Source organism: Grus americana, chromosome 2, assembly GCF_028858705.1.
Source record: "Grus americana isolate bGruAme1 chromosome 2, bGruAme1.mat, whole genome shotgun sequence".
In the NCBI taxonomy this organism is placed as follows: Eukaryota; Metazoa; Chordata; class Aves; order Gruiformes; family Gruidae; genus Grus; species Grus americana.
In genome coordinates this window covers 138,764,924-139,301,566 of record NC_072853.1, presented here as the reverse complement: position 1 = coordinate 139,301,566, position 536,643 = coordinate 138,764,924, and the positions used below count along the sequence as shown (strand labels likewise).

The 536,643-nt window shown below is 38.3% G+C and overlaps 4 protein-coding genes and 1 long non-coding RNA gene across 6 annotated transcripts; 3 read left to right on the top strand and 2 right to left on the bottom strand.

Moving 5' to 3' along the window:
* Nucleotides 1-68,440: 68,440 nt before the first annotated feature.
* THSD7A (thrombospondin type 1 domain containing 7A) lies at nt 68,441-361,602 on the bottom strand. The gene is made up of 30 exons (XM_054817889.1): nt 361,510-361,602; nt 314,103-314,229; nt 275,258-275,787; nt 197,549-198,380; nt 180,412-180,660; nt 178,449-178,630; nt 172,492-172,647; nt 169,791-169,994; nt 146,358-146,549; nt 137,456-137,690; nt 134,250-134,365; nt 131,330-131,462; nt 129,083-129,186; nt 118,793-118,987; nt 114,078-114,341; nt 102,188-102,366; nt 98,621-98,626; nt 97,815-97,948; nt 95,781-95,934; nt 94,814-94,955; nt 94,220-94,335; nt 88,111-88,228; nt 85,154-85,299; nt 84,410-84,584; nt 82,102-82,275; nt 80,988-81,083; nt 77,847-77,929; nt 77,316-77,526; nt 73,797-73,884; nt 68,441-72,279 (listed from the first exon to the last, which is right to left on the bottom strand). The coding sequence occupies exons 3-30, from the start codon at nt 275,415-275,417 to the stop codon at nt 72,195-72,197; spliced, it is 4,929 nt and encodes a 1,642-aa protein (XP_054673864.1). The 5' UTR covers nt 275,418-275,787; nt 314,103-314,229; nt 361,510-361,602; the 3' UTR covers nt 68,441-72,194.
* Nucleotides 361,603-409,236: 47,634 nt separating this feature from the next.
* On the top strand, nt 409,237-428,587 carry TMEM106B (transmembrane protein 106B). The gene is made up of 8 exons (XM_054815506.1): nt 409,237-409,534; nt 412,758-412,979; nt 416,014-416,077; nt 417,341-417,500; nt 418,244-418,384; nt 418,478-418,527; nt 421,883-421,936; nt 422,684-428,587. The coding sequence occupies exons 2-8, from the start codon at nt 412,760-412,762 to the stop codon at nt 422,820-422,822; spliced, it is 828 nt and encodes a 275-aa protein (XP_054671481.1). The 5' UTR covers nt 409,237-409,534; nt 412,758-412,759; the 3' UTR covers nt 422,823-428,587.
* An 896-nt stretch (nt 428,588-429,483) lies between these two features.
* LOC129202537 (uncharacterized) lies at nt 429,484-464,219 on the top strand. 2 transcript variants are annotated; one of them, XR_008575739.1, is made up of 5 exons: nt 429,484-429,580; nt 432,520-432,763; nt 447,918-448,065; nt 449,407-449,477; nt 464,098-464,219. It is a non-coding gene; the product is annotated as an uncharacterized LOC129202537 (long non-coding RNA). The 2 variants fall into 2 exon arrangements; XR_008575738.1 differs by lacking the exons at nt 449,407-449,477; nt 464,098-464,219 and having other exon boundaries at nt 447,918-449,270.
* Nucleotides 464,220-464,818: 599 nt separating this feature from the next.
* On the top strand, nt 464,819-475,578 carry LOC129202536 (von Willebrand factor D and EGF domain-containing protein-like). The gene is made up of 5 exons (XM_054815504.1): nt 464,819-465,155; nt 469,363-469,458; nt 472,543-472,647; nt 473,411-473,506; nt 475,141-475,578. Exons 1-5 carry the CDS (start codon nt 464,921-464,923, stop codon nt 475,248-475,250), a joined length of 642 nt encoding a protein of 213 aa, XP_054671479.1. The 5' UTR covers nt 464,819-464,920; the 3' UTR covers nt 475,251-475,578.
* Nucleotides 475,579-482,818: 7,240 nt separating this feature from the next.
* Nucleotides 482,819-526,319, bottom strand: VWDE (von Willebrand factor D and EGF domains). The gene is made up of 31 exons (XM_054818306.1): nt 526,205-526,319; nt 520,535-520,719; nt 517,479-517,710; nt 515,392-515,457; nt 514,404-514,663; nt 512,759-512,848; nt 511,402-511,546; nt 510,501-510,715; nt 510,079-510,152; nt 507,945-508,218; nt 506,366-506,574; nt 504,913-505,898; nt 503,551-503,687; nt 500,492-500,647; nt 499,778-499,882; nt 499,286-499,400; nt 497,119-497,369; nt 496,781-497,000; nt 496,092-496,229; nt 495,428-495,490; nt 493,204-493,884; nt 490,128-490,223; nt 489,948-490,043; nt 489,359-489,454; nt 487,963-488,058; nt 487,538-487,633; nt 486,959-487,054; nt 486,764-486,859; nt 485,384-485,479; nt 484,735-484,838; nt 482,819-483,190 (listed from the first exon to the last, which is right to left on the bottom strand). Exons 1-31 carry the CDS (start codon nt 526,290-526,292, stop codon nt 483,170-483,172), a joined length of 5,583 nt encoding a protein of 1,860 aa, XP_054674281.1. The 5' UTR covers nt 526,293-526,319; the 3' UTR covers nt 482,819-483,169.
* Between the last annotated feature and the right edge of the window lie 10,324 nt (nt 526,320-536,643).

Here is a 536,643-nt window from a genome sequence, read left to right as displayed (position 1 = left end):
TCTGTATAAATAATAGTTTCAGATATTTTAAAAACAACATGCCTGTGCTTAAGCAATATCTTTTATAAATTCTTTTCTGGTTCAAGAGGTTCAAATATGTGTAGCTCCTGGACAAATTTCAATCACAATTACTCTACAGGAGTTTAATAACACTAGATCTTATTTTAACAAATGCAGCTATCATGTAAATTACCATATAAAATAAATTCAGCATTGGTCCATTTGGTGCAGATCAACCACTGTAGCCATCTCAGAAAGGAGGGTGAGTATGATTTTGACTTCACTGCAGTGGAAGAGACAGATTTAGGAAAGACAGAAGCACGGATTTACCACGCAGGACCTCATGGACCGTTCTCTGTGCAGTGGTGCGTAGGATCACAGGATAGGTGAGAATGAAGTGAGTGTTTTTCCTTTTTTTCAGGCTAACCCAGAAAGCCATAGTCACTTCTCAGAGCTTAGTACTCACCAGGATCTGAAGAAGGTGCAGGGTTGCCATTGGAAAGGACTGAAAGGCCTCTGAATTTTGAAGGACAGAACAAGTAACTTATAAGAAAAGGTGAGAGAATGAGGTTTCACACGGAGCTTGCACAAAGGTAGGGTAATGGCAGGGGCAAGTTACTGGCTGGGATGGATTATGGCCATGTCTTGGCCTCGCTGCCTGCCCTCATCCCCAGTGCACTTGACGTTTGGGTTTGTCTACCCAAATTATCCTGCCTGAAATTAGCAGATAGGGTCTCATTTGTACAAAATAATCTATTTCCATTCAGTCCATGGCAGCAGGCTTGTCCTTTTGCTGTTAGTCTAAGCTCTGTGACAGCCCAGGACTGTACGGGTACAGAAGATGAGAAAGGTGGTTATTCGGTGTTCAGGTTTTGTATTAAAATGTATTACTTGGCTCCTGAACAACTGAGTGAGATAAATGGTTCAGCTGTTGAAAGATACAGAAGCTTCCATTTGATGCATAATGCTGATGAGCTTAAAAGAGGTATTTCTATATCTTTCCTAAATTCTTAAAAAATTAATGTGAAAGTATAATTACATAAATCAGACTTTTAGGTAACTCCTTTTTCAGAAATCCAGCATATTTCACCAGAAGTCTACAGTCAGGGTTGATAAATAGAAACCTGTCCCTTGGTTAAGTTATTTAATTCAAAATTCAAATGCTCAAATTTAGAGATCTTCACTGCAAAATAATAATAACCAGCACTGTTATCTTAATCAGCTGGGTTTCAGATGAAATGAGACAAGTGTGACTGATTCAAAATGCACTCCTAACTTCATCCCTCCCAGAAGAATGGAGGAGACCTATTTAATGACTTATGTGTAGACATTTTTACTAAATAGAGGGGGGTTTAACTGATAAAGATCAAATAAAGACTATACAAAATAGGTGAGTTTATTTCCTTTATCTTTATTCTGTTTTAATTAAAATTTGCAGCTAAATTTATTTTTGGTATATTCCTGAGTTTTCAGACTACCAGTATGAATTTCATTTTCATCATATATTTTTTTCTCAATGTCCAAATGTTTTTTGGATACAACAGACTGGGTAAAGCAAATGGCTGCAACAGTCCTACATGACTATGACATGATGTTTCTGAGTGTTACTCTTCATCAGAATGAAGCTGAGAATCTGATGCAGAATATTGTGGCTTTTATTAAAGGTATATCCACACTGCAGTCAAACACAAGCCAACTTGGATACTGAGAACAGCCTAGCTCCTGCAGGGTGAAGCTCAAAGCTTATCTGAATACACTCAAAGGCTAACTTAGAGATGGGATGAGCAAAAATTTAGACAGCTTTAATTCAGCTGATTACAGACGTCTTTATGGAGCAGTATATTCTTCGCATGTATACACAGACATCCCTATGTACACGTGCCCGAGCAGCCAGTTACGATGTTGTTTTTATTTTATTCTCTCTCCCTCTATGCAGTTATTTAATTGTAAGTCACATGCTGCTCTGAAAGTCTAGATGGAGAACTATTGGTTTCCCACTCCATCCCTCTCATGCATGACAGTGGTGGTGCTCCTCAATTGGGAATTGCAGTATTCTGGTTTGCACCAGTGAGAGCTATTTTAGGGTGGCTTAGGGGATAATTATGTTTTCCATGCTTGAAGAGAAACTGTCATTTTCCTCATATTGAAGCAAATTTACTGCTTTTTGTGCAGTTTATGATGGATTACTGTTGGTTTTCGTTCAGTCCACCATGTTTGCTCTTTCCCCCCTGAGGAACAGTGGGCTATTGAGAATTTTCTGGACCCCAACACTGTGTTTTGTATTACAGACAGTCACTTCACTCTCAGAGAAGAGCAAATCTGTCTATTACTATAATTTTTGTTCTTAGAAAATAACATCTGACCTTTCCACTTCCTCATACAGGGGAATTTGAGCTGCGGAAGTTCTTGTCAATCACCCACAGAGTAACATTTCTGATTTATGAGAGTATAGTTTATGGTGTATCATAGATATATGTGCAATAGTTTGCTGTTAGATGAATTTCCTTAGTATATTACCTGATTTTTGTTGTCACACAAGGATTCTTATTCTGAACGCTACATTCTCATGTGAAAGATAAGACTGAAATGATTGGCATGAGGTAAAAAAACCAAAGCTACTTTTGTCAGAGATGCTGTTAATCTCCTGTTTGTAGCTCCACAGGCAGTGAAATAGTTGGATGTAAAATGTTGTGCAATCATAAGGATTCTACACACACTAAATATATCTTGGTATTTTAATTGCAATGTATGTGTAACTTCTTACTGGTTGAAATGAGAATTCACAGTATTTTGTTATTGATATATTGAAATGTATTGCTAATCTGGACTTGTTGCTTATTTGTTTTTTCCCTCGAACAGCACTAGTCATAGTGCATTATATGCATGCAATGTGACATAGAACAGCTAATCCTAACACAATATTATTTTTCTGCTCATTAGAAAGGATTTTCATACCTTTAAATTAAGAAAATGATTTAAACATGATTATTCCTCTCAGGAGCTTCAATATTTGCACAGTCAGAATTTTTAAATGGAAAAACCCATACCGACAGAGAAGTATTTAACTTCTGTGCTTCTTTGTTATTGCAGTCCCATAAGCTGTCTACCCCTTGGCTGGTTGCTCTGCATCATGCTATAGAAACTAACTCTCCCTGACATTAGGCTGCATAGGTTTTACTCTGTGAAAAGTGAAGGTTGATTAGAAACTGACTCTATTTCACATGACCTAAAGAAAACAATTTTTACATAGCAATGAGTAAACGACTTCTATCACCTATCTAAGGCTATAGTGCAAAATCATAGCAGGTAATAAATGTTTCCCCATGGTGAATTCAATGTGGATTCTGCAGCGATGTTATCTGGAGAAGGAAGTAAAATGCTGAAGGCAACAGCATGAAAATGCATGCAGCTATGGCATAATTCTGATTTGTTTTGGAAGAACTATTAATTTCCTTGTTACAAAGCCAAGTAAGAGCAACCCTTTAAAACTGTTGAACCATGAAAGCCATTTCCTTAAGGGTTTTAAATTTGGGAACAGACTCATGAAATTTATAGCTTTGATGAGATATTCTTTGCCTGCAGTCAGAATGAGAGCTAGATCATTGGTTTCCCAGCATGACACCTATGTATTCTTGTGTGCACTAGATATCATTAGGCTCATAATAACACAGCTATCATCACATTAACGTCTGAAAGGTTCAGTTTTGATGCTTGGTTTAAGTCTATCATTTATACCTACAGCATACTAAACAGCTATACCATACCTATATTGTGCTATTGTTCTGCACTTTAACAAAAAATGCAGTCATTTTATGCCTGATCAAATTTTTATTAATTTTTTTTCTTGCCAAGTCGCATTGTTTTGAAAGAGCTGCAATGATGAACTAATGGCATACCAGGAATACAGTAACAGATAATGGTACAGTGAAACTGTTTTTTTCTGGTTCATGCAGTAAGGACAGTAGCAAACATAGTATACATATTGAGCTAATAATTGTAAGTTATAGTATATTATTGAAAGTTTATGTACTATGTCTGCCATCTTATGGTAGAAGAGAAGAGTATCAGAACACGCTGATAGCACCTAATTGCCTATATTCTTTCAGGTAAAACTAGGCAGTCTGTAGCGTTCTAGCAAGGTACCAGCAACTAAAAGTCACACAAAGAAGGAATTACAGCTGAAAGCAATTAATGTCACCACTCTGCTACATGCTTCTGCTGTTTTCTATTGGAAAAATAAAGTATATCCCTTTACAGCATAAAGTTGCCACCAGGTTTTACAGTGAATATCTTACTAGTTGTACCAAATTAAATTTGCAGAGAGAGATACTAAGAGAAATCAGTTTTTATACTGCCATGTGACTGAACAGGTGGATAGAGTTTGGGAGAAACATCCTCGATCTCATAATGGAGAGAAAAGGTTTGGAGAAGCACCAGTATAGCAAGTCTAGTAACTTGTGGTTTATAGGCAAATTACTTTTATTATTGTGATCTGAAAAGTTTTTCCCAGATCAGCGACAGAGCTTTGATTTCCATAGATGGGAGGTGATACCTGTAGGAGTTCTGGCTAGAGATAATCTGCAAGTTGGGGCTGTGACATAAATTGAATCAAAACTAGCCAATTCCAGTGATGTGGAAAGAAAAAAAAAATGCACAGACAACTTCAATCTTTAATCATTAGTAAGCTGTGAAAGTTTTAAAGACTACATGAGAAAATATTCAGCAAGTACTTAAAACCCTTGTGGACTAAGAAACACTAATTAGCTGCTGAGGACATGGGATTTATAAAAGCTAGAGCATAACAGCAGTGTTACCAACAAGAAAGACTTTGGGATGGTTTTGTTTTAATTGTTGAAATACAATTGCTTAGTATTTATTTTAGGGTCATTGTTTCAATCACCAGTATCTGAATTTTTTTGACTCAACACTGGACATTTTATTTTTAACACCTTGCCATGAAAGATGTGTTATGAAATAACCTTTTTTTTCTTAAATATTTTAATTGGTTGAATTTTTAATGTTTTTATATTTTCAGACATCAACCTCTCTTTCAATATTGAATCAGCTGCAGTATCATGAGATGTTTTGTTCCTGAAAAGAAATGCAGCATTCATTCTTAATTACAAACGTCAAGCCAAGAGCTTAGGTGGCAAATGCCTCTTTTGGCCCTCATTTGCTCCCTAAAAGTTTCCTGCCCCATTTCGGATCCAAGCATGGTGGAGATAATACATGACATTGCTAAACCCATCCTTTAACCTGCATTGTTCATGTTATGGAATTGTCTTTAATTGCTAAACCAGATTGCTTACCTAAATCTTGGTATGTATTTTAAGAATTTTCTTTTGCTGTGAAGTCACATTGTTGATTCACATTCTTAGGATTTGGAGTTGAAACAAAACCGAGACTGTCCTTTCTTCCTCATGGATAAAACCTTTCTAGACCTGCCAGGAGAATTGTCACCTTTCAGAGATGTCAGCACGATGGGGCCCAGCACGGCAAGGCTGCTGCCAGCAGTGGGACAGGAGGACAGAGAAAAGATTCCCATTCCCCAGAGCTTTGTTTCCATTACAGGTGCCTACAGCCTGGAAACCCAGGCTAGGATCATGTTTTTTAGCACATCTCTACATAGTCTTCTTTATTTTGAGGCCTTTGTTAAGAGAAAAGAGTAGAAGACTGCATTGCTGAATGCTTAAGATATGTAGTGGGCCATGCTGGAGCAAAAATGGCAGACTGAGTCTTAGTGAATATCATCCTTGGGTCCAAGCAGTTACACAATTTCTGAAAGCTTGCAGACATTGCTCTGCTCGTCGCTACATACAGTAATTGATGTACACTTTTATTGCCTTTTAAAAAGCCATGCAGATGTGAAGAAAGGATTGTTAGAATAATCTTGTATTTTTCCACAGGTTATCCCCACCCAGTCAATCATAATGAGACAGACTTTCAGAGACAGACCAGACCTATTAAGTAACCTCAGTACCACTTATACGCAGGCACCGTTGTCTTACAAGTGGTTTCTGAGGAGTGGATGAGGCTGGTCTTCAATCACTTTGCTGCTTGCAGCCCCATGAGCATCTCACTGGGTGGTTGTGGGCAGTAACTCTGCTTCCTAAGCATCTGCTGAGAGCAGCGTGCCATGGTGTGACTCTCTGTCATGTCTGCATTTTTTTTTGTCCCAAAACAGTGAGTATATGGGCACCGGAATGGTTGGTGTGGGGCAGCCATAATGCAGCCTGCTGATCTGTACATTAGCTCAGTCCTTCAGTCAGAGTTTGACCAAGGTTGGAGCATGAACAAGAGTGAATTGGATATACTGAGTCAAGACTGAGATGATGACGGAAATTTGGGGTCATCAGCTGAGAAGTAAGCAGAAGTAATAGTAGTCCTTTAGAGTAAACAAATAAGTTTTTCCATTAATAACTATAACTGACAGCTAGGTCTTTAGACCCACATTTTCTGGACATCTCATCATTCCATTCTCAGTCTGGTCAGATTTTGCCATCCATGCCTGGTTGGGAAGTTATAGCTTGTTTGACATAGGCATCAGGCCTGATCTTTCCACTTTTCCTCAAGGCTAGAATTCTGTGTAATGTTAGTCGCCAAAACTGACTGGAGTCTCAAGTCAAGGTAATGTCTCACTAAAGAAGGAAAAATACACAAAGCTCTCATTCTTGGCCTATTTGTTGGTCCCTACTATCAATTTAAATACAAATTTATAACCAACCACCCTGCTGCTGCCCTGTAGCCTGGGACTGTCCTTTTCTCAAAGATTTCCTCTTGCCTGGGCATGCTGCCACCACTGAAATCATGCAGGCTGACTTGATTTAGGTTGCCTTACCATAAAAGACAGCAGTTCCAAGTGTTTTCTGAGAGGACACCAAGGCTGAATTAATTTCCAACCTTCTTACCGTCCAATGCGTGTTAACCTTCAGCAGAGTTTTGCAGTAGGGCAAACCCCATCTTTGTTAGGCCTTGAGAGAAGGCTGAAGATATAACCCTTATAACAATGAAAATAATTGTTTTGCTGGAATGATTAATTACTAAGTCATTTTTCAAGTGTAATCAATCACCTTGTATTCTTGTTTGAATAGTTAGTCTTCAGTAGAAATTTTTAGATTATTTTAAAAGTAAATATTTATTACACTCAAATAAAGTCCCTGGTTGCTGACTTGCATGCAAGTTCATGGCCTATTCCCTTTACTGCTTCATTCACAATGAGTAAGACCTTTTTATTATAACTATTTGCCATTACTCTGGGGTTTTTTATTAATTATAGCAATACTTCATCATCAAGCTGGAGCCCAAATTTTTAGGACCAGTAAAAATGAGAATAAATCAGCCTCCATTCTATTCTGAGTTTTTTTCTGGTGGTATGGTTAGATTTCTTTCTTTGGTGGAAGTACCTTACAAAGCCTTAGAAATGGTCGTGAATAGCTCTAAATGAGGGGATCGCACAAACCCTGCAGGATTTTAATAAAACAGTGACAACAGTGATCATATACCTTAGAGAAATGATCAAGCTAAGACATGTAATTTTTAATTTTAGTATTTTATTTTTAGTATTTTAACTGTTATTACAACATCAAGTGGCATATCAAATTCTAATACCAAGGCTCACCATTAACCATGTCAGTGTTTGACATGTTATCTAAAATTTTGATGTCTAAGAATCTTAAAACATAATTAAAATGTGGGAGGGGAAAAAAATACAACTGCTACCTTCCCATCATTTATTCTATGTTGAACAGAACTGTAGAGTGTGAATATTTTACCTTTGGAGTCATCTGGGTTCTGTGAAGGAAAACAAATGAATGTATGTCAGACATAGTGTTTTAAAAGTGGAAAAATACCTTTATAGTTAATTTAGAAAAAGTAGATTCCTGTTTCTACCACAGATGGTAAAAATAGAATAATGATTGACACGCATCAAGTTTCTGCCTGTAATATTGATAGGAAAATCAGATACATCATTAACATGTTGCACCTACATGTATTTCAGTATATCTGTTATAGTCTAGACATTCAGTTCAGTGGGCAGAAGAAGAGTGATTTTCAAATATTAGAGTACATACCATTCATAAAGTACGTGCAGTGAGGGAAGTATGGATCTCTAACACCGCTCCAGCTTCGTTATTTTTGAAATCCCACAGGAACAAATCAGAAAGACCAAACATTCAAGTGTATCAATAGAAATACCACTGCACTTTATGGTCATGGCCCCTAAAAATGAAACAGTCAATTTGCCATGTTTGCCCAAGTTGGCAGTGAAGAGTTAGAGAAAAACAGCAGTTAAGCAGCAGGTTTGGTACCAGTGCCTTTGAGCTTGTACCATTACATTTCAAAGATCTTGATTTTTAAGTAAATTTATTTTCTCTTCAGGAGCATAATGCCATCAGAAGTCAAATTAATATAATATTTGTGAATTATATTTCACTTATGAATTGTATTTCAGTTGCTTTTAAGAGCACTGTTTTATCTATGGCATGAGGAAACAAACCTGACCTTTATTTGTCTGTTTTACAATGAATTATAATTTTAGATCACAGCCCTCTCTAGTATATATCCCCTTATACCTGACATACAAACCTTTCTGAACATGATCGGCTGCTTTTCTGACACTAGGTATCAATTAAATAGAGTATTATATATATACACACATATATAAAAGTCTGTATCATATTTCTTTTAGTTATATAGATATATAGGTTATGTAGTCTCCATCCTTAGAAGATAAAGCCCTGAGCCACCTGGTCTGATCTCAAGCTGGCCCTTCTTTGAGCAGGAGGCTCAACTGAGACCTCCTGAGCTGCCTACCTACCTGAATTCTATGTTTCTGTGATAATTATTTCAAGCTTATATATGTATTTGGTTTGTGTGGCAAGGTTATTAGCAGGGGGGGCTACAGGGGTGGCTTCTGTGAGAAGCTGCTAGGAGCTTTCTCCATGTCCAACAGAGCCAATGCCAGCTGGCTCCAAGACAGACCCACCACTGGCCAAGGTTGAGCCCATCAGTGATGGTGGTAGCGCCTACGGGATAACATAGTTAAGGGATGGGGCGGGGGGGGGGGAATGCTGTGCAACACTGAGAGCAATTGCAGCTGGAGAGAGGAATGAGAAGATGTGAGAGGAACAACTCTGCAGACACCAAGGTCAGTGAAGAAGGAGGGGGAGCAGGTGCTCCAGGTGCTGGAGCAGAGATTCCCTTGCAGCCCATGGAGAAGATCATGGCGAGGCAGGCTGTCCCCCTGCAGCCTATGGAGGTGAACGGTGGAGCAGATACCCACCTGCAGCCTGTGGAGGACCCCACACCAGAGCAGGTGGATGCCCAAAGGAGGCTGTGACCCCGTGGGAAGCCCACACTGGAGCAGGTTTGCTGGCAGGACTTGTGACCCCGTGGGGGACCCACGCTGGAGCAGTTGGTGAAGAACTGCAGCCCACAGGAAGGACTCAGGTTGGAGAAGTTCATGGAGGACTGTCTCCTGTGGGAGGGACCCCACGCTGGTGCAGGGTAAGAGTGTGAGGAGTCCTCCTCCTGAGGAGGAAGGAGCAGCAGAAACAACGTGTAATGAACTGACCGCAACCCCCATTCCCCGTCCCCCTGTGCCTCTGAGGGGGGAGGAGATAGAGAAATTGGGGGTGAAGTTGAGCCCGGGAAGAAGGGAGGGATAGGGGGGAGATGTTTTAAGGTTTGGTTTTATTTCTCATTATGCGACTCTGATTTGACCGGTAATAATTTAGTTTTCCCCAAGTCAATACTGTTTTGCCCATGACAGTAATTGGTGAGTGATCGCTCCCTGTCCTTATCTCGACCCATGAGATTTTTGTTACATTTTCTCTCCCCTGCCCAGCTGAGAAGGAGTGATAGAGCGGCTTTGGTGGGCACCTGGCATCCATCCAGGATCAACCCATCGCAGTATACTTAGCAGCTTGTATGTGCAAATAGAAAGAGCAGTAAAACACTTTGCTTATAAACTCCAAGTGTGTCTGTTTTCCCTCTGGGAACGTGAGGGAAACGTCACTTTCCAGTGCATGACCCTGAGCTTCACGCTGCATCCAGTTTCCCAACTTTGAGCAGAATCTAGGCATTTCCTTCAGCTCGGGGGAAGGTGGGTCCAGGTGAGCTCCTGGGGCTCAGACGAACACTGCCTTCTAAAAAGACTCATAGTGCAACTATTCAGTGTCTAGAAATGAATAGCAGATTTTAGTATTCCCTTTCAGAGTGCGTCAGCAATTTGAGCATGTTGATTTATTGTTGTGATAATGGAAATAGAACTGAGGTGTTGGTTTGGAAGATTTTTTAAATTGTTTTCTTTTTTCCTCTCCTTAAATTTTCAACAACTCAAACATTTACAGACTTAGGTGGTGCTTGTGGAGCTCAAGCTGACACGATTAAATGTCACTAGGCTCTGGCAGTGACAAGGAGCTTCAGGAACTTTTTCCCATTCCTTTGTGCACAAGTCCTGCTCTACTGACCACCAGTTCTGTATCTTTGGAAAGTGACTGACCTCTGGACTTTATCACAAACCACACAAGCTTAAACTTGCAAGATGATACATATGTGGTATTTCTAAAAAATAGTGTCAGTCTCCTAGATATACCTTGGAAGGGATTAATATTTTTGAGTTTATGACCAGTTTACAAGAGAACACTAATAAAAGTATATTTTTCTTGTATTCTTCTTTTGTTGTTTTACTTCCATCAAGGTAATTTTTTTTTTGCATCTCTTTATTTTATGTCCCACCATAGATTAAACATCTGATAAATACCAAGAAAAGAAGAAGGGGGTTATAGGTAGAAAATAATGTTTTAATCTGTTAGGTAGCATTGACTATATAATTTCCCTTGCCTACTCTTTCTTCAAAAGGATGGATGTAAGCTTCTACTCTGTACGGATCTGCCTGTCTCACCCTGCTGACAGAAATGCTGCGTGTACACCTGGTAGAAACTGCTGGCTACAGAGCTGTTTTAGTAGCTGTCACTGTTCCATGTTTCTGTAGAAGGTCCTGGTCTGTGTTTCTTTACATCTAAGTTAGCCAAATGCTCTGTTAGAAATATAGTCACCCCAAAGTACGATCTGCAGTGTTACTGCTTCAGGGTAAATCCGGCATAGTCTCCTTTTAAACAAAGTTGTGTTCATCTTTTGATGATCATTCATTAGAGAGTTCATCCATGATGTATACAGCATCTTAACGAAGCCTAAGGGTTTTATGAAAGAAAAGCAGTGTGGCACAAGGTGATGATTCTTCAGTGAAGCAGTTACCTCAGGAGCTCCAATTCAGCAGAGACTTCTTGACATCTTTCCCTTGGGTTGGGTCAATTGAGACTAAAAGCATTGCAAACATCACATGTGAAGGGCTGTTGAAGACAGAAGTGACACTTATTTACAAGCCTTTGCTGGCTGGCCTATCTCTGAAGCACTATTGATTACCTCATGAGGAGGAGGCTGTATATTCTTTCCCTTCTGCCAGAGCAAGGTAAGTTATGTGGGCACAGGTAATGGAAGCAGTGAATTTGGGGGAAAAGAGATCTATGGGTGAAGTAAAGTACAACAGACACTCTGATGTCAAGAAAGGTGCTGTGATAAAAAAGAGGGGAACAATCAAAGCCACCAAGAACTCACTGGAGTTAACCTATGCTAGTATGGCAAGCAGCAGAGTCATTCATATGACAGATTGTTGCACAAACTGTCTCGTTTTGCCTTACTAAATTATTCTACACCCATGTCTTGTGAAAAAAAGCCGATTTGCTATGACATTGTAAGTACATCACCATGGCAGAAGGGTTCTAAGGAACTGTGGGTTGTATGTCTTCTCACAGGCTTTGCCTAGCAAAACTCTGCTTTAGCACAACGTGCAGGGCAACAACATCATTAGGAAACTCAAGCATCCTGTGCCCCCACCCCGCTCCCCTCTCTTAGTATGAAAATAGCATGTTCATGGGTAATCTCTCCTAGCATAGCAAGCGTAACCACAAAGACCCTCTCTCATGGTGCAGCTTTCAACCCTGGTGCATTAACCATGACTGAGACCACATGCAGGCTCCTGCTACGCTGTCAGCAGCATAACGTTTATGCCGTACAGTTGCATTAAGCACACTAACGTGGGTGGGGCTGGGGGAGGGCATCACCGGACTCCCCTCAGCCCTCTCTGCCTCCTCTCCCTGCTCCAGGTGGGTCTCTTCCTGATGGAGCCCACTAGTTCTGAATTGAAATATTGGTTTCGTCATCACTCAGAGGAACACTGAGCTGACAGTTGTGGACAATACTTTTTTGCTCCAGTTAACTTATTATTTTTAAGTAATATTGTTTAGATGAAGCATATTGGCTCTGATTCAGCAGAGGTTGCATTTTTCTCCCTAAATACTTTGCATATTTGAGGAAATCAATTATGTCTATAGATCTAGTCAAAAAAGCCATGTATAGTCATAAATTCTTTATTCGATGACAACCTTTTCTTTGGATCAGTACAGTTTTGGCAACACTGTTCTGCTTTTGCTTCTGAACCCAAACCTACAAAGACTTTTCTGAGTTAGATTCCTCTGAAGCAGAGACAAACTGTGCTTTCATTTCTGCTAAACTGGAAGTGGTTTGCAATGCTAACAAGTGTCTGCACAGAATTAAGATGGAATAATGAATCATTTCCTCTGATGCACAGTAATGTGTGTGCGCATGGGCCTGCACACGTAGAAACACACGTAAATATGTGTGTATGTGATCATTTGCTTGATTTTTACTTGACTGTATGTCACAAGAATTACTGTTTTGTTGTTAAACTATATCATATGATTTAATTTATAGTAGGAGCTGGAATTTTAATTTCCACTTGAAAAAACTTCTTAGTTTATTAATACAGTTGTCACCATGGGGAAATAGGAGCTTGAGGAAAAGTCTTGCTGTTCTGCTTTCATAGAGATGCTAATGTAGTCTTCTAATAGTGATAAAAACTAGCATAGTTCATTACATTTTATCCGATGAGTATTCCCATTAAAAAATATTTTAGAATGTGGTCAAATTACATTTATGTCATAAAATGAAGTTGTACTATGATAGAACTCTAATCAAATTACAATTATTTCCATTTGGCATAAAAAGAAATTTCAAACTCTTGCTGTTTATCAACTTAACTTTGCTAATTGAAGGAAATGGTTCGTATGTCCTTTATAGGATATTCAAAGAACATTTGTATTGCCAAATCAACTTTTTCAAGTTTGTTGCAAGGTAGAGTGTAATGGCTGTTGAATGGCTGCAGAATGATTCTTCTACATTTAAAGACTAGTGCTTTTATTTCTTTTCTTATGTAAAACCTAATTTGACCTGTTGGTTCAACTTATATTTATAGCAAAGCAAGTGAATAAGAAACCTGACAACAATTTATTTTCGTATGCTAATTATACACAGTAAGCAAAGCAGTGCGTATGACTAAGGGCAAAACATACTGGCTTTCTGGCAAATTTACATATTTTTATTACACCTGTCCATAGGCACTCTATAGAATAATAGGACCACTGTAATGAGAAATGACATCAAGTTGTTTGCTGCATATTACAAATGTCCAGTTTATTTAGAAGATTAATTCACAGTGCGAGAGACAAAAATGTGAGAACTTTGCTTGCATAGGATGTTGGGAAAACAGTGTGTGCTTCTTAATACAATTCTGATTTTTTTTAAAGTTCTCATCTAAAAAATTACTTGATGCTTCTATTTTGACATTAGACATTTCCTAATTGTGCCAGTCACTACACAAAAGAACTTTCATTCCCATGGGAAAGAATTCAGCAGAGACTGATTTTAATAGCATCAAGTGTTATAACAAAACATTTTGATTTCCATACTGCCACTATTTATCCCAGCAGGAAAGCTCTTATTTCTGAATTCCCCATGGAACTAGCTCTTGTACTTGCTAATTACTGTACCACTTCCCTGAAGCTTATCTTCACTAAGGTTTAAGTTTCTGGTAGAGAGCTTGACTGTAAAGGAGAGCTCAAATAAAGGGCGTTTTTCACTAAAAGAATGGTAAATTATAGTCCACATTCTCATAATTCCTGTTACCCTGTAAATATGTTCACATGTACACAGACTATAATTGCAATAGAAATGACACATTCTAGTGATGCCTTCTTACTTTACTTACTGCTTGGATGTTTGTTTAATGGTGCAGCATGAAGAACCACATTAGTGGCATATATAAAGTATGTAGCCAGGTCTTGAATATTAAATGATAAAAATGTTTATATTTGAATGTATGCCAGGGCAATCTATTTTTATAGCAGTAACATATAACAAATCCAAACAAGCTTCCCATATGTATAAAATTAAGCTGTGAAGATGATTAATGATTAATTTCTGAAGGTTTTTACATCAGATCATGTGTTTAATATATAATATTAAAGTATATAAATAATGGGGATATTATATTAAATTATATCATATTTGGATGGTGATTGTGCCTTACAGCCGAAGTTCTTCTATACTCGATACTATAAAAATCATAGAAATTTTATTTTTTTAGATTCATGTGGTAAGTATATCAGGAGATTATGTAAGGTAAGAGGAGACCAGAGATGTTAAAAACATACTGTATATGCAGATGAAGGATAGCAGTGGGTCCTGGTTTCAGACTGGAGGCACTCTTTAAGTCAACACATCTAGAGTCAAGACAAGACATGACTAGTTTACGTTATAGTTTAAATAACTACCATGATAAGTAAAAGAAGACTTTGATTAAAAATGTAATTTTTTTACAAAGAAGAAAATAGGCTACAGGTTGCTATTACAGCAAAAAGTAGTGTTTGATTCAATGCTGAAAGGACTGGTAAGTCAGTATATAAAATGAAAGGATTTAGTAAACTTGCTCTCATAATCTGTCCATCATCTAAGGACTCTTTTCAATACAGAAATACTGCATGCAGGTGGTGTGTAGGTACAACTGCTGAAGAATGCTGTTGACACTGCAAGGAATTACACCACACAGTCACATTGACTATTCGTCTTTATAACCTGTAACCTTTAGGTATTCATTTTGTCATATTTAGTAGATAATACAAAGTGTTACTGCATCAGATCTCAGATTCATCCCCAAAATGTTGTCTACATTATCATGTGTATTTTACACATAAAGATAAATGTTTGGGGTATTTTTCCTAAGAAATTTTTAAGTATTTAAACATAATCTATTCAGGCTTGTAATTTAAATGCATATAACTTAGACAATGTGAGAGAGACCTTCCCAGGAATAGTCTTAATGCATTATCTTTATAAATCTGATTTTTCATTCAGCAGGTTGATCCCTATTTAATCATCAAAATAAAAACCTCCAAATTCTGAAAGGTGCTGAGTGTCACAAAGTCCAGTGAGTCCAGAAATGTCATGTTGTAGTCAGGCAAAACATTGCTGAGAATCAGCTCTCAGCTTCATTTAACTGACATAAGAGAGCTCCAGGGCTCACGGTCCTCAATTTCTAATTGCTGGCAGGAACAGAGGGCAGTAAGTTTTTCAGTATATTCACAATAAATGTTGGATAATAGCTGCTCCTTCTTTCAGGTTGGTTAGGATATTTCTCTTAGAAATTTGGGAATTAGAAATTGCTACTGGGCTACATACTAGAATAGGCTGCGAGGCATACTTGATATTTCTCACAGTAAGTTAATTTAGCCTGACAGGCTTTGCTGCTGACTCGGGGCCATAGGCAGCAGCCCCCTTGGCTCTGCTCCCTCTGAAACTCAAATCCCACGTGGAGCACAGATCTGGCCAGGGTGTTCCTGAAGCATTTACTGATTCAGCTGCATCCTGTCCTGTTCCTGCATACGGCATACGATCCCGTACAAGGATTTGACAAGGAAAGTATGTTCCTGGCACCATTACTTCAAGTAACTCTGATGAGTTGCTTCTTGTGCTCATCAGGACGTTCTTTTGTGTTTTGCCCATTAATTGGGGGTGGTGAGCTGCAACCTCTCTACCATTTTGTTTTGGTGACTAAGACGCTTTCCTCCCAGAAGGTAAAATTATGTGTTCCCTGCAATTATATAGGGTCTCAACACTTAGGTTTGCCTGAAGTATTGTTTACCTTATAAAATGAGATTTTCTTATTTGGGTTATTATATTTTCTGAGAATTTCCGCTATCTTGTAAATGGAGATTATAAATAGAAAATCAGGGAATTTCTGTGGGCGGGTTAGATTTGAGTGCTAGTCAATACCAACTTTCAGGAGGTGATACCTGGACTCTTCTTTGAAAATGACACGATGAAACAAGCCAGACCTGTGCCCTGGAGAAAGGTGCTTTTGTTGTAGCATCAGAGCTCTAACTGTATTTTCTCAAAGGCTGGAAAGACCAGTTGGTCTGCCCTTAACGATTGATAACAGGAGAAATCCGATGAGCTTTGTATCTGGAAATACTACCACATTAAATAACAGTATATTGTGTTTGAATGTTTATGAGAGGTGTCCTGGTAGGTAAAAAAAAAAATATTTTCTGTCCATTGTTTAATCTTGGCAATAAATTCTTCCTTATTGAAAAATAAATAGAATTGTACTACTTAATTTCTCCTATCACTAGAACACTACCATCACCTTTTTGCATGTTTCACTGAGCTTTAAATGACATACAATATTAATGAGTATAAGGGTTATTTTGAAGGAGAGTTTTTGTTCATACTGCCTAACTTTTGTTTAACAAGTAAGCATTTTCTGCTTTGAAGGCTGGACTTACTGTACGTTCCTTCTTTCAGCTCTTTCGCTACTAATGCAATCAAAAAGATGGTTAATGTGCAATTTCAGGAACAGTTATAGAAATCTTTTTCAAGTAGGTTTCATTCTTGGGCTCTGGTCATCTTGTATACACACTGCTGAATTGTGAAGTTATTTTTTTGATGTCTGTTGATCATGGGCATCTTTCAGTGTAGTCGTATCGTATCTTTCTTCTGCTTCTGACATTGCACTGACCCATGATGATATTTTTTTTCATCCAGCCTTTGTAATTTTGAATGGGTTTGCCTGGTACTGTTAAAACTTGCTTGGTTGTTGCAGTGTTTCAGAGTGGCTTTGAAGAACTGATGTTTATGTATCAAATAGATAAATGCTTTAATATATGCCAAAAATAGACTGAGCTTTCATCCTCAGTTATTTCCAGAACTCCCCAGAGTTCCTGGTTTTGGTCTTAATTTGCTTTATTCTTAGGAGCCTTCACTGGATAACATCTAATTCACAATACAAAACACTGTACCATGTGCTGATGGTTATATATAGGTATGGATTGGTTCCTTTTCTTCCCTCAGGGAGTAAGTTGTAAGACATTCACTCATAGATATTTTGAGGCATGCTGTTAACACAATTTGTTTCACTTGGCATCTTTTTTTATCCAGCTCCTGGGTATGATTGTAGGTACAGATAAATTAAATTCCTCCCCTCATATATACGACAAATTGTTCTATTATTCCACAGACTGCCACCCCAGACACTATGGGTGTTCAAGCATGTGGCTCATCTTACTTACATGAATTTAACATATATAGGATTTCTTTTGATAATCGAACCCCCAAAGCGGCTCCTGTTGCCTGAGGACATGGCTAGGACCCAGAGGAAATGTATTTAGGTGATGTTTGCAGTGCTTTACCATTTGCAGGCTCCAAGCCCTTGGGGGATTTAAATGCTAAGGTTAAATAGGCAGCTAGTTAACTTAATTGCGTTTTAAAAAATTATATTAGTTTTTACAGAGCATTGATTTTGCACATCATCTGAATTGTCTAAGGAGTCCAATTTAACTGATCATTTGCACAGCCTTCCTAGGCTGAAGTCTTTTGAGATAACATACTTAGAAGTAAGGAGAGCTGTGTTTCCAAACAGCGGTGGCACAAAGGGGTGAGGGATTACTGTGAGCGGCCCTGCCAAGATCATTTCAACAGCATGAAAACCGCTGATAAACACTGTGGAAAAAACCCTGAAGTCCCCAGTTCACGGAGGCCTGCTTGTCCAGATAGGCTTGAACGGCTGCCAGTGGGTGAATCAGATGTCACTTGGGTTTGCACTAGAGGAGACAATCTGTTCCAGCAGCATCTGAGCCTGAAAAGAGGGAATGAATCAATGGGAAGAGACTCCATACACAATGTCCTTTTCATGTTACCAGGAAAACCAGTTTTATGCCAAATTACTCTGGGATCAGGCTGGTGCCATTTACCTTATTGGAAAGCAATAGCTCCCCTTTATCAGTCAGTACAGTACTCATTTTCATTCCCATCTTTGCATTAAAGAAAGGGATGTGGTTTCTTTGAGAATAGCGTTGAATTGGGTTTCATTCTGTGAGGCCGTGCAACTCTTGATAAATAATTCTATTTGCCTACATTTAAATCACTGTTGTTTTCATGATAAAGAGAATTTAGATTTTCTTTTGAATTAGCTGAAATTTTATTGGTTGCAGGTTCCGTTCTGCCCCTGGGGCACTGTCTGCCCCACTTAGAAAAATGCCAAACTAAATGAGAGCAAAATAAATTAATCTCAATTTTGTCATTTCAAGTTTTATTCCTCCCCCAGAAATGCAGACATGCATGTGCACACACAAACATGCACTGTCACTCTCAATGGTGGTTTTGGTTATTTAAAATGTCCACTGAGGGACCCAGTAATTTTTGTATATTCAGCAGCGGATCTTAACTGTGTTCCTGCCTTGGCTCTAACAGTACTTCTTTTCTGTTCAGGTTTTTTTTTAGATGGTTTTCAGGACTCTTAACTATATTCATTAGTTTTCTCCAAAACTGACCTTTAAATGACAACCACTTTCTCTCACATTTTTTTGGAAAAAAAAAAAAATTAAGTTGGATGCAGACAGAAAAGAAGGACTTTGAATAATCTATCCTGCCAGTCAGTGAGAAACCATTCCCAGGTTCAAGTTTCTGAGGGGATAGATTATTGCTGAGTGATAAATGTGTAGTTGATGTTAACCAAGTAGTGCTTGTACGGAAGCAGCCACGATGGCAGCTAGTGGTTCCTAAACAGGGAGACATGACACAGCTAGACTTTATTGGCTCATTGCAGTGCTCTCCTATCCATTCCCATTGCCCATCTTTCTAAATAAACTTGTTGCTTTGGGTAGCCTTTTTACTAATCAGGAAAATTGCTCTCAGGGCAGAAATGAATGGTATGTAAAAGAAAGGAAAGCTGAATGTAGATTTAGAATTACTCCTTTTAGATCTTTTTCAAAATACTTTTTTCTCTCTCACAGTCAGATCATTTTTGTGATATCTTCATGTCTTGCCACTCTTTTAATAATTATACCTCTTTCCATGCAGCATTTCTCAAATGTGTCACGAGTGTCCCCTGTGCTAGCTTTTCCATGCATATTTTGTGTCTGTTGCCGATTTAAGCTGTAAATATTTCAAAAGCTGTAAGTTAAAAAAAAATAATCAATGATGACATATATGCAGTGGTCTGAAATGGCCATTTGAAAGTTCTCGAAAATTAATCACCATAATATTTATTACAGAACTGTCTCATTTATCAACATAATTATTATTGTTATTGATATTACTGTAGGCATCTTATTATTGTAGCCTTGTGCTTATTAGATGGGACCCTGTTTCATATGTGAGAGCAAAGTTTCTACAGATTTTTTTTTTTTACCAAGCATGTGAAATACTGGGACGTATTCGGACCTAGCTGCACAGAGATGTTCCTGTGTCCTCCCGATAATTTTTTTTATCCAACGACTATACTTTCTCCTTTGGAGAGGTGCAGAAGAGTCCTTCTGTGGCATTGAACTGTGGCTACCTTCTGCTGCTCTGGATGTGAAGAGCAGGACTTCAGCACCAAGTAGCTGAGCACAGTGACCACGCTGCTCTCTAGCCTGTAGGCAAAAGTACATAAAGCAACAGAAAGCATATGCTCCTTGTGGCCTCCAGCCCCGAAGTGCCTGAAACGCATGGGTGATATACAGGAGATGGTGTCAAAGCAGAGCCAGAACAGTAATTGCACACTGTTTCTGGTTGCAGGCCTTTGGTGTCATGCTCATGACTCCAAATGCTGCCATGAATAATGGAATCTCACTTAGAGTTGCATCTTTCCTCTGTCATCTTGTTTTAGGTAATTGTGAGTTTGGAACCTCTGGGTAAAGGGATATTGTGGGCATGTTAAAAATGAATATTCCTTTATTCCCTCAGCTTTTTGTTTGTTTTTGGTTTGTTTTTAATTTTGTTAAAAGTAAGCTGCCAGGGACTATACCGGAGTTCAGAATTGAATAGCCACTACTTTTATGCCTCCAAACAGGCTTCATAGTTATGATGTCATTTCACAGTGCGGATACTGAGAGATGCCCATTGCCCAGGCCTAAAGGATGCTTCTGCCACAACGACCTCCGTGGGTTCTGTGTGCTCTGTCTTTTATCACTCCAGTGCCTAACGCACTTAGCTATACAGAGCTCTACTAGCTACCACTCTACTTAGCTGGTTAACTGTAGTAATTACGATAGCAATAATAATGTGGATTTTATTGTTCTGTTGGGGGGAAACCAGCCTGATTGCCAACCCTACAAGTTTCATCTGGATTTCCTCCAGCCTGCTCTTCATTGCCAGCAGCGAAGACTGTGCAGCTCCAGTTATGCCCTGTCCCGTCGCCTACAGGTTGTGTCTGAGACACAACCGTGCAAAGCCAATGGACCGGGGCTGTCCCCAGAACTGTGGCCCTGAAGGTCGGAGACAGTTTAAGTCTCAGGAGTACCAGGAAAGCTTCTGAGTTTGACACTTACAGAAAATTAACAACCTATTTAAATTTGGTGACAAGTAACGTTTATGATTGTAATTAAAGAATTAGCATGGATATAAAGCCTCCACACTTTTTATAGATCAGTTTTGGAAGTTTACATAGGAAGAAGTATCCAATAAGGGAATTCTGACCCACAGAAAGGTAAGTGCTGACATTTTTGTGACTTTTCGTGCATGTCAATGCATTCAACTGTTAGCAGAGTTGACCAAACATGATTTTCTTTTCATAAAATGGTGAGATTGGGTAATTTGTTGTACTTTCTCAATTAGTTGTAATGAGAGACATTTGACTACATTATTGGAAAACTAATATAATTATCGGATGCTGTATTGGAAAATTCATAATGATTGGAAGCTGCTGGCAACATTTAATGAGATTTCCTGTTTTGCTTTCATTCATTCAAGTATGTCCTTTAGCAGTCAGATTGGTAAAGGTTGAGACATTTTGGCATGAAAGAGTTTCTAAATGCAAAATTCTTGTATAGTGGGGACTGTTCATATCCCAAACCTTATATGAATCTGATTATAATGGAGAACATTTATTGGCTTCTTTTTTGTTATTTTTTTCATGATGAAGTTTTTGTCATAAATGATGAGAAAACTAGATTTTTTCCTGATATCATATTGCTACTTAATCTGCAAATGCATTATGAAAGAAAAAAAATCAGGCTTTATTAGAAGGTTTAAATACTCGGAATATTTTTCTTGAGTAGAAAAAAAGGCAAAATTAAACAAAACAAGACCAACAATAAATACTTGTTGAATGCACACTTATTTTTAGATTCTAAATACAGCTTGTGACTATACAATACTATAAGACAGACTTCAAGACTGCATTTAAATAGAATGGTAAGCAAGCAAAAGTATGTTTAACCTTCTCTATTAGAAAAGTGACTTGTGAAGAATAAAAGTTGTCTGTAGTTTTAAGTAAGCTGTATCTTTCAGTGTAACTTTGAGGTAATTATTTTTATGTTGTATAATATGACCCAAATATTGTATTTTTGTCAGCATGTCTAATAGGTTGCTCAATACCCTCGTTCTGTACAGGTCATTGAGCCCATTCATGTTCAATGATATACAGTATGAATGTTCATGGGTAGTTTGATACATCTTTAATAGAAGGTGAAGGAAATGGCACAAGTTTATTTTTTGACCTTCTAGAAGTGTGTTTCCAGTTGAAGTGAATTGCACTTGTAGCCTCATCAATGGAAAGAGAAATTCTGGAGTAGAAAATGTTTAATTACTGTAGATAAACCTCTGAGAGCTGGCCAGTCATTTCCTGTGATTACCATTATAAAGCAAATTAAAGGAACATTTGTTTTAGATAAATTATTGTACAAAGTGAAAGGTCATCGCAAGCATTTTCCTCTCACTTCTGAGTTCTTAGATTAGTTTATGCTGCTTTGATGACCTCGTCTCTGCCCTCAGTTCAAAATGCTCTGAATAAGTAGTTCTGCTCAGGGCTCTTAGCTTGAAACTACATGAAAAAGACTGTGAATACTTAATCATAAGTAATATATACTAAAAATTGATGTCAGCGGACATTAAAAAAAATTAAAAGTGGACAATTTTCTTCTTAGAAAGTACTAATTTAATATGTGAAATCATGATGAGCATTGACATGAAGATGAAAAGTCTGTCCAGTCAATAAAATGCGTATTATATTGAACAGACAAATATGAAAAGAACGCTGAAAGCCTAGTCTGAGATGGCCATTAACTTTGTTAATGTGCAATGAAAATGATTTGTGGTCATTCTGCCCATTTTAAAATACCAAGTTGCACAAAACCAAATTAATGAGACCCAGGACGGGCAGTCCAGGCACGATCCCAGATAAATTTGGTGGAGTCCCAGGCACAGAGCTGGTAGAAGCTAGTGGTGGTTATCTGGAGGATGGAGATACTTGCACTCTCTTACTTGTCACTGTACCGATGAGTGAAAGAATTAATTGGAGCGGCTTGGTGGAGTGTGACTGTGAATTGAATAAACTGGGATAACTGTCCAACACTTGATGGTGGTGCAAGAGGATGAGTCTGACCTTGTGCAGTGAAAGGAAAAGGGGTAGGTGCTCCCTTCAGTTAGGTGTCTCTACCTGAACACCAGGCTGTGTCTTGTTGCTCTGAAAATTGCTGGCAGAGGAGTGTGGCAAGTGTTCAATGACATATTAATAAGACATTTGTAGTGTTTTGTATCAGTGTGTACACAGTATAAAAGTTTTAAAACTTCGTGGAGGTACAATGTCACATACTCTGAAAGACTACATGGAGTGCTCATGTGGTAAAGTCTGCTAGAATAATGCGATGGGAAGAAGCACAAAACATAAGACTGTATTTGTGTCTTTTAACATGGTGTCTCTGAGTATCAGATCCTGTGAAAGTGAATTTTCTTTCCAACTTGATGCCCAGTGTTCCTGCCTAACACACAGTAGGTTGATGGATGGCAGATGGCAGTAATGCTTATAACTTGCACATGGGGAGGTAAGAAAAGGTATAGGCTGCAGCAGCATAGTGCAAACTAATAGCTGAAAAAGACTGTGAAATAGGTTAACAGTGCAACTCAGTATATAAATGCTGACAGGCCTGAGAATTGGATTTTCTTCTTTTAGCTCAGGCAGTCTGTATTGCATGTTCCTTCTAGAAAAACAACAGTCTAGAAAAGAAAGATTAAAATTATTCTCTGCAGGCAACAACCCAGAGTAAGAATGTCCATAAAATGTAGTAACTTTGCCTTAATCTACAACAAAACCCATGCGGCACAAGGACGGCACCCATGTTCATTACAGAAACAGGACCTTTGATCTCAGATTGAATTTGAAAGTCTGGTGTTAGGTTCAGAGCACTGATCTCCACTACTGCTCTCCATGACCATGACTCCAGTTGTCTTACTTCATTTAGAATGCCTACGGGAACGGCACGCTCGCACCACAGTTAGCTTGTGGGTTTAGTTTCATTGGTTTTATGGGAAAAAAATGGCTAATGACAGTGTTAGGTTTCTCTCCCAGCTTCCCCTCCAAAGTCTTTCGGGAAATGACAGTGAGACTGTTGTTGTTTAAAGGACCAATTTACAACTGGGTGGCATTTGGTAACACGTGTACCATGGTAACGTTTGTGACAAGTGTGGTACCATTGAGGAAGACTGACAGGCCTGTGACATTGCTGGTCAAAACATCAGCAATCAGTTTTCTTTGCATAGAGAAAGGAGAGTTATGAACAAGGAAGCATATACAATAGGAGAAAGAGAACCTGAGAAGCTGTACTAAAATGCTAAACAGCACTTAAGAGACAGAATGAAAATATTTAGAACAGGGTTTGTCTAGTTAGAATTTCACTGAGGTTTAGAGATGAAATACAGTGTGAAGTTTGTTCTCACCTTATCTTTGTCGTATTCATGCCTGGACTTGTGCTCTGCAGTTCCCAGCATATTACACAGTTTATTTACAACCTAATTGCAAGGGAGTGGCTCTTCTTTAACTAATTCTTTTCATTTTTTACCCCAGGCATACTTTATTAATTATGCCACAGTACATTGCAGGCATTATAAATCCTACTGTGCACATCCCAGGGTCCTCTAAATTGATTTTATGGGCATTTATGTTGGACTTTTGCCAACTCATTGGTCCAGTTTCAATCTCCAGGGCATTTTTTAATCTAGTCTCAGTTTCACCACTGAATTTATTGTTAATTGTATAAAATTGATTTAAAAGTCTGCTTATCATTGTGCTGTTGTGTTTGACAGGGATATTTAACTGTTTGAGAGTAAAGACATGACAAATTAATAACATTTCAATAGCAAGTGACACTTTGAAAAGTTTCAGAACAGACAGTGAACTGCTCTTTATGGTTGCTATAAGGAAGACCAGGATTTTGCCTGAGATGAAGTGGTGCAGTAATGCCAAGGCCTTTACTGTAAGAAAGTGTTGTGTTGTGATGGGTGCACTCAACCCCTTAACCAAACTAGCAGTAATTTGGTACAGACTCCAAAGGAGGTAAAGCCTGAGCCGTAGGCGGGCCGAGAACTCCTGTTCTCTGAAAACCCACAAAGAAGCAGAGCGGCAAAGTGAGCATTAACACATCTCAGCTTGGAACACCGACCATGCGATTAACACATGAATAGCAGGTGGCTTTTCCTGATTTATCAAGGAACAAAGAAAGTTATGGGTGCAAAGAGTCTTGTGCATACTTTTCCCATAGCATGGAATTTGACTCTGAGCCAAGCAATTTATTCCATAAATATGACAGCCTAAGTGAGACTTCTTTGATCTCTCCCTGCTAGGCAGTGTGGCTGCATGGGGGTGGTCTCCCCTTGAGCTAGGACACCTCTCAAGGTTGCTGCTCGAGGCAGAGAGCCTTTTACCAGTGGCAGATCTTTGGTAAGTGACCGACAGCGTGCTGAATTAAAACTAATGAAACATTACTAATCCATGCAGTTACTCAATATTAAATACTACAAACTTTGCATATATAATCAATTATATATAAACCATTGACCAAGTCTGGGACAGGAATTGGACCTAGCCCACCTAGACTCCTCTGAGTAGGAGTTTAGAAAAGCAAGGGGGTCCTCTTTGAACCTCATGACTCAATGGGAGGGTCCTCCCTGCTCTTTGTATTTCTTCCATTAGACATAAACATAGTCTGAGACTAAGATTTGGCTCAGCTGCACCTAAGCTCCATCAGGAGCTTAGTCCCTTGTGACTCAACGGGAGAGTCTTCCTTACCCTTTTGTGTCTCCAGTCTCTGTGTGAATAATTCTAGCTCGATTCTGACTCAATTTTCCTTGGTATGTTTCTTCCATGCAGTAATTAATAGTGTGAACCTTGCCATCAAACTTTGTTAAGTTGCACTTTTACGACATCATATTAAAACCACTTCTGCTAATACCTTTGATAGTAGTTCCTTAAGCGATCTGATCTTTGTTAAATTCCATTGAATTTATTGAACTCTGTTAAATTATTGTTTTGACTCAATAAAACATATTGCTGCTTCTCTCTTTTGAGTGAGGTGCATTCCACTCTTTTACGACAAATTGGCGTAGTAGGCACAATCCTAAATCAGGATTTGCGACAAATTGGCGTAGTTGGCAGGATCCTAAATCAGGATTCACGTCAAATGTAAGAGAAGTGACTAATTGCTTTGATACACAGTTTCAGAGAGGGAACAGATTACCAGGGAATGCTACAGGAGAAGTACCAAAACTATGGTGAGATGGAGAGCTGCACACAGCGCTCTGCCACCAGACACCAGGCTTGACAGACCCATCAGAAGAGTGATAAATGAAACTTAAAAAGTGTACAGATGAATTTTATGAGAGAAGGCTTTCTGGCTCTGGTTTTACAGTCGGTGTAAAGTCATCTGGATCCTTGCTGACCCTGTGAGCACAGCTGTGGCTGTATCCCACCTTTCCTACCTTTGCACTGGCTCTAGCCATCATTGATGCTGGCTGTGGGCACACCAAATGAAAAGCTTTCCAGCTCACAGGCCTGCTCTCATCTGATGTGTGTGGTGGGGGAACCATGAGACTGATGTTAATTCTTTTGTCTTGTCTTTACCAGACTGGTTACTGATTTGAATCAAGAGACCTTTTCCCAGCCCTGGGGATTTTGCATGTTTGTAACTGCATGATCATTAAATAGATGTCAGAAATGTTTTCTCTCCCTCATTCCCTTGCTTTTTTTTTTTTTCTTATTTTCTTTCACGAAGGGGTTTTGGTTGGCCACACGCTGAGTCTCTCACTCACTGCAGCATTTAGCAAGAACACTCTGGCAGACAGACTTGGCTTATGAATTCATTTTCATAATGTTCCAACATCCACATCATGGCTTTTTGCCTGACAAGTGGGAGATTTAAAAAATAATAATAAAAAATAAGCACATTATAACCCAGCAGGAATGATTTTTGCAAAGTTACATCTTAATGCAAGAACTACATAGTAGGAGGCTTTTTAGGTCAGTGTAAATTGAGCTCTAGAGTTGGTTTTGTTTTTGTTTTTCTTCATGTTTGTTTTTTTAATGCTTGCTATGGTTTGATGAACTGTGCCATTTGTGCCATTTCAGAGACATCACAAAGAATTAGCAGATGCAGAAAGAGCACTACGGTGTCAAACTGGAGCAACAGGAATTTGTGTATGTATGTTTTGCTTGAGTACAATAACCCTCCAGGAAGACTCAGACATTCAAAGTTTTGTGTATACATTTTAAAAAAGCTTGCTGCTGCTATGTGAGGGAGATAAGAGAAAACATATTAAAAGTGCGCAGGCTAAAGATATGTTGCAAGTTTACACAATGCCCAGGAGAAAAAGAAACCATTATCGCCACAATCAGTCTCCTGACATATGTGGCCCTCATTTTTCTGTTAGGGAATGAAGCCGTATAGAATGGGGCCAATTAACTTTTTTCAGTGTTTAAGGAGATTTGCAAAGGATTTTACTGATTTATAGGCTCTTTCTCTTACTCAGCAAGTCATCAGAGGCTTGCCCTCAACCCCGCAAAACATGGGAACCCACCAGCAAAAGCTGTGCCACCGGCTGTTCCTGCCACAGCCCAAGCGCTCCTGAGCGATGTGTTTCTACGAATCAGCGGATGAATTTCTCACTTTTCAGCAAACTAACTAGAAGCTGACGGGAGCAACAGAAAACCTGTCTCCTCTTCAGTGCCGCTGGCAGGATAAGCAGCCCAGGAACGTGTTTCCCAGGGAGATCATCATGCTGTCTGGAGGCGTTAGAAGAGTCTAGGCAACTTCAGAGCCCGGCATGCAGGACAGCGCGTGCACACAAAGTCATCGGTTGTTTCTTGATGTGCTCACAGTTTAAAAAACACATTTTAGACAGAGTTGTTTGCAGAGTATCTTCTTGTTTTGTTAACATCTCTTCCTCTTGAACTTGGGACGTGCAAAACATACACTGTGGAGTCTGAATATGTAGGTTTAAATTATTCATTGTGGTGTTCGGATCAAACAATATAGCGTGGCATGTAACATCAGAATGTGTCTTTTTTTAAAAACAGTATTTTTTCTGTGTTTCTAGAATGCCTCACACGAGCAGCTATAACTAATGAGTTATCACTTCTACTTTAACAGCCTCTACTGTGGCAATTTTGATGAAAATAGTAAATAATCCATTTCAAGAGACAGATGGTTCTGTATTTTTGCTGAAATAAATATGTTCAAATTTGTTTTAATTGCAATTGAGGGTGCCTTAGATACAAGACACTCTAAAAAGTTCACTTATTTGAATGGATATTTCTCTAGCTCCTTATAAGGAAAAAACCTGTTCTTCAGAGTACAGATAAAGTATGAAAAAACTCACATAAATGTTGACAGAATCAAAAGTATAGTGTATTTATGAAAAAATTTGGACTATACAAAGGCCTGTAGATTATCTTTGTTATAGATACTGTAATTTTTACTTATGTTTTGTTAAATCAGTCACTTAAAATATTGAGAAGTGTTTTCATTTCCTCATTACTCTTTCTCTAAAATATCTGAAATGAAATAAAAAAAATGGTCAAGACAGTTTTCTGTTAGCTGGTTCCAACAAAGAGGCCTGTTCAGTCTGAGATTTGAAAGGCTTTCCGCCCATCTGCTTTCTTTTTCGGTCTTTGGCATTCTACCCACTGAGATTAAGTGATCGAAGAGGTAACATCTGTACTCTTTCCAAACCTGGATTACACGCTATGGGAATAAACATAGTAAACTTGATGGAATTAAACTTTTATAAAAGGTCTGTAGCAGAGGAAACTCTTTAAGCGTGTGTGCACTGTAAATATAGGGAAATCTTCGCTTGTCCTCTGGGTTTCACACTGGCATACAGTGAAAGGCTCGACAGAAAAAAGAGAGAGGGTGTTCTTGTTTATTCAAGATTATGCATTTTTCTAACAAAGAGCTGCTTCAGCTAACCTATAATACTGGTTTTCTGCTTTGTGGACTAAAAACAAAAAAGGAAATTATAGACAATAAGGGAAATTCCAATTTATAAAGTAATAACTGGAAGGAGTGCCACCACTTTTCCTTTTGTAGCTACAAAGATGGCACTCTTAAATGGCATACTCTTAAAGCAGAGCTTTTATGCACACAGGGCTTCATTTATAGCACTCCAACTCCTACTAAAATTAGTGACTCAGAAATAAGGCATGTAGTTTTCCTTTGAAACAAACTCCTATTGCATGAATATTTCATGAAGCTTTCTAGACAGATGGAAGTAGAAAACGAAAACTTGCCTTGGCTACACAAAATGTACCTCAGAATGAGAGTCACTGGGCTATTTTCTAGAAATCTGACAAAGAAGGTCCTGTCCATGTTTCTGGACAAAAAAAAAAAAAAAAAAAAAAGACCAAACATCAAGCATACTCCTCCAGTGACCAAAAGGAAATTACTAATACTTAATATTAGGAATTATTGCTAGGAACAGCTTGAAAATAGGAGTTTCAACTTGCAAAAAACCTCAACGGTCATTGCTATGGGCTTCATTGTTTGATTGTGTTCCACAACAGAGTGAAACTTTTCTTGTCTTTTCACGTAGTGGCAGAGGAAAGTCACGCAGTGTTCAGGACAGTTAACAGCAGAAGTAAATAAGCTGAATAACCATCAGAACTGTGAAAGATTTAAATCCCTTCTCTGCTAATTCAGAGAAAAAATATGAAATTTATGAGTAGCCCAACCCTTCTTAGCCTTCTTTTTGTCATTATACAATCTTTGCTCTCTCTAAGAGTAATCCCCTACACAGTCTTGGGTAAAAATAGTGTATTTCTTTTGAAACTTTTGACTAGGTGATTTGACCATTTTCTACCAGATGAAGAAAGTCTGAATCAAAAATTTCCCAGGCAATACCGATGTTCAGCTCCAGGAACTCTCTCTAGTCCTACATAAGGGAAACAAAAACACATGGGGGCACAAATCATACCTAACTCATGTACTTCTTTGATGAGGTATGCATTTTGTCCTGTAGTGAGATGCTACTGAATAGCTGTATAAAAAAAACCCCAAACATAAAATATTATAGAGGAAGCAGATACAAGAGAGTTTTTTTAATAGGTGAAATTGTTAAAATAATTTAAATGTTGAAATAGTTCTCTCAATATCTTGGAAGATCTAGAATTTTTCTATTTAAGATTAATTAAGCACATAAAGCTCTGCTTTGTGCCCACCCTCATCCAACTGGGAAACATCTGGCTTTGAGCTATCAGAGATCATAACTGCGCTAATAGAAGAGAATTATTTAACGTTTGTCTTTATGAAGAATGTAAATTGTCTTTTCTTGATGATGTTTCAGCTTCAAAAATTTGCAAAAAAAAAAAAAAGAAAGTTCAAATAGATAAGAGGCAAGAAAGTTCAACACACACACAGAGGATATTCTTTGAAGTTCTTTATCTATCAAGGACAAATTTTGCCATTAAACCACGAGCAAAAAACCTTTTACAGCTAAAGACTCGAAAGCTTCTAAATGTTGCAAACTCCTGACATCATCTCAGAGCAATAACAAAGACTTTGCATCATGTAAGTCCAAACTAGGACATAGTGAAATTGATCTCAGGAAGTTTGCAGACTCTTGAAGGTTTCAGAAATCATTTTTTACTAGCACTTTACCTGTGGTCTTTATAGACATTTTTTATCCATGCTTCAGCACAGTTGCTCTGTTATGAACCATCTCAGGACTAATATGAACTTATCTTTTAGTACAAATGTTCTTTATGTAAATTATAGAATAGAGAACAAAGACATTTTATATCCTTTTATTGCTTAATGCTTCATAATATGGAACAAAAATTTTACATTATGTTTTGGATATGCTGATACAAGGAAAAGGATAAGATGACAAATAAAAACATCTTTAACACTACAATAATTTACAAAAGGACAAAGGATATCAATGTTTGTTTCATTGACTTTTGCTAACAAGTTTTTGTGAAATTATTTAAAGTTTCCTGTCAAGCATACTCTCATCCTCTTTTCTCCTATGTTGATAGTGCAAGCAAGATGTTATTTTTCTTCCATAACCTCTTTAGCATTTGGAGTTAAAGTAATTCTTTAGATAAAAATGCATTAATTTGTCATAATTTTAAAATATTCTGTAATCTACCATAATTTCAAATGTTTCTGCAGACATTTTCTGAAGTTTAGTCCTTGTTATAGAATAAGACATGGGATATATGACTGCTGAATTTCTGTTAAAATATTTTCTGTGAATATTGGTATATAAATCTGTAGGTACATTCTGGAACTTCGTTGATTTAACTGATCAATCAAAGGTTTTTGGGGGGCCTTGTTTTGAAAATAAATAAATAAATAAATAAATAAAAATAAATGGAGCCCGGAGTTGGACTCGATGATCCTTATGGGTCCCTTCCAACTCAGGGCATTCTATGATTCTGTATTTGTGGCTTAACATGGCATTCATCTAGGAAGGCTTGAGTAATATGTTTTCACATGCTCCCACTACTCTTTGCAACAGTTTTACCAAAATGAAATTATTAATATATATCTTTGTAACTTTTTTAAAAAAAGAATAACTGGATGAAGAGAGGTTACATTTGCAAACCTATCTAAAATGGTTTTGTCTGTTTCAATGGTAAAATATAATGATAACTGTCTGGTATGACTAAAATACGATTTACTTACAAGTTGGCAAATCCACTCTTCCAATACTATTTAAGTAATTACGCACAGTAATTGCTAGTAGTACTAGTCATTCAGTAGTGTATATGATTTAAATAAAAGATATATGTAGCTGATTTTACATTTGCTTCTAAGACTGAGAGAAGAGCCTCCAGGCAGAAATTTTACTATTTTATTGTATGGAAAGGATTCACTGGTACACCTGATGTTGGAACTATGCCTCAAGTCATTACATTTAGCCATGGGATAAAGTAAATGGGTATAATTTTTCAGCAAAAATTCAAATGTTTCAATGTAGAGACCCAGAGCCTGCTTACATTTTAGAATGTGGAAATCTGGGTGATATGGGGTGAAGCATCCTCTTGGGAAGGGCAATTACTGGTCACAACATGGTCAGAACTTGAAAAGTTTAAATCTAAGAATAAAATTTTATTTGCTTATAAACAAACCCCCTCCCAAAATAAGAAAAAGCTCTTTTTGTTAGAATCTTGACTTTTGAAGCAGAAGAGGTGATCTGAAGTGGAGGACCACCAGAGACTGGAAAAGGCTGTGGCGATTCAGATAGGAATGTTGAAAATAGACGAAATGCTACAAGGTAAAAAAGTTTACCTTCCTCTGCTTGTTTCTGTTGTTGAATGCATTGATTCTTGGGTTCAACCTCCTCAGCAATGTTCAAATTGCTGATCATGTCTGCAATTTTTTTCCTTTCTGCTTCATCTTTTACTGTTTCCAAAATAGGTGGTGCTTTGGAGTCAGCAGCTGATAGGATTTAGCTGCATACTAGGTTGAGTGTTGGTTCATGTTGAAACCAGTTGTTTCCTTCTTGTGCCATGGAGTCTTCACTAAATGAATGGAACTGGCATTTGGTGAGGCCCAGAGAGTTTGCTATGTAATCCTGACTTCTCAGGGTCAATGGTGGGATGGGGAATGGAACTGCGGAAAGGACTCAGTGATGTCATTTAACACAAAGAAGGATGAAGACAAAAGGAGAGTCTTTGGAAAGTAACTGAATAAACTGTGTAATACACAGGGAGTATTTGAAGGGCAGCATAGAAGATGTATAAGCAAGCATCTAAGAAGGACATTAAAGGATGATGGTATGTTGCACTTTATTTTTTCTGTTTCGGACCACATGTATATCAGTACTGAATTAACACATTTACACTGACAATTTTGTTTATTATTCCTCCTGAACAGCCAGTTACAATGTCTCTGTTTACTGCTCCTATTCTGTTGTAGATGTACTGTTTGCCAGATGGTTGTTCAAACACCTCACCCTTCTTCCCTTGAAGTATATGGTACCAAAAACCCTCTAAAAATCAAGATTTACTGTACCCATTTGAAGCTTCCACCCAGGGGAATTTTCTACCAGACATCTCAGAGAAGTTCTATTTGTTCTGCCTAGTTTAGCCTTTTTTCTACTTTGTGGATAAAATGAAAGACATTTCTTTTAAAAGCAATTTTCTCAAATCCTCTACAAAAGTCAAAATCAGTGGGTTTAATGATTCCCTTGGCAACTGGCTCCTTAAGCAACTATGCAGCAATTATAAATAATATGAATATGTTCATCTGATGGCTTCTGATAACAAGTCAGTTCAGAATTCCTCTTTTCTTTTTATAACATGGAGCACTGGTTGTTGAGAAAGAGGCAGAAATATTTGTATGAGTATGTGTGAGAGAGAGAGAAGCAGAACTGATTTGCATACTGAGCTACAGTATGTAACTGGAAGAGAAGATCAAGAATTCATTTTGAGAGATTTACTTATAGGGATGATATGACCATCCTCTCCAAAACAGAATAAAACAAGGACCTAAACGTAATTAAAATTATTTGGTGTTCAGTAAACAATCCATTTGAAAAATTTAATTGATTTACCATAACATAAAACAGAAGAGTGTCATAATCAAGGTCTTTAAGAAGCAACTTGGATACTTCCATTTCTATGGCAGCCAGCTTGGAATATTTTAAAAGGCCTTGATCATTCATTAAGGAGGCAATCAGAGATTCCTGGCTGCTGTACCTAAAAATCTGACTGACACACGATTAACTGCTAATACTTAAAAAAAAATAAGAAAAGAAAAAAGGGAAAAAATAAAGAAGGATCCGGAGGAAGAAAGGTTGAAATTCATATTCTTGAACCTGCAATTGTATCATGTCTGCTGTTAAAGAAAGAAGAGGTGTAGCTGTGCATTACAGAACCTGTACAGAATATTGTACAAAAGGCCTGGTACTACGTAACACCTGTGCATTCAGAGCGATTATCTGCAGTAGAAGTAATCTGCTTTCATCCTTACAATACAGGTCAGTGGTTTTTTTCCTGAATTACGGAAGTTAAAGTACATAGAAATCTCATTTGAAATAATGTTTCAGTAATTACAGCTCTTAGAATAAATATATTTATGTAGAACAAATATAATTTGTACTTCACAAACAGTGCCTCCATTATTGGAGATGGATGTATATTATGTAAGAAAATGCTGATAATAAAATGTTTGCCCACATATCTTCTTGAAGCTGTGTATACACAATCATTTCTGTATAGAAATATGACTGCGTAGCTTGGTAGGGACAATTTACCGTCATAAAAATAAATGTGATTTTATTGGACGCAAAGGTCATGTGAAGAGGTTTCGTCTCTTTCCTAGAAATTTCATGGACCCAAACAGTAGCTGATTGACTGAATCTGATATATCAGTAATGGCTGTTCATCTGAATGACCTTCACAGTTGTTTCCCAGCCCAATATTCTTTCTCATCTTTAACCTCAATAAGCAATGATTTTATATGTCTTCTAGTTAATTGCCTGAAGTTATTTAGTATGGATCTAGCTCTCTGGGATGATAATTATCTCCAATTAACAGTTAATTTATTATTACAGTAAAAATTATCTGTATTGTTCACTTCGTTTTTTAATTTTTTTTTTATTTTGTAATTCACAATATCAGGAAGTACCAAATGAGGTATCTGACAGAAGACCAAGAAATCTTAAAACAGTGTAAGTTAATTTTCATAAAGAACTATTGAATAACACCCCCAAAAGCCTATAGAATTGTGTTATCTTGTGCAGGTGACTTAAAAGTGTAACTATTTAACTAAAACCTGCCTGATGCCTTAAATTTATTTCTGTGAACTTAAAACACAGATGATGTTTTGTAAAGTCTTAAACATTCCAAACCTCTCTTGAGCAGAAGATATTAATAATAATAAAAAAAAATTTAAAAAATCTTGTACTATAATTTCCAGGCATTACAGTGCTAATCAGATAAAAAGTCTGGAAAGTAAACATAAAATTTTCATGAAGATAGGAATACCAGACCTCTGTGAAGACAATATTTCCAGTGTACCGCACATATATGAACATGAAGCAATCAGGGTCTGCTGAATGAGTAATATGCCACAGCTTTTAGATTCTGCTTCACAGTAGTACTTCTCACAGTAATACTCCACAGCCACCGGAGATGTTGAAGTTCATAGACCTCTATATGTTAGCCCACTGTCTCAAACATGTATCACGATGATGCTTGCCTTCATCTTCAGCACAGATGCAGATGGATAGGTGTAATGTAATTTGCCAAAAATGTCTTAAGTGGCATTATCCAGAATGTATAAGGAGTGTTAGAAATGTAAAACCTACTGTGGTGGAATCTCTACACCCCCTCATCCTTCCTCCATGGGCTGCAGGGGGACAGCCTGCTTCACCATGGCCTTCACCACGGGCTGCAGCGGGATCTCTGCTCTGGCGCCTGGAGCTCCTCCTCCCCCTCCATCTGCACTGACCTTGGTGTCTGCAGAGTTTCTTACATCTTCTCACTCCTCTCTCCGGCTGCAAAAGCTCTCCCTGTTTTTTTTTTCCTTCTTAAATATGTTATCACAGAGGCGCTGATTGGCTTGGCCTTGGCCAGCGGCGGGTCCGTCTTGGAGCCGGCTGGCATTGGCTCTGTCAGACACAGGGGGAGCTTCTAGCAGCTTCTCACAGAAGCCACCCCATAGACTCCCCCAGCTACCTAAACCTTGCCACGCAAACCCAACACACCTACATTTCTTCATGTCACAGAACAAAACAACACTGATAAATGATTTTTCAGGCTGAAATAATACAGGAAATTTCAATTTCAAAAATCCCGAGTATAAATGAGAACTGTTTTACCAATGATTTTTATAGCATCTTATTTGGAAAAGGAAAGGTTTTAAAAACCAAAAACATTTATTGATCCCTGTTGCTGAATTCTCCTTTCTGTTACTGTTGTACATAGTGAACAACAGCGATGATGGCATTACTTTCCATGTTTGGATTTCAAGTACTGGCCAGGAGTATTTATTTACTTAAAAGCTATTGTCATCTTTTAATCATTGAAGGTGGTGGGGGGGGAAGAGAAGTAATTTTGATGGTCTTGATGTCAGTGATAGGCACTGCAATTTCCCTGGGGAAATGACTAACTAGGTTCAGCAAAAGCTTTAATGGTTCTTTTAGTGCCAGACGAGGGAAGATTTGAGGCTTTCAAAAGTGTATGAGATGAGAAACTGAGAAGTAATGTGTTCAGAGCTTTATTTATTTTTTTTTTAAATTATTTATTACTATGCATTTTTGCAAGTCATTGTTTTCAGGAAACGGTCTCCAACCTCTCCATCTCCTCTGTCTCCACAGGCAAATGCTATTTACATGTTACAAGCACCAGTACTCACAGGTATCTCTGCAGAGGCTTTTGCTGTAGTGCATGACTGTGATACAAAGGGCAGGGGTCAGGAAGAATGCCTAAGCAACAAGGAATGTAAAAGGTTCAGAAAAGGGATCTATTTCCTAGTTAGAGGAGGAAAAAATGATAAGTGCAGAAGTTGCTATAAATTAGTGAAAATGGGTCTGTTAAACTTAGAAGAGTGAACCAGTAGCATGGAAAATATGGAGACTCAGGGACCAATGCGTTTCTGCTAAGTATTTTGGGAAGCAACATCTATGTCAAGGTGCCTTCCCCCATGCCCATGACATCTTGGGGTTACGTGTGTGTGTGTGAAAGAGACAAAGGAAATTACTGAGGAAGCAGAGGGAGGCAGGGGCTGCAGATTGAGGTTGTGGTCTGGTAGGATTTTGGTTCTGAGACAATAAAAACAGTAGAAGTTTGTTACTGTCTGTGCAAAGAATGTGAGAATTTGTACTTTCATGTAAATAAATGGAATTACAGAGAGATAACTGGCTTAATTACCAATTTCTTTTGAACTAAAATAATTCCCAGAGTGATTACATCTAACTAGATTTTAAAAACATAAATTAAAAATAATTTATGTTTTCATGAAAAATTAGTTTAGGTCTAATTTAAGGGCAGACACCCGTGAGCAATATCTGTAACCAGGCAAGCCCATCATCCACATGAGTAGGCAAATACATATTCCACCTATAGCTGGTGGTAGTAGCTACCTACTAGGCACAGGCTGCTCTTTGAATCAAAATTTAAAAATTAGAGAAAATGTATTTGGAAACTGTTGTTCTGCCACTATTAGTTCCTAGTAGTACTAGGAACTAGACATAGTTAATATAGGTAGAACTAAATTTCTGATGAGTATATTATGTCTGAACAGTGTATGAAAAATCCCTCACATACCTTTAGTTAGGGTTACTTTACTCAAAGGGATTCATCTGCTTCTGACACAGATGACAACCTCCCCAAAAGATGAGGAAAACCTGCTGAACATTCCCAGATATGCGCTGTGTTTTGTCTTGTAAGACACATGGTTAAAGTAGTTATAAAGTCTTATTTGCACATAATAGCCCATGTATAAAGACTACTAACAAGAGTCGTGGTGTGTCAGTAAACACCTGGATTAAAGTTGACCGCTTCAGTGGCCTGTAACAGTGCTCCCAAGAGTAGATGCTGAGTACACTGGAGCACCTTTACAAATTGCATCACGCTGCCAGCCCCAGAAGGCATGTCCTTAAAATTTCTGTGGAAAAAGTGTTTCTCAGTTTGATAATCTAAAGTCTTTGTGTTGGTTTTGTTTTTTCTTTGTAAATGTGTTTCGCTGTGATTAGTACATTTGAATGCCACTGTTTTCCAGACGACTCCCTGATTGAATTGGGGACCATGTTAGTTCTCCCCATGACCCGTCAGAGATAAAGAATTTGTTTACTGTAAATTGCTCACCACTCACTCCTATGCACCATCTGCCATACTTACCCACGAAGAGCTGCATTTCTAATAATAGCACTTTTAACTTAAGAAAAATAATGCAAGATGTTTCATGTATGCGCATGGGATATAACTGCAATTTTAATCGTTTTAATCTTCCTGGTTACATATTAAGCTTTAGTGTCAATAAATACATTTATTTTAGATTTCAAACTTTTTGTGTAACAGTCGAAATTTTGCATCATCAAGGAAAGCAATGAGGAGGGCACTAATTTGTCCATAAATTTGCCTCAGCTGAACCTGTCTGTACATTTAGACTTCACTAGCAAATTAATGTCTTTCAACCAGTAATAGCCTTTTCTCATTCCATATCTGTGAGGTCCTATTTTAGGAACAGGGAAATAAGATACAGAAAGACAAGCACTAGATATAGTAGAGCAAATTCCTACAGCTTGGGTGCATAATGAGTGGGTACCTGGCCCTGGAGCAGAATCCAGACAAAGTTGGATGCCTAAGATGGGTTAGGAATGGGACCTGAAACAGGAACTGCCATGATATAATTAACAAGCAAGAGAGGTTGCAAGGAGAGGAGGGGGAGTATCTGAATTCCTCCTCGCCTCTGTGAAACCTCGACTCAAACTCAGCAATGCTTGGGACTTGCTTCTGTCCTTTAATAAAAGGACACATTCCTCTCAGCTAAGTAGTTTAATCATAAATCTCCAAAATAGCAAAAATGAAATGATCTCGGTGAGTTTGTGGCTGTAAGTGTTTTCCGATGTTTGGCTCGTTGTACATTTCTGTCTGTATTTGCTGTTCGTCTCACTCTGTGCATAAGACTCATGTAATCACATTTAATGGCTTCGACAGATGTCCAGTGGGTACCTGCTTTTAAAGTCTCACTAACTGATAAATGTATGAGATTTGCCACCCTCAAACCAGTTCTTCCACTGTTCTAGTTGTGCCTGTGCACTACAGAATGTTTAAATATTAGAAAATTGTATAGGTCAATGTAATGCAATTCTTACTCAGAGTTAGCAGGTGCTGCCTGAGGGAGCCAGGACCCCCCAATTTCTTGCAATTCAAACGAAGGAGAAAGAATGATTCACATTTATTTATTCACTTAATATTTTTTTCTTAATATTTAGTGTTGAGGAATGGCATAAGTAGACAACTGCACCAAAGTAGCTGGGCATTCCTGCCTCTGTTTCTTAAGGTTTTTAAACTTGGGACAGTTTCTGGCTTCCTTTCAATTATACGTCTTTTTGTGAGAAATTTCTACAGGTTCATAAATATCCAAGGAATATTTAATTTTTGTAAATCTTCCAATCTTCTCTAGATTGTTGTTCAAAATTTAATTCTAAAATTGATTTTTCAAAATCTCAGAGATCTAAGGGATATTCATATGATTTTACTTGAATTCCATACTTTTGCCATCTTTCCTAACACTCTTCCTGAAGTGTCTATCTAGAAGTGTCTTTTGGTTTCTTTTTTGATATTTAGGATGCTTTAGTTCAGCAAGTACCTTTTCTTCCATGAATCTTTTTGTTCCAAATTGTCCAGGACTGTATCTTGTCTAAATGTATTACTCCTTTACTGGAAGTAATTTTATTCACTGGGTATGTGTCATGAAGAAAATTGTTTTTCCTGTGTATCTTTTTTCTTTCCTGTGTAGTAGAAGCATTATTCGGTGAATCTTTCTGTATTTTGGTATTTTCATAGATTTACTGCTTTCTTCCTTTTAACATATTTTGTCTTTAAAGAACCACAAATACATGTGTTCACACAGATTATTTCAATACTTTCTTCTTTGTAGAATTATATTTTCTTATTTCAAGTAATCAGTGTGAGTCAAAATAGCCTTATTAATACAAGTTTTGATTTTACGTACATGATGTTTATTTTCTTTTCTTTCAGAACACCCTGTTACAACAGATGTAAAGACCCAGAAATTTGTCAACCTTCACATAAAACGCAACTCAAATTCTATCACACCTCCTGTTTTCAAAAGCATGGGAGGTGAACAAACTACACTTCCTAGTTTCATTGTTATCTCATAAGGTTTTTCCTATATATTTTTCTAAGCACCTGTGGCCATGGCCTCTGGGCTCATTACACACTCGGGGCTTCCATCTTCCTGTTTTCACCTCATGATGATCGAGGGTTGGTTAGGGTCCCTGACTGAGAAACCTATGTCTATATCTTAAATATCTTGTTTACAAAATATCCACTGTGTTCTGCTTTTAAAAAATGACTGCATTGTTTATAAGATTCCTTCAGAAGGTGTCAGACATTTCCTAACAGGCAATTATATCTTGTAAAGACTGAAAAGGTTTATTTTTCAATTGCATGGTTCTTGTAAATGTAAGTAATGTTGGGAATACTGGTGAAACTTCCAAGGCACAGTCCTTTCATTCCATTTTCAGTCTCTTACACCTAAGTTATGAGAGATCTTTGTTAATTTAAAGTCACTTATTTCAATTTTTAACAAAAAATAGCAATAATAAGAAATTATCAGATTCTTTACATAACCAAAAGTTAATTTGGTCAAACTATTCAAGTGTGCCTACTAAAGACTACCAAAGTCAAACTATTTCTTATCAAGAATTTGAATATGGATTAAGAAGCCTAACAGTTTTGGCTTAGTATTTACCTTTATACTTTGTTATTAAGAAACCCATCTTCCATATCGGAATTCTCATTTTTTAATCTAATACTATTAAAAATTAATATTTTTTCATTTTTTTACTGCTATGATTGTTAATCTATGTGATTTTCTGATTGTTTCTAGGTTTGTTATTTGTAGATAGTATGGGTGATATGCAAAGGCTTATCCTTTTATTTTACATTTTATTAGGGTAGATCTATTGATGAGTGACAACCTATAGGACATTTTTATGACATTTGTCTTTGCAAAACTGTGGTCTTAGTTTGAATACACATGGAAGACAAAAAGCAATCTATTTAATAACAGTCAGCAAAGTTTTAGATGAAACTACACACTCATTTCTGCAGAACAGTGTAATTCCATAGGAAAAAATCAAAGCAATTCAGTAACAGAAGGATTCACATATACAATCCTAATTATGTTTGTGACTCACATATTGCACCTCAATGACAATTTTCAAGGGAACAAACCCTGAGATGTGTTCCTTCGGTAGATTGACAGTACATAATTTCCTTGAGTGACAGAAAGTTCTGAAATATGAAGCTTATGCTATAGTCTGGCATTAGTGGAAATAGCAAAAAACCTGATAAGTAATTGGTAAATCACTTGGCACATGTTCTTCAGAGCAAAGAGAAAGAGGATAACCTCCCCTCCCTAAACATGTCTTTGTAATTCATACCAGAAAAAATAGTTGAAACCATGAAGCAGAACACTGCATAACTTTTTAATTTTTTTTTTCCTACCATTAACTTATTGTTGTGGTTATGATATGATCTACCATGATTACTCTAAGTCAATCCTTTCCACCTTAAATGCCACAAATCAGTGACATGAGTTTGCCACAACTACAGGTCTGCCTAAAAACACGCTGAGTGAAAAAAACAAAAGTCTTTTTCAGATTTGTATTTTATCATGCTTCACGTTTGTTGACCATCCCCCTGCTCTTCTGTTAATGAGGAGCTGCCATCCTCCCTTCTCTACGCTACTCATTATCTCTTGGCTGCCCCTGTTGCTGTGATGGCTCAGGGTTTCCTGGGAGCGATGGGATTTGTTTCAGCTCTCTGATCATGGCAGGAGGAGGGGTTGGTTTATGCTCACTGGAGTGCACTTGTTCTTAATCATCATGCCAGGTCCCTAAGTGGTTTCTTTGCAATTGGGAAGGAAACACTCTGCAGAGTCCAAATTCCTTCTCAGGTGGCTTCAAACACCCTGTCTGTATGAAACACTGCAAGTTTGCAGGTTTAAGACATCTCCACTGCCTCCAACACCAGGCAGACTTAACTGTGAAGCAAAAATTAGTTTTGTATGTCTACAGGTCTAAGTTTGGAATTTATAAGTTTGGAAAGGGAAAGTTACAAAGAGGCAAGCAAAAAAGAATTCCAGCTGTCCAACTGCTTAACTTCTCTTGAAAATCCTGAGGGCTTGTCCCCCCTTTTCACTTTCTCCACTTCCTACCAGCCTGGATTCTTGTTTCTTGTCCAAAGAAACAGGCAGCATTGATGAATTACATTTCACATCTACACTGTCTTTTCAAGGCGTGTGCTTGGTGGCTCAGTCTTGGAGCCAGATCAACTGGGTATTCACAGGTGACTTCCCAGCTCTGTTACACAGATAATCAGACAGGCAGCCAAATGTTTTTGCCACAATTTGGATTTTTGCCCTTTTTGTAGGACTGCTTGCACCCTTATTTTAAATATGGTATAGAATATCAGTTATAAGTAAGTTTTGCGACCATTTTGATTTCTTTTTGAAGTAGCTTGCTATGGAAATCACATGTGATGCTTCACTAATACAGATGGCAACTTAGCAACAAACTGTTCTTCCACGGAAACATAGCACGAGCCTACGCCCTTGGTATGCCTGGAGTCCAGTGCGATAGTTCCCCTTCTTTTTCATTTTCTCTTATAAGCAATCAAGGTTTTCAGTTGCATTTAGGTGAGCTTTTCCATGTTTCTAGAGTTCTAGCTTCTTCTGTTGTTCTTTGTACAACGTAGTGTCCATCCCTCCATGCAGTACTCTAGAACAGGGCTCCTTCTGTATTTAGAAAAACAAATGTCCTGTAGCTCTTCAGCACAGCTCTGAGTTTTACGAATTGTGGATGAACAGTAATTATTTCTTTTTTTAAAAAAAGCTCTCATCAGGTACCTGGCTATGAATTTGGGTCTAATTCACGTTTTGTCTGGATGTTGAACAAGGCTTACATTTTTATTTTTAGTACTTAAATGTTTCAGGTTTTGCTTTAAAATGTTCAACTCTAAATATTTAGTTTATGCATCAATTTAAAATGTTAAGAATATTTTGTTCTAAAATATGTACATGAAATTTTAAGTATATACAAGAGAAATATATTACAATATAAATATACATTATATATCTACATTTTGAATTTGTAATATATATATGTGTACATATGTATATATACCCCTCCTCCTTCCAACCTTGATCATAACATCTGGATTGCTTTTTATCTCCTTCCTGCCACCCCACTGTATATTGGGTAGATATATACTGTATTGACAACATATAGGGGTGTTTTCTTAAGAAAATATCTGGGAGATCACTGCTATTCCTTTAATTCCAACTTAACAACAATTTTAAAACCACTTTTCCATAGTCATCACCATTGTGATTACAACAGAATGTTCTGAATTGCTTATCTTCAAAATGGTTCTTCTAAAATAAGAATCTGTTTTTCATTAAACCATTTGCAGTGATCAAATATGAAAATTAAAACAAATAGCCTTAAAATATGTGGGGATAGGGAGAAATATTTACTATTTTTCTTTATTTTACCAGGTTCACAAATGGAAAACTAAGTTTTCTCTGAAAGAAATTATAGTAGACAAATGCTTCCAAAGGAAGGCTGATTTTTATTATGCTATTCATTTGATTTATTATTCACAAAGAACCTTTGAACAGAAACTGGCCAATGTATGAGCCAAAATACTGACTTTAAAGAGGTCCTTTGGCTGTAATTCTTACTGCCCTGTGAAAATCAGCAGGGAATATTGTAAGCATGTTAAACTTCATGTTTGAAAGTTAAATCTGATAGAAGTATACTAAACAAAACATATTTTGTAACATACAATGAAACATTTCTTTGATATATTATGTTCTTTCTCTTCTGAGGTATAAAGAAATGCATGCTACTCATTCTGTCCTGTATTTTCATTTTTTATATCTTACTAATTTTATTTTTAGTTTGGAAAAAAAAAAAAAAGTAAGAAAAATATTAGGTCCAATGTAATTTCATTTAATTTGGCTCACTGTAATGATTGCCAAAGGATGGTATTTAGACTTGCTAAAAAAGAATGCAACATGAAGAGGGGAAAATGGCCTCATGAAAAAATCTCTGAGACAGTAGGAAAGCTGTAGTCTTTTCTTAGACCTTATGGACAATCTTCTGTCTCCCAAGCAAGGTGTTTAGTCTTTGGTACTTCAGTCTTCCAACCCTCAAGTAAAGACAATATGCTGCTGTATTTGGGGGACTGTGAAATAAGTGCCTCCAAACTCTTGGAGCATGTTATAATTGAACAATGTTCTCTTTTGCTGCTGATAGCTGATAATTATACCATCTGAGAGAGACTGATGGCCTGTGTACTGAGTTTTTGATTGTATTGTTTATAAGAATTCGGTTTTACAATGTGCTTATAAAAATGGAAGTTCTGATATCCAGACTTATTTTGTTTCAAGACTGCAGAAACCACTCTTACTCTAGATATAAGCCTCTTTCTTTCTTTCTCTCTTTCTTTCTTTCTTTCTTTCTTTCTTTCTTTCTTTTTTTTTTTACCCCTGAACCTCTCACTAAGCAACTAATGAAGAGGAGGCAAAGGGTTTTGCCTCTTCTGAGCCTATGTGCTGTTCCTCTCCAGAACTCAGTCCCTCACCATTGGCACCTCTGGAGAATACAAATTGTACCAGTGGTACCAAATCAGCATCAGGGAGGTGCAGCCTCACAACTAAGGTCACTTGAGGCTCAGGCAGGCATTCAGGTTTTTTTTTAGTCAAACCTTGCTTCAAGCCAGTCCTTATAGGCATTGAGAAGAGAGTTGTCTTCCTCATTAGGCTTTTTTTCTATACCTGCTTTGCACAGCAGAAGGTTTTAAATTGCCAGAGTTAAGCAGTTCAATAATTACTTTTGGAAAGTGAAAGTGCATATGGTTAAGTAATTTCACTTTCATTTTGAAAATATGTTTTTCCTCTTGTTTCTGAAAAAGGAGGTGGAAATTATGCTTGCTTAGATTTGAAATTAGTTTGTGCAACTGGTTAGATATTTGATTATTTGAGCATCTGTCTTTAACAGCTGAGACAGTTCTATTGCCTTAAGCAGAAATCAGTGAGGTGGGAACAGATAGTGGGAAAGAGACAGAAATTGCTCTCAGGCTGCTTGCCATACTAACAAGAAGTCTAGTTGGAGAGGACAGGAGCTGTTGGACTCAAATGGTGGATGTAATGGGAAAAATCAGAGACCCACTTTAAAAACACACATTTTCGCAAGTAGAAATAATTCCAGCTGCAAGTCATTTGGTGTGAAATTCTTTTCCCTTCCTTATATATAACATCGCGATGGTAAAGAAAATCCCTGATAAAAGAAACAGCATGGACTAGTTGAAACTTCAATGAGAGTCTTGCGTTTCCTTACCTTGCAGTAGTCCTCTGCTCCCAGGATCCTAACAGGCATGTAAGATTGAACAAAAGTTATCAAAATTTGACTGGCAGAGGAAAAAAGTTATTTCCTGCTATTTTAAAATATTTTAAAATCAGTCTATTCATATAATTTTTCTTTTTAGGGAATATCATGATTTTTGTGTTATATCGTCCCTTCCAATTCTTCCAGTGCAGGTCACACATCTTGTTCTCGTGTCCCTCACCTGAAAAACTAAATAGGACAGGGAAACTGAGAAGAGCAGTTAGGCAGCCTCTCCTCATAAACTAAGTTCAGAGCCCTGTTGCTAATCCAGTTTCTGACAGAGTCACCTTTGTTTGCCCTTAGCTAGGATTAGAGGTTAGGTATATGGATCAGGAATGTGACATGGGAGGTAAGGAAACACGTAAACCAGTAGCTTATTAGATCAAATGGGAGAATACATTGCCCTGTCAAAGGAATGAAGTAAGAACCTAGCATATTGCATATTACTGTTGCTATTCCTCATGAAGAAGAAGAAAAAAATTAAAGTAGATGAGTAGATGATGGCTATAAGATCATGAACATCCTTGGGGGGTGGAGTGAGGGAGGAAATAGATCCCAAAGGAACCATTTGGCCTCTTACAGGACTACTACGTTGTTCAGTAGAAAAAGGTAAGTTAAAAGAGTTTGTTGTACAGCTATTCAAAAGATTTTTCTTTCAGAAGTAGTGAAGAACAACACCCCCATGACTGAAAGGATACACTGTCTGCCAGCCCAGCATCTGCCTTCTGGCAGAATCCCCAGGACCTTAACCTTCAGAAGCCAAAATATCTGAGAGAGAGATAACATTCCCCACTTAGGAAAACAGCAAGCGTATTTGAATGATAACTAAAGTTTCCTTTTACGGTTCGTATAACATAGCTACGCTGTTACCAAGGGAAAGGACAGAGTTTCTCAAAATAAAGCAAATGATGCATGAAGAGAAAGTAAGATATGCCATGTCATTTCTGTCCAAACCTGGGAATGTATCATGCTTTGTTACACAGTGTGGCACATTTCTTTCATCTCCTCTGGAAGAATGGCTAAAATGTTGTGGTGGGTTGACCTTGGCTGGACACCAGGTGCCCACCAAGCCGCTCCATCACTCCCGTCCTCAGCAGGATGGGGACACAGAAAATAAGATGGAAAAAAACTTGTGGGTCAAGATAAAGGCAATTTAATCAGGCAAAAGCAAAAGCTGTTCGCTGAAGCAAAGGGAAAAAAAAAAAAAAAAAAAAGATTTATTCTCTACTTCCCACCAGCAGGCAATGTCCAGCCATTTCCTAGGAAGCAGGGCTTCAGTATGCGTGGCGGTTGCTCCGGAAGACAAATGTTGAAAAAAAGGAATGTCCCCTCCTCCCTCCTCCTTTCTCTCAGCTTTTATTGCTGACCAGACGCCTCAAGGTATGGAAAATCCCTTTTGTCAGTTTGGGTCAGCTGTCCTGGCTGTGTCCCCTCCCAAGATCTTGCCCAGCCCCAGCCTGCTGGTGAGGGGAAATGTTGAAGAGGACAGCCTTGATGTGTGCCAGCGCTGCTCAGGAGTAGCCAAAACCCCGGTGGGTTACCAATGGCTGGCTACCAATGCACAGCACAGTGCTATGGGGGCTGCTGTGGGGAAAATTATCTCCAGCTCAGCCAGACCCAATTCAAATGTGTACAGTAGAGAAGTAAAATTAGTGTCCTCAAATCCTTATCTTTCAAAAGTGCCCCAAAAATAAATGACTCAGCTGAGACCCACTTGGAAAAAGTTTGATGCAGTATCTCTGTGTTACATAAAGTAGTGATATTTCTATTATTTGAAAAGCTATTATTTAAATCTCATGGTAAGTTGAAACTAATAAAATGTCATATGCGGCCATGAAAACTTTCTATTTGTGAATATATGGTGCTAGATGTGTATTGTCCAGAGGATAATTAATTCTGGTGCTTTTTTATTTTCCCCATATAGTATCACAACAATATTTATTTCCATACAGTATGATAATAAGCTGTGAGTAGTAGAGAATTTTTTTTAACAAAAAATAAAGTTGATCACAGTTATAGTTAAATTATGGCTACTAATATGTATTCAGCCTATTATGTACAACAAAGGAAGGAAGAAGGCATTAACCAGAAAGGCACGTGTTAAACAGAAACAAACCATTTTACTGTCCCGGGAAGCAGACTGGAATTGATTGGAAAATAGGTAGTAGGCAGGTGAGAAGTGTATCATTACCTAAAACTCAATTTCATAAGTGTCAAACACACACAACTATCCTACAACACCCTGGCTAACTCATAGATTGTCCTGAAATGAGTGTCTACCTACCAACCCAATATATCTCCCAAGTATCAAAGTTCTCTTGCGCTCATGTCTTTTGAGAATGCCTGCAGCCTGTAACAAATAATAGTGTAGTGAAATAAACTACTAATGACTGCAAAACCATGATAACCCATAATATAAAGTTTCTTAGAATTTGTAATGCAGCTCGTTTTTCAGCAAAAAGAAGAATTACAAAGAGCAGAGACCCTCACCAGCCATATAATCTCTGAGATTACATTTGCAGATAAATCATTTTAGCACAAAGGGACATCTAAATGACGCTGATAAAACATGGAACTTCTTTATCAGATATTTAGAAAACTGCATTTATAAAGAGTAATTGAAGAGAAAAAAACAATCCTTGGGACCCTATTGTTTTGCACATGAAAAACACCTGTATTTTGCATCTTTAAATTGATTTAAGGAGCGGGTAGAGGGATAACATGAATCTTTGCTATATCCTTATTATTGTTGTTTTAAATATCTTGCAATTATAAGAAAAAAAAAAATCTCAATTTCTGACTGAATTGTATCCAAAGGCCCCATTGGTAATTTTTTTTTATTTTCCTACTGATTATCGTTGGTAGACTCATGCGGCCTAATCACCCACAGAGCTGAGGACTGCAATGAATCCTCCAGATCACATTAGTGATCCTGGACTGATGCAGTTTTGGCATTTAGGGGAGTCTCAAGTCCAAAATGTTTAGTATATAGCAAGAAAACAGTACCATATGTAAGGGTATTTGTCTGTCTGTTTATAAGGCTGCTCTGGCACAGCTAAATGTCATCTTTAGACTGGAAGATGCAAATTGCAGTTGTTTGCATCACTGGTTTATTTAAAAAGATTATATGTGACAGACTTTCTGCTGGAGTATCAATCTTGCCCCAAATTTCTTTGATGGGGTTGTCTCTAAGGCTCTGAGACTTAGCCTCAGAAAAACAAAAAGCGAGTCAAACAGCTAGAGCCATCCAGATGGCTTCTCCTTTATTGATGACCCACCTCTTGTAGCACAATTCCTCTGCTGCTTTTGCGGGGGGCGGGGGGGAAATCAGAAATCCCTCTTTTGTTTTCTATATGGTTCTCCTTTACTAGTTCTTTTCACTATTCTGGAAATTAATATCAAAGAGAGAATCTGAAAGACAAGTGTAACAGAAGGTTTGTCTCCACAGATGCATGGGCAGGAGGGAGGGGACTGTTAGCATCATGCCCAAATAATGATAAATACTGTGATTTCCGAATGTGCTGAAGTGAAGGAAGAGCCCGCGTGTCATCTGCAGATGTTTTACAACTGATTTGATGTTAATTGACATCCATAATAGCTAACTCTTTTCTAAATCTCTTTCAAAATGGTACAAATCTAGATCACCCTGCATTGCTTGTATTTAAATATTTGCCTGATGTTTTTTCTGCTCTCTCAGCCTCCCAGCATCTTTCTAAATCTCTGTTGAACGGGGCCTGTCTTCCACACAACACGATAGCGGTGAAAACCAGCCTTCAGCACAGCAGTTCATTAGCAAGAAATGCTAATGGGAGAGGTCAGACATTTGGGCTGCTTCAGTATAAATCAAAAGAATTTCAGCCTAACGCTCGCCCTGGCCCCTTCAACAGGATCAGCCAAACCAAAGTGTCTGTGTTAGACACAAACTTCTCCGCTCATTGAGGGGGATTTAATCAGACCTTTTAACCTAAAGAAAGAAAGATATCCTCCTAAATGCATGGTTTGTTTTTTTTTTTTCTCAATTCTATTGCAAGTATTAGTGTGTGAATTTTTTTTCTGGACATACATGGACAATTCTGTTCTCCCTTTTTCCAGAGTGACTCAGCTGAACTTCTGCAGTTCTGCTCAGCGTTGGAGAGGTTATGATTGTTTCTGTACAGACCAGCAATGTTCTCACCTGAATTACAGGATCTATGGAAGTGTGGAAGGCATGCAGCTGAAGGCATTTATAAAACTTTTCTGGGTTTGTTTTGTGGAATTTTCAGAAAAAAACTCTGATGTCCAAGAGGTTTAAAATCCCTTTTCCTTTAGGAATATAAGCCTATAGAAATACTCATGTTTTTATGTGCTAATAATGTAAAAGTCGTAGCATACTAAAATGGTAAAGCCATCTTCCTATGTGAACTGAAGATAAAAAAAAAAATCTTTTTCGTACTCATGCTTAATTTTTCCAGTGCTCTTGAAATAATTACCAGATTATTCCACCTGAAAATATTTTCACACATTCATATGCCTAAACACGGATTTAAGTGTTCCATAATATATCTGTGATACCTTAACAAAAATACTTCCATTTCCTACCAGTGAATATGTCCTTAAGTAGCTACACGGTGAAACATATCTAATAATTTTAAACATAGCCTGCCTTAATAGATATCGTGTGTTTCATGTGACCACCTTCTACTTTTTTTCAGCTTGGAGCAACATAGCAATCCTCCCGACATTCAGGAACTGCTGTTTTACCAACCGCGTGGGCGCGTGTTTGCATTCATTACCTTTTCGCAGTGGAATAATAATAATAATGGCAGAGGGAAAAGAGTGGGAAAAGAGCAGGTCCGTGTCATTTCTTTCTCAAAGTCAAGTATATACTGCTCTCTTGTGGAACTTGTAAGGTAGTTACCAGCACTGCATAAAGGTGTCCTTGACTGTTCTTTTTTGTTCCATTGAATATTACTAAGGGAGATTTAGTGCATACGATGTAGCAGTTTTTTCGAACTCTGCGATAGAAATGCCAATCTTTCCTATTAATGTACTTTATCGTATTTTTTCTTTGTCTGTCAGCATCCATTGTTGACGTAGCTGTGTGTGCTGCTTTTGGATTTAGGTTTGTGTTCTTTTGCAAAAACCATACATTTAGTACCATTGAAAAATTGCCTTTTCTTCTCTTTAGGTGACACAGAAATACATCTGTAGTTTGCTCTAGTTCACTCTTTTAATTAGCCTCAAAAAGAATATAAATGGTTTAAAACAAGGAACAAAGACTGGGGCATTATTCTGCGTGATGTATGTGTATAGGGGATGTGTTGTCCAAATGATGGACTCTAAAATCTGTTCTGCGTGTTATGAAACTAAATGCTGAGTGAAAGTTTTAGAATAATGTTGCAAAACATATCACTGTTCAGTGAAAGAATGGAAGTGGTCCAGTCACAGAGCCATCCTCACTGAGCCCCTGGGAAGCAAAGAGCTCCACAAGCAGAACGTCTGATGCGTGGTTTCCTGAGGACACCTTCTGGGTGAGATTCTCTGCTTTCCTAAGAATACGTGTGTTTGAGTTCATGTGGCAGTAGCTCCATCATTAAGAGCACCTTTCTACCTTGCCATCCATTTTCATTACAAGATAAAAGTATTTGAGGCTGTTGTCCTTCTGTCAAATGTGGTCAGAAATGTTATTTGTGACTGAGGGATAGAGAGGCAGAGCAATTTTATTACCTTATTTACCTGGAAAACATAAGATAGATCTATTTGTGCCTGAACATGCCCTACATCTTACATATTTTACAGCATATTTTATCCAGCAGGATCTTAAAGGCATTTATAGGCTATAGACTAAACTTCCCCCTTTTGGCTCACCCTGAGAATTTCTACTGCAAACTTTATACTCGATCTGTTTCTGGAAAGGCTACTTGAGTTCATTGATATAACGCATACACAGCAAAATGTTCAACTGGAGAGAAACACTTCTTTCTCTGATATAAATTCTTGCTGCCACCTCTGCTGAGGAAACAGTTCTCCTTAATGTGAGTACTTATCCCTGTGAGCACCAACGATTTTGAGGATAAGTTATGGAAAAGTATCCCCGTCATTAAAACCACACAGGCAGTTTTAAGGAAGCTGAATTTACTCTTGGCCAGTAAACAACGTTCAGTAAGTTGGGACAGGAACGAGATTATTTGGTCCACTCTAAACCTTGGAGGACCACAGCCCATTTTCAAAGGGGAGTACGTAAGGTCTTGGAGGTATCTTTAGCGCATGCATGAGGAATTACTGCAATGGTTAATGCACTATAAACACAGCCTCTAGCTCCCTGCATGCCAGCTTCTCTGTGTAGCCAAGCCTTGTATTCACTTGCTTGTAGACAGGATATTCTCCTGTGAAAAGAGGGAGTCTAAAGAATCAAGTCATAATCAGTGTGCTTTTGTGAGTCCTGTGAAATAGAGTGAGAGTTACAAAGGAAAAGCAAGTAGATTTTGAGTGTACAATATTTCAAGAGAGATTGGGAGAGGGCGTTTTTACGATATTCTATTATGTCTCCTCTTTAGAGAGCGGCTAAGCCAGTGCCAGAGGAATAGTTTCCCGAAGTGCTATTTGTTCACAGGATGGATAGGAGCTGACAAGCCAACCATCAGAACGGCTTCTTTGTCCTTGGAGCTCCAGGTGGTTTAACAGTGTAAAGAAGTTACGTGTTTTTACCAAAATGACTGTTCATTCCTTTTTAGATGGCTTTTCAGCCCTTTCCAGTGTATTTTCAAGGGCTTTTAAAGGAAAAAAAAAAAAAAAAAACAAAAACGAAGCAGTGTGTAAGGGGAGGGGGGGTGGGGAGGCATGAGTAAGGTAAGACTGGGTGTACACGTGATGTGGAGAGGGTCTCACTTGCCTTGTCTAGAAATACAGTCATCCAGAGAAGGCTCAGAGTTAGAAGTAATATCAGTATTCATGCTACATAAATAAGAATCATGGCAGCATCATGGCAATAATCAGCTTTTCTAGCAGCAGGATTAACATGACTTTACTTCATCCCATGCATTTTCTGAAAGTATATTTAGGGATGTAAACAGCAGTGTTCACATCATGCTCGAGAACCTTACAAGATTTTTTTTTTTTAATAAAACATTTTATTTTTATTGTTTTTAATAGAATATTCGAAAGCTCAGCCCTTTATGACAGCTAAAGATACTATGATAATTACCTAATGTAGGCAGCAAATGACATTGTTGGCATTCATGATTATAATCTGGATTAGTCCATGCAGAAGTATAGAGTAGAATAGAATAGAATAGATTTATTACTATTAAAGAAAGAGGAGTTATTCTTGTTTACTACTTTTGGTTCTGATTCTGAGCAGTTTGTAGAGATATAAATTCAGGGCTGAGCAGAGGGGACTAACAACCTCCTTCAAGCTGTTTGAATGCATCCCTGTGTGCAGTTGCTTCCCTCACTGCAGCTGAGTCATGGTCAGCGTGTTGTCCACCATGACCCACCTCCAGGCCTGCGATCTATCTCAGCACCTCTGTAATCTCTCTGCAATGTTCATAAGGATACATTTCTTTTTGTTATGTATCTTTTCATAATTATCATTAAATTCTTCACACCTTTTGAAATAAGCAAAGTATATCACTATTTTAGCAAGTGGTGACACTTAATTTTGCCCAGAAAGGAATAGGAATATGGAAAAGCAACTTGGAGGGGGGCAGAAAAAATGCTGACTTCCATATGCAGTAGTTACACTGTTAGCTTTTCAGGCAGGAAATAGGGAAGAGAATTAGCTCATGTTGCACAAATCGGGCTAGAGACCTCTAATCTATTAACTCTCAGAGCTATGTTCACTTGGCTGAGGTCTGGGAACTGTTGGGATAAACTAGAGAACGGCGCTGGCCACCCTGAATTTCTGATACAACTACATTGGCAGTTCATCCAAAGAGGGAAAAGTATGCACATGCAGATCATGATGGGGTGATTATATTTTATTTGTATCATTCCTACCAGACAAAAGATGGCTGCGAAGTTTGAAGGAAACTAAAGTTCTGATTTTGAAAGGTTTCACTGTTATGTATATAGCAAATGGTTGTGTCCAAGCTGCTTTCCTGCACAGCTTGTCCTCTTTGCTGAGCTTCTGCAGGGAATAAGAGTGGCACAATGTCTCTGCAGATTTTAGTTTCTGCAAGAATGCTGCTGCCTTTATAAGACTGGTCTTTTTAACCAGGATTCACTTCCACCTTTGCAAGTCAGTCTTCCCAAAGTGTTGAATAGGCTTATTAAACTTCTGTTCCTTATTCCTTTCTTCCATTTATTTACAGAAACTGCTCATTAGTGCCCATGATTGTACCTGCTCTTCATCAGTAGCATGAACTGTGCTGTGCTTTGTATATCATCTCTAGAAAATTGCATTGTATTGTTTCCTCCTATCTTATGACTTCCATTTTCTTTTTAAAGCTTATTCATACTACTGAATTCTTTCCTCGAAGTTGTTGTGTTTTCCCTGGGCTTTTATCACATGTGCTAATCTGATTTCAGAAGGGAGACCTATATACTGCTGATTTACATGTCAATGTTTCTAGGGTGCTCAATCAGCAAAAAGGAGCACAAAGGGCTGGGGCAGAGGCAACGGGGATGGCTAAAGCCAGAGAAAACATTGGCAGAGCAGGGATTTGCCAGATGTACTGTAGTGGATAGTGCAATGCTGTATTCAAAGACATTTAAATGAGAGCAGGAATTAAAAAAAGGAAATTTTGGTCTCTGATGGGACCTTCCCGGTGCAGTAATCTGTGTCTCTAAACCTCCACATTGCCTTGATTTTATTTCTGCATCTGCTACAAAGACATCATCTTGGGGGAATTTACAGGATATGTGTCTCCAAAATCTAACTGCATGCGTATTTTCGGCGAAAATGTTAATTTGCTGTGTTCGTTTTCATGCAGCGGAATTGAATGAACAGCAAACGTTGCTTTTAACTTCTGCGGGTAAGAACCAGTTGAGAAATGGGGCAGGAGTGCCACCTCGCGGAAGCAGAGCCGCCGGCCGCCTCCTCCCGCGGCCGGGGACGGTGCTGGCCGCTCGGCCGCCCGTGCCTCTTCTAGGGCGGCCGGTACTAACGCTGCAAGCGGTTTTCCGTGAGGCACTCGTGCTTTGGACAAAACCTGGCAGTATTTCAAAGTTGACAAGATTTCCCAATGTCATATTCTCTTTGATTTTGCAAGAGGTATCATCTCTCTCGTTACGAAGTTGCCAGCTGATACCTCGTTACATTTCTCCTCTCTCCTTGCCCCCCCAATGACTTTTTTTCTTTGTTCCTCTCTGCATCTTGCCTTCCATAGTTAACACTGCAGGACTGGCATCTTACCATAGCAGAGTATTCCTGTAACAGTTAAGAGGATAGTTCACTGGAGAGCCAGACAAAGGTGCTGTCCCATTCTTGACAGACCTCTGGCTTGCCAGGGTTGTAAAAGCTCAGGTAATGTGGTTAGGCGGGAAGCACAGGTCAGACTGGAGTCATCCCTTGCCAGGAAAACAATTAAGATATATCATTTTATCTCATCCAAAATACTCATCACCCAGACCTGGTGATGGATACAGTGGTAGGATTTTTCAGATGCAGCCAAGTTATTATCATAATAGCAGCCTCAATATTTTTCAGGTAATGAGGCCCTCTGATAACCAAATGTGAAATATTAGCATCACCCTTGTGTTTATTTCCATTCTCATTTTCCACTTCTTTTCCTTCTCAAAACACATAAGCTCACACTGGCTGGAGTCTTATTGAGCTTTCTCTCTTCAGTTTATTGCTTATTGCCAAATAGTCTTCTCTCCTCCTGTTTAAGTCCAGTGCACATTTCAGCATCAGTACTGCTAAGCATAACCAGCTTAGCAAAGTTTATCTTAGCAGCTATTTACTGTAATTTGTGAGGGAGATTGAAGACACTTTGGTTGTTTGACAGCTGCTTTGCAGTCAATCAAAAGTAGAGGCATAATTTAATTCCAGTGTCCTCTCCAGAGAAATCCTTTGAGAGCAGTGGGAATAGCATGGACAACAGAAAGAAGCGGAGGACAAGACAGATGCCTCAGTTGTGTCATTTCCATCCAAATGTGTGCCTTGCTCATTATTCATGTGTTCAGTACAGGAGCTCTCATACCCATCTGTTACTGAGGAAGGAATTGGAAATAGCTGTCGTGTTATTGCAGGAACAGTGGCATGAAGAAAGAGTAACAAAAACTGGTAATAGTGATAATTATTGTAGATTCCATATGTAAAAATAGGGAGGACTTATTTTTCTGAACAAACAAGGTATCAAAGTTATTGTCCTGTATGTGTTTCTCTGTTGCAGGCCCACCATTAACTTTCCTAGGTCTAACCTCTGGCAGAAGGCAGGTTTTACTTGCCTAGACCCTTTACAAAATTGACCCTCCCAGCACAGTGAGCACCTCACATCTCACCACTTGTTCTAAGAGAGGTAGCTCCTTGTTCTTCGCTTTAACTTGGTACACAGGTTTTTGAATGTATTCAGCTTAGTCGTCATGGGTTTTCACTCTGAGTTGTACTGTGCTTAACATTGATAGTAAAAAGAGATGTTATTTTGCTTGGTAGTGAATGTGTTTTCACTTCTGAGATATTATTTGATTTGTAAGATAAGAGAAAGCTGACTATAAACACAGGCAGAGCTCTTCACTGATAATGTCAAGCTTAACAATGAATAATGATCTTTCTGTCAGTTCAGCAAATGACTAGCTGCTTGTCCAGAAGGTGTAGCTACTTTTACAGGTCCCCCAAAAATGCAAGGCAGACCACTGGACACCTGTCTGCCTCCTGGGGACTCCTGGGTACTGTGTGCTTTCTGATATTCTGCAAGACTGAAAATGTGGCTGTTACAGTTAGGTCTTCAAAGGGGAAGCAAATGCTTTTGAAAATATATTGTCATTCACATATCCAACATACTCAACAGCTGTCTAACATCTTGGGACTTGGCAGTATGCCTTGGCTCACCAGTACCATGCTCAGGTAGCTGGTACCCTGTGTGCAGTTGTTCATATATTCATTTATCATTTATTAACAGTATTATTAGTATAGTTTCCAGAGACAGTCCCCTAGCAACAGACATTGGACACACTGAGACTAAAACCAGCTTATATGTGTAGAAAGGTTTCTGATAAACTACTCTGTTCTTACTCCTTCGTCTTGTACCAAGACATTACAACACACTAGTAGTTCCAGTGTCTTAAGACATACATATATACAAGCAGATCAGTTTTAAACTATAAGTAAATTTTCCAGAAGTCCAAAGTTTGTAATAATTAGCACTTTGGTAATTCTGTAAAGTTTTTCACCATTCATATTTTGATGTGCAAAGACTAATGTTTATACTAAAAGCTCTGCTATAGATTCATTGCTTTCATTTGCACCTCTATTTGATTAATCTTTTTTCTTGGACCATAAATTTTTTTCAGCATTTGTGGTTCTTTGCTCTTAATCTAACATCTTTGATGTCCTACTTTGATTCAAAGAAATGAAAGCTGGATGGTAATGTTTGAATAGGTGCTACTCCTGTTAAATCATTAAGTTATTCTGGTTCAGTTTGTTCACTGATAGGTCTCCTTTTGGCTAATTGGTCTGATGACATGTAAAAGTGTCTAGAAGACATCACAAAAGTGACAGAAAAAACATGCCCCCAATTTGTTTTAGTGTTCTGGTAAACTTTTCTGAAGTTTCTCCTTTCTTCTTTTTAGAGCTGTAAACATCAGAAGGAGGCTTTATGAAATTGCTTTTACCTCAGACTACAGGGGGGTTTAATGGAAAAGGGAAAAATGTTTGAAATTGTTGAGTCTTTGTTCTTTTTCTAAGGCAAGAACATTGAGAGTCCACACAATGGGATTTTAATAACTGTGCTTATTACCTTCACAGCAGTAAAAAAGACCAGGGTACCTGGGTTTACTGAACTGGTTAAAAGGATACTAAGCAATTCCATATATTATGTAGTTGAAAAAGCACATAGAAGTATAAATATGTTATTCTCAAAATGTTAATCAGTCCTATAGAATATATCTATGAAGTCTAAGAAGATATTCACCGACTCCTGTTTGCAGACATTCAAGTACCGCAGTGACACCTGGAAGCACAGCTGCATTTCTCTGAGTACCTAAGTCAATAACAGGCTCCTCCGGAGCCCTTATGGATCCATCTGTGTTAACGACAGACCATGACTAGGGCGTCTTCTTCAGGACTGAGAACAAGCAGCATGGCACATCATGCATTGATAGAGCTGCATTTCTCCACCGCCTCCCCTTTAACCACCAGCACCCCCCCGCTCAGTGCCAGACAGGCTTTGGCATACTGCCTTGCACGGACTGTGCTGTGCCTCCACGTACACGTGTCCTGGGAAAGTTCTGACTGCCGCAGGGTGAGCTGTCCTTGGCATTCAGTCCCTGGCCACTTCACTTGTGAGGTGGCATGGGAATGTATGTGGCGTATAGCTAGAGTGACTTTTCCATAAGAGTGAGAAGCAGAACAAAGATATTCACAGTATATATTACCATATGTGTGTGCCAAGGAGGGTACGTTCCACTTTTTTTTTTGTAACTTTATGAAGAATTACAATTAATGGTGTCATGAAGTCAGACATAGCAGATCCTCTATGAACTTAATTTTTCTATTTCTCCCCTTGTAATTGAAATCAATGCTTCATTTATTGCCTTCTAAATTAAATAGTTGTCAAGACAGCATGGTATTCTCTGTGGACTCTGTTGTAATCACAACTGATGAATCTGAAATTCTCTGGTATTGCCTCTGGGAGGAGATGGTTGTGGTTTTTTGCACCAGTCTGTCCATGTTCTGTGAGTACTTTCATTTCTTCCTGTTTTTTATTGTTTCTTCTTGAACAATGATTAGTGTTGGACAAGAAAAAAACATGCAATCTTGAGAGTTCTCTGTGTCAGGCTTTCTGCCTGGCTGGCTTTCCTTGCTGTTGCTGACAGATCTCATAATGCTGCTGCAGCTCTCTGCTCTTCACAGTACAGTATTCACTGGAACTTTAATTTCTAGTGTGAGCTGTAAGATCATAGCAGATATTGTGAACAAGTCAGTTTTCTGTTGCTTCATTTCTTGCATCATCTATCAATTGATCTTCTGAATCATTTAAGGTCTTCCCAACCTGGCATTGCTTTGGTAATTTCTGTTGTTTTGCCACATAATTAGACTCCTCTTTTTTTTAACTTTTATTTATGAAACAGCAGAAATCTGCAATAATTAGTGAGTTTAGTGCTAGAAGGTTTTGTAAAGTTTCTATGGTTACCTAAGTGTCTTGTCTGCTAGTTTAGCAGGACTCAGCTGAACAGTGAGTTCTTTTCATCCTTAATTCAGTGAAGCTGGCATCTTTTTCATCCTTTGAATCATTAGCTATTACATGCTTCCAGCATATTTGCATTGCTGCTGTGGCCCTCTGCTGTGCAAATAAGCAAAGCAGTTTTCTGCTAATTTTTTACCCTTTTCCTATCTATATGATAGCTTATAAATTGTGCCAGTGTTGTGGCTGTAGTTTGTTTTCTGTAGGCTCACACAGTTATACTCCATAGGACTGTACACCTGTACAGATCTTGGTGCCCAACTGTTGTCTGTGCCCTGTGCTCATCAGACTGTAGGGAAGTTGTTCTAAGAATCAAAATTGAGTGGACCTATTCTGTAGCTTCAGACTTTATTTTACCTCATGGTACTATTTACTTTGCCTTGGAGTCCAATGCATGAGAATCCTGAATATTAAAGAGGGTTTTGGGAAGCCACACAGGTCATCAATACAGGTGGTAACGAATGTGAAACCAAACCTGGTAATTTAACTATTCATCTTGCAGCACTAAGACTTTTCTATGGAGAAGAAACAGTAACAAGCCTCTGACCATTTCTACTGAAAGATCATGAAATAGATATTTGTTTTGCCGGAGAAGCCATCCAGGTATGGTTACAGACTCCTCCACTGAAGCCTACAGAAAACTTAACATCACCCTCTTAGATGAAGATAAGGGCCTACAACTAGAAAATTAACAACACGTTGGCTGAATTTGTTAGCATACTTATTAGTGCATCAGCTTCCCCATTCCAGAAGTCTCACATATGTTTGTTATAAAACCAGTGTACAGTGTGTGAAATAGCCTGCTCTAATTATAATCTAGACAATGCCAGGAAAGTGAAGCTAATTCAAATAAGCACTATTAAGTCATCTAACATGGCAGTATATGCCACGAGGTAAAATTGCTTGGATGCAGACTGGCGACAAGGGAAATATTATGTGGCGAGAGCATGCCTTTTTTTCCCCCTTCTTTCAGCCAACAAATTAGAAGCTCATTTGAAAAGTCAGCTTAATTTGATATACTGATGTGGTGATGCCAACTTGGACAGCATTTAACTCGCAGGAAGCAAATCTTGTCAAAGCGAAGCACAAAATCTTCAGTGATGGAATGTAGTCATTTCACAATCTTATTTAATTTTGGTATCTAAAAATCTGAAGGTGATAAGTTAATATCTCTGGGCTGTGCTTTCACTATATTTTAGGTCCATTTTACAAGTAGTGAATAAATATGCTGTTAGACAAATAATGTACAAAGAAAGTTGACGTCTTTGGGAATTGAGAACCTGTCCATTGGTTATATGCATAATATACCAAATGCAGATAAGCTGAGACAGGCATTTACTGGCTTTTAAAATATGGACACAATTTTTAACATTTTCCAGTCCCCAGGAGCCCAGCGTGGCCTACTTGTGGGTATGAGAAATAATGATATTGTCCACGTTTGTGCCTGCAAGTATTCGAACCTCTAAACGAAAACACCTTTCTGTTATTTGTTAATCCCACCAAGTCTTCTAGGAATCCTAAACTGTTATGTGCCTCAGTGTCTGAACAACACGCAGCCATGCATGGAAGGAAAAATGTGTATGTGTTACAATACCATCAGTTATATATTCATGTGGTATTTTTTTCTCACAGGGTCCAATCTTCATTCACTTCAGATAGTAAACTCTTACAATTCTCTTCTCTGTGTCTGCTTCTAAATTTTCGTCCCCATTCTCCTGCCAAATTCATCTTTCCTCTTGTCCGTAAGTCCCTTAATCTTCTGCTGACTTCTTAGTGTGCCACGACAGAGAAATCTTGAGGGAGTTCTGCTTCCAATCTTCTAAGAAATTTCTATGGGTCAAGGGGGAAATGAAGAGTTTCAAAAGCTTTGTAATCTTTTCTGATTTGAAAGACTGTAGAAAGGCTGGTTTTGACTTTATAGTCAGCTCCTCCTTGCAGTTCCCCTCTTTTGGGTTCTACTCCAAAGTGTAGAAAAAGTAAGGCTTCTAACCAAAGGATTGTCAGATTTTTTTAAAATGAGAAAGTCAACGTATGGTGTCCAATTTTAGCTGAAGCTTTAAAACAATATTAAACTTCATAAAGATTAATGAAGGTACAAGCAATTGAAACAAGTTGTTATAATGGTAAATATTGCAGAACTGTCACCGTAGGCTACCTGGCCCATCAGCAGTGTAGCACTCCCTAACGGTGGGGACCTGGGTGCTTTCCCCTGGCTAGCAGGATTGTTTGGCTCAGCAAATGTTCCACTGCTGTAGGCAGTTTATTTTGAATGATTCACCAGATCAGACTTCTCCTACTTTCCTGGAGAAAGTATGCTTTAGTCTTAGAAATCATGAATATTTGAGCTGAAATTTGCCCGGATAGTTTTTCAAGGCCACGTATCTGGGCCATGTATCAAAGTCTGGTTTTGTTTACATGCACTTCAGTTACATTTTTCTTGCCTTGTTCTCAGGGTACACTGAGCATCTGAATGTGCTGGAATTTAATTCTGTTCTTATTTCACCTCATTATGACATGCACATTTCTTCAAATCCCCCTTTCAAATGAATTTTGTTCAGCTACCTTCGGCTCTAGACTCATTCAACCGTGGTGTTGGTGGGCAGGCACATCTCAGGCACTTACTGTGCGCTAAGCTACCCCTGCTGCCTGAGGAAGAGCCACCCTCTGAGGAAAGCAAAGACTGCCAGGCACTGCTCGCCTTTCATGACTTTGCAGCAATGATACCTGCTGTAGACCATACCTTGGATCTGCTTCTTACTTGAGCACCCCAGAACCATTAGAAGAGCAGTGGATGCTACGAGGTGGCAAAGGTTCACAAGCAAATGGGTCCCTGTTATAGAAGAAAAAGCCACCTGAGTCTGCTAGATACAGTAGCTGGTGGACAACTGCTGGCCTAGGGAGTCCCGAGACGAATGATACTTGGCTTCATAGTGTAAATGCAAGAAAAAGCCCTCTGGGGTGTTATGAAAATTATGCATTTTTTGTTGTTATTCAGACATTAGTTTCAATTTTTCCACTCATTAATATATTAATATCTTTTGCTAGTACATTGTTTTGTAAGAAGAGGTGTTGTACTACTACTAACTAATTCCTTGCTTATGCTGTCCCTGTCTTAACCAGTTCTTTAGTGAGCTATAGTTAAAGGCACTATTTGGCTATTTACTATCACAAATGTAAGTTATTTTGAAATAATTCTACTCTGCTTTTGAGGGAGAGAAGCCTCACAGCATACGCTTTGTTATGTCTTTGATCATACCAGATTTTGCTGTGGCTCATTGCTTTATGACATATTTTCCCTTGCTCTTCTTTATCCCCCACTGCTATCTTGCAGTGTTTTACAGTTAATCCTAGCTACTCTTTAGTTCACTCCAGGCACTTTTTTGTTCCAGTTGCTCATAATTTTACTACTTTCAGTAACAAGCCCATAGGCTTCTTTACTATGTCTGCTCAGTCAGTATTTTTTTTTATTAGCATTAGCAAGTTCTGTGTTTTTATTGTTTTCTAGATCGTTGGTATATTAGGCAGACAAAATTATTTCAACTGGTTACCCTTGTGACACGTCATCTGCCATCGTAATCCAGATAAAAGCCTTGCTTATGGTAATAAATAATTTAAAAATGTCCTACATAAAATGTCTTTGTTGATTTTTTTTGTGTCATCACATTTTTTTGCACATAGTGCATATTAGGTTAATTTAGGATTTTTGGTTCAGTTCTGAATTAAAATATCCTACTAAACTAGCTTGAATTTCTCCATTAAAAATAGCAAGATGTGCCCTTAAGGTAATGACAAACTTTGCTTTTATTTCTACACATTTCTCTAATGATTTGAAGCCAGAACATATATAGCTTTCAAATTTTTCTGTTTCTTTTTAAATTTGATGTACCAAGAGATGATTACTGTATCGATATTCATATAACTCAGAAATTCATCCATCTGCCACAGAATTCTCTTTGTTGCTGCAGAGTTGTTACACTCAAAATCTTGCTTATGGGGACAGAGAAAGCACACCTTTTACATAAGTAAAGGTAAAATTTGCGTTAGTATAATTGAAAGTGAAACCATCTAACCATTATTAGTCCAGATCTAATTGGTTAAAAAAGAATGATACTGCTGTTAAAATTGTTATACGCACACCTCCTAGTGCCCACCCCTTCTCCCAGTGTTAGGCTCACGCCTCCACTGCTCCTTTGGCTGTTGAGCTTGGTGGTTTCATGCTGGTGGCAGTGGTGAGGTGTTATGGTGAATCGTCAGCATTTGGAGTCCTTCACTGTGAGGAATATAATGTTCGTGTTGATGGTTTCTTCTTCTTCAGTCTAGGATCTACTTGGGGTCATTTTTGTACGTCTGCCAACATCCTTTTACATCTTGCTCTGTCCTCACTGGTCTACAGTTCCATATTACACTCAAAGTTACTATATATAGTGTCTCCTACGTATGTCAGCTACTATTTCTTTGTTTTCTTTTTGACCCCTAAACCCAGTCCTGTCCAGCTCCAGGTGTGCATTTCGTTAACTGAGTGTGAGTGAGTTGTAGCCAAGGAGTCTCCAGCGCCAGCCTGTGCCCCTTCCCTCAGCACCCTGTGCTTGTGGCCCTCTTCATCGCATCCTGTCTTCACTGCTCAAGGGCTCTGCTGTCATACCAGGCCTGTCTTCCTCTGCACTGCATCATCATTTAGAGTCGTAAATACCTCATTCTGCATAGAATAACTATGTAAAACTGTGTTTGTACTACATGAAGACAAACAAAAGGATTAACTGTAGACACCTGACACCTTTCCTGCTATTCCAACTTGTTCTCCTCTTTTGATAGAGCATCTTAGCAGCTGGTTCAGCTGGGGCAAAAGACTTCCAGAACATGAGACAATGACACATGGGTATAGATATATATGTCTGATGGTCAAATAGGTACAATGTTGACAACAAGACAAAAGGGGAAAGACTTTTTTTTCCCCCAGAAAGGCTATGGAAATATGAAAAAATGCACAGACCATGGATTTTGCAAACCTTCCATTAAGAAACTGAGAGTACGTTGAAGAAATTCCCTTCCTTGTTCTTAGGGATTGTATGGTAAATGGAAGATCTGGGAGTTTTTTTGAAAAGCAATGAGAATGAAAAGTTGGAAATTTGCATACAGTAATTCGGAGAATTCTTTAAAATAATATTTTTCCCCTCTTTTAAATAAATTTAGAATAATTTACTTTTATTTTATTGTCCTGTGATTCTGCTGGAAAAATCCCCTCCCAATCCTGTTGCATATATGTTTTCTTCTTATATACATAGTTCAATAGAGTTTATGATGTGGGGCATGCCCAGAATGTTTTGTATAGTAATTGACAAAACTGAAGTAGGACTTAAAAATGAAAAACAACGTAAATCAAGTAGTAATAAATGTTATTATCACTTATATTCTTTTCTTATAATCTCTATAGTGTTATTATAGGTATATAAAGCCCCAAATAATAGGACAAAGCTTTGTAGCTTATAAGAATTTGTTAAACATAAACACAATTTTAATATGAGGTGGTAAGCCTTTTTGATGAGACCCATGAAGTTTCCTGAAGAAACACATTGTCCTGCCATTTCTTTGGTCTAAGGTGGCAGATGGAAGTCTTGACATCTGCAGTACCACCTCATTTCAAAGAGAATGCATTAACAGAGATGGAGTATAGCAATTTTTAATGTAAATAAAGTTTTGACTTTCTGAAATGGCCCGTTTACAATTTTGAGGCCATTAGACTTCTGCCCCGGCTTCTTTAGTGCTATAATTTTGCAATGAGATTGGGAAGCCGGTTTGAGATTAACAATTAACTTCTCGCTTGTGCTGCAAAGCTCCCTTTTATATTTCTGTAAAACTGAACAAATGACTGCTACTAATGTTTTGCTCATCAACTAGTAAGTGTAGGCCATTTAAGACAGAAATGTAGGGTTTAGCTCCAGCTGCTGTTCTAATGTTGCAGAAAGCTTTTGCTGCAGATCATTAAATTCAACTTCAGGCAGTCACAAAACTGCCAGCTAATTTTTTTTTTTCTTTCTTCAGCTGAGCGAAACCTGGTGTCACCAATTTCCACTCATAAAATGGAGCTACGGAATTCTTCATTGAAAAGGAGCAGACCTGTGACTAAGGAATATTTTTCTTCAGTACTGAGTATATGGGGTGTTTTAGTCTCTAGTATGTTGGTTCAAATCAAATCAAGCGATGAAAATTTCTTTCATTTTGTGGAATATCAAAACTAAAAATGAGAACCAAAGGTGAAATAAATACACACATATGGAGATTCTCCACTTGAATTTAAGTGCAGAGTATCAACCCGAACTCAGTTCTGTGTTATCACATGCATGATGCTATATATCTCTGATAAATTGTTTTAAATATACGTTGAGATCATCTGTACTACTCATGATTTTAAGTTGTTAGTATAGATTATAGATAAAGTAACTAAAACCAGAACATCCTTGTGTGTTTAGGATAACATTCAGAAATAGGAAATGTGAATACATAACCTCCTGCCATGGAGCTGCTCATGGGAATAGGGGTTTTGGTTGACTTCTGTAGTGATTTGCTCTTCAGGGACGTCACAAATAGAGAATATTTCCAAGCCAGTCCACCGAGCTTTCGTCCCAGAATTCTTGGAAACATAATAGATATTGAGGATTTGAGCTTTTGTTAATCGTTTATTGTTATATCACAGTCAGGTTTCCAAAGAGGGGGTCCTCCATTCTGCTATAATTGTACATACAGAGGAGACAGCCCTTACTATGATTTTACAATTAAAATTAACACAAAATGAGTATAACAAGGGAATGTTAGAGAAAAGTGTAAACTATCAGCAATAGAATGGTTGGATTGAACCTGAAATATGTAGAATTAGGTATTTTCATGGTTTCCAAATACATCGCTGCAGCTATAGTTGCATGAAGAGAGAAAACAAATTATTTCAGCCTCCAAATTCACATTTTAAGTATGCATATTTTTGGTCTTGACAGCATGCGTTCAGATGCCTGTAAGTTGTCAACCGGTAACTGTTGTTGTCTCACCATGATCTTAAGAGTGAGAAGACACATCAAAAGAGAATTAAGGCTATGACAGCAATCAATGCAAATCAGAAAACATCCAGGTATGGATTAAATCTGGCATTTGCTTCAAGCACCGAGACACAATGGGGGCATAGGAAGAAAGTTGTTAAGGGAAGCAGGTTTAGAGTATGAAAGTAAGACACAATATGTCACCCTTTGTTTTTCTGTGACAGTTTTCATATCTTTTCTGTGATACAAGTTGTGTAAGTAAGTTTGGGTTCAGTTTGGGAGAGGTTTTTGTAGGACTTTATTAGGCAATGCATTAAACATAGTCTGTCAATACTGGATAGCCAAGAAACTGTGAACATGTATTCACAGAACTGTTAATTAAATTCTGGCCATGGGTTCAAATTATATTGCTATTTGCATATATGCATCTCAATGAGCAGCACTGGGAAGAATTAAAAAGCTGAGTTTTAAGTCAGTTTGACATGTACAGGTAAGAAAGGTGGGGTTTTTAATATTTGTTAAGGGAAGGAAAAAAAATTAGACTTGCTTTCAAATTCAACACTGAATTTGTGACTAAACACTTTATTTGTAAGCTAAGCAAATATGATCTGATATTCATTGAGAAACAAATAAGTAATCTTCTGCCATTTTAAAGAAATATAATGACATTATGAAGAATATTTTTGAAAATAAACAAAACCGCATTCATTTGATAATTTAAATTTCAGTATACAATTCTAATAAACTTCAGGACTAGGTTCTGAATGCAACCCACAAAATATTAAAATATATGTGGGAGCCACCAACCCCTCATCTATAAACAGGCAAGTACCAAATCTTATCTTCTCTGAGACAATAAAGGGTTTGTGAATAAACGCATAGTAATAATGAAATAGGTTCAACCTTGAACTGTTTGAAACGTAATTTCTTTGACTATGGAAAAACAACAATAGCTATGATCATGGATTATGATCATATGGCTACGTTTTAGCGTCACCGCAGTGAGGGACTTTTTCCCTTACCCAAAGGGGGCCCCAAACCAGACACAGGGCTCCCAGTAAAGCCTTATAAGGGCTGGGGGGGGGGGGGGGGGGGGGGGGGGTGGCTAATGACATCCTTCAAGCTCTTGCTGATGTAGCCTTGTGTGCGGTTGCCTCCCCCCCACTGCCAGGGTCTGCAGCTGAGTCATGGTCAGCTCGTTGCCCACCAGGACCCTCACTCCCACATCCTTTTCAGCACAGACGTTACCCAATCAGACTGGGACAAGCAGGATTAGGCAGCATCCAACAGTATCAGCTTATCAAGGCAGGTCACAATATTAGTACCAGAAAGGGCTTATACATGAGGCTGGAATGGTCAGCTGAAAGCACTGCCACACGTGAGTACCAGCAGTTTGGTGTTAACGTCTGCCACTCCGAGGCTACTGAGCTCTTACGAGGCTCAACCCTCTCCCGGTGCAAAGTTGGCTGACGGCAAACAGAAAGAGCAACGACATCTGCCAAACGTTGCTGAAGATGTGCCTCACAGCGAGCCTCGCAACCTTTTGGATCAAAACCAGGACATAGCAAAGATGCCCGTTTTTGAAAGCGGGTAGGAGATGCTTCACCAGCATGTCTCCAGAGCACGACCCTCCCATGGCCAGGGGCACAGCCCAAATGAAGGTAAGCTAAATGAGTCAACAGCTCCCTCTGCTGAAAAATAAACGAGCAGGCAAGCAGATACTAAAACACCACCTCCCCCCGCCCCCCCCGCAGGTCCCCACTAACTTGAAAAAGTGTAAATCGTTTGTTCATCTCCCTGGTCATCAGCTGTGTTTAGATGGACATTCAGCTTTCCCGTGTCCAATAAAACAACCAGAAGATTCAGGAATAACCTTATTCTGTAGCCAGATTGTGCTTAGTGATGCCAAGCAGATCCTGAATGGGTGCTTAAATGCACGACTGTTTCAGCAGGGTAATTTTCTAGACTTAATACTGCAGATCTTCACATTACTAGAAGGCTAAAATATTTACAATGCTCATCTAAGCCTTTTGTTTTACCTCTCTATCTCCTCTCATTATACTTGTATTGGAAAATCATATTCTCCTATTTTTTTAAAATAAAGTATATATTTCCTAATCTCTGAACCATTCCTCTAGAAGTCTCGCAATCAATTGCCAAAGTCTTTTAACATAAGACTTTGTGTGTGAAGACCTTATGATCTTCATTGGCATACCATAGGTAATTCTCTTCTGCAGAGTTTAAATGGGAATTCTAATTTTCTTCTCCCAAGCATCTTTTTTAACTGTAGAATTCTGCCTATACTGACTTAAACAACTTTAAATTATGTAAAAAATTCCTCTATTAAATTGCAGGTGGGAAGACAAACCCAATGTTTCTGTAATTTTACTGTGGATTCCAGCAGGAGAAAAATGTAGGTAGGAGGTACTTTTGAAAATCCTGAAATGCCTCTAAAATCAGAGTTGTGTGCTCTCAAAATTGGGTTTAAACCTTTTAAGAGTTAGCCTGGAAGGGTTACTGGGGAGGTAATAACTACTGAAATTGGACACACTGGTGTGTAAATACACACTGCGGAAATGGACACCAAAAAAAAAAAAAGGGTTTTGGAGAGCACAGAGGTAGAATATGAGCAGCTATGAGAAAAATGCGGAGTCACTTTTTTCCTTAGGTAATCAACAACAAACTCTTGATCCTAGAAGAAATTAGAGTGAATTTGGTAATGTTTATTCCACAACTGGGATGTAAAGGACAATTTTATTGATTGCATTGGGAGTGTTGGTTTATTTGGAGGAGGGGGATTTAGTTCCTGTTCCTTCTTATATAGGGATAGGGACAGATTCAGCTTCACTGATGTGAATGGATGTCTTTTAGTGGGATCTTGATCCACCCCTTATTCTTCACAAATGGATTGGGGTTTTTTTCTAACCTAAAAATGGCAATCAAGGAAGAAAATTTAAAATACTGTTGATTTATTGCATTTATTGGATATCTATTGATCAATTAAATATGCACTGTAAACTCCTACGTCAACAAGGACTGTAGCAATGGACTTTGATAGTTACCATAACATTGTAAAGTATTTTTCTTTCTTTTTAAAGAGAAATACTAATTTTTAACAAGAATATGTTTGCTAATTTCTTTCAAAAGAAGAGACTATTTAAGAGGTGGTCATATTTTAGGGATCTGGCTTTTATTGTTACTCTTTCCCAGCATAGTATACTACATCTATTAAAAAGAGACATTAAATGATTTTGTGTTTATATTTATTGTCAGCAATACATCAGTTATGTAAAAATAACCCAGATGAAAATGTAAGACTTGTTACATTTTCATGTCATTTGTATTAACTGAATAAAGCTTAGTGACAATATACACAAATTTGCAGTAGTTGTACGTAAACATTTTGTGCATTGAAAAAGAAATATACATAATTTAAAAAATAAAAATGCATTACACAATTTACAAATTAACATTAACCAAAAAAAAAAAAAGTAAACATTCCTCAGACAGCTGCCTCCTTGTTCTACAAAATAAATATTCAAGTAAATTAAGTTAGGCAAAATAAACTCTTAACTTTGGGTGAGCACAATTTACATAAAGGTAAAAAGACAGATTTCCATTTCACTCTAGGTATATTTTACAGTGATTTATACACAGAGTTTTTAAATTGGTCTCTTCAGATTGTAATATTAGAAAACAAACTTTATTACATTTTGGCAGAAGGAAGGGAGCTTCAAAATTGATGCTTTATACCAAATATAAACAAGCTTGTGCAGTTGCACCAAAGCTTCAAAAAGAAACTGCTCCAGGACTCAAAGCAGACACAGTAATCTAGAAACTACAGATTTTTAAAAGGAAAACACAAACCACCACATCAACAGGAAAATGTCTACTTTGCTATTTTCTGAATGGTTTATTTGATCACTGGAAACGTTACTTTCACAAACTAACAATCTACGGTAGTGGCTGCTTTAGGCACTGGATTTGTAGAAGCACTCTGATTTTTAAAGCAAATTGCTTTTCATTCTATACTGATAATTCACCAACTATTTATTTCTGTTTCAATGTTAAAGGGCTTAATCACCTATGCAACTTTTAGCTTTACATAAAATTTCAGCCCTCCTTATAGCCTAATTATATTTTACTTTTTTTTTGATAAAATGAGGGAAGCCATTCAGGCTTCAAATTTCCTTGCACTTTGTTTGTAAAAAAAAAAAAACCCAAAAAACAAGCAGTCTAGATTTTAAATGCAGCACTATTATGATGCAGATATGCATCAGCAAAATTCACTGACCAGATATAAAATGTAACACATACTAAAATACTTGCATGGATTGCAAAGGCCAAACATACTTTTAAAAACCTCCTATCTCTTTCTTCATTTGTCCATTTTATATAGTGAGAAAAAGGAGATGGCATACCTTTAACTTCAAGTTATTAAATTCTTAGATTTAGGACATAAAATCTTCAAGGCAAGAACTAGGCAACAGCTCCTGCTAAGACCAGCCAGTAGGATAAATAAAGATGACTCATTGCCCATGAAAGAAACCCTGTTCCCTCAGTTCCCTATTGGTCCAATACTATTTGACAACACAGAATCAGACTTCTAAAAGTACAGAAATAACGATTAAGCTTTATGTCTCCACATGATAGTTATCATTCTTAAAAACTTTATAACTTTTCCATGTTATTTTTTTGTATGTCTGACAAAATAGGAACCAGCTAGGTTTTTCTTGTTTTCTACTCAAGAATGCCGAAGTAATTAAATTCATCAAGATTTGTTGTTTTTTTCCCTATGGATCTTTACAAAGTGATGTAAGACTGAAGCCCCCAGTCCTGCAACATGTATACGAATGAACCACTGCTGTGGCAGGGGGCCATGGCACTTCACCAGCTGTGGCGGGATCAAGGTATAAAATGAGAAATTAAACCTGTACAAAAGATTGTTACTATTGATCCTCTCTGCTCATCATTCCTGTTTGTGGAATACTTACGCAGTGGGAGGAAGGTCATTTTCTTGATGCTGTAGCACCACACTGGTAATATAAGTTAGCTAAATTAAAGTAGGACCATAATCTCTCTTGAACATTCACAAAATGCACATTGGTTCCAAGAATTATTCTACGTGGAATAAAAGTAGGTGGCTTTTAAGAACCGATGTTACCCATTGATGTCCACGAGAGTCTTGTCATTGATTTCAGTGGATCTGGGCCAAAGTTTGCAAAGCTACAGTTTTATTCAGTGTGCAAAACTGGTGCTTCTTGAGTAAAGAGCGTGATAAGTAGGCAGAAATGGTTTAGGTTATAAAAAAGACCTGAGAACCTAATATTGAACATTATATAACAATTATTTTTGAGAGGTTGCCTATTAAAGTTTTGTATTGCTTAGTAGTGGCACAGTCACTCATCTGTCTGGGCTACACATAGAAGCCATTTCATGAGAATAACCCTTCTCAGGTCACGAATCACATCTGTAACATGCATGTAGATACGTTGGCAAATCAATGAACTTCATGTCAGAAGCGTAACACTGAAAAGCCGTCAGCATGGAAGAGGTTAACAGTGAGTTTTTATACTGCCAGAGTTTTTAAAAAAGTCATGAGTATTAAAATGGCAGAACTATTGATCTTATTGTTTACTTGCCAGTACACTCAAGAGTTTAACTGAGTAATTAAAAGAATGTCCTAATTAGAAAAGACAAAGGGCTCTGAGTATTGCACTGTCAGCAACAGTGAAAACGCTCTCACTAGCGGAAGGAAAAAAAAAGCACAACCATTTTATTTCAGTTGAACAATCAGAATACCTTTTCAGATAGCAAGTATGTCACTCAGGATCACAGGGCAACCACTTTTCTTTTTCTTTTCTTTTTTTTTCTAACAAAGTTAACAAATATAAAAAATCTAGTCATAAACAGCCTTCAAAGTACAATTAGAAACCAGCAGGACAATCTATACCAGTATAGGTAGATGGGGCAAGAAACTAGACACTTGTATTACTGCCATGATATAGACTACAAATGGCCGCTGTGACGAGGAACGGTGCGTACAGTACACGTCGTTAGCCGATTCCATCCAGTCGCAGTCCAAACCGAACGCTACTCTCTTCAGGATCCAAGACCTGTCTACTTGACACTCCTTGCACAAGACACATCATCATCCTTTCTGAAAAGAGGCAGTTTCTATGGCAATACTAGTTAAGTGCATATCATGCTGCACTAATATAGTGCAAAAATTTGCCTTGCATGTAGCAAAAAAGATGCAGGCAACAGTCTGAGTTAGAGAAAGTAGAAACGTATTGTAACATTTACAATGGGTATTCTTTTTCCAGACAGCAACCGCTAGAAAATACTGAATCTGAGAATGCCTCCTTTCTGGATGTACACAGGAGGCCTTTACACTTTGGAGTGATAACAGGACAGAATTTTGCAAGTGAGTCATTGCCCTCTGAAAAGCAGGTTAACACAAGTTATCATCAACTGGCAAACTGTTGAACTTGCTCAGTGGGTTAATCCCAGTTAAAAGTTAATATTGTACTAAGCACTAAAATGCTCTTTAACAAGTGTATAATCTGATAGAGTAATACATATGGTTCAGCTGAGTATATATGTTACGCTTGAATATAAAGAGTCATAGACAGCTTGGTACAAACTCTTCATGCGTACTGATTATACTTGGTTAATGTTGCAGGGGCTTCCAGCTGTTAATATTATGTCAGCTACAGTATCCTGGAGACAGAAGTGGTGCTTATAGTTTGTAAGATTGAGGAAAGACCACAAATCTCCAACTGCAGTGTCTATTAACGTGATTCTGCCAGATTTCTCAGTGCTGATGGTCTAAAGTAAAGCAATAACACCTTGAATATCCATAGGCATTATGAAATCCATCCTTTATCTATGGTGCAGTTACAAAAAAGAAAAAATCAAAACATTTAATCCACTCCATAGAAAATCCCTGTGGCTTTGGATACCTTCTGATTTCAATCCATTAATTTAGACTCCATTTGTCACCATGAGAAGTTATATTTTACATATCTGCATCTCCATCATAAGCCAAGGTTAAAGGTTTCAGTCGGTTGTTCTGCCTTCTCTGGGGCTTCTTTGGCTTTTTGCTGAAACAATAAGATAATTTGTAAATAGAACAAGAAACTAATAACATAGCAAAGATGGATTTTAGTCTTAAATGAAAGATGAGTGTGTTGTTTTAAGACAATGGATTTGGTTGTTCATTGGTAAAAGGTATAAGCCTAAAACCTTCACTTCGATCAGTAATTATCTCTTTATCAACCCAAAGCAACTTCTAATTCAAAGTTTAGTTGTTCAGAAACAGGCCGTTACGGTGCTGATGTGACTTGATGAAAACCTTGGCAGGTAATCCTGCAAGATCAGTCAGTTTTCAGAAGAACCTGGAGCCTGCAGCGCAATATTGGTCACGTATCGGAGCTGCAATCAAGTTCTTTTAAATGATATGACTCAAATCTTAACCTCTCTTCACACATCAGAGGTTTCCACAGGAAAGTTCTATCTTTTGGTTAGTTTTATCTCATTATACTTGCTGGATTGACTACAGTTAATTCTAGTTGTTATAATCAAACCAGTCATAAAGAGCAGGGATATGGTTGTTAGCCATAACCGTTCCCTGTCTAGCCTTGAATTGGATTTTAATCCAGCAGTATTTCCAATCCATTTGATATAGTTTTAAAAGCCAAAGGAAAATGCATGCTTTAGTACTTGTCTTCTTTTAGAGTGTAATATAAGCATTTTTTAAATCAGGCCTGTGCATCCTCAGTCTTGTCCAAAATCTTATCTCAGCTATGTTAATTAGGCTGCCCAAATCTAATTCTTTTTTTACCAAACCAGCTGTACAGATTCCAGTCTGAAGAATCTGCAGTGGAGTTGTATGCTAACAGATTTTCTTTTCCTCAAAAAATAAAAGATTTTTTTCCTTACTTAGACAGAAGCGAGATTTTGGGAAGGTTTACTAAAGCGCAAACAAATCCAGAAGCCCCCCAAATGGCTACTAATGCAGTACAGCCAAGAGCCTGATGTGTACGGCCACACCTCCCTCATCTGCACAGTCATTTGCGTCAGAAATTCCAAACAGTACCTAGAAAACTTCAGGGAGAGCATTCTCAAAGGTGATGTGTTCTTGCAAAAAATCTTTGCTTTCACATGTGTTAAGATTTTTCAACAAAATATTATTTCATTTATGAAAAAACACATGAGAAAGTTTTAAGAATTTTTTTTTTGGTTGTGCCTCCCTATATCCTGCCAAATATCAAATCTGACTTGCCTGATTACTAAACTTCCTTCTTGCTTTTTCTCTCTGCATTTCGTGATACAGACACAACGAAATTATCATGGACACAGTACATTCTTAACAGAGATAAACTAGGCAAAAATAAACTATACACTAAGCTACCCCATAGTTGTAAGAAGTTCTTCTAACCTCAGGAGAGCATCATCTAGACTACCACCAGTGTCCACTGACCTGAACTTGGACAAAAGGACATGGAAAATTAAAAACTGCAGTTCACAGAAGCGCCTGTGGTTTCTACAGCAGCATATGTAAACGCTTGCATTACAGTCTGTGTGGGACTGCTTGTTTGTAAATAATTAAAGAACTCACCAGGCTAGATAGATCATAGAAACAATAAAGATGAGTAAAACAAATGCACCAGCAGCTACACCATAAACCCAGGTCTTCAGCCTCCCATCTAAAAGGAATGAATGTTAGTCAGTAGTGCTTGAGTTAGTCTTGTTGAATTATTAGTTCTGATATAGTACAGAAATACTTTTATAATCCAAAATAAATGTCTTCATTAGCAATTACAGCTTAGTAAGAGTAAATACTATTAAACAACTGAGCAATAGCTTCTCTGTGCACTTGTGTTCTGCTTTTCAGCCAAAGTCTGGATAACGCGAATGGAGTCGAGATGTGGGGCAGAGGCAGCAAGTGAGACCCCCAGAAACCCTGCCCCAGGCCCGCTGATAGCGGGCAATCCTTCAGCGCGATCAGAGGACAGTTTATCAGCCCAGGATTCATTTACGTTGTTAGCATCACTTTCCATTCTAGTTCTGGTAAATCAATCTGCCTGCTATTTTCATTTTTGTTGCTATTTAATTTTATGTTTTTAAATACCTTTAGCATGTTTTACCTCATTCATACCTTAACTGCACACACACCACTTTTACTACTGCATAAAGTAATAATTTTTCAATTTCTTGCTATACCAAATGCAAGTTTTGTCATTATAAAACAACTTCCCCTCACAGAACAAGCAAAAATACACCAAAAAAAATAATATAAATAACCCACGGTCATGACTATAACAACTGGCTGTTGTTAATAAGGACTGTATTTATGTGCAGCCTCTGCAGTTTGTATTTTGGACGTGATGTTCCTGCAGGCTGAGGTATACATCCCACTCTCTTGCTTGCCTTGATCCTAGATGCACCCATTTCTCCCAGGAAAAATGGTGTGACTTTCTCTGTCTGGGGGGTTTTGCTCTGAACCCCAAATGAGCAAGTCACAACCCAAGGTCAGTGCATGCTGTTTGACTCACTACTTTTATCTGACTCATTTTGCAAATTTCTAAATGGCTTTTTGAAAACATTCTTTTAGAGGAGGTTAGCAAGCCATTGCACCTCCTTGACAATGAAAATTCCATCAAAAAGCTGAATTATTTCATTTACAAGAGAAAAAATGTTATTTCATGAAGTCATGTATATTTTCAATGTAAGCAAACACAGCTAAAATTTTTCTGACCAAATACTTATTGCTTCCTGATACCTCTGTAGAACAAAAAGGCATTATCAATGCAATTGATGTTTCTACAATGTAATAATAACAAAAATTAGTCAGACTGACTTTGCTCAGATTCTCAGTAGCCCTCTCTATTGCTGTGCAGTTAAGTTCAGGGTTTCCGTTCTTTAGCAATGTAAAGACTTGCAGTCATGTGGACAATTTGTTCAAGACTAATTAATAGAAAAAAATATTAGCTTCATTACATTAATCAACCTAATGATACATTAGAACTGATAATAACTGACATAACTGAAATAACTGATCCATTAAAGATGGATTGAACAGTAGATTTGACCTGACATATCCAATTATATGATAATACAAATGAGAGGAATTCAGAATTCAGTACTGCTAAATAGGTTAATTTCTTCTCTCCTTGGCTTATGTTCATTGGTATATGTAAGGGGGTTTGGGTTATTTTGGGTTTGCCTGTTTTAAAATAGTATTATGTCCTTGAAAAAAAGACTGGCATTACCTTGTGCATGGATCTATTTATTTTTGTCAAAGCAAGGAACTGTTAATGAGGTCATTCATCTTATGCAACTACAGGCATCTAACTCAGGCTTTCTGAATTCCCCTGGACAGATAATTTCTACCTATACAAGGGACGTGGCATCTCAAACTCTTCTCATCAGCACAGACACCTGAATAGGATAGTTTAAATATCTTCCTTTCTGGAACTGCAATATAATTTGTTGAAGACAGTGAAAGAACTATTTTAAATCTAGACTTAGAAACAGTGAGGAAAAGAATAATCATGCTAGAGTAAATCAAAACCTTTCCAGTATTTACCCAATCCTAGAATTAAAACAGTCAAGCACAAATTTCATCTGAACTGCAGAATGTTCACTTTCTTCCACATTTGCTCACATCTTCACTGAATAAAGTATTCTATTGAATACAGTGGTTTTTATCTGAGCTATGTTCCCTTCCTAACCTGAATTACTGGAAAATTGGTGAGTTTTCATGAAATCTCTCAACTGTTCCTTGCTCCAAAAAGCATGTCTGAGCTCACATAAGCATCCACATTCCTAAATAGTTGAAGGCGACTGTTTGACATTTGCTTATTGTTGGCACTCTGGCTGCTACAATGCATCCTCTGGCATTTTCAGGTGGAGTTAACTAGAATGAGTAAAAGATAACATATTGGTAAGATGCTGTTTTTTAAAGGAGGACCAGAAAAGCTTAATTTTCTTTTTTTTTATTGTGCTTTAAAGTATTAACTAATTGGAGTAAAGACCATTTTATTGCAGGTATCAAATATAGTATCACGGTACAAATAACAGTAAATACTAGTAAGACTAATGGGATCTAACATAAGTATTTCTAACCCAAACATGATTTAATCTGCTTATTAGAAGTATTGCTGTAGTTCTCGATTTGCAGCATTTTATGGATTATGCATGTAAAGATACTGTTTTCAATTTTCAGATTAAAAACATTCATAAAAGCTTTAGAAAGAAATGAACACTCTAAGACACAAGCGTGTTAGAATATTTAGCTCTGTGTGATTTGAAAGACACTTAAGATAACCAACTGCTCTCTTAATATAATTAACATTTTGGACAAGCATCATATCTCTTTACGTGAAAGTAATTTGTTACTTAAAGTTTTATTTATTTCAATGCTTACAAGTACTGGGAAATATTTACTGAAATCTGATTACTTGATGGACTTTATAAACTATTTTTGATGGGCTAACTCTCTTACAATATATTTCCTGCCACTCCTGCACATATGTCCTTGCTCAACTCTAAAGAACATAGTCCATCATAAAAGCAAATATTGCCTATAGAGACTTAGAACGTATCTATGTTAAATATCAATAATATGGTTAGCTCTTTTCTTACAAGAATTAGTTTAAATATGAATATGGCAGAAAAGCATTAGCATATCTATACTGGTGGTTTTCCTACAATTTACACTACGGCTGCAAATTTTAAGCATCCCTTACCCTCTGCAGTATTCAATGCTACCTTTTCACTCCTCTGTCAGCAGCATTAGTGGTTGAGACAGCATGATCTAATATCCTGGCTTGCAACTTTGCAGCCACCTCCCTTCTAAAGTCACATTTCAAATAGCTTCTGTGAATTTTAACAGGTAGAAGGGATTAAAAGGAAATCCTCTGCAATACAAAATTTCATTAAATATACTGATGGAGTAGCTGAGCAGGCTAGGGGTTTGCTTATGTCTCTTCCATTGGTTTCAGTCAGGGCAGATGCCTGTCTTCTTAAATGAACACTTAAGGGTTTTTCTTTTCTTCCTCGGCATCACAAAAATGTAAATGCCAGCCCCTGCAGCAGTACTTAGCATTAAGAACTGCTCATTGCATGACTTCACCTGGCCCAAAAGGCTGTAGAAACCAGGTCCTTCCTCGTCCTGACTGGTTACTGGAGGGCTGGGTAGGGTTCACAGCTCGACTGGTTTTCACATCTCCCTTTTTGTCCTCCATGGTGGGGATCACCACCACTGGGATGAGAGTGCACTGGTCGAGTGTGCCATCGGAGGACATAACTTCAGTGTATCCGTCTTCACAACTGCACGTTCTAGTCTGTAGGGAACAAGTGTTTTACACTGTGTAGCAGAAAAACACGGTTTTCTGTGAGCCATAAAGCATAACAACATGGATGACTGGAAGAGAAGACTGTTTTGATGAGGGCTAGCCTGGAGAGTACCTCTTCATATATTTTTATGCAGGTTCGTACCAAATCAACAGAGATTATTCAACTTTTAATTGAAAGAAGAAAATCATCTGAAGCTGATTTTAACAAATTAATGATTAGCAAAATCTCTGAAAATACTTTGTAATGCAGAGAGATATGTGGGAATCCCTCACGGGGGTGTTTTATGCTCCAATGCAGTAGCACATACCTCACTGCAGTAAGCGTGGGGTTGACTGCACGGTGGGTTACATGACCTGTCAGCGTCTGGTTGGCGCATCACTAAACAGCCCCCTGTAGGACAGAAAATCATATTTTGACATGGTAGTACCTCACCACTGATGAAATTACTGATGCCATTATTTGCTACAGTATGTCATGGATTACAATTTTATTGGTAATTTGAATTTAAGAGTCCTTCTCTTATTCCAAGGTGAAGGATAACTGGTATCAAGTATTTTCTTAAAGGTAGAGTCAGGATACAGCACATGTATTTGCATTCACGTGCATTTTGGAGAACTAATATTTGGCAAGTGAACCTTTTGTTTTTCCCTTTGTTCCTTTGGTGGATTGCTCAAAAGGCAGTTTATATGTTTTGTTGTGCTTGAGGGAACAGATTTTGGTTCTCTAGGGCACTCCTTATGACTCACACGTTAAAACTGTGGTCACAAAGAAAATAAAAGCGTATCTTTGATTTACATCTTTGCCTGTCAAACTGAAAATAAACTACTCATCCAGTTTATGAATGGATAACTGTTTTCTGCTGCTCCTCAGTAGTCACTTTTACGCATGCTATAGCTTTGCTTCTTATGAAGCCACACTTCATGCTAGTCTAAGACAGATTTTTTGGAATGAAAGAAGTATTATCAGTACAGGATGTACTGAATGCTATGACACTGATGATATAGTGGGTTTCAGTCGTTTTCCCTTCTATACAGTCCTAGCTCTCACTGCTACAGCTTTATGTGTAGTGCAGTTATTGTTATGGACCAAAACACACAATCAGGCTTTCACTATCATTTCAGCCAGAATGACTTTAAAATACACATAGAATCAGTTTGAATGTACATGGGTTTCCTTCTGTCTTACAGAAGAGGGATATGCATTGTGTAGTTTCAAATTTTTACTGCTATAGAATGACTTATCTTGCATCTCCCAAATTAATAACATTTTTATACTGGTGCGATATGATGATGAAATCCCGATAGGTGAAGTTGGTCACGACCATAGCAGATGCAGTTAGATGTAGTTACGTAGATCGAAGCGTTAACGGGATGGCTGATGAAGAACAAAGAAAACCCTGCTGGTTGCCATAAGTTTTCCCCACCCCCAGAAAGGAAAATTGTAAATCCTAGCATACAAATCACATGCCTGTGGGAATCTATGTAATAAAATATCAGTCATCCAAGGAAGCTGCAGAAGGAAAGAGTTGCCTCATCGCCCATGGGAAACAACACCTTCAAGTAAAAAAGAACTACTCAGCACAATAATACGATGCAAGTAAGAAAATAAATAAAGGCCTTAAAATATCATAATAAAATTTGATAATGTCTGAATTAAAATACACAACATTAAAGCCAAATGTTCAGCAATAGGGCAGCAAAGAAACACAGTAATCAGAGATATGAGTTGATTCTAGGTCAAAATAGGTAATCTCCATTTAAATCAATCATGTATGTGCACCAATCAGTTTAAGCTCTGAAATACCGTAGTTTATACAAACCACTTTCAAAAAAATGTTCAAATGTAAATTACAATCTGGTTCACAACTGTATCCTTCATGCAGAGAAGTTCTCACAGAACATTATACTTAAATGCTTTGTTTGAAAATTATCAGGGATATGTAAAAAAATGCAGTTTTGCATTGCATGGAAACCGGTGATTGCGTTGGTCTGAATTTTCCACTAGTCTTCATTTCAGATCAGAAAGTTACCTCATCTTTAAAACCACGTACAAACAAACTTTAAAAAAAGAGATACAATATAGGTCCGAGGTTAATCTGCCTAGGAGGTCCCGTCATGAAAAATCTGCCAACAACACATATTCATACACTTGTCTTTCCTGGAATTTATCACATGGCTGTATTCAGTCACATCAGAACAAACTATTATTTTATGTACCTGACTGTGATTTATGAGCATATTCTGATTTTAACATCTCAGAGCCATAATCACTAAGACGCTACATATTTTGAAATCCTGTAGGATCTTTACTAGGTAATATCATATATTAATCTCAATAAGAACTCTTACTTAGACTTTTACTTACCATATAATCATCTTAGCTAGGCAGGAAGTAATCAAGGTGCATAAATAATGCTCTGTTGCATTTGTTGTGAAGATGAGGTATTTTAATATTCTTACAGCACAAAGTGACACTTGCAAAAGAGACTTTGGGCTATTAATCATTATTTCAAAACCTTGCAAAAATAATACAGATATTTTATTTCTACTGTTACAACAGACAGCAGTGGTGGATTCCATCATCAAGAAGTATCGTATTGGCAGTCCATGAGTTAGAGCTCCCCTCCTCTGACTGACCTGACAGTGTCTGGCATGGAGGATGTGCACAGAATCCCTGGGATTCTTTTACTATCACCTGGGCTGATATAAAAATTATTTAAACAACAAATGCATAACTCTTAGCTTAAATGAAACCCTAATTCTGATAAATAAATTAATATAAATAGATATATATGAAGATTTTCTTAAATTTGAAGACCTCAGTCATTCTTAATTCATAGTATTTGGTGCGTTGGTTTGCACAAAAAGTAACTACATCCCGTATCTGTCCACTGAAGTATCCTACTATAGGTTTATGTCATTGAAGTAAAGAAATATTTATGTCATTGAAGTAAAGAAATAAACTTATATTAGCACATTTATTAAAATTTGATGTTTTGTAATTTTTAAGGAGATATATGATATATGCATGATATTATCAAGCCATGCATATTTCTCTGCCTCTGTATAGGCACTGAAATTAATTTAATACATAAAAGTTCTATTTGTTGCAGGGCTTGAAATCTGAAACCTTAAATTTAGAAGTATAAACATGCGTATGGTAAAAACCAAACCAAACCAAAAACCCAAATGTAAAACATTCCAGGTCCAGCACGGAAGATAATATTTATATTTACTTTTAGCATTATATGCTGCATAATTCTGGAAAAGAAATTACATCTTTAGTATGCAAAACCATGATGATTCATGACAACAACACGTCGATTCATACATCAGGAGCAAGTATTTTTAGCAGACTCTTTAAAAAAATAACAAAAAATTCACTTTGTTGGGAAAAGATGTTATCCACCTGTTTTCCAGGCCTTGGTGTGTATATAAAGAGTAGTTACCTGTGACGTTTAAACCATCTGACCTTTGGCACCACACGGTTCGCGAAGATCCCTTCCATGGGCTAGCCATCCACTTGTATTCATAGCACTGGCCATCTACACAGAGAACATTCACTTTTCAAGAAATTTGATGACAAGATTTTAGGCTACCACTAGCCCCAGCTGCACTCCTCAGTAGACCATACTCACTATGTTTAACAGCTTTTATGGCTAAGGAGGCCCCTTTCTTCCTTCACCCAGCAACTTAGAAGGGTGCTCTGCACACATGGAGGCCCCAAGCTCTCCTGCACTTACTGGATACGTACAGAATAAACCAGATGTGTCCTGGACACGAACTATAATGGTTGTACACACTGCATGTGGAGTAAGCCTAATGTAGTTAGTGGGCAGAACAGATGTTTCCAATAACCTTAAAATGGTTGTGGCCCATCTGTTGCACAAAACTCATTTAGGAGTCAGGTTCCTTTCCTGGTAACGCTGAGCTTCAGTCAGCATGGGCTGCATCCGGCTTTATGTCTCAGCTCTGCTGTACACCTTTCATATGGCCTGAGATAAATCATGAAGTCCTTCTGCACCTTAGCTCCCTTATAAATATAAAATTCCAATATAAAATTCCTTTTTTGCCTGATCTGTCTAGTATCTGAATGGACAAGGAATGTCTGTACAGGAAATTACTTTTCTTAGATACTTTTCCAGTACCAGTGGTAAGCATGACAGACTTTTTAATGTCACTGTCATGCGATTAACAACAATTCAGAGGGCAGAGAGAAATCTGAATTTGGTTACGTATCAAAACTTAAAGATTTCTGTTCATTAAAGTTGTCAAGCAAATAAAGCAACTATTTTTCCCATATCATAAAAAGAAATTTCTTTATTAAAAAAGGATCATCAATTCTTCAAGGATTGTGTTTAAAGTGGTAACATATGATGGTTAGCATTTGAAAGTTTTTCTGATTACAGTTGATATATGGAATACAAAAATTTAAGTGCATTTCTACATCTATAAAATCAGTATTTGCCTAAATTTTATACCATGGACAGAAAGAAAACAAAACTATTGTTCTGTATTTTTTTTCTTACAGTAAAGTAGCCTTACATGCATTTTGGTGCTTACCATTGCATGGTCTTGTTTCCAAAGCCTGTTCTGGACAGAGATGTTGATTCTCTAATTCCTGAATGATCACTGCCCGAGATCGGACTTGTATCCCTCCAAAGCCGAGGTCCTCACCATTAACACAGGTTAACTGACAAAGGCTCCATTCTGACCACTCTCTCAAGTAACAGTCCCCTGTCAAATAGCAATTTTATAAGATGAACAATCATCATATGTGAAGAGTTTTTCACACTGAATATGTCTTAGAAAGAAAGGTCCAAATCCAATTTATTTTCCCTCTTTATAGTTCCTTTCATTCCCCTTTTTAAATATGACTTCTTAAGAGAAGATAATATTTTTACACTCTCTGAATATCTGTGTAGTAGAAAATAGTAAAAAAAGATTATACAAAAGCCTATTTGTTCTAAAGCAGCGTAGTTTCCTGTAGCGTTCCCATAAGATCACTCTTATTTTGAATTTCTGAGTAACCCTCCACCCAATATTTGGATTTTTGTAAATTTTAGGGTATCGCGCGCTGTATGCCTGACGCTAAATTTATATATCTTGTTTACAATTCTTCTTTGATCTGAGAAAGAGAACACATTGTCTAGTTTTAAAAAGAAAACTGTTGCTTATCCTCATGCAGAATTTCTCTAAACAGACAGTAGAAGGGACTGCTGGAACATTCTTGCAAGAAAGGGAAATGGGAAGGTGATTAAAATGTCTGCTCTGGCTATTTCATGTTAGGTTAATAGAGATCTGTAGAATGTTATTTTAGAGTGTAAAACTGAAAAATAAATTTATACTAATGACACTAATTAGCATGATTGGCTAAAGAACATTTAAGGAAGATCTGAGGCACAACACAAAGAAACCATTTTGTTAAAACTGCAGTAGAAAATGGAACTAGACTGTGCACAGACTCATAAATAAACCTCTTAGTTCTCATTATTTCAGTGAAAGAACTATTAAAAATTCATGCTACCTTGCATTATACTGATGACAGATATAATCAGTATTGTGTTGACCAGATGCCTGATTAATGAAGGAATTTTATTTGCCAATGTTAGGAAAGCATGCGAAGAAATGAATAATTGAAGAACTGATGTATACATAATAGGAAAACAAGTAGTGATTTTTGGAAACATTAGTTGGAGCGTATCATTAGCACATCCCCACAGGGCAGTTATTCTTGCTGGCTAAATGTGAGATTGTTGAAGAACAGGTTCCTGCTCAGCAAAATTTTAAAAACAAGCAGTAAGCAGCTATATTTTTTTAATATATTTGACTAACAAGAGAACATAACTACAAGATTTTTATTCTTCCAATTTTCATTTAATAAGTAAAAAAATGTGAAAATCATACAATTGGAATGCTGTGCACAAAGCAGTGATGGAAGCCTCTCTGGTTTTGATAATTTTCTATTTATTTAGACAACTTTACCTATAGTCCAATCTGAAATGAACTAAAAAAAATTTCTGAGACAAAGGAGAGTTGCAAGATAACAAAACCAGAGTACTGGTATGGAATGATAGCCACATTAGAACTAAAGGAGTTAATCACTACTTCTGAAGATACATTACTAATGACTACTCAACAACAGCAATATACTTCAAATTCTACAAATAAGTGTTTGAAATGAACTGGAGGATTTTTCCTGGAAATTAAACAGCTGATATAGGCTCTTAATCCTTCTCAGTATGAGGGTCATGGACCCAATCATTTATAACAGCTGCTTTGGATTCAATCTGCAAGGGCAATGATAGTGTATGTCACGTCCAGCGAGTTAAAACAGCTAGAAACATTCATATTTTCTCAGAGACCAAAATATTAGTGTCATTTGGAACATCCCCTTTTAACAAAAAAACCCAAAAAAACCCCAAACCAAAACAAAAAAGACTCCCTAGCTTAACCTCCTTAGACACCCGTAAAAGACATCAAGTTCTTAGCCACTGTTAAAAGTATTAATTAGGTGTTAGGTGATCTAAGCAGTTAAAGTAAATATTTAGCTGTAAAAACCAACTCTTTCTTGCAGAATTAAACACAGGTTTTATTTCCAAAGATTTTGTGAAAAAATATATTCTTATTAGGTACAATCTGTGACTGAAACATGTCTTTTATAAAATTTAAAACCTGTATTTTTTTTTAATTGATTTATTGCCATGAAGCTACTACTGGAAACTAACTCCGTTGGTCATTTGATGGATGAATCCAATCAGTAAAACATGTGAAAAAGATTTAATTGCCTGTGGCTAATGCTAGGCACTGATAACTGTAATGATACCCAACCAATCTTGAAATGCAACATTTATTTGAATAGCTTTGTTACCTGGACAAGGGACAGTGCACGTTTCCTCAAGTATTATCTTCTTATTGCCATCTATAATAGGCTCTATTTCTCCACAGAATTCCTCATCTACTACTTTGCCAACGTCTTCAATGGATCCGTCAAAAACCACACAAGAAATGTTCCTCACTCGTGTTCCCTCTCCACATTGAGCATCCTGAGGAAGGAGGACACACATGGATGCTGGACAGAAGAAAGTGCCAAAAGACTAGATCTGAACTACGTGTCACTCTGTCTTCTAGTATTTTTTGATTAACTACTTATTAATTCCAGTAGGGAAAAAAAAAATAATAAAAAAAGAGACTTTGTTCTTTACTTCTGAATCAAACAAACAAAAAAACCAAACCTAAAATTCTGCTGGCTGCTACCATTGTTTCTTAAAGTATGGAGCTAATTATGCCTTTGAATTGCAACCACAGAAGTATCTCAAGTGGAGATCTCTTCTAGGATGCCAGTCCATTTCCACAGATACTCTTTTACAATAAAAGGATTTCAATTACTAGTAAAGATGTTGCTCGGGTACCAAAGTTTACATTTATAATTTGAATATCTGTAGGACATTTTATATCTGTTGACAAATAAGGACTCTAAGAACAAATCTTTAGTTTTTGTAGAAGAGAGGGAGAAGCAAATTGTTTACACTGTTATGAAGCATGTATCTGAGCATATCACAAATATGCCTAGATAGACAAGCTCCATAACTTGAAAGTCCCATATGGCTTTTACCTCTACTTTGCATGCAGACCATTGACCATATTGCCATCGATAACAAGGTTTTACTGGACAGGGTTTGAATTGCTCCATCTGCGAGGGACAAGGCCTCCCATCACCCTGAAATGGCTGATTTATGGTTCTTCTTCTGATCATTTTTCCTGTAAATGAGAAACAGCAATATAACTAACAACAAAGTGGTGAGACTGATTTATTCCTCAATATGGTTCTATTTTTTGTGAAAAGCATTGTGTTTGAATAAAGTAATTTTTTCCACATTTGACAAATTGGATTGTAAAGCAGATCTGTTGGCTCTCAGAAAATGTAAATCCATATAACAGACAAGTCAGACACTTTATATTCTATCATTTGTACTGCAAGAAGTTCAGGAGGATGTCTGATTAGGATTGCAGATAGTTCCTCTAACAGCAAACAAAAGTAGTGATTTCCTAGTTCAGCAGCCTGGGGAAAACACTTTTTCTGAATGTGATGTTTGTGGCACTTCAGTGGAGATTCTGGCTCCTCATATGGAGTTCGCTGCTGGAAGAAACCAACATGTTCTGTTCTTCCACGAGTTAATGCAAGACTCATGTGTCCTATGATTGTCTGATTCGCACAACCAGGAACCGCTTAGCTTGTAACTTTCCCTCACTGTCTGTCTGGATAGCATGACATGCAGATTTTGCAGGGGATGGAGGATTCTTCACTCAGACCCAAAGAAAATTATAATACAATAGGCTTATCTAACATTAATCTCCTCTTCAAGCATGAGTAGTACGCTACCCAGCATCATTGAGATATAGGTTCTATTTCAAATACTGATACAAACAGAAAGAGGAAGACATTTTTATTCTTTCAGCAACTCACGCTTCTTTCATCTTGCAGTGAACATTAGAACATTATGCTTCACTACAGAGAGGTCATGTCACATAGCCAAAACAATTTTTGTGTGCCAGTAGTAGCTGCTCTAGACTTGGCATCTCGCAAATGTTTCCACAAAACCAACACAGCTGTGGTATTTTAATCTATATATGCATAAATATAGATAAATATATGAACCAAGTCTGAAATAAGATGTATATATTTAAATTTGTATACTGGTGCTTATAATAAACTGAGGCATTACATAGACTTACGCACACAACATCCGGTGTTAGCGGGCCAAAACAATTCATCTTTAATTCCACATTTCAATCTGATGCATTTGGAATTGAACAACCTAATGATCATGACACAAATCTTTTGCTGACAGCAAGTTACACAAGCCACGATGCAGCAGCAGGACTATATCAGTCTCCCAGACAGCTGTGTTCACTGCAGCTAGCTAGAAAGATGTTTACCAAATAGAGCCTCATCATTCTTGGATTCACAGCTACTCCGACTGAGATGTCACAAGAGAAAAACATATTTTCTTGAAAAATACTGAAGAAAAAAACCCCAAAAAACAGCAACAAGCAGAATTTTTATATATAGAATTCTTCCTCAACTTTACGGTTATTTGCATGGGTGCAGAAGAGTGATTCAGCTTTGTGGTCACTGGGTTTATTAGATGGCTATTACTTATTGAAAAACAGCAGTTACTTCCAACTTCCTACCTAACAGGAGAATTACAGCTTCAAGACTTATATGTGAGGTTGCCATCATCTGTTAAAAACACTGAAAATTTGAAAGCTGTTTTACATTACTATTTAAAATAGATTTTGTTACTTCTACAAATAAATTCTATATTTGGAAAGCATAGGAATTTCAGATAATGACCGACCTTCACGTTTTGAAAAAGGATAGCAACAATAACTCTCATTCAGAAAAATATCAGGTCAATTGTTCAGGTCTTGTATATAAACAGAAGCTTGTAAAGGAAAATCTTGTGACATATTTAAGCCTTTAATAGAGCTGTTGGTTCAATTCTCACTCTATAAGGATTATTTTGAATATAGAAGTGTAGATTATTTGAATGTAGAAGTCATGTTTGGAGAGGTGATGTCAAGAACTGAAACATTATTACATTATTAGATACCGCAGTATCAAATTATTAACCGTTACCATTAAAAAATCCATAGCTCTTTCTGTTGGTATCCTGAGGTGGCCAGAGCTTTCAAATGCTTTTGCCTAGACCCTTTTCCCTGTGGTGCACTCCCCAAGGAACACAAAAAATTGCAGTATCCTTTTACTCTGAGCCCAGCAGTTGAAACTGGATTCCATATACTGCTAACCATCCACTATCTGTAGTATCTGTAGTGACGTATTCCAGATATTCCAGACATGAGTACAGAATGAAGAGGCTTCATAGATGGGTTTCTACCTTTCTCTTTCAGTAGTCTGTACACCTCAGTTACCTGGCACAATGCTGCTTTCAGGTCCTTATTCTGAGACATATCAGTACAAATTAACAAGAGTTCCTCCATAACTAGAATGTGCCTTTGATATCCACTTTCTGACACAGATGTGATTTAAAAAAATGTGAGATAGTGGCTAGCAACATTTTGGAAAAAAATAAATGAATGTTATCACAGTGAAAATGACTTGTCCCCCAGCCCTTGTTTTGTGCTTACAAATATTAAATTCTGCAGTGAGTTGGGTTTAATCACTGTGCTCTTCTACAAGTTTAGTTGTTCTAAACTCATCACTAATAAAACTTAGGAGGAAATCCCTCTCTCTACTTCCTCCCCCCACCTGCTGAAAAATAAATATTCACACCAGTGTTAATGTTGTTTCAATATATCATTTACTGTATCTCACTTTGTTCCCAGAGTCAGAAACTATTCTGGGCCAAATGCTCATTATCTTCAGTGAGCACGGTCTCATTGAAGCATATTATTTCCATGAATAAGGCAGATTTAGTTCCCCATCACTCTCCCTAGCTAGCTACATTTCATAGTTCTGTGAAAAGACATATTATTGCTCTTACTAAAGAAAGAAAAAAAAAGAAAACAAAGCTCAGTCTTTAAAATATTGCAAAGATACGTACTGACCTGTAAGGCCACATGTTTGAGAGCACTCAGACCAAGGGGACCAGTCAGAAAGCTGACAGTTCACAGGACATTCTACCACACAGGACGTATTCATTTGCCATGTCTTCTCCAAACCAAGCTAAAAGAAAATATTCAATGGTCAGCACATAACAGCCAGTCTATGCCATTGGTGCAGGGTATGCGTTTGGACACGGTGAATCTGAGACAACTGAAGCTTTAAGCAAGCATGAAGTCGTTACCAAATAAAAAGTAAAGCAATTAGGACATTTAAAAATCTCACTTCAAGACAGTCCTAATGCATATGCTGACTTTTAAATACATGCTTAAATCCTATTTTCATCAATTTTTCTAAATTAGAATCTATAAATTATAGGGTTTCAGCTCCACACTATTACTTTATACAATAGGTAAAGAACAAAGTAATTTATGAAGTATCATCAAAGTATTTTGAAATAGGAATATACAAATACTGAACTATCAACAGCTATTAACAGCTGAATTCAAGTGATGCTAGGAACCAGGTTCAAAACTAACAAAAGGAGGAGCATGAACATGCATTGGAGACACAGTTTATTTATCAGAAGATGGTGCAGATGCTAAAAGTTTACAGGAGACTGAACAAGTTAATGGAAGAGAAATCTGAAGGTTCAAACCCACAGAAACCACATCAGGCAAACGCAATCCAAGAGCTGAAAACAGGTGGAGGCTGCGAGAGTAGATGGAAACTCACGTATGTCTGTTCTCCTTACTCTTCCTTATGCATCTGCTTATGCCTCTCTCTCATTTTTTTCCTACTGTGATGTGTAAGTTTATTAATATATATTATGCTATCCATTCTACTGTATGCAAAAATACTAACATGACACTGACAATGATTTGTTTTAAAAAAAAATAATATAGCTTTGCATATTTTTCTGAAAAGCTTTGCAAAAAGCATAATCCTTTAACATCCCTAAAGTAAAAGCTGCAAATACTGGAGGAGTATGAGAGAAGGGGGCACAGAAAATAGCCAGACTCACATGTTTTCCCAAAAATACATTCTGTGCTGAGCTCTTCTCCAGGCAGGAGTCAGCCTAACACTAACAAATGATGGAACCCCCACAGGGAAGGAAGAGTTTTATGGCTGTATTGGGTCTAGCTGAGATGGAGTTAATTCTCCCCATAGCAGCCCTCATAGTGCTGTGCTGTGTATTGGTAGCTAGCAAGGTTTTGATAACACACCAGTGTTAACTACTCCTGAGCAGTGCCAGCACACATCAAGGCTGTATCTCCAACATTTCTTGTCCGCCCCAGCAGCAGGCTGGGGGTGGGCAAGATCTTGGGAGGGGACACAGCCAGGACAGCTGACCCAAACTGACCAAAGGGATATTCCATACCATATGACATCTGCTCAGCAATAAGAAGCTGAGAGATAGGGGGAGGAATGGGGCAGGGGCATTAGGGTTTTGGTTTGTTTTTTTTTTTACAAAGTTTGTCTTCCAGAGTAACCAGCATGCGTACTGAAGCCCTGCTTCCCAGGAAGTGGCCGGACACCACCTGCTGATGGAAAGTAGAGAATAATCTTTTGCTTTTTGCTTTGTTTCCACACGCAACGTTTTGCTACATTAAACTGCCTTTATCTTGACCCACGAGTTTGGGGTTGTTTTTTCCATCTTAATTTTCTCCCCTCCCTGCCTTGCTGAGGAGGGGAGTGATAGAGCGGCTTGGTGGATACCTGGTGTCCAGCCGAGGTTAAACCACCACAATGGCCATACTTGGAGACAGCACAGTGGCTATATGGTCCTTTGGTCTGATCTTGTAAATCCATTTCTATGCTCTTATAAACTCCCATGCTCCAGATTTTCCACATCCAAGGAAGAAAAGAGATATTGTCACCAACACACACAAGAATATATGATGCAAGATGGAATACAACTGATGGCATAAGTATGAGCATGACAATAATAATCCCTGCAGCCTGCACAGCTTCAGAATGAGTTAAAAGGATAGGTCGATTATAGTGTGTATGATATAAGACGTGAAAGCAAATCAGTCCTGCCAATATGAACAGATCTGCAGCTTCCCAGCATAAAAGGCTATCCTCTTCATTTGCCCTCACCAGTGGACCTTGATCATCATTGAGGCCTTTCAGAATCCCAGGAGGTTGTGGATATCTTTAAGTAGATAAAATCCCCACATAGTTTAAAAAAAAAAAGCTAACAAGACATTTCAAAACCTATTAATTTTAACAACTGGAAAGGTTAATGACATAAACCCAGCAGTTAAGACTTTAAAAAGGAAATAAAACCACTATTTTCTACTAAATGCAAGCATAGAGCAATAATTAGGCACAACATTAACATGTCCTCCATAAATAAACTACAAGTACTGGAAATGTCTCACCCTGATAGACTCACCAAGTCTTAAATTTGCATTTGCAGTACCATTTATTGAGACAAATGAGGTTTTAGACCTCTGTTCTGTTTTATGCATCAAAGAATGACTTCTTGGCTTTTCTTTGTGGTACAGTATAACCTTGATTATCCAGCTATCGCATACAGGCAACACCTGAAAGCTTTGGATAATCTGGCATTTGGATAATTAGAAAACTAGAGAACTGTCTTTGAAGTCTATATTTGGGTCAAATCTTCTGAGCAAGGGCTTTAAAGCCTGCTGAATTGATTCCTGCCAATTACAGAAACATGGCTGCTCTCTTTCAAGACTGGCCTTCTCAGCTAGACTTTGGCAGCTAGAGAAGGAAAAGCCCAAGAGAGATATTAAAGGTGAAGAGGAGAAAGCTAAAGGCCAGATTACCCACAGTGATCTGCCATTTGTATGTCTTAGATACTGAAGTCCTGCTGAAATAGATTTGGGGAACGATTGGCAGGCTGCAATTTGATATTAACCACATATTCTTTTCTCATCCCTCTCCTTCCTTCAATTGATGAACCACAATTAACCTTGAAGAGCTTAGACAACATTTGGAAAAGTGTTCAGTAGTTCCCTTACCTGAAAAAGCCTCTGTTCTGGATGAGTTATGGTTTCTGATTTGAGAATGGCAAGTACTGGAATTACACTGAAAGCTACTGCTGAGCACCCTGCACTCTGGTCGTGCACACCAGGGGCAGCAGGCTGCCAGACCAGCATGCTCTATAAACCCTGTGATCCACAAAAAGTATCTCTATTTGTTTATAGGAATGTTTGGCACCACAGATTAACCTCTGCTGGAGGTTAATCATGTAATCTGACAAGCACACTATTTGCCAATAAAACAGAAAAGTTTGCTTTCCAATGCAGACAAAACTGCTGGTTTCTAGGCTTTTCTGATCTTTAATTGAAGGTAAATGAATAAAAATAAGCCCATAAATATGAATATGACCAGGACCAGCTTGCTTTAGGTGATTTGATTTTCAAATACTCAAGGAAAAGACAAGGCAAGTTCTTGTGATGTGCTAATTTTGTAGAGTTAGAGACCAAGTAATCCAGTATTACTGTGCCTTGAGAGTTTGAAGGGAACTATGTTAACATAACGAGGACTTGGAAATAAGCTCTAGAAATTGATTTATCCTGGCAGTAATCAGGATGACTGGATAGCTTCTTTAGCTGATTGACTGAAACAAACACAAGATCATATGGACAAATTAGGAAACCAGAACACAGGGACTTGGAAGAAATGTTAGTATTTAACTACACTGCTGCTTATACCTGGAGATGGTGATAGTCAAAAGACAGCATGAAGGAGTTTCTTTATATATGGCTTTTATTAGTTTCTTGAACCACATATTATATATAGGAACTCAGATTTGCAATCAAATGTCTTCCTGTCTTAGGGATCAGTATAGGTTTAACTATTCTGATCTCCTTTCTTTAAATATAATAATGAGAATCATAATTCTGTAAATGTACACACACATAAGTTAAACAAAACTTTTGCTTTATTCATACATCTAGTATAAAGATTTATGATAGCCCAGGGGAAATTCCATTAGCTAAGTTACTACAAAATTATTTCATCTTTTTCTTATCATTAACTTGTCTAACCACATGCACCTTATTTTGAATTTCACATAATCTTTCTGCACTCCCCTTATAATACAAAAAACACAGGAAAAAAAAAAAACCAAACAAAAAAACCCAACAAAAAAAACCCCAAAACACCACCCTGAAGGATCATCTGTGATAAATTAGTAAGAAGTGCATAGTATGTATTAACATTTTGATAATTTCTTGAATACTCTCCTCTCATGACCTGGAAGGTCACAGAGTTGGCTTTCACATCTTTGAGTGAAGAGTCTGGTAAGATCTGAACAGCTTGGCTTTCTGTTAATCAGGTTAACAGGTTTTACTCCTCACAGTTATTGGATCAGCCTTTGACCTTGTTGTACCACTGCTTACACATCCATAATTCAACAGTCTTAACAGTATGACTGGGTAGTGGACCAGGGCTTTCTACAGGAAGATGTATCTCTATATGGTCTAGTAAATCAAACCAGCAAATAACACTATCACAGTGGTTGCTGATAATGCCAAGACCCCACTGCAATGATGTCTGTTGGCCAGTCATTTACAGCAAATATCTTCTGAGATATTATCTTCTTGCCCTAATTATATCTAAATAAACTTTGATTTCTTTAATGCAGGAAAGCTTCAGAGGTTTTCTGCACTGAGATTTCAATGTAAAATGTAACAATTTGTTCTAAATGTTGCTCAAAATCTTTAGTTAACAACAGAAATAATTTCCTAGCTATATGGTAAAAGAAATATATTTCCCCTGAAAATCTAATAAAGCAATTTTTTTCTTATTGAAATATTCATGTGGATGGATATTTTATATCATGTCTTGGTATGAATTAATCAATATTGCAGTCTTTTACAAATAACCTGAGCGCCAAACTTTTTTTTCTTTTTTTTTTAAACACATTAAAACATTAACAGAAAGCATTAATGCATTCCCCTATTAACTTCAGAGAAACTTGCTGGTAGGTAGCCAGATCCTGAGTTTTTTCCCCGACACATAAATGATCAAATTATTAGATTTGATTATAAACCCAAAAGCTATGTGTGAACGAGGAACTTGGGACAAAAGCAGGGCGCCAGTCTCAGCTGAAACCTCCTGCCTTTGCTGAGAACTTACAGATTCAGGAATCCAGGATGTTGGAGGCGGATGGAGAAGCCTAAGTAGGTCAGCTACACCATTTAAAAACTACAGTCCAAGGCACACGATGGTTTCCTGACTCCCTCCACTTCTGAACAAGACTATTCTCTACAGGCACACCCTGAAGAGCAGCCACTACCCAGGAGGGTCCAACAGAACAGGTGTTGGTACCAAAGCTGCTGTGGAGGCCACTCCACCCTAGTACCCCATTGCAAGTGATGTCAAGGTGGTAGGGGAATGACAGCTGAAAGAAGTTCAGTTATTTTCCATCAGAAAGGCATTACCCTTAATGCAACACTTGTGTTGTCCTCCCATTTTCCTTCACATTACTATCTCCATGCAATTGAAAACATTAAGACCAACACACAAAACGCCTGAAAACCAGTGCTGTCAAATTTGAAGTTAGTTTGAACATTTGCAAATTGGCTCTTTCAAAATTTAAGGGCTCCTGTCTGCTACTTAGTTCTCCATATATGCTTCTATTTAATATTTAATTCATGCTGTACATTTTTTCACACTAACTTGGATATCTTTTGCATTGCACAGCTGGATACAAGAAGTTAGTACTCAGCCCAGCTGCAGAATGGCACGTGAGAAATATTTTCCAACACATTGAGTAAATGATTGATACTGGCAGCTGTCCAAGGCTCCATGCAGGAATTGTATCAAATTAGAATGATGATTAGTGTTCTGATTAAGATTTATTACCTTTATTCTACTTTATTAATTATTGTTCCTAAGTAATTTCCTTCAGGACATAATAATTAGCATACGTTCACGGAGGCATTTAAAAGTGACTGAAGGAAATTGTATAAAAATCAATGTTGATGGCACAGTTCATTTCAGAGGTACTTAACAATCCATGAATAGTGTTGCAAAACATCTGGCAAAGATGGGTTACACGCCATATAGCTCAGTTGGCTCAGCATTAATTAGCATCATTAGAAGGGCGCTTACTCACAGGTACCCACTCACCTCCTCACAGTACTTCAGGTCGACTGATTTGCCATCACTGCGAACACAATCGAGCATCCGTGTTTTGATACCATTACCACACACAGCCTTCTCGCTGAGCTGACATGTGCTCCAGTCTGGAAACAAGGAATTCATTAGCGTGGCAAACATTTTAGATAAAAATCATTATGATCCAATCTCCCACCTAATTCTAATTCTGAAGGCCTAAAATAATCCTCACAAGCAACTTTTACACATGCAAAGGCTCATGGAGCACAGCTGCTACACATTTTTGGAAACAATCACTGTTACTGCAAATAGTCAGTGCCATGATGCCTTCCTGGAAAGTTCATATTTGGTTTCATCTGCATGGATTTTGAGCAAATCACAAAATGATCACAGAAATAAATTTCATGAAGTTATAGCATGCACACTACACCCAAGTTGCAAAGTCTCCAATAATATTTTATCTAGATCAAATAGCCTGAATCAGTTTTCAGTACAAGTTCCACAGCTCTTTCCAGATAAGAACAAAAAGCTAAAAATCTGTCCTGAAGGGTGAATGGGACGAAGTCATAGTCCCAAGCTGTCACTGGATCATAGCACCACAAATACCTGTCACATTGTAGTCATAATGGTAGCAGTTTTTGTTCAAAGTGCAGACTTCTGTCTCGATGGCAGGAGGACAAGACTTTCCATCATCTGGTTGTCTCAGGGATTCTGCTGACCTTTCACGAACACTACTTCCATTGCATGGCTTGAAAGGGAGATTGGAAACAGCTTTGGTATTTCAACAGCCTGATGCCTTTTCATGCAACATTATAACAACCTTTCAGGTAACTTCTTCACACAATGCAAATGTAAAATAACAGGCTCACTCTGTTGCCTAAGAGAAACCATTTCCTTGTTATTTCAGGGAAAATTTAGTCTGCTGTTTCACCTTGGTACCACCCAAGATAAAATATCCTCTAACTTCGTAATACCTTGGTACTTTCCTAACTAGTTCATATTAGCACTTTGAAACCATTTCATTCATAAACTGGACGTTCAGATGCTCACTTTCCAAATGCCATACTGTAGTGCATCAGAACCCAAAAACTCAGAGGTCCTGAAACAATTTTTTATCTTTGGTTTGTTTTTTTGAGATTTATTTTTGAAATTGCTGGCAGAAAGGGGAGAGGAGACCCAAAATTACCTTTCTATGTTCTACAGACGTTGCTCTTTCCAGGCTAGTGACATTTTTAGTGCAGTGACTATACTGCTATGGAGAGGCTCACAGCTAGGCTCAAAGACGGACTCAGAAGCTGCTGCCAAAGCCATTCCACCACACAGAACCCACTCCACACTGAAGAATGACCACTGGTGACATTACATTTTGTGTTTTGGAACAATTTCACTTAATGGATAATACTGGCGCACCTAATTTGCAAACAACGATCAATGACCCTGAAGATGTCAGTAAATATAGATATTTACATGTGTAATCACTGTTCGATGCAGCACCTTTGCACAATAGGTCATGTATACATTTTTAAAGTATCCTCCTAAAACTATAAACATTACACTTCATTATACTTCTTACCAAAGAACATCGAGACCATGATCCCCATTCAGACATAACACAGTCCTCAGGACATGGTAACGTGCATTTTCTAGCCCCAAGTGGCATCTCTTCAGGATCACACAGATAGTCCTCTACAGTGTCAGAAGGACCATCCACAGTATTTAGCATGCACCTGGAAAAAAGAACTGCACATAAACTGCATTTGCCATGGATTTTGTGCAATAACTGTATTCCACAGTATTCTGAAGCATTTTAAAATTTTGCCAGCACAGTAGAATCATGAAGTAATTGAAGTAACAGAACTAAGTATTGATCTATGAATATCCAAGAAAAGCTGAAGAGCCAAAATAATCCTCACTCTTACAGATATCAGCCATATAGTGAAACACATATAATTTAGACATTGTCTCTCAGTGATTTTCTGAGAGTTTCTGGACAGGTGATTTATTTGATGTTAGCTTACCAGTAAGCCAGAATAACGTGAATCAGCTATAGTTTAGAGATATTTTGTGCACGTTTCAACTGATGATTTTAAACGTAGAAATATTAGAACTTTTAAAATTTTATATTCTTAGTATTAATACTTAATTTACATAGATGATTTTTAATTACCATTATATTAAATTAGCAGCTGGAGGCCAAGTTAAGATGAGAAATTAATATGCTCAGTGTTGCAGAGCTGAAGATGACAGTCTTCATTCCACAGTATTCCAGTGCCGTGGAATCTACTGCTAACTTATCCCTTTCACCTGTCAGCAGAAGACCACCTAGTACATGACTAGGATTGTTCAAATTAATAGGCTTATGTTTGTTTTCCAGAATTGAAAGAGCTCATATCAATACAAAGCCTTTCACACTTATGGGAATATTCTGAGTTTGTTTCCTTAGACCACTTTATTTTCCCACAAATATCTTATGTTATCAGACTAAACTAATTTTTGAAACACACTATTTTCTAAGGTAAACACAAGGGATACAGCATGAGCATATATTTGCTTTGTGGAATTAGTACTCTAATGGTATTATGTGTTAATAAATGAAATAATAAATGATAATAAATGAAAATTAGAGGGTTTTAGTCTGAAAGGTCTGAAATCACATTATCTTAGATTAGTGTTAAAGTCTATTTTCCAACATAAACACTGATTATTTATTTTTCCTATTGAAGTTTTTTAAAGAGAATTCTTATGGGAATCTGTTTAGATGCTAGTGTGTGAGAACAGTTGTGCATAGTCTTTCTAATTTTTGTCAAGCAAAGAGTAATACTGTGATCTTCTTGAAGTAAACTGTAACAAAGAAACAGTGCTATTATGAACAAAATCTCATAAATATGTCCATTTCTAAGTACTCGTGGCAGGGAAAAGAGAATATTTAGCAGTTCACTGCATACAACTCCCATTTTGATCCTTCAAATTGAATTCAGATTATGGTTTATTATTCAAATTTATAATCTCAAATTGTGTGTTGCTTTGCAGTCAGTCATTAAAACAAAATCCACGAAAACCCTGCAAAAAACCAACCAACCCCAACACCAAACTTGGGTATGTACCACACTATGTGAAACTAATTTTAATTAACCTTTGATTAGAGCTCTAGGATGATGAGCAAGCACACAAGATGCTTAGATAAGGTTCAATAAACAACAGAAGATTTCTGGACCTTTCCATTTCACTTATTCACTTTTGCCACTTTTTTCCTGTAATATGTGTAACTATTATTCTCAAGTGTATATGTACTCAGAGGTTTTGTGGATTTTTTTGAAATCATAGTTTCATATAGAAAGAGGGCCATTTTACCTTTCAGAAAAGCACTAAAATCATATGTTGCAGTGTTTGGAGTAGTATAAGAAGTACAATACACATTAGTTTAGAAACTAGGAATCGAGGTTTATATCCGTAACATAAAGACAGAACCATATTGCAGTCACCGAAGCTATTCTGATTTACATTAGTCAGCGTATTATGGCTGGACGTACCACTATACATCACACAGAATTACATCAAATTAAATACAGCCACAACTGAAAGTGAAAGAGGAGCAATACTGTTTTACCTGACTTTCCTCGTCTGAACACCTTCTCCACAGTTCTCTTTTAAGTCCACATTGGTCACCTTACAGACGCTCCAGGGCTCAGTAACCCATGCGTACTGGCTGCAGTCGCTGTGGCAGGGGACTACTTCATATACCTGGAATCCACATCAAGCGTCAGTTTTGTTGCACACAAGTAAGATAAACATGCAACAGTGATCATCAAAAAAGGGTTAGTCCTCTTTTTGGTAAGAATAACAAATGTAAACTTGGTGATTTAGAGTCTGTAGTAATACTACAGGTAACATACTTGATAGAAAACTATAGAAATAACAAAAATCAGAAACTAAGACATCTGAACACAGATTCCCTATGCCGTTTCCACAAATAACATCAACACGACTAACATAAAATCTGTAACTGGGCTAGCTCATGAGTACACCTTTTAGAAAAATGCTGCTAAAACTCTGGTAAAACTTTACTTCTGTCCTTCACATCTCTCCTCCACTCATCTATCCCACTGTTACTATTTGTGGGGTTTTCATATTTTTAAAGAGAGGTGAGCTCAAGCTAAATGATACCAATATATACTGGTCCTTTACATTTTTCATTTTGGATACTTAAAATCACTTTAATATATTCATGTACCAGCATAAGTATTATGTTTAAATTTGAATACAGATTTGAAATAGTATCTTTTATAATACCTTATAAAGTGTTCCATCTATTTTCTCAAACATACATTACAAAAAAAGGACAGACAATGTAAACATTGGAGCACAATCAGGAAGCACATGCAGAGGTTATCTCTCTATTTGAGGAACTCTTACCTGAGCCTGAAGAAAGTATTTTCATGAACCCAAAAGAAAAAAAAAAAAAAAGATAAAAAGAAAGAATTATTAGAGTGAAGCCCAGGTATTTAAATGACATTCATTTAGCTTTTATTACAAACAATATTCTATGACTTCTGCGAAGCAAAAGACATCCAATTTTTCCTCTTGGATCTCCCTTGCTGTCATGAGGCATTTTTGCAAGAAGTTTGCCCTTGAAAGAAAATAAGAGTTTATAAAAACTGTAAATTAGCTAGTCTCTTTCTCAGTCTCTAACAGATGATAAAACTGTTTTTCCTTTTTGCCTATAATGAGCATCAACTCTTCACACAGTAGGGAATCCAGTTTCCCTAAGACAAGAGAAAATCCTCAATGGTTTTGGAAAAGGTACTGGACTTCTCTATTAATTGAAATTGTTCTGACAGCATTAAGTACAATAGATTCAGGAGAATCTGGCAGTTCTCATGCCTCCAAGGTTCCTAAGTCCTTCATTGAGTATCTTAATTATGCATACAGTACTCAAAATTATCTTATACCAGCTAACTTCACATATCATTTTGGGTACCAAGTCAGCGCAACTAATATTTCTAGACAATCTAAGACATTGTCTTAAAAAAGTTCTTGATTTCTTTTCAGCAACACTACTTGGGTAGGAAAAGAGGGCTGATTGATTGTTTATCAGTTAACCTGCAACAAATTACTACCAGTCACAAAAAAAATAACGCCTTGAACAATGAATGCATAGTCTGATATATCACTATGCAACTGAACAGTCCGTGTACAAGACGACCAGCATAATCAGCATATTTGGGACTTCTTTGAAGTAGATAAGCATTAACTCAGGAGTAAAGATGGGTGATGTAAATGCATGTTAAGGAAGGTACTGTACTCAATGCACAATTTGTAGTCACATGGGGAGTGGCACTTTATTTATTCTTGTCCAGGATTTCCAAAATGAGAATAGAGAAGTCTTAATTTAGGGAAATGTCTCTATATGTCTCACCCTGGTTGGCATAAGCAAAAATACATAAACCCCACATATTCAACAGCCCTTCCAGTAACATAAAAAGTTGATATCTTGCCAGAAAGCCAAAGGAGAATTCTGTATTGCATTGCATGTGTTTAGTGGTGTTCTCCTGACCCTACTGGCACTTTGTAGCTATGACTGCAGGCCGTGGCAGTTGAGGGATGTAAAGATTGCATACCCACCTGCTGGACAAGGGGACGAATAATGCTTGGAACCAATGAAGAGGGGGATGTCCTTATTTTCTCTAACAGTCTCAGATTAGCCTCTTTATTTGAAATCCTCTGAAGACCATGGACATGATTTTATAATAAACCTGACTCTATTATTATTGTAATTATGAAGACTTTTAGCCTAGTGAAGTGGGTTCTGAACAAGCTTCATTTGGCTGGAGCGTGGTTTGGGAGTCACCCTGGCATGCATGGCGCAGGAGGAAAGACACTCAGTGAGACATCTAGCATTCACTGTGTTCAGTCCCCCTCCAAAATAGTCATACCTGTCAGCCCTGAGAGACGTTGAGTAACTTGCTCTTAAAACTTGACAGATGTCTTAAGCACTTTATTTCAATGTTTCACTAGCCTTACCATTAGAAAGTTTTCCCAAGGCTTAACCCAAATCTGCTTGCAGCAGGCTAAGCCTACAGCTTTTTATCCTATCTGCAATGGCCATGGAAAATTGATTATTTCCTCCTTCTCTGCAACAGCCTTCTATGTACATGCTAGCAGACTGCCAGCATCCTCTCCCATCTTTTCTTCCATGGGCTAGACAACACATTGCAATCTTTCTGCAGAGTTCATAATTCCTAGATCTCAGTTTACAGCATAGCCACTCTGTGCATCATCTTCCATGTACTTGTTAGTCTAACCATTACGCTTTGTGTGTATGCAAATAAGCATGTTATATACATAAATATTAAATATATAAATTAAAAAATTACATTTAATAATTTTAATAAATATTCTGAAGAGGCAGTAGTTTCGCTGCTGAATGAATGGTACATCACATTTAGATTAAATAATTAACTCAAAAGTAGAATGCAGGTGTATTCCCTGCATGTTTCTGAATTGACAATGAATGTATTTAAAATTGAAAGACACAGCCGCTATATTCTTCGACATTCCTCTTATCTGTAGAGCTCCCTTCTCATGAAAGTACTATATTTCAATTTTATTTTTTCAGTAATTACATTTTGAATCATCTATTATTATTTGTCAAATACCATGTAACATTGCAACAAATCAGCTTCGAGTCAAAGTACCGGTAGAGGGCAATAGTGTTGCATACAAGTGGCTAACAGACCTCTAGCAAAATCACCTTTGATGCAGAAAAATACAAGCCTATTATGTACTACATGAATATTAAAGAAGGAAAGAGACTTCCGCATAGACTATAATTTGCTCCTATTGAAACACATTCCTCCTAATTTAAAGCGTATTTACATGCTGACCCAAATCCAGCAACCCTCATTCTAGTTTGTATTTTGTTAAAGTAGATCACAAACTTAGTTTATTAGCTGCAGTTTAACACTTATTATTTTCTAAATTAGAACTAATTACATTCCCTAAAGTAGAAAATTAGATCAACAAGCCATTTCACTCTGTGCTAGCAAAATGTCAATAGGATAATATTAAGTACATGCATTTTTATTCAAATGTAAATTGCCAGCACTTTATTTTTTTTCAATCTTTGAATATTTACAGAGAAGACCGTGTGGCTGTTTAACATGCTTCTGCAGACTAAATTAAATTCAACACTAATGTGAATATAAATCAACTCTGAAGAGCATAAGTTAATTTACAAGGAAGGTTTTTCTTTCTAAAACTCTCAAAGCAACCAGAAGCAAACAAGCTTCAGGGGTTTGACTTGGACTAGTGCTAAACTTGGTCCCAAACACTAAATGCTCATTAGTGGTCAAAGCACTCCCAGTGTGGTCTTGGATCACATTTTCTGGCTTAGTTTCACTTGAAGAGGATCCAGGTTGTGCAGCCAGACTGCTCCATACTGGAAAATCAAGTGTGATTAGTGGGACAACTCGGAGATTGACTTCAGAAGTGCATTCCTGACTGGAACTGCAGTGCCTGGGCAAGTACACCCAGAAGGTCAAGCTCCAGCTTGACTAAAACCCACTAAGGGATACTGGGATGATACTGTATGAGTGTTTGAGAAGTTTTAATTTGCTTTTGGATCTAAGTTGGTCAGGGAATGACACTAAGAATCTTACCAGTTTGAGCATCTGTAATGAGACATTTTACCCATTGTAAGAGAAGATCTTCAGAGATGTGGTCTTCACAATGTGCATGTAAGAATGTTTCGTTGTCTCCAATCTGCAGTTCAGATAATGTGCTAAGTTCTTGCAGATGAGGAAGTAACGAAGGCAGATCCTATGCTGACCGAGGAAACCTAAGCCAACACATACTCCTCTTTCTACCTGTATCTGCCCCTTATGTTATATAGTTTTTCTACATCAACAAACAATACAGCTAAAAGGGTTATCTGAGGTACGGAAAAAGCTGTATCATTAATGTAAATATACATCTAATTACCTGATTGACGTGATCCAGCTTTGGACAGGGTCTTCCACCATTGTAGGGTTTTTCACGGAGCCATTTAGACCGAACTTTTACCCCACTCCCACAGGATTTACTACAGCGAGACCAGTTGGACCACTCACTGAGCTTGCAGTCTGAGGGACATGGAATAATACAGGCTTCCTCAATATAACCTGTGTGAATGGAAAAGACAGTGAAATCTCTTCAGCATGTCACTCTCCCACTTCTCCCTGAAGCTCTAGTCTACTTCATTTAGATTGTCCAAAGTTTGACTTGACAGGACTGTGTGAATAGAGAGATTTCTTCATCATTAGGGCTAAATTAAATTCTGCAGAAAATTGACACATAGCTGGAGACTGTGTTAGAGAAGCAGCTGAGCATCCTCATTGGTATGTGATTAGGATTCACACTCACCAGATTTCAGCATTCAAACTTTCTGACAGCTACAGTGTAATTGACACTAACCCATCTCTTGGTTGCATCACTCTTACACTGTAAAACCAATATTTTTCTTTAAGGAAAAAAGGTTTAATTAAAAGCTCCTCCATAATTGTATCAAGTGATTCAACTGCAGTTATACATCAAAAATCCAACTGAATGAAAAGATATGCATCTTACCGGCCTGGAGCGAGGGAACTTAACACCTTGTGACCTTTCTAAGGCTAGAAAGAGAGAGTGGCCTGCCACATTAATGATCTGCCAATTAACAACCATCTGCCCCCAGTAGCACACTGAATAATTGCACTGAATGGAAAAGCAGATGTTTGGTTTGGATAAGTCATCGGTCCTGAGAGGTTGGAAAGGGGTATGACATGGTCTGTAGGGAGTAACACGAGGCCTCAATTCACTGAAGTAGTGAAAATGTCTTTCTTTCAATAGCAACATATGCCATAGCTCTACAATATGTGTCATTTATGCCAATATTTACAGCAGAAGCTATAAAGCCTCAAATAAAAAGCTGGCTTTTACTGCATTTTTACTACACCTATACCCTAAACCTCTATGAACTCTCCTCTCCCCTTTCCTGTGTCAGATCTGCAACATATTTACTGTTGGCAAATGTTCACTTTAAAGATTAAAGGAACCTCAGTGCATTTAAAAGTGAATTAAAATACTTGATGAACATAGTTGCAAAATTAACACATACTTGGGTAAGATAACTCTCAAATGATTGGCAGAGTTTGCTAGGCGTGGTTTTAAATGTTTCTCACATATCTTGAATTTTTTTTTAGTTTGAAAGCAATCACTGTCATTTTCATCAGAGCTGATGTTAGTAGCTTTATGTTTTGAATCTATGCTGCTAAGTAAAGCTATTCTGTCTCTTCTAAAAGCAACCAATACCAAACAATCACAAGCTGTGTAAAGAATAAGAACACTTAAAAGATTTCAATTCTATATACCTATTTCTAGTTCCTTCCACTAATTTGTCTTAGATATAAAGAACAGAAGGGTTGTTGGTTTTTTAAACATACAGTAACATTCAGGATATTTTATGGTCAAATTCAGGTGATGATTTTATCCTACATAGCTTGCCTCTGTTTGAAAGTGTTAAATAAACAAATATACAGAGCACATCCTGAATTTGAGCACTGCAGAACTACTGTTAACGAAATGCATCTTCCTTACAATGGCTAGAATGTTATTAGCTTGAATTACAAGCATGTTTATTAAATATCTCTTGCCATTTGATTGATCAGCTCAGTGATACTGTATGAAAGGTACACTGTGTTAGACAAAATATGTTTTTGAAAATCATATCACTGCATATCAGAGGTGGTGACATAGATTGCCCTGCAGTAGTAAATGCAAAATTGATTACATTTCACTTTACCTGATGTCTCTGAGTGAGTCTTAGAAATCAGATGCATCCTACCTCTGAGCCCCATCCCACATTGAACTTTGATTGCATAAATATCAAACTCTGTGTCTTCACTAGAAATGAGCTTTTAACAAGTGCCTCTTAGGCACTATACAAAACCATATACTCATACAATGGAGAAACTTGAATGAAAACGGACAATAACAAGAAAGTTAAAAGTAACAATTCCCTCCAACAAATAAAATAAGTGTCTGATAGAATACGTGAAAATTTTACTTCTTTTTATGAATTTTCTTGAGATTCTGAAATGCTGCCTTTACATTCAATATAACTTCTAAGTAATTTTTTTCTGGCGAAACCTTTCTACTACAACACAATTATGCCATTTAGCATTTGTTAAGTTTCTGCCTCTGAAATTAATGTCTGGAAGAAAGAAATTCAAGTTTCTTTAAATATATTATACATTCTTAAGTAGGTAACTGTTCCAGGCTGTGTCAAGAAGACTTTATTTTAAGAACTTCCATAAACCTCTGAGTTATTTTAAATTTGTCTTAATTAATCCCAAACTGCCCCAGTCACAGAAAAAGATCTTCTCCAGGATATCACAATATTTTGGGACTTGGATAACTATGGCATGGGAATAGTCCATAGCCTACCAAAAGGAGCCTGTGTGGAACATGCTAAACTAAAATGATTGACTATTTAGAAACTATTTTTTTTCCCTTTCAGCTCATTCAAATGAGGATAATAAAGATTTTTTTGAGATAATGAGAAGGTTGGCCTAAAAGCTAAACAAGATTTTTAGAATCTTGCAGACAGACACGGTATCAAATACATTACACTATACGTAAGTCCCAGGTAACATTTTAATTACACTGAGCTTTATTTCAAGTTATTCCATAACATATCAAATGAAACCATACCACTACAGCAATCTTTTTTCACACTATCTACAAAGTATCTATATAGAAGTCAGCCACTAAAACTGCTTTAGCATAGAACGCGATAAAGCCAGAACAGCATCGTATTACACGTATGGTGTCTTAGTAAGAGTTACAATATGGAAAAGTACAAGCTTGCTTACATGTTAATGCATTCTGGAGAGGATGCAGTAGGTCAGCTGACATTTCCCACCCACTTTATAATGAAAAAATACTGAACTGCAATCTTATACAGGGTCCTTAATCCTACAGGCTTCATGGAATAGCTCCTGCTCACCCTATAGCTCTTTCCTATGCCATCTTTAGGATGACTGGCCTATGATGCTCTCCTCTCCCTCCTTCCTATTTCCTCAGAAAAGCTGGCATCAAGACCCAAACTCCACATGTGAAAATTAACCAGCTGAACAAGAAGAACAGAAAAGACACATGAAGAAGAGAACAAGAATGGAGCCAATCACTGAAGGCATAAAAAGAAGCTCTACAAGGTAGGAAGGCTTGAAGCTACTGGAAATGTGGAACATTTTTGGAGAGCAGAGAGAAAAGCACTTATTATTATGCAAGATAACCATAAAAAACTCCTAACCACTGGTACACTAAGAACACTGGATAAAAAAATGGATCAAGGACATGAACAAAGGGATCCAGAAAGGAGTTTCACAGCTTCCAAGCCTTCTCCAAACAGAAGGAGAAAAAAAAAAAATTAAAAAAAAAAATAGTGAAGTTACTTTTCATGGTAAAGAGTCAGAAGCCAAAACAACAGAGGAGGCACAAGACAAGAGAGAGACTGAGGGGGAATAGAGGAAAGCATAAGAAAAGACAGGAAGAGAGAAGAGGAAAATAAATGGCTCAGAACGTAGAGTCAAGAGAATTCTAAAGACATACTGCATAGGGACAGAAAACAAAGAAAGAAGAGAAGAGAAAAGAAATAAACATCCTGCCAAAAGTAATATCTTGGTGAAGCACAAAGAGAATGCAATGCCCTCAAGAGCCTACTCTGGTATCTCCTGACCAGACAGTGAAATGTAATGAAGAATGTTCCCACAAATAAAAATAGAGGACAAAGGGAAGAAATAAAAAGAATGTGCCCTCTGATTTGCATTCTATAGGTAATTAGTGTGTAGAATGAAAATCACCCTGTTATAACTGACATTAAAAAGTTTTTGTCATATTCAACCATTGGCACCTTTTTTTGTTCCTCTCAGGTGCATCACTATTTCAACTCAACAGACTATTTAGCATTTAGCTGTGCCACTGGTGTCCCATAGAACCAAGGTGGAAACAGACTTCAAATTGCTTGCAGATATTTCTCTAGCGAAGAAAAAAGACTGAACTAAAAAAAAAAAAAATAAAATTACTTGTTGCAAATGACTTGTTCCACTCCATTTACTACCAATCTAATGGTACTTTTCAGAAAAGCTTCTCTGAAGCATGTCATCACCTCAGATGCCTTTCTGTGTGCATGATGTCACCATATCTTTTAGGGTCATTAAGGATGATGTCCAGAAGTTCATAGTAATTGCCTCTCAAATCCAAGAAAGCAAATGCTCAGGAAATTTGAAAAGTTTATACTCTCTTTTGTTGTTGTTGTTTTTGTTAAATTTCAGGTGTTTGCACTTGCAAACTTTGTCCACGCTGCAAAAAATTTAGCAAGTGAGAAGAGAGCATATTGTGATAGAAAAAATACATAGAAAACACAGAAACCAGAAATATTACATGCATATGGGACTGGTGATGCAGCTACATTGTTTCTGACATGAAAAGGACATGAATGAGCCATTTTTTAATTTTCAGTCTTGTTTCCACTCTGATCTAATCATCCTTGAAAGGGTGCCCGTTGTGTTAAACAATGTAAAATCTTATTAAAGAAACAGTCCTCTAATGTGTGTGGGGGGTGGGCATCTGTATGATGGAATATCACACAATTATATCACACAGACAGGTTGTGTAATATAATTGCAGCAAATGGCATGCTAGAGCCTTGAGGTTTAAAGAACAAGCAAGACATTACCAAGGTAGAAATACAATAGATGCAGAAAGAAGGAAAGAATGAGAGCAGTGAAGCGGTTATGAAGAAGAACTGAGGAAAAGAGTGTGAAAGTGAGGGAGGGACAGTGAAATAGAAGGCCACTATAAAGGCTGAAAATATGTTCTGTGGACATCAGCAGTTCACGTTTTCCCTGCTGTTTCTTCTCCTGACTAAAGTCTTTCACTGCATGCTTCCTGTAGGTCTTTCTTTTCACCACAACATCTGAGGGATGTTGGAGAGATGAGACCTTGGGAGACAGTGGTACAGAGCATTGGCCCTGCACGGTTTGGAAGGGTATTGGAAAGAGACACTCGTCTCTCAAGGGCTATTCCTTTTCCAAGTGCAGTAGTTTCTCAATTATTTCAGCTCCTACCAGCTGAACTTCACAAGGCTGTGAAATGGGCAGTTGTCTACTATGAGCGAGAACATGGTTATTCTATCATTAAAGATTTATTACTGAATCACAATTTAACAAATGGCTTTGAACCACTAGGAGTATGAACGGAACTCATTATTAAAAGAGAAAGGTTTACTGTCCCATTGCTAATTGGCTGCAAATTCTGGACTCCCAGAACAAAGTCATTAACAGATGTGATGGATAATTTATAATGGAGGACTTTAATGGACTTCACACTTTGCCTAATGACAAAGCAGGTTAAGTAGGCGGGTATAAAATTTTTCCTCACAAACTGCACCTGCAATGTGTAAGAACAGACCAGCTACTTGAGTTGAAGGGTGCAGACATATAGAACATCTTAGAAAGTGTTTACATGAACTCTTTTGTCCTTAGGACTGAGTTCTGCTCCTGCTTTCATGACTAAAATGTCATGCTACGTTTCCAGGAAAAAAAGCTTGCAATGTCAAGATGGTTTATGTTCTTTAACACAGATTTTTTTTTTTTTTTTTTCAAGGAAATATAAAGTTCTTGGATCTTACTTCCAGGACAAAGGAAAATACAATTACTTGCATTTCACTTGTAACAGAATATATGTATTTTTTGAGACTATTTGTATTTCTGCTTAGCCATGGAAAAATAGATTGAACTCCATAAGACTTTTGTTTTCTCAGGATTACCCTTCAAAGCCTCAAAACCTGAGAGCAATTGTTAATGCTTAACTGTCTTCTGCATCAGCAGTTCTGTCTCTGGTGAACTAACTACAGGTCTTTGGGTTGATGGATGACTGCTTCATGACTGATGTCCTGTTGACAGGGCAGATACAGTGGCACCATAATGCAAAGGCCTAAGCTAGTATTTCTGGTGCAGGGTTACAGGTACCATATTCCTTGAGAACACACAGTAGGACAAATATAGCATCTTGCATATATTAAAAAAAATCTTAGAAAAGTTACAAGCTATGAAACAACAAAGTATCCTAATAACAATTTGAGAACCTAAGACTACCACCATATTAGATTAGAATCTCCTATGGGAAATCTATTTATTTTAGAATAAACACTCAACAGAAAGTCTCGATTAAATTTTAACACTCTGCTGTTTTTTGTTAGTAAATTTGCATTGCTTCAGGTTAGAATATTGAAAGTGAAAAAAAAAGTTTTTAAAAAATCCTAATACAAGTGGGTACAGAAAGTTCTAGCTGACAACTTGGACCCTGAAGACTCTGTTATAACATATCAGATTTTACTGCTGCACACATAAGCAATTAAATACAAAATTCCTCGATTCACATTGATACTCCTCCTAGCAGCTGTTGTGAAAGTATTCACTGATACGCAGATATTCCTCTCTAATCCCTCACATAAGCCTTGTAGCCATGGAGGGCTTTGTAGAGTCAGCACAAATCAATGCATCTCATTTAATTAATGCTAAAGGGGGAAATAATCTCACACTAATAAGGCAGCAGACAAACTATCCTGGACTGGTTGACTGTGCCTAAGGTCTTAACTGTAAACTGACATGAATTAAGAAGGGTAATACGACCTATATAAAAATGCTGCATCTGTCTGCCATGCTACTATGTTTGCCTTCCCTATGTGCACACAAACACAACCACTGCTTAGCTTATGTGGGTCATGATTCATAATTGATATATGATGGAGGAAAACTAAATATTGAAGAGTAAATAGTGTAGTTCAAAAGCATGACAGCAGTCTGCTTTTTTATTTTTTGTGATGAAAATTCCAAGGTACAGTTCAAAGGGACGACAAAGAGACTCTCTTTCAATTTTTTTTCAAAAACACACTGAAACAGATTGGTGGCAGACACATGTCATTTATCCACAGAGCTCTGGTATACCAGTGATGACAGGGATAAAGCTATGAAAAACAACTGCTTCTTTTCTAACGGAAAAAACCTCTCACATTTGACTATCAAGCAAACTCAAAGCAGGAACCAGAAAAAGAGCAATTTATGTGTCTTCCCTTAAGGAACACAGGTAAACAACAGCTCATTTAGCACTTTTAGCTGACATTACCATATCTGTTGACAAATGTCAGCTGTTAGCTTCTGCCCACACTCCGCAGAACTGGTATGGCTGAAAAATACCAGCAGCAGAATATTTCAAATGGCTACTGAAAGGTGCTGACTCTTTCATCAATAAATTTAGTTCAAATTTGAAACAAAATATTTTTAAAAGAAAAATAAAAATATTAAGCATGTATTATACTGAAAAAAAGCACAGATAAAAAAGAAAATAAGAAAAAAATCACCTTGTCCCTCTGCAGCTGAAACTTATGTCTATTTTCAGCTGTTAGTTCAGTATTTCTTTTGAAGTACCTGTTAAGCTACGGAAAGTAAGGACCCTCTCAAAAGGACTCTGCCCTCTCCTTCTCCAGTGTTCTCATCTAGCGGTAGCAACAGATTTCTTTAAAATTATTTTGACTTTTTTTTTTTTTTTTTTCAGAGTTATGGTCACTCGTGTATTTTTGAGAAACTTGTTCATACTGGGGACATTATATCTGCACCCAAAATTTCAAAGATTATGGCAAGAATCTTCTTATGGTTTTATTATTTTAGGGGCCTTCCTTGTGTTGAATCATTCCTTTAGGTCCTTGGTGTCTGAAACTGTTAGTTAACTATTCTCGAATCTTTTGAAAATGAGATGAGTCAAGTAGTAAAAAGAGTTCTGAAGTATTTATTCTTCTGCTCCTGTTTACCTTTTTTTTCCTAAGTCAACTGAATTGTGATTATAAACACACAACATTTCATAAAGCAAACAGCTTATGAAATTTTTGGCCTGCAGAGCAGGTCTGTCTTCTGATTCTTCCCACTCAAAACAGCATGATTTGCAACACTGACCTGCTCATAGCCTCATAAATTTACATGGCAGTATTTACATAAAACTTTTGACAGTCTCCCAATTTGAGTTTCTTGTGGCATTTTAGTATATCACACAACTTATGCCATGATTTATTAATAACATCAGTGTGGGTCCCGCTTCTCAGATTTAGAGGATGTTATCACAGGTGAAGAAGTACAATTATCCTCATTTCCCACCTCACAAGGTCAGAAGATAACAAAAGTTCAAGCAAAAGTTGGACACTGCACAGGAAACAGCTTCCCTTAAATAATAGTCTTGATTTCTCTCCTAGTCGAAGCTAATTTGTCAAACCATACCCTATAAAAACTGTGATTACATACTGTACTACTTGGAAAAGAAATAACAGATTCACAGGAACTAACAGTAAAACAGATTTCTGAGTAAAGCAGATAACATGGCAGACAAACATGACTCTTCCTCTTTGGTTCAGTTACAAAATTAGTGAAAAATTCAGTGCTATCTTTTCCGTAGGGAAATAAGCAACTCTGTTAGAATTTACAAAAATAACCCAAGCAGGCTTGAATTATGAGTCCTGTCAAGTTCAGCTTGAAAAACTGAAAGCAGATTGATGGGAAGCGACAAGGCACTTTTATTTGCTAGCAGGTGGGGTAGCTATTGTGATACCACAGAAGTCCCTTGTCAATTTGGCATAATACAGCTTTTATGTTTGTTCTTAAAGAAAAAAACAAACAGCACACTGAAATCTAGAGATGATGCCAAACTGAAGAACTGTCGTACACCAAGGGCATGAAAATAACAAGAAAAACATCATAAATACTGGCAAGATATAAAATAAGGTTTAACTGGCAAAACAGCAGTTTATACGTGTTGAGAAAAATAAAACAAATAATCAGAATGTAGTCCATGAATACAAAGCAGATATTCGGAAAAGGCAGCAAACATACACTGAAATTAGACTGAAAGACCTATATCATCTGTTCTACCCCCCGTGCATTTGCAAAGTACACTAAACCTGGAAAACTGCTGAAGGCAGACAAGAAATTAGGTAAACCTTAGAAATAATCTGTACTGCATGTATGTACCACACCCATCAATAACAGATTTTTGTTCTAGAAGAGCTACTGGAAAGAAAACCATAATTTTAGTGGCATATTCCTTAGCATAAGTTTAATTCCTTACCATCAAAGCCAGGTTAGATACCTCATTTCCTGTACACCTGAAATTCCTGTCAAACAATTTTAGGAAGTGTAAGGAATGCAGGATTAATTCAACAGCAGTTCCAAACTTGATCTGCCCATGCACAACACCATGGATCAAGATAAAGGTACTCTCTCCCTCAAATGGAACTGATGAGAAAACACACACAGATGTCTTGTGCTTCACAATCAAAACCAGGTAATGAAACAGAGGAGGAAAAAAAAATAAATCAAAGAACCACACACCTTAATAAACTGATCTAGAGAGAAAGAATTCAAATCAAAACCACCCCAAAGGATTCAGGCTTCCCAACCTACAATAAATATAGTAATGACTTGCAAACTTCTCCAGTTTGCAAAGTGAGCTAAAAGAGATTTCAAATCTGCCACGAGAAAAATGGGATGAAACTGTAGAAAGAAAAAAACAAAACAAAACAATGCTATATTGTGTTTTAGGAAGGTTGTCTCTGGAACCTGCTAGTGCTAACAGCATGTAAATGGTAGCCCTGGGTATAGAAGGTATAATAACGATGTGCTGTTAGTGGCTTTTCCCCTGGATTATTATTCATTGTGGTCACTGTGAGTGTAGGTGACATTCACTGATAAAATCCATTAGATTAGAAATTGCTACAATGAAGAGTTATAACAAGGTAAACAGAGATGGTTGAGAATATCTTTTTTTTCCATTTTTTGTTCCTCTTTTAGCTCTCTGATATTTGCAATGGAATTGCACCTCAACGTGCACTGCCAGGGCTTGAAAGCAGCTACATCCATGCTCATTCTATGCAAAGAAAGAGTTCCCACCTCTTTTTCAAGCTACTTTAAGCAGCATGTTAGCTACTACGTACAACACCTACAATTTACTCTTGGACAGACAGCTTCTTCCCTCATGCATCTTCCCCTGGCTGTTGACACAAAACCTGTCAGTCCCCGTTCTTCAAATCAACAAAAACTGACTGGCAGTAGGCCATCAGTCCCTCTAGTTTCCCATGGACTTAAGTTCTTTTATAATTTTCCACTTTTCAAAGGTCACTCTGGATTTGATGCTGAAAGAATACTACTTTCTAGCATAGTGTCGCATACAGTTAAAGTTAAAACAAAAAAATCAACAAAGAAATAGGAAAAAGTTCCAGTTCTGTATTTTATAATGGTGTCTTCTGAACAATTCAGATTGTTCCACGACTCTTTCCTCAGCATTCCCTACCAGCTTTCTGAGGAGCTTTCTAATTCCCTCAGGACAACTTCCCAGCCCAGGCAGATTGTGCTCACACAACTGCTGGTCATTAGAGGAAGCTGTGTCTTTTGGTACTACTACGATGGCGACTGGTCCTGGTCCGGCTAAGCAAGTGTAGCATGTCCTCTAGCCTACACAAAAGAACAAAATTAAATCTTTGTGGACCTCAACCCAGAATAAACAGCTGAGAACAGCATATCATCTGTTCTAGCCCCCTTGTATCTGCAAAAGTAGGCTAAACCTGGAAAAATGCTGAAAGAATGAATGAAAGAACATTCTCAGAGTAGAAAGAGGCATTTCCTGGCGAGTTTAGGAATTAGACTTTGTCGTTCAGATGTATTTATGCAAACTTATCTTTCAGTATGAGTTAACTACAGCAAAAGATGATTTTGAATAAAAATAAACATGTGAGAAAATATTTCACAAAATTATCTTCTAGGTTTGCTTTGAGGTATTAAGCTGAATGCTCGCTTTTCCATCAAATCACAGATATGCTACAGCTTGGCTTGATACGTTCAGTTTCTAATTTATCATAGCTCTAAACAGGAATTAATGATGCTAATTAAAATCCCTTTAAGTTATTCCATTTCTTTGATTAGCTATTTTAACTTTATCCAAGTAAATAGAATTAGAATACATATACGAATTAAACTTACATTGACCTTTTAATGGCATTGAGACTGACATGCAGCTTTTCTTATCAACAGCTCAGATAAAATTTTGCACTGCAAGCAGGAAAAAAAATGAACACAAAAACTCCAGTGATGTAAATTAGCACATTTCTGGCTCACTGAAAATCAGAAAGTACCAGTTTTGATCCTAACAGTACAGATGCATCCACTTTAGGAAGGAACTCTGTTCCCTCCAGGAGCAACATGAATACAAAGAATATAAAATCTTTAAACATTCTAGTTTTACAAATGACAGAATTACGCAGAGAAAGTGTTGTGTGTTGTTGAACTTAGGTCAATGCATGCCTGTTAAGGTGCTGAAGAGCAAATGGTAGAGATAAGGCTATTTAAGGAGATTAAAGCTATCTAAAGAATCCGTGGAAATAATTTCAGCTTTTCCAAAATATTCCTATGTGGTCCATGGTTATTTTTGGAGGATTTGACCTTTCTAAATGGCTTTATTCTCAAATTTACAGGTACAGTTATGAGGAAAACCAAGATTTTACTTTTATCTATTAAAATACCTAGTTAGTAAGTTATCATTGTTTTACTTTCGAATATCGCACTGTAGTAATCAGTAAAAATTAAGTTTACTATTTTGCGAGTCAGCAAAAATGTGTGCTCGGTTTGAAGGTATCTTGGGATAAAATTAAGCCTAAGCAATAAATATTAATCTGCTATTCTACCTGTACACATATTATGTTAAATGAAATAAAACAGATAAGTAAATAGATGAAAGAAAAGAGGTTTCTAAATACCGTGACTGTTGCATCGTGATGTTTCCACAAGTCGATTGTTTTGGTCATAGCATGCCATGGCCTGGTAACGATAGCCTTGTCCACATTCTTTAATGTCTCCTTGTACCTTCATTCCCAGCAATACTTCCAGCTTTCCCTCTGGTAAAATACAGTCTGACCAATTTCCCACAGGCTGAGCACTGTACTTGTCACACGGACAAAACTGATTCTCAATCAGAGGGTACAACTGAGAATTTTTGCATTTATCCCTTTTCTTACTTTTTCCTAGAAAGAAGGAATAATTATTTTAGAAAGCTTGTATCAGTTCACATCTCCCCAAAAAAATTCATTTAGACTTGTGTAACAAGTGCTTGCAATCAAATACATACGCCTAGAACTAGTTACATTAATCTTTATTCATTTAGGTTAATCACTTTAATTTATAAAGTAATGGATGCCTACAATTGGCACAAAGGCAACATCTTTTAGGATAAAGCCATATATTTTATTTGCTTTGGATAAAATTGCTTGGGAAGTACACTTTGAAAAAGTTAGCTATTAAACAAATATACCCTTTTTCACCTATTTCATCATCAGTGTGCAGTCCAACTAAAAAAAAAAATTGTCTCTGGATAAAACTTTCTCAAGTTGAAGGAAACGGCAGAAGGAAGTAACATGCATCTTTGCTACAGTAGTATCTTCTTTCAAAATGGCAAAATCTTTTAATTTCATCACCTGTTATTGTACATTTGTTAATAATTACCATTCTTCCTCTCTAAGAGAATAAGCTTCTCCTGTGAATTTGTTTCTTTTCAAATCCTTCCCCAACTGGAGCATAGCCATCCACTCACCTTCTGCTTCCCATTAAATCTATTTTTAATTGTCTCTTTGGTAAAGTTTGCTCAGTTTTGCTCTCCATACTAGACAGTTTATATGTATTAATGTAGAAATCTTTGCAAAAGTAGTTTTAAAAATGCTTGTTGCTTAGGTATTACTGTAAATTAATATTCTGTAGTATTTTCCTTGCTATTCAAAACAATGCTGGAGACAACTTTGCAGCACCCTCAGTGCTTGTATTTACTACTGCTTTCATTCAGAATAGAAAGAAGGTACCAGAAGAAAAATTTATCTTTCTTTTGACAAGATAACTTCATACTAAAAATACACTTCACATCCTCATTTTCACCATAAATAATTATGAATTAAGCCAAGTCGGCTCTACATATTAGCATGGGTAGCACATTGACACAGAGAATACATCACAGCACACGTCAGTCTTAGCAGGTTTGAAGGGGTAACTTGACTCAGGACAGGAAAGTATCTCTAAAGTGGTAATAGCATGGGAAGAGAATCTGTTCTTTCTTGTTTTGTTTTTAAAATAAAAAAAAATTGTTAGTCAGGGCTTTTTCCCCCTTGTGGAAGCAAACGGCATAAAGTTCACTGGAGTTATAAAACAGTCACAGTGAGCCTTCTTGAAGATCATGAATTATTCACCGTCCATGGTTTTTCTGATTTACAGGGGGATGGAGCAGGGGTAGCGTTTGGATCCTATCACATTCTTTCTGAGGCTGCTAATGTGCACCCCCCTTAGGTACCTTTCCTCCGCCACAGACAATACAGACTAATTGGCAAATAGTGCTGTGACAGAGGCCAAGTCTCACTCTTGAGATTTCAGTTATAATTTAGAAGCAGAGCATGGTTGTTTCCCTCTTCATTTCATGCTGAAAAAATAAAAGAGCAGATTAAAAAGAAGTTGAAGAAAAAAATGTTTCAAAGCAGAAGGGTGTCCGTCACATGGAACAAGGAAAAGTTTGCGGCAAAGGGTTGGACATCACTGGAAATTTTTTTTTTCTGTTAACTAAAAATTCAAGAGTTTTCAAGGGACACAAAGTAACAGAATCACAAGACAGAAAAAGACTCTGCCTAATGAAGAGGAAAAACTCCCACAAAAGAGCATTTTTAGTTATGTCAAGAAATAAGGCAGAAAATTAAGCAACATATTGCCTCATGCGGTGATCTGAGCTGCTGGACGAAGGCAATGGAAGAACAGAGAAGACAAAGAACTTGGAGGGCAAACATTCAGCCAGGGAAAGGACTGGCTTAATCATAAATCTGACATTACAAAACTCCAGCTAAGAAGTTCAAAAGACGTAAACCAAAGCTTAAGGCTGAAAAGTACTCAGCTGCCATAGTAATTCTAATGCACCAAAACACCATCTGAGATGGAAGTCCTGGTGTAGCCAAGACCAGAAGTAGTAAAAGGAAAGGAATGTGAGTGGGTTTACACCTGAACTTGTTAAGGAGAGATGATTATTGATTGGTCTGTCATCAATTTAAAAAAAAAAAAAAATCCACTTGCACTAGATTTTCTATTAAAAGGTTTTCTATTGGAAGCTCCGGGGGAATTTGAACAAGAATTTTTTTCTCAATTACAGATCAGTGTGAAACAAAAAAACAAACCCAAAAATAAAAACAAAGAAAACAGACCCAATTCGATCTGGTGAGAATTCAATCTGATTAGACAATGCTGGCAAGATACAGCTTGTGCACAGAATCATGGTTGCTGAGGAATTAAAACAAATTGCAGACCTAAACTCTTAGCTGAGAAAATGCACATAAACCAAGAAAATGCAAATCATTAACAGGGTCTGCAGCCACTCTGGGTTTCATTAGCAGTTTTCCAAATCTATTTTTGTGTCTTAGTAAAATTAAAATTGTTTAACCTTGTTTGGGACTGAAAGTGATTTGAGAGTGATGTGAAGAGAAGAGTTTTCCTTCCCCAGAAGAAAGCAAAGTTCTTCTGGACATCTCTGAGTGCCTCACACTACCTACACCATTAAACGAATCAGCTAGTGTTTGTGAGTTATATCCTTTTTGACATTCACTAAATTGTCCAGTATCTGCCTGAAAACTGTCAGTCAAATGAAGTTTAAGGAGGGGGGAAAAAAAAAAAAGCGCTTGTTGTGTTGGGTTTATGTGGCAAGGTTTTGGTAGCGGGGGGGGCTATAGGGGTGGCTTCTGTGAGAAGCTGCTAGAAGCTCCCCCTGTGTCTGACAGAGCCAATGCCAGCCGGCTCTAAGACGGGCCCGCCGCTGGCCAAGGCCAAGCCAATCAGCGCCTCTGTGATAACATATTTAAGAAGGGAAAAAAAACCAAGTTAGAGAGAGCTTTTGCAGCCGGAGAGAGGAGTGAGAAGATGTAAGAAACTCTGCAGACACCAAGGTCAGTGCAGAAGGAGGGGCAGGAGGTGCTCCAGGCGCCGGAGCAGAGATCCCCCTGCAGCCCGTGGTGAAGGCCATGGTGAAGCAGGCTGTCCCCCTGCAGCCCATGGAGGAAGGATGAGGAGGTGTAGAGATTCCACCTGCAGCCCGTGGAGGACCCCACGCCGGAGCAGGTGGAGGCACCTGAAGGAGGCTGTGGCCCGTGGGAAGCCCACGCTGGAGCAAGCTCCTGGCTGGACTGGTGGACCCGTGCAGAGGGGAGCCCACACCAGAGCAGGTTTGCTGGCAGGACTTGTGACCCTGTGGGGGACCCACACTGGAGCAGTTTGCTCCTGAAGGTCTGCACCCTGTGAGAGGGACTCCATGCTGGAGCAGGGGAACGATGAGAGGAGTCCTCCCCCGAGGATGAAGAAGCGGCAGAAACAACATGTGATGAACTGACCGTAACCCCCATTCCCTGTCCCCCTGTGCTGCTGAGGGGGGCAGAGGTTGAAGCCGGGAGTGAAGTTGAGCCCGGGAAGATGGGAGGGGTGGGGGGGGGAGGTGTTTTAAGAGTTGATTTTATTTCTCATTCCTCTACTCTGTTTTGCTTGGTAATAAATTAGATGAATTCCCTCTCTAAGTTCAGTCTGTTTTGCTCGTGACAATAATTAGTGAGTGATCTCTCCCTGCCCTTATCTCGACCCACAAGCATTTCGTTATGCCTTTTCTCCCCTGTTTGGTGAATGAGGGGAGTGATAGAGCGGCTCTGGTGGGCACCTGGCCTCCAGCCAGGGTCAACCCACCACACTTGTGAAAAAAGTATTTTTCTATTTGAAGCTATAACTCAGAGAAAGTGCTTGAGAGTGTAACCACAAAGGTGTGTCTCTTATATTTGTTAAATGCTTAGCGCAAATAGATAATCTCAAAGACATAATTCAGTACAAACGATAAACCGTAAGCCAGCAACTTTCCTGACCTCTTTGTGCACAGAAGCAGGTTGCAGAATCAGGATTCAGAATAAGCATGATATGAAAACCTTTTAAATAGCAAACCATTGTGCCCCTTTTGATGAAAAGGTAACACAGGGTTCAACACAAATGCAGGTAAAGATTTTTTTATTTTATTTCCTTGGATTGGATCAGATTGTTGGTTAATTATGGTGCTTTAAATTTTTCACCTTGCTGGAACTACAGCCAATGCTGCCTTGCCTGCCAAAAAAAGAAATGGTTTGCTTTGCAGTTTACTGCGTGCACTCCATTCAGAAGAAACCCTGGCTGCCTCTGTTCTCGCATCTTCTCTCTAGCCACTTCCCCATGATCAAGAATGTGACACATATGGCAGGAGTTTGTTCTCCTGAGGGGTTATTTTTTTTGTTCCAACAGTATATAGAGCATGACAGTGACATCGGGTCTGCTTTCTGCCACGATGACAAACACTGCTTGCTTGTCATAGGGGAACCTCAGAACAACAGGTTTTAATCAAAACAGTAGCAATAACTGATAAAAGATGTATTATTTCTCTTGTTACTCTTACCGACAAGAGTGCGTTTTCTTGTCCTGACTCCTCCACAGTCCCCATTACAGGAAGAAAACTTTGACCAGTTGGTAAACTGACAGTCATCTTGGCAGGGAATCTGGCATGTCTGTGTTAAGGATGGTAATGGGCCAGAGTATTTAAGGCACTCACTGATGTCAGCCTGTCCTCCGTCTTGTCTGCGACAAGTAATTGCTGGAAGCAAAAAGAGATGGCATTTAATTCAGCAGTTTTTTCATGAATGTCTCTATTCAACTTCGTAAGTCTACAATATTCTACCACAAAATCACATGGAAAGCCCAGAATAGTTATACAACAACCTAATATTTGCAATCAGTTATATCTTGAATTAATACATTTGACATTTCTGACTTTTTTGATATTCCATTTAAATTTCTATTTGTCAGGAATTATTAGGAAAAAAAAAAAGTCTTACAGACTGTAAGACTGTAAATATTATAAAGGTTGCATCATGTTATCCACACCTGTTATACCACTTTTCACATTATCATTATCCCTACAGATATAGCCTATAACTCAGACATTAAAAAAAACCTGCAATGCCATTTTAAGTAGCTGAACTTTCTATAAGCTACAAAGTTGTATCAGCAGCATATATTTTAGACAAAGGGACAGACATAAAATTTAGAAACATATTTGAGTTCTGGATACCACTTAACTACCCAAAACAGTACTGCTGATGTTCCTCAGCAAATTTCAGTCTTGAAAAAGGGTTGAAGGACAAAGCATGTTTGCTAGGGATGGAGTATCACTCAACAGGGGTACAACAGTTTATAACAAGATAGACATATCCTGAATAAAAGCTTCTTGCTTATAAGGAAAAAAAAAAAGTTTTCTTAAGAAAACTTCAGGTGGCAGAAAAGGAAGAAGTTGGAACATAACAATTTACAAAGAATAGGGCTGTTTCATTAATATAGTCTTTCACAATGCTCTATTATTATTCCTCATGGATAATTTTTTTTTTTAACATGATTGCTTACCTATTATTCTAACCTAAACCTCAGTAAATCTCATTTTATTTCCTTGCCTAAAACAACATAAAACTTATTACACAGTAACAAGATTGGAAATTTCTAGTTGCTTGTTTACACAATAGAATCATATTTATGCTTCTTGGCACCTGACAGCACACAGTATATGCAGTATCTCATAATGACTGTGAAAGTAATTTGGGTCACCAATTGTCACAGTAACATTGCATCCGAACACAATATATCATTCTGTATACCTATGAGGGAATATCATGTTTTATGTTACACTCCACTCCATAATTTAAGCACAGTACTTCAATTGTACTGACAATAATTGCTTTATTGGTATGTGAATTGAAAAAAAAAATATGTAAATTTTACCAACCAAACTATTATGGCATAATCATGTTCAACTGTTGGAGAAAAATGGGGTTTGAATGCAAAGTTTCAAAATAAAACAGAAAACTAGCTGTGAGTGACTACTTCCTCCTGGAGGAAGAAGGAAGAATATGTGAGGAAACTTGGAAAGCTGGTTTGTTTTTTTCTTTTAGATTTTTGTAAGGTAATTGTAAAGGTTTAGTGACCTATGATTTCTAAAAAAAAGCTTTTTCATCTGACAGTTCTAAACTAAATTTCTACCTCATGATGACTGTAGGAAGCTGAACTTTATGACCCACATGGTCCATTTCAAGCCTGTGTGCCTACTAAAACATATCCAAAGGTCCCAGGTGAATTGTTTTTGCCACATGTCTGTGGTAAAACACTGTGAAAGGGAGGGAGGTTTGTTTTTCCAGAAATGCTAAGCAAACAACTTCCCTGATCCTTGACTGCCCTTTGGAGCAGGGCTGCCAGCACTGTTTGTAATAGGCTCAGTACTGCATTAAGTTGTGCTTATTGGGGGACAGACCAGCTGTACATTGTCTAATACAATTATTCTGTCAAATCCTATTATTATTGGTGTAGTTTACATGAAGAAACACATTTTTCTTCAGATATAATTACAGTGATTCAATGAGCAAAACCAAATATCTAAAAATTGAAAAGCCATACAACAACTATTTTAAAGATGTGTTAACTGTACCTACTATGGGATTTCTAAAATTAGACAAATATTTTGGAAAATCAAAAGTCAAATCATTGTCTTCCAATACGAGCCTAGGTTATGGTTTTGGATTCTTGCAAGAAACTCTTCTCTGCTAATAACACATATTGGTTTCCCTGAGGTAAAAACAAGACTAGTTCTGCCATGTGGAAATTCAGAGGTCAAATCTAAATCCTCTGTCTTGAGTTTGACCTTGGCATGTGCATGCATCAGCAAAACTAATGGCATTATCTTCACTGTGTTCTCAGGGAGATATAGGCCATCATTTTTAGCAATGAAAACTATATCTAGGCAAGGGCTAAAAGACAGTCCACAGATTAACCCACTAACTTTTAATAACCTTCTTCAAAAGTTTAATACCCATTTTAGATACTGCCTCTCCACCTAGTCCTTTGATAAGCCATAAACATTGTCCATTGAAGAACATTCTTTCTTTCTAGATAAACTCAGTTTTTCTAAAGCCAATATTCATTCCCTCATCTTTCTTGGTTATTAAACATTACTCTGTGGGCAGATATCCACTCTGTCATAAATTTTTTCAGACTCATATTAGTGTGTCTAATTTACATCAAGCAGACCCAGGTGAGAAGCTCCCCTGAGGATTAACACTTTAGGGTTTTTTCCAGATTAACTGTCAATTGTACTGTAGCAATCAAAGCAGGAAAACTCTTCATTCCTGAGACCTAAATATTTCACCTTAATAACAACACAAATTAGAGGACAGCTTGGCATACTAAATCAGTTCCTGAATCTTAATTTTCACAGTGCCTGTCCATAACTATTCATGTTATTTCTAGTTGGCAAGACTTGGATGATTCACTCTACATTCCATTTTCCTAATGTTATTCTACAGATTCAAGTATCATTTTGAAGGGTTTATACTCCTTGTGACTGTTGAAGAGTGGGTATTTTTCCATTACTTAAAGCAGGGATTTTGACAACTGTATATATGCCATTAATACATTATTTTGGCCAGGTAAATGTCTTTCCTGATATCTGAAATGATCTTATTGTTAGTGGAGTTACTTTTTCCACTCACAACCTAATTTGGACAAAGTCATCCCCTGCCTCTCTGATCAAGCCCATGGTTCTTTAATTATATTCTGTAAAAGTCACTGAGATTGATGATTAACTCACTATACAGAGAAGTGTCTTCAACTACTATAAAGCCATGCACTGCTAGACTAATTATTTTGCCTATAGAACCACGTTATATTTATTACAGACATTAGTAGTAAGTGGAAAGAGCATGGTTCTTCTATTACTGAATTAGGCCCAAGTAATTGTTAATTGAAAACATAAAACAGGAGTACAGCTAACAGAAAAATCAAATTTAACATGGAAACCATTCACTTACAAAATTGTATTGGTATTTAACAATTACTATCTCCCAGAAGAAAGGTGTGAAATAAACGGCAGTCTAAATTTTCTAGACAAGGGACTTTGATGTAATTAAAACTTTATCTGATAGCATTGTTTCCACCAAGCCACAGAGGACTATAGGCTAATATATTTGTTGTTAGCATAACGAAACACTAAGACTGTGTTTTAAGAAGTCTTGTTATGTGTGGGTTTATGTAAAAACCGTGCCAGTGTTACCATCATCAGTATACTTCACTAAGATTTCACTGCAATGTGCGATTCAGTGACCCCTACACCTAAAATTTAAAGTATTTTATGAATGAACATTTGCTATGTCCTCTGTTTTACAAAATGCTTGTGATACCATTTTTATATTGTTAAGTATTTTTAACAACAAAAATATTATCTTTCATTTCTACAAAGGCAAGAATTATTTCAGCACACTAACTTTTCTTACACCTACTATCAATGCTGCCTAGGCTATGATTTCATCTATGTTTATTTCTTTTTCTGTGGGACACGGCGGACTAGACACTGCATGATGAAATGTTTCTATCACAAAGTATCTTAATCAGGAGCATGTGCCAATAACATTGTGAAAATACAAGCCTGAGCGTTCTTTACACGCCAGAGAGTAACAACGTATTGCTGCCAAATAAAGTTGCCTGGAGATTTTGGGTCTTGTTTTGTCAATAAAAAATTAATTTCTCATTTAAATACTGCTCTTGACCACAGTTGTCCAAATTCTTACTTCAGTACAAAACCTGAACCTGCTGGTTGTCCTTTGCAGTGACTAAAATACCAACCAGGCAATAGGGTACTCTCATCTGTTAAGTCTTGATGACATTAAAATAGTAGTTTACAGCTCCATGAAGGAGGAGCACTCCTTCATGATTTTATCTCCTTTCTTGTGCTTTCAATGAGGGCATGAAATGCCCACAAGCCCCCATAAGCGATGCCCAGAGAGGGAGGCTGTTGTCCCTCCCTGCACAGCCACAGCGAGAGGAAAGGGCTTTTGACCACAGTTCTGCCTCCAAGCTTCTCAAACAAGCCCGCAAGGCCTCCTCATGTGCTCATGGCTATCCTGGGAAGCTTCCTCCAATTCCTCCGCTCAACTGTCTTTCAAATAACTCTACATACGCCCTGAGAATGAAGAATAGCGAGAGCTCGGGATCGGCTCAATAATGGCCAATTCCCAGCGACATTAAGGACAGCTATTCAGATATTTTCTCTGACAGCCAGGTTACTTAAGCTTCTGCTTAAATTTTACAAATAACCTTCCTCTTGTTATTACAGAATATGCTGACAGATTTCACAATTTTCATCCCATTCCTCCTACAAAACTCTGAGTAAGATTTATGGTGGCAAGGACTGCAGGCTCTGCATGCTTTTGCAAATCTCTTTTCGGTCACTGGGATAGCCCTTACCATGTGCATCCATCCATATACATCATGATGTGATTAGGCTATTGCAGTTCAGGCACTCGAGTTTCTCATCTGCTACATGTCCTGTTCACTAGCATTGGGATGCAATCCAACAAGCCCTACTTAAATCTGCAGAAGCTACCGGCAAAACAAGCCTTTTTAGTAAGTAAGTTTCCTAGGCTTTCCTATACAATTCAAAAGGGATTTGAACTTTTAAGTTCCATCAGAAGTCACTGGAACCAAGGTTTACTGACACAGATTTTTTTTTTAAGATATGAGCATAACATAACACATACTTGCCTAAGTTGTTCACCATTTCAAACTTCATACATTAATCTGTCTCACTAACCAGACCACTACTTTGGAGTTATCTATGTGCCTAATAAATGTCAGCCTTAAGAATACAAAGTAGTATCTCTCAGCTCGCCCTAGCTGGAGCAGGTTCTCCTCACAGTGAGTTTTATAGTGCACATCCCCATCAAATACTAGCAGCCTGTCTTTATGAAGCATTTACTCTCTTGTTCTAGTTTTTGTATTTTTTTGGTATTTTGTATTTGCCAATACTCCGTGTCTCTCCCTCCTGGGTTTCAGGTGACTCATCAAGACATCTGGTCAATTTACTCTTCTTAACTGAGAAACAGCTTATGAAAATAAACACAACATAAATGCTGTTGCAGTAAAATACGGCTTTTCTCTACATTTCCTGATCCTGCTGGATAGGAAGTTTCAACTCCTTGCTGATGCACTCATAATATCCTCTCTTGAGGGTTTTGAACAAGAGACAGTTGGAAGTCTTAAGTTACTGCAATTCTATAATACATTCCTGCCCTGCTTATCCACTGTTAAAAGGCATTTTACCAGTGATATGATTGCAAATTTTCATTCATCACAGAAATTCAACACAATTGTCAAGACTATCTGTCTTGTTCAACTAAGGTTCATGACTACAGCAATGAATTTGCTGCTCGGGTATTAAATGCTATGTTACTATACTTAGATTTAAATATAAATACCTGTCCGTCATTTTCAAGAATAATTAATGAACTGTTTTCTTTAAAAAATTCTAAAAAATACGTCTGTTCTTAAAACAAAAAAACACCAAACCCTTTTATTCTCTTTCCTCTGCATTGACCCACGTTCTGATTTTGTGGCATGTTCATTTAAACTGACATGATTTGTAACAAAACCTTCATTATACAAGACAGCTAGAAACAGAGCTGTCTTTAACAATGAATCACAATTCTAAACTTTATGATTCACCCAAGTATCTCTTCTGCCAAGGAAGACCAATGTCATAAAAAAGCTAAAGAATGGAAATGTAAAGCTGTGATATAAAGCAAGGTGTGCATATGCTCTAGTTACTCATAGACACTTAAGATCAGACACCTAACCAGTCATTTTTAATGATTTCTAACAGTTTTTCCTTCAGATTTAATTATCTTTGTAACTAAAACATGAACAATGTAGACTATTTTGTTCAAAATAAACCACTAATAAATGCATAGTCAGATGTGCCTTTTCCCTGGTGTACATTCCTATTTTTTCTTACTTAACACATTTGCTGATACATACGCGTCACAGTGTGTGTAGGCAATCAGGTTAGAAATGGGACAAAGTAATAGCATTGGCAACGTCCCTTTGCACTGAAAAAGAGCAACTGAGAACTGTTTTCATGTAGAAGAATGCAATTACTTGCTCTACTGAGTATCGATACAAAATGAAAGGACAATCCACAGGAAACCACAGGGCTGAGATTACTTCTATAAGATTATTGTTTTACTTTGTCATCAAAAGTGAATCACCGCAAACAGATGAATGAATGTGTGATTTCTGCATCCATGAGCATTAGACATTTGAGAGATAACTCTTCAATCAAAAAAGAAATGCTGCTATGTCTACATTTTCACAGTATGGTAAACATTTGAACAGAAATCACCAACGAATAGTTAAATGATCTGTTCAAAATACCTTTATTCCAGTACTACATTATAAATGCAGTATCAGAATGTTATACCAAATGTATTTCACATTTCAGTGTTTAGCATTTCCTGATTTTGGGGTGCTTAAAAAGGCTTGCAAAGTAGTAGCTTAGTCTTTTCTATATCTACATCACAAAATAATCTTCAAAGAAATTATTTATAGTGCAGAACTTTTAGTAACATACTGTTATGCAAAGTTTTCCATAGCCTGTAGAAACTTTATTCACAAGCCAAGTCCGCAGGAGGGAGCCATGAATTAGCAGGGAGAGGGGACAAACCCTCTTCCGGAGTCTTCCTTCAGAAACTGGTGAAATCTTTCTAATACTGTCCCGGGCAGAGCTCAGCCAGCCAGGTGCTTGCTTTCAGGTCAGCCTCCCTTCAGTGAGCACCTTGCATTCAATCAACTCTTGTGCAAGGGACCAAACAAAATAATGTGCACCACTGAAAATTCACACATGGCCATTTTCATGGAAGCATTTTAAATGGAAGAGGGGAAAGAGAATATGTTAATGCTCTGTGTAGGAGACAACCCATGTAAAACAAATAAAACACACTATTAATGTTCAAAATGCAATTTTCTGAGGTGCGAAGTAAATAAAACTTCAACCATACATCTCTAGAATTACAGAATTATGCTTTCCAAAGTGAAAGTTACTTTCGTGCAAAAATTCAACTATTAATTCCAAGTCACATTCATTATGAAAGTGTTCAAGAAAACAGAAAATATTTTACTTTTCTCAATCTAAAGAAAAGCTGTACTAGTTTCTTTAGCTCCTACCAAATACCAATTTACATTACTGAGCACAGAAGTAAAAGATATATTCCATACATTATCAGGTATTAAACCACTGAGACATGATGCATAATGTACCTGTGTTTGAAACTTACATTTTATGTTAATTTGCATAATTTATATCATGGGAAAAATGTTGGGCCAAAAAAAGCTCTGTCTTTAATGCCTGTAACTTTCACCACTGCAACAGGCTAGACAATATTTAGATTCCTATTTAGATACTTGGACTGAGGAACAAATAATCTTTGGTTATCCAACTTAAATAACTTGGTGAGTTCTACAATAAAATTTATACATTGGATAGACTTAATAAAAAGCAAGAGCAAATAAAAATCTCCCCTTTCTAACAGTTGATCTCAGAAACATTTACACAATTCTACCAAAACCACCTGCTTTTTTCAGGCTTAGCTGCTCCCAGGGTTCTTAATTAACGATTGTTCATCCTACCACTTGACCACATTACACTAGAGAGCTACTTCCATTATATTTACTTGTAGGAACAAGACTACTGCTTCAATACATCATCCTTTGCAAGACCAAACTCTGTGTGTTACCAGAGGGAAATTCTGCCAGTCTATTTTACCAGATTTGAAAACTGTATGCCCAATAGTTCCAAAATAACATATTACTCTGCATGTGTGTGTACTGCACGTGATTGAAATTACATTTTTAAAAAAGGAAAGTCTTATGTCATACAAGAATAATAAAAAACAATTTGCATGCAATAAAGTTAGCTATCTTTATTAACTGACTTTGAAGCAAAGTCAAGAGATTTAGGTATGACCATGCAAGTATAGAAGACAACATTTTGTACGATCTGAACTCCTACTGTCAAAGACAGAAATCTTATTTTCTCAGTGTGTAATCTGAATGTATCTTCCAGAGCTGCTAGAAATAGACTGCATTAGTGCTAGATCTTTGAAAGAATTAAAGCCAGAAGTCTTTTGTATTAGCAGGCAATACCTTCTGGTTTCATTCTGTGGTAAGCTCTAAATTGATCTCCTGTAACACTTTCTGAGTAACTGGTAGGAGTTACTAGCTTAAGATTTACTCTAGGACTTTTTTTAGTATACCATAACCTACTCTAATACTGCAAGGAAGTTAATGACCAGAACATGCGACTTCTGCAGTTAGCAGTGTCCTTGCTCAGGAATTCCACAATCTGCCGAGCCATTATTGTTTTAATGGATAGGAGTTTGCACCAGAAACAGCAAAAGAAAAAACCTTCCTGGAATTCAGGGTTGACTAGTAGTTCAAAACAATTCAATTACTGTAACACAGTAAGTAGGAACTGCAATTATTTTCATACTGAATTTATTTAATGCACCTAAAAACCATCTCCTGACTATATTTACCAGTCACACATACATAGTTCTGTCAAGTCCACAAAACTCTCTATGAAGACAAGTGACAGTAAAGCTGGATAGGGATGCTAAAATTATTTGTTATCAGAAAGAAATGGCGGAAAAATATCTGAATCACTGGATTTGAAGGGTCACTGGTTTTGAAGTCCAACCAGCAGCTGGTTAAGAGTGCTGCACCTGAGTGGTTAATTCCAGGGCAAATTCTGTTTAGCATCTCTAACAACCTGTACAGAAAGCATCCTCAGCAAGTTTGGGGACAGTGCCAGTTTGAGAGAAGCCATCAATACCTACCTGGAGGGTAGAGCTGCCATTCAGAGGACATCGACAGCCTGGAGAAATGGGCTGGCACTGAACTTTAACACTGAATGCAAAGTCCTCCATCTTTCATGCTCTCATTGCCCTCTACAACTACCTAATTTGAGGGTATAGAAAAGCAAGAGCCAGACTGTTCTCAGTGATACATAGTGGAAGGATAAGGGGCCACAGACACAAATTGCAGCAAGGGAAATTTTGGCTTAGCTATTCTGGAGGAAAAAAAAAAAAAAAAAGCAGTGCTAGACGCAACAAGCACTGGAGCAAATGCCCAGAGAGGCTGTAGGGTCTCCATCCTGGGAGATATTCCAGTTGAGACATGGCCCTGAGCAACCTGCTCTAGTCTGGGTGGGTGGGATCTAACTTTGAACCTGGCCCTGCTCTGGGTGGAAGGTTGGACCAAGGGACCTCCAGAGCATCCTTCCAACTCAAAATTATTATAGGGTTCTCTGATCCTAAATTTTCAAACAAACACTTACAGGGAGCAAATGTCTTATATTCGGTCTAATGGATATACCCAGAAACATGTCTTCACATCCTTGCCACATGAAAAATGTCACATTTTCACAAGTGAATTTACACAACCTTTTTCGAAAAAAGATGTAAAGTCACCCATCCCTTTTTTTTTTCTTTTTGAAAACATACTTTCCACAAATACTTCTGAAAACTTAAATCAGGTAAGGGTGGTGAAACAAACTGAGCAAACAATAACATCAATTTAGTCACTAATGTGGTATCTATACTTAAAAATAAATTAATATTGATATTTTATGAATAAAACATTTCACAAATACCAGTTAGGATGCACCCTACTATGCTAGGATTCAGTATTTTCCTTTGCTGATGCACATAAAGATAGATAAAATTAATATTAGGTTATAATGACTAAAATTTTAGGCATTTCCCACACCAGTGCGGCTATAGATTCCTGAGGAATAAATGACAGAAACAAAGGGTCTAACCTCTTGCTTGTAGCCCAGGTCCACAAGTCTCATGTGCTCCTGGACTGTCTTGGCGCACATACCATGGTACTAGCTGGCACCGGCGCCACTTGTGGGTCTTCCACCTGAAATAAGGGGGAAGCAATCAACTTCAAACAATCCATCTGAACTTGTAGCAATCAAAGCTGAGGCAGCATAACTGCTAGATAGCATTAGAAGCCACCGTACTCTATTGCTTATTATTACTAACTAGTCACAGCCAATTCACAACAGTAACAATACGGTAAACTTTTCCCTCTTTCCTGTTAACGTTTTTGCTCCTTTTAAGATTAGGCCATTAAGAACACAGGGAAGGAAGGAGGAGGTGGAGGAGGGAAGAGAAAGCAAACCATATCTATTTTCAAGGATTTCAAAGTACAAAGACACATTAACACTACCTAACAAATACATAGTGAATACAAACCAAAATAGGATTATACATTAATACAAAGCATTAACACACACTTACACAAGATGTGAGAAAGAAATTTCAAAAAAGAATACCATAGAAAATAATAAAATGATATGACTTGAATACCCAATTTAACAGAAGAACCCCTTTGCTATGGATTTATATCTGGCATGCTCAGAGTATTTTACCAGTCAGCAAGATGACATAATAAAATTTGAAAAGTGGATTTAGAGGAGTGACACTAACATCTCATAAAAACAACATGGAACCATTAAATAAGGATGAGTTTTAAATACTAGCACGCCCTAATAAACCTCCTCTCTTCCTTTCCCTTCCTTCCTTTCTTTTTTCCCCTTATCTCAGTGAAGCAAAGATGTGTTGAAGTTTCCCAAATACACTCCAGAGATAAGACTCCAGGGTTGATTTCTGGTTCACACAGTATTTACTGCCAAAAGACACTCCCAATACTGTCATATACAGGTGTTAGTGCATTTTTTCTCTTTTCCTTCTTTCCTCTTCCTTAGGTCTTTTCTTGCCTTCCCTTAGGCATGCCTTGCAACACAACAACAAATGGAGAAATTCTGCCTTGCTTGAAAGCACAAACAAGTCTTGGAGTTACAAAGATCAGGCAAGGAAAGTCTTAGGATTTTTGCTTTGTTTTCTCAAATTTCAGATTATATGATTACAAGGGTAAAGTTTTCGCAACAAACAAATTCCTTTGCTAAGTGTCATCTTCAAATAATATCCCAGAAGGAGAAATCAGAAGCAAAAAAGGGACCCCAGCTACAGCAAAGCATTGGGACAGTGGGTTTAAGTGACTGTGAGCATGCCTCAGGCAATTCCAGAGCACCTGGGGTCTCGAGTAGCTGAATGACAGCACCTTACAAATGTGGAGCCAATCAAGAGATCCAACACAACGTGAATATGGGCCCAGATCATATCAAACTAAAACACAGACAAAAAGAACTTGCAAAAAACTTTGATAAGAAATGCAATATTGTGCTGCTTAAATTATTCTATCCTATCATTAATATAAACTACTACAAAAATTTTACAAAGTTCCTTTCTAGTGCTGGAGAATACCCTACACCTTAAACATAACAAATCCAGGCAAGTCTGGTGGCTGTAACATCTCTGAAATAATCCACAGTTTTCTGAATTACTCAGTGTGTGGGGAAAATGCTACATCCACAGCTCAAACCATTGGCTGCTCTCATATTTAAAATTATCTCAATGGTTTGCACCTCAAGTTTCATTGTAACTTGCCTCCGCAAGCCAGTACGTAAACTAAGGCATGAGCCAAGCTCAGTGTGTGAGTCCATCTGTCACAGCATGTGTATAGGTCAGAAAGATGCTAAAGGAAATATACAAAAAAATGTTTTTAGTATTAGTTTGTGTCATGAAATTTAAATCACCTCATCTACCACTCCCTAGCAACATAAACCGTAGATTATCTCAGGGCTGACGGGGGATGGAAGGATGACAAAGCACGGCAGCAGAACTCAGATGAGGCTGCATTTCAGTGCTTTGGATAATTTAGAAAGGAAGATGGTTTTAATAGTATAGAATTTCAAAATAGTTGCTGAGAAAGATTTATCCTGGAAAGTAATTCTTAGTAGTTGCAATGTTCCTGCAAAAGAACTGGAGTAAAATGAACTAGTGATTTGCTATGGGCCCAACTGAGACTACATATCTGTTCTGAAACCTTGATTTAGTTATGTAACCTATTTATCTTAAGAAGTGGAATTCAACAAGCTTTTGAGGTAGTGCAAGTTGAAAAAATCATGTCTGAGCCGTCTCTGGTTGATTTAGACTACCTGTAGCTATAGCAGACAGGAGAAGCTTCACATTCCTTTTCCTCAAACAAGGAGTCCGGGCACTCACGACCACCGTTGGCGGGGAGCTGGATGATGACTCGATGACGAGACTGCTTTTTTACTGTGACACCTCCTGCAAAGAGCAGAACAGCTTGTTTCTCTGCTACTACATAGGGATGACAGTAATTAGGGGAAAAATAAAATTGAACATAACAAGTATTTGAGTCTATAGCTATAACAGTGATGTGCTATTTTGTCCATAAGCAGAAAATTTAGCCTAACAGACAAAACACTTTAATCTCAGTTAAAGGCCAGGAAGCAGAACTAAGCAGAAATAGTAGCAATACTGCACAAACGAATATACAGCTGAACTAAATGCACAGTTCATGTGAACGAAAATTAAACCAGTTCAGTTTGCTACTACACTTTACTGTTTCAAAGCGTAAATTTGTCCTCATCATTTGCATGCAAAACCAGAAACAGATATTAATGGAAAGAAATTATTATATTTCACAATTTTTCCATTCAGTAAATGACTCAGTCAAAAAATCTGCTTGTCTTTTCCTTATCTCCACAGCCAGGAATATAACAAATTTAATTTACAGTCTTTGTTCTCTCCACACCAAACTTTAATTCTGCTGCCTATATCCTCATTTCCCACCTGGGACTGGCATTACCCTATCTAGATACACAGAAAATATTCCAAAAGAGCATGCTTTACATTTAAATGTGAAGTTTTATTTCCCACTCTGGAATTAATTTACAGTTTACAGTTTTTAATTATTATAGTCATTCATTATTAATGATAAACAGAAAATAGTTCCTGTAGGAATTTTGATTCCAGTTATCTTCAGATATCTGTTCTTCAGGCAGAAAATTAAGAGAAAAGCTACAAATCTATATAATTCCATAGCAATACCTACTCCACTAATATTGTTAGGTAAAATTCTTGGATTTTTTTTTCTTTTTTTTTTTTTCCCAAAGAGCTGCAGCACAGACATTTGGCTGACTGGGTTGATATCAGCTTTGGGTGGGTGATTACAGCAGCTGCAGCTTGTCTGAACACAGAAGCGTGCTGGACCACGGCCAAACAATTGTAATTAGGAGCAAGCGTTAGGAGAATCCCGGCGGTGGCTCTCCACCACCTGGCTGCTTTTCAACGCAGAGGAAACCCTCCACTCCCGAGTCAATCAGCTCCAGGAGATGCCAGGAGCTGGCACAAGGGGCAAGACAGACGTGCAGCCCAGCAAAGCTGCTGACCAACTTGCTGACACAAATGGGTAAAACCCATGAAATAAAAATTGTTTGTGTAGTATAAAAAGAGTTTGACTCAGTAAATAGACAAAAGACCTCTACTGGTTCACAAATATACTGGGTTTTAGCAGCATATGTGCTAGTTTGGAGTCAGTATTCATGAAGATATGTTCATTGCATCAAGACCTTTCTTATAACCCACAGAAATAAAAACCGAAGAGGATGGCATTTTTGTCGAAGATGATCTGCCCCAACAAAAATATTTCAGAAAGAACCATCAATATCACTGTAAAATAACACAGTAATAATAAAAAACTATTTCATGGATTCAGATTCAATGGTCTTCTCTGTTCTTTTTCAAAGTTTATAAATTTAATCTTCCCAACCCTTTTTGTGTTCGTTAGAATGCACTAAGCACTAATAGAAATTACTGCAAAAATAGCTTTATGCTTGTGTCCTTTATAAAGCATAAAGAATTGACCGTGACATTTGAAGCGCATACACTTGATGTAATATCTTACGTTCTGATAATAACGTAGCTGTGAGTAACCACCATACAGGGATTAGCACCCTGTGGAACTCGGGGTATTACAGACTGTCTGTAATAGTACATATTAGGAAAATACCTCCTGTTAAGCTTAAAAAAGAGACAAGGCAGATAAATGTGGGCATATTAAGCCAGTCATCACTTTAAATTTATGTACAATTTCAATGTAATAAAAATTCAAACCTACGCTTTTTTTAAGAGCTTTCTTAAGAGCTTTGTCAACTGTACTAAAATAGTATTGCAATGTATGCTTAAATCAGACCATTAACATCAACTTAAAGTCTGCTGATTTTTATTAACTTTCCTTCAATTTTCCTTGGAGTAGTAGAAATCAGCCAAAATTATATACAAATGCATATCTATCTATCTATCTATCTATCTATCTCTGAGTATATAGAGCTTCAGGTTTTCTGATGAGCAGAAAGTTCTGATGACTTCCAAAGACCAAATTTGGCCATTTTATAATCTGACAATTCATAGAAACGTAGAATGGTTTGGGTTGCAAGGGACCTTAAAGATCATCTAGTTCCAACCCCCCTGCCATGGGCAGGGACACCCTCCACTAGACCACGTTGCCCAAAGCCTCATCCAACCTGGCCTTGAACACTTCCAGGGATGGGGCATCCACAACCTCTCTGGGCAACCTCTTCCAGTGCCTCACCACTCTAACAGTAAGGAATTTCTTTCTAACATCTAATCTAAATCGACCCTCCTTCAGCTTAAACCCATTACCCCTTGTCCTGTCACTACACTCCCTGATAAATTCAAATACAGTTTCTACAATTGTGCTAGTATCTGTTTTGGTCTTACACTAAGAGTTACGTGTCTGCTCTGTGACTAGTTATCTCTTTATCAGCGGGAAATGCAAATGGGAGTTTGCAACATAAAAGTAGGCAAAATGTGAAAAAAAACCCCAAACCAAACACATGCTTATAGAAAATGGACAGAAATAACTGTTCTATTCAGCAAAAATACTATGTCCTCCTTGCAGCTGCTCTACCAGCTATTACATTGTCGTCTGTCAGAAGATGCGTATAAGGATTCTACCAAAAGTGACTGCTAGTCTAACTCCCTTTTTTTTTTACTGTCTGTCTAGTAATACACAATGGATGAAATTACCTTCTTGACATGAAGAAGGACACAATGTCCAGTCACTGAATGGAGTCACAATACAGTCCTTCCTACAGGGAAGCAGACATGGTCTCACTGTTTCTGGTCGGAGGCTCTCAGGGCATCTAAAAAACAAACCCGAAAAAGAAGTATTATCAAATAAACAATCATTCTGCAGTGAAGTTGTGAAGCGCAAGAGATACTGAATGCCTGCAGGCACATGAGGGGAGTGCTAGTTGCCCAGAATTCACCAGGACTGAGCTCAGAAATAAAAACTGTTAGAATTTAAATGTAGCTGGTGAAAGCCAGCCAAACCCGGTGCATTCTACACCTGGGGATTTAACTAAAAAAAAAAAAAAAAAAAAAAAAAATCATGATTCCTCACTCACCATTCCAGATTTTGCCTTTTGTGTGTTATTTTCAAGCTTCCAAATGATTATGAAGAAAAGCCATCTAGTTAAGCTTAGCATAATACATTTTTAGCTCTTCATAAATTTACCAGAAACATAAACTCTGGAAGGAGGCATATTTAAACTAAATAACCCTGCTAACCCAGGAACAAATAGGTATAAGTTGGCCATGATTATGACAGAAACCAGAAAAGGGTTTGAAACTGTCAGATCAATGAGACTGTGAAAGACTGTCAGTAAGGACAGAAAACCTTCCTTGTTTTAGGAAGAGGCTTGATCAGCATACAAAAGGGGTTATTGGACTGCCACATATGGGACTCATTAACCCAAGTAATTTTCCCCCATTCTGTGTTGCTATCATTTCAAGGACAAACAACTCTTTATGCTGCAATACTTGTTTTCAGAATGATGCAATAACTCTTGCAGAAGCACTGCAAATCTTTAAAATAATTTTAAAATTACTATCGCCCTAAAAGTGCACAGAATGTGAACTGTCAAAGGATTACATAAAGTGGTAAGAAAAACATCACATCTATATTTTAGAGCTTTTGGCTCACTGCAGAAAAACGTTACTATGTCTAGCTTGGCCTCTTGTGGCTGCTGAGCATCTTGGACCAGAGATGAGAGACCAGTTTTATATTTGAATTGGATCAGCTGGGGAAGCTTGGCTTGTGCAAGGCATCTTTCTTGCCAGGCTGAAGGGAGCACAGGCAAGTCTAACGATGAACTACCAAGCAAACGTGGTCTCCCTGGTCAGTGGAGAGCTACGCCTGTGTCAGTGTGGGAGGAGAAGCAGGGGGAAAGGAGAAGAAAAGTTGAGTTGCAGCTTTACGGGAACATGTTCTTCAGCAATAACACTTGTTAGTTCATGATTGCCATCGGTTGTCTCTGCATTTTCCTGCCAATTCACATAAACTTCTCAGAGTATGATCCATTACTGTGAACTAGCACCAACTTCTTGGTGCCCTCTTATAATGACATCTCCACCCTTTCTCTTTTCTCCCGTAAAATACCAATGTGAAAGACCATGAAATATTAGAGCTACAGCAACACAAATCTTCTTCACCTCTCCATAAGCTCTCTACATTTTTAAGTCAAATTGTGCCTTGTTTCTATGTGATTCATAAAATATACATGGTCAAGTACACTTTAAAAAAAACATCTGCCACCAATCACATACATTTACTACGCTTTCAGAAATTGTCTGTAAGGTTAAAATTCAAAATGCCTCCGAAAAGTGTTGAATATTTGCTTTATAGTGGCTTTTTCCTTAAAGAATAACAGAAATTATATGCATATAAAAAGTCTGAATTATACATATTCACTGTTTCACTGAGAACTTCATCTTTCAGGAGTACTGAACATTACAATTCCTCTTCAGATCCTTGGGCAAGGCAATTAGTTCAATTAGAACACCATTTCTATCTTTTATATTGTTTGTATTTAGTATGTGTGGCTTAAAGCGAAGTATTGATTTTTTTTCAGTCCTTACTCAAGGTCAAATTAAACAGAAGAGATACATGCTGAAGTCTATAACTTGTGAGGTAGATAAGGCAAATAATATCGATTGTATCATACCACAGTAATCCTTTTTATTAAGGGGAGTTTAAAACAAGGTTCCTATTTACATTTTCATGTTAAATGTCTGGTTCTTTAAAAATGACTCAGTGATTTTAATGTGACAATTTGAAGGATCAACCAAGACATTTTTTTCTCATTTCACAGGATTCATTTATGGCACAATAAAACAGCCCTCCTCCCAAAACTTTAAGGTCAAATCAAAGGCAGAGACATTAACAGCAGATTTAAAAAGGAAGATAAATCATTAGAGTGTTTGGTTTTTTTAAAATATAAAATGAGTACCAACTAAAAGATACAATGGTATGACAGCAACTTAATGCGGATACACAACAATTTAGATTACTGAATGTGCTGGCATTATTCCCCATATTTCCATTTAAAGTAAATTAGGAATAAGTCTACTGCTGAATAAAGCAACAAATGGCAGGCACTGTGCAAATATTTAGTGCGAGAATAGCTGCCTCGTGAACTTTCTAAACGACTTCTGCTATCAGCTCTTCTAGCTTTGAATCTGTCCTCAGCAGGATATATTTACAGACTGCCAAACTGTACGAAGATATTATCAAATGCATTTTACTAGCAGCTAATCTGTATTTAACCCTGGTCATATATTAAACCGCAAAATTAAATCATTGGGCCAAAGGGATCTCTCAGAAAAACATGTATATGGGGAAAAAAACCCTTACAAAGGTTGTCAAACTAATGTTCAAACTAATGTTTCAAACTAATGCCCTGTCAGAGCTGTACTATACTTGACCTCCTCAGTCTGCTTCTGAGAAGATGCACTTACATGGGTTGTACTGTATTTAGACCAAACCCAGTATTTTTTCATGGAACTGCACTAATCCATATAGTGCACTGCTTGCTTGGACGTGCCACAAGGATCTTGGAAATGGTACTGCACTGCACACCACACACATGCCTCAAGACTTTTATCTCTACTCGACCTGATGATGGTAAGGAGCCAACTGGATTTAGCAGTCAGTCAGCTGTCAGTAAAATCATCACTGTAAATGTCACCCATAAAATTCAATAGTGAGAAAGGTATTTTATAGTCCTTCTGTAGCTTCAGTTTTGTATTTTTAAAGGATTAATTGTTCCCTCATGAGAACACAAAGATGGGAGTCTTTTTGTCTTTGCATGCAGTCATTGGTGATATAAAAATAGAGCAGTAAATTCCAAAGATAATTACAGTGTGAAAATATTTTTTTTTAAGATCTTTACTTTTTTGGGCCCACTTGTCCCACGTTGACTCTCACACAGATGACCTTTCTTGTCTGCATCCCCACGGAACAGGTGGCCTCCCCGTTCCAGCTGGCAGAGGAGTTGAAAGCAGAGACAGACGTATCCTCTATGCACTGTCCCCACGGGCCGGTCTGCCAATGATACACAGTGCAAGAGTGTTCGTTACAGCTGCGCGTTTCCTGTAGGGCACTACTATTTGGGCACTGTATTCCTCCTGGAACAATAAAACAGGGCAAAAGTTCATGCAGTGGAAGGAAATAAAGTGTTTTATTAAAAAAAAAACAAACCAAAAAACCCAACAGTTTGAAATGTTATTAGTTATATATTATCACTTTGATTACATGAAAGAAATGTTGTTCCTTTTTCCTCCTTTTCATATGCCCAATATGGACTTTGACAAACTTCAGTCAATAGACTACGCAGAACAGAATGTACATGGACAGTAAATGTAAATGTGTACAATAATCATAACTTCTATAACACACTAATGTGCTTGGAGTAACCTACCGCCTTTTTATTTTGGCGTTCTCTAAAAGAGACTGCAAGAGATCACATAAGGAGGTATGAAGGCTCCAGGCAGAAGAAATAGTTAAATATTCTAGTTATGCATGTATAGAGACCACTGTTCATGTCTAATTCACGGATCAATTAAAAAGATTTTTGGAGCTCTTGTGCTCTTGTCCTAGCTCCCAGCGGATATTCATCCATTTTACGTAATTACCAAAAAAGCTGGCACAGCTGGCAATTTCAGGTCCAGATTGAGATAACAAAGGCTGTTGCAGGTAAAGATTAAAATGCATTCATGTGTCAATAATTGTGAAGAAAAGCTCAGACAATGCTTTGTTGTGTCCAGTTTCAGATGTTCAGTTCCTTATATTTAAGCAGTTCAAAGCTAATCTGGCCTCCCAATCCTCCATGAGAAAAGACGTCTGTGGTGGGTTGACCCTGGCTGGGGTCTTTCCTCCCAGACTTGATCATAGGCTGCTAGATGTCTAGCCCTGTGAGTAGACAGCATGTCTGCTAGACCTCTGGTGTTACTAGACATATAGAATCTACGTTTAAGAATTAATTTAAACCTTCATGGCCTACATGAGAACAGTAGGACTCCTATCTTGAGAGGATAGAAAGCCAGGGGAAATCTAAATAATATTTTAGTCTTTCCTAAAAGTCAAGAACAGTATGAAAGATCACTGAAAGCAGAGCTTTTTGTTAGTTACTGCAAATGAGCTATACTTTTTCACTGAAAAAAGTGTGCTCACACCAAGCACATATCAGAGAGCATATTAGCCTTTCTATCCCACCGCAGAACTTCAGGTTGACCTCTGGCACTACAGACATGCACGGGAGAAGGGGTTTTAAGCACTCACTGTTGAGAGAAATTAAACAAATAACTAAATGTAATCAAAGAAACAATAAATACTTCAAGTACTCCAATACAAGTAAGTCAAGTGTCACAAGCGGTGAAAATACTTTATAGCCCAAGTTGCTTTTGCAGAACGTCTAGATTGGCAGCAAACACAAGGAAAGGGCCATTCTAGTGAAACCATAGGACAAAATCCAAATTCTCAAATTGTTTCCATAGAGATAATTTTCACTTCTGACTTTGAGCTAAAAATATTGATGTAACCAAGGAACAGCAAACATCATATTAACTGATATGTTATGCCAAAGACAAGCTAATCTTAAGTTTTGCAAAGGGGGATTATAAAAAATAAAAAAAATGTGTGAATGTAATTAAACAATGATTGAAAGGGAATTGGTTCTGGCTCAGAATGGATGCAGCTTGAGTCTATCAGATTTGCTTTAAATATACGTGAATATGCATAGCACCAAGACAAGACATGTCAAATGCATTTTCCAAAAAAAAAAAAAAAAAGACATCAAAAAATCAAATGGTAAAACAAAATTATGGTTGTGTAATATGTTTCAAAAGTTACCCAAGCAGTTTCCTTCAGGAAATAAAAAAATCTTCCAGCTAACAGCAGCAGATCGGAATATAAGCAAGAAAATTTGGAAAGTGAGTGTATTTTGAAAAAGAAAAAAAAAAAAAACAAAAACAAAGATAGTAAAGTCACAAATTATGTATCATGGGAGAGAAAATTGATCTGCTTGAGAAGGAGTCTAGAGAAGTTCCCCCAGTAGAAGGGTTAAAAAAAGGAGAATTTAGCAGAGATAAGGAAGGTTACTAAATTAATTATTTCTATCTGATCTTAGCTCAAGAAGAAACACGGGGGAAATATTTAAGCAAATTCATAAATTAAAGAGGGGTGCGTGGGAAGAAATGTTTCCCCAGGAATGGATGTCATAACCACCAGTTCCTAAGGCATTTGAGAATAAAGTGACAATTTAGATTCAGTTTTGACAGCCATGCAAGAATGTATATTCAGGGAAAAAATGAGAGTGACATTGACTTGTAAATGAAAAACATTGGGGCACGAATGTCTGCAGCTCAGTGGGAATCCAGTTCTGTTCAGATGAAACCAGTAGTTAAAAAACCTACATAAAGAATCAACAAAATGTGGAAATAACATTACTGAAAAATAAAACAACTATCACTAGTATTAAACCTTTGTAATACTAAAAAATATACAATTTATTTATAAATCAGTGTGCCATTCTCTCCAGGAAAACAGCATTCCCTTGCTCCCTCAAATTAAAATAAGTACACAAAAAGCAGAAGAGGTTGGAAAACTGGCAATTAGAGATGCACTTTATAACATCTGCGTAGGGGTAACAGGATCAGGGCTGCTCAACTTTAAAAGCATTACACCAGATCAGGACAGGCTTGACAGGAATATAAAAATGAATGAGCATCACAGAGAAAAAAAAAATAAAATAGACATTTAATTTTATCAGAATACATGAAAAAGGGACATACAATACTAAATACATTTTATATAATACGTGATTAGATGACTGTGAATAACTGCTTGGCAGTACTAAAAATATTAATTTCAAGGTACAAAAAACAGTTGGAGCTGAAGCATTTCTTTTTGGTTTTGGATACTTAAGCAAAGCACACTTGGAAATGAAAGGCTAGCTTTACAGAGGGACTTGCATATTACTCATAAAATAGCAGAGATATGAGGATAGTTTTCTTGAATGCTTTAACAGAATTGGCATACGCTTAGATTGCTTTTCTGCCTGATTTGGAGCTGGTAATAGGTAGGGCATCTTGCTCTAAGATATTCAAGAATTGAATTTTACAAGTTGTTTTGGGGGGTTTTTTTGTGACACCGTCTTGATAACTTCCAAATTTCAAAATGCTTAACATTTTTAAAGCATTTAGGATAATTTTAATTAATCATTTTCATATCACTCATTTTACAAATGCATATAATTTTACATATGCATTTCAAAACAGCTGGAATAATCTTCAAGTTGAAGAAAACAGATGCAACTGAAGAGCTGCTTATAATTTAGAGGGTGAGGTGTTTGTTACTAATTTCTTCCTTGCCTTAGGAACGAGGTAGGCACTCCTTGAGGCAACTGCACTTCCTGAAGACAGATGTGGTCAATACATGCAGACTGCTAACTTAAGAACAAGGACTGCCCCGTCGGTGCAGATCTCCTGTTCCAGTTCTGCAGACATTCACAACTCCTCACCTGGTGCATATCAGTTATACAAACCAAACAGACCTGTCCTATAATATACAACAGGACAGGAGTTAGGGTGCACCCATGGGAGATTAGAGGTCTCTCCTCAAGTCCTTTCTCGATAGGAATTGAAGCCCAGACCCCACACTCCAGGCAGGAATCTGAACTGGGGGGGCTCCTGAGCAAAGTGGGAAGCACAGTAACGTCCTCTCCTCCGGCTCACATTCACGCAGAGATGGCAGGTGACTTTGCAAGTCTAGCCTGAAAATTCAGGTTGCCCTGCTCCAAAACTACATGGGCTTTTATTCATGTTTCAGCTGAAATCAGTTAAAACTCATGAAAATTCCTGTCTTCTCCAAAACTGATCCTTTGGTGAATAAGCAATTTGCTGGGAAAACAATTACTCAATTCTATGCTTTCAGATTTAATTACCAAGCACTGTTATTTCAAGCCAGGAAAATACAAAAATTAAAAACAAACCAACCAAGCAAATGTAAGAAGAGTAAACACATTAAAAATCCCTAAGTATAACTCCTCTTTTGCAACTATGAAGTCAAAGTGCACTGGAATTTTCACAGGAATAAAATTTTAAAGCGTATCAACTATAATTTGCCTAGAGTTGAGAAAAACCTCCTTTGATCCAGCTATTCCTTACACATTCGGTAAATCAATCTTGCAGATATATGAGAAGTATGAGCTATTAGCCCCTCTCAGACGGAATACCTGATGAGATGGACAACTGACATTCTATACTAACTCAGTGGTGTTTAATAGTATGTGATATATGAGGTCACACTAAACAGTCCTTCTGGCATTATACTTCGCTAACCTATGAACATACAATAGCCATAGTAAGACACTGACATATATATGCATCCCTGTCCTAAGAGAATATTTCAGACAAAAACATCCTTCACTCTCATTTTATTAAATTAAGCTCTTTAATCAGATTATTTTCTTCTTTGCATTTGACTTGTGGTTTGTTTGGGGTTTTTTAATCTTTACTTTTCCAAAATCAGTATCAGTCATTTACTACTAAAAAAACTTGGAATGCATCCACAATATTAGTGTTATGCTGTATTACGCTGATTTGGCAGTGTCAATCAATGGCAGTGTATAATCAATACAGAATCAACCTGCATATCTACTATTTACTAAAAAATTAAGACTCATTTAGTACTTTTTAGTCTCAGGTCATGGCCTATGTAAAGTAGTCTTAGTACGTATTACTAATTATATAAGAGTTATTGTAAGTAGAAAATAAAAAAGTAACAGAAATATTAAGCAGAAAATAAAACAAAAATAGACAAACTCTGCCACATTCAACAGAGATAGGCTGAGCTGTATACGATGCCTTAACTAGACTTATGCAGAACAACTATATGATGTATCAGGTAACATCATTATGTCCTCTGCTGTCATTTTAAATTCTGAGACAATGACTTTCCTGAGTTTCTTACTGTACCATGAAGATGTATTTGACAGTGACACAAATGAGCTACCCCTATAGGCAGGCTCACAGACAGGCAAATTTATAAATCACTTTATCTTTCAAACCTTCAAGCTGCGGACAATGATTTCAGAAAAGATATCAAAAATGGTTATCGTGACACCCGTTTCCACATGGAGTCATCTCACAAACCACAGAAAGTCTTTATCTTGAGGAAGACGACTCCTCCCTCTCCCTCCACTGAACGCAAGTAAATAAGCCCATCCCAGATGTGCATAACCACACTGTGCTTGAGGCGCTGCAGCGTATGGTTTGACCATGTGGAAGAGGTGTTGCTCTGAATGAGGAAATGCTGATGAGAGGGCGTACGGCCGAGGTCAGCCTCTGGCTCCAGCAGAAGTCAGTGTGGTGCTGGAGGGGCAGTCATATCCCAGAGCTCATTAGAAAACTTTGTCACTACTGTAATTTACATGTGGCTTCAATTTTTCCTGTGAAGCTATTCTTGTCACCAAGGAATATCATAATACTACTGAATTATTCCTATTCTAAGTCATCCAAGAAAATTGATTATATTGTGGCAGCTTCCTGGTGGCCAGTTATGCTAACTTGATGGTTTCTTCAAACCAATTTAGCAGCATAAATAGGTGGGAAGTGAGAGAAAAATAAGGTCTTAAGTGTGAAATGACAGCTCTATCACAGACAGTCACCTGCTAACATTAAAACCCCCCTATATTCTGTCATTTTGCTTGTTATTTCAAAGAGGAGAGAAACTGAATGATCACAGATACTTTGATAAGGAGCCATTTGAAATCCAGATAAAAGAACTCATTTCAAATGTATTTATAGACCCTCAAAAATTTCAATGGGGTATTCATGTTTAAGTAAGTACCCCAATGAACAAAAATTAAGCACTTCGGATACTTCGAGGGATTGCAATATTCCTTGCGTATGTAATGGCTGCAATGCTTTCATCTTGCCAGGCCTTCAGATTGAATTCTCCATGACTAGCAGGAGGATGTGCGTGATCAAGGACTCACAGTGATAAACCTGGACTCCTTGTCATCTTAGAAGGCAAGTTTAGCCTTACTCATAGATTGGCAACAGACTTGCACATTCTTTCATTAATTAATGTTCAATCCTGATATCATAATAATCGTATATATTTATGTACAATATATTTGCCCTATTGTGTTCTAAATAAAAACTCTCAAATATCATGGCTAAATTATACAGGAATTACTATGAAATAGCTTACCTAACCTGGTCTGTCTCTCATACCAACAGTTCAAGGAAACGTTCAAAAATCCAAAAGGGAACATCTTTGGGACCATTCACCTGCACAGAACTGATAGCTCTTTTCTGTTTTAACGTGTAAATGGAATTTTTGGTCTCACATTTATGAGACTTGGGATTTTTAGTTATATATGACATTTACAGAGTTTTCATCAACAGTAATGTGCATTTTTTATAAGCTCTGAACAGAACTGACAGAATATGAAATGACCTCCCAGCATCAACTACACAATCAGGGTTTTATGTTTTGGGAACACTGCTGATCTCTGTTGTGCAATTCTGGAGGTGAAAAGTCATTCAGTTATTTGTCATGCAGCAAATGACTAAAAGGCATGAGACGTATGAGGAGAAAGAAGATGTTAACTCTAATTTCAGTGAAGCATAAAAATAAAAGCTAAACTGATACTTTTTGAATATAATACAACCAAAGGTGAAAAGTACCTTCCAGCTAGAGTTGTAATGATTTGCTAAGCGTTGGAAGGTTCTTTTATTAATTTATATATTTTTATTCTCTGGAGTTTGTACAGAGTGCAAAGAAACATGGTGTTGAAGATACCTGACCAAGATGTGAGCGAATTGCTACAAGCTAGGTAGACATACCAGTTGTATCCTTAAAAAAAGCACAGAATAACCTCATCTCAGAGGCCTCAAAGAGGCCAGGGTTCAAGCAAAAAGCTGAAGCACTACAACATCTAGGTAATAAAGTTGGCTTTCTCAGCAGTAGTTTAGGGATCTCTTCACTACTACCTTTGTGGTTTGAGACTTGTCAATCTTGGTGATCACTCAGTGCTGGTTTTGATCATTGTGCAATAGACATAAATAAAATTCATACACCTAAAATCCAGCCTACGCTTAACTGGTTTGCTGCATCTGCAGCTTTATGAATTATCCCAAGATGTGATAAGTACCAAAGTCAGAATCAAATGGGTACTTTTTAAAAAGAAGCATGAGAATGTGGAAACATGTTCTGTAGTAATTTAGGTTTTTCACTTCTGTGGCATGCTTGTCAGGATGTTCAATTTCTGTCTCCAGTAAAACCACGTAAACATATGGAAAACTATTATCTTGACCTACATGGAAAAGCAAGAAGCACATGAATATATGTTTATTAGAATTATCATCTGAAAATGTGTCTCTGTGTTTCCCTCAAAATAGGTGCATTTGACACACTATTAAAAAAGGGACAACATAAACCCAATTTTGTTTCTAATTTTAAGAGCGTTTCTACTTTGTTACATAGACCCATCTAAGTAATTTATTATTTGAATCACCTACTAAAATGAGTATAGTTCTGACTGCCTCTTAAACTTGTAGCAAAGGTCCCTTTCAGGAAGAAGTTGAAAGTTCCTGCTCTGCTACATATTTTTTTACAATTATCTGAACTATGTCAAATATACGGTATACTTTTAGCAATGAAATTAACTGTGTTTGCAAACAGAGAAGTGTTTTGGTATATGGTGAAGCCTGTCCCTTTCTTTCTCCATTTCTCAGAACGGGTATTCTGTTTCATCACTTGCATACTCTACAGGTTTCACTTTTCAGCCCAATTTCATCTTAACTCTGAAGTAATAAAATTCTTAATAGTTTTAAAGAAGAATTAAAAGATGCACGTATCCTTTTATATTGAAGGCATTTAATTTTACTGTCAGCAATATACATGAGTTAACATTTTCCAAGAAGTCTTTGGTGACTATGTCTCTTTGCTGCCAGTGTTGCACAAGGAATTTTCCCAGTTGGACCCTGGCACACCTGACGCGGCCATTTTAGAACCATGTTACATGTAGAATACATGTGCTCTGTTATCCCTCAAAATACTTAAGAAAAAACCAAAATAAAACCATTTATAGGAAGCATGGAAAATCATCAAATAGACATGAACCTACATCTAAAACCTTTTTCTTCTTCTCCTTTATATTCCAGCTAGGTCTTCTCTTTGCAGAGGCTGCACACGCTGCACAGGGACCATTTGCATGAATGGAAACCATGCACATGAGTGAGGATTTGCAGGGTAAAACCGAAGTCTTACTATGAGTAAAAATGTTAATAAGGTAACATTAGTTACCAATTTGAGCTAAGAAGCTACAAAAGCCTTTTCTTAGCATTTGAACTCATTAAAATTCTCATCTTTTCAGCATTCATACTTATATCCTTCCAAATTGGACCTAAATTATAGCTAGGGTTACTAATAATCCTCTGCAAATATCTTTCATAGAGATCCACATAGGAAAAAAATAATTTGCCTTGTTTATTTTTAATAGAAAATGGAAAAACCATATATTCAAAATCAAAACAGTAACATTACGCAGAATTAAAAAAACCCCAAACATTAACTGAAACAAACAAAATAAAATCTCCTCTTTAAAACTGCTTTAGCTACCATGAATATATGTAGGATAAGCATTTAAATATTTTTTTCTATATTTAAAAAACCACAACTCCACCTAAAATTTTGTTTCTGTTGATCAAGAAATTACTTTGATATTGCAAAGACAGTTGAGAATTCACAATCAAACAAGAGTCTGCAAGAGTATGCGACCTTACCTTCACCTGCATACGCCAGAATGGAGCGGGCACGCATCTGCTTCCCTTCTGTGGTTTTGCCGGAGCAGGTGTGTGAGCAGGAGGACCATGCGGACCACATGCTGAGCACACAGTCCTTTGGGCACGGAGCTTCGCAGACAACCGGGATTGGGTAGATAGCATCTCTACACAGCTGTCTGTCAACCTCTTCTCCTGGGAAAGAAAAGGCCAGTAGCAGTCTATCATTTGTTAAATTAACTTAAAATGAGCAATGTAGTCCAGATGGGCACACAAATAAATTAGATTCTGTTCTTCTATATAAACAAGGTAAATAGATTTTTTATTAAAATGACTTGTCTCCTCTGCCTTGATTCTAGAAGAAGATGCTTAAACCTAGTTTAATTTGATATTCTGCTGAAGTGAATGCCAGCCTGGGTGGTCTTTAGGCTTTTATTTTGTTAATACATATTTGATTCCACAGAAAATCCTAATGTGAATAACAAGGTATGTAATACACTTATGGAAAACTGTATATATGGAAATACATGTACATTAATCACCAAGTCTTCATCCATGTTTGTGGGAGAAGGGGAAAAGTATCCTAACTTCCAGCTCAGCCAGTTTTACAACCCACAATTCATCCTCTGAATTGCAGCTATGCATCAAAATATGAAGAGCATTGCAGTAAGCTGCAGTCAGAGTGTCTTGTTTGGTTAGAAAGATCTTCATTTGCTAGCCAAGCCAGTAACGCATCAATTTTTGCATCATGGAAGTATAAAAAGATCTATGCATTTGTATTCTGTCACATCAATGCACACATTTCATTATAATAAAAAGATCCAGGCTGGTATAAATTGTTTAATGAAATACTAGCTAGTGTTTAAGTAGCAGGGCTGCTTTTATTTTCAGTAAGGAAATCATGGGAGCACTGTGTCTGAGATTTATCTGAACAGCATCCTAATCACAAAGTGGTTAGTTTTGTAAGGTGACATAAGATTTCCTGATCAAATCAGTTAATATCTATTAAGTGAGGAATGAACAAATGACCACATATTCAGAGGTCAATAAGTCTCACTGACAGTGACAAAAGTCTCAGGATAAATCTTTACTTTGGAGCAGATGATGGAAAAAATGAACAAAGGAGGGAGAGGTTTGGAGTGTCTGTTTTAGAGTTATAGCCTTGTTATCATACAAAACAATCCCAGAAAGTGCTTGCAATGGAAAGCACCAGGAACTGAGCAGTAGCCCAATATGTAATCCCAGTTACAAGGAACTGTGAAAAAGTTGCATCTAAGATCACACTGGACTTCTGAGGACCTGTTAATCTCATACAATCAAGAAAGAGCCAGTTTCATTCGTAAACATTAAACTTTTTTTTTTAAATTTTCTGAAAAGCATAACATTTTAAAAACATCCGAATGCCTTTTGTGTTAGATGATCCTTGCTGTACTAGGACATAAAACCTTCTGTTGAATTACGACTCATCTACTGAAACGTTATTGAAACATATGCGATCTCAATGGGACTGAACAGGAGTGCCTATAGCATTGCACTTTCTACAATCCATCACGTCAACCCTTTTGTTTTAGTAGCTAATATCAACAAAATAGTGTTTCATCAAGAGTTGCAATGAACATAAGCCTTCAATACAACAAAATATTTGTTAGAAATAATCATTAAATACTCTACAATTTAATGATAAAGACATCAGCCAGTGTTAATAAGCACCACCTGGATTCTGAAAAGCTAATTCAGTGAGCACTGTGAAAGCTGTAAATGAAGCCAAAGATCTATAAACACTGCTTTACCCAAGCCTCAAATTAGGCTTTTATTGCTTAATAGAATAATAATAAAATGAATCAAACACTAATCTAAACAAAAACTATATTTTTGTCATTCAAGGTTTACAGAGTCTTAAAACCTCTCAAATAAGAATCTCTGATAAACTGAGTTCCTGAAAATAGGAGGTTCTTTAGTGCTGGTGACATATCATGAGGCCCAGAATTAATGACCAAATTCTTTATAAAAAGAGGAAAACATGAGGGCCATCCATCCAATATTATATCCCTTTAACCAGTGTCAAATATATTATTCATACATAATCTTTAGGCACACCGGAACTGCAAACATCAATCTTCCTTGGCTCTGCAAACCAAGGGAAGCCCTGCAGCTCATGCTTTTAAAATAGCCTAAAGTAGTCATAATCATCTGCATTATAAAGACCTTAGAGATCAAGTCAGTCTCGATAGCCGTATGTTCCCATATTAAAAATACAAATTTGAGCCCTGCCAAAGGCTTCATGGAACTCCCATATCAAGTTGTGCTTCCCTCACTGGACTCAATCTTTGCATCCATTGTTCCTTCTCCTGTATCACAGGTCATTACATCCTGACACCAATGCAGGAGGGATTCTTGCTTGCTTCATCAGAATGGTACATGTTCAGGTTGAAGGACAAGACAGAGGAGCAGACTGCAAAATTCTCTTCCAAATAATAAAAAAAAAGCTAGAAAAGGGGTGAACCTTACTCTCAAATTTTTCCATCACCAGGTAAGACTCAATGAGATAAAGTGGTGGGACACTTTCACACCTTGCAAGAAATACTACTATTACAATAAAGTATGTCACAGTGTAAACATACAATACTATATTAACCTTATTTATCACCTGCCAACTAAGGTGGTGTTAACTTGAAACTCAAGCTAAATTTGGGGTCACAATGAGAAATTGTGTTAAATTAGTTTCAGTCTGAGTTTATTTTTCAAACAAAAAATTGCCTTCACTCTCTCCCAAAATGAAAGCCCTCTTATCCTTTGCTTTTACAGACAAACTGTTCTCAAAATATGTATCTTCCATATTAGCATTTAGTTTTTGTCAACTGTCCAATTCTCATCTGATGAATTCAACAGCATAGATATGCAGTTGGAAGGAATATTTTATAATGGGTACTTCTTATCTTCAGGGAGATATGTTATTTAGACTAAATTGTTTCTGACATTTCACTAATGATTTTATAAACAACTTGACCTTTGTTGCCTTCCTTTTTAAAGTGCATAGTGTAGTCAACTACCAGGAACCATTCAACAATGCACTGGGAACAATGCCAATGTAAAGACTAAAGCTACTTAGAAATAAGTCCCATTTGAAAAAGTTTGTCATGTGTAGTCTAATATTTTATTTTAACTCCATAGGTATACATTTACATTGCACAAGAACTGAAGACAGAACTCCAAAACCACAAGGCAAATGTCCCTGCCCTGAATTATTTATACTCTAAGCAATAGAATGAGCCAGCAATGTGCCTTTGCGGCCAAGAAGGCCAACAGTATCCTGGGGTGCATTGAGAAGAGTGTGGCCAGCAGATCGAGGGAGGTTCTCCTCCCCCTCTACTCTGCCCTGGTGAGACCACATCTGGAGTTCTGTGTCCAGTTCTGGGCTCCCCAGTTCAAGAAAGACAGGGAACTACTGGAGAGAGTGCAGCGGAGGGCTGCGAGGAACATTAGGGGACTGAAGCATCTCTCGTATGAGAAAAGGCTGAGAGAGGTGGGGCTGTTTAGCCTGGAGAAGAGAAGACTGAGAGGGGATCTCATCAATACTTACAAATATCTAAAGGGTTGGTGTCAAGACAACGAGGCCAGACTCTTCTCAGTGATGCCCAGTGAGAGGACAAGGGGCAACGGGCACAAACTGGAACACAGGAAGTTCCATCTGAACATGAGGAAAAACTTGTTTACTCTGAGGGTGACCAAGCACTGGCACAAGCTGCCCAGAGAGGTTGTGGAGTCTCCTTCTCTGGGGATATTCCAAACCCACCTGGATACCATCTTATGCAACCTGCTCTAGGTGATCCTGCTTTAGCAGGGGGGTTGAACTAGATGATCTCCAGAGGTCCCTTCCAACCCCTACTGCTCTGTGATAGTGTAACAAAAAGTAAAAACTGGAAAGATGAAAATAGAATATGACATTTCTGTTAAGAAAACTTTTCGCCATTTATCAGGTGATTTGTTCATTAAAATCTAGAATCTGGCAATAATCCATATTCAGAAACAATACCTATGCAGTTGAATGATATTTGGCTCTTATGCAACAGATGCACATTTTGGGCTAAATTATCCAAATTGCACTAGAGGGAGTGACTGCATGTAGAATTGCATGAGGCAAAGGAGGTTTTCTTTTTCAAGGATTTAAAATGTCAAAAACTGTTTAAAGCTTTGATAGGATTTTTACAGACTTGTATCATCAGTAAAGGATGCCAAGGAGATAGCCTTTCAAATCCACATTTCTTCCTTGAACTGTTAGGCTGGATCCAGGTAGACAATCAGCAAAGCGAGTCACTACATTAAAACCTCCTTGCGGCCTTCTTGTTGGAAAGGCCTACTAATATGTGTGCACACACCAGGGCCACTAGTGAACCACCAAACTATTTAATTGCTTCAAAACATATAAATAAACAAAAAAAAAAAGCCAAACCAACAAAACAAAAAACCCCAAAGCCCCTACTGAATAGTCAATTTTTTACAGACTAAGGAGAGGTAGCTTGTGAAGAGCATACAGGAGGAACTGGGTAATTGTTCATAAGTATCAGACTGTATTCATATCACCATTCTTTTTTATCACATTCAAAAAGCAGATATGCCATCTGTGAAAATTTGGTCTAGATGCTAAAGGTTGGGCTAGACCGCAGAAGACCTATGTTCTGTGTTTAATGTAGTTGAATCATGTCACTCTTTTGTGTTTTTGTTTGCTCATCTGTAAAATATGTCTGATATTTAAGTTTCTTGTAAAACGCTTTAAGATCTTTCCAATGGGAAGCATTCCCAGAGCTGGTATCACCAGAGACACAAGGAAACCCTCTTGCTTATTGTGCATCTTTTAATATGATTCATGCTTCAGTGCACAGTAAAAAATTGCTGTCAAATTCTGACCTGTAGTAAATGGAAAGGCAAGTGCTTAACAGAGGGCAAAATTTTTTAAAGCCTTAAAGTGAACAGTAAAATCACTGCAAGATTCAATGAGGCATAGAGAACAACTGGAAAAAAAATCAACATAAAATCAAAATGCTGCTGGGGTCCTATGCAATAAGGCAATGAACTTGGTCTCAGTCCTGTACCTGGAAATCAGCTATATTCTCTGAGAGGCTGAACTATCATCTGATATAAACTAAGTAAAAAACTAATAATAAAGTCACAATAAATGGGATCATATCAAGAGAGTGCTTTGAACATTAATATTGGACATTTTTTTAAAATGCCTGTACAATCAGTAAAGGACAGGAATATCACAGAGTAGTATAACTAATCATGCAGTTATATTTTAAAGTTCATAAAAGTATTAACGAAGCAACTGAGCCTAAATGCTAAAACTGCAGACTTCAGACTCTGTACTGCTTAGCTGAATGTATTCAAATTTACTGGTATATCTGCAACTCTAAGAAAGAAAAAGACTCAGTTATGCCAATATCTTCTTTTTGTAGCTCCTGGTAGCCACACATGATAGGTCTGCTTTTAAGTACAACAGACCACAGGAAACTACAGTGTATCATTCAAGTGTTTTTAATCCTGCACATTTAACATGATGATGTAAAAATACAAAAGGATGGAAAAGACTGACAGGTTAAAGCGCTGCATGACCTGGATGTACTGATTATACATACTAGGGTAATATACTCTGTTGTGTGTATGTGACTATATCAATTTTCTTGGCTGATGGTTTTCTTGGCTTTTCATCATTTTCTTGGCTGATGCCTCTCTTACCAGTTTTCTTGTCTTGACAGTAAAGCTGAAAAGGAGGCACACAATGTGTCATCCATTGGAAAACTGCAGGGCACCTGAAGTAACTTGGTAAGGCACTCTAGAGCTCAATTTTTAAAGTGCTCAGTGTTTGTTATTATTAAATTGCCTTCAATAACGCCTCTAAGCATGGAGGCTGCAGGAAAAAATGCAGTTAGTTCACACGATGTTAAAATCTGTGAGCTGTGCTGGTTCTCATTTACTGTTTTCTTCCTTCCCTGTGTAGAAAAATAATCAACAGCAAAGTATTGCACTGCCTCCTGTATGGGTTGTAAAGGTTGAAATGGTCAAGACTGGTCTTTATCTTGAATTTCCATGCATTTTCCCATAAGCATTCCTCCCACATAAAGATCAATACATGTCCTTATGCTGCCTCCCTCATCAGTCTTCAAACGTGTTGAACAACCTCCTCAGAGTGGCTGAGGAGCCAAAGCTGCTGTGTGGACTCTGCCCATCAAGAACAACATATGCCTATCTATATTCGAAACTCATAAAACCACATCTGTGGTATATGCTCAGTCCTGGTTTTCATATGGAACTAACCTTAACCACTCTCTGTATCCAAAGTTAGTAAAGCCTATGCTTCCCCACTAAAAAGGTTTGTACATGCTACAATTTTACATTTTTTGTACTATTCCTGTAGATATACAAAGATAGTTTGACTAGAAGAGGGGAAAATGCGCTTTTTTTTTTCAAGTGCCTAAATGTCTGTTGTATCTCAGGGCAGAAAATAAGCAAGAAAATATCAGTCTAAAATGTAATTGTCTCAAAGTTACAAGAACGTTACAACTAGACTGTAATAGTATAGAAAAAAGCATCGATGAGTATAACTGTTGTTATTCTGAAGAAAATACACACACACAAAAAGACTTCAAGGAAACCACTGAAATAAGAGAAAATATACAAACTTATCCAAATTTGAAGTTCTACACTAGGCTTTCATTAGTAGTAACTTTGCCTACACATTGTCCGATTAGTCTAATGCAAAATGGGTAATTCTTCACATTACAGAAAAGCTATTAAAATTATCGCAAAACCATTAATTTTTCAGATGCCAGGACACCATATACCTGCTGTGTTGGGTTTGCGTGGCAAGGTTTTGGTAGCAGGGGTGGCTTCTGTGAGAAGCTGCTAGAAGCTCCCCCTGTGTCTGATAGAGCCAATGCCAGCCGGCTCTAAGATGGGCCCGCCGCTGGCCAAGGCCAAGCCCATCAGCGCCTCTGTGATAACATATTTAAGAAGGGAAAAAAAAACAAGTTAGAGAGAGCTTTTGCAGCCGGAGAGAGGGGTGAGAAGATGTAAGAAACTCTGCAGACACCAAGGTCAGTGCAGAAGGAGGGGCAGGAGGCGCTCCAGGCGCCGGAGCAGAGATCCCCTTGCAGCCCGTGGTGAAGGCCATGGTGAAGCAGGCTGTCCCCCTGCAGCCCATGGAGGAAGGATGAGGGGGTGTAGAGATTCCACCTGCAGCCCGTGGAGGACCCCACGCCGGAGCAGGTGGAGGCACCTGAAGGAGGCTGTGGCCCGTGGGAAGCCCACGCTGGAGCAAGTTCCAGGCCGGACCGGTGGACCCGTGAAGAGGGGAGCCCATGCCAGGGCAGGTTTGCTGGCAGGACTTGTGACCCTGTGGGAGACCCCATGCTGGAGCAGTTTGGTCCTGAAGGTCTGCACCCCGTGGGAGGGACTCCATGCTGGAGCGGGGGAACGATGAGAGGAGTCCTCCCCCTGAGGATGAAGAAGCGGCAGAAACAATGCGTGATGAACTGACCGTAACCCCCATTCCCTGTCCCCCTGTGCCGCTGAGGGGGGCAGAGGTTGAAGCTGGGAGTGAAGTTGAGCCCGGGAAGATGGGAGGGGTGGGGGGAGGTGTTTTAAGAGTTGATTTTATTTCTCATTCCTCTACTCTGTTTTGCTTGGTAATAAATTAGATGAATTCCCTCTCTAAGTTCAGTCTGTTTTGCTCGTGACGATAATTAGTGAGTGATCTCTCCCTGCCCTTATCTCAACCTACAAGCATTTCGTTATGCCTTTTCTCCCCTGTTTAGTGAATGAGAGGAGTGACAGAGCGGCTCTGGTGGGCACCTGGCCTTCAGCCAGGGTCAACCCACCACACCTGCTAATAAGCAGATAGTAATCAATTACCAGAATAAACTAACAGTATCATTTTAATTTCTAATACTGTTGCTTTCCTTTCAAACCACTATGCAATTAACAGTCCCCAAAGTTCACCACAAAAGGAAAAATCCTACCTGCCTAGTATGAACCATCACAGCAAATTAACTTTTCCTTCCAAACCATGGTGCTGCAGCAGTAGTGTGGACTTTTCTTTTTTCATTGATCAGAAGAAGTAGAGAACTATGTTCTGAACTATGTAGAGGAAAAAACGGAGGCCCATAATATTTTCATTCAACTTCTGCCTTTTTGCAAAATCAGGCACTTTCTATCTGTCTTCCTCAAACCTCCACATCTTACTTCAACTTTATCAGAATTGCTGATTGGAAATTCAGTCTCATACCATGACTGAATTGTTTTTTGGCAATTATTTTTGTTTGGGGTTTTGGTTTTTTTTTTCTTATACAAGAACAACTCTCTGAGGAAAGCTGTCTTTCTCATAGCACATGTCTCTAATTAAAACGCATACACAACTGTGAAAGACTGACCCAGATTTTTCAGGAGGGAGAATTTAGAAGTTAATCTCTGAAAACCTAATCGAATAAGCCATGGTAAGGGCAAACAATAATATTTACATGCAATTCATCATTTCTTGTTTAGCCCAACAATCTTAAGAGTATTTGGAGGAAAAAAAGGAGCACAAGCAACAGTATCTGACTGACAGACCAATTTTTGCTCTTGAATCAGTTGAATACTCATATATAACACATACTCTGATAGACATGAGGCAACTTTAAATGTTTTATTAATCCCAGCAGATTTCATCACATCTTGACAGTGTTTATTCATATCTGCTCCAAAGATAAAGGCTGTCAAACCGTAAGCTTTAATGTTAGTAAAACAGCAGTGTCCTTGAAAACAGAAGCAACACTGTTACCTTGTACATAATTATTTTCTGTTCTAGTTCCTGAATGACCAGCTGTCAGAAAATCGCTGCATGAGATAGGTTGAAAAATTTTCTACATTTTTAATATTTTTAACCTCTCTAATTATTGAACATAAAGCAATATTAATGTATAATTTATATTCCCAGTATAATCTACTTCATTGGCTCCAAAGCTTTTAATGAAATGATGGTGTCTACTTCCCTTGTATTATTCTTATCAAAGGAAGTTTCTGTGTTCATTTCTATTGCTTAGGTGTCTAGCTGGTAGCTCCAAGTGTTAAATCAGTTGCTAATTCCCTAATCACATGCCTTTCTCTCAATTGCTTTTGCTAAGTAACATTTGCATTTAATTATGTCTTAATTAGTTGATGGTTAATATTTGTGAAGTCATTTTCTTCTAAGAAGCCTAAGTAGAAATGGCACTGATTTCAATGAAGACAAATAGACTAGTTTCTCACATCTGTTCATTATGCAAAAATGAAAGAAAGTTGGTCTAATAGTTTAATGATATGAAAACACTGTAGGATTGTAAACTGTTTGATTTGGTGATTTGTGTATGAAAACTTACTGTTGTTTTGGATTCAATGTAGAATTTGAAGCAGTATCACTCTGTCTATTCCTTACTAAAGGAAAAATTATGATAATTTGTCCCCTTATTCAAAAAAACATCATGAATCTCATAAAAATGGATGTAATTTTTTTTTTTTTAAAGAGAAACTTGCTACCACAAGCATGTACACCTTCATCTTATTCACAAGTTTACCATGACTGCACACACAAAACCAGTGACATATAGAAAAGGCTACTGACTACTTCCCCCTTCACTATGCAAATACTGAAAGGTATGATGGGGTTTTGGCTTTTTTTTTTAAGCAAACATTTGCAACGAAAAATGCATTATGATGGCAGGAACAAATACTGCACAAAAGGAAAATGGACCTTAGAAACTCACCATATTCAGTGTTTCTCAAATCAAAGATAATAGCATGTCAACACACTTAAGAAAACATGATGACCTTTTTAAGATTTTCTGTTCCTTAACGAGATGAAACAGCACACTTTACAAGCATTAACTTCTTGTTGATGACTACGTGCAATTTTCTCATGTATTCACATTATGGGAAAAGAAATTTTGATGAGTGTGAAGACAGTGGCTTCCAGAACTCACACATTCATGCAGAAATCTAATCCCGGACGTAGTACCTGAGAGCTTCTACTCCTTCTCTGTAATCAAACCAGTAAATGCTACTACTACACCTCAGCTACAGCTTAAAGAGTAGCATATGTTTGCTAACCTTCCCCACAAAACAGTGTATTAGCAGCTACGTAGAAAGAACGCTGAGGCAGGTAGCCCCCTGCAAGTGGTTGATAGGAAAGCTAAAAGAGGTGAAAGACATTCTGCTACAGGGATAAGACAGTTCTGGTTCCAAAACGTCTTCCCTGTCCTTAAGCTCATCCAAAGTTTCAGTCACGCAAATTTCAAGAAAAGTGACTGCTAAGAAATCCAGTTCGGTATTCCTTAATGCATCAGGTAAAGGTAAGGCTTTGCATCACAGACAAAACAGTTACAAGAATTATCAAACCCAAAATAACCCTCCTTACTTTGAAATAATGACAGCAATAAAGGGACAGGTCTGAAACAAATATGAAGAAGATATTTTAAAGACATGTATTTCTTTCTAAAATTGTTTCAGATAGGAAACATCTTTGTATGTTCTTTGGGTGTAACTGGTTAAAAATAGTGAACTTACACCTTCAGATATGATATTAATGCTTCTAGTAACCCCATTTTCATGTCTAGTAATAGAAGAACATATGTAGCTCCATTTATATTAGAGTCATCTATCAGGATTACACTCATGTAGATACACTCTAAATTTGACAGAGGGAAATAAAAACAGGGAAAGGAATAGTATTTCTTTATCCTTTTTTTTTAAAGTAAAATGCAGTGTCATCTGTCACATATGTATGAAGGCCAGATTAAACAACAGTATGAAAAAATAATATGTCATCACTATGTTAACTCAGAAATATACAGTAGTCCATAGTATTTGGCTGGGAAAAAACCCCAAACTTACCTTTTTCCAATAAAATGCAAACTTCTTATTTATGCTTGAAGTCTTTACTCAATGAGAATGAGAAAACTGGAAGAACCTCTTCTGCTCTCTTTGTCATCTTAACAAGAACATTTTGTGGTATCCACTTTCAAACTTTACCTATTCCTTTATCCTGTCTCTTACTTTTCACTATTCTTGGCTAGATTTACTCAGGTTAAAAAATGAAATTACATATATTTCATTCAGAAAATACGGAAGAAGGTTTCCAATTCTCCCTGTACTTATTTACATAATTTTGTAAGCGGTAGTGGTGATGGCAGGCACAGTATCAGTTCCCCAAGAATACACTTGGCTACCTGTGAAGCTCCCAATTAAAAAAACCAACCAACCAGCCAAAGTCATACATGAGGTCAGTTCCTTCACTATACACACAGAGGAACAGTGAGGGTGTCTTACAGCACTAACTATGGCTTAAAAGGTAACACAGCCTTTTTGTCTCTGACACACTAGAAGTTACTGAGTGCATATTTTGTATTACGCATCAAAGACTAATGGAAAGCTTTTCTTGCAGATGATACCTGCTTTGAATTTTCACTACTTCTGACACCACTGAACATCCACCAGCACAAAAGAGGCTATGTCTGAACTATTAGTGATAATGTGAGTATCACTGGAAAAGACTGATCTAAGTAGGAATACTGAAGAATTAATCCAAATTAATTAAAATTAGACTTTGAAGGAGATTAGTTAAACTGTATTAACATTTTGTATAGCTATCCTTATTCAGAATGAAAGAGAAAGTTCTTAACAAATAGAATTAAGGCCACCTTAATTCTGAATAAGAGGATTCATATATACATTTAATTTAGTTTAACTAATATTATTTTTGCAGTTAATTTGGATCAACTTTCCTAAGTGTATCCAAGCTGACAAGACAAAGTAAACAAAAACTGAAGCATGATATACCTTTAGCCAAAAATCTGCTGTACTTTATGCGATAGTAGACTTGTACCACAGGAGTAATAGTCCAATATTTCTAATAAAGAGCCCAGCAGAGCACCTACGCATTGCCTAACAACAGGAGTAAGATTTTCCTGCTGCCTGACAGGTAGTTGAAGCTTTTTCATGGTTCATTTGCTAATTTAGTCTTACTGAGAATGATAAGGAACAGAGAATACAAGTGTATTGATCATAACCAAGCACGGTTGCCTTCTAGTGTCAAATAACCCAATCGAACATCATCTTGATATGAAAGAAAAAGTAAGTTTGATGACAGGCTATGGTCCCATTGAGAATACAATCAATATTAGTCATGGAACCAAGTGGGATCAATATGTCAGACCCATAGGCCATTTTAAGCAGAATAGAGAAAGGAGGGGAAAAGTGCTGACAGAGCTATAAGGAAACAAGAAGACACAGTACGGATCTGGAGGATGAGATCACTTGAAAATTCACAGTGTATTTCTAAGAACACTTGGAAAAAGAACCTACTGATCTTAAAAAGATATAGCAGATCCCAGGACCAACTGGACATTCTCATAAAATTTTCCCACTCGAGCCACCATTTATACAGAGACAAAAAGTATGACTTCAAAAATAAAATAAAAAATACTTTCTCCAGTTGTTTGTAAAATGTTAAACTCTATTGTGTTTAACAGTGAAAAAAATTCCGTTGACAGACTTCAGAAATATTTGTAGTGTAATTTTGAACATTGGTAATAGTGGGATTTTAAGTACGTGGTTTTGAAAATGCAACGTGTATCTATTTTAGCATTGCACTATGTCTTTTTGTTGTAGAAAACATGAAGTTCTATTAATCACTGGGAATTATATTACTATTCTTCCACTACTGGATTTCTCATCAGATATGGACCATAAAATACTTTTAAAAGACTTCAAAAAGGGTTAACGGCTATTTTATTGTAACTATTATTTTAGACATTTCCCCCTCCCTTCCAATAAAGAAAAAATTAAGTGGAGAACAACTCCGGGAAGGGCAATGCAATGTCAGCGATTTCAAAAAAGTTCAATTAGAAATGATAATTCTGATGTGTTGATCTGAACTAGATTAACATTCAGGGATATGAGTGAGGAATAGAAGCATAAAAAGGAAATAATAGGCAAGACTAGAAAAACAGTAGCATGAAAACAATGTGTCAGCTCCACTAACGGCAGTAAAATCACAGTGCTCACCGCAGTCAATCTTTACAACAATTCCCTACACTGAGGTACTAATCTGCATATTTTACACAGCTACCTTAAATGGCCTGGTTTTCAAGAAACACTAAATATCCGTAACTTTCATGAATGTCAGGCTTCTAATTTTCTGCATAAATATGAATTTTGGAGGATAACTTTATAAATTTAAGCGCAGAACTTCACAAAGTTACATCATAAATTGATTCATAAATACTCCAGCATTGTAGTTCCATCACCAAGTATTCTCCTAGAATTTGTCCACCAACTTTTTAATGTTATTCCTCTCCCTAGTGCAAGAGCATAACCCGCAGCTGAAGAGAATGACTAATGGCATGCAGCTGCCAGAATATTAGATGAATTCTTCAATTTGTCAATTATCTAATGTTTCTCTACTATAAAGTGAATTTGCAGCAAGTTTACAACTATACATTCATAAATATCTGTGATACCTCTTGCTACACAAATATGCCTGTAACTCAAAAGGGGTTTTAAGAGAATAAGAAAAATTATTTTTTAGAGTAAAAGATGATTGCAAACATTTTCTTTGCATTATTCATCCAGCTGCAGCTAGTAAAGAGTTGTCACTCTATATGTAATCTGACAGCTCAATTCAATCACAGTTAAAACACAGGACCCAAGAGGTGTAAAAGAGATCACTGCCACTGTCATGTTTACACATTTCTGAGAAACAGTTTTATAATTAATTTCATGGATGCTTCTGTCCATGTCCTACTACTGGCAGATAAAATGCAGTCTTTGGAGAACATCATTTTATCTATCTTGCAATGAATATCTTCTCATCATTACAAGTGGAGGGCACAGCATGCCTTTAGGGAGCTCAGACTGTGAATTAATCTTGCCTTTTGGAAACATTTTCATAACTGATTCCTCTCTAGAAGACTAAAACCAACCCATTCTTTTGACTTTTCCTTTTTCCTGGCTTCTGAGTATATGGATTCAGAGAAAGAGTTCTCAGCAAAGCAACCAGAGGTAAATAACACTGCATCTTATAAACCTATGCTAAATTAAGGAAATACAATAACGTTGTCACACAACAAAACCAAAAGTAGCAGGAACACTTCTGCAAGTATAGGGACATTATAACTTTTCTACTTTGTTAGTAAGTTATACAAGCTAACATCCTAAAGCAACCGAAATCTGACAGATTTTGCTGCAGATTTGCACCTACTCAGAGGAATGAGCTATATCCTGGAAATAAGGCTCCCTTCCCCTACTAGGACATCACTGGTTTTCTAGAAGCCTCCCACAAGATTTAAGAAGCTTCTAGCTAGCATTATTCTTCTTTTTCCTCTCTCTCTCAAAAAAAAAAAAAAAAAAGAAGAAACCAAACATATTTTCTGCAGTTTCTACTTAATGTCTTTTCTCTGGAAAACACTAATGCAGTAATTTGCTATTTATAAAATAATATCAGTACCAATAAAGGATGTCTCAAATCAGTAACATTAAAACCAAACATCTGATAATTCCTAGGGCAAGATTTACATAGCTAATCCATAAATTACCCCCAAAATTATGTCAAGAAACCAAATAGCAGTAAATGCTAGAATTAAAGTTGCCTTTGTATAATGCAGTTTTTTAAACTGCGTAATCACATGCTTTTTATTTTTCCACTGGGTTCCCTCCTCCTTCAGTTCACAGATTAGAAATTCTTTAATGAGTAGCTATTTGGTATTTTTAGGTTTATGCTCTTTGTTCAAGGCATGAGCCTATGTTTTATTTACTACACATTAATTAAAAGTGTTATTAAAACAGAATTGGTAATTTTTCTAAAATCTTTCTGTCATGGCTATCAGACACCCACTAATACATTTATTTTCAGAACACTCAAGATGTGACAGGTCAGTATTATTTATATTTTGCTGATGCTGAACAAAAGCAGAGCAAAATTAAACCCTGAACGAGACAACTAAGGCTAGTTGTCTCAAAGACAAAGCATTCATTACTACAAAATGCCCACTTAATCCCCAAAGGAGATATATTCGTTTCACAAATGAGTAGCAGGTTCTGTGGGGAAAATGTCATGTAGGCACTATTAAATAATTAAAGACTTCCACCTGACACATTCGCATAAGGACCTGACAAACAACCTTAATTTCCCAATGTTTGAGGGTTTTGCTTTGCAATCTAAAATACTTAATTTTGACATAATATTTCTTTCCAACTTTCTAGTTTAAAACAGAAGCCAAATGAAAAATAGTACTTCTGGCGTGGGTATTACACTGACTCTGGACACTTACTGCTCTGCCAGATGACCCCACAGGACAAAAGCAGGAGCAGACTATAATGTGCTGCATTACAACTCTAGAAGTGACAAATTTCCTTCTCTCTTCCCCTTCTCTGGCTTCTTATCCAGCCTTATTTTCTCCAGGTACTACTCCCAGTTTGTCACCTCGCTGTCCCTTTCACCCATCTCTGCCAAGTTCTCTCCAGCTGCTTGTCAAATCCTCCCTTGGGCTGATCGTCACAAGACCGAATCCCTCCCCAAAAACATTCCTAATCCCTGCCACGTAGAGACATTTTATAACTTCCTTTGAGTTCCTTACTTGCTCTCAGAAAAGAGTCCTGGAGGAAAGCAGGGTCAAATCCTACCTTTCCCCAGCTCTTAAACTCATTGTTTGGTCAGTACCAGCTTCTCACTCTTATCTTCCATCCCCCTTTTCACCAAATCCCAGGTACAAATCTATTTCTTTCCCTCTGCAATGGGTCTGTGACTCTCTGTACTTGAAACCCTGCCAACTACTTGCACCCTAAAAATTGGAACAGATCACTGGAAACACTGGAAATACTGGGATCCTCAGTTGTTTGCTCTGATTTGGCATAATCATTGTGGCCGAGTATGTTTTATTCTTAGTTCGAAGTTTTCCTAAGTATTCAGTGGAGATGGTGCTTGTGCAGTGCATGGGAATTACAAGAACTGCAAAATGACACAGATTATCTGAAGGCTCTTTAAGTTGCCACTGGAACACTTATCTTGTGAAATCAAATATTTCTTGGCAGATAAGAGTTGTTTTACATTAATCAGTACTCAAAACAAATTACGATCTGAAAGAAAGGTCAGACAACGAGCCACATAAGGCTGGAAGTACTGAGAATAAAATTCCTATTTATTCTGGCTCAACGTGACTGGCCAATGAAGATGTTTTAATCGTCATCATTTATCAACACACTAGTTTCGCAGCTTTGAAATTTGATGACATCTATTAAGAAAATTTACCATTAGCATGCAGGTTCTCAGAAAATACAAATAGGCCTCTGCAGCCTTTTTCTCTCAGATGGAAAATTGACTCCAATCAAATCTAATGAGAGGATACTGTCTTAGAACATTTTATCATAAAGATTAATGATTAGTACTGTGTAATACAATCTTCCAAGAAAGTGGTATTTAATTTATAACTATGTAACATTATTATTATTATATATAACATTATTAAATGTAATATTATCTCTTCTGATTATGTTTTGTAAAAATATTTAAAGTATTTTCTGAGTCTGTTCTAGGGAGTTAAAACATGACACACAAATCCAAACCCAAAGAAGTTCAATACCACGTTTATAAATCAAGTTTTATAACCATCTGTAAGTCCATAAACACCTTTATTTCTTGTTTCATAACAGCATAATTTGAAGTAACAAATGGAAAGATTGTAAAGCATTAAACTGACCTTCCTAAAAAACCAGGTGTTTTGAAATGTATCTACAGTTATCCCTCTCTGTATTCTTACTATGAGGAAGCTTGGAGTCTAATCAGGATTGGGTTCCTGCTTTGCAGGCTGCTATGTAAATCAAAATATATTCATCGAAATCCCCTCCTCCTAATTCACCTACTGCTATTACAAGCAGTTCTTGCACTATCTTACTTTTCTATCTTGTTGTGCCATCAAAAACAAAAGCAGGTGACTAAGAGCATGCATTGTATGAAACACGTAACTGCACTCTCTGTGGTATATTTCCAAAATATCTGTGCTTCCCGCTATGGCAACTTCTACTTGTAGACGTCAAATAAATTTTAAGTACTCCATTACACCTTCTCTGAAAAGATGTTATAGTACATTATAAGAAAACATGCCAAAACCCAGCAAACTCATCTGAGTAGACAGTCAAATTATGATCTATGACTCAAGAAAAAAGATTTTGGTAATTAAGTTGGCCCACCTATTTTTAACTTAATTATATTCTCTATGAACATTAATGTCTCTGCAGGCATTGTCCATACCAAGCACAACTCTGACTTCAAAAATATATGATAACTTGGAAATAAGGGTCTGTTGCACTGTCATAAGTGATAATTGCTTATTGCACTACGCAGATGAAACTCTGGGTTTGTTTTACTTATGCCTTTAATTGAAATCATTGCATCACATTCCAGGCCAACTATTAAAGAAATTGACAAAGCAAGTGATGTATTTAAGTCATCCCATATAATGAAATCATTTCATGTTATACAAACACTAAAAGCATCCACTCTTATATGGAACTTAATAGGGATATGTCCACTTTCCTAATGTCAAGATGAGAGACGAAAAGGAATTGGTATGACACATTGAATGTGACCTTGTATTGACAGAAGAATTATCAGTTATCAAACTTCCTGAGAACTGAAATGGGATAGTTTAAGCAGTAGTGTGCACTATTTTTTCTTATAGTCCTTTATACTAAATAAAGCAAATCTTGTTAAAAAGAAATGCCTTAAAAATCCAATGCTCTGAAACATAATGGCCCGAGAGTATCAATTTCAAGGTCCTTTAAAGTAACTGTATTTTACCCTCAGTAATGTATTCTTACATATAACAAACATCCAATAAAAACATTCAATAGTTTTATGTAACCAGACAAATTAAAGGAAAGAAAGGACCGAGTTATAAATTTCATATCCTATGTGTTTACAGTGAAGAACAAAGTATGCATCTTACATTTGATTTAAATGCCTCAGATGGTCAGCCAAAAAGCTGTCAGGCAGAAAAGAACAGTTCAAATCAATTCTGTAAAGACATTAGCTAGGAAATTAATATTGGGAAATGATGACTAATGCCCATATAACCAAGTTCCTGTAAGCATAAAGCAGTATGCCCTGAAAGAAACTGTCATTAGCTACCGTATTTTTCTACTAATTGACTGCTGAGCATTGGCCAGATTTTGATCTGGTTTCTCTTACAGGATTAACTCAATAATTCAATGTAATTTGAATTCGAATGTGGCTTTTCATTCTTTTAAAGAACTAAATCATAAAGGGACACAAGGTACGTATAGTCTTTTAAAATATTAATTAAAAAATCCAGCCAGTCTGATGATTTCTTCGTTCAATGCATATAGCCACACAATAAAAAAGGGCAGAAGTAGTAGACTATATAGAGCTTCCATTGATTCTCTTATTGTTTCCAATTATGAAAATTAATGAAGACCAGCAGCTACTCATTTAGCATATATTTGATTCAAACCATAAATATATTGAAAGAGCCAATTTTTAAACCAGCCAAAATATTTTAAGTGAAGATGGTTGCACCAGCCAATCTTCAGGTTTCCCTGGTTTAAAGCCACAAGCTAAAAATTAAGAAACAAAATACAATATTGATCAGGAAACTATAGAAGAAAATTTAAACTACATGAAGAAATTTTATAAGCTTTTCTGCAAAGAAAAATTCAATAAAAGGAATACAAGAAATATTTCAGAAATAAATATTTCTAAGTCTAGAGAAAAACAGTAAAGTGATTAAATCCTATAGGATTGTCATATAGCTGAAGTAAGGTGTCTTCAGTCAGTCACAGTATCTGAGAATAAACACAGATAAAGGAAATGTAGACTGTTCCAGTTTGGACAGTACAGTGTTTAAGCCACTCCATACAAAGTAGCAAAACTAATCGGTTTGAAATGTTTACGGCTGAGTGTCTTAGGAAAACAGACTAGTTACCTTCTATATCTTTTACTTAAATACTAACACCATTTGTTTTACCCCTGATATTGCAAACAGGGTACAGCCCACCCATGTTACATCGGGATATACTCATGTCGCCGGTCATTTGAATTCGTGCTCCAGTCTCAGGAAGACCAGACCTGGGTCACCTGCGTACACCCTGGTGCCAGGAGAGAACTCGTGGCACTCAGCTACCTCAGCACAACTTCAGAAACAATTTTGCTACTTCAAAGAGTTGAAGGAATTTGCATATACACGAGAAGCCTTGCTGTTGCCATGGCTCCCTCTTCTAAGACTAGTCATCTCTCGCAGCTGTGAGGCAGGAGATGGCAATGACTCCATTCTTTTCCCCTGTGGAGCTAACCGTAACCCAACAATTAGTGAGCTTAAACAAGGTCCGGAAGAAATTTGCCCTTCAAAAGTGAGATCTGTTTTATCCAAACTAACAGACGCAGTGGTACAAAGCCCAGAATATTATAAAGGCTGTAATCCAATTTATTATTTACACGTTCCTACAAAACGAACAAGTAATTCCAGCCTACTGTCTGAAGATCAGAAGCACACTGTAGACACTACAGCCACGGCTAGTACCTGTGCTACAGAGTTCAGCACAAAGGTAAAAACAAAAAACCCCAACCACACCATAATGAATGAACCAGCATTTTACAGGCAGTTTGAGCAGTAGCTAGTTTTGCAGATTTTTATGTCAGAAATTATTTTGTCGTATTTACGTATGAGTAGCGCTAATGTATCTGTTATGGAGTAGAGAAGTGGCTAGCTTTTCTACTATAGACTGAGTCTTTAAATAATACAGAAGTATTTCTGAAACAGTATTCTTCATAGATTGCTACAGCTACAGAGAAACAGAGCAAATTCATCTACTGTAAAATCACTCTTCTAAACTGCATTAAAGAACTTAATAATAGATAATATGTACATAACTCTGTGTGTGCATGCATGCGACTATGCGTTAGTCTACAGCATGGAACATTAGCCACAAATCTATAATTATTAAAATAATTTACATGTGGAGTAATTCTGATCAGCTTCTGTCCAATCTTGGAGTTTCCACAACCAAAAGGTGGTTTTTTCACCTACCGGAGCTCCTTTGTAAAATCCCCTGGAAGATTGACTAAGAATATTTATTCTGAAAAGGTTCTTTCCACAGTAAAATGCTGAAGTTCCATTTGTATAATAAAATACATCAAAATTCATTCTAGCCTCTGCAGTGACAACCTGGGGTACTGATTGTCACATTTTTTTCAGCCTGAATGAAAACTCTGATTACTGCAATCCGCTTTGGAAAGAGAATGACAATCATAGGCCTCCAGCAACAGCACAGGAGGATAATCTATTGTTTGCTATTGTCTCAAAGGCTGTAATGACTCTTATCTTTACACCAAATTGAAGAGAGAAGCTCATTCCAATTATATAAAACAATCTCACAAACACTGTTACTTGATTCTAATTGTAAAGTAAAACATCCAGGTCAAGACATGTTATCCCAACTAATTATGCTTTAAACATATATAACAATGCAACAGTCCACAGAAAGAGAAGATACTCATCAGTATGGGGTTTATCTTATGTTAAAGCAGTACATTTACCGTACAATGTTTATTCTGAAAATTATAACCCTAGCCTTTTTCATTTTATAAAGCAGAAGCCAAGGGGAAAATACACTTTTGTTTTAATACACTTAAGTCCCTTTGATGCAACCTCTCCTACCCAGGCACTGATTTAAGATTGGCTAATTATTTCATATGAACAACAACAACAAAAAAATATTAAGAGACTGAAGAAAGTAATTTTAAGCAAAGATTAGTTCAGTTTAAGTAACATAGCAAAATTAGCTGATAATTAATGCTTTCAACACATTGTTTCCCTTCACAGTCATTTTTACCTGTAAAACTAAATGAAATTACCTGTGTACCATTTTGATCAAAATCATAGCAATACATGATCATTATACAAATTATGTATCCTGTTAATTAAACCACAGCCTTTAACTGACCATCAATGTAGTCTTCTCCAAGAAGGGCACAAAGAACACTAAATATCACAAATTTCTTAGGATGATTAATTTAAACCATGATGTTTAGACAATGGAAGAGTAGCATTCTCCAAATTTTATTTTACTGCAAGCTGCCTTGCAGCTGTGGGGCTCAGTGTAAAATCTGCCTGATTGCAAGGTGCTGGTCTCCTAGATTTTGCCAAGCAGAATCTGGATGCCTGCAACAAATGTTTGGTGAAGAAGGATACCAGGGGTATTCTGTGCCAGGGTAGAAGGCCAGAGTACTAAATGGGAGCTACCTGGGAAGAGGTGGTGGTGTGTGCTTAGAGGAGCATTTAAGAATTCCCTACAGGATTTTCAGTGGGTTGGTGCTGTGGGAGGCAAAGGAGATGCTTCAGCAGAGTTTGCTTGGAGGGAGAGACTACTGAGGTTGGTGCATCCTTACTTCACAATTTGTTTGCTTCTACTGTCTCATGCTAATCTTTCTCAGGAGATACCTAAGCAAAAGCCACTTGGCATTACTGGTGAAGATCACAGAAGATCATTTACTACAAGAAGGAGAGGGTTTCAAGGAAGAGCTGAGGCAATCCACTACAGTACTCTCCATTGCTTTTACACTCGGTCAAAAGACACTGAACACATATCTTTGTGGGTGATTGGATCTTTGAAAAACAAACCATAATTGCAATTTCTTTTCTCCTTTCTTTGAAGCTGTGCCCACAACTCTTTAATCTTAAAGACTGACAGTCATATGGCCAAAGTCTGACTTCTCGCTCCTTCTGCGACAGATTGCCAATATAGGCAATGTATAATGCCATATAATTACAGCAATATATAATGCCATGTAATTCAGAAAGACAGAAAGACAAAGATTAATACTGGGAGTAAAAAAGTTAATCACAAGTCTTCCAAGTCAAATTTGGCCAAAACCAGAGCCCATGCAGTGCAGAGAGCAAATCCTGTGAGTTTGAAACAGAACAATACTAATATCATATATTTAAAACATATTTCAAAGTTTAGAAGCTCAACCGCATGCTCCACATGTATTATTGTTACAATAAATTATAGTAAATAAAAATGTCTATATTGCAATTTAGTAATAAATTAGGCTAATCAGAATTTAGAGATGTGAGCAAATACCACTCCTCAAAATCAAAGGTAAACCAAATTATTCAAAACCTCATAAAGCAAAAAAAGCCACTTTCTTTTTGTTTTACACATTTTTTTTGCTATTAAAAGAAAAGAGAAAAATTCAGAATTATATAGGAAACACTTTCATTTATGAGGAAAAGGCCGGTTTTCATCTGAAAATGTATACAAACAAAATTTCAAACAGTTTCAGTATTGTTGCCATGAAATTATTACACTGTGAAGAGAAATTTTTTGAGAAAGGGACATAAAATGTAGTAGATTCAATATTGTAATTATAGGCTAATCTCCTTTCGAGCTCTAAAAACTGTTACCAGTTCTCTTATGTGTATGCAGAAAAATAAAGCTTACACTCTAAGATTTTCAATTTAAGTCCCCAAACTCAGTTATGACCCAAATTCTTGAGCATGAAAGCTCAAGATTTAAATCTCTCTGTAATCACTTCTTATTACTTTTGACCAATTTAATTACAAAATATTTTGTGCAGCTGTTAAACACTCATCAGAGGTGTCCTCTTACCTCATCTTCCACAGGGAGTTAGAAGTCTGTTACTATAACTACACTGTAGGCAGTACAATTATTTTAATTCATATGCCGGTCTAGACTATAATATTACTAATGAATACGGAATACTCTCACAATAGTAATTCATGAGTCTTCTGTAGATTAAAGTATTTTCTAAGCAGCTTTCAAAATTGGCTTTTATGACTATTCATGCAAAATCTGTTTTCTCTCATAGAGGATAATTAAATAATGGTGGTCTTTTTTTTGGCCTTTTGAAGAAGTAAGACAGCTTGGTCTGTCAAATCAACTCCATAACACACATCAAACCATGCTTTTTAATAAACACATTATTATTTTTCTTCCAGCTATACTTACTGCAATGCATCTTACTTTACTCACACTTTATTTGGTTCTGGACTCAGAAGATCAGCTTTGTTAGCGGGATTACATCAGGGAATTCAGTCAAGCCATTGCAGGCATGAGTCTGACCTACTGAAAAACAATAGCTGTTTTCTATTTATTTTTATCAAAGTCTCTCAGAACCTTTGAAAATCTACTGCGTGTAGGTGAAGAAGCTTGATCCTAAAGTAACTAGAGGGCCTATCTTTTCTAACCAATACTAAAGGACATTTCTCTTTTTTCCAGACAGCTTGGTCTTAAGGACTGAGAAAGCTGAGACCAGCAAAAACTGCTACCATTTGGACTACATTTTAGCATCTCCACTCTAGTCAGTGTGGACCATGGGAAAAAGCATCTTACCATCACTGTTGACGCAGACGACAACAGGAACCTGCGTACCAGGGCCACACGGTTTCTCATTGTCAGGAATGCACTCCTCCAGCCCCACAATTCTCCAGTCATAGCAGGAGGGCTCTTCACATGGGATGGCTTCCAGCAGGTGAGGGCAGTTTCCCATTCCTCCTGTAGGCTCATTGGTGATGCGTCGTTTCCTTAGTTTAAATCCTGAAATGTCCATGAAAATACAAACGCAGAATAATTCGATTCTAAAATTCCAAGTGAAGAGATTTTTATCTGTCTACACCTGAGTGAAGGGTTCTGTTTCTCTTCTGTGTAAAAGATACCACAGATACTCAGCACAACACTGCATTTTAGAGAACTGGTGAGAATAACTTATTAAAGAAGGAAGACAGGTAAAACTTAAAAAAAGAATCACAAGTTTTGAGCTTATTCAGTAACCCTTGCCTTAAACCCCTGTTTATCCTAGTCATACCTACCCCAGGAGGGAGGCAGGAGCCATTTCCTGCGCATCACTCTTGCCAGATCCATCTCATCTAACAAATCTTGCCTAGATTACTGGGTTGACGTTTCTCAAATATGTTGGGTTTGGGTTTTTTCTCAGATATCTCCCAAAGGGGATGGATTACCAAGTGAAATCAGCTTATAAACACACCACCTCCCCCCAAAAAACCCAAAAACCCAAAACAAACAACAAACCAACCTACACTGTCAGAAAAGGCAAGGCACAGAACTAAACCCAAGAAGTCCTATGAACAATTTTTCAGTTACTAACATCACAATATTCCCTTGCAAGCATTTAGAAATTTCCTTAAGACTACCTAAGCTCATTTTGGATCAGAGAAACTGATGGGCCTTTATACCGTGTATCATCTGCCACGTGAATGGCAGTCTCGAAAAGCAACCCTCTCTCTCACTTTCAGAGTGGCATGTTGAAGAAGCCAGACGAAATCTATAGTCAGAACAACCTAACCAAACCGAACGGATTCAGGAAATAGTTTCTCATATAATAATTTCCTAAAGTTTCTGATACATCTGATCAGAATATTTTAACTTTGGCAAAGATTTATTTCTTTTCACATCTCTTCACAGTCTCTTTTGTTTTATCTCAATATTCAGGCAGGTTAGTAATACACAGATATTTTTGTATAAAATACTACATATAACTCTCTAACTTCTACCAGGACATAAAGTAAACAGGAGAGAGTTTTCAAATATATATGTGCAAGAATTGATTCTTTGTTTGAAGATATCCCTTAACTAAACTATAATAAATATTACTTTAAAAATACATTTCCATATATCTTTGTTTTTTTATAAATTGAAGAGGTCAGCCAAATTATGTCCAAATGTTTTAACTGAGTCTGCCACAAAAGGCTGATGTAATTCAAAAAAACCAAATCCCAAAAAAACGACTCCAGTATCTACTGCAATAAAGGATGCAACTGATCCACAGTAAAGAGCCATTCCTGAAACATGTAGAGAGACTTGCTGCTAAAACTGGGAGGGCCTGTACAACTTTTACATCATTTCCTCAGGAGAACTGTCAATGCAATTATAAAATAAAATATAAGAATTTCCAGATAAGAGGAAAACATTGGCAGCTGAGAAACGATCCCTGCTCATGTCTGCAGGAATAAAGTAGATCCTAATACATTTCCATTAGGCAGGTGTCCAAACTAGTCTCACAAACCTAAACATTACCCCTGAAAACACAGCAAATCTTTCAGCGATGGAACGGCAATAGAAATAACAGGTTACTTGGCCACTGTACTTAGAGGAGACTCAATCCAATGGGCTTATACACTGAACTGCTTTTTCCTTCTTGAATTGATCAAGGTTGGGTCACATAACTGTGAGATAGCGTTGTAAAACTTGCATTGTTGCTGCCCATACCGAAGGATAGCTAGCAGCGTGCCAGAAAGAAGCAGCTAAGCTAATGTAGTAATTACTGTTGCTCCTTCAAGTGGACATATGTGGCTATCCTTTCTTATGAGTGTTTTACATCAAGTAACCAAGTCTGTATTCTCAATTTTTGTCAGATAATCACATTGCAGCAATGACTAGTCTAGTTTTTCTCATTTACGGCCAGAAACCTGCAGACTTCTTACATGAGGTCCTTGTCACTGTATTCTTGCTTTCCTATTTTCATGTCAGGTTATACAATCTGTTCTGCATAGCAGTAAACTGTAAAACATGTGAAAATTGAAACCAGCACATACGTCATCAGTAAAACAGTGTCACTTATCAACAGCAAATGGTCCCAACTCTTTGCCAGAGCACGCTTTACGGTCTACTGGTGAATTCTTAAGCTATCATTGAACTGGAAATCTTTGAGTGACTTGGACACTGTGCACCTCGAGGGCTGCTTCTGTCCTCTTTTCAAGACAGTGGCAGAATTGTGATTTGAACACATGTACAGACTGTATCCCTTTCAGTTTGAGAGGAAGGTTTAAAACTGGAATTGACCTGTAATAACCCAAATTGACCTTGAGAGGCTAGTAAACAGCCTACATTTTTGCCAGATCTGGTGAAGCAGTAATGCTAAATATAGTCCTAATTCAATGAATTTTTTTGATGTTTAAAGGTACTGAATATACCCTTTTTGGTACAAAACTTAGTATGCTTGCATAGCCAGAGGTACCTAGTGACTTAGGAATATGAAATAATCACCATTAAAAGGCTTCACTGAATTTTTACATACCCTTCTTAGCCTGAGGGTCTTCACAGCTTTCATAGGTGCATGGTCCCCAGGCTGACCATGCTGAGGTCTCACACTCTGTAGGACAGGGGATATGGCACAGCTGGGAGGTGCTGGGCAGAGGTCCCGTACACAGCCTACGGTCTACCGGCCTCGAGGCTGTCAAAACAAAATCGACACATTTCTCACATGTTCACCGGTCACAATCCTCAGCTCTAAGTGGACAGAACCATCCTTCATTCAGAAAGGCTGCTATCATCATTTTAATCTGATGAAGTGACAGTAAAATACCTGTCTTGAAAAAATGAAACAGAAGTGAGTTTACTCTTTACATGAACAGAGTCAAATCTGATTACGCAGAGTCAGGAAGACTGTAGGTATTGCAGCACACTCTCAGACTTAGTCCTTTTGTTTAATGGATAGATTATGTTACTACAACAGTTGTCCACATTGCACTCTGTGTAAATCAATGTCCTGCTGTCTTACTGAGTATGCCTTCACTTAAGAAGCTAAACAAAAATCTTTATAAATCCATTGCTCCTAAATGAAACTATAACTTGAAAAGCCTGATTAATTAATATTTAGAAGATTATTTCTAAGCTATAACCTGAAACACAGTTAAAATTATGACAAAATTTTTTTTATTTTACTCTAAAGACCTTCAAGTGCACACTCAGCAATAAGATTTGTTCAGTAGCCACTTCAGTTCAAGAAAGGCTTTGTTTTAGATACATATATGGTTTTCATGAAATATAAATATACATGTACATAATGTATTTAAAATAATTAAAACTCTGCACAAGACTTTCATTAAAGTATTATTCATCTATAAACACATCTGTGAAGGCAGATTCTTCTGTTCTTTAAGTACCAATAAGCCCTGGAACAGGCCAAAATCACCTTGCTCCTTCCATACTTTCCAATTTTGAATGACACAAATAATAGGACAACTCTATAAGGTGCCAGAGTAAGGCACAGAAATCTAAAACAAAATGTACCATTTTATTACAAGCAAGATTTTAATTATCTTTCATAATATAGGACTTGTCAAAATATTAAACCAAGCAGAGAATATCTGCTAGAAGGCAAAGTGAAGTCTGCCATATTCATTCACTTTGGTTGATTGAAGAAACATGCAATTCCTTAACTTTAAACACTCATCCTACTCCCTCAGCATTTTTTTCACAGGCAAGTTACCTCATTAATTTTCTGCCACCACTACAAATAGTCTCTTTTGATGGAAAGAGCTCTCTGATGAAACATGTTCTGAAATAAATTCGGAATAAGACAAAATACCCTTCTGAAAGAGGAGATCAATGTGAACCACAGATAATGTGAAAGTAAACAGCAGGTTGTTAAGGTATGGTCTCATTTGTAGATATGCGTGTCTCTTTCCATTCAGACTTTCTAAGTAGATGATCTTTCCAGTGACAGAAAAAGCATTCAACTCTCACTTTTTAAGGGTAAAGGGAATGAAAAATCATCACCCTATTCTGGTTTCCCATTTTGCCTCTTTTGGCACAGTTTTACACTGTGTTGCTCCACATAATGAAAGCATGAAGATGGCAGATAGTCATTCAACATTACTCACCAATCTCTTCACACAAAATAATACAAGAACAAATACTCTAACATTTGCATAATGCTATGTTGGAATTAAATTTTACAACAGAACATCAAATTTTACAATAAGTTTCACATATGCACCTAACATGCATGATAATCAACATAATATGCATATCTTGTGTAGAACATGGATATAAATAAACATAATTTGCCTGTAATTGAATTTGTATTGAATAGTTTCTAATAAAAAAAAGAAAAACAGTAAGTAATTACTAGCAGTACTTTTTTTAACCTTGATTTAATCAGGGAATTGCCCAAGTGAGACAGTTGAAATTAAGGGTCAATTACACCCCTGAGACACAGCCTTGCTTCAGGGATCAGGGAAAGCGTTCTGCAGAATGCATTGCTTTATCTCCAGCCTCCATCAGGATAAAGAACCTACCACCACACTAGTTCATGGGAAGTTACTCAAAAAAATACCAAAGACCTTTCATCAGGAAGCTTTAGATAGCAGATTTTCATATCACAAATGTTCCATATCTCAGATTTTTTTTGTCTGTCAATAGAAGGTACTACTGTGCTACTGTTGCAATCCATTTGGCTTCAAGCTAAATTTGTGATGGTCCTGAACTAGTAAAATATGAGGAATTGTGACTGTGTTTGGCTTTAAAGAGGCTGACTTAAGTAACAGGAATGTTATTTCTATTTTTTTTTTTGAGGTATCTGTCCAGTAAGAATTCTAGGTCTTGTCAGCAAACATTGTTAAATGAACTTATCATGAAAACATCTGCTGAAAATATCTGCATTTTCCATCACTCATTAGAGTGAAGGGGAAGAAAGAAGTGCTTTGGGGACAGCTAAGTTGTATCAATAAATCTCTCAATATGCCAAAAAGTTTTTGAAATACAGTTCTGAGAACATAAGTGATGGACAAATGCCTGCTATCATTTGCTTTTAAAACAAAAGAATTCCATAGTAGGACAGACAAGTTGTATTCCAGATTATTAAAAAAATGTTTCAATCATTGAAGACTCAGGGTGTATTTTACTCAGGATTCTTTCTTTGAGATGACAGTAAAATAAGAAATCTTAGCCTTGCCTGGATATCTTATGAACATCTTTCTCCCATTAATTTAAGTGGATTTCTTCCAGCATCAAAATGTATAAATGAGCTCAGCTTTTGCTGCTTATTGTTTAGCAAAGATGCTTTCAGAGAAGATGATGCTGGATGCGGAAATTTACAGCTTAAATCCTTGTCTTATCTCTGTCCTTTCATACTCCAGCAGTAAAGACTGTTCTTTATTCCTTGGCAGTGATGATGAATGCTGATTAGACTGTGTGTAATACTACAAGCTCTGGGTAGAATTTGACCAAATTTTGGGCCAAAAATGGAAAGAAAAGTAAATGCATTTTGATAATCTCTCTTTCTCCTTCAAGCTAACTAAAAAATTAGACTGAGTTTTGAATGCATTTCAGGTTTCAGGTAGTGACCTAAAAAACTAAAATGAGATCCAATCACCCTGTTCTCAAATCATCTACTATATTAGGAAATTTTAGCCGGATATATTTTATCCCCTTGTAAAGCACTTCTCAGAATGACTGCATTTTAAAAAGAACTGAAAAGAAAAAACACTTTTCTGTTTTTAAATATTTGCTACATTTATTGACATCTCAGCCTTGCCAGGTTCCTTCTCCAGGAACCATCAGCAGACCAGTGCCCAGTAATGACCAGGCTGGCAAAGAGAGTGAATTTCTATGTGGCTGCATCAGCATAAGCAGAGACTTCTCCATTTTCCTCCTTCTGATCATTTGTCACACTGGTTTCACAGCTAATAAATTTACACTCATAAAAGAAGTTTCTTCCCATCCTCATTCCATATCAAGAGTTTTAAAGGTACTTCAAAACAGATGATGCAATAGGCTTACTGTGAGAGAAACTTCATGACTAATAGAGTAAATAGGTGAACAGAGATGAAACAATTTAAGTCAGTGGCAAGTAAATGGCAGAATGACAGTGGCCTCCTGGAACCTTGTCAGCTGCCTAATTACTACACCCAACACTGCCTCTTCTTCCTCAAGTCTAAATTTATGAATTCTGATAGCAGACAATACAGACCTGAATGCCATGAGGGATTCTGAGGTTCAGCTAAGTATTAAAAGTTCAAATTCTTACTGGACCCCTAGCTCAGTGTTTTAAATCTACAAAGGGGACTGGAAATAGCAGCTGTGATGAAGGCAATGAAGTAATTCCTCTCAGAATTGAGAGGAAAATCAGTGACTTGCTAAAACAGTTCAGCCATGGGAGCAGGGAACTGTCCTGGCATCCTAGCTGGCTCATGAACTTCATTAGTTTGAGTTCAGGCCTGACACTTTCAAACTGATCTTGAATTTTCTGAGAATGCACAAATCCATTAAACTATTTCAGAGCTATATAAACATGGTAATTATACACATACAGCCAACATAGTCCCCCCAAAAGGGACGTTGCCTCCTTTGTGCACTTTTGATTAAGAGGCCTTAATTTACCTACCTGTTATTTCAAAAGTGATCGATAGCAGAGGTGCAGCACTAGCCTTCGACTTGCTCTGTGACTGACTTTCTGAAATAACAGGGAAACGCCACCATGAGTATATGAGAACGGAGGTCTTCAAAGCAGCCCTACCGAGACAGCATTCTCTACAACCAACAGCAAGCTACGCTGAAATGAAGGCGTTTCCCCACAGCTAGAACTGCTAGGTGTCTCCCCCAGCTTTCTCTCATCCTCAAATTACTCCTAGTTTTCAAATGTTATCATTTTTGGAGGCACTGGTTTGGTTGCTCCTAGGAGGGCCTGCAGAGCAGCTCTTGCCCACACCGAATCCAAGATGGGAGGGGAGAGAGAGGGAGGATGAGTGGAGAAGCAGCTCTTCTGAAAATCTGCCCCCTAATACAAGAAACACCCCAGAGCTCCTTTTTAAACTAAGACCCACTTCACCCCTAGTTTGAGCTCTTCAAAAATTGTTCTCATGTTTATGCATCCAAAGACTAGTTACATTTTAATCAGCTTTCTGGGGCCTGCAGAGATTACCTCCTGATGGGCTCCGCGTATTCCTGTCACACTCTGATAAGGGCAGATTTCACACCCGCCTAAGCCGGCGAGACTTCACAGCCTACCAAAATCCTAATCATCATTCTCAACAGTAAGCTGCCACTGATTTTATTGTTACTTCTCTTTAGCTGGGAGGTTTTCCTCCTTTACTCTAAGGCAGGGGCATCTAAACTTTGTTCGGCAGAGGCGATTTACTAAAAGCCCTTGGGCGGAAGCTGATTTGCATTAAATGAAGAGGCTTGAAAGCTGCTTCTTTAATAAATACAGACGAGGGGCCCACGGAGCACACAAGTCACACCCTACTGATCCAAGCAGTCACGCTGAAATGGATGTCAGCATTAATATTCCCCACAAACTCTACCTCTACGGCAAGTTTGAGAGTATCTTTAACCCACGGTAGAAACCTCACCAGCCTGCAGTTGGTCAGCTCTGGTCTAAATGTTGTATTACACATGACTTGTGTAACGATGTCACTTTTCCTGAAGTATGTGGCTGTATTTATTTATTTATTTAAATAATGTGTGTTAGTATGAAACAACTACAGAAGAGGATAACACTTAATTAACAAGCTAAATGCATTTAGCATAATTCACTAATTTCTAAATCTATAGTGCTGCAATAGTATGCAGAAGTAGATGCAACATAAAGTACTCAAGTGTAGTTCTTAACTACATATATTACCAAACAAATTAAAGATTTTGTCTCCTAAGCTATTCTTTCTTTTCTTAAGAAGCTGTACAAGCTGTAACAGTGACAAGGAGTAATCTCTCTCTTTCAGTTAGGGAAACAAATCCATGAAATTATATTGGCTTGAAGTCCTGAAAGTAACTTAAGAACTTGACCAAATCAAGAAAAGAAGAAAAAAAAAAAATCATTTCCCTGAGAATAAAATCTAGCCATACTTTTACATATTTCTATATTGAGCTTACATGCCAGAATTGACATATTCCGTCTGCACATCAAACCGCACAGGTTCATCACCCAGCTGAAGGACACACAGGAAATTTACAGTAGAGGAAGGAACTGAATCTAGGATTTCTGACCCACCTTCTCATGCTCTTTCTTATTGAGAGACATCCTCCATATAAGAAATAATTAAGAAATAGTAATTTGTAGCTAGGAAACAATATTTGCAGCATAGAGAATGAAATCTCTGCTATTGCAATTCAGTATTGTCATCTAAACTAGAAAATAACTTGGCAAGGTAAGAAGGCACTCATGACAGAAGATGATGGCTGTCAAGGAGGTCTGGAATGCTGAAGTGCTCTGATTTCACACTAATTCAATTGCAAGTGAATCAAATTTACCTTCTTTTTCCTTGAGGGTATTTAAATAGGAAAGGAGATTTTCATTAGCTTGCACGCAGTACGTTTCCCGGGTTTGAATGCCACCTCCACACAGCACCGTCTGATTTCCTCGCCTCTTGTCCTGTTGGCTAAGGAGAGGATCGACACGGCATTCTGTCCACTCTGTGGTCCGCCAACCGTACCTGCATCAAATTTGATTAACTGGGTCTTTAGAAATCGTGAAGCCATTTTACACAGCATTAAGTTATACAAGCTGAAACACCTTGACAGCTTTATTCATTTTCTAAAAGGTCTGAGCCCCACAATTTCTTGTACAGAGAGATGCATTAAATCTGGTATTTTATGTGTGTGGAAGCTTTTCCTCTATTATTTCATTTTTGAAATCAGTACTTTTTAGGAATATCTTTTCTGTTTAATTCCTGAAACATACCGTGCACATAACTATTTCATTGGAGGGAAGAAAAACTTGACATACACAGACATATAGTCTATGTCCAGATAAGCCAACTTTCAAGATTGTGACTCAGCGCTTGTTTAGAGCTAGACAACTTATACGAACCAAAGCCAAAATATCAAAGAAACATACATGCTGAGAAACATAAGAACGAGGAGAGGAGAGGAGAGGAGAGGAGAGGAGAGGAGAGGAGAGGAGAGGAGAGGAGAGGAGAGGAGAGGAGAGGAGAGGAGAGGAGAGGAGAGGAGAGGAGAGGAGAGGAGAGGAGAGGAGAGGAGAGGAGGGGAGAGGAGGGGAGCGGAGGGGAGCGGAGGGGAGGGGAGCGGAGGGGAGGGGAGGGGAGGGGAGGGGAGGGGAAAAAACCCCACAACAACCCAACCCCTCCAAAACAAAACCTCTAGTTCATCTTTGATGAGACAGAAGTTTCTCCTGAATATCTAAGTAAAACTATAACTGTATTTTTAAATTATTACTTCAGAAAACCTATCAGTAAGTCCCTTTTTCACTGTCAAGAGGAAGATGGCTCTGCAATACTGAAGCATCCCTGCTGGGTACTGATGAATGATGAGAAGCTGTGAGCTTTCTAATCAATGAATGCACAGGAAAGATCTGTGACTCCCAGTTAAAACCCCAATCAGGATTATGAACTGCAAGAAATGCCACAGAATTCTCTACCCAACAAGTACTTTAAGGCTAAGGCAAGTGAACTGCTTCCCAATGTGGCTGGAGATGGGGAAAGATGGCATTTCAACTCTTAAACGAAAAATATGTACCGCAGTCAAAGATGCTTAACATCAAATGACATTTCCCCAGCCACTCTTCTCAGTCTGATAAAGAAAAAGCACAGTTGGGACTTTAATATTAATCTCGATTGATAAGGATTACAGCAGTCTCTTGAATCGTAAAGTGCTTGGTGTCATTTCTCCTAAACTTTAAACAGGGTTAATTTATTTACTGTCGCTGTTAGCCTCTCCCACTTTCCATTTGGGGCCCAGTCCTGCCTTTGCTGTGCTGAATATATCTCACTAAAAAAGTCTGGTTGCTAACCAGTTGTTTATTACTTCTTTCCTGTATTCAGGATTTTGCCTGAAATATAGGCAAAATCTGTTTGCCTGTGCAAACACACAAGTGCTTCACAAAACAATGATTCTGATAGAAATGTTATGTAGGGAAAAGATCACTGACAAATTAGTAAAATTAATTTATTATAGTCTTGATGGTGCCTGCATACGCACAAACGTTCTCTTTTAAAAGTTAATACTAATGAAAAAATATGTATTAGTTATTTTTCCTTTATTTAGAGGAGGAAGTGATTTCACTATAATAGCAGCTATTTGCGGACTTCAGGCTTTTAAGAAGAGCACTGAATAAGCAAAGGATAAAAAAAAATAAAACCCCAAGCCTATTATTTCTTTAATAACGATTTGGTTGATATCCCATTACCAGCCCTGTACACTTAACTGAAATTCTTATTTTTGCTACAGGGAGAAGCAAAACGAACCAACTTACGTAATGCACGGTGCCACACCATCTCCTTGAGAAACACACTGCTCTGTTTCTTCTAATTGCGGACATTCACTTTCACTGCCGACAGGGAGCTGTTTAATGGTCCGTGATCTTGTACGATTCCCTTTAGGGGTTGTCATGTCAAAGCAGGTTTTGGAGCAGGGGGTCCATTCTGACCACTCTGACACGTGGCACTCCTTCGTGATCACACAGGACTGGAACGTAATGGGCAACTTGTCTTGTTTGCAGAAGCTGTAATGAGAGAGAATTACAATTTTCAGCACACATATCCAAGGACAGTCATGAACTCCTACAGAAAAGTAATGTCCATTACGACATGCAAAGTCAGTAAATGTTTGTAAAGCTGTTAAGTTCCAGACCACATATATTTGATCCCAAAAAGTCAGGCAAAAGGGCTTTTGGTTAAAGTGACTCAAACCAGATACGTAAGATTTGCTGCAGTTAGAAATAACCTGTATTGCCATATCTGTGATCCAAATTAAAATATAATTCTTCATACATATATAGAAGTAAAAAAGGGGAAATAAATCAATTTTTCACCACTTATCTTTTATTCTTAGGTATACTCAATTATTTTTCTTTGAACAAAAAGGAAGTGAAGGATCAATAACAGAGACGGCTAATACAATGTTTTTGAAGAGAACCAAGTGCTCAGTGTCATCTTCTCCTCATTTCCAGACTACAAATTGTTTACAAATGCAATGTCTAATATATTGAATACTTGGTCACTAATAATTTGCTTTGTTAACAGCTGGTATATTGCCACAGCGATGCCCCATGGTCTAAAGAGGAGCGATTTCTCCCTCGAAACAGAGCCTTCCCTGCTACCATAGCCTTAATTTCCTGTTCCTCATGAAGGCTGTCATTTAATTTCCATTCTCCATCTGATTGCTTCATTCTCATATTACATAGTTTGTCATCAAGATTTTCTTCCTCTAAATGCCTCTGCAATTTCAAATGTTATATTCTAACTAGAAACTAACATTTCTACTTTAAAGCTTGATTCACAATAGGAAAATGAGCAATAGAGAAGCTAAACTGCAATTAAAGTGATCATAACTTTAACTCCTTAATTATAATTACAATGTAAATATATTTGTCATGTCTGTTTTGGAATAAAATTCTGGCTTCTGAAGTAGTTAAAAAGGCAGGAAAAAGATTTATTGGCACTGCAGATGGCACAATGAAGCACTGTTCAGTACCAGTCCTACAAACAACACAACAAATGCTCATTTTTTTCCCTTTAATAGAATACCAAAAAAAAAAAAAAGAATAGAATAATGAATATTTAGAACATTTCTGTCACTATACAAAATTTTGTCCTACCCATATACCCAACATTGTGTTGAACTGCTATTAACAAAATTTTGTAATACTAGAACTAGGGATAGTTGATGAGACTAATAGGAGATTTGAAAACATGATAGATGAAAGTCCTTCTATAGACAAGAGGCAGAGCAATTCTGCATCTTGCAAACAGAAGATCCTGGCTGTGGAGACAGACAGTGTCAGCAGGTTCAGAAAGAGGTTGGATGAATTTGTGGGGCATAGGTGTATATATAGATACTAAAATGACTAGGCAGTGATATTCTAGCCAACATCCCTAAAAACGTTACCTTTGGATACTGGAGAAATACAAAGGGAATGGACTGCAAAAGGCAGCCAGGGCTCATATTCTTGGTCTTTAGAAAGCATCTCCCTTTACCTTTACCTGCTGGCTTAACAGACCATAGGGAATTACTCAGAAGGGGATTTCTTATGTTCCTATTATGTGAAAGGCGGTGGTGGTGGAAAACCCTAACATGATAGACAACATTTATTCTGCTTAAGGACAGAAACTACACCTTGTTTGGGGGTGAAAGACACTCAAAGTTTTTTGAGAAAATTGTTCTTTAATAATGGACTTTTTTTACCTTCATCTAGCAACATCTGGCACAGGACTACATTACTGCCAAATTCAATATAGCAGTTTCTGTACCTTTGACAAAATATATAGACTCATTTATCCCACAAAGACACACATTTCAATGACTAGAGAAAAGATCTATTCCTTATGGATTCTAATATGGACAGTATTTGCAAATTCTTCTAGAGAACAGATGACATATCACCTCCTCCCAAGTTCCCTTCCAGTGTGACTCCTCCAAGAGCAAAGCCAGCCTCTTCATTCATACTGTGACCGAGGCTGAGTTTAAATATAGATGCATATTGCCAGAGAACATGTACAAAATTACCACCACAAAGTAGCTTTGGTGCAGAGTGAAGAGATCGATTAATGAGCAGTAATTCTCCATGGGCTTTGCACTTACTTCAAAACTTATTTGGGAGAAGTGTTATATGACAAAGTAATTCTTAATAGTTGTTTTACTAACTAACTAACTAACTAACTAACTAACTAACTAACTAATCTTTCTTGATTAAAGCTACCTTCAACCTGCCTGTATCCCCTAACTGTCACGAATCCTAAAGGTGTCCCTGGCAGTGACTGGCTGTGATTCCTGCACAGCTCCACGCAGAGATTGTTTCCTTCCCTGATAAGGGAAACCTCCACTGCAACACAAAGGGTTCAAGTTCTCTAGAAATGCACTGGAGAAATAAGACCTTGACCTGCAATAGAGCTCAAAACTAATGCACTTATCAGTTTTAAAACGTAATATTCTGATCTAATTAAAAGGGAATTTTTATCACAGATTTTCTGAACAAAGTGGAAAAAACCCTGACAAAAACTGAGCCTGTGTATTGGGAAAAGAAAATGTTTTTCCATAACCATAATTGAAAAAAAAACCACTTTACCAGAAAGTTGTCAATCAACTCCACTTAAAAATTAAGGCTAGATGTACAATCTAATGATATTTATTAATTTTAAAGGATATAGTCACTTCCTGAAAGATTACTATACATCCCAGGCACTTTTCAAATTCCAAATTCTATTAGATCGTTCATGAAGAATTCAACATAGGCATTGCTGCAACTTTAGATAACAAATTTTCATTTCACAGATCCTTAAACTGTAATTGCTAAATATGCAGAAAGAACTCCTGAAGTTTCTCACTTTTCAGTACCCCTGTAATCTTGAATGCCATGATGCTGAAGTCCCCCTGTGGATCATGATGCAAAGCGTTTTTAAAAATTTAGACATAGATTTGTTCACAGGACTCAACTGAAGAGTTATGTGGTCAGTGGCATAAGATTCAGCAAGCTAGTACCTTCCACCTCATGCTCATTTTACGTTTTATTAAAAGCTGTTGTTATAGCTTATATAATTAGAATGGACTTTTTATCTTGTTTGTTAATGATTATTTTAATATGCAGGTATGAAAAGGACCAAATAGAATTGTACCATGTTACTATCCCCATTGTTTATTTATGATCCTTGACAGAAGAAAAGCAATAGAGTTAAAGCATGCCTCATTTCAAACATTTACTTTTTAAATTAATCAATTTTAAATGAAACATAAAACAATTAAGTTCTTAAGTTCTTGTAACCAGAACATAAATATTACTAGGGAGACAAACAAGAGGCAAAGTGAGTTATGCATTTATTGTCTTGTTTGCTTATTAAAACCATGCACCACTTGCAGCATTACGTAAATACTGACAAGTAACTGATATTGTAAATCGCCAGCAAACAATCTCTTTACTGTTATACATACTGTCAGATCATTTTTGTGAGAGGGCAGAGACAGTTACAATTAGCAAAATAAGCGTCAGACAAGAAAATTAGCTGCTGTTTCTTCTTTTAACACTTGGTTTTCTTTGAACAAATTAGAGAAATTGTGAGAGCTAATTGCAAATGGCCTTAATCAAGAGTTTTTCTTCAAGTTGCAGGCAGCGAGAGAAGATATACTGGATTGCAAGACCTGTATCTCTTAGTGTTGCATTCAACAACAAGTAGGAACTAAGGAAGCATCACATTTAAACTCTCAGTATCACACAGCTCTCTAAACAGGACCCAGTTAAAATTCTTAAGTAAACTATTATGGAAATGCATCAAACTCTTTGAAGTTAATAGAGTAGCTTTCAGAGCAGATTACAAATCCTTTCCATCACTACCACATTTCCCTGTCCAAAGTGCATGTATACCAATTACCAGCAACTAAACTAATCCAAAATCATGTTCCATCTCTACATATCCCTCATTCCCAGGAAATTTGGGAACAATGAATTTGATGTTCCAAAGTCACTTCTCATTTTTCAAAGATTATTTTTCTTCTTCTTTTTGACTCTGGACACCTTCAAAATAGTTGCAAAATATTTTCAAACTTCATCTTACCAAGAGAAACATATGTTTCTCAAACCTTTCACTGCAGATGACTGTATATAGACAGACATTCATAATCAAACTTACTAATACTGTATTATATAAAAATGCTAACTCTGAAAGATACATGTACCATTTAAAAAGTTCAGCATAAGTAATACATTAGCTGAGACAGTTGGTCACATTTCCTTTAAATGTCTGATCCAAGAAACTGCATAGATTGATTCTAAATCAAGACCTGGGAATGTCTTTGCTACACAAAATAGTGTCTTCTGGGTTTGGTACCTAATATTACAGATTTGATCTCCACAAATGATTTAAAGCAAAGCTTAATTTCATGCAGATCAATCGATTTATGCATCTGATTTAGTTACCCAAAGTTGGATTAATCTTCTCACAGGAGAAAAAGCAAATGGGGAGGTAACATATCAGAAGATAAAAATAGGCAGCTAACATTCATTTCATGATACCACCCAAACCACTAGAAGCTCTGCATCAAACATCTCCATTTTATTTTTAGTGATATCTAAGCCTACACTATACACAACGTTAGCCATTCAGAAAGTGCAGGAGTGCACAAACAAGTCCTATCAACCCATACACCTCTGTCCAGATAATTGCTTGGGAAGCTCAAAGAAAAGTACATGAGTTGCATTACAATGCTGTCATAAGATGACAGAGCAGATTGGATACAAGAAGGAACTTGCTCTCAATCCAGTGAATACATTCAAAGCAGTGTCCTAAGTGTCTGTCTGCCTTCTGGCAAGGAAGAGGGCATTATATAATTTGAAGTAAGGCTGTGGTTTGAGAAAGAACAATTTCATACAAAATATAGGTGTAGTGGGGAACTGAAGTTTAAGGTATATAAACCGGTAGGTGACGCAGTGAGAGAAGGCAGTCCCAAGCACAACAAAATATCACAGGGGATGAATAAGTCCTATTGCTATTAAGCCAACATCAAACCTATTCCTGACCTCAAAGACTTGGATTAGATAAATGCACTAAAGAAAAAGGCAATGATGGTTCAAAGGGCAAAACACAGAACATAATTGCTTCTCAACCTCTTTTGGAGATGTGTGGTCAGGAATTTGTGTCTACTCATGTTCTGTAGCCTCATTTTTGCTCTTACAGTAATAAATAAAAACTAAATATTGCTTTGGATAGGAAGGTCCCCGCTGGGGATTTAAAAGCAATTTATGGGGTAATTAAGGCTATGGACACATAAATAGAGAAAGAAGCTTGAGGCATAAGCCTGGAGCAAATTGCACCACAGTACCTGTGTACAAATGAGCAAGCTGTGCAGCTAAAAGTAGTCTCTTCATTGGAAGATAAGCTTTTAGATGAGTGACAAAATTCCATTAGCCAAGAGTTAAAACAATTCTTTCTGAGATATCCCAAATTTCTATTAGAGAATGAATCATGCTTTAACAGTTCTTAAAATCAGGACAACTCGATTTTATATGTCAATGAACTGTTTGAATGTCTGTAATCTCACTGTCAACATTTATCTTTTAAGTTGCGTAGAAAAGTCATGGAAGAGACCATTGGAAATTCCTTTTCTATAAGCTCAACTAGCATTTGTTTTTATTATTTTTTTCCAATAGATAAAGCCAAATGCATTACCATAGGACTACTTACTGATCTTTAAATTTATGCAGAATGAATAGGAAAAAGAAAAAGGTTTTAAGCAAGGCAGTAGGACCCATTTTACTCCATGAGCTATACATAAATTACTTGTACAACTAAGTGATTTCCTACTTTTGTTGGTGTTTCCTCCATACCATATTGGACTGATAACTAGAAAGAAGAGTTAATGAGAAAAGTCGGACAGCAGCATGAGAATGGCTGAGTGGTTCTAACTAATAATCCATGCAGTCTGAAACCTGCCTTGGCAGTAATCAATGGAGGGCAAAAATGGAAAGATGGCAAGTATTCAGTCACACTTTCCCAACATATCCTCCTGTTTTCCAGCAAACTGCGGCTTAAAGGCTTCCTGAACACAAGTTGTACCTTTGCACTGAAGAGTCCTTTATAGAGTTTTCCTCTATAAATTAGTGTGAATGCTTTCTGAAACCAGAGAAGATTTTGGCATCTACATCATCTTGGAAACAAAGAGTTACCCACCTTTTTTTTACTCACCAGTAACTGTGGATAGCTATTTTTGCTTTAAAACTACTCTGTTCTTTTCATTTTCTAGCTTCAGACCTTACATAACCACATTCTATTTAATTTCTCTATAGCATTTGTGAGCTTAGAGACTTCTCCTCGACTGTCTTTTTGTTAGGTCCAAGAGCTCTCTTTACTTAGTCTCATTTTATTTGAACACATCCTGCAATCACAGGTCCTTTCTACCACATGCGCAACTTTGAGATGTAAAAATTGCCTGGATTCGAGGGCTGTCCAAGATTCATTCTGAGGATGCTCTCAAAATATCTGCACATTACTATATCTGGGCAATCTATAAGTTAATGGAAATATGACTCCACATATCCAATGTATTAAGGAGACATCATTCTGAAGATCAGTTTGGTGCTTTTCCCAGTTAAGCTGCTCTTCATGTTCAAAAGAAACAGAGCTCCAATGTGGGATTTGCTTTTAAATCTAAAATTGTACAGTAGAGAACATGTCCTTTACAATAAATTCAATTAATTCACCCAATGTTGACACTTAACAAGAATCACTATTTACTGGTTTTACCTATAATGTAAAGTAATAGAGCCCAATTGACAAGTTTAATGCAAGCCAAATAATCTCTTCAATAATTTGTCTGCCCCTGTCATATTTGCTTTGTTTCTTCCCTGTTATCAACATTCAGCTTTGAGTTTCTTTAATGACATTTTCACAGCTATTATTCCTTATTTTCATTCACTGAATCAACTCTCCTGGAATTCTGATTTTTATTTTTTTTTTCCCTCCAGCTGATTTCCCATTTAATTACATACAGAGATTTCCATTCTTCTGACATGAATAGCATGGCTATGGTTCAGAAGGGATACTGATGCCAACATAAACATTTGGCACTCATGGGAAACAAAGGCATGGGTTAGACCTGGACTGAAAAGGATTTAAGCAGAATTTTACCTGTAAATTGAAAACCGATCTTTCAAGCCTGGATCAGTATTTGATGTCATGGCTTATGTTCACAGGCTCTTTGCTCCTGTGGCTCTGAAGTTCCCTGGAGGTGCACCTATAGGTCTGACCAGCTTGCTCCAGTCCTGGCATGGCCAACCTGCCCTCAGCCTCAGTGAAGAAAGCAGACACTCCCATATCTTACCATCCTCTGGAGAGCTCAGTGCAGCAGGCATTATCAAGAGACACCCCACAGACATCTGTATTGTCGAACACCATAACCCCCCCTCCAAAAAAAAACTCTAAGAAGATATATGGTGTTCTTCCTCTTCTTGCTTCTCTCATACTATATGGTATCACAGGGATTAGATATCACATGCCCTTCATGATCAAGCAGGGCCGTGGGGTCAGCTCCCTGCTCAGTCTGCCAGGGATTTCAATCCCAGCATCTTTGGGGAAGGAACTTTATCTTTTCTTTTTTTTTTCTGAAGAGGCAAAAAAAAAAAAAAATTACAAGCTTAGCCTATATTCCAAAGCAAAACCCAACAACATAATGCATGAATTAAAAACTCAAGAGGAGTGAAGAAGACATAACAAAAAACTAGGCCTGGAAGAAACCCATACCAAGTATGACACGAGGAGGTTCAGCAGTTCAGCAGAAAAAGGGACCTGCTTCTGAAGGTTTCAGATCAAAGCATAATCAACATGCTAAAGAAATCCAGAATCCTTTAACAGGTTTTTAAGTGGCTTCATCTAAATACTAAGGAAGGAAAGCAGAGACTGTCTGGCAGATAAAAGAAAACACAGCAGGCTCCCTCAGAGCAGAATAATTTAACCATTTCCCAGCCTTGCATGTCCTGCACACTACCAGGCATTTCCCACAACCAGCTGTATCATCAGGAACTACGAGAGTTTCTTGAATTCTTGCTGACCTCATGAGACATTACATCATTGAATACCATTAGGAAAATGGTTTTCAATCTTTCCCACCGGCCACAAGATGAAAACTATTGACATACAAGCCCATTTGACCAAACAAACTTGTCTGTAGGAAAACTTGGAACAGTGACAAATTGCTTAGAGAACACTAAAACTGGATGTTAGTTTAGCACTTGAAAACCAAAATACACATGCAAACACAAATAAACAGAAGCAGGCTTGTAGAGGCTGTGGTTTTGACTGAAGGGCAAACTAAAGCTAGAGGAAGCTTTCAGCAAAGAATCAGAAAGTAAATTTGTGATTCAAAAAAAAAAAAATTAAGAAATGCCATCAAAATAAACCACTAAACTGGACAAACTGTCCTTGCAAGACATTCTACAGCCACAACATTGATCCAACTCCCAATGAATCCTTAAAACAATAAAGAAATTAAAGCAGGATTTGAATACAAGCATATTTTAGTTTCCTCAGTAGAAAGAATCTCAGTAGATTGCTTAAAATTTGCTTAAATCTCAGTAGATTGTTAAAGGAAATGAGAGACTGTAAGGAACGCTTTTCCAAAGGCCGCATCTGCTTCTCATAACCGTAACCTTATAATGAAGGGGTCAAACATGTACCACACCACTCATTAGCATCGCATCCTAGAAAAGCTTAGGCTTACGCTGCTGGGAAATCCAGCTACCCGTGGGCAGTCCCACAGCCTAGATCCTCACGCCCTCTGACAGAATTACCTCACAGAAGGTCAAACAAACCTTTGAAATATATAAACCCATGTGGGCAATTTTCTTTGGTAACCTTGAATAATCACTCTACTGGTCAGGAGGAAGTGCAGTAATAGTCATGCTGAATATTAAGCCTTTATGTTATGTGGGTCTAAATTCAGATCAAAATACTGCATGTGCAGCATCTCCTCCTTGCTCTTTATCTGATCACCATGGAACCTTAAAAGATGCTCTGTGTAAGTAATAGGGATTTTGGAGTTAACATATGGAGACAAGAATCAAGCTCAGTGTCCTAATATGTTCCAACAAACTAACAATCTTCTATGTAGTGTTCTCCTCAGAGTTCTTACAGATGTTGGATGCATTAACCTCTAAAGCAACACAATTAAATTAACTCTATACCATTCTTGGATCAAAAGTACCGTTGGATTTTGAAAGAGATTGTGGTAAACTCTTCTGGTAAAGAGAAAAAAAGTTTATTTTCTCATAAATAAAATTAAATGGGGAAAAAAAAAAAAGGGCTGTTTAATGAGCAGGTGCTAGTCAGCAGGAATAGTAGAAAGCTGATTTAAATCCCAAGTTTACCCATGAGTTACTCTGAAGATATAAAAAGTAAAGTCTAGTAATTCTTGAGAGTTACAGTTTATGGTTGGTACACACTGGTTTCTTTAAAAAAGTTAGCGAAAATACAGTGCCTGTATTTTTTCCTAGTGGCAAATGTAACGAATATCCCTCGTGACATAGTCCTGGTTCTTCTTCCCTACAGCTGCACTGTTTAGTATTGGCCATATTGTACATTGTTCTGAGAAACTGTTAGTACCTCACAGTATAATGGGCTGTTATAACCACACAAACAATGAGGCCACTTTTATTCACTTACAATTCAAGTACTGTCCACCTAAGTGCTTTTCACAAGACTACTTTCCCATGATCTTTCACAACTTTAATTAATTCTGCCAACAAAGATGCACAGCCAAAATAGTTTTGAAAAATACCAAAATCACTCAGGCTTTCTACAGTATGGGAGAAAAGAAAACAGAGATTACAACTACTGTGTTGAGGAAAAATATATCGGCTAATACAGGCAAAGAAAAATGTTCTACTACACCCCAAAAAAAGCAGCAACAACAGCTGCTGTAGGGCTACTGCAGGTACCATGAGTGTCTGAGGAGCCAAGAAAGCAGAAGTGTTTAGGGAGAGGTACTATCTTTCACCGTCCAGTGATACACTGACATGTATGCACATCCCGTGCTACGGATGATTTTAAAATTGGTAGAGCAGGTTATTTGGCAATAGTCTACATAGATGACCTATTAAAGCTGTTTTTTGGGGAGGCAGGGTCCCTTTGTCAGTGGGAATTTTTGTTACATAGCATTAATCAGCATTTATTTTGAATCTAATAGAATCATGGAGTTATCAGCAAATTACAAATAAACACAATGCCAAACTTTGTGAATAAAAGCATGCAATATTGAAGTTAAAATTAAAAAAATTACTAAAAATTATATTACTAATATTAGTTGTGTTTCGAGATTTGTTCCCTGTATTGATGCTTAGCTTTGACAATATCACTGGTTCCATTTCAGTCTCCAACATTTGTAAAAAAGTGGTCAATATTAGGAGGTCGAAAATTTAGAAAAATATTGCTTGATACATATTTTGAGAGTTTTATTTATTTAGGCATATTGAAGTCAATACACATAAAAATTCTCTGACAATGAGGCAAAAAAGATTCATAAATGTACAGTGTAGGAGAATCTTTGTTAAAGATCTCAGTGCCTAACTCCATTTACCACTGTGCATCTTAATCTCTTACTAAAGTAAGGCTAGAAATTCAACATAGCATTCATTCATAGAATTGATTCGTTCATTCACAGGATTTATGGCCACCTAAGATTATCAGAACATGTAGTTTGACCCTCATTACATTAGAAGCTATTATATTTTGGTAAGGAAGACCAATTACATGTATTTGAATAAAAAGTATATTCTAGAAAGGCATCCAATTTTGATGCTTTGCACAGAAATATATGAATGTCATACATCTAAATGACAGAACTGTTCACTGTATGAAAACAGTTAAAATATGGTGTGGAGAAAGAAACGGTTCATTGCTGCTGTTTCAATTATTCAGCACAGTGTGTATGTTTCCATCTTAAATCTAGATTTTGGCACGGTATGTCAAATGTATAACAATACTGACAAGCCACTGTCAAAACAGCAACCTCAGTGAGATGATGGAGCAGGTATTTAGAATAGAAAGGAACACCCAGTGAATAATATTATGCATATCCACAGAAACTACTGTCCCTACCAAAATCATATTAGAAAGCTACAGGATGCTTCTGACTTTCAAATTCATGGAAATTCTAAAAGCACAGTGGAAAATGGTAGGAAAGCAATATGTTTGCATCCTGTTTCTCTAATAATATTTTACATTTTTATTATCCCAATGCATCTGACAATTACCCTGCAGTTTTTAGTTATCAGGTTTCTCTTCCAATATGACTTTCTTCTTCTCTGTTCTCCATTTGTTAGCAGCATGTGCTCTAAATGATTCCAAGTTAATTTATCAAGATGACTGTACATAGCTTATTATCCAAATATGTGATTTTTACAGGTGTTCTGTTACTGAATGACTTATGGCTCCTAAACCCTTTCCAGTAACATAAAAACCACCTGTAGACACGCACGCTTCCATCAGGTCCTCAGTGAACAAGCTAAAGGTTGCTTATGCTCCTTCATCTCTGCAACCTGTCCTCTCCGCATTGCTATTCCCTCACCCTCCCGCAGCCTGTCTCCTTGAAGCTATTCCACCTTAACCACTGCCACCTTCATACACATCATCCTTTCTGCCTGTTGCCTCATGGAGCAGCTCAGAGAAGCACAGAGAAACTTTTAAGAATTTTTTCTAAGCAAGGAATGTATTACAGGGTCCAACAAACTGAGCTGCCGTATTATATGTATGAATCTCTCTTCCGTTTGTGGTCTGACAGCATATATCTCAGGGTGACTTGCCCGCTTCTCCAAATCAGTGGCATAAAGAAAGCAACAGGCTTATGCTGGTTTTTTTTTTTTTTTTTAATCTTCCTCCTTCACACAGACTATAACTTAAAAGAAGAGTGAGAGTCCATAAAGTGGATGGAGGCAATTGTTGAGTGATTTGGAAGGTGAGCAACTTGGATTAGGAAGTTTCAGGACCTGGAAAGACGAAAAGTTAAAATGCCATCCTAGAGGAGCAGACTCTCTCTTTTTTCTGCCAATACATCCTGAGTATCACTTGCTCACCAGCCTAAATACTCGGACATTCTCTAATTCCTCGGTCCCTGGGTATCCAGTTTAAGACTTGTGGCCAATAGTGAATATAGCAGCTGTGCTTCAATCATACAGGTCTATGTGAAGTAAGCTGAAAAATCAGGCATTACATACATTCAAACTGGATGCCCAAAATTAGCAGGACAATTCATCAATTTTGGCCCTACTGTCATCTGTCATGTCTCAACCATAATATTGGAATAAATGAAAGCTCAAACTATCCCACACTTGAAATTTAATAATGCACTGCAATGAGACCATTATGGGAACTTCCAAAAGAGTTTAATTCATTACAAGGTGTGGATATAGTTTACTAGATATTGCATGAATGCACAGAATCAGTGAGGAGGGTCAAACGAACAAATAATTACTTTCTGAGAAGGACAGAGGCAAAACAAGTGAAACATGATCATACAATCAAACGCATAAAGGAGCTAAACCAATCTACTCAGGAACTGGTCAGCATTTCTTGAATTTTGGACGTTTTTATTTCCCACCATTATGTTCCACTGCTGTTATTGCACAAGGTCATTTCCCAACAAAGAGATAAAAGCCCTGAATATACCTAAAATTTCACTGTTTCTTGAATTCTCACTTCAAGACATCAATAATGTTCAGCTTGACAAACAGACCTCTGCCACAGAGGTGCTGCCAGAGGAATATTAACCAGTTCTGGGAACCGCAGCCAAAGAGCTGGTGAGGACTGTTTCCTTCTTGGTCTTCTCCATTTCTCCCCTCATTCAGACAGAGGTGTTTAGGTCCTAGCTTAAGCAAGATAAACAAGCCATATCCAAATGATGGAGAAAGGAAACAGTGCAGAAAGTCCTGGGATTTTTTTTTTTTTAATAGACAGTTATATCCTTGCAGGACAGCTTTAACTACAGCCCCCTTTGCAGGTATTTGAGCCAAGTGATTCTTAGCAGTTTCAGGCTGTCCCCATGCCTGTGGACCAACTGCTACAGGGGAACTCAATGCACTTTGTCAGGGAATTTCAAAATTTGTGCTAAAATGCAGAAACATACAGGCCAAGACAACAGCTAATTCTGTTCCATGTTGTTACAGTTGTAAATGTCTGTGCTCATAACCTGCTCCAGTCCTTCCCAAATATCAAATTCTTTCCCCAATCCAGTGGGTTCTCAACAAAGCATTTTGGTAAAATGGTTGAATGAATTAAACGCTGCTAAAACAAAATATTTTTTCTCAGACTTGTACAAAAATGGCCAAAACATTTTTGCTAAACTTTGCCCCAAAAGTCTGCGCAGGAAGAGAATTATGAGGAAATGTTTGAGACCCAATGGTAACAATTTGGCAAAGTAGAAAAAAGCAAACCCAGAGTATATATTACAATAGAAAATGATATGCTTAACATGAGGCACAATCATCACAACTTGTAATAGTGCAAAGAGATTTGTAATTAAAAATGAACTTTTGCACACATTTTATGTTTCTCTACATTGACAGTTTGTTGTCTAACAGGTCTCTGTGAGACCTCTGGCAAACTCCACTTTCACAAAAAACAAACAAACAAACAAACAAACAAACAACCCACCAAAAAAAAAAAAAAAAAAAAAGGGAAGAGGATCAGTATTGTCCTCTATACTGTCCAGGTTTTGTTAGCTATCCAGAGCAGTCGTTTTATAAGTCACCTTTAATTACTGAATTCTTTCTTCTCCAACATTTCTATTTTTAAAATATTTTCAGTGCACCAGAATTTCAGACTAAGGGAAACATAAAACAAATGCAGTCCATGTAACATGTACGTTATTGCAGAATGAGCAATACAAAATCCAATATTTCATCCTTCACGGGAGACTATGCATTGTTCACTCGGCAATAAAGTGTATAAATTACACTTTGATTTTCATGTTTCACTTCTCTTTACCATGCCTGGTGTGCTGATGTGTCGAGAGAATTTGCCTTTTTGAAGTTTTCCTGACAGCGTTACAGAACCATTTTCTCTGGAGCACCCTTCTGAAACTTGTTTTTTGAAACCCTTTTTATACTATACCAATTTTGCTATCTTTGCAAAAAATATTACTCGCCTGAGGGCTTTTCTTCTTCTTTCAGTCATGCTGCCAGGGGGCCGATTGTTTCTGATTGCTAAAGTCAAAACTCCCTGAAAATGGACTATTCAAGCTGAAGAGATTTTCACATGAGCGTGGCAGGTTTTCCAGTCACCTTACTTGTCTATATTATTTAGTAACACGGGTACTATATGATGGAGATTATAAAATCATTTGGGCTGGCTGCATTGACAACCTGGGCAGAAAAATAATTCCATTGCTTGAGATTCTGGAATGTCAATCATAGAATAACACATTTGACCACTTAGTGAAAGTCCAGCATAAATGAAAGATGTATATACAGATGACATACATAGATAGGTCTCTAAAAGCCAAGGTATCAGTGCCAGAATTTCTCACGAGTCATTTAACCAAATTTTCTTGTTTTCACTATGCAACTGGAAAAAAGATTCTATGTTAAACTTGATGGGAAGACTATTGGAAATCCTTTGTGCATTTACAACGTAAGATTATATCCATTAGACATTCAAAATTTCCACTGCATCATTTGTATCATTTTCTCTCCTTTTTTTTGTGAAGAATTGCTCCTACATTGTATTATCTATTGTTTCACTGCCTCAGGCAAGAGGGTTTCATCTGTTTCCTTTCTACAGCCTGAAATGTGCATATATAGTATAATACGCTGAGGTGTCTGAAATTAAGACAGCATTACTGATCTGAGTGAATTCAAGAGTGAGTGTAAAGATGATGAGTAAAGTATGCCATGCCATTGACTTGCAATTATACTTTTACTTTCTTTTACCATTTATCAGAGCCTCAGCACATGAATGGTCCCCCCCCCTTTTTTTTCTTTTTTCTTTCTTTTTTTTTTTAATATGCTAGTTCTGAATTATTTGTTTAACCTTACAAAAACTTGTGGACTTTGAAACAGAGCAGCTGGCTGCTATCTGCTGGCAACTTATATGTTTAATAAATTATTCCCTGTATTGAAAGGATAATGATGTTCTTGGGCTAGGCACAGTGTGGGCTGCATGATGTGAGGCTAGAAAAGAAAGGGGTAAAGGCAACCTCTTCCTGTACCAGCACTGAGCCAGTGCTGCAGCCAACACCTGGGACTGCCTGAGCAAGCTGATTTTGAGATTCCTTATGCAGACATTCATCCAAATGTGGGTCAAAATCTGAAAGAATTGTAGAAAACTAGAGCTAGAAGAGACTGCAAAAAATTACGCAGTCAGCCCCTCTTCCCTAAGCAAGAGTTACTTGAGGTGTGCCATTACTGACACGTGTTTCTAGCCTGTTCTTATAAACCTTGAATACAGAGATGCTACACATTCCCCAGGCAACGTCTTCCAGAGCTTCACTATTCCCAGTATTGAGAAGTCTAACCGCATTCAGCACTGTCGTGATCAGCTCATTATTGCTTTTCCTATGTTTCCATAATACATAGAGAATAGCTCGTTCAATTCTTTCTTGTGACAGGTTTTTACACATTCATAGACTCTTCACATCTTCACTCATACATCCCCCCTTCCAACTAAACAACCCAAATCTTTCCCTTCTGCCCTTAAGCCAAGAACCTCTCATCATTTTCCTGTTTTACTGCTGGATCCTCTCTTGAAAGAAAATATACTTGAAAAATGCTTATTACACTTGAAAAACTATAATATATGGTTTCTGATAGAAAAGGTTGACGCGATTACAAGTTCCATGATAGAATGTTTAACTGGCACAACAAAACCTCCAAAGTGAAATACCCTGAAAAAAGTTCATAAATGCTAACGTAGCAGCAATGGGCGTCAACCTCATTCAGCAAGATATCCTAGTCATTTCACAGTTGAAGTAAAACTGAGTAATCATGCATTGAACCAGAGGGAAGGAAATAGAAAGAATCACATCAAAGACAGAAAAAGGTAGACTAGACTGAAAGAATATTTTTGAGTTGGACAAAAACATTCTGGGGGATAGGAAGGAAAAAACATGAGCTAGCAAGAGAACACCAGGTAAAACAAACAAGTGGAAGATAATATGGTTGCAGAAATGTACCCACAAGTCTATGGAAAGAGTTAGCAAAACATCTGTGACTGCCAAAAATCCTGAAAAGTAAAATGATAAATAAAAATTAAAAAAAAAATCAGGAAAAAAACCCAGACAGATAGCATAGAGGTCCAGATGAGAAAGAAAAAGAGGAAGTAGATGGAAGAAACAAAGAGATTTCACAGTCTCCCTTTCAGGAATTTTGCTGTAGGAATCAAGAAGCACAAACAATATTTCACGCTCTTCTATTTCAAAAGAAAAGGTACTGGAAAGAATAGATACTGCCTTCTCACGCAGCACCTTTCCCTCTGTTTTCTACTTTTATTGTGAATCAGACCCAGTCCAGTTTCCTGTTAGACTTTGCACCCAGAGCCTTAAAAGCAGTAACATCACCTCTTCCAAACATGCATGACTTCTTAGACAGCAAAAACCTGCCTGAACCCACAGAAACAGAGCACACATTTGACAAATATCTTCAAGGTTTTGGGGGAAATCTGTTTAGACAAACAGAGGCTAGGGAGTTAGCATAGTTTAACAGTGCACGTTTACGTGATGCTTAGTGTGATCACCAGCACAGTTTGCGTGTTTCATGCTGTAGAAACATCTTGAGCTTGATGAGGGATGTTCATACTGGAAATAGCATGTGCCCCATATTGAGATTCAGTATTGTGTAAAATACTACGAGCGTGCACTTATGCATGCTTTACTTTAAACAGAGAAAAATAAAGATGTGCAAATTAATAAATAGTGATTACCTCAGAGCAGCAGTTTTCCCGTTTCTGTGAGTACATGTGACCTGCCTGGTTTGGTACCCAATTTGTATGTCCCAATATTTGTTCTCCTGTCTATTCTGTCTGTTTCGATTCCTCTTCTTCTTAATTAACTCACGAGCCTCGGGATCCCGAACTGCCTTTTCTCTGTCCTTTTCCTTGTCTTTGTTTTTCCCTCGTTTCCTCACTTGCCTTATTTGTCTCGAATGGGGCACTGAGCATGCGCTCCAGGGTCCCACATTTAGGCTATACAGGCTTTCTTCAGCAGCACATGGGCTAGACTGACAGATCTGAAACTCGGTGAGGTTAGGACAAGCTGACCCACCGAACTGCGGTGGAGCGACAACATGCCGAGTTCGATGCTGAAGCCCGTTGCCGCAGGTCTTGGAGCACTCTGACCAGGGGGCAAATTCGGCCACGATGCAGTCCTGCCGGCACGGGATGAGGCACGCCTGCTCCTGGCGGGGCTTCGGCTCAAAGTACTCACAGATGACATCCTCAGCCGGCACCCCATTGGACTTCTGGATACAGGTGATGTCCCTTGTCTGGATCCCTTCCTCCCCTCTGAGGCACTCCAGGGGCTTCTCGTGGCTGCGGGAGAGGACAGGCTGGCACTGGTTCCAGCTACCGATCTGCCAGTCATACAGCTCCTTGTGCCAGTCACAGACCCGAAAACAGCTCTGCTGGTTGTCCGGCCGCTCCGGCTGCTTGCAGTTCGTGGGCAGCGTGGTCCAGCCCTCCACATGGGCACACCACACCGCTCGCGTCTGGATGCCACCTGGACCGCATTCATCTCCCATGCATCTCCCCCACGGACCTGGAAAACAAGAGAAGATGCTAACATTGCACACTTAACTGTTTTTCTGCCGTGGTGCAAAAGCAAGCCCACAGAACCAGTTTTGTATTTCCTGCATCTCTAAGAATTTAATTCTTGGAGAAACTTGAACTTGGAGAACGCAAAACAAGCACGAGATTATTCTTCATCTCCTATTTTTATGAATACAGATACATTTCGCTTTTTGTCCTAGACAAATTGAATATTTAATTTCAAGAACATACATAGGAATTAATCACAAAGTCATCATGTATTTTTGACTTACAAGATAGGAGCCAAAGTCCTCCCCACCAAGGCATGAATCTAATCTTCTCTCTCACGCGCATGAATACCCTTTCTTGGACTGTTTTGGTTTTTGCTTTGCATTTCTACTGCACAACTCTTTACACCCTGATGCCAATTAATATTGCATTCCATTCCTTCCATGTGTTAAATAATGACAACAATGGATTATGTTTTGAAAAATAGAGGTAATTTCAGGTAGGTCACTTCTTTCCTTTATTATAACTAAAATAAAAATTAAAACCCAGTTAAGGAGTGTGTGTTCCACACAATCTGTGAAATGATTACAGAATAAGTTCTTGAAGGCAGAGACATACCAGCTGGTAACTCTCCAAAGAACAGAAGTTATTGCTTTTTTTAAATCTCTAAGGTCTATGGTAAATACTCGACGTGTTATAATTAGTGTCAACAAAACCAATAAAAACCTATATCCATGAAAGCTGATATGGTTGCTTTTTCCATTATTAAAAACTGTAATATTCAGCTGGTTCAACTCACAAAATCCACATACCAGAGGATAAAACACTTGTATTTTCAGGTTTTTTAAGATGTCCCCTCATACACACCATGCACTGACTTACTGTGAAAGAGGAAAAGAACAAGCAGTTCAGAAAAAAACCCTGTGACCGTTTCCCAAAGAAAAGATGTCTATCTGCAGACAGTTGGTCACACAGAAGACAGTTTCTGTGACTGTGGAGCACTGGTGTTCCATGAAGAAATTGGGGCCAGGCCACGCAACCCTCATTCATCTGAATGACCCCAGTGACAAGACTCTTTGTGTGAGCAAAGTTGTGGGAGGTGCTGGGCTGAACCTTTGTTATTGCCAAAGCAGGTTAATAAAATAATTCTGGTACTGCGCAAGAGTAAGTTAAACAAACTATGGCAGGTACAAATTATTTACAACACTTTCTTATTGAATGACTGGAAAGAATATGAGGCCACGTCTTATTACTGATTCCCATGGGCTTTAAAACTCTCACTGACTTCAACACAATTTTCAGCTGTTCATCCAACATCAACTTCAGTAGCAGTTTGGGAATGGGCTGGTGATAGGCTATACACTCAGCCTCTGCTCCTCATTGCCTCTTTTTTAAGCGGACACTGCGGCTGAACAGTTTGTTTGTAGTTTGAAAATCCTAAGCATTAATACTCTATAAGCAATGCCAGCTGGCAGAGACCTATTCAGCCCATGGAAACTCCTCCGTATTTTTTTGTGGATTAAGTTTGAATTAGGGTTTCCAAGGTTTAGCTAGCTATCCAGAAGAATAAATGTATATTAAATACAAATACATTTCAGTTTCCATTTCAGCAACATTACCCTACTTTATCTCTAACCAGCCTTCCACAAATGACATAATCATTGTTGTATTTAATTTAGGTGTATTTACAGGGAATTAAGAGATATCATTTCCCCAGAACACCACCTGAATACTTGCCAACTTTAAAAGAATAAAGACTGCAGAAAACGTCCAACTAAAGCAGAGATACTAAAATGATCACGATTGAAATAAAGCTAAATCGTTGATCTTGAAAACTATAAATTTCTGTCTTACTGAATCACTGCACCTTGTGTATACTATGTGGGTTCAGTGAAGAAAGCCCTCTTTTTAAAGATCAGTTCTTTACTGTAATCCAGATAAAGAGTTTGTCTATTTGGGATTCTACCAAATTTCCAATCGTCAATTATCCAAGAAATCACATTGTACCTAAAAATTGTGCTTGACATCTAAATATATTCAATCCAATTCACTGACATGTTTATACTAATGCAAACAATAAAAATCTCAGCCTCAATATACTAACTACTGCCTCTGGCAATGTAAATATAAAAATCAAATCTGCACATGATTGTGATAATTGGTCAAAATAAGCTCTTTCATTAGATTACAAGAATGTCGTTTTTAGAACTGGATCCAAGGTAACAATCAGGTGCACAGATAGGCTCATGATTATTGAGCTGATTATTTTGCTTTTGCTGTGAAGTAGAATGCAATTTTATAAAATTGCCAGTGAGTACCAGCAAACCACATTTATATGCACATTTGAGCAAACTACTACTCAGCACCTCTAGGTTCATGTAGTTGTTGACACAGAGCTATTAGTGATGTATCTGACCCTCTCCCTTATCTACAAAATTTACTACTATCAAAATTTAAGCTTTTGGTGTACTTGTAGCCTTGTACTCTAAATTTGGGGGGAAGAAGAGAAATTGTCATTTTGTTACTGTCTTTAGCTTTTAAAAAAAATTAAAAATTATATATTTCTAGCAATATGAACAGAAACTTGCTTTGATCAAAATTATTCTGAGAAATATATTTCTTTTTCTTTTGAAAACAATTTCTAGTATCCACATAACCAACACTTCTGTCAGTTTTCAGTTGCACACTGCTTTGAAATCTTGACTTAAGTTAGCCACATTTTCTTGTAGGATCACAAGTCACTATTGTTAACGTCAAGCACTTGCTGAGGAACATTGTTGCCATACATTCTTTATATGGACTTCACGAAAAAAGGGAGAGAAGCTCCTCTGCAACTCCCTTTACAGCTACCCATCTCTCTCTACCAATTATAAAAAGAGCCTACAATAATTCACTTCTAACTTAAGTGGCCCCAAACACATTGCAAACATCAAGGCCAAACATGGTTCTTATTTGAAAATAATCACAGAAAAGCAGGAAAAGAAATGTCTCTGAACTGAGTAAAGGGGCTTTGTGACTTCATCCAAATAACAAGAAATGCATCCCAAAGTGGTCCTAATCCACTGTCAATTTTTTTTCTCATTGCCGCAGACTGAAGAGAAAGCACCCAGTACATCTTTACAATGTTTCTCTGCCTGCTGGTCAAGACATCACTGAAAATACATAATGAAAAAACAGTGAAGGCAGAGGCTTTGAATGACCTTCAGAAGTATGACAAAATCACGTGCAGATCACCTGCAACATGCTTTTCATGTTACATCATTATTATGGGCACTACATTTACCACAACATTTGTAAACGTGAAATTGGGGGGTAAAATTAATCTCACAGAAACTAGCGTAGCATAGATACGCAACTCGGCCAAGATGCCGATGTAAAGAGCCTCACCCACCACCATCACTTGGGGTGGCGGCTCTCTCACAAATCCTCATGTAACGACAACAGAAAGTCTTTAAGCAAGCTGTCAAGCCTAATCAAAGCCTCATATGATGTTTTAATTTGCTCTTTATGAACATCCTTTAGGTTGTCTCTTTCCCACTGAAGCAGTCCTCACGCAGACACGCTGCTCTGCCTGGTGTGCACTGATCCAGCTACGCCTGGGCAACGGGAAGTACGTGTGCTCAAACTGTTTCGCACTAGGGGGAAAAAAAAACCTGCTGCTGTGAACGCAAAGTAGTTTTTCTTTGGATTTTGTTTTAAACATATTTAGATGAACGAGTCACAGTTTACCTGCAGTGAGCTCTACGCGTCTCATGAAAATACCATAATTTATCTGCTCTTTGTTTAATCAGCGTATTACAAATGGCAGTTACAGAAATAAACAGGAAGCTTGCTTCTTTGTTGTTGTTGGGAGTTGTCACTGAAGTCTTAGTGAGTTTACAATGTCATTTGTAATTCTTTGTCTTCTAAAGAGATTACTGTAAAATACAATATTAAGATTCCCTCTAAGCTTCTGGAGGATTAACATTTATTTTTGTTAGGGAGCAGGAAAGTAAGTGAATTAACCAGTACTGCAAGTTTACTCCAAAATTCCAGGGAGTGATCACAATGGAGACAAATATCAAGACAAAACCCTCACTAAAGCACTGATAGAACAGACTAAGCTATCGTAGTATTTAATATCTTACATATTAACATTGTTTCAGGTATTAAAATTATCACTATTTGAAGAAGAAAAAACTTATTTTGAACTTTGACCTAGGGCAAATAATGCTATGTGAAAATCCCTTGAACTCCCAACTATCCCCAAGGATAAAACTCAAACCATGTCTTAAAACATCAAGCAAGACATTACTCCCATTTTTAACAACTGAGGATTGCACCACTGATTTCATCTGAATTTTGTTGTACTTTCAGTGACAACTGGTTTTGACCCATTTTATGTTACTGGTGTGGTGCGTGTAAGTAGCATTAACAGTTTAATGCCGGAGAGAGATATTCGGACTGCACAAGACAATGAGCAGCTTAGTTTTCAGTATTTTGAGAGGATTGTATTTAGAGAGACTACTGAGAGACTGATTAGCAGAAATCTACTTTTCCCAAGTTCAGAAACAAGCTGACCTTATTGGAGACCTCAAATTTCTTTGTATTATGAGAGGGTTGTGACGGGGGCCGTGAAGGTTAACTGGGTGATACAGGGCTGAGAGTCAGGAAGGACACCAGCATTACAAGATACAGTTCAAGCCTAAGCAGTAAATGTGGAGAGAGGTTAAAAAGACACAGATCAAGAAGTCTTTGAAGGACTCGGGAGATGGCAGCGAATGCAAACTGCAGCTCCCGATAGCGGAGCCGGTCAAGGAGCAGGATGAACAGCAGGCCATCGAGAATATAACGGCCTCAGAGCTGCCACCAAAATCACTTGCAGATCCGCTTGGCTAAATTGAAATATGATAAGCATGTCTATAACTTGGTACAGTATACCTGTATTATCTATATTTGCTTTACACAACTATGGCAGCAGCAGTTACTTTTCCTTTGCCACAACGGAGTATTTTTATCACAGGCAGTAGCTAATTTTGAAAGTCTAAACAGGAAACTGAGTCTCACTGATACAGACGTGTTGCCTATTACATTGGGAAGAAGTAATACGGTAAAATGCTGTAATTCTAGATAAATCATTGATAGCTTTTTTTTTTTTTTAGTATAGAATCTGAGATACTGCCAACACGACAAGCTGGCCACATTTGGAGAGATAGATTCTGTAATTTATTCTATCAGGAGTGCCAAGACAGTAGAAGATTGTTTATAGACAAAACCATGATTTTTGCCTCTTTCCCACCCGTGGCGGGACACCCTGGGTGCTGTATGACGTGCCGCCTGCTCTGTTTGCCAGCAAATTCTCCCCTCCAGGAGTGCTATGGATCACCTTGACTGTCATTTCTATTTAATGCTTTCGTCTTTCTCGGCTCCTCTTTCAGAGGTTGAAAAGAACATGCAAGGCAGCGTCTGCATCAAAGAAAATGGATTCAGGATATGGAAGAGAGATAAAAAAAAAAAAGGAAAAAATTCTCAACATAATAAAACATAACACCTGTGATTCAGAGGAAGATAATGGGGAATCAAATATGCCTACAAATTATTTGACTCCTAGGTCACATTTCTTAATTCCTGATCATATAAGGGAGAGCGTAAGACACACTGCAGTTCAAGTAATTTCAGAATCTGAAGAACAAGTTGTTCACATTTCTCAAATTAACAAGGAAATATAAAAAATTAACATTAAAAAACAGTGATGTCAATGAATATAATCTACAAATTTCACACTGTTTCCCCAGCTTTCCAGGGCACACTTTTAAACAATGGGATAAAGGCAAACTTAAAAGTATACAAAAATCAGCTACTTGGATATCGTTCTAGCTGTGCACATAATTATTAAAGCACTTTACAAGTGTGAGCTCTTTTATTTTTTTCCCCTATTCATATTCATCAGGAAAATACCCTCACGCATGTTCCTAATACTATTAATGGTGTAATAATTAACATTATCCATCTGTTTTCAAATTTCTCTTAAAATCCTGACTGTAACGCACATGAAATAAACCTAAGAGTAACCATACCAGTTTAAATTCTGACATCAACATCACAAAAAGCATAATGCTTATTCAGTGTTTCCCTAATGGACCATTTTCATATTAGAACCTCACAAATTATTAGAACCAAATTGTACTTATTTTCCTCCAGAAAGTATTCCTTTTGTATATTATAAAACTGGTGTGTCTAAAACAAGGTTGTGTACTCCATAAGAAAAAAAATTGAATTTAATGTGCTTTCCCAGTGTTGATGCTGTGGCCTCCTGTGCCGTAATTCATGGTAGTTTCAACACCACATTTCACTTAGTAGAGGGGTTTTGTCTGCTTTGTGCTCTTTCTGCCTTAACATTGTGACAATTATAATATATATTGAAATATTTTTTTTCTTCTCTTATAAACATAGAGAGGGTAAAAAGTATCTATTTCTATAGTACAAAAAATACATAAAGAAACAAAAGGTTCTCAAAAATTTTCTCCTTTAATTAATATAATGCTAGTTCTTCATCTCCCAGTCAGCTCTGAAAACCTAATTCAACACTTAAAAAAAAAAAAAAAAAGAAAAGAAAAAAGAAGAAAACCCAAACTACCCCCATATATTTGTCATTGTTTAATATTTACTTTGTTGCTCTGGCTGTGTGGACTTAAATTTTTAAATCAACTGCATCAGGGCTCACACTTTTCATATCACATTTCTTCCCAACATAATTTGAACATACAGTGGCGTAACACCCTGAAAATCGCTATCTACACGGAAGCGATGGAGAGTCTCCAGCTCGCAGCAGTGGTGCAGCACGGTGATCTGAAGTGTATGCTAGCACATACACAAACATGAAAGGCTGACAACTCACACTGCAGAACTATCTGGGTTTGTGTTGTTGTCATAACCTGCAATGAAATCCTTTCCTTTAGGCTTATCATAAACTTAAGCTAATTCTCAAAACATTATTCAGTTTTAAAACAGTTCTTTCTCCAAACCTATTTTTTTTTTAGCATAAGTTCCTCTAACTATTAATTTTTCCTTTACATAGTATAGCTGTAGCAGCCAAAATGAATATTGAATGATACACAGAAGGAATACTTAATTGAAGCAGCATGCTTTAAAGAGAAATAGAGCTTCTATGTTCTACAAAGCAATTACATCGCTTTGAGCCTCTAGTCATGTTGTAATAAATACTTCTGATATTGTAAGATATGGAGTTTAGTTTCTTCTAGCCCACAGTCTGTTTACATATAAAGCTGGTTCATGAACATTTCTTAGTTTCAGTAGTGGTAATGTTCAACCATACTAACGTATTCCTCACTCTCCTCTCCTTATGTTCTCTCTCTAGTCACGCTGCTGGCTGAAAAGCCAGATAACGCTCTTCTGACAAAATGATGATTCCCATACACAGCGAACACTCTCGCAGGCTTTGTAAGTTGGATGAAAGGCTTTACTAACCTTTGCTTGTATCTCTCCCACACATGTCTGTTTTGGTTTGTTCTGATTTCTAACAGTTGAAAGCTGTTCTGCATCTCCTGCGTGAGACAGCTATACTGAGTAAATCTACCTATGCCCGGTACTCATCTCCTACAGCAACAAACAGCAGCGGTTTGAAGGAGGTATAGAAATATGGTGAGCATATACGATGCCTTCCCTGGTACCCCCCCAGCTTCCCCCCATTTCCAGCTCACACATCACAGCAGACATGTTGGTACAGCCTTTCTGATATAAATTAATATTTGTACATGGACATCAAATAAAGAACATCCATGTGTTCGTCAACTGCCTTCTAAAGAAGATAAGTTTTAGAAATCATATTAGAAACTCCGAAATTTGCTGTTCTCTTTTCCTATGCAAGACTACCAGAAATGTAATGATAGAAAACACATGGTATGAACCTGTTTTTTCTTATGCAGTGGGCAAGGAAAAACAAAACAAAACCCACTCCCTTGAATAGAAAAGCCAATTATGAGCGAATCTGTGAAATCAATAGTCACTTGCAATTATTATACAGACTGTAATCATGAGTAAATATTAATATTTTACAATGAAAACTCTATAAAGTGTATGAGCAACAATAACATCACAACAAACTGTTCGTATCCGTGTCCCTGTAGATTTTTACAGCTCTGTCTGCGTCAGAACCTGATTTTAAGGGATAGGTTATTGAGAAAACCAGTTCAGGATCCAATGCCTATTAAAGAGGAGGATTTGATTTGTATAGATTAAGATGAGATTTTCTCCTTGATTTTGAACCAAGATTCACTATTTTCTCCCCATCGGCATTTTAAATTCAATTTACTCATAAATCTCAAAGCAAATTTTAACTGAAACACCGCTAAGAGAACATCTCAACCTGAAAATCTCATTGCTAAGACTTTTCTCAGTGACTATACATCTAAATGCAGATTTTTGCACTAATTCAATCAACTGAGGCTTGCACTTCTCTTTTCATCAGAGTGAACTCCAATTAGATCAATTGAAAAACCACCACTAGTCCTTGTCACCAGCATGTGTTGCAGCACCAATTTCTTGGTACTATTAGGAGAGTTTATTTCTGTGCAGTCTCATGCAATCTCGTGGTAATCAGCCCTATTGAACAAGTTACAGGGACTTTAAATCAGATCACTTACACTTCTGTCATGAATAATTTTGCAATTCAGTTTTTTAAACGTGATTTTCTTCAGTACACGCAGAATGATACATTAAAAAGAGAAGACAAAATATTTCTGTTTCAATTAGCATCAAGACCAAGTGAATGCCTTTATTTGTCTGCCTCTGCCTCATTTTCCGCCCTTTTATTTCTTTCCCTTGCTGATCGTAGCCTCCTGCTGCGGTGCTGATGGCCAGAAGTGCTAGTTGCGAGGCTGCCGCGACCACAGGGTACATCCGTCAGCACAGGCCATCACGCCGGTGCCAGCCCAGCGGTTCGTAATCCCAGCCTCTGCTTACATTAGCCAAGGGCAAACAAGTCAAAAACCTCCTTCACTGAGACATGAAGGAATTTACTGCTACAGCTTTTTGGAGACTGGCTACAGCTTTTTGACTAGACTAGTAGAACCAGACATCAAAAATTAAATGTACTACCTCTGCGCACTGACTTTTTTAAAGGGTCAGACTCCCTGCAAGATATAGTCAGACGAGGGAGCAGGAAGAGGGTTATAAGAAAACACTACAATTTTGGCGCGTGAAGTCAGAAGGAGGTTCAGGTTGTACTCCCAGCCCTGTTGCTAGCCTGCAGGATGATCTACGTACACCATTTCTGTCTCCTTGCACTTCATCTTCTGTGTAAGGCAGGGGCAACAATATGAATTTTTAAAGCCCGTTTAGATACATTGATGAAAAACAGCGTGCAAGAAGTAAATAGCAGTAGGACTACATGTTCTGTCATTTTCTCTCTGGAAGCACAGTTTACTCAATATCTTTCCCTTGAGTTTTGCCCTAAATCCCAGTTGCGTTGAAAGGTGTGTTTTAATAAAAAAGCAGGAAGCTCAGATGATAAGCTGCTGCTTTTTCTTACTCTTGACAGAAATCTTATTCATAGAGCACAGCATGCGTACTTCTCATCTGTGTCTTCCCTCTGCCTCCTTGGCCACAAGAGAGCTAATACAGACAGTCAAGGATCAAATAGGAAGGTTGCTCATATCTCTGGATTCTTTACAGGTGTTTTCTTTGCCATTAATGGAATAAAAGAAAATGGGAGACCTGAACTTAATAAATATCGCTTAGATAATGTTCTAGACCTGTCATCCTTTTGGTTTTCTTCTTATTCATTAGAGTAAAGAAAGTTTCATGAAATTGCATTTTCTAAGTATAAAACATTACATAAAGGGTCAATTTTCTATATTTATTTTCATTTACCTTTAAATATTTCATTATTTAAATTGCCTATGTGTTGGACTGAAAGAAAAATCCAGTCATAAATCTTTTGAACTGCCCTAAGACTTTATGTCTTGCTGAGATACATTCTCCCAAGCATATCCTCTGTTCATTTATTATTCATTATCATCAGTTTGCCGAATTCCTGTGAAACCCATTTTCAATTTTTAAATGGCAACTTTCCCCTAAAATTGTGGCTCTTTCGTTATATAGACATAGTGCTTAAAACTACGGAAAGGAAAGCCAACTAAGCCATGTGGGTGTACTCAAAGTACAGGTGCTGCTGTGCAACACACAAGGACAGATCTATATTAGTTTTAAAGAAGTCTTGTCAGGACCACATGCAACCTGTCACCGCAATGCATGCAAAATAAGTAATGTCTTCATCTGAGCACTCTATAATCGATCATTTTAATTCCAGACACAACTGAGATAAATAATTAATTCAAAAAAGTGACTATTACTTACTTCCATCTGGCAAATGTGTTGCACAACTGTATTAAAATAAGCAGCTTTGTCTGGTTTTGTGATGTGGGAAATGTATCTAACAAACCCTTGTGTTAAAATAGGGTTTTTTTTCAAATTTTGTTTTAGAAATAAGCAATAACTTCTATAAAATATTAACGTAGGCAGTCATTTCAGTATCTCAGACCATATCATAACTTTGGCTTTTAAACAGAACTCCCCATTAATCACAGCAGGGACTTCTGCTTAAAAATACATGAACTTGATCTGGTATTATCTCACTGATCTATTATAAGAACCCTAGATGTCCTAATAAAAATGCAATGAATCACTATTGCAAAAATTTAAAAGTATACAAGTATTTTAAGGAGGGCATCACAAGAATACTCTCATATTAGAAATCTCCAGGAGATTTCTTAAAAATCCTCTCACCCATCAAAGAAACAGAGACAGGAACACAGCGACAAACCTCTGCCCTAGTCTAGCACAAACCCCACTCACCTTTCCATTGCTAGTACTACCTTGATTTCTAAAGTTACTTCACAGAGGTCATTACATAAGAATTAACAGCAGAATCTTTTAGTAGATGCTACTAGGAAACTACACCTCTTTTATTCTTTTATCTTGACAGAAGAATCCCTAAATAGCAGGTAAAACTTTTTTTTTTTTTTTTTTTTTTTTTTAGTATCACCTTAGACCTTCCATAGATTTGGAAGGATTTAGTCAATTGTTATGTTGGCAAACCTCCCAGTTAAGACAGGGTGAGAGATGGAGAAGTCATTAGAGGACTTCAAACATGCAAAGCTATGACAAAGCTGACAAAGGAACGTGCTATCGGGGCAAACTGCATGTTCCTCTCCAGAAAGGCAAACACAAGAAGTGAACTTTTGTCTTTCCTATTAATTTATTGCTTCTGTGGAAACTGTGCTGAAGTGTCAAAGTTCAGCAGTGAGAAATGTCATTGAATACTCCTCCAGAATCATTTTATGTCACTACTATTTTCCTGTCCTCAAAGAAGACAGACTTCCCTTCTATTGTCCTCTAAACAGGTCCTCATTCAGCTTTCAAGAAAATGATAAATCTTTGATTTCATCAGACATTATGAAAACCTCTAAAATGCAAAATATGACAGAATATGCATCATGTGGTATTAATATTAATTTCCCAAGCCAATTCTTTTAAATTTTTGAAATAAAAAGAAATTAGAAATTTTATGAAAGAAATCCTGACAACATGTAGGTCTGACAGAATTCTTGTGTAGATAAAAAAAAAAACAACACCTCTACAGGAAACATAAATTCTTCCAGTGAGCTCAGCATAAAGGAAAACATGGTAAGACAGAGCAAGGTGTCATTTGTAAATACTGTTAAAATAAGTAAAGGGAGGAAGGAAATAAACCTTTTGCTTCTGCTCTTTCAGAAAGCCAGCTACAATTCTAAAAGCCCGTCAAGAAAAGATAATAAATTGGATAATACTTCCTCTACCAAGTATACTTCTATGAAAGGCATACAAATGCTAATGTAAAATTCACATTACTACAGGATATTTAAAGGCGTCCATTATCCTTCACAAACGATGGTTTAAATCTGGTCTTGACTGTCGCCAAATTCTCATTGTCAGCAGAAACTTAGGGATCATTTTATCAACCTCTGAGATAAAACTTGGCAATATTTAATTTTGCACAAAATATGAACACAAAGCAGTACAGACAGAATATCATTTCTAATCTAAATACAGAAGGGAAGATAAGAGAAGGCTCAGGGAGAATCTCATCTGTGTGGACAAATACCTGAAGGGAGGGTGCAAGGAGGATGGAGACAGCCTCTTTTCAGAGGTGCCCAGTGACAGGACCAGAGGCAAGGGGCACAAACTGGAACACAGGAGGTTCTCTATGAACATCAGGAAACACTTTTTTTTACTGTGAGAGTGACTGAGCACTGGCACAAGTTGCTCAGAGATGACATGGAGTCTCCATCCTTGGAGATATTCAAAAGCTGTCTGGGCATGGTCCTGGGCAACTGGCTCTAGGTAGCCCTGCTTGAGCAGGGGCGTTGGACAAGGAGACCTTCAGTGGCTCTTTCCAACCTTGCCTATTCTGTGATGCTGTGAAATACAGACATATCAATATCAAATACAAAAGTCAGAAAGGAAGCATGTGGTTATGTATTTTCCAGAATCTCAGTTTCCCAAACTTCAGTGTGCCAAAGTTTAAATCACTATATAAAGACTTAAAGAGATTACATATTCATGAGTAGATATATCCATAAAGTAGACAGTAAGAAAATGCTATTTGTTAAGGTTTTGGGTTCCTGAATCACAGAATTTAGTATAAAGTCTGTACCTTTCTATAAATGGCTAATTAATTCCATGTCAGAGATTCTGTATCAGAAAACTGACAGGAAGAACAATTTATTATGAAAACCATCTACAGAATTTAAAAATTTAACTAATAGATAATTCCCATAAACTTAAAATGTGTAACATGCATTCACACTTCATTAAATATTAACTACACTAGACATTAATTCCTAAATATTTTTACAATTATTAACTCCAGTTGAATAGAGAAACATGAAGAAACAAAATTATATATTGAGAACTTTCTAATGCACTCTTTAGAGATTACCACAAGCGTTAAAACTCCTTGTTTAAGCTTCATTGAACACTGTGTACTTATATACACATATTAATTCTTAAAAGTCTTCCTCCCACTACTTCAAAATATTAGATAAACCTGAAGCGCATTTTCTACATGGTGAAGGAACAGTCCATGGCAAGTTTGATTTAAAGGAGAAAATAAGTATTCACAGAATCATAGAATGATTTGAGTTGGAAGGGACCTTAAAGATCATCTAGCTCCAACCCCCCCTGCCATGGGCAGGGACACCCTCCACTAGACCACGTTGCCCAAAGTCCCATCCAACCTGGTCTTAAACACTTCCAGGGATGGGGCATCCACAACCTCTCTGGGCAACCTGTTCCAGTGCCTCACCACCCTCACAGTAAAGAATTTCTTCCTCATATCTAATCTGAATCAACTCTCCTTCAGTTTAAAACCATCACCCCTTGTCCTGTCACTACACTCCCTGATAAACAGTCCCTCTCCAGCTTTCCTGTAGGCCCCTTTAGGTACTGGAAGGCTGCCATAAGGTCTCCCCAGAGTCTTCTCTTCCCCAGGCTGAACAACCCCAACTCTCTCAGTCTGTCTTCATAGGAGAGGTGCTCCAGCCCTCTGATCATCTTTGTGGCCCTCCTCTGGACTCACTCCAACAGGTCCATGTCTTTCTTGTACTTGGGGCCGCAGAGCTGGATGCAGTACTCCAGGTGGGGTCTCATGAGAGCAGAGTAGAGTATTGGGGGAGTATCTATATATCTGAACAGGGGTATGGTCATTTATAGTCAGTCACACTAGTAGAAATTTTAGGACACTGTCTGAGTACTTATTAAGAAGTCACTGCAGCTGGAATTGGGAAAAATGTATTTGAAAAAAGTGTCTGCAGAGCCCAGTTCATCAAAACTGCTGAAATGATGCTGTGATGGTAGGTCAATCAAATGGCTAGGTAGATAAATAGTTTACTTAACTTCACATTCTTCAATTTTACTGATGATTTATTAGACCTGAATTCCTGGGTGTAATTTTACAACAGATCTTCAAGAAAGAGAGACAAATCCAAGAGTGTCTCTTTGTGATATAATAATATTTAATTAAAAGCCATTCCAGAAAGCAACTGCACCTGAGTGAAGATCTATTGATGCACAGCCCAAGAAGGCTCATCAAGCTAAATAAAAATCTCATACTTTTAAAAGACTGAGCTAACAGTATACCACTTTAGCACAGCTCCTTTGGCTACATCACTTAGGAAATTAGAAATGTCATTCTCTATTTTAATTCACCTTCAGGTAAGAAGGTCAACTCATTGGCAAGGAAATTTTAACAGGTCAGATCTTTCAAAATCAATAACGAACTGGGTTGGAGATATCTTTCAGAAGAGATGACTTCAATTATAACAGCCCTCACCAGAGATAATGAGCAGAGAAGGAAGGTTAGTGTTGGACAAAGAAACACTTGCTGGCTTGCCAAATAGGTGATGCAAAGATCCTTATCAGCCTGAATTACACTGAAAAGTCTTCAAAAGACTCTGAAAAACAGAAAGGTCATTTTGTTTCAAGGAGACTCTTTACAAAGGGGTAAGAGTGACTGAAAAGTCTTTCCTAATCATTTTTAAAACTCATCAACATGAAAATGGTCGCTGGGCTCAGTAAGAAAGAAAAAAAAAACCCTGCTATGGGAATTTCAGTGTCTCAAAGGACATTTACAGTGATCTTGTGGCCACTGTTGGTTTGTTTTGGGATTTTTTTGTTTGGTTGGTTTTGGTGGGGTTTTTTGTTTGTTTGTTTGTTTTTTCCTGGAGAATGTGTAAGAGGTAATTTTCCATCCAGGCTATATTAGCAGACATAAAAATCTCTCTCACTCTCTTCAGATGCACTACAAAAGAACAAATTTTGTCCAAGCAAGGACACACATGCATTTGGCCTAAGTCACCATCATAATGTAAAATTTGACTCAATTCCAATTTTACTGGAGAATTGGACAAGTCCTTGCTCCCTCTTAATATATAAATTTCATAGCTGGATAACAACAATTTCCCTTATATAGAAGTATAACAAACTAATAAATCAAATGCAGGAGCGTAAATTCATCTTATATACTTTGACGTCATTACTGAATACTCAATACCATTGCCTTTTTTTTTTCTTTTCCTTTTTTCCTTATTATAATACTATTTAGGATGCTTCTTTTACTTGGAGTGAAAAATAGTGAGAGTAATCTAGAGAATGGGCATGCTTTAAGAAAGGCACTGCTGTTTGTTCAACAGCAGGTTAATACAAGTGAAGGAAAGCTCAACCCAGTACGGCACTGCTGAAAGAAACAAGAGTCAGCTGGGTAGCAAAGTGTATAAAATATACTCCCAACCACATGCATCTGCTTGTTATATGCAAATCATTACATTCTGCTTAATTGGTAAGCTCTGCATTTTTCCTTCCAGTTCTGATTTGTACAGGCAATAAAGCCACTCCAGAGTAGGAGGTTATAGCACTAAGAAACCTGACTTCATGCCAGTTGATCAGAATTTCCCTAGAATAGTACAGGGCCGTATAAATCTTGTCAGAGCTGAGTATTATAAAATAGAAAAAGGAACTGAAATCAGAAATGAGACTACTTTATTCTCTTTCAATCATTCAAACAAATCACAAGCTAGATCAGGCTCAGGGGAGATACGTATAATGCACATGCAGAATAAATAATGCGATTACTGTAAACATGTTAGTTGGATTAATATTTGATCAATCATTTGCTTTCCTGAGTATTCCTGGGAAGGTTTACGTGAAATAGAAAGAAAAGAGGAAAACTGTAGAGAAGAGTCAATGAGAAGTGTGAGCAGAGCTGAGTACAGTGACCATGAGGAAGGCAGGAAGAGAGGTTTGAAACAGTCAATCAGAAAAGGAAAGAGCTCAAAATAGTGGATTTCACATAGAAAAAGCTGCTACTTTAGCTGCTTCTGCAGCTGCTGCCGCAGGCAGGGGTCTTCAGCTGTCTCAACCTGACGTTTTCTTACCTCAGTTGAGCAAGAAACTTAAATCATTTTCAAAACAGACTGTAATTGCACAATCCACACAACATTAGTGCAACGTTTTGTTGCAGAGCACCTAAAGACATTCACACAAGTAACTGTTTTCCTACACCTTACGCCCTGCCCCTTGACGAGTATCGGCAGGCTCGGCAGACTGCTGACACCCCACCCGACATCGGCAGCGCAGGCAGGATGCTGCCCACATTATTGACATACGGTAGGATTCTCTCCAATCACGTTGCCATTGCTGGAGCCAAGGGGCGACCTGACTCTTACCCCCCGTGCAAAAGGCATTTGCACCATTGGCTGCTGCTGCCAGATGACCAGGACGCTGAGCATCCCTGGCAGTTCGCCAGGGCTGTGACATCACTTCTAACCCCGTCTTTGCTATCGGTGATTAGGTGAGTCGCTGTACGGACGCACTGTTGCTCCTACTACCTCAATAAAGCTTTGTTTTATAGCATGTTGTCAGACACCATTACTGTTTGGACCACAGCACCTGACCATACATTAAAATTTGACACCAGCTGGAAATCCAGAATTAAATTCAAGTTAGATGTTAACTCAAAGTAAAAGTGAAAATACCATCAATGGATGAGGAAGTATTTTGCCAGCATAATTTCATTTAGAGCACTCTATTACTATTAACCAATCAATCTATTATGATATATTTTAACAGAATAAAATATGACACAAAAAACTAATGGAAAGATGGTATCAGGAATGTTTGTTTTCTTGCCTTCTAAGGGAAGGTAAAATACAACATGTGCTATCTACAAATCACCATTAATTTAAAGCTGAAGAGCACACTATTTTATGAAGTAACTGAATATATTTATACTGATTAATAAATTTAAATTACATTTATTTAAAGCAATAGCTTCTATTGAAAGTATGTCTTGGTTTTTAAATAAGACAAAATGCACACATTACAGTGAGAGATTTGAAAAAAAAAACCCTAGCTATTTTAGTGCTCTCCTTTTTCAATAATTCAAATACTAATAGCTAAAACCCAACAACAGAAGCTCAGACAGTGATTCTACTACTCCCTTGGTGGCCTTTAAGACCTTGGTTTTGGTCACTAATCCACATGCTAACCGACCTTCCTCTATTACTAGGAATGATATCAGAAGCTTTCATAATTTCTCTGTAAGAAATGGAACACTTATCCGAGCAAATTCAATATTAATTGCATGTTTCACTTCAAACATTCTTTACAGCCAACAGACTTTTCACTATCAGCAACTAAATACGTCAACCGTATTACACAATTTACAGAACAGAAATAAGAAAAAGTCTGAATGGATATGCAAGAGATTTTCTATAAAAGAAGCTGATGTTTTCTTTAGATAATCTGATTATCTGAGATGATTTGTATTAAAATGATGTTTCTTCTCTTTGTTACTCTGAAACCTTTCAAACGTAAAGGTTTGAAAACAATAAAATAGTAAAAGCAGTTTCTCTAACAGAGAATGGCCATATTTGAGTTGTGCTGCAACAACCATCAGATCGATGTCCTGATTTCAGTTTGCAAGAAACACTTCAGCAGCATGAAAAGACTCATCCATTATCATCTCATAAAACCCTAGAAATTTCAGGATCAAAAATAAGGATTATTTTTTTCCCCATTTTTCAGGTATATGCTCTTTTATCAGATGGCAAAAATCATTCCCAATAAATGTACTGCACAATTTAAAAGAAATCTACTAAGAGCAACTCAGTCCTAACTGGGGCCTTATATCAATATTCCAATGTAAATGACAAATATATGCATTCCCCTTTTAAACGGTTGATTTCTACTGTACATATAACAGTAATAATGGAGTAAGGTCATTTCTGTTCATTTGTGGTACCCACTTGTTCAATACATGCAGCATACTTCTGTCTAGAGATGCTTCCTGGTATTACTTACACCTTTGATGAGGTTATAAATACATATGCTCCACCTAGGTTATTAACTGTAGGATGTCCTGAAAACATGGCAAATGTTACGAGGAATTATTATTGTTCAGAAAATGGGAATGACACTGGTTGGGAGTAAAACTCTGAGGTTGTAGCTTGGGACCAGCATAGGTGAGGAGCAAAGCACTTGCCCAGAGACTTCCTCTTTGTCCTGCAGAACACAAGACTACTTTGTCCCTTCTCCCGCAAGCTGCAGGTAGAAGTGATGGCAAAAGGCACAGTTTCACACTAACGGTTCCATATTCTGCAATGATACTGCAAACCAACCATTTGTTACTTCCATTTCAGCAGTGCAGAACTGGGTCCCTGAAAATTTGCTTCACACACAGAGTTCGAAGAACCAGTGACAAAACCAAGGGCCTTCACATTCCAGCATAGTGCATTTTTGGTTCATAGGAAATATATAATGCCTTTGTTTGACATTACATATGTGTCAGAACTACTTTCAAAGTAGAGATAATACAGTAAAAGATTCCACGATACATACATATTGAGCATAAACATTTCAAAAGATGGTTCATTTTTTGTAACAGCGTTTTTAATTGCTTAAAAAAAGTTATTTTACTGAATCAAAGAGAAGAATTCTGTTAATACATTTCAGAAGAAGCACAAGACTACTGCTGCAAACCATTGGTTGCAACCATGAAAGCCTTAGGGGACCACACAAATATTGCTGCCAGCAAGTCCTCTCATTCCCATTCCTCTCTGCCAGACAGATGCTTAAAGGAATCAGGCTAAGGCCTCTCACCTCTGCCCCAGTAAGGTTTCTAGCACCAATAACAATTTTTCAGTCCAGTTTGCTTTTGTCTCTATATTTTGAAAGGTCCAAGATGCCAGATGATTAATACTCACACAGGGAATGTTTTCTTGATCTGAAATTACATGCTTGCAGAGTGCTAGGCACCAACTAACAAAATGGATTTTATTTCCCAGCAGTTTATGGAAGAGGTGGACAAAATGTATAGGTCAATCCTGTTCTTATAGGTCAATTCCGAGCCAACATGCATACCTCTATCTTAAACGCCCCGACTGCATTCACACTGTGGCCAAAATGGCATCTCTCGAGACTGTCCAAGATCAAAAATGATGATCCAACAAGCCTTTGCCTCTTCTATACACATTCCTATACCACCTAATCCTATCAAAAGGCCAGCTGCTTCAGTGTCCACATTAATTTTCCCACTGAGGCATATTATGACAGGCTAACATTCATAAAATGCCTGGCAAGAGAGGAACTGGAGGTTTTGCTGAAGGTTTTGCAAAGAGAGAGGTGATGTCATTCAATGGACTTATCTTTAGAGATGTACTTTATGCTAGAGGCAGCAAAGTCAGTGTGAGCTACTCTCCAGTGACTGAAAGTCTCATACCTGCACAAGCTTTGGGCCCTTGAGTTACAACAAGGTGTCAAGGGCACTTAGCTGCATCTCAAAGATGCACACCCTCCCTCAAACCATTACCCAGAAAACATGCTTCAAAAACCTACCATCTCAGAGAATACATTAGGCCTTGCTGTTCTCATGCATATGGAATCATTACAATTTTTTTCCTTCACTCTAACATCCCTGAGAAACCCTTTTTCAATAGTCAACCTTTCATTATGGTTCTTGGACTGAATGAAAAAGCTCCCTTCAGCCCCCTGTACAAAGCAAAGCAGGCAGCTGGGCTGGATGTACCCTTCCCAGTCTTCCCCTTCACTCTTCACATCCTTAAGGTCAACTTAACATCGCAGGTTAAAAGGTTGGCTCAAAACAGGCAGATCTCCAACCCCCATTCACTGAGGAAGTAAGCACTTGGCAAGCTCATCACCCAAACTTCCCATATCACGTCATTCCTGATACCAGCTTTTGAACGCTTGCACAAAATGTCCCAGATGAAGTCCAAGCTTGCGGTCCTAACAAGCTGAGCCCCCAAAGACAGTAGCAGGGGGCTGGATGGTTACAACCCATGGCTAAGCAGCAACTCCTGATAGAGGCTTCGCTGCACGTTCTGCTGATATCCTCCTTCAGAGAAATGAGGAGAACTGCATGCTCCTCTACCCCTGTTAATTTAGACCTGCTCCAACAACCATGCCAAGGACAGGAATGTGAGCGGTGGAAATCCTCCACCACCACTGCAACAGCACAGTAGGAGTACAGCTAGTAAATTGATCTGCTCCACAACTGTAAAATTGCATCATTGTCCTGAGAACTGTAGGCTAAAAAAATGCATTAAAGCTGTGGAAAAACAAGGCGGGGGGGGGGGGGAAAGCAACATGGGGACAAGAGACAATCTACATGCTTAAACCATCACTGTCAGGATGCTATGATGTTCCTGAGGTCTAGTCCCTGTGAAAAGCTGGATTACTAGCTGGGTTACCATCATATATGCTTTAACTTTTGGTCATCCCTGAAGCAGTCAGGCAGTTGGACTAGATGATCGTTGTAGGTCCCTTTCAACTGAACGACTGTATTCTGCTCTGTATGACCACAGTCTAGCTGTGGCTAGTCTCCTTAACTGTATAAATACCTACTTCTGTGAAATCTGCTAAGCTCTTGACCTCAACAACTTTATCATTCCCTAAACATCTGCTATTTCAAACCAGCTATATTGCCTAAAGCAAGGGACTTTAAAAACATGTATTTATTTTACAGGTCTCATAATTGCATCCTTTTCCTGTGAAGAACTGCAGAGATCTGAGGTGCTGGACAGCTATGCTCAGGGGTTATACTTATCATTTACACATATACATACAAATAAGATTATGGGGATCCATAATGCTAAGATTTAGACTAACCCTATGTTTCATGAACTTGTTAATAAACAGTGATTATATGCTAACTTTTCTAATAAATGAATCATAGAATGGTTTGGGTTGGAAGGGACCTCAAAGATCATCTAGTTCCAACCGCCCTGCCATGGGCAGGGACACCCTCCACTAGACCACGTTGTCCAAAGCCTCGAATGAAGGATAAGCCTCCAACAAAAGTAGAAATTGCAATGAAAGCCAAAACAAAACATGAAGTTCCTCACATAACATGTAAAAACAGCGTGGGAACTTCTTGTTGTAGGTGATTTTGCTCAAAAAGCAGCAGAACATAGTTACAGAGGAAAAATTTAACAACAGTTATTATTAGACAGAAAGGAATTACCATTGGCTTAGAAAGACATAATTTGCTGGAGGCGGGGATAATATTTAGAGGTGGTATCACGACATGATTGTCCTCATTTCATACTCTTCCCCAGGCATCCAGAAACAGACAGGGTCACAGAAAGGATATTGTGTTAGATCAACCTTTCTTTTGATCGGCTATGACTGCTCTCTCTTTTAATCAGCATGTATAAAAATCCATGCTGATAAAATTATTCCTTTTATCCCCAAATTATCACGTATGTTTTCATAAGATCCAGCAAAATCCACACTGCCCAGTGTGTACCAAAAGCCACCCCACTTAACATGGAGAACTGTAAAAAATTGACTCTTCTAGAACTATGAGATAAGAAAGTATGAGATGACATCTTATCAAGAAGGTGATACTTTAGAGGGAAAGGGGTTGCTTGTAGAGATCCAAAGAAAGCCTAAAAAAGGAAAACTTCCTAAAAGGTGTTAACAGAGAAAACAGCACATGACCCAGAGCTATTGCAGATTTTCTCCTCCTTTAGTTCTGGATATTTCAGTAAACTATAAGCAAGGTAAATGCCTACGAAAGTGGGGTTTCCTTCATTATTGTGCAGAATTAGATTAAGCTTCTTTCTATGGTGTAGAAATAGGACACATTTCCAGGGTGGGTTTTTTTGGTTGCTGGGTTTTTTTTAAATACATTTACATGATGGGCTGGGGAAATATAGCTATGCAACTAAGTTTTTATATCATAAAATTTGTGTTAATTTTAACATTAGATAAACAAAACACAAAGTGTTTTTATATCCTTTATTAATTAAGAGGGGGATAAAAAGATCGAAAACTGGTGCAGGAGGAAGGCAAAACTGCCTCAGATTTAAATACTAGAGTAATTTTCTATTTGATATAATTCTAATCAATAAATAGGAAAGTAAACCACACGCAGCTCTACCTAGAATCAGTCCATTAGGACTCTATAACATGACAGGCATTTTGCCTAATTGTTCCCTAAAGCAGCTCCCATGAACCGAACCTTTAAGGAACCTGAATATTTTTCAGTTTGAGGGAAATAAACATCTCATCCCATGACAGCAAGACCCCATTAGAGACCGTGCTAATTGTCTGCCCCCTTTGGGAGCTCAGTGCACTCCACCTTTTATTTCAAAGCTGGCACCGTACCTCAGTGCGAGGTTATCACATTAGTTAGTTCCTGTTGTGAAATACACGTGTGAAACTACACTGCGTGTGCAAAATGACTGAGATTCACTTTGCAGCATCAGCACAAAGTTTCTGTCATGTGCTACTGCGTGAATGTGATGCACTAACGTGTCTTTGGGCACCTTATTTTAAAAAGAAGTATCAAAACTTTTCCATTTGGATGGTACTGCAATTTTACAAATGCCTGTTGCTACTTCTTTCACGTTAAAAGGTTATTACCTTTTAGTAGAAAACAAATCACATTTTCATCTGTTCAAATTAGAATATTCTTTATTAGCTTTAGGAAGGCAAAAATACCCTGCAACATCATAATTTTTATATCGCCTTATCCCTGCATATTTCGGTACAGTGAATAACATAGATATCAGTGTGCATTTGAAACAGAGGCTGCAGAAGCTGTCATCATGAAAGACGCAAAGGAAGCTGGTTAAAGAAAATCAAGAGGGATGCAATTATGATGTCCATCTACTAACTACTGTAGAATGACCAGTGAAAGATAACAAAGCTGGAGATTATCCACTGTAATAGCTTGTCTATTATTTGTGCAACGCCAGTGTATGGGTGGCATTCAGGGAAATCCTCAAACATTAATCAGGGTATTGGCATTAGAAAGGAATGCAGCCATGGAAGCATTTTCGATTTTATTTTTCAAAGTACCTTTTCATTCTGTAAGGAGGGATGTTTAAAATTTCAGATACTTTATGGTATTTAGACAGGCAGAGAAAAAAAAAATAAAAAAAATATACAGCCGCCACAGTGGTGGGAACAAGAGGAGAATGAGGCAGCTGAACATATTCTCAGGTCAGTGGATATCAGGCACTACTGTCCCTTAGATCTACATTCAGTTGGTAACAGTTCAGAGCTGCTGCTTCCTAAACCATAATGGCATTCCTGATATTGTTTGCAAAATAGTCTGTCTGAATTCCAGGTAGTTCATTGCTTTCTATGAAAAAGTAGGGGTTTATTTCATTTTTGCAGAAAAAAGCCTGCATTCAAAATCCCGCTTTGGAGTGCATATGTGCTTACATTTCTGCAAAAAGTCTTAATGGTTTAACACCATGTATAGCTTTTATTATGTTACTTACCTCTCACAACTTTTTTTTTTTTCCCCAAACATAGTTTAAGAATCAAAATTGTTTTACTCCACTGGCTTTAAGGTATTTTATCTACTCTGATTTTGTATTATAAGCATTTCACCTAATACCTCTTTCTCATTTTTTTTATCCTCATACAAAAAAAGTTATTTTCAGGATTAGAGTTATTTTGCAGATTATTTTAAGGGATTACATTGATGCACATTCCCCTTCTCAGAATAATGATTATTGACCAGACTTGCCTGCAAGCCTGTAACAGCATTTGATCTTTTATGATCTCATCAAATTTATACTGATTTTTGCATATAGCTTCTATTTAAAAGCATGAATAAAGTTATTTGTAAATCCCAGATCAGCCATTTTTCTATGCCATTTTCTTTTTGTATGCAAGAAGGCTATTTCATTCATTGAATATTTTTTCTTTTCTGAGTGAACTTGGAAACATAACAGTTTAAAATATTGAAAAGAAAACAATTACTAAATTGATCTCTACATAGAATGAATAAAAAGACTGAATAAATTAGCAGATTATTATGTCTGAAGCAGGTTTTTTCCTTTGGAGTAAAACAGCACTTTTGTCTGTTTTTTCTTTTTGTTTGTATTTTCTTCAGTTATTGTTTTGCAATGTTAGTTTTACTGTCTGTAAGAATTTTTTAGTTTTACTGTATGTAAGAATTACAATGCTGTTCCTCTGTGCTTCACTTAAGTATATGTGGGAAATTATTAACAGTTATCATACACTGGGTTTCTAAAAGAGAAAGAAAGCTCAAACAACCCTCAATGAAATTTCTACTATCACAATATTAGCAGCATTAAGAAGAAACACTTCATGAACTTGTTTTGACAGTAAAAGGACTAATTAGGTTGTAATTGACAACAGTCAGAGACTGCTGGAGCAACAGAACAGATTTCTGAAGTTATTAGCTTATTGCTTAATTAGTGGCTTCTACATAACCCATACAGAAATGTTGATATTTAATCTACACAAGAAGAATTTAAAGGATAAGTCTAAGTGAATCTGCTGATATAAACAGGTGTGATCTTTTTATCTGTCATTTCATGCCTATTATACAACCTTAAACATAAAATATAAATCCAAAATTTTTAGAACTCATCAGCCAAAGCAAAATGTATCATGAGATACATAAAGAAATACCATGATAGAAAATAGTTAACATTTCGTATGATGAAAATGCTGTTGTTAAAAAAAAAATAAAAATCCTTTTCTACAGAATTCCACCTATTTCTTGACATTAATAAATGACTTACTGTAGTGGTGTATCACTTATACTGCGTCTGGCTTTAGAAGGTCTACTCAGACCACACAGGAGGGAAAAAACCCTTTACAAACTGCGCTGAAGGCAAGGAGGATGAGCCACTACTCTTCACATCTGCGATATAAGCAGTAGCAGAGAGACACCAGTTAAACTACAGCATCATATAGGTTAGATTTTAGGAAAAAAAGTTTCATGTGAAAAGGATAATGAAGTACTGGAATACATCAGCACATGATGTCACAGGGTTCCAACTCTGGAGTTCCTTAAAAACTAGTGAAGGCAAACACTCTTCAGGATGTACATGAGCACCAAGTCGTTCTCAGCTTCATGTTTATGCAGTATAAAATTTCTGTGTAAAATGTAATTCCTGCCACCATGCTATTCAATGAGTGAAAATACAACTCAGCAAGGGGACAATACTGGGAGACACTGATACAAAGATTGGGATCAAGGAAGGGCTCGGAAACCTGTAGTTGAGATAGCACGGCACGGCTTAGCTTGCCAGTGAGTGGATAAGTTTAAATTGTTCTGAGAAGTCAGTGACAAAAAGCAAAAGGCAAAGGGGCAGAGCTGGAGCGAGAGGGGTCAGAAGTGAGAGGCAGTGTTCAGCGCAGCTGTTACGGATGACGGCTGAAGTTGTTCAGCAGACGATATTACAGAGAGGAACAGAGAAGAAGGAACGTGCCAGAGAACTGCCTTGCGACAAATCCACTGCATGGAATCCCTGTCTTCAATGCTCTCTGTAATTCCAAATGTAATCTTCCTTTCAGCAAGGGCTGCCTCATTTGATAAGCCAGGCAGTGATCCCTCTGATGTGCAGAGCCTCTAGGGGGTCAAAATTTCTTCAAGAAGCAGCGCTATAAGTGAGCAGCCACAGCCTTCGCATGAAAGGAAGGAGAGGCATAGTAAGTGCTGCTATATTTGACAAATGATTTCTATCTGGTGCTACGGCTTAGCCTATATGGAAGATGTAAGCTGAGGCAAATACAGTTATTTGGAAAAAGTGCTGCTGATGGACATATTGGGATTCTGGTCATGTCTGAGTGGGTATGGTAGCAATCAACACGGCAGTGACAGAATATGTAGTGGGGAAAACAATTTCTGTTTCAAAGCACTGTTAGAAGCTGAGAGCCTTTCACCTGCCAATCCCCTCAAAATCCACAAAATATAAAATTTGATGCATTTATACAACATTTAAATGACAATTTGTAGCTTCTAGTTAAGATTGGGGCAGATGTACTTGGCTCGCAAAATATTTTTTTTTTCTTTCTGTGACAAGATAAGGGGGCAAGACAGCTGAAAACAAGCTTATTTGTGCCATCATTTTAACTACACATATTGTTTCTTCCTTTTTTGCAATCAATACAGTTATTTCTACAATGCACATATTCCGCACAAAAGGGTGCAATGGCCTTACAGCTCAGATGCTATTAGGGATCAGCAGGCTGCACATGCAGCATAAAGTGCACCAAAAAAAAGCAACTGAACAAGGTTGGCCCAAAGGACAGAACATGTGTCTCCTGTATAATCTGCAATCGAAATCATATCTTCTACAGGCCAGTACATCCAAGCCAGGGAGATAGTACAAGTAGAACTTTTTATTTTTTTTATTTTGTTTTTACAGAGCAGTTTGGACAGCACTGCACTATAGATAGAATTTTCTGTCTTTCTGCCTTTGGTCTTTTTTTGACAATATCCCTCTAAAATAGGGATGTAGGAATGCCAGCATATACAAACCTCTGCTGCTTAAGGTAAATACCTCACGCATTCTCCTACACAAACCTTTCATTTGTCTCAAACATTTTTGAGATTTCTGAATTTTTCTTAAAATAATTAGGCCTTTTACCCTAACTGCTCCTACTGGTATGAAACCTGGAAATCTGTTTCCAAGTCTCCCTCTCCATTTCGGTCTGTTGTCAAATCTTTTTCATATATGGCTATAAATATAGCTATCATCAATCTATCTGTTCACGTACTACTACCTGTTTCTTTGTGCACAAAGTGTTCTGATTTTTTTTCAAATGCATAAAGTGAAACGCACTCCCTTTCAAGTTTCATTTTCTGAGTAAATAAAGCAACCTCATTTAAGCCCTTCCTGCAAGGCAGGCTGAACATCTCCTTGATGCTCACAGGTATATGTTCTACGCACCAACCTTACAAATTGAATGGTTCCTCTTGTTTTCTTTTAAGTAGAAAGGGCCTGATTAATATAATGATGTTGCCCCACAAAATAGCAGCATTTTACCCACCATTTTCATGCCACATTTTCAGTGGCTACATGGAACCTCCAAGCCAGATTCCTAATGTTATGTTTCTCCAGCCGCGATCCTAAATTTGGCAGTAATGATACAGAATTCCACCTACCTAACATCCTCAGAAACTATTCAATGTATATGAAATTTTGACCACCTTTGAAATATCTCCTTCCTTGAATGGACAAAGTATCAAGCATTATTCTTTTGCAGTTGCCACAGTTAATTCTATTAACTCTTCTTTTTACTTTTTTTTCCCCCCAAACATCAGAAAATTGACAGTGAAATCAATCTTAATATCAGATTTGATATCCGATTAGATTTTAAAATGTGCTATACAAGTTTTTATTATAAGAGCTTCATGAATTACCATTTTTGTACTGGCAAAAATTTTTTAAATCACTAGACATACCATCATTTCTAAGATCTTACAGTGACATACTCGTTTAGTTCAAGACCAGAAACTGTATCAGTACATAATACCCAGAAGGCTAAATAAAGGAAGAGCCATCTGCAAAAATGCTCTTTTACACATAACATTCTCTTTTGGCATTTCTGTACTGATTAAACATTGTTGCTTGCATCTACTGTTGGCTTTTTGAGATCCCAATTTAAATCTTTGACAAAAATATTCGTAACTTGTGTGGCAACCAAAATGAAAATCTGCAACGGTTTACAAGCACTACTAAAAGGGTGAGAAAACATGCTTGTTACATAGTTAAAAATGCTGAATTTGGGGGCAAAGAAGGGTGAACAAGAGAATTAGTCAAATATTGGATAACAATGTTTGTGCAGCTTTCACATAAACAGTAGTGCTGTGATCACTCCTGAGCTGTGCATGTGTCAACCTTATGTTCAGAAAACATACAGGCGTTTTCGCTAACAAAAAAATAAAATCTGAGCTCAACATCAGCACTCATGCTTTTTTTTTTAATATGAAGAGAGGCTTCAGAGCTCTAGGACAGTATGGAATCTGCGCAAGAGGCTGTGGTGAATGTATGTAATCTAGAGAGACTTATGTTACCCAAAAAGACGCTCCAGAATATGACTGTTACATTTTGATTTGACAACCTGACTCTATCCCAAAGGCTATGCTCACTGCGGTTGCAACACAAGTCCAATCAAATCTGTACCAAGCTAAAAAGTAATCACCTTCTGTGAAGACCATTAGCAGATTAAGCCTGGGATGAAAAAAGAAAAAAAAGTTACATGCATTTATCAAAGGGCAGAAAACCAATGGCTTGTACATAAGCCATCTTTTAAATTGTATTTAGGTAAGTGATTAGTCTTCCTCTTATCACTATCATCTTACTATTTGACTTCATGATGGCCATACTGTGACCCAAATACAGTAGATATATCAACAACCAGATCAAGTCCGATTCCAGCTGCAGGCTTTTTAGGTCTACTGATATATTAGGGATGACTGATGGTAGCTCTCTTGGCTTTGCTTACCAATGACTTTATTCAAATTAAGTGTGGCTACAAGAAAAGTAACCCAAATTCTAGAAATCATTTTGCTGAACCAACTTGAACAAAAGGAAAATGGATCACGAGTGAACATGCATAGTATGGGTGCAAATACACACTGTTAGCATACCTTCCAAGGCTGCAGTGTTATGAAATGATGTATTTCAGGACTGGGTTAGGAACAAAGAACTGTTATCTGTTCCTAATGACTTGAGACCAAATCCTGCTATTCTGGATTGAGCAAAACTTGCAGGGCAAATCAAGGGGAAGAATATTGTGAGGTTGCCCTGAAGATTTCCATGGTGTCATCTTGTTCAAGAGTAGCAATGAGGGTTTTCCAAATGAAGTAGGCAGTGATTCAGTCCCTAAACCTCTTGATCCTGTGAACCCTTTGAAAACATGAGGCCATCTACTGCAGAGACTTTGCTTCCAACACTTGCAGTATACACCCCTTCCTAACCATGCCCTTTGATTTACATGATGGTATCAGAGCTTCTTCCTGCCATTGCTATGACAATTGGGAAGATGCAGTTCTTGATTAATCAACTGGAAACCATGCAGTAAGAGAAGATCCTTCTCTCTCCTTTTGTATTTTTACAGTTGCTTTATATTCCTTGGAGGCCTTCTTTTGCCCTGTAGTGTGTACGTAAACTTTCATTTATTTTATTCTTTACAAGCCCCTCATTTTTCTCCAGTGAGATTGTTGATCACAGAAACCTTTTCTTTTTTTATACTGCCTTTTTTTATGGCATCCGGCACAAAGTTAACTTTGATTTTGCCTCCTTTATTATTTTTTTTTTCCCCACAGAAATCATGTCTGTTCCATAAGAAACCTAAACATCTTCGTGCTTTCTCTAGGGCTGACATTGTTACAGACTTCCACATCTCCCAGTCTCATAAAATATGTATCCTCCAACATTTTCACTGCTAGCGTCTTAGGACCTTGCTTATGTCATGTCCATGACTTTGGCTGTCACAGGACAATAGGGGTCACTACACAGAATGGTATTAATTTCTGTGTTTTTTCTAGACTTTATCAATTAGACTTTTTCAGAGTCTAATTGATATGGATCATAGTTTTGGAGTCTGTTTTATGGGCTTGGTCACCATTTTGTACAGTGCTAATGCTATGAACCCTTAAATGCTTTCCACCCATTCATATCTGCAGCTTCCATTAAAGATCTGGCTGTGTCCTAGTCTCTAAATGTACAAGCCATATACTTACAGGGTTGATGAAATCTATCACATAAGACATATATATTCTTTGCAGTGTGATTACATTTGTGACACCTAAGTCAGACTGTGTTTTGGATATTCATTTATCACAAGGAAAAAAATGGACATTATGCCATAACAGAAGAAGAACCATACAGACCAGTTTATCCAGGAGCTGTAACCAGTGTTGTGCCCTCTACCCTGCCAAGTACTTCAGAGACAGCCACATTTCTGCTGGGGGTATTCTTGTCTTATGATTCAGATCTCCGGTTTAGGTAACAGCTGAAGCACGCACACATGCCCACATGCAGCTATAAATTAATACCTAACACAGGAGATGATACAGAAATCCAAAGAAACATGTCAATCCTTAACACTTATCTTTGATCCATTATTTCTCTAAAGCACTCTCCACACTGAGCTCAGGAACCCCAGACTCTCTCTTTGGTTAGCTATTGGAGCCACCCATGCCAACGGGTGAAGCACTACCCCCTTGGTGTATGAAAACATCTGTCTGATCCTTCTCAGAGCCTACAGAACTCCTACCAGACCTGAGCTTTTGCTCCTCTCACAACTCCTCCTAGAAATTTTAGATCTTTGACACCTCCATCCCATTTGCCAGATTATTTATTTGCATTTCACTGCAGAGAAGTCAGGATAAGTAGGCTTCGGAACTGAATTCTGTGTCAGAAATGACATCTGAATGGACAAACTACTAGTATCTGACAGACACATGACATCACTTTTATTGATTCATGCCAGGCTTTCTGAACGTTAAACAATTTCAGCCCAAAAGTAAAAAAGTTACATATATTGGTGTGGTGGGTTGACCCTGCCTGGAGGCCAGGTGCCCACCAAAGCCACTCTATCACTCCCCTCATTCACCAAACAGGGGAGAAACAGTATAACAAAAGGCTTGTGGGTCGAGATAAGGACAGGGAGAGATCACTCACTAATTATTGTCACGGGCAAAACAGACCGAACTTAGAGAGCAAATTCATCTCATTTATTACTAAGCAAAACAGAGTAGAGGAATGAGAAATAAAATCAAATCTTAAAACACCTCCCCCCACCCCTCCCATCTTCCTGGGCCAGGAGCTTGCTCCAGCATGGGCTTCCCACGGGCCACAGCCTCCTTCAGGTGCCTCCACCTGCTCCGGCGTGGGGTCCTCCACGGGCTGCAGGTGGAATCTCTACACCCCCTCATCCTTCCTCCATGGGCTGCAGGGGGACAGCCTGCTTCACCATGGCCTTCACCACGGGCTGCAGGGGGATCTCTGCTCCGGCGCCTGGAGCACCTCCTGCCCCTCCTTCTGCACTGACCTTGGTGTCTGCAGAGTTTCTTACATCTTCTCACTCCTCTCTCCGGCTGCAAAAGCGCTCTCTAACTTGTTTTTTCCTTTCTTAAATGTGTTATCACAGAAGCGTTGATTGGCTTGGCCTTGGCCAGCAGTGGGTCCGTCTTGGAGCCAGCTGGCATTGGCTCTGTCAGACACAGGGGAAGCTTCTAGCAGCTTCTCACAGAAGCCACCCCTGTAGCTCCCCCGCTACCAAAACCTTGCCATGCAAACCCAATACAGTTAGAAATCATTTGCTGCTAATCTTTAACAGAAAGAACAATCAGTAAATCCAATGCAAGGACAGCCAATCCCAAGCCCTTAGGAGAACAACTTGGTTGTAGGACATAAAAAAGACCAGAAATTAAATTAAAAAAAAAACAAAAAACAAATTAAAAAATACAAAATGAACAAACAAAAAACCAAACCCCACACATGTGGTTCAGTTTGAACGCTCAAGATGATCCAAAAATCATCTCAAATTACACAGTGGCCTGATGCAGCTGAGAACTAGCCTTTACCTCATTTGACTGCCACATAAACGTACAAGGTCTAGAGCTGGCTTGTGGAACTGTCAATAACAAGCAGCTGGCTGCAGTGAGGAAGGCTGGGCACCACCTTTTTCGTTGGAACCATGTACTTCTGTAGAATGATTTAACACAACATTGGGGCACAGAATTTTACTGCTTTAAGCCAACACGCAAGATCTTTCCATGCTCGTGCACACATGTGCTGTAAGGGATCTCAGATGCATAGGCTCTACACTTCCCATCTGTATCACAGCCTTTGGCCAATGAATTATTTATTTCTTCAGTTCTACTTCAGCTTCCTAGGCAGACTATTCTCTCTGTAGAGCACACAGTTCTGTTGCAGAACAAGAATCACATCAAATGACTTTCAGAAAAGAATGAGTCAGTTGTTAAGAGTCCCAAATGGATTATGTAATTTATTTTTTATTTTTTTCCAAATGCAGCCAGATCTCCTTTTCAAACTCTTGTATCAGTACACCTCACAGTGTCAGAATAGCTTGCAGAACTAAGCACATCCTTCAGCTACGAGATAATTATTTTTGGTTCACTTAAATTATATACACCAGTACCAGAGGCCCAAACACCCCAAGGATCTTTCTACAGCTTTCAGCACATCAGCACTTTTACTTCAGCACAACTCGCTATCTTTGATCTCTGAAAAGATTTGGCTTGTGCTGAGGCTGTTTCTCCAAAAAGAAACAGGCATTTGGAAAACAAAACCTTACACAACATCAATTCAACATCGTTGTTTCTCTTTTAATATTTTATCTCATTGCTTTAAAATATATGGTTTTCTAAAAGCCCACAGGGCAGTGAATCTGACTCCTGAGTTTCACATCACTTATAGGCATTTCAAGTGCAGCTGTCACAAACAAAATAAGACTGTGCTAAACAAGGATACTACATAGCATGAGTCTTTGGCTGTAGGAGAAAGCGTGCCAACAAGGGATCATGAAATCATCAGCACCATCACCAGCAACTCATTATCACTTCCCATTCTTGGGGTATCTCCATCCCTGAAGGTATGAAACAGCAGTCTTCCAGCTCTCTGCTGCACAGAAATTCTCATTTACTTTCTGTAGAGCCAAAATTACTGTTCACTCTTGCTTCTTATTCCTAATATTAATAAGATGCTTAGACTGAAAGTTCATGGTAATCACATGGATGCACAGATAAACTGATATATCAGTGTTTCTTTGCTGCTTGAATACTCTTTATCAGTGTTCTTATTCTGAATATAGAATGCGAGGCGTGACATTGCTACTTATCAGATGCATAAGTACAGCTTTAGGATCTCATTCTATACATGCACATAGTTCTTAAGGAAAAGGTTAAACAGTCTCATTGTTACTCTCTGTAATTTGTTAAAATATGTAGTTAAGAATTTTACTTAGTCTAAAACAAACCACTTGACAGTATACAAAGTTCTTGCACAAACATCATCACAGTGCTTCTTAGGTCATCAATGCACGTCAGTCATTTCTAGAGTTTTCTAACAAAAATGATCACTTCTGGACTGGTAAAACAGAAAGCACAGAAATAGCTAAGTAAGAACAAATGACAGCCAGAGCCATTACAGTTTATTGGAGAAACATGTTCACTTTGATCTTTACTTATAGTCCTTATATATTTAGCAGATCTAGACTGCCTGATCAGACAATATTTCAACCCACAAAGTTGCCATCTGTTTGATGACGAAGGACTTTCTATATCTTCACATACACGTAGCTCTGACACTGGAGATGTAGGTATGAAACACATACATTTATCACCAGTTTTTTATTATTACTTTGCTATCATAGCTTCAACTATGAAATAGATTGTTCATGACTTCGCCATGATACAACTTGGATTTGTTCTGAGTTAAAATTGCATGACACAGGTTAAAATGATAAAAGCTAATGGGTAAATTATTAGAAACAACAGAAAACAGTGGTTATTAATGGAAAAATATGTAACACATACCCTTTATGGATTACAAGCATTACATAATTGTTTCCCTCCTATACCCAACCTGCTAGTAAACCTTCCAAACCTCTGATAAAGAGTTGCTCTCAAATCTGGAGTTCCCCCTCACACACTCCTACAAAAATTAGATGATCCAAGGTCAATTATGGCTGTTATTCAGTACTGAGCCAAGGTCCAATTTATACTACAATATATCATAATTTTTCAGTGTCAGAAAAGTCACCACTGTTATTTGATTAGCTGAATGCTTTCCAATCTGAAAACGCCTCTGGCTTCAATATTCTGACAAGATTGTCGTCTCATTGAACTCTAAACAATACATGCATTGACCCCTGAAACGAAAAGCAGTTTAAGTTGCTTGCATGATTTAAGGGAAAACAAAACCAGACACGTAGCATATATATATGATTAAAATTACCAGAGTATCTTGGCATGTGTGTAAACAAATATCAGAGCTTTCAGGCTGTAGATATCAAAAATGTAAGTCTCTAAGCAGGAATATATTTGTGATAAATGATGTGTTGCAGCATAATGTATTTTACAACAAGAAATCTGTTTCAATGAATTTCACATATACAGCTCTATTGAAATTCAGTTTTAAAACCATTCCCAGAGCACGTCAGAGCAGAGGCGTACATGCTTCAGATCTCACTATGAGATACAGCAGAGGACACAAAAGGTAGCTACCTTTGGAAGTGGATTATCCACTACCATACACTTGCCTTCCAAACTGATTTGCTTACCTTTCACGGCCTTTCCTCCTCTGGGATTGTGAAAGAAGACCAACTTACCTAAAGTGACACTTGTATCTAAACAATAACCATGTAACTCAGCTTTTCCACCAGTAGGATCAAATTAGGTTTCTTTAATACACTGACAAATACCAAGTGCTAATTAGCTCGACATCAAATAGCAGCAGATTTAGCATGTGTTAATCCATCATTTGTCTGAAACTCAGGTGCCTGTTCCCAAGCATCTCACATACAGATTTAACCCACCACGGGAGTGCAGTTTCCACCTGTTTTGGTTTTCAGCCAGAAGAATGAGGGGGAATGGTTGAATTTTCATCCTCTTAGTCTTAGAGGAAATATAGTGGTGAGAAGCACACTCAGGCACGTGGCATTTCACAACACTTCCAAGTTATACGCTAGAAGAGCTCGTAAGCATTTGTCTGCCCACAGCATTTATCAAGAATCTGATCCATGCACCCTTGAACAACTTCTGGAGCTCTGCCAGACTGATAGGTATAGCTAAAGGAGGCCAAGACTTCAATAACACCATAATTACTACTATATCTTCTTTACTAGGGACAGATGCAGGTCAGCACAGCTGCAAACCAAGCATGATTAAGTCACTGACCGAAATCTTAATTTTCAAAAAAAATGAGCCAGTGAGAATCTATAGTGAAAGAAGAGGGGAAAAAAGCAGTCTGAAAACCAGCAAACTTTGTTGCTGACAAGGTGGGTCCAAATAATTACTCTTATTTTTGTTGACATCATTATCATACATAGGACTGCACTACATACATACAAGCATATACATAGGTAAGTACACAAGAAGCTTCCGTGAACAAAAATTTTAAATCTAAAAAAGAACATGCTTGAGTGTGCTCTAACTTGGAAGACTTCAAGCTTCTACCCCAAACATTATCAATAATGACTAGGAAAAGAATGCATCAATTGTTTTTTTTAGTAAGCTGAAAGTAGCAAGTCAAATACACTTTTTTTTTCCTGAAACATTGGTGGAATCATTAGTGGAATTTATAACAATGGCCTAACATTTCAGGTCAACTGCAGCCCCTTTTTCAAAAGCAAAACACAAGTTAGATACCAGTTTAAAAAAGTGAATAGTTAACAGTTATGCATATGGTGGTTGCACAAAATGCAACTATCGTGCATGGAATGGGAAAGACGACTCTGTAACTGACACAAGACAATATGGACCATCCTCTTCTTAAAACTCAGCAATAACTGTAGCATATACAGTGAGGTTTATGCCCGTTACCCTCCAAGTGAAAACCTTAAATTTGAAATTTAGTGTCAAAGTATGTATAGAAGTCCAGTATTTTTTTACAAAATGGATTTATATTAAATTGTGGTTTTTAATCAAAGCTACATTAGCCCCTTTCACTCTTCCCCTACATATAAGAACAACCATCCTTTGTCTTTTATTCACATTATGTTGCCAAGTGCTGCTTTGTTTTGGTGTTTGGAGATTGGAAGGTGAAACGGAGGTCACCCAGTTCCCCGAGGTCAGCCAGCACTAATAACACCAGCCTCTGGAGAACGCCAGCAGGGTCCCATTTCTCTGAAGGTCAAGCAACTGCTGCAATCATTCAGTGGGGGACTAATAAGACAATTCACAAGTCCTTTTTTCTTCAGTGGTAAAGGACATGCAGCCATGCTGTTCCAATAGTTTTAAATTCTTGTAAACAAATTTCTATTCACAGAAAGGGCCTTTTAAAAAGACAGAGAAATGTGTGGTAACTACGGTAACATAACCACTGGGAAGGGGGTTTTTTGGCTTTTCAGTAAAGATCAGCTAATAATTATTAAATGCAGATAACATATAATTAAACCTGTACAGCTGGGCCTTAAAGGCAATGTGTACTTATAAGAATAGAAATAAACCCAAATAAATCTGTTAATTAATTTATTAAAACTGTGCACATGTTCTTGCACTCCCCAGAATCTCCGTTACCCATATCCATGCTGGGCACATGCCTAGAGCCTGGCCCTCCACATCGTACAGCCTCCCCATCCACATCTCTCCTGCAGTTCCACTTGAACCAGCCTCTTCCTTCTCAGAGCTTTTCCCAGCCCCGTTTTCCAAAGTCCCAGGACAGCATCCAGATCTAAACTGCAAATTCCCTTACTCCTCCCAACCCATTTTCCCCTTCAGCCTGACCCAAATCTCATCCCACATTCACCTCCCTACTCACACAATATCCAGACACAGATTTCATTTTTCGAAAAGCCACGCACAGGCAACCACACGTAGAAAAGTGGGGTGCATCCATGAAGGAAGTGGGCAAAGAGTAGCCTGAACTTTAGGAATCAGTAAATCCAGCATCGAACTCTAAGCCATTGAGGATAATGCAATCCATTTCAGTAAAAATAGGATTGATCAAAACCCAACTCTCTGCATAGATGCAGTCTTCACCAACAGTTCCCCAAAACTCCAAAAACTCCCAAGGCATCATGAGTATCAATGGAACTAGATGTTTGTGCAACTAAACTTAGAAAACTTCAAACAAAACAAAGCTATCATCTTGCCTGCATGAAAAAGTTACCAAAGTATTTTGTTAATGATATTTTACTTTTTTTTAATAGTACAGTACTTTTAGTATGAGGACTGATGAATGTGAGGTTGGACAATTATTAAAAAAACCCCAAAAAGCCAAAACAAACAACAACAAACCGTAGAGATAAGAATATTGCCAAACTACTTAGATTATATTTCAGCTCAATATACACACATGTCAGTATGGAATATATCATGCTGATACACAAAAATCATAACCCACAAAACCAGAATCCCCCAATGGTGGTTTAAAGTGATGCTACAGGAATCCAGAGTAGGCATAGACTTAAAAGTTATATGAACTGCAATGAAACGTTGAAGTTTTATTATGTCCTTTATGACACTGGCGTCACAAATCACCAGGACATATAACCGGTTGTACCTGAAAACAAGTTGCTGGTATTCTAGCACTGTGACTTTTGAAATTGGAGCAAAATTGCTTAATTTGCTTTCTCTCTTGCAAATTATTTGGTTTCTTATTTCATCTATTTACTTGAAGCCTATGGAGAGACTTCTGGGCATCTCTGTCAAAAGACACTGACTTTACAGTTCTGCTCTAAAGAAATGTAATGCATAGTGTAATTAATTATTTCAGTCAAGATATGACTATTTGCTCTGTGACAGTGCAACCTTGCTAAGAGCAGCTTGTTTACATCTTTTCTTTTTATTTTTTTTGTACAACAACAGATAGAAATTCACATTTTTTCCCTATCATTTTTTTAGTGCAATGAACCTATTTAAGGAGCAAAGAAAGTCCATATTATTGTTAACGTTAAAATATGTCCAGGATCTGAAGGTAAAGTGGTTTTACTCTTGTGTTTCAGGTATCTCATTTACAATTTTCTGTAAGGCTAGGCATACAAAGAATAGTTCAGATGTTTCTGAAGACAAAATTATTAACAGAACAGAGAAAACAAAAGGTGAAGTATGGGGTTTTTTAAGGAAATTCTAAAATGAGCAAACACTGCTAAATGTAGATAGAATTAACTGTATATAAAAATAAAAATGAAGGAGATAAGAATTTTCTATTCTATAATCACGTTTCAAAAGGAAATGTTACTATTAGCACTCGTCTACATTATCTCCATATAATGAGAAAGCCCAAATCCTCTCTGAGAAGATATACATCACAAGAGGACAACACATTATCTACAGCTGGGGTTCCTATTAAATGCTTAATTAACATGTTAAAAAAATGCTTTTTCGATGGCACGCATCCACATTACAATATCTAATTCTGACCCTTCCATGACAGTTCTCTCTCGGGCAACTTAATGGGCCAGATACTTTGCTACTTAAACTTGGCACAGTATATCTGACTTTCATGAAGCTAAGGGGATATAAACCATCAGCATCTGGTCTGCACATTTGCTGAATTTAACACTCAGATTATTGTTTGTCTGTCTATTTTGAGTTGGATTGGGAGGAAAAAAAATGTTAGTTGTATATTGGTATTTTGGGTTTTGAAATTGGAGGCGGGAAAGTGTTACATATGAGAAACAAATAATTACTCATGACTTGGAAATAATTTAAAGCTTCCCTTCCCTCCTTTGGAGGGGGAGGGAGGGGAGCAAAAGCACACTCCAAAACAAGGCAGGATCTCTATTAACTATAGCAAAACACATAAAGCCTTACCCTTTAGAAACATCCATCTTCTAAAATATTAGATAAAATGTTCAAAAGACATACTTTCTACTTACAGAAGAAAGTTGAAAAAACATCTCATCAACATGTTATCAATGATAATATCAATGATATCAATCTCATAATCAATTATTAAAACTGGCCAATATAACTACAGAAAACAAGACAATAAAATTAAAATATCAGGGCACTATTAGGTCATAAGACTAGCAAAGAACTTGCTTTTCATCTCACCATCACTAATAGTTTACCATATTTTAAAATGCTAAGACATCAAGCAAAATGACAGATCGCCAAAGGAAAACAGGTAAACAATTGTCACTACCAGAAAGTTACTGTGGACAAAACTTAGTACTTGACAAACATTAATTTCATCATTTTCAGTATTCCAAAGTCCATGGTTAACTAGAAAGCTTAAGATATAGTTCCTGTAAATGTCCAATTAAAAATCATTCATAATCATCTTCACTGATAATTTGTTAATAAATCATAGAACATATTCTTCTACATATTGCTGAAATCTCTTGATAGGTAGGTGAACTGGACAAAATGAGAATTTACAAGTCCAAATATTACAGGGAATAATTTCCACTAGATGATTGAAAGCAAGTTTTTTAATGCTGGAACTATCCATATCCTACTGCTGTTTTTTGATTAAGATTAACCATCCAGTTTTGAAAACCTATTTCTGCTTCTCTGTACCTGGAACTGAAACAACATTTACACTCACAATGAACATTTTAAGGTTGCTTCTCAGTCTAAACCATCTCTGCTTATCAAAACCATGTATAATTGTGAATCAAACAGCAAGCTGCAACTGTAAACATGCTAATCCAAAATTAAAGCTTCATTACTCACATCATAGAAGACACGTTGAAGCATTTCATAATGACACAGAATTTCCCTTTTGACTACTTTTGATCTTCAATCTATTTTGGCCTGAGGTCAGCTGGCAAACAGATACATACACAGAAAGCAATCTAAGGTATGTTAATGATTCCCCTTTCCATTCTTTTGCTCCAAATTGTCTTAAATTGGCATCAACTATCATGATATTCAGAAAATAGTTTTCAAAGAATTGTCCCAGTGCTGGTTATGAATAAAATTTCAGGTTCAAGAGAAAAGAATTCTTGATACCAGAAGGAATTATTCAAATTGATCTTGATACCATTTAAATATGCATAGTTCAACTGTGTTCATCACCTTTCATTCATAGCATTCCCTTTTATAAGCACTGATACACTTACTATTTTAGCAAATCCAGATTTTCTATAAAACTGGATCCAATCTGACATTCAAAATCAATCACAATTGACTTTGAATGACATCAGCCTAGGAAATTTGAGCCTTGAAAAGGCTGGGCCCTTTCTTTGTTCTGATGTAACCACAACAGGCAATATCGCACAGTCGGAACACTTATTCATGCAGCATGGCAGATGCTTAAACAATCGCTCAACTTCTGAAAGTGTTTTTTCCACTTGCGATGTTAAGTCAAAGAACACCGATATAAAAATGACACTTCTCCAGCAATTAGCATGACAGAAAGTCTATACGGGAGTACGTAGGCACAATTGGCTGGAATAAAGTTTACACTTTCCAAGAATCATGAAGGGTTTAGTCTACAGAACCACTGTTTAATATCAAGGGAAGCACGTGGTCCATGCCCAGATACCATAAATCTACACGGAACAAATTATAATCCCTGTGTGAAGCCTTCCCTCAAGCAAAGTACTGCTGCACTTCACCTCAAGTAGGACAGGTGTTTGGCTGTTGGCGGGCAGAGTGCTGAGCCCATTTTCAGTATCGCTTTTGCAGCGTTTGAAATAATAAACTGAAATAACTGAGTATTTGGAAGAATAAACAGCAAAGCACGTGTGTTCCTCTTACGCCAGCAGGTGATTCTTTCATGTTACGCCAACCTGGTCTACTGGCTAGACATTTATGAGTTACAGGCAGGCAGATTAGATAGGAAATTACCCATCTAAACCTAAAATATCATCTTAAATGGTCAACTCCTGCATTTTTTTCCACAGGCTGATTCTTCTGTACTGTAACTGAAATAGCAAACAAATAGAATAGAATACCACTGAACTTAAATATTTGTGATTTAAATCTTGGTTTCCTCTTCAGACTTCATCAGCTATCTTTTCTCATTTTATATTGAAGGACACAATCTTCAGTATGTCTATATGCATCATATCATGTTTCGGTGTTCTAACTTCCAGATTCAGTCAAGCCCAGGTTTATTTACATATTTATTACAAGAAAGGTTAACACAAATCATTCTGTTTGGATTCTAGTGCAACCTTTTTTGGGTAGCAGCAGTATAAGTCAAGTGCAGCCACTGCTAAATTGTTAATAACCCACCCAAAAGCTTGTTTTTTACTGCTCCAGTTTCATATGTTGAAGTATAATGATGAAATTAAACAGAATTTTAAAAATTGTCTTATTATTCTGACTTATGCATAGAAAACCTTTGAATCTATTATTATAAAGATTATACCAATAAGAGATTTTACTATCATTGCTCAGAATCTGGGGAACTGCATTCTTCTGCTGCATATGGGCCTTGCTCATCCATTTTCATGGGCTTTACAAGAAAACAGAATTACGCAGCTGTCACTCAATTTAAATGAAGTTAATATATTACTGTCCACAAGAAAAGTGAATGCTCACGTACGAAGCATTTCTTTTTGTACAGGGACAGTATGAGATCTGCATGACATTCAACAAGAAGACTGGAATGATATGAGAAGAAATAAAGCATAAAAATATTAATTTACCTTTCAAAGGAAGTATGCAAGTGAAATATTACCCTAATATTCCAGTTCAGTTAAAGTGCTGAATGCACAGGCATAGCTGCTAAATGTTGTAGAATTGGCTGAACATACTGAAAATATTCAGAAATTACCAAAAAGATTTACATTATATACAGAACATATCCCCAAATCTACAAGTTCTGTACTTAATTGACTGTGTTTAAAAGATGTTAAGTACATTGTTAGCAGCAAATGGAAGAGAAAATGTGAGTTGGATGTGGGCTGGTTAGTGAAGGATAATATGGCAGAGACTGATGTACTTCAGCACCTTTTTTGTCTTAATCTTCACAGTTCATGACAGCAAGGTTTGGGAAGAAGGGTGAGAGCCAACAGTAGAGAGTAACAAGCTAGAAAATACTTAAAGAAATTGGATGTATTAAAATAGGAGCAGAGAGGCCACTGTCTATGATCTACAAAACTAGAGGAGGACAATGGGAGACATGCTAACATTGGGCAGAACCAGAGCAGTCACAGGCAAGGTCATGAAGCATACCTTCTTGGAAATTACTCACAAACATGAAGGGCAGTAAGGCCATATCATGAATATTCAAAATGGATTTACCATGGGAAGATCATTCCTGCACATGAGGAGAAAGCAGTGCAATACAACTTGATTTCAAGAAGGCTTTTGATGCTGACTCCTACAGTATTCTCATTAATAAGTCAAGGACTGGACAAACAGACTGCTAGATGATTGGAAAACTGGCTGGACTGATGGGCTCAAAGACTGGTAAACAGCAGCCTGAGTTGTAGCTGTGTTCAGTATTGAGCACAGTAATGCAGGGACTGATGCTGGGGCTCATACTGTTCATACTGCACTGTATTTGCAGGCAATACTAAATGAGAAAGGGTTCTCAACACACCGAATCACAGCTTCAACCCGCAAGCACCTTCAGAAACTTGAGGACCATTCAGTGTCTCCCACACTTTCTAGTCCACCTGAGTGCCCTCAGGTGAATAACATTCTGTATCTGCAGGGCTCCTTTTACTAAAAAGCATTTAATACAAATTAAATACTGTTTGTATTCATGCATGGAGAATAGCTGTGGTAGTGTTTACTTCATTATCCCATATTACAGAAGTTACAAGACTAGATTCTCTACCTAAAATCAACAGCCCAGAACCACTTTGTAATTTCTATTAACAGTTTTCAGCCAATAAAACCTTTTTCCCAGAGCTGCCCCTGCTTTACATATGCTTTCAGGTCAACTGAAAGTACATATGTTTCTAGTGAACTGTTTTATTAGAAAGACTGGTTCTTTTCCCATCTTATTTACACTGGTCTGTAACAAATGAATTCCAAAGAGGCAGCCAAAATCAAATTTGTAATAGAAATAACCTTCATTTCTAGTTAGTAATCCACATTTGAGTTCCACATAGGAAAGGAGGAAAATGATCATAAGAAGTCTACAAACTGGTAGCATCCTTTTGCAATCACAGATGAATAGTCATACAGCAAAGACAAGAGACTGACTCAGACCTACTGAAGAAGAATGTGTTCTCCAGTAAGCACGACTATACATTTTATGCATTCTATATATTAGGCACGCAAACCTTTGCAAGAAGTTGCAAGGAACACCTCCGAAACCGGAGAAGTCTACAGTGATATAGAGGTCTCTCAAACTAGCAACCTCAAAATTAAAAGGTTAGGAAAATTTTACCAGAACACGAAGATAAGATCAAAAATGCTTATGAATATCTTAGAAAAGTAAACTGTCTTATTTAGGAATCTGTCTTCTGCTCATTTCCTAGCCTCTGCTTGGACTTCTCAAAAAAGATGAACAGTGCCAACAAAAACTAAACTAAAACTAAACTTAAAAAGAATCCTGAGCTTTCAAAAAAAAAAAAAAAACCCAACCAAAAAACCCCCAAAACCTCAACAACTCGAAACATTTTCTTCTTCTTTCTAATGAATGAAAAGGTCTAGTTCATGAATTTCATTAACTAAAAGTTCAAAGCAATTAATTCTCTTCACAGTTTCATTGACTGACCTTCCCATTTCCTCCAATGTCCAACATGCGTACGAGATGCCTGTGTCCAAGACCCACACTCCTCCCAAAACCAAACCAAAAAATTTAAGTCTGGCAACAAAAGGCTCCCTTCAATCTCGGTAAGTTTCCTAGCTAGCAGAAAATGCATGTTTCAAATTAAAAAACAAAACAAAAAAAACCCCAACACCAAAACAAAAACCCACACCACAAACAAAAAACCACACACAACGCTTCTACTATGTCATTTGCACTTGGAGTGACTGCAAAGAGAGCTGAAGGTTGTTATTAATAAGGATCCCTGCTGTTGTTTCAGTCAGTGATTTATCACCTTCACATCTAAGTAGGAGGAGGTCAGGCTGCAGAAAGGAAACAATTCATTGAAGGTGGCATTTCTCTTTCTGCAGTCAGCTGCTGAAAAAAAAGTTTAGTAATTTCTATTTATTTAATGACTATCTATAATGGCAGCAGGATCCTGTTCATTCATGTTCACAGTAAAACATGCTGCTTAAAACATTCTTTAGAGAATGCAACTTAATATGACTGATCATGTTTCCTCAGTCAAGTGTCCAACTCATCCTAGTAAGTATATCCCATGTCTTATTTTATAATTTGCACAGGATTATGGAATTTCATAATTTAAATTACTGTTAGAGATATACTGTTAGATACATACACTACAACTTAAAATACTAGGATAGCTGTATTTATTTACTATTTCTGCTCTATGAAAGCTGACCAATATTTTTATAGCCCTGATGTCTACAATAATCAGTAATTAGTCACAATGCTATCCGTATAAAGCAATTGAAAGATGAAATTTTGGAGGTTTAAAAAGCAAAGTCAAATTGAGAAGTAGTATATATTGCCTGTTTTTCTGATGAAGTGGAAATAATTAATCCCATAAAGTATAGCATCTGTGGCATATTCCTCTTCAAAATTTTTCATGCATTTTCCAAGTTTTTCACTCATTACCAATTGAATTTGCAAAACTCCCCCTGACAAGTTTGGGTTTTTTTGTTTTCCATAAGTGGTGGCCAAAGGAGAAGCTCTCCATAATCATCTAACTGTAACCTGATCTGCTTCTTACCCCATAAATTTTATTTTCCCATTAGGATTTCCAGGCATTCCCACAGAAGGTGGATTGCAAAGTGAAAGACAAAGCACTGAAGAGCCCTATCTTTTAGCACTATGGAAGGAGAACGGTTTCTCTTTTCTTCTTTTGCCTCCCTTCTCCTCTTGCCAGCAGCATTATCCAGAGCATGTACTGGTCTCCCTTCCCACTCCAGTTTTATTTTCCAAACAGTTGTGCTTCACTGGAGTCAGTTTTTTGCAGTAACAAAAGATCATCTTTTGCTGTTGCACAGCATTCCACATGAGATTGTTAGTTCAGACAAAAAGGTATACTGAAAGCTTCCTAAAATTTTGGTATCTTAGCTCATTTTCATCGTTCACCAGACAAGTAGGAGATCAGGATGAACTGGAAGACAAAAACAAGACTTTGGTTTTGCCCACTACATTTTTTCTGGATTTTTTGTTTTGAGAGGCAGTTAGAGGAAACATACAGGCAAAACATGCTGCTAGAGGCGGCTGGGAGGGAGCAGGCTTATTGTCAGGGTTGCCACTAAACCCAGCTCTTGACGCTGTGACTTGGCCTAGCTTTGCTTTAGTCTTAAGCAGTCAGGAATGCTATGCTTGGTATTGTTCTCTCACTATCATCATCTCTGATTGCTTTTACTCCACAACACATTCTATTTACTTTTTTAAAGAATGCGAACAGAGATGCTTAGGCAGAGAAAACCACAATTTTTGTTAAACTACTGAGTTTTTACCTGGAGGGAGAGAAAAAGATCGGTGCCCAAAATAGTTTAATTGTGACAAGTTTGTCAAGTCTACAAGGAAGCTGAAATAGTGTTTTTATTAAAGGGAATAAAATTAAGACATTACTTAATTTTGCTTGGAAAAGATTTTTCTAGAGGTAAGGACTGAGTATTCCTTGGGTCTACATTCAAAAATCTCAAACCACATTAATTATTTTGTCTGAAATGTCTCAGAATTATTTCTTTGGCTTTCTGGAAAGAGTTATTTCATCAACTACCTTTAGAAATATAAATCAATTACCTTGTGTAAGTAAACCTCATCTAGGGTTCCCCCCCGCGCCCCCGAGATATTGAACAGAATCAAAAGATTAAGAATAACAAGGGCTATAGAAGACAAAATCTTTCAGTAAAGATGGGGGTGGGGGGGAAGAGGTTATCTTTAGTTTAAAAAAAAAAGATAAATATGGCAAAACAGACTTCACAGAGGAAAAAACATGCTTCACGGAAGAAAGTATATACCAGTGTCCACAGGGAATAACACAAATAATGAATTTAATTTGCTTTCTGGAAACTTAGCTTAGACATTAGGAAGTGAAAACATTATAAAACAAAAAACTCATTTTAACAGCAAGATAGTTAACATACTGTCAAGATTGCCCACGAACACCACGAGACCTCTACTAACATAGGTTTAAGATAAATTAGACACAACTTCAGTGAAGTTAATCTTGCCAAGGCTGAACTAACCCTTCTAGTTCAATTTTCTACAGTGCTATAACTTTGCTTCCTAGAACTGCATGTTCATGACAAATGTCAGAATTGCCATCACAATATATTTTAATGAGCTAGAAATTAAAATACTGAGCTTTGTGATACAAAAAAGTCACACCAGCTGAGCTTCCGCTGCCGTCTGATAAGACGGCCCCTATTACTAAGTATTGTAGAGAAGGGTTGGACGATAACAGGCAATCCTATCTGTCCAACACAATACAAGAGCAACGGCTGACACAAGCCAAAATTCAGACTACCAGGATAAATGATGTGTTGTCACAGTACAGAAGGATACTGAACAACAAAGTGGAAGACAGAATTGACACTTACATATCTCTCATTAAAAAGAAAAATTTGATTGAATACTTGGCTAAATATAACCGATCTTCCAAAACACAAAGCTTGCAATTAAGTTAGTCTTATATAAAACAAACAAATGAGAAATAATTCTTCTGTGTGGTCATGAGTCTAACACTGACAGCTGATGAATTACAAGCAAAAGCTAACGCTCTGGTCAGGAAACCAAAATGTGTTAAGCGCTGTTTGTGTACATTATGATATACATATTATGTATATTTTTATATTATACATTTTATAGAGTAGCATAATAGTGTGCTGTATATAAAATACCATATATTTATTGTATTGATAATATATAACAATTTGTTATATACTATATTATACTGATAATACAGAATACAATATAGAACCTATTATTAATATATTTATATGCACACATATATTTGTATGCATATATTTAACGCATGTCAGGAAGATCTCAGATGCAGAAGACAACATTTGACTAGATACATGAAACTTGCTTTGACCAGCCATAGCTGGTAGTGAGAAAGAATCCTTTTTTTTCAACTGACAAGGCCACAGTAGGTAAAGCAGGGACTTGAACCAAGGTTTGCCATATCTCAGATGCACTGTTTACACCCTTGAGGTCACATCTGTACTTCAAATATTTATACTCTTATATTTTATTTGCATTCTGTCAGGTTGTAGACTTTCTGCTCTTTATGGTGAGGTTATTTTTTTAGTTTATGAATATACTGCTAAGACTCTGATCTACAGGTAGGCCTGCTGTACTACCCATCAATGGAGAACGCGCTCACCTTTTGTCAGTTTGCAGTTGGGGAGACGTGGCATTTCATGTACGAAAACCTGAAAAACTGCTAAAATAGCACTTGTGCTACTTGAAGATAATGGGAGACCAATCAATTCGGAAGCAAGTTAGTTACAGTGAATTAGAAGTAAAATTTAGATCAGTTATATAAACAAAGTTTAACAGCATAACCTTAACCTCTGCACTGGTGTAGAAATGCAACTTGCAGTTATACTTTTTTATGTATATATACACACACACACACACTATATATATAAAGCTTCACAGCATCTATCTACAGAGTATACATAAAATGTATTTTTTTCTTCTTTAAACTTAGTTTAAAATCAGCAGTAAGTAAAATGACCACAGATTTACGGAAGACTTTGTGGTTCACAATAACAATGTTTTTCTATTCATACCTTCTCTCTGTTATTAATGTATTGATGATATTCCCTACTTTATTGACAACACAAAGCCAAGTTCTTGTCCATTCTAATGCCACTTTCAAAAAGCATCTTCATAAATCACAAAACAGCAGCTACTGCAGATATGACTACTTTGTTATTCTTTGAATTTCGACATTGGGAAAAAAACAACAAACCAGAAACTCCCTGAAAACAGGGAAAGGGTTAAATTTAAATTAAGCATTTTTTTTTTCCCAAGGCAATCTTTTAAAGCTGTACCAAATCCTTTTCAACAAGCATTCCAATCTTGCATTGCAAAGCATCAGAAACCAAAGTACAAATTACGAAATAGCAAATACCTGGTTTTGAATTTTCCTACTGACGTACTTTTTGCAACAAACAACAGTATGCAGTACGTAGGGCAAAAAGAAATGTATGCAGTAAGGAAGATAATTCAAGATTTGATTCAAGTTTACAAGTGAAGAGTTAGATTCGCCTAAAAACTGACAGGCGGAGAGAGACAAAAGTGGGTTAAACAATCCATCATAATGATCACATGCTATTTAACAGCACTGACTGGAAACAAGTCACATTAGATGAAAAGCCAGGCAATACTGAGTATACTCAGAGTCATTAAAGAGATGCAGGTTTTGCTGCGTCACAGAATGGGATAAGGTTTTACTGTCAACTAATCTTACTGCTTATGCGATGCCAACGTCCACTGGACTTGCAACTTCATTCTATACCATTTTATAGCAATTGCTATAATTGAAAAAAATAAGATCCATTTTACCTTCAAATTATGAGAGTCTACTGTCTGGTAAAAGAACAATTGACCAAGACCTATGTTTTGCAGATGATACCAAGACCAGTTTTTCTGCATTTGCAGAAATGGCAGTCATAGGAGAGTATCGCCTATCAAATATCTTAATTTCAAAGTAATAAAAAGGCAACTGAATTACATTACATTCACTCACACAGCCAAGGCTAAATAGGCTACCACCTACTGTTTTCTTAACAGTGAATATAAAATAAACAATAAGCTACAGCTAAGTTAGTCTCCATCAAAATAAGAATGTTTTGCATATCAGATACAATAACATTATGGGCACACAGTAACGAAAACCAACCAACTAAGAAAAGAAACAACTAACCTACCCCCTAACTCTCATATACCACTGCAGGACTTAAGTTTAAAAAAAAAAAAAAGTCATGCAGCTGTCAGTGTTAATTAAAATCTTTGCAGTATGCAAAAAAAAGGAAATAATATTCCAACTTTTATCAAGAGTTGATAAAAGTTGATGTTGAAAACCTAAGTACTGGGCTTTACAGTTGTCCACAGTTTTTCTGTGAACAACACAGAAGTTCCAGCATGAATTACTGGACATTTGAAGTCCCGCATTCTTCAAGAATTCAGAAAATCCAACAGCCAAACAACGCTCATATTTCAACAGTTCTAGTGAATTTTTTAGACAAAAAACTGTAGTAGGTATGTAAAAATCACTAGTGTCTTTGAACACTGTCTCTTCCGTTATCAGTGTCCAAAAAATCCTGGTCCATTGATACAAGATTACTGTGAAACTTCATATTGTGAAAGAAAAAAACCAAACCAAACCAAACCAACAAACAAAAAAAAACCCCACAAAAAACCCCCAACCCTCTATTTTGACTTCAACATTTCCAGAGCAACACTAACGATGTGAGATGCTAAAGCAAAATGGTCTTCAGCAAGAATCAGTATAAGAACTGATTAGGAAAAAAAAAAAAAAACAAAAAACCAAACACCACAAAACCAAACCAAACCCCAAACCAAAACAACCCAAATCAAATCCCAAATCAAAAAAGCCCAAACTAATGCCAAAACATTATTTTTCAGATAACTACCTGTCTAGATAAATAATTTTTCAGGCTTAAACCATCTGTGTAGAAGTAACTAAGAGTATCCCAATGGATACTATTACCCGTTGCTATTGCCAGAGTAGAGCCCACGTGCCTCTTCCCTGGCAGAGCTTTGTGGCACTCCACACTGCACAAAGCCAATGCCATTTTCCAGAACAGCACATAAATGAAGAGACAACCTTGTCTCTTCCATGGGTGAGTACAAGACATTATGTATAAAATATGTCAGTAGAATAATTTATCCAATATTTCAGCCCAGGTTAGCTGTGCATGCTTTTCTGAAGGAGTCAGTGGCAGTAATCACTGTTTCCCCCTCCTTACAACCAGCTCAAGGCTTCTCAGCTTGAAAGGCAAAATTCAGTCTCAGCAGTGAAAGCAGAGGTCACGGTATGTGAAGGAGGGTGTGCAGCTGGAAAGGAGGGAATAAATATGCTGCTGGCATATTTACAGATGTGCACATGTACATGGTGGGGGAGCTATGAGGTTTGAAGGACTCCATATGGGTGAAGATTCTCCAGTGTGCTGGGTGGAGCAGGCGTTCTCAAGGCAGTATTACCCTACAACCAGGAAAAAAATGCCTTGTTGAGTCATTCTTTGTCTTTTTAAATGGCAGTAAGTTGTGCAGAATTTTCTATTGTTTACAAATTTATAAAATCACAAAACAGTTGCAACTGGAAGAGACTACTGGACGTCATCTGGTTCAATCTCCCTGCTCAAGATGGGCCACATACAGGAGGCTGCCCAGGACCATGTCCAGACAGCTTTTGAATGTCTCTAAGGATGGAGGCTCCATAATATCTCTGGGCAACCTGGGCCAGTGCTCAGTCACCCTCACAGTAAAAAAAAGTGTTTCTTGATGTTCAGATGGAACCTCCTGAGTTTCAGTTTGTGCCCATTGCCTCTGGTTCTGTCATTGGGCAACACTGAAAAGAGCCTGGCTTTGTCCTGTTTGTATCCTTCCTTCGGGTATTTATATGAATTAATAAGATCCCTCCTCAGCCTTTGCTCCTCTAGGCCTAAACAATTCCAGCTCTCTCAGCCTTTCCTCACAGAGGAGATGCTCCAGATCCTTAATTATCTTTGTGACCAGAACTGGACTCAGCACTCCAGATGTGGCCTCACCAGTGCTGAACAGAGGGGAAAGATCACTTCTCTCAACCAGCTGGCAGCCGTCCTCCTAACGCAGCCCAGGAGACCACTGGCCTTTGTCACAAGGGCACATTGCTGGCTCATGTTCTGCTTTCCAACTAGGGAGCCTCAGCATATATTAGTGCCTGGGGCTGTTCCTCCCCAGGAGGTGCCGGACTCTGCGCTTCTTGTTGAACTTCAGGGTGTTCCTGTCAGCCCATTTCCCCAGCCTGTCGAGGTCCCTCTGGATGGCAGCACGACCTGCTGGCATATCAGCCACTTCTCCCATCAGCAAACACTCTGAGGGTGCACTCTGCCCCATCATCCAAACTGCTAATGAAGATGTCAAACCAGACTGGACCCAGTGTTGACCCCTGAGGTACACCACTAGTTATTTGCTTCCAATTATGTCCCACAAGTGGTAATCAGGACAGTAATTTCAGGGTACTTTTTGCATTATCTATGCAGTTGCACCACAGAATCCCATAGATGGCATTTTGTGCCAATAATGTTAGTTCTATATTAAATGACAACACGAAGAAAAAATAATTTCTCTAAACTGCAGTAGAATAAGGCACATCTTATGGATATTTCTAAGAGCCACCTAATACAAGCCAGTACCACCATGAAGAGAGCTTAAAAGAATTTGTCTCACCATCATACTGACTTCAAAACCCCAAACACATTGGGATGGAGAATTCATCCCTCTTTTCTATACCTATCAGAGCAAAGCAACTCTTTAGCAGCCTGAGAGGTCAATAGACTGTATATTAAATTTTTCATTAGACTTTTTTGGTTTTAACCCTCATTCTCTCTCTGCTCTTTTTTTTGTATCTCCACATTCCTGTCTTCCTTTGTGTCCAACTTCTATCTTTCAGCAAACAAATCCTTTATTTTGTCCTCCTTCTGACCCTCTCTTGTACACCCATAGCTCCTCTCTCTCCTAGTTTTGTATAAATTAAGTATTACTGGCTTCACATTACATTCAAATTTTGGATATCTTGCTTGGGTCATCCTGTGATAAAGCAAAAGAGGTCTGTAATTAGATACATACATACATAAAAAATTTCAAAGCTGAAGGCATAGTGTTACATAATGCATTCAGTATTAAGAATATTTTATAGGTTGCTCAGAATTTTAAGTCAAATGTCCTCTCATATCTCTCTCTCAGTCCTACATGTTTCATTAGCATGAACAGGTTTTGACAGTATTTTTCTCACATTTTGTACATTTCTGTGTTTTGTAGAAGTGTAGGATGCTAAAATTCACTGTTTACAGTCACTGAATATCACTGAATCATACCTTAAAATCAGAAAGGAAGATATAAACTTGTACAACCATCCCAAGGGTCTAACAAAGCAGCTCACTACAGTCAGTAGTACCTTCACCACCAGGCACTGTACTTTAGATTTTGGAAAGGTGGGACAGAAGGAGATGCCATTGCTGCCAGAAGTCTCCTAGCAGTTACTTTCCATATCTCAAAATAATCCCATGATTTCTGTAAGCAGGTACCAGACCTGGGGGCAACAACTACAGCGTGGAGGAAGTTTTTCTCCCAAGGAAGCAGCAAGTTACTAGCCACGCCAAAGCACGCAATATGCCCTGACAGGCCTCTCCCACTCTGTTCACAGATTGCTGAGTGCCCACTGTAACTATTTAAAAACTTGGCTAATGCCTTGTACCAGCAGCTTCTTAACGCAGCCTGCAAATCTGGCAGCGTTACACAGACAATTATATAATGGCTCAAACAGAGAGGGAGAGGGTTGCCCTGGCCAGCACGGCCAGCACAGGCACCGCAGCCATAGGCAGAATTTCTTTTGAGCGATTTCTTAGCTAAAATGGCACAGGTGGACCAGAGTCCACAGTGCTGGGCTCACTCAACAGCCAGCACCACTTGCATGGGCACGGGGCAAGGACGGCGAGGCTCCTCTCTGAAGTGGTGGTTTACACCATCACAACTTGGGGGTCAGGGAGGGACCCAAAACACTGGGTAAAATTATAAAGCAGGTCATACACCGATGAGAATATGAAAAAAGTATTAGATACAAACCATGAATTTATGATAAGTTCTTTATTCCACCTGTAGGATGTAATTGATAGTGTAGAAGAACCGATATGCAATTGATAGAGAAGTGTGGTCAGCATACATCACAGCCATTTACCTGATTCCTCTCAGTAGGGACAGTGATATGCGATTTTTCCTCCCTGGACACCCACATTTACACATTTTTTAGGAATATTTTAGTCTCTGAAGCTTCGCTTTTCTTTCAGATTTAAACTGTGCATTTGATTATTCAATGTAATTAAGTCCAAAATTAGTGAAAAGGAAAACAACAGAGTCAGTTTCCAAGAAACGCATGCTACAGGAAGTACGGGCTTTGGAGAAGGAAAGAGAAATGTGAAGGAAAGAAGAGTGGAAACAGGGCATAGCAAACCCATGACTGTGCCCTTCAGGGGCTCCTCTCTCTTAGCACATTCTCATGAGAACTGAAACCAGCCCAAATACTGGTTTGAGATCTGAAATGCACATAGCCCACTACGGAGCTGTGCTTTTTATTTTTGGCTAAGAATTCACTTTCTGAGTGCATTCTAAGTTCTTTGACCTTGGATATTTAATTCTGACATGACAGAAAAATTTAAACTTACTACTGTTGCTTAAGGGGCTGCGTAAGGGCTGGGCAAGTTTAAAACAACGTTATGGCAACATTTGCAGGAGATACGTAGATATAAGATCTGTGTGTTATCGCTATACTATGCATGCATTAATTTTACAGCATATGCTATTTGCCCCAGAACCACTCATTATAGGAGTAATCCATTACCAACCTCCTGGCTAAGCCTGTCTGTGAGAAAATAAATGAATTCCAGCAGTTCCTGAGATTTGGGATTTTACAAGAGCTGGATGCAAACTGGTACGTTGAGAGTTCCATGGCTCTATTCCACATCACCAATATCCAGGTATTTCTCATTTACTACGGTATTTCAGTCATACAATAAGCAATAAGATGAATGTGAGGATGGCAATTAAGAAGGTACACTTACTAAAAATAATTCCACAAGGCCTTTGACACAGAGCACAAAACTCTGCACTTTAAGAGACCTTGGCTTGATTCCTAGCACTAACGGGGACAAAAACCAACCCTCTAACACGTAACAAAGGAGTGATACACACATTTGCCATTCAACACTAAGCTGCTGGCTAACAGAATAACGAAGCTTTACAGAGTGGAAAAAAAAGCACCAGCACCAAAGGACCTTGAGGGTGAAAACTGCAGAGTACACCTTCAGCGCTGTGATAAGGGGGACAAAGAAAAGCTAGAGGTAACAAAAGCAAGGTCAAGAAGCAGGGCAGCGCAAGTCTGTATCAGAGAGCAGATCATGCCAACTCTGAAAGAATGTGACCTTCTAAGGTTAAGATCTTAGGACTAGATGATGAAGTCTCCTAAACTACACATTCATATATTCCAGACCAGTTAATGAAAACATATGCACAGTAACTGAGGAAATATAATATGAAATAAACCCATTCTAATTTAGATGTTGTTAATGTTACCCTAAATGCCGTTAAAACCGGTGCAAGACTGCAGCAAATTAGTGGTAAATGGGGAAGAAAGAAAAAGAATCCCTAGAGTTTTAGGATTATACATTGGAACTAAAAATAAATAAATAAATAAATTAAAAAATAGAAAATTCAAGAGATTTAGATACTTGGGTAAAAATAATGCATGAGCATCTGAAGATATCTTTGTTTTTCTCCTTTTTTTTTTTTTTAACCCATAAACATGGTTTTGGACCAAAACCTGAGAATATAGCACTGTCATTGGAACATTTGGCTTCAACTTGCAAAAGCAAATCAAAAAGCACCCAAACAATCATTATTTTCCATTATTTTTAATGTGATTTTTTAAGGCTTATAAAAAATACTGCTTATGCATGCAAACTGGAAACCCAAAATACATCAGAGACCACTGGCTGATGCAGAAGAAAGGACAAAGAAAAGTTCTTTCTGAAGAACTTTTATTTATAAGAAAGAAAAAATGCATAGGAAATTCAACAGGTAACTGCATATTTTTCTGTTTAAAAATCATCGCACGTTCGTTCATCATCTACAATGTCTAACTCATTATAAAACAACCTCAAATGATTGTGGATCCATGGTTAATTTAGACAAGGCTTATGATTTCTGAAAAGATGTTCTACTGTATCTTTTTACAAACTATTAATATGTCAAAAATAGTTTTAAGTTGCCACATTGCTCTTATTAGTAGATCGAAAAGAAACCTTTATTGACACTCACCTGGAAGAGAATGAAAAATAAAAAACCTGAACTAAAAGACATCTGAAGTGTATGTAATTCCATACAGAACACTAGGGAAGTGACATAATCTTTAAAATTTGTGGTCTACTGTTATAAACAGAAGTAATATAGGCAGACAGGTTCATAGGAAGCATATTTTCATAAATACCTCCATATTACTATTTTAAACATTGGAAAAATACTGCTTGAATTTTTTAAAAAAAATAAATTTGTGTGTTTTCAAGAGGGAAGAATTTCCTTGAATTATGTACTTGCACCTACCATATGCTTTTGCTTTCCACAAAACTACTATCAACAATAGCTTCTAGGATGCAACTTGGCTCACAATTTCTTTCCCTACAGGAAAGGGAACCATATTGTTATGTTTCAAGTTATTACAGAAGATGCTCAACTGTTCTCCTGTGAGTACACATGTAACGTTCAGAAAGAAAACAACCTTGATCTAAACAATATATTATGTATGACAACGGTTCTGCTTTGGAGCTGAGCTAAGATATTCTTCTCACACAGCTCTGAGGGACCTGTTGGCAGGAGTAGTTCTTCCCAGATGGAGCAATACTACAGCTGTCCTTTACAAAGGGGGAAAGTTCTTCATACACTTTCTAAGATATCAACTGTCCCCAGTCTCATTTTTCTTCTGTCCTTTTACTCTTAGGTGAACTGCATAAACAGACATTTAAGAGAGAGATCAGTAGGATTGTTTCTCAGTCTTGTTAAGTTTCTTTGCAAAACACACTTCATCATTCAAGATGCCCTGCACAGGTTAGAGGTATATGCATGTAATAGAGTATATTATCTTCATTCGAATTAAGTATGAACAAAAACCTATGAGCAAATTCAGACAGATTAGTTAACTTTTGAGCTATTTCTAGCATTTTAACTCTTAACTACTATCTCCTGTGATGGAATACTTATCAGCACAATATTTTGAAAGAAAAAACCATCTCAATTCACACATCATCTGTGGTGATGATTCATCATGCAAGCTGCTGCCTCATTCTTGAACATTATTATTGACAATGGGCAATATTACACTGTCAGCAAAAACTTTAAAAAAAAAAATGTTCAGCACATAGTTTTATCAGTGATAGAAGAGCAATTTTACATCACCAGCTTTGTGGTGCCACTGACTCTGACCCCGCACCCTCCGGGCCCAAGCAATCAGAGTGTTTATGACCGGATTGGTCTCTGACCCAGATACAGTACTGATTATTGAAGCTTTCATTTGGCAGGAGTAATTCTGACCTACTGTGCTAATAATTTTGCTGATGGGAACTAATTAACAACCAGACAGTCTACACACTCTCTAACTTAGCTGTTAACAAGCTCATAATGAAACTTCAATCAAGTCACACTGTGCACTAGGTAAACAAACACGTACACACACACACGTGTATACACACTGGAATGTTGACTATAGTCCTATGTAATGAGTGAAGGTAAGAATAAAACATGCTAAAACACAGACTAAAGTGTCCTGTGTTTATACATGTCTCATCACTGGCCAAGATAAGGACGAGAAATTGAAGTGGCTATATTTCTACCTCCAGGGTATTTCATACAGGTCAATTTAGGACAATCCAAAGGAGACTCAAATCTCACAACTATGTAAGTATAACCCTCCTCTGCAATAGTGCATCACTGCTATGAGAAAAGCACACTGAACTTTACCTAATTAAGAACAACAAAAAATATATTCTTATTAGACTACCTCAATGATTTGAAGTAATTCAACATCCCTAGTTAGTGTTCAAACAGACTAACTTCTAAAGGAACTAGCCAGTTAACTTGGTTTCCTAGAGTAAAAAGCAGTGGATACTCATGTTAGTACAGACTGGGTCTCTTACACAACTCTGAAATAATGGTTGCATCCATTTAAATTGTTAGTGTCACTGTGCTAACCCACCAGAAGTCATAACAGCCATGGTTAGAACTTAGGACAGAGCTAATTCTAATAGTAAATTCCTGTCTACAAGTAACGCACCAATGTGATCAGGTCAACAGTGAAAGCAGCAGAGGACAAAAATCACTGTGTTAATCATGCAAAAATACTTCAAGATTCAGAATAATCAAACAGAAAATAGTCTTCATGGGTTAAATTAATATATGTTGAAGAAAAGCATGCAGATCAATTGCTCTTCATTTCGCTTTGATCGTTTTGTGCTTTAGCATAGAAGTGGTAGTTAATGTCATTTGAATGTGGTAAGTTCTGCAACAGTAGAAACTCGTAGGAAAATAGCCTGTATAAATGAATCTAAATATCACATTTTCACTGATCAATATCTACCAATTTTCCCTAAAGATAAGCATTTGTGTCTGGTTCTATGAAATATTAATTAAATGTATACTAAAGGTCCCACACAACTTTATTATAACACTAAATAGTCACCTCATTTGTGAAAATTGAAAACAAGCCTAAAACCTTCATTTTATTCTGTCTAGCACTTACAAACTGATAGTCTGGGTGACAGTCTTCTACACCACTGGTTTGCCTCCACCAGAATCACCAATACTGGAGTTAGACACTAGGTTACATCAGGTACTCTTACCTCTGAAAAGGAGCACTAGATTTAAACAATCTTAAATCAGGCTCTTTGACCTTTTCTGATTACTAGTGGCCACTCAACCTTTTCAAGATGAATGGTGGATATCTTTGTCCAAGACAGTTTATTCAGCAATCACAATATTTCCTCTAAGTTAGATAAATTGAGCGGTCACTTAACAGGGAGAAAGGCCAACATCAATTGCAGCAAAGGTCATTCAGTTCAGTTATCAGGTACTGTATTAAATTGTCATCAGATCTGAACAGCAATTTCATCAATAACCCATCCAACTAGAATGACTATGAATGTTAGAAACTGTCCACACACTCCGTGGCGGGCACAGAGCAGTCGGGGAACTTGCGCACCCCTGTAAGGCAGTGATAGCAAAGGCCACTGCATAAACACCTGAAGGGAACAAAGCTTCTCATCCACCAGTTTGTGGGGAAAAGGAGGGGGATCAGAAAAGACACTAATAAGTTGATACTATACAGTATATATAATCTTTTCCTCAGTACTATAAACACCATCCTATACGCTACAACTTAATAGTACAAACTCTTTCCATGAACTCTGGACTTCAATCTTTGCACATATTGTCTTAATAACTCATAGGAAATGGAGGTGGTACCCTGAAAAAAACCCAAAATCAACAGGAAGTTGTTAATTCCTCATCCGTAAGAGGACTTAACTACCCTGCTCCCTAAGGCTTTCAGCTTAAAATTTTGCTGCATCACATGATTTGGATGCTCTTATGGTCACTCTGGGAATACCCTGCCCTTCCCAGCATCCCTGGTCAGTTCTGCCGACTCTGCTTTCACAAGGAGCAAGGTGCAACAGAAGGAATATTTACTGGAAACTTTAAATAAATAAATACAACTACTATCCAACCTCTGACACAGAAAATAATTTAATAATTATTTTGATCCAGTTACTACCAAACTCCCAAGTGTTAAGAAAAACCTTTTAGTTTTTATCATAACCAAGTAAATATATTGTGGAAAAAACATTATTTCATGTTTTTAATGAAATTAAACCAGTTCAGTAACTCTAAAAATCTCTACGTAAAGAGTTCAAGCATGAAATGTTTATGCAATTTAGTTATTTATATTACAAGGAAACACAATATATGTAAACTTAATCCATAAAGAGAGTTATTTACAATATTTTTCAAGAAATACAATTAATTACTTCTACATGTGCTACTTAGCAGAATAAAAGCAAGGTCTACTCATAACAAAAAAGCCACACCTGCTGTGCTTTTATTTTGCATAAGAAATTTCAAACGGCTAACTGAAATTACACTTACTTTTAAGCAATATCCATACTCAGATCCCTTTCATATTTTCAAATAAATCATAATCTAATTTTCAGACAATCCATTCCGAAAACAAATATGAAAGTGAATGCCTGAGCATTTACAGATGAAATCTATACTGTCTACTCCGGAATCTGCAGAGTAACAGCTGGTGCTACATCCAATCAGGAAAGACAAGCAATACCATATGGCGTACTTTTCTAATGCAGTTCAAAACACTGAATATCCCAAATACCATACTTAGAGGGAAGAAAAAAGGAGTTGAAACCCAACCATTACTAATAAGTGATCCACTCCATCACCAATAATTAGTCTACTTTTTTCTAAATTATTTAGCTTTATTCCTAGCATGACCTCTCACCTATGATATTAAGGTCTAAATATACCATCTGATGGTCACATTTAAGCAAAGCAAAATTAGTTACAATTAATAAATCCTTGGTTAGGGAAGGTTGCCCAAAATAACAGAAAGAAAGGCTCATGTGAACTCTGTATTTTATATTTAGAATTATTTTCAGAATCACTTGCTTTTTTTTTCATTATATAAAACAATAATTGTTGTTCCAAGTGTTTAGAAACGAGTCAAGAAAGTATCGTTTAAAAGTTACGCTTCCAAGCAGGGATGGCCAGCCATCATTCTCCTCTGGGAAACAAACAGCAGCAGAAGCTTTGAAAAAAGATAAATTACTTCAGGACATACAAAAATTGACAACACAACTGACTTTTTCCCTTCCAATTTACACTCAAAATCCATGCTGATGAAATTAAGGCTCATACTTGAAAGCATCACAGTATTAAAAAGAAAACACTCCGAAAACTACAGGTTTGATTAGCAAAATGTTGGTTTTTCTCTGTTACCTAGAAACTTTGTTTCTAACAAAGCACAAAATGCAAACTTTGAAAAAACTGGCAGGAAGGAAGGTTACACTTTAAGAGAAGCAGCTAGCTCTGGTTGAGATACGTATTTATAGAGATCATGATTTTATCTCTATATTCTGAGATGCAGTTCTATCAACCTGTCACCAAATCCACTGAATTAATGGCAGAGTACTTTTACTCTGACATGAAGAGAACATATTGTATGAAAACAACATGCTGATAAAGCAGTATTAATAGTACTGTGGGTTTCACTTATAACCAACCATTGTATTGACAGCTTTAACATATATACTTAAAAAAAAGAAAAAAAAAAAAAAAAGAAAAAAGTCCAACAAATCTCTTTGGCAGTTAAGAACTTAGCATATATAAATAAATTTTTAAAATATAATTTTGTTACATTGTCAACGTTTTTCAAGAATGTATTTTTAGACTGTTTTAAATGTTCAAAAAATAGTTATCTACAAGCAATAAAAATATGACACAATAGGTAACTAAGTTAAAAAACCACATGAAAGAATGTCCATATTTAATACATTTAAAGCAAATTAAAGAAGATTTCTGTTTCATTTGTTCTCAGGTGCTCACCTTTTCTTACATAAGCTTAACTAGAGAAATTAGTTGAGCTTCCCTTGAAAATTGTAAGGGGCTTTCATAACAAGTGGAATAAAATTGACTTTTTCATAAATGAGGATTGTAAATGACATTAAAACTGAAGCACAACAATCAAAAATTACAGTGGTGCCAGCTGTATTTCACAGCAACATCTACTGCTCCAAAGAACGCTCTGTATAGCGACTTCACTGACCAGGGTCAATCCATCTGTCCCACTGTTAGAGCATAGCTAAGAATGAAACAGATAAACTCCAAACCTTCAGTTTGAGTTTGCTGATTAAAGATCAAGCCTAAGGCCATCTGCTAAGTTACAATAATCCATCAGGATGTCCGAAAACCTGACACTGAGAAACAGACAGCAAAGATCTTTCAGCAATGAAAACTACATGAAGTAATTCTAGAGCGTCACCATAACAATATAAGTATTTCTAAGAAGCTACTTATATTTAATCACCCCAAAGTATTAAAGACTATTCTAAAACACAGAAGCACCAGGCCATGCTGGTGAAATGTGTTCTTACAAGCACATCAGTAATAAAATAGACTCTAATAATTTGCAAACTAAGACACTTATAATTGCACCAGCCTGAGAAGAAATATTGCGTTCTGAAACGCCTTACCCAATTTCTTTTTTGCAAACAAACTACAAAAATGTGTTAGCTACTGTGAATAGATGGATGGCATTGAAACTGCAGGCAGCCTTAGAGTTGAAAGAATGTTCATACACTCATTTCGTATTTTGCTCAATCCTCTACTCCTGCAGTAGAAAGATTGTTTAGCTTCCCATATTGTACTGAAAAGCTACATAGAGATACTAAATTGGAAAATCTTAACAAAAACAAGGACTAACCAAAATTATCAAAAAAATAATCACTTGATTACTAATTCATCAAAATGCATTGCACATGCATGACCTTTAAAATTAAAACGGGTATTGCTTTTATGCTGCTAGGAACAATTTCTGTATCTTTACCAGCACTGAAGATTGATGCCCTGTTATCAAGACAGATAAAAGCAGAAGCTTGGAATCATACTGAATTGCCTCTCTCACAAACGGCTACCACAAATTTCTGTTTGAAAGCTTTTCCATTATGCAGGTTTTAAAACAATATATTCTCATTTTGAAACTTTTCTAGAGACTAGTTATTTTTAAACACACATGACATTCTCTGCTTTGAAAATGGAATAGCAATGAAAAGCTTGTTTAAATACAAAATCATTGCTAACAGCCAGGCCAAGGGTATTCATCTCCCAGATTTCAGTGTGACAGGTATTATACTTTAAGAGTTTAACTCTCAGAGATTTCTTTGCTATCACAAGGTGTGAGCTTCTTTTTGTCTGTATTGCATTGAAATTTAAAATTATTTTTTCCACATAACCGAAGGACCTTGGAGGTGGCAAGAACCACATGAGTAGGTAGCATTTTTCACTACTCCAATTCCATAGGAGACAATGGTCTTGGTTGATGCAAAAAGGAAAGAGAAATGTGTTGGGCACATAAGCCAGAAGAACTCCTAAATAAGATCTTGAACCATCAACTACAAATGTACAATAACAATAGGAACTAACCGAAATCTACATTAAAACTTCCCCAATTGTCACCCAAAGAATACATCCTTCATTACAACTGAAAAATTAAAGGATGCTGAAACAGCCTATGTTAATCCAATACTCATGTATCCATACGCTTACCAAATCTGCTTGTTAAAACCACACTGGCATTATGCACAGAATCAATTCTAACAGGCACTCATATGTTTTCAGGATAAAGGAGCAACCTTTTCTAAAAATTCTTCCAAAACAAGAGGAAATGAAGTGCCACCTAGCTCAATTTCATCTTCCGTTTCCCATTCATTTTAATTCAAGGGATTTGGTGTTATTTCTTAACTAAAGCGTAAAGGCTAATCTACCTAATAGCTAAGAATCTCCTGGAATGAAAAAAGATCAAGACACATGTTTTATACCTTTTTTTTTTGTTGTTTTTTTTTTTTGTTTTAAGTAGGTTTTAACACAGCTAGTTAAACACAAGAGGATAAGCACTGGGCATTTTGTGTGAATGTATATTTTATCAATGAAGGGAACTAAGACAAATTCCTTTAAATAAAATTGAAAAGAAAATGAAAATTCATGAGCTCTGAGCTGCTATACAGGCCACTTTCACAGTTAGGTGTATTCCAATGACAGAGGAAGGAAAAAAAGTTTAAGGATGCTTCTATGATGGGAAAAGCCCCACCACTGTGATCTATCTTAAAGTTTAACTGATATATCAAAGGAAATCGCAATGTACTGAGCTGCACAAAGCTTAATATTTTTAAGAAGAATGTGATATTAAAAAATACTTAGAAGAAATATGATTTTTTAGCATAAAATATAAATTAAAATAGCAAAAAGAAACATCTAGGAACTTCTCAGGGAGAATATTTCCCCCTTTTAACCAATAAACAAAAAGCTGCATTTATATATTTTTAATCTCAAGCCTTCATTTTCTAGTTAAAATAAAAAATACTAGTTAAATACTGCTGGCTTTTCTACCTCATGATTCTTATGTTCCAGAATTGATGTTGAGCACTTGATGTTAACACTCAAGTGTTACCTTGAGTCATGACATTAAAGTCACAGGAGCTAAATGCATACAAGGTTGGACTTACAATTTTTATTTTCTCAATGGAAAAATCACACAGAAGTACAATGTTATTACAATCTATATAGTGAGGGAATATATTTGCACTAAACCATGTGCTAGAAAGATTTAGATTTGCCTCTCTCTTGACCATGATAAAAAGGGAAAACTCACAGAATTACTAAATGAAATGGAATTGGGAAAAAAGCAAAAATTCCTGTTTAGAGATTGTGTAGATATTTGTCATATTTTGCTTATTAAGCTTACACTAAAAGTTTCTCACCTTCTTATGAAGTGAGGGAAAAGGTGTGATCTCTTAATGTCACATATTTAATGATATCATGAGCACTGCACGTGACAAGGTGGCTCGTAGCCTGGGAAGTAGAGCACAGCAGACCACTGATGGCTTTATCAATTTCCTAATCTGGCATTCCAGGTCATCTTCGAGGCCTCAGGCTCTAAAGAAACAGCAGCAAATGTCTTCTGAAGAACCAAATGTCTCTATGGATTGCAGCTGAATATAAAATCAAGTTTTGCATTGCCATCATGGTGTGATTGATATTCAGGCTTTGTAACTTACACAACTAGAATATCATTAACAAAAGCACCAAAATGGTTCAGGCTTTGTCTTCTAATTTCAATTTTTCTTTGATAAAAATTCTTAGATGTTGACAGCATGAGATAAATAAGACTGTGTCTCTCATTTTTCTCTTTGGAAGTGCATTAACACAACATCACAAAAAGGTGGACCACTATTTCTTGCTGCAGGTAGGGACCTGTGGCAGTAAGAGCACGTTTCTTCTCCACAATACTGAGCAGTTATTGAACAGGCCGCTAATACAGACCCAGGTCATGGGGACAAACATACAGCATTCATTAGCCAATGGAGACAGAAAAGGGGTAGGGTATGGAAGCTCTAATACAAGTCATATGAGAAACTGGGATGGGGACCTAAAAACTATCATCTCTACCAAAAAAGCAAGAAGGAAAAAAAAAATCATAATAATAGATTTGAAAACTCATGAAAACCTCTCTATATACAAAAGCTTACTGTGTTTTAAAGGACTAGTCTGAATGTTTCATTTCTCATCTGACTATCTGTACTCCACCTGGAATTTAAAATGTTTAAGAAAACAGTGCACATCGTATACTACATCACTCTGTGGCAACTTAGTTATCAGAAGAAAAGGCCCTCCACTCTAACAATGTAGTTTTTGGCTTTTCTGTTTGTGTGTCTGTTGGTTGGGTCTTTTTTTTTTTCTTAAAATAGGTTCCTTGTGAAAAATCCCAACTTCCACACACTTCATAACTTTAGTAAATAAGTGATTAACAGTCAACTCAGTAACTGGAAAGTATATGTATTTGGACCACGATCACATCTCAGAAGGAAGTAACTCTCAACCTGAAGTTAGAAGATAAAAGTCACATTAAACCAACTAGAGTAACCGTTATGTAAATGGCAGATACTGTGTTGCTTGGCGCAACGCTAATAGGTTGATTTATGAAGAAAGATTAGAGTTCACTAAGCGCAGTTCAGCTAAGTGATAGCTGAGGGGCATGACAACTGACAAATACTCTTCTTGAGTAATCTAGTGAGGAAGGGAAACAGGATTACAGAAGAAGGCAAACTAGCTATGAAACAGTGCGACATGCAGACAACAGCGTAGTCTTTCTATTCCATTGATAGAAATCCTACTGCTTAAAATATTTACAATAAATGTAAAGCAGAACTTGGGAAAGATATGGCAGATTGGGAAGAAAGAAGAGAGAAAGGGTAATTATTCAGCCTCATTAAATTTTTCATCAGAAGCAGCAAACTATCATAGTTTGAGCATTTTCTTTTTCATTAGAATGCTTTTTAATATTGACATCCAACCAATTATGTTCAAACTAATTCCCAGAATATTGTCAGAATGCAGCTACTTTCCGAAGTTTTTCCAGATTAATGAACTGCATTATTTTTTCATTAGAAGCTGCAGCGTGCTCCAAGACATACAAAATGGGGAACAAAAAAACCACCCTGAACAGAATGTATTCTCCAAAAAGCCTTTGGCTTTCTTAATGAGCTTCTATCTTCAGGGAGCCTTCTTCATCTTTATTTTAAAAATTCAAAACCAAAAGCAACACTACTACTTCAAATGGACTCCTTGTTTATAACCAACTGCAGCAAATTAGATGAACTCTCTTGCCTGTTAGTGCCAGACACAGGTGAAGTGATATAACACAAAAGTAAATCTTTTTTTTTTTCTTAATTGCTGTGCTATCTTTGATGTTCTAGACTCCAATTTTTGTTTGGCTTCCCCCCCCCCCCCCCCGGCCCCGATATGCGATTCATGAATCTGTTTTCCATATCTATATGAAATTACTTCGATAACATTCTGAAGATTTAGTATGCCTTGTTTCTTTTTAAATACTTTCAAAAATAATTAAAAAAAAAGTTAAGTCAAAATATTATCTGATTCATTATACAGAAAGCAGGGCATCTTTGCTTTATGGCTTCTTAATATATTTTTGTCTTTCCTTTCCAAAATAACTCTCTCTGGTAACATTTACACAAAAGGTGAGGAATGTCTGTCTTAAACTGAAAAGAAATCGCAACGCTGAATTGCATTAGCAACTAACACAGGCATCACAAAACTCATTTTTTGCTCTTCCTTTTAATATTTTATCTTTAATTAAGTTGCACCTTTTCTTCATCTCAAGTTCTCCTTACATCCGTATTTTCTTAATGAATGCCTGCCTCTAGGAGTGCTACTCATTGCTTTCAGAGAATTATATACAGAATGGATTGCATTTATAATATAATAATAATATACTTTCTGGATAACAGTGTTTTACTTGCTGAGAAAACAATATATTTAGAAAGGTATGGGCATATATTGAAGATTGCCTTTAATTTACTAAAACAGCAAGGTTATTAGTTCAGAAGATGTGTATACAACCTCCGTAACACATACATAAGCTACTGTAGGAGCAAATTATCTACTATCATCTTTCTTACAATGGCTTACACCCAAACTAGCATCTATATATGAACAGTAACAATATGTAATTTGCTTCCAGAGACACAGGTTCACTGTTTTACTTGTTTCTAGTCTAATAATAACATAAAAGATTTCTCATTGATATGAAGACACCCATATTCTATTTCTTAAATGAGAGTGAAGAAGACATTATGTTAGCAACAGATATTGTCATTTTAAGATACTTGTTTTCTGCTTGCATGACTTCTGCATCCAAAAGGTAAAATCTTTACTTCCCAATTTTAGCTTTTGTTTTTGAACCCTGATCCTTGAAGACTGTCACCTTTGTGTTAAGAGAGAAACTAAACAGTACACTATTGAGGAGAAACTATGAAGGACTGTAACCTCGCAAATTCAGTATTTTCAAAGGAAGGGATTTACTACATAACATCCTCAGACCAATAAAGTAAAGTTCTTGCAGAGTTAGTGTAAGTTTCGTCTTTTTCTTATCCTATTTCAAAAGCCAAGTTCTCTTATATCCATATAACAAAATAATGAATTTACAGTTACTTCCATCACATGTAATTGGTAGTACATCTGATAAAATAGCTTAAATCTGTACTATGACAAAAGAACCAAGATTCAATTATAATCAGTACATATACTCAGCATCTTGATTTATTCCATAAAGCTTTTAAAGCATATTAAACACAGAGGGGAAAAATATTTATCACTAATAATTATGTAAATCACCCATACGAATCTGCCACGGTATGCACTTTGCAGAGTTTCAAAGAACTCACTTTTGTGCAGCACAGCCCACAGACTTCTCCTGCAACTCCCTACAAAGCCATAGATGTACAGTATAGAAAATAACCTGAATTTCCTATCTTTATGGTTCAGGTACCCAATCTATTCCCAAGGTGTTGACATTCATATATCAAGTTGAAATATGGAGAGCCACAAGTCATTCATCCACGTCAAGTTAAAGACTACAAATCTTCCTTGCACGCTCAGTCACTTTATCACTCTCCCTCCTCTTCCTTTCATTATCTTCTGCATGGCACCAAGCACGTCTTACAGGAATGAGTTGGTCTTTCCAATGCTGCTGTCTAAAAAGCAATCCTGACTGAATTTCATTTAGGGTTACAAACAAAAGTGGTTTCAATGACAGCCTTCAAAGTATGCCTCTTAAAAATAGCAAGCTAAGCAGCAACAGTGAAGCTGGAATTTCTTAAAATAAGTTAGTGGTATATTAAAAAAAAAAACAACCCAACAACAACAAACCCCTTCTGTTATTCAATGTGACCACAAATTCAAGCTGTGCTACCGTTTTAGCCAAACACTGAAGACCTAGGTAACCTACGGTTATATGTATTTTAAGGTAGTGCCATTAGATCCGTACAGCGTTGTCCAGTAATGTTTTCAGACCATCACATATATCACATGTGCAAGCCTGCGTACACAGGTATATGTACTGTTGGACATGCTGTACAAATATAACTTCCAGGCAGATTCATTAGAAAACTCAGGTTAGTTTAAAAATTTCCGTATCTGTTCATACAGCAATTGCCACCTTCTCTCAGCCCCCTGAGTTTTTCCGTCTCACAATCTATTTTAAATATTTGTATTCAACAGAAAATAGCTGCCGGTTGCTTGCCCCATGCTTTTCATGTTTGTATTCTCCACTCACATTAACGTCTGTCTTTCTGTTTCCCAGATGTCCTTTCCATTACATCCATTTTTGTTTGCATATGGCAAGTACTACAAGTGTGCTACAGCATGGGTTTCTTGGGAACTGTACAATAACTATATCAAAAATCAGAAGTCTCAAAGTTTTTTCTGTTTTGTTTTTTGCACAGATACCTACAGAAAACTGTGACATAAACGTCACTTTACAGAAAAGGAAACAGATTCCCAATGTTATCATTGCCAACTACTTGCAGAGCTGAGACTGGATTGAAAATCCAGCCTGTTTACTGGCTTAAAATGGCTTTTTTTTTTATTATTATTTTATTTAAAAAAGGTGCGATGTTCCCTGTTGCAAGATGTAGCAGTGTCACTATAATGGCTTTTACTCTCTTCCTCCATCTATTCCCCTAACCAGAGCATTATTTTGACTGAAAATCACAAGCAAATCAAACAAAGCAGAATAAAATGGGACAAAATTCATCACAATGTACACCCGATTCAACCAGTCAGTAGAAAAATGCAAAACAAGCAAAACCTTACATAACACAAGTGATCTTTAGGTCAATCAAGCACATTCATATCCAATTCAAAACAAGAGTTTTGCTACATGCAAATAGAAGAAGGGATGACTGCCAAATCTGTGAATCTGGAAATGCTAAGTATCATTTCAAAACATTCCTTTTACTACTGAAGACATTTTCTCCCAACAACGCATTTTGGAACTATTACACAGACAATCCTACTTCCAAGGTTTTTCATAACACTGTTTTCCTATGAAAATAATTTTCTCTGCTATTATCCTCCAGCACGGCATCTTGATATCAGTTATTTGAACTATTTTGGGCACTTGAAATTTTTGAATTTTTGTTTTGAGTGTTAATAATTTATCTTCATATCTTTGTAAACAGCATCTTTAACAAGTCTTAATTATGTCATTTTGTATAAAGCTGTGGTACATAGGAACACCAGCAATTGAAGAGAATTCAATTGTGCTAGGCACTGCACAAACACAAGTCATTATAAAACAATCTCTCTCTGTTCTATTCTTTATTTCTCTAATGGCTTAGTGCTAAAACAGCTATTCCCCAGCACACATAGGGAGAGTTACATTATTGTTCACTAATACAAACATTTCATTTTGCATAATACAGGAGGTAGAAAGTAATAACGTATCTCATTAAGAAATTTCTCATTGGATTAGCAGATGTCATCAATCTTTAAAATGTTTAAGTATGTCTCATTACATCAGAAACCATCTCCAATTAATATCTTCAAACTCACTTTATGTAATATAAACAGTCTACACAAAACAGTTACTTATTATCTTTCTCTCTTTCAAAATACCTATGAAAAACTCTTCCCGGTATTTGGACATTTGAAAGCTTGCTGTGTTTCCAGCAACACTTTTCACCAGGGATCACAAAAAACCTCCACTTGGGCCACTCAATAAGGACTGCATCTAATGCCACTCCTTCCCTGAATCCATGCAAATACACCAGATTTTCCTTTTCTATTCCACAGACATAAAAACACCAAAACAGTCTTGGCAACGCTCACAAAATACAGGAAGTGAATTAAAAAAAAACAACCCAGCTACTGTGGTCTACTGACAACTTCCAGAAATGTCAGCCGCACCAAAATGCACAGTGCTAATTAATGCTGAGAACGTGCTGATTGCTGCAATAAATGTCTGTTCGATTTTGTGTGAAATCCCAGACACTGATATGTTTAACACTGTACAGTATTCATATGAAAGTAGTAAATAATGAGATTTCTCCGGGAGATTAATTTGTGCTAGTGGTGGCAAAACTGCTTCCATTAACTTTTGTTTGACTGAGATTTAATACAGTTATTTTAATTGTGATCATTTAGGAAAACTTTTACCAAATAATGTGGGATTTTTAGGGTTTCTAGATACGTTTTTCTCATCTAATTCTTCCATTATTTTAGTAACTCCATATACTTTTACTGTCTCACTCGACAGAGATAGCCACAGAAAGAAGAAATCCATAAACAAAATCCCAAGTCAATGCTGCTGTTGTCTCCAACTGTAGGCTCTGCCAGTCCATTGCCTCCTCTGAGTCTCCACACCAAACAACCAGATCTTCAAATTCTGTCAGCCTGAATTTAAATAGATCTTTACCCACCTAAGGAGCCCACCATTCTTGTGCAGCTTTGCTAGGCTAAGAAACAGAAACAGCGATTTTTGACTGGATATACGTCCAGAAAAGGGTCTCTCAGCCCCGTTACACGGAGAGGCCTTGTTTGTGGACAGAAAACAGATCACAGAGGAATACAAGAAAAGAAAAAAAAGACATATATAACAAAGTTGTGAATGCAGGAAAGGACCTTCAATAAACAGAATAAATATATGTAGTGTCCTAAACCCCAGAAATCACTTTCTCAGCTGCAGTGCATAATGTGCAATTTAATTTATACCATGGCAAATATTACCTCAAAATATAGATTACTACTTGTCTTTGAGAATACTAGCCTTATATTATGGGAATTGGACTTTCTATTAAATCTGGAGTTATTGTGTTAAAAAATACATGCTTCTGACATCTGAACAACAGAGTGGATGAACACAATAAAAGAAGACATCAACAACAAGTGGAGTTGGGAATTGTAAAGTTAAAACCTTGTCTATAAGATATTAATATAACTGAATTAATCCAACACTGGAGCAGCCAGACTACAGAACAAAACAACCCATAGCTTTTGAGGTATTCTCTTATTCCAGTATGCCTACAAACTGAGGGATTCAGTTGATCCAGTTAGCATAAGCACTCCAGGGCACGTGCTGAAAACAATCCAGACATTCTCAGCTACCAGTACAACATGATCAACTACCATTTTCCACTTTTCTGACAGCTTCAAAATGCTATCCTACAAGTGAAGTCAACTATTATCCCAGAGTATATTACTTTTTTATCTTAACTAGAGGCTTATAATATCAGACACACTTTTTTCTATTTTCCTGTTTCAGATATGGCAAAGTAACTGCATAAGAAAAAATTCCAGCAGCACAAATTTGTTCTCCTAACATTTAAATATTTACTCTCATTTTGTTAAATAAGGACAGATTACGAGAAAACATTTATAAACCATATCCTTAAAGCAACCATTTTCTGCATATCTGCCAAATGTTTTATGTTGCCAGGCTGCACTAAAAACCTTTTGCATTAATCAAAGACTTAATACTTGCCTGAAACAATTTGTGTTGAAGAAAAAATATGAAAGGATATTGTATAAATGAGGGCAAAGAGCAAGAGTGATGAATATGCCTAATGAAAATTAATATTTCCTTATTCAAGTCATAGACAGACAAGCCCCATTTGACTACATAAAAGTCAGATTTAACTGGGAGACAGGCAGTAAACAGTGTGGTTGCTTAGATGCCCATTACAGAACGCAATAGAAGTGATAAATTGTAACTCAAATTAATATGAATTTATGCAGAGCATATGTAAGCAACACTTAACCATGTTCAGTCCTGGAGGATCATTTATATTTTAAATCAATGAGGTAACAGTAAAGCATCTTTAGCGCATTTTGCTCGAGTAGTTTCTATTCTTTGAAAAGCTGATGAAATGCAGTTTTTACTAATATTTCTTTTATCTTATTCTGTAAATGAAGACCTGAGAATCAAAAAGATGAATCCTGAAAAACACCTTTACATTGACTGTTTAAAAATCTTGACCTCACTCTCCCCGTCCTTAAGGATGTGTAGGCACCAACTCAAGTTCGCCACACCATGACTAGAGCTCTATTTTCCCTTGAAGGGGTCCTCATTGCCCTCTTTCATCATCACATGTGAATTCCCTTCCTGTCAGTTAGGTCTCAGGTTAAAACATCTTTTCTCATTTAGCGTTTTGCCTAGGTCTTCCCATCTAATCCGCCTCTTCAGATCATTTCTTCATAATCTCTTTAAAATAGGGAGTTTTCTATTTACTGACATAGGCTTATCTGTCTCAAGTTGTGATTACTGCAAAAATTCTTTACTCTGGTTTCGGAAAAAAAACAAACCTGAAACAAATGGGAAGTTTTCTTCTATATCATGGAACAGCTTCAACAAACAAGCTGACACAACTCTTGAAAGGTAAGTGCTTTAATCAGAGGGCTGGTTAGGTAATTTTCCTCTTTCTCTCTCCCCCTGTGATCATCGCTGTCAGTGTGTATTTAGGCAGATTTTGAAATGCCTGCCGGCCTGCTGGTCCTAGAAAGGGCTCCTGCCCCCCCTCAGGCATTAATACAACACAGGAACACTCAGTCCTGTGAAAATAAGGACAGTCCTAGGGACATACAAAGGGAAAATAAAATAAGGACATTTTATTCAATGAATTTATGTTTGAAGGTGTTAGATGAGAAATCTCAGACAAAATGTTGAAAACCCTCCTCTCTCCATTTCCACTAGTGGCACCAAATTCTTTTTAAAATAGAGTTGGGCCTTGGAACTTGTAAAACTGTAAAACCTGACAAGGATGCGTGATGGTACAGAGGTTGTGTTTGTTCTACTTCATGGGTAAGTGAGAAACCAAGAAGTTAAAAATCAGAGGGGTTTTGAGACCCAAGTTCTTACCAAGTAGTGAAGAAGCATGATGTGGTTAAAAGATCCAACAGTAACACCTTGAAACAACAGAAAGATTTGTTCATAGGCTCTTCAGGTGAAGTAGGAGGCCCTTGTGCAGGCCTCTTCCCAAGAAGATGGAACAAGGAATAATCAAGGAGAGATGATGCTGCCTGAAAAAGCTCACAAAGAGTTTAAGGAGAACTCCTAAGCTACCAAGTTTGCAACATCGCTCTAGTGCCGCTGGAAACCTCTTGGCACACTAATTTCACACTGGGCCTCCACTCCCCCAAGGAGGACATGCAATCTTCTGTATGTTTCCTACACCCACATTAACGCCTTTCCTCTGATTCTGCGCTGCCTCAAAAGTTGAACAAGTTATTATTGATGGACCAATTCTCGCATACTGAGACACAATATAAGCATAAAAATACAGATACTTAAGTGTTCTCTTCAGGAAATGAAGCCTTTTTGCTTTTAATTTTAAAAAGGTATTGTTACCTGCGGGAAATTTATTTCAAGTTCTACCTTTGTCAAAAAGGAGGAGAAATATCCAACTGCAATTGTTACACAGAAGACCAAGTCCTGGTATCACACAACTGCAAATAGCTCAAATAATTCAGCAGTGCTATACCAATCTGTACTATCTGAGATCTGATCAATAGTCTTTAAAACAGATAATGATGGTAAAGGCACTGCCTCACGCATTTTTTCTTATGACTTTTTTGGTTCCAGAGGTATCAATCCAATGTTGCAACTTCCACTTCAAGAGTGTAATGTGCATTACTTCAAACTGTCAGAAGAAGCAATTTTACAGTGAGATCGAACCTTGCTGATTTTGCGCAGCTCTTCAGTAATTATATTAGTAACTGTAGGCAGGCATTACACCCAACATTGACAGCACATCACAGATCACCTTGTTGGTTGATTTAATGAAAACAAATGAAGCACAATGTAGAGTAAGGGAGAGTTCTGATGCAGCAAGAAATGCCTACACTTAGTCAGTTCTGTATAGAAATGGTATATACGTGGCCTGTATCATAAAATGACAGACCAAGAAAAAACACATCATCTTGTTTTCGAAGACTGGTAACTGTCTGGCAGTCTTTATTTAGGAATCAGCAGTCCTCACCTTCTTCACTGCAAAACTTACAGATACATCAAAATCTTAGCCTATGGTGGGTAGCATAAAAAAGATAAGTCATTCTTGAATATGAAAATTTCACTTTAAAAATAAAAGAAACTGGACAATAACATTTAACACAAGCAGTTTTTACTGAATTGTGGCACGTAGGTTTGGGGTTTTTTGGTGCATATATAGAAACAATTCAATAAGGCTTTTTAATAGTTAAAGTAGAACATGAATTAAATTTAAAACATTTCAGGAACTCACAAAAGTTCAATGTAGCAGTGTAAAACCCAAACCAAATAACTATTCCTTGCAAATGAAATCAGTAGACTCAGAGGAGGGCAATTACTGATGAACAAAACAGGTCATTCAAAAACTCTTTCAACTTCAGAAGTCCAGTGCTGGCAGTGTGCACCCACCTCATGTCAGTGGAATCACCACCCCTTAATGCCACAACTTCTGTTCCATGAGTTGCTAAGAATTGCTGTTGTCTACCTCAAATCATTAAGCAGACGGACACCATGACTCAACTCTGGGAATCGAGCTGTTTCATCACTCTGCTGCAGAGAGCCAGGTATTCTGCACAGATGGAGACTTTGCTTTAGTTTATGTTAAAGAAAGCAGATGGCTTTCCCAGTGACCACAGTATGTATTTGTATCCGAAAAAAATGCACACACCAGGTCTGCATGATATGGAATGAGAATGTTTGGCGAGAAACCTAGTTTAAAGACTAATGACTATGATCAACTATGTTCATCTAAAGGCCATTCAAAACACTGAAGGTCCATTAAACACACTATAATTGCAGCATAAATATGCAACAGCAAATACCCATTCTTGTAAGAGATCACAAGTGTTACAAAAGCCAAAACCTTAAATCAGTTTTAGTTGGAGAAGTAGAAATGACTTAGTGATGGCATCCATATCACAGTATGGTGGACATTAGAAGGGACCTCTGGAGATCATTTAGTTCAATTTCTCTGCCCAAAGTAGGTTGTGCACAACACTGTCCATGCTGAATCAAAGATAATTAAACCCCAAAATGGTTAACCCGAGTATTACAGACACCTCAGATTTTTATGGTAGCAGACAGGAGGATGGTAATAGACAGGAATCCTGAGAGGTTTTCATAGTTAAACTGTTGAAATTTTAATTAGAAGAACACTCCTGCCCCCCTGCCCCCCAAAAAAACCCCACAAACAAAAACACCCCCCAAAAAAACCCCAAACAAAACAAAACCAAAAAAACCAACCAAACAATCAAACAAAATAACACCCCCACACCATAAACTCCATAAAACAAAACGCCAACCTCTCAAAAAAAGTATAGGGGAACTTTACCAGATATCAGAATTTTTATTTTATAGGAGAAAGAATGCCTCAACTCAAACCTTGTAATCCCCACAGATTATTGTCAAGGGCACCCTTAAGAAAACACAATGCAGTAACCTGGTATGGAAGACATGGAGTAGCATACACCAAGACCTTATTTCAAAAATCTTTCGAAATAAAGAACAGGCACATGCAAGTCACGTACTGCACTTAGAAAAGCTGATGCCAGACTAAATTCAATACAAAAATAGCATGTTTCTCAAAAAATGGACATAACAGGTCCCAAAAGGCATATAATCAGGTTGATTTCCTAGACACAGTCTTAGCCACACATGCCCCTGACCTATTTCCTTCACAGAACGAAAAGCAAAATACCATCTGAGTGGGATGAGCTCACTACTGTTCAGTTCTATTACTCTCTCTGAAACTTTAGCTGAACTTTATACACCCTGTGCTAGATATCCCTTCTGATCACTGACCAGTGATTCTCCTAGTTCACTTTCTAGAACCTCCCACAAAGAGGAGGGGGGAAACAGCAAAACTCAATAAACAGCTAAGAAAAGGAGTGCAAAGATTTAATTAGAAGCCAAACACAGATGCACTACCTGATTCACTGCCTCTTGCTAGTCATTGTTTGAAAAGAGCCACTCTGACTTGTTTTTCATCATGTTATCGTCAAATCACTGATTTTATTAAAAACTGTACAGTGAACATGCTCATCCTATTCCTTATCGCAGGCAAAATAGAGGAGAGAGGTCACAGAAGAAAAGCTGAAGGGAAGAACTAGCTCTTCATCAGACAATGTAATTAGATCATACATGTTCTAAACAAAAGTTCCTTAAGAGCGGTCTTTGCTAGGAAGGGAGAAAAAGGGGAGAAAACAAAAGCCAGCCCAGTTTCCTTCTTGCTGGTTTAACTGACACGACTTCAGAGCACACGTACTATATGCAAAGTAAGCGGAGTTAAGTCCATAGCAAATTGAGAGCGCATGTTCGTGAGGATTATTTAACTAGAGTTGTTATTATTCTCAACCTATGTTACCATTTTAACATTTTTAAATACAATCCATTAAACTTTTAAATGGAGACATAATAAAATGCTGGAGAGTTTATTCTACTGAAGCCTACCAACTTAGGGTAATTGCAAAACGCTTCCTGAAAATGCTGTATTATTACTGTGCTTTTGCATAAACCCATGCATGTATTTTACCTCTTTTTAATTGTGTGCTGAACATTTACAAATCTTTGATGGAACTGAAAACTATGTTTTGAATTTGTCAATGGTTCAAAAGAAAAAAAAAAAGCATCACTGTCATTGCACAACCCATCTTTCAGTCAGAAGTGAAAGTTGCAAAGGATTTTCCCTTCTTCAGATTTCTCTTTCTAGCATTATTGGAAAGCTTGTCTTCTTGTTTAAATGAATTTCCTTTTAATCTCTTCCCCGAGCTGCTGCATAGATGGAGCCTCTTAAAAAATTCAGGATATCACTGTAATTGTAAATTGATCTGCTTCTGTGGCAGAAGGCTGGGGCCCTCCATCCAGGAAAGAGACTGTCTTCTCAAAGTTGTTTTCCAGACAAATGATTAATTTGCACTCTCTCTTACTACTAGGTTATCCTTTAATGGAAAAGCAATTCTTAATCAAATCTACTACTTTTTGGACTGTTTTATTCCTGGCAATGTACAGAGAAGAAAGCCAATCCAAAGCCAATGTGAAATATTTACTGGCTTGAAATTTTTAAATTTCCTGAAGGAGACTTTGACTCCACTTACATAAGAACTAAAACTGTATTAGACAACTAAAATGCACATATTCATCACTGCTAGGGTTCTGAATTAATGTAATATATTAACAGACACAGGAATATTCCCCGCTGATTTTTAATGCAAAGTTAAGGTTGTAACACTGTTATGACTATGCAATCTTTAAAACAGACATGTAACTCATTAGTAGCAAAGTAGAGGAAATTATGTACCTAGTGTGGTGCTGAATCCACATAGCGTATTTGCCTGTGGCTCTTCAGTTATGAGATCTGGCATCACTTGGATTATTTCACCTAATCCATCATTAGCTTTCACATGTCCTATATACTGTGCAAGAAACCTAAATTTAACAAACCCAACTCCCCATCAATTACCACGCTGAATATATTACATGTCAGCACAGAGCACAAAGATTAGACATGCTGAATTACATCTTTCTTTGTGAAACGTCAATATTTTTAGAGCACTGTTAACGTTGCTGACTTCAATTATAACAAATGATCTTTCCCATTGTGGACAGGCACTAATGCCCTGACCTTTGCTATTTACACACAACACAGAGCTACTGAACAAAATGGAAAACCTCAGAAGACACAGAAAATATGTAAGAGATCCCAATAATAATACCATAGACTCACAAATGTGGGGGTTTTAATTGCTATATTTGCTTGGCTAGTGAAATCCTGGAAGATGACCTAATTTTTTTTTTTTTTCCTATAATCCTGCAAGTAAACATTAGTAATTTAGACTTAACTTTCTCCCTCCACGTACACAAAGCACACAAAAAGGTTATTACTTACAACAAAAAATAAACACACTGCTGTTGTGTCAACACTGCATCCTTACTTACCGGTCTTCCACAAATACACCGATGAAGTTTGAAATTCACTTTGTGCTCGAGCATCCCAGATTCCCAGCAGCAGAAGCACAAGAACTCCCACGCGCCGGGCTGGCACGGTGGAAACCCCTGGACCACGGCAGAAAGCAGCGCTCCCCTCGCTCAACCCCATGCCTCCAGCAGCCTGCTGCCACCTCCAAAACCTGCAGCACAACCGCGAAACCTTCTTCGAATAATATTCCCCTCTTCAGAATTTCTTCACGGGGAGAAGGGGACTGGAAACCTCTCTCCCGCTATTGTGCATGGCAGTTGGAAAGGAAAAACTGTTTAACACCAGGGAACAATAGAGTCCTTGCTCGCTCTTGCTGCTGCAGCGGCGGTGACGGGGGCTGCTGCTAGTATGGTCGCTGCTCCACACTCTTCCATTCAACGGTTAGTAGCAGTTTTCCATCAGCTAAAAGCAAGACAGCTGTCCGCAGGGGGCTCCAGCTGACTGAGCAGGTTATCTTGCTCCGGGAGGCAGCAGCAGTCATTTACACCAGCTGGAGAGAGTGAGAGACAGAGAGAAACAGGGATGAGGAGAAACACAAATAGCCCAGTGCTGTAATCTCGACGCAGAGAGTGACTGCAAAAGGCTGGTTTCCCAGACACGTCTCTCCCTGGAATATCCCAAATGATACGTACTAAGAAGAAAAGAAGAAATCATCATCAGACATGCTTCGGAAACACAAGTCATACAACCAGAACAGATATAAACAGAACGATATATATTAATTAGGAGAGCAACAGACATTTGTCCTGATAACAATAAGTACACTGCATTAACCATTTTGTAAACAACAAAAATAAGTGATTACACATGCATTAAACAGACAATTAAGACCTTTTTAGGGGAAATGGAAGAAAATGCAGGGGGAAAAAACAAAAGAAAAAATAAAAAACCCCACTAACTTGTCTTGCATATTTATCAAATCTGTTTCAGGTAGTAACATACAGCTGTCTGCTGTGAGGACAGATGAATATATGTATATGATAACGTGTATGTATGTGTACGCACATCACCTCCAGGGTAGATGAAGTGTGCATGTAATATATAATGCAAGATAACATCCTTTCCTATCCAGCTAGTATGTACACATATACACATGCATAAATGTCAACTGTGTAATTTAAAATAATTTGAAGATCAAGTTATCAATCATTTTTAAAACATACAGAGTTTTACATATGAAAGAATTCAGGATACATTAGGCTGTCATGATGATACAAAAATGTGGAGAGAGAGACAAAGCTTTTCAAATAGGGATCTTTATCTCTCCCACCCACTACCCAGTGAATAGATGCAATAACAAGCCTAAAGATTGAGTTTCGGACACCTATACACTGGGAAGCAAACGAGGAATTTTCAAGAAAACTGCTATCATATTCAAAAAGTTTAATTAAAAATGCAAACAGCTACAAAAACACACAGTAGAAACACAGGACCCGGAGTTTGAAAATGATGGAGCTATTGTTGTTTAAAGAAGAAACCTCCAGTCAACCTCTCTTGGGACGCCTGTCATTTTGCACAACCTTCCCAGACTCAGCCTTTTCACATGCATTAGATTAAAATCGGCCGTGATCAAATAATTCTCAAGTCCTTGCCTGTTTAAATATTCTGACATCAGAGCAAATTAGCAATGTTGAAGGTTGCAAATTCGTCTTTGTTTACTTTCCACTCTGTTACGCCTCTAAGAGGGAATTAAAGGCTCAGGGAGCTCTAGCACCGTGAGGCTGTGATTAAGAGAGATAAGCAAGTGTGGATTACTGTTCCTCAGCTGTTGAAAAACAGGCAACAATCAGGAGATTATAGGTTGATAAGGAATACATAGAAAGCCATGATCTTAACAAATTTATAGCATCCTGATGCAGAACTTGTACCCTCAGCTAAAGCACTTCTGGAAATACGTTTTATTCACTTCTGCTACCTCATGCTGTATTCACTTTAGGAAGCATGGAAACCCCTTTAGCCTTTGCTTTGTTGAACTGGACAGAATACTGGTTTAAATCAAAATGGTCTCTGGGTTTAGAGAATTATAGCAATTTCACAAGTAAATTTGGGGTTAAGATAGGCACACGCTCATTATTTTGCATGCTACATAGAGGGACTTGAGAATATTTTACCTATTAATAAAAATAATGCCAGCTTCATAATTTATGAAAAATAAGACTAAGAATTTAAGGGCTTAAAAAAGTTTTAAGATCACCAGAAAATCTGTAGCAATAGCTTTATTGACTTGCATAGTTAAAATAAAACATATATAACTTACATATTTCTTTGAAAAATTAAGAGTAAAAATTTTGGGTTTTTAGCTAGAGCTACGCACCAGGGGAAACGTCAAGTTTATAGAGTAACTAGGGGAAAAGGCACCCTCTTCAGAGTTATTAAATACAATGGATTCTACCTAGGGTTTTTTATGAATGTATAAAGAAAGCCTTTGAAAATATTTTGTATGTGACTCAGATCATCCGGAAACATCATCAGGGAACAGATCATCCATGTAGTTGGCACAATGAATCAAAGCGGGTTTTGACAGCAGAACAAAGCAATATCCTGAGAGAGGGTGAGCACACAAACACTCAAATATTTTCTTATATTTATGCAACTATAGGACCACATACTTTTAAACTTCACTAAAACAGAGAGTATTAAAATACTACTTTTTATGGTTGTACCATTTTTTTCTGTCAAAAAGCAATGAACTATGAAATAATAATTTCACCTTTTTATTTTGTAAGAAGCTACGATGCATTTAAAACTATTCACAAATATGTCACAGAGACAGAATGGAGGAAATGTTTATTATGCAAATGTATTTGTGTGTCTGGGGAAAACAAAAAAAAAAAAGGATTCCTGAAGAGCTGTTTTTGGCAAACACTAGATCACTTCTGCAATACATACACCCATCTTCTACTAATCAGGGCAGGGTAAGGCCAGTGAAACCATCGGGCAAAGAGCAGGCTGATGCCTGCAAACAGAGACACCCACACCAACCTAACTGCAGGAGCTAAGACTTCAGACACAACAGACAATATCTCCCGATTGCAAGCTTCAGCTGCTACCACTATGCCTTACCTGGAGAGCTGCTGTTTGCCTTTTCCACCTAGTATAACCAATACGCTCTTACCCTCTTCCTGTTTGCAACAGGGAACGTGGTACCTCCCTCTCAGTGCAACCACTATTTCCAGCCCACACTGGCAACCCATCTTCTAATACGTACCTAATGATCACAATTTATCAGTTGTTTACGGCTTAGACATTCCCAAATAAATGCTTAAGCACTTCTCAGAAGAAACCTCTAGACAAAGCAGAGAAATAAACTACAATCGACGTTATTATCTGTATCACTAACATAACAGTGTCAGTGTTGTACCTTGGAGCACCAACATGTGAGTCTCAGTAGACTTTTATTGAGATACAGTTATTTATTTGAGGCACAGCAGCTATGCAGAGCCTGTAAACTGCTTGCACAAGTGATTGACAAGCTAGTGCTTTTTCGTTTTCTAGAAAAAATTATGACTAACCTCAAAGACCTTTATGAAAATGAGGTAGAGTTAGCCATGAAATATTGGAATTACTTTGCTCGTGTTTCCTAGCATTAAGCAGTTAGAGGATGACCAAAAAACCCTCATGCAATACCTTTTATTTAGTGGAAAGAGAAATGGGAACAAGATATAAATTTTTTAGCCACTAGGTATGAAAAGCTGCCTGCCAAACAGAAGCACCCCGCTGATATTCCTCTGCTAACAGGCAGTGCCATGTTAGCACCCTTCTCTGTTTATGAAATGCCATGAATAAAAGCTTCAGGAGCATATTATCTTCTATCCTGAATACATTGTATTTCTACATATAGTAAAGTCAAAGAGCATGCAGAGAGTACAATATATATGTGGTACATTGGTTTCTAGAGTCAACAATATTCAGTTAAGAGGTGTGTCCAGCATCACCTTCATTGACCTCCAATTTCATAGATTCTGGTTAGCCCTGAAATCTTGAGAGAAGTTTCAGTCCACTCTTCTAGATCTATAGAAGATGTTTTACAAATTCTACAGCTGTACCCCCTAAACCACCTGTGCTGCATAGAATACCACAAAAATCACCCAAATTCTAAAGAATGAAAAATATTTTCTTTCTTGTGTAGAAAAGTCAAGGTCCTCCTCATCTGAACTCTGCTCATTTTGATTTATCTCCAAGACTTTTTCCCTTTGCTTACGTATGAAAATGACGAATGCTACCAAAGATGACTAAGTCAACTGTCTCCCTGAAAGGAGCTCTAGAGTTATAATGAGTTTATTACAGGCAATATCCATTGGATAATACAGTAGCACACATTTCTGAAAAGCACTATAAATTGTAACACGCCCTTGGATATATCCCCTGCATGGGATGCAGTGGTACGGTTGAACCCCTAACTTTTACAGAAGTTAGGAAGGTGTGGTATGTTCCCTTACATGCACATTTGTTTTCCAGGATCTATGACCTAAATAATCCACGTAATAGCTCAAATAAGCTTTTGTTCTTTTTATTCCCTGACCTAAACCCATGGGTCAAAACTTCTAGCTCTGCGTTTTGTAAGAGCCCAACTTTCCTGCAGATATTTTACTATAGATGCAAGCATATTATAAGAATTCTCTTGAGATGGGACCTGCAAGAATTTTATTTGATTTTAAGAACTTCAGGCTGGAATAAGCTGTACCAGGCTATTTTAGGCTTTGTTGCAGAGCACTGAGCACTCTTCAACACACTCAGTAATTGTCTATTATTTTTCTCTGTATCAGTGCTAGGGAGCCTCGTCAGGGAAGCCACACACAAAAAAAAGCTAAACATGAACAATCTGAAAAAAAATTAATACATTGCAATATACTTTGTCTCTCAAAATCTGGCAGCTCCATTCCTTAAGTCCAAAATTAAATGTGCTGTGCAACACTTGCAGCTGAAAAGTTATTCTTTAGGGATCCTAAACATATGGCCTCTAGGTGTCACACTCGGCCATGTCATAATATGCTATTTATGGATTTCTCTTATCCTTTCATAGCAGATAAGAGACCTTGATTTTGTCATTTCAAGGAGTCATATCATGTCACATCCTCTTTTCAAACTTGTAATTTTTAAACAGACAAACAAACCCCAGAAAATTTCTGCCTCTTTCATACAAGTACTACAAATATTTTTGGTTTTGCCAGAGTAATTGTTTTTGCAAACATTAGCATTATCACAATGATTGTTTGTTAAATTTATATCATTCTTTAGGATCATGGATTTGGAGGACAAATCAGGAACCTTAAGAGTTATGTACGTCAGCTGTGCAGAAGTAAGAAAGCATTACATGGACAAAATCACTAGAATATGTTAATAACGTATACTTAAACTCTTCAGTGTTTCTCAATTATTTCCAAAATCTTTGCAACAAGAAAATGTTAGTTTTGGAAAATGCATAAAGATTCTACTTGCATGAATGCACAAGCAGCAAACATCTAGTCTCTAGTTCTGTCTTAACAAATGTTTTGCTTTTATTAAGGAAAATTAGTAATTCTTGGACAGATTTCTCTTTTTTGAGTTTTTTTTTTTGTTTGATTGTATTGGGAGTGTGTGGTGTGGTGTGTGTTAGTTTGTTTTTTAATCTTTTTTAAATCTATAAGTTTTCCTAGCCGTTCTTTTATTGGTAAGGGGTGGGATTTTTCAGTTGCAAAAAAAGGTAGGGGTTTATTTTTGTTTTGGTTTGTTTGTTGGGTTTTTTGGTTTTGTTCTGGGGGTCTTTTGTTGGGTTTTTTTTTAGCCAAGGAAAGGCTACTGGGCTAAACAGATCAATACCTTTGTGAAATGTAGCAGCCCAAGAACTGCAGAAGGACAGATCAAATCAGCTAATTCTACCTCCTGGCTTTAAGCTCTGTGAATGAACGTTGTCCTTTCTGCCCACATTACACTGCCTTCAAAGCTGACTGCATGAAGCAGAACCTTTCCAAAGATCAGAACTGGCTGCAAAAGTGTCCGTGATAGTTCCCTATCAGGAAGTGTCATCTCTATTGAGAATTCAAGCTTTCAACCTTTTCTCATCAATTCAGAGATCTACTTAGTAGCCTCTGGTGGAACTTGCTGTAGAGCAGGAAAAAACAGCAGGCATTTTTCACTGGAAAGCCAACAGCGTTGATACACCAGCTTGCTCAAAGAGATTTTGAGCATGTTCACATATTCAGAAGTGGATGGAGTACATCCTTGTATTTGAAATTTCTCTTGCAGACACTATACGTACAGCATAATTCTAATTACACACAAAATTCACAAGCAAAATCCTAATTACAGTTAGGGTTTGTAGCGAGGTCTACATCACTACTCTGACTTTCTCAATTACACTTTTTGGTTTCTTAAGGCTGCCACATTTGCGGTTTAATAGTAACTTTATAGATAAAGCCAAAGACAAGAAAGAGAAAAACACACAAAAATTGTCTCCATTCTGATCCCACTCATTTCAATGAAGAAGAAGGACAATCATTACCTTTTTGTGTGAATAAAAAAAGGAAAAAAAAAATGTGCATGGGTAAAGCAGTGAATTTTTCACTTAAAAGCTTTTGGTAACCTCTACTTTGGGGAAGAAACTTGAACTTTGCTTCTGTTGGGAGCGATCAGTGTGCTCTTCTTATCATAACCTCCAAAAAGAAGTCTGCACATAATTAGAACCTCTTCTGGAACTGTGGTACCAGTATGCACTTGCTTACAGAGTGCTGAGGGGAAAAAACCCCTAAGATTAGGTACAAAAGTAGAGTCTGCGCCGTAAAGCCAGCCTCTAAGTCACTAGCATAGAAAGCCTGGGAAACAGTAAGTGATAGGAAGAGCTAAGAAAACAGACTAAAATCAGGATAAGAAACCTAAGTGGAGAAAAAAAGTACTGTGAGGAAGTAGTGAAAAGCAGAATTTGTGTGGGTGTGCTATTTACTGTTCACCCTTTCAACACATATGGCATGGATCTACAGCTTGTATACCTATGTGGTTAATGCTGCGTAAAGAATGGAGCTTTTTAAATATAGCTTTAGTTACCTCACTTTCAAAAAGTCCAATACAGACTTCACTAATGGAGAAAACAAACCAACCCAGGTGACCATAATTGCCAGTAGAGCCAGTTTTCTATCACTAAGCCCATTATATTAGATTTTCCAACAGGATACCAAAAGGCAGGATTTTAATGGGACTTTCCAAGTCAACTCTGTTCCTCCAAAGTGTGCATATACTTTTGAAATTTGTGTTCCTAAAAATCAATGGGAACAGCTAGTCCCTCTGCCTAACATGAACTTATGCTGAAAATAAGTTTATCCAGACAACATGCTCACTGGAGAAAAATAACAGTTAAAAATGATAGTTGTAAATGCAAATAAGTAGAATAATTCACAGGACTTGAAAAGCAGGCAGGGAGATTTCAAAGACACAATGGAGAGGTAAGTACTGAAATCCCTGGCAAGGGGAACAGAAAGAGAAGGGAATAAACAAAGAAAATCAGTCCCCATTATTGCCTTTGAAAATCCTCTCCAGGGAGAGCTTAGTAATTTGCACATACCAAATCACCTTTAAACAAAAGCCACCTTCAGTCAATTTTAAACCTTCTCCTTATTAAAATCCTATTGATTGATCATTCTTCATCTAAATGTCTGACAAGCCAATTTCCATTTTCAAGGAGGGAAACATTGGTCTTCTTTTTCAAGCCATAAATCACTCAAACATTCTGTTATCAATTTGCAAATTAGTTAAGTAATACAAATTAATAAGAAAATTAATCAAGGCTGTTTTCTTTAGTGAGTTGTTGTTTCATTGTTTGGTTTTTTTAACTTAACCAATACATTTAATGGTTTCCAGAAATGGATAGGCTCAGTAGTAGTGACAAACACAATATAGGTGGAAATAGCTTTTAATGATTTGTTAACTTCTTAAGAGACCTAACTTAGCTGGCCAAAAGTACAGCTGTGTGTTTTGTGCTGACTTCAACAGATCAATAAACAAGAGGAGTATTACTTCAGGAAACTGATTAAAGGATCTCACACCATTCTGACATGGGGTAAGATGTCGTGAGACTTAAACCTTATTAAATTAATGATCAAGGTTCAACCACGATGTGCTAACTATCCAAGCTCTAAGACAGAACTACATTATATCATTAATAATCGTACTTTGCAGAATCTTAGGTTATAATTAAAGTTACAGCACAGAAGATAATATATGAAAACAAAACCTTCACTCTCTAATTTTATATGAAAGACACACAAGTGTGTTCCATCTGTCATCCTTTCATTACTGGGCGGTGGAAGGGAAATCTGTTCCTACTGATCAATCTTCCTATTGAAAATTAGAGGTCACTCTCCTTGAAGTCAACTCTGTAGAAAAACTACACTGTAAAAACTAAACCTAAATAAGGAAGGCAACAAAATTAATGAAGTCTAAGCCCGTATTAATGAAAGCATGATAGAATTTCAAACCACACAGACAACTGGTTCCAAAAATGCTGACTTGTGTTAACAAAACCTCCCATTTCCCTAAGCGCTGACTTTTCCTCCTCTGCTGTTACAGCACCATCCTCTCTCACACTCCATCACACCAGTATTTCTGTGGCAAAAAGAAAGCAAGCAGCCAAATCTATGCACTGAGATAGGTGACATCACAACTGCATATAATTGGATTTCCTGCATACAGATCACAATGCATTTAACACATTCTGTGTGCTGCTGAAAAATCTTCTCTAAATTATCAGCATTAAAATTAGAGCTTCACTAGGGGGATCAAACCAAGCTTAAGGTGATGTGACACTTTCAGGACAGGAAAAAATTTCATTAAATTGGCACCATTGTTCTTCCCTATGGTGACAAAAGACATTATCGCCAGTTTTCTGCAATCGCTATTATACTTGCATATCTGAAAATGAGAGAAAAAGCTTTCCAATTAACTGTTAGTGGCAGCTCTAGTATTTCCACAAGTTTTTCCCATGAGACTCAAAACTAACCTTGGTCTAAATAACTGACAGTTGCATCTCTATACTCTCTGCAGAATATATGACAACTAACTTTGATTTACTGCTCACTGAAGGAAGAAACGGTATGGAGGAGATTAAAAGAAGGGGCTTTCTCAGTGATTGCACTATTTTGAAATAGAATAGAAACTCACAAAGCAGTTGTCTCTAGATCAGCACTGAGTTCAGTTATTACCATCCAGGTAAATGAGTGGAGCATGATTTCCCTGGGACAAGGAAATTTAATCTACACAGATGAAATAGGGTGGGGAACACCGAAAAAATGGAGCATGACTTTGAAACTGCAACAGCAATGCTGTTCAGGTAAAATAACAACCTGAGTTCAGGTAAACAGACAAACATGTTTTACCAGTGCAAAACAAGGCATGTCATGCTGTGCTGGTTTTGGCTGGGATAGAGTTAATTTTCTTCACAGTAGCTGGTATGGGGCTGTGTTTTGGATTTGTGCTGAAACAGTGCTGGTAACACAGGGATGTTTCAGTTACTGCTGAGCAGTGCTTGCACAGAGCCAGGGCCCCTTCTGCTTCTCACCCCACCCCACCAGCCAGTGGGCTGGGGGTGCACAAGGAGTTGGGAGGGGGCACAGCCAGGACAGCTGACCCCAACTGACCACAGGGATATCCCATACCATATGGTGTCATGTTCAGCATATAAAGCTGGGGGAAGAAGAAGGAAGAGGAAACGTTCAGAGTGATGGCGTTTGTCTTCGCAAGTAACCATTACATCTGATGGAGCCCTGCTTTCCTGGAGATGGCTGAACACCTGCCTGCCCATGGGAAGTGGGGAATGAATTCCTTGTTTCGCTTTGCTTGCATGTATGGCTTTTGCTTTACCTGTTAAGCTGTCTTTATCTCAATCACTTTTACCTTTCTGATTCTCTCCTCCATCCCACCACCGGGGGGAGTGAGTGAGTGGCTGCGTGGGGCTTAGTTGCCAGCTGGGGTTAAACCATAACACATAAAGCCGAAGTCAAACTTTACATGAGAACCTGTTTCCTAGATGTATCAATAGGATAAAAAATAATTTATTATTCTTTCATTTTAATGCTTTTTTTTAATACGCATATTGAATTTATCACTTTTACAAACAAAATATCAACACAATTTATGTCAGCTTAAATTCTCTTAGCACCTGTATATAAATAGAGATATAACACACCTAACTTTAGTTGTCTGGCTGATATATTGATACCTAAGTAGAAGCATGTTCTTCTGAGATATCCCACATAATAAAAGGGCAATGGCAATTTTTGTAATATGTGGCTAAAATACTCTCACCAGTAGGCCAAACTCCATCCATTACCTACAGACACTTCTACATAGGCTCTTATTGACTCTAGGAGGTATTTTCAGTGTTTACAAAAGCTATTTTTAGTAGTATTTTTTAGTAATTTTTATATCAACCACAAAACCAAATAATTCAGAATTTCACACAAAGAAAAATGAAGAAAACAAAAATATATGCTGCTTCCTCTCAAAGCTACTAGAAAACCATTATAAGCAACTTGCTTTGGAGACTTTGAATGATAATTGCATGTTAAATCCTCAGATCATTTTGGTTCTTCCTTCTCCCTACAGATATACAATTGTAACCATAACATATGTAGAAGTTTGTCCATATCTTATTGTAGCACGTGTACTTATCTAAAAGAGGAGTTTACGATATATTCAAAGACCATATAATATTTAAATACTGAAACTTGCTGAATAGCAGGGCACATTGTACCTCACTTAGGCTCAAGTAGGGTACAATTCAATAAATTAATCTCCTGTAAAGTTACAGGGTTGCCATAGCAAAGTATTACACTGATAGGATTCAGAAAAGAACTCCCTTCATTATGTCAAACACTTTAAACAAGCATATGCCTACACCAAATCCCCTCTCTCTGTCAATAACTAGTTGACTGGTAGCCAGCAAAATACTTGCTTGATTGCCAACCCTGTCACTCAGAATTTTTTTAATGTAAAACTTAACTATATTGAGTTATTTGATTACAATGACCTCCAATAGAAATTATTCTTGAATATGGATATAGGCAGTTTGGCAGGGCTTCTTCTAAGCTCCTATGATTTAATTTTCATTTCTGAAGGGACTGATGAAGGACACTGAGGGTTCTCAGCCTCTGTTAGAGTCAAGACTTCCAATTTCATGTCCTAAGTTTTCTAGGTGCATACATAGTTTTGACAAAGGGAAGAACTACATATGTTGGATGTTTGGAGGAAAGAAGGAAAATCCATCTTCCTATCTCTCTTAAATGTATGCAAAAAAACCCCCAAACAATTACTATTGCCTTTGGCCAGGACAGAACTTCTTATTTTCACCAAGCATTAGGAAAGTTTAAAGGAAATAATTTTTTTACAGAAAAGATGTTTTGTAGTGCTCTCTTTGTAAGCAATATACAAAAGAAAAATAATTAAAATATTAATAGGGAATGGCATTTTCATTGCATTCACATCTTCAGAACATAATTCAGAAACCTAGTCTCATTTTTTCCCCCGTTTGAAAAAAGGGGCAAGAATTTTCTTTCTCTTCTGTGTTTTCTATTCTCTTTCACATTGCCATCCTTATATTAACCTGCAATATCAAGTAGTGATTTTCAGATGAAGATTGAAATGAAACAGTCCCAAATGAGTTTCTTTGGCTTTGTATAATGGAATACAGAAGATTGTATTCATTCCACTTCAGAATGGACCATTAGCCACTGTATTCTTAAACCATTAAAAGAATTTGAAATCAAACAATAAATAAACCTAATGCATACCTCTAAGCAGAAAGTAATTAAAATAGACAGTAAACATTTGTTTTATTGTTTGGTTTTCCCCCTAAATTATGATTTTTGCAAGAGTTCTTTAAATGGCTTTCACTTTAACTGCATTGCAAAAATGAGATCATATTCGTTGTATGCTCTTCATTAACTCAACTGATGGTGTTTTAATTCCTACAACATACAAAGTCTGATGTTCGTTTTGCAATTTGACATAGCTAGCGTGGGTTGAGAATAATTAGCTTCACTATGGCAGAACAAATTATTTCCTTGCAAAGCACACACACTGCTTTTTAACAAAGATTATTGGTAAACTTTCAAGGTATTTCTTGTCTTACAGAAAAGCAACTATTTCATTTTTAATTAACTTTTCTGTACCCTGATTTCCCTAATGAACTAATAATTCACATTCTATCTGATGGTAAATACTTTCAATAGATCTAAAAGAAGATGAGAAAGGACACTTAGCGCAAGCGTTATGTCTGCTATACTGAAACACTTCAGCACTATTATAAACACTAAATGCAGTTTAAAAGACTAAGTGTTAACCAGAAAGGCAATAGCATGGAATTTCATTACAAATTATTAAACTATGATGATTTTTTGCCTAAGACTTCCCATAAAAAGCCAAACACCACATCTATAGTTTGGTAAAAATATTATCCTAACATATGTAGGCATCATATAAATGAAGCCAAACAGTTACACTCTCACACAAAATTTTTCTACTCATCTATTTTCAGAATTACAACATAGTATCCATGATGCAACCTCTGGAAATGTGCACTTATGTTAAAATTTTATGAACATTGGTACAGGCCATGGATCAACAAGTGGCAGGAGAAGAACACCTGCAACGTCTGTAACAGTTGTACCCCAATACTGTTGTGGGCTGATTTGATTGCCAGTCTGGGGCTGTCTGGTAAAACACACACACACACACACACACACACACACACACACACACTAATAGAGATGGCGGGGAAACACCAGTTACACAGAGGTCCAATGCCTTGCAGGAGCAGAGTGCCCAAGGTGGGAATGATGCGGGCTGTCACCGATCCAAAGCCTGACCCTGGGACTGGTCAGAGTGAGTGCTGCATCCTCCTCCCATCCCGGCTCAGCTGTGCCAAACCACTGCAGTGTTAATTGGGGCACATGACAGTTAACTTCTGAGCTGTGTATGCGCGTGTTTGCACATGGGAGAAGCTTTCCCTCACGCAGCCCACCCTTCCTTGCTTGGCCCACAAATTGAGCACAACAGCACCACATTGTCTAGTGTTCAAGTGCCCCTCTCCCCATCATTACACAGTCAGAATCTTCTCCCAAAATGCATTTTATGTTCTTCATATTAAAAATAACATCTAGACCTTCCTGCATTCTCTAAAAGCCTCAAGCAAGAGAACTAATCCTACAGTCAAAGAACAACCACTGGAACATATATCTTATTCCTTACTATCCCCCATGATATTTAAGGTGTTTTTGCAGAAGTAGTAGTATTAATCTCTTGCTGTGGTAATAGAAAAGAGTAAGTTAGACATAGTCATTGGACTCTAGGTCAATCACGCCTCCTTGAATATCACTCAGATGGAAGACGACAGTTACTGTGATCTTCAAAAAACCAGGCAATGTTAACATTGCATTCAGAAATACTAATTAGGAACGGCTCAATGTCCAAGTGGAGAACAGTGATGAGTGGCGTTCCTCAGGGGTCGGTACTGGGACTGGCACTGTTCAACATCTTTGTCAATGACATGGACAGTGGGATCGAGTGCACCCTCAGCAAGTTTGCCGACGACACCAAGCTGTGTGGTGTGGTCGACACGCTGGAGGGAAGGGATGCCATCCAGAGGGACCTTGACAGGCTGGAGAGGTGGGCCCGTGCAAACCACATGAAGTTCAACAAGGCCAAGTGCAAGGTCCTGCATGTGGGTCGGCACAATCCCAAGCACAACTACAGGCTGCATGGGGAATGGATTGAAAGCAGCCCTGAGGAGAAGCACTTGGGGGTATTGATTGATGAGAAGCTCAACATGAGCTGGCAATGTGCGCTTGCAGCCCAGAAAGCCAACTGTGTCCTGGGCTACATCAAAAGAAGTGTGACCAGCAGGTCGAGGGAGGTGATCCTGCCCCTCTACTCCGCTCTTGTGAGACCCCACCTAGAGTACTGCGTCCAGCTCTGGGGGCCCCAGTACAGGAGAGACATTGAGCTGTTGGAGCGAGTCCAGAGGAGGGCCATGAAAATGATCGGAGGGCTGGAGCACCTCTCCTACGAAGACAGGCTGACAGAGTTGGGATTGTTCAGCCTGGGGAAAAGAAGGCTCCGGGGAGATCTAATTGCGGCCTTCCAGTACCTGAAGGGCCTACAGGAAAGCTGGTGAGGGACTGTTTATCGGGGAGTGTAGTGACAGGACAAGGGGAAATGGGTTTAAGCTGAAGGAGGGTCGATTTAGATTAGATGTTAGAAAGAAATTCTTTACTGTGAGGGTGGTGAGGCACTGGAACAGGTTGCCCAGAGAAGCTGTGGAGGCCCCATCCCTGGAAGTGTTCAAGGCCAGGTTGGATGAGGCTTTGGGCAACGTGGTCTAGTGGAGGGTGTCCCTGCCCATGGCAGGGGGGTTGGAACTAGATGATCTTTGAGGTCCCTTTCAACCCAAACCATTCTATGATTCTATGAAGAATTTTGTTTTCTGACTGATATATTAGAATATCATAATTATGGGATACAGCAGTATTCCTGGCTTATTGTCATAAAAATTCAAATTACTTTGGCAAGAACAAAAGAAACAAACTCCATCAATACATAAATCAGAACTATATATAGAACTTAATAGAGCCTTTAAATCTTCTAGATAAAGGAACAGAAACATCAGCCTGAGTTAAGGTCAGTAGAACTGATAAACAGTTGCTAAGTTGAGTTGTTCTACATTAGGGAAGTTTAAAAGTTTAAAAAAAACACAAAACCAACCAAACAAAAAACCCCCACACACAAACAAAAAAAAAAACCAACCCAAAAAACAACAAACCAAAAACCCCACCCCAAACCACAAAAACCCCCACCCAAATCACCCAAAACAACAACAAAAAACCAACCCAACCCAAAGCAAAACAAAAAGCACCTAAACCCCAAAGCCACCCAGGATATAATCTTGTAATAAACGCCCTGATTTACAGAAGACTACAGCTCCAGTACCCTGGGTTAGCCTTCCATAGCAGGTGCAATGCTGTCTCACAACGTTAAACCGAATTCGAATCCTCAGCACCTTGGACAGTGTCTTGTGAAGCTGCGTTGACGTCAAATGCTTTCCTGCTTCTATTTGCTCATTAAGCAGAGCGGGGGGACTTTCTCTGCAGCATACTCCTTAGTCTTACCTGAAAATTTTGCACTGTTAAAACACATTCATGGCTAGTAAAACATAGATGAACTGGTACAAACTGGAGGTCATCCTTACCCTGTTTTTCAGTCACATACAGAAACCATTATAGCCTAAGACCATGCTATGTTTTTTTACATACACAGAAGTACATCGATGCAGAGACACTGTAAAAAATACTCCCCTTAGAACTGTTTAACTCTGTTTTACAGGAATTATAACATTATTTTTGAACAGTGGCCCTGTTGTCCTCAGAAGTTAAAATATTTCTTCTGCTGTTTTTCTTTGTTAAGTCAAAAAAAAAAAGTCATACTACCAAATGAACACAAAATTAAATTGAGCAGATGGATGAAATGAAATAAAATCATATTTGAGAAAAATCTATTAAGAATATAGTAGTTTTAATGGGAGAAGAAAATCTATAAACTTCTATCAGGATGAATGCAATAAAAAAGAAAGAAGTTTATGGAAAGGGAGAAGAAAAATCTGACTCAGTATAGTATCAGTAAGTTCACCTTTAAAAAACAGAAGAAAAACCCAGAGGTGTAGAACAAGATTGTTTGCAGAGTCTTCCCCTGACCTCCTTTGGACGGCAAAATTTTTCACATTTATCATAAAGAAATTACACATACTTCTAAGAAGTTTCATTACAAAAAAAAAGCTATTTTAACACTATGAAACAATTGTGATTTTATTGAGTCAGTTGAAATTGTTACTCTTAAAGTCAGTGTGAACAGAATTAAATTTAAACCTCCAATTATCATGTAGATTATACTCAGATGAGGCATAGAAGAATTTTTGCTGATGTTCACTGCAAGAAATCAATATAAAACTAAAAGAAAAATATTTATTTTAGAGATGCTCTTAAAAATAGGCTTAAAAATTACTATTTGGATCCACCTGCAGGCCATTTCAGAAAGATTGCAGCTGAGGGGATGAGACAGCAGGGAAACCCATTCAAGCTGATCCAATTTAGATATGCAAATTTTATCTTCTGTGTTTGAAAAGAACATTATGGCACCGCATAATTTGCACCTTGAGTTCCAAAGAATAATATTTCTAATCTAATGAAAACATGCCTCCATTGTTCACTTTCCCACTCTCCAGGTTTGGTCCAATCTACAACTCTCCTACCCATTTAAAACTATGTTTTTTCCATGTTTGAAACAATTAACTAGCACTAAAAAAAAAAAAAAAGGAAAAAGGAAATAGAAAGGTATTTATTTCTGTAGTTACCTAAAAAAGGCAATGTTAGAAGTGGCTGTCTGATATATGATAAAGCCTGTAATAGTAATGGGGCTAATATAAGCTCCACTCTAGGGATGAAATGCTAAATGAAACAACTGAAGTTTAAGATTGCGTGGTTGACAAAGTGCACTGTTAGCTTATTTTTATTTGTCTTTATTGCTCCAAATATTGATATTTCCTTAATGATAAACTTTTGTAAAATTCTTCCCCCCCCCCCATCAAAGTGAGTGGAAAAATAACTGAGGATTGTTTTGGCCCATGAAATTTATACTTGCAACTATGATCTATTACTTCTTCTGATTCAGTGGTTCTATTGATAGAGAACAAGATGACATGTCTTAGAATTCATGAATGTATATGTTATCTTAAAAAGAACTTGCGTAATGGAACAAGCATTAATGCTGATTACTGCCTAGCTCAACAGACAGTAACAATAACAGGCTCAACGCTTCAGAGCAAATTTTCTTCTTAATGCTGCAGAAGAGGACCTTATTGTCTTCCTTCTAAACATGCATAAAACTTATGCTACTATAACAATAAGCAACAACAGATTTGACCAAATATGGCTGGGATAATGTTTAAAAGGAGATTCACAAAGCACACTGTTTTTTTCCACAGAGTTTAAAAAAGCTGAGCACTACACTAAAGCTCCAAAACACATGGAAAATTATCAGATGTTGAATGAGAAATGACATATCTGATATTATAAGAGCAGGTACAGTCAGAAAGCAAATCTATTTTGGAGGAAGTATCTCAAAGATTAATATACACATAAATTCATACTCGAGCAAACTAAAATATGTGAAGCACAGTACCGGAATTGTAACTTGTACCTAAGAAACACTTATCAATCTTCTCATTATCATATAATTCTATAATTTTAAATCCATAAAGAAACATATTTAAATCACTCAATTCATAACAATTAAAGTGTAAATTTAAATTTTGAAGTCATTGAAAAAACTCTTGAGTTGCATAAAACGCACATTCCAGATGTGCCTTTAATGTAAAAGGGGCAGAATGCTGTTTCACTGTGGCAAGCGGCACATTCCGAGGTAAATTCAACCTCTTTGTTGAACCCTTCCTACTTCAAACATGCTCTCCAAGGGTTAGTTATAATATTCAGCTCAGCCTCTGAATCTTCACCCATGAAGATAATCAAATAATGAGCTCTATTCTGATAAATCCTCAGGATCTTACTTGTTCCACAGGCACAAGACTTATCTGCTTCTTGCTTTCATCTACTCTAGCCACAGTGGTAATAAAATAACCAACACTAGATATTGCTGAAGATTACATTTGCAAGTCCTTTAGCTATTAACCTGAGTATACCTGATAGTCAATTAACAAAGGTTAAAAAAAGTAAAATAAAGGCTTCAAAAGGAAATTGCTTCCAGACCTTCAATACATATAGTTGGTCTGATTGACAGTTTATTAAAAACATAGCTCCCCAAGTACAAGTACAAAGTAGGAGAGATGGGTTGCCACAGAAACCTGGAAGCCCAAATTTCTAGGAGTATGTCTGTCACCATTACACTGCCTCTTATTTATTTAGCAAAGACCACAGTAATTTTGTAATATCTAAATTTCATATCTTTATTGTAATGATAACATAACTACAGGTCATGTAAACAAAATGCAATTAGAAGAGGGACCAGCAAATAAATGGTTAATCTGCTGAAAATGAGCTTAATTGAGGACTCCTCCTATGATCTCCATTCAAAACAATTACTGGAATAGCCCCAGCGCTGATGTTAGTGGGAGCTGGCACGGCCTCTGAACCAGGAAATCAGGACAGGAAAAGTGCAAGGCCTACACTTGTGCTGTCCAAAACAGAAAAGCCACAGAAATAAGTTTGCAACAGTAAGTTTTAACCAGTCTGTTAAACAGTGCAAAAGAATGACACTCAGTCCAGTTCTGAGGGTGCTGGGCTACCTTGCCCGAGGGTGCTGGGCTACCTTGCCTTGTAGGACAATGAATGAGCTGAAGGGGCTCGGCACCAGGCAGGACATCTGGGGGCAGTGGGAGGGTGCCTGGAAATGGGGTGGTGCATCAGCAATCCTGCAATTCTCTGTCAGATGACAACCGAACACACAGTGTGATGGAGAGCCTGGACCTGATCTTTAACTCTAGAGAAGATACTGCTTTACCACAAAGTTTTATATTAATGATGGCTCCATAAAACACCCTTTTATTTTGTGCTTGATTCCAAATTGCTACCTTAGCCATAGTGGAAGTCTTATAAACACATGAGGAAAACTGAGGAAATTAAAATATTTCAAAATCCATAAAGTCAGACAGAAATTTTCATACTTTGAAAGGACAGAGAGGAGCTAAGTTGTAAGAGCACGCCATTCATATTGGGTTAAAGAATACACTTGACATCCCTTTGAGTCAAGAGCACTTAGCCACATGGTTAAAATTAGAACTATCCTTATCTTGGTAGCATCCCTCAACTGCTGTCATCTTCATCTCTGCCCATTAGATTGCTATCCACTGGGACTTTTGTGGCTGTGCTACAGGATTTTGGACATAGAAAATCCTTTAGCTAAACTTCAAAAATAACAGCAGAAGCGAGGGGGTTTTGTGCATGTTAAACTTTATAAAAGAAGGAAGAAGTTTCAAGACACCTCAGTCAATATTAGGATTCAGACACTATCAAAATAACACAATATATTCATACAACCTATGAGTTATATTAGCAAAACGCATATCTTACTATACATCACAATTTGCATTTCTTCTATTTAGATACTTTCTTGATATAATTTAGTTTATACAATGATAATTTAATTCTGTACGGTAATTACGTTCAACATCCTGTTACAATTAACACTTTCATTTCCTTCTTTAAATACAGCCCCCGTTTCCTGTTAAATACGCCTTCCAAGAAGATTAGCACCTTAACTTCCTCTATATATTTGTCACTGGGTGAGGAGAGGGTAAGACCCAAATTTTCAAAACAAATCCTTTGGCAGAAAATAAACTGAATTAAAAGAGAGGTTACTTATGTAAGTAACAAAACACCAAACCACAACGAAGGGGGCAGGGGTGGAAGCACTCTGGAAAAAAAAAAGTGTGTGGGGGGAGAGGGAATAAAATCTTTAAAACAGATTTCACAGATCCACATATATATTAGTTTGCGGCAAAAATAAGGAAGGGAGGTGAATGTGCAAGCAGACAGGTTTTCATTAATTCCAACTGTGTTCTTTGTTCCAACACACATCATACATAAAAAAGCAAATTCAACATATACAAAGCATTTCTAGACAAAGCTTTTATTCACTTCAATCATCTTTCTTGTCATTTAAAAATGATTACTTTAAGAGCAAAACCTGAAATCTTTCCTTGAACTCCAGGGAGAGAGAATTCTGCCAGGTTGAAAGACAAGCATTTTAATTAGATAAGTCAAAACTCTTGTTATAGTTACTACTTCTACATTTTACCTAGTTCTTAATTCAGAGTAGCTGCTCTCCAATTCAGAATAGCTGCTCACCGTTGCCTTTCAAATCTACCAGATAATCCAGGCATGATAGCACTTTCCGTCCAGTAAATATTTGCAATACGTTATAGTCTCTGTTTTGGTGATTAACAATCCATAAAGAGATTTTAAGCAAAGCTATCAGTTTAATCTAGCAGGGCTTTGCATCCACTATGCCAGACTGAGTCAGACAGTTTTAGTAGTGAGGCAATGATGCAGCCGCCGCATCTGAACTAAGGCAGTGCATTTTTAAAAACCCAGGGGAGTTACAGCCCCATTTACTCCATCTGTGATACACTATGGGGGAAACAGAAGCAAGGTTTACTATGTATTTATCTACAAAATATGTTGTCAAACAGCTATTTTCAGTACACAGAACTAAGTATAATGTTTGGAATGGATATAAACCATCTGGAATACAATTATTTTCAGCACAAACAAACCATATTTTCATATTTTGACATGAAGTGCTTTTATGAGTAGCATTCAGTCACCCCATGTAACTTCTGAGACCAATAGTTTTCATTAGAGCTGACTGTAAATTTCTTCAATAGTGGAGCCACAAAGGTACGCCCCTCTCTAAACAAACAGAGCAGTTCTGGCCGTACCAATAAGACCTCCAAGATCATTCAGACCGATGTGCAGGCTGGGTTACTCTAGGACCTAGCTTCTACCCTCTGCTTCCCGTTTGCTATTACAGTAACACAGGGTTGAATACACAGAGTAGTTGTACCTTGCTTTAGGAAGCAGGACTTCACAACACTTACATATATACCTTTACAGTAGTCTCCAGCTAAGGACAAATTTTTACCTTACCTATGCCATGGGGCAGCAATCCGACCCATTTGGCCCTAATTTTCAAAGCCTTACAAAACCAGAATAGTGCACCAAAATATGCATATCATTAAGTTGATAGGTATTCACCTATCACATTCAAATAAGTGCAGTCATTTCTGCGTGTAACGGGCAAACCTGAACTCCTAGAGTAATAAACAACAGAACTTAATATGAACATTACTTTTTCTAATGTGAAGCAGAGCAAAAAACTTTTTTTCATTTAATGTAACACGAGAAATGCACAAAACACGTTCTTCACCTTTTACAACAAGCTTGAAGCTGCAACTGTTCTCCCAACATTAGCAAAGTTTATGAACCCAAAATATTTTCAAGCCAAATTTGGCTGATGTATCAGTTTGTCTGCAGCAGGAAGACAGGATGCTTATTTAAGTAGACTGCTTAGATATTGGCTCTAGTATCCAGCAAGCTCAAGTAACTACCAACACACGCAATCCACAACAGAAAAACTGTGTTGTACGAAACTGAACAGATCTACTATCATATCTCAATGTTGATCAATTTGACAAGACTCTAGAACTGACTTTTACCAAGAATAATAGATCTTCTAAAAAGAAAAAAGACAATGAGGAAAAACTGACCAAAAAAACGGTTGAAACTACCTTATTTTTGTTGAACACCTCATAATTACCTCACAGTATTGGTTATTCTTAGTTATTTTGACTGAAGAGGGTGATATTTTTAGTTGCCCACCTCATACTTGTCATGACAGGATTTTAAAATTTACTGAGTTATTACAACGTACTCTGAGGATCAAAACAATGTTCATTTGTTAGCAAGATTAGTCTGAATACGTATCAGATATTTTATTCTGAAATCCAATTCTCAGAAGATTTACTTTTGGACTAACTTTTAAACCTGTAGTTCATTGATGATCAACAGCTATGAACTATGGTTGCAGAATCAACAGCTAGCTTGTCCAGACTGTCTCGTGGAAGTTCAGGTTATTAACATTTTTTTGTGGCAAAAAAAATTAGAGGTTTTCCAAAGCTTGACTGTTTTATGCATTTATTTAATTTTAGAACAAAGCACTGGCCCGCTTGTTCAAATGCTGTGTTTTCTATCTGCAGGTTTTTCTTTCCATAAGACTGATTGCTCTATCATTTAGCTCAGGTTCTTCTTCAGTGGCCTCTTGCTGAGCAGAGATGTACATCTTTACAATACTTATAAATGCCTCTTATGGGTATTTCCAGCACCAGCAACTTTCCTTTGAGATCTCTTTCACACGACTGCACTCATTCACCAACTGCTCTCTCAGTACAGAGTAAATGACAACACTTAAGCTTGTAAAGTACTTCTGTATATTTTCAAAGAATATTCTGAAGACCAGAAAGCCTCCATTGCTGCATTGTGCAGACTACTAGTGTTTACAGTTGTGGGACAAGCTTGCACAGACTTGTACACCAACGGTAAACTTAGATTTAGGTTTCTACAGGAATAATGGAATTCTCAGAATAGTTCTTAAGCTTTTTCTTTTTTTCTTTTTTTTTAATTATTATTTTTCTACAGCTTGCTATAGAACCTAAGCAGTTGTTCAAAGATGGGACTTCACAGAAAAGACAGATGGCTTGCACCAGTCAGTGTTGCTCCTCAGAACCCATGATTTTGCACTACATTAGAGTTTAGGTTTACTGAGGATAGCTGTATAATTTACAGAAACCTTGTTTGTAAACCTAAGACTTCTAATTGTTCTACAAAGCATCTCAAGAACACTGACCACACACAGAGAAATAATATTAGTAATCTTTCAGTCTTCAGTAATTTGAAACTATAGGTTACACTTAAAGAAATTCATATGCGAGTAGCTTCTACTGTTTTCAAAGTAATAATAAAGAGTTGGGAATAAATCCAAATTCACTGTTGTGAAACCTCCCGATCAAGGTTGCTAGAGATATTTTAGGCGAGTGTTTGTTACACAAAATGTGAGAGTTCTAAGCTATAAATGACTGCAAAAACATGGCTCTATTGACTGCTTACTGTTCTTACTAACTAGAAATAGTAATATGGTAACTTTAAGTTAAGACTTACCTCTATAACCTATAAACAGTTCCATTAATACATGAGAGTACATGTAAATTAGAATGGAATCATAGAAATCCAACATTCTATCAAGATTTTTTTTTTTTAGTTTACATTGTCAGAAAAATAGAAGATTGTTCAAGTATGGCATTATCGTAGTGCAAGATATTCTTGGAGGGTTCTCACACTTGTATCTCATCGTTATTTCACTATCTATAATTCCATTATCAAGACTGCAAGGGAGGCACGAAAGTTAATGGCATACATGTCCTAATCCTGAAAGACAGGGTGACACTTCAAATTACTGATAAAAAGTTAAAAAAAGAACATATTCTCAGACAATTTATTGTAAGAGCTACTGGGGGAAAAAAAACACAGAAAAGAAATCAAACTCCATGAAGTTTGATGGAATGTGTATTTGTAGTTCTAGCTTCTATGATTCTGTCACAGAAAAAATAGACATGAGCACCAAGTTATTGCATAACTGTACACAGAATACAAATAAAAAAGATACTGAGATGGATTTGTCATCTAAAAAACAGAAGTTCCACAGAATTGCATAGTGCTTTAATTAATTTATAGTCCAAGTAAACTATATACCGAAACTGAGAAAGATATCATTTCATTATTAGCACCCATGGACATGCTTCTCAAGATTCAGTTGTCATACTGTGCACATGATCTTGTTTCATGTGGAAAACAGAAAAAAAGGATGAAGATAATCTACAATAAGAAGAAGCCACTAAGTCTTATCAAAGGAAGCAAAAATAAGAGAACTCAATGTTTATACTAAATATATATGTTTATATGCATATAGTACAATTCAAGACCAAAAAAAAAAAATTAGCTGTACAAGAGACATCTGAGACTAATACCAGACTAATTTTATACAGCAGCTTTCCCTATAGTTAAAGGCGCTTTTTTTTAATACACCTTGTATTGTGAGGGGATTTATTTCTTTATTTAAGTTTCCTGATTATTCCCCTGAAAATTATATATAAATATTTGCTATATGTAAGCTTCTCAGAAAGGCTAGCTGGCAGAAATAGAAGCCAAGGCTAACCACGGAAGAACCAATAAAAAAACTCATCTGAAACGGGATCCTTCTAAAAAGCGTGCTGGGAAGTGGTATTCTTAACCAGTGCTAATGTACGAAGATAGATAAAAGCTGGAAATTATTGCTCACTTGTGCATCAATATGTAGCTGCCTTATTCCAAAAACTGGCAAAACAAAAAACCGAAGCTCACAAAAATAATTTAAAGCATGCTATAGATATAACATGAAGATGCTAATTCGGATTATACAATAAAATTACCACAGAAATCTTTTCGTTTGTTTCTTTTGACTTCCTTGAATTTTTCAGTTAAAAGTTTTGAGTTAAATCCTTGCAGAAACATACTCTTCACCTCTATCGAGCCTTCACCCCAATTTTCTCCATTCATTACCAATTCCAGGTATTTAACAAAACCTTAGATTATCGCATGCATATTTAAGGACTTCACACGTGTGTTTATAAATACGGTGCTTAAAAGCACCACTTTCAGATGACGATTCGTGAGGAAGGGCAGCGGCACAGCGGGAGCTGCGGTGGCCTGGCCACTGAGGGAGGCATGGAGGAGGAAGCAGGCTACTTGTCATGGCTTTTAGGGCAGGCGTCAGCATCTGAGGGTGACGAGGCATATGATACCACCAGACAGCACGCTTTGGTGAACACCTGAGGCCAGCAGTGCACCAGGAGCAGATCTCTGCAGCGAGACAGACTATTCCCAGCAGTGAGAGAACGCAGCTGCAGGGCGTTCCCTCAGCCTGGCTGAACACACACCATCTCAGCCGGGTGTCTCCGAGCTGCCAGGTGCAGTCGTGTCCCAGGAAGCACAAAGCACTTGGCAGCTCTGGTTGCGCTGCCAAACATTTGGCTCCCTTCAAATTTCCTGCTGTAGATAGGATGGAAATTCTTGCCAAAGTAAATGACATGACACGTTCCTTTTAATGGCAGGACATCTATTCATTTGTAATGAGAGATTAGATAGATCCAATAGTGCAACATTTAGACGTGCAAATCTAGTCCCAAATCATGTTGTCTGCATAGACACGCATCTCCAGTATTTACAGCAAGCAAAGTTTCAGGAACTCAGCACTCTTGCAAAATCTGGAATAAGCATTTAGTTTGGCAAATTCCAACAGAAACTCTGTAAAACTGGGACCACAATAACTAAGAAACCACATTATACTACAGCATTTGAGCACTTTAATTTCCAAAAATTAAAATTAAAATCTCCCAATTACGTTTCTGAATACAAACATGAGCTGATTCAGTAACAAGAAGTGGTATCAATGCTAGTTAGTTTTCAAAACAGAATTTCCACGGACTTTCCATGGATCAGGAGACACTACTTAAAATACATACCATAACACAGCACTGAAGAAGTTTCCTTTACTTTCTGACATAACAGTAAAAACATACCTAAAATGTAAAATCAATTATTACATCTCACACCACAACAAAGTAGCTCACATCCCTGACCAGTCCTTCAACAATATGTCTTGTACTTTAAATGAATAAATATTCTCTCAACTGCTTCAGTCCTGTTTTGAACTTCAGCAACAACCACATACTCCACAAAATTAGAAAGGACACAGACACTTCAATACTTCAATATAACTATAAAGAAGAAAAAAAAAAACCTTTCCTTGTTCCAAGACTAAATGAGAAGGCCATTGTAAGACTTTCCTCCATGCATTTTTACATTTTCTTTTAAATTCAAAACAAGTTTGTTTTAAAAGATACAGAATTCTATTTCCCAGTTCATGTAAAAACACAGTGCTTCTGGTAGTTACCAGCATCCCATCACTTATTTTCACTAAGTCACCAAAGCTCTATTGTTTTAATATATTGCATATACATGGCATTAACAGTTCAAGCCATACAAAAGATCTCAATATTTTCATTAAAAAAAAAATAAATTCACCAAATGTCAATACTCAAATTATGTTAAAATGAAAAAAGAAACAAAAAAAGTGCTTTCAAAAGTTAACTAGTTTATCAAGCAACTTTAACAACAAAAGTGAAAAGAACAATGTCTTATTTACTCTGGGTATGTCAGCAATCACTTAAAAACATTCATACTTCCCGTAAAATGATTTCTCTGAAGTACATAAATAAGCCTCAACATCTGTATAGAAAGGCACATGAACAAATAAAAAAAGCAAACTTGAGTAAAGTACTTCCAAGTCTTAAGGGGAGAAAGTTGAGGAAAAAGGGTCAGAACCACTCATCAGAACTTTTCTCCCCTTGCTCCCGAATACCAGCGAAAGGTTAGTGCAATTTATGAGGGCTGGGGTCACTTTCCAAGCCTGTATTCATTGTATCCAGGATAAGCAACAGCTGGAGAAGTCTGATCAGGTTTTGTCTGAAAGCAATCTTTTTTGCACATATCTGTTCAATCACATCTGCACAGAATGTTCTGAAACAAAGGAAAAGTTACACAATCCAGTCTGACCTGCAATCCGAGAGTTCAAAGATAAACAGCACTTTTCAGCATAAATCAGTCAACCATACAATGTATTTGATTTTTTTTCTCCATTAATCAAGTGCTTGAACTTTCCTATTGCTGTGCTGGGAAGAATAGATATAATTTTCTTGCAACTATTTCAGAATGTACAGGCATTTTGATGGAAATGTGCAATATCGCACTGCCTGTGGGAGTTCTCCAGTACATATCTTGAATAGGCTTCATCAGTGCCCATTGTTGTTATCTACATTTCAGCTATACTTCATTAAAGTCAATAAAGATCTAGTCAATAAGATACAATTTATCTTGCCTGGAAGTGTATAGCTAAAACCAGTCAGATGAATCCCGCCCTAAAAGATCAGAATGCTCTTTGAATATAGAAGGGGTGTCATGTTACCTACTCAACTACAGATACCTAAATTAGATTAAGCCCCTGTTTTCTGGCGTCCAGATTTGGAGTATGTTCCTTCAGCAACAATAAAATTAAAAAATGACATTTGTTTATATGGCAATTAAAGTTCTTTAACATTTCCGCTCATAAACCAGTCTATTCCCTGTTCTTGTGCTTCTCACACGCTTCCCTTCCAGCCAATCTTTTATGTGGACTGGGAAATATTCACAAAACCTGGATCGTAAACACGTAATAGTCTCCAACACAGGCCATCTTAAACCTTTTCTATGCTTCCAGTATGACACACAAAGGTAGGGATTTGGGAAGGCAAAGAACAGAATAGCCTCCACAACCTGCTAATAACAATAAAATGTTCCTGAAACAGCTCGTTTTGTATCTAGCCCTCTACCAGTGGCAGCATAGCTATCTTCAACTACAGGCTGAAAGAAAGAAACTGAAAATAGGTCCAGGCTCCACTGTCCCCATTCCAGGATGCTCTGATGCAGCAGCCCTGCAGCCCAACAAACACGGGCGCCACAACCAAGCAAACCCACTCCAAAGCCGGGCTGGAACTCAGTTTTGAGAGCTGGGGCTTGGGTACATACGTGTATATTAGCATCCGGCGAGGCAGTGATTTTTACTGTGTTAACTGAAGTGCCTATCACCATACCTTAGGTCCTCCCTGCTGATCATAGCCTAAGTGGATACCACAAGATATTTGTGATGGACCTATCTTAACCACCAAAAACTGGCCTATAACTTTCAAACAACACTCCCCCCCCCAAAAAAAAAAAAAACAAAAAAAAAAAACCAAAACAACAACTATTTCAAAATACAATAATAATATTGAAATAATCATTAAATGACTAAAAAATAAAACACCTCAAAATGAAGAGATGCCAGCATTATGGAATCTTAACCTTGCTTATCTGTGTCCACCACAACGGAGGTGAACTATAATGGAATACTTGTACTCATCACACAGCATCTCTGACTATTCGCAAAATACCAGTTTCCCCAGAGTGTCACAGGTTCCTACGTTTCACAGGCCCAGAAGATTTTGCTGGGTTATTACTGAATCTTAAACTCCCCAAATATTTCCAAATCACTAAATGCGATCCATTCCCTAATGTGTATTTTTCAGAAACACATTTACGTTAACAGAATATTTTTAGCACCCAATATTTATTCACCCTCTGAAGAGATTTATGCAGCTTATACCTAGTAATACTTAAGATTGTTGTCAATGAAATAAAAAGGGTTTTTTGCAAAGTTTCCCCAAGCAATATTTATGTGACGTTTTTCTACACCTTCTCCTGCTCTTTTGCACCCTTTTAAACTATCAACATCAATCACTAAGACCTCCTCCAGTATCGATTTCACAGATTAACGAACAAGTCTTTTAGCCTTTCTACTAAATGCTGACTTTTCTCCTTCCTGCACTACTTCACAGCCAGAGACTGAACTAATACCTGTCAAACTGGGAGCCCATGAGGAGTTTCTTTGTCTGCTCCAACACCCTAAGTCCTCTCTAGAGTCGGTGCTTTCCCCAGTCAAGGATCCAGGATCTTTCTGAAAACATGGCCTGCACTCATTGTTTCTAGATGCATCGTTCTGACTGTGATTCGACCGAGTCATACTTTGCCTGCATAAATCCATATTACCAACCAGTCCAGATTATTCCCAGGACTACTCTGTTCTGTGACTATAAAAAACAAGTCATCAACTGCAAGTTTCATGGGCACTGATTTTGAAATTTAAAGTCAGGCTACTATGTAAAATATAAAATACTAGTGTTTCCTAAAGTGGGGATATTTCAACAGAAGCAACACAATTCAATAATGATCCATTATGTCTTTTTGCAGTGTGACCATTACCAGGATTTTTAATTCAGTTGATGGATTTGTCTTCATATTTTTATTGCTAATGTCAGATACTAAACTTCTGTTTAGAATTTCACAAGGGACTTCATCAAGTGTCCTATCAAAGTCTGACTGTTATTTATACTCATCATTATCAGCTAACCTTAAAATACTTTAGAGGGTCTACAGGACATATTTAAAATAAAGATGAGGTATACAAGAAGTGTCAGTCAATATACTTTAACGGAAAAATATGCCCTATCAAGCAAAATTTAACTTTTATCCTGTATGACTTTTGGCTTGTTCATATGTGTTCAGCTGTGATGGTGAGGGGGCACATTAAAAGCATTGAAAATACTTCAGCTTGGGGGGGTGGAGGGGAAGACATCATATTCTGAGTTAATTTGAATACCGATAGACTTGAAATTGCTTTAAGTTTTGAAGTGTTAGCAGTCAATCCTGCGGAGAAGTGTGTAGATTTCAGAGATGAGGTAGAAACACAAAAAGAATTTAAAAACTCATACCTTTAAGTCTTCAACATGGTAGACTCAAACTGACAATATTCTTGTGTAACTTTTTTTACAGTAGGATTCGGAAGGGTCTTAGGAAGAGCACACTACAAAGAACCAGCCAGCGTAGAGGCGGTGACATGGTTTAGCCCCAGCTGGCAGCTGGGTGCCACGCGCCGCTCACTCACCCCTCCCCCGGTGGGCTGGGGATAACCCGTTGAACCAAAAAGGAACCCGCGTCTCCCCGCCAGAACCAGGACAGGCGGGTACTGGTAGGACCCACCAGTGCTCAATACATGGCGGTGGCATGACTTAGTGTTAAGAAGTGTGTCCAGCTGAAATAATACCAGAGCAGATGTGCACACAGTTCAGTACTCTGAATTAACAATAGCACACGTTTCTTTGTAAATCACTACTGTTAGACTGGAGGTATCTTGCAGTCTTCTATGAGATGAGATTTTCTACATTAGAAATAATATTTTTATAAGAGATTTTCAAAACAAGTTTAGTTCCACTCATGAAGAACCCCTCCAGAAGAGAAATGCAGAAGAAAATAAGTAAACAAGTAAACCGAGCAAAATTGTCAAGTGTGGACAATGAACTGCATCCTTTAAGATTCATTTAATAACTTAAATACCTCTATGCAAATGTATGTAGCACGGGGAATAAACAAGAGGAGTTGGAGATGTGCGCATGCCTGCAGGGCTGTGATCTCATTGGCATCACAGAGATGTGGTGGGATGGCTCCTATGACTGGAGTGTTAGCAAGGAAGGACACAGACTTTTTAGGAAGGACAGGCAGGGGATGTCCTCCAGGCCTCTGTCATGTGTGCTCCTCTCCCTTGGAGCTTTTCAGCCCGAAAAGGGTCAAGATTAAAGGGAGGGCAGAGACAGGTGACACTATAGTGGGGGTCTGCTACAGGCCACCCGACCAGGAAGACCAAGCAGATGAGGCCCACTATAGACAGATAGGAGCAGCCTCACGTTCACAAGCCCTGGTCCTCATGGGGGACTTCAACCACCCCAATATCTGTTGGGGGGATGACATGCAGGACATAAGCAATCCAGGAGGTTCCTGGAATGCATTGATGATAACTTCCCTCTCCAAGTGATAGAGGAGCCAATGAGGACTGGACAGCCATGCTGGACCTTGTTCTCACTAACAAGGAGGGACTGGTGGGGAATGTGAAGTTCAAGGGCAACCTTGGCTGCCGCTGTTCCTCAGGGGATGATATTGGGACCAACATTGTTCAACATCTTTGTCAGGGATAAGGACAGTGGAATTGAGTGCACCCTCAGCCAGTCTGCCGACGACACCAAGCTGTGTGGTGCAATCGGTATGCTGGAGAGAAGGGATAGATGATCAGAGGGCTGAAGCACCTCTCCTAGGAAGACAGGCTGAGAGAGTTGGGGTAGTTCAGCCTGGAGAAGAGAAGGCTCCAGGGAGACCTTAGAGCAGCCTTCCAGTACCTAAAGGGGCCTCCAAGAAAGCTGGAGAGGGACTGGTTACAAGGGCATGTAGTGACATGACAAGGGGTAATGGCCTTAAGCTGAAGGAAGGTAGATTTAGATTAGATATGAGGAAGAAATTCTTCTCTATGAGGGTGGTGACACACTGGAGCAAGTTGCCCAGAGAAGCTGTGGCTGCACCATCCCTGGAAGTGTTTAAGACCATGTTGGATGGGGCTTTGGGCAACCTGGTCCAGTGGAGGGTGTCCCTGCCCATGGCAGGGGGGTTGGAACTAGATGATTTTTAAGCTCCCTTCCAACCCAAACCATTCTACGATTTTATGATCTCAACTAGTAATTATGTTGTAATGGAGGAATCAGTTCAATAAATAAGCTTAGGTAAGCAAGAAATACTTCCAAAATAAAAGATCTGTGAAAGACTTTTCTTTTTTTTTTTTTTTTAAAGAAATGAAGACTTATCTTCTGTGTTCATGAAGGAGAACAGACAAAAACAACATAAAATTTCCCATGAGATAGGGAAGAAATGCACATGAAACATAACAGAGCGAGAAGTTCATCAGTACTGAAAGAAACCCTAACAACTGTTTGCACCCTCCCACCAACCTCACTCTCCAAAAGAAAGAGAAAACACAATCCTATTTCTCCTCGAGTAATAAAATACAAAGATTAGAGATTCCATAAAAATAAAAGGATGGTTTTTGGAACATTTCTATAACTCCTATATAACAATTGCAATTAAAATTTTGACCTTAAACATATAGTTTATGGGAGTAATGCCTGTGCTTGATATTAACAATTTCCATTGAAATACCATATTTTAGTTGATTATTACTAATTTAATCTGGCTATTCTACAACCAAACATATTCCTCAGGGTGGTGCTTGAGGTAATGATTTTGGGTTTGTTTTGCCTGAATGCTTTTTATGGAGTGGTGAATAACAACAAGTTAGTTCAAACAAACAAACCAAACCAAACAAAATCTCCACAACACCCACAATTTAAAAAATAAACAACTGACAATGAATCCTGTAAGAAGGACTATCATGATATTCTTTCAAGCTAGAATAGTTTGAAGTTTAGCAAGCAGAGACTGTCTGGCACCAGAGATACACCTACTGACCTACTCAAAACAAGAAAAGAACACTTAAAAATATAATAAAGGTTCAAGAATCACAAGTCATGCAATTCCCAGCAGAGACAGTAATTGGAGAGCACTGATCAAAGATTTCATTACACCAACTACACTCCACCTTGCGTGTGAGACTAATTATGCAGTTGCGATCCTGCCAGCACGAGAAGCATTACTACAACAGTCAAGCACGGACCTGGCTGGCAATTACTTTTCTCACTGCGAGGCGGACCTGGAGCAGCCGCCCCGTGTTCCCAATGCTGTCTCCATAAGGGCGCATGATGGCAGGGAATGGAAATAAATTCACAGAGTAGAAAGTTATGTAAGGAATCAGAAAATAAAAACTTAGAAAAGTGGTAGGATTGAGGATTGGAAGGAGGAGAAAGACTGTGAGTGACACAAGCGTTGGTAGTTCAGGACTGAAACAAACTGGATCCTACCTAAAATGATCTGGTATGAGCTACAAAAAGACAAAGTGTCATATGCCATCAGAGCACACCTTCCAAAACTTCCAGTACCACAATCTACCACTTCATCACTAAAAAAAAAAAAAAAAAAAAAATAAAAAATTATACAACGTTTAAACTACTGTACATTTTCTCCAAACATTTAATTCATTTAAAACATGCTCTTAAAAGCAAAGTCATCTTAAACGTAAAGAAATCTCCTTTCAAATGTGTATTGGATTCTATGTATTTGTACCTTTATCAGTATGGTTATACTGCTAATTACACTTGAATTCTACACTTTGTTACTAAATGAAATCAATCGCAGCGAGTAGCCCAAAGATAACACCACTGGAAAGATTTTATTGGAAGCTGTCCTAAAATATTGCATATTAGTTTTAAAAAGACAAATAAAGTCCAGTTTCAATAGTTTGTAGTTTTGGAAATAAAAGTCTTTAATTACCTAATCACAGATTTCTAAATATGTTAAACATGCAGGTTTTGTTTCTCCTGCTAAACTAAACAATGCACCATGTTCTCGGATTCTGTTCTCAATTACATTCAGGATGTTCTACACAAAGCTGTACAGAGCTGGACATAATCTGAAGAGAAAGCAATTTTCCTGAAAACTGTTTTTCCATAATGGTCTTCCTGATAATGCAGCTGCTAGCCAGGATTTCAATGTATTGTTTTTTAACTATATAGGGAAGCTGGGTTAATAATGGGGGAAAATGTTAAATTATCCTACTCAAGTAAAATGAACAAAAAGAATTCAGAATCTGCAGAACTAAGGAAGGGCTATTTTTTTTTCCACAACCAATTTTAGAAAAAGAACTATTTAAGAAGTGGTATGCAATGTCTTTCCATCCTCAGGAGACAATTCCACAGTTTAACGTATCATTTGGTATGGCTTGAATATGTTTTACACTTACTAAGTATCTGTTACATAACTTTCCTCCACTGTCTTTAATTACCCCATTAAGCAAGTTGGTATTTGCATTTGCACTTAGAGCAGCTGCACTAGAGCTGCAGGGGACAAGAATATAAAACCAAGAAGAAAAATTAATAAAACATTATCTTTTCCATTTAATAAGTTCCCTTTCTTTTTAATGGAAACATTTATATTAGTAGATACTATTTCAGCATTGTAAGGTAATAAATCACATAAACCTTGTATTATTCAAGCTGACTGAACTGCCAGATAGAAGTATCATCACTCACTAACGGCACAATTTGCCCCTAAGCTTTTCTCATTTTACAGTATCTCTGAGGAGTCACTTTGTATCTGAAAATGTTACTCAAAACATAGAAAATGGTGCAAATGTAATGAATCGGAAATCATTCCTGGTCTAAACTTTTTACATATGAAATAAGTTACAAATCTATTTTACTGTGTTGTACGTCATTAACTAATCCAGACACATTTCTGAGAAAACAAAGATGAAGATTTCAATTAATTAATGAAAAGGTCTGCAAGTCATCACACATTCTTAAAAACAACTTACGAGTTTCAAGACTATTTTTCAACCAGCCTGGATAGTTTACAATACATCCATCAAAGACTGGAAAAATTATTATTATTTATTATGTCAGCATGTTCCCTGAATAGTATGAACACAATAAAGAGTAAGAAACAGAGTAATGAGAAGTACCAATTTATTCATTAAGAGCCGTTATTACTGAAAAAGCAATTCCTGGTTGCTGCATCAGTAGTGCCGGGAGTGGAAGCTCCTTCCCCTGTGGGACAGGCTATCATGCATTAGAAGACTGAGAGCTTGCATATGCAGATGAAGGAGTCAAAGTACTAGTTTTGATTTTGCCCATTCCCTTGATTCCTGAAGTCCTATTTTTGTAGCTGTTATAACAATGTCCTATTTCTGTAAATGTATTATCCATGAAAATTTCACTAAAATACTTTCTCGTATCTGGCAGGAATGACCCTATACCAGGCTTTCTGCCATCCCCATTAAGACTTTTCTCCTTTTAGTGAAAATTATTCCAACTGAGATCTTTTCCAAACATCTCTTTTTTTCCCACTTTGGAGCAACGATAAGGCACCCCTCAAAAAAAAACCCCAAAAAATCACTATTTCAGAAGCATCAGAAGAGTATCACAGCATGGACTAATGGTCTATACCTGTTTTGCTGCCAAAATTCAGGTATTAACTCACATTTGACAGTACTTAACATCCTAAAAGGTGCCCTCTTACCCAAAGTAGGTGTGTATGTAGGGAAAAAGTTCTCAAGGTGTATAAGAACAGCACACAACTAGCACAAGTATTAGAGTAGCTGTATACATTTAATAATACTTATGGTTTTCTGTGTGAGCTTTTATGTCGCCCCAGGCCCAAGATACACTTTTTTAACTGTTTAAAACACTGTCCTAAACCAACTTTTACTAGTATACCACTTTCCATGAGCTGTTTAGTTGCACTGCTCATGAAGGATTGTGAGGACAAAGGAAACGTGACTCAGCTCAAGCAGTGCATTTATACACACCCGCATGAAATACAGAGTCAAGATACAATGGAGCTGCATATCGTGTACATCGCACCAATAAGAAGGAAATAAAATTATCATGCAACTTTTATAAGCCTTAATCTGACTTTCCATTTCAGTTCAATAACTGATGAAGCAATATCAAAGAGTTTGGACACAGCTGTCGATTCCTCCCAGTTGGCTGAGAAATATTTCTTCCTTTCTTTCTGAAAAATTAAACATTTAATTCCCATGAAGAGGCACATGCCAGTGATTAATTAGGGAACATTTTACAAGAACAACTAAAAATTCTCATCAACACAGCAGGCAAATACTGACATTTTTACAAGCACAGCCATGCCACAGTTTAATTTCTAGTTCCAGAGCTCTTGGAGGCAGGCAGCGGCCGTCCAGGGAAGTTCAGCAGCTCAACAGTTACTGCAAATCCCATCTTTCTGATACTTATTCAAACTGGCAAGAAACATTCCTCCTACATCACTTTCAAATATTTGACAGCTTGGCCATCCATTAAATGCACCTCCTAGAGATGTCCATGGATCACTATATAATTCTTCCTCCCAGCTACTGTAACTAATGTGATGTGTAGGAAGCTGGGAGGGCTCCCAGGTCCGACAGTGCCTGACAGGCAAGGGGTAAAGCAAGAATAAAAGTCAGCTGGCACAGGACTGATGGGAGAAGGCCAATAACAGATTACACTGATTACTGGGTGGATACAAGATACTTTTCTTCACCGAGAAGCTGGAGAGCAGGGTTAGCTGCCGGGCAGGTAGCAAACAGATATTTGCAGTGAGAATTGATGCAGCCTATTGCCAAAAGTCACGCCACTCAAATCTGCGCAAAGGCAACACCAACTGCCACAGGCTCACGGGGAATAAATAAGGGCAGCTGGAAAAAAAGAAAAAAAAAGCAAAAGCAAAATAAAGCAATACAACAATAAAATCGCAAGATGCCCTTTCTTCTCCTTTCCCAGAAATACTACAAACTTCAAGTAAAATCCCATTTTCACTCTAAACTTGAAGTTCTAATACTAGACGTGGCAGATGTCTGGATGTGATTCAGTATGCCATCTTCCTGAAGTGGAAGATGGAGCCATGACCACTGCAGAAGATACAACCATATACATGCAATTATAGGGGCAATTAGAGAGCAATTAGACTAGAATACATACCCTGCCAGAGGAGCCGAGCATAGAGGTTAATTACTAGCTGAAACCCAAACGCTTTCTTTTTGACAGTTGAAAATGTAAATCTGTTCAAGTGGCATAATTTTCGCCAAGCACTGACACACATGCACTAACAGAAATGTCCAGCTCTTTCAGTCATTTTTAAACTTTTCTTTGGGTAGTCTGAGAAAACATTTCCTTTCCTTTCATTTACACACCACCACCCACTCACAGGACAAAACCAAACAAACAACAACCTCACAGTGTCAAAGACCAAATATTTGGCATAATCAGATTCAACAGTTTCATAAATCTGGTACTCATCATACTCTATTTAAGACATTGTGCTCTGCAGCATAATGAAAAAATGAAATCTTGCGTAACATAGGAAAACCGTATGTGCTACGATCACTGTAAAACATGTCCAAGTCATTTTTGGAAAAAAAGTGACCTTCGGCAAACACCGCTTCACCTTTTAAGGGCTAACACTACAGCGTTTAGTCACATTGTTATGGCCTTCATTCAAACAGCCAAAAATTTGTAAAAGTCCATGTCGGTCAGAGCTGGGAGCAGTGGAAGGCACCTGCGGCAGCCGGGTGCCCCCCAGCCCTCTCTCGTTGCGCTCCCTCTGCCGTAAGAGATCAGCTGAGGGCAGATGTATCGGTGAATGATCCAGAACTTTATCCCGCTAACCAAAACCTATTTCCATTCTGAGATATTTTTAAACTCACATTTACATTTGCCAAATGTTCAGATGATGTTTTCAAGCTCCGTATGTCCTTCAAGACGACATTTTTACGATGTTTTAGCTAAATCAGATCAACCAATTAGGCTCAGGAAAAGATTGTTGCTTTTGTAATTTCAGACACACACTCCGAATGCTCAATTCTGTAACCTTACTGTCATTTCAAACCTATATCCAAGAACTTAACATGTTTACTTAACATGTACAAATTTTAATTAAAGTAAAATGAGTTGTTGGAGAACTTAGGAAGAAATATTTTCTAACTACCACAATAACAGTTTTGCATAAAAAACCGAACAAAACATTCTCATGTTTATTCAGCTGGTAAAGTTTTGGCTTTATATTTCATATGCTGTTACATTGCCAGGGATTGTGTAAAATAACAACATTGCTTATTCAACAGAGTTCTTTTAACACATTTATCACCATGTCTTCTCTATTAGTAAGTTGAGCTGGTAGTATGGACTAATTAAAATGCCTTTGAACTGTGCAGTTAATCAACTATTGCGTTTAGAACCTCTGTTAAGCTCATTTTATACTCTCTATGTTCTACTGGCATAGTTCGGCTTTTCAAAATGTAAATATTTAACAGACAACACAATGCTTCTCTGTTAAAAAAGCTAAACTTTTAAGTTACAATCAACAATATATATATTTCACTGTAATATTTTCTTGAAAACAACATTTTTTAAGAAGTGAAATGGAAAAGGAGGAGATGCAACCCTCCATCCTTTTCCAGTTCATGGCTGAATCTGGAATTCCCAACACAGATGGTAAAGAATATGAAATACAGGGAAGGTCCTCTGGGTTTGATATTCACCTGTCTCTTTTCAGAACCACCAAACTCTTATTTCCTCAATTAGTACCTGCCAGGATCAGTAAAATGACATACCTCTGCTGCTACTATTATTTCATTCGACCTTGATATCATGAACAAGAATGTAATTATGATAATGAACCAATTATTTTTATACAATATAGCAATCAAAAAGGCTACTGCTCCCTCCTTTTCCTCATGATAATATCTGAACTTTCTGGTTTTATTTCATCTTTAATTGCTTGCATACAATCATTATCATTAACATTTTACTTAGAGTTTTTCTTTCTTATTTTTAAAATTAAAAAAATTAAAAATGGAAAACAGTGACGTTTTAGAATATTCATAACAGCATGCAAGATGTATGATAATAAATAAATATTTTAATGTTTGTAATATTTTACAAGATTTACTGGTACAAATTTTGAATGACAGCACATCTCTCTGTTAGGACAAATAACTGTCAATAATACAAAAGCTACACCACCATACGCACTGCATATTTTATATAGTTTCTATAAAAACAGTGTTAAGGATGTTTGAGAGGATTTAATTTTTTTTTTAGTAGTTTGTAGACAATCCAGTCATACCTGCCTTCCAAGGGACTTTTTGTCCTATAATTTTTGTAGTTTTCATAGAATTTTGTCCAATAATTGTTATATTAAACCAAATAATTCGGAAAAAAAGTAATTCTTTGTAGCCTTCTGATTATGAAAATGCAGTGTCCAAGTTGTAAGGTTGATCTGTCACATACAGTGGAAAAACAAATCAATTAGACACGAGCACATAAGAGTGACTTGAATAGGTTTTCACTCACTGAATATCATTAATACAAAACTGTTACCCTAGTCAGACTATTGACTCTGCTAAAATAGTGGCTCCAAAAAAACTCCTGGCTTTGTGCCCACGGATCACAACCTGACTAAAAATCATGATATTTTAGAGAAAAGAATCTTTCACCTCCTGGTCAGAAATTAATCTTTCCAACTTTGATTATTGTAGGATTTATGCTCAAACTATATATACACATAAGTTGCAGAAGAAAAGTACATTTTTCTGCTACCATGATTACATTTTCAGTCAAAGCTAAGTTACTTAAAGATAGATTCACTTAGGATGAACTGTAAAGTTTCACAATCAATTTTTGACTTGAGACAACCTAAGTGCACAACAGCGAGTTAGCTATTATTGCCTAGAGTCAGTTTTCTTTACTCAGGCGTATTTATAACTGGAACAAAAATATAAACCTGAAACTCTCTACACTTAATGTAGACAAACTGCAGTTTACTATTACCCACATAAGAATCACGTCTGCTTTCTTAGTCTGCTTGTAGGATTGCTTTATGCAGATTGTAACTGTGTCTGTAAACCGTGTTTCAGGTAAGCAAAGGTAATTGTTATTAACTTAAAAGAAGTTTCAAATTTTCTGAAGAAGTATCAAAGAGTTGATAGGAAAGAGACAAACTAAAATTCCACATGGAATTCCTCCATGTCTAAAAAGTCGTAAGTAGTAGAAACTCAACACACCTTTCTGGCACAGTAAATATTCATTCTCCACTGCTAGCGAGGGACTTCACAGCTGTCGTGATTCCACGGCATGCTAAAGCAGCCCCACGGGGACAGGTAACTTCTGCGCAGTGAATTCAGAAGAAACCTATAAATCAGCAGATAAAATTCAGAAGGCAAAAAGTAAAGAAATTACCCATAGGAGTTCCCCCAATGATTCACTAAGGGGAGGGTACTGATGGACAGTGTGTCGTGATGATCTAAACTATGTACAACCAATAGTAAATTCAGCGTTAATATCTCTGTATGTCCAAGAACATGTGACAATAAGCATATTTTAACGGCTCCCTCCATTTCAAAGCTTACTGTGCCCCACATGCCCCTGGATGCTTTCTAATTTCCCTGAATAGCCCAATATTTAACTCTCCATAGCATAATCATGTCTGGAAGGTCATTCCACACATTTTTTTGTTTGTGTGAAAAATTGCTGCCAGGCATCTGTTTTGAACCTTTTCTCCTCCCATTCTTTTTTGCATTTATGCCATCTGATCACATTACTTACATCCATCTCAAAGTTCTAATTTAAGAGGACATTCCTCTGAATCATGGCTTAGTCCTGCCCGTACTTTTCCAAGTATATTGAAAGAGATTTTTATTTTCAGTCTGAAGCTATTTTAAAAAATAATAAAAAATAAAATTAAACACAATCTGTTACCTGTCAGCCATTACTACACCAAGTTATTAAGTCTGTACAGAGGCTTATTAAAACCAAAAAAGTCCAACTTTTTGACAAACAAATCGGCCCAGTCAACCAATTAATATAAACGTAAACCAGTATACTAAATAAAGCACACTGGCACCAAGTAACGAACAGAACGATTCTGCATTTATACAGTCACACTTCCAAGTTTCCTTAGCTAGGAGAAATATCACAGTTAAACAGAAAAAAAAATCATAACTGTTAGCCATTCTTTTCTTTGCTCTATGTCCCAATTCCTTTTTTTTGGAGGTCAGGAAAATCCTCAGCCTTATTGCTAATGTAACCTCCCTCTTCTGTCTTATGTAGGACAGAGAAGAGCAGAACAAGTTGAATATAAGTAGATGGACAGCAATAAGGACTGCTTTTTCCTTACTTGTACGCATGTTTGCCTACACTGAGAAAATTCTAGGATTATACCTAATCTCATTTGATATCTTCCTACCTTGTTTTAGCTTGTACTGTTAAATATATATATATATATATATATATCAGGGTCAGAGCACTTGTATGTACTCAAAACATCATACAAAGAAGTTTTAACATAATCTAGATCTTATTGTACAAAGTGTTTCACTCCACATTTAAGCTGTAACATTCTGGTTTTATATTGACTACTGTAAAAGAACTGCAGTAACAGGAGACAACTATCCTTTGCAGCCTCATGACAGTGGGTAAGACTATTCCAGAATAATTTTACTTTTTTCTTCAGGAGGAAAGTTTAAACTAAGGAGCTGTCTGGTGTTATCAGAAAGCAGTATTAGTATGCCACCAGTGCCCAAGTTGGGGACTTGGAGCAAGAATGAAATATCCTTTTCTGGTTTATTTTACTTTATTGGCAATATGAGTCAGGTACCTCCATTCAGCAGTAAATCTCTCTCAGTAAGAGAAGGAAGTGGAAATTAATCTTCCTGGGCTTTTACACTTCTTTGAACTAACACATTGTACTGGGTTTAGCTGGGATAGAGTTAATTTTCTTCACAGTAGCTAGTATGGGGCTGTGTTTTGGATCTGAGGTGAAAAGTGTTGATAACACAGGGATGTTTCAGTTATTGCTGACCAGTGCTCACACAGCATCAAAATTTTTTTTGCTTCTCAGCTCACCCCACCAGCCAGTGGGAGGGGGCACAGCCGGGACAGCTGACCCCAACTGACCAAAGGGATATCCCACACCATACATCATTGCACTCAGCAATAAAAGCTGGGGAAAGAGGAAGGAAAGGGAGGTGTTCAGAGTGATGGCGTTTGTCTTCCCACGTCACCGTTATGCGTAGTGGAGCCCTGCTTTCCTGGAGATGGCTGAACACCTGCCTGCCCATGGGAAGTGGGGAATGAATTCCTTGTTTCGCTTTGCTTGTGCGTGACACTTGCTTTACCTATTAAGCTGTCTTTATCTCAATGCGTGAGCTTTCACGCTTTTGCCCTTCTGATTCTCTCCCTCCCTGGGAGGTGTGAGCGAGCAGCTCTGTGGAGCAGAGCTGCCCACCAGGGTTACACCGTGACACAAATCTACTGTGATTCAGAGAATTTTAGACCAAGCTCTGTGGGTGCAATTAGGAACTCTAATATGTAGATATTCAGATGAGGAAATGGAGGGAAATCTCATCCACATGTTAATGTTTATTTTTTGTCCACATAAATGGCAGGCATTTAAAGTAAACACCCCAAGAGTTTCACACAAGCACCACAAAACACCTGATTATATACAAAAAAAGTTAATTTGAGTAATGCATGCAGCAGAATGGCCAAAAGCAACACATTTCTTTTTGGTGGAACCTCTGAACTGTTTAAAATGAAGCCCATTTCAGCCAAATTTGATAAAGCAAGTTTATCATGAGGCTAATATTTCACATTCAGCTTTTGGCTTGAAGCGAATTTTTATAGCTTGAAGAATGGAATTATAATAAAATGCTGACAAGCTCTTACCATACAAAATAGTTTCTGCTAGAGGCTGGATTGCCTATTCTTGACATTTCAAAATAAATGAATTTACATTCAAGGAATGAGATACAGTTCACCTTCAGTAACTAACTCTTTACAGCTTTTTCTATTTGACAGATGTGAAATAAATATCAACAAGACAAAGTTAAGATTCTTCTCCCTTCCTAAGTTCAAAGTTGAAATGCTTCAGACTTCAACATTAAGGCAAATTAGACCATTTTCTAATCAGTGTAGTAATTTCAGTTACTAAAAGTTATAAACCCAGGAAAGAGGGATCTGCCTCAAACTTTTAAAAAGTAGCCTTGATGTGATGACCTCCTGTTCACCAGAGGACAGATTTTTCTCTTTCCCTGGCAAAAGGTACAGCTTAGCATAAGTAGAAGTGTCTTTTTTTGTTTTAGTTGTGCTCACTAGCTTTTTGATTTTTATATGAAATTCCCTGTAAACTACAAAGGCAATTCATTACATTATTTTGCCAACAGCTGATAGACTGTAAAGCTACCACTATTTCCACTGGGTTTGATTTGCTCTTTTTCTTTTCTGATCATCATTTGATAAACCTCATTTTCAGTAAGAACAGTCTTTCAACGTTTGTTTGATTCACATCTGCTCATTTCCAAAACAAATGGTTACTGCTAGGTAGTTCTATTCCATACAGGGTTTTCCCCCCCCCCACAAAAACACTTCAGTTTTGAAAATATTTATTTTCAGAATACCTCATTCAATCACAACTGTTATACCAATAATACTATGCATGGCACATTTTTACATTCTGTAATTTCTATGTAGATCCACCAAATAGTCCTAGATTATAATATCTAGTGTTTCACCTTCTGTAGAGTTGAATGTATGTATTCATACAGTTCATGCAATTCATTTTCAGATAACTAGCCCCTCTTGACAGAAATTGTAATTTTCTAATGTAAACTATGACCAGAGTGTGCACACACAAACACAGAACATTTTTGATATCTCACTTTTTCCTTTTCCTCTTTTGGGTGTAACAGAGTTGGAAATTTTTTCATTACACTTGGAAGTACTCTGTGAGGTTACCAAACTGTTGGAAACCTGATCTGTAACACATATCACATAATGAAATAAATAAGTATTAATCACCAGAACATAAAAAGTTATATAGGATAGACTTTACACACTCATTGGAAGAATCATTTATGCAATTAAACCCAAACTGATGTATAAAGTCAGATCTTAAACTCCTAATTTTGCATATGTAATCCTGTCTTGAAATTATGTGTCTCAGATGTGTCAATAATCCAAATCCACTTTGCATCTTTTCTCTCCTTATGTCTTTTCTAACATTTAAATGTCTAATACTCCCGTCTGCAAATACACTTTTTATTGGAACACAGTATGAAGGACTATTTTTACAACTTCACATTTTGTAAGCCACAGATAAATTAAAACAGAATAAGAAGCAGCTCAGAGATACCAATTTTACAAAGAGGCTTACATTAAATAAATAAATTTAAATCATGGAATTCCCACCACAAGTATAAACACTTTGGCACTGGAAGGTTTTCTTTAGATTTACAAGGTCTGTGGCTCCCTGGGCCCAAGCAGGGTTTTACATGCACATAACTGCTGCCATCATCTAAGCGTCTTTAAATGACATTAAAATAAAAAATAATCTAATTTTTTTTAAATCCATTACAAAATATTCTATTTTGTAGAGATACCAGTTCATCTTAACAGACAGAAATAATAACAGGCAGCAGGGCAGATGGGTGAAAGCGTTAGGTGAATGAGTGAAGAGGTAGTATTAAAGAGAACACTATGTTACAGCATATTACAGAAGTATTGCAAGGTCCTGATGCAACTCCTGGAAGTAAACTTAAAGGAAGAAATGAGGTTTTATCCATGATCCGTGTTCTTCACATGGGGAGGGGATAGGGATTTTTATTTCTAGCCTTCATAGTGATTATTTCACTCCTGCCACTATGCAAAGAATTTCTATTATATCATTTACAGCACACTGTCTCCTTTACCTACTTGTTTGAAGAAAATGAGTAAAATACGTCCCTGTATGAAAATGAGATCTGCCATCATTTTTATTGTTTGGAGGCATTGATAGCTGGCAGAGGGGCAAACAGTGAGTGACACCAGTGTGAAAATTTGCAGATATCACCATCCCAATCACTTTAAGGGTCAATATACATAAAGGCAAAGGGCAACCATCCAACTTCTGCTTCAGCATTTGCACAGAGCATTTTATTGCAACTGGCCTTTTCCTCTGCCTTTGCTATACTTAACCAGAATGAAGATATGAAATATTTAATTCTCATACCTTTTCATTTCCTCACATCATTACCATTCCAGATCACTATCATCTAGTCTGCTTTGTATCTGGCTTTGATGCCACTGAATGCCTGGCTTCAGGAAAGAGCAAAACAATTCCTGTGGGACTATACCTAATGATTCTTTCACATTATACTTCAGGGATTGACACAACTGGAAAAAGTCTTGGAGATTGTCCTCCGTAAAATATCACTCATTGCATGGCAATTTGAATGCAATTTGGAATTCACCAAGGACTTGGACCATAATTTATATTTGCCAAATATATGTTAATTAATTCTAATTACATTAAAATAATCTCCCTTTTTGGTGCTATGAAATGGCAAGCAAATGAATAAAAAGCAATTCATTCTTACCAGATTTTATTTCATAGTACTTATAAAAGGATCTTACACAATTAAATTTCACAATAATATTCCACAAGAAGAAAAGATCAAAACAATCTCTTCCATAGACCATAAAAATCAGTCACTTGAACTCACTAAATAAATAAATAAGTTTTCAAATATAAAAAGCCATTTTTGCAATAATATTTAAAACAAATTTGCATTAAGATATGGTTATTAGTAGATAGGGTACCATTGCTCAATTTATATTTGGATCCCTTTTCCTTCTAGATTCAAGGGACTCAACAGATTACTAATTAACATTACCTACAATTACTTCTATGTTATTTCATCTTTTAAGATCTAACTAAAGAGATAATGAAGGGTTAAATGTTGACACGTGGCTATACTTAGCATTAATTAGGTATGTGCATGCATACACACAGATAATGGCTTAATGAAGAAGTCTCCTAAAAATATGGTTATCAGACCAAGTGCAATCTCTGTTATCATAGAGCCATGTGGTGGGTTGACCCTGGCTGCAAACCCAACACAGCCATTAGCAGATTGCTGCGAATTTACAATCTCAAAGGATGTTTAAAAGTTAATAACAACACAGTACAGTTGTGTCCATGTCACAAAAGTCCCGAAAGATGAATTGAACAGCAAAGTGTATCATGACAGCACTTTAAAACCACAACGGTCTCTAGAACTCATGCTGAAGTTGAGCATTACCCTTCTGAGTGCTTACTTCAACGAGCCCTCCATATCATTCCGAGGAAAAATTCACAAAATTTTCATTGTCACTTTTCTTAGTTATTTGACTGACATCTGTGTGTAGAGGGCTTAATGGTTTTCCTGTGCACTGAACTGAAAGTATAAAAACCTATGTAAACCTGGAAAACATATGCTCATTAAGTGCTAAGCTAAAATATTCCAATCCACTATGCTCTGTAAACCGAGAGCAGGCTTTTTAAACAGCATACAGGGATTTAACTACAGAATTCATTAGAGTGAGTGCAAGTCATACCGCTAAAATTTACTGCCGTAGAAGTTATCTTTAGAACACATCTAATAAAATATAAGTATGAGCTGTGGTACCTGAACATTTTAAATAGTCATTGGAGACAAAAACTGTTGTAAGGCTGCAGCATGAAGCCAAAGGAAAAACCCAGAGCTTTAGGATGCCTGTGTCCAGCAATCATGGTAATATCTTATATGCATCTTATAAGTATCTAATTACTGATGTTCTGTCTTATTTCTGTCTCTAAAGTGCCTATCCACATTTGCATTTTAATGAATAATAACTGATATTTATTCAGCACATTCTATTTGCATCTCAAAGGTTCATTTACAGATTAATATTTCTTATTACCTAAAACAAACTATTCATAGATATTCAGATTTGGGAGTCACTAGCAAGCAAGCAAGACACTGTGGATAGCATTATAATTTGATCAACCTGTTGGCCTCAGCTTTAGCTTTTGCATTGCAGTAGGTGTCAGTGGTGGCTGGGGACACCTGGACTTTAGGAAGTTGCACTGCAGTTCTAGGGAGATGAAGAATTAAAGAGACTGCTCACTGAGATGCCTAAAAGATGATTTCAATTTATGCCATTCTTGCCAAAGTAAGTTCTGCAAATTACCCAGGAGAAATGAGTAATAATCACTGCTTTCTGCAATGATACTGATTGTAAAGAAAATATTGGAGTATATTGTGATCAAAAAGAAAAAAAATCATATCAGATACTCAGGCTTGTATAAGTTTATGAACCAGATGGACCAGTATATATTGTGCCTTAACCATGCAAGTCCAAATAAGAACAGTGAAAAGGTTCAGCATTAATTTCAGAAAGTGCTTCCCACCTGGGTGAGTTTATTTGATTTCTGATTTTGACAGTTACAATTGAGTAGTCACCCCAGTGATTTCCTTACTTTGTTCGGCATTCTTTACAATAAAAAAAATAATAAAATCCAAACTTTACTGCTATAGTAAATATGATTACATAGTTTACAGCTGTGGTTATCCACAATATAAAGAAACAAACCTACATGAGCATAGAAATTACATTTGGATTTCATATTCATGACCTGTTCTCTGGCAGATCAGGTTTAAATGTCAAGCTTCTGTTGAAGAGATTCCCCCCTGACATTAAATTTCTCTCCCCCATACATTCTTCTCAGGAAATTTATATTCCAGCGTCTTAGAAAGTACTTTGTATTCTTTTCTTATATGCCTCCCTGTTTCCTGGGATAATGCTGAACTCTAATCTAAACCAAGCACTCATGCAATGGGCTGCCCTAAATTTTAAAACTGTCAAGTGAAGGCCGCGCTCTCTGAACACTACTGTCTTCAGATTAACTTTTTATTATACACAGAAACTATCTAAAAATAGGCATAAGGTAGATACCTAAGCTAGCCTCCTAGGTAATGCAGCTTAAGGATGAAGTCAGTCACTCTCCAAGCAGACATCTAGAATAAATGAAACACACCCTAAAGTGCTGCTTTGTCTCCTCCAGCTGAAAGTGGAGCTTATGCTAACTCAGCTATACATACCGATGCTGTAGACAATGAAAACAGATCTCTCCTTAGGAAAGATAGTAACAAACATGATACATTCTGAAAAGAATTAGCAGCATTTACATACACATTTTGCAAAGGCATTCTGCCTTAAGAAGGTTGCAGGCAGGGGACAGCACCCTAAAGCCTAAAGTCAAAAATGTAATCTAATCAAGAAAGGCATTACAAATATTTTTAAGAAACTTGAGGAGGATGAGGAAGAGTACTACCATATGATGTCCAGTGGTATAAGCTCTGGGAATAAGGGTCATCCAAAAAGAAAGCTACAATCAAGCCATGTTATCCTTGGTTAGAGAAAATGAAAGTTCTCAAACAGCCTGCTCTAGAGATTTCCTTTAAATATAGGAACAGAGAAAGCATAGGTCTCAGAAGATTTTTTGTCATGTTGATCAAACTCAAAAGCTGGAGAACTCAAAAATAAGACACTGAAGCTGATAAGCAGATTCATTACTGTTCAGCATAATGTAAAAACAACTTGTAGTTCTATACTTTTGTAACTTGGCTCTATTATTACAAATCTAAGTTTTTAAACATTCTTGTAGCCAAATATCTTGTCTAGTGATGATCCTGACACATCATTCCATCAGACAAAGCAAGACTCAAAGAAGGACCATCAGTGCCCACCACCAAAGAAGTGGTGTAGAGTTCCCACCTAGAGTTGCCTGCCTGGCAATCCACTCTACTATACCACGAAGAGTTACTGTGCTGGGGCTAACTTGGTAAGTGCAAGCCCATAGCATTTTGGCAAGAAGCAACATACAGGGAAGAGAGCCTGCATCAGTCCCTTTTTCACTTGCTTAAGGTTTATTTTTTATAGTCTGAAAGCTGGTATGTTTTGCTGGAACCTTAACTGTTACGTTTCTTGCTGCTTTACAAACTCAACATTTAGTCCTATGAAGAGGTTGAAAACTGAAGATTTACTGACTTAAAAATTTTTTATGATGTTCAAGCATGACTGCATTAGCAACCTCTGGCTTATATAAATAATTTTTGTGAAGTAAAAAGCCAAGGGAAAGAAGAATTTTCATTGCAGCACAGCATTCTTTTAAAAAATCCTAGGCTATTAACAATGTTAATAACTTTCCTATCTAATTATTTTTAAATAAGTGAGGAAGTAAGTGAAGATAGGTCCATAGAGTTTCAAATATTTCAAGTCACATAGCTGATAATGAAAGAGAGATAAAAGAAATCAGATCAGAGTACACAGCAGATTTAAAGAAAGCATATAATCATGGCATAGCATGAGATGGCCTCTGGGCTGCAATCAGTCAGTAATACCTTATAAAATTATCACATTGATACAGTGGACTATTTCTGGTTCAAAAAGTAAGAGTACCAATACTGAGTGAAGTCCTTGCCCCATTTGGTCGTAATAAAGGGTTAAGGCAGAGAGATATATGGTTCCCTACAGCTTCCATGGTTCTGGGAAACCAGTGTCATTGCTGTGGAGTTCTCTGGATGGACCTGCAGCAACTTCTTTGATATGCTGATAACTGCTAACATAAGAACATACAATAAAGATCATGATGTCTGGAGACTTGACAAGAAATGGGACTTAAGATTAGTAAAGATAAACCAAATATATCCTTGTAAGCTGACAATAAATGGTCTTAAACTAGCCAGCTAAACTTGATAATCATGAATACCAATAAATGTGAACATTTAGATGCAAAGAAACATTAAGCCTAAAAACAGTGATGAAGAAAAAAGGTTAAATCACATTTTTGAGCTGTCAGCAGTTATTGAGAAAGACTGACTTCAGATGTACAAGACCATTATACGGCTTATTGTTTTCTACAGAATTGGGACACAATCACTTATCTCCAGAGGAAAAATACATTTTAAAACATTAGAATTGAAATAACAAAGTAAATTTGCCAGTAAAGGGAATAACATAAGGCTAAAAAGAATATGTGATAGGAGGTATAAATAGAGATGCAGATAGAAAGAAAACTGGGAACATCTCAGTGGGCAGGGAAATGTCAAGGTCAACTAAGTTCATTTAAACATCCTATAGCAGCCTTCCCACATAAATCCAATATTAAGAAGAAAAAGAAATAATCTGTGACAGACCAAGGGCTATGACTGGAAATGGTAAAAATACACAAGTTACATGAAGACGTTTGAGCAACATAAGAATGGCCAAGAGCTCTGAGTGCCCAGAAGTCTGGCAGGAGCTGGAGGAACAGAAGCAGAAAAGGGATGTAGTACTGAAAAGACAAAAAAGAATCAACCAGTGCTCAGACCGACAAATTTATGATCTATAAATATTTTCATGTGCAGTTCCAATTAAATGCATTTGCGTTTAAAATATGAAGTACTGAAGTCCAGTCTAGAACAGCGCTGGGCAGAGAAATTCTCTTCATATCCATCAAATTCCTATGTTTTCTTGAAGGGGGAAAAAAAAAGTTAAATAAGAAAAAGCAGAAACATTACTTTGAAATTCCAGATGCTGAAGATTTTTCATGTTTTGTAATTGAATGGATGCATACTTTAAAAAAAAAAAAAAAACAAAACAGTCCCCTCTTCCTCAACTCTTCTCTTTCCCACGTGCCAAAAAAACCCAAACAAGCAAAAAAAAAAAAAAAACCCCACCACAACCCACAACCCAAAGCCTTAACTACTGCATAGGTCATTACTTAAAAAACCCTTTTATATAAGTGGTCAGAATAACATAAACTGCTTTTACCACAAACTGGCTTTGTTTTTCCCGTATTCTTTCATCCCTCCTTCTACGTGCTGTGAATTTTTTCATTTGAAGGTTTGCATATTGCAACGGCTTGTTTATTGATTGACATAGCTCAAAAAAAAAAAAAAAAAAAGAAAAATCTATCAGGATTGAAGAACATTAATTTAATCTTCACTTAAGCATTCTTTGTTTGTGCTTCATTGTGCTGGAAAACTATCACCTCTTTTTCAAGCACAACTGCACTTAATCCCAAGCAATAGATACAGAAGATAGCAGTGGAGATCATTATAATGAAAACATTTTAAACAGTTGGTTTCCATACTTTCATTTAGCCAAACTCTAGGGAAACAGCATACAAAACATGTAAACCACTTCTTCAGTGGAAAAAAAAAAACAAACAACCAAAACCAAAACAAAACAAACCCAAACAATACCTAAATAAAACAATCCCACTGATTGACAAGCATTTTAATCTAAGGATTTTTAGTTCTGAAACATTGAATTCTACCAAATGATCACACTATTCTGCAAGTTTTTGGTGTATACCTTTGTATCTAACTTCCTCCTATTTTTACTTTTGATGACATTCACTAAAAACAAAATTTAAAAAACCTATTCATATTTCTAGTACATTGACTTGACGCTTAACAGAAACCACCAGTAACTACCCAGGCCAGTATCTGCAGATAGAAAATAAAAAGAATGTTCAACTTGGATTAAACAGATTTTAAAAGAAAATCATCTTGGATTTAAACACATTTTAAAAGAAAATTAAAATTTATATTTCAGTCCATATTGCTTGCATCACTTCAAAAAAACCATACACAAAACACTTCAGTTTATCAGGTTGTAACACCAGTTTCTGAATACAAGAACTCAGGGATGCGAGATATCCATATTTCCACAAGAAAATAAAAAGAAATAAAAAATTACCACCCTTCAGCATGGGCTTCAATTCAGGCAGAACGACAGTGCCACTTGCTTCTAAACCTGGTGTGCGCAGTCTGAGAAACATCCAGGAATGGAACACCAACTCCATCTCCACCATGTCACAACTCATCCCTTACAGAAAAAGTGCTAAACTGCAAACACAGAGCTAGCATGACTTCTCCCGAAAGATGCAGGACTTGAGATGTAATTCTCCAAGTCTCCTGCAGTGCACATAAACGGAATTTCTCAGATCATTGAATAGATATACCCATACTTTTAAAGTATCAGCTGCTGAACAAGTATGTTGAAAACAAGGTCTTTATATTCATTTTTATTATTGCTCCTTCAGAATTCATGGGTTTCCTTATCCCTCTCATGAGCAGAGTCTCTAAGCATCTCCCCATAGTATAGTATATGAAAACCACCCATCTTCTTTGTACCCTTGTCCTCTTCCACTGGAGAAGAAATGTAGGCAATGGAGGCTTGTTCTAAGTAGTGCTAAATGTATCCTTCTAGAGTTATGATGGCCTGAAGACCCAAGTGAGGCAAGGTTGGTGGTACAGGTATCTTTTTCCCCACTAACTGGCTGGGGAGGAGAAAATAAATAATAAAAAAAATCAATCCTTTATCAGACACAGATCCAGCAAACTTCAGAGCTAATTGCAACTAGTATGATGTTGTAAGACATTTCTGTTTCTATTGTGATTTTTGTCATCATATACTTGTCTGTGACGTTAAGTTATAGAAAACCAGTTCAAAAAAAATGTACTTCTGCCTATTTAAGAAAAGCATGGGTCTGTGATTGCCATTAGTTCTTGTCTGTGTAACCATTTCAGACTCGCCCGTGAGGAATTTTTGTCTTCAAGGCAGAGAAGCTTAACATTTACTATGCAGAGCCCTGTTGTGCCAAAGGAACAAAGCACAGACAGTAGCTAAACAATGAAAGCAACAGTGACTGCAGTTCAATTTATCTATAAATAAAAGAGTTTGGTTAGTTCAAAAATTCTTGTAACTCTCTCTGAGAAAGTTAAGAATTAACACACTGTTTTCACAGTTTGAAGAGGGAATAACCTTTTTGTCCTCGCAGTCCTTTGCACGCTTGAAGACAATATTTAGACTCACTTTTTAATCAAGCAAAGCAAGCTAAAATTTTTTTTGTAACATAATCATATAATTCAGGACAAACTCCCAAACTTGAATTTATTTTCTAAAATGCCCCCAAAATTATATTTAAAAGAATTATTTCACACCTCTTTAGGAATATCAGCTAGTATTTCTCAGTGCATATGGTCACTTCTATCAAGCCCCCAGATATGAACTTGCTAAATAAATTGACCACTCTAAGTGAACATTTAGACCAGAAGCTAGCTGAACTTGTAGAAATTCTATTTTTAAAAGTCATTAAACTTCACATAGTGTTATATTCTATTTATGTAAAAGTAAGTAAAATACGAAAACCCTTTTGAATGTGTGGCTCAACAACAGACTGATGTACATCTGGAAGCTGGTTAGTGTGGGATATGCAAAACAAAACAATTATGAAAAATTGTTGATCAAGGGTCATTTGGTTCTATTGTTCCATTAAAAGAAACGACTGTTGAAGTTACTAGAAATTGTGACAGCACCCTATAATCCGTGCTAACGATCTGGCCAAATTATAACTGTGACACAGCGGTGCGTGTTTTCCCTGGCAAAAGCAAAATGACGTAGAACGACATTGCAAGGACATTTCTTTTTTAATGTCTAAAATGGCCTCTTGTGATTCCTGGAGCTGAATGAGCCTAGACAGGGCAAATAAGGGTAAAATCCTACCTCATGTCACTGTGATTGACTACCACAGAGGAAAAGAAAATAAAAACCACCCCTTCAGTAGAAATAGGTTGTGTGTTATCTGAGCTTCATAGGAAAAGCCCTTGTGAAGCATGATTAGGACACATGATATACGCTCACCACAGAGCGTGACAAGTGTTATGTCCTGCACATTCACGTCAGTGCACTATTCCCAGAGGTAAACAGCAATTTCTATTTCACTGAGGAGGAATCTAGCACATACACGGGCATGTTCTGGACAGGGTCAAAATACTGAGCACATGCACTTCTTTGCAAAAGCAGCAGGACTCAGACTTCCAAGCTACTTCTCCATCTAATGTACTAAACATTAGGAATTTTGGACAAAAATTTCATTCCAGAGCTAACAGAGAGTCAGGGAACCTAAAGCTGTTACATATAGATTACATGTATGCATGTATGTTACATACATACATGCAAATAAATGTATGTATCACTTGTGTGTAATTTTTACCTTTGCCTTGCTTATTTAAATAGGCCAGGTGTTCAGCCTTGATCTGGAAATAAGCATCCAAAAAACTCTATGTAAGACTGACCAAAGTATCTCCCAGAGGGTGTCTCAGGTTCTCAGGACCTATTTTTATCCTGTTTGAACATTTTTGCTCTCAATTTTATTTGAAACCCAAAGTCTTTTGTTTGCCCTCTTTCTGGGGAAAATTACACTGTTCCAAGAGGGCATCTTCTCCCCGTGCTGGCCAGCAGGCAGGCAGCGTGCAGTAAACCTGAGAAGGAATGTGTACACCCAGACGCTCTGGAGTATGGCAAATACATCAGTATGAAGGTATTATTTACATTTTCAATGCAGAATCAGCTCACAGCTCAAGTAGAATAGACTAGACTACTTCAGTTGGAAAGGACCTACAACAATCATCTAGTTCAACTGCCCGACCAAGTCAGGGCTAAGTTAAAGCATGTTATTAAGGGCACTGTCCAAATGCCTCTTAAACACTGACAGGCTTGGGGCATCGACCGCCTCTCTAGGAAGCCTGTTCCAGTGTTTGACCACACGCTTGGTAAAGAAATGCTTGATTTAATTGAGAATCCAAAAAACAAAATAGAAAGCTTGTGGTGGTAAATTAGGTGCGTACAATGCCCCTGGAAATAATGAAAATATTTAGCTACTTCAAGTACCTAAAGCCTGAAGTAGTTCTTATGCACGGCCAGTTCATCATATACCTTACTTACTGTCAAGTTTTTATATTTGATACTGTTTCATGTCATTTACACACGCATTTCCTTCTGTACCATGTAGAACATCCCAAATATTTCTAATACATCTTCAAACCAAAACTATCACTAAGCCTGGAAGTCAAAGACAATTTAGGGCCTCCCTGAGGGCAACATATTCTTTCACTCTCAGCTGTTTCCTCCTCAGGAAAGCCATCTCACAGAAATCTATGTAGCTTTTTTACTAGATACTACATAGATGATGCACAGTAAAAGAAAGGACAATACAGAAGCTCTAGATGTGCTGAAGCAGCTGCCTAACATCTCCTAAAGTGGGGCCATCTTCTGCAAAACAAATTCCTGTCACAAGACATTAATGCCTCCCTGGAAGTTTCTAATCCATTAAGATCTTGGCACTAACATTCAGAATCAACCGTACAAAAGGCCAGATTGTGTTTTATGAGCTGCCGTAAGAGTTGTATTCCCCTGGAACAACGGAGATCAAAGTCTAGAGTGACTCACATGAGAGCTCTCTCAAGGACATTTGGCCAGTTTTATAAGACAATATTGAATATTCACTAGAGGAAAGTGCAAGAATGACTATCCCAGTTGCAATTAGCTAACCTCTTAAAGTGTAGTCTCTTGTACTGCAGAATGCTTCAATGAAGGCAAGTAACTATTAACAGAAAATATTTTTTCTCCCTAGTCTATGCAATGAGAACTATGGATCCAAGTCCTCTGGACAAAAGAAGATGATAAATACTAAGCTTATCACTAAAGAAAATGTCTGAGCCACTGGTCTACCTGATAAATTTGAAAGCAAGAATGGATGTTCCTCTAGCTCTTCAGTTTCCTAAGATCTACAAGTGCACCAGGCTGAAAGATGATGTCATTTATACTTTGGATAAATCTACAAAGCAAACATGAAATTAAAAATGGTTTTGACTGTTTCAAAATACCACCTTGAACAAAATTCGCTATTAGCCATTAAAAAAAAAAATAATGAGCTTTAAATAGGAACCACAAATTCCATTTCTTCAAAACACTTCTGAATTAAGACCTGAGTATCAAGAAACTTTCAACTTCTATCACCCATTTCAGTCAAAACATGGTCTTGTTTTACTGTTATCTACAACAAAGACAATATTATCAAACTACTTGCACCACAGTTCTTCTGAATTGTTGGCCAGGATCCCCAAAACCTGTGGAGACTTTCATCCACAGCCATTGTGCACAGAGACAAATCTGATACTAAATAGGTCTCGTTAACACTGGAATCATTCTTGCAGATTCTCTCCTTCAACGCAACCTCACTTGCTTTAACAGTTTGGGTTTTTTAAATTTTCCAATGATGACTTCATATATGCATTGTAAGTGGCATAACAACAAATTGTCATGGTAATTACCTCTCAGAAAACAGGGAAACCACTACACAAGTCTCTCACACAATATCTTCAAATTAGGCTTCTGTGTGTGTAGTTTTAACACCCATCTTCCATTTTCACAATATTCTTATTTACACAACAATCATATATCATTTAACATTTTTAGATAAGGATCTTCTACAAGAAATACTATATAAAGGAATAGGCATAGGGAACCCTAGAGCACAAGAAAAGCATATAAAATCAGATGTTTACATCTGAAATCACATAGTTCAAGTATTAGTAAAAAAGAAGCCTGAAAGACTCATATTAGTACTTCAAAATTGGGCTGAATGCTACCACATCCAGTGCATCTGCAATTTTTACAGTTTCTTAACAAACTACTAATTCAAAGAACAGAGGTTCCAACCAAGTGTGGAAAAGTAACATTAGCTTAAAATGCAAGGAATTAAAATGTATTTTCTCTTTGTCAGAATGTAAATTTAGGCTAAAGGTCGTCTTTTTCTCTCCCTGGGGAAGGCTTAAAAATGCTTATTGTTCCATTTTATTCTACGAAATTTAGCCCATAGCAATTTGGTTCTATTATGGTGGAAACCTAGTATTGCTCACATATTAGGCCTAGATTACTTACTTTACTGGAATTCCTTTCAAGAATTAACTGATTAGTATGAGCACACAGTCTTACTCTGGCTACAGAATTAACATACTCACCCGAACCAATTCTCCCAGTGAGAAGGTTTTTTGTTGGGTATACAAAGGACTTTATAAACAATTCACCGTGCATGAAAAAACCCACCATAATGTTCATTTTCATTACACACATCCTTGTGATTTCATGAAAGGAGTGAATAATATATTAGACTATTATTCTCAATGAAAGAATGTATGCTAATAGAGCATACCAAACAAATTCTGATCTCTACTGTATCCATGTGATCCTGCTGAGTGCACTGATGCTGACCGAACAACCATAGAAGTACAGATTGGGTCATGGAGGGTATTCACACTGTCTAGCTAAGATATATAATGTAAGTAAATCTCCTCTACTGTGCAAACCAAGAGTATCTCCATTAAAAATTAGGTTCTTGACTTCAAACATAGTAGCTAAAGTAAATATGAGATGCAGGTGATGTGAATAGCTCCTAAAATCACTGTGGAAAGTACTCCTGGTTTTTGAGGTTGGTTATAGTCAAAGACCACAACAAAAAATTATTAGCCAACTTGCACTTAGATATGCCTGTAAGATGACTTCAATAGTTTTATGGTGAAATAAAACCTCAAATGAAATCATCAGTTTCAATGGCAGGACAGAGTGCTTGGATTTACCTATTTTCTCTCTTATTTCATGTGAATGATTATAATTTCTATTCAGTTTTGTCATCCTAGTAATCTCTAACCCCATAAGATGGCACACACCATGTTACCACAAATAGTTGAGAGGTAACAGAAAATAAGTTTCACTCACAGATAACCATTCATTAATCTCAAATGATAGACATCTCCTATACACACAGATTATCTAAAAGGGGGAAATAGTAAATTCTATCTTACAAAATGTGACATGAATTTGTCACAGGATCTGCAACAGCCCTAGACATATCTCATCAAAATGCCTTGAGCTACTTAGAAAACTCGAGGCAATTTTCAAATACCGCAGAGCATGACTGTATCCTTACATTACTTTTCTACTAAGTGGAATCATTAGTGAGGACAAAGTCTTATGCATTGAAAACTAATTTTTAAAATAGTAAGAAAAAATTACACAATACCATAATTTCCATTAAAAAATTCCAAATGCTTTACTTTTTTCTTTCACAGATTGCCTACTGTTACAAGCATACACAGTCCTTTTACACAAAATGCTATGTTATTTTAAGCTATTTAGTGAGAGTATCGACAAGTTTATTGATTGCTAAACATGAGATTCCGAGTCAACCTTCTTACCATCCAATGGGCAACTAATGTCAATCGAGTAAGAAAATGTTTTGAGTTACTGTACTAGTGGCACATGATTCTATACATACATTGTATTTAACTCAATTTCACCATCCTCCCACAATCTTGATCAAGGAAGGAATAAATATCAAAGCTAGCTACATAATTCAGTTCCTTCATATTATTTAGGGCTTAATATATCACGCACATAACCATGTTATCTGACACTCTTCCAGGGAAGGGAACACAATGCAACAGCGATAAACACGTTTCTGAATGGAAAGTATTATCTGTGTAGATCTCTGGCTCTCCAATTGAGGTGTCAGGGAACACCCCCGGAGTGACAAGCCATCAGGCACCAGAGAAAGCAGCAAATCCAGGAGGAGATGGCTGGAGCCGGGTGCAGTGAAACCAGAGGAAGCCCACAGCTGCTCAGACCCATGGCACTGCTTTTGTCTATTTTCAGAAGATTGCCAGGACAGTCACAGCTGGGAAGAGCTGAGAGGTGGGTGATGATATGGCTTTTGGCAGCCACCGGTGCCCCTCAGCCCCTGTTCAGCACTCCTGGGTGGAGCCGCTTGCTTACAGCATTGCCCCAAGCCTCAGCCTGGGGGTCAAGCGGCTTTCTGCTGCAACACCCGAGGTCACAGGTAATGGGCACAGACACAACTTCAAGGCCAACAAATAAACAGTTTTCAAGCTGGAAAGGGCAGGCTGTATTTAAAGAGTATTGCAACAAACGCTCCCAGTGGAAGCAATCTTTATGAAGTTATTCCCGAGTTACATGCAGCAAAACAGTCCATCTCTGATGCGTATTTATCGAATGACCAAACATCTGACTTGGACTGAAAAACTCTACACTACTAAGGTAATCACTCACAAATTAGTACTAATGCAATGTCATACACAGACTTGCTTTCCATCTCCACTTGAGTCCAGGTAAGTCCAGACATAGAATAAGGAATTAAAATTTGCAAGTAAACCATTTAATACCTTGGAAATACACACGCATACACAAATAGGCACATGCACACACCTTCTCATCCTAAGGATGAATGCATAAAAGCATTAGGATTATAAAACAGTTTCTCCCTGTGTATTTTGGTTTTAGTCACTCTCTAATAGCTAGCAGAAGAAAACACCTTTATCTCAAGGCTTAAAAAATAAAGTTGTTATACACATTCTACCACACTGATACATTAAGAAATGCTAACATATCAAAACATTTTTCTTTTACTACATTTCAGAAAAGATTTAATAAAGATTTTAATTATGAAAATGGTTTTGGCTAATAAGCACATGATATTCCTCACTAAGGTAAGAAGCTTCGCCAGTTTGAAAATCCTGTATTTGTCAGCTGGCACTAGATAACTTGCTAAACACCCACCAATCGCATGTACTGAGCAATCATTCAGTCACTCTGTTCCAGTGAACACAAAACCCTGCTGAAAGTACTCTGAGTGCAATATTCTACAGCCAATAACTTTAATCAACACTTAAAATGACAACATTAACCAAAAATCAACCTAGCAGTCTTGCTGTCTTGTTCTGAACGCCGTGTGTTTAATGTTTCTTTTGGGAAGTTTAATTTCAACTTGCCTCGTTTATACACATAATTACTACTATTTGGTGATATTACTGCACGTGCCAGGAAAATGAGACAGGCTGTGCTAAGATATAACTCAGGTCTCGCTACAGAGTATTCAGCTATTGGTCAGCATCACAAAATTGGTTAAAAATTTCTACCTTGGGTTCTGGAAACCTTAACCATCCTAGTTCTGTATTTAATCTATAGAGTCTTACAGAAATAGCTTAATCCAGACTCAGAACAGGTACCCACAAAAATGTTAAACTATACTTGTTATTCTGAAACATGGAGGAACACAAGAAAAAAAAAAATTGTTCTTTTCAAATAAGCACAACACAGATTAACTTGAGGGCATGCATGCCAGTGCAAAGTACTACTGCAATCAAAATCTAGATCAATGCAAACAGAACTTCACAACAGCACGCAGCAAGATGAAAGATCAAAACACTGACGAGAGATGCCATAGCCAAAACTCAGGATAGTAGCAATGTGAACTTCAAGGGATAATTTGACCTATAGCAACCTGAATATAGAAGCTGGACACATCCTGTGAGTGGAAACATAACCAAGCTTCGTGTGTGACAGTTGTGCAGTACATTGATAAATCATGCCACTATGTATTAACATAAAAGATATATGAACTTTACAATCAAACTGTTCTATTGTTTTTAAACTCTTGAACAAAAAGGTTTGAAAATACAAAACAACTCTAAAGTATAGAATCTTTAAAGTCTCCATTTGGAGAAATATTCTTACGTCTTAGTTTAATCACAATAGCCAAAAAAATCTCAATACTTTTAGTATCCATGCCATGTCATCCAATACTTCTCCGTCAAATGAGAGAGACAATTATGAATCTTCTACTTTTATTCATGGACAGTTTGGAAGTTTAATTTTCTAAATCAAACTACTCAACTACTATTAATGTTTTCACATCAGTCTTGTGCTTGATAGCCTGGTAAAGAAAGAAACTATACAAAAGTTTCAACGTCATACTCCATCCCTTTTAAAAAGGATATTATATTGGGCTTTTCAAAAGCTCAGAATTCCTGTCTGCCATGAAGAAATGGAACAGACGGGGGGAAAAAAAAAAAATATGTTTTATGCATCTATAATAGTTAAGAAATTAATCTATCACAGAACAAATCTTATGCAACTTTGATTAAGGTCACAGTTAGGATTCCACATGAAGAAAATCCAAGACTTGGTATCTACAATTTCTCCTAGAGCTACTTCACATGTGAAGCCCTGATAGGACAGAATCCTGCTGAGTGACACACTGGTTGTGAATTGTTGGAATATGCTCTGAGTCATGGTGAAGTCATGAGGAATGTGAATGACACAAAAGGTGCTATTTAAAGAACAAATAGATACAAATATTTAAGAACGAATTCAGTACGTGCAACTTTAAAACTTGCATTTTGTCTCAAGCCAGAGAAAATTTGTTCATAAGGGCCTGAAAACTGCTGTATAACTAACACACGCCTACTCAGTCCATTGAAACAATACCAAACAAAAGGTATGTTATTGTAAGGGGGAGGAAAAAAGAGGAAAAAAAAAAAAAAAACAACAGAAAAGGAAAAAAAACTGAAGCACATAGCTTCAGCATGAAAAATATCTTCTGTCAGGTACAGAGCGCCATCCCCAGCAGTTTTCAGAGAAGCTGTGCCTGCAGCTTAGCACCCAAACCCAAGTAAGCAGCTGCCTCCCAGCACCAGCAGCTCCGTAGCTGCGGTGCCTACGAGCGCCGCTGGCTGTGCGGGTCAGGCAGGGACCTGTGCAGCTCCCGCACTTCACTTCACGCTGACATTCAGGCTGCAACAAATACACACCTATCAAAATTCAAACCAAGGTTTGATCTGGGCAAGCTGCCCTTGTACCCATATGCCCTGCAGAGAGGATTCGAAAGGACTATTACGCGTATTTACGTTTTCAAGCTTCCTCCAGTCTTTCTATTACAAATACCCACAGCATCAGCCTTTGTGTTGGGTTTAAGATGTTAAACCTTAAGTTACAACAGGATAATTCATTTTGCGCTTTGATCTCACTCCCATGGAATTAGGCCCGTACAGTGAAACATTACTACCTTATTAATACAAGCAAGAAACCAAGCTTTGCTTCTACCAAAGTTAACTCCTCTCTATTTCTACTGAACTTTAGCTAAATTCTATGCAATAGGCCAGACTGTAATAAAATAAGAGTCAAGACATATTATTACCTTTTTACGGAGAAAAACTATAAGGCTATAAGCAGGACTCTGATTAGTTGGTTTCAACTGAACGCAAGCATTTTATGGTACTAAAAGGATAAAATAATCTACACATATGGACATCTGGAGTGTCTCCTTTAAGAGAGCCCTTTGAGGCTTACTTTGATCTTTTGTGATTCATTTCAGAAGCCCAGTTCATAAAGTAACTTATCATTAGCATTTAAAAGAAGCATCGCTTTTGAGGAAAGCTGTCCAGTGAATGATACACAATCTCTCCAAGCCTGTTTGACAGGGTGCTGAAGGAGGCTAAAACTAGCTCATTTTTATACTACTGCTCTGAGCACAGCCCATGAAGGCAGAAAACTATATTTAGGAGCAAGCAGATCATCAAGACAGAAAAGTTGTGGGATTTTTTCCACCTCCAGCAATACAAGCACCAAAGCTTTGTTGCCTTACCTAGTCAAGAGACATTACAAAGAGATAGTTGCTAATGATTTAGTTTCTCTTCAGCTCATATAGCTTTTCCTACAGGAGGAGTATCTCCTCAGAGAATGAGAGTCCCTCACAATGGCAGAAGAAGCAGCAAGTCATAGAATCATAGAATGGTTTGGGTTGGAAGGGGCCTCAAAGATCATCTAGTTCCAACCCCCCTGCCATGGGCAGGGACACCCTCCATTAGACCAGGTTGCCCAAAGCCTCATCCAACCTGGTCTTAAACACTTCCAGGGATGGGGCATCCACAACCTCTCTGGGCAACCTGTTCCAGTGCCTCACCACCCTCACAGTAAAGAATTTCTTCCTCATATCTAATCTAAATCGACCCTCCTTCAGCTTAAACCCATTACCCCTTGTCCTGTCACTACACTCCCTGATAAACAGTCCCTCACCAGCTTTCCTGTAGGCCCTTCAGGTACTGGTAAGCCGCACAAAGAAAAAAAGTAATGATCCTTCCGCAGAAGGATGTGGAGTGGGATCTGGAGTCCCACTCTCCAGATTTATCACCCTGCCCTGCTCAGCATCTCCATCCTTCCTTCCACTTCAGCTCACAGGAAAAGGCAGGCTGCTGTCTCTCTCAAGTAACCAGAGATTTACCCCACCACAGGAAGGCTTTTCTTTCCAAGTTGTGAAATGCAGAATGTGAAACCTTGGCTTGGGGACACCTATTTTATCACTTACTAACTAATCCCTCTTTTCCCCACTAAAAATTGGTTTTAGAAAACACCTCAGTGATCAGATGCCCTGGTTTCAGCTGGGATAGAGTTAATTTTCTTCCTAGGAGCTGGTATAGTGCTGTGTTTTGGATTTAGGATGAGAATAATGCTGATAACACTGGCTGTGTGATCCTTCTCAGCTTCTCATACTGGCGTGATAATGAGAAGGTGGGGGACGCCCAAAAGCTGGGAGGGGACATAGCCAGGACAGCTGACCCAAACTGGCGAAAGGGATATTCCATACCATATGACATCATGCTCAGTATATAAACTGGAAGGAGTTAGCGGGGGAGCACCGTGGCTTGGGAACTAGCTGGGCATCGGTCAGTGGGTGGTCAGCAACTGTGCTGTGCATCACTTGTTTTATATATTTCTTTGTAAATATTATTATTATTACTATTACTACTTCCTTTTCTGTCCTACTAAACTGTTTTACCTCAGCCCACAAGTTTTACCTTTTATTTTTTATTCTCTCCCCCATCCCACTGCAGGGGAAGGAGTGAGCGAACAGCTGTGAGGTTATTTAGCTGCCTGCTGGGTAAACCACAAAATCAGATTAAGGGGGAAAAAAAAATCAAGGTGTAATTTTCCTGCTGGTGATTATAGACCTGCTATGCCAGATAAGAGGTAAGACATACAGAATAAATGTGTAAGCTCACACCTAGATAAAGTGAGTTTCTATGCAACCTGTGACACATCCCTACATCTCTTTGCTGTGCTACGTTTTCAGAAACTCATAGGGGAAATAGCACGGACATTCTCCACAACTCCAAAAGTGATTAGTATGTCTCCCACATCTTTCAGCTTTTCTCACTGTGCCATTTCTCCTTCAGTGCCCCACCACCAGGCTATCTCCCACCACCTCTGCAGATTCTGGAAGTGGAATCACTCCGTGAATTTTACCCATGGGTCCTGCTCCTCTAGACTTACAGATCAAAACTGATGTTCTGGTTTTCCTGGTGAACTTTCAAGGAGACAATCTGAATAGGCTGCAGCTAGACAGACTACTCCTGTTTCTGTCCTCCTTTCACCTTCTCATTTACTCATCTTCTGATTTTTTTTTCCATCATAGATTTCTTACCTGCAAACTATTTCTTCTGAGCATATGATCACAAAGAGAAGCCATGTCTTCAGTCTCTGGGATGACTTAGAACAAGGTTATTTAGCTACCAGATTATCTCCAGTTAAAAATTTCAGAGAAGATGCAAGAACATGAGAGGTCCATTAAAAAAGCCACCACACACAACCCACAAAACAGAAAAATCAAGCAGTTATTTATCAATTCACATTGATTTAGGAATCAGACATGACTGACACGCAACTCAGAAGTACATGTGACAATCTCCATTTCTCCTAAAATCAATAATTAATCTTACAATGTCATCAGATGATTGCAGCGACACTACACATTGTAAGAGAGAATGTAGAAATACAGAATAACATTGATTTTGTCATGGTTTTAACATCCTCATCACCAGGTAAAAATACATCTTAAAATCTTAAGTGTAAGTTCTCTTCTCCTAGAAGAAAGACATACCTAAAAAGTTTTCTTTTTCTTTAGCCCATTTTTTTTTCTTTTTTCCCTAGAAGAACTTGGAGCATTTGAGTAACGGACATCTCTAAACCTTGACATGTTCACTGTGCACTGATTAAGCAGCTCCAAGGCTTATTGGCACAGATATCCTGTGCATCTGCAGTAATTTCAATATTCTTCAGCGTTACTTCAGACTTGCTTCACACACAAAAACTATCAGAGCACCACATGTGCAACCAGTCCTGTCCATGAGGGGTATGGCAGAGACTACACGCGTGGTGCAAAGGGCATACCTGCCATACTGCGGAGATACACAGAAAGTCAACTCTCAAGCCTAAAGCACACTTGGCCAATATTTTCAGCTCACTACACGTGAGAGTTCTTAAATAAGAAAAACAGATTAGGAAACAACACTTTCGTAGCTGGGAAATAAAATAGGTTCATGTACTTTGTTCGCTATACTTTATTCTACATCGCATATTTTGAGAATTTAGAAAAATTGAATAAAATTTACAGTATTATTGATATTCTGGTAGAAATGTTCCACAACATTCTTCTGCTTCTATTTTAGAAGTTATGAAAATAAAAAATATAATTTAGTCTCACTCTTTGATAAATGTGGATTAGCACCAAGAGCTAAGTAAACATTTGATCAACAAATGTCTATACTATAAACTAACAAGATGCTTTCATTACTACCATCTGTAAAATATGGCTTGAAGTCTTATATTTGCCTGGGCAATTGGTTGGCTAACTATCTAGTTATTTGCAGAGTGAAATGTGCATTTCTGAAAAACAATTAGGTTTACAGGGTAAACCAAGACAAACAACATGTATTAGATTATATCTAACAAGGTCTAAGAGCACTTAGAGCTGCAATTAGACATGCCTGATTTGTTATTCTTGTCTTGTGAAAAAGACTTCATAATTATAGAATGGAAAATAGTGGATTTTAATAAACTCTAGTGAGTTACACTCAATAGAAGTCACAATGTGATACGTTTATCTTCTGAAACAGGAATTAATACAAAACAGTATTTATAGTTAAATAGTACATATGTATTGAAAAGTTTATTCCTACACTAACATGTAAGGGACTAGAGAAGACATGGTACTTTTTGTGATTAAATACAATTCAGGAGAGCTTTTGTGCTATCTGATAATTTTCCTTCAATTACATGTTATTAAAAATTAAAACGGGGGTGGGAAGGGGAGTGGGACAAAGTATTCAAAAATTAACACGCAATATTACTAACACTTATTAGTTCAGTGCTGCATTCAACAATTGTTAAAGTGAAGGAAAAGTGGACAAAGTTTTACTCATGCTGAACTGTGCTATATTTTGAACTGATATGCCAATGTACACTAAGCAAAAAAAAAGTTAACCCAGCAATTTAAATTTAAAAAAAAAAAAACAAAAACCAAACACCCACAACAAAACCCCCTGCTGCCTCTTGTCTCCTGTAGTCAGCTGTTGTCTAATGACAACTTTTGTTCTAGATCTTCAAAGTCAAGCAGGAGCTTTTCTGGGACAGCATGCCCTAATTAAATTCATTTGCAGTGGCCCATTTTCAAAGATTCAAATTAAACATTTTTTTGGTACTTGAATGACAGTTTCTAAATTAATTTATTATGCAAGAATAATTTTCCATAGATAGTAATGGGAATTTCTATAAAACTGTATTGACAAACACTAAAATATGACTTGTACTTCCCAGTTTCAGCTATATATGATGTTTGCAAAATCATGTTGCTCTTGAGTGGCAATAGAGAAAAATACTCCAATTTCAAATGAGGACTCATAGGACAGGATCCTTCCTTGAAAGCTTTCCCTAGCTGAATTCCAGCCACACTCAGAAGTGAGAATATACTGTAGCAAACAAAGTACTCTATTGTAGAATATCATAATCTGGAAAAAATTAAAACACTTCTTTTTTTCCTCTTTGTGACCTTCAAGGAAACCATAATATGGTTTAGTGGTTGACAGTGATATAGGAGGGTTTAGTAAAATCCCTCTTTGGAAGCCTTTGAAAGAATTTAGCCTGGATGAGGTTATGTATTAAAAAAAAAATATATTTTTTTTTTTTTTTTAAATCTAAGTCCTATCTGGAAAGAGTTAAGATACTGAAATCTTGATGACGATGTGCATTTAACAGTTGTGAGTCTGCAAAAACCAGGCTTAATATCCTGGTCACAACGTGGGAATTCAAAATTCATCAGGAGCCATTTTGCTGAGTATTTAAGTACTACAAAATCAGTTCATTTGCTTTTCTTTAGTTTTTATCAAAAAGATTTAAGTTACAAGATTCTCTCAGCTTTTTGGCAATCATGGAGCACCTTAAGACTCAATGATATTAACTGTGAAAATTCCTGTAACATTTCATATCAATCCAGATATTCACATCTTTGATCAAAGCAACAAAAAGGGAGAACTTGAACATATTAAAGGATTTAATAATAAAATCTAAACTAAACTAAAATTGAAAGGCTTTCAGTCACTAAAAAGATATCATTTTATATTGTTAATTACTTAGGCAACAACTTGAGAGTCAAGGCAAACAGACTTTGGGTCTAAGGACAAAGTATTATAGTCTTAAAAGTGACATCAGTAAGATGGTAAGATAAATTTTATACTCCAATTTATATTTCAGGAAGAAACACGCACAGCTTATATGGTTTATGGTGTATGAATGATTTATAGTGCATGAAACTTGGTGGTGGAGATAATGAAAACAACCGTGAAAGCAAGACTAAAAATAAATGACAAGGATGTATCATAACATACTCTCTCTTGCATATTGTCAAACACAAATAATAGCCACAACTGCTTGTGATTTCTGATACATCTTTCAACTTACTCCTTTTATGATCAAATTATACTACTTGTCTTAAAACTCTCTGTGGTAGTAAAGACCCCAAATTAAGCCCACATTTCCTGGCACTCATTTGTTACAACTGCTCAGATTCTCACGCACCTTCATTTTCAGGTTCCTTCCTGATAAACTGATAGAATTTACGTTTGTAACTTGCAGGACTATATTGGAGACAATTCAACATACAAGCGAGTGTTAACAGGACTCCCTGAAACCTTCAAAGGTGTTTATCAAACACCGCGTAAGGGCTTTTATGTGTTTTGTTGCCATTTGTTGAGGGAAGAAGCCTCACACATTCTGACAGCTGATCAACACAACGGACTTTTGAAGGCTCTGCCTCAACATCAGCTTGTCACTGATACCTAGGAGAGAAAGTGCCTTTGTTTTCAAAGTACAAAGCCCAAAGCCCCCTGAGTGGTTCCACCAGGGACACAGAGAATAACCTGAAAGCCAGCTTGTGCAAGAGACTCATTTTTGGAGCAACTGCATCCTGCACAGCTCCCATCAGCGGTACCATGGAGGCAGCGAGGACCACACACCCCAGCCCACTCTGGCCCCAACACCTCCTCTTGCTGGCCCCTCCCAGGATCTGCTCTAGAAGAACTTTTAAGACACAGTGCCACATCTCAGACTTTACAAGTTTGGGGTGAAAAATTTCGTTAGGTACTGCTGTGTGAACAGCTCCGTTCTCATGATTTTGTGAGAAAATTCATTTTCTCTCCAGCTAATCAGCTAGTAGCACCCCTGAAGAAAAAAATCCACAGAAATTAGTCACGGCAAGGATGCAAGGCAACAATATATTTATTGCTGACCTGATGTTAACTACAAGGTAGTTACTACAAATACAAAACATTTTCCAGTGTGCAGCTAGTTCATACCTCAGAGCAAAATGGTCCACAGACACATTGTAACATCTCTGCTCCCAATACCCACCCAAAAATCTTGAACATGAACAGTGCTGGATACTCCTTAACCAAATTCTGGCTACTGACACAGCTTTTATTTTGTCTCATCAGGTTTCCTTTATTTACAAAGCTTCTTACTTGTTTAGCAGTTACTCCCATTAATTGCTTTGCAATGAACCAACCAAGCAACATTCATGACTTTTTACTCTTTCTCCCAACTCTGCCAGGGAACGAAGCAGCAGATTGTCCAATTTTACTATGGTACATACAATTGCTTTATGACATGTAAATTGTCCTCTAGTTGTGTTGGAGAAAGTGATGATTATTAATGATTCTTAGCAAAGGTTACACAGCAGTTTCATATCAATCCAGAGATACAAATATTATCCCCATGGTAAAAGCTCCCACAGTGGCATAAATGAACCCTTGCCAGCTGGTTGTCTTCTGGGTGCTCCTAGAGGTGCGCTACCCATCGGGGGGCACTCCATGTGTGACAACCCGCATCCTGACCCTAGGACATCAACGCATGGATGAGAAGCTAGGTTCAACGAGATCCTGGCAGCACAGGCTAATGGGGAGCTGAAGAATTTAGGCTAGATAAAGCTACCCAGGTGCAAAGAGTACTAAAAGAAAAGCATGCGAAAAGAACAACAAACAAGTGACAAAAGCATGCCAAAAACCAGAGAGCAAGAGACTGACATCCAGATTAGACTGGGCTTACACTAATTGTATCAATATTCAGCTGTAGTATCCAAGTTCTGTTTTCCCAACAAAAGGATAATACCTGAGAAAGACACACAGAGATTGGGAACATCTAACACAGTAGTGAAACGCCAGCAGTAAAACAATTTCCTTACAAGTTCATAAGAGAGTACTTCAAATCTTGGAACATGTAATTTGATTAAGAAGTTAAAATATTGTAATGCTTATTTATAAGCATTAAATAAAAGTGAAAAATTAAAGTGAGACATAAAAAGAAGGCACTAAATAATCCTAAATACTATCGATAATCTTAAATATCTCCAAATGTGTTGGTAATATAATAAAAATATCCACAGGATTTTGACTAGAACATACAAGAGCTACAACAGATCACCCCTTTTTCAATAAAGGGTATGTTTTAAAGAAATTCACCTCTTAATTAAGATGAGCTAATCTATTTTCTAAATGAAACATTTGTATTGCTGTGACATTTCTTAGCAACCAGAATCACCTCTGTAATCGTGTTGATTTCAGGGCCAGGAGCTGTCTGCTCTAATCTACTCAAAGTGAATTTGCAGAGTGGATCCTAAAACACTTCAATGTTACGCTCTTTATGTATTCCACTTTCTACCAGAACCCGATTTACTAACAGTTACACTTGGAAAACATAGAAATTAAATAATAGCTTAATTCACATTTAATAAAATAAACAAACAAACAAATCTATTAGGATCAAGCTTCAGGAGACAAAAAAACCCAAACCCCAGGAATTGTTAAGGCTATGGTTGAAACTATCCTGCCTAGTCTGGTCATGAAAGCACCTTTCAGAAATTCACACGCTCCATTGATGCTCTTGAAGTTACACGGAAAGGAATGCCTAAGTTACCAAGCAATGAGTTCAGAGTTAAAAGCTTTGTACCTTTTGATGCTCTTTTCAAGACAAAAGGCAGTGTTCAAAAGCTATTTCTCCTGTATGTTAAGGAAGTAGAATGATGCGTGAGTGTTTTACAGTGATAATGATGTTCTTTCTATTAAAAAAGGTTATTAAATAACAACTATTTGAAGTAATATTTTCAAGTCTTCAGAACCAGAAAACACGCATCCCAAAGCATTAAAAAACGCTGACAGAGCTCCCTGAGCCTTGAATGTTGCCTTAACAAGGGAAAGGTCCAAAAGATTACAAAGTAACACAATGCAAAAAGAGAAAACTAATGGTACTTTTAAAAAAAAACCCAAACAGCCACCAAAAAAGATGACCCACAGATTTATACTTAGTGAGACACTGAGAATGTCACAGAAAGGTCAACAGTACATGCAATTATATAAAAAAGACAATATCCCTAAGGTCAATAACTGTGTTTTTAAGACTGATTATTTTAATAAGATATGAGATTGTTTAATGAAAAAAAACATGTTGACAAATCTATTTGTTTTTCGTCGAAGAAAGCAAGTCATGCATAACACTCATACTAAAATAGATTAAGAACTGATTAAACGACAAATCAAACAGAACTTCAGACATGGAATTGCTAAACAATACTGCTGGACTGTGTTTTGGTGGTGGTAGTAGTTTTCTTTAGTTTTAAGAGGGAGCGACAGACCCCTTTGGTCTTGGTCTTTTGCTATTCTCAACCTTCCAGAATCCAGAAGTAAACATAAAGTAATTGTTACTAATCATTTAAAATATTTGCCAGTGATGAAGAAGTGGCTTAATTGTGAACAGTGATAGGGATTGACCAGGTGGCAGCTTAACCTGCTCTGCCTAAGCTGCATGGCATCAATTTTATCATGGATTTGAAAAGGAAAAAAAGAAAAAAAATTCCCAAGCCTTACAGATCCACTCTCTCCTAGTCTTCCTTCTATCAATTGCCAATAACTGGTTATTTATGCTAATCTTTCGGTATAAACATCTATTCAAATAAAATAGGCTTTAGTTATTAAATTTGCATTGAGTATTAATTAAATATTAGAGGAAATTTCCTCAGAAAGACATAAGTTCAAACCTATATATTCACCCTTTAGAATTAATACACCTTCTCTTTCTTATGAATATGAAGTAGTGTTCTTCCCACAGATACACAAAGAACTGATTCAAGAACAACTAACATATGAGATTCCAGGGGAGAACTAAGGACTGCTTGGCTGTTGTCAGCACTCAGCATATTTTGAGAGCACAAAGAAAAAAAGTGCCTTCAGAGAGTCCAAATACGCAAACTTTATCTCATGTCAAATCTAGCCAAAAGCATTAGATACAGTGGATCTAGATCTCGTAGACATGCAAATTTTTTTATCCCTACATTGGCATAACCGCCACCAAGTATCAAGACTGATCGTATCCTTAAAGTGCACTTCAAGGGCTCAGCAGCAGTCTGTATCTCTGTCAGGGTCAGTGAGTTCATTAAATCCATCTACTCCGTGGTTTCCCACTTTGTGGGAAAGGCCTTCCAAATGCTAAGAGTTCATTTACTCCTTACTCTCCATCGAAAGTCATCATTTCATGCAACATCAAAACCATCTACAGCAGAGGCAAAAGTGTCAGAGACCTGAGATTTCAGGATTTAAAGCATTGACCAGAGCAGCCTGGTTCCTAAAAGATCCTGTCTTCCTAATAGCACACATAGTATGCAGAATAATGGAGTGAAATTTTAACAGAGAGATAAACTGTTTTCAAACTATTTTAGTTTCACTTGCTCTTTTTCTTAGCAGCACAGTGTGACAGTGTGCAGCTAATGCTCTGTGACAGATTTCGCCCGGTGGGAATTCCTCCCAGGAAGAGAGGCCTCATGGCCTATTTCTCCTTATGGCAAATTTTAAGCAAATTAAACTGATAACCATATCTTGAAAAACAATCCTGAGGACAGCATTGCTGACAGGACCCCCAGAGGGACATGGACCATGCTAGCAGACCATCGTGACAAGTCACAGGCAGTGCGGTACTGCGGAGGGACGTGCTGTGGATTGCAGGCACCGAGGGGCGAGGCGATGAGGGAGCCGGTCACGGCCCCCGGGGGATATGGGATGCCAATTAAATGGCAGCAAGACGTCTGCCGGCCGGAGAGGCACGGGCAGCCCTGAAGGGTCCTGGGCCCCCACCTCAGGCCGCTGCAGGGAGGACAGCACGGCCAGGCCGTGCGCCACTGCTTTTCGCCTTTGGGCGCACAACGAGCAGATTTATCTCGTGGGTTTCCTCAAGTGCCTGTGAATGACAGCTGGTGCGAAAGCTGTCAGAGATGTGTCTGCACTGCTCAGGTGACCTCGAGTTTTAATAGAACTGTAGCTCTGGTCACCCCTTGGCCTCCTGAAGTTGCAGTGAAGGCCCCTGTCCCAGCTCCCAGCTCTGCCCTGCAGCAACAGGGGAACGACACCAGAGCAGATCCGGGCTGACACACGGCTCAAGGGTAACGTGCTGCCCCCAGAAACTTCCAGTAGTGCCACAAGCAACACGGGGGGTGTGGGGAGCTTAAATCAAGAGCTTATGATCAAGAGCAACCAAGGAAGTGAAGCATTTTTCACAGCGAGGGGCTGAAGAGGGACCAGTGGTGCAACGCTGGTCTCTGCAAGGTGCTGGGCATGGACCAGTTTAGCAAACTTGCCACAGAATACTTAACTTGAAGTCAGCTAATCATATGAGATAACAAAATGCTAGAACAGGATTAAAGTTCAGCAGTTTTTAATCCTATTTTGTATTAAAGCCAGAGGGAAACCTGTAGCAAGAATAATCTACTAATGGAAAGTAGTTCAGGTCTCACCTAGAGTTTAACAAGTGCTCAGCACTTTCTGTACAACTTCTGGTTGGCTTCAAGTGAAGGAGGGTGTTAATCTTACCCACAAAGGACCACAAGGGACCTTTAAGGATATGTCACGTTATATCGTCAATTAACATGTTCATTTTCATAAGTCTAAAAGAAGCAGGAGTACACAGGAAAGCAAGCCCCTCTCAGTAGATATAGTATATAATGCAGGAAAACAACTACCTCTTGCAGAAAAATGTGCATCCATCAAAAAAAAACCTATTCCTTTTTTCCTTTTTATCTTGGAAATTAAAATGTAAATTATTAATCATGGCTTTAGTTTTTAATTATCTCTCACATGATAAACACTCACAGACTCTTTCATTTCTCCATCTTAATTATTTTGATTTGATTATTTCTAACACCAATAAGCAAAAAATATTCTCACATAAATCAGATTCCAGGACAAGCACAGCAACAAAAGTTCACATGAATTTCTCTACTTTTCCCAGCAATTTTGCATTCAGATAAGGAGCTGTGGAGAAAATGGCATCCGCAAGGAAGACAGGCAACATTTCTGGCTTAGTCCTGGCTTCTTCTGAAGCCAGTGGTAAGAAGGGGGACTAGCCTCAGCCCCCTCAGGCTTTTGACTTTCTTGGCTTACAAGAGTTTTTCATCCTCTGCTGCCCAGACAAAAGCCAATTAACAGGCAGCAAACCAAGAAGCACAAGTCTTCATAGCTGACAGGCAAGATTAAATCAAGTAAAGATAACAGTAGTAATATACGTAGGTGTTATTAAAAATCTTCAGACTAAGTCTTGCCATCACTGTTTGAACTGGAACTCAGATAAAAGCACTCACATCCAGTAAATGGGACCATTGCAGGAAATATGCAAACATTTGGTTCTTCTCCTAACAAGAAGCAACTTTTCTCAGTATGAAAACAAAGCACAATCACTTAACCAGCCTAAGTAATGCTTTCCAGTTCATTCTTTTTAAAATGAAATGCAGATGTACCCTAGTTCAACATTAATTATAATCAATATCACACAGGAGGCCACAGCAAAGAAATACTGTGTATTTAAGAAACATTTCTTTAAAACAAACAAACAAACTAAAAAAACCCAACCACAACAAACACAAACCAAAAGAAAACAAGAGAAACCCACCCAAACCCTATTTCTCATCTGCAACAGCTTCCTGCTGGAAGCACTGCAGCGCCGGGCTGACTGGGTGACATTGGCTCGATCTCACACGTCTCTTCAGATCTAATTACATTATAAAAGAAAAGAGACATCCAGATTTCAAACACATTTTTAAAACTCTTCTAGCTTACTTAAATAAGGAGGTCATTGTTCTCCTTCAATTTTATTTATTCTGTTATCATAGCCTCTCAACAGGAAAAAATTTGTTCAATCTTTTCTGGTTTGTTTGGAGAGTCCGATATTCCAGCCAGGTGCAATGCAGAAGGAATGAATTTTACTGAGTTGTGCAGACTGAGTTTCAATTACATTTTCCAGTTGTGGAACTTCTGTAACAGACAAGTATTTCCAAAAACTTGCAAAATTACAGTCAAGCGTTCGTAAACAACAACTGCTCTACCCCACTAAAGCAGAGGTTAAAACCACAGAGCCAGAGCCTTAGAAAGTTTCAACTTTACAAAAATAAACATATTCCAGGGCCCCAAAAAAAGAAATTCCTGTCTCCAGGTGAAGTTGCACTGCAGATTTTGTTCAGGTGGATATGGGACTATTAAAAACTACTTTTGATGCTAGCTGCTATTTTTAAGCATCTTGGTATAAATCTCAGATTCGGTGACCTCAGAATGAACTCTCATACAACGCTGCTATATTTTTAACAGGAGGAAGAATGGCTACCAAAATTAGATCAGAAAGTCTCTGACTATTTTACAAAATTGGCAGTGTAAGGATTAAACAGGATATGTGAAAATTAGTAATAAGGCTCATATTAAGTATGTCTGTGCTTTTATATTGATGCTAAAACCAAAAATGGGAGTATGTGAATTCATATATGTGTGTGTATATGTGCATATATGCACATACTTGTGTGTAAAATAGTATTTTATTCATGTAACATAAATAGACTATTAATAGATATGTATTGCATAGGTGTAGCAGTAGTAGAAAGAAGATAATGGAAGATACAAATGATACAGGAATGAGAAGATAGGTTACATCTATAAAGGAATTATATTCATTCATAAAAACATCATATAAGTATAAATATATCTATAAATATATAATATGGATATAATACATAATCTGTGTAAAAATATAACTATATATACACTTTTACTCATAAGCGAAGAAAAGGTAACTGTTCAAAAGTGATAGTGAAGGGAAAACACCTGCTAGTAATTCAGAATGGTCAAAGTTGCACAAGGATCTCGCAACCACAAGTGTGGAAAGTTGAATTACAGGTGAAATTCACTGCCTACAAATGTAAAGTAATGCATTAAAAAAAACCACACACACACACACACAACCCCAATCACATATAAATAGAGATGGGCTCTCTACCATCTTATGAAGATGACATTTTAGAGTCATCAAGGACAGCTGTCTGAAAATGCCACTTGATGTCTAGCAGCAGATAAAAATCTATTAGCTTTGGCAATGGGACAGAGTGGGGGGAGGCTAATTGGAAAGATTTAGATTGCAAACCAAGAATCATCATAATGTGACTTTATAAAAACACATATTTCCTTGGTAGCTCAAATTCTGGTTGCTGTCCTCTTTACTCCATCACAGAGATACAGAGGCACTAGAAAGGACATAGGGCATATCAATATGGATGCTCTCAGATTATACAGTGACCTTTATAAGAAAAATATTTTTCATCATGGAAGAGAGATGCATACAGAGTGGCTGGAACAGAGGTCCATAAAATCAAAGGGTATGAAAGAGAAACTGAGGCTTACAAACTACAGGCCATTTAATAAAATTATTGGCAATTTTCAAACGCAAGGAAGAGTTATTTTACAGATGCTTAACAGTTTTGTGGAATTCATTGTCACAACATACTCTGAAGGTCAAACGCTAAGAAGGAGGATTATAGAAGCTACTAAAGCATAAATCATTAAACATGATGGTCACACAGAGATCTAGACTTGGAATACACCAAACCACTGACCAGCAGAAGCAGATAGCCTCTTCCAAGCAAAATATCACTTTATGCTGCCTCCGTTTCTTACACTCTTTCTTAAGAATCAATTATTTGCTAGTTGAAAATTTTCAACTTTAGTCTGATGCAGTAGAGATACTCATAATTTCCTTTCTATTCCCCAACATTTCTAAATGCAAAAAATATTAAGATTTTACATTTTAGTAACTTTAGTATAGAATGTATAGTAAATATGTTTATTTAATTAGATTATTAGCAATAAATATAATGAACAGTAAACAGCAAACATATAAAAATCTCCTTTGTATTGACAAAAAATCATTTAATTATTTTTTCAAGGTATCAAGAACTGAATGAATTTTCTTTGTAATCTATCTAGAACTGAAAGGGAAAAAAATGTGTCCAGTAAGCTATTTAGAAGTTACTAAAATACTCATTGAACTTGTCAAAATTAAAAAATATAGTCTCCCCATGTTATGACTGGTGCTATATTATTTTTTTCATATTTTAATGTATATAGTATACTGAATTCAGCAATGCAAGTAGCTGCATTTGTATGTAAATTGAGGACTTAGCTAAGCCTAAGATGACATTACTCAAGGTTTTGCTTCCATTGACTCAGAATGGCATTTCGGGTGAACAAGAAATTGCAAAGAGAAAAATAAAACCGTAACAGGCCATACAGGTTTCTACAGCAGATATGGGGAATATATATCTAGAGTTAAGCCTAGGTCATGCCATAAGAACATGCAAAAGGTCTGTATACACCAAGGAAACCATAAAGTCTCCAAATGTCATCACATGCATGCTCCCAGAAGCATCAGCACTACCTAAAGTTCACAACTGAGCTCCTTTTAAAGTAGGTGATGAACTTCTTTTATTTTCTAAATGGCTTTAAGGAGGAAAGTTTTATAATTGTAATGAAGATACTAAACAAAAAAATTACCTTAAATCATTACCCAAATGATTACTTATTAGGAACCAGTCACACTGTATATATTTGTATACCTTAAACTACAGCCTAGTCCCTTCAACTATTTACAACCTTCAGTGTCCAAGCTTCTGTCCATGCCCAATCTTAAATACTGAAAGCATTTAAGCTTACACAGTTAAGAGAACTAATGGCAGCAGGCAAGTAAAAGAATGTGTTTCACATATTGAAGACTGGCAACTTATTCTTTTATTGTAGTCTTGCCACACATTAATTTCTGTTGGAACACTGTTCTTCAGAAATATTTCATAACTAATGAGTATTAGCTTAAAAAGGGTTATTTCAATTATTTACTGACAGGTGTCTTTCTGAATTATTAATTTCTTTTAGAAGTCTATAAAGTTTTATAACAAGACTAGTAAAATCAATGTTTTAGCTGTGACCTCAGGCAGAATTTGTTCCAAGCAGCATCTTTTGACTGATGAAGCCTGAAATCAGAACCTCAGTTGTTCTTGGTACTGTAACCCTCTTTTAGAGTACGTGAAGGGATTTTCTACTCATTAGCATACTTTGCCATTTATATTTCTGAGAGAAAAAGTCTCCTTCATTCATGAGAAACAAGCAAACAAAAATGACAAAAGTTAGTTTTTAAAATGCTTCACAAAGCAATTTTACCCAAAGCCATTCTTCCTACACCACGTGCACTGAACAGCAATTGCCTGCCAGACTTAAGCTGTGGTTCAGTCCGTATAATGACATTACATTAGGAAACTGCTTATAGGACTAACCGCAAGATTATACAGAAAAAAATAAAATAAAAAAAAACCACCACAGAAGTTAAGCAACAAAACGATTTTAATCACTTCAGTTGAATAGCTTGATTTTACTTTTACAGAATTACAATAAGTATTTTTAGTCTTCATTGTCTGTACTTTTTATTTAGCAAGATAAATAGTAATAGAAAAGGGCCTTTGCTTTATCAGTAGCACTTTTATGACAAGTTATTCCTTGAGCACACACAAAGAGCCACGGCACTCAGATGGGAGGCACGTCATGCCACTGCTTCCCATGAGTAAAACTTCCCTTCTGATACAACAAATTCATAGTAGTAAGTTGATTGTAGCAGAACCACGTAAAATACTTGCTCTTTTCCCCAAATAAGTTTGCTTCTAATGATTTTGCAAGTTGATTAAGCATGTAGGTCACCAAAACTGCTACCATCATGACAAAGAGCTAAGATGCTCTTTTCCTGTCTTGACAGGCTTCTTTCCGAAATCAGAAGAAAAAAGTGATAATCCCAAGTGTTCCTAAAAACTTTCACACGGCAGCGCTGTATCTGAAAACCACTAAACTTTTGTAACACAACCCACAAAACAACATTTGTTACAAGCCAAAAATCACAGTTGGAAGAGGTTTGCCTAGAAAGCACTGTGATTTAATGCATTAGAAATGGTCTATGGAGTACATCAAAGTGGTCCAAGAGGACTCCAGCTAATTAAAGTTTTTGCATTGTCTTTGGTATCAGTTGATCAGATCATGCCATCATTTTCTATATCCTAGATGATTTCTACACCCACTTTCCTCATTTTTAAAGGGGACCTTGTTAAGCCTGACTGGATCAGCATGTAAAATACTGAATCGCAACAAAATACTAGTGTCAGTCATTGCAAAAAATCCTAGGTATCAGTCTCCTCTTTGATCACTACAGGTTTTCATCTACAGAAAAAACAGATGATAGGCCACCCTTTTATGCAGAGACCTTCCCCAATTAAGAGCTGTTGGAACTTACTAGAGGATTGTGAAAGGGTGAGTAATTCTGAGAGAAGAGAACAACCTGGATCAGCAAAACACAACCTGAAGTAACTAGGGACAAATAGCTCTTCTTTCACAAACTTTTTTTTGTATTCTGGCAGCCACCTTTCCTCTTTGGAAAAGTAGAGTTACGATAGTAGTTAAAAAAGCAACAGACCAAGCGACACTACTAACAGGCATCACCAATGTCATACTTTTACTAATGTTATTCACTTTTTTTTTCCCTAAGTAAGAATAGACTGAAATTTCTGTAAAATTTTCAGACTCAAAGTCAGAAAATTTGAGTATTCCATTACAAATAGTTAATACTGTAAGAGGCAAAAGAACTGGATTGTCATCTGTGTTCTGAGAAACTGTACCGTATTACCATAGCTGGAGGCAGAGTTCAAGCCAAACACCACTGCAGACCTGTGATACCAATCAAAGCAGCAGCGCTTTGCCACACAGTATCGGTGGCATAATAATCTTCAGGTTTTTAAAAGAACAACTGTTTTACCTCAGAAGTGCTCAATGACATTACTGAAATGCAACAAACCATTAAAAATTATGAGGAACTGCTTTTCAGACATACAATATCATCTTTTTAGACATGTGCCTGACTAAATGCAATTTAAGCCCTCTCTGCTCTTACACAGATATAAATTATAATTAACTTCACTTAGTGACTAAGACTCTGAAGAAGTAATAAAACAGTCTCTAACTCAGATGCACATTTAATATATGAATTGTTAGAATGGGATTAAATCAGCGTTCAAACATCAACATTTCTATGCACAGAAAAAAGTTTATAAAGCTTAATTTTTCCTTCAGCCCAGTTTCTGAAGTCCCAGTTCAAAAATATAGGTCAAGTTTCATACTGTCTCCAAACTTCCTCAAGGTCAGCTTGCACAGTGCAAGGCTGACCCATTTTGAGTGGGCCTTTCAAAACTAAATAAATAAAAGAATCAGGTGGCCGCATCACCTTCCATAATACATTTTTTCTGCATTAAAGATCTCGCATATGTAATATATTAGCATGTGAATTCTGTACTCTGAAGAGCAGATTGCTCTGAAGAACTCACATGCATCTTGAGCTTAATTAGCTCAATGTGGATTAGTTCTTCTGTGTTTTATTTAATAATTTCTACAGTAAGCAAGTGTTAATATAAATGTTGAGCACAACAGAAAAATCATTACTTTTTTTGACCACAATGCATTAGTTTCATTGAAGAAAAAATAAAAAACTATCAAAAATCAGAAAATATAATATTATTACTATATACTACTTCCTTCTTTTGGGAAGCTAAAGAATGACAACTCTTTAACTCAATTCTAGAATCTTCTTTTGTGAGCATTTAAAGCAGAGGAACAGAAAGCATTAGGATATGGTTGCAGACAAACTTCTAATTAGTAAAACTGACCTAAATACTATCCAACGTGGGAATGTCAATTGGAAAATAATCTTGCAAATTTCATCCAGAACATTTCAGTAAGAGGAAAAATATTTCTACACTGAAAGTCACATTTTCTGAGGCTTTTTTAAAAAAAGGTTTATTCTAACTATTAAACAATTTTATTCTGAAAAACAGCTATCAGATTTTTGTTTGTTTGTTTGTTTTTTGGCTGAGCCTGCCTTAAATCCAAAGCCACTGTATTACTTTCAATGCAGCAAGAAGTGGCATACATTAGCCCTCACTCTAAAAATTCCTGCTAATACATTTCAAAGTATTATTTGATGTACAAATAAGGTGAATTTCTTAATATACACACTGCAGATTTTCTCTGAGGATAACTATTATGAGAAATTCAGGAGAAGTCCACTGATAAGAAGAGCTGCTCAGGTAAGAGGACTTTCATAGCCTGAGAACTGCTGTCTACAATCTTGGCACTTTGATCTCTCAGAATACAAACCGGTGCTATATCTGGGATGTAGCTCATTATTAATAGTTAAATATCTTTAAATGGAGCAGCTTTGAAGATCATTTCCAATATCAATAGCTTGCATTTATATAAGGCTTTCATTTTCAAGGACAATGCTGCAGGGTCCCTGAATCTGATATACATGTGCATGTATATATAAACTGCCATTTGCATTCAAACACATCATTAAGATCATAAATATGTATCCAGTCATAAATATAAATGCATAATCTATCAGCTTAACTACAGTTTTGGAGACTTTAATATATAAGGCTAGATGACAGGCCAAAGTACAATCACAGACATCAATGGAATTATACCATTTAATTGTGGAGAACATCATCCAGTGCTTTCTGCAGAAAAGTTATATCAGAAGACGACTTTTGTGCAGAAGATAAATAGGATAACCTTCATTTATTTTAATAGGTTCTGAAAATATGAGGGGAAAGCAAATTATCTTTTACAGAGGAATCTCGGATAAAATACTGTTTGCGCTGTTTTGCTTTATACAGAATAGACATTTCTGAAAATCCAACTTGATTGAAATACTTATGTTGCAAACTCTCCGCCAACATCTTCAAAATTTCCACCAGGTTATTTTTAAATGAGGTACCCAAGCCAGAGACTTTATATCAGGCAAAACAAAACAAAACAATCTATTAAAAAATAAAAATAAAATGTTCTGTTCAAACATTTCTTATTTAGCAAGCAGCACTAGTTCACCTTCAGTGAAATCGATTATGCTTGCTATGCAATATTTGAAGGGTACACGGTATTGTGTACTCTTTCACTTCTCTACACATGTATTTCTCCAATTGTGCAGATTGAATTTAACTGAAACATCTAAGGAAGGGAGTCAAGACAGAAAACAATTTACCATCCAAAAAAATATATTTCTAAACAAACAGAGGTTAACCTTTTCCTCAGCACCAGCTCATGACTTTAAACAGGGAGGACAAAATCCCTCCACCACTGAAGCAGAAGAGAACTTTAATATCAGCTTCAAGAAGGCTGGATATCATCTGTCAAACTAAGGACAGATGTAAGGAGTTTAACTTATTACTTATGTAAATAACTACTCTTTTACCAGGTTGTCCATTTTTTTTTTTTAGATGCTACAAATAAGTAAAAGATTATTTTTTCTATAATTACTGTAAATGCCTTCCACAACCTAACATTTGCAGTATCTTCTGTATTGCATCCTATTTCCAAGTGTAATGACCCTCAAAATCCAAGATTGATTTTGGCTTTACTCTGATCAATACTAATCTCCAAGATATATTAGACTTTACATTGACCCAAACAAAAAGGTCATTATATGTGTATTAGTCAATCTCCAAAACATTTATTAAATTAATTTCAGAGACCACAAAAGGTGTATTGTTACAACCGTTTCTATCTGAGATTTCTATCCATCATCCTTAGTAAGATTTACATGCAACTGATAATTCACATAATCACATAGTCACTGGAGTGGATTACTCAGAATGTCTTGACCTGTCCTCTATTATTTTAAGATACATACAAAAAGATTAATCTAATTGGAGGAACACCACCATATTATACAATTATTGGACTATTAGAATCCAATCTTACATGTATTAAAGTCAATGGGAGAATACATCTCCCCTTCAGCGACAGAGCTCAACTCTTAAAGAATGGGGGGTAGGGGGGCAGTCTAAAATACTATGGGTAGACTAAGTACCCCTCGAAAGCAAAGCAGGAGAAGCTTTATCAAAGGACCAGCAGATTTTTAAAAGAACAATCACAGCACCCTGAAGCATATTTATAAAAAGCACGGTTTTGAAAAATACACATTTCTGATTGGATTTTTTTATTATATTGGCTAATTTCAAAATAGGACTATAAAACCTAGACATGCATTAAAGTAGGTGATAACGTTATGACAAAATTATTACTGACTGATCTGGGGTAGGCTCCTCATCACTTTTATTCTCTTTCCTCAAACAAAGAAAAACAAGTCTCAAGCTTAGCAAAAGCACAAAGAAAAGAGAAAGATCAATAAATATATTATATAATTCAAAATTTTAAAATTAAAATTAGTAAGTTCCTTTAATGCCTTTTTGTTATTGTTACATAATGTAATTTTGCCTCCATATGACATTACAGATTTCAATAGAAGTATTTGAATTTCAGAGAGATAACACTATTTACTCTTTGCATAGTAAAGACCCCACATTGTAAATTATACGAGGCAATAATCATGTGTTTATTCTCTCCCTCAGGCAATTTATCCCGAATAATTTTAGAACCTAGCTGAAATTTTATTAAGCAAAAGTAATACTAAAAACTCCATTAAATTTCTGTCTAGAAGTCTTAACATAATAAAAAACAATATGATACCATTCATAATACGCTTTTTCCCTGCAAGTTATCCACAGACACTTAAATACAATACTAATAGACCTTATATACTTACAAGTTTGACACCTCAACAGCATTTGCTTCAAAATTCAACTTTAAACTTTCTATTGGCTTAGCTCTAGGGATGCAGATAGACGCTAAAAGACACAGAAGTAGGCAGAATAAAGTGATTGGTAACCAAACAAGAGGAGATGTTGCTTAAAAAAATAAAAAGAGAACCAAAGTAGTGGATAGTAATCAAGAATGAAGACATAAAAAGCCAGAAAGGAGCCAAATAATTTCATAAACATAGTGACATATTTCCAAAAAATCATCCAAGTTTCCTAACAATGGCTTAAACATGCCAACATGCCTCTCAGCTCTTTCCACGCTGGCCAGAGTGAAGATGTCCACACTTCCAACTCAACTGTCTGATGTGTTTTGGATTTCCACTTCCGTAACGCTACAGCCACCGTCGATATTCTAATACGCCGGGGAGAGAGGAGGGGCTAGCATCACTTATCCTGCTCCATTCAGAATCTATGACATTTAAAATTACCCATGTAAAGTATCTTTCCACTAAATAAAATTGTATCAGAAGTAAACTCATTTCTACCCAAATGGACAAACAAGTTGTCCCAAAGTATATGGGTTACCTAAGTATCCGCCAAGCCACAGAGTAGTATTCCCCAAACTTTGTCATCCTGACTTTAACCAGAAAGAGCACAGCACATCCTCTACGATGGTTGCTAATGGATTAATCCAAAAGACATTTCTAAGGAAAAACTGAGAGGTAAATTGAAGCCTGTGCTACTATCTGAAATGCGAGTAGTTCCGCTAAAGATGCTGGTGTGCCACACAAAAGCAAAATTATATTTTCTTATACACTACCCAAAAAGAGAGAGAAGAAGAAAAAGAACAAGATTCCCCAGTCTAAAGCTCTTCTAAACTTGTCTTTCCTTTTCCTTTGAAATTCTCTGTCATTGTTAGAAGAGTTTCACCTCCACAAACTACTGTGGACACTTTCCTTGCTGCCCTTGATATGAAAGTAGAATGTCTGGAAACATCTGCATTGCCCATTTTTTCCATATTTCTTTTATGAAAGGGCTATGATTGGAAACCATTTTCAATATTATGTGTTTTCAGGGGGAATTTATAAAAGTGTGTCAGGCCATACAGAGGGGCAGCCAGTCCCAAGCACAGACTGAGGAACGAGAGCAGGAGAGATTAATCTCCCACTTCAGGCAGCCTAGAGGGCTGCTGAAGGGAAGGCAAAAGAAACAAGAATAGAGAGATAGGCTGCACACAATGCGGCTTTACCCTGCTAAGGCACAGACAAGCAGCTTAAACCTGACGTAGAAGAGGAGAAGTCACTCGAGAGGGGTTAAACATTGGCAAGCGCCAAACAAGAACGAAGGGTTTCTGAAACTGCGTTTTAAAGAGACTGAAAGGGAACTGGATTGGCATGTTGCGTGGCATGATATTTAAAGCTTTGACAGAAGCTAAATGCCAACATTTCCCTGGGCCCATACCACTGCTAAGCATATAATCCATTCTGGAAAATAGACAAACTCCATCTCAAAATTTCTGCAGTATTTCCCCACCCCTCTCTGCTGCCACTGGGTGTTTCAGAACCCATGTGCTCTAACAGGGGGATATTCTCTGAATTCCTGCAAGAAATTTTATCAGAGGTAGTAGATACTCAGTTGTTCTCATGCCAGCAGTGTCCTTTATCACAAGGCCCTGCTTCCCTTCTGTTGATCCCCTCCTGAATTTGCAGATGGAGTCCATATCCTACATAGCTTTCATTTCACTTGGTCAAACCAACCAGGATCTCCCTTATCTCTCCATCACATCTGGAAGAAGGAGTAACTTTTACATCAGAACAATCCAGAATAGCAGACTGAAACCTGTGATGTATGTGCATATTAGCATTCTAGCTCATTTTTTCCTGCATCTCCGTCACCACACATTTAATCCTGGCTTCAAACCCTGTCAGGTAAAAGTCACAAGCACATGAGAAAAAAAATGAAGAATCAAGAACTTTTTTCATGTTATTAAAGAATCAAATCCCAGGATATCCCTTATATTATCTACACTTTGTCTTTTCATTCTAATGAAATAGAACTGGAGAAGGTAGACTATGCTATGGATAAGAATTAATTTAATCCAGTTTTGCAGCTGTTAAGACAAAAACTAAAATACTTTCTCTTCCTGACTACATTCTGAATGCATTTTGGATACGTTGATTAACTATCGATTAAGTGCAATAAAGCAGTGACTTGCACCTTTAGAATTTGGAGCGGTCAGGGAGAGATAAGTGACAAGGCATTTCACCCCACTCACACTGACCGAGTAGTTACCAAAGGAACGACTAAGAATGGAAAGTGAGGGATTTGGCTAACTCGCTTGAATTCATTAATTCAATAAGATTTTTAGTATAAAGTACAAAGCAATCATTAAAATTATCCCTTTCTCCTCTGACCGCATTAATGTTTCAATAGGATACAAATAAAAAATTTGTTGATCTCATGTGGATTTGAAGGAGGGTCTAACTGAGGCAATCCTAGTTCCCTTCCCCCTCTTACGGCCGGCTGTGACAAATACACTATGTACAACTGCTGTAATATATGGTAGTCTAACATGATATATAGCCTATAGAATTACTATGTCAGAATATTATCACTTTGTCAGCTTCCCACTACTCCCTCCTGTCATAAAACGCACAGTGTGGGAAGATAAATGCAGATCCAAGTGCCTAACCACAGCTGGAATTTCTGGTATGTTCTACCGCCCAGTAAAACGAATTATAAAACATCAGGAATAAAGTGATAGTTGCTAAATATGCCCTAAATTCTTTAGTTTACAAAGACAAGTCATTGACAATATTAAGCCTCAATCCGTTCCAAGGATAAAAAATCTGGGCAAAATAGGTCACGTGTCATCTCACTAGAAAACGTGCATTACTCCAGAGGAGTACCATAAACCCAATGAAACTTCTGATAACTTCAGCCATGAAAAAGAAACATCTCTACAGTCCTGCTGAATCTCAAGTCAGAACAGGTCTAACAAAATTAACCAGTCACATAAGTCTTGATTTTTAAAAATCAAGTCTTAAATTATTATTTAATATTATACTGATGGCCTTAATAGAAACCAAGTCATTCCAAACTAAAGCCAATAGTACGGCCAAAACAGTAACACATCTTGGACAACGTGTACCTAAAAAATCACCTGCTCCCAAAGCACAGAATGCTGTTCTCAAGCAACTTTGATAACATTCACCTCCCACTGTCTTCCAGATGCCCTCCAAGAGACCTCTCAGAAAAAAAGGCGCTCTCAATAGGATCTTTGGAAAAGAGGACTAAAGTTAGGAAAGGATAGGATAGGTCCTGTGACCTACACATAAGTGGCAAATAATTTTAATATGTTATCCTACAAACATTAAAACTAAAGGATGACCTGATCAGTTTTTAAAAAGTGGGCATTTTTAATGGAGTACAAGAGTCTGCTAAAACAACTTGCTTCAGTGCAGCTCCGTCAAACTTAGTGCTGAGTTATAAATTGCTAAATGTAGCCACATCAGAATTTTAACCCAGAATTAAGCATCCCAACCTCAGTGTTACACATTAAAGAGCGCATACACACAAAACCACATCCATGACTACTTTTTTCAGTTTCCATAATACCACAGATTTACATTTCACTTAAGTTGACAATGTTTTATTTTTATAACTTGACTTGAATTTAACTTTATGCCAACAGCATATACCGTAAGCATGATTTTTTTTTAATTATACATTTTTCTTTACTCTCCTTTTGGTTAAGAGTGCTCCAGAAGAACTCTCAATGTATGTATGGGATATAAGCCTGTCCCCATCCCCTCTGCTCTCTTTTCACATGCCTCTTGCTATTCTTTCAGCATCAGCTTCACCAGTCCTCTTACAAGCCACCCTGTAACCACGTAAGTAACAGCACTGAACACTTTCAGGCACAGAGTTGTACTTCGGCTTATACATAAAGGGCACGACTACAACCCAACTCCTGTAACATGCACAAATTAACCTGACAAACGAGATTTTTTTTGCCTAATGCCTTTCAGAGACAGCAATTACGTGCTCTCACAAAGCAACTTGACAGTTTCAGTCCTGAACCAAGGCTCGGTTATGGAAAGCCTGGCAAACCCTCTCCTGGCGGCTTCTTTGCACCCAGCGTATTCTTCGCTTTTTATAGACATGGTTTCACGTCATGCTTTTTTACTTAAGCCTCCTCCCTCCACCCACCCCAAAGAGCGTAACCACCGCTAAGCAGCCGCTTCTAAGATTGTTAAACTCTGCATAACAGCTACAAAATTCCCGAGCAGTTTTCCCAGCCGGACACCCGCCCGCCTCTGCAACTCCACGGCAATAACAGTTCGCACCGACTTCCAGAACAAGCCAACTCCCAACTCCTTCACGGCCGAGCCGCGGCAGCCCGGGGACCCCCACTTCTATCTGGCACCGTGGGCAAGGTCCCGATTTAACCGAGCCGAGCGGCGGGCAGAGGACGAAGCGCACGGCGCAGGTGAGAGCCCGGCTCCGAGGCCGCCCGCCGCAGCCGCCCGTAACTTCCCAGCCCAGCGCCGCGGGGCAGCTGCGCGCTTTCCCCGCACCTTTCTGCGGCGGTTCCTGCGCGCTGTCCCCGCACCTATCTGCGGTGGCTCCGCGCACCTCGCCGCCACCCGGGCAGGGCGAACCCAGGGCAGATGCTCCCCAGAGAGGGAGGGCGCCCCGGGGCAGCACTGCGCACCCCGCCTCGCCCCGCCCGCACTTACCACTCCGCTCCCTGCGCCGGGACGCGGCGGCGGCACCTCCCTCCTGCGGCGGGGCGGAGCGGGACGGAGGCTCCGCACCCCCACCCACCCCCCCCCCGGTGCCCCGCACCGCCCACGCTCCCTTCCGCGGGCATTCACCCGCCCCCCCGGCATCACGCGGCGGCCCGGCCGCTCCTCCCCGAGAGCCAGTGGCTCCATCCGCAATGCAGCTGTGGCTGCACTCTCCTTCTCCACCTCCTCCTCTCCTCGGCCCGGCCCGGTCCGGCCCGAGCAGGCACCTGCCCGCCGCCCCCTCGGATCCGAGTTTATCCCGCTGCGCAGCGCGGCCCCAGCCCTGCGGACAGGCGGACGGGCGGGTGCCGGAGCGGGGGCTCCTGGCTTTGGGGCGCTGTCAGGAGTGTGAAACAAGGAGAGATTGGGGGGGGGGGATTTTTTTTAAAAAAAAAAAAAAGAAAAAAGGGAGGAAAGAGGGGGAAATAGGGAAAAAAGAGGGCAAAGGGGGAGAAAGGAGGAGGAAAGAAGGGGGAGAAGGAGGAAAAAAAGAGGAAAAAAGGAGGAAAAAAGGGAAAGGGTGTTATTTCCAAAAGGACTTTTTGCGGGCTGCTTGTCCCCTGAAACCTATTACTGCAGTGGACCCCTGGGACAAGGCGAGATTAATTTCTCTGTGTTACGAAGAAAATGATAGATGCCATTAATCAGGGAAGCTGTAAGTCATCCACGTTTGTAGATGGAATTCAGAGATTAGCTGGGACAGATGGCAGGCAAACACAGCACTCTCCAGGTCTGGTGTAAATCACTCAACTTCTGGAATTATTAAACAGCCAATGACAGAATCTCATACATTTTCTTAAGGAGAAGTGTTTCTTAGGAAGATGAATATTCACTTCATATTATGAAAGAGTGTTTCCAATTGCTGTTACATTTCCCTTTCTAAATAATGAAAGTATTGGAGTTTCCTTCCTGGATGTCAGCAACTTCAAACCTGAAAAAGAAACAAGACTTTTCACACAGAGATCTTCCAGACATGGATGAGAAGCAAAGCCAGGCAAACTACACGAGTACCCAAATCATTGCTTTAATGCCCTCTCTGAAATAAACTAGCAGACCTGTAGAGAGAGAGAGATATATGCAAGTAGAGATATAGGTGTGTCTTGATATCTCCACTAGATTTCTCTTTACTTGCAGTAACTACTGCATTAAAATAATTTTTTTTCAAGTTTTATTTGTTTTCATGCACTTTGAGGAAAGCAGTGAATCAATGCCACTTTTATTCACTACTTCTAAAAGAACATTAGGCATTCTGCAGAATCTGAATATCCCAAATGGAGAGAAGACCTTTTTTCATCAGTCTCCTCTATTTTTTTTTTTTTTTCATATAGAAAAAGTGAGTTAGGGTATCACCAACTTCAATCAATCTTTCATGGCATCACATTGATTGATATGTCAAATGCCTGTCTAAATATAAGCTTAGGACTAGTGTCTACAACTAACTGTGAACTTGATTGCATGTCCTGCAATAATGTGATCAATCTACAGCAACATTCAGAATTTTGCAGAAACCTGCTCTATAAACTCAAAATAGCATCTATTCTATCATATATAAGGGACCACAGTCCAAAACACAGAGTTTACAATAGTTATGAAAAAAATATTCAAATGTTAACCTCGTGATATGTAAACTAAATGTTTACCATGCTAATCAGTGTAATTCCCATTACTAAAAACTTCTTTTAGGAAAATTCATGTTATTTTTATTAGATTTAAGAAAAGCAATGTACAAAATATCAAAAGTGCTTTGTTTTGGTTTGGGTTGTTTTTTTTTTTTTTTTTAATTTACTCTCAGCACTTGGATTTACTGAGCACTGTACCCTGATTCATCTTTAAATTACTTCAGTATCTGATGCAGAAACAGGCTCACACACAAGTATCATCTTTCCTAGCTTTGGTGCAAAATCTAGGGAAAATCAGGTTTAAATTATTTAATTTTTAAATCAAACAGGCAAAACTAATACTTCAAGTGGAGAACTGGGTCATTGTAATGACTTAGAAATATCACTGTATACAATCAGAATAATTTGGGTTGGGGAGGACCCTTAGAGTTGATCTAGTTCAACCCTCTGCTCAAGGCAGTGCAACTTCAAAGCCAGATCAGCTTCCTCAGCACCTTGTCCAGCCAAGATTCAAAAATCCCCAAGAATGGAGATTCTGCCTTTTCTGGAAAATGGTTCAGTTTTGATTACTACTTATTGTGGAGAATGCTTTCTTTTGTCCTAATAAGAATTTCCCTTGCTGCGATTTGTGTCTGTTGCCACTCGTCCTTTCTCTGGGCTCCTGAGAAGAGTGTGGTTCTGCCTTCCCTGTAAGTGCTCCCTCGGTAGTTGAAGATGGCAGTTAGATCCTCCACCTTAGCCTTCTTTGCTTCAGACCTCTCAGAAATATCACTAACTGTTCACAAATTCACTACTCTTTCCTATTCTTCTTTAATAAATCTCACTGAATTTACTATTATATAGTAAAACTGTTATTTGTGGGGGGTTTATCCCATCTCTCAGTATTAAAAATGGATAGCTAAAATGACTCATCCATCTTCTAAAAGAGGTACTTATGATGAAACCTACACAAAACAGCATGGTCAAAGTTAAACTTCCTCCTAAGTTCCTATTGCTGTCAGAAAGAGCAAAGATTCAGGTCAAATTCATTTCTATACCATTTGGCCATACAAGTTGGTCATACAGTAACTTTAAGGGTATCAGCAGCACCTACAAAGCAGATTACATCTTCCCAGACCTTATGTTAAAAAAAAAAAAAAGTTTAATATTGAATGTTATTCCACTAACAATAATGACATTTACCTGAGATGCATTTTCTCAGGCATATTTGAAAACTAATACACATTTTTAAGTGCACGGTCTGTGCACAGCCACGTGGTTAGTGCTGAGATAGGTCATGAAGTGAAGCTGTTAGGGACGGTAGCTCAGAGGGAGGTTGGGACAGGGAAGAACTGGCAAAAGGGTAATCTAGGTTGAAACTGTTTTCCCTTTTGTTCACACAAGCTCTGGTTTGTCTGCCATCTCAGCTAAAGAGAAAACTAGAATTTCTAGCCGTTGTATTAATCTTAAACTTTTTGAATTGTTTACCATTATTCTATTCTATTTGTATTCTAACTTATTCTCCATTTCTCCATAAGTTATGCGCTCTTTCTCTCTGCATACATATATATATATATATAAAAAACTTATCAAAAATACATATACGTATGTCAAGCATCTCATGGATACAGACATTCTTGTTTTAAAGAATCCCCATGTTACACCAGAAACAAGCAGGCAGGTATATCTGAAATGTAATATTCTGCTATATTGCAGGATCATCACCACATTCTAAACAAATCTAGCAGTCCTGCAAGGTGTGTTTGTAATTTGGTTTGTGTGTTTTTTTCAGGCCCTTTAGAACAAATCAAAGATGAGAACTGAAAAGAGAATGGCTCAAGTGTTCTGGGAGACAGTCTTTAAAGAAACAAGAAAAAAAAATCTTCTTAAATCTGTTAAGAACTTGTGAAACCTTTCAGAGGTTTTGTAATGATGCAAAAAATATAAGGGAAAAAATCTTCCCTAAGGGACTTGGTAAGAGAAAATACACGTTCATAATCAAGGAGCTAAAAAATTCAACAAATTGGAGTGGGAAAGGAAGCTTTCGCCTCCGTTCAGCAAAGCTGTGATAAATTGACTGAGTTGTTACTATTTTACATACATTTTACATATATGCTTTATGCAATATTAATTAGTTATTTCAGTGGGCAGAAGTCTACTCAAGAAATCACCAGCACAGCAGATCCTAATTAGCATTCCTGTTCACAGTCTATATAGAAAGAATTCATTTTCTAGCACCATGTGGACACAGACAGCACACACAACTATACCACTGATTACATTGAACGTTTAAGGCAAAAATGATGGTGAAGTGCAGGCAGACTTACATTGTTCATGCCTATGATGCAATTCAGTAATTATCTGATCTTTTCTGAACCATTGTCTTCCAGCCTTGTTTTAAAATAGGAAAGAAGTTATCATTGAATAAACATATTTTTCCTTCCTCTATTTGAAATGTTATTCCCAACAAAAATCAAAAATCTGTTTTGTTTTTTTTTTTTTTACTCAAGGACTATTTCTTACAAGAATAAGCAATACAGCAGTTTGAAGGCACTCCCTTAGTATTTTGACCACACATCCTAAAGCAGGAGAAACACAAAAGAATACTTAATTTTCCATCTATTTAGGGATACCTCTGTTTTAGCCTCAGAAACATATCTGAAACATCCAAACTGGAAGACCTTCCATCTGTTAGTTTTCCTAACAGATTTACATCTTTGAAAAGGCTTCTGCTGAAGATTTTTCTTTTCTTAGAACATCAATTGAATTGTTAACAGTGCATTTGATCTACTACAAATAGATTGTGAAAAATATACTCGAATGGAAGCAGATGTTGGACATTCCTCTCCTGTTGAAATCCATTTATCTGTGTATCCCCTAAAAACTGAACACTTGAAAGTACCGGAATACAAATCGCTCATCGAGGGAAGTTCTGCCATGCCATAAAGGCTTGGCTTGGAAGAACTGATATTTGAATCAGGTTTTAGGAGAGATATCATGATATTTTATATCTACCACTAACTCCAGCAATACTATGAAGATCAGAGCAATAAATATTTCCAGCTGTCAAGAGTCAGAAATCTGGAAGGCTTTGTAGGGACAGAAGGAAAGACTAGAGAGCACCTGGAGGGAAAGGGGGAAAGAAGAGCCTGAAATCATATTGCCCAGAACAAGGATGGGCACAAGGGCAGAACAGCGATGGGCTGCGCTGGAAGCTGAGAATGATGTTGATGTAACTAAAGCAAGAAAATGTTTTCAGGGCAGAAGTAGCTAATATTTTAATTTTTTTAATCCACATGGGGATTTAGCTTTTCAGGTAAATTTATTTTTCCTAAGGCCTGCAAGCTTTGCAACAGTGCAACAAGCAGTGAAAATTTTATTCAGATCAGTGAGGTTAATAGGACCATTCCAACAATTCATGCTTTAAGAAATTGAAAGAGGAAATAAAGTTACAAGAATCCACTTCAATTTATATCTGTGGTCCTCTGTGCTTGCCATGTCAATAAGCACATGTGGTCTCTTGAAGAAAAATCTTACTATTATACTGGCGCTCAGGACAAAGTATTTTAGGTACTTTCCTGTGAACAGGACAGGATGGCATACAGCTGCTGCAGTGGACCTGTTGGAATGTCAGTTGTCAGTCATGACGCAGGTCAGCTCAAAGTCTACCCTATCTTATAGGGGTAGGGTATGTGGAGTATAGAAATCCCGGTGTAGAAGATTCCATTGTTACAGTGCAGCAAAGCATCTATTCATTCTTCTCACTGAGTTCTCCAAGTTGTAGCCCATCTAGGTGTACCTAAGAATATCCACTAAGCCTTTTATTTTTCTTAGCATTTTAATAGAAATTACTTTTGAAACATGAGAGCTCTTGTGTGTATGCACATTTTTAAGCAATGTACCTAGTTCTTTATGAAATATGAATTACTGTCAGATTTTTAAAACTGTTAGAGAAATGTTATTAATTTCATGAAAAATTCAATGTATTTTTACAAAGGCATATATATCCCTGATCATCTATATTCCACAGGGGGGAGAAAATAGACTGTTTCATCCCAAGTTAATGTCAGTATTTTAACCCATCCCTCCCTTGCTTTAAGCTGAAGGTACAAGGAGTGTGAGGAGAACATTCCAGTTGTGGATTCATGCTCCTGCAACATATTCTGCACTGGACTCCCTGCTTTTCCTTCACAAGTACTTACCTGGAAAATGGAAACTATCATTCACTGCACATCCAATATATATGAAACAAAAGCACATCAGCTTTAGCATTATAAAAGTTGATTTACGAAAACAAGAAGCTTTATTGCACATTGTTATTATACTTCTAATGGCTATATGAAACCCCAGTTGGATATTAATGATATCTTTATTAATGATAATGATAACTTTATTAATGATAATGAACCTTCTTAACATTAGTTAACTACTAAATAGAGTATTTTCTTGCCAGTTATGATGTTTACAGTAAAATTAAACTGACAAATTTACTGAAACTTTTTTTTTTAGTATAGTTTGGAGGCTAGAGAAACTCCAGGGAGCTGGCAATTCAAAATATAAAGGTCTGTTTCTGATAACAAATGTAGAATATGCGTAGAAGGAAGGAATTTCCATGAAAAGCTGGCCCACTCTGGACTAATTGCTCATTAATCTCATCACCCCTTAGGAAACATATGTAATCCTATTTCAAGACAGACAGCGTAGCTGAAATTTAGGCAGAATGAAGAAGGTTTGAATCTGCCACAAAGGGACATATATCAGAGGTAAAAAGGACCTGATTCATAGCGAAATCAGGAACTGTGAAAATCCAGTCTGGTTGAAGATGACTGGGGAAACTTTCCTGGATTTGCCTATAGAACGCTAAAAACGTATCCCCAAAAGCATCCTTAAGTGTGCTGCAAGAAATCACTAATTTATCAGTCAGAACAAATGTATCACTCATTCCAGATCTACCGATGTACTACTATTCTCTCAAGGCAGCCTCCTTAGATAGCTATGCGGAGTAAAATCATGCTCTTTGGCCCTGGGAGTAGTAGCAGCGTGGTGAGAAAAGATCTCCAAGGCTTTCATTTGTTTGAATTTTTAGCCATAAAGTTGTACTGAGTTTTTTCAAGAGGAAAAAATGTATTATTTCTATGCAGACACTATATAAATAGCATATGTTTTACACAAAAGGAATATATGATCTGGTCTGACAACATAAAGGTTTATGGGGTCTTTTCATGCACTAAAAGCAGGCACCAGGTCACCCTATCACTAAGACACATGAACTGAACATGACCACTGGAAGTGGTAATTTTTTAATACACTACAATCTAAACAACATAATTTTCAATTCTAAACTTTGTACATCCTTTTCTGTGTTGGGTTGCTCAGGTATGGGCAAATGCAGGCTGCAGCTCACTGTGATTTTGGCTCGGAAAAATGGAAACATCACTGTTCCAAGGGACAGGATCCAGAAATGGTGTGCTTGTCAAACACAGGAATTATTTTCCACAGTGAGTTTTCCGTTTGCTGTTTATCATCAATTTTATTGTGATGTTACTTTTCTTTTTTTTTTTTAAAAAGATGACAATATTTTACTAGACTGCAACATTGCATAGCATACGCAAATACTAATTTTGTAATTTTTCATTAGACCATTATTCTAATACCTCAGAAAAGATGTCGTCTAAGCTGACTTGATCAGCGATACAGCATGAACTCTGCATGGTATAGAATGGTCTACATAGGGTTATTTTGGAAATGTAGATTTAGCACATTTTTAGAGTATGTAGAATATGAAAAAATTTTGTTGTGGTAGTCTTCAAAGGCATTTTACTGTCACACAAAGTACTATCATTCTTTAAACTGGTATCACATAAGCATTAGCAGAAGAAGATAAATCATAATAAAAACTGTCCAGCAGAAATGGTTGCAGAGCTATGTTTCTATATTCTAAAATCCCTTAGAGGGAAATAACTGTGCATGTCTATTCATATGACTGGGTCTTCTGACCCCTCAGGGAATTTTCCTTTCCTGGCTATAGAAACATTTGGTGGGAGGGTTTTGGTTTGGGTTTTTTTTTTTTTCAGATTTTATTCAGATCAGTGTTGATCTTTTTTGTTTGTCGGTTTGGTTTTAAATGAAGCAATAAGGTCTCAGCACCTAATGAAAGAATAGGTGTAGCTAAGAGGAAAGATAGGAATAACTAATCTGGCTTTCTCACACAAAATTCTGTCCACCAGCACTACAGCTGAAATCAGAAGCATTATCTAAATTTGAGTGAAAGTTTCCAAAAGGGGATTTATAAAACCAAATAAAGAATCGACAGCCCATTTCTCATCTTTGAGGTTGAAAGCAAAGTTTCCTGTAGCTTTAACGAGTATATTATTTCTTTGCGGCCGTGCCTAATACATATTTACATATTTAAAAGCCAAAAAAATAAAGTACCTAATACCATTGACTAATATACCACACACATTTAATCACCTAATTAATAATACAGATTTCATTTTTGAGCTAAACTCGGCATTGAGAAACCTGATTATTTTTTCAGCATCAGGCTCTAGGCTTTACAAGCTAGTGTTTGGGGGGGTTGTAGTCTTGTATTTCTCTAGCTGACTTAAAAACCCAAACAAAACAACAACCCAAACAGAGTTAAGGATTAAAGAGATGGATATTCAGCTGCTTTTTAAAGGCCGAATCCGCTGGACTTGCAAGATCCCTAGGTTGGAGGGGCCCAGGGACAAGAATTGCTTTCTCCATGGCTTCTATCTTTCCACAAACTGAACAGTAATCACCCACCTAGAAAAAAATGAGACCTGTTCAAAGGCTACATTGAATCAAAGCAGAAGATTGTTTCAATAGCTGAGAGCTGCTGGGATTTGGGATTTCAGTTACAGCCTTTTATTTTTCTTCCACTGGACACACACCACCCACCTACTGACAAGACTGACAAACATGATCAGAAGCGTGTCTATAAGCTCTGAGGTACACAAAGAATTATGCAATGATATTATTTTTTTAAAAAATATAAAATCAAAGTGCTATTGGCAGTTATATATCCTAAATAAAATAGCTTAAAACTTTTATTCAACTTTGATGTGGTGAATAAAGGTACTGGAGTCATAATTTAAAAGTTACAACTCTGATATTGGCTAGAAAGTAATAAAGTTGAAAATTGTTGTGTGTTGCTTTTTTTTTATTTTCCCCCATCTTATAATTGCCTCAGAGCTTAGAAAGTTGGTTTATGAACATAGATAAAACTGACATCATCCCTACAAAGCAGACAAAATCCCCATGCAAGAGACAGAAAGAAATGTTAAATGAGATATCTGGAATCCTATCTTCTACTCCACAGTGTATAGTTCATTATATTTTAGGTTTAAATGTATTTTAAAAAACCTTCAGGGCTACCAGTTTGTCACTCTAGAGTAATTGTCCTAACAATATGGAGAGAAGGTATAAGAAAGGCTCTGGCAACAAGCTTAAGTCCTATTTTCAAAAAGCACTTATGATGGCTAATCGAAAACCCTTTGAAAAGCCATATTTAGGCCCTTCTGAAAATTAGAAAATTATTGCAATCTGTCTAGGCAATGATTTGAATTTCCAGAGAACTATCTGGCCTAATCGAAAGCTGTTGTTCCCCACCCCCTTCCCTTTTGTATAGCCGTACAGTGAAGGGTATGCTTCACAAAGCCCCTAGTGGCACTAATGATGCTATCGCTCCTTTTTGCTGAGCTGTCATTTCTCCTAATTATCATTTATATTGAGTTCTGCTACTTTCTGGTATTAATATTGCCACATATATACTTTAATTGTTAGGCAACACTATGCAGTGCTTATTCATAAGAGAATTCCAGCCCCCTCGACTTCCCTGAAGCCTTGAAATGTTGATGGATGTCTTTAAGATGGTCCCTGCTTAATGCTCATTACCAGGGGAAGAGTTAGTTATCCATAAAACCTTTCATTTTACACATGCAAATGTCCATTGTTTGAGCAAAATGGCTAACTAACTGAGCATCTAATTAGTGAATACACACAATTAGCCAATTTGCAAGAACAGATGCTGGATTATGAACATAGCGAAACTAGTCGCAGTGGCGTGCAGGTTCCTTTCATAGGTGACTCCATTTGACCTTTCAAGTCTCAAGTTACTCTTCTTTTCCGAGAAGATGAGGGCAGGGAAGGAAATGACACTACGTCAAGTATTCCCTTTAGCATTTTATACTTGAAGATAACATAGAAATAGTGTAAGGCATCTTACAAGTCTCTGGAGATTCCCTCACCCTTAGATCAGACCCAAGCGCTGGCTCCATCACCTTCATCGTCACAGTGTAACCGGACCAAGAGCAGTTGCTCACCTTTTCTCCTTCACATCAATCTTAGTGAAATGCAAGGCCAGTTGATTTAGCTACTAAGTAGTAAGTGTCAGGATCTACTCAAACTAATTCTATGTTCTATAATATTACTTCAGTAAATCCTATAGTTAACTCCTCCAACATATTTTATGACTGCTCATTTAAATCAATAGGTCACAGGTATAATTTAAGTATTTCTTCCTGTGGAAGAGGGTTTGCTTTGCTATGCTTTGACCAATTTATACTCTACCAAGGAGGTTTGCTAGCTATGCTTCCACAGCTTAATCTGACTAAATTCATTATTTCCACAGAGCTGGTCACAGACTGTTCTCTAGTAAGGACAATTAATTTCATTATCCCTAAACACCTCATCAGAAAGCAATGAACATGTTAAAAAACAAAACAAAAAAGCAAGTCTTAACTCCAGTTTACTATTGTCAGAGAGTTGTCCCCTTTATTTTGGACAGGTGCATGTAACATTGGCATACCAGCTTGTTTTTTTAATTTTATAACTTCAATTTAATAAATTCACATAACGTTATTTTAATAATTCTATTTTATGATTGTATAATGTAAGTAGAAATGCACATGCATGGCTATACCAAGGTCTTTGAAAGGAAAAGCACGGCTTCAGAAATCTGCATGCCCTTTAGATGCCTTTACGGGCTAGTTGTCTTCAACTCCCTCCTTTCCTCCCAACATGTTAAGTCATAGTCAAAGAGTAAATTATGGCACAAAAGCAATGAAAAAATCAGAATGTAATAAAAGAAGGAAAGAAAGCAACCCATGAATCAGAAAAATTAGCATAAATGCAGAGTACAAGAGTCCGCTTGTCGTTGAAGCAAACCTACACATCAAAAGTTCAAAACACAACTTCTAGTCTGTGCTCTTAATGCTAGAAGCTCAAATCTTAAAGGTTTTGGCTTACACCTCATAGCATAATGCTACTCTTAGATATATAACATCAAATCTTTACCTTTAGATAGTCTGAAACATCCATTCTCTCTATAATGTTAGAGTAGGTTTATGGGCCTAGAGATTTCCAGTTTAAGAGTCATTTGGTCAAAGTGAGACATACTTACTGCATGCTCCAAAGAAGTGTTTCTGGCATAAACAAACTAAAGGCCCAGGTATGATCATAATGGAAATTTCTGCAAATCAGAAGCACCACGACCATACAGCTATGCAGTCAGTCTTGCCACGGAATAGGATTTTTATAGTCCTCAAGGCTTCTGACATCAAAAGATGCTTCAAGTAAAAATATAAAATATGACCTTCCAATATTTCCTGATGCATAAACTCAAGACAAGTCTCAGATGTTCAGGTCACATTAGGGTAGTTCCTTGAGCAAAAATTAAATCCCTACTAGAGCATGCCTAACATTCTTTTAGAAGACAGGCAAGATGCTGTCATGAATATACAGGCTTCATAGCAAGAAAAAGACCAGATTATCTGTAAGCTGCATCTTGCTTCTTTTTACATGTGACCTTGCATTCTGATATTACCTGTTCTTCTGATTAGAATAGAATTTATTAGGTAATTCTTTCCCCATCTTTTCTTCTACCATTAACTAAAAATACCATCATCACCCTTAGGATCACATTCTCACTCATTCTTGCTGCTGTATTCATTTATTTTAACTTCTTTGTCTCTTTCTCCAGTTTGCCCCTCAATCCCATCTGCCCTTACCTAGTGAGAAACCACTTAACCTTCAAAAGAGATTTCTCAAATATTTCCCAGAGGATGTTCCATCTACGCACTTAGATATTAGAGTATCTCTGTGCAATGGATACGAAGCTAAGGTAAAGAATGGAAGTTCTCCAAAACATGAAAGCTAAGCTGACTCTTTGGAGAGAGGTATCTATCTCACAGACAAGGATCTGCCAATGCATAATTCTGGCACTTCAACTACCAGGGCCTGGTCCTATAGCTCTCTACTGCTCTTTACAGTCAGACTCATAGGTTACTAAGACACAGGCAGAAAGGTGCCAGTCCAGGTAGCTGCTTCCCCATCACCGGGAGCGCTGCACAGACAGACTTACCCAGCAGGGTCACTTTGCTCAGGGGCAACTGATGATGTAGGCGTCAGCAAAATCTTACTCAAAAAAAAAAAAAAAACCCAAGAGAGAAAAAATGGGAACTGGTACAATACAGGTGTTTTGTCTTTGTAAGAGAGAGGTGGGACTGTAGTTAGAAAATATCCTAATCTTTGAAGAATTTCTGTGAGATGCTAGATCTCTCAAAAAGCTTTCCATTTTAGCTTATCTTAAGCCTTTGCAAAAACTGGATTCCTTGTCTCATTATAATGGATTTATTATTTCCCCTCTCAGACATGGGAAATGTGTTGTATTTTGTTATTTTAAAAGTGTAATAAACACAATATGCACATCTCTGGACCAAGAAGTTGTTCAAAGTAAATTTTGTTTATGAAGAGAGGTAAGGGGACAGATGATCTGTTAATTAGTGTGAAACAGAAGTAGAGCTTCCCATAACTTTAGGCAGTACCATGACTCACTCATTTTACTAATACAATCCTGATCAATTCTAATTCTGTTTTCTACAGAGATGAATTTGCTGATTACATTTGATTCGCTCGAAGAAGGCTAAGAAAAATAAGGCAGTTTATAACATTACATATTGAGGAACCTTCTGAGTTTCTGAACTACATTTTTTTGCAAAACTTAATTCTAGCTTTACTTTCTGATTTACAGAACTAAAAGTTGCTTAAAGCAGTTTCCCAAATAACTAGCTTTCGGCAATGCTGTTCAAAAGACCAGCTTGTAAAATAAAGATCTGACGACATAGTTTGATTTAGTGCTATGTGGTGTTTACACTTAAAAAAATAAAAGAACATCTACAAAGCACTGTATTGAAAAAATAAAAAGGAAGGGGAAAATAAGAGTTGGAGGCAGGGAGTATGATGACATGTTCCAGTTCACACTTAGAAGAAAAACAGTTAGATAACACGGGCAAAGTGGGTACCTTACAGCCACAGAGTGATTTGGTGAACACCAACTGGCCTTCCAGACGGGCAAAGCAGCAGTAGATACTTGCAGCTGGAGACAGTTAGGGGAGAGGAAGAGCACTTTGTCCACCAGTTAGCAAGAACTCTTAAAAGGTACTCTTAGCAGCCAGCAGGACAATGAGGAAAACCTGTAAATGAGTCAGCAAATGGAGTTGTTATCTCAGGAGGGATGAAATGGAGGTCTACTAATGTTTGCAAATCAACTGTCTTTCCCTTGTGAAGCCAAGAATTGTGTTCAGGCACAGCGAGACCCTTCCCTTTCTACAGACCAGCCAGGCAGCCTGCGTTAGAAGCGATTCGTAAGGAGAGACGCAGTCTGAAATGGCCCTTTTCCCACTTTTATCTAATCTAGACAATGTGTGGATCTGTTTGTGAGGCAATAGTATTGACTTATTACAATTCATTACTCAGATTTTAGGTTGTTCATATCTGAAGTTTTGATATTAATCACATTTCATATTTTGGAATCAATACTCTTTCTTAAAATATAAGACTGTCATCGAAATCTGGAAAGCTTTGGACAGTAATCTTCAACACAGATTAGCTTGCAAGTATAAAAGACTGTTCTGCCCCCTAAAAAAAGGGATTGCACTACACTTCAGAAACAGCCTTTTGAGCTGGAAGTGCTAAGCACAGTCATTTTCACTAGAAAGTCACACTTTAGCCACAAGCAAATGTATTCTTTATAAAGACAACCTGTATTGCGTCTGCTAAGAACCAATAATGCAATTAGTAGCTTTAGGATATCGAAGATGTTGCTATTTATGGACTCCACTTACGTACACCTGTTAGCAAAAGCTTTTCATAGCTTAGCAACCAGTTTCAGTCACTTCATCATCTGTTTTCATTGTCAGGCTTGGTCACTTAATTTTTGCAAAGAATTTTAACAGTGTGCTTTTAAGTTCTAGGAGTAAAATGGTCACCACATAATGGACAGTATTCCAGTGCTCTACTAACTTTCATCTGGCTTTCTACACTTTCCCTCCAGCTGCTATTCAGCTCAGCCATTTTACACTTACAAAAGACCACAGTTTACCTGGCAAACAGCAAGTAGAAAATTGGTTTTGGTGTAAAATTTTGGGGAGCTCATTAATTTACAAGAAAACAAAAAATAACAGTTTTTTGATATAACATTTCAGTGATCAAACTAACAAGCATGAAAATAAGCTAATTCACCAGGCTTGCGATTCCAGCTAAGCATCTCTGAAGTTTGCAGTCATTTCCTCTAATTGCCCATAAGACAGTTATTTGTTATTTCCATGTTGTAGTTCTGATAATTTTATCCCACTCTGCTGCTTTAACCAGAGATAAGCTTTTCTGTTGATATCCGTATGAATTTCCACTTAGATTCCTTGTAAAAAAAAAAGGGGGGGGGGGGGGAGGGGGAGGGGGAAGATCCTGAAGAAATGCCATGAAAAGCCTCTTTTCAAAAACTAGTCCAAAACTCTTGTGTTAAAACATTGAAAGCTATACTCTAGTTATGCTGCAAAGGACAGTGCCTGACTCAAGGTGTGAAGTTGCTGAGATATGGCTAATACATGGCTTTCATTACTTTTTGAAGTATTCATACTCACTGCAGGAAAGTATTCATGTTCACTTTTTCTGCAGGAAAAAGAACAGCAGTTCTCTGAACGCTCCTATTGCTCCCCACACCACAGGGAGATTATGCACTTATCTGCACTGTTATGGATGTTACATCATGCAATATATGGCACAGAAGACAGTCTATTTAGAAACTTTAACACCTGGAAGTCAGGAAAAGCCAGCACTATATGGTTTCCTTGGAAGCTTAACCCTGCTGCGAGGTAACATTCAAATGGTTTATGACCATGCCCCACTCGGTCCCTCTACCCCCAGGTTCCTCCTTTCCAAGTTAAGTTTGTGTTAAAAACATTGAAGGCATGTGCTTCCTCCACTGGTACTCCCACGATAGCTAATGCAGGTTCTCTTGAGACACTATTGGTAAACCAGAAAATATCCGTATTTTTTTCCTTCCGATTCCTTTGTCTGTGCTAGGTCACCTTTCCTTCCAGTAACAGCTGTGGACTTCTAGACCTCTCAGAGTAACAGGACAGCAAAATTAAAATATAATTTAAATAAACCAGAGGAATCTTGTCTTCTCATGGTAACACTGCGATTAAAGGATTTAATTGAATTATAGAGGCCTAGATAGCATGAAATGAAAGCAGAAATACATCAAGAATCACTGTTTCATGCAGAAAAATCATGAAAGTGTGTAATGGTCCACAAGGTAATATTTATCTGGGAATAGATGACAGAGGACTTTATGAGACAGAGCTACAAGGCATGAAGGATATAAAGTGCAATAAAAAAAGGATAAACTCAGCAGGGCTGACAAAGAATAAATACACAAATATTAACCCACAAATAACCGACACACCTATCATTTGTTCTTTCAAAAGTAAATATTTTTATCTTAAATACTTTAAACTTCTGTGATGATTCAAAAACCATATAGCCTGATATTTAAATTATTACTTCTGAATATTAAAATTAAATGTCATTTCCTGTATCCAAAGCTGAAAACACTATCTGCACAATCTACTTCATCTTTCAATTCATCTTTTCAGAACACATTAGTGGTTTTAATAAAGCTCCAAAGGAAACGCATTACAATAGAATTTACTTTGCATTTCTTTAAAGAAACTCATCTACTGATAACTGTTAAGACCCTCTCCAAGTTTAAATCTCCATCTATAAAGGTATGCATAATGACCAAATACTATCAAAAGAAAGCACCATCACCATCTGTGGGCTATTGTACCTAACTGCATCTCCAAACCACGCCAAGCCACTGAACTTTCTGCCAATGTTCTGAAAGATGGGCTGCTGATGAATACACATTACAACATCTAAAACTGTGGTCAAGATAAAAATATGTCAAATCCTATTAGCAGTTATGCTTACAAATGTGTTGGTTTTCCAAGGGTGATTGACTGCAATGATGCTATTCAAATGTATAATGTTTATAATCATTCAGCATTGAGTTCTGAGGCCAGTCTGCGTACTATTTTGTAAAGTATTAAAAGTGCCTTTGATATATGCCTAACAGCCTATTTTTAAATCCTCAGGACAGAAAGTTTCCTCCTAGTTACCACATGCCTTTAATATCTTTAAAATATGCATCGTTTATTTTTTTGTGCCGATATTCAACAATTATTTTTTCTTCTTCTTGTTTTTCTTTTTGAACTACACTAAAAGATTACTCGGATGTGCATTGTCTGTCCAAGACTAGCTTTAGTTTTCTTGAGTGATCTTTGTAGACTGAATACTGGGCTTTAACTATAGCTTTTAAAGGAATTTAATTGGAAGGTAGGTCATTACATGCCACACATGACTAGACAGGAAGGTAGCACTTGTTTATCCTCAAATGAGTCAGGGCCATTACTTAGAATGCTGTTTACTGTGCAGGCAAGGGAAAAAGAATAATTGAGTCACACAGAAATAAACTTCCACCTTTTTGAGTCTCCGGTAACAAGAAGTAATGGTGTCTCATTAAATCAACAGCTCATTCCTGCACTTACCTATATTAAATTATATATTCATTCACATTACCTACTCTGCAACTGTGTCGCCTTAAATCGTCTCCATATTCATGTTAAGCTGGATAATTTTATGGTTGTAACGTTTGTATCTCCTAAGAGATGGGATAATCAAATCTCACGCTGCAGGCTGTAAAGGAATTGCCGTGGGGAATCCCTCCCACCGCTGCAGTCAGCATCGCACCATGAGGTAGGTGCATCCTTCTCTCGCTGCACCATCTGCCATTAGCCACAGCAGGTGGCAAGATATATCATTTACTAGGCATTTAAGCACTGAAGATGCAGCATAATGTCACATTAGGACATGCTTTTGGGATGACTCCTAGAGGAACTGAAGGTTGCCAAAAAAAAAAAAAAAAAAAAAAAAAAAAGAGAGAAACAGTTTCCATTTGCCATGGTATGGAAAGAGACTTGCTGGACTCAATAAAACACATTCACTTTGTCTATGCTAGCACTACGTGTGTATGAACTGCGATGGAGGAAACAAAATGGACATTCTGGCTATGTTCAGGCCATGTTAGCAGCACAAAAGGATGACTTCACACTTCATATCGTCTTTTTCCAAATGAATTGGAGTTCTCATATGACTTCTTTCAGGATTTTCAGTAGATTTGTGTGTTTGCTTTGTCTCAAAGCACATTACAGCTGACCTGTTCAAGTGTAGTACTTCCCCTCTTGATTGTGTCTTGGTCCCCAGTGCTACACCACTGTTTTAACTTAGATCTTATCCTTTGTATAGAGGTAGTGTTAAAAAAAAATCCCTCTTCCATATTCTTGCCTATATGTAGTTATTTCTAGAAAATGTTACCACTCAAAGGCAAGTCTGGAAGGAGGTAATCTCAGAAAAAGGCATAACCACATTCAGATTTTAAAATTTTCTATAAAATTCATGCTACTGTTATTACAAGTTAAATTTAACAACTGAGTTCCCTCATAGCATAGATATAAAACCAGGCAACCTGTGTGAATGCCGAAAGGTATGATCCTTTTTTTATCCATTACTGTTTCCTTGTCTCGTACAAGCAGTAAGAAAATATTTGTGACTGGCACACCATATACCAGGCAAACTTGAGGAAAAATAACAATTTTTATCAGGGATGTGTTCTTTTGTGGATCTCCTGCTACTTACAAATGACACCGGTATCTTTAAGATCCTGCGCACTGAGTTAAAATTGATGCAAACAGCACTCCTGCAAGGGGCAAGCTGCACGCACACAGCTACGGAGGTGCTGTCGCCTTTTTGTGGTTAACCTGCAGAGCTCACCCACTTCTTTCATTTTCTTTCTAGGGCTGGGTAGAAGCTAGAAAGTGCTGCATCTCTTCAGCAGTTTTTCAATTTCTTCAAATTCTCTTCCCTAACCTAAGGCCAGATAAAACTGGAAAAATAGGGTAAAAAATGGTTCAAGGGATGGAATGAGTGAAGAGAACAGTGAAATTTAATGTAAAATGATTGAGATGAAATTAAACTTAATGAAAGGACACTACCATTTCCTTCAGTAAAACTAATACAATATAAATTTGGAATTCAACATTAATATACCATTAGCCGGTATCTTATTCAGTAATATCATTTCATCACTGCTTTTATGCTCACATAAAGTAATGAATGCTTAGACTGTTCATGTAAGTGCAACCTTTTTTCCCCAAATATTTACAGATAAATCAGTTGTAATCTGTGCACATTATTATATACTATTACACGCATAGTGGTCAGATGTTCTTAATGTTACTGAGAACCATTTAGCAGTGCTTCCACTTATCATTTATTTTAGTTTAAAGCTTAAAATGAAATAGCTTTGGTATCTCTCATTAAAACATAGGCTACACCTGAACATCTGGCCAGTGCTTTTACAAAACATCTCTTCTGACTGCAAAATGCGGAAATTTTAGTAATACTTTCAGTTAAGATAGGAATGCAACCTACGACAATATTAAATTCAACTTGCATGCTCAAATTTGATCTGAAAGAAACTAGGTCTTCATTAGAACAAAAACTGAAACAAAACCACCCTTAATATATTAAAAAAGTTACAAATAAAAGTTTAGTGCTACCTGAGGCTCCTAGATAGCACACCTGCCATAAGATCTTTTTCCTCAGAACCCTGATGAAGAGCAGAATATGCACTATCAGCACTGCATCTCAGTCCCTAAGCACAGGGATCCAGCACGCTGCTTACATCCAAATTAATATCTAGTCAGGCATTAACATCGTGACTTAATGAGTGGCTCCTACCTGTGAGAACTCCTTGTCTTCCTCTCTGTATGCAGTTTAAAAATAACTTGTTTGACTTTGGGACAGACCAATGCAAGCAGGGGCTGATCTCACTTAAGAGCAAGCAATTATAAGTACCCTCAGCCTCTCAGTTATCTAATTCCAGCTACTGATAAACTGCAGCTACTAATTTATTTTTCTCACCATGCTATCTCCAGTGCCCCATGTTTTATTAAGTTTCTTTGGAGTTAGCAAGTTGAAATGGTGCTTTGTGGGTTTGTCTGGGGTTTTCTTGGGGGGGAAGGTTGTTGTTGTCATCCTTTTCCACAAAGTTCTGTCTTGGAAGAGAGGCTGAGGAGCGTTAGTGTACCAGGGACAGAGGATGGGAAAGCTCAGGTTGAGGTCCTGCTCCTAAAAACTGTAGCCTTCTTTGCCAGCATTGGCTGTCCCTAACTTACACCCCCTGTACACAGAGGGCAGCTCAAATTTGCCCCAGCTATTTTGTTCTCCTCAGGCCCACAGTTCCTGTAGCCTTACAAAATCCAAGCATCACGTGGGGGTTAAATGTGTGGCGGATTTAGGCCACAAGCCCAGGGCACTGGGCAGAGAGTACAGCCCAAGGCACGGATCTTTTTCAATTTGGACCTTTGCAAGTTGGCCCATGTAACTGGGATCTTAGAATAACCTTTGCAGAAACTAAAGGGAGTCATGGAATAATGCAAGGAAAAAAGAGACAAAAACCACAGGATTCCTCTTGTTCAAGAGGTGTCTGGAGAGGCAGAAAAGCCCAAATTGCTTCATTCTTAACAACCTACAAGCTGGAGAATTCCACATTAAGCTCTGTGAAGGTCTTGCTTAGTTAGCAAGGTTACACAGCTCACCCATAGCTTTGATTTATGGTGTGAGGAGTTAACCTGACATTACTCAGATAATTTGCATCACTTGAATTAGTTTGCTAAGATCAATAATCAAAATTCCTTCTTTGTTTTAGGGCAGTTGGTGACCTTTGCTTTTCTATACACTGGCATCAAATACAACATTTTTCTACTGCACGTGTGAGTATGAGCCCATCATTTGCCTCACTTCAAACCTGATACCCCAGAACTAGCTTAACGGTTTTGAAACTGATATGACATGACAAGGAATTGCAAAGACATGTGGCAATGACTGAAAGCATTTGAATTTTTGTTGTTATAGAAACTCATTGTAGCCTTGGTAATGATGCTGATTTATAATATCTAAGAAAAACTTTAAATTTTCTAGAGGAAAGGCCTACAAATTGCTGCATGCTGGACTCAGTAATTCAATCTCACTAGACGTATTAATTCAGTTATTATTAATTATGATGAAGTAATGCACTTAAATGACTGCTCCCACGTAATTACCCTTTCCAAAGCACTGTCCTGAAAAACAGGTTCTTACTGTAGCAGCTGGATCCAAACAGCAGCTCCTCCCACTTGATAAAACCCAGAACAGAGCAACTGCCCTGCAAGCATACAGGAGCGCTATAACTCTACAAGCTTGTCTGCAGTGCCTGCAGCAGCTCATTTGCAACGTCTGCCTTTAGTTGGACTTCAATTTAGAAGTGCTGATTACAATTCCAGTATCTTCTCGTATATAGACACATTAAAAAGCAAAGAAATGGCCATAGAATAGCCAGGAAAATCGTCAGAAAGCAAGCAGGGCAAAGTTCCCCACAAAAGTATAATTGTATCACTGAGATCAGTTCAATCTTTTTACTAACCTATACACTTTTGAGAATAAATTTATGTTTTTCTGCCTAGTGACTGCTATTGGTTTCTAGCGCTCATATGGCAGCCCAATGGGGAAGAGGATACTCTCAAACTCATGTTCCTCTGGAGAAGCTGAGGGATGCCACGGCATCGGAAGAGAACTCCGACAGCGCTCAGCCGCTTCTGCTCCCCTACCCTTACCACTTCTCCATTAGTGGTGCACCAAAAAGCCACAAGCCAGGAGAGCGCTTCTTGCGCCCACCTCCTCTGCTCCTGGCTTCCCACCTCCTTCCAGCTGTGGTTAGGAGGAGAAGTCCTGCGGCAGCTGACTGCCTCTCGGCTTCCGCTTCAGGGAAAGGCTGCTCGCGTGCCCCAGCCCACTCCCCGCTGTGGGTGCAAACGTAAGAAGTCCCTTTGAAAGGAGTTCCCAGGAACTCCCTTCCTGTTGTAAGGAGCTGGGATCGTAGCTATATTATTAAATTCAATGCTGTTACGTTAGCAGCTTAAAAATGCAATGAAATCATCTAGGCTATTGTATTTGTCTAAGCCCAGTGAAAAAGGAAAGGAGTGGCATAAATAGTGCCAAGCAATTAGCAGTTAATATTATTTTTTTATTAATAACCTACAATGTTATCATTAATGTAGGTAGAAGGGATATTAAAAAACCATTGAAAATTGGCAGCATACTTTAAAACAGGATACCATCACCCAGTCCTGCTGCAGGCTGCTCTGCTGCCAAGCACAGCAGCAGGAACATCCCTCGGCAGAGAGTTTGTTTATGGATTTGAGATAGGTAATCCGAAAGCAGAAATCTTGTTAGGGACCAGAAGGCCAGTTCAGAGGCTTTGATTATTTCATGTTGGATTTTGTGATTTTTCAGATGCTTATTTATAATATAAGGAGCCCAAAGAGAATTTTTTTTTTAAAGGATAAGCAACCAGTAACATGAGTTAGTTTCCCACACAGCACTTTTGCAATACTGTTTTCTTTCATAACTGTTCCTTTTGTTCATATACAAACCATTGCAGATGAAACTGTGCGCCTGTCTTCTGCGGTTTAAACCTTTGTTTGTGCACTAATGAATCTGACTAGGTGTCATAGCAGACTCTAATGAGCATCACTCGCTTTCATTTAACTCTACAGCTTGCCATTACACACTTTAGAAGATCTTTTGGTTTATTCATAGCAATCGCTAGATATTCTTTTTCATTAGATAGATACTAGTTTTCCCCATTGTGCCTTTCATTATTAAGGGAACTATGAAATGTTAATACTGGCCTCAAAACCCAGGGCAAAAATGCCCCCGATCCTGTTTGAAATGCAATCGCTTGTCTTGTAAATGATCTTAAAGATCTGAGCACAAACAGCTTGAAATTTTCTTCATTTATTTATGAAAGAATGAGAGAAAGAAAAATCAAGAAGGTGGCTCTGTATAACCCACTTGTCCCATCTACCTTGTTAACTGAATTTCTTGTAGTTAATTTAAGCAGCAGGTCTGCAATTATAAAAACATCCATAAACAGCTATTAAGAACTGTCGTATTCCCACCCAGGTTCTTAGCTCAGATTTTAAACCCAGAAATGCTTACACTTTTCAGAGCTCAGCTCTGAATCAGTTTTGAGAGGGTTTTGGCCTACCAAGCTGTCTTTGTAAACCCTTGACTCTTAACAGGAACACCACAAAGCAGCCCACATGAAACATATTTTTGAAGAATTTATTGCTGCCATTGATGGTCAGGCCAGATATTATAAGGTTCAAAACACGCTTCAAAGGGATAAGTCCTGAAAGGAGCTGAACTCTTGTGCTGATGATGCCAGTCACAAGTTTATATTCGTTTTATATGATGTGTTGATATCTTGTAAGTTTAGAATTTTTAAAGAATGGATGTAATATTTCACTTTGGAATCCTTTTATTTTTTAATTAAAAAATTTTCCATGCTAATAATTTCTTTACCTTTCTTCCCTAATATTATAAGTTAGAAACTATTTAAAAATTTGTCAATTAGACTTGATATAAAGCTTTTTCAATTAAAAAAATATACAATTTGTACTATCTACTCAGCTCTAGGTTTAGTAGAAATTTTTAGCTCTTGTTCTGCTCAAATATATAACTGCTATTTAAATAAGTGCTACTTCAGACAAAAAAAAAACCCAACCAAAACAAACAAAAAAACCCCAACAAAAAACCCCACACCAAACTTTCCAGAGTTTACAGAATAACCATTTTTACAAACTGTCAGTTTACTTACTATTTTATCTCATATCTGCACCTGATTTAGGGTGACCAGCCTCTAAATTAAGATAAATGTAGCCATTATTTGTATTTAAATTTCATTATTCTGTCACTTCACACACTGAAGAAGATGCATTTAATTTACTTGACAGTCACATCATCCTTGTACATAATCTGCCACAGATATTGTATCCTAAAGCATTAATCCACCTCAATTAATTTATCTTACTTTCTAGATCCCCCCAATAAGCGTTGAGCTAAACACTATTTGTGGTTTATTACGGTACTTTAGTTCTACTACATAGTCATGCTCTGAGTACAAAAATACTCTCAAAAGCTCAAGAACTGTTTTTATTAGGTTTTTTCTATAAAATTAGAGAATTTAAAGGGTAATAATGGAGATTATTTTCAGTTCTAACAACTCTTAAAATAAAGAATGTCACAAATTATTTCTGTCCCTGACTAGTAAGAAAGACAATCTCTTATTTCACTTCCAGCCACATGGCCTTACTGGTACAGACAACCATAATTATTCCTGAAACTTTTTCCCCTCCTGTGCTTGCCTGGGTGTCCTGGTTTTGGCTGGGATAGAGTTAATTTTCCTCCTTGTAGCAGGTATAATGCTGTTTTGGATTTAGGATGAGAATGTTGATTACACACTTATGTTTTCATTGTTGCTAGGCAGTGCTTACACCAAGTCAAGGACTTTTCCAGCTTCTCACACCACCCCACCAGCGAGTGGGCTGGGGGTGCACAAGACTTTGGGAGGGGACACAGCTGGGACAGCTGACCCCAACTGGCCAAAGGGATGTTCCATACCATATGACGTCATGCTCAGTACATAACTTGAGGAAGCTGGTCATGGGCTCTACCGCGGCTCAGGAACTAGCTGGGCATCGGTCAGCAGGTGGTGAGCAATTGCTCTGTGCATCACTTGTCTTGTATATTCCTTTATCATTATTATTATTATTCTCTTCCTTTTCTGTCCTATTAAACTGTCTTTATCTCAACCCACAAGTTTTACCTTTCTTTTTCCAACTCTCTCCCCATCCCAGGGGGCAGGGAAGAGAGCAAACAGCTGTGCCTTTTAGCTGCCTGACGGGTTAAACCACAACACTGGGTAAACATGAACATAAAATACACTGAGTATCAGTGCCCTATAGATAATTATTTGGAATAAATAACCAATGCCTTCTGCTGATTGGAACACTACACAGGGATTCTGCTACACCAAGATTAATGGCTCAAGGAGAAGACGTAACTCCTGAAGAACCTGATATAACTGATAAAGCAGCTATTTATATACTAGATAGTCACAGTTGTAAAGTACGCTACCAGTTTCTCACAGTGGAAGAAAATGCTTGTTGAAGACTTCAGTTCAGAATACACTGGATATAAGAAATGCAAGAATTCATCGCCGTGTCTATAAAACATTCATAGAAATACTTTTAAAAATTTACTCCATCTGTGCATGCATGTGGACTACAAAAATAACAGATTGGTGGAACTCTGTATGAGGCATTCCCCAGAAAAGTCACATTCCTTTCAGGGTTAAAAAAAATCAGCTGGTTTCTCAGGTGAGCTAAAGAATTGAAAAGATCATCAGTGAAAGCCTCTCTCCAACTTGATTTGCACACAAAATGTTCTTTTCTGTTTGTTTTGACATCGATATGTGATCTAAGATTACTGTTCATTCAGATTAGCGTTCAGTTCTTAAAAGTTCTTAAGGTTTCTTATCTTGCATAAGTAAAATCCACTACTTGCTAAACACACCTGCTAACATGAGGTTTGATCAGCCTTTTGCCAAAACCAGGCATCATGAATATCTCTGGACAGCTTCCCCTTATAGCCTCCCTTCAGTTTTCTCTTTGACTTTTTAAGCCTGATTTCCGTTCTGTTCAGAAATTGTTAGCTCATAAACGTAATATGTAATAAAAAAACGATTTCAGTTCAGAGTAAACAAAAAAAGAGTAAAAGTGTGTTACAGACTAGGGAGAATTTAGGAAAGAAAATACACTTGATTCTGATGAAGTCTTAGTTATTTATACATCCTTTCACAGATAGTCTGTGATAAGACTCTGAAATCAAGCTATGACACATCCAAGGCTGAAGAAACTAAAGTTTCTTCCAGGGTTTTGGTTTTTCTGGGTATTTGGGATCTTTGGCGGGGTTTTGTTTGTTTGACCTGAAAAAGACTTTGGAATTAGAAGGCAACTTGGCAATTTCTATACTTCCATCTTGTTTACCACCATATAATAAGAACTTGTTTCTTGCACATAAAGTTGCTGAGTGTCAGAAGAATTAATTTCTTTCACTGAGTTTTCCCTTACCTCCATATAACTGTCCCTGTATTTTCTTTTTCCCCTAGTAGTTATGCTAATTATTTTTTTTCTAATGGCATGGTTAAAAGTTCAGGAATTTTTTCAATTATACAAAAAAAATCCCCAGAAAGTTCTTTTCATATTGTCTATGTGTATATTTTGTTAGTAAAGCTATATGCCAAGTAGGTACTATAGATTCTTGCAAATTGTTCTCAGGGTAGTTTACCTTCACAAGGAATAGGAGAACTATTACATCTTTCCTGTGATCAATTACAAAGCAAATCTAAAAGAACTATAAAGAAAACTAAGAATAAATACAAAAAGCAATCCACATGGTGTCACCTTGCTGAGAGCACAAGTGGTTTTGAAAAACTTTAGCAGCATAATTCCAAATATTGAACAAAGCTGTAAATATTAAATCATCTTAATTATTCTAGAAACATATTCATTTCTAATTTGCATTAGCATGCAAATAAATCAAGTCTTTTTTTCCTTCAGTAATCTTTTTCACACATTAATTGCTAGTTTGCCTTTGGGCTCCTTTGCCTTAGGGAAGATTGAAGTTCTGCATCTTAGTTTAAACCCAGAATACCAACATTAAAGTATCTTATCCATCCAATTGCAGTAGGTACTTAAAGTTACAGACAGATAGGAGAAATATTCCATATTGTATACAGAAAAATGTAGCATCTTGCAAGAAAATATCTTAGAAGGTTTTTTGAACAACAAAGGATTCTGAAGATATTTAAAATAGACAATTGTTTAACATATCCCTACATTCCCTCCACCACACGTTTCTCATCTATGTCCTCTTACTCTATTTCCCCTGTGCTAAGAGGGAAAAGATTAGCGGATCAATGCAGAGTAGTAGAAAAGCACTCCTAGCAAACTAAGATGGTTGTGCTATAACCACTCTTAAAGAGATGCTGAGATTTTGGTAGCAATAACTTTGCTACTCTCCCCTACAAATTAGTTGCCAAGTCTAACACAATTGCCAAACTGCCAAATTACCGCATGCTTAAATCACTGCCATGAAAAGAAAGCACCCCTACCGACAGAACCACGCGAGTGCCAACAAACCAGTCTTTGTCCTCACACATCTGCTTCGCTGTCACCCACCCTGCCACACAAAATCCATCACAGCTCAGGAACTGGCAATCCATCAGCATTTAAAGGTAAAATAACCAGTCTGGTAAGGGAAGGGGTGGGAGAGGAGAGATAAATCACCCAGAGGCTTACACCTGTGATCTAAGTCTTCTTCTGTAGGTGGTGCTGTACCCCAGGGGGCTCACATCTAATTAGGCACACTGCTCATTTAGCGAGGGGGGTCTAGTGAAACAAGATTTGCTAATTTAGCTAAATTATACTTTTAAAATATTATGTGTTCTTGAAGGGAAAAAACTAGAGACTAAAAGTCACTTATCGGGCCTTCAGGGAGGAAAGGCCACACACATGCAAAAAATGGCCTTTTAGTTCTAACACCAGTTATACTTCCCATGTGAGGAAGATTGGTCTAACATAAGAGAACATAAGAAAACCTCTTTCAGAACAGTGAGGAATCTATGGCATTAAAGACAGACATGCTAACTCAGGCCGGAGGAGAACTTCAGTGAATTAGACTGTGAAAATATTCAAATATTCATTTAGTTCAATTATCTTTACTATATGCTTCATGTACATGTGTAATATGTATAATATATGTATAAGGGAATGGTAGCTATAGCATGAATTTCAAATAAATTTATAATATATCTATATTAGCATATCAAATTTTTGGAAAGAGAACTGGGCCCACTGAGAGGTCATATCCCATTTCATCATTTCCAGTTCAGTTCAGACCAGGGGTAAACTATAGCTAATATGAAATGTTACTCATTGACCAAGGTAAAATGAGTTGTTGGTCTCAGGCCAGGTCCTAACAGACAGATATGTACCGCACAAAACCATCTGTAGTAATTGCTCCCCCGAGCCTCAATCTTGCAGATGTCTGCACAGTTTTATGCACATGAGCAGCATCACCGACTCAAAAGACTTTCTGGTTTTGGCCTTGTATTCACAGGAACATCTCGTATTCATGCAGATCAGTACATGTGTAAGCATTTGCAGTGTCAGAATACAGGCTGACAGCCTTGGCAGAATCATCAGAAATGGAATGAAGATAAAAATTAAGCTATCTATTTGCCTATTTGGGCTGGACATCTAATTCTCAATGGAGAAGCACTGACGAGTCTGTGTCTGGCTGCGTGTCAGCAGCCTGCCAGTGCACTGTCCCTGCTCGGGGGATAAAATGTGGAGGAGGTCTTTACGCTTTAAAACCAGGTGATGTAAATACTTATTTTTATAAAAAAGAAAAATTTATAAAACTATAAATAATTTTATGATTAGAAAGGCTACATTTAAAAAGTGAATTGCTCAATGCAAGTTTCAATGCTTCATCTCACCACACTCTTGCTTTCCTTTCCAAGACATGTGACAGAAGCATTTACCATTTCATTAACTCATGGAAGCTGTAATAATACCTCTTATCAAAGTCAGGTTGACCAATAAATGAAAACTCATATGCATGAATAATGATTAATGTCCATTACAGCAATGAACAGATTGCATTGCTCTGTGCAAGCCACAGGAATGAAAAGACCATTTTGTTACCAGATCTGTATGTACATGAACAGATGAAAGTCCATGTCTCTCCTCAGGAGATTACAGCATATTCTACTACAACTGCTCTGCTTTTGTAGTTTATAGAAAATCAACCAGATCACATCTATTACAACCTATGGGCAAACCAGAGATGGTTGTGCCTTGCTAGTGCTAAAGCAACAACGTTATTGCCAGATTTTATTTTTCGTTCTTTCCTTCTGCATACAGATATCTCTTACATAAATTACAACAATGTACTTCAAAAATGAAAGAATGATTTTAAAAAAGAACCTCATCTCTTACACAGTTCTCAAAAAGGTGTAAAGCTATAATTTTTTTGTGGATACAAAAGTCGTGGATCACTTTTCTTACAAGTCATACACATTTATATTAAAAATTCATTATATTTCTTGTCAGATTCTCATCTCCTGCTACAGAGATAAACCCAGTTTTTTGAAGACTATCCAACAGAGCATAAATTCTTTTTTTCTTAAAATTTTAGCTCTATTTTAAGAGTACCTGAAAGAACAATTTGCAAAATCAGTGATGTTATGTGTGATTTGAATATTTTAACACAACTGCCTCATCTAGAGCTGCCCTGATACACTCTTTTATAGTTTCTAAGTCTGTCGATGACTTCTTGCTTTACCTGTATGCAAGCCGCATGTGATATAGTCATGCAAGCATTTAAAAAAATAAACGGTATGGGGTCAGACTAAAGGTTCATTTAGTCTATAACCTGTCCTTCATAGTGGCTGAAGAGGGATGAAAAGGTAAAATAGATGGTGGTAATTCCCCAATACCCACCTATTTTCCAGAGTCCTGCAGCAAAGGACTTCCTCAACCAGAAAGAGTAGATTCATAAGCAGCTTGTAAATCAGACTACAGGCTATGAAATTTGGTACTGATGTACTTCTATAAAGGTTTCTTACTGGAATAAATCACTCTGAGGTTGTAAACGCCATCTTAGACCACTGCAACACATCTGCACCTGAGACCATAAAGTCAGAACAGCTTAAATGTTGGCAAACCCGTTCTTCTGAAATCCCAATGTAAATTAACTCCATCTAAATAACCCTTGATGGATTTTTCTTTTCTGAATATGTTGAATTGCTTCTCTACCTGCGCAAACTTTTGGCATCCCTAAAAATCTATAGCAAATATTTTCTCAGAGTAATTTCTACTTTGTGATGAAACAAATCTCACTATTTGTTTTGAACTTGTCATGTGATAATTTCATTTCTTAGTTATACTGAATAATCATTACTTCCTTATTTATCATTACCACGTTACTCATAATTTATATACCTCTATTACCCAGCTGCTTTCTCTTTCTGAGGGTAAGGAGCCCTACCCTGCTTAGCTGCTTCTCATATATCTTTCAACATCATCGTTGCTCTTCTCTTCACCTTTTCTAGTTAACAGATTAATGCGTTAAATGTGTTTTTTAGTTGGTGGCACATTACTGATTTTAATTATTGACTCGCATGTATGATTTTGACCTTTGAATTTTCTTTACTTCTCAGATAGAGAAGCAATGTTACATTTTATGTTTATATATGCAGAGTAGGATGAGTAAAAAACCCAAGAATTTGTAACATCAAGAGCAAAAAACCAAAACTTGCAGAGATTAATTTAGATGAACTGCGTAGCATGAATCACGCTGCAATGAAAAAAGATCAGATGATGCATGTGCTTCTTTCCTAGATGCAAAAATAAGTCTCTCATATTAATCACATGATAATTTATGATTCAGTTTTGAGTGGAAGCTTGTGGTTTTCTTCTTCCACGCTTTTGCTGATTGTACCAGAAAATATGGTTAACCCTTGTGAGGCAGACACATTACACAAACCACCAACTGAAGAACCAAATAGTTTGGTTTAGCTTCCCTTTTGGTTGAATTTAGAGAAATAATTTGTTATTTTGAGGACTCAGCTGTCTGGCTGATGTTCAGCATCATTACTGACTCTGAAACCTGCTGTGCCTTGGAACCTGGCTGGCAGGGTCCAGCTTCCCACTAAATAGCACAATACGGTACTGCATTAATGGGAGCAGAGAACATAATATTTACATGGCATGTTCTCAGACACAATGTTTCAAGTTTGCTGATACATCAAATATCTAATGTCTGCTGAAACAAGTAGTTTTTTTCCGCCATGATGGCAATATATTTAAAGAATATTCATAAAACACCATGGATATTACGAGTAATAAAAATAGCAATAATAAAAATTATATCAGTATTTATGAACATCTTGATCAGAAGAAGTCATTTTAGAAAAGACAGGCATGGGGAAGGACAATGTTAGCAAGAGAAAAAATAGAATGTTTGAAATTACTGAAAAAATAATCAAAAATCGGTGAATCTCTGGTTCTTCTGTAGTCTATTGGAGACTGGCCATTGGCTTGCACATGGCCCAGAATTCATCCAGTGAAACCTATCAAATCTTGAGAAATGCATACAGCATCCATTCCATTGCATGACAGCTTTGGAATTTCAGAGGATGGGTTTATCCTCCTTCAAGCTGTTCTGGTTTTATGCCCTCAGGGACAGATGGGTTACAGTGATCTAAGATGGCATTTGCAATATCAAAGTGATTTATTCTGGAAAGAAACCTTTAGAAGTACATCAGTACAAAATTTCATAGCCTTTAGTTTGAGTTACAGCTTCATCTAAATAAATACAAAATAAAATCCACAGAAATGGGATAAAACCTAACTTGAAATTAACCATTTTCTGTTTACTGAACATAAAAAGGGCACACATGTTTATTGGGAGATTCACACAAAGTGCAACCACTGTTCATGTACTTTCAATGTAGCACTTTCTTATGATGTCCCTTTAGCAATGCAGATACGCATTTTAAAATGTCCCTTTTGACAAGGGCTCTTTCATGTGAGCAGCCTCTCATTATTTGTGAAATTAATATCAGCAAACTTGAACTATATTTTATCAATCAACACCTTTATTGATTGCCGTAATTAGGCTTGGCAGTGTGATACCTTGTTGTCTCATCCCCTATCAACCAAAATCAAAAAGACCTCTGGTGGCAATTGCCTTGTGGAACTTGTTTAATCTCTGTTCTCTGTCTCTCATCTGCTAAAGTATTTTCTTCAGTAAAAGACTGACTTGCCAGCTAGTAGCATAATCACTGTATAAATTAATATTTGATGCCAAGCATTAATTTGGGAGATCATTAGTAGAAACTGCAAATAGTAGTGAAACCAAGCAACTGGATGTCCTGGGAAATTACAAATAACATTAGACAGAAAAAGAACTTAAACAGTTAAGATACAATTCTTTCCATGTATGGGATAATTTGTCAAAGGTTACACATGGAAACTATATTTTCATCCAAAGCTTTGGACATATTCTTACCATATGTATCTACAGTATATCTATTACTAGGAGAAACCAAACAGAAAAAAAAAAGTCAATATTTTCTTTTTTCATGTTTATCTACTTTGTACACTTTGCAATATGGTAAGAAATAACCTCTGTACAGTTTTGCTGACAGCTAACCACATTTTCTGTTTAAACATTTGACTAGCAGCATCAATTCATTAGGAACAAAATAATTTACTATTTTATTAAGATAGATCCTAAAAATCTTCATCAATGGTTGGCACCCTCTGTTCTAATCACTGTATCCTCACTCATACGGAGTTCAAAAAGTGTATGTACATGATCTTCCCCAGGTTCTGAATGAGACCATTTATAAGTAATGGAAACCGCTGTGTTACATAGCATTTTATCTCTATTTTTACTTTTCATTAGAACAAGGCCTTTGTAACAAATTGTAAATGACATTTCCATAATCCCATGCATTTATGTTCAAGCCCAGCTTTGTTATATCTGATCTAGTGAACTGTTCAAGAATTGCTGAGCAAGGGCTTTATTATCAGACCATGACTGGTGTGTTTTCCACATTCACGGTGCATGGCCATAAGTAAAATGTAACCGATGTGCCTGATGCTTTTATATGCTCAGTCAGGAGATATACTCATGCAGAAAAAGTAACTTTCGAGGGCTTTAAATTATAAACAAATACAGAGTAAGAAATGGCACTAATCTAGCAGAAAAGCAGAATGAGGAGGCAAAAAAAAAAAAAAAGCAGGAATGAGACTTTCCTCTAAAAGACTGAATGTTAACTGCTGCTGTACCTCTTTTATTGGTCTTTTATTGCAGTTCGGTAAAGTAAAAGCCCTGAATAATATGTAGGTTAGTATGAGTCAGAATCGTACAGTTAAGCAACAGGGAACATTGAGATAGGCAGTGTAAGACTGTGGAGCAGGGTGTGAGTGAGTGCTAGCTGTGCACCCTGACCTGGAAACCAGAGTAGCTTCATTTCTGTAGCAATATAGCTGGCTTGCCATTAACTAGTCCAAAGGCATGAGCAAAGCCATCCTACTGATGATCCTGATGAGTTCCAGCAGAATTTACTAGATCAGGCACAGTGCAACATGAACCTGGCTATGATATACAGAGGACCACATACAGACATGCTGGGACTCCTTGGGAGCCCCCTTTCTAAGAGAATACACAAGTTCAGGGGCAAGGCAGAGCAGAGCTGGTTTTGCACCCAGCCAGGAAACCTACTGGAACCAAACGCATTGCGAGGAGCGCTGCAGAGCTCCCCGATTCTGCCTCGCCAGAACTGATGAACCCTGATCAACTGGGTCTTAGGCTTATCTGGAGTGCAAGCATTACATCCAACAGTCCATCTAACTTTTTGCATATTCTGGGACATTATATACTTCAGCTAATGAAAGCTGACTGCTGGCTATACCTGTCTGGAGGTAAAAATATTATCCCTAAGCATGCAGAGTTATGCTATTGACTCTCTGCATCAGTGATTAGTTATGCTCTTCATAGGCCTAATCAATAAACTAATTTGATCTATGATGAAACTGATCTGTGTTAAATTTACCTTTTCATATTGAAATTGCATATCAACAACAACAGAAAAGGTATTTGTTAATGAAGAGGCAGAAAGCAAGAGGAAAGAGCTATTTGCTCCAAGAGCTCTTGTCCAGCAATTAATATACCTTTTAAAGAAAGGATGTTAAAAATATTACCCATCCTGATATACTCGGGCATATTAAGCTTAGGCAAAGCTACTAAATAAAGGACAGAGCAGAAGTGGTGAGATTACAAAACCTGATATTTCCTACAGTGCTTCATGAACCAGAGGCACCGTGTATTGGGAGTGTGACTGCTGCATAAGCACCCGGTTATGCACAGCGCGCTTCCCATTTGTGAAGGATAACTTTGAGGACTTTTCCCCACAGTGCAGAGCAACCTGTATGACAAGTGTACTTTGTAGAATTGACTAAGGAAATAAAATTTATCATATCAATGTCAGGAATCAAAATGACAGTGGTTTAAACACCAGCAAGATACTCTCTTTCTGGTTTGTCACTTTTCAGCCCCATTCTTTCTCTGGGCACTTTCCAACAGCTAAAACCAAAGACAGCAGCTATATATCTAACCTCCAGCAAAAAAAAAACCCTCAAGCCCCCAAGATAACCTCTTGCTCTACATACAGACAAGCTGTATTTTCCTCTTCTTCTCTAAAACTCCTCATCTCAAGGCGGCAGGGCTCTGAGCACATCCCGTACCCCGCAGGTTCGGCTGCCTAGGCTCAGGGACAACTTAGAGACAGTGCCGCTGGTGACCATGCAGAGAGCTCTCCCAGGCAGGCTGTGGGGATGCCTCCGACCCACCGGCTGGCGTGCCAGCCTGGCCTTGGCCCATCTGGATCCCCACAGCCCTGCCCGGCCATCCTGGGGCTGTGGCTGACCTTGGTTACTGTCTCCAGCCCGCCTCCTGTCTTTAATTATTTTAATTATTATCAGCATCAATTCCTCGTTTGCTCCTAAGGGGAAATAGTGCCGGTCTTGACAGCCCTGTGCATTCACTGTCCTCTTGCAGTGCAGGATCACAGGTAGGGCTGAAATCAAGCCGCAGAAACCTAGCCACACAACTGGTAAGGGGTAAGAAAGAAGGGATTGTATCTTCCATGAGGCTGAGGAAAACCATAGCTGTAAACCATTTTCAGTACTTCGATGCAAAACTTCTTGTGCTTTCATTCACTGTTATTTTTTAACTGTTCTGAGCTGTGGAGGACATCATGATGCACCTTACTGTTCCCTGAAGCATAGCTTCAGTATAACTCTGACAAGAATTGACTATTGTCTAGATATCCTCAGGAGGCAAATACCATAGTGTCCATTCTGTGAGAGTTTCAGTTGATATTTACCTCATCTAAGTCCATTACCTAAGCAGCTTCTGTTTCAGTAGGTGCATTCAATCTCTCTCAAGGAACAAATCTCTAGTTCAATCAATAGGATCATTGCATTTGCATCATTCTTCATTGTTAGGTTCATGCTGCTTGTAGCTGATAAAAGGGGAAATAACTGGTAGCAGCCAAACCTGAGTAAATAAATACAGAACAAATTTAAACTGGCAGCCACATGTACATTTAATTGACACGTATTGATTTACAATTGCTAGTAGGCTTCCAAATATTGTCCAAAGCTATAACCAGGCTGTAAAGAAAAGTGTTATCTTTACACATTACATAGTTTACTGGAGTATTTGTTACACGAAAGCAAACATAATCAAGTTTTAACAACTTATGGCCAGATAGTTAAAGAACACACATACATTGTTTACTAAGCCTTAAAAGCTTCCAGAAGCAAAGAATAAAAGACAGACAAATTCTCCATGTAAGTTCAGTATTAGTAACTAGAAGCCACTGAAATGCTGAGCTGGAAGAAGATTTACAAGTGCTAACGGATACCTCCCTTGGGATACTGAGGCACAGCACTGCTTGAGGATTCTCCGTCTGTTGAAATCGCCCTAACCCCAGGCAGCCGAAGCATTGCGCTGTTGCTTAGCGTGCACTTACACAGGGCATGTGACACAGTCAGGGAATGCAAAGGGGAAGGACCAGATAGTGATAAAAAGACAAGCCTGTAGCCTCTTTATTATTAAAAGCCTACATACAAGCTTGAAACAAACAAAAAAGCTGACTTGGCCTGATATCCTGCATGAATATCTCCAAGTTTAAAAACCAAATAAACTTCAGATTGTGCTCTGAATCTCCCCCTGCTTGCTTAGCTTCTCTTCAGGTCTTTAAAGCAAAGTTAAACTTTGAATTTAAGAAGTGCCTAGAATATCAGCCAGATCGAAGAGAAGTCTTAGGCTTCGTAATGCGCTTCATGTGCAGAACCATGAAGGCCCTGTGAACAGCACCTGCTGCAGCTCTGAGGGATGCCTAGCGCTCACCAGACACCAGTCACTGCAGTTCTACATGAGCTCCACACTACCCTTCGTGGGTGTTCAGCATCTACCCTTCTTTTTAAGCCATAGTGAGACCTAGAAATTTAACAAAATAACTCAAACCTAACAACAGGTGTGTGCACAGCACAGCCAGCACTCAGCTGCGGAGCTGAACCTTTCGTAAAATACTGTCGTAGTTGCTTTATTTTTAAATTATGGCTGTAAAACAGTATTCTTCCCACTGCTAGGTAATAAGCTTCAGTGAGATTGACACCACTCCAATGGGATCATAAAACATCTGTTGCCTGACCTAGACTCAGTGAGCCAAACTATACTGTTTCTCTTTGGTAGGTCAGAATGGAAAATAGCCTTTTGTCAGAATGAAGCAAGCCTTTTCCTGATGCTGTGGTTGGTTTTTGTCCCTCTTCAAAGACGCTTGAATGAAACAAACAATTTAGTGTATCTTTACATCTCTTTCTGCTGAAACTTGCTTATTGATCTGTTTTGGCAAGTAATGGCATATGCTCTTTCCTCTGATCCCTGACCCATGAGGCAGCTAATTACCAAAAGTGGGGTTAAATCTGGCTTCTTTGAAAGGCCTTCTGACTTTCTACCATGAACAATCCTTTCAGTGGCTGGGAATCTCTTTCACACATTATGACAAATTTCCTAATTCAAGGAAGTTGAAATAGCTTTTCCCATACATTGAAATTTCACTCTCCAAACTGTGAGTGTGGCTACTTGCAAAACATATTTGGCAGATTTGATCACATACTGATGCCTGAAATAATGTATTTTACTTTTCTTCTAAACCTCATACTCATTTGTACATTTTCAGTGGCCATTGGTGACACATTACCTACAATCTCTGTTCCATCTTTTGTTTTATTGAAGGCAGGCAGCCCATTCTCATCCAAACTCATTTGACCACTACTAGAACAGTTAAAACCATAATCTATATATGCTCTCACATAGTAGTGACATTACACTTTTCCAAACCTGCAAAGTCACCTTCTGCATTTTTTAAGATGCACAAAACATTTTTCTTCTCATCAGGAAAACTACTGATTTACAGCAAATTGATTTTAAACAGACATATGTTTGGTATAGCAACTCAGGGTGTAGCAACTTCAGTTCTCTCCCCGCCCCCTCCTAAAAAAGTCTGGTAAATTCTACCTCATTTCAATTATCATTTTCAAAGCAAATATGGGAAACAAAGGCTATCTTCGTGGGTTTGGGGCCACTTCTAATGCAGTACAGAACAACTCAGCAGCCCACTGGGAAACAGCTTGATTCTTTCTTTTTTTTTAATTCCTTTTACCCTTTCTCTTTCTTTCCCCTTTCCCCTTTCTTTTTGCTTTTCCCTTCCCTTCCCTTCCCTTCCCTTAGGAATTCACAGCAATAGGGACACAGGAGTAGACATGAAATACAGGAATATAATTCTGCTGTGTATACCCTTGAAAAGAAAGGGAAAGAGATGAAAAATACATAGCAGGTAGTTTAAAAGCTTAACTTCCTCTGACTCAAAACTCAAGTATTTTTCCACTTTCCATTAGTATTTCTTTTCCTGTATGACACTATACACATGCTGATGATTTTCACATTTGGTGTCAGAGAGTACTGTACGTTTGAAAGATTATAGCTAGCTCATTCTGTCTGGCCCTGTGCTTCTTAACTCTTGAGCCATATATCAGCTTTGAGGTGTCAGCTATCACAAATCAAGCGTCAAAAGTGTACATTCAGGAATAAAAATGAAGATAGAAAAGCAACTTTTCGTCCTGATCATATTGATGGCAAAAGCTATGTCATTCCCAGACATCCACGAGGTGGACTTGAAATAAGATATTAAATCAATGTGCTACTGTAATATATGAATAGAGCTCCTACAAACACACCTACATTTCAGATAGACATTTCTGAATTCTCTGCTGCACTTGCACATTAGCTTCAATTATTCTCCAGAAAGTTTTGAAATCCTAGGGTACATGCATGCTTACAAAATCACATCACCACCTCTGAGAATGCACTAAAAAGCAATGCTATAAATTACTGACATACAGTTGTCTTCTTTATACACACAACTGCTTCCCGTGGTTGCCAACACCCAGCTCTTCTGATGTTTGTACGCAGCATAGACATGGTGCAGACACACTTCAGGCTAAAAAGCAGATGTAAGGCCACGGAGTCTGGCAGCTGACCCGTCTCTGCAGCCCCTGGCACCTAGACTTATGAGCCCCTTCAACCCACGTGTACATGGTGCTGGCACCCTGACCTCTTGTCCCAGCCACCAGCTAGTCTGTCATGAAGCTCACTGTTGATCTGGCACATCCACATGGGAAAATAGTTGGGAAGAAAAGAGTTTAATAGCAAGATGGGCTACACTGAGGCAATCAAGCCCAAGGCTTAGCCAGAGAAGCATACTGGCCAGCTTGTTTCACTCATGACTGACCCTTTTTCCCTCCTCTCCATTTTCCCACTCATTCCTCTCTGACCCATCTCCATCTCCTCCTTTCCCTGTGTTTGGCCCCTTTCCTAAATTTGCCATAATACATTTTATTCATTCCCACAATCCCTACAAAAAAAAAGCTTTAATTACCAAACCTCCAACGTCTCCTCAAATATCCCATTAGAAGTTTACACCTTCCTGTGAGAGCTATGATAATCTTGTGTCTCTCTCTCTTATCAGCAACAAAGTTCTGGTTCAACCTCTTCAAGGCCATGTTTCAGAGGTTCCTTCAGTGGCCCATCGATCAGCACCCTAAGGATGCCCATATTTGTTACTGTCTTGTTATCTCCTGTTCCTTAGTGTTTGCAGTATCGGAGTGTTTGAGTCGTTACTTCTCTTGCCTCTTGTCCTTGTTTTTTAAGGTGACCAGCTGTTAGCCAGTTATCCTAGCAAACCAGATATCCTTACATTCCACCTACCCTCATGCTGGCAGCATGTCCTCCCTGGAGAACAGCATTCTTCCCCAGAACATGAAGTTAAATGAAATGAAATCAAATCGGCAGTCTGGGCAAATATAACCCAGTCTTTTCCATATGTTTAATTCCTATTGAGAGATAAAATATTCTTGTTCTTCACACTCACTCACAGAAATGTCCAAACAGTCTACTTTGCACATAAACATTCTTGGAAACAGAGATTTCAATGACAGCATTTCATCAGTGAAATGTTCACACTTTCAAAAGAAGCTGTGAACTCCTCAATTAAAAAAATCTGTCCTTTGAGCATTTCTTTCTTCCCATTATTCAAACAACCCAAGCGATAATTTTATATGATTTTAAACATGTTCATCTCTCAATTTTATTTTCTCAAGGTCTTACTTAGGGCAATTGATGTCATTCACTCCACTGTTTGCCTTATGCATGAGCATAATGTGGTTGTACATTTTGCTTTGAATGTTCAGACTACCTGTATTACAAGTCTGGTTTTAACTTCAAACAAGTTAGCTATCAATTGAATTTCTTATATTCTCATAATTAGTCAAAGGGGCATTTCTACCTCTGCTAAACACTTCTTTAGACATTATACAAATGTTATACAGATGTTTTTTCCATTCACAACTGGCCTCAAATTCTTTCTAGTTACTTTAGACTGTTTCTCAGTTTCAGTGGCACTACTTAGGATATGCATACACATGGGAAACTGACTGTTAAAAGATTATAGAAATTCATATCATAGAACCATAGAATCATAGAATACCAGGTTGGAAGGGACCTCAAGAACTGTCTGGTCCCACCTTTCTTGGCAAAAGCTCCATCTAGACAAGATGGCCCAGCACCCTGTCCACCCAAATCTTAAAAGTACCCAATGTTTGGGAATCCACCACTTTCCTGGGGAGATTATTCCAATGGCTGATTGTTCTCATTGTGAAAAATATTCCTCTTGTGTCTGCAGGAGTAACTTGCACCCATTATCCCTCATCTTTTCTATGTGACTCCTTGTAAAAAGGGAGTCTCCATCTTCTTTGCAGCCACTCTTTAAGTACTTGAACATGGTGATGAGGTCTCCCCTAAGCCTTCTTTTCTCAAGGCTGAACAAACCCAATTCTCCCAGCCTTTCCTCATACTGCAGGCTTCCCAGTCCTTTGATCATCCTGGTGGCCCTCCTCTGGACCCTCTCCAGCCTGCCCACATCTTTTTGTATAGTGGGGACCAAAACTGAACACAGTACTCCAGGTGTGGCCTGACAAGTGCCAAGCAGAATGGGATAATGACTTCTTTATCTCTACTGGTGATGCCCTTGTTGATGCAGCCCAGCATCCCGTTGGCTTACTTTGCTGCTGCAGCACACTGTTCACTCATATTGAGCTTGTTGTTCACTAGGACCCCCAGGTCTCTCTCCACAGAGCTGCTCTCCAGCCAGGTGGATCCCAGCCTGTGCTGCACTCCTGGATTATGTTTTCCCAGGTGCAAGACCTTACACTTCTCTTTGTTGAACTTCATAAGGTTCTTGTTAGGCCCCTCTTCCAGCCATCAAGGTCTTCCTGCAGGGTGGCTCTCCCTTCCGAAGTGTAAACACACTTAACAGCTAGAAAGGGAAGTGCACAGTTAGATTTACTTTTTACTAATGATAATTGCTTTATCCAAGACACGGATCCTTTAACTGCAGGTATATCATCTTGTTACTGGATTCCTTACTGAGGTAACAGGTAAGGTCAACCAAACCTCTGTGAGGCTAACATCTGCAGATACAAGATGAAATGGGAATTCTGTAAAGTAATCTATTTAGCAATAAATGCATATTATTTCTGGTATCCACCACTCAAAGAAGGGAAGGAAAATCTAGGGTTAATTTCAAAATCTAAAGCTGTAGCAGCAGAGGAGCAATCTATTGTGAATGAGTAACAGATTCTATCAGGAATCAGAGATCTGTGAGCACTATGTATCTTTTGAAATAAGCATGGTTCATTGGAAAAAAAAAGTTAGTTTAACCTTCAAGCAGCTACGCCTGTATTCCTTGAATCTCTACAGTGCCACCCAACAACAGAAGTTCTCTCCTGTGTTATAGAACAAAAAATAAAAGGATAATTTCATGAGGTATTACCCTGTTTAAAGATGGCACTGTTCTTTGTTGCAATGGAATTCTCTACTTCCTTTAAAAAGAACAAAATTATGTTGCATATTACAGGAATAAATACATTTCCGTTGTGTACTGACTAGAAACAATATTCTGTAGGAACACAGTCCATTCTGGCCAAACAACTTTTGCAATAAGAGACTAGACAGTAATAGGTTGATTAAATTTTCAATAAAATATTTTGACATAGTGGTCATGACAATAATGAAAAACATTTTAATAGGATCCTATTTCAAAGAACTGCAAAAGTGGACAAAAATCAGATGTAACAGATTATACTCATTAAGATAATTGCAATGCAATTATATGATAATCTTTTCCATGACAAATTATTTTTCTGATGATAAGTTAAAATATTAATTTCTAAATTCATCTCATATATGTATCCACTAGAATTCTGCAGAACATATTACAATAGAATCATAAACACTCTCTCAGGAAGCATTTTTGTACAGAAAATATTCCAATTTAAATATTAAAGTATATTTCTGAAGAACGAAAATGCACTTGCAAGTACAATCTTTGTCTGACTAGTTACTTAAAAATATATTTATTTACTTTTATTTGCTTTCACAAACTATGATGCTGGGGTTTATAATAAAAAAGGTTTTTAAATATAAAACCTAGAAAAGATGGATGTAGAAAAAAAGGAAAGCTTTTGTTTACTAAACAAACTATTAGAGCTAAAGAGTCAGCTGATCAGGCAAAAATGAAAAATAACGATCGCCATTACACGGAAGACCCTGTTGAAAGATGAGGGAATTGAGGGCATTCCATTTCTAGGCCACTTAGAATTTTTTACTTCCTTTATGAAGCTTCTGACTCTGGTCTAGTCAGTAACAAGTAAAAATTGTGATCACTTGGAAGGTAAACTTCTCAAAATGTAAGTAACCTCTGTGAACTGGTTGCCTCTACCCATTTTCTGAGAAATAAAAATCACATCATCTGGCACATTTACCTGGTAAACTTTCAGAAGAAGCTGAGTGAGGCTAGACATGACTAGAAAGATAAGAACATTACACTGTTAATGTTTTGAAGAGTACTCCCAAAATATGTATATATTTGCAAGTAGGTTATCTGGCAGGCTAACACACTTAAAGTTATTTTAAATGTTGGCCAAACTGTCTATCATTTTGCTGCAGTAGGTAGGTTACCAAAGATGTCTTGACATATGCTACTGATGAATATGATATTAAATGTTGCAATACCTGATAAAAAACATTTAAGCTAAAAAGCCAGGAACAAGCTGGCTTCAGGCTGTATGTGAAATAATTTCCTCAACGTTATCTGTTCACACTGTTGCTCCAGATGCTGCATCTTCTGTTATCTCTTACTTATCTGTTATGGGCACCATTTCTCATATTTTAATAGTGGTTCAAAAAAGTACTTTATGCATCTGTTAGACTGATGCTATAAATCAATTTATATGTACAAATGATGGAATAAACTGTGCAGAAGGTTGCACAGATTGACTGCTGAGCCTTAAACCAGGTGGGAGAGTTCTAAAGGAAAGATAGAGGACTTATTACCAGATTTCTCCCAAGAAAAAGAATATGGAAACTTTTTAAGGTACAAGTGGATTTCCTTGGTGCTGATCAAGTTACATAAAAATAAAACAATAGTAAACACCATTTATTTATTGCATTGTGACATACTAATTCTGTTGTTAGCGAAGTCAGTGAGAGACTAAGTCATTGTCACTCACACACCTTTCCAAATGCAGGAAACTAGATCTTCTCAGAGGTTAATGTAACTTATATGTACATCATTACTTTTCCCAAATGTATGTAAAAATGTATTAATTTTCTAAAGTCAAATAAATTTGAATGTTTAAAGGCCAAATGTTCCATTGATTGTTCAAGTCTCCACCTGGGGAGCTATACAAGTTAAAAAGCCTCTCCATAGTCAGTTTAACTCTGCATATAGCCCATGTGATTAAAGCTAGGCAAGCCACGCATTAGAAATAATAAAGCTAGAATCTCCTTGCTTGTATTTTCCTCCATCAGAAATCGCAGCACAGGTCATATGTAAATTACATGAGTCTAAGATCAATGGGGCTGCTCAATAAGTGTTATTCTACGTCCATATGCATGGCTGAAGGCAGCCACAGCTGCCACCCGCTGCTGCGCCTCTAAGGTAAAGACAAATGGTTCTGCACGTGATTTGTAAAAACCTTGTTCTGAAAGAAGCTATTCAAAAGCATTAAAGTATAATCACTAGGTCATTCACCCAATCGATCAGATGATTTATTATTCTTTGTCTAGATCTGTGGATGGTTGTCAGTTTTGTTTTTTCCTCATCAATATTCAGCTATATGTTTCTTTCAAAAGCATATGTAAAGAGGAGAAATAGGGGCTATTTTCCCCAGAAAGTATTGGAAGCATGTCTTGCAGTGACCAAGCCGCAGTGCCTATACATCATCAGAATTGTGGAGAAATGGGCAAAAATTATGTTCTTACAGAATACAATCATCTTATTTGTCAACTAATGCAGAATTTAAGGTTTGTGCACATGTAATGAACAAAGAGAAACTCTAAAGTATATGCTGCAGAAGACGTTGGAGTGTTGCAAGAATGACAGTTATGAGTAGCTGTGCAATATAACAGAAACATGCCACTTATAAAAGACTGCTTATGTTTTATTCATGCAAAATAACTCAGTGCACAGGCCCTACCATCAGAAAATACATAGCAATGAAAGTACCTGTGACAAACTATATTCAAGCATTAAATGTGTCTAAAAATATTTACCATAGAATACTATTAAGATCAGCAATTCTGAAATACAGAGATACTTCACAGTAAATGTTTCAAAATGGAACTTTTTTAAAAACCCAAACAGACCAAATTAATACAGTGGATTTTTTTCATATACATTTTTAATTCTTTACATTTAGTACAGCCACTCCTCAAAGCAGCACTAGGATATAGGATACAACATCAGAAGTGACCGGTATGTTCCTGGTCCTATAATAGGCTGGGTCTTACTGTCCTGTGCCTGGAGTAAGGTTGCCTCAGATTACGTACACCTAAATTGGAAATGCCTTGCAGAATTCCCTCTTTTTCTATAGTTTAGGGGTTTTTTTCTTTTTGGCCTGAGTGTGACTTTAGCTACCCTTCAATGATGAGATCTGGCACAAGCCACCACTGCAACCATTGTATAGCTCAGTCTAGAGCACCCTGGGACTAGGATGACTTGCAAAAAAAAAAAAAAAAAAAAAGTACTGTTGTCATTTTATTGAATCAAGGGCAAAATCACTAAAAATTAGAATTTTTCTTATTTTTATCAGGTTAACTTGTATCGCTTTTCTGAAGTTTCTCAGGAAGAAAACCGTGGTATAAGGAATCAACATTTTCTTTTGGGTGTCCTCGTGAGCTAGTGATAGGGAGAAATTCAGGAAAAAACCACGATCTTTACAACATGGCAGCATAACTATTCCATGGGCTACTTAAGGCGGAGGAGGAACATATTCCACACAGACAACTGTAACAGTTCTGCAAAGCCTGCTTTTCCTTACATACAAAAGCCCTAGTGATGTAATGATGAACCTAAAGTAACTACAGGATTTCTTAAGTCTCTTCTCTCCCATGAGCAACAGGCAAGCGGACACAACTCATACTGCTACTTTATACTCTAGATTAGATGGGGATTATAGTTTTCACATTCTTTTTGGTTTGTTTTGTGGGGGAGTTGTTGTTGTTTGTTTGTTTGGACTTGGAGATAGCTTGGAGATAAAAATGGGTTGTGTACCTAGCTCAGCATTCAGATAGCATGCCATCCATTTTTAGCCTGGTAGGCTATATGAAAACAAGGTTTATGCAAACGCCCTGTCTCTGTCTGTGTCCCAAGTTCTGACAACTTTGAAGGTGTTAGCCAGTTTCAGTGGAGCTTGAGAGATAATAAAGTTTATGCAAATTTCATAAAAGAAAAAAACCAGGCAGAGGAGACACTAGGGATTGAACATTTAGGAATCAACACCTAATAACTTTCTACCCAGTCAGCAAATTCCTACAAATTTCCACTTCTGAATGTGGCAGCCCGCCTGTGCTGCCAAAATGCTCTGCAGGAAAAGATGCTAGGTACACGTGGTTGTAACAGAAAATATTATTATAATTCAGGTAAATAGTCAGCCAATTGAGAGGCAAATCCATAGAAAACCAGGCTTCATTACCTTCAACGTTCACAGAATTAGTAGCTTATATTTCTGAAGGATGAAATAAATGTGAGCAGTCTGATGTTTCTTCAGATAATCAATGCTGGTGGATTGTTATTCATCACGGGGAAAAAATTAGAAGTAAACATAATTCTTCACTAGTGCTTCTAAGGTCTATGTCTCTTGCAGGAGCTCACAGGACTGGGAGGCTGCACACTGGCACAACTGGGTGCTGCAGGGATTGCTAACTCCAGCCCTTCCAAGGACCTGACTCATTTATCATATCCCAGCCACAAAACTCAACTTGAAACCAGATTCATCACTTAGATTTCTTTACTGATGTACTATCGGAAGTATAAACTGCACCCGTTTAGTGATCTATGAGAACTAAGAGCTGGTATTACTTGCAGCTGTCCCATAACTCAGTCCAAAGGCGATGATCTCAGCTTCTCTGTTTACGACATCTGAGTGTTTCCATTTCATATCCCTCCTACTAGCACTAGTATGGCATACCACCCCTCTGTCACTTATTTCTGAACTGATTAATTTCTGTGGCTGTGTTTAAGCATGAACCCTCATCTAGACATAATCTATTCAGTTCATGAAGCAGCGATATTGGATGTTGTGCAGTCTGTACTTCCTTACTGCGAAATACCCTTTTCGTAATCACAGGAACCCTGTCTTGACTAGCCCAAGCTCAGTGGCCCATATCAGGAACACTTTTAAGCACCTTATCACATATTTAAGCACTTCTAACATGCTTGTAATGTGTACATCTTGTTATCACATATTTTTCATGTTTTTCAAGCCTGCGCAATGGGTGTGACACTTTTATATTATTGTTTATTCTCAGTTTTCATTGCATTACTTTAGCCTACAGCAAATAAATTATATTTAAGGTGAGCTTGAGGATTTCTGGATGAGCTTGAGGCCACTAATGAGTGAGCCAGATCCTTCCAGTTCTTCAATTTCTCTTTCTAAAATGCTCTTTAACATGTACTTTTTAAGCTAAAATAACAGAAAGCAAACAGATATCCAGAGATATGTTCCCTTCCATCATGACAGGTTTAAAGAGGAAAAAAACCCAACAAAACAAACCAACCAAAAAACCCTTCTATTTGTGTCAAAGCTACAGAGGAAAGTCTATGGCAAATAGTGAGAAGTCTTTAATAGGAAACATGTCTATTTATTACAGTAACAGAGAACTATCTCTAAAGCCTACGCTGATTTCAACTGTTGCTTCTATGTTGGCAAGGGAAACACTCTCTCGGGTAACCTTGTAACATCCTTACCTGTATGAGGCCTTACAGATTAGTTTGAGGGCTCAAAGCATTGGACAAAAACTGCCATAGACTAAGGTGCAAAATTCTGATTTTATCAAAATCTCCATGCTAATTACAATTTGCTAGGAATATTTCTCTTAAATAAATTTGCATTGAGAGAATTTGTCAGACTGAATACCTTTGAGTTGTCAGAACTCAGCATGACCTCCCAAAACTGTTCCAAAAACCTTTTTGCTAGACTTTTTCTGGCATATCGCCTGTTGTACGATGATTCAGGTCAATGTGCCTGACTGCCACTATTATTTAAAGCAATGTAAAAGGCAAAGACTTGGTGTTCTCACTTTCTGTTTGGACAGCTAAAAGCTGTGACTATTTTTTATGCTGTACTTTGTGCTCCTTGGATCAATATAAAGTAGAGCCAGAACCAAAAGCCAATAGCAAGTGAAACTAATAGCCAGGCCTGAGCCTACCAAATTCACATAATTTGGCATTTGCTGGCACTCTAAAGCAATGTACAAACTCCATATAGGTCCTGAGCATGCCAGAGATCTGTTCAAGAGCTGTGACTTTGCCATAACTTTCCGTACTCAACACACACCATCTCATAGTTAGGAACCCGCAAAGTACCGTGGTCAATCTTGCTGCACAGAGAGCTTTGTATCAACACCTTAGGAACCTTGAACAGTGATGGGCCAGTGATGGGTCTACCAGAGGGACGACAAGGGACGTGCCAGCTTTTGCCAACACTGTCAGGAGCTTGACCATGCCTGGCTAGAAAAGCAGAGTCAAGCATACTAGCAGCATGCAGGACTCTCCTTTACATGAACTGGATAATGAAGGCTAGGGACTATTGATAGCCAAGACCTCTTAAACTCCCAGAAAACACCAGGAAATTCCAAGGATAAAAGGAATAAATGGGCTGGCATTAGCCCAGGTAAAGATATGTCCAGACCTTTTTTCTCTGAGCGTGTTCGAGTGGGGGAAGGTTATTTTCCGTGCTGATCATTTCCCAGACCTGCAGCCAGGTGCCAGGCAAGCTGCTGGCAGGGATGTATTGCAGGTGGCCTCACACCTGCACCAGCTCTGGATGGATGCTGGAGGCAGCCTGTCTCCTCCCGGCCTCTGGAGCAGCCCGGCACCCTACCCCAGTCTCATGGTCACCCCAAGCTGTCATAAGGACCTCGCTTCCTTACTCTCTCCCTCGAGCCCTGTCCCCTTGCTTGTCCTTGCACTTTGATACGTGGTGTGAATCCCAGGGTGTCCCCCAGCCTGATTCATTCCTGCAGCTGGGACCGGGCTCCTCTCTGGTCCCCCAGCCTCCTTCATCCCATGCTGTGTCCCCTCTGTGTAGCTCTTGTCCCTTTGCTGCCTCACATCCCCACAGAGGAGTGGTCACCCACGTCGCCATAGACTCTGGGCAGTGGCTTTCATGGACCAAAGGCAGGCATATGAAGAAGAGCAACAATCACAACTTATTCCCTTCCAAAATACTTGATTTTGCAAATTGCTTGGAGAACATCTCACTGCCCATGCTCTGAGTAAACATCAGCTGCACAAGCAACCTTGTATAATGTGACATGAGTTACAAAACTGAATTGCAGTGGTAGCGTGTCTCGTTTCCAACGCCTTTTCTGCTGACCTGCCATAACTTTCCCTGCTCAAGCATCTCTTTCCCCTGGAGAACAGCGTGGTGAGTTACTTCCACTTGAGCTTTCAGAGAACAGAAACTAACGACGGTGGCTGTGAAGATACCACGAAATAAACTCGGTTCCGCAAAGAAAAATCTCCGCTTTTTTCTGCGGTTAACCCAACGGCAGGCAGGGCAGCGAACGACTGCTGACAGCGAAACTTAGGGGGGAAACCCGCTCTGCCCTCCGTCCCTTAGCCGCGGAGAGGGGCCGCGCCATCTCATTTAGCTTTCCCTTAGCCTTGTTTCTACCCCTAGCCCTGGGCCCCGGGGTGCAGAGCACCCCTCACCCCGCACGCCTCTGCCCGGGCACCGCTCTGGACGGCGGTTCCTGTGCGATTCCCGAGCCTTCCGCCGCAGGCGCGGCCCGGCAGCAGCAGCAGCCGCTAGCACGGCGCGCAGCGGCGAGAGGAACGGCGGGGACCCCCTGCGCCCCGACACGGACCGTGCCCAGCTCCGCCCGCGGCCGGCAGCGACGGGACGGGAGCGGAGCGACGCGACACCGCCCCCCGCCGCCCCGCGCCTGCGCACGCCCCGGATCCGGGGTTTAGCGCCGGGGCAGCTGCGTCGTACCTGGAGCTTTCGGTCCTGTCGCCCTTTGTGCCCGGCGCAGCCCGCCCTCCCCAAGCCCGGCCCGCGGAGCCCGCGCCGCAGGTGGGGAGGGCCGCTCCAGCGGCGGAGGGGAGCCGGGGGGCGGCGGCGGCGGCAGGCCTGGGGCGGGAGCCGGGCCGAACGCGGCCTGTGGCTGCCAGGCCCAGGCTCAGCTGAGTGCCGGGCGGGGGGCCGCGGCGGTGGTTCGTGGGCTTCAGCGAGGCCTTGGCAGGCCCCGGCAGGGTGGTGTTTACCCCGGGGCGGTTGCCTGCGGCCCTCCGCGCCGAGGCCTCCGTCCCCTGGCCGGGCGGCTGCAGGGGGCAGCCCGACAGCGACCGAGCCCGCCGGCTGGAAACTTCGCCATGTTTGCGAGAGCAGTTGCTGGTCTGGCTGGATGAGCGAGAAAATCAGTAAATCTCAGAGAGGTTCTGAATTCCTACAGTTTTGGCAGCGCCAGCCTGTGAGCAGGCTGTGCCTGAGAAGTGGGTGTCTGAAGGGGTCGTGAAAGGCAGGACTGGATGTGCCTACCTGCGCTGAGCAAGCGTGTGGCTGCTAAGTCATTGCCTTACCCTGCTGCATTCTCTGTTTTGGAGGAGCTTGTGATGGTTGTGGGTAAGACGCAGCTGATAGGACAGAAGATGGTTGCCATTTAAAATGTTTTGCTCTTCTGAAAAATAAGCAGTTTGTAACCTCAGGTTTATAAATTTGCATTTAAGGGGTAAGAATGCCACCCTAACCTTTTGGAGAAGTATAACCGTCTAGCTTAAGTCTAGAAAGTGTCAGTGAGTTTATAAAGAAAAAGTGTTTTCCCTGAGTCTTGCATGTAACTCAGGATGTGGTGGTTCTGTATGCCTGGGACATAGTTTGGGTTTTGTCTATGTGCTATCACACTGCAGTGCTGTAGCAAGCTGAAGGGTGCAGTCTTGGACAAAAGCTGCTTATCACAACATTTTTTTTTTTTAATTTACCAATCTATTTTTAACAGACTGAATTCAAGGAAACTCCAGATAAGCCCAAGGAGACTGGAGTGTATACATCAGTTACGAGGGGGAGACTGAGTCAAAGCACAGCTGTTAAGGAAGTAGGGTTTGTGGCTTTGACAGTATAGGGGCTGTCACATATGAAGATGATACATTAATAGAACTACTAATGTTCAGCATATAAGTACTGGATAAAAGAACAAAGTGTTCTTGAGTTTTGATCAGCTGTAATAAGGTTCAGTGCTTGCTTGGTGGGGGAAAGCATGTTGGAGGAGCACATTTCACTTGGAACATGGTTGTCTGTTTTCTCATTAGCAAACTGAGACATGTCTCTCCTAAGTCTCTGCCAGTAGAACAACACTATTAAATTCTGATTATTGAAGCTCAGGTACAGTTGGCATTGGAGGATACATCTGCATTAGTATTTTAATTCAAATAAAGGGTGTGCTCTTGAAATGAGTTCCCAGTCATCCTTGCTTACTGCACTTCACGTCACAGCGTGATCTGGGAGTGCATGAACTCCCTTCCTTGTGGAAGGACCTGAAACTAGAAGGTGTACCTCCATTGTGAGTGGGTGTTGTCAGTCTAGACAAGAGCTAGTATGAAATAAACACACAAAAACATGTCCAGTGTGGATGTTGGATCCTCAATAACTGCTGCTTTTTACAGAGCTGCTGCTTGTTCTGTATTTAGTTGTTAATGTAGACATAGCCTGAGCCTACCATTAGTAGAGCAGGAAGTTGAATACAGTTGTAGCACAACAGCACCGGGGATTGACCCCTAAGCTTTCAGATCTATAACTGACAGCTGTTGCCCAAGCTGCAAGAGTCAAGTTTCATAGCTTAAAGGCTGTAGGTCAGCTACAAGGAGAACAGTAAGCAAAACCCCATGTGGAATAATGATCAACACTGTCAACAGCTTTTTCAGATTTTTTTTTTTTCCAATAGCTCAATAGTTTTAATTTTCAAGTCAACAATTTCCATTATCGAATGGCTCCCAAACTTGGAATGTTTTTAAAGTAGCATAAGGATAAATAGTTTTCCTTCTCGTAAGGGTTTAATGACTTAAATGAATAAAATAACGCTGCATGTTTTCTGAGAGTTGTTGGCATTTGTTGAACTACTTTTCCCCTCCTACATTTATCTAGCCTTTGTGGCAATATAGTGAATTAACATTCTGCTCGTGTTACCATCACCGTATTTGAGTTCTTTCTGTTCTGGATTGAGTGGTTTGTTTAAAATATTCTGACTTGTTTTGCTCTCTTAATCTTCCTCTTAGGGTTTCCTTTCTCAGTGAACCAGCATGATAATTACTAGCAGCTGCTTTAAAAATGCCACTTGCAATGGGAAAAACTGAAGTTTTGCATACTCTTCTTAAATCATCCTGTTCCCTAGGACACTGGTGAATTGAGTGGCTGGTGTGTCTGTGTGTGAAGTAACTAAAAGGGGTTATGGGGTTAAGCTGGACAACTGATTGCTACTGCTGTACAGATTTATTTTTTTATCTTTGAGTTTCTTTTCTACCTGTTGCAAATTAGGAAGGTTTCCAGTTGCATCACTTCATTACAGCCCTTAGTTTCAAGTGTTCTGTATTTCAGTGTAGGTTGAGTGTCATGGCTGAAAACCAACAGTAATGAGAAAATTTTAAAATTTGCATAGGTAGCAAAAATGCTTTTGTGATTATTTTTTTTTAACAAGTTTCTATAAATGCGACATATTGCCAGCAGCTATGTTAAAGTAACTCCCATTTTCTTTCCTTTACTTTCCTGTGAATCAGTCCTCTTTTGGGTTAAAGGGAATCATCAGTTTAAACACCTGGACATCTATATTTCTCACTTGGAAACTAGTAGCTGATCCTGTGTTCTCAAAACAAGTCTGACCTAAAAAGCTTATTAGCATTGGGTCTGCACTGAAAATTGCAAACTCACTTTCTAGAGCCCAGTCTTGAATTGATTAATGTGTTGTGTGAAAGTCTGTACGATAACAATCCTTTGGAAAGCACTGCTAGACTGTTGCAACCTCTTGCCGGCAATTGTACTGGTCTAACTTAAAAGCCTCTGGTCGATCCCCCTTCAACCTGTACGATCTGAATGAAGCTCCCGGGTAGCTCAGGTTCTTACAGCTTGGGATTGACTCCAGCTTAACAGTGCCTTAGTGCTTTGCAGGTCTTAAGGGATCTGAACAGAGGGCATCAGGAGTCTTGTTGGAGTAGTGACCATAGACTAACAGTTACCTGATGTGGAGGAATTAACGCAAGCCATGCTTGAATTGTTCTCCCTGAAACCTTTATTCTGACTTTTATTTTAGACATGGGAAAATCACTTTCTCACCTGCCCATGCACACATGCAAGGAAGATGGCTATGATGGAGGCACAGTGTCTGATAATATGAGGAATGGGTTAGTTCACTCGGAATCGCACAATGAAGATGGCAGATGTGGAGATGTATCGCAGTTTCCCTATGTGGAATTTACAGGAAGAGACAGCGTCACCTGCCCAACTTGCCAGGGAACAGGAAGAATTCCACGAGGTGGGTTTTCTTGATTTCTTTTTTTAACCTATAAATTTACTCATAACTGTGTGCAGTTGTGACCATAATGATCCATAACAAATAGCTCTCCTAGTCAAGACAAAGTTTTTTCATCTTTTTGACTTTTTAGCACTAAGCATTTTGTTATGATTACACTGGATAAATGAAACAAATTGTGTCAGCTTTGTTCGTTACCTGGGTCTTCTCTTATCTGTACAATGCCAGTGTTCCTTGCTTCTCAGCTTGAAATCAGCACGTAACCCTAGCTCTTGCAAGATCAATTTGCAAATCTTTTTGTGACAATTTTTGCAACATTTTATTGCATCTTTTTAAAAAACTATTTTTAAAACTACCTATTTTAAACTATTTGAATCAACATATAACTTTGCAAAAATAGCTGCAAATACAGAGAGTAAGAAGTAGACCTGTGCTACAACATCTTTTCCCTGATCATTTATAGTTAATTTTCCTGCTCTTACTGCTGCCAGTGCCCCTCAATTTCCATTACCGTTCCTTTGTCCCATCTGTCCCTGCTAGGCAGAGGACCCCAGCTGGGAGCTGAAAATATATGGGATCTCTGACTGCCTCAGGAAGGAGCAGGCTGCACAGCATTAGTCTTCATGCCTAACCATTTTGTTTGCTTGCTGCTCTTGTCCTTTGCTTTTCCTTTTAATAAAACATTCTGCTTTATTATACTTCTCTCCTATACGATAAGCCACCTGAATTTAGGAAGCTATTTAGGAAGAGGCCTTTGAAAGGAGAATGCAGGATATCAGAAATTGGGCAAAAGGAGAGAGTAGCAAATGCAGTGTGCCAAGGCACAGCCTTCTGCTTCAGCTGTTAAGATATTCCCTTTGACGGCAGGGGAGGAACTGAAGAGAGGGTTTCACATTTGCAACTGCTTTGCTTTTGCCAGAACTCTTACCCAAAACAGATCACTGGGTCTAAAAGCTCTCAGAACTGATTTTGACCAGCAGTTTGGGAAAATTGGCTGATTCACAGATTGGTAGGGGTTGAAAGGGACCTCTAGAGATCATCTAGTCCGACCCCTCTGCTAGAGCAGGATCACCTAGAGCAGATTGCACAGGATTGCGTCCAGGTGGGTTTTGACTATCTCCAAAGAAGGGGACTCCACAACCTCTCTGAGCAGCCTGTGCCAGTGCTCTGTCACCCTCAGAGTAAAGAAATTTTTCCTTACACACAGATGGACCTTCCTGTATTCCAGTTTGTGCCCATTGCCCCTTGCACTGATGCCTGTGCCACGTTGTCCTTGTACGTGTGCTTCAGTCAGATAGATTCTGGTGTAGTTCACAAATACTTCTGTCTCACCTGTGAATAAGTGGCAGGAGGCACAAGATATTTAAATGGTTGCAAATATCATAAGAGATTTGTGTGTTAGCTGTTAAAACTTTATACTATGATGTATTCTTCAAGTACCTCAGAATTCAGCAAATTTGAAGTGTGGAAAAGCTATCCAACTACAAATTATCTTAACCGAAAGACTATAGAGAAGTTTTGTTTGTTCTATTAGGTTGTTAACGTGAAATACTTGGTAATATCAATAGCAAGTTTTACTCAAAATAGTGCTAGCTAAAATGCAGTAATAGCAGGATTCCCATGTTCAGAAGTTTATTTCTTTGACTATAGGATTCTTGCATGTAATACCTAAATAAATGTGAGTCAATTTATTAAACATTTTGCAGTAACTATTAAAGATGCATGTTGTCCATACATTCAAATGAAATAATGTGATTAAAACTAGAACTTTAAATGAGTTATTAGAACAAATAGGGGTGTCTTTTTTAATTACTCCTTACTACTTTATAAAAAAAAAAATCATGCTTGGGATTTATTGAGGGGAGAGGGAAAAAATTAAATATTACATGACTACTAGGGAAGACTAACACGTGATACGATGGCTAAACTGTATAATAAACAGATGCAATTGTGTTTTGTTACTTGGACAGTTTTAGCTTTTCAGTATGATAAAGTATGAAAGTAGGACTGTGCTGTTTTGTTCAAAGGTTGAAGATGCTTCATTGAAACTAAGATGAAAATCCATTTGAAATTGGTAGAGGTTTTTTAGAAGGTTGTTCTTACATACTACTTACCTGCTTAGTTAGCATGCTTTGCTCAGCTTAGTGATTCAGCATGGAATCACTTCGAAGTGGTCAATTAGCCAAGTGATAATGCTGGTCAAATTCTGTATTTGGCTTAAAAAAAACCCACAAATTTGACTTGGTCTTGAGGCCTCTCTGTTCTCAATCTCAATTCCATTTTCTCAAACAGCAAATAGCAAAAGCTATACAGGCAGACATAGTCCATGTATTTTCAACAACTCATCTGTGCTTGTGTTCTTTATTTCTACTATTAAGACATCCCCCCCCCCTTTTAAAAATGCTGTCTAGTGAAGTAACTTGTTGCTTGGAGAAATTCCAGTAGATAATTTTTTGATTTCTAGGGTGCTGCAGCTCAGTCCCTTGAGAAATGGTTGTATATACTAGTGCTTTGCAGAATGCAGTGTATGCATAACTTGTGTTGCCAAAGCCACCCAAGTTGATACATGTATTTATTTTTTTTAACCAAACCTGACTTCTGCTTTTCAGAGGAGTATGTGTAGAGTGCCTTCTGGATCATTTCTTACTGCCTGAGCTTCTGAATGTTTTTATCCTAGCGCTTTATATGGTCTGGCATAGAGAGCTGGAAGCTGTTATGTGCCTCTGTTTCTCTTGAGGAAATGGTGCCAGAGGCATGCTGCCTCCTCTGCATTTGTGCAGCACAGAGGCAGAATTTGTTGCTGTTTTGGTCTTGGGTTTTTTTTCTTCTCCTTGTTGTGTAAGCCATGCTCTATTTCAGAAAGTGACATAAGCTACAGTATTATTCCACTTGGGTTGTTATCTGGAATTTAAATGTTTATCTTTAGTGTTTATTCTTTACTGTCATTAAGTTATAACGGGCGCTCTTTGTTTGAAGTAACTGCAACAATGCTTATTCGTTGTTTGTTTAAATTCTGAAAGGGTGTTTTTGTTTCCAGGGCAGGAAAATCAGCTGGTAGCATTAATTCCATACAGTGATCAAAGACTGAGGCCAAGAAGAACGTAAGTTAATAATTAGTTGTGATACATGAATCTGTAGTTAATTCTTCTAATTAAAATTCAGCAATTTAAAGGAGACAGTGTTAAGAATCAAGCAAAAATCACTGGAATGTTTTCTTGCATTCAGTGTTGAAAGAACCCTGCTTGTGAGCAATATCATCAGCCTTAACCTCTAATTCTTGGCGAGTTATTTGATAACAGGTGTACATACTTCTGTCACAGTATGTCTTACAAAGCTGAGTAATACTGTACGATCTCTTAATGCAGATACTTATCTGAATGTCAGCAGCAATTATGCAAGTATTTATCAATATCTGTTGCATCTTAATTGATCTAAGCAGGTACCTCTTCAGTGTTAAAGTCTGAGTGAAGTGATAACTTCTTTGGGCCACTACTACAAAATAAGTCACCTAGAAATTAATTTGTAAAGCTCTGAGCAGCTAGCAAAATCAACAAATTCACCATTCTGATACGGCTTTTTTCTTTTTCCTAGGATGTACTAGGATGTTTAATTACAGCGCTCAGGGCTTCTTGTTCTGAACTCTTTGGTTGTTTGGGGTTTTTTTTCTTAATATTTGAGTGTTTCTGTAGTAAACAAATGAGTGCCAGGAAAAGAAGATACAGTAACTTCACATATTATCCTGGATCATATGTGTGATGTAATAGTAGTACAAATTTGAAATATACTAGTTTAATGTTCTAATTTTGAAAAAATTTGAGCTGCAGTAGAGCCTTCTATTTGTGTATTTCTTTTAATTATCATACACACACACACCCTTTTATATTAGGTTAATTGTGAATTTTGCGTTCCTTAGCAGGACTCTAACACTTTCCCTGACAGTCTTTTGTGACAAAGAATCCCATGTAAGGCTTTATTCTTCTTTCTGGGTGTGTTGTGCAAGAGTCCCACAGAATGACAAAAGTTCTGCTATAAATAAATTTTAAGAGGAAGGGCTAATGTTTCAAAGTATAAGTATTTACCTCTTCAGTTTTCCTCTTTAAATTACAAATGTTGGGATAACCACATGTTTTGAAACTTGATTTCTGGTGTATATACAAGAGTAACATCTCTTTTTGAGACATAGATATAAAGTGCTGCATAGCTGGTTTTGGGTTTTTTTCCCCTTTTGGAAGCTAGAAATAGACTGAACTAGTTGTATTGACTAGTTATGCTCCTTATTACTTAAAAGAAAATAACATGGCACTATTGTCTAATGTGCTTTTGACTCTGAAATGTGCTCTTTTTTTTTTTTTTTTTTTCCCCAGAAAGCTCTATGTGACTGCTTCTGTAATTGTATGTTTACTACTTTCTGGGCTGGCTGTGTTCTTTTTGTTTCCTCGCTCCATTGACGTTGAATACATTGGTGTGAAGTCAGTATATGTCACTTACGAACAGGATAGACGTGTAATATATCTAAATATTACGGTAAGTCTAGCTATCTGTTTGGATGTTTGTAATGGATAAAAGCAACAATAGATACTACTGTCACAGTTTAATAGACAAGAGAAATTGTGGTCTAGCTGGTAAGCTTAGTTAGTCCCTTAAGAAATAAAATGACCAGTTTGAGAAATGTAACGACCTGCTGTGGCTGGTTCCTGTAGCTATAGCTAATAACTAGTGGTAGTTGCAAGCTACCACTGGGTCTTCTATTTTCATAGGAACAGTGACTTCGGAGTTCTCTGCATTTTTTTTTTTTTTTTTGGAACATGAGCGAAATGCGTGTGTATGTAGGAATGTTATTAAATGCTGCCTTGATATTACGCATCTGTCAAAATTGGTTTTGAGGAAAAATGATTTCTTATCCACCTTAAAACTCAAAGGAGTTCTTTCCACATGCTTCTTGACTTCTTGGTGATGCAGTCAATACAGGATTGCCTGAAGACTTTTGATAGACTTCCTCATTTTAAATAAAGCAAAGCAGCCGTGGGAGAAAAGGGTCCTGTGATAGCTAAATTCCCTGGAAGGAATAATTGAGGATAGGAAGAAATGCAGTCTTTGCAGTGGAGGGTGGTCACCAGGGAAGTTGTGCAGAAGTTTGTGCTGTTTAATATATTTACCAAAAAAAAAAAAACCTGAGAAAGGGGTTAAGTGATGGTCCTTCCCCCCCCATCAAGATATGCAGAATGGGTAGCTGTTACTCTTTTGGGTTTTGTTCTCTTTTTTTTCAGAACACATTAAATATAACGAACAACAACTATTATTCTGTTGAAGTGGCAAATATCACAGCCCAAGTTCAGTTTTCAAAAACAGTTATTGGCAAAGCACGGCTAAACAACATCACCAACATTGGTCCTCTGGATATGAAACAGGTAAATAGAACAGGTTTTCAAAGTTGAATAGTGTTAATTTCCGTATATAAATCTACTCATTTGTGTTTTCATTGCTGCTTTTTTTTGTTTTAGATTGACTATATGGTGCCCACAGTCATACAAGATGAAATGAGCTACATGTTGTAAGTGTGCTCACCTCTAAATGTCACATGGGTCTTACTGAAAATTACGTGTCTGCTGACTGAAAAAAGTTGGTTTTAGCAGTACTGTATTTGCAGAGATGTGGTGGTGTTTTCTTTGCATGAGTTTAATAGTACTGAAAAATAATTAAACCATGGTTGTTTTGGTAGTTTCATATAGTGGCTTGCTGTATCTAGCTCTCAGCACTTTGAATGGTATCTCTATCACAATGTTTTAAGCCTTGGCAATAGCAAGAACCTGCTGCTTTGGGGGGTGAAAGTGCAGGTGTGTTCCCCTAACAAGTTGTCTAGTAACTTTCCCACAAATTTCTCTGGTGATAGAGGGAATTTGTATTTAATTCTATACAAATCAGGACTAATTTGTATTTCTTTTCTTCAGACCATGTGTATACAATGGTAAGCAGTGTTTACAGCCTTTAAGTGGTTCTGTTCATAGCTTCTGAAAGTTCATTTGACCAACAGGCTATTAGCTCAGTATATCTTGGTAGCAAACCCAAACGTTAGTTCTCTTGCACTGAAATGTGGACTGAACAGAAAGAGTTAATTGTTGAGACTTCAAGTCTGTGTGCAGTTCCAGTGGATGTCAGCCCCTTTGGGGTGGGAGAGAACCTTAAAGTATTAACATTTTGAAATAAATTTAAATAGGTATGAAGTAGCAAACTGGGCACTAACTTTAAATAAAGTGGTGTACTTCTGTCACCTCTTAAAAGCACATAACTTAGCTTTATGGAAACACTGAATCCTGTGAATCTGCTCACCTTTTGGATGCATGAGGAATAAATAAATGTGGCCTTCATAGAGCTCATGCTAATACCTACCTAGTCATGCTTTTGGTGCAGTAATGCATTGAAACTTCTTTCATGGTCAGTACTGTGGCCTTAATTTCAGTAATGCTGTTGAGAGTCTGTTCCCAACAACAGCTGCAACTTTTACCTGCAAGCTGGTGACTAACCTTAGAAAAACCTGGATGAGTTTGCATGTTTAGAGAGATGCGAACAGGCAAAAGCTGCCCTGCCTGTGGTCCGAACTGAATGGATTTCAGGTTCTTCTGCTTGATAGCTGCAGCCGTGGCAATAGTGTGGAACAATGATGTGCTCACTGGTCCAGTTCAGGAGTAGATTGTGCAGTCTTGGGATAGAGGCAGAGAAACTGTCCTGTGTCAGTGCCAGTAGTCTGTAATGTGGACTTGCCCTCCTTCAGGACAGCAAGTGTTTGTGAATGTTGTTAGAAGAGCAGACTAGGTGATTTGTACGCATGTGAAAATATTCATTGCTTCAGCACAGTGAGGCTACATGCGGGCTGTAACCGGTAATAAGACAACCATAACTATAGAAGTTTGTGTCAGTTAAGGATCTACGTTCTTGTACAGGCTGATAGAGCAAGGTCCTAGTGAGTAGCACTCACTAGCTTTGTTGTGATGTATTTAAAATGTACTAAACAATTTGAGCCACACAAAACTATGGTTGTTCATTTTCTTCAGGTTTTCTGTATGTTACACAGTTGATATTAGTTGACCTCCCTGACCTGTTGACAGTTATGTTGTTGATGGGTTTCTGCTCTTTCACTCTGTTGTGAGTCTTGAAAGCCTGGGTTTGCTGTATGGAGCAACCCTGAAGACAAGTGAGCTTCCTTTATTTGAACACCCAACCAACTGCGTTTCAGCTGGTCTTAGTGGGGTTTTGTATTTGTTACTGTGTTTGGGGTTTTTCTCCCCACACAAATATTTAACTTTCCAGTGAAGGCCCTGGGATAATCTTTGTAATACAGATACTATTGTGTGTTATAGCACTGGGGGTTGTACAGTTGATCACATTTCGGTGTTTCCCCAGCTAGTCAATTTAGGTCTTGTGTTAATCATAACTAGCTTTGGATCCTGGAGAGTCTTTCCTGTAAAAATCAGTTTAGGTTGAATACAGGAGATCTTAGAGACCTGAAGTGTCTGCATACTGTCATCTAGATTCAGCAGACCTGTATGAGGAAATCAGTATCATACAGGGCATTTCCACACATTTGTTTTAGAAAGCTGATTCTGTGGAATTCACCTTCAATGTAATTTCCTAGCTACAGTTTTGTGCTGTGTGGTGGTTTGGGTTTTTTTGGTTGGTTTGTGTGCTTTTTTTTAAATAGATTTATTTCCAGATAATCTGGACTTAAAAAAACCAGTGCGTAGCATTGTACCTCTCTGCTTGTCAGCCTGTGGGTGCTGTTGGATACAAACTAGCTTTATATTATATTACAAGTTGTCTATATTTTGAATTAGAAAACTACAATAACTAAAAATATCTGGCACTATGGCCTAATTAAGTCCTGGTTTAAGCAGGGGGAAAAAAAATTAAAATATTTGTCATTACTACAGATACCCATATAAACCAACTTTTAATACTGAATTGTTTTATTTCTATTTTAATATATTTTTGATCACCTGTGTTCATTCACTGTTTAATATTTCATCATGTGTATGTTGGTTCTGGGGAGAAAAATGACAATGGCGTGCAAGTATTGTGGGTGGCTGCCATGCAACGTCATTGCACTGATCACATGCCTTTCATTCCAGAGCTGATAAATTTGTGACCAAGAGCACTTGATTGGGGATGGGGTGGGGGGAGTATACACTTACATAGTGCTCTGTATAACGAAATATGTAGATGCATGTAAGAAAATAGAAGTCTGAAAAGGGTATCTCATAAGAGAACAATAACTCTGTCTTTAAAATCTCTGCAAATTGGTTAAAGGTTACTTTGCATAATACGGAAGTGGATGAGTGTAAAAAAAAAAAAAAAAATGGGACTTTCCGAAGTTCTTGATACTTTTTGAGCAAGAATAGCAAGCTTTCAAGACTTTTTGCATAGAAATTGCTGCTTTTACGTGAAAAGATGCTGAGGTTGGCATAACATTGATCTCTTGTTAAAAAATATCCTTTCTATAGATAAATTTCACATGAAGTAAAATTGCAGCAAATTATGTCTATATTTCTTCATAGTAAGTCTTCATCAGTGACAAAGTGATATTGACATGCTTTAATGTCATGGTTCAGGTTAACTTCAGTTAGCTTCTGAAAGATGGAGTGAACACTGTTTCACAGGATGCTTTTGTTGGCAAGCATTACATGTAAGCAAGCACGTGTGAAAGCAAGACTATGTATATAAAAGTAGACCTAGGTGATTATACAGTCACTGGCAGTGTTGTTCAACAAGTGTTTTAGTTGCCATTGCTGTCAACTCTATAGTCTCTATATACGCAGATAGCAGAATTTCCAGTTGAAGCCACAATTCTTGTTTTTAGATAATTACCTGTAAAAGCTCGATACAAATCTAACAATTGTTTTTCTTTTTTGCAGTGACTTCTGTACTTTAGCATCTATCAAAGTGCATAACATAGTAGTGATGATGCAGTAAGTATGGAAGCTTCCTGTTTGTTGGAAACAACTTTAAAAGCCATGTAATTCTCATTGAAATATTACTCAGAAAAACTTAATTGTGGAGTCTGTGCATCATAGATAAAATGAAATCAACTTCCTTTCTAGTGTAGTAGTTCTTGAAACTGAACTGTCTTTTGACAGGTTCTGGTGGTGTGAAGATGCTTGACTAGATGGAACTCTTATTACTGTATCTGCTCTGCAGCTGGGCTGTAGCCACAGAGCTACTAAGATCTCAAATACTTTGAAATGAGTTTGCATATCAGCCTCTGTTCAAAAATTGCTGAGGTCTTCATGATCTTGAAGCAATTAGTACTTTAACAGTCCACTTTTCATGACTGATGGCATAAATAGCAGCATCGTGGGGTCTTTTTTTTTTTTTTTTTTTGGAGAGGGGAGGTGGAGAGAGAGGGGGGAAGGTGCAGACCCACAATGGCTGTAGTTTCTCTAATCATGCGCTTTCTCCTTGCAAAGCAAGGTATTAATGAGTAAACCTCAGCTTTACCATTGTCTTTAGAGAAAAGTCTGTGCTCAGGGAACCAAATGTCTTTCATGGAGAAAAACTTCAGTGGTAAACTAGTATTGTTTTTAACTTTATTTAAAAATTATTTTGTTCCAAAACTCTTTCCTTAAAAACCCTAATAATGTAAAAGCACTGATAGTTAGAATAGGAAACTCGAGCCTCTTGCAAAACAAATACCTCTTCTGTTCTGTCTTTTTAAGAGTGACGGTGACAACCTCTTACTTTGGCCACTCTGAGCAAATATCGCAGGAGAGATACCAGTATGTGGACTGTGGAGGAAACACAACCTACCAGCTGGGCCAGTCAGAATATTTAAATGTACTTCAGCCTCCACAATAAAAGCACCTGTTGGTTAGTGTGGAATGACTCCTGTTGATGCTGGCAGAGATCCTGTGAATAGGACTGGTACTACATGAAGGGGAGAGTATGCGCATGTAAAACATAGTGAACGTGGTGACCTGTTCGCTTTAGATGCAAGGAGGGAAAAGGTGCAAAATGTATATAGGTGCACTTACTAAATGTTGTGTTTTCCCCTTCTGTTTGCTTTCTATTACTGTAAGCACTTCTGTCAAGTTGTGTGGTGGTAGGGAGAGGGGGAGTATCAGATTCTTGAACTGAATTGGGACCTTTCCTTACAGTGTGGTACATCAACTTAGAGTAACTGTGTATGTCCTATGTTTAGGTGAAATGTGTCACTAATGAGCATTTTAGAAAAACTGATACTCATAGAATTTAAGTTTATACTTCAGTTCTTGATATTTGACTATTGCAACTGGCAGTATTACTACTTGAGTAACAAGATTACCTTGAGGTATCTGGGTGTGAAACTTCTATTAGTAACCCAGTGGTGATAGGCCTTTATTTTAGGATTCTACTTTTTGTTTGCTATACATGATTAGGTGACATGCAGTCTGTGAAAGCCAGGAAAGCTCTCTTGGATGACACTATACTTAAATGTGCAACTTTTAGAATCTGGCATCTTTTCATTCATATTCCCTCCTGCTACCTCTGGGACTTTATAAGGAGAATGTATATTGTTAGATTTAAAGTTAGGTGTAAAAACAACAAAAAAACCAACCCCCAGAATCATTGCTGACAAAGGAAAAATTCAAGACTGTAAAAAAAAAAAAAGAAGAATTTGACAGTGTCTTTCTACTTTGATTTTTAGTAAACTTTTGAATACAGCTGTTAAAATCAAGATTGTGCAGTTGGAACTAGGTGGGAAACTGTTTGAGCATGGGTTTGGGCAGATTGATGTAAATTTTCATAATTTTTATTGTTTTAATACACTGTGTATCTAAGCTACTTGTAAATGTTAATGTGTTGGGGTGTGTATATATAGTGCGCAAGGCTCAGTAAGCAATGCAGTAGTTATCCGAATCTCCAGGGCACTCACAGTTCACGTCAAAGTTATGTAAGGGAGAATAAAGGAATTCTTTCTCTAAGAGTAAGTGTTGATGTAATCTTGAGACTGACTTATTAACAAAGCTATTAAATAATTTCAGTAGGATAGTTTGCACAGTGAGAATTTCCGGGATTATTATCGAATATGGTGATTGTAAATTTTGGGTCCAAAGTTGCTTAACTTCTGAAGGCTGACTGTTCTAAGGGTTAAGTATTAAACTTTTTAATTAACTACATCAGGATTGTTTTATTTCTGAATTAGATAAGATGCAGCTGTAAGAAGGTACTATTGAGACTATTGCATTGTAATGAATATATATTTTTTAAAAATAGATGTTGCATTTTTTTATGCTGTCCATCTCCTGGAAATAAGCTATATAAAATGAATTAGCAATAAACACTATGGAAAAAGGCTGCTGAGTAACTTCTTGCAACTAACAATCTCTTATGCTCCAGTACTTCAGTGAAGATACATGTTTATATTACTCTGTTCTTTATCGGCCTTTCTTAGGTGGACCTAATTGGGTGGGTGTTGGGAAAGAATAGCAATGACATAAGACTGATTTAAAAGAAATTAAGTCACCATACCAAAAAACCCTCCTCTGCTTGAATTGCTATGAGCACTTATTCTGAATGTCTATGAAAAATTTTGGAACCTAAACTGTCCGTTTCATGTCATTCTTGGTAAGATGAAGATGTCAGCTTTTGGCTTTGGAGAACTCTGAAACTGGAATAATCAATTCTGATCACTTATTGTAGTTATATTCCGAAAATTATTCTTGAATCTGGGCACTTAAAAATAAACATTCTTTATTACAGCTTACAATCATAAGGGAAACTAGTTCACAATTGACTCCAGTCTTCCTAGAGTATAGATGGGGTTCAGTCCTGCGGCTGATAAAATGCGTGCAGAAGCTTGTCTGATAGTCTGAAAAGATACAGGTGATAACTAAAGACCAGGATAGTGGGGACCTAGCTAGAAGCGGAGAGGTAAACTTGCCTGTTATCTGTTGTAGAAAGATTTGCTTCTATTGGAGAGTAGGGAGAGAATTCTAGTTTAAAGTGTGTCAGATCTGAAGTCAGCCAGCAAGTGATACATGTTTTTTTTCTTCTAGGCCTAAGTATTTACACCTAGAGAATTGGTTTTGTTTAGTTGGTTTTCAGTGGGTGGTTTTTGTTGGATGGGTTTTGGGTTTTTTTTTTTTTTAAGTAGAAAAGAAAACAGCTCTAGGCAGTTATTTATATCAATTTAAAACATTTTTTTCTTCAAAGGATAAAAGGTAATCTAAAGTAACTGGAATGGTAAGATGATAACATTATTTGGTTACAGTAGCAAATGCTGCTTAAACAAGCCTGGGGGGGGAGGTTACACTGTTTATGCAGTGTTCAAACTCAGACTGACCTTTGAAAGTTTGGCAGACATGCTGAGCAAAATAAATACTTAAATCTGTGCATTTTACGTTGCATGGAATGCTTGGTATTGGCTAATTTAGAATAAAGAATTGAGTGGAATTATTTTGGCGTACGTGGCGGAAGGGGGAAGATACAGCTTTTGATGTCCATTATCTGGGATATCTAATGGATGCAAACTTTAACACCATCAATTTGTGATAGACTTACTGACTAAAAGTTCTTAAAAAATAAAGGGTGGGGTAAAGATCCTATTGATGAATCCTCAAATTAGGTCGGTTACAGGAGAATCAAAGGTTTAAGGTTTTACATATGCTAGTATGTCCCAGCATATTACTAACCAAACAAGACAAGTATTTGAATTTAACTACTAATTTTAATATAATATCTTGTCAGAGAAGCAGGTAAGCATCTGTTTGAATACTTAACTCAGACTTGATTTCTGTGACTGAGCTTGGAAACACGCTAAGGGAGCAAAGTCAGTCAGTATTAACTTGTATAACTTTCTAAACAAGCTACGAGAATAGATCCAAGTGACAGACCTGTAATTATTTCACATTTATTTTTTATCTTGATTTTTTTTTTAAATAAAAAAGGCAAGTCTTTCAGTTCACTGTAAATCAATAAGTACAGATTCTCTCCAGAAGGTCAGCTTGAGGAATCACAAATTTTTCTGGTTTGTTTTTGTGTATGTAGGATAGTTTCTGAAGGACTTCTTCTGAAGTGATTTATATTTCACTTGTAACTTCCCCATCATCTTTGAATACTATCAAATACATATATACTGGCATTGTAGTGTTGTTTCAAGGGATTTATTTCTAGTATAATTCTTCTCACTTGAACTCTTTGTAGCAATTCCTGTACCAAAATGTTTTGCACTTTAAAATGGAAGCTCTGTTAGTTACCTCTTAAAACAGTGGTCCAGATATTGCACTGTAATGGCACAATTCAAAAACAAAACTTAATGTATTTTGTATAGAATAACTCTAAAATTTCAAAATTGTAACTTCAGGTAAAATAATATCGAACACTTAAATGTGTAGAAAATACTGGTTATTTGGCCATTCTGACCTAGGAACAAAATTATTTTTAAATTTAAAGATGATGCTTTAAAAATAAATGACTGAATAAAGCCACCAAACAAACTCAAAGATCTAACCATTAAATACACATTTGGAGACACTTAAAGGAAAGTGCTTTTCCTAAAAGATGTAGTACCGGACAGTCTTGAATTCCTGGTGTAGGGAAAAGCCTGTAGAAGCTCACTCACAATTTGTTGCTCATCTTGATATGTAGGGATATGTTGCTTAATTCTTTATCTTTTGTGCAGACAACCAGAAATATGTTTTTCCTGTGTGGTATAGCTTTGCAGTTCTTAATACACTCTGATGTGTGTGTGACCTTGATATTAACGTTGTGGTGTTTCTATTTTGCAGCCTTATGTTGGCAGACCTAAGTACATGCCTTAGTTAACTTTGCTTCAAATTGTCCTTGAAGTTCTGCAAGTGAATACATTTTTTCATAGTAGTAAATTGCAAACATGACTGGCCTTGTTAGCTTCATACACCACACACTAAACGTTTAAGCATTGAATCGAAGTGCTTGGATTGAACTGTTCAGATCTTTAACCATCTGAAGTGGTGTACCCTCAGGATGGAAAGGATGGTGCTTGGAGTAGTATGAGAGAGATCTCTAGATTCAGAAAATGCTAAAAGAAAAATAGCGTTATTTCTTACTCAGCATTTAAGGCTTCCTTTTATTTTTTTTTTTTTTTTTTTGTGGTGGCGATGAGGGGGTTAGTTGTGGTTTTGCTTTTCTTCCCACCCCCCAAATCTGTAGAGGGTCATCTGTTCCCAGATGCCATCTTCTGAAGTGAGTGACTTGTTTCAGAGTTAGGCTGCTATGTTAACCTTAATGTCAGTTGAACTGGACTTTTGAGAGTTAAGTAAGACTAGCAGTAATATCTCTAAGAACTGAATTTTTTACTTGCCTAACAAAATGCCACAACCCTTGCAATGTTTAGAGGCTTACTATTACTTGTGAAAGGGACAGTTAAGTAATGTACGTGCAGCCAATATACTTCATTAATGGACTACTGCAACCACAAAATGTTTGCTGATGTTGGCCCTGATCATGCCAAAAAATCTAGTTTCTTTTTAAATTTTTTTTTTCTTCATGGGAGGAGGAATAAAACCCAAGCCAAAACCCAACCGAAACATGTTGAAAACAATAATTTGGATATGGCAAAAGGATCCAGTGTTTGTCTACTTGAGAAGTCACCTTCCTATTTTACTTTTAGCTGGGGAATTCTGGTCGTTACCAGAGAGGTAGTTTGGGGTAGTTTGTTCCGCTGCCCCACAGCTTCTGCCACGTAGACCTGCTTTTCCGCCTGTGGGCATGCCTGTTGGACAGCACGGTTGTCTGCAAGGAACCTGTACGATTAAAGTTGGTGTCAGGCCCTGCAGCGTAGCGTGAGGCTGTTCGGTGGCAGTAACATACCGATCCTCTTACTGCCCTCTTCCACCAGCCGTCATGAGGGTCTTACAACCTGGGTGGTCTTTTGGGTAATGAAACTGCTTTTGCTTTGCATGGGCAGGGATATTTAGTGCCAGACATGCAAGTATATTATGGTGCCTGAATATTTTGGGTCTGAGGGTCAGTGATTTAGTTCTTTTTTTTTTTTTTTTTCTGTTTAAGGAAGCAAACTTAACCACTGTTAACATCCACTGTACAGAGTGTGCATACAATAGCTTGATATGTATAGAAATACTAATGAGTGATAACTATTTTTGTAACTTAAGAATTGTAAACTGTTGTTCTTGTAACTGTGTAGCAAACAATCTATCAACTTAAGCATGATAAACACTATAAGTCAAGAGGTATTTGGGAATGACTTGTAGGACACAAGCTATCTTAATGTAAGTTAACTTGGACAAGGGATCTTGTTATTTAGAGGTTTCAAAATCTGGAGTTAACTTCATTATATGTTTCTAGACAGGATTGTTTGACTCAAAGAATGGTATTAAATTTTCTATAAAAAAGCTTGGGTTATGTATCTCTTTTTTTTTTTTTTTAAAACTGACGTAGTATTTTTCTCTCCTCCTTCCCTGTCTCCCACAAGTTTTCACCTCTGTCTCCCCCTGTTTTCCCCACAAGCTTTCATGCATTTTCAATGGTATGATTTCAATTTTTGTAACTATTGGCATTTCATGATGTAAAAAATTTGCAATCTACTTTTTTTAAATATGTTTTACTGTATTAAATCTGTAATAAACTGGAGTACCTGAAAGCTAAGCACCAGCTGTGGATGAATTACTGTTGTTTGACTGCACTACTAAAGTAACTGAGGTAAAAACCTAGGTGGTTGTGGTGGGTTGACCCCAGCCCTCATTCCTTCACTCGTACACTCTTCTCCCGGTGAAATGGTGGAGAGAATCAGAAGGACAAAAGCAAGAAAGCTCGTGAGTCAAGATGAAGACAGTTTAATAGGGGAAGCAAAGCTGTGTGCAGAAGCAAAGCAAAATGAGTTTATTTCCTCTCAGCAGGCACACGGTTACAGCTGCTGTGGTTTAACTCAGCTGGTAACTGAGCACTGTGCAGCAGCTCACTCATCCCTTTTCCCCACCTCTTGCAAGTGGATAGGGAGGAGAATGAAGGAAGGAAAAAACCAAAACCAAACCAAAAAACTTGTGGGTTGAGATAAAGATAGTTGAATAGGATAACAAAGAGAACAATAATAGTAATAGTATAATAATAGAACAAGTGATGCACAAATGAAATTGCTCACCACATGCAGAAGGAAAAGAAAAAACCACCTGTCTGTTTCTGAGCAGTAGTTCTTCCTCCCCTCCCCTGCTCCTTCCCCAGGTATATGCTGAGCATGATGTTATATGGCAGGGACTATTCCTTTGGCCAGCCTGGGTCAGCTGTCCTGGCTGTGCTCTCCCAGCTTCTGCACCTGGCAGGGCGTGAGAAGCTGAAAAGTCCTTGGCTTAGTTGTAGAGTCTACACTATCTAGCAACAACTAAAAACATCAGGGTGTTATCAACGTTATTCTCATACTAAATCCAAAATGCAGCACTATACCAGCTACTAGAAAGAAAATTTACTCTATCCCAGCTGAAATCAGGACAATGGGAAGATAAATACCATAACCCTCAATGTCTCTCCTTCTTCCTCTTCACAGAATGGTAGGGGTTGGATGGAACCTCTGGAGATCATCTAGTCCAGTCCCTCTGCTAAAGCAGGATCACCTGGAGCCGGTTGCACAGGATTGTGTCCAGGTGGGTTTTTAATATCTCCAGAGAAGGAAACTCCACAACCTCTCTGGGCAGCCTGTCCCAGTGCTCTGTCACCCTCAGAGTAGTTTTTCCTCATGTTCAGATGGAACTTCTTGCCTTCCAGTTTGTGCCCATTGCCACTTGTCCTGTTGCTGGCCATGACTGAGAAGAGTCTAGCCTCATTCTCTTGGCATCCACCCTTTAGATATTTATAAGCATTGATGAGATCCTCTCTCAGTCTTCTCCAGGCTAAACAGACCCAGCTCTCTCAGCCTTTCCTTGTAAGAGAGATGCTCCAGTCCCCTAATCATCCTCACAGCCCTCCGCTGGACTCTCTCCAGTAGTTCCCTGTCTTTCTTGAACTGAGGAGCCCAGAACTGGACACAGCTCTCCAGATGTGGTCTCACCAGGGCAGAGTAGAGGGGGAGGAGAACCTCCCTTGACCTGCTGGCCACACTCTTCCTAATGCACCCCAGGACACCATTGGCTCCCTTGGCCATGAGGGCACATTGCTGGCTCGTGGAGAGCTTGTTGTCCACCAGGCCTCCCAGGTGCTTCTCTGCAGTGCTGCTTCCCAGCAGGCCAACCCCTAACCTGTACTGGTGCTTGGGGTTATTCCTCCCTAGGTGCAGGACCCTACGCTTGCCTTTTCTGAATTCCATTTGGTTCCTCTCTGCCCAACTCTCCAGCTTGTCCAGGTCTCACTGAATGGCAGCGCAGCCTTCTGATGTGTCGGCCAGTCCTCCCAGTTTAGTATCATCAGCAAACTTGCTGAGGGTACGCTCTGTCCTCTTGTCCAGGTCATTGGTGAATATGTTGGATTAGACCGGACCCAGTACTGACCCTTGGGGCACACGGCTAACTACAGGCCTCCAACTAGACTCTGCACGGCTTATCACAACCCTCTGAGCCCTGCCATTCAACCAGTTCTCAGTCCATGTTGCTGTCTACTCATCCAACCCATGCTTCCTAAGCTTACTTACCCGGTTGTTATGGGAGACAATGTCAAAAACCTAGCTGAAGTCGAGGTAGACAACATCCACTGCTCTCCCCCCATCCACTCAGCCAGTCACACCATCATAGAATGCTATCAGATTGGTCAGGCATGATTTCCCCTTGGTGAATCCATGTTGACTGTTCCTGATAACCTTCTTTTCCTCCACATGCTTAGAGATGACATCCAGAATGATCTGTTCCATCACCTTTCCAGGGATGGAGATGAGGCTGACTGGCCTGTAGTTTCCTGGGTCCTCCTTCTTGCCCTTTTTGAAGCCTGGAGCATCACTGGCTTTCCTCCAGTCCTCAGGCACTTCTCCTGTTCTCCATTACCTTTCATGACCTTTCCTTGAGCTTTTAATGCTGAGCGTGATCCCATATGGAATATCCCTTTGGTCAGTTGGCGACACCTGTCCTGGCTGTGTCACCTCTCAGATTCTTGACCACCCCCAGCCTAGTCACTGCAGGGTTGGGCAGAGTGGGGGAAAAAGCAGAAGAGGCAATGAAAAAGGAAATGTCTGTGCTGTACGAGCACTGCTCAGCATTAACCAAGACACTGGTGTGTTATCAACACTCTTTTAGCCACAAACCCAAAACACAGCTCTATACAGGCTGCTATGAAGATAATTAACTCCATCCCAGCCAGACCCAGTACAGCTAGTTAGAAAGTTCTTTTAAAGAACCATTATTGTATAAAAATTTTAATCTTTAAAAGCTGGACAACAAAGAGCATGGTTTTATCTGAAGCATTCAAAACACTCGTTACATATTCATATGTTACAGGTAGTCTGTTGTAGATGTTTTGGAACAGCTTAGTGGGTGTTTTTTAAGGTTTCTCCTGGAGAAACCTATTGTATATTCATGACTGCTACGTTGGCTTTCTGTATGACATCTAATGGATAACTAATGAGGGTCTTAGGGTGTGTGGGGGGGTTTAGGCTATTTTGTTTCATTTTGTGGATCTCTTTAAAAATGCTTATTTTAAAAAAAACTAAGTTTAGATGGGAAAAAGAGTCATACTTGCTATTTTCTGTCTCATATAGGCCTATTTCCTTCCCAGAGTTGTCAAAACTGTTGTCCAAACTTTCCTATTTGGACAAGCCCCTTACTGAACACTGTAAATTGGAGAACAATAACCTTTAAGCAATATTTCACTATATAAAAATCAGAGTTTGAAGACTTGTGAAGAACTGCTTCTCTCTTGTTCTACCCATCTGAGGACAGGTAGGCAAAAGCATGTCCTTAGCAGTGAACAGTTTTATTTGATCCAAATACTTCAACCTACATGATTTGGATTCCTCTCCTGTTTTTTTCCACCCAGAGCAGGTATGGGAGTACAAAGGCAAATTCCTACTAGGCAAATTTCAAACACCACTTTGTCCATCTGCAGACTGTGAAGAGAATTGAAAGGGAATACACTGACAGATAGGAATAAGTGAGCAAATGTGAATTTGGACAAATTTAAAGACCCCAAAATTGCTATTCTGGAACATCCAAAGTAGATGATTTTGAGATCTAACTACTGAAAGATGTGACATCCTAAAATGGCCTAGTTTCAAAGACCTGACAATGACAGAAACTTCTGAACGATTTTGGAAGTTTCCCTGGCTGGCTGTAGGTTGCTTTCCTCTTACTTCTCAAAATTTCATACAGCTTTCTGTGTAACTGAGCAGATACTTGGGATGTGTTTTTGTGCTAATATGTTCACTTGAGAGGACTTTGGGTACTCTAGTGATGAATGACACTAATTGCCTTCCAGTGTGAAGATGATGTCTATCTGGCAACTTAAGGAATACCAAATCACATATTTAATTTTGCTAGCAGTGTCTTGATGTCAGGTGAGGTAAAAATCCCTCTACATTTTTTGTTTGATTTTTTCTTTTCTTTTCTTTTTTTCTTTTCATTTCTTTCTTTTTTTCTTTTTTCTTTTTTTCCTTCTTCTCCAGGAATCCCTGCCTCTTAAGCCTGAGAGCTGAGATGATTCACTCGTGTTTCCTGTGTATGAGTAGCAGGTGCCACACAGTTTAATGAGCTGTCATGGGCACTGTGGAGCTGACACCACTCCACAATGGAGCTGCTTTTTCATGAGCCAGTGAATGACCTAATACAGTAAAACTGGAACTTGATTAAGGAGCTGCGGCATCACTGCGATGTAACATTTCACCGACTACAGTTATGGGTATCTGAAAGGTAATGATGTATATCATTCTTGAGAGGTTTTTAGGAAGTAACACTTCTAGCAGCCCTAGCGATATAGTTGAGGTTGAGAAATGAACATAATTTGCCTTTTTCTGATTTTTTCCTCTGACAATCATGCCGTGAGGCTGCTGTTCTGGTACTGGTCAGAGGAATGATATGACAGTTACCTCAATAGACGGTAATATCTAGAAAAACAATAGGTAAAGACCTATTGGCTGTTTTTCATGAGTTTTGGAGGCTTATATACTACTGGGATATGGCTTATTTCTTAAATGTTATGTCTGTCTTAAATAGCTTCTTTTGGGGGGAATGTTAGTGGCTGTCTGCATGGGGATCGATATAAGTGATTGAATTCACCCACCATAAACTTGTGACCAAATTTTACATTTAATGTGTTTAAACATGTTGACACAATCACTGCAACTATTTCACTTTCCAAGCTGACACTAAATTTGTGAACTTTTCATCAAATATGCAAGGAAATGTTAAAATAAGCCTTGGAAGCACAAAATATTGCTCAAGAATATAGATTCTAAAACTCATACCATCTACAACCACTTTTGCTTGCTGCCAGTCCAGAGGTGGTGCAGAGCTGGTATTTCCATGCCGCTTTTAACATGCTATGTGACCTGACATGCCTGACTTCCCTATGAACGATTTGTGATCAAGAGAGGATCCTGGCTACTTTGACATCTCTGCCACTCTGTGTGGAGTGCCAGGATCCAGCATTTTGGTGTTGGTAAATATCCTCAGGGGTCAGGACTGCAGTGTTGCCTTGTAGAGTTTAGGAGGGCCAGCAGTGTTCATGGACGGACCTAGCAGATTTAAGCCACTCTTTCATTTTTGGAAGCAAATGAAGCTGTTGTGTAGACATACCCGGTGTCTTGCTCCTGCAGATGGCTACCAAGCTTGCCTTTGGTTTCCTGTCTAAAAATGCAAAGTAGTAAGAGAGAAGGATGCTGAGACTTAGAAAAAATAAAATGTGCTAATCTTATGTTACATGCTGACAACTACACTGTTTGCTATGCTAATACTTGAAAAATCCTATTTAAACTGAAAGCTGGGCTTCTCAAACATGGGAGGGATTCAATTTCCTTCTCAAGAGAGTGGTAGAAATGCTGAATATAACTAAAGGTTTCTTAGTAACCTTGATGAGACCAGCTAAACCCAGGGGAAGGAGTATACAGGGTCCTTTATTGTAACTGATTGCTACTTACAGTGCAGTCTGAGGCACCCTAGTTTTTATTCTCGTGCTGTTTCATTTTTATATATATATATATGTGGAAAACTCCACACGGCCGGCGTGCTGCTGCCTTCCCTCCGTAGGTGGTGCCAGGAGCCTGCGGCATGTGCCGGTGGCTGTGGGTCCTTGCCGGGGGGGATGCAGTTCAGGGGATGCTTGAGGAGCTGAAGAGTGCTCCCTGAGGAAGGGAACCGGGTTAAAAGTGTGGTTTTCGTTCCCAGCCCTTCACCAGCCACCCCACCCAGCGTTTAAGTGTAACCAGAAGCAAAAATAACCTTCCAGAAAAGAGCAGATCTGTCCTGGTTGAACCGTTCAGATGGAATAGAGTTTCAATCTACTAAATCCAATATATGACTTTCATTCTGAATGTGTAAAATATTCCTATGCAGAGGTCTATTTTGCATTTTAACATGTAAAAGACCTGAGTATGTATTAACTGAGTAGCTGTGAGAATACAGAGCATCAGTGCCAAGAAGGTGAATTCAATGAAAGACCTTGAGCAATTCCCATTTGTGTGTGTGTTGCTACATAAGGCTTACCAAACTCAAAGTCTGTTTTTCCTCCTCTTGCATCCTTCTTGTGATGACCTCGTAACCATAGCCTACTTTGAAATTCAAGCTGAATTTTTTTTTTTTTTTGGTTGGGGTTTTTTTAATCCATTATTGCCCAGTTGTGCCACCTACTGGTCTTGCTCTCTGCCTGTGCGTGTGGTATACCAGCAGTAAGTCAATGGTACTGATGATAGTCTTTTTCAGAAGACTAAAAAAATGCTGCAGCGAAGTTTGCTGCCAAGGAATGCTGTGGGCTCGTTCATTCTCAGCTCGCTGTCTGCCAGCACCCCAGGTTCTTTTCAGCAGAGATGCTCCCCAGCCCCGTGGTGCCCAGGCTGTCTCGTTGCAGGGGTTATTCCTTCCCAGGTGCAGGGCTTTGCATTTGTCCTTGTCAAATTTTGTTAGGTCCCTGTGGCCCATCCCTCCAGCCTGTCCAGGTCACCCTGAATGGTGGACTTCCCCTCGAGTGTATCAGTTGGTCCCTCCAGTTTGGTGTCATCTGCAAACTTGATGAGGGTGCACTCAGTCACCTTCTTAAGGTCACCGATAGTTTTAAACAGGACAGGTCCTAGAACAGACCCATGTCCCCAGTGAGAGTACTGCCATTAACCACTACCCTCTGAGCCCAATCATTCAGCCAGTTTTTAAACTGATTTACCTGTTCACCTATCCAGAACATAATGTCCTTGTCTGGATGCAATAATATTGTGGGAGATGGTCTTGAAAGTCATGCTAAAGTGGAGATAAATGACATCTACTGCTCTCCCCCCACCCCCAAATCCAGTCACAGTGGTCATGATATTCTCTTCATAAATCTGCTCCAACTGCTCCCAGTCCACCTCCTTCTCCTTTCTGGGAGTGTCTTCCAGGAGAACTTGCTTTGTGATTTTCCCAGTGAGGCTGAACTGGTATGTAGCTCCTGGATTTGCCTTTTGGCCTTTTCTGAAGGTGAGGGCAACATTTGCCTTTCTCCAGTTGTTTTGGACCTCTCCAGATCTCCTCAGTCTTTCAAAGATGGCAGAGGGTGGCCTTGCAAGCGTGCCAGCCACTTCTCCCAGTACCCCGGGATGCAGGAATATGGAAGGTGAGCCTCTGCCTCTGGAACAGCAGCAAGAGGCTGAGCACATGGGGAAGCGAGTGGTGGGTTAAAGGCATCAGGTGGAAGGAAAGCTTTTGTAGAAGCTCTCCTACCACCAGGAAGGGGTTTCCAAACCCTTTCAAGAAGATGCAGTAGGACAGGCTGGCAGGATCTGGGACTTTCTAGTAACTGCTGTGACATTTTTCAGCCTTTTCCCCATCTCTAGCTGGGGGTTAGGTGTGGGACTCCAGAGTTCCCTTGGGAAGACTGGAAGGAAGGTCTGAGCTGGCTGGGGGCAGGGCATGTCTGTGCAGAGGTGTGCAAACCACTTCATACTCACTCAGCATCTGCTTCTGCCAATTACCCTTGGATCCTGTAGCTGTAAGACCTCTCTGTAAGGAAATGTGTTCTCCGCCTGTGCTCTCTACCTTTCCCTTCTAAAAATATTCTCTTCAAGTCTCTGAAAGTGGGAGAGTCCTAGTACTCATTCAGGCTCATAAAAAAGTACACACTTGAGAATAGGGAAAATTTGAGTGTGGGAATAGTTGGGATAGTCAAAATTTATTGCCAAAGCATGTACTTGCTTTCGGGCAGGAATGTTTGAATTATACAACTATCAATTTCAAAATGGCTCTAGAAGAGACTGATGTAATATTTTAATTCTCTGTAAATCAGCATTATCTTTTATCCTGCTGAAACTGTGACCTTTGACTGCCTCTGAATTCAGTAAGTTTGGATCATTCCTAAACCTAGACCTGTGCAAGGTCGCTACATATCTGTGGGAGGGGATGGTACCACCACGGCGATTAATATCGCTACCACTATATTAACATGAGCATTGGTAGAATCAGATAAACGTGTGTTAGACATAGAGGTGCTTATGTGAGAAACTGTTCAGATTTCTGGACTGAAAAAGCATTGTTAAGAGTTGTTCTTGATTAAAAACAATAGCAGTGGACTCTGCCCCAGGGGCACCTCTTCTATTACTGAGGCAGCTCCAAGACCTCATCGCTATGCACGTTTCCCTTAACATATGAGAGTGATCGCTTTAAATACACAATGTGTTATAGAATACTGGTATGGAAAAAAAACTTTTTTGCATTGTGCAAATGTACCTATCTTGGTATCAATTTCTGACCTTATTCTCCACTAGATGTCTTCATCACTATTTTAAAGTACATAAAATGAATATTAAACTTTTAAAGGCACTTTGTGTTGCTACCTAGGGAATGAAATACAGAAGGTACCTGTTCGGACTTTTGAGTTTTACCATATGATCATCCTTAGATAGCAAGTTGTTAATAGTACACTGAGAAACTTATCCCAAATTCAGTCTCTTAACACACGCCTGGGAAAATCATATTTCTCATTTCTCAGACACGTCCCCCTGTTTTTAGTGCCCTCACATAGTAGACTTGAAGTTTGTATCTAGTAATTTATTTAAAATGGGATGTATTGCTTAATGGCTCAGACCCAGCATTCAAAACAAAAAAAATTCCTGAATTCATTCCCAGGCTCTTGAATTGTGACCTTTAAAGTGCAAACTGCCTTACATATTTTGAAAATGCAAATATTCTTACCCCTTTGCCACAGAGAGACAACTTAGGATACAGTATCTTCAACATATGTATGTTAATCCTCTCTGCAAATCAGATTTAGAACAGCAATTTTCTCATGGTATGAACAAGAGTATGTTTGAGAGTATATCCGGAGTTGCATCTATTTTCTGTAGACACAACTTTGTAGTAAATTGATATCTGGTCAATAAAAATAGCCTGGGGAAAACTGAGTTATTTCCTAATAGCTGGGGAAAGGGAAATTCACTGGGAGGGTGCCAATGTTTAATATAACAACATATGCAGTGAGCAGATTTGTTAGTGTTTCACATCCATGCTCCTCCATAGTTTTTACGTCTATAAGGCATTGAAGAACATCTCTGACATTGCAGGATATATTTGCAGTGACCATGCAGCGGATAAACTGGTCTGGGATTTTAGGTTGATGAGGATGGTGCTTTGCTTGATTTTTTTTTTTTCTTTTCTTAGTCTCCTGAGCTATTTGAATAATAGATACTGTTGGCAGTATTACCTTACAGAGTAATCAGTATAACCTTGATCTGACAATGTAATGTGCTCATGATGGGCTTCACTAAAGATCTTCCTGGATATAACTTACCTATTTTATTTTGGGAAAGTCATCTGGGCAGCCTTTACATGCTTCTAATATTGTGATACCGAATCATGAGTGGGTGGAATCTCCAATGTGTTAATACTCCTGGATAATTGTTCAACACCTACAGTCTAAGCACGTACAATTAACTGTTTCCAGCAATCCAGAGTTTCTTTGCCAGTATGTCTGCAGGAAAATTTGAATCCAGGTTCACGGCTGCTATTGTGAGACTCCCGCAGATGTGGTCATATTGCTAGCCACTGTGGCCACGACCTCTGATAAATTGCTCTAGTGCAGCGATGCAGCGGGGGTTTTGTTGGTTTTGTTTCCCAAGCCTGATCTGATCACCTGAACTAATTACCGAAGAGACCTACAAATGAACGTACCCAGGTTCCTGGGGGTTCGGGTTCCTGCGGGAGAGCACGCTGCAGGCAGTGCCGCTGCCTTGCAGAGGCAGTGGTCGCTCCATCGGGGCGGCCGATTGATAGCAGGAGGTGTGCAAAGCACAGAGCCGTGCCAGTAGCTGCCAGGAGACATAAGCCGGGGCTGTGCAGAATCTGACCCAAATCTCATCTGAAGTGTCAAGAAGAGCAATTACTTTATTATGGAGGTGTATGAGACAATCGGTGATTTGGCCTGTGTGCGCGTGTATGCGCTGCGCACGTGCACACATTTCCCATGTGGGCTCCTGATCCATTGCGTTTGCAGTCTCCCCTTTAAGCATGTGAACGTTATGCTGAAAACCCACGGTAATAACATTTATCATTAGCATAACGCTGTTCCAAAAAAGGGTCATTTGGGGTTGGTCATTTGAAGGTAAAAATACTTCTCATTTTTCTCTGTAATTATACTTTAGCTAAAGTATACAAATTCTGCTCTGAAAAAAATCCATTCAAATTGCATGAATGCTAAATGGTGATGTCATCAGGGGAGTTTAGAACTGACTTTACAGCTGATGATGGTATAGAAGTCACAGAAGAACTTTATTTCTACTCATCACCACTGCTCATGCAGTGCTGCAAGATCAGTGAGCACTTTCATTGGATAAAATCGAGCATCCCTGGGAAAAAAAAATAAATTAAAAATTACAAATACTGATTCTTTGTCTAACTAGCAAAGTATAGTCATATTTCATGAAATACCTGAATATTTAAGTACACAAAATGTCACTGAAATGGTTTTCTAAATAAAAATAAATCCCTCTGTCAAATGGAAAACTAATTCCCTCAGAGTTGATGAAATACATTGCTTAATAAGTGCTTTGGTGAATACTTTTAGAAAACAAAATATCAATTGTTAAAAAATAAATAATATACATAATATATATAAAAAGTATATATACACATATACATTTCATACTCTACACATATAATATACATTAGTATATTAATATATATTAGTATCTATATGTGTATATATGTGTGTATATGTATAAATATATATCTCCAATATCCCAATAGAAGCCACCAGGAAGGAGGAACAGATGTGATACTTCTGCTAGTACTTTACACTGAAATGCTGACTGTATATTTGGTATATTGATAAAGTGGACCAGTTTTTAAATATCCCCTGGAAAGCTGATGAGATTTGCATCTGTGTAGTGGTTTCTGAAATGAAGCCATTCATTTAGAAGATGAATGAATAGATGTCTGATCCAACTTCTGGCTTCTGTGCTTTATTCTTGGGCAAGAATATTACTTCTTACTTAACAGATTTAAATTCTCTACTTTTCCATTTGGCAGGGCATGATTGGAGAAATTAAATTGTGCAAAGAATCGCTGCCCATGAACCGACTAAAAAAAAAAGCCTCAAAAGTAAAATGAGCTCCTACATAACAGTACTATCAGCATGCAGGTGTCAGAGGGAGGAATTGTAAAGTAGAGGTAAAAATCAGCCTTACAGCATTGTTTAGGAAAACAGCTCATCTAATTTTCAGCTCATCTTTTCATTTTTTTTCTTATTTTTTTTCTATAGAAGAATCATGTAGTAGTTTAATTACTTTATCCGTTACACATCCCTTGGTATTTTCCTTTGTCAACTTCATCATTTAATTAGAAGTATAAAACAAATGATTTTGAGTCATTTTGAAAAATTGAAAGCTCTGCTAATGAAATATTAACTACACCATACATAAGAAAAGCAGGCATTCAAATGCAGCAAGAAGTAAAGTGTAATTAATACAATTTTAGTAGAAATTCAAGTAGTTGGATAGAAAGATACATAAGTCTTTCATGGTGGAGGAAAGGATGGTTTATCCCTTGCATCCCTAGTTCTATTAAAAACTAATATAAAATACTCAGGATACCAAGGAAGCAGTGTCACCTAGCTTGAAAATGCATTTTGGACAGTTCAAAGCTTAAAGCACTCCCAAACTGTTATGATTTTATCTGAAAATTACTTGGTGGTTTTGTCTGGGTTTCTTTCTTTTTTCTTCTTTCTTTTTTTTTTTTTTTTTAAACTGAGTTTTTATAAGTACATTGTGCTGCTTTATTAGTGTACTACAAAACTCAAAGTCCAAAACAATTTGCCAGAGACATATCTGGCTTTTGTCATTGTAATATCTTGATCTTTCTTTTATAGGCTTATTTATCCTTTGCTCTTCCTTCTGTAGATGTTGACAGATTACTGCTCAAATGCCTAAGTCTTAGCATTAAATTACCAGTACTGACTGAAATTTGGTATTCGTGGAAAGATTTATATTTTATTTTGAATAGGAAGAAAAATCGGGAATTTTCCAGGAAGCAGGATTCTGATTAAAATATAATTTGGAAACTTAAAGTATGAGGATGTTATCAGGTAATGCATTTTACTCTTCTGGAGGAGCAGGGTCTTCTGGAGGAGCAGCTTCAGTCCCTGCCGTGGTTCATGAGCGGGGGATCTGGCTTGCAAAGAGACGCCAGAGTTTCTATGGAATCTCTTAGGTATAGCTGAACCCAGGATTTTGGGGACCTAAAATTGGTTAAATCAAGACGAGAGGCCTTTGAATTTGGTAAAGGCTCCAATAGGAGACCACTCAGTATGATTGGTTTGCCTACCAGAAAAAATAAAAACTGTGACAGTGTGGTACCGGACAGCCTTTGCCTGTAGAGTTTGTTTCTCTTCAGTGAGCAAAGGTGCACAGTCATTTTGAACTCTGGTGCGTGAAAAACTGTGTATTTGTGTACGTATACGTATATATGAATACACATTTGAGGTGTTAAGCGCTGAAGGCCCATGATAAAAGACAGAAACATTGATGATATCAATGAGTCAAAGGATTATTCTGGGTTTTGCTGATGAATAGACTATTAGGCTTTAATATTGCCTTGTTTAAACTATATTTTTGCAGAAGAATTATTACACAATGACTGTCTGTGCCTTCTTTGTAATATATTGATAGTCTTGACAGATTTTCAAGAGGCATGTGGGACTCATTTGTTAACAGTCCCAGGAGGGATGTCATGATGATAAATAATGAGTGTATCATCCACTGTTGTCTCTAGAATGATGTTCCCTCAGGAATAGGGTGACTGGGGAAAAAATGGCTAATGGCCCAAACTGAATTGACGTGCAGGCTGACAGTACATCAGGCTATAGGTGGGTCCTGCATATTGATATACATCACCTCTTCTCGGTGTGTTGTTATCCAAAAAAAATTCCTGATATGGTTTATTCAGCCTTTCCCACTTTCCTCTGACCTTATTCCTGGCTACAAATGGTGCAGCATGGACTCATAACGTGTGTGATGGCAATGTCTGGCTTGTAGGCTGTATCTGAAAGCATATTAAGCAAAACCACAATAATGCCTGGGGGCCGTAACCCCGGACATGTCAGGTGGAGGATGCTGGAAATACAGTTTCTAGTTTAGCTGTCATTTGAGATGCATTGAAAGCGAATAGTAAAGTTAACGTTTAAATAAGTAACCCATGTATTTTCTTGGGATACCCAGAACAAAACTTTCCATGTGTCCATGTATGATACGCATCTTACAGCCCTGCAGGCCTTATTCTGCCTCATGTAGGTAGACCTTCTGTGCCTAACTCACAGAGATGAAGGACCTGGTCCTTTCAGATGGTCAGCAACGGCTGCCCAGGCAGGCAGCTGGAGTGGGACTGTGAAGGAAGAAGGAACAAACATTAAAAACTTCTCAGTTCTGGGAATTAATTACTTGATATCCACAAAACACATTAACAGACTTGAAGGAAAAAATGAGATTAGGAAAGAGATGTTCCTCCTTACAGGTTTCTAACCTCCCGGTTCACCTCCGTGCTGGGATGTTTTCCGACAGAGCAGACTCATGATTATTTTTCTTGCATTAAATTTTTGTCATTTCCAGGGAAATAATTATACATTTTGCTGCCAGGAGATTGCTTAAAATATTGTTCCCTACATTGTTTGTTCCATTTATTCTCGTGAACACATGTGCCTGTGCACATATTCAGAATACACAACTTATACACACGATTGTGGAGGGTTTTGCAGCAACAAACACGAATAACAATATGAGGTCAATAATATTCATTAAAAAATTGTTAGCAAAACTTATTCCTGCATCTCTGGCAAACCTACAGTGTTCAGTCAGAAACATCTTTTTGCGTCACATTCTGCAAACACCAAGTTAAACAGTGAATAGATGAAAAAATTGTTCATTGCTCTACTAGAAACTAGCTACGGACTAGGTGCAAGCCTCAATAGAGTCAGTAGAGGAATCCCACTGAACTGGGATTTTGGAGCAGACTTTATCTGAATAGAGGAAATTGTTTTTTGTTAAAATTTTGTTCATTTATTTTGTTAAAATTTTAAAGATAACTTTTATTAAATTAAGAGTTTTGCGAGGTTTATGAATTTTTTTGAGATCTTTGGTCCAAAGTTATGTAAAAATATTACTGAAAATTTTTAATATAATTTAATTAGGGGAAAAAAAAAGATTTTTTTTTTCTTTTGAAGCCAAAATGAATGTTGTAGATTAGACAAATATCCTTACTTAAATTTTTGTTTTGGGCAATCATCATTCTGCCAATGATTTCAATGTGATCTGGAAAGGCTGGCATCTCTAGAGGTATGGTAACTTTTGCTTTCTGCTCAGAAGCAGCACAGAGCTGGAACCGAGGAGCAGGGAAACAGGAGATGCTCCTTGACCCAAATAATACCCTGGGGTTGTAATGTAATGTGAAGAAGTGTTGTGTGGACACTCTGACCCATTCCGTTTGGTCACATACTGGATGTGACAGTCCTGTTGGACAGCTGGAAAATAGCCCTTAGCTTTGCGGTTGTTGGAAGGACCTTCAAGCCTGCTGATCTGGTGAACCTGTCAGTCAAGTTCAGGGACCGAAGGACAGGGCAGCATTGCCAAGGTTTCGGAGCGTCCAGTTTCAGGTGCACGCAGCACCCACGGGGGTATGCATTAAGATGCATCTTGCACTACTTTGTGCCTTCTCCCTGAGTGCCCGTGGCTTTTCGCACGCTTCTGCCGTTCCCCAGCAGGTGCTCGGAACGTGCCTGCAGATGCTCCACCGATGTGGGGTGGCAGGAGAGACGTGCTCTCTTACGCGCCTCGTGCGCATCCTGCAGCAGAGTCCCTCGAGCCTTTCCTCGGGAGACTGCTATACTCAGTGTGACAAGCCCCACTTGTCAGGCCCCATCAGTTTGGGGATTTGATGTCCACAGACAGAAGTTATTTGTTTATTTAATCTGAATTCCATGCCCGCATTCAAGGCAGTGACTTTGTGCATGTGTTTACTCGCTCTTATATGCACGCTCACATCCTTGTACCCTTGGGTCATTGTACATTTAGCTGGAAAAATACATGTATGTGTAATACACTGTTAATATTTAATCAAACTCCCTAGTAAGATTTCCACCAAGCTAATCTTCAGAAAACTGGATAGATTAAAAAAAAATAAAATGCAGTCATCGTCATGAATGGGGTTATGTTGTAAAGCCCAAAGTGAATTAGGTTTCCGCACTGCTAGACACAATGGAGAAAATAGAGAACGTATTCCTTGCCATGTATCTGCAGTTCAGTAAATCACAAATGACAATTTTGGGGGGGCTTATACTGTGGATACAATTCCCACTCTGTTTTATATTGTTAAACAACATATGCTTGGACGAGTTAGTGTCCCATCATAAATTCAAGCCTTCAAGCAAATTCTGACAAATTGTAAGTGTAATTTAATTACATTAGGCGGAAGAAACAAAGACATTTCTTAGGCTAAGAGTTTGCAGAGAGATGTGGGTTCCTCACTGGGGTAGCTTTATGCAATGCAGGGACTGCAGCCAGCTTAACTGAACCAAGTCCTAGAGTTGTCTATGTATGTATGTCAATACGTTTTTTTTTCTCCCAGGTTTCTTGCTGGAAAAGTCGCATTTCTTGCTGCTATGTTTTCAACACCATGATTGAACTGTGAATTAACATTGCGAAAGACTGTCTCTTGTCTCTGTTTCCTGACCGCGCAGGTACTCTTTGCAGAAAGCTTCCTCTAAACTGTTGAGCTGTGGAAGAGCATGTTAAATCTATCCAGCAGTCAGACCAAAAAAAAATTGCTGTTTTAAATTTTGTGTGAACAAACATTTTAAAGCATTTTAGTACAGCTGACATGGGAAAAATGAAAGGTGAAGATTTTCTCATGTAAACGAGTTTACATGTTATGAGAGTGACAACATTGGCAGAACTTAGAATTTCCTCTTTCTTAGCCCCATCTCAGTCTCTCAAGCCACAGATTTCTTCAGACAACCAAGTCTTGACCATGGCATTGAGCTCAACACGCAAGTCAATCTTTCATGCTTGTCAACAGTCTCTGGAGAGAGACGAGTTTGTTCTATCTCCAGCTTCTCAGGCATTGCGGTGGTGTCCGTTCCAGTCACACCAGTGATCCTGCTCGCTGCTTGGCGCACGGGCTCTGCACGAAGCATCCCGTCCCTGCAAAAGGTCTAGCAGAGCGATCAGCCCATCCCTGGGGCCTCCCGGGGGGGATGTGCTTCCCGCTCCAGTGTTAACAGTCGGGGAAGGCTCTGCCCAGCTCCTGAGTTCCTCCTGAAGGGAAACTGTCTAGACAACGGTGTTTATCCTTTCACAGAAAGACATTTACCTTGCAGTTCCTCTGCACCCTAATGACCGTACTTCCTTCATCTTCCCCACTGCTGTGCCCCAGAATACTATATGCTCTAATGGCTAAAACAGATCATTGCAATGCTGGTTTTAGTGTTTGTACTTCAGATTAAAGGATGTGGTTTTGACAAGACATCTGCTGAGTAAACCACTTTTCTTTTTCCTTAATCAGCACTCTGCGTCCCTATCCTCTTAATCTCTTCTAACTCTCATGGCAAAAATAATCAAGCCTGCAATCTCAGAAGCATAGGCTTTTATGGGATTATTTATGGCACTGACTAATTTTGGATTTATTTCTTAGAAGGGTGCTGAGTTTGGAAATCTAGGCACCCCTGATTTTCCTTCCCTTGAAACTTTTATAACACTGTCAAGAAATTTCTCTTTTCCATTTTTTTTTAAGCAGTAATTACTCTGTCAGATAAATCAGCAAATCCTTTAGATTAGATATTTAGCAATCGGACTGTTTCTATGTGGATTCTTCAGTGTCTCATAAAAGTTGTATCCTTCTGGCAATGGGGGTATTTTTGAGATCTCTCTTCTACACAACCATCAATTTCTATAGCACTTGTAAGAACCTGGTATCTCAACTGCCTTCCTTTCTGTGTTCGGTTGGTGGTGTTTAATGGGTTCAAAGGCAATAGGCAGATTGGGGTCAGACAGACAGACCAAGTATGTGCTTAAGCTTTGTTTCTCTAGAACCAAGATAAAAGCCAATAGCCCGTGTTTTATTAAGACTGTACTTATTAGCTGCTTCACCCACAGATTTGATTCACATGATTTTGATTTGGAGAAGCCTTGCAAAGTTCCTTTGTAAATGGGGCTCTGCAGGATGCAGGAGCCAAATAAATGAGTGCCACATGCATGTGTGAAACTTGACGATCTCTCTGCACCATGCCCTGCAGATGCAGGTCACGGTAATGAAGGGAGCACGAATAAACAAGCTTATTTGTGAGATACATAGGCATCTTTCATTAGAGTTTGTGTGACTTTGATGAACCAGATTTAGATCTGGTTTCTGAAACTGGCTTCACTGCTGAGTCACTGTGTGTTGGTGGCAGAAGATGGTGTGAATAAGTCCTAGCACCAGGGATCTGTGCCCTGCTCTACCAGTGACTCAAGACTAAAAGTCATTTGATCTCTTTATATTGTAGTCTTCCCATGGCTGATGAAGGGAGTGGTGAAGATGAACCCTACCTTTTCTGGTGCCTGGACACTTGGGAAGAGCTTTACGTAAATGCAATGCATGACTAACCTTTCTTTTCCAATGCCCCGATCAACTTGTCTCTTATGGGAACTGCTGAAACTTCTGTTCTCTTGGTGACTTTTTGGGGCTAGAGAGCCCAGGTGGTGTTAATGATGTCACGCCAGCAACATACAGTCACACAAACAAGCAAAATCACAATTAACTTAATCTCTGTTTGTCACTGCAGTGTGCAATTGTCCATGTGCTGTACAAATTTTAGCTCTCAGATGAGGAGGAGGTGGCTGTTGTTTCACCAGTCTGGGGGAGGCAGGCAGAAGGCAGACAGTCGACAACTGTCAGGAACTGAAATTTCTGCCTTTGAGATGTGTTACCAGCAGTGGAGGGGAGTGAGAAACTGCGACTGTTCCAGAAGCGTTGTTGCTGTCCTTAACAAGATATTTCTCTGGGGACTGTTGCACTCCCATGTGGTTTCAGAAAACCTGAGCTCCCTGACCGGCTGTGCACACCCCGCTCAGGCAGGGTGGCCGCTGGGGCACAGCACCCAGCTCGCTGGGCGTCTCGGCAGAGCCTCGCCGCAATGCCCTCTGCTTTTCCTTTCTTCCGTTAAACATATGTCACTGCTGGCCAATGTTGCAGCAGTTGAAGCCTCCTCTTCCATCTCAGTCACGTGAGGTGGAAGTCATGGTGGTGCTGGCATTGGTCATCTCCTGTGGCCTTTGCGGCAGAAACGCCAGCAGCCTGTCACCCCTCTGTCCAAAAGGGAATATGCCATGGAAGAGTGACTGCTTTCTGCCCCCCTGTTAGACTGCTCAGTTTACAGTATAACTCTGTAGATGCGAATCGGAGCTGCGGGCATTGTGTCAGCGTTTTGGCTTCACCCATCTTCCCGGCTCTGTGGTTATTGCCTTCCCAAGGGTAGGAAGGAAAGGGACGTACCTGGCCACTTTTCCGTATTCTACAAAAGAATATTAGCTTGTGAGAGGGAGAAAACAAATGGCCCTGAAGTGCTCTTACCTCTCAGAAATACTCTCATTAAATGCTCCAAGAAAAGCTTTTGTCTATATTTTTTTATCATTTAGCCAGATGTACGACTGTTGTGGAAAGGCTTCATTTATTACTTCTTGCAAGCAAACCCTAATTTCTGGAAGACCATTTGAGCCTTGAGCTCTTTGGGACAAGGAAATGAAAGTGGGTTCAAGAGCCCTTTGTTTCCTGAACCCCTGGTTTCCACTCAGGAAAGCATATTCGTGCCACAAATGGATAAAAACTACAAGGGTTCATTCAGGAATGTAACATCCATTTAATTGATCTATTCACAATCACAAAATCAAAGACAGGATTTATTAGGCTTTGACATATGGATTGAGTATGCTCCTTTTGTTTCTAGATGACGTTTTCCTCCTCTCAAACTTAGCTAAAAATGTAATAGCCCCTCAGTTCAACACAGATTCACAAACCTCCTTTGTCTCTTCTTGGTCAACCATTGCCTCTTTGTGAAGTCCAACAAGGAATCACAGTCTCAATGGATAGTCCCACTATGCTGTGGAGTAAGAAAAAAAAAAAAAAAAAAGGAATATCATGAATTACTTATAAAGTTCACTGAGATACAGCCACTGACAAGAAGAGTAATGACTAGCTTCTAGGCTTAACTCTTCTAGGCTTTTTATTTTTCTTTCACATAGACTTTCATTACTGAGTCACAAAGGTGTAAATGGGCTGAAAGTGTTTCCTGTATTCGTAGAGTGATGGAAAAGCTCTGAAGTAATGTGGGACATGCACATTTTTCACGGCATCATGTTTTATTTTTAAGTTCAGAAATACCAGCTGCTTCATAAGAACAAACCTACAGTCTCCCTGAAACATGAAAGATGCCACCTGCTTCCTTCTCACCGTGCAAGCCACAGCTGCCGGATCTGTTTTGAAGCATTGAAATCACGAGGAATATCCACCAGGACCAGGTTAATCAGGTCTCATCCTAATTTTAGTATTAAGAGGGGAAGCACGAGCTAGATTCCTTGGGACACGTGGGTGAGATTCAAGGAACCGTGGGTAAGGTGGCCTTGAGGCGTAGCCGTGCTTTTCCACATCTGTACTGTGCTAGGGGCTGAAGCCGTCAGCAGTCCCAAGTGGAGCATACCCATATTCTAAAATATGCTCGGCTTGCTGTCACCCGCTGTCACTTGGACACGCTATAGAATTACAACCACTGTTTCTATGGTGTCAGGAGCTGCTAGATGTGCTGGTAGCCATAAACTACACCAGCCAAACCACACAACACAAAAAAACCCCATTATTCATTTATTTATTTTAAATTCAACCAGACACACAAAATCCCATTGTTTCACCAATTTACACCTGTATAATTTTCTTGCACATCTTTTAAGATAGCTGAGTTCCCTCAGGCTGCTTATGTGGATTGGGTTAAGGTACAGACCTACGGGCTGTAACGCTGATGAACTCTGCAAAACATCCTCCCACTCTGCCAGAGAGCTCTTGGTAAGGGCTCGAGGTGTTTCTCATTGGTTCTGCTCTCACCCTGCAGCAGCCTCGTCTGCCCCAGCACGTTCCCCTCATCTCCTGGTGAGGGCATCACATGTAACCATGTCAAAGCCTTGTCAAGGTCACAGGGCCAGGAAGTTAAAATACTAGTGGCAGGCAACATAAATCCTGTTCTTTTGCAGTTACCGCTGGGAAACTCATTTCCTAATCTTGCTTTTATGTTTGCATGGCCCTTCCATTATATCATGCCCAAAGAGGATTAATAAGGACAAGGTGTGCATTGTGGTTTGCACCAGCTTGCTGATTGCATCGTATTATGTGCTGGGACACGAGAGCCCTCCTCTGCACAGGTGAGAAGCTGTACCCATTTCACAGACACTGTCGATGTTCAGGGTTAACATCTCAATTTCCGCTGGCCTCCTAAATAGCAGAGAAGTGCTTTACTCGTCAGTCAGGAGGCAGCTCTTACCTCCTTCCTATTAGCCTTCCCTCTTACCATCAGTACCATGCACCAAAACGGTACGTTTTCCTGACCAAAACTTCACTGTATTGAAGGCTGTTTGCAACAGAGCTACGTCAGGGAGTTTCTAGTTCTTGCATTACTTCATACCCAGCCCTAAACCCTTTGTTTAATTAACAGAGCATCTTTTAGAAACAGGAGCGATCCTTGCAGCCAGATGCCCTGACTTTAAAGGCTGTGTAACCTTACACCACCTGTGTAACTAAGTAGGGGCTTTGCCTAGGACTAGTTTCAAGGCCTATATCAATATAAAATCATATTTTGTTTGGCTTTATTCTAGCTGCAAAAAGGACTCCAAAAGAGTCTGCTCACAAGAACATATTTAAGACTCAAAAAAAAATCACAGTAAAGGTAAGGTGCAAAGTTTTACTCATTATGTTGATTAACAGCTAAAATAATTTACTAAGAGAAAAGCAGATTTCTCCATCCCTTGTAGCATTCTAGAAGGAACCTTTTAGGAAATGGGAAAACTTACCATCGTAGCTTTAAAATGATTTAACCTCTCCCCACTTTACCATCTGATCCTCTTTATTTAGTATGGTTTGTAATTAGCTTCTGCAGGCTTCAGTCAGCGGTGCCTGTTCAGAAGCACTTACCAACAACTGTTCCCTTGGTACCATTAAATAGAAATGCTTGAAGCTCTGGGCTCATTCTGGGTGTAAATGGGGCCAAACCACCCACTGTACCAAAATCAGGAAGGTAAATTTTGTTCTATATCATGTCCTTGTCACATATGTTGAAAGTGGAGCCAAGTTTTGCTGCGTTTGCTTCAGAAGAGCTACATGGCCTTATCCTGGAAAGGTAAGTGCTGTTGAAGTGAGGTCTCCTGTTGATGATGGTTGTTTTAGGCTCTGTCAGAGCTGACACCAGGATTTCTTTCTTAACACTTAGCGGGACTGAACTCAAACTGAGGTCTACAACACTTTCTCTTCAGATTTTGTTGGAATAAATAAGAAAGCATTTTAAAAAAATATCAATTTTGTTTACGGTCTATAGTAAATTACAGGCTCCTAGGTAAAAGTGTTAGCTTGTCTTTGTTTTCTGTCAGATGCATGCTAAGGTACACTGAACCTCTGAGCAATAGAAAGTATAGTTAAAGCTTTACATTGATTTCTGTATGAATTGGCTATACATGTGAACCCTCAGATGCATGTGATTTAGAGGGACATTAACTGCCTCCAGAACATATTCATAGTGCCTGTTTTTTTCAGCTATCTTGGTTATAAACAGTTGTCACAATGTTTTGCTTTGTTTTCTCCTTTCTGTGCTTTTTAGCAATACTGAACCTGCTGGAGAGACAGATTTGTTTTCTTTTTTTTAACGATTATTGTTTACACTCATGACTTTCCCTCAGTAAAACAGAGGACAATTGATTAATGTTGTGAGTAGTAATTTGTGTTCTTTTGTAAAGGTTGCAGCTATATCTCTGTTGCTTATATGTTAGGCTGCAGACTGTAAACCTGATTTTAGGAGCAAAGCATAAGTGGAATACGTGTTACTGTGAGGACAGACTGGAAATTAAACAGCTGTGATAGACAGTCCAGCAGTGCTTTCCTCCCGCCTCTGTTATCAAGTTAATAGTTGGTAAATCACAGGTGTCTCGCTCTTCCACAACCTTTCTTGAGAATGCCTGTTCTTTCCCAAATCATGTCAAACCATGCAGTCCCTCTCAAGGTTGTCATAGTAATAAAGAAAATGTACTTTGAATGTTTTTCCTACTGTCTAGTCTGATGTAGACAGACCACATAGAAGTAGAATATTTTTAGCTAAAAAGTGCGAGAGGAGAATATTGCCTGCAATGGTATTAAAGCAACTATCCATATGGATGCTACTCTTAAGACAAATTATTCTAAACAGTTCTCTATTAATCTGCTTATAGCACTTTCACATTTCTTATAATTTTAACCTTTTTACTTTAATATTTTATAAAATATTTTGCCATCTGAATGCTGAGCAATTCTTCCTTGACAACATAATGTAGAGTTAGTACTTTACACATCTAACCCAATATTGTGCCTGTATATTTAGGACAGAAATAGAATAGTATTTGACATATAATTAAACTTCTGGCTGCCATTCCACTGAATTAAAAGTCTCTTTTGGTCAGAGATGGATCAGAATTGGGAATTTCCTCTGTTTCCAAATCCGAGTATCGTGACGTACTGGATAACAGCGCATCTGCTTGGCGTAGGTCATCGGGCAGATACCCCTATGGTGCATTACAGGTACAAGGGCTGTAAAGCTACATCTAGACTAGGATACTAAAAGTATCCAGGTCCGTTCACTGGTAAAGAGACCAACAAGCATGATGTACCCTGCCCATGTAAACTGTCTTACCCTACAAAACAACATGTTTGGGCACAAACTGCCTGCTGGGAATGGTCCTCAAGGAGTTCAAACTCCGTAAGTGTCCTTAGGGGTGGCCTGGGACAGTGCTGGCTGGTATGGCCAAGAGCAAGGCAGATCATGCCAACAGTTTACCAATGCAGAATTTACCAATTCCCTGGCACTGTTTAATTCAGAACTACACATTCAGTATGATTTTCCTGCTGGTTTCATACCAGCTTGCTGTTTAGCTGTAGATTTGGTTCACCGCATCCCAAATTCATCTTGTCCGCCCCATTTGTGATTTGAATGATTAAAGGTGCCGCTTTCCAAAGCCGAGTATGGAGAGGAAGGCTGGCTAGTCAGGGGGATTTGAGGCTGAACATCAAGAGGTCTGGGCATACTGTGCTGTTTGAACAGACCAGGAAATACTGGGATACTAAATTCCCACCTATAACATATACAGGTAGCAAAAAGTGTCAGAGCAACCTCAAACTGCACAGTTCGCAAAGACAGTATACAAAAACTAGTGAAGGGAATAATGAAGTAGGCCAGATCACAAGATTGTATAGGATACACACTCTCCTGTTGTCTCCATGCCTTGACTGCCTTTTATCCTGACTTCAGCTTTTTTTCTTGATTTGTTTATTTATTATTTTTCAGGTTAGCAATTTGTGATGCCCAGAAATGCACAAAATTCTTTTTTCATAACAAGTATTTAATGGAGGTTGAGTAAACAAATCTACAAAACTGTGATTTTTTTTCTGCTGGCAAATGGAAATAAGACAGAGAGGAGTGGATTTCAGTGGGCTTTAGTTTGGGCTGATTCCAAGCAGATTAAATTAAACATTCATTCTTCTTCACAAAACCAAATTAAAAAACCCTGCCAACACTGTTTGCATCATTACTATGCATATGCCAATATGGAATTGTATTTCAGAATTGAAGACTATAATCTAAGATGATCACCCCCCCAAAAAAAAAAATCCTAAATCTCAAGGTATTTTTCTAGGTTACATTTTTTGTCCATGTCAGATAATATATTATATGCTGTTTGGATATGGCATTTTGAAAATACCTCTTAACTATACTCCAGAAGTTTAATTGTGGATAAGTAATTCTAGTACCTATATTGCTGGACGTGAACAGAACCTAAAAAAACCTGAGGAATGTATTGAAAATGAAGAATAATCATGCTTCTGGTCAGCAAATAATTTAGTACATTTTGGAGGGGAAGAAAAAAACCTCAGGGTGGGGGAGGCAGCTAGTCGCCATTAGCAACTATATGGCAGGAAGTCATACTTCACATGGAACTAGAATAACACAAATGACACAGTGAAGCAAAAGCTAATAACTGCAGCCATTCTGCTGGGGGCAAGTAATTGAGAGACACGGGAAGCAGTCTTAGGAATGCCAAAAAAATACATCATTATTGGCTATTTGATGGGATATGTCAAAAAGCCACAGTCAGCTAAAAATTAAGACGCATTTGAATAGATGTATCTGTGGCAGCTTGGGCAATATTCTACAGATGTAGAGCTAAATCTCAGGAATGACATACACAAAGAAGACATTTAGGTATTTACACTCCATTTTAGTTCTGTTGTATACATGAACTGTGACCAGCTTAGATGTGAAAACTCACCAAGTCCCAGTGAGACAATGTGATGTACTATATGGGCTGTGCAGATTGCTGGGTCATCTCCTTCTATTGCAAATCCATAATGGCCAATACTGAATGTGAGGATTGCAAAGGAGACACAGATTCTTACGGTCTCATAATAACTCCATTCACTGCGCCAGACTGTATTGTGTATTGACTTCTATGTCAGCTGACAGATAATAGCGGTAGAGGAAAAAACAGCTATGAATATGGTGTTATTCCGTGTAGGTGTTCTTAGCACTGAAAATAGGAAATAAAACTTTCTTTTTCCAGACCACTATTAGATTGTTTTTATTCTTATTACGAAACAGAAATATAACCCAATATAACCCCAGCTTTTAAAATTGTGACTTTTGGAACTTTCCTTCTTTGGTACTACTTTAAAAGCAGTCTTGCTTGGCTTTGACTATATGCCCCTTATTTTACTTCTGTGATTAGCCTCATTGCCTTTGCAGCAATGCAAGTAACTCTCAAAAAAAAAAAAAAAAAAAAATCCGTAAGTATACCCAGGAACAGTAGCATTAGCCGGCTATTGGCCAGTACCTAGGCAATAACGCTGGTTTTGCACTGGGGAGACTACAGTGGGATGACTTTTGTGTAGGCAAAGTGACTGCTGCCTGGCTTTGGACAGTGATGCTCAAGAGGAGCTTGTGTCTTCTTATTCTCACACACTGCGCTAGCTTAGAGGCACTGGTGGTGTGGTTCTTTATGATGGAAAATGTCTCCTCAGTGTTATTTGACTTATATAAGTTCTCACTAAGAAAAATCCCATGCAGGTGTAACCAATGAAGGCTTTGGCAATGTCCTTCACATATTTTGCCTTCTTTCTGAGCAACACCACCACACTTTTCTTAAGAGGCTGATGTTACGTGTTAGGAGTTTTTAGTCTGTGCAGGGTGTTGGTACTGGATGGCTCAGAGTGCTAAGGAGAGGTGTAGGGACCAGGTGTCCTTGGAGCCATTGGGATGGTGCATATTCCCATCAGCCTCATCTTCTTCCGGCAGTGTAACAAAAATAACACTTTTAATGGTGAGTCGAACATTACTGATGTTTCATATTGATTACTGAGTGTAAAGGTCAGCATGAATTGCGCCTGGAACGCTTGAATGCCACCCCTGAGCTGGCTGAGGAGGGGAGCAGTGGCCCTGCTTCTGTGATCTTCAGCCCATCTGCTCCTCCAAGTGCCATTAAAAAGGAAGTGAAACGCAGGATGTATGATTTATAGAAAATAGCGTGACTGTTTTGTCACCTTCTTCCTTTTGTCACCTTCTTCCTTGCAAATACATATTGATTTGTAGTCACAGGGCAGGCTTATTTTAAGGTGTCAGGGCAGCAGTTTATCAAGGCGAGCGATCAACTTCAGAATTCTAGTAGACAGCAGAAAACAAAAGTTTCATCCTTTACTTCACAAGCCATGCAATTTGTTTTAACCCATAAACTAATACAGTATAAAGCATGAAAATATCAGCCCCGGAAAAATGAAGTCAAGCAGCTTCTAATAATGATTCATCTTAAAACAGGGTCCTGCAACCTACATTAACTCTGCAATCCACGTTAACAGGGCTTTATAATAACTTTGCAACATTCGACATCCTTTACTGAAGTATTTTTGCCAACCTCTAGAGTCAAAGAGTATAGGGTCTTAAAACACAACCCCATGTCTCCAAAAATGAGCAAATATGTATGAGAGGAATGTCACACAACTGTTTATGCAGCTATGATACCTTTTGAAAGATTTTGCTGGAAAATATTATTGGTGGCATGTTTGGTACTTACTTGTCACGGTGGCTAAATAAAATTATGGATTAGAAGTTATTTTTAGAAATTGAAACTGCTGCCACTGGGCATAATTATAAAGAGGGGATGGAGATATTACAATCTGACAGTATTAATTAAATCATATTTATCCTGTTTCATTCTGTTTTGCCTTAGAAAAATTGCTAAGACCCTTAACGAAAGCTTGACAAAAAAACTATGTTAAAAAGGGGAAGATCTGTTCTGGCATTGTCTAGTTGTCTTGTTTAAGGCACAGGAGAGGCTAAGTAATGCAGGACTGGACTTTTTCATCACTGAAATCAGTAAAAATGAAAAATTTCAACATTAACCATTGCAGAGAGGAAGAGGCTGTCTTACGATCTGCTTGAATTATTGAGGCTGGTTTCCAGATTTTTTTTTTTTTAACTTTTGTTATTCTTTTCTCCTAAAATAAGACAGAGTGCATATGTCCAGTCTACCTATAAATTTCCAGCCAGCAACATTCAATTTGGAGGCAAAATCATCTTACACATAAGCAGTGTGAGCTGAAAGTCTAAAGTGCTAAGCAGCTGGGCTTTTAGTTCGCTCATCTTCATCAAGGCAAATTTATACAGTCAACGTTTTGTTTTCAATTGTCCAAAACGTTTTTGCTAAGCTTATTTCTACCATGTTTCAAGCCAGACTGGTGTTTGCAGCAGCTCTGCACTCCTCTGTTCAGCTTCTAAGTCCTACATATACAGTACAACAGCTATAGGGAGGATCAGAATATATGAGGTGACATGATCATTTTGTGCCTGTGGGGCACATTTCACCCAAGGATCTCTGAGTTTTAAGTCTCCCGATGGTTGACAATTAGGCGCAGAAAGAGATCTCTTTTATTTACATTGAATTACCAGCTGTGGTGGTCAGGACACCATACTTTGGTAACTGCTACCTTTGTCAGTGCTGGATTTAAACCAGCTCGGAATAATTAGGTGATAAAATGAGAAAGCATGAATGTCCTCTGTCCACATTTGAGATTCAAAAATAATTTGTAATTGTTGTTTTGCAATAAGGAGAATGAAGCTTTCCAGAAGAGCCACAGCCTAAGAAATCGGATATAGAAAAATGTCAAAATCACCTAAGGTAATGCAAGGGATTGCATTAGTAATGCTTGCAGATGTGACATCTAAATTAGCAAATGGAGAATCTTATGTTTTGGAAGTCTGGTTTTCATGATTTTCAGACTGGGACTGTGCTAGAATGACAGGCCACCTCAGGCTCTGTTTTCATGAGCATGTGTTCCCAGGTATGCATCTATGTATGTACAAAGTTGCCATTTCACATTTCTAAAAAGTGAAATTAAGGACAATATTACCAACCCTAGGAACTCAAAAGACAGGCACACAAAAAATACTAGTTTTAAAAAAAGTATTATTTTTAAGAACTTGGCAGAAGTTAAGTTTATTTGCTTGAGTTTTCTAGGATCACATTCTTGGGTCTCTTTCACAGCTTTTAAAATTAAAACTTATTATTAAAACTACTCAAAGAATTCCAGAATCTGAAGATTTAGGGAGAAAAAAGCCAAACAAACCACAAACTGTGAAAACCCTTCACAACTGGCAATACTGTCAATACACAAATATGACAGTTACTACTAAATGCACTGTCAGTGCAGACAAAAGCGTCCATCAGAGTTAGTGTCCATCAAGGGATGGAGTTTAAATCATAGAATCATATAATAGAATCATTAAGGTTGGAAAAGACCTCTAAGATCATCAAGTCCAACCATCAACCCAACACCACCATGTCTACTAAACCATGTCCCAAAGTGCCACATCTACACGTTTTTTTGAACACCTCCAGGGCTGGTGACTCCACCACTTCTCTGGGCAGCCTGTTCCAATGCTTGATCACTCTTTCAGTAAAGAAATTTTTCCTAATATCCAATCTAAACCTCCCCTGAAACAACTTGGCCATTTCCTCTTGTCCTCTCACTAGTTACTTGGGAGAAGAGACCAACACCCATCTGGCTACAACCTCCTTTCAGGTAGTTGTAGAGAGCGATAAGGTCTCCCCTCAGCCTCCTCCAGGCTAAACAATCCCAGTTCCCCCAGCTGCTCCTTGCTCTTCAAACCCTTCACCACCTTTGTTGCCCTTCTCTGGACACGCTCCAGCACCTCAATGTCCTTCTTGTACTGAGGGGCCCCAAACTGAACACGGTACTCGAGGTGCGGCCTCACCAGTGCCGAGTACAGGGGCATGATCACTTCCCTAGTCCTGCTGGCCACACTATTCCTGATACAAGCCAGGATGCTCTTGGCCTTCTTGGCCACCTGGGCACACTGCTGGCTCATGTTCAGCTGGCTGTCAACCAGCACCCCCAGGTTCTTTTCTGCCAGGCAGCTTTCCAGCTACTCTTCCCCAAGCCTGTAGTGTTGCCTGGGGTTGTTGTGACCCAAGTGCAGGACCTGGCACTTGGCCTTGTTGAACCTCATACAATTGGCCTCCAGCCTGCCCAGATCCCTCTGGAGAGCCTTCCTACCCTCAAGCAGATCGACACTCCCACCCAATGTGGTGTCATCTGCAAACTTACTGAGGGTGCACTCGATCCCCTCATCCAGATCATTGATAAAGACATTAAATGGGACTGGCCCCAGTACTGAGCCCTGGGCAACACTGCTTGTGACCGGCTGCCAACTGGATTTAACTCCGTTCACCACAACTCTCTGGGCTTGGCCTTCCAGCCGTTTTTTTACCCAGCGAAGAGTGCACCTGTCTAAGCCATGAGCCACCAGCTTCTCTAGGAGAATGCTGTGGGAGACAATATCAAAGGCTTTATGGAAGTCCAGGTAGATATAACATCCACAGCCTTTCCCTCATCCACTAGGCGAGTCATCTGGTCATAGAAGGAGATCAGGTTGGTCAAGTAGGACCTGCCTTTCATGAACCTGTGCTGGCTGGGCCTGATCCCCTGGTTGTCCTGCACCTGCCTGGTAAAAATGGGAGCACAGCGTATGAATGGCAGAGAGAGTGAGCTGATCCACCGGAGATCGCTTACTTAACAGGATGCTCAAAGAGAGACAGATGACAGTAACAAAGATGCTGGGTCTTCTTCCTACAAATGCTAAAATTTCCTGGATATATTATTTTCCTCCACCTGCTACACACACATACATGAGTCAGAGGTAGATTTGAGATATTTTCATTGACACTAATGATCATTTTCACTTTTTTTTTTGTTGGCTAACATGAAAAATAATTCAGTGTCAACCTGTTTGCTCTTTTGTTGTTAAGGATTTAGGTTAGCAACTCTTAATTTTTAAGTTTCTCGGACCCAGATTCCAACTCTATTCAAATTAGAGGTGGGATCCCTTGACCTGATCATACCTACACAATTTGGAAAGATGATGTCTACCGATGATTTTCAGATGAATGACAGTGTTCTTTAGAAATAAACTATTACCCGACTTCCTTCTTTTTTTCATATTAATTTTCTGGCCAGACTTGCACAGATCACATGAAGACATGTTTGTATTAGACATGCTGTCATGATTTGAAACGTGGACCAAACAAATAAAACCAGACTCCAGCTTTGCTATTAGCTCTAAATGTGAGTTGCCTAACAACTTTCTGTTGCCTCATCATTTGTAAAGTGGTTCTGCTATTTGATATTCCCTTGGGAGTGCTATGAAAATCAGCACAAGCAGGCAACGTTTATAATGAACTTTAAACTTGTAAAGTGCTGCTAAACTTCTAAGCACTATTTATTTGAGCTACCACTTTCTTTGTTCAAAGGTAGATTTGAGGTAATTTAACTTAACAAACATAACAATGACATGAAAAACATAGACATATGTATTAAACCAATTTTTAACCATCAGCTGCCAAACTAAAGTCTTCTCTGTTGGTGGATAGTAAAGAACTGATTGTACTTTTTTTTTTTTCCCTAATAAGGGAGCATTCAGAGTGCTGATGCTTTGAATGAATTCCAGCATGAGTAATTACATCCTACCATATCTAAATATCAATTAGATGTGGGGTTTTTTTACTTCGTTTCCTGTTCCACGTTGCGGGGTTGTGTTGCTGTGCTCTGTTGAACAGTAGCCACATTCACCCTAAAACTGGCAACGTTTTTGTGGCAGACAAAGTGATATCTTTATGTCTTATGGATGATTCTCTGGATGCTTCCACAGACACTCGTTTTGCTCTGGGGCAGCTTGAGTAGTGTTGCTTTGGCTTACAGCAACATAAGTGTGTATAGGGATTATGGTACAATAATAACTATATAAATATCACATGATTAATAATATTTGATCCTGTGGACAGTTGATGGATATAAAGCTGAATCCTGTGAGGCAGAGATTAACTACTGGAACAATATAAAATTCACTACTCAACACTAAAAGCCCCTATCTTAGAATTAGTATTTACCCTCTTGGGTTTTTTCCTCAAGTTCATTGGGATGAATTGTGAATATGGACTTTCCACTTCAATTAATTTACAGAACATTAGGCCCCTGGTATTTATACTGTGTGCAGTGGTGTGGTATCTGAGTTATAGTCAATAGTTATACCAAGTGCTATTCAATTATTCTTTTCATTGGATATTATGCCAAGTTTCTCTGAGGGCAAAATATAAGATTCAGTGACCAAAAAAAATCATTTATTTATGAGGGACATGGTTGAGAGCCCACGAGTAGTGAGGAAATCAAATTCTTTTCATTTGCTTGCAAGCCCGCTTCAGCAACTCAGCAGAGTACAGTGCAGAAAGAAAAGAGGAATGGCAAGAGGACTATTTCAGTTTGACTTTGACAGCTTTGTGAGATACTGAGCCCTTTAAACTCCAGGCCAAATAAAAATTCAAGGTATCATCTGGCGCCTTGCACCATCATGCCCTTCATTTGCCAGGATGTAGGGCCTGATACCACAGTGCTGAAGAAATTAAGGAGGTTTCCAGATGTCTCTAAAGGAAGCGGGATGTGATACTTAAAAGTGTCTCACAGTCTTGCTTTATCTGGACTTTGGTCCTTAAGAGTCGCTTTTGTGTAGGAATCACAGATTTGGTTTCCGCTGATGGGTATCTGCTCAGCATCTTTCAGATGGTGCATCTATAGAATGGCGATGATCTTAAGCTCTATAGCATGTGCAGAAAATTCCTTAGTTATAGTAAGACTGGCCTCAGCTTTCAAAATTAAATAGGGTAAAATTTGTATAAACATTTGGTCCCTCCTTATTGCAGCTACTAACCAAGGTGATCTGCAGTGGAAGATTAGGGCCTTGTTTTATAAAATTGCAACTTTGAAGTAACGCTTTATGTTTGTGAAACCAGATAAAGGGCCACTGGCCTACCTGCTTTGTAGAAATTAAAGGTTTCTTAGCTAGACATCACCAAACATTCCTGAAAGATAGAATCAGATCCAACAAGGAATTAAGGTTACAGCTGAAAGTTGGGCTGTTTGCCAGGGAATAAGACAAGCCTTCATCTTTTTGCTAGTAATCTTTTAATGGCCAAAAGAAACGTCGTTTCTTTTCCTGTCAGGTAATTTACATCCAGGATTCAAAAGAGGGAGTAGTGACTGGGTGTCCTTGTCTTGCATAAAACAAAGCTTCAAACAGAGCTAAACTGTTTCTAGTGAACCTGGCCGGTCTTTTGACAATACTCCTGTATTGCTTTGGGATACCCAGAGTCCCCAGGCACAGATTTATTCTGCACTCTAATTGGAAGTGCCTAGAAAAGGTGACAATATGAGAGATTTATAACTAATTGCAATGATTGAAGTGTTAAGTCTGTAATACCTCACTAACATATACCATTTCCATGTTTCCATCTAGTAAGCAAGATAAATCTGTGAACAAGGACTTTAGTGCACATCAGTCTTGTTGACTAAACATCACGCATTGAGAGTTTGCCATTATGTGAAGAAAATTACTTACAAGAATAATGATTTTGAAAGTTGCATACAGGGCTGGCATCCTTCAGATTAATATATTTGTTTCAGATAAATTAAAATAGGGCTTCATATTATGAAAACAGGGCTAGGTGCACTAATGGGCACAATCTGTACGTGCAAGCCATGAAGGCCCTTAATTTTGGCCACCAACAAGAGATGTGCATAGCATTGTGGATGAATGTTTGTCCACAGCCTGTACGTATATTTCTGCTCACCTAATTCACACATGGGCATGTTTGAAAATAAACCCATATATCATTTTCCTTCTTTTACCAGAATTATAGTAGCTTTCATACATATTTTTCAAATGCCACTGTAGCCCAATCGCACTGGAAGACAGATCACTATTCAAAACTGTCAACAAAGAAGACTGATGTTGGTCATAAGTCCCTATTATCTGAAAGATTTGACGTGGACTTGAGTTGGGATACAGCTTTGATCAATGCTACTTAACTCTATCATTACCTGATGTCTCATCTACACATGACAGAATGGAGATCAAATTATGCTGAAACGTACTTACAAATGTGGGTGCTAATTGTGATGCTACACTGATAAACAAAGCATCAGCGCTGGGTGACATGTTATTAGATGTACTTATGTACAGACCAACTCCAGCTGTAACAGTGCAGCTATGATTGCGTCATAACTTTGAACTGCACATACTGCTGTGCTAGGAAAGAGGGCAGCTGTATAACACACCTCCTAATGTCACCTCCCACCCCAGCAGATCTACTCAATTAATGAGCTACTGACATTTTATTAGATTATTGTGCATCATCACTGCACAAGCACCCTCTAAAATTTCATATCCTGATTTCTGGGCTTATCGTTTTCTTACAAGTCAGTACTTTTGAGAGCAGGTTGTGCTGTATTACAGCTGGCTGACTCATAAAATCCCATGGCACATGAAGATCTGAGCTTATACTGCTTGAATATTTTTCACACTGTAATGAAATAAAAGTCTTTGAAATTAGCAAGAGACACATGCGCATGCTCTTGGATGGCCAGAAGTGGGGTACGGAGTGGCCGTGGAGTTGCGGGAGAGCCCAGTCCTTGTACCTGCTCTGCCTTACAGGGAGCAGAATCCCAGACTCCAGGTGAGCATCCTTATTGCCACAGTATGTCGCTGAGTACCTTAGCTCAGATTATAATGCAGGTTTCACTTCTTCCCTGTCTTCTCTGCACAGGACAGCAGTGACCCTCAAGAGGCTATCACATATTGCTGTCTATGGTACAGGTAGCCAGTAGAGCAGAAGGATGTTGACACTGCTTCCTCTACTGTTCAAATAAGCAAAAAATGAGCCTGTGAATGTCCTAGTCCTAAAACTGCTTTATTTTTATTTTGAAACTAAGCATCAAATACAACCATTATGACATGAATGAACGAATGTGATTCTCTTTGTCTAACTCTCTAATTAGCAACTCCATTAACTGCTGTCTTTTTTTATCAGGCTGTGCTTCTAAGGCTAAAGCATGTCGGATGCCTGGAAGCATTTCTGTTTTCAGTGAGAACTTCTGCTAACATGACACAATCCCTTTAAAATGCAGACATGCACTCAGCAAATTTGATAAGCCTTGAGATGAATTTAGATGCACAAAGATGGTGAAGCAGTCTAATCCTTCCCTACAGAAGATAATGTTTAAACAAATTTATTTCATTCAATGAAACACCTGGGCAAGCTTATTTAATATAGTCTTTGCATTTAATTATCTCTGCTGAAGGGGCAGTCACCATATTTCAAAATATGATTATTTTCTTTCACATTAATTATTTTAAGATCCTCAAAGGAAACCTGGAGAGAAATAAAAAAAGGGGGGCTCTTAATTAACCTAAGCCACCAGAAGTCATCTTTTGGAATAGGGAAGCTGGGATATGGGACTGAAAATAAATAGTACTTTAAAAATCAGACTCTCTTCATGAATAATGAAGAATAGCTGTTAAAACCTGAAAAGAATTCTGTATGAATGAATTGTTGCTCAGCATTAATATCAGAAAGGCACATATTAAACTGCAGAAAAGACAAAAATAGAAAAATAAGTCTGTGAAGAACTCAATAAGGTCAAAATTATTGACAGAAGTCAAGGAAGTGTAAAATTATGATATACCCAGAGAACAATACAACCCACAGTCAGTGTCTCAGTTCTTTTCTTCTTTCCTTTTCCTCTCGTGCGGTTGGCATAAACAAAGCTATTCCTTTTGGGAAGAATTTATTCCCCAATATATTTCTGGCAAGCAATTTTGCCAAGAGTGCTCTCACTGCACAATCCAATTACCCTTGTACTTGCAAGAGGGAATATACTGTATACGAAAATAGGAGAGCCTGTTCTCCCCACCACAACTGGAACTGCAATACAAACAGCATTCAGATGTTTTTTTCCTAGATGGCAAATCTACAGACTATGGCAACTTACACATGAGTAATTAGATCACTGCTTTTTTTGCAGCATCAGTACTACATGAAAAGATATTTGCAACATGAGTTTTGCACAGGATGAATGTAATTATATGCATGTATCATCTAAAAGTTGCTTTGGTTGCCTAGGTACAACCAAGAGAATTGTGCCTGTTTCAGGCAATTATTTAATATTGCATTTCTAGGCTTGTCTTGTTTAAACATTTAACATGTTACTTTGCTCCTCGGAAGGCTAAATACATTCTCCCAAAGATCACATTACATGTGCCTTAATCTTCGCAAGAAGCCAGACAGCACCTCATACTATCAGTAACAGATTTGCCTTGTATTTCACTCCTTCTAGGAACTGTATGTTCCACACTCTGAAGGTGTGAAAAGGGATCAAAGCCTGTTTTCCAACAGAAGTATTTTTGCCTTTTATTTTATCAAGCAACTACACAAATTTTAATTTCCAAAGCGAATGCAGTTACCAGATCATACTACTGCTTTCTTTAGGCAAGAAATTAAGCTGGTTTATGCCACTGGCAAAACTAATTCAAAGTCAGATCTCTGTTGAAGATAGACTTGGTTTTTTTCCTTAGTTTTTCAAAAGGCATGAGGTTTATTTCACTTTTCTGTAGATGCTTTATGTAGGTGTTTATATTCTCCTTTTATCGGTACTGGTCAATCAAACTCGTCTGCAAAAATTCCCTTGGGCTCAGTCTTGGCATTTAAAGTGTGTGCCTTCTCTGGGAAACATCTAAAATGATAGGAAGTGCTTGTGAAAGATGGGAAATAATGGAGGAAAAAATGTTCTCTGATCATCTTATGTTTGTGTTCTTGCAACTGAAGATATTTTCACAATTGAACTGAAATATATTGCTATTTTATTTGTCACAGAACTGTATTAAAGCTGCTCCCAGAGATGAGGCGGCAGCCGCTCCCAGAGACAGCATGCTGGATGAGGCGGCAGCATGAAGCCCATATTCCTCACATTTTCCCATCTGCAAAGTGGCAGTGAGTTCAGTATGTCAGTCTGCTCTCTCAAATCACCCTTAAATACTGCGTCATGATGCTCACATCTTATGGTGGCTTTAAAGATGAAAGCAAATAGAAGTTAGAGATTCTGGAGGGTCGTGAAGAGGGAGGTCGGTCAGTTCCATAGCAGCAGCAGTGCCATGCTGGAAACAGCGGAAGGGCTAACAGGCAGCGTGGTCCATGGCTGGGCTTCCTGCTAAGGTGGTCTCCTTGACCTGCGTGAGGCTTACCCCGATAAATGAGAAATGACTACCTAGTGGCTGGTCCTCTGCCTGCGGTGGGCTCTGGGCCAGGCTGCGGCCCGCAGCCCCCCGGGCCCGGTTAATTTCAGCCACTGCGGCCGAGTCCCGCGGGCGCCCCTGGCAGCCTGACAGGAGGCCGGTGCCGGCAGCCCCGGCCCTGCCCGCGCAGGGGGAACCCGCTGGCCGCCACCGACCCCCGGGTGGCGCTTCCACCCGCCGTGACACGCCGCGGGGGGCGGCGAGACGAGGCGGGGGGGAGGCCGGCGCTGGAGTGGGGGTGAGGAGGAGGAGTGGAAAGGAACCGAGAGGGGAAAAGCGAGGGGGGCGTGAAGGAGAGGGGGGTGAAAGGGGAGTGAGCGGAGAGGAGGCAGCCGCGGGGAGCGGAGCGGGACGGCGGCGAGCTGCCCGAGCCAGCGGCTGCCGGCGGGCTAGGCGTCCGAGCCATGGCGCGGCGGGACGGCGTCTGCCGGGGGGTGCCCGGGCTGCTGCTCTGGCTGGCGCTTTGCGGGCTGTGGCGCGGCGGCGAGGCTGGCGCCCTGCCCGCCCGCGGGGCGGCTCTGCCCTTCGGCGCGGGCCCGCCGGCGGCCTGCAGCCCGCGCTGTCAGCACGGCGGGCTCTGCCTCGGCAACGGCACCTGCCTCTGCTCCAAGGGCTACGAGGGCGAGCTCTGCCAGCACGGTAACGGCCCGGCCTCGCACCGCGGGAGGGGCGCTCCGCGGTGCCAATGGTGGGGGGGAAGGCGGCGGGTCCGCCGGCGAGGAGCCGCCGCGGGGCGATGGCGGGCGGGGGGAGGCCGCTCCGCGCCTCGCGTCGCCGCGGGGAAAGGTGAGAAGCAGCGCGGTCAGGGCCGCGCCCGGCCCCAGGCCGCCCGCAGAGCTCTGCGGCGGGGCGCCCTGCTGTGCGTCGCCTGCCCGCGGCTGCGGGGAAGTACGTGAAGGTCCGTGAGGACGTGTCTTGGCCTGACCAGCGCTGGGCACAAGTACCTGTGTGCGACCGCTCGGAGCTGTCCGCCTTCCTGCAAGTAATCCCGCCGGGAAGGTCTGAGGAGCTGGGGTCTGGGTGTGGTATGAGGCGGTGGTGGTTAGGTGCTGGGGAGGACGCGAGCAAGGTGGGGTGGAAGAAGAGGGGTAGAGACGCCCAGTTTCTGGTGAGGCGAGGCAATGACAGCAAACTGATAGGACACAACCAAGAGCCAGCTCCTTTATGAAGACACTCGCGGAGGTGAGTAGACCTCACCATTGGAAATGGCCATATTGTCAGTAGGTTGCATTTTACCATTTGAACGTTGGGTAAACGTCCACTTACTGGATAGGCTTCTGCATCGGCTCCCTTTTGTCGTTTTCCCTGTGCATGTTTAAATACTTGCCTGAGTAAGGAGTGGTGCTTTGAGAGGCTTGACAGCTTTCTGAGCCTGACCCACAGAACTGTTCGTACATCCCATTCCCACGGTGGGAGGTGTAAAGCTAGGGTGAACTGAAGTCTGTTCCTGTTGGTTGCCCAGGGGAGACAAAGTACTTTTGAAAATATCGCCTAATATGCAAAAGTAAACACTGGCGAGAAGAGTTTCAGTTTAAACCCTGTTTAATGTAACCTGCCCAATTGGTAATTCCTTTCTTCAAAAGTTTAACTACAGAGCATTGTGGCTAATAATTGCTAAATAACAGTCCATATGAGGAGGAGTTCTTTTGCCTAACATCTTGTCCTGTCTGAAGAGGTAATATGATTTGTACAGTATTTGTTTTAGTTCTCAGTTCCTTTCATCTAAAATGGGATTTTTTTTTTAAACTCTGAAGTGGGATGCCAAAAATTTAATTCAGCGCCGTAATCATTCATGGAGCGTTGTTTTATTTAGAAGCTAAGGCTAGCAGGTGGTGACAACTGATGTATAGCTAATGCACTGCATAGTGGGGATGAATAACTATGCAGTATGCGCTGTTCCAACTAACCATTGGATCCTAGGCATTTTTGGGTTTGGAGACGGTGTGAAAGATTGTCAGAGATTTAGATCCATTTACGAACTAGAGGTGAACTGTCTGGTATTGTTAAGGGAAGCACTGAATGCTTGCTCTGATAAAGTCATCAATGCAGAAAAAAATTGAGTAGATGAAGTTTCATCTCTTACTCTGTCAAGAAAACTAACTGAGATAAGTTAACTTTTTCCTCCTCCCTCTCATCAAAAACATACAAATGAAGGGTGGGGGAAGTCTGTCTGACTGGGCGGGAGGGGGGTGTTTTCCAATTTTGCACTGTGCTTTTTACTTAAAGTGTCATGTTCTTGAAGTAGTGGTGTAAAAAAGTATTTGTGATGCCTCTAGCCTTTTCTGGGTATTGAGAGGTTCAGAGGGGAAGGAGAAAAATCTGTTCTGTAATTATCATAGAATCATAGAATGATTAAAGATCATCTAGTTCCAACCCCCCTGCCATGGGCAGGGACACCCTCCACTAGACCACGTTGCCCAAAGCCCCATCCAACCTGGCCTTGAATGCTTCCTGGGATGGGGCATTCACAGCTTCTCTGGGCAACCTGTTCCAGTGTCTCACCACCCTCATCATAAAAAAAATTCTTCTTAATTAAGAAAAGGTGAAGTGAATTTTGTTACAGTTGAAGGCAGTTTTGACAAAGTTATATTTGCCCTTGTTTTAAGTAGGTGATCTTCAAACTTATTTGAATTTGTGGTTAGAAGCTAAATGGATCTAATTATATACACAAATGCTATGTTCAGTATAGGTTTTGGAATACCCTAGCCTGTGGGATTGCAAAACATGGATATAACGGAGGGAAAAAGTTGGGCAAGACTTTTCATAGGACTGTTTCTCTCTAGTTGGGTGGGTTGCTTAGCAAAGAGTCTTTCCTGCTTAGCCTTCTTGCTCAAAGTGGGATCACAATGACATGTGAGTTGAGCATAGGGTAGTTCTGGTGGACTCAGCTGTCAACCTGTGAGCCGTCCTAAGAGGTCTCTGAATGCAGGTGTCTGTAAAATACTTCAGGGTGCTTTCAGCATAACCTTTATTCTGGTGAGGCCACTGGTAGCATGTTGTGCTGTGAAGCTGCAGGTCAGATCCCTCCTGTTCACTGGAGGGGTCTTGCTTAGTCTCAAAAGTCTGTGAGGAGTTGCAGATGTTTTGGCAAAGGGTAAAACAAGCATAAGGAAAAGAAGTTTAGTTTGGAGGGTGTAGATTTCAGGACAATATTTAATTCTTTCACACAGCTCCTGCCCTTTATTGAAATCCCTGCTTTATAAAAGGTGTGTGCCAGATAGAGTGTTTCTTCAGCTCTTCCCTATAAATAGATGTTTTGCATGGGAAAGTATCCAGCAGTCCAAATGGTAAAAGTTAACAGATGAGAACAGTGGAATAGGATCATGGTACTGCACAATGCACACAGCTAACCTTTTGGGATCTCATTACTATTCTCTTGTTTTGGTTTTTATTTTCCTCATTTGATGCCAGTGCTTCCCACTTGCAATGCTTTCTTTGTGCAAGTGGTATCAAATTTAAGTATTAGGTCTTCACAGCAAGGCTGCTCTCTGTTTATGTGACTTCAGTGATGTTCAGATACTGCTGCCATATTAGTATTTTTAGCATAAATAGGTAAACTTTATAAAACTATGTGAAATAACACAGAAATACAGTTTTTCTTAAACCAAGAGCTCTTGTAAGGCATTTCCAATGAACTGAAAGCATCTGGTAAAACAGTTATGCAGACCTGAGTGCTGAATGCTTCTTTCATACATGTCTGTGTCCTTTATCTGCATGCAAATACTCATTTTGCAGATACTAATGTGAAAAATCCTCTATTCTTCAGTTGAATTGCTTGAGAGTGCAGTAAGTATCTGAGGGCAAAGTCGATGCAGTGCTATTCACTGCTCATGTTTTCCCTTTTCTTCCCTGTGTTTCAGACCTCTCACTCATCCAGTCAAAGGATAAAGCAATGTGATGTAGAGAACTCATTTCACACCTGCAGTTAATTCAGATGAGATTCTCTGAAACACATGGGTTTCTAAAATCTCTGTGTGAATAAACAAATGTTTTCTCAGACACCAGGGCTGATTCAGGAATGATTTATGACTAGCAAGGAGGGCTATGTGATAAGTAATTTATTTTCAGTCTGACTGGATTTACCCAGAATTTAGCAAAATGATGATTTTTATTTGTGCCTTATCCAACTTGTTCAGGCTGTCAGAAATGAAAAAGCTGCAGAATCTGTGATGATCATAGATGCTTTTCTCCTCACAGATAATTGCAGTTATGAAAAAAGTTATATTTATCTCAGATGATTTCTAAACAAACTGTACATTTCAGAAAGGTTTCTCAGAGACCAGCTGAGGCAAAAAAAGAGGGTGGAGGAGAAGGAAGTGCTGACTTATTTCTGGAGACGTTTTAGAAAACAGGCATGATGAAATGAGCATGTAGTTTTTCTGGAGAGGTATGTAGGAATCCAGTAAAGAGTTAAGTCTGATATTACATCTTAAGAATCAGAAGGTGCACTGAAGCTGCAGCATTTTTTATTAAATTATTTCTTCTTATCACCTCTTTTCTCACCTGTCATTTCTTGCCTTCAATTATCAAAATATTCTTTGGCAGTCCAGCTGTGTTCCTTTGTTCCTTTTCAATATGGCGCTCTCTTCTGTCTATTCTGTCTAGGGTCCAAAAGCTTCCTTAGTTTTGAGTGATCGAAAGTTTAAAATGGTGGAGCACGCTCTGTGCAGGGAAACTATTTCACCTGATTGGCAATGTGGGATGGTAGGGCAAATGTATCTGAGGAAATGTGAAGACAAAACTGAGTGCTCAGAGACTAAAATAATGCAAATTTCTTATGTACATAAATAGTAATTTTTGGTAAGCTTCTCCAGTATTTATCCAAGCTTTGTTGTCTGTTTTACAGCAACATGTTATCCAAAATGCAAAAATGGTGGGGAGTGCCTCAGGCCTGGAAAATGCAGATGTCCACCTGGCTATGGGGGTAGATACTGTCATAAAGGTGAGTAAAACCCAAACAAGTGATAGCTTGGAAAGACAAGAAGTTTGAAAACAGACAAAATTAATTCAGGACTCCTCAAATCCAGGATCTAATGCACTTTGAAATAATGACCTTAATTCCTTAGACCTCTGACCTTACTGTCAAAAAATGCATGGCTTAGAGGATGTGCGTGCTTGCGGGAGAATGGAGTGGAGTATATGTACTGAAATGTGTTGTAAGACTCTGAGAGAATTTTGTCCCTTGGAAAATACCTTCTTTATGTGTTACGTAAATATTCTGTTTAGCTCTATGACAGACTCTTCCTAAAAATTTAATGAGATGACTTGTATAGATACATATTTCTGCATTAGGTGGTAGAAACTTTTGTGTAGTATCTGCAAAATGGTAATATTGAGGGCAAGTTGCCAAAGAGATGCATGGCAGTATATTGTTGATAGGTAATGGGAGGTGGCAGAGATGAGGAGTAGCAAAGACCAGTTGTTACAGTTTTGTAAAGCCTATTGAATCTATGCATGAATTGGAAAAGGCAATCCAAGAAAACATTGTTAGGTTGTTATGAACTGATGAGACTACTGATAACTTGAGTTCTGGGATAAAAGGGGAAGCAAACTTGAAATAGTTTGAGGGGAAAATGATGACTTGTAGGCAGGATATCCCCAGAGAGTGAAGGAAAAGAAAGCATTGTTTTTCTTTCAGAAGAAAAGCCTCAACCTTGAACTTGAAAAGTTTCTACAAGTTTTTTGAACAGATGCTGATAAATTAGTTGGGCAGTCATCACTGTGCTGAGAACTTAATAAGCATTCTGTCTGACTGTGGTCACAGCAGCTAGCAACACCTCACAGGATTCTCTATTTATGCTTGATGTTTATTCTGTGGGCATTTTCTTCTACTTCCTTCAAATGTGAAATAGCTACAGGCATTTACTTGGAATGTAACCTAATTGGTACTTGGGGAAGGAACTCGGCTAGCTTCTGCAGCTCTCTGGAATCTTGTTGTTGGGTTGTCTGGGGTGGGGTTTTTTTTGTTTTATTTTTTAATAAAGCTGTGTTTGGTATTTTGTGAAGCAAGCATGACCTGAGTGTACCTAACGTGGTAACATCTGTCTAAGTTTGCAGAAGCTTAAACTGTAGCTCTGGGATGTTAACTAGACTGAATGAGAATTCACCTGCTAGTGATAGTAGTTTGATATCAAAATTGCTAACATTATAGAGGAATAAGAAAGATGAGGAAGAAGTGTCTTCTAATGAAGATCTGTATAGCACAGTGCTGTTGTGTAATGCATTGCAAAATAACTATTCATTTTGAGTAGATATAACAGTGTTGACAGCAATGAGGTAAACTGGAGCATGGTCAGCATCATTTTCCAGCAAAAGGAATTTTTTTTTTTCAATTTCTTCAAAGCCAACTGAAAATGTACATTTGTGGGGTCTGTAAATAATGGGTAACTTCACCTTCTCAGAAGACCCTAAATTAGAAGCAAGGTGAGAGTTACTATTTAAATAGGAAAAGCAGAATGAGGATTCAGTTTATGCTAATACTACAGTCTAGACTTGGAGTTGTATCTAGGTAAAAGTCCTACTTGTATTTGTTAACATGTTTTCCCTATAAGGCAAGGGATGTGCTTGTGTTCACCTTTAAGGTGGAGTACTGTGTCATATGGAGCCTGGATATACAAACCTGCATTGCGGTGCAATGTGCTATTACAGAATCACTGAATAGTTGAGGTTAGGACCTCTGGAGATCGCCTTGTCCAACCCCCTTGCTCAAGCAGGGCCACCTGGAGCTGGTTGCCAAGGACCATGTCCAGACAGCTTTTGAGTATCTCCAAGGATGGAGACTCCACAGCTTCCCTGGGCAACTTGTGCCAGTGCTTGGTCACCCTCACAGTGAAGCCATGCTGACTATTCCTGATGATTTTCTTGTCGTTAATGTGTCTGGAAGTGGTTTCCAGGATCAGCTGTTCCATTACCTTACTAGGGATTGAGGTGAGGCTGACTGGCCTGTAGTTCCCTGGATCCTCCTTGCCTTTGTTGAAGACTGGCGTGACATTTGCTTTCGTGCAGTCTTCAGGCACTTCTCCCACTCACCGCAGTTGATCAAATACAATCAATATTAAATACATTAACTTACACTGTGTGACAAAGAAATACGCAAACAAGCTTTGAAGAGCTTTTCTAACTGTGCCGGAGTTGACTTGTGTGTCCTTGCATGTTCAGCATTTGTGCCAAAAATCTGTTTGCTGAAATCATGTTCAAAACTTGTGGTAGAACAGAGATTTGGACTTTTTTGTACCAAGTATCAAGCAGATCCAAACTGTCCATCTGTATAAGGAAGGATAGTTGTTTCTCTTCAACCCAGTGAAGGTGTTGTATACACTTACGTTCATGCTTGTGAAAGGATGCATTTGATTGTACAGAACAGTAATTATGCCAGATTTCAAAGATGACGAACACCACAGTTGATACCAATCATATGTCCAGCATAAATAATGCTTCATTAATGAGACCTTCAGGGCTTTGACATGTACGATTCTGGAATAAGGAGGCTGCTTAGATAGTTGGTCTTTGGGAAGGTACCACTCAACTATAGTCATAGGTTCATTTGTCTAAGTAATATCCCCTTCTCATCTTCCTCTTGTTATGTGTAAGTCCTGTCAGGTAAGGAAATATGGGAATCCTTGACCACGTTACTGACTTACCAGCTGGGATTTGGCAAGATAGATAAGAATATGCATGTTAGTATTTACTGTGGTGTAGCTGATGAACAGCTGGTTCACAGTTGGGGAGGGGAGGAGCTGTGCCATAGCGATAATCATGTTTGTTTGTTGGTACTCTCAGGGAAAATGATCAAGAAGCTTTTAAGCACATGCTTAATTTTAACTGCATTTTGAGTTGGCATTTGCAGACATGGTTCTGTCATCCTCACTCGCTCCTTATGGAACTGTGCCTCACTCTGAGTAGTTGAAATTTTAGTCTTTGCAGATGTGATAAAACAAGCAGTTGATGATAGACCAGCTGTTTAAAGATAATTATTTGAAGTCCTGTGCTGTTTCTGAAACGCACTGTGTATGCTGTTCTTCTGCAGTAAGCTGTGAAGGAGGCTGTCAAAATGGTGGGGAATGCATCTCTGTCAATGGAGTTGTGAAGTGCCTTTGTGCTTCTGGCTGGACAGGATCAAGATGCCAAGAAGGTGGGTATCTACATTTACGTGCTTTAATTGTACCACAGGTGACTTAAATGCCAACAGTCCCTAAGGCCTGTAAACAAGTCCTGATGGCAGCCTGATGAGAGGGCACTGGAAGTAGAAGTAATTTGCTAGATACATCATTGGAGTAGTCTCAGTTTTTTATCACTGTATTCTCAAGAACAGAATTCTTGCTCATTTTGTTTGTACAAAAAGCTATATACAACCCCCAAACCAAATTAAACCCTGTCTTTCTCCTGGGAGACAAGTTTGAAGGAACTCTTCTGTCAGTTAAAATGCCTGTATTACTTTGCTATTAAATAAGGGTAATAAAGTGACATTATCCTGGCATGGGTCATCCACAGTACCTTGTGTATGTATATAATAAAAATATTTATATTGATTAAAAATATAACTGCAGTAACAAAAACATTTTAACAGAGCCTAATAACTATGGAAAGGTCATTGTCATTGCTGTAGAAATGAAGGACTTGCATTATTGGTACATACTCAGATAAAATAGTGTCAAATTCTTTTGCAGTACATCTGTTAACATTTAAACCAAAATTCTTAACACAGTACTTAATATATTTTTTTTCCATTTCCATGGTCCTGGAAATGCCTTTACAGTTATACCAGTTGAGTATCTGGCCTGGAAGAAAATGTGTTTTGCCACTTTGATTTGTATCATCCTGAATCTTTCATTCTGTCAGAATTCTTCTATATAAGTTTTATAAATCCTGCTGACTTACCCATTCTTTTCTTCTAGCAATTTGTCCTCAAGGTTGTCGGAATAATGGAGCTTGTGTGGCTCCTGGGATCTGTAGCTGTCCAGCTGGATGGGTTGGTGGAGCATGTCACTTAGGTAAATGACTTCTGACATTTTTCGTTTATCCTTTTCTCTACTTGTTTGATTTACCACTATAGCGTTCAAATCTTCAGTGCTAAGACTTGAATAGCTAAGATCAAAGCTGCTGTGAAAGTATCTTAGAATAGTAGATGAGAGCTGCTTCTGCATACTGGGGATCTTACAAGTATGCCTAAGTAATAGATGGCTTTTCAGTTTGGTCAGAAAGACAGAACTTTTCCACCTTAAGTAAATTCAGATACAAATTTTGGTTGTCACCAAATTCATTACTTGGTATGTCTTGTCAGTATTTTTGAAATATTTTCTATAAACCGAGACCCCAGTATAAAGAACTGAAAATAGCTGTTACAGAAACACTATCAGTACTGATGTGGGTTAGAAGCTTCATTAAATTTTCTGGACATGGAAGATGATTGAAACTTGCTTCTCACTTTGAGCATAAGTCAGCAGAATCAACTCCAGGTGCTCTTAAAAGAGTAAGAGGAAGCCAGCTGTACTCAGGATTAGTACTGACTGACATTCTTGCTGAACAACCACCTGCATTTTCCCAAATTTTGATTCACAAAAGCAGATGATGATTGCAAAAATTTTAATCTACCCTTCTCTGGCAGGGCCTTGTATGCTTATAACAGCACTGCCCTGATGCTAAAGGCAATAATCCTGACACTATCAAAAGGAAAGTTTTTTTGGTTTGCTCTCTGGGAAACTGAGAGAAAGCTCATTTAAGCATTGCTTTTGAACTTGGTATTGTAGGTACAAAGTGTCCGGATTAAGTTCTCTGCATTTGAAAGTTTTGCATGGGTGTGGAATCCAAATCAGCTAGTGTTAGTTCTTCTGCAATATATATGGTCAAGCAAACATTAACAAATACTGCTTTAACATTCCCATTTGACCAGCGAAATGCTTATCCTTTGTATTCATCAGTGTATTGAGATAGAGGGTGATATTCAAAGGTAAGAATGGGAGATGCAGAGAACTTAGAAACTGCTTAGCTCCATTCCCTGCACCAGCCGTAATGGTGGAAGTGTTCAGGTTCTTAATGTCAAAATAATGACTGTTCCCAAACTAACTAGATCTGTATCCAGTTTCACTTCTGTTGGTACAGATGCTCGTAAGCGAATTGGAGCCCCTGGCTTGTTACCTGAACTGATGTGTAGCTAGGGGACAGCTAAAGCTGCGCCCACTCAGTCTTCCTCTGCCCTTCTTTTGGGGGAGTGGGGGAACAGAAGGGCAGTGTGTGAGCATCGGCTGGTATGTGGCAACTGTTTTCTCATGGATGTGGGTCCAAGAACTGGCTTGAGTAAGTTTCAGTAGGAATTTTTATTGTTCCCTCACTTTCATGGAGGCATCCGTCTCAGAAATAGCCTGTGCCTTAAAGAACAACAGAAATGATAGTATTTTAAAAGGGGAATGGAACATGAATAAGACTAGACGTACTCTGGCTGTATTCCAGTGAAGGCCACAATGCCATAAATTGAGAGGCATTGCTTTTCAGTTCTTCCATTATGCTTTTATTTATACTGTCCCAGTGCGGTCACCGGGGAACAATTCTGCTAGCACAGTGAGACAAAGAAGAAAAATGATCCTGTGTTGTGCTGAAGACATACTATGTATCTGGTGTCTCATTTCAGCTGTATGTAAACTACCTTGTCAACATGGAGGAAAATGCATAGCTCCAAATGTGTGCAGATGTCGACTGCCGTACTCTGGTCTACAGTGTACAAAGAAAAGGAAGGAATGAAGCAACTTCAGCAAAGATAAGCTGCATTTTCTTCATGTAACTCTTCATACAGAGATGAAGTCTGCAGCAGTGGGGGACCTTAAAAAAACCATGGTAACTAAATGATTTCAGATAGCTTTTTGTCTTCAGTATATTAAATAAATGCTTTTCTGCATGAAAGAAAAGTATTGCTGATTGTAACAAAGGTGTTTTAAGTATCCAAGTGTGTGTAGTGTATGGCACGTTTTCTTCTGTTCTTTTTTCTTCGTAAGCAGAAGTATCATGTCTTGGTTGATAGAGCTGACCTTGAAATAAAATCTACTCTTCAAATAAAGTACTTCAGAATAGATCTATGCTCTTCTTTTTGATTTTTTTCCCCCCTTTGACTAGAATTACTGCGTTATATTAATGATGTGTTTTTAAAAAGCACACGAAACAAAACGTCCTTAATTCAGATCGTCAGAAGTGGATGTTAGTTCAAGTATAATTTACCTTCAATAAGATTACACAGTTGCAAGAGGAAACTTGCAGAGTTTGCATCTTTCTGGAACATCAGCAAACTGAAAAGCATTTTATTAAAATCCTGGTTATCGCTTTGTGTATGCTTCCTGCCCCTCCCCCCAATCAGATTTGGATCTTGATCACTTAAGCAGTATTAAATAAACCCAAACACAGTACTTGTTCAGACAGTTCCACTGTTACTTTCTAAAAGCTTAATCCATGCTGATACTCCAAAAGATTCTTTATCTTGACTACTTCTACAACCATATTACTTCCAATTATTTCTTTTCCTTATCCCAGTAAGATAGGGAAATGTGTTTATCTCCCTTCTGGAGATGCAGACATTGATGATTCATTCCTATTCAAGGTCATGTTGTTACAGGAGCAATATAATGGGAGGCTGCAGACTGGCAATGAGGAAAGGCCGCGTCTGTCACAAATCACCCGCGTGGAGGATGCTGAGGCTTGTCTTCTGGGCGTGTTCCAGTGTGGCCCCATTTAGCTTTTGTGGCCTTTTGAACAGGCTGCAGATTGGAGTGGGACTCCTATCTTCATTGTTCCGTGTGTCACCTGTGCTGTTTCTTGAAGTTGAATCAGTCAACTTCCTGAGTGATGCCCAAATCAATTTAATTTTTTTTGATAGATTGATTTTCATTGTCTTCTAGGTGAAACTGGATTTTTTTGGTGGGAGAATTTTAACTATGCATTACTGTAATCGATTTGCTTATGCATTATTTTGAATCCATTTGATGGAATAACATCGTATCTGTGTATAAGTTCCCTTACTAGAACACGTAGCTTTCAGAGGCAGAGTGACTTAGGTGGACACATATCTCCAGGAATTACAAGCCACCGAGCGTTGACAAGAAGCAAAGGAAATGGGGTCTTCTCAGTTACCGACTTTCTCTAAAAGAGAGAACCCAAGCATATGGAGGGCAAATGAAAGACAATGGTATAATTCATGAGACTCCTGTTTTCTGTCACGAGCAATTGCTGTGTTGTGTAGTTGAGAAGCCTTCCTTTACCCTGGCTTTGAAGGCTGTTGACTTTGGTTCAGATGAAACCTGCTACGGACATGTGTTGTGCAGGTTTTGTTGCCGGGGCAGAGACAGAGTAAGAGGAGTGTATGGTTTTTGTGCTGCTTTTGCTGTGATACACTGGATATTTCAGACATGCTGGTGAAAAATGCGGTTTTCGTGCATGGAACAAGATGGTTTCATCAGTGGTTCTGGAGGGAATTCATGATGATGAAATTCTGTCTCTGTGTCACAGTTCACTACAATAATCACGCCATAATTCAGAAAGCCAGGAGTTAAGTTGAATACCTTAGATGACATACTGGTTGCAGGGAAGTGAATGGAAAAAAATTAATTGCCTCAGACCCAAGATTTCAGAGTAAATGAGCAGAAGTATGTAAATGCAAAGAGGCATAATATCTCAGTATTGTTCCTGGAAAGACTGACTTCCTCTAATAAAGCCAAAAGTGACAATAATGGTGATTAGAAGCCAAAAGAGATATTAGCATCATTAGGAGCATGAGACCAGGAGCAGTCGGTGAGAGAGACCTGTAATTGGTGTTTCTGAGCAGGCCAGAATCAAACCCTAATTTAAACAGTTCCCTGTTCAGAAATGATTGAAGTAAGCAAGCAGTACTTTGATAGCATATTGAAGAAATACTGCTTGAATGTAGCACCATCTACTGGCTACAGGGATTTTTGTTGGGGTTTTTGGGGGGGTTTGGGGGGTTTTTGTTTTGTTTTTTGGGTTTTTTAAGAAATATAATTTAAATCTCTGCAATCTAAGTGAGTTTAAAAGTGAATTTTCTAGTAGTTAAAGTAGAACAGTCTCAGAATGTATTACTAATGACAGTCCAGGTCCAAATTATTATTTCCACAGCTCCACATATACTTCCTAAAAGAGCTGTCGGTATTCCTTGTCTTTGTTTCCCACTCACTGGAGGATTGAACATACTGGTTACAGCATGTAATTTTTGGAGCTAGATATGTCTTCCTGTGAAAAGCTAGTTATGGATGCAGCTCGAAGGTCAAGAAAAATGAAACAGAACAGGCTACCTCCCTTATTTATTAGAGCTAACTGTAACACCTTAGACAAATGCTCTGATTTTCACTAAAAACAACTGGAAAAATTGTAGGCGCAGTGCACTGGTTGCATTTTTTTGATATTGTCTTTTTAGAGTGTGCGTGGAAAGGTGAGAAGTGTTTCTTCTCTTTAATGTACTTACATGCGCATTTTAGCATTTATATTTTCCTCTTCTAATGTAAGTGGTTGTAGCAAGCATGGAGTTACTTGCTTTATCTCTGAAATATCCTTTATTAGCTAAACTGAGCTGTGGGTGGGAGTAAAATGACCCAACATTTGCCATGCAATGCCTTTATACAAGAGAAGCAGCATAAACACCTTTAGTCATTGGGAGCACTTTCTAACCTCTGTGTTTCATTTTGTGTATGTACCCAGGCGTTATGTTTTACTCAGAATTTAAACTCTGGATTTTTCCCATTTGGGCAAGTAATGGAGTGGATATAGCCAATTTGACAAGTAGCTTCAGTTTTTATACTGATTTACTTTAGGGTTTGTGCCAATTCTTCATGCGTTTGCTTTTGGTAGATGGAAATGGTAACTCACTTTCTACTCTCAGCTATGAGAATATAGAATTAACTTTTGTAAAAAGAAAGACCCTTTCCCATGAGGCTGCTTTTTTAGTTTTGTTTTGTTTTTAAATCACAGCCAACATGGATACAAATGTAGGAAATGGCATCCTTGCTAAGGTATGTGATACGAGCCCTTCCTTCAGAAAACGTTCATTATTCTGCATTTTAAAGATCTTTTCAAGATTACGGGCAAAAGTCAATCTGCACTTGGGAAAATTTCTGCTGGCCTGCAGAGCAACTTTAGTACAACCAGATAATAAATGGATGATGTACATAGGTACCTTCCAACACTGGTTACTATTTAAAGAAATCATGCAAGAAAATTCAGTAGGAGATACCTGCATTCTATATAACGTGCTAAGCATCACTGTAAGATCTAGCAATTTTTCTGCATCATGTCCTTGCTGGAAAATAGCACAGTTCAGCACTCAGCATTTTTAACTACTGTAGCAGAACTCTGGATGTGCTTTTGTTCGCATAGCTTGCATTTGGAAAATGTGAAAGAAATCATTTCTGCCTTTCGAACCACTGAAAATAAATAGGAAACACTAAAAGTTATTTTTAAAACCCCTTTATTCAGCCTGAAATTGCAGAAAGGCACATATATATTGATTCAGTTTTGTGAATGGAGGGTTGCACAAACTCATTAACCAAAGACTTATTAACGGTGGTCCTGGCAGATGTTATCTCTCTCTTTAGCACACCACCACTGTAACTGACATGTGGAATGGGGTTTATTACAATATGAGATTGTGCAATATTGGTGTATTTGCATTTTAAAAACATTTTCAGAACCTTGTGTATTCAAAGCATCATCCATCCTGAGGCACTGGTTCCAACAGCAAGTAAGGTTTTGTTCATAGAGATCTTTATGAGATGTGAGAAAGGAAACAGTTCAAGTGGAGTAGGTTTTAAATACAACAACAGCTCCCAGCAGATCAGACTATCAGCCACTCAGATGCTCAATTAAAAGAAACTATGGAAACACTGAAACTTAAAATGCAAGTGGGAAATTGAAAACAATTTTTAAATACACCAGTCAGGCACTTGGAAATCCACCAGGTGTCATTCTGGAATGAGGGTGAGCTCTCAAAATGCCAGCTTGCTTTGCAAAATGACTTAAGAGGACTATCAAAAGGTGAGGAGAAATCTAGGCACAGAGCTGCTAACAAACAGCTATGATTTGGCAGTCGGCATCCCACCGTGGCAGTAAATGGCAAAATGAGCTCTATCTTCTTCCCATTCAGAATCAGTGTATATAAATTGAATATTGCTCAGGAGAACAGGAAGTCAGGACGTTTAGTTTAAAAAAACCCAAACCAAACCAGTAAACTTCAATGACTCAGCTAAAGGGACATTTGTATCTATTGCCAGAGCTCAGTTGGTTGCAGCAGGAACTGAAATGTCTTTTGCAGCTCTAGGGGAAGAAGATGGTGGTCTTCTGTAGGAAACTTCAGAACAACTAGAATTTTTTGTTCAAAATCTGGCAGCTGGTAGGTGCTAACAGTTCTTTGGAGCAATAGGCAATGGAAAAAACTCCTCTATGATGTCTTTACAAATACTTTCTCATTTGATGTATACAGATGGCACGATGTACTGCAAATTCCTCCTCTTATTAGTTCCTATTTTAAGATTCTGCATGGCTAAAAGCATTGTCAAATTTCCTCATATTACTGAATGCCAGCTCAAAACAGTGGCATAAAAGTCTTACAGACACAGAAATCATTCGGTAGCTGGGTACTCAACTTTGTGAGTGTCAGTAATGAAATCAAACCAGAAGAGTCGGTATCTGGCTCCAAAGGCTTGCCATCGATAAACCAGAATTATTCTGCCTCTAGTTGACTGTTAATAAGACATGTGGCCTTGCCACCGCTGCAGTGGCCAGGCCTTGGTTTAGGTTCTCCTTCCTTCCTGACTTCTGGCTAGTCATTATAACAGACTGACGCAAATGCAAGACAAAGAAAAAAATAGTTCTGCTTCACAAGTGATGAAGTGCTGCCTTCTTTCGGAGAGAGACTGTGGTGGGTTGAGCCTGGCTGGGGGCCAGGTGCCCACCAGAGCCGCTCTCTCACTCCCCTCATTCACTAAACAGGGGAGAAAGGCATAACGAAATGCTTGCAGGTTGAGATAAGGACAGGGAGAGATCACTCACTAATTGTTGTCACGAGCAAAACAGACCAAACTTAGAGAGGGAATTCATCTAATTTATTACTAGGCAAAACAGAGTAGAGGAATGAGAAAATAAAATCAACTCTTAAAACACTTCCCCCCACCCCTCCCATCTTCCCGGGCTCAACTTCACTCCCGGCTTCAACCTTCCCCCCCCTCAGCGGAACAGGGGGACGGGGAGTGGGGGTTACGGTCAGTTCATCTCACGGTGTTTCTGCCGCTTCTTCATCCTCAGGGGGAGGACTCCTCTCATCGTTCCCCTGCTCCAGCATGGAGTCCCTCTCACGGGGTGCAGACCTTCAGGAGCAAACTGCTCCAGCGTGGGGTCCCCCACGGGGCCACAAGTCCTGCCAGCAAACCTGCCCTGGCGTGGGCTCCCCTCTTCACGGGTCCACCGGTCCGGCCTGGAACTTGCTCCAGCGTGGGCTTCCCACGGGCCGCAGCCTCCTTCAGGTGCCTCCACCTGCTCCGGCGTGGGGTCCTCCACGGGCTGCAGGTGGAATCGCTACACCCCCTCATCCTTCCTCCATGGGCTGCAGGGGGACAGCCTGCTTCACCATGGCCTTCACCACGGGCTGCAGGGGGATCTCTGCTCCGGCGCCTGGAGCTCCTCCTCCCCCTCCATCTGCACTGACCTTGGTGTCTGCAGAGTTTCTTACATCTTCTCACTCCTCTCTCCGGCTGCAAAAGCTCTCTCTCTCTAAGTGTTTTTCCCCTTCTTAAATATGTTATCACAGAGGCGCTGATTGGCTTGGCCTTGGCCAGCGGCGGGCCCATCTTGGAGCCGGCTGGCATTGGCTCTATCAGACACAGGGGGAGCTTCTAGCAGCTTCTCACAGAAGCCACCCCTGTAGCCCCCCCGCTACCAAAACCTTGCCACGCAAACCCAACACATTCCACCCCTCGCCTCTGTGAATCACATATTTAAGAATTATTAAAACATACATTCAACAGAAAAACTACACACACACTAATCACATCTACAAGGAAAAAGAATTCCCCCCACCAGAATCAAAGCAACACTATCACAACACTAAACAAGAGTAGACAATACACACAGAATCCACCTCTTGTCCCTTCACCGCTATTTCACTCTCAATCTACGTTCAGTCAATGTTTTGCTCGTTACCTCTTCCAATTACTGTCCTTATCTCGATTTTCTCGTGCCCCACGTTGGGCGCCAAAAAAGACTGTGGTGGGTTGAGCCTGACTGGGGCCAGGTGCCCACCAGAGCCGCTCTCTCACTCCCCTCATTCACTAAACAGGGGAGAAAAGGCATAACGAAATGCTTGCAGGTCGAGATAAGGACAGGGAGAGATCACTCACTAATTGTCGTCACGAGCAAAACAGACCAAACTTAGAGAGGGAATTCATCTAATTTATTACTAGGCAAAACAGAGTAGAGGAATGAGAAAATAAAATCAACTCTTAAAACACTTCCCCCCACCCCTCCCATCTTCCCGGGCTCAACTTCACTCCCGGCTTCAACCTTCCCCCCCTCAGCGGCACAGGGGGACGGGGAATGGGGGTTACGGTCAGTTCATCTCACGGTGTTTCTGCCGCTTCTTCATCCTCAGGGGGAGGACTCCTCTCATCGTTCCCCTGCTCCAGCATGGAGTCCCTCTCACGGGGTGCAGACCTTCAGGAGCAAACTGCTCCAGCGTGGGGTCCCCCACGGGGCCACAAGTCCTGCCAGCAAACCTGCCCTGGCGTGGGCTCCCCTCTTCACGGGTCCACCGGTCCGGCCTGGAACTTGCTCCAGCGTGGGCTTCCCACGGGCCGCAGCCTCCTTCAGGTGCCTCCACCTGCTCCGGCGTGGGGTCCTCCACGGGCTGCAGGTGGAATCGCTACACCCCCTCATCCTTCCTCCATGGGCTGCAGGGGGACAGCCTGCTTCACCATGGCCTTCACCACGGGCTGCAGGGGGATCTCTGCTCCGGCGCCTGGAGCTCCTCCTCCCCCTCCATCTGCACTGACCTTGGTGTCTGCAGAGTTTCTTACATCTTCTCACTCCTCTCTCCGGCTGCAAAAGCTCTCTCTCTCTAAGTGTTTTTCCCCTTCTTAAATATGTTATCACAGAGGCGCTGATTGGCTTGGCCTTGGCCAGCGGCGGGCCCATCTTGGAGCCGGCTGGCATTGGCTCTATCAGACACAGGGGGAGCTTCTAGCAGCTTCTCACAGAAGCCACCCCTGTAGCCCCCCCGCTACCAAAACCTTGCCACGCAAACCCAACACAGACACTCAGCACCCAGTATGATCTTGTTCCCACAAAGGAAGTCTCATCATCCAGTTGACCGTACCAACAAACTGCAGAATTTTGGGTTTGCATCATTCATCAAGCCTGTGAAGCCAGTGAAGAGGCTGTGGGGTTTGTGCATGAGGTAGCAAAAAATTATAGAAATATAGATATGTTTTAATGACTACAAGGTTGTTGTATTGAAGCTCGCCAAAATTCATAGCTGCAATATGAATCTTCTAAAATAATGCTTCTGGATATTCCTTTCATTTAAATAAACTCTGTAATTGCCTTCAACCCTCTTGCTATTTTCAAGTCTCATACATCCATGCAGCATTGCAATTTAATTGATACACTTCTTTTCTTCAACCATGATGCCTTTGTACCTTGGAGAGAAGAATAAATAAATAGACTTTAATGACACAGCCCATTAAAACCAATTTTAATGAATCCTTGCTTTCCTGATATGCAGAAAAACAACATGATGTTAAATTTGTGCATATAGCTTGTTTATCTCTTTAAGAAAATGTGCCATTTTGGTCAGTGTATGATACAGCACTGTCTGACTGATCAGCAATGTATTTTCTAGATTAAAAATATACTAATGCTTTGCAGGATATATTTATGTAAATATTTAAATAAAAATTATTTCTCTTTTTAGGTCACATTTTGGAAATCCATACTGCAAACATGATAGTCTTATCTTTATAGAATGTGAAGTTTTATATTCTCAAAATGTGTTTGAGCACTTAACTGCTTTAATTTCTTAAATGTATTTGCCCCATCTCTATGGAGCTGTCTGACCACAAATGGTATTGGCATTGTATATTGGACTTGATGAAGTAGAAAAAGGATCTGAACTCCCAGTAGTTTCAACTGGGAGAAACTGAGGCTGGATGAAAGTTCAACTATTGCTGTATTCCCTGGTTTTTACCCATTTCTCACTAAAAATGCCTATTCATCTAGCAGTCACATGATAGGTTTTACATTAAAAGACATAACGTGGCAAAGTACTAAAAAGTAAGGAAAGATGGGAAGGACAGAATATGCTAGCTTGGCTGCATCAGGAGACCAAAGAACTAAATTGTTTTTAAAAGAAAACCCTGTACAAGTGCGAACAGTGGCAGTTAAAGATGAATGTAAAGGAACAGCAGCAGTGTGCAGTGATGAAACAGCTAGGCTGTGTCCCAACTCCACCAAGTGAATTCTGCTGGCACCAGAAAAGCGTCTAAATATGTTGAAATTAAAAGAAGAGAAACATCACAGGTCATGCGAGAAGAGTAGAATGCTTTCTACTTCAGATGTCACAAAAAAAGGTGGTTGTAATGAAATGTTCAATTAAATTACTTCAGTGAATGACTCTCAGCACTCAAGGAAAGGAAAACAACAGAAGATTATGTGACAAAACGGAGAAATGGTCATCATTCACTAAAATGCAAAAAAGTAAAGCTATTCTCAAAGTTACACTGCGGGATAAGGAACGTTTGTATAAAACAGGAATGAACTGAGTAACACTGTAGTTAGTTGAAAAAGATCAGAGCTTGACCTGATGCAAGCAAAGTCAGTCAGCAGTGGGATACTCTTCCCTAAAATGGGGCCAGATGCTGGAAAAGAGAATAGCGGTTGTTATGAAGAGGATTGTTACCAATTCCTGCTGCAGCCACTTAAGAGAATGACAAGAGATAATCAGCTTAATTTGACACAAAGGAAATTTACTTTAGGTGTTGAGAACAATTTTGTAAGTATTAGAGCCTATAAATTACTGGAATAGCTCTTAGGAATTTTGTGAATTTTCCCTCACTGGAGACTGAAAGGAAGAAATTAGACAAAGACATTTGGTGTATTTCATGCTGCTTCATTAGACAAGGGTGGACTAGATAATGACTCCCAAATTGTTGTATCTGTGATGGTGTCTTGACCCTACAATTACCTGAATTTTCTTCCCACAGAGGACTCCAGTATAACCAGGACGACAAGAGCATACGTTAGGCAATACACACTTGCCTCCAAACAGACACTTCTGGTTGCACACAGCTAAAATAAGAGAGGTACATAGGTGGCTTTATTCAGGAAAACAAGTTGGTGAAGGAAAAGCGACTGCTATCTCTACATACTTAGTCTGCCTACTTACAGGAGCTGAGAACTTGGTAGGTATTTTCACAGGGAACTACCCCCTTCACAGTCATGTGGAGCCAACGATGCTTGTATGTCTATCTCATCCCCCTTATGCTTTGATGCAGATTTAATATGGGAACATGCTGAAGGCATGAATGAAACTGAGGTAGGGACATGAGTAAGGTGGTTTTTAACGCATCCTATTTCAAGCTATTACAACGGCCTCAGGGCTGTTGCAGCAGCGTACAGGGTTAGAGCAAGCCGCTGGGTACTGCCGTGGTCCCAGACTACTGTCATATTCTGGAGGGATTCAGAACAGGCAGAGGAATCTCTGCTCTTTATCCTGCCTTCGAGACAGATTTGGGTTAAAATACAACCACGGTGTAGGACTTGTAGGCACTATGTACTGCTGAACCATTCTTAATTGTGCTCAGGCAAGAGGTTTCATGTCACATCATTCTTACGTGTTTGACACTGGATTCCTTCCCACTGTGGAGGACAATGACACGTACTGGGTCCAATACACTCCCCACCGTTCTTACATTCTTGAAGACAGATTGCTGCACAGACATCATCACAAAGTTTTGTTATATCCCAAATGATTACTTTTACTTATTATTTACATTTCAGGATGTCCAGGAGAGGCTGAGTGCTTTCCCTACACAAGAGTCACATCATCTTCACTGAAAATCCATCTAAGATCAACAGGATACTAAAGAAGACAGTCAACTAGAAACAAAAAGCCCCTACAGCTAAAGCACACATTGAGATGTTCTGATGCATCACAGATTGCTACAAAAGCCTGAAATACTGAATTAAGTCAGCACTGATAAATAGCTTTGGTTTTTCCAGATTTACCTTTCTAAAATCCACACCTTAGTGAGAAACCTTTTGTCTATTGTGCAATTTAACACACAGTGAATCAACTCATGAAAATTTGATCCAAAGTTATTTTCTACTACCTATTTTTCTACACATTCATCCCTGCTTATTAAGCCATAATCTAAACCACTATTATTTCTCATTTGTTAACTGACTAGTTGATAATCGAATCTCTCTTAGACAGTGTCCAAGAATATCTCACCCCTGTCAATATGGGTAATATTCTTTTCAATACAACTTGCCAATAATTACAGAAAGTAACCCAGGGAAAATTGTTTTTCCTCCATGCCATTAGAGAGCTCATTGGCCATATCGATATCTGAGCCTCGGGTGGGTACTATGGTAGACACTGACACTTTATCTAATGGATTTCTACCACCCACCCTCATGCTGATTTTCATGCAGACTGTGCTTCTATCCACACTGCCACATTTTATTTATGCACCATCAATATCTTCATTAAGACACAATGTGACCCACAGCTGTGCTACCATCACAGTCCTATGTCCACCTTTCCTAAAGAGCTTGTGCCCGCTGCCTCTTCTATCCCAATCATTTCCCACTCTTTTTCTGCAGTTTTCCAGTCTTTCACTGTACTTCTTTTTCTATCATATCTGCTTTTATGTCCTACAGCACAAATTGAAATTCTTTCACTTCATTGACTCAGCTCTGCAGAAATACAGATGTTTCTTATATAGACAAGAATTAAGAAAGAAACAAATATTATTTGCTACACAACAATTTAAAATATAATTTTGATCTCATGATTTAGCCTAAGAACTGCATGGTATTTGTCCTCCATCCTAAATTTTGCTGCCAAATTATAGACAATTATTTTTTCAATGTGCGTATATTCTTGAGTTCTTTGGCAATATCTTCATAGTACTTGTATGGACAGAGTTGTCCTTTAATCATATATTACTTTTAAGGTATGGGTCTTCTGTTAACTGCAAGATACTTACGAGTGTTACATCTTTTTCCTCTCCATCCTGAAGGACAAGAGCAAATGTTTGGCCCTACGCACCTTCCTCCGTTCATGCACCTTGGCTCACAGACACCTTAAAATCAAAACCATCTGCTGTTTAATACATTTAACTGATTACAGAATAATTTATTGGTTACTTTTGGATCCTGGAAGGATTTTGACAGTTCCTTACTTTTTTCACATCTTCTGCCTGTGTACCCATCAGGACAAGTACAGACATTGTTTCTCATGCAATGACCACCATTCTTACAAGGTGGGCTGCAGACAGCTAAAAGATATAAACAGGAGGAAAAGGCTGTAGTTTGCATTTTGTTTGACTTAGTGATATATTTCTAGGAAACAAGAATGCAACACTAAAATTCTGACAGCTTATATAGGCATACAGCACTATCAGGCCTGTCTCATAAAAATCATATTAACGTGGATTGGTGCATACATCAATAGTAAAGACAAAATCAGATAAAAAGGGGTCAAGGTTGGCAACTGTATGCCTACGTGAATAACCAGACTACATAATATACAATGGAACTGGTTGAACACTGCTCAAAAGTTGAGTGGAAGACAAGGCAAATGTTGAGTCTCCCTTCTCCTTGGACATTCACTGAATTGGCCATAAAATCTAAAACATAATGTAATCTCTGTTTTGCACCATTTCTCAGGTACATGACTTGATTGTGAATTTTGTGTCTTAAGATAATGTTTTCTCACAGATCTCCTCATAATGGGGGAAAAAGAAAAAAAAAAAAATTACCATTCTGACACTGGGCACCAAAGAATCCATGTGGACAGAGGCAAACATCTGGCTTAATACAGGAACCACCATTGAGACACACAGGATCACACACCGCTGCAGAAACAGGGGCAGGAAGAGTGGGAAGCACGACATCCAGAAAAAGTCTATACAATATGTGCTTCTGTTGCAAGGACAGGAATCAAGCACTAAGATAACTGCAGGCAACACATAAAATCTTTACCCAAAGTTTTAGGATCAGTATTAGACTTTCTAGAGGTGCCACCGGCAGCAGAACTAACGTAGAAAACAAGAGGGAGCGTGGGGGCTCTGCGGCAGTAAGCAGCTGCCCATCGCTCCTCTCTGAGCCATGCGGTTCCAAATTTCAAACTATGGGAGGTCCTTCAGACAGTCTCCCAGGAACATGGAAGCTGCAGGAGTGTTACCTGTACTGCATGTAGGTCCGTACCACCCAGGTTTACACTGGCAGATGTCTGGAGTAAGACATTCACCACCATTTTCACAGTGTCTGTTGCAAACCACTACCATCCAAGAAGTTGGGCAAAAAACAAAGGAGAGAGGAGAGAAAGAAGTCACAAATTATGCTCGATTCATTTTTCAGTTCTTTCCCAAATATTAACACTGGAAATAACATACAATTCCACTAGCTGAAGAGGAATTGCTGAATAGATTAATCCAGTCTCAAAGCCAGAAAAAGCTAGCACCAGACTGTAAAGGTAAATAAAATATCTTTTCATGTAATTATCCACGGTCTGGTTATATTTAGTGTTAAAAATCTAGAAAATTTCAAATAAATTCTAAAATAACCCGGGAAATTCAATACTAAGAGACAAATGGACCATGTTACGTGAGGGATTTGATGAACTCCATGAAAGTTCACTCAAGTGTTTTCTATCACTTCAGCAAGTGCAGCTCCATGCATAGAGTGACGTGAGACTAACAAGCAAAGACACGAAAATCTCATGGCTGTGGAAAACCATGAATCACTCCTTCAGGACAACATCTCATTCTCTTCAGTATTGCTTAACAAAGAGCTGCATTTTTTTTGTGTCACAATTGAAACTAGAACAAGAAAAACTGAGAATGAAGAGTCCTGGAATTTGAGGAGGAGATGAACAAAGGACTTCCTCCGTGCAGGGTCAATAATGCAGTGGCACACTCAGGTGAATGACATATAAACAGCATGTCTAAATTTGGACTCTCTGAATGATAAAAATTACCGGTATGAAATCTACCCAAAATTTGGAGTTGCCAAATTGCAGCATGTAGAATTTGATACGTAAAAAACAATTTACATGAGTCTAACTAATTTAAATTTTTCAGCTATGATCACAGAAAATTTTCCAATTTTCATGCCAGGTTAAAAAACAAACAAACAAACAATTGATTCTGAATTCAGTTTTCCTGTATCCCAGTTTTTCTGACTCGCCAGTCACTGATACCAACTTCTGAATGTACCCCAATGTCTAATCAATTTAAGATGATAGAAGTTAAAAGGCTATAAGGACATATAAAACATCTGTGTACATTCTGAAGGTAGTATCATGTGCACAACGCACTCAACATTTCCACATTTGTGAATCATAATAACAAATAATGAACTATTTACGATTTTTATAGTATGTTTTCAAAGTTACGTACAAATACTATCTAAATAATGTTCGAAAAGCCCAAGTATGTGAGCCATCCAAGAGGCACAGGTATTATGTCATTTGCTAGCATTAGACAGAGTGCATCAAAAATTTAAACCATAATTTGCTTTCTTGCTCCTGAAGAACAGGAGGAATGTTCTGTATTCTTCCCTTATGCTTTTTTGCTTACTTGTATCACATCTTGGTCCCACAAAACCATACGGGCAGGTGCAGAGATTTCTGGCCAAGCATGTGCCTCCATTTTGACAGGGTGGTTTACAATGTGCTGCAGATAAAGAATTATGTTGTTCAAGAAACCACCTCTAAAAAGATGCATAGATTGGTTATGCTTTAGAAAAAGGGAAATGTTAATAATTGACAGTGAGCAAAGAACTGGAAATAAAATAAGGAGATGTATGCAATACCTTTTGACAAGAATTAGTAACAAGAACAACTTAATTCCAACAGAGTACACAGAGTCCCAACAGTGGTGGTCACTCTGAAGAAAAGAAATCTGAGACAATTTCCAGACAGGACTTCCCACTCTTTGGGAGTGTTTAGCTTAGAGGCATCTACATTCACTCATGAACACCTCTACTTATTGTGAAAGCTACATTTAGGAATAGGCTATTAAAGCAACATTTACAGTATATGTTACTCAGAGTTCTGTTAAAGGAAAATGAACTCACCTCTTTGCTGTCAGAATGAGCAATGATGGAAATTATTTACATCATCCTTTGGGTATTTATGGATTCAAAAGCAAAAAATATTCTATTTACCTTCCTCACAAGTGGAGCCACTGTATCCTGGTAGACATTCACAGACATTGGGCTTAATGCACTTCCCATGGTTTTTGCAATCAGGTCTGCATACAGCTGTGCAGAAAATCAACAGTGACCTTCAAATCATTAATTTGTGGTTATGAGTTAGCACAGGCTAAATCAAAGTGCCATACTCACCGGTCTGACAATTATAACCAGCATAACCAGGCTTGCATTTGCAAATATTGGGTGCCACACACTCCATATTGTTGCCACACATTTGTCTACATCTTGCTGAAAGGCAATGAAGAAAACAAAGAAAGGAATAATTAGAGAAAGGAATAATGCTCCAGGTGCATGGAGCTCCACCTGGGGATGGATGAGGAGCCGACCGAGAGCCTACGGGTCAGGATTAAAGGGAGGGCTGGGGCAGGGGACATCATAGCGGGGGTCTGCTACAGGCCACCTGACCAGGGGGACTGAGCAGATGAAGCCCTCTATAGGCAGATAGCAGCAGCCTCATGTTCACAAACCCTGGTCCTTATGGGGGCCTTCAACCACCCTGACATCTGTTGGAGGGACAATGCAGCAGAGCACAAGAAATCCAGCAAGTTCCTGGAATGTGTCGATGACAACTTCCTGCTCTAAGTGACAAAGGAGCCCACAAGGAGAGGTGCCATGCTGGACCTTATTCTCACCAATAAGGAGGGCCTGGTAGGGGATGTCAAGCTCAAGGGCAGCCTTGGCTGCAGTGACCATGAAATGGTGGAGCTCAAGATCCTCAGGGCAGTGAGGAGGGCACACAGCAAGCTCAATACCCTGGACTTCAGCAGAGCAGACTTTGACCTCTTCAGGGATCTGCTTGGTAGAATACCATGTGACAAAGCCCTGGAAGGAAGAGGGACCCAGGACAGCTGGCTAATATTCAAGGGTCACCTCCTCCAAGCTCAGGAGTGAAGCATCCAAACAAAGAGGAAGTCAAGCAAAAACACCAAGAGGCCCCCATGGATGAACAAGCAGCTCCTGGACAAAGTCAAACAAAAAAAGGAAGCCTACAGAGGGTGGAAGCAAGGGCAGGTAGCCTGGAAGGAATACAGAGAAACTGTCTGAGCAGCCAGGGACCAGGCTAGGAAAGCCAAAGCCCTGATAGAAATTAGTCTGGCCAGGGATGTTAAGGACAACAAGATAAGCTTCTGTAGGTATGTTAGTGAGAAAAGGAGGACGAGGGAAAATGTGGGTCCCCTCCGGAATGAAACGGGTGACCTGGTTACCCAGGATACGGAGAAGGCTGAGGTACTCAACGACTTGTTTGCCTCAGTCTTCACTGGCAAGTGCTTGAGCCACACTGCCCATGCCACAGAAGGCAGGGACTGGGAAAATGTAGAACCACCCACTGCAGGAGAAGATCAGGTTCGAGAATATCTAAGGAACCTGAAGGTGCACAAGTCCATGGGACCTGATGAGATGCATCTGCAGGTCTTGAGGGAACTGGCGGATGAAGTGGCTAGGCCACTCCCCATCATATTTGAGAAGTCCTGGCAGTCCGGCAAAGTTCCCGCCGACTGGAAAAGGGGAAACTTAACCCCCATTTTTAAGAAGGGAAAAAAGGAAGACCCAGGGAACTACGGGCTGGTCAGTCTCACCTCCCTTCCTAGCAAGATTATGGAGCAGATCCTCCTGGAGACTATGCTCAGGTACCTGGAAAATAAGGAGGTGATTGGTGACAGCCAACATGGCTTCACTAGGGGCAAATCATGCCTGAGAAATTTGGTGGCCTTCTATAATGGGGTTACAGTGTTGGTGGATAAGGGAAGGGCAACTAACATCATCTACCTGGACTTGTGCAAGGCATCTGACACTGTCCCGCACGACATCCTTGTCTCTAAATTGGAGAGACATGGATTTGATGGATGGACCACTCGGTGGATAAGGAATTGGCTGGATGGTCGCGCTCAAAGAGTTGTGGTCAGTGGCTCAATGTCCAAGTGGAGAACAGTGATGAGTGGCGTTCCTCAGGGGTCGGTACTGGGACCGACACTGTTCAACATCTTTGTCGGCGACATGGACAGTGGGATCGAGTGCACCCTCAGCAAGTTTGCCGACGACACCAAGCTGCGTGGTGTGGTCGACACGCTGGAGGGAAGGGATGCCATCCAGAGGGACCTTGACAGGCTGGAGAGGTGGGCCCGTGCGAACCACATGAAGTTCAACAAGGCCAAGTGCAAGGTCCTACACATGGGTCAGAGCAATCCCAAGCACACCTACAGGCTGCATGGGGAATGGATTGAAAGCAGCCCTGAGGAGAAGCACTTGGGGGTACTGATTGATGAGAAGCTCAACATGAGCCGGCAATGTGCGCTTGCAGCCCAGAAAGCCAACTGTGTCCTGGGCTGCATCAAAAGAGGTGTGATCACCAGGTCGAGGGAGGTGATCCTGCCCCTCTACTCCGCTCTTGTGAGACCCCACCTAGAGTACTGCGTCCAGCTCTGGGGCCCCAGTACAGGAGAGACATTGAGCTGTTGGAGAGAGTCCAGAGGAGGGCCGTGAAGCTGATCAGAGGGCTGGAGCACCTCTCCTGTGAGGACACACTGAGAGAGTTGGGATTGTTCAGCCTGGAGAAAAGGCGGCTCCGGGGAGATCTAATTGCGGCTTACCAGTACTTGAAGGGGCCTACAGGAAAGATGGTGAGGGACTGTTTATCAGGGAGTGTAGTGACAGGACAAGGGGTAATGGGTTTAAGCTGAAGGAGGGTTGATTTAGATTAGGTGTTAGAAAGAAATTCTTTACTGTTAGAGTGGTGAGATACTGGAACAGGTTGCCCAGAGAGGTTGTGGAGGCCCCATCCCTGAAAGTGTTCAAGACCAGGTTGGGTGGGGCTTTGGCCAACATGGTCTAGTGGAGGGTGTCCCTGCCTGCAGCAGGGGGGTTGGAACTAGATGATCTTTAAGGCCCCTTCCAACCCAAACCATTCTATGATTCTATGAAAATGAAAATTGCATTTCAGCACAACTGTGTCTTGCCTAACATAATGAACAGATCACACAGAATCCATTAGGTCCCTGCCCATAATTGGGGAGCCTGAGGCACATCAGAAAATTATTTTTAAGTGCATCCATACTAAAAGCCTGTAGGCTATGCCAATATTAATAATGGAAATGAGAAAATTCAATACTCTGTGCGTTTCAATGATCACACAGTAACAATGCACTTTCAAGTTATAACAAAGTCACGAGATTCTTTTCTGCAAAGCATTTAGTGAAGTTATTTGTAATACCTCTGCAAGTGAAGCCATCTCCATAATAACCATAAGGACAACGACCGCACTTGATACTTCCATCCTGACTTGGCTCGCAAGGTACACCAGGAAAACAGGGTAAATCAGCACAGGTTACTGCTTTAGGAATCACTATTTCACTCAGTTCTTCAGGAAACATTTTTGGTGGGACAGTGACTTCAACAAGGACAAAAGGTAAAGAACTTGCTTTATGCTTGGCTAATAGGTGCTGAACTCTGTGAGCATTTCCACCTTTGAATACTTTGCTTGGCAAAGGAAGCCCTTTGCTTATATTTGTTCTGCTGCTAGGAGAAGTCTTCCTGCTGGTCTCAAAGTAGCTGTAGGCCTCAACTTGTGCCCTTGTTTTCTTCCCAGGTGATACACCATGGGACCCTGAAGATGCAGTCATCACAGCATACACTGAAGAACTCTCTTCCATGTTAGCAAGGTGACCGCTGATGGTGCTGAGAGCACGAGCAATGTTTCCAGTAATAGCAGGTTGTACAGAAGCACTTCTCTGAGAATTAAGTGACTTCCAAGCAGCGATTGTTCTTACTGTGGATGCTGGTGGAGTGCTGCTACTGACCATTTCTGTAGAAATAAATCTCTCGGGGACATCTGTAGAACTGGGAATATAGCTTGAGCTGCTTAAAACCTTCTCAAAGGATGATTGTTGAAAACCTACAGCATGTTAAAAAGAAAGGGGGGAAAAAGTACAGGAATATTAAGAGATTATTTTTTTTTTCTTTCTGAGGGTGGGGACTGTCTTCTGAACAGAAAAACGTACAGCCCATTCATTCATTCTGTGCTTCAGGAAGTCTCTCTATGTGCAGTACATCAGAATGTATGCAGTAGAACCTAACTCCTAACTGGCAGAACTGGAGAAGATCAAGGTATTCTGGCTACATCCTTCCTCACCATGGCCATTTCATGGCTGGAAGATAAGGAGAAAGAACCATATATATGAGGCAAACAGCAGAGAAGAGATTTTCCCATACTTGGTCAATAAACAGCTTTACTGCCAGAGAGCAAATTACCAGCTCCATATACTGCTTCCAACTAGATAACTAAAACAGAGTTTAAAGAAAAGATACTGCTTATGGTTCACTGGTGTATCTAAGTGCTAGTAATACACCTAGAGTCTAGAGGCAGGTATTTAATCAGAAGTATGTACATGCTTATACTTACTGATATACCATGGACAATATTTTAGGTGAATAATCCAGTACCCTGTGGCAAAAGTATTACCATGTTTTACTCTCCAAACTTTTTTATCAACTTTCTTAAAGCTTCTGCATGGGTTTTATTAGTAGGATGTTTCATGTGTTTTTATAAACAACAGAGACTGACTCAGCCTCCTCCTTGAAAGGAGTGCAAAGTGCACGAAAAGTTCTTGATATTCTGCCCAGGAAAAGCAGATGGTCTGGTGGGTTGTGGGTGTGCTGTAATCCCAGAATGGCAGAATGCTGTATAGGGGGTCTTAGCATTATGGGGCAGAAGAGGAATGAAACTGGAGGAGATTATCCAACCTAACTCAAGCTCTGTCCCTAATCTCATTTAGAACGGTACTAGAAAGTGATCTACAAAGGGTTAAACTTTACTGAATCTTATTACAGAGTGCTTTCTCCCACCGCTGAAAAGCAAACCATTTGCAGCCGATGAAGAATTATCCAGCACAGGCAGTGGAGTGAGAGAGTTTTCCTCCTCCCCCACTAACAACTTGGAGATAAAGGGAAAAGACACATGAGAATTTCCTGCAAAGCAAGCCCCAGCAGGCACAGAGCTGGAAATGCCAGCAACAGCATTTACGCAGTTTTGGAATTAAGGCACTCACCTGCCATATCCTTCACCTTTCCTTTGAGTTAAAGTAGGAAAATGGCATTCAACATAATGCCATAAACTTGTGCTTATCTCATATAACAGATGTCCCTATCCCCATGTTACCTATTTTATGTCAGTGGTTAGTCACGAAACCAAAAGGCAACAGTAAGAATGTCATACATCACGCTGTCAATAAAATGACTTGACTGACCTAAGGGATTTGTTTATATTGACATTTCAGTCTCAGTTTTTCAGATCAGAATACAACCCCAGTACTGAATTAAATTAAGCCAAACTGAAAAATTAAAGTGAATAACATAAAACTGACTAGGACCTTTATTTGCCAGCTATATTTTTATCAGTATGTGAATCAGAAATTCAATTTTCTTCATGAAAAAATCACCTTTATTCCCTCCAACTTCTCCTGTGGAATCCCTTCTTTCAACATTAGTGTCTTCAGAGCTTTCTAAAAACAAAAGATGTGAAGGCATATTAGTAGTTACTTTTGTTTCAGCTGCAAATAAATTACAAACAGAGCTAAAGTTTTAGTACATAAAAATAGTAACTCAAAATTCAGAAAGCAAATAAAGAGTAAAAAATGTTTCTTAAGTTTTCAATAGAGTATTTTAAAGATACGAGTTATTCAGTAATTGCATTGTAAATAAATGTTTGGGCATCTTATCTGACAAGTGCCTTGATTTGGGTAAATAGTTCTATGTTAAGCAATCCAACAGAAAAAATATTTTGTCAATAATTGCTTGTATTATGAAAATAATGCAGAAAAAATACATTTTGCTGTATTCTACTCTGATATAAAAGAATTGGGGTATTTTGTATCTATTTTTTCTAGTCACCTGAAAAACTGTTTTACAACTATATGACCCAGTGCAGTCTGACATTGTCACCGAGATTCTGTCCCAGCCATCAACAGTCAGAAACACAGTCCTGTTTTGCTGACTACTGAAAAGAGTTTAAGTTACTGTTAGAAACACGAAGCACAACCAAAGATATTTTATCTGAATGACAATAGGATAATAGCATTCTTCTGAAAAACCAAATAATTTTACCGTAACATGACTTCCCATCTCCTTGCAGATTATTTGGGCATGGACCACAATAGTAAGAACCAAAAGTATTGAAGCAAAATACTCCAGGGAAGCAAGGAGTGGACACACATTCATCTACGTCATCTTGACAATTTTTACCTGCATTGGAATACAGATTTTTTTTTTTTTGTTATACTATCACGTCACTAGACTTTGACAGTGTGTTTATAAAAGATAAAAGTAGAACGTATGCAGGTGGTTAAATACAAAAAGGGCATCTATCAAGTGCAATGAAGTATTTCAGTACATCTAATAAGTACAGCTGACTAGCTTTGCTGTTCACATTATATCAAGTATATTGCTTATTGTGGAATATGGAGAAGATGGGCTGTAGGGACTATATGTTTATCTGCAGGCATAGGAGGAATCACACTGTAACCAAACTCATCATTCCTATGTTTCACCATGTTGCTGAGTTTACCTCTGAGGAGGAAAACAATGGAAATTTGCTCTCGTAATATAAACCACCATTGTATTCATGCAAGAAAAATCTTGAAGTAATAAAACTTTATCACAAGACCATAAAATTTCTTCACACTCTAACAGTAAACTATTTACAGTCAAAAATTAAAAAAAAAGTAGACATAAAATTAGAAATTCCTATTTATCACTAAACGTGATAAATGTGTGTAAATAAAGTAGCAATTTACCTTGAAGTTCAGGTGGACATTCACAGTAATAGCTGTTTATTCCATCCACACATCTGCCAATACCACAATGGTTAAGTTTACAGTCATCAGTATTCACTTGACAGAGATCACCTTCAAATCCAGCCACACACACACAAAGATATCTTCCACTTCCAGGTGGGAAATTAATGTTTGTCACACATGAGCCATTATTTAGGCAATCACATGATTTTACACTGACCTACAAGACATGCCCAATAAGAGTTTTCTTTTTTTTTAAATGAACTATCAAGGAATTTTGTAATTAGATATCTTAAACATCTCACTAGTATGTATCTTTTTACTGTAATATTCATTACCTCTATTTTAACCCTAGTCTTTGCATTGCAGTCATCTGTCATAGAAAATGTTAATTTATGGGGATTCATTGACACAGCTTTCCACAAAAGGAGACCTGACGGGGAAAGACTGGCACCTTCTGGACCAGAATCCAATGTGAAATGAATAGCAGAGCCTTCTGGATCTGAAGCCAAAAACTGATATACAAAATCTTCTCCATAAAAAGTCTGTAGCATACCCTGAAAAGTTTCAAGCACTGGAGGCTGGTTGTCTGCAATAAAGGAGATATTTACTCTTTTAAGCAAAAGTTGCAATACACTTACAAAAATTAGAAAGGAGCATATATTGCTGTTAAGGAAATCACATGTAATTATTTCTTTTAAATTCTAAACCATCACTTGAATAGCACAGGAAAAGCACATTATAACTGTAACAATGTAACCAAGACCTTACTCATATTACACAAGAGCTTGCAAAGATGCATTGCATCCATACATAGAAAGAACTCAGAATTTATTGAATTTAAACACTGTATTTTAACAGTACAGAGATAGTGTGCAGATGAAAGTACAGGAAGCCATGAAACTCAGATGTGATTGGTGTTTCCTTTAAGAAATGAATAGACATTGTTAAGCAATACTTAGGAATAGGCTGCAGTGACTATCTTGGCAAAACTGAGCATGAGGTGATGGAACAAGTCATTCACTCACTGTTCCTTCAGAATGATTTCAACCACACAGCTTACTCACTGGCAAATCTTAGTCTATTTAGATGCCTGCACGATTGAGCTTTAACCTATTTGCCAGTAGTAACTAGATTTCTAGAGATATCAGTTGAAAACTAATGAACAATCCCGTGCACCAGGACAAGTTCTGTGAAAGACAGAAGCAGAAACACTGGGGAGAGTGTAAGTTTTGAAGTTGGGACATAGGAAGGTGATTAAGATTGGGATTACAGTGAAGTGACTGCTCCAAGCAGGAACCCATCCACTGTGGCAGAAACCATGAAGGGAGAAGAAGCTGTAATCAGTGTCTCAGCAGTTAGATTCTGACACCCTGTTCCTAATGTCATCCACTATGGAGAAGAGGTTTTGCTTCTTGGTTTTGGGGAATTGCCTTTGCTTTACATTCTTCTCCCATTTCTGACTTTGGCAACATTGAATTCCAGTCCGTGACTGTAACATGAAAATCCCTTGACTCCCTGACCACTGGATGAGTTTCATTTTATTCATTTCATTCAGGTTTTATTTTTTTTGGAATAGGTATAGCTACCTTGGCTTTCAGTACAAGTTGGAACTAGAAATAGATTCAGCAAGACAGGCACCAGAAGTCCTATTCATACAGGACCCTTCCCAATCCAGGCAGAGTCTTGCCAGCACATTAACCCATGAAAACACTGATGGAATACTCGTATTGAAGATGTTATGGACTTGGGTTGATGAAGCAGGCTGAATGGCTACTAGCAAAGCCCCAAGAGACACTGCATTTGGTGAAGAGACCAATATGATTTGTATATCTAAAGACCAAGATCTAAGCCAAAAAAGCTACAACTTCTAAGCTAGAACTTTGTACTATGGAGAAGGAAAATGAAGAATCTAGACTCCAGTCATCTTTTCTTAGTGTGGTTCCTAACTAGACTGAAGCATGACAGCCTTGGATATACTTTCAAGTATTTGTTTAGGCCATGTATCTATGCCATCAATGTGGATTATGTCCAAATATTAAGTGGCTAATAAATACAATATGCCATTTAATTCAGTTTGTGTTCTCCTCTTGTTTGGTATCAGAGTCATTTGTTAGAAAATAGCTTTATTCCTAAATGTTGAAGACCAACATTTGTGGATGTAGCTGCACCAACTATCAAAAGACTTCAAAGTGCCAATTAGGCTGAGAGTTGTTAATTTTCATTAGTTATTTATAAGGGCTATGGGAGATCAGGGCAAGAAAAAAAGAAAAAAAAAAGTCTGACTTTTACATGTATGGTCTGGAAAACAAAATAGCATTTTCAGAAATTAGGAGAAATGTCAGATGAAAACCAAGATCAAACTACAAGCTAAAGTAGTGGGTACTAGCTTTAAATGAAACACTTTAACTAGTTAAACTTAAAACTATTCACTATTTCCATAAATTTGGAAAACTTAGTAGATTTTCAACTTGCTATTTAAAAAAAAAAAAAATTAAAACTTACTTTCAACAACTGACCAAGTTAACTTTGATATGTCAGGTCTGCAGAGTAAGCAAGGGCTGGTGGGATTTGTGTCACCTTCACCATAACAGAGTCCATCTATGTTGCATGTTTTTTCCTTTTAGAGAAATGACAATGATGTGATTCATTAAATTTTGGTTATCAAACAATAAAAGTATAGATGAATTTGTAAAGTGTTAAATAAAATCTAATCTATTCTGCACTTTCACTAGACAACTAAGGTTGTTTTTAAATCTAAACAACTGATAGCATGTTTGGGTTTATTTGGTAATTATATGAAGTGCTTTTGGTTTGATTTCTTTTAATTCAAAATTGCCTCATCCCAGCTTCTCTTTCTGTGTTTATAATTTCTGTGCATGGAAAATCCCTGTTGGAAACAAAACAGGGTATGTTTTCCTGATTTTTCTGGATTTTTTTTCTGCCTGAAAAGGTGTGTATTTTCATAATAAACATAGAGAGTAATGAAATACATACCTTTAATGTACAAAGCCCAGATTCCTGTGGTTCACATGTCTGACAGGCTCCATCATATAATATCATTGTTTTAGAGTTGCTATAAATGAATCCATCATTAGAAATCTGCAAGACGTACAGTAAAAATGGATTAACCCATACAGATATCAATGTATCACCACTGTGCACTGCTAGCATGATATTCAACTCAATGATAGACACCTACATTTAGCTGTTTAAACTCTGATAATAATCAGAAGAAATCTAATTAATCCTGCCAGTACGTCTAGGCAGATATTTGACCAACCACATGTAGGTGTCTATTTTAGGGTAAACTGAACCATGTGTAGGCTCCATGGACCTTACTGACTCAATCTGTATGACAGCTATCTACCTCACACAGGGATTTGTACATGTAGACCGGGCTCAACTCCATTTTCCCATAAATGTGTCTTATGTCATTTTAAATGCTCTTGGGTAACTGCCTGGCCTTTAACTTCTACTCTTGAAGAATGTGTGTCTCTGTAGGTTCTAGGTCATATCTACCGGTCCCCTTGCAGGAGAACACTCTCAAATGGCACTCAACACTTAGGCTTAGGTGATGAAAACAAGATCCCAAATTAAGCAAGCTGAGTTCCACCTTTAGTACCATTAAAAAAAGGACAGTATCTGTGTAATATGTTTTCATCTTAACAGGAGTATCTGAAAGTGAATATTTGAAATTTCTGAAAGTACCTTTATTTGCCACCTGGCAATGGGTTTATCATCAACCAGATCCATGACATCAGACTGCTGGCCATCATTTGGTAACTGGCAGTCGACAGTCCTAGCATTTTGGAAGGCAGCTGGCATAGTTACATGTTCTCCAGGAATCCATTGGCTATCACTATACTAAATATCAAGACAGAAAATCTGTTTTTCAGTGAAATACATTATGAAAATATTATCAGAGGGAAAAAAAAAAAGTATTGCACAGTGCTTGAACAAGTCTAATGGCTCTGGATTAGAATGCAGTGGGAAATAATAAATACCATTATTTGCACACATAGATTTCTACCTAAGCCTGCTACTGTGGAAGAAAAGCAGGTAAGTCTTTCCTGCCGCACGGCCATTTGGCACTGCACTGCCAGGGACAAACAGTTCTTCCAGCTGGAGGGTAAAGGGAGGGTTAAGCAGCAGGTGGTCCTCTAACAGCACTGATCTGCTGTATAAGTGCCTCTATCCCTCTCCATCCCTGCTCCTGGGAGAGGACAAGCTTTAGTCAAACGAACAGAAGAGGTTTTGGCAGGGCTCAGGTATCAGTCTGGGTGCTGGGAGAACACTGGCAGTTAGCCATTAAACCCTTGCACAAGCCAATAGATTACACCATTAACCCTGTAAACTTTTCTTCTAAACTGACAAGTCATCCAAGGATCCATCTTGAGAGTTCAAGGTAACAGAACAGGGATGATAATACTATTTAATACTATTTGATTGAAGTCTTGATGTGGAAGCAGGGATAAGCATACTGGAAATAAAGTTCGATGGAAGTAAGAATGCAGACTAAGAATCAAGAGAACAGCAAGATCAAAATCATTTTGATCTTGACAAAGTTTTACTGAATTGGCACGTTTTTTCAGTTAGTGGAGGCAATCGAGAGATATATTCAATCCCAGTCCTGACACAGGGAGTCATCTGCTGATAAGGCCTTTTTTTTTTTTTTACAAACAGAAAAATAACAGGAAAATAAAAACTTTTGCTGAAGAGACATACGAGCTATTTTTATTCAACTATTTTGTTTTTCTTCACCCTATACTGTTAAGGAATTCACAGGAAACATTAGTAAAATTGTAACAGTTAAATATTTCTAAATATGTCATTTTGAACACTTTTAGTACCATAACCTTTGAAATGTGATGCAGTCTATTTCTCCAGAAATCTTTTGTTATTAGCTGGAGGCAAGTTCAGATAGTTTTTTCAGAAACATATTAACCTTTCAAAAACCAATTAAAAAACTTTCAGATCTACTAGCATTCTAGCTCATCACGTTCATAGAAAAACTTACTTCTGCAGTTTAATGTAAAGAAGAAGGAACTAAAACTGTATTTTCATTTCAGGGAGGTTAAACACACTCTCATGCTTTACAAAAATCTGAGTAAATTCTGGATCTGTGTAATCATAGGTTCCTTGGCCATGTCCTACCCAAATCTCTATCAAGAGATGTGCAGCAGTCCTGCATCTGTGATATACTCCAATACAGAATTCTCTGAATCACCTCTTTTAACATCATGCATGAAACCTACATCATTCCTAACATGGCAGGAGAGCCCATGGACAATGGATTTCATTTAACCTTTCAAAAGTGAAAATATAAAAAATAAGAAATTCAGTGTGTATTAACTTTAAATTCTGCTAAAATGCCTCTTCTGTGAGATTCTGATCATTTGTTTAATCTCAAAATATGTGGGTTCTATACTGTTGCAAATCCATTGACATTTGCATAAAGTCACGATTACTCTGGCCTAAAAATTAAACAAAACAAAACAAAACCCCCAAAACATCCTTTCTTTTGTATTTTCAAGGAAAAAATTCTCAGCTTCCTCCTCAACTGCAGATAACAGCAGTAGCGTTCATTTTCTAACCTGGGTCTTGTGAGTGAGAAGATTGTCAATAAAAGTGATTAAATAGAAAGTTTTTGTAGTTAGGAGCCAAACACACCACTACAAAGGGTGTTACATCAGAATATCTTGACATGAGTTAAAACTGAGACATTTCTAACTGTGATAAGTGAACTCCCAATAATTGTCTCACTGTGAGCTTGGTCTAAAAGTCTTTTAACCTAATGGAGTGTAAACTTACTTTTGACTTTATCATTTCAAGCCAATGTGCAGATGAGTGGATACATGTTGTGTTTAAGAAATAGCTATAGCCAGCATTGCTTAATCTGCCAAAATAATTTTAGCATCTGCTGAAAATAGCTAAGGAAAACCTTTTTTTGTCTCAAGAACAAAATTTTCCCCATGAGTGGTTCCCCTTTTGCCATCTCCCCTCCACTGCCATCATCACCTCAATAAAAACAATTTTACTTTGAAGCTCTTTTTATTCTCATGTCTAACATGACATAAAAACTTGTAATTGCCAATTGTTTATTCCAGGCTAACACTTGTAAACTGCTTGTAAATTTGCCTTGAGCAAATTCTGGGTCTAAGTAGCAACAGTCTCTCTATAGAGATTCCTCTCAGTTTACAGTGCAACATTTTTAATCTCGTGTTCAAACCTGGAGTACGGAGCTGACATATATACCACTAAATAGCTGTGGTATTCTACCCCAGGGAAATGGACAACACATCAAAAATGCTTTTCTCTTTTTGTAACAGATTTACTATGTTTATAAAAGGGCTATTTTGACCATTAGATTTGAGACAGAAATCTAGTAATGTCTTTAACCTTGCTGCCCTTTTTCAGAGAAGTAGTACTTTGATTCCTCTCCATAAGCACTTAAAAAACCGAACAAGGATGTACTGGCTGTTACTAATAGGGCTGCCTTTGCCCTTTTCTGATGGATAGCTGCCGTATGCTGTTATCTCCCTCTCGGTTGCTGAACATTCCCATTATGTTTTGTATTTCTCTTATCATGGAGGAAATGGCAATCTTGGAAAGACTTGAGTGTCTGCTGCAAAGTGCTGAATGCCTTTGCTTTTAGCTTCTACTAAAGCATTGGGTTGTACCCACAGCAATGAATAATGTGTTAGACATTTCTTCCCACGTTCCCCAAGAAGTTTAAAATGTCATTGTTACTATTCAGGGAGACCTACCTGTAATTTGATAATTTCACATTTCAGATTCAGTGACTCCCTGAAGCCATGTCCAAAAGCTCTGACTGATGTGCAGTCATACTGTCGAATATCGCACAGCCCAGCATTCTCCAGCTCTGTAATTTCTGGAGCCTGGTCTTCGAAGTAGATATTAGACAATGAATGTCAGTATATTAACTCATTCATACACGTTTACATCAAGCAATACGTTTATTTCTCTATCCAACTAAGAAAACTATGTAAACAACAAAATCTGGAGCCAGTTGAAGAAGGGCATAAATAGAAATATTTTTTTATTGTTAAAATGCATCTTAACTTTAAAGCTAGGCGTTTTGTCTTCTCTTGGCACTTGAATATTATGAAGCAGAAAAAATATTCATCTGATAACAAACACTTGTGAATATGTGTTTTGCTTTTTCATCTATAGTTCTTTACATCACACTTGCAGAATAAAATCTAAATGAAACTCAGGCCCTAGTAATAGGAACTGGAAAGGTTACAGTTATGCAATAATTTATAATGGGAATTTTTTGTTTAAAGACTAAACAAAAATATCTCAGGTGGGAGTTATTTGAGGAAATAAACTGACAAAGATTAGAATACTCAAAAATAGTTTTTATGAAGCAAAATCAGTTTATTTGACTTCAAGAGGAATCAGATATTTCTATTATTCTCTTACATCTCTATTTGCTTTTAAATAAGTCACTAAAGCAAAAACACCATTGCAAAACAAAGTATTAACAGGTTTAGTTTTGAAAGGGTTTTGACTTTTGTAGTACTTTTCCTGTTTTTCCAGTGTACCTGCTTAACTGAATCTTTAATGAATGTCTTACTGAAAAAAAAACCAAACCCAAAAACCACCTGCCCAGCTCTATTTGCTGTACCTCTTTTTTTCTTCACCATCAATTCTTCTTCCACCACATCTAACAGTTAGCTTACGGAGATGTAACATCACCAAAGAGAAAGACATCCTGCTTACATTTAATAAGCAGGATCACACAGACTATAAAAAATTAGGGAATGGATGGATGTGGTAGATCTTCCCTGAAGAAGACAGCATGTGGAAACACTGCTAATCTCTTGGGGCAATACTCTGGATTGCAAACTCACCAAGTGGTAAATTTTTTAAATCTGCCATACCAGAAACTAAGTCGGTGTTTTGCCCTTTGGAAACAAGAAGGCTGAATAGAAAACAATTATGGCTGTATTAAACTGGAACTAAATTGCTGGATAATGAACAGGGCGACCATAGGGAATCCCTGTCAGAGTACAAAAGCAGGAAAGAAAGGCAGCAAAATAAGTGTATGTTGCACAAACATTGAGAACATTACTTCAGTAAATCTCATTTTTCCCCCCACTTACCAGGCATAATGCTGCAGTCGTATGAGCTGTAGCCTTGAAAACATGCACAGCCCCATTCTGTACATTCCCCATTACCATTGCAGAGACCGGGACACTTCAATGCAATAAGTAAACTTTCAACCGACTCTTCAAGTTCCTGTTGGTTGTAATTTATTTCTTCTAAAACTCTCTTCTCACATTCGTTCTCTAGAAGAGCTAAGGAAGCTTCTGCCCAACTGAGGTCATCTTTCAGCAGCAAATCTTTAACGCACATATTGATTGCATCCTCTATTCGCCGGCCAAGGAGGCCACCACAAGATCTTCCTATACTGGAATTAGTTATTGTCTGCTGGCATAGTAACAAAGCACTAGACTCGGTGAGGCCAGAAGGTGTGGGCCAAGAAGGAAGAAACTTTCGGTCTGTGTCAGTGGCATGGTCCTCTGGGAAAAAATAACTATACCCCTCCAAGTCTGTTTGGCTAAGACTTTGGAAGAGAAACACCGGATGGTATTCATAATAATTTTGGCGTTTCTCCCTACTTGTAACTGACTGACTTTTGTGAAGATGACTACTGTAAGAGTAAGAATTTCTTCTATTGCCTGAGCTTGAAGTTCCTTCTCTTTCTACACCAGTATTTCCCACTGAGGTTGCAGAGACATGTGTGTTTACTAGAGATGTTTTGTGAAGTTTTGTTTGATTATCCTCCCTCTGCAGAAGTGTAGATGAATCCATTTCTCGTGCAGATGAACGTTTCTTTAAGCCTCTGACAAGATCAACAGGACCAAGATACTCAGCAGTGACATCCAGTCCTGGTATCAAAGAAAAAAATCTACCGTTTTCACTGTTTTTACAAGACAGAGGAAGTTCTGATTTAGAAACTGTGCCTAGTTTATCCACTGATTGATATAATCCAGCATCTTCAAGTGCGCAGTCACAGAAGACTATTTTTGTAGAAGATGTTAAAGAAGCAGGCGTCTTGTCAAATAAGCTATCTCCTGGTGAAATTCTGGAGAAGAAATAAAAAGATGAAACTGTATGTGAACCTTGCCTATTTTCATTGTTTTAGTAAAGCATTAAAGTTTGTTTTGCTTTTTGTTGTTTCATACTTCTACAGCATAGAGCACAGGATCTGCAGCATACAGCTATGTTTAAGGACCCCCGTTAAATCACAAAACCATGACAGCGACTTGCAACAAAAGAATTGAGAAGAGCGGACCTTTTCTGTGTACCTTGATACTTTGTTCAAAACCTGCTCAATCTAATCTTAGGTTGTATTACTTAAATGCTAATTTGGCTCTTCAGTTACAATTTGCTCTAAAACTAATTATGGAACATACCAATGACATTCTAACATTAAAAAAAGATCTTCCTAATTTTTAAGTTATTTATTTATTTCAACGAGTTTCTAAGAGTGCAAAGTAAAGGTTGAACCAAAAGTGATGACATTTGACTGAAACAGAAGTATTTTGTTACCTCCATTCCTTAATAAAAGAAAAAAGAACATTAGCGTGGTTTGGGATTTCCACTCCACTGGCAGTGTGATAATCATTCTCTGCACTTCCATCAAAGGTGCCACAGAGTCCCATCGTATGCCTGTAATCTGAACTGGGTGCCCTAAGTGTTATGCTCATTCCCCATTCACTCACATCGGCACGAACAAAAGCTCCAGAAGAAAACAAAACCTAAGAAGAGATCGACGATACCATCATGAGAAACATTATTTTCATTTTGCCTAATAAAACCAGGTATGTTTCTTGGCAAGGCACAATTGGAAAAGGCCAGGCATATAAAGACATCCCGTTAAATTCTGGCTCTATTCTGGATCAGACAAATTTCATTATTTCCTCTTCTCATGAAGCCCTGTAAATAAAAACCCTATACATCTCAATCTTAGCAAGCAGCTAGATGGTGCACTATAGGTCCATAAACTTCACCCATCATTAGCAGTTATATTGTGGAAGGACTGAGCTGGGCTGCTCAGTCATCACAGGCTAGCATATGGAAAGGGATGATTCTGGTAATAGGAATAGACTCTTTGGCAGCACCTTTCTCAACTGTCTTTTTGTCAGCTACATGATTCGCTGTGTTAGTAGCTTAATATAGTCACTTTCTATCTGCAAAGCTCATCCTAAATGTTCTAGATGATAGCTCAGAAGAGTCTCAAATATTTACTATTTCAGGCAACTTTACAACCTCTTGAAAGAAATACTAGAAGTCTTAAGAACAAAATGCACTGTAAGTTTTAATGCTGCTTCTGTTATTAACTTGCTGTACAAATCTGAGCAAGTCACTTAATTTTTCTGGTTCCTCAGTATACTTTTAATTTCTCCATTGCCTCATTTCATATAAATATTTCATATCTGAGGTCTCCAGATGAAATGCTTCAGATAAAACTTAAATATTTAAAATAGCCTTACACCAACAGCCCAACCCAAGGTGAAAAGGCATATCTGTTTTTATGGCTTGCCTTCCAGACCAACAGAGAGATTAAAGAGCAGTTGAGGGCTTCATTTTTACATTCTGCTTCATCTGACACTCAGTGGAGTGCTATGGCAATTCTATCTACAAAAGAAAAGCTACAGGAAGTTATAAAAGCAAATGTGAATGTTTATCTGAGGGCCACACTCTCCAGAGAAACCATCTACACTTCTAATTCTGTGGATGTCATCTGGCAAACTTAATTACCTGCACACACAGCCTTCCTATATGACACTGGCATGAGCAAAACAGAGCATGCAGAGGTCTCATTTTGGAACATTAGGGCTGCTAAATAAATGCAAACTGAATCTGAAAACTGCACCTTCCACACAAGGGTTGTATACTGTGATTGACAACACGGTTCCAGAAAGGTATGCATGTTGATGCATCCTTGAGGACAACATCCTTCACTTACAAGCAAAACACTGGTCAAAGGACTATGATTGTGAAAAAACATTGTGCTATTGCTTAATTGCAGAAAATAAAGCATGTTCTAGTACTGAAGTTGGTGTGAATTGGTAAATATAATTTCTGAGATAACCACTACATCCGCAAGCAATTATTTACTACTTACTGTTACTTTTCTTCCTAGGTAGGATTCAGTGATTCTGACATTGCTTCCTGTTGTGTCTCTGCTTATTACAGATAAGTGTGGCTGTGACTCACGTAGCTGACCACTGCACATGTCAAATGCAATTATATCACTTCCTTCTTTGGCAACAAAGCCACAGTTACAGGATGCTGGGTAGTGAAGACTTCCACAGTCCCATTGGCGAACATGAACTTCAAAATCTCGAGATGTACTCTTATAGAGAACAAATGTTCCTGTTTTAAAATTGTCATAGAGTCTGGAATCAAAAGAATAGCATGTGATATCACTTTGGTTATAAAATAACTCTATCACCACATGTCAGTAACTTTATCTTAAAACAGATTTCTAATATTTGGTGAACTTTGATACTGCAACTCATTTTCCTGCATCAGAAAAAAAAAACAAACCAAACAGTACAGCCCACAAACCAACACGCAACTTCGTTCTGAACCAACACCATCATATCTTCCTCTGTGAAGCTCTAAATCAAAAAAATTAAACCTGTTTTACAGCAGAAAAATAAGGAATAAAAGAAGGATCATGAGTGGAGTATATGTAGATAATGTTTGTGAATGGAAACATAACCAAGAAGCCACTGCCATTCTTTGTTGTTTTTTTTTTTAACAGTGCTTGTGACCAGGAACTGGAAGATACTTCTCAACCTTTATGTTTCTACAGCAGTGCACCCGTGCAGCAAGAGCAATAAGATGCACAGCAGTGTGCATATGGGGGGCAGCTGCTGAAGTCTGCATAAGTACCCTTTACAAAATAATTTAGAAAGTCACACGCTTTTAAAAAGGTCTGCTTTATTAAGATGGAGATGGGGAGTGCTTATTCCCAAAGATTTGAAAAAGATTTAAGATGAAAACTATAAACAGCGACTTCCCCTTTTTTCCTTAGGGTTAGCCATCTGTTCCCTGAAGCGAGGTTAAAATAGCCAATTTAACGATTCAGCGGTGAGAAGGGGAAAAAAAAAAAAAAAAAAAACCAAACCAAACTTTTGCTGCAAGTTTAACAGCCTCTTGGCTATAAATGGCATTTGACAGTTAATTGCAGAATGGTGATTTGCTTTGTGTATAATGGGCAGCAGACAGACTGCAGATGGCTACCCTACTGGGACTGCACAGCACTGCCCATGATTCAGTAAGGACAGTTCCTTTTCTATTTGTTTCCCTAGTTTGTAAAATAAAGTAGCAATAGACTTTATCCTTAAAAAGAAAGTTCTTTCCCTGCAGCATCACTGCTTCATAAGAAAGCTTGATCACAATGCATCGATGGCTAAAATGCTTAGTGAAGCCATCCCTATAATTTCCACTGAAGGGCAAATTGCAAGATCAGGATAACCATAGTGACTTTATTATTACTATTATTGTTACTAGTCACAGTGCTATCAGAGAAGCAATTACAACTTGTCTTTTCCCTTCCTTTATCAAGTTCACAAGAACAACAGGGTTGTGGGCTGAACATCCTTTTTTTGGAGGCAACATATTCTCTTCCTCTCACCCTGCCACTTGAAGAAATGTGCTTCTGCTAAGCTGAGAATATACAAGATCACGTGTGGAACCTGTGTTTGTTTTGACACCTACCATGAATTAGCAACACTTTGAAAGACAGAAGCATACCAAAAACATGCCAGTTGTGGTCAAGGTAGTTGTCTTCACTTCAGAAAGAAGGTCAGTGATGTGCGAGTGACAACAGTGAGTAAGTTGCTTTCGATGCCGTTAATGAACTCAGCACAATGCTATGCAGACAGCAGATATCTTCTAGCAACTTGATCCTTACAGGGATCCCAGAAATAGGGAAATTATGCTGTAGACATACTTGGCATATTTCTCTAAAAGTGGAAATAGTCCATTTGCTTCACTCTTTTGCCACAACCCAAAACATGCACTTAGAAATACAAACATTACAAACATCATCATGACTGAGATGCTTTTACTAGCTACAGCATGTTTACCCTTATTGTCCAAGAAAGAGTATAAAATGCAGAGCACAGTTGTGGAAAACCAGCTAACTTGTATCACCAGCACAGATTTAAAAAAAAAAAAAACAACCCAAAAAACCCAACAACAATAAAAAAACCACTTAAAATTAAGAATAGCAATCCAGTGATTACCTTCCATCAAATGTAATTATATGAGGGTCAGTAAATGAGTAGCAATAGGCAGTGGGTAAATCCTTCACTGTAATCTTCAACACAAAGAAGCACATAGTGAGCCATGTCAGATTAAGAAATAAACAGTCTCAGGCACATTATTTATTTTATGATACTAGTTCACTTACTAATAAATATGTTATATTATACTTTTAACCAATATAAGTAGCTATATTAATATTCAAATGTTTAAAAAAATAAAACAAACCCAAACTTAATTCAAATCAAAATGCAGCATTTGAATGAAAATAAAACAATGGAAAATTAACCACTTAGAAATCTTGGTGTGAGCCAGCATATCACAAGTGAAATAGATGCTGCGTTTACATCAGCCACATTTCTGGCCAGTTACTTTTACAGAGCTAAATATGAAGATTTTCAACCTGTATGCTTTCTGGAACATAGCCATTCCACAGGAAGTTCTCACTGGATATAGGTTCAACTGCAATTCTGGTAATTCTGTCTCCATCCTGCATAAAGTCTGTCACAGCAGTGAAATAAATTACAGCTTGACTACAGATTCCATTGTTGCAGGGTTTCTGGAGAAGATCCACATGACAAGAAGAAAGAGCCAAGTTTAAACCTAACTGCTCTTTACCTGTTTTAATGAAAACAAATCATTAGTGAGTTTTCCTCTAAACAAGTCACATTTTGTATACCACTGTTAATATAGATACTAACTTATCTACAAGCCTTTTCATAAATGAAAATAACTATGCATTTTGCCTGGGTTTGGTCATGCAAAACCCCCTCTCTACTTCTTCATCCACACACCCAAGAAAATGGTTTTGAATTTTCCAGTTTGATAGCCAAATGAAAATCATGACAGTCTTGCTGATGTGACATAAAAATGGTTATCTGCATAGGCAAGGCTCCTCCTGGGGCTCACAGGACTTGTGCTTAAGAAAGTACTACAGAAAACAATAATAATAGTAAAAAAATGAGGACTTTACAACTGCATATACAATACTTGTAACACAACAGGTCAACAAAATGAACTGAATTATAACCTTTGCAAGTATTAGGGTATTCTGTCTATTCGAGTTAAAGAATATGGCTCCGATATCCACAGCTGCCAAAAACACCTCCTAACTTCAACAAGTAATGGATTATGGATACAATTCTTCCATACTTTCAGCAGCAGTATATACAGCCTGTGAAGATTTTAACATTTTAGAAAGTATTTTACAATGTAATAGCTTCTTCAAAGAAGCAGATCAGTGGGAATATTTAGAAAAACACATTAAACATAGAAAATGCAACAAAAATCAGGATAATACTTACCTGTATCAACAGTATTCAAAGTTAGTGAGATTTTGCAGTCACTTCCAAGCTGCCTAAACTCAGGACAAGGAATTGGAATACTGCTTTCTATTGCCAGTCTGTACTCCTTCCCATCTTCTGATATATCATGTGTTTCTGGATGTATCTAACACAGAAGAAATCGTACTTAAAATGCAATGTTTGTGGGTGAACTACAGTATTGCTTACTCTCTATCTAGGAGTAAAGTATAAATAACTAAAAAGACTAAATGCCAAGGCGCATGGCCTGCTCCCTTTGATCAGGGTTATTTAGATGGTCTGAAGAGCAGCGGCGCACTGGGGAGAAGGTGAGGACACAGCATCAAGAGTCCTCAGAATAACGGGCAAGGATAAGGAAAAGGCAAGAGTAAAGACTAGCTAGAAAGGTAAGGAATGAGCAAACCGCATTAACACTATAAAAATGTATTCTCTGGGCAACTTCTGGAAACTAAAATACAAGCAGAAATGCTATATTGTCTAGGAGGAAGCGGGGGGAAGCTGCCTACAGGCAGCAATGTCCCAGAAGGATTTGGAACCACCACAGTCCTCCTGGGATTCCTCTCTTACAACACAGCTCACTATAGATACATCTTAAAAAACGCAACTAGAGTTCAGTAACAGAGGCCTACAACTGAGCATTGTACATTGGGTGAAACAGGACTATTCTCAACAAATAATCATGTGCAGCACGTCTTTCTGGGACTGGGGTCCCATTCCTGGCCAGCAAATTGGTCCCTGTAGCTGTTAAGGAACAGTAAGAATTCAGTAAGCACTCACAGTTAGAATTAAAGTGATTTTGGACCCTGGCCTCAGCTCATGTCCCAGTTTCCATCTCTAAGCCCAGACCAGGCTGGCCTCACCTATCCCTCACCCCCATGGCCAGCTGGGGAGAGGCCCTGGCCTGGGCCATGCCACGAGTCGCGCGCTGGGACAGCCTGTTGGCATAGGCCACAATCACGTCAGAAAAGGCAGCAGCAGTTAAATGTAATGGAGACCAGCGTGCCAGGGCTCACGCGTGAGCTGTGGCCCTCCTTAGGTTACAAATACAGCATCAGAGTCGACTCTAGCTGCTGGAGATTGGGTCTTTCACGGAGTTGTTGTAACTTGTGTCAGTTGCCAGTTCAGCCTTCTGGCACCTTGAGTACACGGGGATCATAAAAACAGCTTTGACTCTTCTGCTTTTTGGAAAATTTAAGTTCTCTACAGCCAACAACATGCTCTATTAATTCCCAATTAACACATTTTGAGAGTCTTCTAGTCAGAGGTCTGACTGCTGTAGCAATACTCAGAAAGACTCCTACTGCAATAAAGTAAAACATTATTTTTCTTACAAAATTACCTTAATGCCAGCAAAAAATTCCTTGCTCTCAACAGAAGAGCTTTGTATATCTGGCTCCTCCATGAAAAAAGCAGAACTGCTACAGTAGACCTGCAGGGCAAAACCAAAATAATGTAATACATTTTTGGTATGAAGTGTGACGTGAAGATTAATCCCAGCCACCATGGGTCAGTCTGATGGATTCAACACGCCCAGTCTTCTGTTTGCACCAGAAGTTACCAATTGTCAGTGGTACTACTCAAGAAAAACACAGAAACAGATTGAGTGTCCTAAGACTTTTCCGTGGCGTACGCCACCAGTGGTGCAGAGACTTCTTGAACTGAAGGCTGCACAGAAACCATCATGTTTAACAAGCACCTAAGTCTCCATGGATTTAACAGATCCCTTCTGGACCACTTCTGCACCCCATGACACCTTGTGGAAATGCATTCTATACTTTATCATATGTTATTTACTTCTTTTTGTCTGTTTCACATTTGTTGCTTTTTAATTTTTTTTGAGTGCCCATTAGATCTTAGATTATGCAAAACAGCCATCCCCTCCTCTTCCTCCTCCTCTTACTATACCTTTTTCCTGGTGTTGTGGGCCTGGACAATCTTTTTCAAGCTGAAGAATTTCCTGTTATTTCCATCCACTGAACTAGTTCCATGCTACTAGACAATGTGGTTTTGCTTTGGTTTTGTATTTTTTTGTTTGTTTATATTGCTGTATCACTTTTGAGATGTGTTGACTGCACATGCAATATTTGAGATCCTGAGAAAACCAAGGATTCATAGCAGCAGCAGGTAATTTATGACTGTGCCTTTCCTTTTGATTGTCACTGAACTAACATTGTCAGGCAACTATTCACAAAATCCCCAAAGGTTTTTTGAGGATTAGCAATTGCTATTGACCGTAAGCCATCCAAGCAGCCTGGCTTTTGCTCCAACACACATGCACGCCAATCACATGCTTTATTGTTTTTTATTTTTGCCAGGAAAATTGAACCTGTATTTTGGTATACACAGATAGAAAGCTTATTGATTTTCCAGTGCTTAAGCTTCTCAAAGTTACCACGAGAGCCTAGATTGTGATACTGCTACCATGCAAGTTAATGCAGGTACTCCCATTGCTTTTGATGGCAGAGATTAAACCATTTAAATCCAATCCTAGAGACAAAACCATCAAGCAGCAGCTCATTATTGATTCAGAGAAAATAAATCTATCTAATGAATCAACAACATAGCTTCTCACAACCTCTAGCTCTTACAGCCTCTCACTTAGATGCAGTTACATCCAAAAATCCTCTTAATTTACAGTATCAAACAAAATCACATAGAGGGTGAGGATGCAACTTGAATAAACACTTATCTCCTGGAGAAACACTATACTGTACTGAGACAAACAGTCTCAAAACCTTAATGGCAGTGATAATTACTGATATATTCTGTGGTATTTCCACATTCATATGGGCACTGTTGGGGTAAACAATAACTATAGGCAACATTGTTCTGCCAAGAAAAATTATACAAGGTGCTGTGACTCTGCCTCTGACTGTTAGTGTCTACTGAGCATTTATGAAGTTATATGCCTTTAGATAAAATATCTATGGAGGAAATAACAGAATTACTAAGATATGAAGAGACTATAATTATTTTTAACATACCTTGTCTCCAAGTCTGACATTTATCCCATCTAGTTCCAGAAGTGAGAACATATGAACTGCTGTCTCATGTTTCAGTTCTTCTTTGAGACCTTCAGGAGAAAGTCTTGACCAAGTTACAATGAATCCAACTGAGCTGTTTGCAAAAGGAACGCCAAAGGTACACCTGAGGTAAATGCTGCCTTTGATCAACTCCGCTGCAACTTCGGGAATGGCTGGTAGGGGTGGTGGCACAGATGGAGATGATGAAGGAGCCAGTTTACCTAGTCAAACAGAAGTGTGGTTTGTGCTTTTTATTCTCTGCAAAACCAATACCGGATGAAATGATATCCACATATATTTTTAACATAGATTTCACCGATTAATACAGAAATAATATTTACCTTTTTTCATATATGGAAAAATTACATCATTGCTTAGAGAATCACAGAAAATGTCTATGTTCCTTTTATTATTAAAAGGAGAAAAGACTCTATCAGCCTTTGATTATATTCTAGCCCATAGGAAGGTACTGAAGGCGGGGGGGCGGGGGGGTGGGCAACAAAAATAAGGGAATAAAATACAATTAATTATTTTACAAGAGAGGAGAGAGCAACTTGTAAAGGAATTTGCCTGACAGAAGAGTATTTTCACTACTTATGGTGGGGGTGAGAGGGAAAAAAAAAGGGGGGGGGCCTACATCAAAAGGAACAGAATAAGCAACAGCATGATTTGTAGATACATCTTGTATTTGACTCCCAAAGAATCAAAGTAATCTGTAAATCATCATTATTAAAATTACTTTTTAATATTTTGGTACTTATTCTGAACATTATGCTGAGAAAGTAGTTTTGTAATCCAAGGTCTGAAATTACCTCCAAACTGCTGATTTTGCAACAGACAGAGCAATACTGTTGATAACATGAACATGTTTTTATTCAAGACAGAATATGACTAAATGTTGACATTATTGGGTCAAAGATAATCTTGAAAATCAAAACAAAATACTCACTGCTACAGATGCCTTGAATCAGCATTCCCTCGGGATCACAGGTTTCTGGCTTTGCATCTGAAACAACTATAAATTGTTCTTAAATTATATATTCACACACATACAGAGTATATATACCAATGCTCTTAAATTATTGCCCTATGTTAAAAATACACCAAATATCACAAGACTGAAGTGTAAATTAGCAGAACAGAAGCAATCTTGTAATCTGATCCATATACAATGATAGTAGCAGTCAGTATAAAGCCTTGTGTCAGAAATCACAAGTAGATTGGCTACATCTAGGAGAAAGGGTACAGAACATTCTACCACCTCTACATCTTTTACTGCAGATGTACCCAGCCAATACTTACAGACATTGTTAGTGAACAAAAGGAATTAAACTATTCTCTTGAATATATATTTTGTCTCCCCGAATCCACATTTGAATGCTTATTCACTAACTGTAACCTTGGACAGCCAAATTCAGTGCAGACCTGCTTTGAAAAAAAAAAAAATCATCTTTCCTACAGGGGCCTAAGAAAAAGTGCTTGTGCACTGCTATCGTTTGGTACTTTGAATGTTATAAAAAAAGTGGAACTTTGATTAAACATGTGTAACAGGTGTAGAAAGAAGGTAGTCACTCCATTCAAGTTAAAAGGGCAGCAGCAACACTGAAAACCCCATTCACCAAAAAGAACGAAGAGCAGATTTTTACGTTCCCCACTGCAGGGCTACGACATTTGAATTCCTTAGCATGTAAAGACTGAAAATTTGCATCAAGTGTTTACAGCTATCAAGCGTTAAAGAGAAAACACAGTACGCACAGTAACCTAGATAAAAAAGCAGCACAAGAGTACAATGCACTTTGCATTAAAACATCATCTTAAAAGATGGCTTTTAAACTCAAAATGTGTTTCAGATTTGCAGCATTCAGCAGAGCCAAACCAGAGTTATGTTTCTCGCCTAGTTTGTTTTGAGGCACTAAAATTTTGCTAGCTTGCTGCCTATTGTTTTTATATCCTCTTTCCTCTTCATGAGCTATCATCCACAGTAAATGCAAAGTCCTACAGCGTAGGAGTTCTTCATCGCTTCAGTCACTTGCATGCCAAAATGTCCCATTTCTGGCATTGTTTTTTCTGTCAATAAACTCTTGGAGAATGCCGTTAACAATGGGACCTAAAGGTAAAACGATGGGCCAATAAAGCACCAGAAAATTCACTGGTAGTGTTGCTATCACGCTTTTGAAAGTGGTCAGTAATAGAGAATACAACTTAGAGCAATACAGTATATGATGCATAAAAATATTGCATTTTATTGTATAGTATTTTCACAACTGTGTGTTATACAAGCTAGTAAGAATTTCTTACTACACTTATTTGTCACCGTTGCACAGTACTTGTAACTGTAAGGACTTAACCATGCCTTCCTTAAGTTATCTAAAGCATCTGGCTTGAATAATGAAATATGGAAGTTTAGAGCTGTGAACACCAACACACTTTTGCAGCACAAGGGTCCAAGACAATGCAAGACATTGCAAAAGGACTCCACTTCAGCTCTTTCTCACAGTACTAATAAAGTGTGTATCAGTAGAGCATTTCTGTGTTGAATTTTCTTCTAGCAACAATGCGTATACTCTCCAGAAAGATGATAACATAGTTACAGTAAGAAAAATATTCCTAATGAAACTAAACAATAATTGATATAAATACAGTTTGGTCAAGCTCTTAAACAAAATTTACTCTGACATGATTCTATGCATATTCAGTACTGGGTATCTGCAGAATATGAGTGCCATTTTAAGTACTCTGAATTTTGACTTCTAGATGTGTCTTATATCCCCACCTCATTATATGGAAAATTTCCATTCTTAATTCTCTGGGCTTTCGACAATACTTGAATACTAAATGTAAGTTAAAAAGGGGTGGTGTGAACTCACCTTACCATAACAAATAATTTTTCTATCGTATCAACATTAAAAGTAAGGATTGCAAGAAATTTTAGCATGTATAACTATTTCCAGATACTTCCACTCAGCCAAATATTGGAGAAACACAATTAGTCATTAATATACATACTTAGCTGAGTTAAAGCATGTGTTTTCTCACCTTCTGCACAATACCCCATGCATCCTTGGGTGGGCTGCAGTAAGTAAACAAAGAAATCTCCACAGTTCCTCACACTGACAGGGATTCGGAAAAGACAGCAGTCTTTTGAAGTACTGAAGAAAAACTGCCATGTAGCACAAGCTGTTAACCGTTTGATCTCACCGGGTCGAGGCATGGATTCTGACTCCCCCAGAGACAACCAGACAGGGGCTTGAGTACCACAGTGGTTCATCTTCAGCACCAGAGAAAAACATCAGAAAATGGTTAATGCTGTATCAAACTGTCCCTGTGCTTTAATGAGAGCTACATATGTATTCAATTAGTGTCCTGCATGAGCTTTTAGCAAAGTTTAGACAGTGTAATTGAGGGCTGGCTTATTTTCCTCCTCAAGATTGAGTACAAATACAGACAGAAGAGATTAAGTCCTTTTTTGAGTCTAATGAATTTGTGTTTCTAAAGACAGGCTATAATTTAGTGCCTGAAGAACTTAACTGGGAGCCACACCTGAGTGCTTTGCCCAAAAAAGCTATCAGTTGTGTTATGGCTTAGTGAGTTACTCCATACCCATTAACCTACAGTAACTGACTGTGTGAATGCTATCAGAGCACAGAAAATACACAGTAGGACATACATACACTGAATATCAACTAAAGATGCTAAAGCTGACATGTTTTCCCTGCCCTTTACCATGGACTGAAGGCTCAGCTGACCTCCTGGATTTCATCTAAGAGATGTGGCCAGCTGATGCAAGGTTACTCACTTGCAGCCCTGTCTGAAAATGCAAGACATCTGATAAGCTCTGCCTGTCTTTCAATTCCCCACCTTTAGAAATAGATATGCTTGTAGCACCCCGTAACAACCCCAAACCCTTTGGTGTTTACGAAGCAATGGGCTTCACAAGGTCTGTGGTTCAGATATCGATTCAAGAGGTGATTTAAGAGGGCTACTGCTCCCTCTCTCGCAAACAAAAGCCTTGTTCAGTGCTTTTCTTCATCGAGTGAGAAGTGTGCTGTGGAATAGTCCCCTTCCCCCCTCACCACTGTGGCTATGTGAGGTCTTCAGGTCAAGGAAGCTGCCATGCAGGTCACAGCTTAACAGTATTACCAATCATGGTAACCGAAGTATAAGTCCGATTTAGCAGACACCAGAGTTTACCAGTGGAATACAGAAAAATGAATCGTGAGAAAAGGAGACAAAGAAGGAATCTGGTTCATGGGTTACCAGAATGAGTTAAAGATCACCTCCTGTCTTTCATGTGCTGCAGAAAGCAAACTCAGGAGAAACTCTCATAGAAGGACACAGCGTGTTAAGGCCAGCATTAGGAAAATATTTACATGAAAACTACAAATTTGAGATTTTGAGAACCTCTTCTCCTCAAGTATTCCGTTCTTCGACCCACTACTGAAACAAGGTCTCAGATCATCTTGTCTTCAGACCTCTTGGTATATAGTCTAAAGACCACTGCAGACTCATTGAGCAATCAGTCATTTCAGAAGTACACCTTTTTTTCTTAATCCAGAATATCTGAGTCCACCATCAATCCATCAGGCAGACAGAATTAACAAGAAGTAGACAGAAATGGGATGGATTGTTTATCAGGGTCTGAATCTTTGACAAGGATTAAATACAGCTATAATAAAAGTTCTCCTAGAGGGAAAGAAAGAAGGAAGCTTCCTAAACAAGACATCCATTTTAGTTTGGTTTTAATGTTTTGACTGAGATTTCAAAATAAATGTCTTGGTTTTGTCGACAGACGCAAGGAAGCAGATGTTAATGCATAAATTTCATTTGCTGAATAAGTTTTGAATCAATCTCTTTCCAACTGTAATATAACTCCTCTGTATTAGGATGGTAGCCTACTTTTACCAAATATTTAATAAGCACTGAGAACTTTGGCCAGTTTTCCAAAACTTTCCTACATGATCTGAGCGGGTATCTTGCTAGTCTAACCGCTGTTCTGAAAAACACATTGTTTTTTCCCCTGGTTTCTCATGCTAGTTCTTTGTGTAAAATTAACCATTCTGAGAAAATACAACTAGTTAATTAATTTGTTTGTCTTAAATTTAACTGAAAGAAAGTCCTTCAGGAATCATATTTTTACTAGTTTTTTGCAGTATAAAAGCCTGGATAACAATAGCCTCTGCAACACAGCCCTCTGAGTCCTTGAGTCAGCTGTACATTAAAGGTACTTCAGTGGCTTTATACTGCAGTATAGATTTAATAAAAAAATAAAATAGAGAAATAAATAAAAATAAGAGGGGCTGCTATAAACTCAGTTTAATTTACTGGTATCTTCTAACTGTTTTGTATTTCTTTAAAAATGTTTCATTGTTGCCCTTCCCTTCCCTTTCGACTGTGACCAGGCAATTCCAATTCATTAGAAAAATCACAGGTAAAATATTCTAATGACATTTTTATTTTTTTAAACAAGGTAATGCTTTAAAATAGGAAACTACAAAGATATATCTCCTTAGAGATGCTGGTACAGCTCCAAAATCAAGCATTACAAGTCTAAAATATTAAATATTCCAAGTAATTCTTGAGTCTTAGGGGACTCGCAGATGACAAGGCAACTAATCTTCGATTAGCTCTATTAGTTCAAGTCATTTTAGGAGTCATCTCTTCTCTCTAACGTGATCACTTTAAACGCTCCACAATTACTGGATTCCTGTGGCTGCAGGTCTGTATACCGCTTTCACAGGGCCTTCCTCACAGACTGACCATCACACAGTTGCAGCTTTACAACATGATATCCCTGCTACGCTGCCACTGAGCAAATCTTCTTTAGCAGTGACTACAAATGACAGTTTTTGAGTGCTCTAAAAGGGATGTAATTTATTATCCTCTGCTATTGCCCATTCAGTGGAAAATATTCAACGCTTAAGACTTAATTGTCCAGTTAACACACTTTAATATACTCAAGTATTTAGAAGGAATAGGTACTCTATATTCCTCCAAATCAGTCTCCATAACCGTATTCTTTTTTATACCTATACTACCAAAAAATTCTTAAGAAAAATATGTATTTCTCATAATCATACGAGTTGTAACAATACCTCTACGCACTTGGTCGGCATCTCAGCAGGCTTATCAAAAATCATAAAGCGATACCATCCTGGTGTTAGGGAATGGTCACATATTAAATCCTGAATAGCTGATTGCTGGAGGTGGGATGAATCAAAATCAACGCTTCGGTAAGGGCTCTGCAGGATCTGATGTCCACCAGGAGAGCATTCAACAACTGTGGAGCAAGAGTATTTTTGAGTATCAAGATGAAATGCCTAACAAGTATGTTAGAAAAGATGTTAAGTAATTTTAACTGGAAAATATGGATATACTGCAACATGATCTGAAGCTACTTTACTGGGAAACACTGAAGTCTTAGTAACAACAACAAATGAGTACGCTAGAACTCTAAAAATTAGTAGAATTCATCATGCGGTAACTTTCCCTTAAGTGGACAATAAATGCAAATTAATAACCACATTAGGCATTTACCCCAGACGCAAAAACAGTGGAAAGGACTACGTTTACACTTTCCCTCTGGATTTTGACTTTCTAGTTCCACTGATGTTTATGAAACCTACCACCTGAATAAAAATGGAGTGTCAGATGTATGACAGGATCAAAATCTTACCTCAAGAGGCGTAAGGATTATCCAAAGGTCTTTTGTAAACAGGCTACCACTTTACAGGGTTCCTATGCATGAAATGAAGAATTCCCTCAAATGGATGAGAGGTAGTTGCATACAGTTTGCATGTATACATGCAGATCATAGCAGAAGTGTGTATGGAAATGGGTAAATACTTAGTTACACACCTTAATTTGCATGACTGACATGCTAGATTTTAATAAAGTAAATACAACTGACAAACGTATTTTTGGACATCTAAGTGACCTCGTGGACTCAAAAAACAATCTCAAAATTGCTGCTAGGTAAAATGAAGGATCAATATCTGAAGGAGTCTTTACGACAGGTTTTTTTAAATGCAGACTCATTCAGAAATAAAGCAGAATGCGAGAATTTGAGTCTGATCTGGCAGCTGAGTTGACTCCTATCAAAGACAGTGACAATAAAAGTTCTGGCTAATGGCATATTTGCATGCAACATACCGAACGGCCATTCTTGCTAAGGAATGTGCTTGGGAAATGAAAGTAGGGAAAAGTAAAGTAAGAGAATGTTTCTAAAGAAATAACATTTAAAATACACATATCTATCTACCTTGCTTTTAAAAATAGATATGAACCGATGCTGACAGTGAACGGAATTTCAGGTTATATTGAATGACACAGTTAATTCTTGCCTCTACTACACTACTAATGAATTAAAAAAATGCAGCTGTAAGCAAAGCTCTGCATTTTGAATATTAATAGTCTAATCTTCAGTTTTTGCTCCCAGTTGTGGTTTGTTTTTTTTATTTGTCCCATGTTTTGCATGGTGTAATTGTGCCACTTACAAACATATTATGGTTCAGATAGCGTATTATTGCACTACTTACCACATTCTTTCATATCATTGTTCAGATAACCACAATCATAAAACAGTTTCAAAATCAGGTAATTCCCCCTCTTTAAATGGAGAAGATGCCCCAGTGAAGGGACAGACTTCATCTCTTTCAAGCACAGTGGGAGAATCCTATAGTCTTTCAAAGACTGAAGATTTAATCTTCTATGGCTTTAGGCTACCCAGGGTAACAATAGCTTTATCTTCTATCCTCTAAGGGCAGATGGAAGTCAATGTGATTGACTGTGCCACCACTGTGCTTCTGAGTTGCTTGTAGTAGCCTGTAGGCTATTCGTGTCCATACAAGTTGACCTTACTGAGCATTTATCTCTCATTGGAATTTGAAGAAAAGCCCTTGAAGAATCACAGGTCAGTCATGTGTGTTATTGAAATGTTTTCCAAGCAAGCTTCAGCACAAGCAGTTTGTGAACCATGGTGAAAGTTTCTTCCTGTCTTCTATTTTTTTATTGGAATTCTCCCTTTCATACAGCACCCTCATTAGTTTTCTTTCCTGTAACTGAATCACTCCTGAAACAATTAATATCTGTTACCTCTTCCATTAATAAATCAAGCTAGACATGAGACAAGTCTTTATTTTCTTTTCCTCCACAGTTTAATTAGATCATCGTTTGACAGATCTTTAAAACAGCTGACTGTACTCACTTGTAATAGGGTTATAAATCCTACTAAAGATCAAATTACACGTTTCTTATTATTATGCACATCACTTTAAAATGTCACACAGCTCTTCTTGTATTCTTTCTTCCTTTTTAGCAGTAGGCTAGTATTTCCATAGTTATTGCTTGGAAATCTCATGTTGCATAACACTGGTTGATCTTTTCTTTATTTTCCTTACCCGTTCTGCAAAACAACTGAAAATAACTGCCATCATCAATGGTACAAACAAAAATATTTTATTACGCACCTGAGTGTATAACTGATGTTCTGTCTAACTCTAGCAACAGCAGAAATAAGTAAAACTATCATATTTATGGACACATACATAACCTGAATGTTGTCTTCTCTGTGAAAAAATTACCCCTGCTGACCAGACCCACTCAAATCACAGGCATTTAATAGGAGAGCGGGCTACATTTGCCACTGAAATAATGATTTACTTATTCAGGTTTTATTTAAAAAAAAAAATTACATAAGTACTCTTTCAAACTTCATTCTGAGAATGATAAATACCAATTTTGCTGTAATGCTCCAGAAAAGCTTTGCCTGTGTCTAACACCCAGCAATCTGCAACCCACTGAGTAAAGTCCGACAAAATAATAAGGAACTGAAAACAGTCTGATACTGGAAAGTGCTAAGGAAGCTTACCTACAGAGCAAGCTTACCCACCAGCTCTGCCTAGCATGGGAGGAACATTAAAGTATGGGAAGGCATATATGCTACTGTTGACTTACAGCATCTACAACCATAGGCACAAAATATTCTGACATGTTCTGACACAAAATGGAAAACTCATGTTGATTCTAACAGAATTTATCATTTAAGAATGATTATTGATGGAAATCTTTCCATATATATGGGAATATTATTTTTTAATTTTTTTCTTTTAGGACCTTTAAATGTATTAGTGATTTAGTAACTTTAAATATTTGCTTTAGAACAATCAAATCAAACTTCTAATTACAAAATACACAAATGAATACTTAAGACTGTGAAATTCTGCCTCGTTTGTACATTGTGCACCATTGGTTTAACTTAACCTAGTGGAGACACACACAATAGGCTACGACGAGAGACTTATTTCTAGAAAGTCAAACTCTCCCATTTTGTTTGGAGGTTCCAAATAGTACATACTGTCTGGTAGAAAAGCAATCTGCCTTGCAAAAATATGCAGCTGTTTCCCTAGAATTTGAGTTTATTTATGATACTCAGTGCTTCTTTCCACAAACACCTTATATACTGTCCTACGGCTCTCTACTGTTCTTTAACTGAGGTCTCTGCAAACCAGGAAGAATTTGATTCCATAATTGCTTTTTCCTGACTGTCTTCAGGATTAATGCAGTGAGCTTTGCCTGGATCCATCCCAGACCTACTTGGTCCTGCCAGATACTGAGAAATGTGAACCTAAGCCAGAAAAGAATTCAACTTTTGCACTATCTTAAGCACAAGGATAGCATTGTGCGGGAGGACGAGTGACAGTAAGTGCTTCACTAGATCATGGCAACTGCTCGCAAGTGAAAGGCTGAGGCCCAGTTATTAAATCCAGTCCTGAGTTTATATTATGAAAACTTCTTGTTCAGTAAAAATAGCTCATCTCAGGATTAACGCAGCATTTCAGATAAACGTATCTGGTCCGTTTGCTACCCAAACTCCACTGTAGGTATTTGTTACATTGGGTTATTCTGAGAGCTGTTTTTTTCCTGGCTGCTTTCTATATTGGGAAGATTTTTCCAGTCGTGTATCTGATTAAAATGCAAAAATATACAATCCAGTACACATACACCAGGCCTTTCTGGGAGACATATAGATGAAATCTCTGAAGTGAGAATGGTACCAGTTTCTGGAGGATTGTCTTCTGAGAGGCACGGTTACTGAAGCGCAGTTTGGACTATTTTAGGCAGACCATTGGGCCAAGGGTCAGGCAACTGCACTCTTGCACTTGGTGGCACTTACTGCCAACACACTGGGGTTTGTACCACAACTGCCACAAACAGGGTCAGGTAGTAGGTACTCTGAACACCACATGTTAACCAAAAGTCAAAGAAGTTTTTGGAAGACACAGGAGTCCTTTTCCACAGAGAGATATTTAAGTGGCTCCTGATGACTGCCTCTGAGGCAGTGGAAACGGAGCTCCACAAAGGAAGGACTTTTCAATTCCCTTTTCCCATTTCTGTTCCCATCCAGCTGCAGGGAGAGGCCGATACATGATTTTCCACCTGTTCTTGGGCAGGACCAGCATTACAGAGTAGTCAGGGACTGAGGACTGCTGGGTGTAAACCAGAGTAGAGACAGGAAAACGAGCTACTCATGGAGTACAGGCAGCAAGGGCAGAGTGGCAGGACTGGCAACTCAGCTCCTCAGGTACAGAAAGCTTATCAGTCCCTATCTCCTGCTGTCCAAAAGCCAGGATCTGGCAAATGACTACAGATAAACAAATAGTGCCATTAGACAGTGCCCATTCCCATCTTGAACATGCTTTTTCTTGCATCTGACTGCAAAAGATGCAGCATATTGACATCCCAAGACAGCAGTTAGAACTAGGACTGCATTTAACAAAAACGCTCAGATGTATTTGTGGATTTAACCTCTTCCAAAACACTAAAATAGAAAGAAATTCACTTTTTGGAAGAAGGTTAGGGTAACACTTTTAAAGTAAAATATATAAATGAATGTAACTATTTACCTAAAAGATACCATTTGCTTGGATGAGCTATTTAAAAGAACGTGATCACAAATGTTGAAACAACGACAGTATCACAATACCATGGAACAGCAATATGAATACTCCTATATACAGAACCACGAAAGAAATAGAATCAACGTGCACACATTAATACATCTGTATAAATAGCACTATTTGAATGAGTGTAAAACACTTCTCAACCACCCTTGTCCACACCCTAAAGGGTGTATAAAGGTTGCATAACCTTTAAAAAATGTAAAATATATGCTTATAGACTATTTTCTAGCAGTTGTCAATACAATATGCTTTTGGATCTACTCTTTATGTGGATTTTGTGTCAGAAATTTGAAACAACACCGATATGGGGTTTGCACAGGTTTTGCAAAGCATTTTGCAGAGTTCCCAGGTAAGGGTGTGCCAACGCACCGCCTGTGTTCCAGCACTCGGGGAAAGAAGAGTAAGGAAGCGAGAACGGGAGAATTGACGCTTCTGGTCTTCGATTTCCACTTGGTAGGTGTCCCCTGCAGGTGCACCGTGACAATGGCAATTCCTCTTTTGTCAGTTCATAAAGTTAAGCCTCTTCCAGTGAAACCAGTTACATGTAACTACCGGGCTGGAAAACAAGCGATGTGCGGACCCAAAGGAAGGGCTTGACCCAGCCGCTGCCTGGGACCGGACAAGCAGAACGCTCTCTGCCAACGGGCTGCTTCCCGACCTGCCGGGGCTGAGGGCAAGCGCTGCCCTCGCTGCGCTACGGCGCCCGGAGCGGCCGCCCGCCCGCCCGCCCGACCACCTGCTGGCGGCGATGCCCCCGCCAGCAGCCGCTCGCCCCGTCTCGGTGCCCGGCCCGGCGCCGCTTACCTCGCCGGCGGGGCCTCGCCGCCGCCAGGCACCCCAGCAGGGCCGCGCAGAGCCAGAGCCGGCGGGCTGCGGGGGCGGCCCCCAGCATGGCCCCGCCGCGCCGACCGGCCGCTCCGCTCCCCTTCACCGCCCCGCTCGCCCCGCGGCTGGAAGTCTCCGCTGCCGCGCTCCCGGGCCCGGCGACGTCTCCGCGCTGTTCTGGCGGCTCCGTGCGCCCACCCCGCGCCTTAGTGCAGCCCCTCCCTCGGGGGGTCCTCGGCGGGGCCCGGCCCTCAGCCCGCCTCCCCGCCGGTTCTCGGCCCGGCCCAGCCCCGCCGGGGTTCGCGGTGGGGCTGTCCCCTCCCGGCGCTTGTGCGGCGTCGGCGGGCGGCTGCGGCTTGTGCCCGGGCACGGCGGGTGGGGCTTGGCCCCTGGGTACCACCGGTTCCCCTCTGCGGCCGGGCAACCCCTGCCCGGATTTACCACGGGGAGGGGGGGAGATTTTCAGCAAGCAAACGAAACATTCAGTGGTTCTTGTCGGGGGCTTTAGGAAGATGCTTTTCTGAATCCCTGGCAGCCCCAAAGCTGGTCGGTGTCATGAAAGAGCAATGTGCTGCTATCCTCCGACCCCTCATTGTATTTATTTTTTAGTGTGCAGTAAAATGCTGAAAAAGAGCCAGTTTCAAATTGTTTGCTGTGAATCCTTTGGTCATTTCCTTAGATGAAAACACCGAGAGTGTTTTATACTTCTGCTTTAGTAATAATTACAGACCGCTGTGTTTGACACCATTAATGCAGAATGAGTTAAGCAAATATTCAATGGTTTCAAGCAACCAAGTTCCAAGGCTTGCTGGGAGATGGTCCTGTTTGGAAATATCTAGCAGAGGACAAAGAAGAGGACAACTTCAGCATTTAGGATTTGGTAATGCTGGTATCTTTCTTCGTAGGCCTGAGGTTGCACAGGTGCGGAACTACTTTGCACTCACAAGGGTGTACAGCAGTCCACAGAAATGTTTCGTGTTCTCATTAGGGTATGCAGACCTAAATCAAACAAATAAATGTTGCTGACACTAAAACACAGCTTACTGCCACACTCTGAACAAGGGTAAAATGTTTGGTGAGCGCAGGTTCCCAGAGGTACCGGCCTGGGCAGCTCGCTACAGAGCAGGTTTCCCAGCAGAAGGAGGTACCAGGGCTTGGAGCGGAGGCAGAGACACAGCAGCGTTGTGTGGGTAACCTCAGTCTGCTGTCGTGTGCACCCCCTGAGCCTCTTCCCTGGAAGACACGGTTCAGGTCTGCGACAGCAGCGAGTTTTTAAAGGGAATCACTGGCACAGCCTGAGAGTTTGAATTCAGAGTCTTGGATTTCTGTTGGTAATCTGGGGCAGATACGTTTCTCCTAGGCATTCAGGGAAATTTTAACGATGAGTTTTCTTAATTGTTGAGTCAACTATCTGGATTATTTGTTACCAGATATGATAAACTTTTATCCTGGAAAGCTGCATACATCTGAAAGTAGTTTGGGTTTTGGTTTTATATTTGCCAAAGTGTGTGTTTATGAACAAGACAAAAAGAAAGGTATTTTACAAAACAAGTTACAAAATAAGGACCTAGAAAGAGAGACATGAGAAGCTTTGACAAAATTTAAACATTGAGCTACTTCTTTGACCTCTGCTAATCATGATGGAGTGGTATTTATAGGAGGATTAACACCTTTCATCATGGATCATGCAGGAGACCGAAAGAGGTGGCAATAACAGCTGCTGGGGTAAAGATACCTTTCATCTTTGCTGCACTGGTTTTCTTCTACCAGCTCCCTCTGCTACTATCAGCCTTGTAGCCTCTTACAGCAACAGCAGAGCAAGAGCATATTGTGGTTGAAAGAGCTGACAGCTTGCCAAAAGTGGTACTCGGCGCTGATGGTGACAGGGTTGTGTCAGTGACAGTGAATTTATGAAAAACGAGAGTAATTCTAGGGCAGCCTCTTGCTTATATAGGAGTGTAGGTTTTTGCAACAGGTTGCCATTTCAGAAAGTTTTAGACAGTAATTTACATAGTTTTAATTAGGTAAATCATAGGCTATGTAAAATTGGTTTGCACTGCTAAAACCACCTCTTTCACTTACGATGGAATATTAAGTCAAACTACAATTTTGCATGTGCATATTATTAAGTAGCAGGATGTTCAGGAGGAAAAAACAAGACTGTCGAATGGAGGAAGAATTTAAGATACTATAAATGATTATATAGTTCAAGTCATTACTGTTGTAAACAGTTTAAAGTTTGACTAAAAACACGACACAGTGAGCAGTGGTATCAATGCTAGGGAGCGTTTAGAGATCGCAGCACAGAGCAGCATTTCCCAGAGTGGATTTTATGAATAACAATGAAGAAAGAGAGATGTAAGGTTGGTTTTGAAAATTATTTCAAGGCTAACTTCCAATTTGGTAATCTCAATCTGTTCAGTAAAGCTTTTACATATATATTTAATTTAAGGTGGACTCTTAAGTTTCATCTATGAGTGAACTAAATTATTTGTTTGACCGAAGCCTGAGTAGAAGTGCTTCTGCTGACTCAGGACTGGCTTATTAGGGAGGGAAGAGCATAGCGATAAATCGGAGAAAACAGACGTGTTGGATGACAAGAACCAGGGACTTGGGCAATGCTCAAAATAGAGTCATTGCAGAAGTTTAAAAATTCAGATAAAAAAGAAGGTGGCTCTGCTGATGCTGAGTCCTCGGTGCTGCAACTAGATTGTACTGGTTTAATGTTTTATCTGCCTAAGTCTGTGACTGTACAGCTCCACATGTCTGTATGCGTAACAGGAATCCTGGAAAAACTGTGAAAGAGAAAAAAAGGAACAGCCAACATAGCAACTTCTGACTGCATCTGTCACTTCTATTGCCAACACGCTAGCATGATCTCTGTAACAGTGCACCTTAGATCATGAACTTAATATATATGAAATATGTGTGTTATACAGTATTTAACAAGATGATGTTATCTCAAATTGCATTTGGGTGAATAGTGCAGCGTGGGCAGCAGGCAAGTGGATAGCAGGCTGATTAAAGATAACACAGTAATAGCCTTAAGTATTTTAGGTAACTAAGTCAGGAAGAACAATCAGCAGCATTTGCCAAAATGTGTACATTCACAAATATGTGTTCAGGTGTGAACTGGAAATGAGAAATCATCTTTGAATTTTAAAAGTATTTGGCTCCAGACAAAGCCACAAATGTTTTTTGTAGTTGTATCCAAGCCCTAAACTCAAAGGTAAATAAGGGGATTACCTAGAACAAAGGCAGTGCTTGTGGTGGGCTACTTGGAATAACAAGTAATTAGTGTGAATGCTGGTGCACAAGAGAGGGGAAGCAGAGGATGAGAACTGAGGGCAGCAGCTGGGTGGGTGGATGCTGTCCTGAACAATGAATCCCCAGATCTGACACTTTGAGGTTCTTAGCGATGTTTTGGAAACTAAGGTAAACAATTAGAGAAGAATCTGATTAAGGTTAAGATAAAATTGCCCACTATATCTGATTTATTATAAGCCTTTTCTTTCCAACTGTGTAGCTAAGAATACGAATGGAAGTCTTTCTTAAATGAATCCCCTGTGCTGTACCATTAAGCCTGTCTGTATTGCAGGCAACGTAAATCTGAACAAGCCCTTTAAACCTATGTTGCTGTATTTGTTATCCGTGCAGAGAGAGAACATGGATGACAATTCCAAATAAAGCTGTGAGCAGCACTTGGAAGCTGGGAGAAATTTCCCTGCAAAGCTTCAAAGGGTCATTGCAGTAACGCCAAGTGCTGAATGTTTGGAAAGAGTTGCCTTCAGCAGATAACACCCATCCTGTAGGAGCAGATGGCTGAGAGATAGCCCACAGCTTTGGGCAGATCCCAAAGCATCAGAGATGGATGACTTCTCTTGCACTTGGTCTTTAATGTTTTCAGTTCTTTCTGTTTGTAAAAATAATTTCTTTTCAATTGTGCCAGTTCACGTATGTGAATGGTAAGTGAACGTGTCCTTTCTGAAACAAAAAATTAACATTCTTTGTCTAATCTGATTAATTTTGTCCTTAAAGTCAAATTCCAATCTTCCCTTCAAATTGTGGGTTCTGTGACTTTTAATTTAGCTAAGGTTCATTTCATTTAAAAACATAGTTTAACAGCTCTGCAAACTAATGTCCCAAAACATCACTAAGATATAGGAAGACACACTAAGACACATTGCCAGTTCCAGTTCAGAATGAGATATTTGATTCTATCCCCTATCCCTATCTTTGGCACCAAATAAATAGAAACAGAGAATCAGTAGTGGTCATATGGATTTATGTATTTCGGTTATTGTGTGGCTAATATCACAGCATTACAAAAGGTTAAATTTGCTTACGTTTGTTCTGCTGGCAGCTTTTTCTGAAAACTGCATTGGTTTTGAGTGGCATTTGTTTTTCAAAATGTTTTTAAAATTTGTAGAGGGTATTTTTTAAACTGCCATGTAAATGTACTCAGCGTTGACAGTCTGTTTAGTTTTCAGAAGTAATTGCATCTTTAGTATGTTTTAGCTCCTAATTCTCTTTCATATTTGACCTCTTGTATAGACTACATTTGACTTATGTAGTAAAGGACTTCAGTATAAAAGTCTAATGTAATTTGGCTTGGATAAGCACTACAAGGTTTACTATAAATCATAGGAAATCTATCTCCAGGGGTTATTAAGAGCCAAATAAAATCAGTGGTAGGCTTTCCATTAACTTCAATTGTCTTTGGATCAGCCCCTTACGCTTTTATGGTTCTCAAGTATTTTTATATTCTTTATTACATAATGACTTGAAACTTAACTCAAAGGTCTGTCAGCTGTATTTACTCAGAATGTGCCAGAATATGTTGAAGTCTGGGAAGTCCCTTGGCTAGTGGAATATTAATGGAATAATCTTTGTTTTACCCATACTTAACTGTGGAACTGACTTGTAATTACATTGATCACTTGTGTGTGATACAACGCTCAACTATTATTTCTTCCTTCTGTTCTCCCATGCTGTTTGTGTGGGTACAGCTTGCTTGGTTGCAATTTAAAAAAAAGTAGGCAAACATAAAATTCATTCTTTAGCCTATATAGAAAAAATGCTACTTGAGTAAGGACCAAAGCATTGATCTTGTAGGTAACCATGTACTTCATACTCTGAGTCTTAGTGACTTTAGCCTATTTGTATTTGCACTACTATTTTTGATATTTGTGAAATAAAAATTAAGATTACTGGGCAAAAGTCTTGACTAAATTTTGTGCTCTTCTAAAATGCAGATGAGAAAAAATATTCTTAAAATATATAACCTATTAAGATGATGAACAAATAATGAAATATTTTTCTCAACTTCTCAGATTACCTTTGTTAGCATCAAAGGCTTTGGTCGTGTAAAGACCAAAACGTGTTTTAGTGAAATCCCTCAAGAAGGAGGGGGATTTAAAATCAGACCTTCCACATCCTAGTGCAAAGAGCCATGTTCTTTCTTTCTGGGCCTATAATTTCTCCTCCTAGCTTTTACCTGATATATGGGACCAGCTTACTAGGTTGTGAGTTGGTAAGATCTCTGAGCAGCCAACTCTGGCTGTGTCCAAGTACAACCATGGCACCCCTGGTAAAAGGTACATCCTATCCACATGCAGTGGCTATCTGGTGACAGTGAATATACAAATAAATAAACTGCGGCTGGGTCAGCAGGGAAAAGATGCATTCACCAAAGCAGACAAAGCACATTCTTTGACTTTGTTTTATGACAAGATCTGGTCCCTGACTCAAAGAGAGAGTTCACAGCTGAGGATCATAAAAGAAAGGAAGCCCATGGAAAGGGTTTCCTCAGCTTTTACTAGTGTGCTGTGTTAGTCTGTGTCTTTCCTTAAGCCTTTGTCTGCATTGTAGAGAAAGGCAATATTTATTTATTTGATAGAGGGTGGGATGGTAAGAACAGATGCACTCTAAAGGGGCAGAAGCACAGATCATCAATTAGCTTTAGCTGGGTGGAGTTGCACTGATTTTTGCTGAGGGTTTCACCCAGAATTCCTGTTTTCATGTGTACCTTTATACAGTAAGAAGAAACTGAGAAGTGTCCTCAGAGAGAAGCAGAAGGGAAGGGAGTCTCCTATGACAATGACCTGTCTTTTTTTCTTTATGGAAGCAGTTTTGATGCAGGCCGGCTTAACCTCAGTGACACCTCCAAGCCAGATGAGCCATCGTCCTCGCTGATGTTTGGTTCCACTCGCAAAGCCTTGTACCTTTTATGCGAGGGCACCTGGGAAGGTGCGCTAGTCAGAGAGGAGACGTGCCCTCTGCGCCGGGCAGGAACTTGTTCACCGTTGCCCCCATGCCTTCAGTCACTGTGTTCAGCCAGGCAGAGAGAGGATGGGGAATCCTCCACGTCATGCGTTCTGTCTGCCTGTTGGGCATGCCTCGGGGAAGGTAGGGCGCAATTCCAGTAGTCAAATCTTATGTTCAACAAATGGAAATGCAAAAGTCCGGCCCCTGGGAAGAATAATCTCACGCAGGGGGTGCAACTGGCTGAAAAGCAGCTTTGCAGAAAGGATCTGGGAGCTCCTGGTGGACAACCAGTTGGACATGGGCCAGCAATGAGCCCTTGCAGCAAAGGCAGCCAACAGCCCCTGGGCAGCATTGGGCAAAGTGTCACCAGCAGGACAAGGGAGGTGATCGTTCCCTGCGCAACAGATTGAGTCCTGTGAAAGGACAGAAAGATGATTAAGGGATTGGTGCATCTGAAATATGAGGAGAGGCTGAGAGAGCTGGGATGGTTCGGGCTGGAGAAGGGAAGGCTCGGGGGGGATCTCCATGTGTAGAGAAACCTGACGGAATGCAAGTAAAGATGACAAAACAACTCTTCAATGCTGCTCATTTAAAAGACAAGAAGTAATGGGCACAAATTGAAATACAGGAAGTTCTGTTTACATAAGAAAAACCTTACTTACTGTGACAGTGGTCAAACACTGAACCAGTACCTATTTGTCTCCTTTGTTCAGTGTGGCCACTTCAGAAGTCTTTCAGTCTTTGGTTTCTGCAGAGGCATTCAGCTGAGCATTATCCCCTTCAAACCCACAGATCTGGGAATCCTTCCAGAGCAGGCAACCTGCAGGACTGCAGGTAACAGGGAGAGGAAGACTGAACTGGTTCCACGGTGCTACCTCTGTTCTGCAATAAGGCTGAGGACTGAAATGCTGAACAAGACTTCCAGAGCTATCGATGTAACCTTTTCTGTGATTTGCAAAAGCTGCACAAAGAAAGAACTGCAGTTTTCTTATGGAGGGCTTAAAACATCTTTGCTGAAAGTTGATAGTATCAGATGATATAGGTCATGAACACAAAAAAACCCCAGTAGATACTAAAATTTAGTGTCTGTAATGTGACTTATACCAAATGCAAAATTGCATGGCATCATGCAGTAAAAATTCTGCTTAGTTGCTTTAGGCAGATTTACAATTTAAACCATCGGACAAAACAATAAACCTCTTGATATCCACCATTACCATTATGTATCCTTTATATCTGAAGGGCACATGTACGTATTTACACATACACACACACAGGGACATACACATGTATATTCTTCATATGCATATATAAACATGCGTGTGTGTGTATATATATACACGCACATATAATTTATGACAAACTGCTTCAGACCAGCATTGGAGGGAGGCACAGAGAAGTGAAGATTAAATTTAATATGAGAAGAAAAAAAAAAGCAACAGGAAAATTTGGAGGGGTTAACTGTTCTCTAGTTTGTACACTAAATGCTAGTTAATGGTCTGGAATGTTGAAAATTGCCCTGAGCTTTGCTAGGCAGACGGAGGACAAGGAAGAAATGGGTAATTTATAGAGCTGGGCAGAAAACACAATGTTCTAATATTTTCACAAAATGGAGGGAAACGTTTTAAATAATATTTGGCAAATCCTTCTGTTTGTTTTCTTCCCCCCATCAAGCTTATTCTGGTCATTACCATGTCTACATATTTAAGTGCACGAGTACACACATACACACTAAGGAGATTAGATCGCTCAAACAAGATGAGAAATCCCAGATGCATGCCATGGATATTCTCCATTTATACGTAAAAGACAACCCGTTGGGGAATCTAACCACTCTTCAATTGCAAAACATTTAATGGTGCAGGGAAGACGTGGATCTTGATCTTGCAAACACTTAAACATGTGCTGCAGTGTAAGCTGTTAAATAGTCCAAAGAAGTCAAGTGCGTAAAGCTAAGTACATAATTTAGTTGCAAACTGAAGGTCTTAAAACACTGCAGAACGTTTTGCTTTTAAAACTTCCACTATTTTTTGTTCCTTAGCAATACCATACAAAGCAGGAAGAGATAATCACAGCTTGAAAATCTTTTAGCAGCGTTCTTGTAAAACCAAAGATTACACTCAGAAGGGGCAACTGTCATAACCTTTATGTTCACAGATGCCGAAAAGATGCTGGTGGTCCAGGGATTATCTTCAAATACACAATGCTAAGGCTCCAGTCGAACAGCAGGACGTCTGTTCTTAATGGAGCAGCAAGTCTGGAAACAGAGGTAAGAGCATCACTAAAAGTCATAGATCTACAGAAGGGGAATTCCTAGTTTTGCAAATCAGCAAATACAATATCTCTAGATTAAATCTCTATCATCAAAGAGGAAAGAAGTGAAATAAGGTCTGACTGATTATATTGTCTTTGCAGAGAGCTTGGAGACTGAATGTTTTAACTTCAGTAAACTTGCTGTTAATGGGTTGTGGAGTTTAAAATGACCCTTCATCCTCAAAATATAGATGACCTGGCTTCTACATAAGCGGGGATACTCTGAAAAGAGAAGCCAAGGAGGTTATCATGGACTGAGTGAGAAAGAAATGCTACAGAGGACATCTCCTGCTTAAAAAATTGTTTTTAGTTCTAAGACTGTCATTATACACAAAGCAAATAATCATCTTTTTTCCTCCCCTACATTATCTTTCTTCTTCTTGATTGACAGTCCCTTTTCCTATCAACAAGTCTATATCACTATGTAGACAAAAATGAACAGATTTTTAAATAGCCTGTCCCTTTGTAATATATGTAAGCTCAGACCAGTCTAAATACAGCAGAATGAAAGAAAGGAAACGTTTCATTGTACTGATGAAATACCTCTAAATATCTTCACTTCTGAGCAATAATCGGTTTAGGTTACTAACTAAACAGATCACATTTGCTTTCTGACAGTTAAAGAACAGCATTGACTAGGATAAATATTCTTTTCATCTGAATGAAGAGGGCATCATCTTGGAATAGTCCTGGTGGGACACAGTAGATTTATATGAGATACATGTTAGCTGTCAATCTGTACGTGAAGCTTTAAATTGTGATATTTTACATTTTCACAAGGGACTTATAACATTAATCCCCATCACATTTCAGGGCAGGTTACAAAACAAATTTTTAACAGGTGTTTGAGGACTGTTGAAGATATGGGAAGTTTTATTATCCAGTGTTTTAGCTCTTGTTTTGATTTTATATTTGTGGGCTGTATTTTGAATTCATGACAGTAGATCCTGCAAAAGTATTATATGCAGCGGAAAACTAAAAACACACAGGCAGGATGGAAACACTTAAATGCAAAGCCTTCTCTCCCTAATTACTGCAACTGTATTAAAATTATATAAATCCTATGACCAACTTTTACCAGCACAAATTCATGTAGTTCAGTGAGACCTCACCAGTGTAACTGGGACTATTACAACACCCAACATTTTCCATTCTTTCCAACCCTTGTCCCCCGACTTGCATTCAGACATTGCTGTGGTGTAACAGCATAATTTGGCTCCGCTTTTTACATTTGTTTCTGGCACAGCAATGATCTGCTGAAAGCATTCTCCAAGCCCGTGGGTAATCTTTGAACTATACAGCAAAGGAGTTGAAAACTGAAGAGTATTACACACCAACAGGCCTAACAGGAGATTATTAGTAATAAGATATATTTATTTAATTTTCATACCTCAGGCTCATAAAGAGCACTTAGAATAGCAATAGTAGTACAACGCTTTACTGCTGACAGCAACACAGTATTTCCGTAGCTCCTTAAAGCACAACAGCTCAAAGCTCTTCCAACAGATGAATTTCACTTCATTGAAAATTGAGACACAGCAGGAAACAGGACTGTGTTTTACCAGCACTAGCCTTTCTACTGCTGACAGAAAAGACACACAGGTTCATGGCTTTCTTCTGTTCACCTATGAAAACCTTCAGGTATTTGTCAAAACCACATTTCTTTGTCAGAAAGAACATGAGCTGCTGACACGTCTTCTGAATATCTTCGAGTTTGAAGGAGTGTTGTATGATACTAAGTAGATGAGGACTTGACATTAGTCAAGGACATCCATACCGTAAAATAAAGTATTGCAATTCTAGCAATGGCACACAATATCTTTCTCTTTATTGGATCT

What these genes read in the sequence shown, in the direction of transcription:
- TMEM106B (XM_054815506.1), top strand. Translation starts at nt 412,760, where the DNA reads ATGGGAAAATCACTTTCTCACCTGCCCATGCACACATGCAAGGAAGAT. An exon ending in GTCCTCTGGATATGAAACAG is followed by an intron (nt 418,385 to 418,477) that starts GTAAATAGAACA and finishes TTTTTGTTTTAG; the next exon opens with ATTGACTATATGGTGCCCAC. An exon ending in GATGAAATGAGCTACATGTT is followed by an intron (nt 418,528 to 421,882) that starts GTAAGTGTGCTC and finishes TCTTTTTTGCAG; the next exon opens with TGACTTCTGTACTTTAGCAT.
- LOC129202536 (XM_054815504.1), top strand. Translation starts at nt 464,921, where the DNA reads ATGGCGCGGCGGGACGGCGTCTGCCGGGGGGTGCCCGGGCTGCTGCTC. An exon ending in GGGCGAGCTCTGCCAGCACG is followed by an intron (nt 465,156 to 469,362) that starts GTAACGGCCCGG and finishes TCTGTTTTACAG; the next exon opens with CAACATGTTATCCAAAATGC. An exon ending in AGGATCAAGATGCCAAGAAG is followed by an intron (nt 472,648 to 473,410) that starts GTGGGTATCTAC and finishes CTTTTCTTCTAG; the next exon opens with CAATTTGTCCTCAAGGTTGT.
- VWDE (XM_054818306.1), bottom strand. Translation starts at nt 526,292, where the DNA reads ATGCTGGGGGCCGCCCCCGCAGCCCGCCGGCTCTGGCTCTGCGCGGCC. An exon ending in TCTTTTATTAAGGAATGGAG is followed by an intron (nt 505,899 to 506,365) that starts GTAACAAAATAC and finishes TTTCTTCTCCAG; the next exon opens with AATTTCACCAGGAGATAGCT. An exon ending in CTGGGCTTTGTACATTAAAG is followed by an intron (nt 499,401 to 499,777) that starts GTATGTATTTCA and finishes TTTCTCTAAAAG; the next exon opens with GAAAAAACATGCAACATAGA.
- THSD7A (XM_054817889.1), bottom strand. Translation starts at nt 275,417, where the DNA reads ATGGGGTTGAGCGAGGGGAGCGCTGCTTTCTGCCGTGGTCCAGGGGTT. An exon ending in AGACCCTCAGGCTAAGAAGG is followed by an intron (nt 169,995 to 172,491) that starts GTATGTAAAAAT and finishes TGGACATTTCAG; the next exon opens with GATTTAAACTAAGGAAACGA. An exon ending in GGTCTGCATGCAAAGTAGAG is followed by an intron (nt 84,585 to 85,153) that starts GTAAAAGCCATA and finishes CTCCTTCCTCAG; the next exon opens with GATGCTCAATGTGGAGAGGG.